Source organism: Elgaria multicarinata, chromosome 3 (assembly GCF_023053635.1).
Source record: "Elgaria multicarinata webbii isolate HBS135686 ecotype San Diego chromosome 3, rElgMul1.1.pri, whole genome shotgun sequence".
Taxonomy (NCBI): domain Eukaryota; kingdom Metazoa; phylum Chordata; class Lepidosauria; order Squamata; family Anguidae; genus Elgaria; species Elgaria multicarinata.
The window spans coordinates 175,569,760-175,999,534 of NC_086173.1; the positions used below are offsets into that span (position 1 = coordinate 175,569,760).

A 429,775-nucleotide genomic window follows, 5' to 3' on the forward strand; every position below is an offset into this window, starting at 1 on the left:
CCCTTAATCATTTTAGCTGCCCTTTTCTGCACTTTTTCCAGCTGTATAATAACCCTTTTTAGGGGTGGTGACCAGAATTGTACACAGTGTTCTAAGTGTGGTCACACCATAGATTGTGTAAAGGCAGTATGATGCTGACCGTTTTATACTCAATTCCGTTTCTTGTATAAAGGATCTTGACAGTTTTATTTTCAATTCCTTTTCAAATTAGGCCCAACAGGGAATTTGTGTTTTTAACAGCAGCCACACACGGGATCAACATTTTCATCAAGGTGTTCATACTGTATGTGATTGCTCATTTAAAGGTTCTGCATACCCCATTCCAGCACTGGACGGAACATTTGCACTGGTTTTGTTTTCAAATTGGCTATTGACCATTGAACAAGGATACTCCAACCCCCGGTCACATACACATATACACACACACTGCCCCAACTCACACAAACTATTAACTGGAATTGGCTGTTGTGCTTCTGGCCTGGGTCTGGGAACAATGTTAGCATGAGTACAGTCTAGAAATTGAATCCAGAGTTCTATAGTTCTTGAAAGAGTCAAAGAAGCAAGATCTGAATATGTCTCTTCCATTGTATATATTTTCAGGGAAGTAAAAAGATATCACTGGATGATCCTGTCCTTCCTGTTTGCCACCCAGGAGATCAACCAGAATCCCAGACTCTTACCCAACATCACTTTGGGCTACAGCATCCATGACATATATTTCAATGCAAGAATGACTTCCGATGCCTTGCTGGACCTGCTCTCTCCTGGGCAGGCCAATATTCCGAACTACAACTGTGGACGATGGAATCACCCATTGGTTGTTCTGGAAGGGTCTGACTCTGACATCTCCATCCAGATTTCAACTATGTTGGGCATCTACAAAATCCCTCAGGTGAGGATAGAGCAGGATGGGCAGTCTGTCTGTCTGTCTGTCTGTCTGTCTGTCTGTCTGTCTCTCTGTCTGTGTGTGTGTGTGTGTGTGTGTGTGTGTGTGTGTGTGCGCGTGTGTGTGCATGGAGGGATTGGGACATCCTTTTGGATAGGTGGTGAGGACACTGATATGTCCCACCCCCCTCCTACTGTTGCGGTGTTGTCTGTAGGGGTCTTAGCTGATTCCCCCCCCTCCTGCGGGAAAGAACAGCAACCATACGCGTATACTTGGGGTGTTCTGTTGTAATTAAGCCTCAACATTTTATTCGACATAAAATTAAGACAATCGTGAAATACGGTACAGGGGGAATCTACCTGTTAAGAGATATAATTTCACTCGTTTTCAGAAATATCCAAAGAAGAATGGCTGAGTTATAGGAGCTTGCCTTGACATCCATCAACAGGGTTCTTACAAGTGGAACTACAATAGTATTCAGAGGAGGGCAACCAGGATGATCAGGGGTCTGGAATCAAAGCCCTATGAAGAGAGACTGAAAGAACTGGGCATGTTTAGCCTGGAGAAGAGAAGATTGAGGGGAGACATGATGGCACTCTTCAAATACTTGAAAGGTTGTCACACAGAGGAGGGCCAGGATCTCTTCTCGATCATTCCAGACTGCAGGACACGGACTAATGGGCTCAAGTGACAGGAAGCCAGATTCCGGCTGGACGTCAAGAAAAACTTCTTGACTGTTAGAGCAGTACGATGTACATTGATGGTGCTATATAAATAAATAAATAAATAAATAAATAAATAATAATAATAATAATAATAATAATAATACGACAATAGAACCAGCGACCGAGGGAGGTTGTGGCTTCTCCCAACCTAGAGGCCTTCAAGAGGCAGCTGGACAACCATCTGTCAGGGATGCTTTAGGGTGGATTCCTGCACTGAGCAGGGGGTTGGACTCGATGGCCTTATGGGCCCCTTCCAACTCTACTATTCTATGATTCTATAATTCTATGATTCTATGATTCTAGTGTGTAAACAGAGCGAGTGGGAAAACTTTGTTTGTAGGAAAGTGTCCTCTTGCAATAGACAGGACCCTTCCCTCCATCACAATGACCAAGGTATCTCCAGTCATTATTAATAATTTTGGGCTGACCAATATTTGAGCTTTGATCTGAAACAAAATACAACAGTAATCTCTTCCTTTCTTTGCCAGGTGAGTTTTGCTCTTTTCCCTCCTGTTCGGAATGATAAAACTCTGTCCCCTTTTTTCTATCCAATGGTCCCCAAAGACAAAAAGCTGTACCCAAGGATTGTCCGACTGCTCCTGCATTTCAGATGGACCTTGGTTGGTCTCGTTGCTCCAGACACTGACAACGGAGAGAAGTTCCTGAGGACCTTGACACCTGAGCTCACCAGGAACGGTGTTTGTGTGGTTTTCACACAAAGCCTGTCAAGAATGTTTTCGGATCAAGTACAGATCCAGCAGCCTCTGTTACGCAGATCAGGACATGTGAATGCTTTTGTTTATGGAGCAGAGAATAGTGCCTTCATAAATGGAATATACCTCATACAAGGATATATTGATGGCTTTATGAAACACGATGCAGGAAAGGTCTGGATCACAACAGCTGTGTGGGACTTCACTTTTCAACTGAGGACTCATAGACCTTCTCAGAACATCCATGGTCTGTTTTCCTTCCTTATCCAGCCCCACAAAAAGTTAAAATATAATGTTTTTTGGTACTTTTCCTTTTTTCTCAAGCAGTTTGTGATGAAAGCTTTCAGTTGCTCCTATTCAACTCACACCTTGTCTGTGAAAGGGTGGACAAGATGCAGAGAGAATGAGAACGTGGCTGCATTGTCCCCAAAGGACACTGAAGAAATCCTGTCTCTAGACAGCTACGTCATTTACAACACCATCCAGGCTGTGGCCCGGGCTTTGGATGCTGCTTATGCCTCCAGATCCAAGAAGAGGGCGGTGGAGCATGGAGACAGGATGGACCTTCAAAGGCTGCAGCCATGGCAGGTATTTCTGTTTCCATCCCAGATATTCTGGATGAACATAAGGGCATAAGAAGGGCCCTGAGGCTGGATGAGACCACGGGTCCATCTCGTCCAGCACTCTGTTCACACAGGGGCCAACCAGCCGTCGGCCAGGGACCCACAAGCAGGACATGGTGCAACAGCACCCTCCCACCCATGTTCCCCAGCAACTGGTGCACACAGGCTTACTGTCTCGAATACTGGAGATCACACACAACCATCAGGGCTAGTAGCCATGGATAGCCTTTGCCTCCAGGAATCCAAATTGGTGGCCATCACTACATCTTGTGGTAGAGAGTTCCATAATTTAACTATGTGCTGTGTGAAGAAGTACTTAGAATCATAGAATCATAGAATAGCAGAGTTGGAAGGGGTCTACAAGGCCATATTATTATTATTATTATTATTATTATTATTATTATTATTATTATTATCATTATCATTATTATTATTATTATTTATTTATTTATATAGCACCATCAATGTACATGGTGCTGTACAGAGTAAAACAGTAAATAGCAAGACCCTGCCGCATGGGCTTACATTCTAATAAAATCATAATAAAACAATAAGGAGGGGAAGAGAATGCAAACAGGCACAGGGTAGGGTAAACAGGCACTGGGTAGGGTAAAACTAACAGTATAAAAGTCAGAACAAAATCAAGTTTTAAAAGCTTTAGGAAAAAGAAAAGTTTTTAGCTGAGCTTTAAAAGCTGTGGTTGAACTTGTAGTTCTCAAATGTTCTGGAAGAGCGGAAGAAAATGGACGAAGCCGAGCAAGGGAAGTAGAGACCCTTGGGCAGGTGAGAAACATGGCATCAGAGGAGCGAAGAGCACGAGTGGGGCGATAGTGTGAGATGAGAGAGGAGAGATAGGAAGGAGCTAGACAGTGAAAAGCTTTGTAGGTCAACAGGAGAAGTTTATATTGGATTGAGTCCAACCCCCTGCTCAATGCAGGAATCCACCCTAAAGCATAAACTGGTGCTCACAGGCTTCTGCCTCTGATAGTGGAGGTTGCATTATTATTATTATTATTATTATTATTATTATTATTATTATTATTATTATTATTATTATTATTTCTTACCTGCCTCTCCATTTTGATCGAGGCGGGGAATAACAGTAAATATAAAATACATAAAACTGAATTAAAACATAATATATCCATCAAGACTAAGACTTCTCCTCCAGGAATTTATCCACCCCCACTTTTAAAGCCATCCAAATTGGTTGCCATCACAACATCTTGTGGTAGTGAATTCCATAATTTAGCTCTGCGCTGTGTGAAGAAGTCCTTAGAATCATAGAATAGCAGAGTGGAAGGGGTCCTCTAAGGCCATCTAGTCCAACCCCCTGATCAATGCAGGAATCCACCCTAAAGCATCCCTGACAGATGGTTGTCCAGCTGCCTCTTGAAGGCCTTCCTTTTATTTGTCCTGAATCCCCCACCAATCAACTTAATGGGTTGACCCCAGGGTGCTCATTTTATGGGAGGGAGAAAAATGCCTCCCTGTCCACCTTCTCCACACCATGCATCATTTTGTCCACCTCTATCATGTCACCCCTTAGCCTCCTTTTTCCCAAGCTAAACAAGCCCAGTTGTTGTAACCTTCCCTCATAGGAGACTCATGAGAAATGGGCAAAACTTCAATATCAAACATGGTCTCTTGTTTCCTCAGTGGTGATGTTTCCTCTGCCATTCTAGCTTCACCCTTTCCTGAGAAAACCCCAGTTTTACAATGGTTCCATCCTGGACGGAGCTTATTTGGATGAGAGCGGAGACCTAGCGGCTGACTTTGACCTGATGAATTGGGTGGTGTTTCCAAATAGGTCCATCATTAGAGAGAAATTTGGGAGTATAGAAAGATGGGGACCCACCGACCAAACGTTCACCATTGACCAGAGCGCCATTGTCTGGACCGAACGGATCAACAAGGTGGGAAACTCATTTCTTTCATCTCCTTGTTCTGAGGATATGCTAAGCTCTGTCAGCTGCTAAGCCGCTGCATAGGGGGGAAAATATATGCCCATTTAATAAATTATTGTGCATAATGCAGCCCCTATTCAAGGGTGCTTTAAGTTAGGGTTAGGGTGACCATTCCTTCCTATCTCTCCTCTCTCATCTCACACTATTGCCCCGCTCATGCTCTTCGCTCCTCTGATGCCATGTTTCTCGCCTGCCCAAGGGCCTCTACTTCCCTTGCTCGGCTCCGTCCATTTTCTTCTGCTGCCCCTTACGCCTGGAACGCTCTTCCAGAACATTTGAGAACTACAAGTTCAATCGCAGCTTTTAAAGCTCAACTAAAAACTTTTCTTTTTCCTATAGCTTTTAAAACTTGATGTTGTTTGGACTCTATACTGTTAGTTTTACCCTACCCTGTGCCTGTTTACCCTACCCTGTGCCTGTTTGCATTCTCTTCCCCTCCTTATTGCTTTACTATGATTTTATTAGAATGTAAGCCTATGCGGCAGGGTCTTGCTATGTACTGTTTTACTCTGTACAGCACCATGTACATTGATGGTGCTATATAAATAAATAAATAAATAAATAAATAATAATAATAATAATAATAATAATAATAATAATAATAATATGAAAAAGAGGACAGGGCTCCTGTATCTTTAACATTTGAATAGAAAAGGGAATTTCAGCAGGTGAAATTCATGCATGCAGCACCTGGTGAAATTTCCACTTCATCACCACAGTTAAAGCTGCAGGAGCCCATCCCTCTGAACCAGATACAAAAGAGGGCAGGGCTCTTGCAGCTTTAACTGTTGTGATAAAGAGGGAATTCCACCAGGTGCTGCATGCATACAAATGACATGTGCTGAAATTCCCTTTTCTATACAAATGTTAAAGGTACAGGAGCCCTGTCCTCCTTTCCATAGGGTCACCCTATTTAAGTGCTTTCTAGATAAGAGCATTTTAAGTAGAACTTTATAAGAACATGGAAACATAAGACTTCCTTTAAAAAACAAAAGCAAAATGAAATCTGGGAATCTGGAGGCTATTGTTCAATGGGGGTGTGAGGGGAATGCACAACTTTCCCCTTCGATACCCCCCAATGCTGTCACCTCCCAGTAGCAGCCCAGTAGCATGCTGAGATCTTTTCCCAGCTATGCATCAAAATATTTGCCTTCAAGTACATGCTAGGTTGTTTTGTTGTTTATTCGTTCAGTCGTTTCCGCCTCTTCGTGACTTCATGGACCAGCCCACGCCAGAGCTTTCTGTCGGCCGTTGCCACCCCTAGCTCCCCCAAGGTCAAGTCTGTCACCTCCAGAATATCATCCATCCATCTTGCCCTTGGTCGGCCCCTCTTCCTTTTGCCTTCCACTTTCCCTGGCATCAGCCTCTTCTCCAGGGGATCCTGTCTTCTCATTATGTGGCCAAAGTACTTCAGTTTTGCCTTTAATACCATTCCCTCAAGTGAGCAGTCTGGCTTTTTTTCCTGGAGTCTGGACTGGTTTGATCTTCTTGCAGTCCAAGGCACTCTCAGAATTTTCCTCCAACACCACAGTTCAAAAGCATCTCTCTTCCTTCGCTCAGCCTTCCTTATGGTCCAGCTCTCGCAGCCATAGGTTACTACAGGGAATACCATTGCTTTAACTATGCAGACCTTTGTTGTCAGTGTGGTGTCTCTGCTCTTAACTATTTCATCAAGATTTGTCATTGCTCTCCTCCCAAGAAGTCAACGTCTTCTGATTTCCTGGCTGCAGTCAGCGTCTGCAGTAATCTTTGTGCCCAGAAATACAAAGTCTGTCACTGCCTCCACGTTTTCTCCCTCTATTTGCCAATTATCCATCAAGCTGGTTGCCATAATCTTGGTTTTTTGGAGGTTTAACTGCAACCCGGCTTTTGCACTTTCTTCTTTCACCTTGGTCATAAGGCTCCTCAGCTCCTCCTCGCTTTCAGCCATCAAAGTGGTGTCATCTGCATATCTGAGATTGTTGATGTTTCTTCCTGCGACAGGGAAATCTGAAAATTCCACATTAAAACCCCTTGTCTGATGTGGAAAGGTGCCCCGTGCACCCAGAAATACTCTGATCCCTCCCCCTCCCTCCTCCTTGCTTTTGAATTTGGAGGCACAGAAAGTGTCTTGGCCGGCTACTCAAGGTTGTCCTGATGTCTTGACTCCTTATCTGCCATGGTCACACGTCTGCTTTGTGTTTAGGAACCAGGCAGTGTAACACAGACATGAGGGCGCATAGCGTCATTGTTTATCACCTAAGTCCCCTGACTGGGCATTCTGGAAGGGTTAGGGTATACTCGGGACTTTCCGAAAGGTCCTTGGGAGGGGACTTGTCAAAGAACAGAATGCAACATTTTGTACCGGTCATAAGCTGCCAAAATTTGGCATTGTTTATGTAAGCATGGGTTTTCTGTTTATGGAACATGTATGGGACTTGTGATCAGTCACGGGAGGGGGGAGGGGAAAGTACGGAGGAAACCAGAGAGGAAGTGGATTCCCCCAGGGGTAAACAAGGGCTAATAGGCTGCTCTTCCAGTTGCAAGTGCTTAGGTGTGGTTGTAGGCCTCGAGTGAAACCTGGGAGGAGAGGTCTTCTGGGGCCCTTTCCAGTTCTGGGACTCCGTAGACAAGTTCCCTCTGATTGCATTTGTCTTTCTTTCGGCTTAGCCCCTGCCTCACTCCCGGTGTGTGGACAGCTGCCTCCCGGGGTTCAGGAAGGCAGTTCAGGAAGGGAAGCCAATTTGCTGCTACGACTGTCTTCCCTGCACGGAAGGGACCATCTCCACCCAGGAAGGTGGGCGAGTCTGGAGGAAATTGCGGCCCGGGGGGGAGGAGGCTAAAATCAACCCAGACATTTTTGTGAAGGTTTTCTGAAAAGCATTTTAAAACTTGGATCCTTCCTTGCAAGGTTCATAATTTATTCCACCAAGTGAGTTGCAAGAAATAACCTTGGAGGATGGACCGTGGTGGGAGTAGACAGTGGTTGTTTCACCGTGGTTAGTTGTATTTATTTATTTATTTATTTATTACATTTTTATATCGCCCAATAGCCAAAGCTCTCTGGGCGGTACACAAAAATTAAAACCACAATAAAACAACCAACAGGTTAAAAGTTGTAGCCTTTTGGCAGCAAGAAACCATGCTGCCTCCTTCACCCTTGTCACTTCTGCTTTCTGAAACAAGGCAGGAGCATGCCATCCTGGTGTCTGAACCTGGATTGTTAAGGGGTTAAGCAATGTAGAGTTAACCCAACAATCACCCATGGTTTGTTGTTGATGGGAATGATTTGGTATTGCAGCTTCCTGTTAAAAAGGCAGATTAGCAGAGAAAAACAAAAGGCAGAATGAGCGTTTACAATCCCTACATGCAAACACGGCTAGGGTGTCCATGTGAAAAGGAGGACAGGGCTCCTGTACCTTTAACAGTTGTATTGAAAAGGGAATTCCACCAGGTGTCCTTTGCATGCATGCAGCACCTGGTGAAATCCCCTCTTCATCACAACAGTTAAAGCTGCAGGAGCAATACTAGAGTGACCAGATGCAAAAGAGGGGCAGGGCTCCTGCAGCTTTAACTGTTGTGATGAAGAGGGAACTGCTGGAATTCTCCTTTTCAGATGGTCACGCTAAACAACAGACCACACCCGTCTTTAGTGAAGAAAAGTAAAATGATTTACTCAACATTCTTGCACATAGTATGCAGGAACAGTATATAGTTCAGGGTGACCATATGAAAAGGAGGACAGGGCTCCTGTATCTTTAAAGTTGCATAGAAAAGGGAATTTCAGCAAGTGTCATTTGAATGCATGTACCACCTGGTGAAATTTTGTCTTCATCATAACAATTAAAGCTGCAGAAGTCCTGCCCTCTTGACCAGATACAAAAGAGAGGAGGGCACCTGCAGCTTTAACTATTGTGATGAAGAGGGAATTTCACCAGATGCTGTATGCATACAAATGACACCTACTGAAAATCCCTTTTCTCAACAACTGTTAAAGATACAGGAGCCCTGTCCTCCTTTTCATATGGTCACCCTAATATAGTTTTAAACAGAGTTTGTTTAGTCCATTTCTTTGCATTCTCTAATACCAGCAAGAGAGAGTAAAGACATGTGCTCCCAACAATGGAGGAAGGAGGGCAGGAAAGGGGGGACCCAGTCACAGGAAATCACTCTATAGGCTACAGAGATCCTATGGCTACACCTGGATTCCCATGAATTAACTGCAACACTGACCACTTACTGTAACTTGCAGACACCTTTGGATTGTTTAACCCCTAAAGAACCGAGAGTTCCTGGATTCAGATGTCATGGCAACAACCCAGGAACAGACCCAGCTACCTCTGGAGGCCAAGGCCTTATAAGGGAGCCCTAGATATACTACCACAGTGTTCTTAGGTTCAATTCTCCTACAGCCCCACTGCCATTGCTGCAAATGATTGCAGCAATGGCAGTGGGCTGGACATCAGGAAAAACTTCCTGACTGTTAGAGCAGTATGACAATGGAACCAGTGACCTAGGGAGGTTGTGGGCTCTCCCACACTAGAGGCATTCAAGAGGCAGCTGGATAGGTATGTTCTAAGGTTGATTCCTGCATTGAGCAGGGGGTTGGACTCGATGGCCTTATAGGCCCCTTCCAACTCTGCTATTCTATGATTCACATCCTTGGTCCATTTAGCCCAGTAATGACAACAGTCCCTGGCAGCAGTTCCTCCACGTCTCAGGCAACTGGCCATCCCATGCTTGTTGCCATGGATGTTGCCTAGGCATGAACCTAGGATTTCTGCAAGCCAAACATCACTTCTACTAATACTAATTAATATCTACCTGATAAATGCCCTACTTCCAATTGTCAGTTCCTGACCTCTCCCCTTACCCCCATCAATGGCCTTCTACCAATTGTCAATTCCTGACCTCTCCCCCTACCCCCATCAATGGCCTTCTACCAATTGTCAGTTCCTGACCTCTCCCGCACCCCCATCAATGGCCTTCTACCAATTGTCAGTTCCTGACCTCTTTCCCACCCCCATCAATGGCCTTCTACCAATTGTCAGTTCCGGACCTCTCCCCCTACCCCCATCAATGGCCTTCTACCAATTGTCAGTTCCTGACCTCTCTCCCACCCCCATCAATGGCCTTCTACCAATTGTCAGTTCCTGATCTCTCCCCCTACCCCCATCAATGGCCTTCTACCAATTGTCAATTCCTGACCTCTCCCCCTACCCCCATCAATGGCCTTCTACCAATTGTCAGTTCCTGACCTCTCCCGCACCCCCATCAATGGCCTTCTACCAATTGTCAGTTCCTGACCTCTTTCCCACCCCCATCAATGGCCTTCTACCAATTGTCAGTTCCGGACCTCTCCCCCTACCCCCATCAATGGCCTTCTACCAATTGTCAGTTCCTGACCTCTCTCCCACCCCCATCAATGGCCTTCTACCAATTGTCAGTTCCTGATCTCTCCCCCTACCCCCATCAATGGCCTTTTACCAATTGTCAGTTCCTGACCTCTCCCCCTACCCCCATCAATGGCCTTCTGCCAATTGTCAGTACCTGACCTCTCCCCCTACCCCCATAAATGGCCTTCTACCAATTGTTAGTTCCTGACCTCTCCCCCTACCCACATCAATGGCCTTCTACCAATTGTCAGTTCCTGACCTCTCCCGCACCCCCATCAATGGCTTTATACCAATTGTCAGTTCCTGACCTCTCTCCCACCCCCATCAATGGCCTTCTACCAATTGTCAGTTCCTGACCTCTCCCCCTACCCCCATCAATGGCCTTCTACCAATTGTCAGTTCCTGACCTCTCCCCCTACCCCCATCAATGGCCTTCTACCAATGGTCAGTTCCTGACCTCTCCCGCACCCCCATCAATGGCCTTCTACCAATTGTCAGTTCCTGACCTCTCCCCCTACCCCCATCAATGGGCTTCCACCAATTGTCAGTTCCTGACCTCTCCCCCTACCCCCATCAATGGCCTTCTACTAATTGTCAGTTCCTGACCTCTCCCCCTACCCCCATCAATGGCCTTCTACCAATTGTCAGTTCCTGACCTCTCCCGCACCCCCATCAATGGCCTTCTACCAATTGTCAGTTCCTGACCTCTCCCCTACCCCCATCAATGGGCTTCCACCAGTTGTCAGTTCCTGACCTCTCTCCCACCCCCATCAATGGCCTTCTACCAATTGTCAGTTCCTGACCTCTCCCCCTACCCCCATCAATGGCCTTTTACCAATTGTCAGTTCCTGACCTCTCCCCCTACCCCCATCAATGGCCTTCTGCCAATTGTCAGTTCCTGACCTCTCCCCCTACCCCCATCAATGGCCTTCTACCAATTGTTAGTTCCTGACCTCTCCCGCACCCCCATCAATGGCCTTATACCAATTGTCAGTTCCTGACCTCTCTCCCACCCCCATCAATGGCCTTCTACCAATTGTCAGTTCCTGACCTCTCCCCCTACCCCCATCAATGGCCTTCTACCAATTGTCAGTTCCTGACCTCTCCCCCTACCCCCATCAATGGCCTTCTACCAATTGTCAGTTCCTGACCTCTCCCCCTACCCCCATCAATGGCCTTCTACCAATTGTCAGTTCCTGACCTCTCCCGCACCCCCATCAATGGCCTTCTACCAATTGTTACTTCCGGACCTCTCCCCCTACCCCCATCAATGGCCTTCTACCAATTGTCAGTTCCTGACCTCTCTCCCACCCCCATCAATGGCCTTCTACCAATTGTCAGTTCCTGACCTCTCCCCCTACCCCCATCAATGGCCTTCTACCAATTGTCAGTTCCTGACCTCTCCCCCTACCCCCATCAATGGCCTTCTACCAATTGTCAGTTCCTGACCTCTCCCGCACCCCCATCAATGGCCTTCTACCAATTGTCAGTTCCTGACCTCTCCCCCTACCCCCATCAATGGGCTTCCACCAATTGTCAGTTCCTGATCTCTCCCGCTACTCCCATCAATGGCCTTCTACCAATTGTCAGTTCCTGACCTCTCCCCCTACCCCCATCAATGGCCTTCTACCAATTGTCAGTTCCTGACCTCTCCCGCACCCCCATCAATGGCCTTCTACCAATTGTCAGTTCCTGACCTCTCCCCCTACCCCCATCAATGGGCTTCCACCAATTGTCAGTTCCTGACCTCTCTCCCACCCCCATCAATGGCCTTCTACCAATTGTCAGTTCCTGACCTCTCCCCCTACCCCCATCAATGGCCTTTTACCAATTGTCAGTTCCTGACTTCTCCCGCACCCCCATCAATGGCCTTCTACGAATTGTCAGTTCCTGACCTCTTTCCCACCCCCATCAATGGCCTTCTACCAATTGTCAGTTCCTGACCTCTCCCCCTACCCCCATCAATGGCCTTATTCCAATTGTCAGTTCCTGACCTCTCTCCCACCCCCATCAATGGCCTTCTACCAATTGTCAGTTCCTGACCTCTCCCCCTACCCCCATCAATGGCCTTCTACCAATTGTCAGTTCCTGACCTCTCCCCCTACCCCCATCAATGGCCTTCTACCAATTGTCAGTTCCTGACCTCTCCCGCACCCCCATCAATGGCCTTCTACCAATTGTCAGTTCCTGACCTCTCCCCCTACCCCCATCAATGGGCTTCCACCAATTGTCAGTTCCTGACCTCTCCCGCTACCCCAATCAATGGCCTTCTACCAATTGTCAGTTCCTGACCTCTCCCCCTACCCCCATCAATGGCCTTCTACCAATTGTCAGTTCCTGACCTCTCCCGCACCCCCATCAATGGCCTTCTACCAATTGTCAGTTCCTGACCTCTCCCCCTACCCCCATCAATGGGCTTCCGCCAATTGTCAGTTCCTGACCTCTCTCCCACCCCCATCAATGGCCTTTTACCAATTGTCAGTTCCTGACTTCTCCCGCACCCCCATCAATGGCCTTCTACGAATTGTCACTTCCTGACCTCTTTCCCACCCCCATCAATGGCCTTCTACCAATTGTCAGTTCCTGACCTCTCCCCCTACCCCCATCAATGGCCTTATTCCAATTGTCAGTTCCTGACCTCTCCCGCACCCCCATCAATGGCCTTCTACCAATTGTCAGTTCCTGACCTCTCCCGCACCCCCATCAATGGCCTTCTACCAATTGTCAGTTCATGACCTCTCCCGCACCCCCATCAATGGCCTTCTACCAATTGTCAGTTCCTGACCATTCCCCCTACCCCCATCAATGGGCTTCCACCAATTGTCAGTTCCTGACCTCTCCCGCACCCCCATCAATGGCCTTCTACCAATTGTCAGTTCCTGACCTCTCCCCCTACCCCCATCAATGGCCTTTTACCAATTGTCAGTTCCTGACTTCTCCTGCACCCCCATCAATGGCCTTCTACGAATTGTCAGTTCCTGACCTCTTTCCCACCCCCATCAATGGCCTTCTACCAATTGTCAGTTCCTGACCTCTCCCCCTACCCCCATCAATGGGCTTCCACCAATTGTCAGTTCCTGATCTCTCCCGCTACCCCCATCAATGGCCTTCTACCAATTGTCAGTTCCTGACCTCTCCCCCTACCCCCATCAATGGCCTTCTACCAATTGTCAGTTCCTGACCTCTCTCCCACCCCCATCAATGGCCTTCTACCAATTGTCAGTTCCTGATCTCTCCCCCTACCCCCATCAATGGCCTTTTACCAATTGTCAGTTCCTGACCTCTCCCCCTACCCCCATCAATGGCCTTCTGCCAATTGTCAGTACCTGACCTCTCCCCCTACCCCCATAAATGGCCTTCTACCAATTGTCAGTTCCTGACCTCTCCCCCTACCCCCATCAATGGCCTTCTACGAATTGTCAGTTCCTGACCTCTTTCCCACCCCCATCAATGGCCTTCTACCAATTGTCAGTTCCTGACCTCTCCCCCTACCCCCATCAATGGCCTTATTCCAATTGTCAGTTCCTGACCTCTCTCCCACCCCCATCAATGGCCTTCTACCAATTGTCAGTTCCTGACCTCTCCCCCTACCCCCATCAATGGCCTTCTACCAATTGTCAGTTCCTGACCTCTCCCCCTACCCCCATCAATGGCCTTCTACCAATTGTCAGTTCCTGACCTCTCCCGCACCCCCATCAATGGCCTTCTACCAATTGTCAGTTCCTGACCTCTCCCCCTACCCCCATCAATGGGCTTCCACCAATTGTCAGTTCCTGACCTCTCCCGCTACCCCCATCAATGGCCTTCTACCAATTGTCAGTTCCTGACCACTCCCCCTACCCCCATCAATGGCCTTCTACCAATTGTCAGTTCCTGACCTCTCCCGCACCCCCATCAATGGCCTTCTACCAATTGTCAGTTCCTGACCTCTCCCCCTACCCCCATCAATGGGCTTCCGCCAATTGTCAGTTCCTGACCTCTCTCCCACCCCCATCAATGGCCTTTTACCAATTGTCAGTTCCTGACTTCTCCCGCACCCCCATCAATGGCCTTCTACGAATTGTCACTTCCTGACCTCTTTCCCACCCCCATCAATGGCCTTCTACCAATTGTCAGTTCCTGACCTCTCCCCCTACCCCCATCAATGGCCTTATTCCAATTGTCAGTTCCTGACCTCTCCCGCACCCCCATCAATGGCCTTCTACCAATTGTCAGTTCCTGACCTCTCCCGCACCCCCATCAATGGCCTTCTACCAATTGTCAGTTCATGACCTCTCCCGCACCCCCATCAATGGCCTTCTACCAATTGTCAGTTCCTGACCATTCCCCCTACCCCCATCAATGGGCTTCCACCAATTGTCAGTTCCTGACCTCTCCCGCACCCCCATCAATGGCCTTCTACCAATTGTCAGTTCCTGACCTCTCCCCCTACCCCCATCAATGGCCTTCTACCAATTGTCAGTTCCTGACTTCTCCCGCACCCCCATCAATGGCCTTCTACGAATTGTCAGTTCCTGACCTCTTTCCCACCCCCATCAATGGCCTTCTACCAATTGTCAGTTCCTGACCTCTCCCCCTACCCCCATCAATGGGCTTCCACCAATTGTCAGTTCCTGATCTCTCCCGCTACCCCCATCAATGGCCTTCTACCAATTGTCAGTTCCTGACCTCTCCCCCTACCCCCATCAATGGCCTTCTACCAATTGTCAGTTCCTGACCTCTCCCGCACCCCCATCAATGGCCTTCTACCAATTGTCAGTTCCTGACCTCTCCCCCTACCCCCATCAATGGGCTTCCACCAATTGTCAGTTCCTGACCTCTCTCCCACCCCCATCAATGGCCTTCTACCAATTGTCAGTTCCTGACCTCTCCCCCTACCCCCATCAATGGCCTTTTACCAATTGTCAGTTCCTGACTTCTCCCGCACCCCCATCAATGGCCTTCTACGAATTGTCAGTTCCTGACCTCTTTCCCACCCCCATCAATGGCCTTCTACCAATTGTCAGTTCCTGACCTCTCCCCCTACCCCCATCAATGGCCTTATTCCAATTGTCAGTTCCTGACCTCTCTCCCACCCCCATCAATGGCCTTCTACCAATTGTCAGTTCCAGACCTCTCCCCCTACCCCCATCAATGGCCTTCTACCAATTGTCAGTTCCTGACCTCTCCCCCTACCCCCATCAATGGCCTTCTACCAATTGTCAGTTCCTGACCTCTCCCGCACCCCCATCAATGGCCTTCTACCAATTGTCAGTTCCTGACCTCTCCCGCACCCCCATCAATGGCCTTCTACCAATTGTCAGTTCCTGACCTCTCCCCCTACCCCCATCAATGGGCTTCCACCAATTGTCAGTTCCTGACCTCTCTCCCACCCCCATCAATGGCCTTTTACCAATTGTCAGTTCCTGACTTCTCCCGCACCCCCATCAATGGCCTTCTACGAATTGTCAGTTCCTGACCTCTTTCCCACCCCCATCAATGGCCTTCTACCAATTGTCAGTTCCTGACCTCTCCCCCTACCCCCATCAATGGCCTTATTCCAATTGTCAGTTCCTGACCTCTCTCCCACCCCCATCAATGGCCTTCTACCAATTGTCAGTTCCTGACCTCTCCCCCTACCCCCATCAATGGCCTTCTACCAATTGTCAGTTCCTGACCTCTCCCCCTACCCCCATCAATGGCCTTCTACCAATTGTCAGTTCCTGACCTCTCCCGCACCCCCATCAATGGCCTTCTACCAATTGTCAGTTCCTGACCTCTCCCCCTACCCCCATCAATGGCCTTCTACCAATTGTCAGTTCCTGACCTCTCCCGCACCCCCATCAATGGCCTTCTACCAATTGTCAGTTCCTGACCTCTCCCCCTACCCCCATCAATGGCCTTCTACCAATTGTCAGTTCCTGACCTCTCCCGCACCCCCATCAATGGCCTTCTACCAATTGTCAGTTCCTGACCTCTCCCCCTACCCCCATCAATGGCCTTTTACCAATTGTCAGTTCCTGACTTCTCCCGCACCCCCATCAATGGCCTTCTACGAATTGTCAGTTCCTGACCTCTTTCCCACCCCCATCAATGGCCTTCTACCAATTGTCAGTTCCTGACCTCTCCCCCTACCCCCATCAATGGCCTTATTCCAATTGTCAGTTCCTGACCTCTCTCCCACCCCCATCAATGGCCTTCTACCAATTGTCAGTTCCTGACCTCTCCCCCTACCCCCATCAATGGCCTTCTACCAATTGTCAGTTCCTGACCTCTCCCCCTACCCCCATCAATGGCCTTCTACCAATTGTCAGTTCCTGACCTCTCCCGCACCCCCATCAATGGCCTTCTACCAATTGTCAGTTCCTGACCTCTCCCCCTACCCCCATCAATGGGCTTCCACCAATTGTCAGTTCCTGACCTCTCCCGCTACCCCCATCAATGGCCTTCTACCAATTGTCAGTTCCTGACCTCTCCCCCTACCCCCATCAATGGCCTTCTACCAATTGTCAGTTCCTGACCTCTCCCGCACCCCCATCAATGGCCTTCTACCAATTGTCAGTTCCTGACCTCTCCCCCTACCCCTATCAATGGGCTTCCACCAATTGTCAGTTCCTGACCTCTCTCCCACCCCCATCAATGGCCTTCTACCAATTGTCAGTTCCTGACCTCTCCCCCTACCCCCATCAATGGCCTTTTACCAATTGTCAGTTCCTGACTTCTCCCGCACCCCCATCAATGGCCTTCTACGAATTGTCAGTTCCTGACCTCTTTCCCACCCCCATCAATGGCCTTCTACCAATTGTCAGTTCCTGACCTCTCCCCCTACCCCCATCAATGGCCTTATTCCAATTGTCAGTTCCTGACCTCTCTCCCACCCCCATCAATGGCCTTCTACCAATTGTCAGTTCCTGACCTCTCCCCCTACCCCCATCAATGGCCTTCTACCAATTGTCAGTTCCTGACCTCTCCCGCACCCCCATCAATGGCCTTCTACCAATTGTCAGTTCCTGACCTCTCCACTTACCCCCATCAATGGGCTTACACCAATTGTCAGTTCCTGACCTCTCCCGCTACCCCCATCAATGGCCTTCTACCAATTGTCAGTTCCTGACCTCTCCCCCTACCCCCATCAATGGCCTTCTACCAATTGTCAGTTCCTGACCTCTCCCGCACCCCCATCAATGGCCTTCTACCAATTGTCAGTTCCTGACCTCTCCCCCTACCCCCATCAATGGGCTTCCACCAATTGTCAGTTCCTGACCTCTCTCCCACCCCCATCAATGGCCTTCTACCAATTGTCAGTTCCTGACCTCTCCCCCTACCCCCATCAATGGCCTTTTACCAATTGTCAGTTCCTGACTTCTCCCGCACCCCCATCAATGGCCTTCTACGAATTGTCAGTTCCTGACCTCTTTCCCACCCCCATCAATGGCCTTCTACCAATTGTCAGTTCCTGACCTCTCCCCCTACCCCCATCAATGGCCTTATTCCAATTGTCAGTTCCTGACCTCTCTCCCACCCCCATCAATGGCCTTCTACCAATTGTCAGTTCCTGACCTCTCCCCCTACCCCCATCAATGGCCTTCTACCAATTGTCAGTTCCTGACCTCTCCCCCTACCCCCATCAATGGCCTTCTACCAATTGTCAGTTCCTGACCTCTCCCGCACCCCCATCAATGGCCTTCTACCAATTGTCAGTTCCTGACCTCTCCCCCTACCCCCATCAATGGGCTTCCACCAATTGTCAGTTCCTGACCTCTCCCGCTACCCCCATCAATGGCCTTCTACCAATTGTCAGTTCCTGACCTCTCCCCCTACCCCCATCAATGGCCTTCTACCAATTGTCAGTTCCTGACCTCTCCCGCACCCCCATCAATGGCCTTCTACCAATTGTCAGTTCCTGACCTCTCCCCCTACCCCCATCAATGGGCTTCCACCAATTGTCAGTTCCTGACCTCTCTCCCACCCCCATCAATGGCCTTCTACCAATTGTCAGTTCCTGACCTCTCCCCCTACCCCCATCAATGGCCTTTTACGAATTGTCAGTTCCTGACTTCTCCCGCACCCCCATCAATGGCCTTCTACGAATTGTCAGTTCCTGACCTCTTTCCCACCCCCATCAATGGCCTTCTACCAATTGTCAGTTCCTGACCTCTCCCCCTACCCCCATCAATGGCCTTATTCCAATTGTCAGTTCCTGACCTCTCTCCCACCCCCATCAATGGCCTTCTACCAACTGTCAGTTCCTGACATCTCCGCCTTCGCCCACCCCCAGCTGTTCTGGCTCTTGGATACCAGCTGTATAAGATGTTCCTCTTGTTCTTTCCAGATGCAGACCATTGCAACAAGTGTCCGGATGACCAGCACCCAAACAAGGACCGAGATGGATGTATCCCCAAAGTTATAACCTTCTTGTCCTATGAGGGGCATCTGGGGATCATCCTGGCTTCCTTTGCCCTATTCCTGTCCTTAATCACGGGCTTTGTTTTAAGAATCTTCATTCAGTTCTTAGAAACCCCAATCGTCAAAGCCAACAACCAGGACCTCTCCTACGTTCTCCTCGTCTCCCTCCTGCTTTCCTTCTTGTCCTCCTTCCTCTTCATCGGCCGGCCAAGGAAAGCCACCTGCCTCCTCCGACAAACAGCCTTCAGCATCATCTTCTCAGTTGCCGTCTCTTCTCTGTTGGCCAAAACTATCACTGTGGTGCTGGCCTTCCTGGCCACAAAGCCAGGGAACAAGGTGAGGAGGTGGCTAAGGAAGAGGTTGGCCAACTCTGTGGTCACTTCCTGTTCCAGTGTCCAAGTAGTCATCTCCATCATCTGGCTGAGCATCACTCCCCCATTCCCAGACTCTGACATGCACTCCCAGCCTGGAGAGATCATCCTGCAATGCAACGAAGGGTCTGTCGCCATGTTCTATGCTGCCCTTGGCTACATGGGCTTCTTGGCTGCCATCTGCTTCATGGTGGCTTTCCTAGCCAGGAAGCTGCCTGGGGCCTTCAATGAAGCCAAGCTGATCACCTTCAGCATGCTGGTCTTCTGCAGCGTCTGGGTCTCCTTTGTGCCCACCTACCTGAGCACCAAGGGGAAATACATGGTGGCCGTGCAGGTCTTCTCCATCTTGGCCTCCAGTGCTGGGCTCCTGGGCTGCATCTTTCTTCCCAAGTGCTACATTATTATACTTAGACCGGATCTCAATGCAAAGGAGCATCTCATGAAGAAAACAAAGACGGCCTCTGAGTCTTTGGGAACTATATTTCAGAGGCAACATTTATCAAGCACCTGATTTCCACCTTCCTAATGGGCGTTTCAGAAAATGCCTGAATATTCATCACTGGATACTTTGCTGGTTTTTGGCACTGAGTGATTGTAACAAATACATACATAACAAATACACAATTTTATCTCATCTTTTCTTCCTTTTCCTCTTCTCCATTTTATCCTTGCAACAACCCTGTGAGGAAAGTTAGGCTGAGAGCCAGTGACTGGCCCAAAGTCACCCAGAGGACTTCATGGCTGTGTGGGAATAGAAGAACCCAGGTCTCCACAAACCTAGCTCAACACTCTGATGGCTACCCCACTCTTGCTCTGCACTTCTGATCTAAAACAAGCCCAAAGACATATATTTTTATAAGAACATAAGAGGCGCCCTGGTGCTGGATCAGACCAAGGGCCCATCCAGTCCAGCACTCTGTTCACACAGGGGCCAGCCAGCTCTCGACCAGGAACCCACAAGCAGGACACAGGTGCAACAGCACCCTCCCACCCATGTTCCCCAGCAACTGGGGCACACAGGCTTACTGCCTCTGATACTGGAAGTAGCACACAACCGTCAGGGCTAGGAGCCATGGACGGCCTTCTCCTCTTCCAGGAATTTATCCAAACCCCGTTTAAAGCCATCCAAATGGGTGGCCATCACTACATCTTGTGGTAATGAGTTCCATAGTTTAACTCTGCGCTGTGTGAAGAAGTCTTTCCTTTTATTTGTCCTGGATCTCCCACCCATCAGCTTCATGGGATATAACCCCTTTGGGTTCTAGAGTTTTGAGAGAGGGAGAAAAATATCCCCCTATCCACATTCTCCACACCAGGCATCATTTTGTCCACTTCTATCATGTCTCCCCTGAGCCTCCTTTTTTCCAAGCTAAACAATCCCAGCTGTTGTCACCGTCCCTCATAGGGCAACTAATAATTTTAGTTGCCCTTTTCTGCACTTTTTCCATCTCTACAATATCTCTTCTTCTTTTTTAGGTGTGGTGACCAGAACTGCACACAGTATTCTAAGTGTGGTCGCACCATAGATTTGTATAAGGGCAGTGTGATACTGGCAGGTTTATCCTCAATTCCCTTGACACAAACTGGGCAATAAACCTTAAAGTGTTGTAGCACAGATAAAATAATTGAGTGATTTATAAAGGACCAATCAGTATTCCAAGTGTGGTTGCACCATATTGCCTGATTCAATCTAGTGTAGCTTCCTCTGTTGATATCTGCAATGTTTAATCTTTTCAGCAATCTGTGGCAGATTGCATGTAAAAGGTCCAGGACCCAGGTTCAGTCTGTGGCATCTCCTGTTGAAAAGGTTATGGGTTCACAGGCCCCGGAAAGACCGATCTCTGCCCTAGGCTTTGGAGAACAGTTGCAAGAGAGAGTAAATCATAGAATAGTAGAGTCGGAAGGGGCCTTTAAGGCCACCCTAAAGCATCCCTGACAGAGGGTTCTCCAGCTGCCTCTTGAAGGCCTCAAGTGTGGGAGAGCCCACCACCTCCCTACGTAACTGGTTCCATTGTTGTACTGCTCTAACAGTCAGCAAGTCCTGCAAGTCCTGTTCATTCTAGCCTTGAGGTCATTTTATCTAGATGTCCCTTAAAGATCACAGTCACAGAATGCAGGACAGACGACAGCAGAGGCCATTTTTCAATGCAACAGGAAGCTGCACACAGAATCACTTTCCTCAAAAAAGACCCCAACCCTAAACTCATGTTCAGATTGTTTCGCTGCTCAGCGTCCAGCCTGAAAATCCACTCGGCTCCTTTCCTTAAAGAGAAGGCTGTCAGAAATGCAGCCCTTGTATTTCTGAGCAGACACTTCACTCGAAACCTGAAGACATGGTCATGCTGGGAGCATTCAATAAAATGCTGGGCGCATGAACCTTTGTCTATTATCTTCGGCTATTGGGCGGTATAGAAATGTAATAAATAAATAAATAAAATAAAATAAATATCTTTGCAAAATCATGGAAGACGGGTGAGGTGCCGGACGACTGGAGGAGGACTAACGTTGTCCCTATCTTCAAAAAGGACAAAAAGGAGGAACCTGGGAACTACAGACCAGTCAGTCTGACATCCATCCCTGGGAAAATTATGGAGCAGATTATAAAGAAATCAATCTGTAAACACCTTGAAATCAATGCAGTGATCACTAGAAGCCAACATGGATTTGTCAGGAACAAATCCTGTCAGACTAATTTGATCTCATTTTTTGATAAGGTAACCTCCCTTGTGGACTGTGGGAATGCTGTGGATGTCATATATCTTGACTTCAGCAAAGCTTTTGACAAAGTGCCCCATGACATTCTGCTTAACAAACTAGCTAAAAGTTGGCTAGATGGAACAACTATTAGGTGGATTCACAGTTGGCTATAGAATCGGACTCAAAGAGTACTTATCAATGGAACCTTCTCAAACTGGGGAGAGGCAACGAGTGGGGTGCCGCAGGGCTCAGTCCTGGGCCCAGTGCTCTTCAACATTTTTATTAATGATTTGGACGAGGAGGTGCAGGGAACGCTGATCAAATTTGCAGATGACACAAAATTGGGTGGGATAGCTAATACCCTGGAAGACAGAAACAAACTTCAAAGGGATCTTGATAGGCTGGAGTGCTGGGTTGAAAACAACAGAATGAAATTGAATAGGGATAAATGCCAAGTTCTACATTTAGGAAAAAGAAACCAACTGCACAGTTACAAGATGGGGGATACTTGGCTCAGCAATACTACAAACGAGAAGGATCTTAGAATTGTTGTAGATCACAAGCTGAATAGGAGCCAACAGTGCAATATGGCTGCAAGAAAGGCAAATGCTATTTTGGGATGCATTAATAGAAATATAGCTTCCAAATCACGGGAGGTACTGGTTCCTCTCTATTCGGCCCTGATTAGGCCTCATCTAGAGTATTGCGTCCAGTTCTGGGCTCCACAATTCAAGAAGGACGCAGACAAGCTGGAGCGTGTTCAGAGGAGGGCAACCAGGATGATCAGGGGTCTGGAAACAAAGCCCTATGAAGAGAGACTGAAAGAACTGGGCATGTTTAGCCTGGAGAAGAGAAGATGGAGGGGAGACATGATAGCACTCTTCAAATACTTAAAAGGTTGTCACACAGAGGAGGGCCAGGATCTCTTCTCGATCCTCCCAGAGTGCAGGACACGGAATAACGGGCTCAAGTTAAAGGAAGCCAGATTCCAGCTGGACATCAGGAAAAACTTCCTGACTGTTAGAGCAGTACGACAATGGAATCAGTTGCCTGGTGAGGTTGTGGGCTCTCCCACACTAGAGGCCTTCAAGAGGCAGCTGGACAACCATCTGTCAGGGATGCTTTAGGGTATTCCTACATTGAGCAGGGGGTTGGACTCGATGGCCTTGTAGACCCCTTCCAACTCTGCTATTCTATGATTCTATGATGCATCCAGAACCTGAAGTCTTATTATTATTATTATTATTATTTATTTATTTATATAGCACCATCAATGTACATGGTGCTGTACAGAGTAAAACAGTAAATAGCAAGACCCTGCCGCATAGGCTTACAATCTAATAAAATCATAGTAAAACAATAAGGAGGGGAAGAGAATGCAAACAGGTACAGGGTCTTTTCACGGTCTAGCTCCTTCCTATCTCTCCTCTCTCATCTCACACTATTGCCCCGCTCGTGCTCTTCGCTCCTCTGATGCCACGTTTCTCGCCTGCCCAAGGGTCTCTACTTCCCTTGCTCGGCTTCGTCCATTCTCTTCTGCTGCCCCTTACGCCTGGAACGCTCTTCCAGAACATTTGAGAACTACAAGTTCAACCGCAGCTTTTAAAGCTCAACTAAAAACTTTTCTTTTTCCTAAAGCTTTTAAAACTTGATGTTGTGCAGACTTCTACTGTTACTTTCTACTGTTAGTTTTACCCTACCCTGTGCCTGCTTACCCTACCCTGTACCTGTTTGCATTCTCTTCCCCTCCTTATTGTTTTACTATGATTTTATTAGATTGTAAGCCTATGCGGCAGGGTCTTGCTATTTACTGTTTTACTCTGTACAGCACCATGTACACTGATGGTGCTATATAAATAAATAAATAATAATAATAAAATAATAAGGGTAGGGTAAGCAGGCACAGGGTAGGGAAAAACTAACAGTAGAAAGTAACAGTAGAAGTCTGCACAACATAAAGTTTTAAAAGCTTTAGGAAAAAGAAAAGTTTTTAGTTGAGCTTTAAAAGCTGTGGTTGAACTTGTAGTTCTCAAATGTTCTGGAAGAGCGTTCCAGGCGTAAGGGGCGTGTTCTAGTGGATATGTGACATTTTTGCCTACATGCAAATAGTCTGCATGGGCAGAACATAATGCAGATGACCTGTTCTGTAGCACAGTTAGAAAAACTTTGAAACCCGAAACGACGCTGGTCAGATGGATGCTCAAATGTGCCGGTGTGCGTAGACAAGGCGCCCGCAGTACAGCCGCTGCACTCAAAATGGCCACACGCCCTGCAGTCCGTAGAGATGGGCGGATCAATGTCACAATGAACCAAGTAGACTCTGAGGTTTTTAGTGCACCTAAGTCTAATTTGGGGAGTGTTGCTGCAGCCAGGTAAAGGACACACCCTATGCCAAGGTTTGCATATAATTTTCATGACAGGATAGGATAAACTGGAATACTTGAAAGAATGTCTGATCCAGGGGAAGGTGCCTGGAAGCATCACCCAGGAAGGCGCTGCCTGTCCAGCTGCACCAGTGGACTCTGTGCCTGAGCCTGGACTGTTTCTGTTCCTGCCCACCAGCAACAGGAACAAATGGCTCAAAATAAATTGGTCTTTTTTTTAGAGGAATTGTGCCATATTCGAGAAGAGGTCTGCTCTGATTGTTTAATCTCCTATAAGAGACGTTGTTCATAAACCTGAAAATAATGATGGGATGAAAGTGGGAGGCACAAATTTGGAACGGGGCAAAAAATATATTTATTTATTACATATATAAATATACCGCCCCATAGTCGAAGCTCTCTGGGTGGTTTACAAAAGTTAAAAACAGTGAACATTAAAAACAAATATACAAAAATTTTAAACCATCAAAAGCATAAAAACAATTCAAGAGTCCCCTGCTCCCCACCAAAAACACTCCCTTAATTTTCATTGCCAAAAGGAAAGCGTTACATCCCGAGCTAGGAACAAAACATAAGAGCAAATTCAAGACCCTTCTTTCCTCCAAGCCAGCGCTCGAGAGAACAAACTAATCACTTCATCTTCTTGCGTCCTTCCCATTGGGGAAAGGGACAAATCACTCTCGAAGGGCGTCCGCAATCGCTTGCCTCTATAGGATTCTGCATCGCCCGATGCAGCCACGGTTGCACAGTTACAAGATGGGGGATACTTGGCTCAGCAATACTACAAACGAGAGAGATCTTGGAATTGTTGTAGATCACAAGCTGAATAGGAGCCAACAGTGTGATATGGCTGCAAGAAAGGCAAATGCTATTTTGGGCTGCATTAATAGAAATATAGCTTCCAAATCACGTGAGGTACTGGTTCCTCTCTATTCGGCCCTGGTTAGGCCTCATCTAGAGTATTGCGTCCAGTTCTGGGCTCCACAATTCAAGAAGGACACAGACAAGCTGGAGCGTGTTCAGAGGAGGGCAACCAGGATGATCAGGGGTCTGGAAACAAAGCCCTATGAAGGGAGACTGAAAGAACTGGGCCTGTTTAGCCTGGAGAAGAGAAGATTGAGGGGAGACATGATAGCACTCTTCAAATACTTGAAAGGTTGTCACACAGAGGAGGGCCAGGATCTCTTCTCGATCCTCCCAGAGTGCAGGACACGGAATAACGGGCTCAAGTGAAAGGAAGCCAGATTCCAGCTGGACATCAGGAAAAACGTCCTGACTGTTAGAGCAGTACGACAATGGAACCAGTGACCTAGGGAGGTTGTGGGCTCTCCCACACTAGAGGCCTTCAAGAGGCAGCTGGACAAGCATCTGTCAGGGATGCTTTAGGGTGGATTCCTGCATTGAGCAGGGGGTTGGACTCGATGGCCTTTCCAAATCTGCTATTCTATGATTCTATGAATCACCTCCTGCCTCGCCAATATCTGAATCCATGAAGACATTACGTGGCTCCTGTGGCCACAAGACTTCTTTTCTATTCTTATGAAAACGCTCCCTGGAGACCCAATCATAAAGCCTGGATCTGCACAGTCCCTTTCATCCCTTGAGAATTCCTTAATTTTTGAAGACCTAATTCCAGTCTGAAAGGAAGTAAGTTCTTTTGCTATTGCCTGATGTTTGTCAGCAAGGTCTTCCTCTTGAGAATGATTCATGTTGAGTTTCCAAGGTGCCTCTATGTTGTGCTCACGCTGGCTGACCCCTTTGGTGCTGCTCAAAGGGTAATGTCAAGTATGCTTTTTAGCATTTTTTTGGGGGGGGGTATTCAATGGGTGCCCTATTTTGGTTTTTCGTTCTTCTAACCTGCTAAAAAGCCATCGAGGTAGTATACAACAATTTCAATCACTAACCCCTTGCAATAATAAAAACAAGGATATGGAGGATTTTATTTTTAAAATGGTAAACCTTGGGGCAATACGGACTGGGGGCCGCGTGGACAGGTGGGAGCCTCATGTGGGTGGCGCAGCGGGTGTTCTGTGCCCACACCTGGCTGTGTCGAGGGACGGCCCTGCCACGTTTAGAGCAGTGACACACGTGGTCCTTTGTGTGAATTCTCTTATTAAGATTTGATGGGTCCAGTGAACTCTTAATTATTTACATGATATCTCCTGGGACTGAACCTTTTAAAATAAAGAGCTGTGCTCCAATAGAGAATTTTCCAGAAACTTCAAGGATTTACAACATTCATCTTCCTCTGTGTCTGTGTGATTCCAGTTTTGAAGCTCTTTCCACGAGGAGCAGTTTTAGTTCTTCTGCCCTGTGTGAAGTCTTTGGTGTCTTTTACGGTGGGCGCTTTGACTGAAGCTCTTTCTGCACACTGAGCATTTATAGGGCTTCTCCCCTGTGTGAATTCTTTGATGATTTTAAGGGTTTGGCCATGACTGAAGCTCTTTCTGCACTCTGAGCAATTGAAGGGCCTCTCCCCGGTGTGATTTTTTATGTAGTTTAAGGTGGGTACCCCGCCTGAAGCTTTTCCCACACTCTGAACATTTAAAGGGCCTCTCCCCTGAGTGAGTTCTTTGATGTCGTTTAAGGTGGGTACCCCGCCTGAAGCTTTTTCCACATTCTGAACATTTAAAGGGCCTTTCTTCCGTGTGGATTATTTGGTGTCTTTCAAGGGTGCTGCTTCGATTGAAACACTTCCCGCACTTTGAGCATTTAAAGGGCTTCTCCCCTGAATGAATTCTTTGATGTAGTTTAACGTGGGTACCCCGCCTGAAGCTTTTTCCACACTCTGAGCATTTAAAGGGCCTCTCCCCTGTGTGACTCATTTGATGAGCCTTCAGATGGGAGCTCCAAACGAAACTCTTTCCACACTCTGAGCATTTAAAGGGCCTTTCCCCTGAGTGAATTCTTTCATGTTGTCTAAGGGTGCTGTTTAGATTGAAACACTTTCCGCACTCTGAGCATTTGAAGGGCTTCTCTCCTGCGTTAGTACTTTGATGCAAGTTAAGGCCTGAGCTGAAACTTAATTGGGTTTCACACTCAAAGCATTTATATGTTTTCAGCCCTGCGTGAATTCTGTGGTGTTCAGTAAGATATATCTGCTGAGTCAAGCGCTTTCCGCACTCGGAACATTTCCGCACTTCCTCTGCATTCTGAATCAGTCTTTGGTTCCCTTCAAAACGTTCTCCTTGAATGGGAATTCCCTGGCTGTCCGGCTCATCCAAGGAAGTGGATTTGTTCTGCAACTTCCATTCGTCTTCACTCCACCTTTCCTGCTGTTTCCCATTTTCATTGCTCTCCTCCCCATCAGCTGAAAGAAGGAAAATATCATTTCTCATAAAAACAAGGAACAAACCGAATGTTTGGCCACTCTGATCAACAGAGGGGGAAAAATACTTAGCGGACTGGCAGATTCTTCCAAATCTATTAAACATCCGGTGACGATTCCTAGACTTAACAATCAGAGTGGTGCATAGAGCTTTCCTCTGATAGCAATATTTTGTAATATATCAGTATTTAGGGACTGCCTGTTGGGATACGTTCTGTACAGGATGCCTCCCAGCAGAAGGTGTAAGAAAGGCAATGAAACCAGAATTGATGGTAAGAGAACAGGCAGTGGAGCGAAGACCCATTTCAAAACCTCAGCCAGTGACCAGCCCAGGATGCCATCATGGCCGGCTCTTCCATTGCATGGTCTCGTGCAGCTGCAGGGAGCAGCAGGGCAGAAAGAGCCATGAAAGCCCCCCCCCCTCGGTCCCCCACCAGGAAGGCCGGCCTCCTCCTCCTCTTCCTCCTCCTCCTCCCACAGCGGGGGCTCCTGAGAGCCCCGTCAGCCGCTCCCACCGCGGCCAGCACGGCTCTCTGGAGAAGCCACCTGCGTGCCAGAAGTGTCACGAGGCCCAGCCAAAGTCCCGCGAGGGTTTGGTTTCAGCCAGGCCTCACCCACTGAGAGATCTCTCCAGACCTAGCCAGAAGGAACGTCTCCCAGGAGAACACATATGGCCACGGGAGCCTTTGGGCCACAGGATCCAGCCAGAGTCCAGCACCCACCTGCGGATCTGTCCCCTCCGTCGGAGCCCCGGACAAACGGATCACCCGCTTCTTCCTGCCAGGAGATGAGATCCCATCTGGGAACCGGAAGGCCTTTGGCAGAGGAGAGAAAGGGAGGAATTACTCCTGGCCCGCCTGACCATCACCTTGGTCTGGGGATTCCCAGCCCCCAGTCTGAAGGGCCCCCCCACCTCCCCCCACCTCCCCCCAGCCCCGTCCAGGTCAAAGGGAGGATGGTCGGATCCTGCAACGCCTCCACACCGGAAGGCAAGAGCGGAGGGCAGCCTTGGCTTCGGGCTCAGCCCAAGAAGCCCCAGGCCGCCCAGAGGAGGCATTTGCTGGTTCCGAACTTCCCTTTGCAACTGTAGCGACGGAGAAGATGCCAGAGGTGCGTTTCTCGGCTACGTCGGAGGGAAGGGCATCGCCCACCTGCAGCCCAGCACCCTCTTCGGACACCCTCCGCTCTCCAAAGGTGAGCCCCGAGTTTGGCAGTGGCCACAAGAAGGCCGCCAAGGAAGGACTTAAGGGGCTCCTCCAGGCATGAAGGCAACGCTGAGCCACCGGTGTGTTGAGTGAGAGAGGTTGCGGGGGGGATCCAGGGAAATGGAAGACTCCCCTGGGGGGTCGGGAGCAACGGGAAAGGAGCAAGGCCTTCCAAGGGCCTGCAGGGGAGGGGGGCAGGTGTGGTTGGAGGCCAGAGCCAGGAGGCCCCAGTGAAGCGTCAACAGGAGAGGGGGGCTTCCTGGAAGCTGAGATAATTATCCAGCCCAACAGTGACTGGCTATGGAAGCTCACCTCACACATCGCAAGGGCCTGGGGGGGGGATAAAGCTAGGGGGTCTACTGTAACCACTGAGTCGCCACTGGGGTCTTCATCCCTTCAATCCGGTCCAGGTTTTGATCTTCAGTCTTTGTTTTTGAGCTGCCTTTTGGGCCTAGGAATTTGGGGTTCCTGTCCTATAAGAGGACGCTTACTTCGATACACTGTAGGATAGGATAGGTAGTCCTGTTCACCTAGGGGTTCATCTAGATGGCCTCCAAGCTCCCTTCCAATTCTAGGATCCCAGGATGTGTCAGCCAAGGGACTGGGGGAGCCTTACCCAGAGAGGCCAGAGTCCCATAATTCTCCTCCATGACGTCCGTGTGCAGAGCCCTCTGGCCTGGATCCAGCAGAGCCTCCTCCTCCTCCGTGAAACGCACGGCCACCTCCTCAAAGGTCACTGGAGCCTGGAAGAGGAAGAGGCTCTCTGAGCAGAGGATGCAAAGGAGAGAGCGAAGGGATTGGAGGTCCCTCCTTCAGCACCCAAGGCTCCCTGAGGGACCACCGAAGCCTCCTTGGCAGCCAGCTGTGCTGTGCGGTTCTCTCAGGCCCAGGGGGACGTGCAGGGGACCGAGGCACCCAGGCCCTCCCTTACCTGTTCCGGCTGCCCAGAAACTCTGTCCAGTCCCCAACAAAGAGAAGACCAAGAAGGAGCCGCCCGTGTCTTTCCGCTAACGCTGAATGTCATCCCATTCCCTAAGAGGAAGACAACGAAAGACGGTGGGAAGTTACTTCCTAGTTCATACACATGTTGGACTTTAGTTCCTGGGGTGAAATCAGTCTTTCTCCACATGGATTTTGTTCACTATTCAAGATATACAAAGATGTCATCTATTGAAACAAAAGTTATTATTATTATTATTATTATTATTATTATTATTTATATAGCACCATCAATGTACATGGTGCTGTACAGAGTAGAACAATAAAATAGCAAAGCCCTTTTTTTCACACTTTACAGACATGGGCCTTGTTCTGCACAGGCTCAAGGGGAACTTAAAAGCTGCCCACAGACATCAGCCATAGGTAAAAGAGGCTGAAACGTGCCCCACGGATCCTCACCCAGAGCGGAGACACCTCCGTCCCCCTCCTGCAGGATCCCCTCGAACAGCGTCCTCTGTCTGGTGCCCGATGGAGCCTTCGCTGTGGTGCCTGATGGAGCCTTTGCTTGTCCGGCAACGTCTGTGGCCCCTTGGGCTGACATCTCCTGAGCCTGGAGAAGGAGGAGGAAGAACCCTTGTTAGGTCTTTGAGCCAGGAAGGAGGCAGGCGAAGGCCAAGGGCGGCGTTTCCCAGGCTCTGTGCGTTCGCGTCTCCTTCGACACCTCTTCTGCCTCCCAAAGCCTGGGTCTTTGGCAGACGGGTGCACAAGGATCCCAGGATTGGGTCCAGGAAATCCACCCTGGCATTAGAAGAGGGCGGGAACAGGGAACCTCAGACCCCCTGTTGAAGCCCAGAGGCAGGAGAGGGGGCAGCTGCCAGACCTTCCCTGGAGCTGGGGAAATTCCAATCTCAGAACAGCCATTTCGGTGCCTCTTTCCCTGGAACCTCCGAAACCCCCTTGAACTGTCTAGTGATTCTCTCCCCTAGGAAGAGGCAGATCCACATGTTCAGAACCACTACCCGCTGGGTCATTCAGTGATGGAGGGCAGGGAATGAGACATCCCTTCCTTGGGTGGCGGACCTTTAAGGTCTCTGCCCCGCGGAGCTCCCAGAGGGAATCTCTCTCTTCCCCCACCTGCCGCCGCTCCTCCGCCTGGCTCAGGAGGAAGCCTTCCGCCAGGGCCACGGCCTGGGCGCTGCTCTCCGGCCCGCACTCCCGCACCCAGCTCTCCATCTCCGGGGGCAGGACGGCCAGGAACTGCTCCAGCACCACCAGGTCCAAGACCTGCTTCTTGGGCCGCCATTCCGGCTCCAGCCACTGGCGGCAAAGGCGGTGGAGGCGGCTGCAAGCCTGGCGGGGGCCCTCGGCCTCCTGGTAGCCAAAGGCCCGGAAACGCCGCCGGCGCTGCTCCTCCTCCTCCCACTGGGCGCTGCTGCCCTTGGGGCTCTCTGGACCGGTCCTTCCATGGAGCTCCCCGTCCTGGGCGTTGCAGGGGGCTTTCGAGGCTGAGTCCGGCTCTTCCGTCTTCACTCTGGGCTCCATCTCAGGGGGTCCCAGCTCCGTCCTTGAGACAGGGAGGGGGTCGCATCCTGCAAAGGTCACAAGCCCTGGCTGACGAAATGGGGGTGGGGGGAGACCCAGACTCAGGGGCTGATCTGGGGAGCTGGGAGGGGGGGCTCAGGACCAAAGGGGATCAGGATCAGACCTTCCTCGAGGTCCCTGGACGGAGCCCCCCCCCCAACGCTGCTCCCGCCCCCTTTGCGCCCCCCTGCCCAGAACAGCTCCCCTCCCCCTCCCCCAGACCCCTTTCCCAGCCCTGCACTCATCCTGCCCCCCCCCGGCTGAGCCCCACAGAGCATATGGGGTGGGGGCGTCACAGGCTCTCCCGCTCCCCTACGGGATCCCCCCTTCCCTTGGTACTCACCGGCCCCCCTCTTTTTCCGGGGGGTTGGGGGGAGGGCGGGAACGAGGGGCCGGAAATGGGGAGGGGGCAGCCCCTCCGTACCCCCCCACCCGGGGGGCCTCTCTAGGAAACGGAGCTCTCTGTGGCTTTAAACCTCCCCACCACTGCCCTGGTGCCCCACGTGCTTCTGGCAGGATCGGGGCCCGGAGACGAAGCCCCACCTCGCCCCCCTCCTCCTGCTGCTGACTGGCAGGGGGGAACGAAGCCCCTCTTTCACGCCCTGGGAGACCTGGGAGGGGTCTGGGGGCTGCAAGGGGAGACGCGGGGCTGCGGGGTTTCTGCCCTAGAGCAACCCCCCCCCTTTCCCGTGGGGCGCAGAGCGGTGTTTGTCTGGCCTTCCCTGGGCTCCCCGGACCGCCTACTCGCGTGCAAAGAAACGCAGCCAGGCGGCTCTACGCGCTCCTTGCTGCGAGGGGACCGATCCGGGTCGGTGCTGGGGGGTGGGTGGGGGGAGTCCGGGGCCGGGTGAGGTGTGCGACCGACAGCCCTGCAGGCGCCTTGTACTACTACAACTTCCATGAAGCTCAGCCAGCCTGGCCAATCATTGCAGGACCTGTAGTCCAAAAGGGCCGGAGCTGCCCTCCCCTGCTCAAGCGGGAATGGGAAATGCATTCTGGTCACTACACCTAAAAAAGGATATTATAGAGCTGGGGAAAGTCCAACTAAAACGATTTAGGGGCTGGAACATCTCCCCTACGAGGGAAGGTTACATCCATTCACTTCAAAAAGGATGCAGAAGAGCTGGAGCGTGTTCAGAGGAGGGCAACCAGGATGATCAGGGGTCTGGAAACAAAGCCCTATGAAGAGAGACTGAAAGAAGTGGGCATGTTTAGCCTGGAGAAGAGAAGATTGAGGGGAGACATGAGAGCACTCTTCAAATACTTAGAAGGTTGTCACACAGAGGAGGGCTGGGATCTCTTCTCGATCCTCCCAGAGTGCTGGACACGGAATAACGGGCTCAAGTTAAAGGAAGCCAGATTCCAGCTGGACATCAGGAAAAACTTCCTGACTGTTAGAGCAGTGCGACAGTGGAATCAGCTACCTAGGGAGGTTGTGGGCTCTCCCACACTAGAGGCATTCAAGAGGAAGCTGGACAACCATCTGTCAGGGATGCTTTAGGGTGGATTCCTGCATTGAGCAGGGGGTTGGACTCGATGGCCTTAGAGGCCCCTTCCAACTCTGCTATTCTATGATTCTCCCCCCACACCTGAGCGCCACTGAAAAGGGTTAAGATGAGAGAGCCGGCATTCCTTGAGAAGCAGGGAGGGGGAAGGGGAGGCAGTGGTGAATGCCACTTCCTGCCCCCCTCCCACGTTTCTCTCCGGAAGCGGAAGCGCCCCTGTTGTGCCTCCAAGCCAGCCAGCCTGTTTTGCTGCTGCTGCTGCTGCTGCTGCATCCCAGGCTTGGAGGAGGCAGGTGAGCTCCAGGTGGGCTTGGGCAGGGGAGGGGGATGCAATGCAAAACCCCTCCAGGCAGGCAGGAAAGGGAGGGCAGAGAGCAGGAGACCCTCAGAGGAGCCCTGAAACTGGATCAGGCCCAAGTGGGTCCCTCCAGTCCAGCACGCTGCTCACCCAGGGGCCCATCAGCTGTAGGACATGATGCAACAGCACCCTCCCACCCATGTTCCCCAGCAACTGGGGCACACAGGCTGACTGCCTCTGATGCTGGAGGGAGCACGTAGCCGTCAGGGCTAGTAGCCCCTGCTAGCCCTCTACTCCAGGGATTTATATTGGTGACCGTCACTAATTTGGATGGCTTTAAAGAGAGTTGGATAAACCAGATGAGATCAGATCTGGGAACCGGAAGACTTTTTGCAGAGGACAGAAAGAGAGAAATGACTTCTGGAACTTCCGACATTGGGGATGCGAAACCACCCAGTCTGAAACCACCCCACACACCTCACCCGTCCCATCAACATCAAAGGGAGGATTTGGGTGTGTGGAGTCTTGTCAACCACCTGTCAGGGATGCTTTAGGGTGGATTCCTGCATTGAGCAGGGGGTTGGACTGGATGGCCTTAGAGGCCCCTTCCGACTCTGCTATTCTAGGATTCAATCTGGCAGGCTTACTGCCTCAGATATTGGAAATAGCACATAGCCATCAGGGTTATCAGCCATTGATCGAACATAAGAAGAGCCCTGATGCTGGATCAGAATCCTAGAATAGCAGAGTTGGAAGGGGCCTACAAGGCCATCGAGTCCAACCCCCTGCTCAATGCAGGAATCCACCCTAAAGCATCCCTGACAGATGCTTGTCCAGCTGCCTCTTGAAGGCCATTAGTGTGGGAGAGCCCACAACCTCCCTAGGTAACTGATTCCACTGTCGCACTGCTCTAACAGTCAGGAAGTTTTTCCTGATGTCCAGTCGGAATCTGGCTTCCTTTAACTTTAGCCCGTTATTCCGTGTCCTGCACTCTGGGAGGATCGAAAAGAGATCCTGGCCCTCCTCTGTGTGACAACCTTTCAAGTATTTGAAGAGTGCTATCATGTCTCCCAAGGGTCCATCCAGTCCAGCAGTCTGTTCATGACGCTGCTTGCAGGAACCCAGGAGCAGGACCACCCTCCTGCCCATGCTCCCCAGCAACTGGTGCACATAGGCATTGCAATCTTCATTTCTGGAGTTGCCTTTCCATTAAACATTGCAATTTTGGCAGCCGATGAAAACTTCTTCTTTTTAACTCCACCCAGGCTTTTTCAGCTGAACTGTTTTAATTGTCTTATTTTTCCATTGCACTTTTGATGTCTTTCGTTAAATTGTGACTTTACCTTTATGCAAAACCATGCTGGTATTACGGTTGAAGGATGGTATGAAAACCCCTTAAAACAGCGGTTCTCAACCTGTGGGTCGGGACCCCTTTGGGGGTCGAATGACCCTTTCACAGGGGTCGGATAAGACCATCGGAAAACACATATTTCCGATGGTCTTAGGAAACTGTATTGACTGAACTATGTCATGTATCATCTTTTGTATTATTAAAGCTATTGTGATGTATTATTTTCATTAGCAAACCATCCCATGACAATGGATCGTGTAGAGAAGAATGAAAATAATTTTATGGTTGGGGGTCACCACGACATGAGGAACTGTATTAAAGGGTCGCGGCATTAGGAAGGTTGAGAACCGCTGCCTTAAAAGGAGAAGCATGGCCTCCCTTTCTCTTGAGTTTTGGGAGCATGGGGCCTCCACGTATAAGGGTGGGTCCCTATATGGACCCAGCGATACCAGTGTTACAGGTGAGGGGTGGGGTGAGGAATTTAACTACAGATTTGAAATTTTATTATTATTATTATTATTATTTATTTATATAGCACCATCAATGTACATGGTGCTGTACAGAGTAAAACAGTAAATAGCAAGACCCTGCCACATAGGCTTACAATCTAATAAAATCATAGTAAAACAATAAGGAGGGGAAGAGAATGCAAACAGGTACAGGGTAGGGTAAGCAGGCACAGGGTAGGGAAAAACTAACAGTAGAAAGTAACAGTAGAAGTCTGCACAACATCAAGTTTTAAAAGCTTTAGGAAAAAGAAAAGTTTTTAGTTGAGCTTTAAAAGCTGCGGTTGAACTTGTAGTTTTCCAGAAATTTTCCAGAAATTTTCAAGCCGGGTTGACTGGTGTCTTTTCGGCATCTGGCAAAGGCCTTTGCTTTCTCCCAGGCATTTTGAAGACCCACTTCTAGGTTATTAGGGCTGTTTCATCAATACCGGTGCTGTTCATTGCCTTTGCATTACATTGCATTTTATTCCATTAAATATGTGTATTCCATTTTATGTATTTTTAACAAAGAAATAATTTAGGGGGAAATTTTAAAATAAGCTGTTTATAGATCTAAAATCTTTTTGTTGCATTTGTTGCTTTCCCCAACCTGGTGCCCAAATGATATTTTGGACTTCAGCTCCCAGGCGGCAAGGTCAGGAATGTTGGGCACTGTAGTCCTAAAAGATCCAGAGGGCACCAGGTTGGGGCAGGCTTCTTTAAGAACATAAAGCAGCCTTTATATACCTGAAGTTATGTTATGTATAACTTGGTTTGCTCGTAAAATGATAATTATATTTTTTTTTAAAAAAAAACCTTTTACAAGTACATTTATAATTACTGTATGAATAATCTTTACTATACCTTTCTCTCTCTCTCTGTCTCCCAGAAAGCAGGAGGACGCCAAGGACACATTCTCGATCCTCCCTTCTGTGTGCGGCCAAGTGCAAGGATGGAGCCAGCTGAGGTAAGGGAGAGGTTGCCAAGGAGACCCCAAATGGGCAGCAAGAATCATGGAATAGCAGAGTTGGAAGGGGCCTACAAGGCCATCCAGTCCAACCCCCTGCTCAATGCAGGAATCCACCCTAAAGCATCCCTGACAGAGGGTTGTCCAGCTGCCTCTTGAAGGCCTCTCGTGTGGGAGAACCCACAACCTCCCTAGGTAACTGATTCCATTGTCATACTGCTCTAACAGTCAGGACGTTTTTCCTGATGTCCAGCTGGAATCTGGCTTCCTGTAACTTGAGGCCCTTATTCCGTGTCCTGCGCTCTGGGAGGATCGAGAAGAGATCCTGGCCCTCCTCTGTGTGACAACCTTTTAGGTATTTGAAGAGTGCTATCATGTCTCCCCTCCATCTTCTCTTCTCCAGGCTAAACATGCCCAGTTCTTTCAGTCTCTCTTCATAGGGCTTTGTTTCCAGACCCCTGATCATCCTGGTTGCCCTCCTCTGAACACGCTCGAGAAGAGATCCTGGCTCTCTTCTGAATGCTTCCTTTTCTGTTATGAGGCTCAAAGGAAACCCACCCACCCTCTCTCTCTCTCTCTCTCTCTCTCACACACACACTTTTCTTCTTGCAGGCAAATGAGAGACTAGCTTCAGCCTTATGCAGGAGATCTGAGCCCTTTTAGGGCAGAACAAGAGCATCATCTTGTTGCTCTTTGCCTGCTCCTCTTTGAAAGCAGAAAAATGCAAAATTCTCCAAGTCTGTTTCAGATAGTAACTAAAATTCATGGGATGCTTTGAGATAGAGGGCAGAAGTCAAGATATTTCTCCGTTATCCTCATGAAGGTTGCGTTCGGCCATTCTTGTCCGGATTTCTCTCATGCTTACCTGTATTTTTTTTTTTGCGCTGAGAAATGCTTTCTTTTTCTTCCAGGTTCCAGTCTCCTTTGAGGAGGTGGCCGTACATTTTGCCAAGCAGGAGTGGGCTCTGCTGGATCCGGGCCAGAGAGTGCTGTACCGGGAGGTGATGATGGACAATTATGGGATGGTGGCCTCTCTGGGTAAGGATCCTGCTGCCCTTGATTGAGGGAGAATTCCTGTGTCCCTTCCTGGTGTGGAGATACAGCCATGAGAAGGAAACAGCGGTGGCTTCTCCTAGGTGGTGCCATTTCCTGCCTGGTCTTTCCGTCCTAGCTGGGCAAGAAGGGGACACCAGGTGGAGGATCCCAGGTCCTCCATTTTCTCCCTTTACCTACTACTTGCTGGTTTTAAAATATCTTGCTTCTTCTGTCTCTGGCTTAGAGGGCGGGGAACAAAGGCACTCCTGGCAGCTAGAAGAAGTAACTGTTATCTATCTTTTGCGATTTCTCTTGAAGAAGGGCCTCCAATTTCTCAGCCTCGCCTCATCTCCTGGTTGGAAGAGGAACCATTTCTCCTGGAGTACTTGGCAGGTGGGTGCTTTGATATGTGGTGGACTATATCATGCCAGGCTCTCTGATTGGTTGAGTCCGTTTCCTCTGACCTGTTTCATCTAACTCAGAAGAGAGTGAGATTTGATATGTGGTGGACTGTATCATGCCAGGCTCCCTGATTGGTTGATTCCATTTCCTTTGCCCTGTTTCATCTAACTCAGAAGAGAGTGAGATTTGATATGTGGTGGACTGTATCATGCCAGGCTCCCCGATTGGTTGATTCCATTTCCTTTGCCCTGTTTCATCTAACTCAGAAGAGTGTGAGATTTGATATGTGGTGGACTGTATCATGCCAGGCTCCCCGATTGGTTGAGTCCATTTCCTCTGCCCTGTTTCATCTAACTCAGAAGAGTGTGAGATTTGATATGTGGTGGACTGTATCATGCCAGGCTCCCCGATTGGTTGAGTCCATTTCCTCTGCCCTGTTTCATCTAACTCAGAAGAGTGTGAGATTTGATATGTGGTGGACTGTATCATGCCAGGCTCCCCGATTGGTTGAGTCCATTTCCTCTGCCCTGTTTCATCTAACTCAGAAGAGTGTGAGATTTGATATGTGGTGGACTGTATCATGCCAGGCTCCCTGATTGGTTGAGTCCATTTCCTCTACCCTGTTTCATCTAACTCAGAAGAGAGTGAGATTTGATATGTGGTGGACTGTATCGTGCCAGGGTCCCCGATTGGTTGAGTCCATTTCCTCTGCCCTGTTTCATCTAACTCAGAAGAGAGTGAGATTTTATGCCTTGAGGTCTCTTGCAAACATCTCTAGTGGTTTCGCCCACTTTTTTCCTCATAGTCTCTCTCTGCAGAGAGTTCATAAGAGCATCTCTTTCCAGCGTGGGCCCCCCTGTGGCCTCACCTGGCCCTGCTTTGCGAGTCTTGGCTTTTGGATGCTGGCTACTGTTAACCGTAGTTCTAGGCTTAAAGTGGCAGAGCAGGCGGAGTGAGAGAGGAAAATGGGGGGAAGGGGTGACTGCCCCCCTCTCCCATACGAACAATAATTTCTGGAAGCCAAAGCAGGAGTTTCCAAAGTTGCTGCTGCATCATTGGCTCAGAGTAATCTGGTGAGATCATAGTGAGTTTGGGTGGAAAATGGGGAGACATAGACGGCCGTGCAAAACTCCAGGCAGTCAGAAAGAAGAGAGAGGAAATGCAGGCAGTTCTTGGGGGTAGCAAGAGAGAGCAAGGAGGCCTACAGACATCACACACACACCACCTTTCCGTGCAGTGGTTCTATGTGGGCTTCCACAGCAGAGGGATCTCCAGGAAGACAGGCTGAGGGATTTGTGGGGAGGGATCTCCCTCACCAAAGAATGGAAAATGTTGGTAAGGAGAGAAATGTGGGTCCAGCCCCCTTCAGCGTTCCTAGATCCAATCCAGCATCTTGAATTGTGCTGCAGGCCAAATAAGATGTCGTGGTTTTCATACAAAGAACTGCCATAGAAAAGATACGTCCTGATTTCTCTCCCCACCCCCACCCCACGCCCTCATCTCACAGGCACTGGGAGAATATCCAGGGTGTGTTCCAGATCCACTCCTCTTTGTGGTGAAACAGAAGGAGCTGTTCGGCCCTCTGCTCAGGTAAGGGAAGTGCTGTGATTCAAAGCACCCACGCCGAGATGTGAGACAATAAAGGCACGTGCTCTGCAATCCACAAATCTTTTATTCAGTAAAATACACCTCCACTCACTTCATAGAATCCTAGAATCATAGAGTTGGAAGGGGCCTCTAAGGCCATTGAGTCCAACCCCCTGCTCAGTGCAGGAATCCACCCTAAAGCATCCCTGACAGATGCTTGTCCAGCTGCCTCTTGAAGGCCTCTCGTGTGGGAGAACCCACAACCTCCCTAGGTCACTGGTTCCATTGTCGTACTGCTCTAACAGTCAGGGAGTTTTTCCTGATGTCCAGCTGTTAGCAGAACCAAATGTGGTTCTGCTAACATTTCCCCCTTTAAAGCAATTTCAACTTCTCATCTTCTATTCACATACTTTACTCTTCTTCAAATCAACTTCACTTCAAATCAACATCTTTTCAAAACAACCAAACAACCTTTTTAAAAAGTCTTTCAAGCTATCTCTTTTGCACAGCCTTCTCTCTCTCTCTCTTTCTCTCTCTCTTTTTCCAGACATTTCTCTTATCCACTTTTAACAACATACTTTTTCTTTCTCTCATCTTGGCAAAACGGTTGGCAAAACTATTTGTACAAGGACTTGAGCTTTTCAACTCAGGCAGTGAATCTTCAAAGCTATGGAAGACATTTCTTCTATGAAAATGGGGTTCTACATTTTCTAATTATCTGAGGCTTGTGAAAGACAAAATACAGAAAGTCTTCAAAATCTTTGGACTACTTTCACTGAAAATAAAACTGCTTATCTCTAGCTGCTAAGCATAGGAGGGATGTAACACCAATCTAGCCACAGAAGGAAAACAAAAACTTAACTTTCATTCACTTGGGCCGGGTGGAAAACACAAACTGACAATTTTTTCTTTCACTTTAACACAACACCAACTTTTCTGTAATTCACATTCCAACACTAAAGGGCGATCCTTTGAGAGGTACATTTACTCAATTACATTTCTATGTTTGCAAATTGATTCCAATGACACAGCTGAAATTAACTTTGGATCAAGTTCAAAAAATCCACAAGGGGCAATCTAACATAAAAAAGACATCCATTCACAGTCACAAACATTTTTAACTCATTGTTACATTGTTACAGTTTCAAAATCCCTTTTTCAATTTCAATGAAAGCTTTCCCAAAGACAACAACTTTAACCAATGGGCTCGGGGACTCTTTTCCAATACGGACTATAAGCTTCCCATTTCTGAGGTCAATTGTGAACACCCACTCCCTCCATTTCCTGTCAGGATCCATGGGATTAAAGGTTTCACTCACCAAATAGCCGTCTCCCGTCTTCGCCCTTTCTAATCACGTCTGATTGCAAATTGTTGTTGCCTGTTCCCTTCCATCTGTCGGGTGGAGTCGATTTTGTAACCTTGGCTCGAATGGTCCCGTCAATTCGGTCTCCATGTCTGCACAGTGCATGTCAACCTACTAGAGGCAAGAGAAATCTCTCTTGGCGATCGCTCCTCAATCTAGGCTCCACTGGCAGGCATGAATCCGTCTTGGGGTAGATCCGAGTCAGGCGCCATTTGTTAGATCAATGTTCTTTTCACCCAAGGACGAGATCCAAACAGCCCTTAAGCACGACTCCACCATTCCAGCGACAGAGGGTTCAAAAGCGCTTTATTGATTAGTAATCAAGGCCTGGTCTCTTCAAAGGGAGCAATCAGACAAAAGACATAGGGAATATGGTACAGTATTAAAGCTTTCAAGGGGCAGGGCCCAGTAGCAGCATTAACCAATCAGAACATAACACTGGGGCATAGCTAATTATGCTAAACAGTCCTGTAAACAATACCTTTGGCCTGACAGTAAGTTACAGAGAGTTAACTTCGACACAGACAGCTGGAGCCAGGACTCTTGTTTATATTAGTAATCAAGGATGCAAGGACGCACACAAGGAGACATTCTCATACAGGGCATTATGACATTTTGCTTGGTGTGCAATGGAGATTTTACAGTTTCCTGTTAAAAATGGAGGTGGTTCTGCTAACACAGCTGGAATCTGGCTTCCTTTAACTTGAGCCCGTTATTCCGTGTCCTGCACTCTGGGAGGATCGAGAAGAGATCCTGGCCCTCCTCTGTGTGACAACCTTTGAAGTATTTGAAGAGTGCTCTCATGTCTCCCTTCAGCATTCTCTTCTCCAGGCTAAACCTGCCCAGTTCTTTCAGTCTCTCTTCATAGGGCTTTGTTTCCAAACCCCTCATCATCCTGGTTGCCCTCTCTGGATGTTTCTATCCCTTTCCCCATTTCACTTCGTTCGACCTCTCCTGGATGCCCCACTGCAGGAGTTCTTGGAGAAGTGCTAACGGTCGAAGGAGAGAAGACAATGCTGGATAGACAGACATATTAACCTTTTTAAAGACTCTCTATGTTGTGACTTTTGGCATGTCCTCTAAAAATATTTTTCTACTGTTGCTGCTTGGATTTTTATTTCATTTTCTGTGTCGCCAGGGCAGCAACAGAAGTTCCCCTAGCTTTGCTCAGGAGAGAATGCTCCCTTCTTCTTTTTCCAGGCGTTGGTGTCCTTTGAGGAGGTGAGCGTGTCCTTCACCAAGGAGGAGTGGGCTCTGCTGGATCCAGGCCAAAGGGCGCTGTACAGGGCAGTCATCCTGGAGAATTTCGGGATGGTGGCCGCTCTGGGTAAGCAGCCCTTTCTGGACAACGGGCCAAGCGGTGCCTCTTGGCTCTCCTGTGGAGGTGGAGGGACGGGCCAAGCCAGAGAATCCTAGAATAGTAGAGCTGGAAGGGGCCTCTAAGGCCATCGAGTCCAACTCCCTGCTCAATGCAGGAATCCACCTAAAAGCATCCCTGACAGATGGGTTGTCCAGCTGCCTCTTGAAGGCCTCTAGTGTGGGAGAGCCCACAACATCCCTATGTCACTGGTTCCATTGTCGTCCTGCTCTAACAGTCAGGAAGTTTTTCCTGATGTCGAGCCAGAATCTGACTTCCTGTAACTTGAACCCATTAGTCTGTATCATAGAATAGCAGAGTTGGAAGGGGCCTACAAGGCCATCGAGTCCAACCCCCTGCTCAATGCAGGAATCCACCCTAAAGCATCCCTGACAGAGGGTTGTCCAGCTGCCTCTTGAAGGCCTCTAGTGTGGGAGAGCCCACAACATCCCTAGGTCACTGGTTCCATTGTCGCACTGCTCTAACAGTCAGGAGGTTTTTCCTGATGTCCAGCCAGAATCTGGCTTCCTGTCACTTGAGGCCATGATTCTGTGTCCTGCACTCTGGGCTGGTCCTCCCCTCCCCTCTTCTGTGCTGAGAGAAGAAGGCATTTGACTTCCACGGCCCCGTTGGCCACCTGGTCTTTCAGCCCTAGCCGGGCAAGCAACGGACCCTGGGTGGAGGATTCCAGGCTCACTGCCTGCTTCTGCCCTGTGTTGAACTGTCTTGCCTTGGTTCCATTGGTCGTTTGGGTGGGATTTGCGTTGGGGAACAGCGGTGACTTTTTAAAACTCACAAGTAACACCTTGTTCTTTTGGTTGTATAAAGTGTTGGTTATCACCTTTAAAGCCCTACCTGGTTTGGATCCAGGCTACCTGTGGGATTGCCTTCTCCCGTACAATCCGCCCCGCACACTCAGGTCCTTTGGGAAGAACTTCCTTCAGCCACCCAAAATTAGGCTGACAACCATAACCCAGAGGACCTTCTCTTCTGCCACTCCCAGACTGTGGAATGGCCTGCTGGAGGAGACTCGTCAACTTAACAGTCTACTAGCATTTAAGAAAGCTATAAAGACTGATCTCTTCCGGCAGGCCTATCCAGTGGAGTTTTAAGATATTTTTAAAATGTTTTTAGGATGTTTTTTAGGATGTTTTTAACAATGTATATTACGTTTTAATTGAGTATTATGTATTTTAATATTGTTGTTCCCCGCCTCGGTCAAAATGGAGAGGCGGGTAAGAAATAAAATTATTATTATTATTATTATTATTATTATTATTATTATTATTATTATTATTCTCCCCTGAAGAAGGGCCTCTGATGCCCAAGCCGGACCTCGTCTTCTGGCTTGAAGAAACGGAAGAGCTGCTTGTCAAACAGGGAATGACCGGTAGGTCCTCCTTGGGTATATGGTGTGACGGTGCATTCCCCCCTCTCCCGCCTCCAGTCACAGGGCTCCGTCCGATGGCGGGTGGACTTTCATGGTCCTGTTTTCCCTTAATGCACTGGCCTTTTCAGGCTTCCTGTTCTCCTTCTAATCCCTCTCGTATTCGAGAGCTGTGATTATCCGGAGTGTTCCCCACAGAACCTCCCTCCACAGAGCTCATGGCCACCACCACTCATGCTCTGGTAACTGTGAGGTTGGACTACTGCAACATACTTTGGGTGGGGCTGCCCTTGAAGAGCATTTGGACACTGCAGCACGTGCAGAACGTTCCTGCCAAATCGCTGTTGGGAACCCACTCTTTGGAGCATATGAATGACTGACTCCCAGGTTGTGACCCGAGCCGTTTCTAGAATCATAGAATCATAGAATAGTAGAGTTGGAAGGGCCTACAAGGCCATCGAGTCCAACCCCCTGCTCAGCGCAGGAATCCACCCTAAAGCATCCCTGACAGAGGGTTGTCCAGCTGCCTCTTGAAGGCCTCTAGTGTGGGAGAAGGTCACTTCTCTCCTTATAAAGCCCTCATCAGTTTGGGTCCATGTGATCAAAAGGGCTGAGCCTGCTCATATGATGCTGGAGGGATTCTCACTCCACCGCCATATATTGGGTTAGGCTGGTGGGACAGGAACTTCTCTGCTGTGGCCCCGTGGAACTCCCTTGCCCAGCAGGCCTGCTTGGCCCCTTCCCTGTCTGGTCCAAGATTAATAACAAAGATCACTATTCATATCTACTACTTCGCTCCCCTGCCTGGATTTGGTTTTGCCAGAGAGTAGCACCAGGGGGCCTTTAGGAAAGCCTTAACGATCCACTCCGTTTTGGTGACGTTCTCCTGAGAGATGTTTTCCTGGACTATGTCATGGGATAGATTTGCATTCTTGGGGGCCACGTTCTCATAGAATCATAGAATAGCAGAGTTGGAAGGGGCCTACAAGGCCATCGAGTCCAACCCCCTGCTCATTTGCAGGAATCCACCTCAAAGCACACCTGACAGACGGCTGTCCAGATCTCTGTTTTTATTGTTCTCACTGGTTATTAATTTTTGAAACTTTGGCCACAGCTAGACCTAAGGTTTATCCTGGGATCCTCCAGGGTTCGCCCCTGCCTGAGCACTGGATCCCCTGTGTGTCACCAAGATGGACAGGTTTGAGCCCTGGACCATCCAGGGATAAACCTTAGGTCTAGCTATGGCCTTTGTGTTATTGTTATTTCAGTTTTATCTACGAAGCGTCCTTCTGAGACATTTTACACTTAAATAAATGATTGCTGCTTGTTTTTTCAATTTCTTTTTGCTGCTCCTTCTGCTTTGCTTTTTTATTTTTAACTGCACCTTTTCTGTGTTTTGTGATTGCAAATCTGTTGCGGCCTTCTTTAACCAAAATCAGTGGTTAAATAAATAGGTAAAATAAATGGGGGGGGGGGATTTTTCGCTCGTGCGCTATGGAGTCTCCATTGGCATCTAACTGGTAGCTTGCCTGTTGAGTTACTTGGTGTCTCTTCCTGCCTCTGTTTCCACTTCAGCCAAACTAAAAATCATAGAACCATAGAATAGCAGAGTTGGAAGGGGCCTACAAGGCCATCGAGTCCAACCCCCTGCTCAAGGCAGGAATCCACCCTAAAGCATGCTGCTGAGAATCACATCATCGTCTGCCTGTCTATCCAGCATTGTCTTCTCTCCTTCGACCGTTAGCGCTTCTCCAGGAACTCCTGCAGTGGGGTCTCCAGGAGAGGTCGAATGCAGTGAAATGGGAAAAGGGATGGAAGCATTCAGAAAGGAAGCGTGGGTGGAATGACCCTGGCTGAGCAACTGCACTGCCTTTGCAGTAATTCCACACCACACTCATCCCACCACCACCAAACGTGGGAGGAAGGAAGAGACAGAACTGCCAATCCGCTAAGCTGTGGGACGGATCAGGGCCAGTGGAGAGACTTGCTCGCCTATCTCTACAGAGTGTGGCAGCTCTTCTGGATTCCAGTCCTAGTTAGATTCTAGTGGGCTCTCCACACTGGAGGCATCCAAGAGGCAGCTGGACAACCATCTGCCAGGGATGCTTTAAGGTGGATTCCTGCACTGAGCGGGGGGGGGTTGGACTCGATGGCCTTAGAGGCCCCTTCCAATTCTAGGATTCTAGACACACATCCTAATGTCTGTCCTGGCTAAAGGGCATTGTCTCCCATCAGTGCTGTCTTCAATGTTCTGACATTCTTCAGCGCTATTGATTGGGGTTTCCCCCCCTGATTTGAAAGTCCATTTCTCCTTTGTACTCATGCTCAGTTTATCTCTCATTTTCAGCAGGAGAGGTGCGGGAGGCGGGAAACGAGAGAGGAGCGCAGGACGTGTTGGAGGAAACCGAAAAGTATCCAGAGGATGTGTGGAATCCAGATGGAAGGCAGAAACAGGAGAGAAACCAAAGAAATATGGAGAAAGACAAGCCTGTTCCTTATCTAGATGCTGACTTCCAAGAACTTCTTTTCTATCAAACACAAGGGAGGAAGAACGAGTGTCCTGCTTGCGGGAAGAGATTGTCATCTAAGGCAGTCCTTGTTAAACACTGGAAAATCCACACAGGGGAGAAACCCTTTAAATGCCTGGAGTGTGGAAAGAACTTCAGTCAGAGTGGAGACCTTACTAAACATCAAAGAGTCCACACAGGGGAGAAACCATTTACATGCCCAGAGTGTGGGAAGAGCTTCAGTCAAAAGACACACCTTGATAAACATCACAGAATCCATACAGGAGTGAAACCATTTAAATGCCATGAGTGTGGAAAGGGCTTCATTCAGAAGGCACACCTTGCTAAACATCGAAGAATTCACACAGGGGAGAAATGCCTTGAGAGTGGAAGAATTAGTTCATATCATAGAATTCGTGCTGAGGGAAAACCCTTTAAATGCCTGGAGTGTGGAAAGAGCTTCATTCAGAGGACAGACCTTGCTAGACATCAAAGAATTCACACAAGGGATAAACCATTTCAGTGCCTGGAGTGTGGAAGCAGCTTCAGTCGGAGGGATGCCCTAACTGCACATGAGAAAACCCACACAGGGCTGAAACCATTTAAATGCTTTGAGTGTGGAAAGAACTTCGGTCAGAAGACACACCTTGTTAAACATCAAAGAATCCACACAGGGGAGAAACCATATAAATGCCTTGAGTGTGGAAAGGGGTTCAGTCAGAAGACACACCTTGTTAAACATCAGAGAGTCTACACAGGGGAGAAACCGTTTAAATGCCATGAGTGTGGAAAGGCCTTCAGGCAGAGCGGAGACCTTAATTCCCATCTCAGAATTCACACTGGGGAGAAACCATTTCAGTGCTCAGAGTGTGGAAAAACCTTCAGTCAGAAGACAGACCTTGCTAAACATCAAAGAATCCACACGGGGGAGAAACCCTTTCAATGCTTGGAGTGTAGTAAGACTTTCAGTCAGAGGACACACCTTTCTACACATCAGAGAATCCACACTGGGGAGAAACCATTCATATGCCTGGAATGTGGAAAGACCTTCAATCAGAGTGGGCACCTTACCTCTCATCAAAGAATCCACACAGGGGAGAAACCATCCAGATGCCTCGAGTGTGGAACAAACTCCAGCCAGAGCGAACACCTCACCTCCTGCGATTGCATCACTGCTGTCTTGCAGATTGGGCAAGGTGCATCAGCCAACACTGCGGGCATCCCTTTTCTTGTCTCCTAACCCTGGGAAAAGCAGGCTCCAAGGTGATGAGCCTCTTCTTCTTAGATCTGAGTACTCTGGTAGTGTTGCTAAATGGTTAGGCCACGTAAGTAAAGGGGGGAAAAACATTACATGATTTTGGCTAACCTACATTGAACTCTTGGAAGTGAGTTACTCCCACATCGCACCCTTGGTTGGAAGACGTGTCGCCGACGTTTTTCCTTTTTTAAATTTTTTAAATTTGCAATGACAAATTTAAATCCAATGGTTGACAGGGTTTCCCCCACTTTATATACAAAAAATATAGGTGGGAATAGAATCCATTGGCTGCTTGGATATTTTCGTGATGATTCTTCATAATAAAAAATTATATTTAGTGTCTCTTCCATAATCTGAGGAAAGTCTTTGACAAATATTGCTGCATAAGTCCCTGATGTATATGCATATTATACGACAAGTAAAACCATGCCGTATGTGATATAATAAATCAGATATTTGGGGATGCTTTGCTTTTTCTGCCCTGGCTGCGTCCCTCAGCTCCACGTGCCAGGACTTCAGCGTCAGAAGTTCTGCAGTTTTCCAGCTTTCAGCTGTTGCTCTGCAAAATGCCCTTGGCATGAACATGATGGATTCCTTAGGCGTCATTGTTGCCTTTTGCTTTTCCCATGTGTTCAATAAAGCCAAATCTAGATATATAAATGGATGTGTAAAATTGGACTCGATGGCCTTATAGGCCCTTTCCAACTCTACTATTCTATGATTCACCATTTCTGAGAATATCACATTCCAAGACTGTAACGTGGCAGGATAGGACCACGACCTGTGTGGAATTCGGGCGGACAGCCTGGCCCAGGTGGCAACGACCTCCATGACCAAGAAGCAAAGAGCCCCGGGTCCATTTTCTTAGTGTTCGCTGGAGGGGGAAGGAGGCTAAGAACATCAGAAGAGCCCTGATGCTGGATCAGACCGAGGGTCCATCTAGTCCAGCACTCTGTTCACACGGGCCAGGCAGCCGTCAGCCAGGGACCAACAAGGCAGGACAGGGTGCAACAGCACCCTCCCACCCATGTTCCCCAGCAACCAGTGCACACAGGCTTACTGCCTTGAATTCTGGAGATAGCACACAACTATCAAGGCTAGTTGCCATTAATAGCCTTCTCCAGGAATTTATGCAGCCGCCTTTTAAAGCCATCCAAATGGGTGGCCATCATGACATCTTGTGGTAGTGAGTTCCATAATTTAACTCTGCGCTGTGTGAAGAAGTCCTCCCTTTTATTTGTCCTGCATCTCCCACCCATCAGCTTCATGGGATGACCTTATTGGGTTCTAGTATTTTGAGAGAGGGAGAAAAATGTCTCCCTGTCCACATTCTCCCGACATGAATATACCTGGTCACTACGTTCAACATCTAAGGTCCTCCTCCAGGTGCCTACTCCGAGAGAGGCTCGGTGTGTGCCAACGAGGGACAGGGCCTTTTCGGTGGTGGCCCCCAGACTATAGAATGATGATCTCCCTGATGAGGCTCGCCTGGCGCCAACGCTGCTATCTTTCCGGCGCCAGGTTAAGACTTTCCTCTTTGCCCAGGCATATGGCGGCACATCTTAATCACCCACATGTTTAGTTTTTTTAACAGTTTTTAATGCTTTATGTGTGTATGTTCTATGTTTTAGAATTTTAAATTTTGTATACTTGTTTTTATCTCAATTTTAGAATTTCTGTAAACCGCCTAGAGAGCCCTGGCTATGGGAGCAGTATATAAGTGCAATAAATAAATAAATACTCCACACCATGCATAATTTTGTCCCATCTTGGCTCACCCATCAGGCACATGGGACGTGGGCAGGAAAATGCTTGTTCTCACCTTCTGGACTGGGAGATGAAGCTGGGAAGGCGTGAGTTTGAAGAGGGCTGCTCTGCCCGCCTCTGGCAGGCAGGCTGGTCATCTCAAAAGTCTTCCTGTTTGTGGATTTGGAGGCCTGGGAAAATCATGCTTTCCTCCCTATTAATTGTGGCAGCTGGCAGCCTGCTCAAAGCTGTGCAGTGCCTGGGGGGATCCTTGTCCTACTGCCAAAACAGACGTGTCTTTACATGTGTGTCTAATTTATTATTATACCGCCCCATAGCCGAAGCTCTCTGGGCAGTTTACAAAGATTAAAACATTGAACATTAAAAACCAATATACAAAGTTTAAAACGATAAAAAGCATTTAAAACAACTATTCTGGGTCAGTTAAAAAAATAAAACTCAACATATGCTGTTCAACGCCTGGGAGAAGAGAAAGTCTTGACCTGGTGCCAGAAAGATAACAGTGTTGGTGCAGGCAAGCCTTGTTGGGGGAGATTGTGCCATAATTGGGGGGCGACCACAGAGAAGGCCCTCTCCCTGGTTGCTATCCTCCAAGCTTCCCTCGGAGGAGGCACCCGGAGGAGGACCTTCGATGTTGAGCGCAGTGTGCGGGTAGGTCCATGTCGGGAGAGGCGTTCCGTCAGGTATTGCGGTCCCAAGCCATGTAAGTCTTCATAGGTTAAAACCAGCACCTTGAATTGGGCTCTGAAACACATAGCCAGTCAAGGCAAGTGGGGCAGTGTGTTCAGAGGAGGGCAACCAGAAACAAAGCTCTATGAAGACAGACTGAAAGAACTGGGCATGTTTAGCCTGGAGAAGAGAAGATTGAGGGGAGACATGAGAGCACTCTTCAAATACTTAAGGGGTTGTCACACAGAGGAGGGCCAGGATCTCTTCTCGATCCTCCCAGAGTGCAGGACAGGGAATAATGGGCTCAAGTTAAAGGAAGCCAGGTTCTGGCTGGACATCAGGAAAAACTTCCTGACTGTTAGAGCTGTGTGAACAGGCTAGATGGACCCTGGGTCTGATCCAGCACCTGGGCTCCTCTGATTAGGGTGACCCTATGAAAAGGAGGACAGGGCTCCTGACTGTTAGAGCAGTACGACAATGGAATCAGTGACCTAGGGAGGTTGTGGGCTCTCCCACACTAGAGGCCTTCAAGAGGCAGCTGGACAAGCATCTGTCAGGGATGCTTTAGGGTGGATTCCTGCATTGAGCAGGGGGTTGGACTCGATGGCCTTGTAGGCCCCTTCCAACTCTGCTATTCTATGATTCTATGTATCTTTAACAGTTGCATTGTTGTTTATTCATTCAGTCGCTTCCGACTCTTCATGACTTCATGGACCAGCCCACGCCAGAGCTTCCTGTCGGCTGCCGTCGCCACCCCTAGCTCCCCCAAGTTCAAGTCCGTCACCTCCAGAATATCATCCATCCATTTTGCCCTTGTTCGGCCCCTCTTCCTTTTGCCTCCCACTTTCCCTAGCATCAGGAATTTCAGCAGGTGTCATTTGTATGCATGCAGCACCTGGTGGAATTCCCTCTCCATCACCACAGTTAAAGTTGCAGGAGCTATACTAGAGTGACCAGATTTAAAAAAGGCTCCTGCAGCTTTAACTGTTGTGATGAAGAGGGTATTTCTCCTGGTTATCCATATATACAAATGTGGCACCTGCTGAAATTCCCTTTTCGATACAACTGTTAAAGACACAGGAGCCCTGTCCTCCTTTCCATAGGGTCACCCTACCTCTGATGTTCTTACGTCCTCAGAGTCTCCCTCCCTCCCCCCCCTCCCTGCCCTGGAGGACTCGGGTGGACTTGTGCTAGGGTGACCATATGAAAAAGAGGACAGGGCTCCTGTATCTTTAACAGTTGCACAGAAAAGGGAGTCATTTGTATGCATGTCGCACCCGGTGAAATTTCCTCTTCATCACAACAGTTAAAGCTGCAGGAGCTATACTGCAGCTATACTGTGACCAGATTTAAAAGAGGGCAGGGCACCTGCAGCTTTAATTGTTGTGATGAAGAGGAAATTTCACCAGATTCTCCAGATATACAAACGACACCTGTTGAAATTCCCTTTTCAATACAACTGTTAAAGATACAGGAGCCCTGTCCTCCTTTTCATAGGGTCACCCTAACTTGTGCCAACCTACCTGCAGTCTGAAGAATCCCTCCCTCGTCCTCCGAGGGTTAACACTAGAGAAAGCCGCTTCCTAGAGAGGCCCTAGAGAGGCAGGCCTGGCGGACCGGCTCACTTCCTGCCTCGCGCTCCACTTCCTGCCCTTCCTCCCCCCCCCCCTCTTAAAAGGGTCCTGGCATTCATTTATTGTCTTTCTTTTCTGCAAGGGGGCAAAGCGGGGGGTGGGGGGAGAAGAGACCAGGGAGGAGAGAGACTGAGATCGCCCCCCGCCCCATATCCCCCCTCCCCAAAGCTGGGCGGTGGGCTGTGCCAGAGGCCCCCCTCCCCACTGATCTGGGACTCAGCCAGGTCTCTCTGCTGTGGGGCAGGATGAGTGCTGGGCTGGCGGGGGAGGGGCTCTTGGTGGAGGGAGGGCCAAGAGGGTGGGGCAGGGGCAATGTGGGGCCAGGGGGGTCCCAAGGGGAGGGGGCGTTGGGAGGGCAGAGGCCTGATTGAGACCCAGGGGGAGGGGTTAGGTTTTTGGTCCTGGGGCAGACTGGGGGGGGGGGGGCAAATCCTGACCTTCCGCTATCTCTGTCTCCCCCTCTGCCCTTCTCCTCTCTCTGCCCTTCTGGGCAGGGGGGTGCAAAGCGGGTAGGAGCAGCGCTGGTGAGTCCCCCCTCACAGCCCCCCACATCAGCCCCTGAGTCTGGGTCTCCCCCCTCCTTCCTTAGCTGGAGTTCCAACTGAAGGGCTTGTGACCTTCGCAGGATGCGACCCCCTCCTTGTCTCAAGGACGGAACCGGGACCCTCTGCATCCCTCCGGAGGCTGAGATGGAGCCCAGAGTGAAGACGGAAGAGCCGGACTCTGACATGGGAGAAGGCACCGCCCAGGACAGGGAGCTCCATGGAAGGACCGGTCCAGAGAGCCCCAAGGGCAGCAGCGCCCAGTGGGAGGAGGAGGAGCAGCGCCGGAGGCGTTTCCGGGCCTTTGGCTACCAGGAGGCCGAGGGCCCCCGCCAGGCTTGCAGCCGCCTCCACCGCCTTTGCCGCCAGTGGCTGGAGCCGGAATGGCGGCCCAAGAAGCAGGTCTTGGACCTGGTGGTGCTGGAGCAGTTCCTGGCCGTCCTGCCCCCGGAGATGGAGAGCTGGGTGCGGGAGTGCGGGCCGGAGAGCAGCGCCCAGGCCGTGGCCCTGGCGGAAGGCTTCCTCCTGAGCCAGGCGGAGGAGCGGCAGCAGGTGAGGGAGAGATGCCCTCTGGGAGCTCCGCGGGGCAGAGACCTTAAAGGTCCCCCTCCCACCCAAGGAAGGGATGTCCCATTCCCTGCCCTCCATCACTGAACAACCCAGCAGATAGTGGTTCTGAATGGGTGGATCTGCCTCTTCCTGGAGTTGTCAATTCAAGGGGGTGTTCAGAGGTTCCAGGGAAAGAAGCACCAAAACAGCTCTTCTGAGACTGGAAACTCCGAAGCTCCAAGGAAGTTCTGGCAGCTGCTCCCAGCTGGCTTTAGACGGGGCTCTGTTCCCGTCCTCTTCTAATGCCTGGGTGGACTTACTTGCCCCAATCCAGAGATCCTGGTGTGCTCACCTCTCAAAGCCCCAGCTGTGAGGGAGTTTCAGGGCTTGAGAGGTGGAAGAAGTGTAGAAAGAGACACAACTTCCGGCTGGACATCAGGAAAAACTGTTAGAGCAGTATGACAATGGAACCAGTGAGCTAGGGAGGTTGTGGGCTCTCCCACACTCGAGGCCTTCAAGAGGCAGCTGGACAACCCTCTGTCAGGGATGCTTTAGGGTGGATTCCTGCCTTGAGCGGGGGTTGGACTTGATGGCCTTCAAGGCCCCGTCCAACTCTGCTATTCTATGATTCTATGAATGCAAAGAGACTGAGAAATTTACACAATAACGTAATGACAGTTCCTTCGCTGGCCTCTTCCCTTCTTTTCCAGGCGCATGGGACGTTAGCCAAAGGGACCACGAATTTCTCTGCGGTTCCATTGAGCCCAGAAGAGGGGCCGACATTCGGGGAGATGCTGCAGGAGGGGGACGGAGCTGCCGCCTCTCTGGGTGAGGATCTATGGGGCTCATTTCAGCCTGGTCTCCCTCTGTCACCTGCGCCTGACGCCCATTGGGCTGCATTTAAGTTTGCTTCGAAGCTGTGTGTGGGAGGAAGAAACCTATTTCTAACATGTGAAAATATATAAATATTTTCTATAATATATAAATCCAGTGATGGCCAAAAACAAAATGGAGAGAGATTTATTTCAAACTAGGAGCTAAAATGCGTCTGATGTATGAAGCCTTTTCCCACTGTCTTTTTTGGTTCTTCCTCTTAGGAAATGAGACGTTGATCAGAGATGGTGGGAGGACACGGGAGGCAGCTTTTCTGCCGCCGCCTCTTTTTGTTGAAGTGGAAAGAGCGTCTGGGCAGCCGGAACAGGTACGGGAGGGCCTGGGTGCCTCGGTCCCCTGCACGTCCCCCTGGGCCTGGGCGAACCACCCCTCACAGCTGGCTGCCAAGGAGGCTTCGGACGTCCCTCAGGGAGCCCTGGGTGCTGAAGGAGGGACCTCCAACCCCTTCGCTCTCTCTTTTGCATCCTCCGCTCAGAGAACCTCTCCCTCTTCCAGGCTCCGGTGACCTTTGAGGAGGTGGCCGTGTGTTTCACGGAGGCGGAGGGGGCTCTGCTAGATCCAGGCCAGAGGGCTCTGCACAGGGCCGTCATGGAGGAGAATTACGGGACTCTGGTCTCCCTGGGTAAGGCTCCCTCAGTCCCTCGGCTGACACATCCTGGAAGGAGGCATTGCAGCTGCCTCTTTCAGTCTCAGTGCATTTGTGGGGACGCCGTGGAGCAGGACCTGCCTCTCCAGTGTCCCTGGGGTTCTGGATTGATTCTTTTTGGTCAAAACAGCCTAAAATCATAGAATAGCAGAGTTGGAAGGTACCTACAAGGCCATCAAGTCCAACCCCCTGCTCAATGCAGGAATCCACCCTAAAGCATCCCTGACAGACAGTTGTCCAGCTGCCTCTTGAAGGCCTCTAGTGTGGGAGAGCCCACAACCTCCCTTGGTAACTGATTCCATTGTCATACTGCTCTAACAGTCAGGAAGTTTTTCCTGATGTCCAGCCGGAATCTGGCTTCCTTTAACTTGATCCCGTTATTCCGTGTCCTGCACTCTGGGAGGATCGAGAAGAGATCCTGGCCCTCCTCTGTGTGACAACCTTTTAAACTCTGGGCTGTTTACAAAGGTTAAAAACAGTAAACATTGACAAGAAATATATGAAGTTTAAAAACATTAAAAAGCATAAAAACAACAGAATAGTTATAAAAACCACTATTCTGGAGTCTGCTAAAAAACAAACAAACTCAGCTAATGTTTTAAATGCTGTTAAATGCCTGAGAAAAGAGAAAAGTCTTGACCTGGCGCCGAAAAGATAACAATGTTGGCATCAGGTGAGCCTCGTCGGGGAGATCATTCAATAATCGAGGGGCCACCACCAAAAAGGCCCTCTCCCTTGTTGCCACCCTCTGAGCTTCCCTCGGAGTAGGCGCCTGGAGGAGGACCGTAGGTAGGTTCATATCGGGAGAGGTGTTCCATCAGGTATTATGGTCCCAAGCCATGTAAGGTTTTATAGGTGAAAACCAGCATCTTTGACCTTCATGGAGCTGGTGAGAACGCCAGGCAGGTGGGGGAGGCTTCCGACCAAGGGGAAGGGGTGGAGGTTTTAAAATCCCTAAATAATGGTTATCGACAGAAGTCCAAGAAGAAATTTCTCTCCTCTGCAAAAGGGCTTCCGGTTCCCAGATTAGATCTCATTTCCTGGGAGGAAGAAGCAGATGACCCGTCTGTCCAGGGCTCTGAAGAAGGGGAGAGCGCAGCAGGTGGGTGCGTAACTCTGATCGGACCCTTGGTCCAGAGGCCTCTCTGGCTGTGGGTTCTAGCAAGCGTTCCTTCGGGATAAATGTCACTCTCATGAGAGCGCAGCTGAGGAACAGCTGAAGGAACTCATTCAACGGGCCACAGGGCAGTTTGTGTCTAAAGTGTGGGGGGAACATCTCCTGAATACCAGTCCTATAAGACCATTGCATCCTATCGCCCAGTATTATCTGCCCTGACTCCCAGCTCAGCGCCTTCAGTTGAGAGCCTTCCGCGTGGTGGCCCCCCTCCTATGGAACTCCCTGCCTCTGGAGGTCAGCCAGGCGCCAACTTTTTATTCCTGTCGGCACCTCCTGAAAACGTCATTGTTCCAGGAAGCCTTTCCTTAGGCCTTAGCTAGACTTAAAGTTTATCCCAGGATTGTCCCGGGGTCATCCCTGTCCAAGTAAATGACACACAGGATATCCCGGGAGCAGGCAGGGACGACCCCGGGATAAACCTCAGGTCTAGCTAAGGCCTTAATGACCAGCCATGGTTCACTTTTTATTTTGCTGCTTTTAAAATCTTACTTTAAAGTGTTTTATTTTTATTTTATCCTGTACACCGCTCCGAAGTTTTGAAGGAGGAGCGGTATATCAATATTGAAAATAAATAAATTTGGTGATGCTGGCGATGGGGCCTGTGACGTTATGTGTACAGGTATTCCATCTCCTTGATAAGGGATTGTGGTCTGCAGTCTGTCCAGACACGCCTGTTCCTGGTGTTGGGAACTCGTAAACAGGCCTGGGTGTTCTGTGGATGCTCTGTCCGGCCCTCTGCCCATCGATCTGCCTGCCCAAGCCTTCATTGGTAGTTAGACTTTGGAGGGGGATTCATGCTTCCTTGACAGAGGGCCCCGGTGTCCACTCTTCTGACGGAGTGAATGGCTTTTGCTAAAGCAATCAAGGCAAGCCTATGATTTCTGCAAGGCTGTGGAGTCGGCACATAAAACCTCCGACCCCGACTCCTTTAATTATATATTGATATAGGAAATAAATTTCCTATATATTTCCTACATCGACTGCAAGCACGCAACTTTTTAGAACCCTAACCTGTAAAAGCCCAGGTCTAAAGGCTACAGCTAAGACATTCTGGTTTTTTTTATTTTATTTATTAAAGAAGCCCAAAAATGAAAACAATGAGGTTATATTTTTATTTATTTATTTAATTGCATTTATATCGCCCCATAGCCGAAGTTCTCTGGGCGGAGTATAAAGTAATAGGATATGAAACTATAAAAGAAAACCAGGAACGACTTTCTCAAAACAACTTAACGAATGACCATTTTAAAAGTAATGAACTCAGTTAGGTACGTAAGTAACATAAACCTTTTTCGAGATTAAAGCATCATTTGAATATAAAATTCAAGTGAATATACATATCGCAACTCTATATACAATTTAAATTTATTAGGAGTCGGAGTCGGTACATTTTTAATGACTCCACGACTCCGACTCTACAGCCCTGGATCTCTGATGATTTCTACCAAGTTGTAAGCTGCCTTTCTGGGGTTCACGGCAGGGGATAAGGAGAGTCTTGGAGGCTACTTACTAATTCGGTCCTGAATTCTGACCTTCTTTTGATCGCAGCTAGTTTGATGTCACGGACCATGCTACCATTCCTTTATTTATTTATTTATTTATATATATTTATTACATTTTTATACCGCCCAATAGCCGAAGCTCTCTGGGTGGTTCACAAAAATTAAAACCATAATAAAACATTATTATTATTACATATTTCGGTTTTAAGGCAGTTTATAAGAACTTAAGAAGTGTCATGCTGGATCAGACCTTCCTTTTATTTGTCCTGAATTTCCCACCCATCAGCTTCATGGGATATGACCCCGGGTTCTTGTATTTTGAGAGAGGGAGAAAAATGTCTCTCTGTCTACATTCTCCATTCCATGCATCATTTTGTACACCTCTATCAGGTCTCCCCTTTGCCTCCTCTTTTCCAAGCTAAACAATCCCAGTTGATGTAACCTTCCCTCGTAGGGGAGATTCTCGGGCTCCTTAATCATTTGAGTTGCCCTTTTCTGCACTTTTTTCCAGCTCTATAATATCCTTTTTTAGGATGTTTTATGTTTTTACCAATTGCTGTAAGTCATCTGGCGTGGATTAATTTACATAATCCATAAACATTGGTATGAATAAGATAAAAGTTCAGGTCTATTCATCATTGGAGACTATTGTTCCTGAACTGAGGAAAAATTCTGTTTTCATTCTTTCAGCTAATGGGAAGGAGAGCAATAAAAATGGCCAACAGCAGAAGTTGCAGATCAAATCCACTTTCTTTGAAGGGTCAGACTTCCATGAATTTCCAATACTAGAAGAATGTTTTGAAGGAAACAATATATATTTTCAGAATGAGGAGAGACCATGGAAACGCTCTGAGTGTGGAAAAACCTTCAGTCAGCAGATAAACCTCAGCGAACATCAAAGAATTCACACAGAAAAGCAAACTTATAAATACTTGGAGTGTGAAAAGCCATTCAGTTGCAGCTCAGACCTGAACTTACATGAGAGAATTCACACAGAAGAGAGTCCCTTTAAATGGTCAGAATGTGGAGGCTGTTTCAAACTAAACATGGCCCTTAAAATACACCAGAGAATACACAGAGGGGAGAAGCCCTTTAAATGTTCACAGTGTGGAAAAAGCTTCAGTCGGAGTGCCAACCTTAACTCACATCAAGTAGTTCACACAGGGGAGAAGCCCTATCAATGCTCAGAGTGCGGAAAGAGCTTCAATTACAGCTCTGGGCTTAAACGGCATCAAAGATTGCACTCAGGAGAGAAGCCCCATAAATGCTCACAGTGTGGACGGAGCTTCAGTCAGAGTTCCCACCTTAACTCACACCAACGAATTCACACAGGAGAGAAGCCCTATAAGTGCTTAGAGTGCGGAAAGAGTTTCACTACTAGAAGAAGCCTTAAACAACATCAACTTATTCACACAGGAGAAAAGCCTTATAACTGCTCAGAGTGCGGAAAGAGCTTCAGTCGGAGTTCCCACCTTAACTCACATCAAATAATTCACACAGGAGAGAAGCCCTATAAATGCTCAGAGTGCGGAAAGGGCATTAGCCGGAGGTCTGACCTTAAAAGCCATCAAAGGATTCACACAGGAGAGAGGCGGTTTAAATGCTCAAAATGTGGAATGAGTTTCATTCATGGGAATAGCCTTAAACAGCATCAAAGGAGTCACACGGGAGCAGCCATATAAATGCCCAAGTGCAAAAAGAGCTTTAGTCAGAGCTCCCAACTGAACTCATATTGGCTATGGGGTGGTATAGAAATGTACTAAATAATAATACTGTGCAATGATAATAGGATTCCTTCAGGGTGTCAATAAACATATAGAGAGGAGTGATCCAGGGGTATTTTTTACCTCGACTTCCAAAATGCTTTTGACAAAGTCCCTCACCAAAGGCAGCATGCCTGGAATAAGAGGAGAGGGTCCTCTTATGGATCAGTAACTGGTTAGTGAGCAGAGAGGAGGAATCATAGAATAGCAGAGTTGGAAGGGACCTACAAAGGCCATCGAGTCTAATCCCCTGCTCAATGCAGGAATCCACCCTAAAGCATCCCTGACAGATAGTTGTCCAGCTGCCTCTTGAAGGCCTCTAGTGTGGGAGAGCCCACAACCTCCCTAGTTAACTGATTCCATTGTCGTACTTGTCTAACAGTCAGGAAGTTTTTCCTGATGTCCAGGTAGAATCTGGCTTCCTTTAACTTGAGCCCGTTATTCCGTGTCCTGCACTCTGGGAGGATCGAGAAGAGATCCTGGCCCTCCTCTGTGTGACAACCTTTTAAGTATTTGAAGAGCGCTAACATGTCTCTCTTCAATTCTCCTGATGGAGGGGAGTAAATAGTGGGGCCCCACAGGGATCAGTATTGGGACCAATCCTTTTCAACTTATTCATAAATGAGCTGTGAAGTGGCCAAGTTTGCCAATGACACCAAATTATTTAAGGTGGTTAAAACACAAAGGGATCGTGAAGAGCTCCACAGGGATCTCTCCAAGCTGGGAGAGTGGGCGTCCAAATGGCAGATGCGGTTCAAGGTAAGCAAGTGTAAGGTGATGCAAGTTGGGGCAAAAAAACCCAACTTCAGGTATAACCTGATGGGTTCTGACCTGGCGGCAACCGAACAAGAAAGAAATCTTGGGATTGTGGTGGAAAAGCTCGATGAAAACGTCCCCCCAGTGTGCAGCCGCTGTAAAGAAGGCAAACTCCATGTTAGGCATGATAAGAAAAGGAATTGAGAATAAAACGGCCAGTATCGTACTGCCCTTATACAAATCTATGGTGCGACCACACTTGGAATACTGTGCCCAGTTCTGGTCAGCTCCTTAGATATGATAGTGCACACCCAAGGGATATTAAAGAAAATATTCCATATGGTCAATTTGTCAGAATTAAGAGAAATGATACAAAAGAGTAAGATTTCAAATTGGAATCTGCTATCCTGCATCACGATTTCCTACAGAGGGTCTATTCTGACAAAGTAATACCAAAGGCCAGAAGAAGGGTGGATAATATTGACAGGAAGTCTCTCCTAGTACCAAAACAAAGGAAGCCTAAGATTAGACGGGTCTGCCGTTTACCTTTTAATAACAAGTACTGCTTTAAGGCATTCTATAAACGAACATCGGTATGTAGTGGGATGCAAAGAAAAAACATTTAGATTATAAAACAACCAGAAATATAAGTGATTGGGGTAGTCCGGTAGGGTGACCCTATGGAAAGGAGGACAGGGCTCCTGTATCTTTGACAGTTGTGTAAAAAATGGAATTTCAGTAGGTGTCCTTTGTATGCATGCAGCAACTGGTGAAATACCCTCATCAGCACAACAGTTAAAGCTACAGGAGCCCTGCCCTCTTGACAAGATACAAAAGAGGACAGGGCTCCTGTATCTTTGACAGTTGCGTAAAAAATGGAATTTCAGTAGGTGTCCTTTGTATGCATGCAGCAACTGGTGAAATACCCTCATCAGCACAACAGTTAAAGCTACAGGAGCCCTGCCCTCTTGACAAGATACAAAAGAGGACAGGGCTCCTGTATCTCTAATAGTTGCATAGAAAAGAGAATTTCAGCAGGTGTCATTTGTATGTATGGGGAACCTGGTGAAATCCCCTCTTCATCACGCAATAGTTAAAGGTGCAGGAGCTATACTAGAGTGACCAGATTTAAAAGAGGGCAGGGCTCCTGCAGCTTTAACTGTTGTGATGAAAAGGGGATTTCACCAGCTTCCCCATATATACAAATGACACCTGCTGAAATTCCCTTTTCTATGCAACTGTTAGAGATACAGGAGCCCTGTCCTCCTTTTCATAGCGTCACCCTAATATATATCAACGTAGATTTCACTTCTGTTGTTTTGCTTCTTGCACCGGCCCGCGTCCATCAGCCTTCGTGCCTGCAGCCCTGCTTGGCTGCCTGCACACGAGGAGGCCCCCTCGGAGCGCCCCTTCAGACGTCTGCTTGTCATGGAGCCCAGCACGGGATCTGCGCCTCCCCCCACCCCACCGGGATCGGAGCTGCCAGCCTCCCCTGACCGGGCGGGAAGTAGGCAGCGGATCGGGGCAGTGCAGCCCCCCCCCCCCTTTCCCAGGTCCTTGCCCGCCTCAGTTCATAAGATCCGAAAGGGACACGCGTCTACTTGCGTGCAAGACTTTCTACCCCACCCCACCGCCCCTAGACCTTTCGCAGCCTCCCCGGGAATGCAAGTGAGGGTGGGGGGTGGCGAAGTCTTGGCAGGCGGCTGCTTGAGCCCTTGAGCAGCGGAGGGCAGCTCCGGCCCTTTTGGACTACAGGTCCCGCAATCCTTGGCCAGGCTGGCTGGGGTTCGTGGGAGTTGTAGTAGTACAAGGCGCCTGCAGGGCTGTCGGTCGCCCACCTCACCCGGCCCCGGACTCCCCCACCCCCCACCCCCGCTCTGGATCGGTCCCCTCGCAGCTCCCGATCCTGCAAGGTCAGGAGCGCGTGGAGCCTCCTGGCTGCGTTCCCTTGCACGCGAGTAGGCGGTCCGGGGAGCCCAGGGAAGGCCAGACACACACCCCTCTGCGCCCCACGGGAAAGGGGGGGTTGCTCTAGGGCAGGGGGGGAACCCCTGCCCCACCCCAGCCCGGCGTCCCCCCTTGCAGCCCCCAGACCCCTCCCAGGTCTCCCAAGGCGTGAAAGAGGGGCTGGGTTCCCCCCTGGAGAGTCAGGCAGGGGGGGCAACCCTGCAGCAGGAGGAGGGGGCGAGCGGGGGCTTCGGGCTCGATCCTGCAAGAAGCACGTGGGGCACCGGGACCGTGGTGGAAAGGGTTAAAGCCACAGAGAGCTCCGTTTCCTAGAGAGGCCCCCTGGGTGGGGGGGTACGGAGGGGCTGCCCCCTCCCTATTTCCGGCACCTCCTTCCCTCCCTCCCCCCAACCCCCCTGGAAAAGACGGGGGCCGGTGAGTACCAAGGAAAGGGGGGATCCCGTAGGAGAAGGGGAGAGCCTGTGACGCCCCCACCCCATATGCTCTGTGGGGCTCAGCCGAGGGGGGGCAGGATGAGTGCAGGGCTGGGAAAGGGGTCTGGGGGAGGGGGAGGGGGAGGGGAGCTGTTCTGGGCAGGGGGGCGCAAAGGGGGCGGGAGCAGCGCTGGGGGGGGGCTCCGTCCAGGGACCTCGAGGAAGATCTGATCCTGATCCCCTTTGGTCCTGAGCCCCCCCCCTCCCAGCTCCCCAGATCAGCCCCTGAGTCTGGGTCTCCCCCCACCCCCATTTCGTCAGCCAGGGCTTGTGACCTTTGCAGGATGCGACCCCCTCCCTGTCTGAAGGACGGAGCTGGGACCCCCTGAGATGGAGCCCAGAGTGAAGACGGAAGAGCCGGACTCAGCCTCGAAAGCCCCCTGCAACGCCCAGGACGGGGAGCTCCGGGGAAGGACCATGCTGGAGAGCTCCAGGGGCAGCAGCGCCCAGTGGGAGGAGGAGGAGCAGCGCCGGCGGCGTTTCCGGGCCTTTGGCTACCAGGAGGCCGAGGGCCCCCGCCAGGCTTGCAGCCACCTCCACCGCCTTTGCCGCCAGTGGCTGGAGCCGGAATGGCGGCCCAAGAAGCAGGTCTTGGACCTGGTGGTGCTGGAGCAGTTCCTGGCCGTCCTGCCCCCGGAGATGGAGAGCTGGGTGCGGGAGTGCGGGCCGGAGAGCAGCGCCCAGGCCGTGGCCCTGGCGGAAGGCTTCCTCCTGAGCCAGGCGGAGGAGCGGCAGCAGGTGAGGGAGAGATGCCCTCTGGGAGCTCCGCGGGGCAGAGACCTTAAAGATCCCCCTCCCACCCAAGGAAGGGATGTCCCATTCCCTGCCCTCCATCACTGAATGACCCAGCGGGTAGTGGTTCTGAACATGTGGGTCTGCCTCTACCTGGGGGAGAGGATCACTAGACAGTTCAAGGGGGTTTCGGAGGTTCCAGGGAAAGAGGCACCGAAATGGCTGTTCTGAGATTGGAATCTCCCCAGCTCCAGGGAAGGTCTGGCAGCTGCCCCCTCTCCTGCCTCTGGGCTTCAACAGGGGGTCTGAGGTTCCCTGTTCCCGCCCTCTTCTAATGCCAGGGTGGATTTCCTGGACCCAATCCTGGGATCCTTGTGCGCCCGTCTGCCAAAGACCCAGGCTTTGGGAGGCAGAAGAGGTGTCGAAGGAGACGTGAACGCACAGAGCCTGGGAAACGCCGCCCTTGGGCTTCGCCTGCCTCCTTCCTGGCTCAAAGACCTAACAAGGGTTCTTCCTCCTCCTTCTCCAGGCTCAGGAGATGTCAGCCCAAGGGGCCATGGACGTTGCCGGACCAGCGAAGGCTCCATCGGGCACCAGACAGAGGACGCTGTTCGAGGGGATCCTGCAGGAGGGGGACGGAGGTGTCTCCTCTCTGGGTGAGGATCCGTGGGGCACATTTCAGCCTCTTTTACCTATGGCTGATGTCTGTGGGCAGCTTTTAAGTTCCCCTTGAGCCTGTGCAGAACAAGGCCCATGTCTAACGTGTGAAAAAAAGGACTTTGCTATTTTATTGTTCTACTCTGTACAGCACCATGTACATTGATGGTGCTATATAAATAATAATAATAATAATAATAATAATAATAATAATAACTTTTGTTTCAATAGATGACATCTTTGTATATCTTGAATCGTGAACAAAATCCATGTGGAGAAAGACTGATTTCACCCCAGGAACTAAAGTCCAACATGTGTATGAACTAGGAAGTAACTTCCCACCGTCTTTCTTTGTCTTCCTCTTAGGGAATGGGATGACATTCAGCGTTAGCGGAAAGACACGGGCAGCTCCTTCTTGGTCTTCTCTTTGTTGGGGACTGGACAGAGTTTCTGGGCAGCTGGAACAGGTAAGGGAGGGCCTGGGTGCCTCGGTCCCCTGCACGTCCCCCTGGGAGAACCACCCCTCACAGCTGGCTGCCAAGGAGGCTTCGGACGTCCCTCAGGGAGCCCTGGGTGCTGAAGGAGGGACCTCCAACCCCTTTGCTCTCTCTTTTGCATCCTCTGCTCAGAGAGCCTCTTCCTCTTCCAGGCTCCGGTGATCTTTGAAGAGGTGGCCGTGCGTTTCACGGAGGCAGAGGAGGCTCTGCTGGATCCAGGCCAGAGGGCTCTGCACACGGACGTCATGGAGGAGAATTATGGGACTCTGGCCTCTCTGGGTAAGGCTCCCCCAGTCCCTTGGCTGACACATCCTGGGATCCTAGAATTGGAAGGGAGCTTGGAGGCCATCTAGATGAACCCCTAGGTGAACAGGACTACCTATCCTATCCTACAGTGTATCGAAGTAAGGGTCCTCCTATAGGACAGGAACCCCAAATTCCTAGGCCCAAAAGGCAGCTCGAAAACAAAGACTGAAGATCAAAACCTGGACCGGATTGTAGGGATGAAGACCCCAGTGGTGACCCAGTGGTTACTAGGGTGACCATATGAAAAGGAGGACAGGGCTCCTGTATCTTTAACAGTAATGTAGGAAAGAGAATTTCAGCAGGTGTCAATTGAAGTGAGTGAAATTCCCTCTTCATCACAGCAGTTAAAGCTACACTAGCTATAGTAGAGTGGCCAGATACAAAAGAGGGCAGGGCTTCTGCAGCTTTAACTGTTGTGATGAAGAGGGAATTTCACCCTCTTCCATTGACACCTGCTGAAATTCCCTTTTCTACATTACTGTTAAAGATACAGGAGCCCTGTCCTCCTTTTCATATGGTCACCCTAGTGGTTACAGTAGACCCCCTAGCTTTATCACCCCCTCCCCATGCCCTTGCGATGTGTAAGGTCCAGTCACTGTTGGGCTGGATAATTATCTCAGCTTCCAGGAAGCCCCCCTCTCCTGTTGACGCTTCACTGGGGCCTCCTGGCTCTGGCCTCCAACCACACCTGCCCCCCCCTCCCCTGCAGGCCCTTGGAAGGCCTTGCTCCTTTCCCGTTGCTCCCGACCCCCCAGGGGAGTCTTCCATTTCCCTGGATCTCCCCCGCAACCTCTCCCACTCAACACTCCGGTGGCTCAGCGTTGCCTTCATGCCTGGAGGAGCCCCTTAAGTCCTTCCCTGGTGGCCTTCTTGTGGCCACTGCCAAACTCGGGGCTCACCTTTGGAGAGCGGAGGGTGTCCGAAGAGGGCGCTGGGCTGCAGGTGGGCGATGCCCTTCCCTCCGACGTAGCCGAGATACAGTTGCAAAGGGAAGTTCGGAACCAGCAAATGCCTCCTCTGGGCGGCCTGGGGCTTCTTGGGCTGAGCCCGAAGCCAAGGCTGCCCTCCGCTCTTGCCTTCCGGTGTGGAGGCGTTGCAGGATCCGACCATCCTCCCTTTGACCTGGACGGGGCTTGGGGGAGGTGGGGGGAGGTGGGGGGGCCCCTTCAGACTGGGGGCTGGGAAATCCCCAAACCAAGGTGATGGTCAGGCGGGCCAGGAGTAATTCCTCCCTTTCTCTCCTCTGCCAAAGGCCTTCCGGTTCCCAGATGGGATCTCATCTCCTGGCAGGAAGAAGCGGGTGATCCGTTTGTCCGGGGATCCGACGGAGGGGACAGATCCGCAGGTGGGTGCTGGACTCTGGCTGGATCCTGTGGCCCAAAGGCTCCCGTGGCCATATGTGTTCTCCTGGGAGACGTTCCTTCTGGCTAGCTCTGGAGAGATCTCTCAGTGGGTGAGGCCTGGCTGAAACCAAACCCTCACGGGACTTTGGCTGGGCCTCGTGACACTTCTGGCACGCAGGTGGCTTCTCCAGAGAGCCGTGCTGGCCGCGGTGGGAGCAGCTGACGGGGCTCTCAGGAGCCCCCGCTGTGGGAGGAGGAGGAGGAAGAGGAGGAGGAGGCCGGCCTTCCTGGTGGGGGACCGAGGGGGGGGGCTTTCGTGGCTCTTTCTGCCCTGCTGCTCCCTGCAGCTGCACGAGACCATGCAATGGAAGAGCCGGCCATGATGGCATCCTGGGCTGGTCACTGGCTGAGGTTTTGAAATGGGTCTTCGCTCCACTGCTTGTTCTCTTACCATCAATTCTGGTTTCATTGCCTTTCTTACACCTTCTGCTGGGAGGCATCCTGTACAGAACGTATCCCAACAGGCAGTCCCTAAATACTGATATATTACAATATATTGCTATCAGAGGAAAGCTCTATGCACCACTCTGACTGTTAAGTCTAGGAATCGTCACCGGATGTTTAATGGATTTGGAAGAATCTGCCAGTCCGCTAAGTATTTTTCCCCCTCTGTTGATCAGAGTGGCCAAACATTCGGTTTGTTCCTTGTTTTTATGAGAAATGATATTTTCCTTCTTTCAGCTGATGGGGAGGAGAGCAATGAAAATGGGAAACAGCAGGAAAGGTGGAGTGAAGACGAATGGAAGTTGCAGAACAAATCCACTTCCTTGGATGAGCCGGACGACCAGGGAATTCCCATTCAAGGAGAACGTTTTGAAGGGAACCAAAGACTGATTCAGAATGCAGAGGAAGTGCGGAAATGTTCCGAGTGCGGAAAGCGCTTGACTCAGCAGATATATCTTACTGAACACCACAGAATTCACGCAGGGCTGAAAACATATAAATGCTTTGAGTGTGAAACCCAATTAAGTTTCAGCTCAGGCCTTAACTTGCATCAAAGTACTAACGCAGGAGAGAAGCCCTTCAAATGCTCAGAATGTGGAAAGAGCTTCAAACAGAACTCCCACCTCAAACTACATCAACGCATTCACTCTGACAAGGAGCCCTATAAATGCTCAGAGTGCGGAAAGTGTTTCAATCTAAACAGCACCCTTAGACAACATGAAAGAATTCACTCAGGGGAAAGGCCCTTTAAATGCTCAGAGTGTGGAAAAAGCTTCAGGCGGGGCTCCCACCTTAAACAACATCAAAGAATTCACACAGGGGAGATGCCCTTTAAATGCTCAGAGTGCAGAAAGAGCTTCAGTCATGGCCAAACCCTTAAAAATCATCAAAGAATTCACACAGGGGAGAAGCCCTATAAATGCTCAGTGTGCAGAAGGAGCTTCAGTCAAAGCGCCCACCTAAAAAGACACCAAAGACTTCACACAAGGCAGAAGACCTAGAACTGCAGCACGTGGAAAGAGCTTTCTTCAAAATCGTGGAATCACACAGACACAGAGGAGGATGAATGTTGTAAATCCTTGCAGTTCCTGGAAAATTCTATGATCGAGCACAGCTCTTTATTTTGAAATGTTCAGTCCCAGGAGATGCCATGTGAATAATTAAGAATTCACTGGACCCATCAAAACTTAATAGAATTCCCACAAAGAACCACGTGTATCACTGCTCTAAATGGGGCAGGGCCGTCCCTCGACATGACCAGGGGTGGGCACAGAACGCCTGCTGGCGCCACCCCCTCCTCAATTTTCTGTTAGCAAAATTATCTAACCCTTTCAGTGCCAGATGGAATGGGTTCACAAGACTTCCCCCATCCTCCCTTTGATGTTGAAGGGACTGGTGAGGTGTGTGCGATGGTTTCGGACGGGGTGGTTTCACATCCCCAGACAAATGTTATCGTCGGAAATTTCAGAAGTTATTTCTCTTTTCCTGTCCTCTGCAAAAGGGCTTCAGGTTGCCAAATCTGATCTCATCTGGTTTATCCAACTCCCTTTAAAGCCATTCAAATGAGTGATGGCCACCAATAGAAATTCCTGGAGTAGAGGGCTAGCAGTGGCTACTAGGCATGATAGCACACTTCAGATACTTGAAATGTTGTCACCCAGAGTACGGCCAGGATCTGTTTTCGATCCTTCCAGAGTGCAGGACCCGGAATAACAGGCTCAAGTGACAGGAAGTCAGATTCCAGCTGGACATCAGGAAAAACTTCCTGATTGTTAGAGCAGTATGACAGTGGAACCATTTACCTAGGGAGGTTGTGGGCTCTCCCACGCTAGAGGCCTTCAAGAGGCAGCTGGACAGCCATCTGTCTGGTATGCTTCAGGGTGGATTCCAGCACTGAGCGGGGGGTTGGACTCGATGGCCTTGTAGGCCCCTTCCAACTCTTCTGTTCTATGATTCTATATACCAGCTGCTGGGGAACATGGGTGGGAGCGTGCTAGTGCACCCGTGTCCTGCTTTGTTGGTCCCTGGTGAACAGCTGAGTCCATCCTCTGTGTGAGCTGGACTGGATGGACCCACTTTGGTCTTATCCAGCCTCAGGGCTCTTCTTCTGTTCTCCAATTGCTCCATGTTTGGTGGGTTCCCAGCGTTTGCACAGCCCCGACCTAAGGCTCAGGTCCTGCCAGGAAGAGACACGCTAGGCTGGTGGTTTTGGCTACGTCCACCCCTCGAACGTGGCCCCCTGAGATTTCATCTGAAATGGAACTTGGTCTTCGGCCTGTAAGAGGTTCTGCCCCACTGCTGCAGGGGAATCGTGGACTCCTTCCCCCACACCACCCCAAGGCAAGAGGGAGGCCTCAGCAGGGGCCACGGAGCCCCAAGGGTCGCAGAAGCCCCAAAATAATAACAATAACGTCAATAGTCCTTCTCAGCTCTCATGGACTTTCCCATGGACTTTCTGGTAGCTGCCGTGGTCTCTTGGATATTCTGGATTTTCTCTGTAGTAGCTCTTCTGCCCTTCCGGTAATGCAGGCAGCCCCCTTCAGCTGGTGGTCTGTCCTGCCTGGGACCCCTTTGTTGTGGGGTGGGGGGAGTCAGAGGTCTGGGCTCAGGCACTGAAAGATGGCTTTTAATGGAGGTGGATTAACAGGTGCCAGTTTAATGCCAAGAGGACAATTTATTATTTATTTATTTATAAATAAATAAACTGTTTCTAGCGAACATTACCAGAAGGCAACGCATTTTTGTTTTAGATATATAGAGAATTGACCCCCGTAAAGCACGTTATGTGGGGTAAAACTATTATTTGTAATTGTATACCAATGTCGGCATTTTCCCTGGCCCAGTAGGCCTTGTAGCCTTTGAAACAAAGTCTGCTTTGGATTTAGTAAGCCCGATATAAAATCCGGAATAACTGTGAGAAGTTAATGGAAAGGAGACCCCGTTTCATGCCCACCTTCTCAGCTTATGGCAGGCAAAAGGGAGCAATGAGCGGCCGCTGTAAAGAAGGCAAACTCCATGTTAGGTATTATAAGAAAAGGAATTGAGAATAAAATGGCCAGTATCAGAACTGCCTTTATACAAGTCTATGGTGCCACAAGACTGTGTACAGTTCTGGTCACCACACCTAAAAAAGGATATTATGGAGCTGGAAAAAGTGCAGAAAAATGATGAAGGGGCTGGAGCATCTCACCTATGAGAGAAGGTTACATCAGCTGGCATTGTTTAGCTTGGAGAAGAGGAGGCTGAGGGGAGCCATGATAGAGGTGTACAAAATGATGCATGGCATGGAGAATGTGGATAGGGAGGCATTTTTCTCCCTCTCAAAAAATACTAGAACCCAAAGGGGTCATCCCATGAAGCTGATTGGTGGGAAATTCAGGACAAATAAAAGGAAGGACTTCTTCACACAGCGCAGAGTTAAATTATGGCACTCACTACCACAGGATGTAGTGACGGCCACCAATCTGGATGGCTTTAAAAGGGGTTGAATAAATTCCTGGAGGCGAAGGCTATCCATGGCTACTAGCCCTGATGGTGTGTGCTATCTCCAGTATGAGAGGCAGTAAGCCTGTGTGCCCCAGTTGCTGGGGAACATGGGTGGGAGGGTTCTTTTGCACCATGTCCTGGTTGTTCATCCCTGGCCGACGGCTGGTTGGTCACTGCGTGAACAGAGTGCTGGACTAGATGGACCCTTGGTCTGATCCAGCATCAGGACTCTTCTGATGTTCTTATGAGAGGCGCAACAAGGCCTTGCCAGGCGCACCTGCAAGAGACGGCCTTGAGCTGGTTTCTGATGGGCTGCCAGAAACACCCTGGCTTCACACAGCGCATGGCTAAACTATGGACCAAGGCATCATGATGGCTTTGAAAAGGGACTGGACATATTCCTGGACGAGGAGCAGGTGACCCATGGCTCCTAGTCTGGGGGCCTCCCTTCTACACTCCAATAATCAGAGGTGGGGATCATGGGTGGGGGGCTGCTGTTGCACTCGTGTCCTGCTGGTGGGCTAGAGAGACCCGTGGTCTGATCCAGCCTCAGGGCTCGTCTGATGTTCTTCTGTATGATCCCCCGCTGCACTCTCCTCGCATGCAGACCTCAGCCCCTTGGCTGGCATTTGTGAGATCTGGAGACAGAAGAGGTCAGAGGTGTGGGTTGAAAACGGCCCTCCTTATGTGTAGCGCAAGGAACGGATGGATCCCATTTTTTAATTCAACGCCTGAGAGGCCGGATCGTGGTGCTGCTGGTGTGGGGCTCCTTCTCCTTCAGACTCTCCCAGGAGCAAGATCATAGAATCATAGAATAGCAGAGTTGGAAGGGGCCTCTAAGGCCATCGAGACCAACCCCCTGCTCAAGGCAGGAATCCACCCTACAGCATCCCTGACAGATGGTTGTCCAGCTGCCTCTTGAAGGCCTCTAGTGTGGGAGAGCCCACAACCTGCCTAGATGTGTGGGGGTGGGGTTTTTTGTGGCCGTGAGGCTCAACCTCTGAATCAAGAGTGAGAAGGGCCACCGGATGAGGTGGAAGAACTCCACAAAAATGTCTGGCTTCATCAACGTGTTCATCTTTCAGGTGCCACAGGGCTCTTTATCAATCAGGCACAGATGGCTGGTTGCAGCTCTGGAGATAGGAGATGCTGCAGACTCAACCTGGGACCTCTCTCCGGAGAGGGGAACTCCCCACCCCACACCCCACCCTGCTCCCACAGCCCACTCAGGGCCGGTGCCACCATAGAGGCCACTCAGGCGGCCGCCTAGAGCACCAAGCTAAGAGGGGCGCCGGGCACAGCACAGCACTCACACGCGTTGACTGTGAGCTGGCCCGGCCCGAGGTTTCAGCTGGGCCTGGGTGGGTGAGATGGCGTCCCGTGCCCACCCAGCCGAAGCGAAGCCAGGGACGCTGGTGTGGTGCGGCTCCACGTTTGGACTTCCGGAACGCGCCCGAAAGAGAGAGAGAGAGAGAATGTATGGGTGAATGGGGTGCATGGGGTCATTGAGTGAATGCATGTGTTCATGCGTGTGTTTGGAGTGAGTGATGCTGAGTGTGTGTGTGCACGCGCATGTGAGTTGTGGGGGGATGATTTTAAGGTCATAGAATCATAGAATAGCAGAGTTGGAAGGGGCCTACAAGGTCATCTAGTCCAACCCCCTGCTCAATGCAGGAATCCACCCTAAAGCATCCCGGACAGGTGGTTGTCCAGCTGCCTCTTGAAGGCCTCTAGTGTGGGAGAGCCCACCACCTCCCTAGGTAACTGATCCCACTGTCGCACTGCTCTAACAGTCAGGAAGTTTTTCCTGATGTCCAGCCGGAATCCAGTTCTGGGCTCCACAATTCAAGAAGGATGCAGACAAGCTGGAGCGTGTTCAGAAGAGGGCAACCAGGATGATCAGAGGTCTAGAAACAAAGCCCTATGAAGAGAGACTGAAAGAACTGGGCATGTTTAGCCTGGAGAAGAGAAGATTGAGGGGAGACATGATAGCACAGAGGAGGGCCAGGATCTCTTCTCGATCCTCCCAGAGTGCAGGACACGGAATAACGGGCTCAAGTTAAAGGAAGCCAGATTCCGGCTGGACATCAGGAAAAACTTCCTGACTGTTAGAGCAGTGCGACGGTGGAATCAGTTACCTAGGGAGGTTGTGGGCTCTCCCACACTAGAGGCCTTCAAGAGGCAGCTGGACAATCATCTGTCAGGGATGCTTTAGGGTGGATTCCTGAATTGAGCAGGGGGTTGGACTCGATTGCTTTGTAGGCCCCTTCCAACTCTGCTATTCTATGATTCTATGATTCTATGGCTTCCTTTAACTTGAGCCCGTTATTCCTTGTCCTGCACTCTGGGAGGATCGAGAAGAGATCCTAGCCCTCCTGTGCGTGACAACCTTTTAAGTATTTGAAGAGTGCTATCTTGTCTCCCCTCCATCTTCTCTTCTCCAGGCTAAACATGCCCAGTTCTTTCAGTCTCTCTTCATAGGGCTTTGTTTCTAGACCTCTGATCATCCTGGTTGTTATTATTATTATTATTATTATTATTATTATTATTATTATTTATTTATATAGCACCATCAATGTACATGGTGCTGTACAGAGTAAAACAGTAAATAGCAAGACTCTGCCGCATAGGCTTACAATCTAATAAAATCATAGTAAAACAATAAGGAGGGGAAGAGAATGCCAACAGGTACAGGGAAGGGTAAGCAGGCACAGGGTAGGGAAAAACTAACAGTAGAAAGTAACAGTAGAAGTCTGCACAACATCAAGTTTTAAAAGCTTTAGGAAAAAGAAAAGTTTTTAGTTGAGCTTTAAAAGCTGTGGTTGAACTTGTAGTTCTCAAATGTTCTGGAAGAGCGTTCCAGGCGTAAGGGGCAGCAGACGAAAATGGACGAAGCCGAGCAAGGGAAGTAGAGGCCCTTGGGCAGGCGAGAAACATGGCATCAGAGGAGCGAAGAGCACGAGCGGGGCAATAGTGTGAGATGAGAGAGGAGAGATAGGAAGGAGCTAGACCGTGAAAAGCTTTGAAGGTTAACAGGAGAAGTTTATATTGGATTCTGAAGTGAATTGGAAGCCAATGAAGAGATTTCAGAAGCGGAGTAACATGGTCGGAGCGGCGTGCTAAGAAGATGATCTTTGCGGCAGAGTGGTGAACAGAAACCAACGGGCTGATGTGAGAAGAAGGAAGGCCAGAGAGAAGAAGGTTGCAGTAGTCCAACCGTGAAATAACCAGTGCATGAACAAGCGTCTTGGCAGAAGAGACAGACAAAAATGATCGAATCCTGGCAATATTATACAGGAAAAATCGACAAGATTTAGCTACTGCCTCAATATGAGGAATAAAGGAGAGCGAGGAGTCGAAGATAAAGCCAAGGCTACGAGCTTCCTTGACCGGAGTAAGCGTAACATCATTGACAGTAAGAGAGAATGAGAAATGAGGAGAAGGTTTAGGAGGAAAAACAAGCAATTCAGTCTTTGCCATGTTAAGCTTCAAGCGACGATGAAGCAGCCAAGCTGAGATATCTGAAAGACATGCCGAGATACGATCGTGAACATCAGGAGAAAGTTCCGGAGATGACAGATATAGTTGTGTATCATCGGCGTACAGATGATATTGGAGACCATGAGATTGAATAAGCTTGCCCAAGGGCAACATGTATAAGGAAAACAACAACGGGCCAAGCACCGAGCCTTGCGGAACCCCTACTGAAAGGGGAAAGGAGGAAGACGAGCTGCCATTAGTCAACACGCTGAAAGAGCGACCCGCTAGATAGGAGGCAAACCAGTTATAGACAGAGCCACAAAATCCAAGGTCATGAAGGGAATCTAAGAGAAGATCATGATCAACCGTGTCAAAGGCTGCAGTTAGATCAAGGAGAATAAGAACGGAATAATGGCCTTTAGACTTGGCAGTAAGGAGATCATTGGTGATCTTAGTAAGGGCTGTTTCGGTGGAATGCAGAGGACGGAATCCAGATTGAAATGGATCCAAAGCAGAGTTACTAGAAAGAAAGTCAAGACAGCGAGAGTAGACCGCACGCTCCAGGATCTTTGAAACAAACGGCAACAAAGAGACAGGTCGGTAGTTAGACAGAGATAGCCTATCAAGAGTAGGTTGCCCTCTTCTGAACACGCTCCAGCTTGTCTGCGTCCTTCTTGAATCGTGGAGCCCAGAACTGGACACAATACTCTAGATGAAGCCTAACCAGGGCCGAATAGAGAGGAACCAGAACCTCACGTGATTTGGAAGCTATACTGCTATTAACGCAGCCCAAAATAGCATTTGCCTTTCTTGCAGCCATATCGCACTGTTGGCTCATATTCAGCTTGCGATCTACACCAATTCCAAGATCTTTCTCGTTTGTAGTATTGCTGAGCCAAGTATCCCCCAACTTGTAACTGTGCATTTGGTTTCTTTTTCCAAAGTGTAGAACTTGGCATTTATCCCTATTCAATTTCATTCTGTTGTTTTCAGCCCAGCACTCCAGCCTATCAAGATCCCTTTGAAGTTTGTTTCTGTCTTCCAGGGTATTAGCTATCCCACCCAATTTTGTGTCATCTGCAAATTTGATCAGCGTTCCCTGCACCTCCTCGTCCAAATCATTAATACAAATGCTGAAGAGCACTGGGCCCAGGACTGAGCCCTGCGGCACCCCACTCGTTGCCTCTCCCCAGTTTGAGAAGGTTCCATTGATAAGTACTCTTTGAGTCCGATTCTGTAGCCAACTGTGAATCCACCTAATAGTTGTTCCATCTAGCCCACTTTTAGCTAGTTTGTTAATCAGAATATTATGGGGCACTTTGTCAAAAGCTTTGCTGAAGTCAAGATATATGACATCCACAGCATTCCCACAGTCCACAAGGGAGGTTATCCTATCAAAAAATGAGATCAAATTAGTCTGACAGGATTTGTTCCTGACAAATCCATGTTGGCTTCTAGTAATCACTGCATTGATTTCAAGGTGTTTACAGATTGACTTCTTTATAATCTGCTCCAGAATTTTCCCAGGGATGGATGTCAGACTGACTGGTCTGTAGTTCCCAGGTTCCTCCTTTTTGCCCTTTTTGAAGATAGGGACAACGTTAGCCCTCCTCCAGTCGTCCGGCACCTCACCCGTCTTCCATGATTTTGCAAAGATAATAGACAGAGGTTCTGAGAGTTCTTCTGCTAGCTCCTTCATTACTCTAGGATGCAGTTCATCGGGCCCTGGAGATTTAAACTCATTCAAGGAAATTAGGTGTTCTTTGACCTTTTCCTATTAAATAATGTATTTTAGATCCATAGACGTTCCTTTCCAATTTGTTTGCTATAATTGGCATGATGTATTTCTTGCACTTTAAAATAAATTTAGCAGTTTCAAGTTTTATGCTTCTTATTTTTTCCAGGAAACATATGTTCTTAAAAATCAGAGTTGGCGTTTTGGGTGTGTGTGTGTGAAAGTAGCTCACCTTGCCTAGGGCGCAAAATAGTCTGGCATGACGCCCACCTCTTTCCCAGTTGCCTGGTGGAAGCTGGTTCTTGGTATTTTATGGGGCGACGTTCAAAGAATGAGCATTTCTAGCAACTGTGATTTGTTGAGTTTTTTTGCAACCTTCCTGTGCATCAGCTGTATTCCGCAGTGCAGAGACGTCGCGTGCCCCACAGGTCTCCTCCGCCCCAGCTTTCCCAAAAGGATGTAAGGGGGGGGGAGGGAACATGGGCTTCTCTCCCCCCCTCTGGAAAGGAAGCAGGTGACGCCTTCAAGCCTTAAGCAAGAGGAAGCCGATTGGGGGGGGGGGGGGAACGCCAGATTGCTTGGACTACAGTTCCACAACCCCTGCTATGCTGGCTCGGGCTTATGGGAGTTGTAGTCCAAAAGGGCTGCAGGGCACCCGGCTGCCCCTCTCAGCGGGGAACATGGGAGACCGGGCACAGACACAGATACCCCGGGTGGATCCCCGTTTTTGCAAGAAGCACGCGGGGGACCCGGGCAGGACGGGACTGGACGGGGGTGGGGGTCCCCAGAGAAACCGAGCCGCTTCCTGGAGAGGGAGGACGGGCAGACCCCTCCCACTTCCTCTCCCCTCCCCTCCGCCGTGGAAAGAGCCCGGGGTTTTCTCACGCCCGGTGAGTTCAAGGGGGTGGGAGCAGGGGCTGAGATGCCCCCCCGCTCCGAAATCCCCCCACCCCAAAAGGGAGGAGGACCCCAGCGCCAGGTTCCTGGGGGGCAGGATGAGTGCAGGACTGGAAAGGGGGGGGAGGGAGGGAGAGGGTGAAGCTGTCTTGGGCGGGGGGGGGGTCAAGGGGGGGCAGTGGCAGCAGGGAGATGCTCCAGAGGGGTTTTTGGTCCTCATCCTCTTTGGTGCTGGAACTGACTCAGGGGGAGCACCTAGCCTGCCCCCCCACACACACACATGAGCCCCTGAGTCCGGGTCTCCCTCTCCCCCCTCCCTCCCCTTCCTCAGCCAGAGCAGCAACTGAAGGGCTCCTGACCTACGCAGGATGCGACCCCCCTCCCTGGTCTCAAGGGCGACACCGGGACCCTCCGCGTCCTCCTGAGATGGAGGCGAGAGTGAAGAGGGAAGAGCCCGACTCTCACACTGGAACAGGACCCCACACCGCCCAGGATGGGGAGCTCCGGGGAAGGACCGGTCCAGAGAGCCCGAGGGGCAGCAGCCCCCAATGGGAGGAGCAGGTGAGAGGGAATTTCCCTCTGGAAGCTCCACGGGGCAGAGACCTTAGAAATCCTTCCCCACCCCCCAGGATCTCCAAGGAAGGGATGTCCCATTCCTCGCTCCACATTACTGAATGACCCAACGGATCGTGGTCCTGAATGGGTGGATCTGCCACTTCCCGGGGGTAGGGGTGGGAGAGAGGGTCACTAGACAGTTCAAGGGGGGTTCGGAGGTTCCAGGGAAAGAGGCGCCGAAATGGCTGTTCTGAGATTGGAAACTCCCCACCTCCTAGAATCATAGAATAGTAGAGTCGGAAGGGTCCTAAAAGGCCATCGAGTCCAACCCCCTGCTCAATGCAGGAAGGTCTGTCAGCTGCTCCCTCTCCTGCCACTGGGCTTTAATATGGGATGCCCTGTTCCCGTCCTCTTCTAATGCCAGGGTGGATTTACTGGCCCCAATCCAAGGATCCTTTTGCCTCAATCTGCCAAAGACCCAGCTGTAAGGGAGTTTTGGGGCTCAGTGTAGAAGGAGACGTGAATGCACAGAGACGGGAAACGCCGCCCTTGGCCTCCGCCTGCCTCTTTCCTTGCACAAAGACATAACAAGGGTTCCTCCTCCTCCTCCTCCTCCTCCTCCTCCTCCTCCTCCTCCTCCTCCTCCAGGCTCAGGAGATGTCAGCCTGAGGGGCCGTGGATGTCGCTGGACCAGCAAAGGCTCCATCGGGCACCAGACAGAGGACGCTGTTCAGGGGGACCCTGCAGGAGGAGGACGGAGCTGCCGCCTCTCTGGGTGAGGATCAATGGGTCCATATGTCAACACGGACTCCCTCTGTTACCTAACGCCTATCATGGATCCCCTGGAACCTGTGTTTCATGTGGAGAAAGACTGATTTGACCCTAGGAACTGAAATCCAAAATGTGTATGAACTAGGAAGTATCTTCCCATTGTCTTTCTTTGTCTTCTTCTTAGGGAATGGGATGACACTCCGAAATGGCAAGAGGACATGGGGGGCTCATCCTCATCCTCCTCTTTGTGGTGGTCTGGACAGAGCATCTGGGCAGATGGAACAGGTATGGGTGGGGCTGGGGTTCTGGGTCCCCTGCACGTCTCCCTGGGCCTGAGAGAACCGCCCATCACACTTCCGCATCCTCCGCTCAGGGAACCTCTTCCTCTTCCAGGCTCCAGTGACCTTTGAGGAGGTGGCCGTGCGTTTCACGGAGGTGGAGGGGGCTCTGCTGGATCCAGGCCAGAGGGCTCTGCACAGGGACGTCATGGAGGAGAATTACGGGACTCTGGCTTCCCTAGGTAAGGCTCCCTCTTTCCTTCAGAATAGAGCTGGGAGGGGTCTGAGAGGCCATCTAGATGAACCCCTTCTCAATGCAGCCTCTGCTCTGCAGGGCTCAGCTCTTTGAGCATGGATCAGAGGGTTGGAATATAAATCTGCGGTCTTCTTAAATATGTGTCCAGGGTCTTTTAGAGGGTGGCTGTTGTTGTTTTTGGAGGTCTCCCCAAAGCCCTCGGTCAAGATGATCCAACTATTCCAGATCAGATTAGCCATCTACACTTTGAAGCAGCCTCTTCAGTCTTTCCTTACCAACGTTATTTGCCCAATCAACCTTCCCTTGCTTGATATTCTGATTACCCAGTACTACTATTGACTAGAACAAGAAAGAAAAGCTATTCTACACTATTTTTATTACTGCTAATAGTTCTGTAATTATGTCAGAGCCCGAATTGCTACAGGAATTCTGGTAAAAAAAAAAATCAGTTCCTTTGGGACGGTGCAAAAGTTGATTCCGCTTTCTGGCAACGCAGCACCAGAGACTAATGGCGAGACGTATAACCCGGATTTATAAGAGAGGCAAAATTACAAATGGATGGAGGATCAGCCGAAAGACAGCTGCTGCTCGAGGTGAGTAAGGGCCACAATCCGAACGTTTGTGCCTTCGATGATCAGAAGCCCTCGACCTCGGAGGCGTCCGATCACCCAGTGCCGGGCATGAGGAGCGGCAGAGGGGATCCCGTCCTCCTGCCTGGCATTTTTTGCTAGATGGGCATTTAGCCCATCTAAGGGCAGCACTTTGGAGGTGGGAAGTGACTGAGGAGAATGGGTCTTGTGACCTCCCTGGTCTCCTTCCCTCCCTGTCCACCAAAATGCCCCCTTCCCCCTGCTCTTCCAACCTTGAGCACAGCCGGTGCCGTTCTTTCCGTTCCGGCTGCATGAGGTGGGGGTGGGCGATGTCAGATCTCCAACTTCCCCTTCGGAGAGCAAAGCGTTGTCTCTGACCTCGGATGGAGGGATCCCCTGGATCCTCAGGCAGTGTCTTTGGGCCGCAGCGTTGCGCCTTTGCTCAAAAAATAACCTACGAATGACAAATTGTCAAAGATTGTCCCTGTTTGCTTAAAGTTTGCAACCGTTATGCTGAATTTTGATTTGTCTTGATTAAAGTCTGGCTTTCAGGTCTTGTATTAGTGAGCTTTTTTTTATTTCTACTTTTTATTTAACTTTTTCTAGTTCAAACTAATGCTTCAATTCAGGGTTGGCAATTCTTTACAGTATATTATCTGGTGGGTTTAATTGTTCTTGGGTTGTGCCTCAACAAGGACTTGCAATTTCTTTCAATAAGGCAGTAATTTCAATCATTCTAGTCAAATGAATTAACCTTATATAGCTTTATAACCCCAACCCTTATGCTTGTTGTCATAAGTCTCCTCAAGAAGTAAAATATTTCATAAAAGACAGCAGCTTGTCCTGCTTTTTGGATTGTGTGTAATTGTATCATAGCATACATCAAATCTATTCCTGTTTTGTTCTATAATCCCTGAACCGGTGATGGTGATAATTTCCATGGATGCCACTGGGCCCAAACTGCTTTTTCCATTTTATTCTGCAGTATTCTAACGTTTTCTGTTAACGGGGCCTGATATTTCCCAGTTATCTCTCTCAATTCTGAAAGTTTCTTAGCTGTGACTTCAATATTATAGGAATTTAAGATGCTTGTCCCAATTCACATGCTTCCTGAAATGTTGCCTGACAAGTCCCACTTCCTTCTATGGTGGATCTGCTACAGGTGGAACATGTTTAAATATTGGGAGCCTTAAAAATATAATATCCCCAAGTATATATTGTACGCAAACTGGAAGGTTCTTTCAGGTCATGTTATTGCTTTCGAATTTTAACTGAGTGATATTTCTCATGTGTAACTATTTTCTATTTCATCATCATCATTATTATTATTATTATTATTATTATTATTATTATCTGGTCAGAGTCCAGATTTGGGCATGTTGGCAGAAACCCCAAAGGGACAAACACAACGGAAGCAGACCAGGCGCCATGGATGGGAGAGGATGCATTTGGAGTCTTAGGCCTTAGCTAGACCTAAGGTTTATCCCGGGATTGTCCCAGGGTCGTCCCTGCCTGCTCCCGGGATATCCTGTGTGTTACTTTCATAGAATCATAGAATAGCAGAGTTGGAAAGGGCCTACAAGGCCATCGAGTCCAACCCCCTGCTCAATGCAGGAATCCACCCTAAAGCATCCCTGACAGATGGTTGAACAGGGATGACCCTGGGACGATCCCGGGATAAACCTTAGGTCTAGCTAAGGCCTTAGATCACCTCCTTTTGCACTGGTGACTGTGTGCATTAGGACTAGCCTGATCAACCCCCTCTTAGCAGACACCCCCCCCCCATTTTTCTCCTTCTCCAAGCTCTCTCATGCTCACCCCATGTGTTCCCTTCCTTTCCCAAGAGTATGAAGGTGTTCTTCCTCGCCTCTTGGCCTCACACACGCTCCAGTGAAGCCTCAGCCAGCCAGAGAACAAGGTGGGCGTTTCCATCCCACGGATCTCTCTGCCGGCACTGAGGGTTGGGGTTCCCCTGTACCCTTGTGTTGGAATCACAATTGCTCGAACAAGATACTTTCCCCAGATAAAGTAACTTGCTTTAAATTCTTGCTTGTATTTAATAAATTCCTCATCGTTTGAAGAGGTGTGTGTGTGTGTGTGTGCAGGGTGTGTGTGGATTACTGGGTTATGTTTTGCCAAATACGCAATCCCTGCCCCTTGGCCATGATGGCTGGGGCTTATGGGAGTTGTAGTCCAAAACATCTGCAGGGCAGCTGGTGGCCCATCTTGTCAGGGAACTTCTGAGAGCAAAAGGCTCTGCTCTGGACTCCCTACCCAGCACCATCCTGGAGGACTCTGGATCAGTCTGTTCCCTGGTTCCCACGGCTGCAAGAACCTGTGGAGGCGCCAGTTTCAGTGAGTCTGTGAATCCATTCTGGGTTTTTGTCAGAAGCAGCCGAAACTCTCAAGGAGCTATCCAAGGTGCTGATCCCATTAGGGTTCACCAATATTAATTAATTAATTGATTACATTTATATGCTGCCCCATAGCCGGTACACATCTCCCACCATTTTTTCTCCAAGGAACCCAAGGTGGCGTACATAATCCTCCTCCTCTCCTAGAATTGCGGAGCTCGAAGGGACCACAGGGGACATCTAGTCAATCCCTCTGCAATGTGCAGGAAAACCAATTAAACCATCCAGGAGAGGCGGCTGTCCAGCCTCTTCTTAAAAACCCACAGCCTCTTCCACAGTTGTTCACATCTTGCCATCAGGAAGGGTTTTCCCCCCTCTTATTTATTCGGAATCTAGGGAACAGTTATACCCATTATTTCAGTTCCTGCTTTCTGTGGCCATGGAAAATACTCCTTGACCGTCTTCCCTGCAGCATCCTTGTATGTACGTCAACACTGCTGTCATGTCTCCCCCTGGTCTCCTTTTCTCCAGACTGAACGTCCCAAGTGCCTTCAGACTGAGTGGTGGGGGGCACACGGGGTCATGTCCGGGGGTCCCTGGGTCCTCTTAGGGCCCCCTATGAACCCGCTCCTCTAAGCTCTCGATGTGCTTCCGCAGATGGGGTACCCAGAAGCCTACACGATGCTCCAGGTGTGGCCTCGCCAGTGCTTTTTATACTGTATTTGTTTTAACCTGTTGGTTGTTTTATTATGGTTTTAATTTCTGTGAACCGCCCAGAGAGCTTCGGCTATCGGGCGGTATAAAAGTGTAATAAATAAATAAATATAAATAAATAGGTGTTTGATCCATCACAACACCCACCCTGTGAGGTAGGCAGGGCTGAGAGTGAGCGGCTGGCCCAAGGTCACCCAGGGCGCTCCTTCCATGGCCAAGAACCCTCTGATCTCCCGGACGATGCTCTCACCACTACACCACACTGCTCCTTTGGAGCCCCGGCTGAAACCTGGCAGGGGTCACAGCCCACTAAAACCAGTCCCCACTGGCAAGAGGAGGAGGAGGGTCCCAGGGAGGGAGGGCAGGTCAAGGGGGCGGCAACGCCGGAGCCCCCTCCCCGGCGCTCCCACCCCCCCGGGCACGAATTGCAGCCAGGAGGCGCCCTGAGAAACGGGCCCAGGATCGGTTTCCCCCGCCGGACAGGGGAGAGTTAAAGCCATAGAGAGAGAGAGAGGGGGGAGAGGGCGCGCCGCTTCCTAGAGATGCCCCAGGAGGAGCCTAGCTGGAGGACCGACCCCCTTTCCACTTCCGGGATCCCTTCCAAGGAGCCGCCTCCTCTGCTGGTGGGTGCGGAGGAAGGGGGATTCCGCAGCCCATGTTCCCCAACTTCCCTCCGAAGGGGAGGGGGCTGTGCGGGGGGGGCTCTGGGGCTCAGCCCCCCGCCGGAGGGGGCTGCTGCTTGGGGGTGGGGGGTCCAGAGGGTGGGCGAGGGGGACCCCGGGCCTGATCCGGGCTCTGCAGGGATCCTTCCTCTTCCTCCTCCTCCTCCTCCTCTCTGCAGGGCCGGGCAGGAGGAGGCCTCAGCGCCAGGGACCCCTGGGCAGCAGGATGGGTGCAGGCAGGGCTGCCAGGGGAGGAGCCATGGGGGAGGGAGGGAGGGGGGCTGTTCTGGGGAGGGGGAGGGGGCAGCTCCCCCCTCCCTGCCTGCCCCCCACCTCCCACCCCTACCTGAGTCTCCCCTCCCCTCCTCAGCCAGGTGACAAATCAAGGGCTTGTGACCTTTGCAGGATGCGACCCCCTCCCTGTCTGAAGGACGGAGCTGGGACCCCCTGAGATGGAGCCCAGAGTGAAGACGGAAGAGCCGGACTCAGCCTCGAAAGCCCCCTGCAACGCCCAGGATGGGGAGCTCCGAGGAAGGACCATGCTGGAGAGCCCCAAGGACAGCAGCGCCCAGTGGGAGGAGGAGGAGCAGCGCCGGCGGCGTTTCCGGGCCTTTGGCTACCAGGAGGCCGAGGGCCCCCGCCAGGCTTGCAGCCGCCTCCACCGCCTTTGCCGCCAGTGGCTGGAGCCGGAATGGCGGCCCAAGAAGCAGGTCTTGGACCTGGTGGTGCTGGAGCAGTTCCTGGCCGTCCTGCCCCCGGAGATGGAGAGCTGGGTGCGGGAGTGCGGGTCGGAGAGCAGCGCCCAGGCCGTGGCCCTGGCGGAAGGCTTCCTCCTGAGCCAGGCGGAGGAGCGGCGGCAGGTGAGGGAGAGATTCCCTCTGGGAGCTCCACGGGGCAGAGACCTTAAAGATCCCACCTCTCGTATCTCTAGAAATGAGTGTCCCATCCTCTGTCCTTCAACCCCCATAGGATAGTGGTTCTCAATGTGTGGATCTGGCCCCTCTTGGAGGCATCACAAGACAGGTAAAGCGGGGCTGGGAGGTTCCATTGAAGGAGGGGGTCTTTCTCCCACCAGCTGCACAGTCCTCCAGTTAGGAAGAGAACATCAGGCAGCTGCTTCCTCTCCTGCCACTGGGCTTTAAGAGGGGGGTCTGAGGTTCCCTGTTCCCGTCCTCTTCTCATGCCAGGGTGGATTTACTGGCCCCAATCCTGGGATCCTTCTGAGCCCTTCTGCCAAAGACCTGGCTGTGAGGGAGTTTCAGGGTTTGGGAGGCAGAAGAGGTGTAGAAGGAGACGTGAATGCACAGAGGCTGAGAAATTAACAGTAATGCAACAATATTCCTTCCTTCCCTGGGCTCCTCCTTCCTCTTCCAGGCACAGGGGATGTCAGCCCAAGGGGCTGCGGAGGTTGTTGACCCCGTGAAGGCTCCATCGGGCACCAGACAGAGGCTGCTGTTCAGGGGGACCCTGCAGAAGGGGGACGGAGCTGTCTCCTCTCTGGGTAAGGATCCGTGGGGCGTATTTCGGCCTGGCCTGTTACCTATCCCTGACCTCCATGGGCTGCTTTTAAGCTCCCCTTCGGTGTGCCTGGGGGTGAGAAAGATCAAGTGTCTCTATAAACTGAATTATGACCAAAAGCCATGTGGAGACAGACTGATTCCACAGTAGAAACTGAAATGCAAAATGGCTATGAATTATAAAGTATCTTCTCACTGTCTTTCCTTGTCTTCCTCTTAGGGAATGGGATGACACTCAGCATTAGCAAGATAACACAGGTGGCTCCTTCTCCTCCTCTTTGTGGTGGTCTGGACAGAGCATCTGGGCAGACGGAACAGGTACAGGAGGGCCTGGGGGCCTGGGTCCCCTGCACGTCTCCCTGGGCCTGAGGGAACCGCCCAGCACAGCTGGCTGCCAAGAAGGCTTTGGATGTCCCTCAGGGAGCCCTGGGTGTTGCAGAGGAACCTCCAACCACCTCCCCTTGGCTCTCTTCCAGGCCCCGGTGACCTTTGAGGAGGTGGCTGTGCATTTCACGGAGGCGGAGGGGGCACTGCTGGATCCAGGCCAGAAGGCTCTGCACACAGACATCATGGAGGAGAATTATGGGACCCTGGTCTCCCTGGGTAAGGCTACCCCAGTCCCGCGGCTGACACATCCTGGGATCCAAGAGTTGGGAGGGAGCTTGGAGGCCATCTAGCTGAACCTCCCACTCAGTTCAGCCTCTGGTCTGTAGGGTGCTGTTCCTTGCACAGCCGCCCAGGTTGCCTGAAATGTCCCCCGTTTCTCCTTCTGGGATTAGTTTTTCATAGATTCATAGAATAGTAGAGTTGGAAGGAGCCTATAAGGCCATCAAGTCCAACCCCACCCCCCGCTCAGTGCAGGAAGCCACCCTAAAGCATCCCTGAAAAGATGCTTGTCCAGCTGCCTCTTGAAGGCCTCTAGTGTGGGAGAGCCCACAACCTCCCTAGGTCACTGGTTCCATTGTCGCACTGCTCTAACAGTCAGGAAGTTTTTCCTGATGTCCAGTTGGAATCTGGCTTCCTTTAACTTGAGCCCGTTATTCCATGTCCTGCACTCTGGGAGGATCGAGAAGAGATCCTGGCCCTCCTCTGTTTAACAACCTTTTAAGCATTTGAAGAGTGCTCTCATGTCTCCCCTCAGCCTTCTCTTCTCCAGGCTAAACATGCCCAGTTCTTTCAGTCTCTCTTCATAGGGCTTTGTTTCCAGACCCCTGATCATCCTGGTTGCCCTTCTCTGAACCCGCTCCAGCTTGTCTGCGTCCTTCTTGAATTGTGCAGCCCAGAACTGGACGCAATACTCTAGATGAGGCCTAACCAGGGCCGAATAGAGAAGAACCAGTACCTCACGTGATTTGGAAGCTATACTTCTATTAAGGCAGCCCAAAATAGCATTTGCCTTTCTTGCAGCCATATTGCACTGTTGACTCTCCCCACTCGTTGCCTCTCCCCAGTTTGAGAAGGTTCCATTGATAAGTACTCTTTGAGTCCAGTTGGCTACAGAATCGGACTCAAAGAGTACTTATCAATGGAACCTTCTCAAACTGGGGAGAGGCAACGAGTGGGGTGCCGCAGGGCTCGGTCCTGGGCCCAGTGCTCTTCAACATTTTTATTAATTATTTGGACGAGGAGGTGCAGGGAACGCTGATCAAATTTGCAGATGACACCAAATTGGGTGGGATAGCTAATACCCCGGAAGACAGAAACAAACTTCAAAGGGATCTTGATAGGCTGGAGTGCTGGGCTGAAAACAGAATGAAATTTAGTAGGGATAAATGCCAAGTTCTACATTTAGGAAATAGAAACCAAATGCACAGTTACAAGATGGGGGACACTTGGCTCAGCAATACTACAAACGAGAAAGATCTTGGAATTGTTGTAGATCACAAGCTGAATATGAGCCAACAGTGCGATACGGCTGCAAGAAAGGCCAATGCTATTTTGGGCTGCATTAATAGAAGTATAGCTTCCAAATCTCGTGAGGTCCTGGTTCCTCTCTATTCGGCCCTGGTTAGGCCTCATCTAGAGAATTGCGTCCAGTTCTGGGCTCCACAATTCAAGAAGGACGCAGACAAGCTGGAGCGTGTTCAGAGGAGGGCAACCAGGATGATCAGAGGTCTAGAAACAAAGCCCTATGAGAGAGACTGAAAGAACTGGGCATGTTTAGCCTGGAGAAGAGAAGATTGAGGGGAGACATGATAGCACTCTTCAAATACTTAAAAGGTTGTCACACAGAGGAGGGCCAGGATCTCTTCTCGATTCTCCCAGAGTGCAGGACACGGAATAACGGGCTCAAGTTAAAGGAAGCCAGATTCCAGCTGGACATCAGGAAAAACTTCCTGACTGTTAGAGCAGTGCGACAATGGAATCAGTTACCTAGGGAGGTTGTGGGCTCTCCCATACTTGAGGCCTTCAAGAGGCAGCTGGACAACCCTCTGTCAGGGATGCTTTAGGGTGGATTCCTGCATTGAGCAGGGGGTTGGACTCGATGGCCTTGTAGGTCCCTTCCAACTCTGATATTCTATGATTCTATGATTCTATGACTCATATTCAGCTTGCAATCTACAACAATTCCCAGATCCTTCTCGTTTGTAGTATTGCTGAGAAGGATCTTGGAATTGTTGTAGATTGCAAGCTGAATATGAGCCAGCAGTGTGATATGCTGCTTAGACCATGATGCTTCATGGTCCAAGCAGCATCCTGGGACTTTGATTCCTGCATTGAGCAGGGGGTTGGACTGGATGGCCTTAGGGGGTCCCTTCCGACTCTTCTATTCTAGGATCCTCTGACTGCCTTCCCTTTTACCTTCCTGTGCAGAGGGGATCCTCTCTTTGACCAGGCTGGGGGTGGTGAGAACGCCAGGGAGGCAGGGGAGGCTTCAGGCTGGGGGCTTTGAGATCCCTGTAAAAACGTTATATTCAGAAGTATCAGAAGCATTTCCTCTCTTTCTCTCCTCTGCAAAAGGGCTTCCGGTTCCCAGATGGGATCTCATCTCCTGGCGGGAAGAAGAGGATGATCCCTTTGTCCGGGGCCCTGAGGAAGGGGAGAGACCAGCAGGTGGGTGCTCAGCGCTGCTTGGGCCCTTGGTCCGGAGGCCTCCCACAGCATGGGCTCCCAGGGAAGAGTTGGAGGGACGTGGTCCACCGGGAAAGGGGGTCGTTTCGGTCTAAAGCGAGGGGGGAAATGTCCCTTGACTACAAGCCTTCAAAGACCGCACTCTCCATTTTATTTTATTTATTTATTATTACCTTATATCCTGACTGGGAATGGGGCTCCAAGGCGGAGGCCTCCCGGGCTTGGCTACATGAGCGCCTCCACCTGGAGGAGCCAGGGATGGGACCTGTAGTCCTGCCCGTGCCAGATATCCAGGCTCCTTGGTCAGGGACCCTCTTTCTCAGTCCCAAGGGGCTGTTGCTGGTGTTGGGGCATCGTCAGCAGGCCGGGGGTGCTGTGGGGGGTCCCATCCACACCAAAAGCCCTGCAGGCTCCCTGCCCAAGCTGGCAACGGCGGTTGTGGCGCTGGGGTCCCACGTCTGGTGGTCTTGGGGGGAGTCCATATCCATGCAGGGACCCCCTTCTTCTTCGGAGCAGCTCAGGATTTCTTCTCCTAAGCTGCATCCACCCCAAAGCACGGGGCAGGAGGGCCCCCTCTTCCGGCATTCCCTTCAGGAATGTCCTTGAAGGCAATCCATAAATATTGGTATACATCAGATAAATTCTCAGGACGCCACTCTGGTTATCAGTCCCATTCGGCCTCAGAGGCTACTTAAGATATTTGGGAGAATCTGCCAGTGCAACCTAAGTATTTTCCTGCAGTGATCAAAATTGCAAACAGCTGCATTTGTTCCCTGAACAAATTTGTTCCTCTTTTCATTCTTTCAGTTGATGGCAAGGAGAGCAATAAAAATGGCAAACAACAGAGAAGCAAAACTGAAGGTGAACACAAGGGGCAGAATGAATCCAGTCCTTTGGACGAGGCTGGATTCTGTGAAATGCCGATACAAGAATGTTTTGAAGGAATTGAAATAATTCTTCAGAATGGAGCGAAAGCGTGGAAATGCTCTGAGTGTGGAAAGAACTTCAGTCGGAACTCCATCCTTAAGCAACATGAAAAAATTCATACAGGAGAGAAGCCCTATAAATGCTCAGAGTGTGGAAAAAGCTTCATTCAGAGCTCCCACCTTAGAAAACATGAAAGTATTCACACAGGGGAGAAACCCTCTCAATGCTTAGAGCGTGGAAAGAGCTTCAGTCAGAGTTGTGATGTTAATACACATCAAAGAATTCACACAGGGGCGAAACTCCATAAATGCTCACTGTGTGGAAAGGGTTTCAATCACAGCACCCAGCTTAAACAACATCAAAGAATTCACACAGGGGAGAAGCCCTATAAATGCTCAGAGTGCGGGAAGAGCTTCATTGGAAACGCTGACCTTAAAAAACATCAAAGAGTTCATACAGGAGAGAAGCCCTTTCAGTGCTCCGTGTGTGGAAAGAGCTTTAGGTGGAGTTCAGGTTTTAGAGAACATCAAACAATGCACACAGGAGAGAAGCCATATAAATGCTTAGAGTGTGGGAAGCGCTTCAGTCGGCACACCCAGCATAAAGAACATCAAAGAATTCACAGAGGGGAGAAACTCCATAAATGCTCAGTGTGTGGGAAGAGTTTCCGTCGGAGCACCCACCTAAAACAACATCAAGTAACTCACACAGGGGAGAAGCCCTATCAATGCTCAGTCTGCGGAGAGAGCTTCAGTTGGAGCACCAGCCTTAAACAACATCAAAACATTCACACAAGAGAGAAGATCTATAAATGCTCTCAATGTGGAAAGAGCTTCAGTCAGAGCTCTGGACTTTACTCACATCAAAAAATTCACCTTGCCCCTAACCCTAAATCCTAAGCCCTAACCCTCTTCAGATAAACGACTGGGGGGGGGGGGGGGGAATTGAAGATTATCTACAAAAATTGATTAGTGTAGAGTTTAAGAATGGACACAAAAATATTTTAAACAGACCTATTGAAAGTAAAGAAATAGAAGACAGGATAAAGAAATTTAAAAATGGTAAATCTCCTGGTATAGATGGCTATGGACCAGAATTTTATAAAGAAATTAAAGATTATTACCACATATGACAAAACTTCCTGACTGTTAGAGCAGTATGACTATGGAATCAGTTGCCTAGGGAGGTTGTGGGCTCTCCCACCCTAGAGGCCTTCAAGAGGCAGCCGGACAAGCATCTGTCAGGGATGCTTTAGGGTGGATTCCTGCATTGAGCAGGGGGTTGGACTTGATGGCCTTGTAGGCCCCTTCCAACTCTGCTATTCTATGAATTGCCTGAAAGTACACCCAGAAGGGGGAATCTGCTGGAATGTGGTAAGCTCTTCAAATGGAGCACAGCCCTTCAGTTCAAATCCCAGGAGATACCATGTAGCGCTCAATTGGCCAATCAAATCTTAATAATCAACAGAAAATACACACCAAGGGCCAAGTGGATCCATGCTCAAAATCTGGCAGGGGCACCCATCATCCTGGCCAAGGGTGCAGAGGTGGGGATACTTGGCTCAGCAATACCACTAAGGTATGGGGCAGGAACATGCTGGACTTGTGATTGAAACCCAAGGAATGGTATGGCTTTCTAATACCTCTGACCGAGAGCTGTGCTCTGCGAAATCCATCTCAAGGTCACAGGCAGCAAGCTCTGGATACAAAACAGAGAAGAGGAGCGTTCATGCATGCGAAAAGGACACCAGTTAGGAGGAGAAGCCGTTGCTGACTAGTTCCTATCGTAGACCTGCAATGCTAAAGGGTTCTAGGAATGTCCTGGCTCAATGCCTGCCCATTTGGCCGCCCATCCCAGTCGCACAGGCAAGAGACAGAAAGTCACATGGAAGATCACCCTAAGTTCCATGAAGAGGTTACTGGGGAAGAACACATCCGTGCAGATGAGGTGCCCAAATGGTAGACCTTCAGAGAGCTTTAAACAAGTCTTCTTGGAACATGAGGGCATAAAAGGTGAGATCAACTTGTTTCTGCACCTTCTGGATGATTGGAAGATGGTTGTCTCTGTACCCATGGAGACCAGGTAAAGACGGGTCCTCTTCTCTTGGCTCTGCTTCCTTAGAACCCTAGAACAGTAGAGTTGGGACGGGCCTCTGAGGCCATCAATGAGGCTCACTGCTCCTGCCCATCTTCCATCTGTCCTCCACCTGGGTGGCCTTGGATCTTTTGGACTCTTGGGCTTTATATTTTTATACTTGGACTTGGAAAAACTTTTAATCTCTTGCTTTTTGAAGTTTGAACTTGGATTATTTTCTGCACTTTTGACTTTGTCTGATTTCTGCCTTTAGACTTGGGTTCATTTCTAAGCTTGGAGCCTTTAAATCCTAAATTTGTTTATCCCATTAACCCTTTAGATCCTAGAAACTTTTTTATTCAGATCATTTAATTTCCAATTTTAGACTTTGTTTCTTTTTGCTTTAACTTCTACATTTTGCTACATAGATGCCAAGTTTGCAGCACAAGCGGACCGTAGGTGGGTGCGAAGGAGGAAGCATATTAATTGGACAATCGGTGTGAGGAAATCAACTTGTAGTCTTTCTTGCCGAATTTGTCAACTGCAGCCCTTTTAGTTAATCCTCAGTTTATGTTATGTTCTTGCTGCTAAAATGTAAAAGCAGTTTTCAAAACATGCTCACAGAACCACTACACTCATTTTCTGGATTTTTTGGGTAATTTTTATAAATAAGGCATTTGATGTATGTACTTTTCAGTCTGTCGTGATGTTTACCTTGGTTACTCACTGGGGAGCCTCTTTTAGCACCCTGCAACCTGCAACTGTGAGATCCTCAGGGAAGAACTTCGAAAATGGCTGCGGCCTTCCTTGCAAGAGTGTTCTGGAAGAACAGTGTGTTCAGGGACAGACGCCACATGGGTTGTTATGGGCTGCCCTTCAGAGTTGCTGGGCCCTCAAGGCCACAGCAAATGGGAAGTTAGAATCAGAATAGTACACTTGGAAGGGGTCTGTAAGGCCATCGAGTCCAACCCCATGTTCAATGCAGGAATCCACCTTATCCAACCCTGACAGATGGTTGTCCAGCTGTCTCTTGAAGGCCTCTAGTGTGGGAGAGCCCACAACCTCCCTAGGTAAATGGTTCCATTGTCATACTGCTCTAACAGTCAGGAGGTTTTTCCTGATGTCCAGCCGGACTTTGGCTTCCTGTCGCTTGAGCCCCATACTCTGTGTCCTGCACTCTGGGAGGATCGAGAAGAGTTCCCGGCCCTCCGCTGAGTGAAAATCTTTCAAGTATTTGAGGAGTGCTATCATGTCATAGGACAGGCTTCTGGTGACAGCACTTTTCCCGGGATACTTGGGGCTTTCTTTCCCCTCCCTGCAGCCAGGAGTTTTGCTCTTTACCTGTCCTGGAAAACAAAATCTGAAAGAGACACACGGCACTTCCCTGGGGTGGAGGAGGTCCCACACAGTGACCCTGAGGAGTCCGGCAACTCCTCAGTTCGGTCCCCAGGCTATGGCCAGGCTGATGCTGCTACCAAGCCCCCTAGATTGATTGGGTCGACCAAGAGGCCCCCCGAGAAACGGACGAGTGATCAATAAGACTGAGTGCTGCTGTGGGATTTATCCTAGACAGTGTCCTGTTCCTTGTTAGAAGGATTTGTGCAGCTTTTGAGCCTTCGTTAATTTCTACTAAGCAAATCCCCAAGTAGGAAAAAGAAACCAAATGCAGTTACAAGATGGGAGTTCAACAATACTTACAAGTGAGAAGGATCTTGGAATTGTTGTAGATCACAAGCTGAATAGGAGCCAACAGTGTGATGTGGCTGCGAAAAAAGCAAATGCTATTTTGGGCTGCATTAATAGAAGTATAGCTTCCAAATCACGTGAGGTCCTGGTTCCTCTCTTTTCGGCCCTGGTTAGGCCTCATCTAGAGTATTGCGTCCAGTTCTGGGCTCCACAATTCAAGAAGGATGCAGACAAGCTGGAGCGTGTTCAGAGGAGGGCAACTAGGATGATCAGGAGTCTGGAAACAAAGCCCTATGAAGAGAGACTGAAAGAACTGGGCATGTTTAGCCTGGAGAAGAGAAGATGGAGGGGAGACAGAATAACACTCTTCAAATACTTAAAAGGTTGTCACACAGAGGAGGGCCAGGATCTCTTCTCGATCCTCCCAGAGTGCAGGACACCGAATAATGGGCTCAAGTTAAAGAAAGCCAGATTGCAGCTGGACATCAGGAAAAACGTCCTGACTGTTAGAGCAGTACAACAATGGAACCAGCGACCTAGGGAGGTGGTGGGCTCTCCCACACTACAGGCCTTCAAGAGGCAGCTGGACAACCATCTGTCAGGGATGCTTTAGGGTGGATTCCTGCACTGAGCGGGGGGTGGGGTTGGACTCGATGGCCTCAAAGACCCTTCCAACTCTGCTATTCTATAATCCCGCATCAGAGGCAGTGTCTCCATGTAAGCCAGTTGCCGGGGAATATTAATTGGAGAAGGTGTGTGCGTGGTGAGGGGAGGGAGACTCCGTTCTCAAGGAAGGATCCCAATCCATCCGCCCAATAAATGGGGCCGCGGTGGGGTGGGGAGGGAGAGAATGGCTTTCTTTCCCCCCCCCCGCCCTCTCTGGCAAGGCAGGCGAGGGGTAGAGCCGCAGAGCGCCGTTTCTTGAGAGTAGGGCGGAAGGATCCGCCTCCTTCCCTGCCCCCTCCCCCCTCCCTGGGAAAAGAGCCCGGGATGTTCCCACGCCGCCCCCTCCCCTCCCGCTCACCGTTCCCGAATGAGCCGGCGAGGGCGGGGAGGGGGAGAGCCTGAGGAACCCCACCCCCATATATCCCCTTGAAGGGAGGGGGCGGGCAGGCGACCCCTCTGGGGCTCTGCTCCGTCTCCCCGTAGGGCCGGGCAGGAGGAGGACCCAGCGCCAGGTTCCTGGGGGCAGGAGGAGGGCAGGGCTGGAAATGGGGAGGCTATGGGGGGGAGGGGCTGGGGTTGGGTCAAGAAGGTGAAGCAGGCGCAGAGGCAGTTCTGGGCAAGAGGGTCGGGAGGGGGATGCTCCGTCCAGAGATCCGCCCGTGACCCAGAGGGAGGATTGGGCCTCATCCTCTTTGGTGCTGGGACTGACTCAGGGGGAGCACCTAGCCTGCCCCCCCCTCACATCAGCCCTTGAGTCTCCCCCTCCCCTCCCTCAGGCAGAGCAGCAACGGAAGGGCTCGTGCCCGCTGCAGGATGCGGCCCCCTCCCTGGTCTCCAGGACGGGACCGGGACCCTCCGCGTCCTCCTGGGATGGAGCCCGGAGGGAAGACGGAAGGGCCCGACTCCGGCGCGGGAACCGGACCCCGCACCGCCCAGGATGGGAGCAACGTGGCGCCGGTGAGCCCGAGCGGCAGCAGCGCCCAATGGGAGGAGCAGCAGCAGCGCCCGCGGCGTCTCCGGGCCGACCAGAAGGCCGAGGGGCCCCGCCAGGCTCGGGGCCGGGAGTTCGGGCCGGAGAGCAGCGCCCAGGCGGTGGCCCTGGCGGAAGGCTTCCTCCTGAGCCAGGCGGAGGAGCAGCGGCAGGTGAGGGAGAGATTCCCTTTGGGAGCTCCGCGGGGCAGAGACCTTCGAGATTCCCCGCTCCTCCTAGTATCTCCAAGGAAGGGAGGACCCCCCCCCCCCCACTCCCTGACTATGCCAGCGGATCCTGCTTCTGAACACGTGGATCGGGCTCTTCCTTTGCAGGGATCACTAGATATCTCAAGGGGGGGGGGGGTTGGACTGTTCCAGGCAAGGGGAGGGGACCCTTCTCCCGCCAGTGGTACAGTCCCCCCAACAGAGCAGGATTAGCCCTTCCGGCTGTGCTGAGACTGGAGACTCCGCCGCTCCAGGGAACACCTGGGATCTCCTCCCGGTTGGCCTTACGAGGGGGACTGAGGCGCCCTGTTCCCGGCCTCTTTTCATGCCAGGGTGGCTTTCCTGGCCCCAATCCAGGGATCCTTCTGAGCCCTTCTCACGAGAGAGAGTTTCGGCTTTGGGAGGGAGATGAAGCGTAGAAGGAGACGAGAATGCAGAGAGGCTGAGAAATTCACACTAATGCAATAACACTCATTCCTCCCCTGGGCTCCTCCTTCCTCTTCCAGGCACAGGGGATGTCAGCCCAAGGGGCCGCGGATGTTGCTGGACCAGCGAAGGCTCCAGCGGGAGCAAAATATCTGCCTCTGTTCAGGGGGATCCTGCAGGAAGGGGACGGAGCTCCCTCCTCTCTGGGTAAGGATCAGTGGGGCGTATTTCAGCCTGGTCTCCCTCTGTCCCCTTATTCCGGATCGCCATGGGTTCTCGCCTGGGGTGAGACAAATCAAGTGTTTATAAATTGAATTATGACTAAAAGCCATGTGGAGGTAGACTGATTCCACTGGAAAGCAACATGTGTATGAACTCGGAAGTATCTTCTCTGTGTCTTTTTTTGTTCTTCCTCGTAGGAGATTGGACAACACTGAGAGATGGCGGCAGGACACGGGGGGCTCCTTCTCCTCCTCTTTGCGGGGGTCTGGACAGAGCGTCTGGGCAGCCAGAACAGGTACGGGAGGGCCTAGGTGCCTCGGTCCCCGGCACATCCCCCTGGGCCTGAGAGAACCACCCCTCACAGCTGGCTGCCAAGGAGGCTTCGGACGTCCCTCAGTGAGCCCTGGGTGCGGAAGGAGGGACCTCCAGCCACTTCCCCAGGACTCTGGAGCGTGTTTAGAGGCGGGCAACCAGGATGATCAGGGGTCTGGAAACAAAGCGCTATGAAGAGAGACTGAAAGAACTGGGCATGTTTAGCCTGGAGAAGAGAAGATTGAGGGGAGACCTGAGAGCACTCTTCAAATACTTAAAAGGTTGTCACACAGAGGAGGGCCAGGATCTCTTCTTGATCCTCCCAGAGTGCAGGACACGGAATAACGGGATCAAGTTAAAGGAAGCCAGATTCCAGCTAGACATCAGGAAAAACTTCCTGACTGTTAGAGCAGTACGACAATGGAATCAGTGACCTAGGGAGGTTGTGGGCTCTCCCACACTAGAGGCCTTCAAGAGGCAGCTGGACAACGATCTGTCAGGGATGCTTTAGGGTGGATTCCTGCATTGAGCAGGAGGTTGGACTCGATGGCCTCAAAGACCCCTTCCAACTCTGCTGTTCTATGATTCTATGATTCTCTTCCAGGCTCCGGTGACCTTTGAGGAGGTGGCCGTGTGCTTCACGGAGGCAGAGGGGGCTCTGCTGGATCCAGGCCAGAGGGCTCTGCACACGGATGTCATGGAGGAGAATTACGGGACTCTGGTCTCCCTGGGTAAGGCTTCCCTCAGTCCCTTGGCTGACACATTCTGGGATCCCAGAGCTGGGAGGGAGCTTGGAGGCCATCTAGATGAACCTCCCACTCATTTCAGCCTCTGGTCTGTAGGCTGCCGTTCCTTGTGCACCACCCAGGTTTCCTGAAATGTCCCCCCGTTTCTCTGTCTGGTGGGATTAGTTTGTGATTGTGCACTTCAGTCTTCAAGATCTCCCTTCCCTCCTGTTCGTGTTTCTCCCCCAGGATTTCTAGCCATGGGATCCCACCCAAGCTCTCTCTGAGCTTCCCTGAAGTCCAACTATGTTCAGAGTTCGTAGCCTTCTCTGCAATATAAAAACACATCCCAACACTTCCATGTCCATCAAAGGAGGAGTAAAAGGTGGGAGGGCGTCCTTCATTCCCTCCAAGCCCAGGGAGAGCCTGGGTGAACGTGGTGTGTGTCTTCAGAAGGCGTTTAAAAGGTGCCACGTTTTCTGCCTCCCACACTCCACCAGGATTAGGGTTTTCCAAATTGTCAGCAAGAGAAGACAAAACCCTCTTGGACCTTCCATTCTTTGCTGAGTTAGTCTTCCAGGAGGGATCCGAGTATTGAAATCCCCCAGGACGGCTATTGCTGCTTCCATTAAAGTTTTGTCCTCTGTTCCAGGGAAGCACCCTCTGTTTTGCTGGGTGGTCTGCTGGAAGTTGACCCCCCCCATCCTCCTCTTGTTCCCCCCACACACACACCTATCTTCATGCAAAGGCCTCCATTCACAGGATCCTGAGTTTTTACACCAGTCACCATTTTTGAGACTTTGAGGTGGAATCCTGTATTGAACAGGGGGTTGGACTGGATGGCCTTAGGGCAGCCTTGCTCAACCTGGGGCGCTCCAGATGTGTTGGACTACAACTCCCAGAATGCCCCAGCCAGCTCTGGCTGGGGCATTCTGGGAGGTGCAGTCCAACACATCTGGAGCGCTCCAGGTTGAGCAAGGCTGCCTTAGGGGGCCCCTTCTGACTCTACTATTCTAGGATCCTCTGACTGCCCGACCCTTCTACTTTCCTGTGCGGCGGGGTTGCAAAATCTGTCCATCCTCCCTTTGGATGGGGCTGGTGAGAACGCCAGGGAGGCGGGGAAGGCTTCAGACTGGGGGCTTTGAGATCCCTATAAAAACGTTATATTCAGAAGTATCAGAAGTATTTCCTCTCTTTCCTCTGCAAAAGGGCTTCCGGTTCCCAGATGGGATCTCATCTCCTGGCAGGAAGAAGAGGATGATCCCTTTGTCCGGGGCCCTGAGGAAGGGGAGAGACCAGCAGGTGGGTGCTCAGCGCTGCTTGGGCCCTTGGTCCGGAGGCCTCCCACAGCATGGGCTCCCAGGGAAGAGTGGGAGGGACGTGGTCCACCGGGAAAGGGGGTCGTTTCGGTCTAAAGGGAGGGGCGGTGGAAATGTCCCTTGACTACAAGCCTTCAAAGTCCGCACTCTCCGTTTATATTTATTATTACCCTACACGGTTGTCCTCCTCCTCTCTGCTTTATACACACAACAACCCTGTGAGGTGGGTCAGGATGAGAGTCAGTGACGGGCCCAATCCACCCTGGGAGCTTCATGGCCAAACCTGAATCTCCCGGATCCTGGCTGAACACCCTCAGCCCAGCTCCTCTCTGGCCCTCCTATTGAGCCGTACGGTCTGCCCTGACTGAGCGCCTCCACCTGGAGGAGCCAGGGATGGGACCTGTAGTCCTGCCCGTGCCAGATATCCAGGCTCCTTGGTCAGGGACCCTCTTCCTCAGTCCCAAGGGGCTGTTGCTGGTGTTTGGGCATCAGCAGCAGGCCGGGGGTGCTGTGGGGGTCCCATCCATGCCAGGCTCAGCAGGCTCCCTGCCCAAGCTCAGGATTCCCTCTCTTAGGCTGCATCCACCCCAACGCATGGGGCAGGAGGGGCCCCTCTTCAGGGATTCCCTTCAGGAAGAGCCGGTGGGACACCACGGGGCCCGGAAGAGGCTTTTGCAGGACTTCTGGCGAAGGGGGGAGGGAACGATGGGAGATAGAGGGTCACATTGTGTTGAAGGTCCGCCTTGGCCTGGAAGTGCAGCTGACATCCCCACGTCTGGCCCACCCAGTGCTACGAGCATCCTGCTCCTGAGTGCTCCTGAGGCTTCGTGAGCGCTTGGGTCTGGGTCTGCCCTCTGTCCCTTTTCCTCCGCTGCTTTCATGGCAGGCACCCTTGAGGCGATGGGGGAAATTGTGCCATTTCCACCAGGCTGGGGAAAAGTGGTGGGAGAGAAAAACGCCGTTGCCCCAGCCTTGGGGAAATGGCGTGTTTCTCTCTCCCCACACGCATCCCACCCCACGCAGATGGGGGCCCTAAAGGTCCTCCTAATGCAAGTTCCAGAGGGCCTTGAAGGCCCGGATTAGCCCTGTGGGAGGGGAGGCAAAGCAGGGCTGTCCGGGGAAATTGCGCCCTTCCCAGAAGCCCCGTAAAGAGCGCCTTTTCAAAGGCCTTGGGAGTCTCGCGCAGCAGCAAAGGAGGTGAGAAAGGCTGGCGGTCCTCTCAGGAGCACCCTCTGGAGCCCACGGCAGGTGGTCCTGGGTGGCGGCAAGGGGCACAAAACACTCATGATGCCCATGTAATGGCTGGGCCGGCCCTGGTGGTGTCCTTCACAGGATTGGGCTGTTAGTTTTTGTAAGTGGCCCATGTATGAAAATACATTTTGTTCCACAGCTTGGTCTTTATTATGCATTTTGTTACCTATTTCCCTGAGCCGTTTTATATGGACAATGTCCTTGTAGGCAACCCATAAATATTGGTATACATCAGATAAATTCCCCAGACGCCACTCTGGTTCTCAGTCCCATTCGTCCTCAGAGGCTACTTAAGATATTTGTAGAATCTGCCAATGCAACTAAGTGTTTGTCTGCGGTGATCAAAATTGCAAACTGCTGCATTTGTTCCCTGAATTGAGGAAACTTTCTCTTTTCATTCTTTCAGTTGATGGCAGGGAGAGCAATAAAAATGGCAAACAACAGAGAAGCAAAACTGAAGGTGAACACAAGGGGCAGAATGAATCCAGTCCTTTGGATGAGGCTGGATTCTATGAAATGCCGATACAACAAGAATGTTTTGAAGAAATTGAAATAATTCTTCAGGATGAAGCGAAAGCGTGGAAATGCTCTGAGTGTGGAAAGAGCTTCAGTCATAGGTATATCCTTAAACTCCATCAAAGAATTCACACGGGGGAGAAGCCCTATAAATGCTCAGTGTGTGGAAAGAGCTTCAGTGGAAGCTCCGACCTTAAAAAACATGAAAGAATTCATACAGGAGAGAAGCCCTTTAAATGCTCAGAGTGTGGAAAGAGCTTCAATGGAAGCTCTGACCTTAAAAATCATCAAACAATTCACACAGGGGAGAAGCCCTATCAATGCTCAATGTGTGGAAAGAGCTTCAGTCGAAGCTCCATCCTTAAACAACATGAAAAAATTCATACAGGAGAGAAGCCCTATAAATGCACAGAGTGTGGAAAGAACTTCAGTCATAGGTATATCTTTAGACGCCATGAAAGAATTCACACAGGGGAGAAGCCCTATAAATGCTCAGTGTGTGGAAAGAGTTTCACTGGAAGCTCCAACCTTAAGCAACATGAAAGAATTCATACAGGAGAGAAGCCTTATAAATGCTCAGAGTGTGGAAAGAGCTTCAGTCATAGGTATTTCCTTAAACTCCATCAAAGAATTCACACAGGGGAGAAGCCCTATAAATGCTCAGTGTGTGGAAAGAGCTTCAGTGGAAGCTCCGACCTTAAAAGACATGTAAGAATTCATACAGGAGAGAAGCCCTATAAATGCTCAGTGTGTGGAAAGAGCTTCAGTGGGAGCTCCGAACTTAAAATTCATCAAACAATTCACACAGGGGAGAAGCCCTATCAATGCTCAGTGTGTGGAAAGAGCTTCAGACAGCAGTCCCAGCTTAAATCACATCAAAGAATTCACACAGGAGAGAAGCCCTATAAATGCTCAGTGTGTGGAAAGAGCTTCAGTGGAAGCTCCGACCTTAAAAGACATGAAAGAATTCATACAGGAGAGAAGCCCTATAAATGCTCAGAGTGTGGAAAGGGCTTCAATGGAAGAACCGAGCTTAAAAATCATCAAACAATTCACACAGGGGAGAGGCCCTATCAATGCTCAGTGTGTGGAAAGAGCTTCAGACGGCAGTCCCAGCTTAAATCACATCAAAGAATTCACACAGGAGAGAAGCCCTATAAATGCTCAGTGTGTGGAAAGAGCTTCAGTCGGAGCACCCACCTTAAACAACATCAAATAATTCACACAAGAGAGAAGCCCTATAAATGCTCTAAATGTGAAAATAAAGTCACAGAGCAATGAACTTTACTCACATCAAAGAATTCACACAGGGGAGAAGCCCTATCAATGCTCAAGAGTGCGGAAAATGCTTCAATGGAAGCTCCACCTTAAAAAAAACTTCAAAGAATTCATACAGGAGAGAAGTCCTATAAATGCCCAGAATGTGGAAAGAATTTCAGTCAGAGGTTTGTCCTTAAAAAAGTCAAATAATTCACACAGGGGAGAAGCCCTATAAATGTTTAGAATGTGTGAAGTGTTTCAGTATAAGCTTGGACCTTTAAAAAACACAAAGAAATTCACATGAGGAAGAAGACCTAGAAATGCTCAGTATGGAAAAAGCCTTCTTCAATGCAAACAAGTGGAATTGCATGAAGGAACACCCAGAAGGGGGAATCTTGTAAACGCCTGCAACTTCTGGAATGTGGGAAGCTCTTCAAATGGAGCACAGCCCTTCAGTTCAAAAGATTCCATCCCAGGAGATACCATGTAGCGTTCAATTGACCAATCAAATCTTAATAATCAACAGAGAATACACAGAAAGGGCCAAGTGAATCCATGCTCAAAACGTGGCAGGGCCATCCATCGTTTGGGCCAAGGGTGCAGAGGTGGGGATACTTGGCTCAGCGATACCACTAAGGCATGAACAAGGACATGCAGGAGTTGTGATCAAAACCTAAGTAATGTTATGGTATGAAGAGCTGTCAAGGCGCTGTCAGACGGAAAATCGCATAGAAGATCACCCAAAGTTCAAGGAAGAGAAACAGGAGGGCATAAAAAGTGAGATCAACTTGTTTCTGCACCTTCTGGATGATTGGAAGATGGTTGTCTCTGTACCCATGGAGACCAGGTAAAGATGGGTCCTCTTCTCTTGGCTCTGCTTCCTTAGAACCCTAGAACAGAAGAGTTGGAAGGGGCCTCTGAGGCCATAAAGTCCAGCCCCCCACTCATTGCTCCTGCTGGTCTTCCATCTGTCCTCCACCTGGGTGGCCTTGGATCTTTTGGACTCTTGGGCTTTATATTTTTATACTTGGACTTGGAAAAACTTTTAATCTCTTGCTTTTTGAAGTTTGAACTTGGATTATTTTCTGCACTTTTGACTTTGTCTGATTTCTGCCTTCGGACTTTTGTTCATTTCTAAGCTTGGAGCCTTTAAATCCCAAATTTGTTTATCCCATTAACCCTTTAGATCTTAGAAACTTTTTTATTCAGATCATTTAATTTCCAATTTTAGACTTTGTTTCTTTTTTGCTTTAACTTCTACATTTTGCTACATAGATGCCAAGTTTGCAGCACAAGTGAAGTGTCGGTGGGTGCAAACAATCAGTGTGAGGAAATCAACTTGTAGTCTTTCTTGCCGAATTTGTCAACTGCAGCCCTCTTAGTTAATCCTCAGTTTATGCTATGTTCTTGCTGCTGAAATGTAAAAGAAGTTTTCAAAACATGCTCACAGAACCACTACACTCATTTACTTGATTTTTTTGGTAATTTTTTATAAATAAAGCATTTGATGTATGTACTTTTCAGTCTGTTGTGATGTTTATCTTGGTAACTCACTGGGGAGCCCACCGGGGAGCCCCCTTTTAGCCACCCTGGAATCTGCAACTGTGAAACCCTCTGGGAAGAACTTCAAAAATGGCTGCGCCCTCCCTTGCAAGAGTGTTCTGGAAGAACAGTGTGTTCAGGGACAGACGCCACATGGGTTGTTATGGGCTGCCCTTAGAGTTGCTGGGCCGTTCTTCACCTGGCGCTTCCAATTCCCACAGTAGCACCTGGGGGTTATCAGAGTTGCTCAGAAGTTAACTCACTTCAGCTGTGGGAAAGAATGTTGAGAAGAAATGGGTCTCACTCCTGCTGGGAGGGGGTCCCCAGAAGCCCAGGAAGGGCACCGGTTGGTCGACGAGGGTCATGGGGCTGGGTGGCTGAAAAAGGGATAAAAAGTCCAGGGTCCAGGGATGTCCATCGTTGCCTGGTGGACCACACGCGTGTCAAGGGGGAAGATCAGGTCTGAGCAGCAAGGGGCGCTGTGCAGAGTTAGATAGCTTTCATGTTTTAATGCAGTGGTTCTCAACCTTCCTAATGCTGCGACCCTTTAATACAGTTCCTCATGTTGTGGTGACCCCCAACCATAAAATTATTTTCGTTGCTACTTCGTAACTGTAATTTTGCTACTGTTATGAATCGGAATGTAAATATCTGATATGCAGGATGTATTTTCATTGTTACAAATTGAACATAATTAAAGCATCTGTTGGGGATGCTTTAGGGTGTATTCCTGCATTGAGCAGGGGGTTGGACTCGATGGCCTTGTAGGCCCCTTCCAACTCTGCTATTCTATGATTCTATGAAAGCATAGTGATTAATCACAAAAACAATATGTAATTATATATTGTGAAATATTTATTTCTAATTACAAATAAATGACCATCGGAAATATGTGTTTTCCGATGGTCTTAGGTGACCCCTGTGAAAGGGTCGTTTGACCCCCAAAGGGGTTGCGACCCACAGGTTGAGAACCGCTGTTTTAATGTGTTTGGGTGCTTTGGAGAACGCCGCCAGGCACAGCCTCAGCTGGGTGGTAGAATGACTGATGGCTGTATGGGCTAATTGCTAGCTGCTAAACTTCTCCTTCACTCTCTCCTCCCTCGCCCCCTATCCTTAACTCCCTTCCCTCTGTTCCCTCTTCCCTTTAGCTTTTACTGCCAGGCCAAAGCCTTACATGTTAGTTCTTAGTGGTGTTAATAAACCTGCTTTGGTCCCTAAAGTGTGTTTGTGCTTTATTCTCTGAACATCTGGCTCGTCCTAGTTGAGGACGGGGCTATTTATTTATTTATTACGTTTCTATACCGCCCAATAACTGGAGCTCTCTGGGCGGTTCACAAAAATTAAAAACATTCAAAGTATAAAATAACAGTATAAAACCATAATAGAAAATACAATATAAACGCTCAACCAAGTTAAAATTTCTAGACTGTTAAGATGCTGGGAGAATAGCATGGTCTTCACCTGGCGTCTAAAAGCATATAATGTAGGTGCCAAGCGAACCTCCTTAGGGAGCTCATTCCACAGCCGGGGTGCCACAGCGGAGAAGGCCCTGCTCCTGGTAGCCACCTGCCTCACTTTCTTTGGCTAGGGAGGGGACTGCCTGGGAATTAAGGATGTTTGGTCCAGGAGCCTACCGTGCAGGGATGATGGGTGGACCCCAACTCCCATTACAGTACTGCTCTAACAGTTAGGTGACCATATGAAAAGGAGGACAGGGCTCCTGTATCTTTAACAGTTGTATTGAAAAGGGAATTTCAGCAGATGTCATTTGTATATATGGGGAACCTGGTGAAATACCTTCTTCATCACAGTTAAAGCTGCAGGTGCCCTGCCCTCTTTTAAATCTGGTCACAGTATAGCTGCAGTATAGCTCCTGCAGCTTTAACTGTTGTGATGAAGACGGAATTTCACCATGTTCTCCATAAATACAAATGGCCCTGTCCTCCTTTTCATATGGTCACCCTATCTAACAGTCAGGAAGTTTGTCCTGGTTTCCAGCTGGAATCTGGCTTCCTGTAACTTGTGCCCATTATTCAGTGTCCTGCACTCTGGGGGGATTGAGAAGAGATCCCGGCCCTCCTCTGTGTGACAACCTTTCAAGTCCTTGAAGAGTGCTATCATGTCTCCGCTAAGTCTTCTCTTCTCCAGGCTAAACATGCCCCATTGTTTCAGTCTCTCTTCATAGGGCTTTGTTTCCAAACCTCTGATCATCCTGGTTGCCCTCCTCTGAACACGCTCCAGCTTGTCTGCGTCCTTCTTGAATGGTGGAGCCCAGAACTGGACGCAAGACTCTAGATGAGGCCTAACCAGGGCCAAATAGAGAGGAACCAGGACCTCACGTGATTTGGAAGCTATACTGCTATTAACACAGCCCCAAATAGCATTTGCTTCTTTTGCAGCCACATCACACTGTTGGCTCTTTGCTAAGTGGGTGGGAACCAGGCTCCTTTCCCTGGGATTCAACTGGATTGGTTGAAAACCAGTCGCCCCTCCTGCAGGAGCAGTGGGGATAAAATGAGTCAGCATTTTGGGGTTCTTTTGTCTCCTGAGTGGTATGCGGTGCCATTTTGGCACGTTGTCCTCGGCCAGGAAGAGACCACTGTGCATTAGGGTGAGGCGCAGGTAAATCAGGTGATCTTCATGCCACCCACTTTGATCAAGGCGAGGAACAATAATAAATGATAAAATACATAATACTCACTTAAAACATAATATACATTGTTAAAAACATCCTAAAAACATTTTTAAATATCTTAAAATTTCCCCTGGATAGGCCTGCCAGAAGAGATGAGTCTTTATAGCTTTCTTGAATGCTAGTAGACTGTTAAGTTGCCGAGTCTCCTCCAGCAGGCCATTCCACAGTCTGGGAGCAGCAGGTCCTCTGGGTAACAGATGTCTGCCTTTATCTGCCACATAACTACCCATAAGTGATCAATACACCTCACACACCTGTTCCTGGTGTTGTGAACTCACAGGCAGGGCAGGGACTCTGTGGGTGTCCCATCCACCCCAGGCCCAGCAGCCACCCTGCCCAAGCTGACGAAAGTGGTCCTTGGTGGGGCGTTGGGATTCCCACAGGTGATGACTTAATGTTAGGAAGGCAGCCACAAGCGGTATCTGCTTTTAAGTGTTTTATTAGGCAATTCCCATTACCCGGCTAATAAATCTCTTAGCCAGTACAACAATGAGATTAGCGAGTAGCAGGGTCAGGTTTCAGAGCTTCGGTGTGTGAGAGCTCAGGTCAGCAGCATCTGGAACAGGAGCTTAGTAAGGGTTGTCAAGTCCGAGTCCAAGATAACCAATTGGATCAGAAGCCAGGAATCGTGGTCAGCCGGTCCGGGGTCACAGGGAGGCAGGAGCAGGATGGAGAAGCGATGTCAATCAGGCCAAAGTCGAGAGCTGGATCCACACGGAGGAAGCAAGGTCTGGTGACGCAGAGTCAGAGCATGGAACTGGCTGGCTGCTAGGAATTATCCCAGGTGTCTGCCAGGAAGCGCAAGGCATCCCGCTTCCTCCTTTTCTAATCCAGGCAGATGACCTCCGCCCACTCCCCCAGCTGTGCCTCATCACATCAGCCTGCTATTTAAGCATCGCATTCCTCTCCTGCCGATTGTGCACGCGCACACTCCTTCTGACTGACTGCAACTGTGCCACTCGCTTGTGCCGTCGGTGTTCCCGAGGACTGGGCGGCTCTACCTCCACCTCCCTAGGAACTCCAGGTAAGGCCAGGTCCTGGTCAACCTGTGCCTCTGGCACCTCCTCTGTTCTGGGATTTTCCTCCCTCTGTGAGCCCATCTCTGGCTCGACTGTGGGAGCAGACACTCCCTCTCCTGCAGGAGTGCTTTCCTCCTCCTCCTCCTCCTCCTCATCCAAGGAGGCCTCCCAGAATACATTCCTAACACTTAAAGAACATCAGAAGAGCCCTGATCAGACCCAGGGTTCAGCTAGTCCAGCACTCTGTTCACACAGTGGCCAACCAGCTGTTGACCAGAAATCCACAAGCAGCGCACAGGTGTAACAGCACCCTCCCACCCATGTTCCCCACCAACGGGTGGACATAGGCATACTATCTCTAATACTGGAGGTAGCACATAGTCGTCAGGCCTTCTCCTCTTCCAGGATTTTATCCAACCCCCTTTTAAGAGGGGGTTGCCAGCATCCATGCAGATGCCACCTTGTCTGCAGCAGCTCGGGATTTCATGGTTTTGGTGGCTCCCAGGTCATTGACAAGTCATTACCTGATCAATTTCGACATTCAGGATACCTCTGCAAAGGCGGAGGACCGAATTTGCCCCTAGAAGCTGATGAATTCACAGGGTTTCCCTAAGGAGTTCTCTGCAGTTGTATCCGGTGTTCCTTCTTAGGCCTTGGCCTCTGTCTGGAATAGAGAGGTGACCAGGACTATTGACAGGGTTGCTCCAGATCCTATTGCTGTGAGCTGTCTGTGTCGTAATATTCAGCCCATATATACCAGTATGATAAAAATGTATGTTGGTATCAGATAAAAGCTCTGTACACCATCTGATAGTCAGGTCTTCTCATCGCCATGGGCTATTTAATATATTTTGAGGGGTTGCCTCTATACTAAGTAATTTTTCCCCTTGGTTAATCAGAACAGCAAACCTCCGGGTTTGTTTCCTGAATTGAGGAAAATTTCTCTTTTCATTCTTTCAGCTGATGGGAGGAAGAGCAATAAAAAAGGCATAGCGAAGAAAAGGAAAACAGAAGATAAACAGAAGTGGCAGAATAAATCCATTTCTTTAGAACAGGCCGACTTCCATGAATTTCCAGTACTAAAAGAATATTTTGAAGGAAGCAAAAGAATTAGTCAGAATACAGAGAAAGCGTGGACATGCTTCAGTTGCAGCTCCAACTTTAAACGACATCAAAGATCGCACACAGGAGAAAAGCCGTATAAATGCTCAGAGTGCGAAAAGACCTTCAGTCATTGCCAAAGCCTTAAACTTCATCAAAGAATTCACACAGGAGAGAAGCCCTTTAATGCTCAGAGTGTGGAAAGAGCTTCAGTCAAAACAAGAACCTTAAATTACATCAGAGAATTCACACAGGGGAGAAGCCCTACAAATGCTTAAAATGTGGAAAGTGTTTCACTGATGGTAGAAGCCTTAAGCTGCACCAAACAAATGGCACAGGGGAGAAGCCTTTTAAATGCTCAGAGTGTGGAAAGAATTTCAATGATGGCAGACACCTTAAAGTGCATCTAAGAATTCACACAGGTGAGAAGCCCTTTAAATGCTCAGAATGTGGGAAGAGCTTCAATCAGAGCATCCACCTAAAACAACATCAAAGAATCCACACAGGAGAGAAGCCCTATAAATGCTCAGAGTATGGAAAGAGCTTCAGTTGCAGCTCCATCTTTAAACGACATCAAATAGTTCATTCAGGGGAAAAGCCCTATAAATGCCCAGCATGCAGAAAGAGTATTGGTCAAAGCAAGAACCTTAAGTCACATCAAACAATTCACACAGGCGAAAAGCCATATAAATGCTCAGAAGTTATTTATTTATTTATTAAAGTTATTTATTTATTTATTACATTTCTATACCGCCCAATAACTGGAGCTCCCTGGGCGGTTCACAAAAATTAAAAACATTCAAAGTATAAAACAACAGTATAAAACCATAATATAAAATACAATATAAAAGCTCAACCAGATAAAAACAGCAGCAATGCAAAATTACAAATTTAAAACACCAAGTTTAAAAAAAAATATAGACTGTTAAAATGCTGGGAGAATAAAAAGGTCTTCACCTGGTGTCTAAAAGCATATAATGTAGGTGCCAAGTGAACCTCCTTAGGGAGCTCATTCCACAGCCGAGGTGCCACAGCAGAGAAGGCCCTCCTCCTGGTAGCCACCTGCCTCACTTCCTTTAGCCTCACTTCCTTCAAAGTGCGACGCTAAGTGCTGTTTTTATCTGGTTGAGCGTCTATATTGTATTTTATATTATGGTTTTATACTGTTGTTTTATACTTTGAATGGTTTTAATTTTTGTGAACCGCCCAGAGAGCTCCGGCTATTGGGCGGTATAGAAATGTAATAAATAAATAAATAAATACCAGGGGCTCGCAGAGAAGGACCCCTGAAGATGACTTTAGGGTCCGGGTGGAATGTGGAAGAAGCTTCATTTGGAGTTACCAACTTAAGTTGCATGAAACAATTCACACAGGGGAGAAGGCCTTTAAATGCTTAGAATGTGGAAAGAGCTTCAGTTGGAGTATCCAGTTTAACTTGCATCAAAGAATTCACACAGGAGAGAAGCCTTATGAATGCACAGTCTGTGGAAAGAGTTTCACTGCTGGCGGAAGCCTTAAAAACATCAAATAATTCACACAGGAGAGGTGTAAGAAATGAAGGGGTTAATTGAACTCTAAGCTGCCCTTTGTGCTTTCTGTAGACCCTGCGAGAGGAAGTAGCTGACTCACACATTCCAGAGAGATGTGGAATGGCAGGGAAGGGGGATGGGACTAGGTAAAGGTATCCTGTTTAGAAATGTATCCCACTCCTCTCACACAGGTTGTGTAAATGTATCCCACTCCTCTCACACAGGTTGTGTAAATGTATTCCACTCCCCTTTTTCTTTGTGTATCCCACCCCCTTCATCCCACCCCCTTCATTCCACTCCCCTTTTTTCATTGTCAGCTGACCCTATGTGAATAAAAGTGGTGTGCAAGCTCCGATCAGGGTCCGACCCTGTTCGAGTCGCACCTCAGTATACTGATACGTGGTGTCCTCTGCAGTGTTTTTCTACGCTCGTCTTTCGTACCTAAGGTCAGGGACAAGAACCTGCCATATTTCTAACAAGAGGAACCCTATAAATGCCAATACAGCCAATACAGCAAGAATGTTTTGAAGGAAATGAAATAATTCTTCAGAATGGAGTGAAAGAGTGGAAAAGCTCTGCTTGAGGAACGAGCTTCAGTCAGAGCTCCATCCTTAAACGACATCTAAGAATTCACACAGGAGAAGAACCCTATAAATGCTTGGAGTGTGGGAAAAGATTCACTTTAAACACACAACTTAGAAACCATTAGAGAATTCACACCATGGAGAAGCCCTTTAAGTGCTCAGAGTGTGGAAGAAGCTTTAGTTGGAGCTCCAGCCTTTACTCTCATCGAAGAATTCACACAGGGAAGAAGCCCTACAAATGCTCAGAGTGTGGAAAGAGCTTCAGTCAGACCTCACACCTTAACTCACATGAAAGGGTTCATAGAGCAGAGAAGCCCTATAAATGCTTAGAGAGTGAAAAGAGTTTCACTGATGGCAGAAGCCTTAAACAACATGAATTAATTCACACAGGGGAGAAGCCCTATAAATGCGCAGAGTGCAGAAAGAGCTTCAGTCGACGCTCCTACCTTGACTCACATCAAAGAACTCACAAAGGGGAGAAGCCTTTAAATGCTCAGAGTGCAGAAAGAGTGATCTGTGATCTGGTGGCATTTCCGGAGGCATCCCCATAAAAACCCAGGGGAATCATAATTATGCATGCCTCAGACCCATAATGTCATCCTATACTCCCTGGCCTCTAAAAGACATGAATCAATTGGAGCAAAGGTGTTCCCACAGAATGACCAACAACAACAGGTACATGCGGAATGGATCCTCATAGAATCCTAGAATAGTAGAGTTGGAAGGGGCCTACAAGGCCATTGAGTCCAACCCCCTGCTCAATGCAGGAATATACCGTAAAGCATCCCTGACAGATGGTTGTCCAGCTGCCTCTTGAAGGCCTCTAGTGTGGGAGAGCCCACAACCTCCCTAGGTCACTGATTCCATTGCCGTACTGCTCTAACAGTCAGGAAGTTTTTTCTGATGTCCAGCTGGAATCTGGCTTCCAATATAATTGTAATAATTTGCTCTCTGGGCATGGATGTGACCTGCGATGTAATGGTGCATTTGTGGGGACATTATATTAAAATCCAGTGGACCCACATGGAACTGCATCTTGAACACTTGCCTCCCCCTTCCAGATATAATTTTGCCCTTTCCTGAGATATGCACTCAAAAGGTGCATTCCAAATAATATGCATATAGTAATGAAAATCTTTTATTTATTTTTCTATATTAGTACATAAACATTTATTTGGATTGTTTTTATACTAGAGTTTTTACAAATTTCATAGCAATAGAAAACGTTGATAGATTTTAATTTAAAACTTGAATAAAATTAGTTTTTTTTTTTTTTAATATTCAGACATAATTTACAGGACATCATACTTTGCTGAATAGTGGTCCCAATTCCCCCCGCCCCCCTGGAACCCTAAAATTCCCCCTGGGGGAGAATTCCCCCCTTGTTGAGAACCCATGAACTAGAGTGCCCATTTCCCGTGACATGCAGAAACATGTCCAGACATGCATTCGTACACGCAAGCACACATGCACACGCAAGCACATGCACCCCCTTTGGACACCCCACCAGAAGCCCCCCCCCAGGACACCTGGAAAAGGCAAATGGGCTCAACAAGGCAGGGAAAGGGAGTAGCCAGACGCCCCTCAGTGAAAACTCCATTTACCCCCGTGTAAGCGGCACGTAGGTGACTTCCAAACCTCTTTCTTGCCAGACGAAGTTAATCCTGTTGAATCCACATTGCTGGTTAACTGCCAGGACAACACCAGAGGTCAGTTTGAAACTGACCAATCAATCCCCGGCTAGCTGTCCAAACACTCCCATATAAGGGAAGGGTTACACTCAGGTGGGCCAGTTCCTTCCTGTGGCCGCAGCTCAAGAGCAACTGGACATGCCCAAGTGATGTAACAGGTGAGGTTTGGGAACCCAACGCCTTGACGGAGATCCCTCGCAAGTGTCTCATTGTTGGACTTTGGTGCATCCGAATCAGGCACGTTTTGTGCAACCGCTGGGCAAAGGTGAGTTCTGCGCAGGGAACCCAATGCAAAAAATTCCCATGATCCACACTGAATTGTGCCCCATAGTCATGTTTTTGTACTACGACGGTGCCATGAAACTCCAAATCTATGGTTTTATTTTGTAGTTCATTCCTTGGGCACGGGGGTGTTTGGTGATGGTGTTTGGGGGGGGGGGGGCTTCCCTGGCGTTAGGGAAATTCCCCATACCTGGTAGGGAAGAGGGACGACTCCGCAACCACTCCAGAAACAGAGAGTCATGGGGCTCATCTACACCAAGCAGGATATTCCACTATGAAAGCGACATATAAAAGGCAGGAGCCACACCAAGCAGCATGTAGCAGTATGAAAGTGGTATATAGTATGTCTCAATGGGCCCCAATTGAGGGGAACTGGGGAAGCTTGTCTAAAAAGACACGTGTTCAGGAGGTGCTTGAAGGATGTCGCATTTTCTGCCTCCTGAACCGCACCAGAGAGGCTTTTTCCAAATTATATGAAGTCAAGAGGATTCGCCTGCCTGAGACCCACATTCCTGTGCCGCGTCTGCGGCCACACGCGGCGGACCCGTGGCGGCAGATGGGCTCGGTGACTGGGCGGTGGTTTTGTGGGTGTCTTCTTTGAAAGTCATGTGAGATCCGGAGGGCCTCTTCTGGGTCCCGGGGAAGGAGGTTTTGCCTTCTTCCAGGAAGGGGCCGCAGCAGCCCCTCCTCCCCCTCTTTCTGGCGGGGCGGGCAAGCCCCTCCCTCCTCCCGGCCCGCCTCCCCCCCCCTCCCCAGAGCCCTCTTTTCCCAGCCTGTCCCGCTACGAGAGGAGCGCGAGGCCGGCGGAGCAAGAGCTGGACTTTCCCGTCTCGGACGGGCGGAGCCGGGGGCGCGCGGGCGGTGGGAGGAAGCCACGCGGCCAGGTACGGCCAGACCCCGGAGGGGAGGCTGGGGGGGGGCGCTTCACTCGGGACGCCCCCCCCAACCCCGGCCAGGATTGACAAGCGCGGCTCCCCTCCCGGTTCCTCCGAAAAAGGGCGCCTCGAGCAGGTGCCGCGTGGGGTCCCGGAGCCCGGGCGCCTGCCCCTTGCCACTTAATGGGGAGGGGGGGTCTCACTCGGGCCCCGCGGCGCGCCCTTCCTGGCGCCTCTGGAGGTGGGGGCGGACCAGGCGGCGGCGGCTGGGCCGGCCGGCGCGAAGCCCCGCGCACGTGGCCGGGAGGCAGGCAGGAAAGCCTCCGAGGATGGAGGCGGCCCTCCTGGGCAGGACCAAGGCTGGGAGGCGGGGAGCGAAAGGAAGGAGGGGAGCCCCCCGCCCCGTGGCATGTGGGGCCAAGGGGGGGGGGCGGACGAGGGCGCCGCGTTTGCCCCGCGGGAGGAGCCCCGGAGATCTGCCAGGGATGCTTTGAGGTGCATTCCTGCACTGAGCAGGGGGTTGGACTTGATGACCTTAGGGGCCCCTTCCAACTCTGCTATGATTCTATGCCCAAGAGTAAATGTGTGAATTTACACCTTCCCAAAAGTAAAAATAAAAACCACCCAGTTCATAAGTGTGCAGAGTCTGTGCAACCCGGAGAAGGTGAAGCCCATTGCAGAATCCACCGGTCAGATTCTATGAAATCCAAAACTGTTGTGGATTTCTCTGGCTTCCCCAGTTATAAGTGCTTAATTTACGCATTATCCCTCTTGCTTGATTCATCCCGCAGTATATATATGCTAATATTGGCAATGCCACGCATGAACTGATTTGTTCCACAGAAGGAAATCGGCTGGCTCTGGCCATGGTAGAAAAAGATGAAGAAGCCGCCGGGATCCCAGGAACCTCTCTTTGGACGCCACTGAGCGCAGCAGGGTAAGGTCTGCTCGAAGGTTTGTGGAGTATTTATGTCTTCTAGGAAAGACAACTCTCAAGGAAGGCCTTTTCCTCACCGTCCTTTCATATCCCCCGTTCTCAAATGACTCCCCCATTCTTGGCTTTTATTTTCCCTTCACCAAAATAATGTCATTTAATTTCAATACCTGCACCGTTACAGTCAGCTACTTGCGTAACCTCTGTTAACCATAAGGAGGGATGTTCAAAGGCCGGAGGGAGTGGGAATGCAATCAAGAGCTTCTGCCATTGCCTTTCCTTCAGCCCCTTGACGAGTGGTCGTCGCACAAATCCAGGCCATGAAGGGAATCTCGGTGGCTCGATGCCGACTGTGACACCATGGAGCTGGCGTCAAAGCGTCACTCAAGAGGAGCGCAGTGCCATGGCGCACAACTTGTAAGTCACAGTCCTGGGTGGGCCCAGCTTATGATGGGATTGGGCCTTGAAATGCAGAGCTGTTCCTCGTATTGTGGGTCTTCGTGGGAGGCGGAAGGAAGAATTGGGGTCGTCTTCACTGGGTGAGAAGATACCTCATGAAGAAAACAATCTCATATTCTCTCAAATTTCGCATTTTTTATTCCTCTCTCCCCCCTCCCCCACCTTTTCGTGGTCTTTCAAATATGTGGCTCTCTTTGGGTTTCTTAAGGGCTGGAGTTGGTAGATATGGAGATAACATCTAGATGTTCTAGAAGTATTTCTATTCTTTTTGTAGTGTGAGCGCCATCTGGCTACTTGCTACTGGAGAACCAGGGAAACACCACATATACCAGAAACTAGCGGCTCACGCTAGGAAACTAGAAGAAAATTTGTACAGATCTGCTTACAGCCGGGTATGTTCTGTCCCGAAAACACTTGATCTTATGAACTACTGTGTAACGCAACATTTCCGCCAACGTCTCTGCTTTAGGTGCGCTCCAGTGCTTACAGTCCACATTGCTTTGCTTCCTAGCAAAACGTCATGGTCCAGGACCAAGGACCCCTCAGCCTCAGGGGGCAAGCCTCCTGAGTTAATGGTTCAGTGAGAGAGAGAGAGAGAGAAAGTGGAGGAAGGAACTACAGGATCGGCAATCCTTGACTTGATATTGACCAACAGGGATGACTTAGTGAATAAAGTGGCAGTTACGGGAACTCTGGGGGAAAGTGACCATGTCATACTTGAATTCTTGATTATGAAGGAGACAAAAGTTGAGTGTAGCCATACACGTACTCTGGATTTTAGGAAGTGAGCCTAATGAGAAAAGGAGTGCAGGATGGGTGGGAGTATTTAAAAAAGGAAATTTTAAAGGCACAGTTACAAACAATTCCAACAAGGAGAAAAGATAGAAGACAACAGAGGAAACCAATGTGGCTCCACAAAAAGCTTAGAGATCACCTGAAAACAAAAAAGGATGCATATAGGAAGTGGAAGGAAGGCCAGGCTACAAAAGAAGAGTACAGACAGGTGGCACAGAAGTGCCGAAATGGCGTCAGGAAGGCTAAAGCTGTGAATGCGCTGAGATTAGCGAGGGATGCTAAAAGCAATAAAAAGGCTTTCTTCAGATACGTGAGTAGTAAAAGACAGAGGAAAGAAATGGTGGTTCAACTGCTTAATGAGGATGGCAAATTGATAACAGACGACAAAGAAAAGGCTGAAGTGCTCAATTCCTACTTTGCTTCAGTCTTCTCCCAAAAGCGGGTCTTTGATCCCCCTGGAGAAAGTGAAGCAGAAGTTGAGGGGGCAGGATTACAGTTTGAGATTGATAAACAAATGGTCAAAGAACACCTAATTTCCTTGAATGAGTTCAAATCTCCAGGGCCTGATGAACTGCATTCTAGAGTAATGAAGGAGCTAGCGGAAGAACTCTCAGAACCTTTGTCTATTATCTTTGCAAAATCATGGAAGACGGGTGAGGTGCCGCTAGACTGGAGGAGGGCTAACGTTGTCCCTATCTTCAAAAAGGGGGGAAAGGAGGAACCTGGGAACTACAGACCAGTCAGTCTGACATCCATCCCTGGGAAAATTCTGGAGCAGATTATAAAGAAGTCAATCTGTAAACACCTTGAAATCAATGCAGTGATTACTAGAAGCCAGCATGGATTTGTCAGGAATAAGTCCTGCCAGACTAATCTGATCTCATTGTTTGATTGGGTAACCTCCCTTGTGGACTGTGGGAATGCTGTGGATGAAATATACCTTGACTTCAGCAAAGCTTTTGACAAAGTGCCCAATGATATTCTGATTAAGAAACTAGCTAAAAGTGGGCTAGATGGAACAACTATTAAGTGGATTCACAGTTCGCTACAGAATTGGACTCAAAAAGTACTTATCAATGGAACCTTCTCGAACTAATACCCTGGAAGACAGAAACAAACTTCAAAGGGATCTTGATAGGCTGGAGTGCTGGGCTGAAAACAACAGGATGAAATTTAATAGGGATAAATGCCAAGTTCTACATTTAGGAAATAGAAACCAAAGGCACAGTTACAAGATGGGGGATACTTGGCTCAGCAATACTACAAATGAGAAGGATCTTGGAATTGTTGTAGATCGCAAGCTGAATATGAGCCAACAGTGCGATAGGGCTGCAAGAAAGGCCAAAGCTATTTTGGGCTGCATTAATAGAAGTATAGCTTCCAAATCACGTGAGGTCCTGGTTCCTCTCTATTCGGCCCTGGTTAAGCCTCATCTAGAGTATTGCGTCCAGTTCTGGGCTCCACAATTCAAGAAGGATGCAGACAAGCTGGAGCGTGTTCAGAGGAGGGCTACCAGGATGATCAGGGGTCTGGGAACAAAGCCCTATGAAGAGAGACTGAAAGAACTGGGCATCTTTAGCCTAGAGAAGAGAAGATTGAGGGGAGACATGATAGCACTCTTCAAATACTTAAAAGGTTGTCACACAGAGGAGGGCCAGGATCTCTTCTCGATCCTCCCAGAGTGCAGGACATGGAATAATGGGCTCAAGTTAAAGGAAGCCAGGTTCCAGATTCCAGCTGGACATCAGGAAAAACTTCCTGACTGTTAGAGCAGTGCGACGGTGGAATCAGCTACCTAGGGAGGTTGTGGGCTCTCCCACACTAGAGGCCTTCAAAGAGGCAGCTAGACAACCATCTGTCAGGAATGCTTTAGGGTGGATTCCTGCATTGAGCAGGGGGTTGGACTCGATGGCCTTGTAGGCCCCTTCCAACTCTGCGATTCTGTGATTCTATGATTCTAAGTAGTCTTTCCTAGATTCCAGCCCCAGCATCGCTTGGAGCTCTCAATGGTGCTGTACAATTTCCTGTCTTTCTGGGAAACCAGACTCCTGCTTGGTCCAAATCTGTTGGATCTCGCTTGCCCCAAGTCCTCAGTATGAACTGGACCTTAGAGGGTTCAACAAGGCCAGGTTCTCACTGTGACAACTGGGCTCGCTGGCTGAAATAAAACACAAACCGGTCTAGTATTTATTTATTTATTACATTTCTATACCGCAGAGCTCTCTGTGCGGTTCACAGAAATTAAAAACATTCAAAGTATAAAACAACAGTATAAAACCATACTATAAAATACAATATAAAGCTCAACCAGATAAAAACAGCAGCAATGCAAAATTACAAATTTAAAACACCAAGTTAAAATTTATTTATAGACTGTTAAAATGCTGGGAGAATAAAAAGGTCTTCACCTGGCATCTGAAAGCATACAATGTAGGTGCCAAGCGAATCTCCTTAGGGAGCTCATTCCACAGCCGGGGTGATCGACAGGAATGAATACTTAGTTCCTGCAACCTTGAGTGTTTTGCCCTTTTTTATTCAACAAGTCAGTGACTTCTTAGAAGGCTTCTTGCCCGCAGGAACAAGAAACATAGAATCATAGAATAGTAGAGTTGGAAGGGCATTGAGTCCAACCCCTGCTCATTTGCAGGAATCCACCTCAAAGCACACCTAACAGAGGGCTGTCCAGCTGCCTCTTGAAGGCCTCCAGTGGGAGAGAGCCCACAACCTCCCTAGGACACTGGTTCCATTGTCGTACTGCTCTAACAGTCAGGAAGTTTTTCCTGATGTCCAGCCGGAATCTGGCTTCCTGTCTCTTGAGCCCGTTATTCCGTGTCCTGCACTCTGGGATTATCAAGAAGCCACCCGCAGGAGCTCCTGCATAAAGTAATGAAAGCGGACATCTCCGCTTTTGCCTCTTCTGCTTTGTCATTGTAGAAATGCGTTAAACACCACACTTCGTTGCGTTTTCTGTGCCTGGGTGGGAAAGTGGGATCGGCTCCTGCTTTTACCGCCGTGACACTCTGTCTGTGTCACCCCTCGCTGGCTGCTTTGCTCCTTTGGCCTGGGTCCTGCGTCCCGGCCTGGTTTCAGGAAACGTCACAGTTGTCGCCGCAACACAGGTGCTCTGGTTTCCAGGCCTCCACTGATGAGGTGACTGGTTCAAACTCTCATCTCACACTATTGCCCTGCTCGTGCTCTTCGCTCCTCTAATGCCATGTTTCTCACCTGCCCAAGGGTCTCTCCTTCCCTTGCTCGGCTCCGTCCATTTTCTTCTGCTGCCCCTTACGCCTGGAACGCCCTTCCAGAACATTTGAGAACTACAAGTTCAAGCGCAGCTTTTAAAGCTCAGCTAAAAACTTTTTTTTTCTAAAGCTTTTAAAACTTGATTTTGTCCTGCCTTTTATACTGTTAGTTTTACTCATAGAATCATAGAATCATAGAATAGCAGAGTTGGAAGGGGCCTACAAGGCCATCGAGTCCAACCCCCTGCTCGATGCAGGAATCCACCCTAAAGCATCCCTGACAGATGGTTGTCCAGCTGCCTCTTGAATGCCTCTAGTGTGGGAGAGCCCACAACCTCCCTAGGTAGCTGATTCCACTGTCGCACTGCTCTAACAGTCAGGAAGTTTTTCCTGATGTCCAGCCGGAATCTGGCTTCCTTTAACTTGAGCCCGTTATTCCGTGTCCTGCACTCTGGGAGAATCGAGAAGAGATCCTGGCCCTCCTCTGTGTGACAATCTTTTAAGTATTTGAAGAGTGCTATCATGTCTCCCCTCAATCTTCTCTTCTCCAGGCTAAAGATGCCCAGTTGTTTCAGTCTCTCTGCGTAGGGCTTTGTTTCCAGACCTCCTGATCATCATGGTTGTCCTCCTCTGAACACGCTCCAGCTTGTCTGCGTCCTTCTTGAATTGTGGAGCCCAGAAATGGACGCAATACTCTAGATGAGGCCTAACCAGGGCCGAATAGAGAGGAACCAGTACCTCACGTGATTTGGAAGCTATACTTCTATTAATGCAGCCCAAAATAGCATAAATAGCACTCTACCCTGTGCCTGTTTGGTGCCTTCTCTTCCTCTTCTTATTGTCTTATTATGATTCTATTAGAATGTAAGCCTATGCGGCAGGGTTTTGCTATTTTATTGTTTTACTCTGTACAGCACCATGTACATTGATGGTGCTATATAAATAAATAATAATAGTAATAATAATCCCAGTCATCTTTGCTACTTTATTTTTGATGCATTCTGCAACGTAATCTCAATATTTTTTTCTTTCTAGAGAGGATATTACCAATTGATGGCAGAGGAAATCCGTATCGCAAAAGAGGAGATTATGGCGAGGTATAGGAGGCGTTTACAGAGTCCAGGGTTCTTGGGTCACAAAGCGCCATCCTCAGGGGCCGCTGGGACTCCGCCTCCAGGCATCGCACGGGTGACAGCCCCCACGGGATAACCACAGCCAGGGAGGGGCCCCCAGTAAGTGATCTTACAGGTGTTAATATTGGAACATATTTAAAACATTTTTAAACTTTTGTATATTTCTATTCAGAGCTTTGGGCAAAAGGCGGGATAGAAATCAATATAATAATAAATAATTAGTAATCAGAACTTAACGAAGGGAGTTGACAAGTGGAGCGAGGAGGTGGTCTTTAGTATCCGTTTCCCGGCCTTCAGCCTTTCACAAGGCAGATTGCAGTAAAAGGAAAAATATGAAACGACCGAACTAAATAAAGCAACAGGAAACTCACCCTCGGTTTAAAAAATAAATAAATAAAAAATCCCTATAACCACCTTTAAGTAGTAGCAGCATGCTGGAACCCACCTGCAGCCCCAAAGGTGCTCTGGAGGCAAAAATATCCTGTGACGGCCTTCTAAAAGTCTGGAAGAGACAAGGCCCACGGAGCCTCACTTGGAAGGAAGGCTGCTGGAACGGGCTTCCCCCTGGAGCTCTGATTCTGGGGAGCTTCGTACAGGTGATGAGGCTCCTTGAGAGATCCTGAGGTCAGGCTAGAATCGTAGAACCATAGCAGAGTTGGAAGGGACACACAAGCACCCATCGAGTCCAACCCCTGCTCAATGCAGGAATCCACCCTAAAGCATCCCTGACAGTACGCTTTTATACTGCAATAGTTACTATATATATATATATATATATATATATATATATATATATATATGTGTGTGTTTTTCTTAATTGTTTTAGTCGTGCCTGTCACCCGCCCGGAGGGCCATTTTCTGGTAGGAAGGCAGGGTCCAAACCCAATAAATAAATGCAATTTGTGTTTGCGTGGAACAGCTTTCAGGTCGTCGGAAGCTTGCCTTTGATGTTCTTTGATGGCTGATGTTGTTCATCTGCTCCCCAAACAGGCCCTGCCGTGACCCCTTCCAGCTGCTCAGAGGAAGCGCCCTTGGAAGGCTGAGCCAGAGAGGAATTGGAGCGTGCCCCCCACCCACCCCCAGGCATCACAGTGGCGCCGGCAGACGCGATAAATGCAAGAAGGGGCCATGGAGAAACTGAAGGGCAACAACGCACAGCAGGCCGAAGAGATGACGACCGGAATTACTGTGGGCGGGGGAAATTACAAAAGTGCCCACCTAATGATTTCCTTGCTGTAGAGAAAGGGGGTGTTGGTGGGGGTGGGGGTGTCATCAGCTGAAACGCCCTGGGCTTAAATGGAGCGTCACCATCACCGTCTTCCAGGTGGCTGTGCTTTATTCTGGGCGTTGAGAGTGTCTGTCACACGGAGAGCTTTGGCCACAGGGCAACTCACAAACTGTATAAATGAAGAATAAAAACTTAAGAATGCTAACAGTGCAATCCTGGGCGTTTCTACTTATTATTATTATTATTATTACTATTATTATTATTATTATTATTATTATTATTATTATTATTATTATTTATTTATATAGCACCATCAATGTACATGGTGCTGTACAGCGTAAAACAGTAAATAGCAAGACCCTGCCGCATAGGCTTACATTCTATTAAAATCATAGTAGAGCGATAAGGAGGGGAAGAGAATGCAAACACGCACTGGGTAGGGTAAACAGGCGCATGGTAGGGTAAAACTAACAGTATAACAGTATAAAGTCCAAACAGCATCAAGTTGTAAAAGGTCCCTCTGAGTTCAATGGAACTTACTCCCAGGTAAGTGTGTGTAAGATTGCAGCTAAAACGTGTGAAATCCAGGCAAAAAGGAAGAACATCTGGGTTCACCTTAAATGTTGTAAACCGCCCAGAGATCTTCGGCTGTGGGGCGGTATATAAATGTAATTAAATAAATAAATAAATAAATTCTTAATCTGCCCTTTCCGTGCTTCTGTTTCCATGTCCTGCTACTTTTAAGGGCCCCGCTGGCCCCATTGCGCTCCTCAGGCAGAAAGGCAGGAGATAAACTGTCACACAGAGGAGGGCCAGGATCTCTTCTCGATCCTCCCAGAGTGCAGGACACGGAATAACGGGCTCAAGTGACAGGAAGCCAGATTCCGGCTGGACAGCAGGAAAAATGTCCTGACTGTTAGAGCAGTGCGACGGTGGAACCAGTTACCTAGGGAGGTTGTGGGCTCTCCCACACTAGAGGCCTTCAAGAGGCAGCTGAACAACGTCTGTCAGGGATGCTTCAGGGCGGATTCCTGCATTGAGCAGGAGGTTGGACTGGATGGCCTTTTAGGCCCCTTCCAACTCTGCTATTCTATGATTCTATGATCAAGATAGGACTTAGGCAAGAGTGGCATCCCAGCTCCCTCACAGCTGGGTCTTTCACAGATGGGCACACAAGTACTTCTGGATTGGGGCCCGTAAACGAGCTAAAAGAGGAGCAGAACAGGGGCATCTCACGCTCCAAGAAGCAGCCGGAAGGACAGGGAGAAACTCCCAGAGTCTGTGGGACGCAGACGTTTCCAGTGTCAGCACACCAGTGTTAGTGCTCCAAATCATAATCCTTTCCTGCTGCTAGGACTGTACCACTGCTCGGAGGAGGAGACTGTGGCGTTACACCCCATAAGTCAATTCCAAATGTGTGTCTGCAGTGTGTAAGTCTGGTTTGTAGAATGTTGGCCTGAGTGGGCGGAGTTAGAATGTCTTGGGAGGGGGAAGAGTGATATATAAGGGAAGGACGGAGGGGATGGAGAGTTCTTGTTCTTGTTCTTTTCAGGGAAAACCTTTCCAGGGAGACTGGTTAGGGACTCTTAGAGTCTGTAGAGCTCTCTGTGTTTATGGTACTTAAGTTCTGGGAAATTTGAGGGTCAGTGTAGTGAGTGGTGTCTTTAGGGTGTGGTGTGCACGTAGTGGAAGTATATTAATCAACTAGTTGTACCCTGCCACACGTTGCTGTGGCTCAGTCTGGTTAAATTGAAAAGAAAGAAAAGACAAAGCGGATGTTTCTAATACGTTTAATTTCACAATGCTTGTGGATATACAATATTTTTAGTTGTTCCATTGTCTGTGTAGATATAGAGATTGTCTGGTTTGCCGACTCTAGAACACGCAACATATAATTGTCCATGTGAGAACCAATCTGTGTCTAGATCTAAACCGCACAATTCTAAAGATTGGCCCTGAGCTTTGTTGATGGTGATTCCAAACGCCAATCGAATGGGGAATTGCAATCTCTTAAATTGAAATGGCATATCTGTTGGAATCATAGGAATGCGAGGAATGAGGACATCTTCACCTTTGAAAGGTCCTGTCAAGATTGATCTCCGACTATAACAATTGCCACTTCGTCTATAGTTGGAGCATTGAGTCTTCGCACATGTTCTCCAGCAGGCGTTTTGTCAGCATGAATAACAATCTTGTGTGTATCAGATGGCATCATGTCAATTGCTGTTTTGAACAAATGTACTAAATTGTTTTTTTCGTGAAGTAGCTGTTGCAGTTTTGAAACAATGGACCTTTTTATGCCGGTATAAATTCCGCAGCGAGCATTCAATTCATCATTGCCATCACCAATGAAATACATTTGTAGGAATTTATGTTGACTATCTTGAAACGGAAGGAAGGAGCCGGCTTTATGATAAATTTGTCCTTTGACTTTGAAAGTTGGCATAAATGGAGCTGTGATGATTTCTGCGCCGAACGACGTCATTTGGAAGCATGAGTTGTATTTCCTGATGTTAGATAGGAAATGCTTTGATTCTGCGGTATATCCGGCAAGCAAAGTTTGTAATGGCTCTGGTGGTTCTCCAAGTTGAGGCAGTTTAATTTTTCCAGCAGCGCAACACATTCCTTTTGTTTCTCCATTAAATTTAAGAGCCTTGCAATAAGGACACACTTCAGTCACAGTGCCGATGAGAACATGCCACCTCAAACTATAATCATCAGCTGGGTTGTACCGGAATGCAAAGCGATTGTAATCGTGTGATTGTTTACCACGGAGTCGTGTTTGACGCTGATGTGCTGTTTCTCGTTGACGTCTTTCAGCCCCTCTCAGCCTTTCGCGTTCATTATGTTGAGAACAAAGCAGATCTGAAGCTGTAGAACGCGATTGCCGTGCTCGCAACCGTGCATCCTCAAGTCTGGCTGAACGTTGCTTGGTTGATTCCTTGGCACGTATTTGAGCCATTTTTTTTTCTTTTTTTCTCATTTGCTGAAGCCCGTTCTTCCTGAGTCTGATTTGCAATTTCTCGTCGCAGTGCTTCCGCTCCACGAGTACGACGACCTAAGTGTGATCTTCTGCGAGGCATTATTTGGATGAAGTAAAGCAATTTGTTTGGTTTTTAAAAAAGGGGGGGTTTTACATTGGGGAGGTTAGTGGAAACTCCTGGCAGTTACCTTTCTTCTGAACGTGTAACTGTCACAGGTGTGACATCTATATTCACTCAGCCAATTGCGAGAGTACATGCAAATAGGAGAGGAGGCAGAGGCAGCGGATTGGCCTACTGGTTGGTGATGTCACAATGATCAGCAGGACTGGTTTTGAGGAGGCCTATTTCTTCGATTTTAAGACAAACCTTTGACCCCATATAGAACATAGTTACATAACAACGCTCGTGTATTCGAACGCAACGCTGTGTCAAAATTTCAAAGCAATCGGTGAAGAACTTTCGGAGATATAACGACAGTAACGAACGGTCTTTTTCATTTTTATTTATATAGATACTGATAATAAAGTTCAAGAGTGATTGTGTGAGAAATTTATTTATTTATTTATTTATTTATTACATTTTTATACCGCCCAATAGCAGAAGCTCTCTGGGCGGTTCACAAAAATTAAAACCACAAAAAACATCCAACAGGTTAAAACACAATTACGAAATACAGTATAAAAAGCACAACCAGGATAAAACCACACAGCAAAGTTGATATAAGATTAAAATACAGAGTTAAAACAGTAAAATTTAAATTTAAGTTAAAATTAAGTGTTAAAATACTGAGTGAATAAAAAGGTCTTCAGCTGGCGACGAAAGGAGTACAGTGTAGGCGCCAGGCGGACCTCTCTGGGGAGCTCATTCCACAACCGGGGTGCCACAGCGGAGAAAGCCCTCCTCCTAGTAGCCACCTGCCTCACTTCCCTTGGCAGGGGCTCACGGAGAAGGGCCCATGTAGATGATCTTAAGGTCCAGGCAGGTACATATGGGAGGAGGCGTTCCTTCAGATAACATGGCCCCAAACCGTTTAGGGCTTTAAATGTCAATATCAGCACTTTGAATCGGGCCCGGACCTGGAGTGGCAGCCAATGAAGCTGGAAAAGGACTGGCGTAATGTGATCTCGCCAGCCAGTCCCCGTTAGTAACCGTGCTGCCCTGTTTTGTACCAGCTGAAGCTTCCGGACCGTTTTCAAAGGCAGCCCCACGTATAACGCATTGCAGTAATCCAAACGAGAGGTTATCAGAGCATGGATAACTGTAGCTAGGCTATCTCTGTCCAGATAAGGGCGTAGTTGGTATATCAACCTAAGCTGATAAAAGGTGCTCTTTGCCACTGAGTGCACCTGTGCCTCAAGTGACAGTTCTGGATCCAAGAGCACCCCCAAACTACGGACCCGATCCTTTAGGGAGAGTGCAACCCCGTCCAGGACAGGGCAAACATCACCTCGCCGGACAGATGAACCACCCGCTAACAGTACCTCCGTCTTGTCTGGATTGAGTCTCAATTTGTTAGCCCTCATCCAGTCCATTACCGTGCCCAGGCACTGGTTCAGAACAGTCACTGCCTCACCTGGGTTTGATGAAAAGGAAAGGTAGAGCTGGGTATCATCCGCATATTGATGACACCTCAGCCCACATCTCCGGAGAACCTCCCCCAGCGGCTTCATGTAAATGTTAAACAGCATAGGGGATAGGATAGAGCCCTGTGGAACCCCGTGGCTTAGGAGCCACGGCACAGAGCAATAATCCCCCAGCACCACCTTCTGGAATCGGCCATCCAAGTAGGAGCGGAACCACTGCAACGCAGTGCCTCCAACTCCCAGCTCAGACAACCTATCCAGAAGGATACCATGGTCGATGGTATCGAAGGCCGCTGAGAGATCCAGGAGAACCAACGGGGTCGCACTCCCCCTGTCTCTCTCCCGACAGAGGTCATCCCACAGGGCGACCAAGGCAGTTTCCGTTCCAAAACCAGGCCTGAAACCCGATTAAAATGGATCTAGATAATCGTTTGGATTACTGCAATGCGTTATACGTGAGGCTGCCTTTGAAAACGGTCCGGAAGCTTCAGCTGGTACAAAACAGGGCAGCCCGTTTACTAACAGAGACTGGCTGGTGAGATCACATTACGCCAGGTCCGGGCCCGATTCAAAGTGCTGGTATTGACATTTAAAGCCCTAAACAGTTTGGGGCCAGGTTATCTGAAGGAACGCCTCCTCCCATATGTACCTGCCCGGACCTTAAGATTATCTACAGGGGCCCTTCTCCGTGAGCCCCTGCCAAAGGAAGTGAGGCAGGAGGCTACTAGGAGGAGGGCTTTCTCCGCTGTGGCACCCCGGTTGTGGAATGAGCTCCCCAGAGAGGTCCGCCTGGCGCCTACACTGTACTCCTTTCGTCCAGCTGAAGACCTTTTTATTCACTCAGTATTTTAACAATTAATTTTCACTTAAATTTAAATTTTACTGTTTTAACTCTGTATTTTAATCTTATAATCAACTTTGCTGTGTGGTTTTATCCTGGTTGCGCTTTTTATACTGTATTTCCTAATTGTGTTTTTAACCTGTTGGATGTTTTTTGTGGTTTTAATTTTTGTGAACCGCCCAGAGAGCTTCGGCTATTGGGCGGTATAAAAATGTAATAAATAAATAAAATAAATAAATAAATAAGATTTTCAGGGAGTGTTGGACCATTGTACCATTTTATGTGGTTTGTTGTTGTTTATTCATTCAGTCGCTTCCGACTCTTCGTGACTTCATGGACCAGCCCACGCCAGAGCTTTCTGTCAGCTGTCGCCACCCCTAGCTCCCCCAAGGTCAAGTCTGTCACCTCCAGAATATATCCATCCATCTTGCCCTTGGTCGGCCCCTCTTCCTTTTGCCTTCCACTTTCCCTAGCATCAGCCTCTTCTCCAGGGTATCCTGTCTTCTCATTATGTGGCCAAAGTACTTCAGTTTTGCCTTTAATACCATTCCCTCAAGTGAGCAGTCTGGCTTTATTTCCTGGAGTATGGACTGGTTTGATCTTCTTGCAGCCCAAGGCACTCTCAGAATTTTCCTCCAACACCACAGTTCAAAAGCGTCTATCTTCCTTCGCTCAGCTTTCCTTATGGTCCAGCTCTCGCAGCCATAGGTTCCTACGGGGAATACCATTGCTTTAACTATGCGGACCTTTGTTGTCAGTGTGGTGTCTCTGCTCTTAACTATTTCATCAAGATTTGTCATTTTCCAAGTGCCAGTCATGTTTAGCAGGATCAAGGACGTTGTCAGGTTTTCTACAATCTGTTTATTTCCACAGCCATGAAACTGAATTGCTTCTTTTAATCTTTTGGATCAAAGCAGGGTTAGATGGAGGCAGCATTGTTGGGTCCATCCCTTTAACTTTGGAGAATGCCTTAGACTGGATCTTAGGTGTTGTTTTCTTCATAAATAGTCGGTGTCTTGCTTCACTCACAGAGGAGTATCTAGGGTGGCCGTAGATGGCACAGACAAATTCCTTCAACCCAGCTGTCTTTTCTTTGGTTAAAGTTAATGACTCTCCTAGCTGGCTGAGAATTTCTTGGAATTCATGATTCTTTTTCATGATTTCAAAGGGTTTAACTTTTCCCTGTCTTGCAAATGCAGCTGTGAAATCAGACCCTGTAAAAGCGGGGTAGCCAGACAAGGCCTCCACCAGATCATGTCCAAGCTCCTCTGTGATACAAGTTACATTCATCGTCTTTCTGCTGCAGTTGGAAGACACGCCACAATCAAACCAAACCTGAGAGTTTAGGAAGTGCTTTTGATGGTAAATCAACAAAACCAACACACCAGTGTCATTTGCTCTAACCAGGGTATTCTTTGCCTCATTACTACCAGGTGATGTATGTTGGATGTGCCAAATAATCCTTGTGTCTGCCTCTTGATGATGGCAAGCAAGATCAGGCACCTCTGTTGCCTCAACACTGACATCCTTGCTGGTGTATTTGTAACACATAGTCTCTGCTCTGACAAAGAGATTTTTGCCTGCCAGAAGTGAAGCATATTTCTGATTTTTCCACTCATTGTATAGGAAAGATGTAAGGGGTGTTTTAAACTGTTCGTTCCAAAGTGCATCAACTGCCTTTTTGGGGGTCTTCTGATCTGCGCCTGTTACTTTGATGTCAGTAGTTGGTACAGTTGTTCGCCGTTCATGTTCACAATTTTTTATACTTTGATAGCCATAAGTGTCAAACACCAGGTGCACTTCCTTAGCTGGTGTACTACTAGTAATGTGCTCCAGTAATTTACGTGCAAGAGCTCTAAGTTTCCAGGAACTTCAAAGTGTGCAACACGAACATTGCATCATATACAGCCACATCTATGTGAGGTTGACCTGTAGTTATAGCATGCTCCTCGTTTAAATTCTGGTACTTTTCTAGCCTGTGCATCAACTTACTTTTGTCTGTTTTATTTATTAATCCACCAATCTGAGCAAGAGAGAATGGCACAGTAGTTCGAGGATACTCAATGACTTTTTTCACATCACTTTTTTGAACAGTTGCCATATGAATTACTTTACCAAAAGCGTCTAAAGTGCATTTGGCAACCTCTAGTTTCTTTCGTTCGGTTTTCAGGTTACTTGAAGCAACAGAATATGCAGTTTGGGGCATGGGCTTTTCAACATTCTTTGGATCTTGCACATACATTTTTTTGAACTTTTCAGCAGTTTCTTGCCCTTTAGGATAAAATGAAAGAAGATCCAGTGTGACTTTTTCATTGGTCTGTCCAGTTGAAATGTCCCTTAGAGGCGTCTGAGGATCCAAGTCTTGAAATGGGTTTAAAAAACTATTCAGGTTTGAAATTATTTTTTCAATATCTCTGTGATCATTTTCAATGCGTCCTTGTTGCAAATCATGTTTCGAATCTGGAGCTTTTGTATTCCACTGCTTTCAGGTAAGCTGCTCACTACCTCGCTTTTCAATGACCTTTTGATCATCCATCAGGCTCTAGCACAGCGATTCTCAACCTGTGGGTCGGGACCCCTTTGGGGGTCGAATGACCCTTTCACAGGGGTCGCCTAAGACCATTGGAAAACACATATTTCCGATGGTCTTAGGAAACTGTATTGACTGAACTATGTCATGTATCATCTTTTGTATTATTAAAGCTATTGTGATGTATTAGTTTCATTAGCAAACCATCCCATGACAATGGATCGTGTAGAGAAGAATGAAAATAATTTTATGGTTGGGGGTCACCACAACATGAGGAACTGTATTAAAGGGTCACGGCATTAGGAAGGTTGAGAACCACTGCTCTAGCAGATTCTGAGTTTGCAAATGCCGTGATGCCTGTGAACCTTGAAGCAGCATCAGCATTTACAATCTGCTGTAGTGCCATGTCAACGGGTACCCTAGAGAATGAGTTACTAGAGCGCTTTATGCCTAGACCTCCTTGAAGTGCATATATGACTTCAGTGGATTCGGTTACTAGGTTGAGAAGTTTCGGGAGGTACACTGTCATCCATCGAGTATAGTTCAGCCTCTTTCCTGGGAAAAAAGCTGGAATCATTTTCTCCATGGCATCCATATACATTTCAAGGTTACTTGTCCTATAGGCTCTGCTGAAGAATGTGTAGTTGTTAATTAGATCAATGTAATGTTGATAGAACTGAGCTGTTTTTCTGTGAGATCCTGATCTTGTTTTCGCTTTGAATTCATTGAACTCATCATACACTTGCTTTATATTTGAGCTTTCAATAAACATAAATAAATCAATAAAGTGGGCTCAGTTGGATTTTCTCCCATAGAAGGTTGCAGCCTTAGAGTCAAAGAGGACGGAGCTCACCTTGTTACTGTGGCTTCAGGAACTGGAGAAGATATATATATACACCCTGCAATAGCATAAATGCATTGTTGTTGTTGCTGCTGTTTTCGTGAGTGCTGCTCTTTCCATGAGTTATTCAGAAGCTCCTCCAGGCCAACTCCAGCCAGGACAGAGCAAGCAAGCAAGGCCTTGCAGCTGCATAACTCCAGAAATCGAAGAATTAGTGATTATTTGCACACACACAAAAGCAATGACGAAGCCATGGACGCCGCACCCCCTGTGCCCACCTCCTCCCAAATACTGAATCGCTTTGAAGTACAGAAGGTAAAGGGGGGGCGGGCGTGGGGACGGGACATGACCGTGTCCCTGACCAGGAAGAATCTCGGCAACAGATCCGTCTGCATCTGGGTTTTCCCGCCGTTCCGCGGTTGTGTTGTGGAAGGGAGTGAGGGAAAGGCCTGCCAAAGGGTCCCTTGGGGAGGGAAGCAGGCGGAAGGGGTTCCCGGCAGGGTTCCACGGCTGCACCTGCCAGTGTGGCAAAGAATTAAGTTTATGACGGTATAACAACCGGCACTCCAATCAAACACCACACAATTTAACACATTACATTACAGATGTAAAAGCGTGCCTATGTTATGAACGTCTGCAGCACAAAACCCGGCCACTTTCACAGGAACTTGGGCATTCATGCCTGACAAAAGGTAATCTAAACAAAACTTGTCCGTTCTGCCCGGGAATTTTTTTATGCGTGGTGTTATTAAGGAAACTCTGAGGTCTTTATACAGGCGGCAGTAAAGTGAAACATGGACTACTGTCTCAACATCCCCCGACCCACATGGACATTGCCGTTCGCTGTAAGGGATTTTTTAAAATCTGCTCTCCAGCAATGATGAAGGTAGAACATTAAACCTGGCTAACACGTAAAAGCTCTTCTGAGCCTCGGAACGGTCGAGTTTATTAAGTACGTGGCAAGTGCTGGAGGACCACTATTTCCCCTGAACCCCGGGTTTAGGCTAGCTTGACTCAGGTAACTGATTCCATTGTCGTACTGCTCTAACAGTCAGGGAGTTTTTCCTGATGTCCAGCTGGAATCTGGCTTCCTTTAACTTGAGCCCGTTATTCCGTGTCCTGCACTCTGGGAGGATCGAGAAGAGATCCTGGCCCTCCTCTGTGTGACAACCTTTTAAGAATTTGAAGAGTGCTCTCATGTCTCCCCTCCATCTTCTCTTCTCCAGGCTAAACATGCCCAGTTCTTTCAGTCTCTCTTCATAGGGCTTTGTTTCCGGCCATGTATCAGCCATGCTTTTAAGCACATTGACATGCACCCATTCACCCATCACAGAAATACTCACACACTGCCAACACGCACTCTCTTGCAGGCTCACCCACCCCTAAACACACGCACTAGGACTGGTCCCTTGCACAAATTAAGCCTTCTCTGGCATATACAGTACATGTAGTGTAGCAGCATTTATAACGTCCTGCAAGTCAGCACTGCTGGCATTAAATGCATGTTCATGATAAGGTGCAACAGCAGAAGGACAGCACTAAAAGAGAGAATACCGCAAGCTATAAATACAGCCCATGCAATCATGAATATTGTTTTTCTGAGTGGGCGGTTATACCAAACATGCTAATATGCAGTGAGGCACTCCAGAGAATGACCGGTCCTGAGAGCCCGAGGGGCAACAGCGCCCAGTGGGAGGAGCAGCAGCGCCAGCATTTCCGGGCCTTTGGCTACCAGGAGGCCGAGGGGCCCGCCAGGCTTCCAGCTGCCTTTGCCGGAATGGCGGTCCAACTAAAAACTTTTCTTTTTCCTAAAGCTTTTAAAACTTGATGTTGTGCGGACTTTATACTGATGTAGTTTTACCCTACCCAGTGCCTGTTTACCCTACCCTGTGCCTGTTTGCTTTCTCTTCCCCTCCTTATTGCTTTACTACGATTTAATAGAATGTAAGCCTATGCAGCAGGGTCTTGCTATTTACTGTTTTACTCTGTACAGCACCATGTACATTGATCGTGCTATATAAATAAATAAATAAATAAATAAATAATGAGGTCTTGGACCTGGTGGTTCTGGCCGTCCTCCCCCCGGAGATGGAGAGCTGGGTCTGGGAATGGCAGTGGCCCTGGCGGAAGGCTTCCTCCTGAGGCAGGCGGAGGAGCGGCGGCAGGTGAGGGAGAGTTTCCCTCTGGGAGCTCCATGGGGCAGAGACCTTAGAAATCCCACCCACCGCCAGTATCTCCAAGGAAGGAGTACTCCGTCCTCTAATCCCACACAGGTCAGTGTTTCTGAATATGTGGATCTGGCCCCTCTTGGGGCTTAAGTTGAAAGGGGGGGGGCTCCTCCTCCAAGCAGTGGTACAGTCCTAGCAGCAGGAAAGGATTAGCATTTGGAGCACTAACACTGGTGTGCTGACACTGGAAACGCCTGCGTCCCACAGAATATCTGGGAGTTTCTCCCTGTCCTTCCGGCTGCTTCTTGGAGCGTGAGATGCCCCTGTTCTGCTCCTCCTTTAGCTCATTTACGGGCCCCAATCCAGAAGTACTTGTGTGCCCATCTGTGAAAGACCCAGCTGTGAGGGAGCTGGGATGCCACGCTTGCCTAAGTCCTATCTTGATGCCAGTTTATCTCCTGCCTTTCTGCCTGAGGAGCGCAATGGGGCCAGCAGGACCGTTAAAATAGCAGGACATGGAAACAGAAGCACGGAAAGGGCAGATTAAGAAAAGGTGAACCCAGATGTTCTTCCTTTTTGCCTGGATTTCACACGTTTTAGCTGCAATCTTACACACACTTACCTGGGAGTAAGCTCCATTGAACTCAGAGGGACCTTTGTGCAAGTAGAAACGCCCAGGATTGCACTGTTAGCATTCTTAAGTTTTTATTCTCCATTTATACAGTTTGTGAGTTGCCCTGTGGCCAAAGCTCTCCGTGTGACAGACACTCTCAACGCCCAGAATAAAGCACAGCCACCTGGAAGATGGTGATGGTGACGCTCCATTTAAGCCCAGGGCGTTTCAGCTGATGACACCCCCACCCCCACCAACACCCCCTTTCTCTACAGCAAGGAAATCATTAGGTGGGCACTTTTGTAATTTCCCCCTGCCCACAGTAATTCCGGTCGTCATCTCTTCGGCCTGCTGTGCGTTGTTGCCCTTCAGTTTCTCCATGGCCCCTTCTTGCATTTTTCGCGTCTTCCGGCGCCACTGTGATGCCTGGGGGTGTGGTGGGGGCACGCTCCAATTCCTTTCTGGCTCAGCCTTCCAAGGGCGCTTCCTCTGAGCAGCTGGAAGGGGTCACGGCACGGCCTGTTTGGGGAGCAGACGAAGAACATCAGCCATCAGAACATCAAAGGCAAGCTTCCAATGACCTGAAAGCTGTTCCACGCAAACACAAATTGCATTTATTTATTGGGTTTGGACCCTGCCTTCCTACCAGAAAATGGCCCTCCGGGCGGGTGACAGGCACGATTAAAACTGATTATTAAAACAATTAAGAAAAACATACACACATATATATATATATATATATATATATATATATATATATATTAAAAAAGTAACTATTACAGTATAAAAGGGATACTGTCAAGGATGCTTTAGGGTGGATTCCTGCATTGAGCAGGGGGTTGGACGTGATGGCCTTGTAGGCCCCTTCCAACTCTACTACGATTCTTGCCTGACCTCAGGATCTCTCAAGGAGCCTCATCACCTGTACGAAGCTCCCCAGAATCAGCGCTCTTGTGGGGGAAGCCCGTTCCAGGTACCCTTTGACAGAGGAATTGGACAGCCATCTGCAAGGCGCAGGGGCTGCCTCACGGCCATCAGCCTTCCTTCCAAGTGAGGCTCCGTGGGCCTTGTCTCTTCCAGACTTTTAGAAGGCCGTCACAGGATATTTTTGCCTCCAGAGCACCTTTGGGGCTGCAGGTGGGTTCCAGCATGCTGCTACTACTTAAAGGTGGTTTTAGGGATTTTTTATTTATTTATTTTTTAAACCGAGGGTGAGTTTCCTGTTGCTTTATTTAGTTCGGTCGTTTCATATTTTTCCTTTTACTGCAATCTGCCTTGTGAAAGGCTGAAGGCCGGGAAACAGATACCAAAGACCACAAAGACCACCTCCTCGCTCCACTTGTCAACTCCCTTCGTTAAGTTCTGATTACTAATTATTTATTATTATATTGATTTCTATCCCGCCTTTTGCCCAAAGCTCTGAATAGAAATATACAAAAGTTTAAAAATGTTTTAAATATGTTCCAATATTAACACCTGTAAGATCACTTACTGGGGGCCCCTCCCTGGCTGTGGTTATACCGTAGCTTCCTCGCCATAATCTCCTCTTTGGAGATACGGATTTTCTCTGCCATCAATTGGTAATATTCTTTCTGGAAAGGAAAAAATATTGAGATTACCTTGCAGAATGCATCAAAAATAAAGTAGCAAAGATGACTGGGTTTAATGCTGGCTTCACTTCACGTGAACACTTGCAGTTTGAACCAGTCACCTCATCAGTGGAGGCCTGGAAACCAGAGCACCTGTGTTGCGGTGACGACTGTGACGTTTCCTGAAAGCAGGCCGGGACGCAGGACCCAGGCCAAAGGAGCAAAGCAGCCAGCGAGGGGTGACACAGACAGAGTGTCACGGCGGTAAAAGCAGGAGCCGATCCCACTTTCCCACCCAGGCACAGAAAACGCAATGAAGTGTGGTGTTTAACGCATTTCTACAATGACAAAGCAGAAGAGGCAAAAGCGGAGATGTCCGCTTTCATTACTTTATGCAGGAGCTCCTGCGGGTGGCTTCTTGATAATCCCAGAGTGCAGGACACGGAGTAACGGGCTCAAGGGACAGGAAGCCAGATTCCGGCTGGACATCAGGAGAAACTTCCTGACTGTTAGAGCAATGAGACAATGGAACCAGCTACCTAGGGAGGTTCTGGGCTCTCCCACACTAGAGGCCTTCAAGAGGCAGCTGGACAGCCCTCTGTTAGGTGTGCTTTGAGGTGGATTCCTGCAAATGAGCAGGGGTTGGACTCAATGCCCTTCCAACAATACTATTCTATGATTCTATGTTTCTTGTTCCTGTGGGCAAGAAGCCTTCTAAGAAGTCACTGACTTGTTGAATAAAAAAGGGCAGAACACTCAAGGTTGCAGGAACTAAGTATTCATTCCTGTCGATCACCCCGGCTGTGGAATGAGCTCCCTAAGGAGATTCGCTTGGCACCTACATTGTATGCTTCCAGATGCCAGGTGAAGACCTTTTTATTCTCCCAGCATTTTAACAGTCTATAAATAAATTTTAACTTGGTGTTTTAAATTTGTAATTTTGCATTGCTGCTGTTTTTATCTGGTTGAGCTTTTATATTGTATTTTATAGTATGGTTTTATACTGTTGTTTTATACTTTGAATGTTTTTAATTTTTGTGAACCGCCCAGAGAGCTCTGGCTAACATCCGAAGGCTACGTTGTTACGTTTCAGAAGGATAAGTGCCATGTGGTCAAGGATGGAGAAAAGGTGGCACTGGGACATAGAATCATAGAATCATAGAATAGCAGAGTTGGAAGGGGCCTACAAGGCCATCGAGTCCAACCCCCTGCTCAATGCAGGAATCCACCCTAAAGCATCCCTGACAGATGGTTGTCCAGCTGCCTCTTGAAGGCCTCTAGTGTGGGAGAGCCCACAACCTCCCTGCGTAACTGATTCCATTGTCGCACTGCTCTAACAGTCAGGAAGTTTTTCCTGATGTCCAGCCAGAATCTGGCTTCCTTTCACTTGAGCCCGTTATTCCGTGTCCTGCACTCTGGGAGGATCGAGAAGAGATCCTGGCCCTCCTCTGTGTGAGAACCTCTGAAGTATTTGAAGAGTGCTCTCATGTCTCCCCTCCATCTTCTCTTCTCCAGGCTAAACATGCCCAGTTCTTTCAGTCTCTCTTCATAGGGCTTTGTTTCCAGAACCCTGATCATCCCAGTTGCCCTCCTCTGAATACGCTCCAGCTTGTCTGCGTCCTTCTTGAATTGTGGAGCCCAGAACTGAACGCAGTCGAAGAGCACTGGGCCCAGAACTGAGCCCTGCGGCACCCCACTTGTTGCCTCTCCCCAGTTTGAGAAGGTTCCATTGATAAGCACTCTTTGAGTCCGATTCTCTAGCCAACTGTGAATCCACCTAATAGTTGTTCCATCTAGCCCACTTTAAGCTAGTTTGTTAATCAGAATATCATGGGGCACTTGGTCAAAAGCTTTGCTGAAGTCAAGATATATGACATTCACAGCATTGAGCAGGGGGTTGGACTCGATGGCCTTGCTATTCTATGATTCCCACAGTCCACAAGGGAGGTTACCCGATCAAAAAATGAGATCAAATTAGTCTGACAGGACTTGTTCCTGACAAATCCATGTTGGCTTCTAGTAATCACCGCATTGATTTCAAGGTGTTTACAGATTGACTTCTTTATAATCTGCTCCAGAATTTTCCCAGGGATGGATGTCAGACTGACTGGTCTGTAGTTCCCAGGTTCCTCCTTTTTGCCCTTTTTGAAGATAGGGACAACGTTAGCCCTCCTCCAGTCATCCGGCACCTCACCCGTCTTCCATGATTTTGCAAAGATAATAGACAAAGGTTCTGAGAGTTCTTCCGCTAGCTCCTTCATTACTCTCGGATGCAGTTCATCGGGCCCTGGAGATTTGAACTCATCCAAGGAAATTAGGTGTTCTTTGACCATTTGTTTATCAATCTCAAACTGCAATCCTGCCCCCTCAGCTTCTGCTTCACTTTCTCCAGGGGGGTCATAGACCCGCTTTTGGGAGAAGACCGAGGCAAAGTAGGAATTGAGCACTTCAGCCTTTTCTTTGTCATCTGTTATCAATTTGCCATCCTCATTAAGCAGTTGAACCACCATTTCTTTCCTCTGTCTTTTACTACTCACGTATCTGAAGAAAGCCTTTTTATTGCTTTTAGCATCCCTCGCTAATCTCAGCTCATTCACAGCTTTAGCCTTCCTGACGCCATTTCGGCACTTCTGCGCCACTTGTCTGTACTCTTCTTTTGAAGCCTGGCCTTCCTTCCACTTCCTATATGTATCCCTTTTTGTTTTCAGGTCATCTCTAAGCTTTTTGTGGAGCCACATTGGTTTCCTCTGTTGTCTTCTATCTTTTCTCCTTGTTGGAATTGTTTGTAACTGTGCCTTTAAAATTTCTTTTTTTAAATACTCCCACCCATCCTGCAGTCCCAGGCTCCCTTGCCACGGGACCTTACTTATCATAGTTCTGAGTTTATTAAAATCAGCTTTCCTAAAATCCAGAGTACGTGTATGGCTACACTCAACTTTTGCCTCCTTCATAATCAAGAATTCAAGTATGACGTGGTCACTTTCCCCCAGAGTTCCCGTAACTGCCACTTTATCAACTAAGTCATCCCTGTTGGTCAATATCAAGTCAAGGATTGCTGATCCTCTAGTTCCTTCCTCCACTTTCTCTCTCTCTCTCTCTCTCTCTGAACCATTAACTCAGGAGGCTTGCCCCCTGAGGCTGAGGGGTCCTGGACCATGACGTTTTGCTAGGAAGCAAAGCAACGTGGACTGTAAGCACTGGAGCGCACCTAAAGCAGAGACGTTGGCAGAAATGTTGCGTTACACAGTAGTTCATTAAATCAAGCATTTTCGGGACAGAACATACCCGGCTGTTAGCAGATCTGTACAAATTGTCTTCTAGTTTCCTAGCGTAAGCCTCTAGATTCCGGTATATCTGGTGTTTCGTTGGTGCTGGAGTAGCAAGTAGCCAGATGGAGCTCACACTACAAAAAGAATAGAAATACTTCTAGAACATCTAGATGTTATCTCCATATCTACCAACTCCAGCCCTTAAGAAACCCAAAGAGAGCCACATATTTGAAAGACCACGAAAAGGTGGGGGAGGGGGGGAGAGGAATAAAAAATGCGAAATTTGAGAGAATATGAGATTATTTTCTTCATGAGGTATCTTCTCACCCAGTGAAGACGACCCCAATTCTTCCTTCCGCCTCCCACAAAGACCCACAATACGAGGAACAGCTCTGCATTTCAAGGCCTAATCCCATCATAAGCTGGGCCCACCCAGGACTGTGACTTACAAGTTGTGCGCCATGGCACTGCGCTCCTCTTGAGTGACGCTTTGACGCCAGCTCCACGGTGTCACAGTTGGCATCGAGCCACCGAGATTTCCAGCATAGTCAGGATTTGTGGGACGACCACTCGTCAAGGAGCTGAAGGAAAGGCAATGGCAGAAGCTCTTGATGGCATTCCCGCTCCCTCCGGCCTTTGAACATCCCTCCTTATGGTTAACAGAGGTTACGCAAGTAGCTGACTGTAACGGTGCAGGTATTGAAATTAAATGACATTATTTTGGTGAAGGGAAAATAAAAGCCAAGAATGGGGGAGTCATTTGAGAATGGGGGATATGAAAGGACGGTGAGGAAAAGGCCTTCCTTGAGAGTTGTCTTTCCTAGAAGACATAAATACTCCGCAAACCTTCGAGCAGACCTTACCCTGCTGCGCTCAGTGGCGTCCAAAGAGAGGTTCCTGGGATCCCGGCGGCTTCTTCATTTCTTTCTGCCATGGCCAGAGCCAGCCGATTTCCTTCTGTGGAACAAATCAGTTCATGCGTGGCATTGCCAATATTAGCATATATATACTGTGGGATGAATCAAGCAAGAGGGATAATGCGTAAATTAAGCACTTATAACTGGGGAAGCCAGAGAAATCCACAACAGTTTTGGATTTCATAGAATCTGACCGGTGGATTCTGCAACGGGCTTCACCTTCTCCGGGTTGCACAGACTCTGCACACTTATGAACTGGGTGGTTTTTATTTTTACTTTTGGGAAGGTGTAAATTCACACATTTACTCTTGGGCATAGAATCATAGCAGAGTTGGAAGGGGCCCCTAAGGCCATCAAGTCCAACCCCCTGCTCAGTGCAGGAATGCACCTCAAAGCATCCCTGGCAGATGGTTGAACCTCCCTCGGTAACTGATTCCATTGTCGTACTGCTCTAACAGTCAGGAAGTTTGAATCTGGGTTCTTGTAACTTAAGCCCATTTTTAGTAGGGATGTGCACGGACCCCCGATCCTTTTCGCTCCCAATCCGCAAATTGCGGATTCGACCCGCTCTGCTGCGGAGCTCCGGCTCCGAATCGGAGCTCCGCAGCGGTGGGGAGTGGCGCCAGGTAAACCCCTCCTTCCTCCTCCCCCTTACCTGCGTCTGTCCGCGGACCCGAGGCTGCTTCAACTGAGCCCGCGGACTCAAACAGGAAGACCAGGCCGCAGCCTAGTCTTCCTGTTTTGATTCCTCGGGCTCAGTTGAAGCAGCCGTGGGACCATGGACGGATGCAGGTAAGACCCCCCTCCCCCTTACCTGGCTCTGCCGCCGTCGCCGCATGGACGGCAGCGACAGGGCCAAGTAACCCCCCCTTACCTTTTTTGCGGAGCTCCGGATCGAGGGGAAGGATCCGCCTTCACCTCGATCCGCTCCGCTGCTCCCCCGATCCTCTTTGCCTCCGCCTTAAGGGGAGGCGAAGCCCCCTGATCCGCTTCTGCTTTTCCGGTCCGAGGAGAAGCGGAGCACATCCCTAATTATTAGCGCAAATGGAATGAACTTCTCATGGATCTGTCAGAATAATCCCAACCTGTTCTACATAAGTGACAATGTTGTCTTCAACAATGCTTCCCACCACCTTGACGCAGAAGAGATGCGGAGCATCGTGGTGGCCATTGTCCAGTTCTGGGGGGGGGGGGGGGGCGCCAGACACACTGGATGCCAGTCCCCAAATCAGGGAAAGTTGCAGCTCCCACTGATCCAACAGTTCCGGAGGCACACTGAAGCAGGCAATTGCAGGCAGGAAAGCTTTGCCTGCTGCCAGCTCCGGCCAGAGGTCTCCTGCCAAATCCAGGGGGCATCCCTCTAGGCCCGCCCCCTCCTCATGCCAGGGCTCCAGGGTCCCATGCAAGGGAGGTGGTGGGCTCTCCCACACTAGAGGCCTTCAAGAGGCAGCTGGACAACCACCTGTCAGGGATGCCTTAGGTTGGATTCCTGCATTGAGCAGGGGGTTGGGCTAGATGGCCTTGTAGGCCCCTTCCAACTCTGCTATTCTATGATTCTATGAAATCTCCGCTTTGGCGGGAAGGGATCCTGGCGGCCTCCCAGCTCCTCCCTTCCAGGCAGGGGCGCAGAGGGCGGGCGGGGCAGCCCCTCTTCCCCGCGTGGGCGAGTCCCGCGGCGGGGCGCCCTCCGGAAGAGGCGGCTGCAGCAGCCATTCTGTCTTGGGGCGCGCCGCGGGGCAGCGGGCATCTCCCGCCCGGGGCTCCTCCCGCGGGGCAAACGCGGCGCCCTCGGCCGCCCCCCCGCTCCTTGGCCCCACGTGCCACGGGGCGGGGGGCTCCGCTCCTTCCTTTCGCTCCCCGCCTCCCCGCCTTGCTCCTGCCCAGGAAGGCCACTTCCATCCTCGGAGGCTTTCCTGCCTGCCTCCCGGCCACGTGCGCGGGGCTTCGCGCCAGCCCGCCCAGCCGCCCCCGCCTGGTCCGCCGCCCACCTCCAGAGGCGCCAGGAAGGGCGCGCCGCGGGGCCCGAGTGAGACCCCCCCTCCCCATTAAGTGGCAAGGGGCAGGCGCCCGGGCTCAGGACCCCACGCGGCACCTGCTCGAGGCGCCCTTTTTCGGAGGAACCGGGAGGGGAGCCGCGCTTGTCAATCCTGGCCGGGGTTGGGGGGGGGCGTCCCGAGTGAAGCGGCCCCCCCCACAGCCTCCCCTCCGGGGTCTGGCCGTACCTGGCCGCGTGGCTTCCTCCCACCGCCCGCGCGCCCCCGGCTCCGCCCGTCCGAGACGGGAAAGTCCAGCTCTTGCTCCGCCGGCCTCGCGCTCCTCTCGTAGCGGGACAGGGTGGGAAAAGAGGGCTCAGAGGAGGGGGGGGGGGAGGCGGGCCGGGAGGAGGGAGGGGCTTGCCCGCCCCGCCAGAAAGAGGGGGAGGAGGGGCTGCTGCGGCCCCTTCCTGGAAGAAGGCAAAACCTCCTTCCCCGGGACCCAGAAGAGGCCCTCCGGATCTCGCATGACTTTCAAAGAGTCTTCAAGCCCCTCACTTGAATGTGAAGAAATGGCTCAAACGCACTCCTGACTCCTGACCCCTTCCCTCTCGCCCCCACCAACATCAGGATCCAGGGATCTCCAAGGCTGTCCTGATTTCCTGAGACACAGGCGTCGCTTCATCGATTGACCACTGAGAGCTCTCCGACCAGGGATTTCTGGGGGTTAAGAATCCCTCTCTCTCCTTGGGGTGCTTACCAAGGAACAGAATGCAACGTTTGGTACCCCTCACGGGCTGCCAAAATAGGGCATTGTTATAGAACATGTAGGGAACTTGCGCTCAGTCTAAGGGAGGGAGGCGGGGAAAGAATGACTTCATTAGAGCCACTTGGTTGAAGTCTAAACGGATGCGGTTTGCATAAGGGAAATAAAGCTCATCTACACCAAGCAGGATATAGCGGTATATAAAAGGCAGGAGCCACACGGCTGCTTTATAGTGGTATTGGAGTGCACTGACAACTGTTGGGGCCCATTGAGACATACTATATACCACTTTCATACTGCTACATGCTGCTTGGTGTGGCTCCTGCCTTTTATATGTCGCTTTCATAGTGGAATATCCTGCTTGGTGTAGATGAGCCCCGTGACTCTCTGTTTCTGGAGTGGTTGCGGAGTCGTCCCTCTTCCCTACCAGGTATGGGGAATTTCCCTAACGCCAGGGAAGCCCCCCCCCCCCAACACCATCACCAAACACCCCCGTGCCCAAGGAATGAACTACAAAATAAAACCATAGATTTGGAGCTTCATGGCACCGTCGTAGTACAAAACATGACTATGGGGCACAATTCAGTGTGGATCATGGGAATTTTTTGCATTGGGTTCCCTGCGCAGAACTCACCTTTGCCCAGCGGTTGCACAAAACGTGCCTGATTCGAGTCCAACAATGAGACACTTGCGAAGGATCTCCGTCAAGGCGCTGGCTTCCAAAACCTCACCTGTTACATCACTTGGGCATGTCCAGTTGCTCTTGAGCTGCGGCCACAGGAAGGAACTGGCCCATAACCCTTCCCTTATATGGGAGTGTTTGGACAGCTAGCCGGGGATTGATTGGTCAGTTTCAAACTGACCTCTGGTGTTGTCCTGGCAGTTAACCAGCAATGTGGATTCAACAGGATTAACTTCGTCTGGCGAGAAAGAGGCTTGGAAGTCACCTACGTGCCGCTTACAAGAGGGTAAATGGAGTTTTCACTGAGGGGCGTCTGGCTACTCCCTTTCCCTGCCTTGCTGAGCCCATTTGCCTTTTCCAGGTGTCCTGGGGGGGGCGCTTCTGGTGGGGTGTCCAAAGGGGGTGCATGTGCTTGCGTGTGCGTGTGTGCTTAAGTGTACGAATGCATGTCTGGACATGTTTCTGCATGTCAGGGGAAATGGGCACTCTAGTTCATGGGTTCTCAGCAAGGGGGGAATTCTCCCCCAGGTGGAATTTTAGGGTTCCAGGGGGATGGAGGGGAATTGGGACCACTATTCAGCAAAGTATGATGTCCTGTAAATTATGTCTGAATAAATAAAAAAACTAATTTTATTCAAGTTTTAAATTAAAATCTATCAACATTTACTATTGCTATGAAATTTGTAAAACTCTACTATAAAAACAATCCAAATAAATGTATATGTACTAATATAGAAAAATAAATTAAAGATTTTCATTACTATATGCATATTATTTGGAATGCACCTTTTGAGTTAGACTATCTCGGGAAGGGGGGAAATTATATTCTGAACAATGGTGAAAGGGGGGAATGGAGCAAAAAAGGTTGAGAACCACTGCTCTAGGTTATACATCACAACCATGCAGACTAAGAACCCCATACCTCCTTCTTCACCTCAAATAGTGTGGTCCATTTATGCAAGGCACAGATGCTGGTGGGTCCACTGGATTTTAATATAATGTCCCCACAAATGCACCATTACATCGCAGGTCACATCCATGCCCAGAGAGAAAATTATTACAATTATATTGGAAGCCAGATTCCAGCTGGACATCAGGAAAAACTTCCTGACTGTTAGAGCAGTACAACAATGGAATCAGTGACCTAGGGAGGTTGTGGGCTCTCCCACACTAGAGGCCTTCAAGAGGCAGCTGGACAACCATCTGTCAGGGATGCTTTAGGGTGGATTCCTGCATTGAGCAGGGGGTTGGACTCAATGGCCTTGTAGGCCCATTCCAACTCTGCCGTACTATGATTGTATGAGGATCCATTCCTCATGTACCTGTTGTTGTTGGTCATTCCGTGGGAACACCTTTGCTCCAATTGATTCATGTCTTTTAGAGGCCAGGGAGTATAGGATGACATTATGGGTCTGAGGCATGCATAATTATGATTCCCCTGGGTTTTTATGGGGATGCCTCTGGAAATGTCACCAGATCACAGATCACTCTTTCCGCACTCTGAGCATTTAAAGGGCTTCTCCCCTTTGTGAGTTCTTTGATGTGAGTCAAGGTAGGAGCTTCGACTGAAGCTCTTTCTGCACTCTGCGCATTTATAGGGCTTCTCCCCTGTGTGAATTAATTCATGTGGTTTAAGGCTTCTGCCATCAGTGAAACTCTTTTCACACTCTAAGCATTTATAGGGCTTCTCCACCCTATGAACTCTTTCATGAGAGTTAAGGTGTGAGGTCTGACTGAAGCTCTTTCCACACTCTGAGCATTTGTAGGGCTTCTTCCCTGTGTGAATTCTTTGATGAGAGTAAAGTCTGGAGCTCCAACTAAAGCTCCTTCCACACTGTGACCACTTAAAGGGCTTCTCCATGGTGTGAATTCTCTGATGGTTTCTAAGTTGTGTGTTTAAAGTGAATCTTTTCCCACACTCCAAGCATTTATAGGGTTCTTCTCCTGTGTGAATTCTTAGATGTCGTTTAAGGATGGAGCTCTGACTGAAGCTCTTTCCACAAGCAGGGCATTTCCACTCTTTCACTCCATTCTAAAGAATTATTTCATTTCCTTCAAAACATTCTTGCTGTATTGGCTGTATTGGCATTTATAGGGTTCCTCTCCTGTGTCAATTATTTGATGTTTTTTAAGGCTTCCGCCAGCAGTGAAACTCTTTCCACAGACTGTGCATTCATAAGGCTTCTCTCCTGTGTGAATTCTTTGATGCAAATTAAACTGGATACTCCGACTGAAGCTCTTTCCACATTCTAAGCATTTAAAGGCCTTCTCCCCTGTGTGAATTGTTTCATGCAACTTAAGTTGGTAACTCCAAATGAAGCTTCTTCCACATTCTGCCCGGACCCTAAAGTCATCTTCAGGGGTCCTTCTCCGTGAGCCCCTGCCAAAGGAAGTGAGGCAGGTGGCTACCAGGAGGAGGGCCTTCTCTGCTGTGGCACCCCGGCTGTAGAATGAGCTCCCTAAGGAGGTTCACTTGGCACCTACATTTTGTCGGGGTATTGATTGATTTTCCAGAGTGCGTGCTGACTGCAAAGTACTGGCAGCACACTGGCTGCTAGCTTTTAAGTCTTACTTGAGGAATAAATCAAGTATTCACGTCTGCTTTATCAGTAAGAAACTTTTACTGACAATAGATAAATCCTTTACAAAATGGTCATAGAGTATTTACAGCTTCTTCACCAAACAAAATAATAACGGTAACAACCTGACAGCAACCTAACAAAAACCTGACAAGATGTCTTTAAACATGGACATCTTAAATACATTTTCCCCTTGGCTCAATTAACCAATTGTCTCTTTTACAAGTCTTGCACGTAGACCAGAAAACTGCCATGCTCCGGTCTGGACTGCTGGCCGAGACAATTTTGCCAAGCACACATTTAACTCTTTAAAGTCCTTTTCTTTCTTCTGTGGATAAAAATATCCCCAACACCCTTTCATTTTTTAACTACAGAAATAAAAATTTACGTTTCATTACATTTCACCTCTAACAATGCATTTTACATGTTTACGATAATCCCAACATTGTAATCATTTCTCTGTGTTTTAAATTTCCCAAAGACTTTGTTTATATGTTAGCTTTATTCTTTTCTTCAACCAAGCACTGTTGAAAACTTGGTGCCTTGGGGCTTTGAACTCCTTTGCAACTCCTTTGCATTCTGGCAACTTGCAATTTTCCAGCAAATTTAAAACTTTCTGTTTCTGGCTTATTAGGCAGTTTCCCTTGGAAACTTTTTCTACCTCTACACCAAGGCGACACCTAACTTTCCCCAGAGACTGCAGTTTAAACTTTTCCTGTAGCTTTGGGCTGAGTTTTCTTGAATGTGATCTTGGGAACTCCCTGCCACCAGTAGATGAACCACAAGCACCAGGACAAGCAGGTAATCCTTTCCTTGCCCCTTTGCATGCAGACACGTGTGTTTGAAAACACCCCCTTTCAGTTTTCCTTGCCTGAAACCACTTTTCTTTGTCTTGCTCAGACAATTTCAAAACATCCTCATAAACACTCAGCCTCAGACTTAACGTCTGAATACCTTAAAGGCGGAATTCCTTTGTTTTCATTTTCTCCCTTTCATTTCCCTCCTCCCCTCTGCTGCTGGGAGATGAAACACTTTTCTCAGAGGTATCCGGTTTCGGAGAAGTTAAACTTAACCCCTGAGTTGCTCCTTCTGCCTGGCTGCTCACTGCTTCTGGTGAGATGCCCAACAAAATATGAGAATTATTATGAATTCTGTCCCAATTTCCTTCTTGAAAAGAAGCAGACCTGGAAATAACCACTTTACCATGGCTTAGGTAAAAACGCCAAGATTTGGACTGCATGCCTGTGTACCCCACAAAGCGCAATCTCTCAGATTTGGATTCACTTTTGCGTCTCTTTGACTTTGGAATATGAACATACGCCCATGATCCCCATGTCCTCAAATGAGACAAATCAGGTTTCTTCCCAAATAAAAGACAATAAGGTGAATTGTCTATTACCCGGCTCCAGGTTCTGTTACACAGATAATTGGCAGTTAAGAATGCTTTACCCCACAGATCCTGCTCAGCCTGTGCATCAGCCATGAGAGAGTCTTGGAGAACCCCTATCCTTCTCTCAATGCATTTTGCCAAGGATCAATTAACCTGTGCGTGATTCCTGTTTTCTTGAACCACTTACAGAACTCTTTTGATACAAACTCACCCCCCTGATCCGATTGCACAGAAACAATGGGCTTGTTAAAGAACCTTTCTGCCCAGGAACACCAATCTCTAAAAGATTCAAAAGCTTCTGCTTTTCGTTTCAGTAAATAGCACCAACTGAAACGCGTGTAATCGTCCAGAATTACAAGCACGTAACTGGCTCCACCTTGCGTAGGCGTGAATGGCCCTACCAAGTCGATAAACAATAATTCAAAAGGCTTTTGTGACACCCTGTCACTTTTCCTGCAGATGTTCTGCACCCGGGATTTTGTTTGCTTACAGATTAAACAATCAACAAACTTCTTGCAGTTTTGCAAGTTTTACCCTGTACACATTTGAGGCATATGACTTAAGACTTTAAAACTTGCATGACCTAAACGCCTGTGTAATTCATGTACACAGCCTTTCTGGTCTGGCACATTACCTGTCTGTGCCACCCTTTCTTTACCTGCACCCATGTAGAACAATCCATCTCTAACATAAGGTCCCGTGGCAAGGGAGCCTGATGAGAAAAGGAGTGCAGGATGGGTGGGAGTATTTAAAAAATGAAATTTTAAAGGCACAGTTACAAACAATTCCAACAAGGAGAAAAGATAGAAGACAACAGAGGAAACCAATGTGGCTCCACAAAAAGCTTAGAGATGACCTGAAAACAAAAAGGGATACATATAGGATGTGGAAGGAAGGCCAGGCTACAAAAGAAGAGTACAGACAAGTGGCGCAGAAGTGCCGAAATGGCGTCAGGAAGGCTAAAGCTGTGAAAGAGCTGAGATTAGCGAGGGATGCTAAAAGCAATAAAAAGGCTTTCTTCAGATACGTGAGTAGTAAAAGACAGAGGAAAGAAATGGTGGTTCAACTGCTTAATGAGGATGGCAAATTGATAACGGACGACAAAGAAAAGGCTGAAATGCTCAATTCCTACTTTGCCTCGGTCTTCTCCCAAAAGCGGGTCTATGACCCCCCTGGAAAAAGTGAAGCAGAAGTTGAGGGGGCAGGATTGTAGTTTGAGATTGATAAACAAATGGTCAAAGAACACCTAATTTCCTTGAATGAGTTTAAATCTCCAGGGCCCGATGAACTGCATCCAAGAGTAATGAAGGAGCTAGCGGAAGAACTCTCAGAACCTTTGTCTATTATCTTTGCAAAATCATGGAAGACGGGTGAGGTGCCGGACGACTGGAGGAGGGCTAACGTTGTCCCTATCTTCAAAAAGGGCAAAAAGGAGGAACCTGGGAACTACAGACCAGTCAGTCTGACATCCATCCCTGTGAAAATTCTGGAGCAGATTATAAAGAAGTTAATCTGTAAACACCTTGAAATCAATGCGGTGATTACTAGAAGCCAACATGGATTTGTCAGGAATAAGTCCTGCCAGACTAATTTGATCTCATTTTTTGATCGGGTAACCTCCCTTGTGGACTGTGGGAATGCTGTGGATGTCATATATCTTGACTTCAGCAAAGCTTTTGACAAAGTACCACATGACATTCTGATTAACAAACTAGCTAAAAGTGGGCTAGATGGAACAACTATTAGGTGGATCCACAGTTGGCTACAGAATCGGACTCAAAAAGTACTTATCAATGGAACCTTCTCAAACTGGGGAGAGGCAACGAGTGGGGTGCCGCAGGGCTCAGTCCTGGGCCCAGTGCTCTTCAACATTTTTATTAATGATTTGGAAGAGGAGGAGCAGGGAACGCTTATCAAATTTGCAGATGACACCAAATTGGGTGGGATAGCTAATACCCTGGAAGACAGAAACAAACTTCAAAGTGATCTTGATAGGCTGGAGTGCTGGGCTGAAAACAACAGAATGAAATTTAATAGGGATAAATGCCAAGTTCTACATTTAGGGAATAGAAACCAAACGCACAGTTACAAGATGGGGGACACTTGGCTCAGCAATGCTACAAACGAGAAAGATCTTGGAATTGGTGTAGATCGCAAGCTGAATAGGAGCCAACAGTGCGATATGGCTGCAAGAAAGGCAAATGCTATTAATAGAAGTATAGCTTCCAAATATCATGAGGTACTGGTTCCTCTCTATTCGGCCCTGGTTAGGCCTCATCTAGAGTATTGTGTCCAGTTCTGGGCTCCACAATTCAAGAAGGATGCAGACAAGCTGGAGCGTGTTCAGAGGAGGGCAACCAGGATGATCAGAGGTCTAGAAACAAAGCCCTATGAAGAGAGACTGAAAGAACTGGGCATGTTTAGCCTGGAGAAGAGAAGATGGAGGGGAGACATGAGAGCACTCTTCAAATACTTCAAAGGTTGTCACACAGAGGAGGGCCAGGATCTCTTCTCGATCCTCCCAGAGTGCAGGACACGGAATAACGGGCTCAAGTGAAAGGAAGCCAGATTCTGGCTGGACATCAGGAAAAACTTCCTGACTGTTAGAGCAGTGCGACAATGGAATCAGTTACGCAGGGAGGTTGTGGGCTCTCCCACACTAGAGGCCTTCAAGAGGCAGCTGGACAACCATCTGTCAGGGATGCTTTAGGGTGGATTCCTGCATTGAGCAGGGGGTTGGACTCGATGGCCTTGTAGGCCCCTTCCAACTCTGCTATTCTATGATTCTATGTCCCAGTGCCACCTTTTCTCCATCCTTGACCACATGGCACTTATCCTTCTGAAACGTAACAACGTAGCCTTCGGATGTTAAAGCACTAACAGAAAGGAGACAAAAATCTAGCTTTGGGACGTATAGAACTTCTTCACATTCCCTCTCCAGACATGGAACGTAACAGCATCCAATTCCTTCTACAGTCGACGTCCGTCCATCAGCAACTCTCAGAACCTTTGTCTATTATCTTTGCAAAATCATGGAAGACGGGTGAGGTGCTGGATGACTGGAGGAGGGCTAACGTTCAAAAAGGGCAAAAAGGAGGAACCTGGGAACTACAGACCAGTCAGTCTGACATCCATCCCTGGGAAAATTCTGGAGCAGATTCTAAAGAAGTCAATCTGTAAACACCTTGAAATCAATGCAGTGATTACTAGAAGCCAACATGGATTTGTCAGGAATAAGTCCTGCCAGACTAATCTGATCTCATTGTTTGATAAGGTAACCTCCCTTGTGGACCATGGGAATGCTGTGGACGTCATATATCTTGACTTCAGCAAAGCTTTTGACAAAGTGCCCCATGATATTCTGATTAAGAAACTAGCTAAAAGTGGGCTAGATGGAACAACTATTAAGTGGATTCACAGTTGGCTACAGAATTGGACTCAAAGAGTACTTATCAATGGAACCTTCTCGAACTGGGGAGAGGCAACAAGTGGGGTGCCGCAGGGCTCAGTCCTGGGCCCAGTGCTCTTCAACATTTTTATTAATGATTTGGACGAGGAGGTGCAGGGAACGCTGATCAAATTTGCAGATGACACAAAATTGGGTGGGATAGCTAATACCCTGGAAGACAGAAACAAACTTCAAAGTGATCTTGATAGGCTGGAGTGCTGGGCTGAAAACAACAGAATGAAATTTAATAGGGATAAATGCCAAGTTCTACATTTAGGGAATAGAAACCAAATGCACAGTTACAAGATGGGGGACACTTGGCTCAGCAATACTACAAACGAGAAGGATCTTGGAATTGTTGTAGATCGCAAGCTGAATATGAGCCAACAGTGCGATATGGCTGCAAGAAAGGCAAATGCTAATTTGGGCTGCATTTATAGAAGTATAGCTTCCAAATCACGTGAGGTACTGGTTCCTCTCTATTCGGCCCTGGTTAGGCCTCATCTAGAGTATTGCGTCCAGTTCTGGGCTCCACAATTCAAGAAGGACGCAGACAAGCTGGAGCGTGTTCAGAGGAGGGCAATGAGGATGATCAGAGGTCTACAAACAAAGCCCTATGAAGAAAGACTGAAAGAACTGGGCATGTTTAGCCTGGAGAAGAGAAGATTGAGGGGAGACATGAGAGCACTCTTCAAATACTTAAAAGGTTGTCACACAGAGGAGGGCCAGGATCTCTTCTCGATCCTCCCAGAGTGCAGGACACGGAATAACGGGCTCAAGTTAAAGGAAGCCAGATTCCAGCTGGACATCAGGAAAAACTTCCTGACTGTTAGAGCAGTATGACAATGGAACCAGTTACCTAGGGAGGTGGTGGGCTCTCCCACCCTAGAGGCCTTCAAGAGGCAGCTGGACAACCATCTGTCAGGGATGCTTTAGGGTGGATTCCTGCATTGAGCAGGGAGTTGGAATCGATGGCCTTGTAGGCCCCTTCCAACTCTGCTATTCTATGATTCTATGATATGCTTTTAGACACCAGGTGAAGACCTTTTTATTCTCCCAGCATTTTAACAGTCTATAATTTTTTTTAACTTGGTGTTTTAAATTTGTAATTTTGCATTGCTGCTGTTTTTATCTGGTTGAGCTTTTATATTGTATTTTATATTATGGTTTTATACTGTTGTTTTATACTTTGAATGTTTTTAATTTTTGTGAACCGCCCAGAGAGCTCCAGTTATTGGGTGGTGTAGAAATGTAATAAATAAATAAATAAATAATTCTGAGCATTTATATGGCTTTTCGCCTGTGTGAATTGTTTGATGTTGTTTAAGGTGGGCGCTCTGATTGAAGCTCTTCCCAAAGGGCTTCTCCATGGTGTGAATTTTCTGATGGTTTCTAAGTTGTGTGTTTAAAGTGAATCTTTTCCCACACTCCAAGCATTTATAGGGTTCTTCTCCTGTGTGAATTCTTAGATGTCATTTAAGGATGGAGCTCTGACTGAAGCTCTTTCCACAAGCAGGGCATTTCCACTCTTTCACTCCATTCTGAAGAATTATTTCATTTCCTTCAAAACATTCTTGCTGTATTGGCTGTATTGGCATTTATAGGGTTCCTCTCCTGTGTGAATTATTTGATGTTTTTTAAGGCTTCCACCAGCAGTGAAACTCTTTCCACAGACTGTGCATTCATAAGGCTTCTCTCCTGTGTGAATTCTTTGATGCAAGTTAACTGGATATTTGAAGGGTGCTATCATGTCTCCCCTCAATCTTCTCTTCTCCAAGCTAAACATTCCGAGTTGTTTCCGTCTCTTCATAGGGCTTTGTTTCCAGACCCCTGATCATCCTGGTAGCCCTCCTCTGAACACGCTCCAGCTTGTCTGTGTCCTTCTTGAATTGTGGAGCCCAGAACTGGACATGTATTTCACAGCGTCATTGTGAGGATATAATAATAATAATAATAATAATAATAATAATAATAATAATAATAATAATAATAATAATAATAATATGATTTATTTTATTTATTCATTTATTACATTTTTATACCGCCCAATAGCCGAAGCTCTCTGGGCGGTTCACAAAAATTAAAACCATAATAAAACAACCAACAGGTTAAAAGCACAAATACAAAATACAGTATAAAAAGCACAAGCAGGATAAAACCACGCAGCAAAATTGATATAGGATTAAAATACAGAGTTAAAACAGTAAAATTTAAATTTAAGTTAAAATTAAGTGTTAAAATACTGAGTGAATAAAAAGGTCTTCAGCTGGCGACGAAAGCAGTGCAGTGTAGGCGCCAGGCGGACCTCTCTGGGGAGCTCATTCCACAACCGGGGTGCCACAGCGGAGAAAGCCCTCCTCCTAGTAGCCACCTGCCTCATTTCCTTTGGCAGGGGCTCACGAAGAAGGGCCCCTGTAGATGATCTTAAGGTCCGGGTAGGTACATATGGGAGGAGGCGTTCCTTCAAATAACCTGGCCCCAAACCGTTTAGGGCTTTAAATGTCAATACCAGCACTTTGAATCGGGCCCAGACCTGGACTGGCAGCCAATGAAGTTGTAAAAGGACTGGCGTAATGTGATCTCGCCAGCCAGTCCCCGTTAGTAAACGGGCTGCCCTGTTTTGCACCAGCTGAAGCTTCCGGACTGTTTTCAAAGGCAGCCCCACGTATAACGCGTTGCAGTAATCCAAACGAGAGGTTATCAGAGCATGGATAACTGTAGCTAGGCTATCTCTGTTCAGATAAGGGCGTAGTTGGTATATCAACCTAAGCTGATAAAAGGTGCTCTTTGCCACTGAGTTCACCTGTGCCTCAAGTGACAGTTCTGGATCCAAGAGCACCCCCAAACTATGGACCCGATCCTTTAGGGAGAGTGCAACCCCGTTCAGGACAGGGCAAACATCACCTCGCCGGACAGAAGAACCACCCGCTAACAGTACCTCCGTCTTGTCTGGATTGAGTCTCAGTTTGTTAGCCCTCATCCAGTCCATTACCGTGCCCAGGCACTGGTTCAGAACAGTCACTGCCTCACCTGGGTTTGATGAAAAGGAAAGGTAGAGCTGGGTATCATCCGCATATTGATGACACCTCAGTCCACATCTCCGGATAACCTCCCCCAGTGGCTTCATGTATATGTTAAACAGCATAGGGGATAAGATGGAGCCCTGCGGAACCCCATGGCTTAGGAGCCACGGCACAGAGCAATAATCCCCCAGCACCACCTTCTGGAATCGGCCATCCAAGTAGGAGCGGAACCACTGCAACGCAGTACCTCCAACTCCCAGCTCAGACAACCTATCCAGAAGGATACCATGGTCGATGGTATCGAAGGCCGCTGAGAGGTCCAGGAGAACCAACAGGGTCGCACAACAACAACAACCTATAATACTTATTTTCTTCCTCTGGAGCCGACGAGGACCTTGTAAGCTGCCTTGGGATACAAGTGTAATAACAAAACGCAACATCACAGGTGCCTTACTTAGGGACACCTCTAGGCTGTGCGCCATTCTCAGAACAAGGCTCCATAAGGGAGCACAGGGAGATAATATGTCCCCTTTCGTAGACCCTCAAAATATGGATGCTCCAACCTGTCTAAGCACCTTGTCAACGTCCTCGAGCTGCAACAACTGAAATGCATCCGACAGCATTGGACAAGGCTTGCCTCCGGATGTCTCTCCTGCTTCACCTGCTGGAACAGTGGAGTCGAAACGCAGGTGGAGGCAAGAGATCTTATCTTGGAAGTGGCTTGCAAAGGTATCACAGCGTGACTTTGAGGAATCCATGGTGTGCTTAGGGCCAGCATGAACGAAAAGCCCGGACACAAGAGGACTATGGGCTGAACTTAGGGACATGTTGCATAGTTCGGTTAGAAAATCAGCAATTTCATACTTCATTTGTTTAAGAAATCTATGATGAATACCGTCTGTGCCCAGGGATTTATTTACTGCCAACTGAGCAATAAGACTGAGAACTGCATCTTTTGTCACTGCCATTTCCCCCCACTTCTAATTAGGCTAATCATAAGGAGGGATGTGCAGACTTGGCCAGGCCTGCCACGTTTTGAGCATGGATCCACTTGGCCCTTTCTGTGTATTATCTATTTGTTATTAAGATTTCATTGGACAATTGAACGCTACATGGTATCTCCTGGGATGGAAACTTTTGAACTGAAGAGCTGTGCTCCATTTGAAGAGCTTCCCACATTCCAAAAGTTGCAGGCGTTTACAAGATTCCTCCTTCTGGGTGTTCTTTCACGCAATTCCACGTGTTTGTACTGAAGAAGGCCTTTTCCACACTGAGCGTTTCTAGGGCTTCTTCCTCATGTGAATTTCTTTGTGTTTTTTAAGGGTCGAGCTTACACTGAAACACTTTCCGCATTCTAAACATTTATAGGGCTTCTCCCCCGTATGAATTCTTTGATGTTTTTTAAGGTTGGACCTCTCACTGAAGGCCTTCCCACATTCTAAGCATTTATGGGGCTTCTCCCCTGAGTGAATTCTTTGATGTTGATTAAGGACAAACTTCTGACTGAAGTTCTTTCCACACTCTGAACATTGATAGGGCTTCTCCCTTGTGTGAATTCTTTGATGTTGTTTAAGGTAGGTCGTCCGACAGAAACGTTTACCACATTCTGAGCATTGATAGGGTTTCTCACCTGAGTGAATTCTTTGATGTTGTTTAAGGACAAACCTATGACTGAAGTTCTTTCCACACTCCGAGCATTGATAGGGCTTCTTCCCTGTGTGAATCCTTTGATGACATTTAAGTTTTTGGCGATGACTGAAGCTCTTTCCACAGTCTGAGCATTTATAGGGCTTTTCTCCTGTGTGAATTCTTAGATGTGAATTAAGATCACATCTCTGACTGAAACTCTTTCCACACTCTGAACATTCATAGGGTTTCTCCCCTGTATGAATTCTTTGATGGCGTTGAAGGTTGGCGCTCCGACTGAAGCTCTTTCCACACTCTGAGCATTTATAAGGCTTTTCCCCCGTGTGAATTCCTTGATGTTGTTTAAGGTGGGAGCACCGAAGGAAGCTCTTTCCACACTCAGAGCACTTAAAGGCCTTCTCCCCTTTGTGAATTCCTTGATGTTGTTTAAGTACAAACCTCTGACTGAAGTTCTTTCCACACTCTGAACATTTATAGGGTTTCTCTCCAGTGTGACTTCTTTGATGTTTTTTAAGGCTGGCACTCCAACTGAAGCTCTTTCCACACTCTGGGCATTTATAGGGCTCCTCTCCTGTGTGAATCCTTTGATGTTGTTTAAGGAGGAAGGTTCGACTAAAGCTCTTTCCACACTCTGAGCATATAAAGGCCTTCTCCCCTGTGTGAATTCTTTGATGTTGTTTAAGGATGGAGGTCCGACTGAAGCTCTTTCCACACTCAGAGCATTTCCACGCTTTCGCTTCATTCTGAAGAATTATTTCAATTTCTCCAAGACATCCTTGTTGTATTGGTATTTCATAGAATCCAGCCTCATCCAAAGGACTGGATTCATTCTGCCCCTTGTGTTCACTTTCAGTTTTGTTTCTCTGTTGTTTGCCATTTTTATTGCTCTCCCTGCCGTCAACTGAAAGAATGAAAAGAGAAAGTTTCCTCAATTCAGGGAACAAATGCAGCAGTTTGCAATTTGGATCACCTCAGGAATATACTTAGTTGCAGTAGCAGATTCTTCCAAATATATTAAGTAGCCTCTGAGGACGAATGGGACTGAGAACCAGAGTAGGGTCCAGAGAATTTATCTGATGTGTACCAATATTTATGGATTGCCTCCGAGGACATTGTCCATATAAAACGGCTCAGAGAAATAGGTAACAAAATGCATAATAAAGACCAAGCGGTGGAACGAAATGTATTTTCATATCAGGCCACTTACAAAAACTAACAGCCCAATTGTGTGAAGGACACCACCAGGGCCGGCCCAGCCATTACATGGGCATCGTGAGGCCACATCCCTACCTCACAGCAAAGGGGAGTGTCTTGTGCCCCTTGCCCACCCAGGACCGCCTGCCGTGGGCTCCAGAGGGTGCTCCTGAGAGGCCCGCCAGCCTCTCTCACCTCCTTTGCGGCTGCGCGAGACTCCCGAGGCCCTTCAGAAGGCGCTCTTTCCGGGGCCTCTGGGAAGGGCACAATTTCCCCGGACAGCCCTGCTTTGCCTCCCCTCCCACAGGGCTAATCAGGGCCTTCAAGGGTCTCTGAAACTTGCATTAGGAGGACCTTTAGGGCCCCCATCTGCGTGGGGTGGGATGCGTATAGGGAGAGAGAAACATGCCATTTCCCCAAGGCTGGGGCAACGGCATCTTTTCCTCCCTCCACTCCCAATAGCATCATAGCAGAGGGAGAAAATACACCATTTCCCCAGCCCAGTGGAAATGGCACAATTTCCCCCACCGCGTTAAGGGTGGCTGCCATGAAAGCAGCAGAGGAAAAGGGACAGAGGGCAGACCCAGACCCAAGCGCTCTCGAAGCCTCAGAAGCACTCGGGCACAGGCCCCTCCTAGTGCTGGGTGGGCCAGACGTGGGGACGTTGGCTGCACTCGCGGGCCCAAGCAGAGCTTCGATACAATGCAAGCCCCAGCTCCCATCGTGCCCCCCACATTCTCCAGAAGTCCTGCGAAAGCCTCTTCCAGGCCCCCACCTGCTCTTCCTGAAGGGCATACCGGAAGAGGGGCCTCTCCTGCCCTGTGCGTTGGGGTGGATGCAGCCTAGGAGAGGGAATCCTGAGCTTGGGCAGAGAGCCTGCTGGGCCTGGGGTGGATGGGACACCCACAGCCCCCCCCCCCCCCACCTGCTTACGATGCCCAAACACCAGCAACAGCCCCTTGGGACTGAGGAAGAGGGTCCCTGACCAAGGAGCCTGGATATCTGGCATGGGCAGGACTACAGGTCCCCTCCCTGGCTCCTCCAGGTGGAGGTGCTCATGTAGCCAAGCCGGGGAGGCCTCCGCCTTGGAGCCGCACTCCCAGTCAGGGCAGACCGTACGCCTCAACAGGAGGGCCAAGCGGAGCTGGGCTGAGGGCCTTGAGCCAGGACCCGGGAGATTCAGATTTGGCCATGAAGCTCACAGGGTGGCTGACTCTCATCCTGACCCACCTCACAGGGTTGTTGTGTGGATAAAGCAGAGAGGAGGAGGACAACAACTGTGTAGGGTAATAATAAATAAAAACTGAGAGTGCGGACTTTGAAGGCTTGTAGTCAAGAGACATTTCCCCCGCCCCTCGCTTTAGACCGAAACGACCCCCTTTCTCAGAGGACCACGTCCCTCCCACTGTTCCCTGGGAGCCCATGCTGTGGGAGGCCTCCGGACCAAGGGCCCAAGCAGCGCTGAGCACCCACCTGCTGGTCTCTCCCCTTCCTCAGGGCCCCGGACAAAGGGATCATCCTCTTCTTCCTGCCAGGAGATGAGATCCCATCTGGGAACTGGAAGCCCTTTTGCAGAGGAGAGAAAGAGAGGAAATGCTTCTGACACTTCTGAATATAACGTTTTTACAGGGATCTCAAAGCCCCCGGTGGGAAGCCTCCCCCGCCTCCCTGGCGTTCTCACCAGCCCCATCCGGGTCAAAGGGAGGATGGACAGAACCTGCCACCCCTCTGCACAGGAAGGTAAAAGGGATGGGCAGTCAGAGGATCCTAGAATCGGAAGGCACCCCTAAGGCCATCTAGTCCAACCCCCTGCTCAATGCAGGAATCAAAGTCCTAGGATGCTGCTTAGACCATGAAGCATCAGTCTGCCAACTGAACGCATTGGCTGATCATAAACTTGGCCCTGCAATCGCAGTAAACAGGCCGCTGTGGAGAAGGTGCCAGTGGCGCGTCTTGACTACAGAAGAGGAAGAGGGCAGCCCTGCCTTCGGACATCCTGCTCTTTCCAGAGGTGGACCCCTGCGAATGGATTAGCAATACTTTCAAGGCCTCACGTACGGCGCCTCGTGGCCTCCAGCTGGAACGCAGGAACCCTGAACAGCCACCGTGGCCTCCTCAGAAGTGCAGGGACACAAACTCCTTCCACAGAGCCCAGGATGCCCAGAGTGGACGTGCTCCGTGGCCAAGCTCTCCGTCCCCTGGGACTGAGCCCACGTGCGTCATGCTGGGGGGGCGGCTGGGTGGGAAGGTGGCAGGCAGGGGAGTCCACGGACACGGAAGCGTCACCTGGGATGCCGAGGTATCCGTGTAAGGAAGAGGAAGGAAGAAGAGGGCGGAAGGAAGGAAGGAAGGAAGGAAGGAAGGAAGGGGGAAGGAAGGACCAGGGGAATTAGGAAACGCCCTGCCCTATTGCAACCTCTCGCCGGGTGCCACATTCACCCCAAGGAGGAGGACGCACCCCAGAGGGAGCAGAAGGAGGCCTTCGGGCCCATGTGGAGGGGCGGGGGTTATCACCCACAAGAGGGGGAGTAGATGTGTGACGGTGGTAGGAGACTCCCTTCTGAGAGGGATGGAGGAAGTCACAACAGAGTTTCCCACGGAAAGTGACCCCACCACCTGAAGATGGGACACCCCCACCAGTAAGGGAGGGGGAGCACGGTGAGACGTTAGGAAGGAGTATGCTGGTGTGAAAACACAGGCTCCTGCCTATGGAAGCCTTTTCATGAAGTTGGGTGAGGAGGCAGAACAAGAGGAGGGGGGGTGGGGGGGTCAGCTTCTGGCAGACCACCCAGCCAGGCAGATGACGGAGATTGTGCTTCCCTGGAACAGAGGACAAAACTTTCTCGGAAACAGCAATAGATATCCTGGTGGATTTCAAGTGCCCTCATCCCTCCCGGAAGACTAACTCGGCAAAGAACGGAAGGTCTAATAGGTTTTTGTCTTGTCGTGCTGACAGTTTGGAAAACCCTAACCCTGGTGGAGTGTGGGAGGCAGAAAACGTGGCACCTTTTAAATGCCTTCTGAAGACACACACCACGTTCACCCAGGCTCTCCCTGGGCCGGAAGGAAACAAAAGACGCCCCTCCCTTTCACTGCTCCTCTGCTATTATTATTATTATTATTATTATTATTATTATTATTATTTATATAGCACCATCAATGTACATGGTGCTGTACAGAGTAAAACAGTAAATAGCAAGACTCTGCCGCATAGGCTTACAATCTAATAAAATCATAGTAAAACAATAAGGAGGGGAAGAGAATGCAAACAGGCACAGGGTAGGGTAAACAGGCACAGGGTAGGGTAAAACTAACAGTATAGAGTCCAAACAACATCAGGTTTTAAAAGCTTTAGGAAAAAGAAAAGTTTTTAGCTGAGCTTTAAAAGCTGCGATTGAACTTGTGGATCTCAGATGTTCTGGAAGAGCGTTCCAGGCGTAAGGGGCAGCAGAAGAAAATGGACGAAGCCGAGCAAGCGAAGTAGAGACCCTTGGGCAGGTGAGAAACATGGCATCAGAGGAACGAAGAGCACGAGCGGGGAATAGTGTGAGATGAGAGAGGAGAGATAGGAAGGAGCTAGACCGTGAAAAGCTTTGAAGATTAACAGGAGAAGTTTATATTGGATTCTGAAGTGAATTGGAAGCCAATGAAGAGATTTCAGAAGTGGAGTGACATGGTCAGAGCGGCGAGCCAAGAAGATGATCTTTGCGGCAGAGTGGTGGACAGAAACCAACGGACTGATGTGAGAAGAAGGAAGGCCAGAGAGAAGAAGGTTGCAGTAGTCCAACTGAGAAATAACCAGTGCATGAACAAGCGTCTTGGCAGAAGAGACAGACAGAAATGATCGAATCCTGGCAATATTATACAGGAAAAAACAGGATTTAGCTACTGCCTCAATATGAGGAATAAAGGAGAGCGAGGAGTCAAATATAAAGCCAAGACTACGAGCTTCCTTGACCGGAGTAAGCGTAACATCATTGACAGTAAGAGAGAATGAGAGATGAGGAGAAGGTTTAGGAGGAAAAACAAGCAATTCAGTCTTTGCCATATTGAGTTTCAAGCGACGATGAAGCAGCCAAGCTGAGATATCTGAAAGACATGCTGAGATACGATCGTGAACATCAGGAGAAAGTTCCGGAGATGACAGATATAGTTGTGTATCATCGGCATACAGATGATATTGGAGGCCATGAGATTGAATAAGATTACCCAAGGGCAACATGTATAAGGAAAACAACAGCGGACCAAGCACCGAGCCTTGCGGAACCCCTACTGAAAGGGGAAAGGAGGAAGACGAGCCGCCATTAGTCAACACGCTGAAAGAGCGACCCGCTAGATAGGAGGCGAACCAGTTATAGACAGAGCCACAAAGTCCAAGGTCATGAAGGGAATCTAAGAGAAGATCATGATCAACCGTGTCAAAGGCTGCAGTTAGATCAAGGAGAATAAGAACGGAATAAAGGCCTTTAGACTTGGCAGTAAGGAGATCATTGGTGATCTTAGTAAGGGCTGTTTCGGTGGAATGCAGAGGACGGAATCCAGATTGAAGTGGATCCAAAGCAGAGTTACTAGAAAGAAAGTCAAGACAGCGAGAGTAGACCACCCGCTCCAGGATCTTTGAAACTAACGGCAACAAAGAGACAGGTTGGTAGTTAGACAGAGATAGCCTATCAAGAGTAGGTTTCTTGAGAATGGGAGAGACTGTAGCATGTTTAAAAGCAGAAGGAAATGAACCAGAGGACAGAGAAAGATTAATAGTATGAAGCAAGGAAGGGAGGATAGCGGGAATAAGATTAATAAAGACGCGAGAAGGAATCGGATCACGAGAACAAGTGGAAGGCTTCGAAGAGCGCAGTATTGTAGACAGTTCATCCGCAGAGACCGAAGGAAACGCAGAGAAATTTGCAGGAGGAGCTGACAGATGAGGAACAGGAACTGGAAGAGGAGCAGAGCTGGCCAGATCAGAGCGGATAGTTTGGATTTTAGCATTGAAAAAAGAGGCAAAGTTATTAGCAGACAGAGAGGCGGGGAGAGATGGTGGATTAGGCTTCAGAAGAGAACTGAAGGACGCAAAGAGCCGCTGAGGATGCCTAGCATTTGACTGGATCAGCGTTGAGTAGTACTGCTGTTTGGCCAGTGAGATGGCAGAAGAGTCGTGATGTGTTTTAATATTGCGTTTTTAGTATTGTTTTTTAATACTGTGAACCGCTGAGAGATTCTGTTATATTCAGCAGTGTATCAATGTTACACATACAATAAATAATAAAATAAATGTATTTACTCAGATAGTGGGAAAATGGACAAGGGGGATCTTCTGCCCTGGACTTTGGAAGACAGGGGAGATGGACGTAGCCGGAGCCTCAGGGGAAGGGGGACCCGTGTCGTCTTGGAATTCGAGGGACAGAGAAGGCTACAAACTCTGAACATAGTTGGACTTCAGGGAAGCTCAGAGAAAGCTTGGGTGGGATCCCGTGGCTAGAAATCCTGGGGGAGAAAAGCGCTCAAGAGGGAAGGGAGACCTTGAAGACTGAAGTGCTGAAGGCACAATCAAAACAACGTCAAAAGGTTGTCACACAGAGGAGAGCCAGGATCTTTTCTTGATCCTCCCAGAGTGCAGGACACGGAATAACGGGCTGAAGTTACAGGAAGCCAGATTCCAGCTGGACATCAGGAAAAACTTCCTGTCAGAGCAGTACAACAATGGAACCAATGACCTAGGGAGGTTGTGGGCTCTCCCACACTAGAGGCCTTTGAGAGGAAGCTGGACAGCCATCTGTCAGGGATGCTTTAGGGTGGATTCCTGCATTGAGCAGGGGGTTGGACTCAATAGCCTTATAGGCCCCTTCCAACTCTACTATTCTATGAATCTATGAAAAACTAATCCCAGAAGGAGAAACGGGGGAAATTTCAGGCAACCTGGGCAGCTGTGCAAGGAACAGCACCCTACAGACCAGAGGCTGAAATGAGTGGGAGGTTCAGCTAGATGGCCTCCAAGCTCAGTCCCAACTCTAGGATCCCAGGATATGTCAGCCGAGGGACTGGGGGAGCCTTACCCAGGGAGACCAGAGTCCCATAATTCTCCTCCATGACGTCCCTGTGCAGAGCCTTCTGGCCCGGATCCAGCAGAGCCCCCTCCGCCTCCGTGAAACGTACAGCCACCTCCTCAATGGTCACCGGAGCCTGGAAGAGGAAGAGGCTCTCTGAGCAGAGGATGCAAAGGAGAGAGCGAAGGGATTGGAGGTCCCTCCTTCAGCACCCAGGGCTCCCTGAGGGACATCCAAAGCTTTCTTGGCAGCCAGCTGTGCTGTGCGGTTCTCTCAGGCCCAGGGAGACGTGCAGGAGACCAAGGCACCCAGGCCCTCCCGTACCTGTTCCGTCTGCCCAGATGCTCTGTCCAGACCACCACAAAGAGGAGGAGAAGGAGCCACCTGTGTCCTCTTGCTAATGCTGAGTGTCATCCCATTCCCTAAGAGGAAGTCAAGGAAAGATAGTGAGAAGGTACTTTATAATTCATAGCCATTTTGCATTTCAGTTTCTACTGTGCAATCAGTCTGTCTCCACATGGCTTTTGGTCATAATTCAGTTTATAGAGACACTTGATCTTTCTCACCCCCAGGCACACCGAAGGGGAGCTTAAAAGCAGCCCATGGAGGTCAGGGATAGGTAACAGGCCAGGCCGAAATACGCCCCACTGATCCTTACCCAGAGAGGAGACAGCTCCGTCCCCCTCCTGCAGGGTCCCCCTGAACAGCAGCCTCTGTCTGGTGCCCGGTGGAGCCTTCACGGGGTCAACAACCTCCGCGGCCCCTTGGGCTGACATCCCCTGTGCCTGGAAGAGGAAGGAGGAGCCCAGGGAAGGAAGGAATATTGTTGCATTACTGTTAATTTCTCAGCCTCTGTGCATTCACGTCTCCTTCTACACCTCTTCTGCCTCCCAAACCCTGAAACTCCCTCACAGCCGGGTCTTTGACAGAAGGGCTCAGAAGGATCCCAGGATTGGGGCCAGTAAATCCACCCTGGCATGAGAAGAGGACAGGAACAGGGAACCTCAGACCCCCCTCTTAAAGCCCAGTGGCAAGATCCCCTCCTTTCATGGAACCTCCCAGCCCCACCTTCAAGTGTCTTGTGACGCCTCCAAGAGGGGCCAGATCCACACATTCAGAACCACTATCCGCTGGGTCGTTCAGTGATGGGGGACAGGGAATGGGACACCCCTTCCTTGGAGATACTGTGTGTATGAGGGGGGGATCTTTAAGGTCTCTGCCCCGCGGAGCTCCCAGAGGGAATCTCTCCCTCACCTGCCGCCGCTCCTCCGCCTGGCTCAGGAGGAAGCCTTCCGCCAGGGCCACGGCCTGGGCGCTGCTCTCCGGCCCGCACTCCCGCACCCAGCTCTCCATCTCCGGGGGCAGGACGGCCAGGAACTGCTCCAGCACCACCAGGTCCAAGACCTGCTTCTTGGGCCGCCATTCCGGCTCCAGCCACTGGCGGCAAAGGCGGTGGAGGCGGCTGCAAGCCTGGCGGGGGCCCTCGGCCTCCTGGTAGCCAAAGGCCCGGAAACGCCGCCGGCGCTGCTCCTCCTCCTCCCACTGGGCGCTGCTGCCCCTGGAGCTCTCCAGCATGGTCCTTCCCCGGAGCTCCTGGTCCTGGGTGTTGCAGGGGGCTTTCGAGGCTGAGTCCGGCTCTTCCGTCTTCACTCTGGGCTCCATCTCAGGGGGTCCCAGCTCCGTCCTTGAGACAGGGAGGGGGTCGCATCCTGCAAAGGTCACAAGCCCTTGATTTGTCACCTGGCTGAGGAGGGGAGGGGAGACTCAGGTAGGGGGTGGGAGGTGGGGGGAGGCAGGGAGGGGGAGCTGCCCCCTCCCCCTTCCCCCCCATGGCTCCTCCCCTGGCAGCCCTGCCTGCACCCATCCTGCTGCCCAGGGGTCCCTGGCGCTGAGGCCTCCTCCTGCCCGGCCCTGCAGAGAGGAGGAGGAGGAAGGAGCCTCGGAGGAAGGATCCCTGCAGAGCCCGGATCAGGCCCGGGGTCCCCCTCGCCCACCCTCTGGACCCCCCACCCCCACCCCCAAGCAGCAGCCCCCTCCGGCGGGGGGCTGAGCCCCAGAGCCCCCCCCCGCACAGCCCCCCCCCCGCACAGCCCCCTCCCCTTCGGAGGGAAGTTGGGGAACATGGGCTGCGGAATCCCCCTTCCTCCGCACCCACCAGCAGAGGAGGCGGCTCCTTGGAAGAGACGCGGGGGAGAAGGGATCCCGGAAGTGGAAAGGGGGTCGGTCCTCCAGCTAGGCTCCTCCTGGGGCCTCTCTAGGAAGCGGCGCTCCCTCCCTCCCTCTCTGTGGCTTTAACCCTCCCCTGTCCGGCGGGGGAACCGATCCTGGGCCCGTTTCTCAGGGCGCCTCCTGGCTGCGTTTCGTGCCCGGGGGGGGGGGAGAGGGGGGCGAGGCCGGTAGGGGAGGGGGCTCCGGCGTTGCCGCCCCCTTGACCTGCCCTCCCTCCCCGGGACCCTCCTCCTCCTCTTGCCAGTGGGGACTGGTTTTGGTGGGCTGTGACCCCTGCCAGGTTTCAGCCGGGGCTCCAAAGGAGCAGTGTGGTGTAGTGGTGAGAGCATCGGTCCGGGAGATCAGAGGGTTCTTGGCCATGGAAGGAGCGCCCTGGGTGACCTTGGGCCAGCCGCTCACTCTCAGCCCTGCCTACCTCACAGGGTGGGTGTTGTGATGGATCAAACACCTATTTATTTATATTTATTTATTTATTACATTTTTATACTGCCCAATAGCCGAAGCTCCCTGGGCGGTTCACAGAAATTAAAACCATAATAAAACAACCAACCGGTTAAAACAAATACAGTATAAAAAGCACTGGTGGGGCCACACCTGGAGCATCGTGTAGGCTTCTGGGTACCCCATCTGCAGAAGCACATCGAGAGCTTAGAGGAGCAGGTTCAGAGGGGGGGCCCTAAGAGGACCCAGGGACCCCCGGACATGACCCTGTGTGCCCCCCACCACCGCCCACCGCTCAGTCTGAAGGCACTTGGGACGTTCAGTCTGGAGAAAAGGAGGCCAAGGGGAGACATGACAGCAGTGATGCCACAGGGAAGATGGCCGAGGACTGTTTTCCATGGCTACAGGAAGCAGGAACTGAAATAATGGGTATAACTGTTCCCTAGATTCCGAATAAATAAGAAAAAAAAACACCTTCCTGATGGTAAGATGTGAACAACTGTGGAAGAGTCTCCGTACGGAGGCTGTGGGTTTTTAAGAAGAGGCTGGACAGCCGCCTCTCCTGGATGGTTTAATTGGTTTTCCTGCACATTGCAGAGGGCTGGACTACATGATCCCTGTGGTCCCTTCGAGCTCCGCAATTCTAGGAGAGGAGGAGGATTATGTACGCCACCTTGGGTTCCTTGGAGAAAAAATGGTGGGAGATGTGTACCGGCTATGGGGCAGCATATAAATGTAATCAATTAATTAATTAATATTGGTGAACCCTAATGGGATCAGCCTCCAGCAAAGGAGATTGTTACCTTGTCGTGGTGCTGGAGCTTGAGCACCTCAAGGATGCCATGAGCTAAACCGTGAAGGGACACCCAAGACGGGAAGGTCATGGTAGAGAGGTCAGACTAAAAACAATCCCTGGGGAAGGTCATGGCAACCCACCCCAGTACTCTTGCCATGAAAACTAAATGGATCAGTACAACCAGAGATATGTCGATATAGACCCCCAGGTCGGAAGATGGTCAAAATGCTACTGGGGAGGAACAGAGGATAAGTTCAACTAGCCCCAGACGTGATGACGCAGCTAGCTCAAAGCCGAAAGGACGGCTAGCGGCCGACGGTGCTGGTGGTGAACGACGAATCCGATGTTCTAAAGGTCAACACACCATAGGAACCTGGAATGTAAGATCTATGAGCCAGGGCAAATTGGACGTGGTTATTGGCGAGATGTCAAGATTAAATATAGATATATTGGATGTCATTGAACTGAAATGGACCGGAATGGGCCACTTCACATCAGATCAGCACCAGATCTACTACTGTGGACAAGAGGATCACAGAAGAAATGGAGTAGCCTTCATAATTAATAATAAAGTGGCTAAAGCAGTGCTTGGATACAATCCAAAAAACGATAGAATGATCTCAATTCGAATTCAGGGTAAGCCATTTAACATCACAGTGATCCAAATATATGCCCCAACCACAGATGCTGAAGAAGCAGAAGTAGATCAGTTCTATGAGGTTCTGCAGCACCTACTGGATAATACACCAAAAAGAGATGTTATTTTCGTTACAGGAGACTGGAACGCTAAGGTGGGCAGTCAAATGACATCTGGAATTACAGGTAAGCATGGACTAGGAGAACAAAATGAAGCGGGACATAGGCTGATAGAATTCTGCCAGGACAACTCACTGTGCATAACAAACACTCTCTTCCAACAACCAAAAAGACGGCTTTATACATGGACTTCACCAGATGGCCGACACCGAAATCAGATTGACTACATCCTTTGCAGCCAAAGGTGGCGGACATCTATACAGACAGTAAAAACAAGACCTGGAGCTGACTGTAGTTCAGATCACGAACTTCTTATTGCACAATTTAGAATCAAACTAAAGAGAATAGGGAAGACCCACAGATCAGTTAGATATGAGCTCACTAATATTCCTAATGAATATGCAGTGGAAGTGAAGAATAGATTTAAGGGACTAGATTTAGTAGATAGGGTCCCGGAAGAACTATGGACAGAAGTTCACAACATTGTCCAAGAGGTGGCAACAAAAAACATCCCAAAGAAAAAGAAAACCACGAAGGCAAAATGGCTGTCTGCTGAGACACTGGAAGTAGCCCAAGAAAGAAGGAAAGCAAAAGGCAACAGTGATAGGGGGAGATATGCCCAATTAAATGCAAAATTCCAGAGGTTAGCCAGAAGAGATAAGGAATTATTTTTAAACAAGCAATGTGCGGAAGTGGAAGAAAACAATAGAATAGGAAGGACGTCTTCCAGAAAATTAGAAACATCGGTGGTAAATTCCAGGCAAAAATGGGTATGATCAAAAACAAAGATGGCAAGGACCTAACAGAAACAGAAGAGATCAAGAAAAGGTGGCAAGAATATACGGAAGATCTGTATAGGAAGGATAATAATATCGGGGATAGCTCAGATGGTGTGGTCAGTGAGTTAGAGCCAGACATCCTGAAGAGGGAGGTTGAATGGGCCTTAAGAAGCATTGCTAATAACAAGGCAGCAGGAGACGACGGTATCCCAGCTGAACTGTTTAAAATCTTGCAAGATGATGCTGTCAAGGTGATGCATGCCATATGCCAGCAAATTTGGAAAACACAAGAATGGCCATCAGACTGGAAAAAATCAACTTATATCCCCATACCAAAAAAGGGAAACACTAAAGAATGTTCCAACTATCGGACAGTGGCACTTATTTCACATGCCAGCAAGGTAATGCTCAAGATCCTGCAAGGTAGACTCCAGCAATTCATGGAGCGAGAATTGCCAGATGTACAAGCTGGGTTTAGAAAAGGCAGAGGAACTAGAGACCAAATTGCCAATATCCGCTGGATAATGGAGAAAGCCAGGGAGTTCCAGAAAAACATCTATTTCTGTTTTATTGACTACTCTAAAGCCTTTGACTGTGTGGATCATAACAAACTGTGGCAAGTTCTTGGTGGTATGGGGATACCAAGTCATCTGGTCTGCCTCCTGAGGAATCTGTATAACAAACAAGTAGCAACGGTAAGAACAGACCACGGAACAACGGACTGGTTTAAGATTGGGAAAGGAGTACGGCAGGGTTGTATACTCTCACCTTATCTATTTAACTTGTATGCAGAACACATCATGCGACGTGCTGGGCTTGACGAATCCAAGGCTGGAGTTAAAATTGCAGGAAGAAACATTAACAATCTCTGATATGCAGATGACACCACTTTGATGGCTGAAAGCGAGGAGGAGCTGAGGAGCCTTATGACAAAGGTGAAAGAAGAAAGTGCAAAAGCCGGGTTGCAGTTAAACCTCAAAAAAAACCAAGATTATGGCAACCAGCTTGATAGATAACTGGCAAATAGAGGGAGAAAACGTGGAGGCAGTGACAGACTTTGTATTTCTGGGCACAAAGATGACTGCAGACGCTGACTGCAGCCAGGAAATCAGAAGACGTTTACTTCTTGGGAGGAGAGCAATGACAAATCTTGATAAAATAGTTAAGAGCAGAGACACCACACTGACAACAAAGGTCCGCAGAGTTAAAGCAATGGTATTCCCCGTAGTAACCTATGGCTGCGAGAGCCGGACCATAAGGAAGGCTGAGCGAAGGAAGATAGATGCTTTTGAACTGTGGTGTTGGAGGAAAATTCTGAGAGTGCCTTGGACTGCAAGAAGATCAAACCAGTCCAGACTCCAGGAAATAAAGCCAGACTGCTCACTTGAGGGAATGGTATTAAAGGCAAAACTGAAGTACTTCGGCCACATAATGAGAAGACAGGATACCCTGGAGAAGAGGCTGATGCTAGGGAAAGTGGAAGGCAAAAGGAAGAGGGGCCGACCAAGGGCAAGATGGATGGATGATATTCTGGAGGTGACAGACTTGACCTTGGGGGAGCTAGGGGTGGCAACAGCCGACAGAAAGCTCTGGCGTGGGCTGGTCCATGAAGTCACGAAGAGTCGGAAGCGACTGAACGAATAAACAACAACAAAAATGGGATCAGCACCTTGGATAGTTCCTTGAGAGTTTCGGCTGCTTCTGACAAAAACCCAGAATGGATTCACAGACCCACTGAAACTGGAGCCTCCACTGGTTCTTGCAGCAGTGGGAACCAGGGAACGGACTGATCCAGAGTCCTCCAGGATGGTGCTGGGTAGGGAGTCCAGAGCAGAGCCTTTTGCTCTCAGAAGTTCCCTGACAAGATGGGCCACCAGCTGTCCTGCAGATGTTTTGAACTACAACTCCCATAAGCCCCAGCCATCATGGTCAAGGGGCAGGGATTGCGTATTTGGCAAAACATAGAATCATAGAATAGCAGAGTTGGAAGGGGCCTACAAGGCCATCGAGTCCAACCCCCTGCTCAATGCAGGAATCCACCCTAAAGCATCCCTGACAGATGGTTGTCCAGCTGCCTCTTGAAGGCCTCTCGTGTGGGAGAGCCCACAACCTCCCTAGGTAACTGATTCCACCGTCGCACTGCTCTAACAGTTAGGACATTTTTCCTGATGTCCAGCCGGAATCTGGCTTCCTTTAACTTGAGCCCGTTATTCCCTGTCCTGCACTCTGGGAGGATCGAGAAGAGATCCTGGCCCTCCTCTGTGTGATACCTTTTAAGTATTTGAAGAGTGCTCTCATGTCTCCCCTCAATCTTCTCTTCTCCAGGCTAAACATGCCCAGTTCTTTCAGTCTCTCTTCATAGGGCTTTGTTTCTAGACCTCTAATCATCCTGGTTGCCCTCTTCTGAACACATAACCCAGTAATCCACACACACACACCCTGCATACACACAAACGCACACGCCTCTTCAAACGATGAGGAATTTATTAAATACATGCAAGAATTTAAAGCAAGTTACTTTATCTGGGGAAAGTATCTTGTTCGAGCAATTGTGATTCCAACACAAGGGTACAGGGGAACCCCAACCCTCAGTCCCGGCGGAGAGATCCGTGGGATGGAAACGCCCACCTTGTTCTCTGGCTGGCTGAGGCTTCACTGGAGCATGTGTGAGGCCAAGAGGCGAGGAGGAACACCTTCATACTCTTGGGAAAGGAAGGGAACACATGGGGTGAGCCTGAGAGAGCTTGGAGAAGGAGAAGGACTTGGGGGGGTCTGTTCTAAGAGGGGGGTGATCAGGCTAGTCCTTATGCACACAGTCACAAAAGGAGGTGCTCTAAGGCATCCTCTTCCATCCATGGCGCCGGGTCTGCTTCTGTCCTGTTTGTTCCTTTGGGGTTTCTGCCAACGTGCCCAAATCTGGACTCTTTGACCGGCCCAGGCTAACTGGGGAGCACACAGAACAAAGACCCTGGTCACAGCCCTTGATGCTTGAGCCCCCTGGCAGGTGGCCCCAAGAGGCCGGGGCCTTGGCCAAACCCAGTTCCAAAACGAGACCACACCTGAGCTTGCACATGTTAAGTATATGAAAAGAAATACTTGCTTAGTCATTAAAATTGTGTGTGTATGGCTATCTCAGGGTTAAACAGAGAAAGTATCTGTGGGCAATTACCTTGAGATAGAGGCTGTTCTGGGAACCTTGCCAAGATTCTAAGTTAGCCTCATCACAGCTGTATGTAATGTAGATAAGAATTGTGTAGATCTGTATATAGTTTCTCACTTGTGTAAAATGGAACTGATCACTGCTTACTGATCACTGCTTACTGATCACTGCTCTCTGTGTATGCCTCAGTGTGCTGATCTGAACTGATCTGAATTGAACTGCACAGAAGCCTGAAGGAAATAAACCAGCTCTGCTGTGTAAGACCTGCGTGATGTGTGTTTGTTTCTGAGCACAAACAGAGTTCCAGAGAGAGAAAAGTTCTGGCACAATAACCCAACAAAGGTTATGGGCCCAGTCCAGTCCAGGAAGCCTACGCCAGCCTAACCCAGGCAGAAGAACCAGAACTTGGTGGGAACGGTGCAGTATCAGAATCAGAACCAGGAGTCTGCTAAAACAGAAAACTGTTGATGAAGGAAGACATCAAGCTAAAGCCAGTGCTGCAAAGTGAGGAAAAATCTCAGTCGGCTGACTCTGAGGAGGACTCTGAGCAGGAAGACGGTGAGATACAAATTCCTAAAGCAGAGGGAATGGCAGGAGCTAATATGTCTGGTTTGCATCAATTGTTGGAAAAGCTGAATGACTCTAACTATGCATTATGGTCTTACAAAATGCAAATGTATCTGATTCAGGCTGAACTGTGGTATGTAGTCACAGAGGATCCACCAGATAGAGCAGATCCACAGAATGCTAAATGGTTTAAGGACGATGCAAAAGCAATGGCAGTTATTGCATTAGCTGTGGAAGACTCTCAAATTTCCTTCATTCAGTTTTTGAATACATCAAAAGAGTGCTGGAATGCGCTACAAGCTGTATATCAAAGAGAAACAGCGGGCAGTAAAATAATTCTAACCCGGAAGCTGTATGGAATGAAGCTGAAACCAGGGGAGTCTATGTCAAACCATTTGAAAAGCATGAGAGAAATCTTCAATCAACTCAGGGCACGAGGGATGGAGTTTACAACTATACACCAAGTCTATGTGATTTTGTCAAGTCTTGATTCATCGTACGACGCGGTTGTCACCATGATGGAAAGTCAAGAGGAGAAAAATTTAACCCTCGAGTATGTAGCTGGAAAACTACTGGAAACCTATGAAAGAAGACAAGCTTCAAAACAACAGAACTTTAAACATCCTGTGGCTGAATTTCAACAAAGCCATAAATCTTCTGACGTGGTGGCTGCATTAAAGGCAAGGAAATGCTTTAATTGTGGTTCCACAGAACACTTAAGGCGGGATTGCAACAAGAAGAAGAAAAAGCTGTTGACAGCAAAGTGGAGAGAAGAAAACAACATGAATGAAGCTGAATCAACAAAGAAGTGTCTTCTAGCAAGAGTCAAAGAGACAATGAATCCTTGGTTTTTGGACTCTGGGGCTTCAATAAGTATGGCAAAAGACAAACTTTCATTTGTAACCTTGGAAACTTCTACTTCAGAGCAAAAGTGTGTTACCCTTGCAAATGGAACAAAAATCCAGATTTGTGGTGTGGGTAATGTATATTTTGATTGTCTGGGAGTTGAACTACAAAGTGTTTTATATGTACCAGAATTAGAAACAAACCTTCTAAGTGTGTTTCAGTTAACAGAAATGGGGTATGAGGTTTGTTTTACTGAAGAAAATTGTACTATAAAACAGGGAAACAAGGTGTGTGTGCAGGGAATAATGAAAGAATCTTTGTATGTGATTAATACTTGTACAGAAAATGAAGTTGTAGCCAGCAAAGTCACAACAAAAACAATAGCCAATTGCAAACCACACCAAGAGTGCATCCATTTAACTCATAAAAGGTTTGGTCACGCTAACTATAAAACAATTTCTAAGATTCCAGAATTGTGTGAAGGGGTGAAAATCAAACCATGTTCTAACTATGTAGAATGTAATGTATGCAGTGAAACCAAGTGTCATAAGTCAAACATTCCAAAACATAGTGAGAGAACAACAAAAAGAATTTTTGAATTAATTCATGCAGATCTTGCAGGTCCTTTTGAGACAAGTCAAGGAGGAAACAGATTTTTCTTGTCTATTGTTGATGATTACAGTAGATTTGGATTTGTGTATGTGTTAAAACAGAAGAGTGAAACTTTTGGAAAGTTTAAAGCCTTTGTTAAGTGGAGTAAAAATAGATTTAAAGAACCTATAGCTAATCTAAGAACGGACCGGGGAGGTGAATTTCTTAGCAACCAATTAAAAAAATTCCTCAGTGATGAGGGTATACAACATGACCTTACTGCTCCATATTCACCATTTCAAAATGGAGTTGCAGAAAGGAAAAACAGAACCTTGCAGAACATGTTAAGAGCTCTATTGAGAGAGTCAGGATTGTCTAATCTGTTCTGGGCAGAAGCTTTGTCCACCTCAAATTATTTGTTAAACAGGCTTTACCACTCTGTACATGAAAAAACTCCATATGAAATGTTTTACAAAAGAAAACCTAGAGTGTCACATATAAGGGTTTTTGGAAGTAAATGTTTTGCTCATGTTCAGAAAGAAAACAGACCAGGAAAGCTAGCTCAAAGAGGTTTGGAATGTAAACTGTTGGGATATGATACACAAACAAAAGGCTACCGTTTGTGGTCTCCATATCACAAAAGTGTAATTGTAAGCAGAGATGTAGTTTTTCATGAACAAATGCAGGAAACAAAACAGTATGTAAGTTTGCCTGTAGAACAGAAAGCTGTAGAAACAGAAGAAATTCCTGAACAATCTCAGCAAGAGAGGGAGGGGGAAGAAACTGTAGAGGAGGAAACTGTGCCTGTAACTATGCCAAAGCGACCAGAAAGGGAACGCAAAGCTCCAATTCGTTACTCAGATGAATACCAAAGCAAACAGGTTTCTCATAGAGCTTTACTAATAGCCTATGAACCTACTTCATTTGAGGAAATTCAGGAAATGGAACCTACAGAAGCTCAGGGCTGGCATGAAGCAATGTCAGAGGAAATCAGAGCAATGGAAAAAAATGAAACGTGGGAGCTAGTACCTTTACCTGAAGGTCGTAAAGCCATTACCTGTAAATGGGTATTCAAAGTAAAACAAAATGAGAAAGGACAGGTGGAACGTTACAGAGCAAGATTGGTAGCAAGAGGATTTGCTCAAAAATATCTAATAGATTTTGAAGAAGTTTATGCACCTACAACAAAATACTCAAGTGTAAAACTTTTGTTAAAAATTGCAGCAGAAAAACAATTGAATGTATTTCATTTTGACATCAAAACAGCTTTCTTATATGGAGATTTAACTGAGGAAATTTACATGACTCAACCAAAAGGTTTTGTTAAAAATCCAGGGTTAGTTTGTAAATTGAAAAAATCCATATATGGTTTGAGGCAAGCAGCAAGGTGTTGGAATAAGAAACTGGACAATGTATTGATCAAAATGGGTTTTAAACAAAGCAAAGCTGATCATTGTTTGTACACAAAACAGGATGGTTCAAATGTAGTGTATTTGCTGATTTATGTAGATGATTTGTTACTGGTTTTTAATGAAGAAGAACAGAAAAACACATTTGTAAACCAGCTGCAAAGACATTTTGAGTTAAAAGACCTTGGTTCAGTGAAAAGTTATTTGGGAATGCAAATTTCAAAAGATTCTAACACAGGGTCATTTCTGATTGAACAAAGTGGCAAAATTAAAAAATTGCTGGAAGAACACAGCATGGAGAATTGTAAAATTGTTGCCACTCCTATGGTCACTGATTTTCAAAATCAGACAGACAGTACTGAAATGGAAGACATACAGAAATATCAGAGTGTGATTGGAAGTTTACTTTATCTAGCAAACCTAAGTAGACCAGATATTACATTTGCTGTAAATCTTTTAAGCAGAAAAATGACAAAACCTTCTGTAACTGATTGGACAGCTGTAAAACGTGTATTGAGATATCTAAAAGGTACAATCAATCACAAATTGGAAATATCTACACACAAAGATGGAAATTTCTGTGTTTATGCAGATGCTGACTGGGCTAACGCAATTGATAGAAAGTCTACCAGTGGAGCAGCATTCTTTTACAATCAATCTTTGATTGATTGGTATACAAGAAAACAAAATTGTGTAGCAACCTCTAGTGCAGAAGCAGAATATATCAGTTTATCTCTGGCTTGTAATGAGATTGAGTGGTATAAACAATTATTTGCTGATCTAAGGTTGGAAATTGAGACACCAGTAACCATATTTGAGGATAATCAGGCATGTATTAGTATGGCTACATCTGAAAAGTGTAAACCAAGAACTAAACATGTGGATGTTCGTTATTCTCATGTGAAAGATATAATTCAGAAGGGCTGGATTAAGCTTGAATATTGTCCATCTGAAATGATGTTGGCTGATTTATTCACAAAACCAGTATCAATGGTAAAACACAAAGAGATGCTTTTAAAGCTGGGTCTCAGATTGTAACACAATTTAAACAACATGCGCAAGAGGAGGACTGTTAAGTATATGAAAAGAAATACTTGCTTAGTCATTAAAATTGTGTGTGTATGGCTATCTCAGGGTTAAACAGAGAAAGTATCTGTGGGCAATTACCTTGAGATAGAGGCTGTTCTGGGAACCTTGCCAAGATTCTAAGTTAGCCTCATCACAGCTGTATGTAATGTAGATAAGAATTGTGTAGATCTGTATATAGTTTCTCACTTGTGTAAAATGGAACTGATCACTGCTTACTGATCACTGCTTACTGATCACTGCTCTCTGTGTATGCCTCAGTGTGCTGATCTGAACTGATCTGAATTGAACTGCACAGAAGCCTGAAGGAAATAAACCAGCTCTGCTGTGTAAGACCTGCGTGATGTGTGTTTGTTTCTGAGCACAAACAGAGTTCCAGAGAGAGAAAAGTTCTGGCACAATAACCCAACAGCACACCCCATAGAAGAGGGGTAGTGGGGTAGGGGCTAAACATCGTGGAAAGGCCTCCCATAGGAGACGAAGGGTTCAAAGAGAGAGACGTCCCCCTCTGGGCCAGTGTCAAAAGGGGTCTTCTGCAGGAAGTACATTAAAAAGCAGAGGAGTGAGAAAAGCACAGAGTTCAGCACCACTCTGGGCAATTCGCTTGAATTGGGACTTTTCTTTCTTGGAGAGACGCCAGAACCAGCGAGACTGAAATGGTCTCTTTCTCCAAGCACAGACCACCACACTGGAAAATATATATCGCACAATAACAACAACAACAACAATAATAGATTAATAATACAGATCCGATTTATTCTATTGTTTTCATCACAAGATGTTCTTTTGTATTCAGATCAGGTCTCAGAATAATGATGTAGCACTTGGGAAGAAAGATGCAGCCCAGGAGCCCAGCACTGGAGGCCAAGATGGAGAAGACCTGCACGGCCACCATGTATTTCCCCTTGGTGCTCAGGTAGGTGGGCACAAAGGACACCCAGACGCTGCAGAAGACCAGCATGCTGAAGGTGATCAGCTTGGCTTCGTTGAAGGACCCAGGCAGCTTCCTGGCTAGGAAGGCCACCGTGAAGCAGATGGCAGCCAGGAAGCCCATGTAGCCAAGGGCAGCATAGAACATGGCGACAGACCCTTCATTACATTGCAGGATGATCTGTCCAGGCTGGGAGTGCATGTCAGAGTCAGGGAATGGGGGAGAGATGCCCAGCCAGATGGTGCAGATGACAACCTGGACACTGGAACAGGAAAGGACAATGGAGTTGGCCAAACTCTTCCCCAGCCACCTCCTCACCCTGTTCCCTGGCTTTGTAGCCAAGAAGGCCAACACCACAGTGATCGTCTTGGCCAAGAGAGAAGAGACGGCAACCGAGAAGATGATGCTGAAGGCTGTCTGTCGGAAGAGGCAGGTGGCTTTCCTTGGCCGGCCGATGAAGAGGAAGGAGGACAAGGAGGAAAGCAGGAGGGAGATGAGGAGGATGAAGGAGAGGTCCCGGTTGTTGGCTTTGACTATGGGGGTTTCATGGAATTGAATGAAGATTCCTAACACAAAGCCTGTGATTAAGGACAGGAACAGGGCAAAGGAAGCCAGGATGATCCCAAAATGTTCCCCATAGGAGAGGAAGCTCATATCCTTGGGGATACATAGATCTCGGTCTTTGTTTGGGTGCTGATTGTCCGGACACTTGCTGCACTGCTCTGCATCTGCAAAGAACCAGAGCAATATCTCCCTTACATCTTTCACGATCTCTGTTCTTTTGCACCCCATGGAACATATTTTTCTGTTGTGCTTCACGGCACACATGAACTTCATGCAGGACAGAGGCAGGCCTGCAGGGCCTCCTCACTGCCCCATATGAAGAAGCAATGTTTGGTGCTTCCTGTGTTTAAACACGGCTCTACCCAGGGGTGCGGGAGCTCTGGCCTTTGAGCCAAATTCGGCCAGCAGGAGGTTCCCCATCGGGCCCTTTCATGAATTCCTGCATGGTGCTGGGCTTGGCCTCCAGTCTCCTGTCTGCTGGAGGAATCCCTGCCGTTATCTCTGAACTGCGATTGGAGATAACAGTGGGGAAGGTGGGTGGTGAGGGTCCTGGCCAGAAAATCCTCCCAGCTCTGCCTGCGCGTGGTTTGCTCCCTGTGCGTCACCTGCTCCAGTTTCTGACTCAGCCGGGGAAGGTCTCCCCCCATGGGGGAAGTGCCAGGAGAAAAGAAGCCAGGATCATCCATACATCACAACAGTCGGGAAGCCAAAGGTGTCAGGGTGCGTGGGCACACCAAGGACATCCCTCAGCCTGCAGAGAGCCCAGCCCCCACCCGAATTTCGTCCCCTGCCCCAATCATAGTGTTCTAAGATTAGGGGCTGGGCAGGTGAGTGGATCCAGGAGGATTCGTGGCGACCACCTTCTGGGTCCTCAGTAAAGCACAGGGCAGCGACCCATAATGATGGGGATTTTGGAGATTCTTCCAGAAGGTGAGAGACATTTGGGGAGAGGGCGTGCCAGTCTCCTCCCCCACCTCAGATTGTGGCAATGGAATTGAGATGTCTTTGAGGGAGACAGTCTGAGCGAGTCAGAGGAAGAGATGCCCGGAGCAGAGTTTGGCTCTCCAGTCAACTCAGGGCATGGTACTCGCTCTCGCTCTCGCTCTCTGCCCAACCTGGCACCATCCAGATGTCTTGGACTACAACTCCCATCATGCACTTGGTTTAAGATGTGTCTCCACCAATACTCAACCAGAGTCATCCCATGAAGCTGAATGCTGGGAGATTCAGGATGGAGAAAAGGAATTCTTTGGAAGCTTTGGTGCTCGCTTCCACAAGGTACATTGAAGGCCGGCAACTTGGGCAGCTTTAGCTATTGAGGCTCTCTGAGTTTAGAAACACCTTTAACAAAACCTTCCAGGGACATAGAATCATAGAATAGTAGAGCTGGATGGGGCCTATAAGGCCATCAAGTCCAACCCCCTGCTCAATGCTGGGGGCATCCATCTGGAGGCATCTTCCCCCTCCTCCCAAGGGGCGCCATTTTCCTCCTTGGAAGGCAAAAGGAAGAGGGGCCGACCAAGGGCAAGATGGAGGGATGAGATTCTGGAGGTGACAGACTTGACCTTGGGGGAGCTAGGGGTGGTGACAGCCGGCAGAAAGCTCTGGCGTGGGCTGGTCCATGAAGTCACGAAGAGTCGGAAGCGACTGAACGAATAAACCACAACAACAACACCCACCTTCCTGGGTGGAGATGGTCCCTTCCGCACAGGGAGCGCAGGTGTAGCAGCACACTGGCTTCCCTTCCTGAACCACCTTGACGAATCCTGGACGGCAGCTCTCCACACACCTGGAACGGGGCAGGGTCTAAGCGCAAAGACAAGGGCTCTCAAAGGGACAGAATTCCCATAATACTGGAACCAAAAGGGGTCATATCCCATGAAGCCGATGGGTGGGAGATTCAGGACAGATCAAAGGAAGGACTTCTTTGCATACATAAAGTGACAGCCACCAATTTGCATGGCTTTAAATGGAGATCAGACACATTTCTGCTGGATAAAGCTATCGATGGCTATGAGTTTTGATAGCTCTATGCTACGTCCAGTATCAGAGGCAGTGTGATTATATCCTCCCAGAGTGCAGGACACGGAATAGCTTGCCCAAGTGACAGGAAGCCAGATTCCGGATGGACATCAGGAAAAACTTCCTGACTGTTAGAGCAGTACGACAATGGAACCAGTGACCTAGGGAGGTTGTGGGCTCTCCCACACTACAGGCCTTCAAGAGGCAGTTGGACAAGCATCTGTCAGGGATGCTTTAGGCTGGATTCCTGCATCGAGCAGGGGGTTGGACTCGATGGCCTTGTAGGCCCCTTCCAACTCTATTATGATTCTATGTACACTAGTTGCTGTGGAACATGGGTGGGAAGGTGTTGTTGCACTCATGTCCTGCTTGTGGTTTTTCCATGGGCAGCTGGTTGGCCACTGTGCGAACAGATCTTGGTCTGATCTAGCACAATTCTTATGTATTCAATGTCGTTCCCTGCCTCCATCCGTAGGGAGAGGTAGGTAAAAAATAAGATGATGATGATGATGATGATGATGATGATGATAATGATGATGATGATGATGATGATGTTAGTGTATTTCACAGCTAATTTGTCTACAGAAATAAGACACAGAGTTGAAAAAGGACCCAAGTGGATGTGAAGGGTTTATGTTGCAATTTATGACTAAGCCCATGCGTGAGCAACTAAAACAACTGCATGCTCTCTCTGTGTGTGTGCGTGTGCGTGTTTAACATCTTTGTCTTCCCTTTTGTCTGTTGTTTCCCTTGTTTTGAATTTTAGATTGGAAGCACTCTGGGGCAGAGGCCTGTCCTCTTCTAGTCTGTAGTCATATAGTCTGGTGGAGCTCTATTAATGGACCAATAGCTAGTAACCTGCGATGTTTAAGGGCAATGTTTCCGGTGCACAGCTGGGTAGCAGAGATGGGGAACAACTCCTCTCTCTCTCTCCCTCTCTCTCTCTGAGATTTCAAAGAACTGATGCTTGATGGAATTGACGGAGCGTCAAAGGCAGCCCCACCTGGAGCAGGCTTTCAAAGCCTGGTGGCCTCCAGTTGTGTCTGATTGCAATTCCCATCATTCCCAATGGCCATGTTGGCCCAGAATGATGGGAGTTCAAGTCCAGCACATCTCAAGGACATCGGTTTGAGGAAGGCTGGCCCAGGGCCTCTTAAGACATGATCAATAAATGCAAAGCCATTCAAGGAATGCTTTCCCCCACCTGGTTGAGCCATTTGGGCCACACCACGGCCTCCTGGTTGATGGTGAACGTGAGGCCGGGGGACCCCCGTCGTTCCAGGCTCCCAAATTTCACCCTTACGACAGACCAATTGGGAAACACCACCCAGTTCACGATGTCAAAGTCAGCCGCCAGGTCTCCGTCCTCGTCCAAATACACTTGGTCCATAGAATTATTGTAGAACTGGGAGCTTCTCAAGAAAGTGTGAAACTGGAATGGCAGAGAAAACAGCAACATTGTGAGAACAAGAAGCCAACCCTCGATCTGCCCAATTGGTGCTCATACTCAAACAGCTGGCTGGGACTCTTCACAATCTCAAGGGACTTGGCTCCATTCACCAAGGACCTGTGTCCTCCCTAAGAAGGTGAAGCCTTTAGACCTGTACGGCCGGTTCACATGCAAAGAAATTTCCCGGCAAAATCACATTATAAGGGGCCCATCAGCTGTGCGTGTTGGGGAATCTCTTGCTGCAGGCATCGTGGAATTACAATGAGGATGATCAGGGGTCTGGAAACAAAGCCCTATGAAGAGAGACTGAAAGAACTGGGCATGTTTAGCCCGGAGAAGAGAAGATTGAGGGGAGACATGATAGCACTCTTCAAGGGGGTTGGACTCGATGGCCTTGTAGGCCTCTTCCAACTCTGCTATTCTATGATTCTATGATTCTAAGGACTCGAAAGGTTGTCACACAGAGGAGGGCCAGGATCTCTTCTCGATCATCCCAGAGTGCAGGACACAGAATTGTGGGCTCAAGTGACAGGAAGCCAGATTCCGGCTGGACATCAGGAAAAACTTCCTATTAGAGCAGTACGACAATGGAACCAGTGATCTAGGGAGGTTGTGGGCTCTCCCACATTAGAGGCCTTCAAGAGGCAGCTGGACAACCATCTGTCAGGGATGCTTTAGGGGGGATTCCTGTATTGAGCAGGGGGTTGGACTCAATGGCCTTTTAGGCCCCTTCCAACTCTACTATTCTATGATTCTGTGATCTCACCCCGTTTCCTCAGATCAGAAATTCAAGGCCATCATTCTGGAATTCCACAATGGATCACTATGTTCAGCAGGGATATTTGGGATGGAAAAGGAAGTACCTGCCATGGGTGCAGCCTCTGAACATCCAGCCTGGCTCCACGCTCCACCGCCCGCCTCGTGCAAGCAGCGCCTAAGGCGCGGGCCACAGCGTGGACGGTGTTGTAAATGACGTAGGTGTCCAGAGACAGAATCCTCTCCACGTCCTCTTGGGGCAGGGCCTCCGGTTTCTCATTCTCCCTGCATCTGGTCCAGCCTTTCACAGACAAGGCGTGCCTGGAATAGGAACAGCTAAAGGCTTTCTCCACAAACTGCTTGATAGCAAAGTAAAAGTGTGAAATATCAACGTATTTTTTCCTTTTATTTGTCTGGATGGAGAAGGAAAAAAGTCCACGGATGTTTTGAAAAGACACTTGATGCATCAACTCCAAGGTGAGGTCCCACAAAGCCGTTGTGATCCAGACTTCCCCTACAACAGGTTTCATTAACATTTTAATTACCTTTTGCATAATGTGTATGCCATTTAAGAAGGAGCCAGTCTCTGCACAGTAGACCAAGGCATTCACTTGTCTCCACTTCTCGAATGAGGGATAACGGATCACCACTTTGTTCCTGTTCATTCCTGGGATGCTTTGTACGAAAGCAACGCAAACGCCGTTCCTGGTGAGCTCCGGTGCCAATGTCCTCCTGCAACTCTCTCCGTTGTCCGTGTCTGGAGCGACAAGACCGACCAAGGTCCACCTGAAATGCAGGAGCAGTCGGACAATCCCCGGGTACTGGCTTCCTTCTTTGGGGATGGTTGGGTAGAAAAAAGGGAACTGAGTTCTATCGCTCAGAACATGAGAAACAAAAGCATAATTCACCTGTCAAAGAAAGGAAGAGGTTTGGCTGTGCTCCGAACCAAATTTCAACTCTTCATCATATATTTCTGAAACCTGGCCAAATTACACCTATGAACTGGAAATTAACATATGGTCTTACTTTAAGGGTGAATAAACTATTCAGGCTTCATAACACTGGAAAATGAAGATGCCCTAAACTATGGAGCATCTCCTGCGTCTCTATAACTGAAGCAAGTTCCTAACGGTTTGTCCCTCTTTCTCAGCCGTGTTTAACATGGGCAAGAAACGGAACACAGGATAATTAATCCTGGCCCTCCTCTGTGTGACAACCTTTGAAGAGTGCTATCATGTCTCCCCTCAATCTTCTCTTCTCCAGGTTAAACATGCCCAGTTCTTTCAGTCTCTCTTCATGGGGCTTTGTTTCCAGACCCCTGATCCTCCTGGTTGCCCGTCTGGAAACAAAGCCCTATGAAGAGAGACTGAAAGAACTGGGCACGTTTAGCCTGGAGAAGAGATGGCGGGGAGACATGATAGTACTCTTCAAATTCTTGAAAGGTTGTCACACAGAGGAGGGCCAGGATCTCTTCTCGATCCTCCCAGAGTGCAGGACACAGAGTAACGGGCTCAAGTTAAAGGAAGCCAGATTCCAGCTGGACACCAGGAAAAACTTCCTGACTGTTAGAGCAGTACGACAAGGGAACCAGTGACCTAGGGAGGTTGTGGGCTCTCCCACACTAGAGGCCTTCAAGAGGCAGCTGGACAACCATCTGTCAGGGATGCTTTAGGGTGGGTTCCTGCATTGAGCAAGGGGTTGGACTTGATGGCCTTATAGGCCCCTTCCAACTCTGCTATTCTATGATTCTATGATTCTATAATCACATAATTTACCCTCATAGTCAGTGTGGCCCCACCCTCGATGTGGACTAGGCCCCTGGTGTGGGAGTGTGGGGCTTTAACCCTTTGCACCCCATCGTGGATCCAGATAATTCCCCATGACGTGGGGAGAGGAAGCTCCCATTTTAGTTCTCTGGAGAATGTACTGATTTCTCTGGAGGGAACCCAATCGTAGAGTTAGATTCAGCCTGTAGCACACACCCCTTCACCTGTGGGATTTTGTAGGTGCTCGACATGGTTGCAATCTGGATGGAGATGTCAGAGTCAGCCCCTTCCAGGATGGCCAATGGGTGATTTTTCCTTCCACATTTATAGTTGGGCGTATTGCCCTGCCCAGGAGACAGCAGGTCTAGCAAGGTGTCTGAAGTCATTTTTGCATCAAAGTAGTTGTCTTGGATGTTGTAGCCCAGGGTGAGGTTGGGTAAGATCCTGGGCTCCTGGTTGATCTCCTGAATGGCAAATAAGAAGGACAGGATCTTCCAGTATTCTGTGCTTGCTCTGGGGGGGTGGGGCGAAAGAGTCACATAATGGAGCAAACATCTTCAATTCTTGCTTCTTTGATTCCACCAGCCTTTCAAGGCCATCTAGATATTTGCATTACGTTTCTGTTACTTTCCTGCTGCTAACGCTGATCCCAAGGCAAATGCAGAAGCACAACAGCCAATCCCCATTTCATGGCTCGTGTGTCCCTAGTGACGACAGAAGGTGGCTTTGCTCCAGGGCCAAAAGCCACGATCCGTTTTGGAACGGAACCCGTGCAGACCTGTGCCCCGGGGCTGGGAGTAAACACGTGCAACCCTTCGCTTGGAGAGAGGGAGCGCTTTTCCTCCTTCTCCCATAATACTAGAGTGCAACAGGGGTTCTCCCATGAAACTGACGGGTGGGAGATTCAGGACAGATCAAAGAAAGGACTTCTGCACACAGCGCAGAGTTAAATTATGGAACTCACTGCCACAATTATTATTATTATTATTATTATTATTATTATTATTATTATTATTATTATTTATTATTATTATTTATTTATATAGCACCATCAATGTACATGGTGCTGTACAGATAACACAGTAAATAGCAAGACCCTGCCGCATGGGCTTACAGTCTAATAAGTTGTGGTAAACAATAAAGAGGGAAGGAGAATGCAAACAGGCACAGGGAAGTGTAAACAGGCACCGGGTAGGGAGAAGCTAACGGTATAGAGTCAGAACAAACTCAATATTTGAAGGCTATAGGGAAAAGAAAAGTTTTCAGCTGAGTTTTAAAAGCAGGGATTGAGTTTGTAGTTCTCAAGTGTTCTGGAAGAGCGTTCCAGGCGTAAGGGGTAAGGGGCAGCAGAAGAAAAAGGACGAAGCCGAGTAAGGGAAGTGGAGGTCCTAGGGCAGGCGAGAAGCATAGCATCAGAGGGATGTAGGGATGGCCACCAATCTGGATGGCTTTAAAAGGGGGTTGGATAAATTCTTGCGGGAGAAGCCTGTCAATAGCTACTAGTCCTAATCAAGTATCAGAGGCAGTAAGCCTGTGTACACCAGATGCTGGGGAACATGGGTGGGAGGGTGCTGTTGCAATCATGATGGTTAGTCACCATGGAAACAGAATAGTCAGGCCAGAGGGCTGATGGGTTGGTATCTGTTTGGAATATCAGGCCTGGGTTTTAAGACCGCGGCCTTCTCGTACCCGTTTTCCAAGCGGGAATGAAGCCTTCCTTTCCATGTCAAAAACAGCAGAATATTGGGCCGTGCTTTTAACTTGTTCATTAATGATCCAGAATTAGGAGTGAGCAGTGAACTGGGGGAAGGGAATTCAGAATTACAAAGGCAATTCCATGAGGTGAGAATTCAGCAACATGCATTGGGGCAAAGCCCCCTAACCTCCTACTGGGGGGATCTGAGTTTGGGTGACCAACCAAGGAAGAGAATGTGGGGATGTGTTGGGGTAGCTCAAGGAAAAGGTCAGTCGATCACGCTGATGCTGTGAAAAACGCCAAATTCCATGCTGAGCATCATTAGGAGATCAATAAGAGGAGTTTAGATTCTGAGCTCTTCTCGTTCAACCCTATAACACCCCATAGCCGAAGCTCCATGTGGAGGGTCACCAAAATTAAAAGCCAGTGAAATACATTATATAAAATATTTCATTTCCAAACTAGACTTTGCAAACTTAATAGGCTGTTCTGAAGTGTGGGCGACGGAAAGTTGTGGGGCAGTGCTCTGCTCCCTGAGTCACAGCCTGTCACCGCTCACATGGTTTAAAAGAGAGGTATTATTATTTGTCCCATAATAAGTTGCCACCTGTTACATTTCAAAGGGAGCCTGGCCGGCTGCAGGTTCAGCTTCCGGGAAGGCACTGCTCTGCATTGCTTTAATGGCCCTCGATCAAAATGCCCTATGTTACTACACTTCTAAAAGTGAACCAGCAGGTTGAGCAGTGAATGGTACCTCGGTGACGAAGCACCTCCAAAGGCAAACAGCACAGCAATTGGGAAGGTACAAGGTAACACAGGCAGCCCTTCATAAATAGGGATGACTTACGAGAGACCTCTGAGAGAAGGAGTCCTGTTGAAACCATTGGGTAGAAAGAAAGCACTTGTTGCAGAGACAATCCCACTGATGAGGACCTCTCCTGGCCTGTAGTGGTTCAATGGGTCTATTCCATCCCCTTCCAAAGTCAAGGGGCGTTGGGCCTGGAGCATTCCACAGCTTGCCTGGGAGGGTGGCAGTAGCAGCAGCAGCAGCAGCAAGAGCAGAAACATTCTGGGTACACCTGGCATGACCTCCACCGCACTCCTCTCAACAAATTGGAAGAATAAGATGGAGCCCAGGCAGAAACAGCTGCACACCTGAAGGGGATGAGAGGGCTCTGGCCTCCCACCTCACCTGCCCTGAGCCTCCTCCCAAGCTCTCCGTGACCCAGGAGGCCTTGAAGCACCTCTCCTCCGGCACTTGCTCTTGAACTGGATGGATTTGTGAGCAGACTCAAAAGTCCTTGGAGCTCTGGCACAAAGGAGGAGAAGGAGAAATCACTATGATTTGGGTAATTACAAGGCAAGAAGTGTCATCACTTTGCAACGTCCAGAACTCTCTGTTTGGTTCCATGCGCAGGTGCACGGCTGGGGAAAAACATGTTTGCGAGAACTGACGGATGTGGGAGCCAATTGTGGAGGCAGAGAGGGGGAGGTGAGCTTGGCCTAACCTTCCCTAGAATCATAGAATAGTAAAGTTGGAAGGGGCCTCGAAAGCCATTGAGTCCAACCCCCTGCCCATTGCAGGAAGCTACCTTAAAGCACACCTGACAGATGGTTGTCCAGATGCCTCTTGAATGCCTCTAGTGTGGGAGAGCCCACAACCTCCCTAGGTAACTGGTTCCATTGTCGTACTGCTCTAACAGCAGGTTTTTCCTGATGGCCAGCCGGAATCTGGCTTCCTCCAACATGACCCCATGATTCTGTGTCCTGCACTCTGGGAGGATCGAGAAGAGATCCTGGCCCTCCTCTGTGTGACAACCTTTCAAGTATTTGAAGAGTGCTATCATGTCTCCCCTCAGCCTTCTCTTCTCCAGGCTGAACATGCCCAGTTCTTTCAGTCTCTCTTCATAGAGCTTTGTTTCCAGACCCCTGATCATCCTGGTTGCCCTCCTCTGAACACGCTCCAGCTTGACTGCGTCCTTCTTGAAGTGTGGTGCCCAGAACTGCACACAAACTTTTACCAATGAACCCCCTTCATAAGGGCAAGGATCAAGAGTGTCTTTCAGGATATGTTAATTCTGGGTAATTCTTGATGGCTATCAAGTCTAACCCTAACCCCACACTAGAGTCATTCAAGAGGCAGCTGGACAACCATCTGTCAGGGATGCTTTAGGGTGGATTCCTGCATTGAGCAGGGGGTTGGACTCGATGGCCTTAGAGGCCCCTTCCAACTCTGCTATTCTATGATTCTATGAATGCAGCCTGGTATGGCCTCCTTGACAAGCCGGGGCTCCTCTCTGGGATGTTTTTTCCCCACTATCTGAGCAAATACATTTATTTTATTATTTATTTTACTTGTTCCTGCATTGAGCAGGGGTTTGGACTCAATGTCCTTGTACTATGTCTGTATGCCTACTTGTCCCCTTAATATTAAAACATTACCCTATCACCTGTACATCTATTCAAACCCATTCTATGCCACCCCAAACTTCTTTCTCTATGCTATGCTATGCCAACGAAATTTTATAACCCCAATTTTACACATAATTAGTAAAATTTCAGATTAAGAAATAATCTTATGCTATCAATGCTCAGAATGTGGGAAGGCCTTCACTGAGAGCTCCAACCTTAAAAAACAACAAAGAATTCATACAGGGGAGAAGCCCTACAAATGTTTAGAATGTGGAAAGGGTTTCAGTGTAAGCTCAGACCTTAAAAAACACAAAGAAATTCACATGAGGAAGAAGACCTAGAAATGCTCAGTGTGGAAAAGGCCTTCTTCAATGCAGACACGTGGAATTACATGAAAGAACACCCAGAAGGGGGAATCTTGTAAACGCCTACATCTTCTGAAATGTGGGAAGCTCTTCAAATGGAGCTCAGCCCTTCAGTTCAAAAGACTCAAACCCAGGAGATACCACGATTCCCTGCCCTCGCTCTTCTCCCCGGCAAGGGCCTTTCTGGTGGTGCAAGGGGGTGCCCCATGGGTGGAGGGCTGGGGGCACCCTCCCTTGACTGGTGGCTGGGAAAGACAGGCCACGATCTGCTCCACACACTGGCCCTCTTGCCTGGACATGCAGCTCGGCTGAGCCAAGGCCCAATGTGGAAGGCTTTAGACATGATGTATAGAGGTTGGACTTCTCCATGGCCATTCTCCATTTCTGGCCACTTCAACTGCTCTAGGACTTGCAGAACTGAGTGGTTCTTGGGCCCGGTAGGGCCAGACTCACAGCTGGGGCCACCTCTGCAGGAGTATGTGGGGCAATTCCCACACAGGGCCACACAGAGGAGGACCGGGTGTTTATTTTCTGGATTTGATTTGTGCCCTGGCTTTCTACCAAGAAAAATGGCACTCAGCATCGTCTTCTGGCCTTGATTAAATTAGAGTGACCATATGAAAAGGCATTCAAGAGGCAGCTGGAGGCATTCAGAGGCCTTCAAGAGGCAGCTGGACAACCATCTGTCAGGGATGCTTTAGGGTGAATTCCTGCATTGAGCAGGGGGTTGGACTCGATGGCCTTGTAGGCCCCTTCCAACTCTACTCTTCTATGATTCTATGAAAAGGAGGACAGGGCTCCTGTATCTTAATTTATTTATTTATATTTATTTATTTAAGGATTTTTATGCCGCCATTCAGCCAAAAAAGGCTCTCACGGCAGCTTACAAAAGTATTTCTTGACAGTCCCTGCCCACAGGCTTACAATCTAAAAGACATGACACAAAAGGAAAGGGGATTGGGAGGGAGGAGGAGGAGGTATCTTTAACAGTTGCATAGAAAAGGGAATTTCAGCAGGTGTCATTTGTATATATGGAGAACGTAATGAAATTCTCTCTTCATCGCAACAGTTAAAGCTGCAGGAGCTATATTAGAGTGACCAGATTTAAAAGAGGGCAGGGCTCCTGCAGCTTTAACTGTGGTGTTGAAAAGGAAATTTCACCAGGTTATTATTATTATTATTATTTATTTATATAGCACCATCAATGTACATGGTGCTGTACAGAGTAAAACAGTAAATAGCAAGACCCTGCCGCATAGGCTTACAATCTAATAAAATCATAGTAAAACAATAAGGAGGGGAAGAGAATGCAAACAGGTACAGGGTAGGGTAAGCAGGCACAGGGTAGGGAAAAACTAACAGTAGAAAGTAACAGTAGAAGTCTGCACAACATCAAGTTTTAAAAGCTTTAGGAAAAAGAAAAGTTTTTAGTTGAGCTTTAAAAGCTGTGGTTGAACTTGTAGTTCTCAAATGTTCTGGAAGAGCGTTCCAGGCGTAAGGGGCAGCAGACGAAAATGGACGAAGCCGAGCAAGGGAAGTAGAGGCCCTTGGGCAGGCGAGAAACATGGCATCAGAGGAGCGAAGAGCACGAGCGGGGCAATAGTGTGAGATGAGAGAGGAGAGATAGGAAGGAGCTAGACCGTGAAAAGCTTTGAAGGTTAACAGGAGAAGTTTATATTGGATTCTGAAGTGAATTGGAAGCCAATGAAGAGATTTCAGAAGCGGAGTAACATGGTCGGAGCGGCGAGCCAAGAAGATGATCTTTGCGGCAGAGTGGTGAACAGAAACCAACGGACTGATGTGAGAAGAAGGAAGGCTCCTCATATATACAAATGACACTTGCTGAAATTTCCTCTTCAATACAACTGTTAAAGATATAGGAGCCCTGTCCTCCTTTTCATAGGGTCACCCTACTTAAATAAGTGTTTATGTACAAGCTGGGTTTAGAAAAGGCAGAGGAACTAGAGACCAAATTGCCAATATCCGCTGGATAATGGAGAAAGCCAGGGAGTTCCAGAAAAACATATATTTCTGTTTTATTGACTACTCTAAAGCCTTTGACTGTGTGGATCATAACAAACTGTGGCAAGTTCTTGGTGGTATGGGGATACCAAGTCATCTGGTCTGCCTCCTGAGGAATCTGTATAACGAACAAGTAGCAACGGTAAGAACAGACCACGGAACAACGGACTGGTTTAAGATTGGGAAAGGAGTTCGCCAGGGTTGTATACTCTCACCTTATCTATTCAACTTGTATGCAGAACACATCATGCGACGTGCTGGGCTTGACGAATCCAAGGCTGGAGTTAAAATTGCAGGAAGAAACATTAACAATCTCAGATATGCAGATGACACCACTTTGATGGCTGAAAGCGAGGAGGAGCTGAGGAGCCTTATGACGAAGGTGAAAGAAGAAAGTGCAAAAGCCGGGTTGCAGTTAAACCTCCAAAAAACCAAGATTATGGCAACCAGCTTGATGGATAACTGGCAAATAGAGGGAGAAAACGTGGAGGCAGTGACAGACTTTGTATTTCTGGGCGCCAAGATTACTGCAGACGCTGACTGCAGCCAGGAAATCAGAAGACGTTTACTTCTTGGGAGGAGAGCAATGACAAATCTTGATAAAATAGTTCAGAGCAGAGACACCACGCTGACAACAAAGGTCCGCATAGTTAAAGCAATGGTATTCCCCGTAGTAACCTATGGCTGCGAGAGCTGGACCATAAGGAAAGCTGAGCGAAGGAAGATTGACGCTTTCGAACTGTGGTGTTGGAGGAAAATTCTGAGAGCGCCTTGGACTGCAAGAAGATCAAACCAGTCCATACTCCAGGAAATAAAGGTTTTGATCACAAGTCCTGCATGTCCTTGCCCATGTCTTAGTGGTATCGTTGAGCCAAGTATCCCCACCTCTGCACCCTTGGCCAGGACGATGGATGGCCCTGCCATGTTTTGAGCATGGATCCACTTGGCCCTTTCTGCGTATTCCCTGTTGGTTATTAAGATTTGATTGGTCAATTGAACGCTACATGGTATCTCCTGGGATGGAATCTTTTGAACTGAAGGGCTGTGCTCCATTTGAAGAGCTTCCCACATTCCAGAAGTTGCAGGCGTTTACAAGATTCCCCCTTCTGGGTGTTCTTTCATGCAATTCCACGTGTTTGCATTGAAGAAGGCCTTTTCCATACTGAGCGTTTCTAGGTCTTCTTCCTCATGTGAATTTCTTTGTGTTTTTTAACGTCCGAGCTTACACTGAAACACTTTACACATTCTAAACATTTATAGGGCTTCTCCCCTGTATGAATCCTTTGATGTTGTTTAAGACAGGAGAGCTCACTGAACATCTTTCCATGTTCTAAGCATTTATGGAGCTTCTCCCCCAGTGAGTTCTTTGACAATGTTTAAGAACAAACCTCTGCCTGAAATTCTTTCCGCACTCTGAAAACTGATAGGGCTACTCCCTTCTTTGAATTCTTTGATGTTGTTTAAGGTAGGATCTCCAACTGAAGTTCATTCCACACTGTAAGCATTTGTAGGGTTTCTCTCCTGTATGCATTGTTTGATGTTGTTTAAGGCTAGAACTCTAACTGAAGCTCTTTCCACACACTGAGCATTTTTAGGGCTTCTCTCCTGTATGAATTCTTTCATGTTGTTTAAGGTGGGCGCTCTGAATGAAGCTCTTTCCACACTCTGACCACTGATAGGGCTTCTCCCCTGTGTGAATTCTTTGATGTGAGTAAAGTTCAGAGCTCTGTGAATTTCTTTTCACATTTAGAGCATTTACAGGGCTTCTCTCGTGTGAATTATTTGATGTTGTTTAAGATGGGTGCTCCGACTGAAGCTCTTTCCACACACTGAGCATTGATAGGGCTTCTCCCCTGTGTGAATTTGTTGATGTTGTTTAAGGTGGGCACTCTGAATGAAGCTCTTTCCGCACACTGAGCATTGATAGGGCTTCTCCCCTGTGTGAATTCTTTCATGTTGTTTAAAGACATACTTATGACTGAAGCTCTTTCCACACTCTGAGCATTGATAGGGCTTCTCTCCTGTATGAATTCTTTCATGTTTTTTAAGGTCGGAGCTTCCACTGAAGCTCTTTCCACACTCTGAGCATTTATTGGGCTTCTCTCCTGTGTGAATTTTTTGATGTTGTTTAAGGCTGGCACTCTGAATGAAGCTCTTTCCACACACTGAGCATTGATAGGGCTTCTCCCCTGTGTGAATTCTTTGATGCAGTTTAAGGATATACCTATGAATGAAGTTCTTTCCACAATCTGAGCATTTATAGGGCTTCTCTCCTGTATGAATTCTTTCATGTTTTTTAAGGTCGGAGCTTCCACTGAAGCTCTTTCTACACATTGAGCATTTATAAGGCTTCTCCCCTGTGTGAATTCTTTGATGGAGTTTACGGTTGCAGCTCTGACTGAAGCTCTTTCCACACTCTGAACATTTATAGGGTTTTTCCCCTGTGTGAATTCTTAGATGTTTTTTAATGGTGGAAATCCGACTGAAGCTCTTTCCACATGCAGAGCATTTCCACTCTTTCACTCCATTCTGAAGAATTATTTCATTTCCTTCAAAACATTCTTGCTGTATTGGCATTTCATAGAATCCAGCCTCGTTCTGCCACTTGTGTTCACCTTCAGTTTTGCTTCTCTGTTGTTTGCCATTTTTATTGCTCTCCCTGCCGTCAACTGAAAGAATGAAAAGAGAAAGTTTCCTCAGTTCAGGGAACAAATGCAGCAGTTTGTGATTTTCATCACTGTGAAGGACATGGGGTTTGTCAAGTCACTGTTGGGTTTTAATTGTGTTCATTTTCCTGTTAGTAGTTGAGTTATGGTTGGGACTGAAGGATAAGTATCTGTTTGATATGTGTTTATGGCTTGGCTGGTGCCAAGACCTGGCTTTGGTATGCGGGTTGAAGGTGGGAGTTAGGACTCCGGATGCCAGAACTTCCAGAGGCCCCAAGGTCAGCTGGAGGCCTCACACCTGCATGTTATCTCCTCGTCAGGCTAATTGGGCCTGGTGTGAGAAAAGTGTCAAGCTTCTTCCAGAAGGGAGGGGCATTAACAGCCGAGTGGAAAAGGGGATAAAAAGAGTAACTTGACAAGGAAACGGGGTCTTCTGTTCGGGGGTGATGGAAGAACACCAGAAGCGACCCAGTTGGGGTGCTTGAGGAAAGATAGAGTGTCTGTTATGTTTTAGAGGTCTGGCTTTCTGAGACAAAGCTAGCCGCTTTATGGCTGGGGGGAATAGTGGTGTAGCTGCAGGCTTTTAAATGGAAGTTTGGCTGTTAGTGCCTCCTCCATTTGTACCTCATCCACTGACCTTTTCCCCTTCCCCTTCCCCTCCCTTCCCCTGTTACCCTTTTAGCTGCTACTACCGACCAAGGCCTTACCTGTTAGTGCTAGCTCCTATGTATTAAATTTGCTTTGGTCCCTACAGTGTGTCTGTGTGTTTTATTCCAGAAACCTCCGGTCCTCCCTCAGTGAGAGGGGCTAGGGAGTGGGGTATTGGGAATCATTGGAGCGTGTTGCTCCCGAGCCTACCTGGCAGGGAGGTGTGACTAACTCGGACCTTCGTTACAATCACCACAGAAAAATACTCAATTGCACTGGCAGATTATTCCAAAGATCTTAAGTAGCCTCTGAGGATGAATGGAACTGAGAACCAGAGTGGCGTATGGAGAATTTATCTAATGTATACTAATATTTATGGATTCCCTACAAGGACAGAAAGTGGTGGAAGGAACTAGAGGATCGGCAAATCCTTGACTTGATATTGACCAATCAGGATGACTTAGTGGATAAAGTGGCAGTTACAGGAACTCTGGGGTAAAGGGACCATGTCATACTTGAATTCTTGATTATGAAGGAGACAAAAGCGGAGTGTAGCCATACACGTACTCTGGATTTTAGGAAAGCTGATTTTAATAAACTCAGAACTATGATAAGTAAGGTCCCATGGCAAGGGAGCCTAATGAGAAAAGGAGTGCAGGATGGGTGGGAGTATTTAAAAAACGAAAATCTAAAGGCACAATTGCAAACAATTCCAACAAGGAGAAAAGATAGAAGACAACAGAGGAAACCAATGTGGCTCCACAAAAAGCTTAGAGATGACCTGAAAACAAAAAGGGATACATATAGGAAGTGGAAGGAAGGCCAGGCTACAAAAGAAGAGTACAGACAAGTGGCGCAGAAGTGCCGAAATGGCATCAGGAAGGCTAAAGCTGAGAATGAACTGAGATTAGGGAGGGATGCTAAAAGCAATAAAAAGGCTTTCTTCAGATAACGTAAGTAGTAAAAGACAGAGGAAAGAAATGGTGGTTCAACTCCTTAATGAGGATGGCAAATTGATAACAGACGACAAAGAAAAGGCTGAAGTGTTCAATTCCTACTTTGCCTCAGTCTTCTCCCAAAAGCGGGTCTATGACCCCCCTGGAGAAAGTGAAGCAGAAGTTGAGGGGGCAGGATTGCAGTTTGAGATTGATCAACAAGTGGTCAAAGAACACCTAATTTCCTTGAATGAGTTCAAATCTCCAGGGCCCGATGAACTGCATCCAAGAGTAATGATGGAGCTAGCGGAAGAACTCTCAGAACCTTTGTCTATTATCTTTGCAAAATCATGGAAGACGGGTGAGGTGCCGGACGACTGGAGGAGGGCTAACGTTGTCCCTATCTTCAAAAAAGGCAAAAAGGAGGCACCTGGGAACTACAGACCAGTCAGTCTGACATCCATCCCTGGGAAAATTCTGGAGCAGATTATAAAGAAGTAAATCTGTAAACATCTTGAAATCAATGCAGTAATTACTAGAAGCCAACATGGATTGGTCAGGAACAAATCCTGCCAGACTAATTTGATCTCATTTTTTGATAGGATAACCTCCCTTGTGGACTGTGGGAATGCTGTGGATGTCATATATCTTGACTTCAGCAAAGCTTTTGACAAAGTACCACATGACATCCTGATTAACAAACTAGCTAAAAGTGGGCTAGATGGAACAACTATTGGGTGGATTCACAGTTGGTTACAGAATCGGACCAAAGGGTCCGAGCAGATCCAAGCACCCACCTGCTGGTCTCTCCCCTTCCTCAGGGCCCCGGACAAAGGGATCATCCGCTTCTTCCCGCCAGGAGATGAGATCCCATCTGGGAACTGGAAGCCCTTTTGCAGAGAAGAGAAAGAGAGGAAATACTTCTGATACTTCTGAATATAACATTTTTATAGGGATCTCAAAGCCCCCAGTCTGAAGCCTCCCCCAGCCTGGTCAAAGAGAGGATCCCCTCTGCACAGGAAGGTAAAAGGGATGGGCAGTCAGAGGATCCCAGAGTAGTAGTCAGAAGGGGTCCCTAAGGCCATCCAGTCCAACCCCCTGCTGAATGCAGGAATCAAAGTTCCAGGATGCTGCTTGGACCAGGAAGTGTCACTCTGCCGACCGAAAGCGTGGGCTGATTGCAGTCGTACTCAGCAGGACGTTGTGGAGAAGGTGCCAGTGGCACGTCTTGACTACAGAAGAGGAAGAGGGCAGCCATGCCTTCGGACATCCAGCTCTTTTCAGAGATGGGCCCCTGTGAATGGATTAGCAATACTTTCAAAGGGGCTCTAGCTGCAACCCTAAACAGCCACGGGAGTGCACCGTGGTCTCCCGAGAAGTGCAGGGACACAAAACTCCTTCCACAGAGCCCAGGATCCCCAGAGTGGAGGTGCTCCGTGGCCAAGCTCTCCGTCCCCTGGGACTGAGCCCACGTGAGTCATGTCAGGGAGCTTGGCTGGGAGAGGTGGCAGGCAGGGGAGTCCACGGACATGGAAGCATCACCTGGGATGCCGAGGGATCCGTGCAAGGAAGGGGAAGGAAGCAGAGGGCAGAAGGAAGGAAGGAAGGAAGGAAGAGGAGAAGAAGGACCAGGAGAGACACTGGACCAGGAGAAATGGGAGAAGCCCTGCGCTATTGCAATCTCACACCAGGGGCCACCTTCACCCCAAGGAGGAGGACGCACCCCAGAGGGAGCAGAGGGAGGCCCTCAGGCCCACGTAGAGGGGAGGGGATTTACCACTCACATGAGGAGGAGGAGCTGTCTGATGATGGTTGGGGACTGTCTTCTGAGATGGATGGAGGAAGTCAATACAGAACTTCCCATGGAAAGTGACCCCACCACCACCACCTGAAGATGGGACACCCCCACCTCCTGCCCTCCAGGCAACACTGAGAAAGGTATTCAAGTATGGTGAGGAGGCCTTTAAATGAACTCTGGGGTGGGGGGTGGCAAAAGCCCAGGGCTCCCCACTGAGCCAAGGAGTCCGGAGAAGAACCCAAAGGACCCAGGAGGAGACAAAGGCAGCGGAAGCGGATCCCGGCAATGCCTCCGTACTAAAGCCTGGAGGATGGGAAGCAGGACGGGAAGCGTGATCTGAGAGGCATTACTGAGTCCTGGGGAGATGAGGCTTAGGGTTGGAACGCAGCAGCCATTGAAGGGGAGACCTTGTTGCAAGGGGAAAGACCCACCAGGAAGGAAGCAGCGGAGCGCCATGAGACATTGGTAAGGGGGAGACTGACAAAACTTTCACGGAAGCAGCAATAGCCGTCCTGCGGGATTTCAAGTACCCTGATCCCTCCCAGAAGACTAGCTCGGCGAAGAACGGAAGGTCTAAGAGGGTTTTGTCAACTATTAGGTGGATTCGCAGTTGGCTACAGAATCGGACTCAAAGAGTGCTTATCAATGGAGCCTTCTCAAACTGGGGAGAGGCAACGAGTGGGGTGCTGCAGGGCTCAGTCCTGGGCCCAGAGCTCTTCAACATTTTTATTAATGATTTGGACGAGGAGGTGCACGGAACGCTTATCAAATTTACAGATGACACAAAATTGGGTGGGATAGCTAATACCCTGGAAGACAGAAACAAACTTCAAAGTGATCTTGGAATTGTTGTAGATCACAAGCTGAATAGGAGCCAACAGTGCGATATGGCTGCAAGAAAGGCAAATGCTATTTGGGGCTGCATTAATAGACATAGAGCTTCCAAATCACATGAGGTCCTGGTTCCTCTCTATTCAGCCCTGGTTAGGCCTCATCTAGAGTATTGCGTCCAGTTCTGGGCTCCACAATACAAGAAGGATGCAGACAAGCTGGAGCGTGTTCAGAGGAGGGCAACCAGGATGATCAGGGGTCTGGAAACAAAGCCTTATGAAGAGAGACTGAAAGAACTGGGCATGTTTAGCCTGGGGAAGAGAAGATGGAGGGAGACATGAGAGCACTCTTCAAATACTTAAAAGGCTGTCACGCAGAGGAGGGCCAGGATCTCTTCTCGATCCTCCCAGAGTGCAGGACACGGAATAACGGGCTCAAGTGAAAGGAAGCCAGATTCCAGCTGGACATCAGGAAAAACTTCCTGACTGTTAGAGCAGTACGACAATGGAATCAGTTACCTAGGGAGGTTGTGGGCTCTCCCAAACTAGAGGCCTTCAAGAGGCAGCTGGATAAACATCTGTCAGGGATCCTTTAGGATGGATTTCTGCATTGAGCAGGGGGTTGGACTCGATGGCCTTATAGGTCCCTTCCAACTCTACTATTCTATGATAAGACAGGGGAGATAGACGTAGCTGGAGCCTCAGGGGAAGGGGGTCCCGTGTTGTGGGACAGAGAAGGCTACGAAATCAGATCACAGTTAGACTTCAGGGAAGCTCGGAGAAAGCTCGGGTGGGATACCATGGCTAGAAATCCTGGGGGAGAAAAGCGCTCAAGAGGGAAGGGAGATCTTGAAGACTGAAGACATACTCATATAGTTGTATACCTTCAGAAAGGACAGGACAAAGCACAGACAATTCCACTATAATCAGAAAGGAAAAACAAAACAGAAATAGACAATATTACAGAAAGGAGTCCCTAGCAGTGGTGACCTGCAAAGGATGTGCAATGTTATTATTATTATTATTATTTATTTATATAGCACCATCAATGTACATGGTGTTCCTGCCTGAGATTGACATGGCGTGCACCTGCAACAGGTGCAAGCTGGTGGCACTTTGGGAAGAAAAAGTGAGAGGACTTGAGCGGTGAGTGTCCACCCTCCAAGGAATAAGAGAAGTCGAGGAGTTCTTAGACCGAACGGTGGAACTGCAACAGCAACAAGAAGCACATGAGATTGAAGAGCAACAGCCAGCTGAAGCAGAAGTGGAGTATGCTGAGCGGAGGAAAGCCAATGAAGAGGAAACTCTCTAGAAAAGCGTGACAGTTAGGAGAGGAGGAACTAGAAGGCATTCTGCACCGGTGGAACGATTAGCGTTAAGCAACCACTTTCAGGTACTGGAGGAGGAGACTGGAGTAGTTTGCAGTGGAAGAATTACAGGAGACACCATGCAACATGGAACGAGGCAGAAGGTCAGTTGAACAACAAGAAGAGAAGAGTAGTCGTTGTGGGAGACTCCCTGCTGCGTGGGATTGAAACCCAAGTATGTCGTGAAGACCCATGGACTCGCCAGGTGTGCTGTCTCCCTGGAGCACAGATTAGAGATGTGACTGAAGGGTTACCAAAGCTCATAAAGCCCATGGACACATACACTTTTCTTCTCATCCATGTGGGAACAAATGATGTCACGAAGTAGAGCTACAAAGAAATCATTTCAGACTTTGAAACTCTGGGAAGGAAACTGAAGAACTTTGGGGCCCAGGTAGTTTTCTCATCCATCCTCCCGGTTCTTGGAAGAGGATTAGAGAGGGAAAGAAAAATACTCCGGATGAACGACTGGCTACGAAGGTGGTGCTGTCGTGAGAGTTTTGGATTCTGGGACCACGGGCTACGCTACTTGGAACATGGACTGCTGGCAAGGGATGGGTTGCACCTCACAAGGGCTGGAAAGAATGAGTTCGGCCACAGCATGAAGAACTTCATCAGGAGGGCTTTAAACTGAATCTTGCGGGGGTGGGAGACGTAAATTTTGAGGCAACAATGGATGAAGGCCAATGCACCACAGTACAGAGAACAGCTCCAACAGAATCCCAAAATAGTGTCTGCAACAAGGTAGGAACAAAGCCAGACTATAAAACACATGGTCTTCGATGTCTATATACTAATGCCCAGAGCATGGGAAACAAACAGAACGAACTTGAACTCTTATTACACGAAGGCAAATACGACTTGATAGGTATAACTGAAACTTGGTGGGATGACTCCCATGACTGGAATATAGCAATTGAAGGATATAACTTGTTCAAAAAGAACAGAAGAAATAGAAAGGGAGGCGGAGTTGCACTATATGTTAAAAATACCTATCCCTGCACAGAAATACAGGCGGATGAGACTGGGAGCCCCATCGAGAGCATCTGGATTAAAATAAATGGGGCTAGGAATAAAAAGAATATGATGATCGGAGTCTACTACCGACCACCCAATCAAGGAGAAGACGAGGACGAAACTTTTGAGAAACAAATTGCCAGTGTTTCAAGGAAGTGTGATGTAGTAGTGATGGGGGACTTCAATTACCCTGATATCTGTTGGGAGACCATTACTGCCAAAAGCGGCCCTTCCAAGAAATTCCTGACATGTGTGGGTGATAACTTTCTCCTACAGAAAGTGGTGGATGGAACTAGAGGGTCAGCAATCCTTGACTTGATATTGACCAATAGGGATGACTTAGTGGATAAAGTGGCAGTTACGGGAACTCTGGGGGAAAGTGACCACGTCATACTTGAATTCTTGAATATGAAGGAGACAAAAGTCGAGCGTAGCCATACACATACTCTGGATTTTAGGAAAGCTGATTTTAATAAACTCAGAACTATAATAAGTAAGGTCCCGTGGCAAGGGAGCCTAAAGAGAAAAGGAGTGCAGGATGGGTGGGAGTATTTAAAAAATTAAATTTTAAAGGCACAGTTACAAACAATTCCAACAAGGAGAAAAGATAGAAGACAACAGAGGAAACCAATGTGGCTCCACAAAAAGCTTAGAGATGACCTGAAAACAAAAAGGGATACATATAGGAAGTGGAAGGAAGGCCAGGCTACAAAAGAAGAGTACAGACAAGTGGCGCAGAAGTGCCGAAACAGATGAACAGGATGATCAGGGGTCTGGAAACAAAGCCCTATGAAGAGAGACTGAAAGAACTGGGCATGTTTAGCCTGGAGAAGAGAAGATGGAGGGGAGACATGAGAGCACTCTTCAAATACTTCAAAGGTTGTCACACAGAGGAGGGCCAGGATCTCATCTCGATCCTCCCAGAGCGCGGGACACGGAATAACAGGCTCAAGTTACAGGAAGCCAGATTCTGGATGGACATCAGGAAAAACTTCCTGACTGTTAGAGCAGTGCGACGGTGGAATCAGTTACCTAGGGAGGTTGTGGGCTCTCCCACACTACAGGCCTTCAAGAGGAAACTGGACAACCATCTGTCAGGGATTCTGTAGGGTGGATTCCTGCATTGAGCAGGGGGTTGGACTTGATGGCCTTAGAGGCCCCTTCCAACTCTGCTTTTCTATGATTCTATGAAGTGCTGAAGGCACAATCACAAACTAATCCCACAAGCAGGAGAAACGGGGAGACATTTCAGGAGACCTGAATGGTTGCACAAGGAACAGCACCCTACAGACCAGAGGCTGAATTGAGCAGGGGTTCATCTAGATGGCCTCCAAGCTCCCTCCCAACTCTGGAATCCCAGGATGTGTCAGTCGAGGGATTCAGGGAAGCCTTACCCAGGGAGACCAGAGTCCCGTAATTCTCCTCCATGACGTCCCTGTGCAGAGCCCTCTGGCCTGGATCCAGCAAAGCCTCCTCCGCCTCCGTGAAACACACGGCCACCTCCTCAAAGGTCACCGGAGCCTGGAAGAGAAAGAGGTCCTCTGAGCGGAGGATGCAAAGGAGAGAGCGAAGGGGTTGGAGGTCCCTCCTTCAGCACCCAGGGCTCCCTGACGGCCGGCCGAAGGCTCCTTGGCAGCCAGCTGTGAGGGGGGGGTTCTCTCAGGCCCAGGGAGACGGGCATGGGGCAGAGACACCCAGGCCGTTCTGTACCTGTTCCAGCTGCCCAGACACTCTGTCTAGTCCACCAGGAGGAGGAGCAGGAGGTGGAGGAGCGCCCCGTGTCCTCCTGCCATTTTGGAGTGTCACCCCATTCCCTAAGAGGAAGAACAAAAAAAGACACAGCGAAGATACTTCAGAGTTCATGTTGCATTTCAGTTTCTACTGTGGAATCAGCCTGTCTCCACATGGCTTTTAGTCATAATTCAATTTATAGACACTTGATTTTTCTCATCCCAGGCGAGAACCCACGGCTATCCGGCATAGGGGACAGATCGGGTGACACTATGAAAAGGAGGACAGGGCTCCTGTATCTTTAATAGTTGCATAGAAAAGGGAATTTCAGCAGGTGTCATTTGTATATATGGGGAACCTGGTGAAATCCCCTCTTCATCACACAACAGTTAAAGCTGCAGGAGCTATACTAGAGTGACCAGATTTAAAAGAGGGCAGGGCTCCTGCAGCTTTAACTGTTGTGATGAAGAGGGAATTTCACCAGGTTCTCCATATATACAAATGACACCTGCAGAAATTCCCTTTTCAATACAACTGTTAAAGATACAGGAGCCCCGTCCTCCTTTTCATAGGGTCAGCCTAGGAGACCAGGCTGAAATACGCCCCACTGATCCTTACCCAGAGAGGAGGGAGCTCCGTCCCCTTCCTGCAGGATCCCCCGGAACAGAGGCAGATATTTTGCTCCCGCTGGAGCCTTCGCTGGTCCAGCAACATCCGCGGCCCCTTGGGCTGACATCCCCTGTGCCTGGAAGAGGAAGGAGGAGCCCAGGGGAGGAATGAGTGTTATTGCATTAGTGTGAATTTCTCAGCCTCTCTGCATTCTCGTCTCCATCTACGCTTCATCTCCCTCCCAAAGCCGAAACTCTCTCTCGGGAGAAGGGCTCAGAAGGATCCCTGGATTGGGGCCAGGAAAGCCACCCTGGCATGAAAAGAGGCCGGGAACAGGGCGCCTCAGTCCCCCTCGTAAAGCCAACCGGGAGGAGATCCCAGGTGTTCCCTGGAGCGGCGGAGTCTCCAGTCTCAGCACAGCCGGAAGGGCTAATCCTGCTCTGTTGGGGGGACTGTACCACTGGCGGGAGAAGGGTCCCCTCCCCTTGCCTGGAACAGTCCAACCCCCCCCCCTTGAGATATCTAGTGATCCCTGCAAAGGAAGAGCCCGATCCACGTGTTCAGAAGCAGGATCCGCTGGCATAGTCAGGGAGTGGGGGGGACCTCCCTTCCTTGGAGATACTAGGAGGAGCGGGGAATCACTAAGGTCTCTGCCCCGCGGAGCTCCCAAAGGGAATCTCTCCCTCACCTGCCGCCGCTCCTCCGCCTGGCTCAGGAGGAAGCCTTCCGCCAGGGCCACCGCCTGGGCGCTGCTCTCCGGCCCCAACTCCCGGCCCGGAGCCTGGCGGGGCCCCTCGGCCTCCTGGTCGGCCCGGAGACGCCGCGGGCGCTGCTGCTGCTGCTGCTCCTCCCATTGGGCGCTGCTGCCGCTCGGGCTCGCCGGCGCCACGTTGCTCCCATCCGGGGCGGTGCGGGGTCCGGTTCCCGCGCCGGAGTCGGGCCCTTCCGTCTTCCCTCCGGGCTCCATCCCAGGAGGACGCGGAGGGTCCCGGTCCCGTCCTGGAGACCAGGGAGGGGGCCGCATCCTGCAGCGGTCACGAGCCCCTTCCGTTGCTGCTCTGCCTGAGGGAGGGGAGGGGGAGACTCAAGGGCTGATGTGAGGGGGGGGGCAGGCTAGGTGCTCCCCCTGAGTCAGTCCCAGCACCAAAGAGGATGAGGCCCAATCCCCCCACCCCGGAGCATCCCCTGCTGCTCTTACCCCCCCCCCCACACCTCCCCTGCCCAGAACTGCTTCTCGCCTGCTTCACCCCCTTGACCCCCCCAGGCCCCTCCCCTGATGGCTTCGCCCTTTCCAGCCCTGACCTCCTCCTGCGCCCAGGATCCTGACGTCCGGCCCGGCCCTGCAGAGGGATGGAGCCAAGCCCCAGCGGGGGCACCTGCCCGCCCGATCCCTTTAGGGGAATATATGGGGGGGCTACCTCGGGCTCTCCCCCTCCCCGCCGGCTCCTTCGTGGACGGTGAGCAGGGAGAGGAGGCGGCGGCGGCGGCGTGGGAACATCCCGGGCTCTTTTCCCAGGGAGGAGGCAGGGAGGGAAAGCGGTGGGGGGGGCAGGAAACGAGGAGGATCCTCCCGCCCTACTCCCAGGAAACGGCGCTCTGCGGCTCTACCCATCGCCTGCCTTGCCAGAGAGGGCCGGGGGGGGGGGGAAGGAAAGCCATTATCTCCCTCCCCACCCCACTCCAGACCCCACTTAATTGGGCGGATGGATTGGGATCCTTCCTTGACCACGGAGTCTCTCTCTCTCCCCCCACCACCCCGAACACACACACATCTTCTCCAATTAATATTACCTGGCAACTGGTTTACAGGGAAACACTCACTGCCTCTGATGCGGGATTATAGAACAGAAGAGTTGTAAGGGGCCTTTGAGGCCATAGAGTCCAACCCCACTGTTGTCCCCGCTCAGTGCAGGAATCCACCCTAAAGCATCCCCGACAGATGCTTGTCCAGCTGCCTCTTGAAGGCCTCTAGTGTGGGAGAGCCCACCACCTCACTAGGTAACTGGTTCCATTGTCGTACTGCTCTAACAGTCAGGAAGTTTTTCCTGATGTTCAGCCGGAATCTGGCTTCCTTTAACTTGAGCCCGTTATTCCGTGTCCTGCACTCTGGGAGGATCGAGAAGAGATCCTGGCCCTCCTCTGTGTGACAACCTTTTAATTATTTGAAGAGTGCTATCATGTCTCCCCTCAATCTTCTCTTCTCCAGGCTAAACATGCCCAGTTCTTTCAACCTCTCTTCATAGGGCTTTGTTTCCAGACCCCTGATCATCCTGGTTGCCCTCCTCTGAACACACTCCAGCTTGTCTGCATCCTTCTTGAATTGTGGAGCCCAGAACTGGACGCAATACTCTAGATGAGGCCTAACCAGGGCTAAATAGAGAGGAACCAGGACCTCACGTGATTTGGAAGCTGTATTTCTATTAATGCAGCCCAAAATAGCATTGGCCTTTCTTGCAGCCATATCGCACTGTTGGCTCATATTCAGCTTGTGATCTACAACAATTCCAAGATCCTTCTCACGTGTTGTTGTTGTTTGCCAAAAAAGGAAGTTTTTTTTTATTTAAAATAAAGGTCTATGATTTTTTAAAAACTTTTTATTGATTTATTCTATAATGCAACAAACCACAGCCATACTTATTCTATAACTCGCAAGGTTCTGCTTGCAGGCAAGGATGAACAACTTTGTCCCTCCACTCCAATTTTAAGCAGGACAGGAGGCATTTTAATCACCCCTCCACCCCCATTTTTTGGGGTGGGTGGGTGGAACCTTCTACAACCCCTGGGGCTCCGTGGTGCCTGCTGAGGCCTCCCTCTTGCGCAGGGCTGCTGTCGTTTTAGCCACGCAAAAAGTGCAGGTTGGGAAAGGAGTCCTGGATTCCCGGGGGGGGGGGGGGACCACTCACAGGCAGAGGGCCAATTCCATTTTGGATGAGCTCTGGTGTTCCTGTCAGGGCTCTGTTGTGAACACAACGCAGTGGGTGGGCAGCCCCCCCCCCCCCACGGCAACCTCCCCCCCCCAGCACCCTCCCCCTCCTTTCTCTTCTGAGCTCAGACCTCACAAGATGGAGCCTCTGTGTAGCTTTCTCCAGCAGCTGGCAGGGGTGGAAGAGAATTCCTGCCCATATGTCCCCCTTCGAGGTTGTAGCTCTGACCCACATCCTCAGGGAGCTCCGATTCCATAGACTCATAGAATAGCAGACTTGGAAGGGGCCTAAAAGGCCATCGAGTCCAACCCCCTGCTCAATGCAGGAATCCACCCTAAAGCATCTCTGACAGATGGTTCTGCCACTTGAAGGCCTCTAGTGTGGGAGAGCCCACAACCTCCCTAGGGAACTGATTCCATTGTCGTACTGCTCTAACAGGAAGTTTTTCCTGATGTCCAGTTTTGCTTAGATACGGCCTAAGGGGCACCAGATTGGGCTCTTATGTAAAGAAAAAAAGGTGCTACTTTTGAGCAAACGAACCGGATGGCAAGTTGCCAGAGGGGCTAACACAAAGTTTCCAGGCCCCATTCTGAGGTATGCTAAATCACTCACACACACCTGCTTATTCTCCTGACAGTCCCTCAGGGTGCAGCCTGGTCCCTCTTGCTTATAACAGGATCAAGAAGGAATGCCGAGGCCAAGTGGCGGATGGGAAAAGGGGGTCTGGAAACAGGGGAGGGGCGCTCCCCACCTGACTCTCAGCAGCCTCTTCCTGCTTCTTCTTTTTTCTGGGAGGCCAGAGCCAAAGACAGCACGGAAGGTAAATGAGCAAATAACTGGGTATCGCGTCATTTTTGTGAACCGCCCTGAGAGCTCCGGCTATTGGGCGGTAAAGAAATGTAATTAATAAATAAATAATAAAATTTAATGAAAACATTTTAGCACATAATCCAAAGAATGGGGAGAAGAAACAACAAATATTCCAGTGCAGGTTTTAAGAAGCAAACCAAGCAACTCTATACCACCTCTGGTATGGGAAGTAGAAGTAAATACATGGCATCTCCTGGGATTGAATCTTTTCAAATGAAGGGCTGTGCTTGATTTGAGGAACTTCCTCCATTCCAGAACTTGCAAGGATTTACAAAATTATTCCTTTGGGGTGTTCTTTCACGCAGCACTATACTGGTGCTTTGGAGAAAGGTCTTTCCACACTCAGCAGTTCTAGGTCTTCACCTCTGTGTGAATTCTTTGATGAACTTTAAGGCTGGAGCTATCACTGAAGCTCTTTCCACACTCTGAGCATTTAAAGGGCTTCTCCCCTGTGTGAATTCTTTGGTGTATTTTAAGTGTCATGCTTTGACTGAAGCACTTTCCACACTCTGAGCATTCATAAGGCTTCTCCCCTGAGTGAATTCTTTGATGTTGTTTCAGATGGGAACTTTGACTGAAGCTCTTTCCACACTCAGAGCATGTATATGGCTTCTCCCCTGTGTGAATTCTTTTATGTTGTTTAAGGCTACGGCCATGACTGAAACTCTTTCCACATTCCGTGCAGTTATAGGGCTTCTCTCCTGTGTGAATTCTTTGGTGTATTTTAAGACCAGAGCTCCTGCTAAAGCTCTTTCCACATTCTAGGCATTTGAAGGGCTTCTCCCCTGTGTGAATTCTTTGATGTGAGTTAAGGTCGAAGCGCCGACTGAAGCTCTTTCCACACTCTGAGCATTTAAAGGGCTTTTCCCCTGTGTGAATACTTTCATGACGTTTAAGGCTCTGGCCTTGACTGAAACTGTTTCCACACTCTAAGCATTTATAAGGCTTCTCCCCTGTATGAATTCTTTTATGTAAGTTAAGGTCGCAGTTCCATCTGAAGCCCTTTCCACATTCTGAGCATGTATAAGCCTTCTCCGCTGTGTGAATTCTTTGGTGTGTTTTCACGGTCATGCTTAGATGGAAACACTTTCCATGTTCTGAACATTCACAGGGCTTCTCCCCTGTGTGAGTACTTGGATGCAAGTTAAAGCCTGAGCTGCAACTGAATTGCTTTTCACACTCCAAGGTTTCCTTTTCTGTGTGCATTATCTGATGTTCAGTAAGGTTTCCACACTCAGAGTGCTTCCATGATTTCTCTTCATTCTGTATTGGAAATTCGTGGAAGTCAGACCCTCCAAATGAAATAGATTTGTTCTGCCACTTCTGTTCACTTTCGGTTTTCCTCCTCTGCCGTTTGCTGTTTTTATGTCTGTCCCTGCCATCAGCTGAAAGAACGAAAACATAGTTTTTCCACAATTCGGGGAACAAAACTAGAGGTTTGCTGTTTTGAATAACAGAGGGGCCGAGGGGTCAATGGAGCAGCAGGAGGTGACTTCCCAACACAAGGAACAGGTGCTCAGAACTGAGGGGCTCTGGCGCAGGGCACTGACCAAGCCGACGCAGCATCTGGCCTGGGCCAGGTCACAGGTGCGCCCTGGGCATCTCCAGAGGAAGGAGCTGGAAGAGCCGAGCTGGGAGGAAGTTAAAGCCTGAGCTGCAACTGAATTGCTTTTCACACTCCAAGGTTTCCTTTTCAGTGTGCATTATCTGATGTTCAGTAAGGTTTCCACACTCCCAGTCAGGGCAGATCATACGGGGCAACATCAGTGCCGGTGAGGTAAAGGGATTAGGCTCTTGGACCGGGACTTGGGAGATCCAGGCTCTAGTCCCCACTCGGCCATTCAGCTCCCTGGGTGACTTTGGGCCAGCCACTGACTGTCAGCCTGACCTACCTCACAGGGTTATTGTGAGCATAAATTGGAGAGGAGCACGACCATGTAAGGAAGAGGAAAAAAGGTGGGACATAACGTAATAATATATGAAATAAAATAAGGCCATGGTCTTTAAAGGCTGGTATTCAACAGAGGTGTCCCCCCACCACCACCTTTTACACACAGACAACCCTTCTCACAGTTCACGGAGACCCTCCAGCTCCTCCCTGGCTGTTTCTCCAACAGATCTCTCAAGAGGAGGAGGTTTCTCCAGAATAAACGTCCCCGTGGGAGAACACACAGCCGGAGAGGCCTCCGGAAGAAGGCTCCAATGCGAGCTAACCGCCCACCTGAGGACCTCTCCCGCTCCTCAGAGCCCTGGACAAACAGATCATCCGCTTCTTCCTGCCAGGAGATGAGATCCCTTCTGGGAACTGGAAGCCCTTTGCAGAGGAGAGAAAGAGAGGAATTACTCCCGGCACTTCTGACTATTTTAAACCACTGATCCGGGGATGAAGGAGCAGGCCCCCTGCCCAGAATCGCTGCCTCCGTGGATCACAAGCAGAGTCTAGGTAGCCCCTGACTTGTTTCCGCTGGCAGCATTGCTTCAAAGGGTTTCTCTGTTGCTTATTGGGCTTCCTCCGATGGTTTCGCGCTTCTTGATCTCCTTCGGTTATTAGAACGCCTTTTTTTTTACTCTTCCCCCCTTCCTTATGCTAGTAAGTTTCACGTCTGTTTCTAAAGCTTGTGTGTGCTTTAATCGGTTGTAGCCTCGGGACTAAACTCAGAGCCTCTTCCGCTTTGCCCTTGCTACTGTTTAGAATCCTGGCCTTAGGGTGCGAAATAAGGGGGTGTCAGCTTGAACCCTTATTTCTGTGCCCCGGAAGTGTGTCCTGGAAGTAGCCCCTGGCTCAGGCTGGCTTGGGATGTTAAGAGGGTGCATGTGGGGGGGGGGGGGGGCGTCTACCAGATCCTTTGTTTGCCCGCTGTCCACAGAGCAGTTGCGCCTTTTGAGGAGACCCCTCTTTCCCCGTCTACATTCCCCCTTTATTCGTCACACAAGGGACCTCTTGTCTTGGGAGGGGTCTTGCTTTCCTGGCACATGGATTGGAAACAGGGAGGGGAATCCAATTTCAGAAAGCTCAGAAAACTATTGGATGGGATCTAGTGGCTAGAAAGGAGGTCGGAGGGAGAGGAAGATATTATTATTATTATTATTATTATTATTATTATTATTATTATTTATATAGCACCATCAATGTACATGGTGCTGTACAGAGTAAAACAGTAAATAGCAAGGCCCTGCCGCATAGGCTTACAATCTAATAAAATCATAGTAAAACCATCTTGAGAGCTGAAATACAGAAATCAAAATCACAAACCATCTCCAGTATTGGAGGCAGTAAGCCTGTGTGCACCATTTGCTGGGGAACATGGGTGGGAGGGTGCTGTTGCACCATGTCCTGCCTTGTTCATCCCTGGCCGATGGCTGGTTGGCCGCTGTGTGAACTGAGTGCTGGGCTAGATGCACCCTCAGTCTCATCCAGCATCAGGGCTCTGCTTATGTTCTTACTCCCATGAGAAGAAAAAATGGTTTTAAAAAAAATAATCCTGGATGACTGCACAAGGACCTGCCCCCTGCATTGAGAAGGGGGTTCATCTAGATGACCTCCAAGCCCCCTTCCAACTCTGGGATCCCAGGATGTCCCAGCTGAGGGACTGGGGAAGCCTTACCCAGGGAGACCAGAGTCCCGTAATTCTCCTCCATGACGGCCCTGTGCAGAGCCCTCTGGCCTGGATCTAGCAGAGCCCCCTCCGCCTCCGTGAAACGCACAGCCACCTCCTCAAAGGTCACCGGAGCCTGGAAGAGGAAGAGGTCCTCTGAGCGGAGGATGTAAAACAGAGAGTTGGAGTGAAGGGGTTGGAGGTCCCTCCTTCAGCACCCAAGGCTCCCTGAAGGACGTCCGAAACCTCCCTGGCAGCCAGCTGTGAGGGGCGGTTCTCTCAGGCCCAGGGAGATGGGCAGGGGACCGAGGCCCCCCATACCTGTTCCGGCTGCCCAGACGCTCTGTCCAGACCACCACAAAGAGGAGGAGGAGCCCCCCGTGTCTTTCCGCCATCTCTGATCATTATCGTCCCATTTCCTAAGAGGATCAACAATAAAAAGACGGTGAGATAATGCTTTATACTTCAGAAGTACTTTGCATTTCAGCTTCTAGTGTGAAATAATTTTTCTCTATTTCATTTTTTGGCCACCACTGACATTATATCAATTCTTAGTCTATAGAAACAAGTCTCCTTTTTTCAGCTGTTAGAGGGAGGTTTATTCTCCCCACACAAAAGTGGCCCACGGACGTCAGGCCTAGGTGAAAGAGGGAGACAAGGCTGAAACGTGCCACAAGGATCCTCACCCAGAGAGGCGGCAGCTCCGTCCCCCTCCTGCAGGGCCCCCCTAAGCAGCCGCCTCTGTCCAGTCCCCGATGGAGCCTTCGCTGGTCCAGCAACATCCATGGCTTCTTGGGCTGACATCTCCTGAGCCTGGAGGAGGAGGAGGAGGAAGAGGAACCCTTGTTACGTCTTTGTGCAAGGAAGGAGGCAGGCGGAGGCCAAGGGTGGCGTTTCCCCGTCTCTCTGCGTTCGCGTCTCCTTCGACACCTCTTCTGCCTCCCAAACCCTGAAACTCCCTCACAGCCAGGTCTTTGGCAGATGGAAACACAAGGATCCCTGGATTGGAACCAGGAAATCCACCCTGGCATTAGAAGAGGATGGGAACAGGGAACCTCAGACCCCCCTCTTAAAGCCCAGTGGCAGGAGAGGGAGCAGCTGCCTGATGTTCCCCTCCTACCTGGAGGACTGTGCAGCTGGCGGGAGAAAGAAACACACACACACACCTGTCCTTTCCTGGAACCTCCCAGCCCCCCCTTCAAGTGTCTTGTGATGCCTCCAAGAGGGACCAGATCCACACACTGGGTCATTCAGTACTGGGGGGCAGGAAATGGAGATACTGTGTGTATGAGGGGAGGATCTTTAAGGTCTCTGCCCCGCGGAGCTCCCAGAGGGAATCTCTCCCTCACCTGCCGCCGCTCCTCCGCCTGGCTCAGGAGGAAGCCTTCGGCCAGGGCCACCGCCTGGGCGCTGCTCTCCGGCCTGCACTCCCGCACCCAGCTCTCCATCTCCGGGGGCAGGACGGCCAGGAACTGCTCCAGCACCACCAGGTCCAAGACCTGCTTCTTGGGCCGCCATTCCGGCTCCAGCCACTGGCGGCAAAGGCGGTGGAGGCGGCTGCAAGCCTGGCGGGGGCCCTCGGCCTCCTGGTAGCCAAAGGCCCGGAAACGCCGCCGGCGCTGCTCCTCCTCCTCCCATTGGGCGCTGCTGCCCTTGGGGCTCTCTGGACCGGTCCTTCCATAGAGCTCCCCGTCCTGGGCGGTGCCTTCTCCCATGTCAGAGTCCAGCTCTTCCGTCTTCACTCTGGGCTCCATCTCAGGGGGTCCCAGCTCCATCCTTCAGACAGGGAGGGGGTCGCATCCTGCAAAGGTCACAAGCCCTTGATTTGTCACCTGGCTTGAGGATGGGAGGGGAGACTCAGGTAGGGGGTGGGAGGTGGGGGGGCAGGCAAGGAGGGGGGAGCTGCCCCCCTCCTCAGAACAGCCTCCCCCCCCATGGCTGCTCCCTTGGCAGCCCTGCCTGCACCCATCCTGCTGCCCAGGGGTCCGTGGCGCTGAGGCCTCCTCCTGCCCGGCCCTGCAGAGAGGTGGAAGAGGGGGAAGGAACCTCGGAAGAGCCCTGCAGAGGCTGGATCAGGCCCGGGGGGCCCCTCGCCCACCGTCTGGACCCCCCCAGCAACTCCCTCCAGTGGGGGGCTAAGCCCCAGAGGGGTCTCCCGCACAGTTGGGGAACATGGGCTGCGGAATCCCCCTTCCTCCTCCTCCTCCCCCTCCCTGCACCCACCAGCAGGAGAAGTGGCTCCTTGGAAGAGGAGGGGGGGCGAAGGGGTCCTTAAAGTGAAACGGGGGTCGGTCCACCAGCCCCTCCGTCCCTCCCCCCCCCCCGGGGCCTCTCTAGGAAGCGGCCCTTTCGCTCTCTGTGGCTTTAACCGTCCCCACCACGTGCCCCACGTGCTTCTGGCAGGATCGGGCACGGAGACGGGACCCCACCTCGCCCCCAAATGCTGCAGGGTTGCCCCCCCCCTCCGCCTGCCTCCCCAGGGGGGGAAACCAAACTTCCCTCCCCCCAGCCCCGCGTCCCCCCTTGCAGCCCCCAGACCCCTCCCAGGTCTCCCAAGGTTGGGGGGGGAGGGCTCTTTCTGCCCTAGAGCAAACCCCTTTTCCCGTGGGGCGCAGAGGGGTGTGTGTCTGGCGTTCCCTGGGCTCCCCGGACCGCCTACTCGCGTGCAAGGGAACGCAGCCAGGAGGCTCCACGCGCTCCTGACCTTGCAGGATCGGGAGCTGCGAGGGGACCGATCCTGGGGGGTGGGTGGGGGGAGTCCGGGGCCGGGTGAGGTGGGCGACCGACAGCCCTGCAGGCGCCTTGTACTACTACAACTCCCATGAACCCCAGCCAGCCTGGCCAAGGATTGCGGGACCTGTAGTCCAAAAGGGCCGGAGCTGCCCTCCCCTGCTCAAGGGCTCAAGCGGCCGCCTGCCAAGCCTTCGCGCGCCCACCCCCACCTGCATCCCCGGGGAAGCTGCGAAGGGTCTGTGGCAGGGTGGGTGGGTTAGAAAATCTTGCACGCAAGTAGACGCGTGTCCCTCGGATCTTCTGAACTGACGCAGGGCACGGCCCCGATCCTCCGCCCACTTCCCGCCATGCCTGGGGAGGCTGGCAGGTCCGATCCCAGAGGCGGGAGGCGGGACGCAGATCCCGTGCTGGGCTCGAGGGCCAAGCAGCAGCCGCACGTCTGAAAGGGCGCCTGAATTGGGCCTCCACGAGCGCATCGGCCAGGTCCAGGAGATTGAGTAGCCTCCGCGCTGCCCAGGGCCTCCCGCAGCTGCTCCACGCGCGCCCGCAGCGGCTGCCCCCGCTGCCCGACTTCACCTTCGACTGCCCCCGCGATGCCCGCAGCGCCTCGATCTGCTCCTGCTCCTGCACCCGCACCAGGGCCAGCGGTGGACACCCGAGCCGCCGCCATCTCGCCCGGCCCCCGGCCCCGCCTCCTCCTCCGGCCCCGAGCCCGTGGCGGAGCCGCCTGCCTGCCTGCCTTCCCTCCCTCCCTTTCAGACTCCTCTGACACCGGGCCCAGGGCAGGGGCTGCCTGACGGTCCGTTGCCCGCAGCTGGACGGACGAGGGCAATGGCGACTCAGAGCGCGTGCAGAGGGCTGCACAAGCAGCCCCGAGGGCGGGAGTCCTCCAAGAAACAGCGGCCTTCCCATGTCTGAATTATGATGATGATGATTTTATTACATTTATATACCGCCCCAAAGCTCTGGACGGTTTACAAAGATTAAAACACACAACATAGAAAAGTCTGCAGGCGTGTGTTCTGCTGCTCCCCGGGGGGAGCAGATGGGGTGGACAGGGCAGGGAAATGGCAGAGTGCGGCTAAACACTGGGGGAAACGCCGTGAGAGCGCGTAGTTAAACTATGGAACTCACTACCACAAGATGTGGAGGTGGCCACCGATTTGGATGGCTTTAAAAGGGGGTTGGATAAATTCCTGGAGAAGAAGGCCATGGCTACTAGCCCTGATGGTTGTGTGCTATCTCCAGTATTTTGAGGCAGTAAGCCTGTGTGCCCCAGTTGCTGGGGAACATGGGTGGGAGGGTGCTGTTGCACCATGTCCTGCTCTGTTGGTCCCTGGCTGATGGCTGGTTGGCCCCTGTGTGAACAGAGTACTGAACTAGATGGACCCTTGGTCTGATCCAGCATCAGGGCCCTTCTTATGTTCTTAACCTAATAACCTAGAAGTAGACCTACACCACTCCCAGCTGTTGCACCGTGTCCTGCTTTGTTGGTCCCTGGCCAACGGCCAGTGGCAGCACCGGGGTGAGTGTGGGGGGACAGGGCTCCTGCATCTTTAACAGCTGTTTAGAAAAGGGAATTCCACCAGGTGTCATTTCCATGCATGCAGCACCTGGTGAAATTCCCTCTTCATCACAGCAGTTAAAGCCGCAGGAGCTATGCTAGAGTGACCAGATTCAAAAGAAGGCAAGGCTCCTGCAGCTTTAACTGTCGCGATGAAGACAGAATTTCACCAGGTGCTGCGTGTGTAAAAATGATACCTGCTGGAATTCCCTTTTCTGTGCAACTGTTAAAGGTACAGGAGCCCAGTCCTCCTTTTCATAGGGTCACCCTACGTGTAGCTGCACCCTGCAGGGCAGAGCCTGCCTTGAGCAGGGGGTGGATTGGATGGCCTCTGAGGACCCATCCAAGCCCATGATCATAGAATCATAGAATAGCAGAGTTGGAAGGGGCCTACAAGGCCATCGAGTCCAACCCCCTGCTCAATGCAGGAATCCACCCTAAAGCATCCCTGACAGATGCTTGTCCAGCTGCCTCTTGAAGGCCTCTAGTGTAGGAGAGCCCACAACCTCCCTAGGTCACCGATTCCATTGTCGTACTGCTCTAACAGTCAGGAAGTTTTTTCTGATGTCCAGCCAGAATCTGGCTTCCTTTAACTTGAGCCCGTTATTCCGTGTTCTGCAGTCTGGGAGGATCGAGAAGAGATCCTGGCCCTCCTCTGTGTGACAACCTTTTAAGTTTTGAAGAGTGCTATCATGTCTCCCCTCAATCTTCTCTTCTCTAGGCTAAAGATGCCCAGTTCTTTCAGTCTCTCTTCATAGGGCTTTGTTTCTAGACCCCTGATCATCCTGGTAGCCCTCCTCTGAACACGCTCCAGCTTGTCTGCATCCTTCTTGAATTGTGGAGCCCAGAACTGTACGCAATACTCTAGATGAGGCTTAACCAGGGCCGAATAGAGAGGAACCAGGACCTCACGTGATTTGGAAGCTATACTTCTATTAATGCAGCCCAAAATAGCATTTGCCTTTCTTGCAGCCATATCGCACTGTTGGCTCCTATTCAGCTTGTGATCTACAACAATTCCAAGATCCTTCTCGTTTGTAGTATTGCTGAGCCAAGTATCCCCCATCTTGTAACTGTGCCTTTGGTTTCTATTTCCTAAATGTAGAACTTGGCATTTATCCCTATTAAATTTCATCCTGTTGTTTTCAGCCCAGCACTCCAACCTATAAAGATCCCTTTGAAGTTTGTTTCTGTCTTCCAGGGTATTAGCTATCCCACCCAATTTTGTGTCATCTGCAAATTTGATCAGCGTTCCCTGCACCTCCTCGTCCAAATCATTAATAAAAATGTTGAAGAGCACTGGGCCCAGGACCGAGCCCTGCAGCACCCCACTCGTTGCCTCTCCCCAGTTTGAGAAGGTTCCATTGATAAGTACTCTTTGAGTCCAATTCTGTAGCCAACTGTGAATCCACCTAATAGTTGTTCCATCTAGACCACTTTTAGCTAGTTTGTTAATCAGAATGTCATGTGGTACTTTGTCAAAAGCTTTGCTGAAGTCAAGATATATGACGTCCACAGCGTTCCCACAGTCCACAAGGTTGGTTATCCTATCAAAAAATGAGATCAAATTAGTCTGTCAGGATTTGTTCCTGACAAATCCATGTTGGCTTCTAGTAATCACTGCATTGATTTCAAGGTGTTTACAAATTGACTTCTATATAATCTGCTCCAGAATTTTCCCACGGATGGATGTCAGACTGACTGGTCTGTAGTTCCCAGGTTCCTCCTTTTTGCCCTTTTTGAAGATAGGGACAACATTAGCCCTCCTCCAGTCGTCCGGCACCTCACCCGTCTTCCATGATTTTGCAAAGATAATAGACAGAGGTTCTGAGAGTTCTTCTGCTAGCTCCTTCATTACTCTTGGATGCAGTTCATCGGGCCCTGGAGATTTAAACTCATTCAAGGAAATTAGGTGTTCTTTGACCATTTGTTTATCAATCTCAAACTGCAATCCTGCCCCCTCAACTTCTGCTTCACTTGTTCTAGGGGCCTCATAGACCCGCTTTTGGGAGAAGACTGAGGCGAAGTAGGAATTGAGAACTTCAGCCTTTTCTTTGTCGTCTGTTATCAATTTGCCATCCTCATTAAGCAGTTGAACCACCATTTCTTTCATCTGTCTTTTACTACTCACGTATCTGAAGAAAGCCTTTTTATTGCTTTTAGCATCCCTCGCTAATCTCAGCTCATTCACAGCTTTAGCCTTCCTGACGCCATTTCGGCACTTCTGCGCCACTTGCCTGTACTCTTCTTTTGTAGCCTGGCCTTCCTTCCACTTCCTATATGTATCCTTTTTTTGTTTTCAGGTCATCTCTAAGCTTTTTGTGGAGCCACATTGGTTTCCTCTGTTGTCTTCTATCTTTTCTCCTTGTTGGAATTGTTTGTAACTGTGCCTTTAAAATTTCATTTTTTAAATACTCCCACCCATCCTGCACTCCTTTTCTCTTTAGGCTCCCTTGCCACGGGACCTTACTTATCATAGTTCTGAGTTTATTAAAATCAGCTTTCCTAAAATCCATTCTCCCACAACGACTACTCTTCTCTTCTTCTTGGTTGACCTACCTTCTGCCTCTTGGTCACTGTAGCATGGTGTCTCCTGTACTTCTTCCTCTGCAAATTGTCCTTCAGTCTCATCCTCCAGTAGCTGAAAGCAGTTGCTTAACTCCAATGGCTCCACCGGTGCAGAATGCCTTCTAGTTCTTCTGCTCCTAACTGTCACTCTTTTCCAGAGAGTTTCCTCTTCACTGGCTTTCCTCCCCTCAGCATACTCCACTTCTGCTTCAGCTGGCTGTTGTTCTTCAATCTCATGTGCTTCTTGTTGCTGTTGCAGTTCCACCGTTCGGTCTAAGAACTCCTCGACTTCTCTTATTCCTTGGAGGGTGGACACTCGCTGCTCAAGTCCTCTCACTTTTTCTTCCAAAAGTGCCACCAGCTTGCACTTGTTGCAGGTATTCGCCATGTTGAGCTCAGGCAGAAACTCGAACATTGCACACCCTTTGCAGGTCACCACCTCTAGGGACTCCTTTCCATCCATATTGTCGATTTCTGCTTTGTTTTTTTCCCTTTTTGATTATAGTGGAATTGCCTTTGCTTTGTTGTGATCTTAAAGCCTCTCCTGTGGATGTCACGGAAGAGGCAGGTTCATCGGGAAGGCCTTAGGGGGAATCATAGAATTGTGGTGCTGGAAGGGTCCACGAGGATCATCTAGTCCAGCCCTGTGCAGGGACATAAGAACATGAGAAGTGCCCTGATGCTGGATCAGACCCAGGGTCCATCTTGTCCATCACTCTGTTCACACAGTGGCCAGCCAGCCATCGGCCAGGGACCAACAAGCAAGACATGGTGTAACAGCACCCTCCCACCCATGTTCCCCAGCAACTGGTGCAATTCAACTCCCCATGAGAGGTGGCTGCCCAGCCTCTTCTTACAAACCTCCAGAGCGGGAGAACCCACAACCTCCGTAGGCGTAAAGAACCAGAGCGACTCCGGTTTCCTGGGTTCTAGCTTTCGTTTTCTCTAGTTGCGGTTCAGGATCGGTTCGCTCTGCGTCAGGGCTGGGGGAGCCTGGTTCATCTTGAAGTAAAATGCCTCCTGCTTCCAGGCCCCAAAGTGCTTGGCTCTGTGGGGAAGAAGTGGGGCTCTTGCACCTGGGCCTCTGGTGCGAAAAGCGACGCCCTGGGACCTCTCATTCCATCAGGGAGCACCAGAGACCGGCATAGCTAAAGTATTGCAGTGGGTGGGTGCTCCGCCTAGGTCCTTTTCTCATTCAAGTTTGGTGCAGCTTCTGAAAAGGCCCTTCCGCAAGAAAGCCACAGAGGTCAGCTTAGGTTGTTTTAATGTTCTATTCTACATTGGGGTCCTTTCCCCAACTGTTGGATGTATCCTTGCAAGCTCTTTGTGACTTATTTGGTATTGTAACTTCCTAATTCCCCTTTGCTACACTTGTAAATATACTGTCGGCCTCTTACGCTGCGTCTTCCTTTCCAGTTGGGTCAGTGCGAAGTCCAGTGCGTTTCTGCGGCTGATGCTACTAACTTTGCATTTGTCGTGGACTTTGGTGAGGTTGAATTTGATGGCCAGTTGTTGGCAAATTATTTTTGCAGTTGCATTATCTAGCTTGCTCAAAGTTCTCTCCATGGTTTACAGGAGATTAAAACCTTAAAAATACAGTATGAAATACAAAAGAAAAACTATTTACATAAAAACCGTTAAAGACAATCATTATGTTGATTATATGCTGTCAAATATCTGAGAAGCTTGATTAGTTTGGGGAAAGAAGGATGACAATGTAGGCGCCAGGCAGGCCTCACTGGCGGGGGGGGGGGGAGTTCAACGGTTGAGGGGCCACCACTGAGGAGGCTAGCACAAACAGCGGTGAAGGCTACCAATTTGTATGGTTTGTAATGGGGGTTAGACAAATCCATGGAGGAGGAGGCTATCCGTGGCTACTAGTCCTGATGGCTAATTGCTACCTCCAGTATCGCTCAAAGCTCCGTAAATTCAAATGTAGCCTGCAAAGAGGAAAAACTTGCTGTATCCAGAGAGGCTAATAGCAAAGCTGACCCAGCTCTGAATCCAGAACAACTTAAGAAACTGCAGGACAAAGTGGATAAAAGTAAACAGGATGTTCTTAAGACAAAGGATAAGTATGAAAAATCTCTTAAAGACCTGGATGGTACTACACCTCAATATATGGAAAATATGGAGCAAGTTTTCGAACAGTGTCAGCAGTTTGAGGAAAAACGTCTCCGTTTCTTCCGAGAAGTATTGTTGGAAGTTCAGAAACATCTTGACTTGTCTACTGTTACAAGGTAAATATGCAAGATGGAAGGTCTTGCATACTGAAGTTGTCTTTGTGTGAAAGAGTCTAATAAGAATAAATAGTGCTGTACAGTTCAGTACTTAATAAACGATAGAGGGACTGGGGGGGTGACAGATGTCTGTTCTAACATCCTTCTTTGAATTCGCCGACTTCTAAAATATTTGTAAGTACCCTTATTAAAATTAATTTGTTAGAGTTGCCCAGTAATTGGAACAATTTTATTGTCTATCAAAAGATTTTGATAAATTGGTTAGTCGATTAACCATTGCAGCCTCTACTGTAAAAATTAACATAAGTGAATTTTTGATAATGTAAATATGAAGGTAGGGTTCCTGTCTGTTGAAGGCCACATTCCCTCAAGTATAATCTGTTGGGGGCTTCCCTTTCCTCACTTTCTGCCACGCCGTTTCCCCCTTTTCTAGTGGGCTGCTAGAGAAGGAACAGATTACTCTTGCCAGAGTTATAGTGATTGCTTTTAGAGGTTTTTGAAATTAGGCCAATTGTAAAAGGTGTTCTTCTCCATATGCAACAATAATACGCTGCTGGGGTTGCACTGCGGAATCCCATGGGATACGTTCCAGGACAGGGAAAAGTGCCTGTCCTTCACCTGCCCTGCCTGGTTCTTGCTGGCAGGGCTATAGGTAGACAGGACTCTGAAATTAGATTTGCGCTCTTAAGCAATGTAATGGCTGGCAATTAGTATTAGTTGTTAAATGCTGGATTGAAGCTTCCCCTTTATTTTTTGGAATTCTTTTCTCTTAAAAGTCCAGGTCAATAGTAAGAATACAGCGATTTCAGATGGATTAATCCGAAGAGGTATATAACCTTTTCCTCTTCGCCAATAACTAACTATCCGACAAAGCAAATTGCAAAACCAAAGGTAGAGAAATACGAGAAAATAGCAAAGAAGCTGAAAAAAACTGAAACTAAAATCCTAATCTAACAAACAGTTTCTAGACTCTAATCTCACTAATAGAAGGAGGAGAGCTTACCTACAGCGTGTTTTCAGTTCTGTAACCGAGAGCTTCAGCTATTGGGCGGTATAGAAATGAAATGAAATGAAATCAATCAATCAATCCACCCTCTGGAAGGAAGACGCCCCCACCACGCCCCACCCCCCCCGACCGGGCAGTTTGGGAGGCAGAACAAGCGGAGGAGGAGGAGGAGGATGGTGCGGCTCGCGCTGCCCGCGGGGCGCCTCCTGCTCCTGGCTGCAGCCGCCGCCGCCTTCCTGCCCCTGCTGGGGGGCTGCGCTGGTAAGTCCCTGCGGGCGGAGTGGGACGGTTGGTTGCAGAGACGCGGGCAGCAGCAGCAGCAGCAGCATTCGCACCCAGGCCCCTTTGCGCCGCGGAGTCCTGTCCTTTGCGCCCTGTTCCCGCACCATCAGCCACAGGCTCACGCGGAGACCTGGGTTAGGCCTGCCTTCCCCCCACCTACTGTTCCCCGGACTTCAACCCCAGGCAACATAGAGCCCACGGCCAACGCTTGATTTATTTTGTGCCAGAATAAACGTGTGAGTCTTTAAAGTGCCGCAAGACTCGGATCGAAGCTTATGGGCCCTGGGGAGCCCTTCGCCTTTGCCTCCAGCACGGTGTGCGTTTTGTAAGCTCTCTGGGGCAGAGCCTGCTTCAGTTCTCTATCTCAGGCAGCGCCTGGACGTGCCGGGCTGGTTCAAAGACATTTCGCCTCAGCGGAGGGAATAGCAAAATATGCCTAAAATCGCCACGCCCTTGTTGGGGGAGGGGAGTCACTGATCCTCTCCCAGCATCAAGGGAGGATATGGACTCCCAATTTCCATCAGCCCCAGCCAGAATGGCTAGTGGTGATGGGAGTTCTAGTCCAAAAGCATCGCCACTCCCGCTTTCAAAGGTTTTAAAAATGACAATCTTCAGGCACCTGGGTGAATTTCTACGGAGCCAAAATGTTTATTATTTATTTATTTCATTATATTTATACACTGCCCCATAGCCAAAGCTTTTTGGGAGGTTTACAAAAGTTAAACACAACGAACATTAAAAACAGATATACAAACATTTTAAACCATCAAAAGCATAAAAACAATACTGATTTAAAACAACCATTCTGGGGTCAATTAAAAATTCAGCATATGTTATTAACTGCCTGAGAGAAGAGAAAAGTCTTAACCTGGCACCGAAAAGATAACAATGTTTCCTTCTCTTTACCAGCCCCCAGGTAGCAAACTCTTGGTTGGGGAGGAGTCCTATTGGACTCAATGCGTCTTACTCCTCTGTAGACATAGAATCATAGAATAGTAGAGTTGGAAGGGGCCTCTAAGGCCATCGAGTCCAACCCCCTGCTCAATGCAGGAATCCACCCTAAAGCATCCCTAACAGATGGTTGCCCAGCTGCCTCTTGAAGGCCTCTAGTGTGGGAGAGCCCACAACCTCCCTAGGTAGCTGATTCCATTGTCGTACTGCTCTAACAGTCAGGAAGTTTTTCCTGATGTCCAGCCGGAATCTGGTTTCCTGTCACTTGAGTTCGTTATTCCATGTCCTGCACTCTGGGAGGATCGAGAAGAGATCCTGGCCCTCCTCTGTGTGACAACCTTTTAAGTATTTTAAGAGTGCTCTCATGTCTCCCCTCAATCTTTTCTTCTCCAGGCTAAACATTCCCAGTTCTTTCAGTCTCTCTTCATAGGGCTTTGTTTCCAGACCCCTGATCATCCTGGTTGCCCTCCTCTGAACACGCTCCAGCTTGTCTGCGTCCTTCTTGAATTGTGGAGCCCAGAACTGGACACAATACTCTAGATGAGGCCTAACCAGGGCTGAATAGACAGGAACCAGTACCTCACGTGATTTGGAAGCTATACTTCTATTAATGCAGCCCAACATAGCATTTGCCTTTCTTGCAGCCATATCGCACTGCTGGCTCCTATTCAGCTTGTGATCTACAACAATTCCAAGTCCCTTCTCATTTTTAGTATTGCTGAGCCAAGTATCCCCCATCTTGTTACTGTGCATTTGGTCTCTCATGTCATGACCCTGTGGCCCTCAGTCAGAGCCAAGTTGGAATGGGACGTAGTGACTCTCCCTCCCACAGTTGTACTGGCCAGTCTGCTCTCTGCAAATATGTGAAAAGGAATCAGTTACCTGGGGAGGTTGTGGGCTCTCCCACACTAGAGGCCATCAAGAGGCAGCTGGACAACCAACTGTCAGGGATGCTTTAGGGTGGATTCCTGCACTGAGCAGGGGGTTGGACTCGATGGCCTTAGAGGCCCCTTCCAACTTTACTATTCTATGATTCTAAGGGGTGGCACGTATTCCAAATTAATAAATGGAAAACAAGAAACGAAAACAAATCAGGAGGAACCGTCACTTGCCTTCTCCCTGTCAGTTTAAACTTATGCTGTCTCCATCAGCTGTTAATTACAGATTAGAATTCTATTCCATATACTCTCGGACATAAGAGTCCAAACAGTCTACCACGGGGATTAGAACTTGCAGCCATTACACCAAGCCTATATGTTTATGATATGGTGAACTCCTAACTTTTGTAAATTGAAAATGTTCATTACTGTATACAGTCCAGAATCATCATTTAATACAATATTTATACATTTTCTTTTGTTTATAATCTCTCAAGTTCATGACATGTTCTTGTACTTGTTTAATCACCAGTAATTCTCTAAACTCTTATTCATGCATGTATGTTATGGTTGCCAGTGATGTGGCGATGTGCACTTCTCTGCCTTAGAGATTGGAGGATCATGATCAAGTGATCTTGATAGGCTGGAGTGCTGGGCTGAAAACAACAGAATGAAATTGAATAGGGATAAATGCAAGGTTCTACATTTAGGGAATAGAAACCAAAGGCACAGTTACAGGATGGAGTATACTTGGCTCAGCAATACTACAAACGAGAAGGATCTTGGAATTCTTGTAGATCACAAGCTGAATAGGAGCCAACAGTGCGATATGGCTGCAAGAAAGGCAAATGCTCTTTTGGGCTGCATTAAGAGAAGTATAGCTTCCAAATCACGTGAGGTCCTGGTTCCTCTCTATTCGGCCCTGGTTAGGCCTCATCTAGAGTATTGCATCCAGTTCTGGGCTCCACAATTCAAGAAGGACGCAGACAAGCTGGAGCGTGTTCAGAGGAGGGCAACCAGGGTGATCAGGGGTCTGGAAACAAAGCCCTATGAGGAGAGACTGAAAGAACTGGGCCTGTTTAGCCTGGAGAAGATAAGATTGAGGGGAGACATGAGAGCACTCTTCAAATACTTAAAAGGTTGTCACACAGAGGAGGGCCAGGATCTCTTCTCGATCCTCCCAGAGTGCAGGACACGGAATAACAGGCTCAAGTGACAGGAAGCCAGATTCCAGCTGGACATCAGGAAAAACTTCCTGACTGTTAAAGCAGTACGACAATGGAACCAGTTACCTAGGGAGGTTGTGGGCTCTCCCACACTAGAGGCCTTCAAGAGGCAGCTGGACAACCCTCTGTCAGGGATGCTTTAGGGTGGATTCCTGCATTGAGCAGGGGGTTGGACTCGATGGCCTCAAGAGGACCCTTCCAACTCTGCTATTCTATGATTCTATGATTTTATGGTCCCATAGCTGTGAGATATTTGTTATCTAAGCACACATGTGTAACCTTGTCATTCATGCGCATTCTTCATTAAATGTTTTTTAAATGGTTATTAAATGTTTGCCAAACATTCATTAAACGTTTATTATATGATTGTTAACTTTTGTAGTTTAGATAAATTATATTGAAGCTTTTGGTATTTATGCAACACACTGGGCTTCCTCGTCACAGTGCACCTAACTTTAGGAGTATTGGTGGATCCTTTCCCTTTCTTTTCAAATCTATTAATGGGTCACGAGTCCTGGTTTGTGTTCAAGGGAATTTCCCACTTTGCTGCACAGGAAATGAATTCAGCAAAGTCATTAAAAACACCCACCCACAACCCAACCAGATCAGGGAAGAACGCAAAGCAGGACTTGGGTTTTTAAGGTCATTTCTTTTTTGTTTTTAATCCTACTAGAATTAAATTGTTGGGGATCACTAATATTCTCTCTCTCTCTTGAACCTCTAGAGACGACAAGAGGGGGTAGAGATTTTCACCCAGTGCCCGCTTCCAGTTTACTCCAGCACAAACTAAGTCAGGGCCTAGCAGGGGTTGGCCCCAGAAGCCCGTGCCAGCTCCAAATAGGGGCCCTCAGGGGGACGTCCTCCTTGCCCCCTAGGTCTCCAGCTGCCCTTTGTCGCCTTACTCAGGATTCCTCCCCACTTGCTTGGCAGCCAGAGAGCCAGGAGGCCGTGAGGCGCCGGCTCCTCCTCCTCCTCCTCTTCCTTGCAACCACCTTTGTCTGGGCCAAGTGAGTGTCAACCGGCGGGAGGGGGGGAGCAGCAGCAAGGCCAGGAGGCTCTGGGAAGAGGGCCTTTTTTAACTTTGTGATTTATGACTTGGTTTTTAATTTTATGACTTGGTTTTTAACGTTTTGGTGCAGCACCCTGGTTGCGTTAGCTTGTAATATTGCATTTCTATTTGGCCTTTTTCCGCCCCTTGCAAGGAGCCCAAGGTGCCTCTCGTGACCCCCTCCTCCCAATGGGCCTGTTCAGATGACACGCTAAGCCATGGTTAGGCAATTAATGCAGCAAACAGTTAGTGACCGTGTTTAAACCATAGTTATGTAGCCACCATGGTTAAGAACGGTTAACGCGGGATTTGTATTAGGGAAACGTGTAATCTAAGGAGGCAACAGCTTGCAGCGCAGGAAAAGTTGGAGGTAGAGATTAGGAAGTTGGAGAAAGATTATTGGCAGTGTAAAAATAAACATAAATTAATAGAAATACAAGCAAAGAAAAAAGAATTAGAGAATATAAATATTGAGCAAGTTCAGAAAAATATAATTTATATGAAAAGGGAGTATTTTGAAAACAGCAATAGAAATTCTAGATTGCTTGCCAGGCTCACACAAAAGGAAAAAGCGAGGAATGGGATAGGAATATTGAAGGATAAACAAGGGGATTATTGTCACATAATGAAGGGTAAAATAAAAATCTTTCAAGAATTTTATCAAGAATTGTATAAAGGAAAAGATATCCAAAAAAAGAAGTTGGAAGATTACATAGAAAAGTATATAAAGAAGGGAATTAAAACAGAACATAAAGAGTTAATGGAGAAGGTAATAACTCAAAGAGAAGTTGAAGAGGTAATTGATAATTTGAAAGTGGCAAAATCACCTGGGGTAGATTTATTTTATTTATTTTATTTATTTAAGGATTTTTATGCCGCCATTCAGCCAAAAAAGGCTCTCACAGCGGCTTACAAAAGTATTTCTTGACAGTCCCTGCCCACAGGCTTACAATCTAAAAGACATGACACAAAAGGAAAGGGGATTGGGAGGGAGGAGGAGGGGGGAAAGGAAAGCAAACTCAGGCACTACAATCTTAGTTGGAAAGTTCAGCAGTTACAGGTGACAGCAGGAGGGAGGGGGCTCTCAGCTGGAGCTGGACCCAGGCACGGTGGAGAGGTGCCTGGGTGCTGCTTCCTCCCTCACTGGTGGCCTCTAGATGGTTTAGGATCGGAATATTATAAAGTTTTTAGAACGCTTTTAGTACCGAAATTATTGAAGCTGTACAACGCTATATTGGAAGGAGAGAAGACACCAGAATCATGGGAACATTCATTGATAATTTTAATTCCAAAACCAGATAAAGACTTGACTGTCCCTGATTCATATAGACCTATTTCATTAATAAATCAAGATGTTAAAAATTTTTCAACTATCTTAGCAAAACGGTTAAATAAATTTATAGCTGAATACATAGGGGAAGATCAATGCGGATTTGTAGCGGGCAGACAGATGCACAATTTAGTGGGAAGAGTTTTAAATGCAATACAGGTGATAAAAAAAATCTAAGATTAAGGCAGGAATTTTGGCACTGGATATTTTTAAGGCTTTCGATTGTGTGAGCTGGCAAGCTTTAAAGATGGTTCTAAATAAAATGGGATTTGGAAATAAATTTAAAGCTATAATAGAACAGTTGTACTCTCAAAATACAGCCGTAGTGGTAGTGAATGATGGAGTTACGGATAAGATACGACTAGCCAGAGGGACAAGACAAGGATGTCCACTCTCGCCGGTCCTGTTTGTAATGGTTATGGAATTATTGGCGAATGCAATAAGAGATGATGGGGAGATAGAAGGAATAGGTGGTATTAAAAGAATAAAACTGAATATGTTTGCAGATGATACCTTGCTAACTATTAAAAATCCAATAGGAAAGATGGGAAGAATTAAACAACAATTGAGAGAATTTGAGGAAATTACCGGGTTAAGAATATACTGGTCCAAATCAGAGACGATGTTATTTAATTATACTAAAAAGGAAGAGAAGGATTGGGAAGAAAAGGGAAGAGAAATGAGAGTTAAGGAACAGATTAGATATTTGGGAATTAAAATTACACAAAATTTAGAGAGTTTAGAGAAAGAGAATCTAAATAGTTAAAAAAAGAGGTTTTAGTAAAATTGGAAAAATATAAAAGATTAAATTTATCCTGGTTTGGAAGAAGAGCACTAATAAAAATGAAGATATTAGCAAAGATTAATTTTGTGTTTAGGATGTTACCAATAAAAATTTCAGAATCAGAAATTAAAAGTTGGCAAAATATCATAAATAATTACTGTAATGGAGGTAAGAAAGTGAGGGTAAATAAGAATAAATGGTATTTATGTCAAAAAAAGGGAGGATTGGGTCTCCCAAATATTAAACTATATTATGTAGCTAATAGGTTAAGACATATTGTGGAGGTAATTATAGGAATAGGAGAATTAGACTGGATGGATGATAAAACTACAAGTAATATAGAGATTAATTTGGAAAATGTATTTTTTAGGGAAGGGAAAAAAAATGGGTTGAAAGTATAGGTAATCCGCTCTTGTGGTTTCACTGGGAAATTTGGAGTAAATACAAAGGGGAGTTGCTCCCGAGCAACTCACCCTTATCACCGGTAATAATGCTAAAGAATTTCCCAGAGGAATTAAAGAGTAGATTAAGTAAAGTTTTAATGGAAAAAATAAAATGAAATTAAGGGAATGGTTAAGAGAAATGAATACAAGAGAGGATTTGGAAGAGGTTTTAAAAGATATAAAATTAACTTGGTTAAATTATAGGCAATTAGAACAGTGGACTAAAAAGTGGGTAAGAGAAAATGGAGATTGTAGGGAATTGACGAAGTTTGAGGAATTAATAGTTAAGAAAGAAAATGATAAGGGAAAAAGAACAGTGTCAAAAGGATTAATGAGTGAAATATATAGAATACTGTTGGAGAAAGGGTCGATGGATAGTTCAGGTAAAATGGTTTGGGAGACAGACTTGAATGTACAAATAGGACAACAGAGCTGGGAGGGACTATGGAAACAAAGAGTGTTGAGAAACATGTCAGTAAGAATAAAAGAGAATTACTTTAAAATTATATGGAGGTGGTACCTAACCCCGGTTAGATTAAATAAGATAAATAATCAACATTCAGCAAATTGTTGGAGAGGATGTGGGGGAAAAGGAACGTATTTACATATGTGGTGGGAATGCAAATATGTACAAAAATTGTGGAAGATGGTGTTTTTGGAGATTGAAGAAATTGTGGAATGAAGATAGAGCGAACACCTAAAGTAGCATTACTGTCACTATTTGAAGACTTAAAATGTAAAAAAGAAACTAAGGAATTGATAACGAATTTGCTGACTGCAGCAAGATTGATAGTAGCTAGGAACTGGAAGATTCAAGGGGATTATTGTATTGAAGTATGGGATATAGCTATTAATGATAAATTCACTTGTAATATTAAATGGAGAAGAGGTATAGCTAAATCAAATGATTTTGAAGGAATTTGGAAACAGTTCCTAATATTTGTGTTTTCTAAGGGAAGTGGGGAACCACCAGCAGAAGAAAGTATGAGATTTTGGAATCAGGAATGAGATCCTGAGGTGGGGGGTGCACTTATATGTTAAGTTTGATTATGTTACTTAGATATGATATTGATGTTATTCAACATTTATATAGTATGTTGTTTTGTTTTAATTGTAATGGTGTATGTTTAAGTATTGTAGAAAATAAAAAATAATAATAATAATAATAAAAAAAGAATGGTTAACGCGACGCAATAAACCACAACGTTTGGATCGAGATGCTGAACCACCGTGGCTTAGCGTGTTGTCTGAACAGGGTCAATATTACCCTCGTTATAACCTTGTGAGGTAGGTTAGGCTTAGATCCAGTGACTAGCCCCAGATCACGCAGAGACCCTGCAGGAGGAGGAGGCAGGATTTGCCCAGAGCTCGTTGGGCTTCCAGATCCTGGATCAGCAAGCTCTTGGGCGGTTCCCTCTGAGAACAGCCGAAGCCGGCAGAGACCCCCCTGCCCAGCGGAACCACGAAACACAACTGAAGAGGTTTGGGAACTGTGCAAACAGGGCTGCCCAGAAGAGGGAACTGAGATAGGTGAAGCCCCTCCAGGGAGGGCTAGAAAAGTCCTGCCTGCAGAGTCATGGCTGTTGCCAGTCAGTGTCAGCCATGCTGAGCGAGATGGACCAGGGCGGAGGGGGTTTCTGACTCCATAGAAGCCGGCTTCATAGAACCTCCCAGAGAGCTTCGGCTATTGGGCGGTATAGAAATGTAATAAATAAATAAATAAATAAATAGAGTTCAAGGGGGCCTCTAAGGCCATCAAGTCCAACCCCCTGCTCGACGCAGGAATCCACCCAAAAGCATCCCTGAGAGATGGTTGTCCAGCTGCCTCTTGAAGGCCTCTAGGGTGGGAGAGCCCACCGCCTCCCTAGGTCATGGGTTCCATCGTCATACTGCTTCCTGTATTCCTACGCCCTGCCAGCCTTCCCTGGCTGCCTTCTTCCTCCAGGCAGCAAGCACCTTCTTTGTCTTTGCCGTGGAAGAGAGCCAAGCCGCGGGTGATCCTTGGAGAAGCGGCCCGGCTGGTTTTCTCCTGGCCGAGTTAGTGCTGTGGCCAAATGTTTCTTCCTCCACCCTCACATACATATTTGCTCTAGGATTCCTTTCTTCTGATCCTGGGTGCTTTCTTTTTTTAAAAATTGAACATTTATTTATTTATTTATTTATTTATTACATTTCTATACCGCCCAATAGCCGAAGCTCTCTGGGCGGTTCACATCTTATTTCACTGTACAGGCTGGATTTAGCAGGGTGCCTGTTTCATTTCTTCTCCCCACACTGGCTCTGCTGCAGAAAGGGCATCTTCATCATCATATTTTATATACAATATATATATATATATATATATATATATATATATATATATATATCCCCTAAAGTTCCCTCTGTTGCAAGCTGGCCAGGAAGCCAACACAGGACCAAGGAGGTCACTGCTTCAAGGAGCAGCTTCAAAGCGCAGCACTCGTCCGTGCCCTGAAAGCCACGTGTGCGGAACGGGGTGTGTGCGGAGCATCAGATGTTCTGCTTCTCGGAGCAGTCCTGTGAGGTGAGCCAGCAGCAGAGGCAGTGCGACTGGTGGATTGGGTCCCAGGTCTCCGTGGCTCCTGGCAGCCCCTTGCCCTAACCCAGGAATGAGAACGGAAGTTGGCACTCCCAGCAAAGGGCGGCCCTGCCCAGAAGCACAATAGATGCAGGGCAAACTCCAGCTCAAATGGTTTCATTTCATACGTTTTTCTGCCCAAGCTGCTGGTCTTTTCCTCCTCCCTCCCACTTCCTTCCCTTACATCTCCTGTCTTGCTAGACTGTGGCCCTGAGGCCGGGACTGTCCGATGGTGGGTTCTTGTGGGCTCCCCAGGAGTCTTTTTCATGGAAATGCTTTGAATAACTAAATAAGGAAATCAAATGGATGCACCGCAGGGCCCCAGACCACCTCGCCCTTCTCCTTCTCCTTGCCCAAGGGTGAGGATCTCACAACATTATGGAGCCAGTCCCAGGAAGGAGAGCAGCAGGTGCTTCAAGGGCTGTGGCCAAGATGGCCACGGCATCCCTGCTTTGACGTGTGGGTAGAAAGCGTCCGTGTGGCCTGTTCCCTCCTGAAGAACCAGAAGCAGGTCTCCAAGGGGAGAAACAGTGGCCTCGTCTTGACAAGTCTGTCTAGTCCAAGACTTGATTCTTGCTCCCACCCCCACCCGGTCCTCTTTGCTTTCTTGGGCATCTCTTTCTTTCGCAGTCGGACACACACAAACTCCATCGCTGGCTTCCTCGTGGGCAAGTGTCTGTCGAGCCTACAGACAAGCTCTTTTGATGGAGCACAATGGGGGTCCTGTTATGGGGGGGCAAAGGGCCGCCCTTTCTGTCTTGGTAGAGGGGGCAGGGGATTCATAGGTCCATGTGGGCTCTCCCACACTAGAGGCATTCAAAAGGCACCCTCCCACCCATCTGTCAGGGATGCTTTAGGGTGGCTTCCTGCATCGAGCAGGGGGTTGGACTCGATGGCCTTGTGGGCCCCTTCCAACTCTTATTATTCTATGATTTTATGGAGGTACCTGCAACTCCCTAATTTTCCCCTCTGTTTGGCTTTTCCAGGCCCTTCCTCCTCCTCCTCCTCACATTCCCTCCGCTTCTTCTACACGTTGATGTCTGATCCTGGCCAGGGTCAACCCGAGTTCATCGGGGAAGGCTACTTGGATGACCAGCTCTTTGCTCGCTACGACAGCGTCACGAAGAGGGCGCTTCCTCGGGTGCCGTGGATCGAAGCCATTGAGAGGGAGCACACCCACTTCTGGGAGCAGAACACGCGCAGGGCCCTCAACTCTGAGCTGAGGTTCAGGGGGGACCTGGTGACCCTGCAGAACCACCACAACCAGAGCGGGGGTGAGTGGTGGAGGCTGGGCAGGGCAGAGACCGGCTTTGACGTGGTTGCCCCCCCCCCAGTTCTGAAAGGCTGGAATGCCTCTCCAAAGCTCAGTGGCTGGACACCACAGCTTTGGGGGATTGGGGCCGCAATCCTTTTTGCTGGAATTCGGTCCCTGAGAACGTCTCTGAAAAGAGGGGTTTGGGGATTGCGCAGCCCTGCTGTAGACCCAACTTTGGAGGTAGGGAGGAGGAGGCAGAGATTCCCCCCACCCCCACTGCATTTCTCAGTCGCAGGCCAGCCGCTGCGGGGATGCTTCCAGGGGTGCTTGGAAGTGCAGGGAGCTTGCGGGAATAATTCCCACCCAGCAACCTGCATTAAAGCATCCTTGGGATGGTGGACAAGAGCAGGTCCTCCTCCCAAACATGTGTTTTGCAGGTCTGGAGGGCAGCAACGGAGGAGGGAAGGAACAGGGGCCCGCCTGACCTGGCCCCAATCCACACAGCCCTTGTGCTCCGGCCAGCTGTGCGTGTGTGCGCGTGTGTCTCTTTTAGGCTCCCATACTTGGCAGCGCATGTACGGCTGTGAGCTGAGAGCGGACGGGCGCCGAGGCGGCTACATGCAGTATGGCTACGACGGGGCAGACTACATCAGCCTGGACAAGGAGACCCTCACCTGGACGGCCGCCAGCGCCATGGCCCAGGTCTTTAAGAGGAAGCGCGAGGCCAACCTGGCCTACTCCCAGCACCTGAAGGCCTACCTGGAGGAGGAGTGCGTGGAGTGGCTGCAGACCTTCTTGGCCTACGGGAAGGAGGCTCTCAGGAGGAGAGGTGAGGGGGGCAGCCGAGGCGGGCGGATCGGGGAGCATGTCAGGCTGTAGCCCTTCTGTCAGGTGGCGTGATTGTCTCTATGGAGGTTCTCTGTACTCAAAAAACAAACAACCTCCCTGCAAGAAGAACTCTAGCTCCGCAGGGCGATGGCTGGACCCTCATTTGCTGGTTTTCTAAATGAAGGGAAATCATTTTAACTATGGCTTGTCCTTCTGTGCAAACCCAGAACCATGTGTTATTTCATAGAATCACAGAATAGTATTTATTTTTATTTATTTATTTATTAAATTTATATACCGCCCCATAACCGAAGCTCTCAGGGCGGTTTACAAAAGTTAAAAACGGTAAATATTAAAAAGTATACAAAATTTTAAAACCATCAGAGTTGGAAGGGTCCTAAAAGGCCATCTAGTCCAACCCCCTGCTCAATGCAGGAATCGCCAGCTTCCTTGTGGGGAAGTATCTGCCGTGCCTACAGAACGGCCCCCTCTGCAAGCTCTTTTGATGGAGCACAATGGGGGTCCTGTGGTCCTGTTATGGGGGGGGAGGGCCCCCCTTTCTGCCTTGGTGGAGGGGGCGAGCGATTCAGCAAGCTACAACCTAGAACCATGGCTTGTTCCTTGGCTACATCATCGATTGCCCACTCACAAGAGCGCCCTGGAACTGCTCCTCCTCTTCACCGTTGCAACCTGCTTGTTCACCTGCCTCCTGTTTGGCCAAGACAGCGGAGGAGGAGGAGGACGAGATCCCATGGCCAGCTTCCTCCCTGGCTTCCTGCCTGCCAAGCCAGCGAGTGGCAGCCATGAGGAGGTCGAGGATGAGGAGCCAGGGCAGCTGGGGACCATGGTGGTGCGAAGGAAGACGCCCCGAGGGAGGGGTCCCGGGCAGAGCGTCTTCTCCAGGGACCCTCGAGCCGGCACCGGCTAGCGCCATTGACCACACCATTGCCATTTCCCCAGAACCCCCGGCAGTGACCGTGGGCCGCACAGAGCGCTACGACAGCCGGGAGACCCTCGTGTGCCGGGCCCACGGCTTCTACCCCAAGGAGATCAGCGTCGCCTGGAAGAAAGACGGGGACGCCTGGGTGCAGGAGACCCTCCGCGGGGGTGTCGTCCCCAACTCAGACAGGACCTACCACACCTGGGCGAGCACCCAGATTGACCCCAAGGACAGAAGCCGCTACCGGTGCCACGTGGACCACGCCGGCCTGCCGAAGCCCCTCGTCTTGGCCTGGGAGGAGCCTGGTGAGAGGTGGCAGACGAGAGAGGGTGCAGGGGGAGATCCAGGGCAGGGACTGGCAGGCGGATTTCCACCTGGAGAGAGGAGTCGAGCACCCTAGTGGGACCCTTGGCTCTCTGGAGGGTGCAAAGTGGGTGTCCCCTTGCACTGACGTTGACGTCAGGAGGAAGCGTAACCACTCCCAGGGGGTGGGCAAAGTTACTCTGGGTACGGGGCGGGGGCAGCAACTCCCCTTGGGCCAGCAGGAAACGCCCTCTGCTTCTTTTTCTTTCTTTAGGCTGGGAATCCAGATGAAAATTACGAGCACGAACAAGAAAAGGCAGCACAGTATAAACCTGTAATGGTCAATGCACAGCCACAAGCCCTCTCTCTGAACATGCCATAAAGTAGCGGTTCAGGTCACTGGGTATGTTTTTAAAGGGAGAGGCCCTGCCAGCTTCTGGGAAGGGCTTGTTCTGTTGGCTTTGAGTAGACCTCCTGGATGAGGGAAACCTGTCATATCAGGGGGCCGCGCCAAAGAAGGCCCTGCTTTGCATAACCAACATTTTAATATCTGGATCAACCCTTTGTGTGGCCATTCCCTGGGGGAAACACACACACACACACACACACACACACACACACACACTTTTGTGGTTCCTTTTGTTCGACTTAGCTTTCATGAGCACCCACCCCTGGACTCTTCGGACATGCAGGATTGCTGAATAACAGGGGCAGATTTTGCCCTGTTCTTTCCATCATTTTGATCTTTTGTCTCATTTCAGCCTCATCCCGTTGGGGTCTCATTGCTGGAGTTGTCTTGGTGGCCTTGGCTGCTGTTGCCCTGGTGGTGACCGGGGCCATCTTATGTACCCGTAAGCAACCTGTGGGTGTCTTTTCAGAGAGTGGGTGGAGGGAAGATATTGATCTAGGACTGTTCCTGGACAGGGATAAGGTGGCTGCCAACGAGCTACGAGGCCCCGTTCAAGGTGCTAGCATGAGTGTACGAAGCCCTAAACAGCTCAGGACCCAGGACCATGAAAGACCATCTTCCCCAATGCTGAACAGCCCAGGATTTAAGAATAGCTGGGGAGGGGTTGAAATGTGGCTTGTGGGGCTAGCACATGAGGCAGGGCCTTTTCAGTGGCTGCACCCCAGCTGTGGAACTCAGTTCAAGAAGTGATTTGTGGGGGGGAGAGCAGGAAAGGAAATTATCTGTTGTAAAAGTCGATTGAGGATGTGCTGAAGGCTTCCTGGCAGCATTAGCTGGTGGCCTTTGAGGGCCATGGGTTGGCCACATCAGGTTGAAAAGGGACTGGGGACGGGGAAGCACTCTGAGCAGAGATCTTCCTGATGAAGGCCTGTCTTAATTATCAGGCAGGTTCTTCGTGGTCCACGCTTGTAGCTCTGACTCTTGGGTTTCTCTGACATCAGGTCAGCAAAGGCTGTTTCCGCACGGCCAGGGCCCAGACGCAGGGCGAGGCCAGGAAGTGCCGGAGAACCTGGTGGGCCTGCACAACTGGAGGATCTCCTCGTACCTGAGAGGGCCCCTGCCTGAACCCGGAGAGGGAGGCCTCCCCATGCCAATGAAGCCAGAGGCCTATACTGAGGGCCCTGCAGAGCCCCTCGCCAGGTAGCCCAGTGACCTCTTCACCCCTTTCAAGCCCCCGCGCCCATTTGCAAGTATCAAAGAAATGGCTGGAGCTGAGAGACTGGCCGACGAGGCATCCGAGGGAGAAGTCCCTTGATCCTAAGGAGCTCGCGACTGAGGTCTGCCCTTATTTTTAGCGCTGCCAAATTAAACCAGCAAAACACATCCACTGAGAAAGTCCAAAATGAGCAGATGCCAGAAGGTGGCTACCAGGAGCAGGGCCTTCTCTGCTGTGGCACCCCGGCTGTGGAACAAGCTCCCCAGAGAGGTTTGCCTGGCATCTACACTGTACTCTTTCCATCGCCAGCTGAAGACCTTTTTAACACCTAATTTAACTGAAATTTAAACTTTCCTGTTTTAATTCTGTATTTTAACCTATATCAATTTTTGCTGTGTGGTTTTATCCTGGTTGTGCTTTTTATATTGTATTTTGAATCTGTGTTTTTAGAGAGTTGACTGTTTTTTATGCTCTTCATGGTTTTAATTTTTGTGGACCGCCCATAGAGCTTTGGCTATTGGCCGGTATAAAAATTAAATAAATAAATAAATAAAAGACAGTGAAGCAAGAAAGCCCGTCACCACCTCCAAAGTACCTGAGTGGCCGGAAAAGTACAAGGCCGTGGGCAAAGACTCGAAAAGTGCAGCCTTCAGCCACAGGACGGCCCTGTCTGCTTTCTTGGTAAATTGTCTGCTTCCTTGTGGGCTGCATCTTTCTTCCCAAGTGCTAAATCATTGTACTGAGGCCTGATATGCATATAAAAGGGCATCTCTGCACCTGCCCAAGCCGGGGAAGGCCACGCCTTGCCCCACGTGGGCTCGTGGGCTCTTGGCTTCCCCTCGGCTACTGCTGGCTAGGATGCCAACCAGGTCACAGTGTGTGCATGAATGACAGGCAGACAATTTAGAAGTCTCTGGGTCAGAGGTCGGACCATTATTCTGGATGGGACAGAAAATTCAACTATCTGTTTCATGCAAAATTGAGCAAAAAGTAAAATAAATTAAAATTATTTCATTAATCACATAATGAAAACATTGTATTTGAAATCTACATCTGAGGGGATCGTGACCATACCAACATCAGGATCACCCGGCAGGCAAATCTTTAAAACGCCTTCATACAGTTTGTATTATTTCATAGAATCATAGAATAGTAGAGTTGGAAGGGGCCTACAAGGCCATCGAGTCCAACCCCCTACTCAATGCAGGAATCCACCCTAAAGCATCCCTGACAGACGGCTGTCCAGCTGCCTCTTGAAGGCCTCTAGGGTGGGAGAGCCCACCACCTCCCTAGGTAACTGATTCCATTGTCCTACTGCTCTAACAGTCAGGAAGTTTTTCCTGATGTCCATCCAAAATTTGGCTTCCTTTAACTTGAGACCATTATTCCGTGTCCTGCACTCTGGGAGGATTGAGAAGAGATCCTGGCCCTCCTCTGTGTGACAACCTTTCAAGTACTTGAAGAGTGCTCTCATGTCTCCCCACAATCTTCTCTTCTCCAGGCTAACAAGCAAGCCAGTATGTGAGACGTTTTAGCATAATATCTAAACTATTCCTATGAGAAAGCATAGCCATTGCTGTCTTGTGCGCCCCGACCCGACCCGATCATCCAACATACAAACTTTTGATTCCTTCTGTTTAAGACGGACCTCCACTGAATCGACGGCTTCCCACTGACATGACCTCTTTTTCAGCAGGGCCAAAGCATCCTTCCCCTTCAGGATGAACTCCAAAAACGTTAGCCAGTGAAGCCTGCGGGGAGAGTCGGGGAACTCCCCAGTCTTTCCTTGTTTTCGGTGTAGCCATGATCAAACTACCCCCCTCCCACACCCCAAATAACACAGCAAGCAGAGTTATACATGGAAACAGAACTAGAGCAAGGCTAATGCAAGGCACCAGGATCACAGGAGAGTTTCAGGAAGTGAGCAGGAGTCTATCGGGAGAAGGTCATGTCGCCCTCTTCACCGGAACAAGCAGCCATGGCTGAACTCAGGAGGATTTGTGTAGGGAAGCAGGACGGCCCCAGATGTTGCAGAAGACAATGCAGGACCAGGACAGCCCGGGGCCCTCCTTGCTGGTCCCCATGGGAGTTGGGCCTGACAGGCCAAGGGAAAACGTGGGTCCACAGAGGAAAAAAGGTGAGCAAAGCACAACCCGTGACAATGCACAACCTCCGCACGGACCACAGGGCATCTTGGTGAACGCCGGCGCCTTCGATTCCAATCCCCTGGCTGTGTGGCGCTTCAGCCAACCCGCGACAGCTTTAACTATGGTCTTACACAGGCCGGGTTTTTGATCACTGAATATATATGGCCTTGTAGGCCCCTTCCAACTCTGCTATTCTATGATTCTATCAGGTGAAGCTACGCCAATGGGAAGCTAAGGGGGAGGGCTTAACAGGCCTGTCCAATGACAGGTGACGACATTGAGCATAGAATCATAGAACAGCAGAGTTGGGAGGGGCCTACAAGGCCATCTAGTCCAACCCCCTGCTCAATGCAGGAATCCACCCTAAAGCATCCCTGACAGAGGGTTGTCCAGCTGCCTCTTGAAAGCCTCTAGTGTGGGAAAGCCCACAACCTCCCTAGGTAGCTGATTCCATTGTCGTACAGCTCTAACAGTTCAGGAAGTTTTTCCTGATGTCCAGCTGGAATCTGGCTTCCTTTAACTTGAGCCCGTTATTCTGCGTCCTGCACTCTGGGAGGATCGAGAAGAGATCCTGGCCCTCCTCTGTGTGACAACCTTTTAAGTATTTGAAGAGTGCTCTCATGTCTCCCCTCAAAGCAATGACACAAATTGTGCTTGCTCACACTTTCGCCGCCCCACCCCTCCAAATGCACCCACAACTTTCCTAATTCTTTCAGGCCCAAGTCCAGATGGAGAGGGCTGAGGGCCTGGAAGCAGGAAAGATCCCCCCACGTTGCCTGGTCCTGCATAGGGTGACCATATGAAAAAGTGGGCCAGGCTCCTGTATCTAACAGTTGCATAGAAAAGGGAATTTCAGCAAGTGTCATTTGTATATAGGGAGAACCTGGTGAAATTCCGTCTTCATTACAACAGTTAAAAGTGCAGGAACTATACTAGAGTGACCGGATTTAAAAGAGGGCAGGGCTCCTGCAGTTTTAAGAGTTGTGATGAAGAGGGAATTTCACCAGGTTCTCTCTATATACAAATGACACCTGCTGAACTTCCCTTTTCAGTACAACTGTTAAAGATACAGGAGCCCTGTCCTCCTTTTCATAGGGTCACCCTAGTCCTGCATTGCCTTACGCACCCTTGGAGCCTGACCGTTTTGCTCAAGGAATCCTTGGGTCCGCTGAACCAGGCCAATGTGTGGTGTACAGCAGCGGCTGTCATGCAGTAACGTGGGAGTGCAAGAAGCGACATTTCATCACTAAACTTATCGGCGCTGCACACAGAATCCACTAGATTTCCGCTGCTACATAAAGCCCGTCCAAAAGTGGCACCATCCTAGCTTTACAATGACACGGAGCGTGCTCTGCAAAACCTGACAGCTGGCGCTGCCACGATGGCACAGCAAAACCTTAATAACTTTAAAAAGCATCAGTTTTCACCAAAATTGGATAAAAATGAGCTCCCTTTTCAAATATTGGGAGTTTTACAATTTCTCCCGTGTGATATTTTTTATGAGAAGTTTCTTCTGACTGAAACTTTTATATGGTTTCTTTCATGTGAGTTCTTTGCTGTCAAGTGAGAAATATCTTCTGACTGAAGCTCTTTTCACACTCCGAGTATTTCTGTGGTTTCTCCTTTGTGAGTTCTTTGATGTCGTGTGAGAGTCACCTTACGAGTGAAGCTCTTTTTACACTCCAGACAATAATAAGGCTTCTCCCCTGTATGATGTATTTGATGGTGAGTGAGAGATATCTTCCGAATGAAACTCTTGTCACAGTCCAAGCATTTATAGGGTTTCTCCCCTGTGTGAGTTCTTTGATGATCAGTGAGAGAGTACTTCTGACTGAAGCTCTTTCCACACTGCAAGCAATGATATGGTTTCTCCCCTGTGTGAGTTCTTTCATGAGAAGTAAGACGTTCTCTCTTACTGAAGCTCTTTCCACACTCCAAACAATGATATGGCTTCACTCCTGTGTGAGTTCTTTGATGACAAGTGAGAGTTTTCTTCTGACTGAAACTCTTTCCACATTCCAAACAATGGTATGGTTTCTCCCCTGTGTGAGTTCTTTGATGACAAGTAAGAGTTCCTTTCTCACTGAAGCTTTGTCCACATTCCAAACAATGGTATGGTTTTTCCCCTGTGTGAGTTCTTTGATGAGATGTGAGAATTTTCTTCTGACTGAAGCTCTTTCCACACTCCAAGCATTTATATAGTTTCTCCCCTGTGTGGATTCTTTGATGACAAGTAAGATTTCCCTTCTGACTGAAGCTTTTTCCACACTCCAAGCAATGGAATGGTTTCTCCCCTGTGTGCGTTCTTTGATGACGAGTGAGAGTTATCTTATGACTGAAGCTCTCTGCACACGCCAAGCATGTATATGGTTTCTCTGCTGTGTGGGTTCTTTGATGACAAGTGAGATTTCCCTTCTCACTGAAACCCTTTCCACACTCCAAACAATGGTATGGTTTCACCCCTGTGTGAGTTCTTTGATGAGAAGTAAGAGTTTTCCTCTGACTGAAGCTCTTTCCACATGCCAAACAATGGTACGGTTTCTTCCTTGTGTGGGTTCTTTGATTATGAGCGAGCTGTAACTTCTGACTGAAGTTCTTTCCACATTCCAGGTGTTTATATGGTCTCTCCAATGTGTGAGTTCTGTGATGACAAGTGAGATACATCCTCTGACGGAACCTCTTTCCACATTTCAGGCATTTATATGCTTTTTTCAATGAGTGAAACTTGGAATGAGCGTTACTATTTGATTCAAAACTTAATGTTTTTCCATGCACGTGGCATGTATTATTTTCCTGTCTTTTACGTATCTTTTCTTGGGTTGTGATAGCATGGTAGCCACTTCCCCCTCTCTCTTTGCTATTTTTATATCTGTCTCTTTTCAGTGATATCCCAGGCAATTCTCTTTCATTCTGCATTTGCCACATGTCACCTTCTGGAACGAAGACAAGAAACGGCAGAAGCCCGAGTTAGCAACGGAAGGAATAACGGAGCGCCCTGAATGAAGCCGCAATCCTCGTGCAGGTTTAGACAGAGAAACGCTCTGCCCTGCGCCCTGCCCTGCCCAGCCAGCCAAAGCTAATGCCTTTGATCAAGGGCAGAACGGCAGAAAGCTAGCTGGGACGCCGTCCTTCCCATGGGCTTCACTGCCTCTCTTGACAGCCATTATTAGACTGCTATCACGCATTTGATTGGGGCAACGCAGACTTGGGTTCAGCTGTCAGCTGACCAATGAAATTGGCTGTGTGTTTCCAGCCCGGATCTTCCCTCACAGCCTAGCCGACATCACAGATGCCGCGTCGGGCTGCGCATCAGTAGGGCAGGTACCACAGACTCCCATGAAATCTGGCAACCACGGACATGGTTGCTTTAACAGAACCGTGGCTGCGTCGAGGTGGGAAAAGCAATGGCGAAGTCGTCTTCGCCAGTAGCCCTACGGGCCACTTACACAACGTCAGACCTGGCGTGAGGGACGCGGGAAGCTGCCTCGGACTGAGCCAGAGCCTTGCTCCGTCCAGCTCAGTGTTGTCAGCACAGACTGGCAGCAGGCGGCCTTCTTTCTTCGCCCTGCCAAGCTCATCAAAAGGCACAAATCCAGGAAGCCTTGGGTCAGGCAAAGGCCACTCTGACCACGCAAGTACGTGCCGGCCCTGACGTGACCTCCCTCACAAAACCAGTGCATTCCCGTCTCAAGTGCCAGGAATTTCCTCACCTTTCAGGGAAGATGCAGTCCTGGATTACTGCAGGCTCAACACCTCCGCCGCCGCCGCTGAGCACCCATCCCAAATGGCCCATTTTTACATCTGAGATGACTCTGGCAAGGATGTGGCCAGATCTCATTTTTTATTTATTTGGTTACTTATTTATTCTATTTATGCCCCACTTTTTTTCCTCCAAGGAACCCCAGGCAGCGTACATAATCCTCCTCTCCATTTTATCGTCACAACAACCCTATGAGGGAGGCTGGGCTGAGAGTCTGTGACTGTCCCAAAGTCACCAAGATGACAGAAGCCAGCGCAGACCATATCCCCCCAAGTGAAACCCTAACCCTCCGACTGGCCTGGCCTCTCCTCTTCGTTACTGAAGTCACACACCTGTCCTGGGCTGCCCTTCCCAGAGCAGGGTTCAGCAGGTTTTGAGACGCTGTGTGATCTAAGATGCTGTGTGATAATAATCAAAATTAATGTGTCTTATTTCCTTTTCAAAGCTGCCTTCTCAGGGCTGTGCCTTAAAAAGGCAGCCTCCGAAGGCTAAATCAAGGAAGAACACAGGAGACGCGCCCCAAATGGACGACATGATCCTTCCTCATCCTTATCCGGCATTCAGCACCCGGCGTTACAATGAAGCAGGGAAACAAGGAGGCTCACCGAGAGAGGCCACGATCCCCCGGTTCTCCTCCATGATTTGCCTGTGCAGGGCCCTCTGGTCAGGATCCAGCAGCGCCCACTCCTCCTCCGTGAAGCGCACGGCCACCTCCTCAAAGGTCACCGGAGCCTGGATGGAAAAGGGAAACGTGGCCTTCTGTAAGATAATGTAAAGGGAGCCAGTGGGGCGTTACACCCTGGGATTTCATCAGGCTTGCTGCGAAAGCCAATTGCTGCAGTGGAGGGAGGGAGGGAGGGAGAGAGGGGGGAAACGCCTCTCCCATCCTTGTTCTTCTTGGGGTCTTCCCAGGAGGCCACTGTGAGAACCAGGATGCTGGACCAGATGGGCCTTTGGGCCGACCTAGCTTCAGGGCTCTCCATCTGATGGAAGGAAACAGAGAGGGGGGGCTTCCCCTGGCCCTTGCAGGGGACGGAGACCCCCAGGGCTGCTCCCTGCCTATCTGCAGGGATCCTTCCCCTTACCTGATCCAGCTCCACTCCATCACGGAGAAAAGGGGATGGCCAGGAATCCCCTGCTGGGGTCACTCCAGCCCCTGCAGGAGACAAAGGCGATGGTCAGCCAGGAGCTCCTGCATGTCTCAGAGACTGAGGTGACAGCCCTAAACTCCTGGGAAGGAAGGAAGGAAGGAAGGAAGGAAGGAAGGAAGGAAGGAAGGAAGGAAGGAAGGAAGGAAGGCAGGCAGGCAGGGGGACCCATGGGACATAGAATCATAGTAGAGTTGGACGGGGCCTATAAGGCCATCGAGTCCAAACCTCCCCCCACCCCGCTCATGCAGGAATCCACCCTAAAACCACCCTTTTAACTGTTTTAACTGCATCTATTGCTTTTAAATTATATATTGTTTTAACTTGGATTATGGTTTAATTTGTTTTTAACTGTGTATATTTATTGTTTTATACTGTATGTTTTTATCTGTACACCGCCCTGTGATCTTAGTGATATAGGGTGGGATATAAATATTTTAAATAAATAAATAAAGCATCCCTGACAGAGGGTTGTCCAGCTGCCTCTTGAAGGCCTCTAGTGTGGGAGAGCCCACAACCTCCCTAGGTCACTGATTCCATTGTTGTACTGCTCTAACACAGTCAGGAAGTTTGCAGCCGGAATCTGGCTTCCTATTATTTGAGGCCGTTATTCTGTGTCCTGCACTCTGGGTGGATCGAGAAGAGATCCTGGCTCTCCCCTGTGTGACAACATTTTAAGTATTTGAAGAGTGCTCTCATGTCTCCCAGAATCCAAAACTCTCACATCGGCACCACCTTCGTAGCTAGTCGAAGGTGGTGCCGACGTGAGAGTTTTGGATTCTGGGACCACAGGCATCACTACTTGGAAGATGGACTGCTGGCAAGGGATGGGTTGCACCTCACAAGGACTGGAAAGAATGTGTTCGGCCACAGCATGAAGAACTTGATCAGGAGGGCTTTAAACTGAATCTTACGGGGGCGGGAGACGTAAACCTCGAGGCAACAATGGATGAAGGCCCATGCACCACAGTACAGAGAACAGCTCCAACAGTGTCCCAAAATAGTGTCCGCAACAAGGTAGGAACAAAGCCAGACTATAAAACACATGGTCTTCGATGTCTATATACTAATGCCCAGAGCATGGGAAACAAACAGAACGAACTTGAACTCTTATTTCATGAAGCCACTAGAGGAACTGTCCCCCCTGAAATGCACACCTGGGCATTTCAAGAGGTCTTACCTTTAAATCTCATTTTGATCATTCAGCTGGGGGACAAAACCCTGTTTCACCATTTGGGCTCTCAGCCACAAATCAAGCTGTTGGTTTCTATGCATAAAGTCCCCAAGTGTTGAAAATTAGACATAGTTTTGAATTGTGGGAAAGTTTGGAGGCAAACATCTTTCCCCTTAAAATACTCAGGTGGGGTGGGGAATAAAAGCAGCCCAAGTACCTCTTGGAGAGAGAGAGAGAGAGAGAGCAGGTTCAAATAACCCCACCTCCACCCCCAAATTTATCCTCACCTTGCATGGCGGCACGTCTGTCCCCCTCCTGCCTCTTCCCCCTTCGTGGAGGGGGGCTCTGTCTGGGGCCAGGTGGACCCTTCTCGGCTGCAGAGAAATCAGCTCCCCTTTCGGCAAAGAGACACTTTCCCTGGAACAGCAATTGGGATGCAAGATGTGAGAAGCATTAGAGGAGGAAGGAGAGAAGCAGAGATGGCACACAGCAGAAGATCCCCAAAACACAATCCGTACAGTACAGAAGATAAAGAAAGGAACCACGTGGTTATGATTTAGGTATAATTGTAATCGAACAATAGAAACATAGTGAATTTGTTATAAAAGAACAATTAACACTGTTGTAACCAGTGGAACTGACTTAACCATATGTATGATAATATTTATACACTTCAAGCTGATCAATTTGTTAAGAATTGATATAATAGTTTTCTATTAGAGGTGATTTCAGAGTCCAGATCCAGGGCAGAGAGAGGTAACCCATGTTCAATGTTTACATCACAACCCACCAGAAGTTTTGCACTTTGAATTTTACAAATTTTGCTTATAACATCAAATGCATAATTTTATTTTTATTTATTTTATTTATTACATTTCGATACCGCCCAATAGCCGGAGCTCTCTGGGCGGTTCACAAAAATTAAAAACATTCAAAGTATAAAACAACAGTATAAAACCATACTATAAAATACAATATTAAAGCTCTACCAGATAAAAACAGCAGCGATGCAAAATTACAAATTTAAAACACCAAGTTAAAATTTATTTATAGACTGTTAAAATGCTGGGAGAATAAAAAGGTCTTCTTCACCTGGTGTCTAAAAGCATATAATGTAGGTGCCAAGCGAACCTCCTTAGGGAGCTCATTCCACAGCCGGGGTGCCACAGCAGAGAAGGCCCTGCTCCTCCTGGTAGCCCCCTGCCTCACTTCCTTTGGCAGGGGCTCGCGGAGAAGGACCCCTTAATAGCTAAGCAATGGCTGCACTTAGTACAGGATGTATGAGGTTGCCAAGTTGTTTCACAGGACTTTAAATTTAGTTGATAGGTTAGGCCACGATGTGTTCGAAAACCGGTAGCAGGGAGTTTGTGGGCCATTGCAGATGGGGTCCCGGCTGCCAACTGGAGATCCAGTCATTCCGCAAGGCGCTCGATAATTATAAGAACTCTCGGTGGAGATCTTCCACCCACTGTACTTCAACCCGTCTAGTGTATATTATAATTTGCCCATGTCCAAAGATATACGTTGGACAGACAACTAGAACATTCAGACGAAGGATTATTGAACACAAAAGCAAAACCCAAAGAAGGAGTTTAGATACTCCATTAACCAGGCGCTTCTGGGGTTTCCATCATGCACTTTCTGGCTTTAATTTTTTTTGCAATGGCACAGGAGAATTATTTATTTATTTATTTATTTGTTGCATTTTTATACCGCCCAATAGCCGAAGCTCCCTGGGTGTTCAGCAGAAGGATATCTCACGTTTACTAACAGGGACTGGCCAACGAGACCACATCATGCCAGTTCTCTTCCAGCTTCACTGGCTGCCAGTCCAGGTCCGGGCCCGATTCAAAGTGCTGGTATTGACATTTAAAGCCCTAAATGGTTTGGGGCCAGGCTATCTGAAGGAACACCTCCTCCCCTATGTACCTGCCCGGACCCTAAGATCATCCTCAGGTCCTTCTCCGTGAGCCCCTGCCAAAGGAAGTGAGGCAGGTGGCTACCAGGAGCAGGGCCTTCTCTGCTGTGGCACCCCGGCTGTGGAATGAGCTCCCTAAGGAGGTTCTCCTGGCACTTTGCCATGAAATTTCTCTTCCCTCCCCCCTCCACCACCCTGCAGTGTAAAGCAGGAAAAGGCCCCCATCCTAAACTCACATGCAGGGAGCTGGTCTGCTGCGGTGGCCCCTGTGTGCCTTTCCGGCCCAGGAATTGTGTGAAGGGGGCCTCGCTGGCTCTGGCTAGTTTGGAGGACTCCCAAGAACACGTTTGGCATCAGGAGTTTTAGGGTGATGCAGTAATCGGAGCCTCTTCCCACAACCCCCAGCTAGGAATATGTAAATCAGTTTTATGGGGTTTTTAAAGCAAGAGGTTCAAATGGATAGGGCCATATTCTTCCAAGAGGCGCACAAGGCTCAGGCCATCCAGAGCTCCGCACCCTTTTCTTCCTAAAAGTTATATCTCAAGAAGGGGATCTTTTCAACAATAATCAACCATTAAGTTTCCAAGAGCGGCGGGCCTTGGTAAGCAGGCCTGCCCGGTCGGACGAGGACGCTGCTGTGTGTTCGAGACGTGCGCCGCCTGCCCGTTCGCTCGCCCGCCGCTGGGGCTTCCGCAGCCTTTCTCTTCGGATCGGACGCGGCGCACCGAACGGAGAGGGAAGGGGGGGGGGCTCCTCGTTTGGGGCTGGGCCCGGGGCAAGGAGGGGAGGGGTTTCGGACGTGCCCTGCGCCTCGGGACCCCCGCCCCGGGAGCCGCGCTCAGCGTTGCCCCAGGCGGGGCACATGAATGGGGAGGTGGGCGGAGGGATGGGGGGAGAGCAGGTCCCGATCCCTGCCTCCCTCCGGGTCCAGGCTCCGGTGGGCGCGAGGGTCGGGCGTGGGCTGCCCCCCCCCACTCCTGCGCTCCGCAGCAGCCGCGGTCTGCCCCCACTCCCAGCAGCCTTCCTGCCCCCGATTGCACGAGGCGAGGGGGTCTCACCTGCTCTCGCGGCGGGGGCGCCGGCGCAGCACCTGGAGCAAACCGAGCCCCCCTTCTCCAGGCAGGGAGAAGGCGAGGCGTGAAGGGCCGTGGCGGGGAGGGCAGCTCCTGCGCAGCCAGCCAGACACACACACCCCAATTTCCCCGCCCGCCCCCACATCCGGAGGAAAGGAGAAGCCGGATCCATGACCTCGAAAGCGGATCCGCCTGACGGGACGTGATGTGTGAAGAAGGGGGCGCCCCAAAGCCCCCACCCCCACCCCGGGCTGGATGGGTGCGCGGAGGGGAGCCGAAAGAGGGGACTGTGGGGCAGCCAGAAAGGGTGGATTGGGGGGGGGGGGCTTCCTTCTTTCCTTTAAAACCCGGGCGTGTGTTAGAGGCGCGTGAGAGCCACATCCTAGGATTGCGTAGGGCCCCTTGCCATGTCCTGCTGCTCTGAGCAGCCCCACAACGCCCCCAACCCACCCGGAGCAGGACAGGATGTGGCCCCAGAAGGGCCACGGCCACGCCGATATCACCAGTCGCCCAGGAGGACTGGATGAGGTCGATGTAATCAGCTACAAAACCTCCACCGAAACCACATCTCAATAGCCGCCCCCGGCCAGAGTCCATCTTCTGAAAAGAACGGCCACTTCCAAGCGAGACAGAATCGGACTCAAAGAGTGCTTATCAACAAAGCGGGGAGAGGCAACGAGCAGGGAACCGCAGGGCTCAGTCCTGGGCCCAGGGCTCTTCAACGCTTTTGATTTGGACGAGGAGGAGCAGGGAACGCTTATCGAATTTGCAGATGGCACAAAATTGGGTGGGATAGCTAATACCCTGGAAGACAGAAACAAATTTCAAAGTGATCTTGATAGGCTGGAGTGCTGGGCTGAAAACAACAGAATGAAATTTAATAGGGATAAATGCCAAGTTCTACATCTGGAAAATAGAAACAAAATGCAGAGTTACAAGATGGGGGATACTTGGCTCAGCAATACTACAAACGAGAAGGATCTTGGAATTGTTGTAGATCGCAAGCTGAATAGGAGCCAACAGTGTGATATGGCTCCAAGTAAGGCAAATGCTATTTTGGGCTGCGTTAATAGAAATATAGCTTCCAAATCACGTGAGGTACTGGTTCCTCTCTATTCGGCCCTGGTTAGGCCTCATCTAGAGTATTGCGTCCAGTTTTGGGCTCCACAATTCAAGAAGGACGCAGACAAGCTGGAGCGTGTTCAGAGGAGGGCAACCAGGATGATCAGGGGTCTGGAAACAAAGCCCTATGAAGAGAGACTGAAAGAACTGGGCATGTTTAGACTGGAGAAGAGAAGGCTGAGGGGGAGACATGAGAGCACTCTTCAAATACTTGAAAGGTTGTCACACAGAGGAGGGCCAGGATCTCTTCTCGATCCTCCCAGAGTGCAGGACACGGAATAACGGGCTCAAGTTAAAGGAAGCCGGATTCCAGCTGGACATCAGGAAAAACTTCCTGTTAGAGCAGTATGACAATGGAACCAGTTACCTAGGGAGGTTGTGGGCTCTCCCACACTAGAGGCCTTCAAGAGGCAGCTGGACAGCCCTCTGTCAAGTATGCTTTAGGGTGGATTCCTGCATTTATTTATTTATTTATATGACGCCATTAAGCCAAAAAAGGCTCTCACGGCGGCTTACAAAAGTATTTCTTGACAGTCCCTGCCCACAGGCTTACAATCTAAAAGACATGACACAAAAGGAAAGGGGATTGGGAGGGAGGAGGAGGGGGGAAAAGGAAAGCAAATTCAGGCACTACAATCTTAGTTGCAAAGTTCAGCAGTTACTGTTGACAGCAGGAGGGAGGGGGCTCTCAGCTGGAGCTGGACCCAGGCATGGTGGAGAGGTGCCTGGCTGCTGCTTCCTCCCTCACTGGTGGCCTCTGCAGAGACAGTTGACAGCAGGAGGGAGGGGGCTCTCAGCTGGAGCTGGACCCAGGCACAGTGGAGAGGTGCCTGGCTGCTGCTTCCTCCCTCACTGCTCACTGCATTGAGCAGGGGGTTGGACTCGATGGCCTTAGAGGCCCCTTCCAACTCTACTATTCTATGATTCTATAAGTCATGGGTGAGATCTCTAGACAGGAGGAAGACGCGGCTGCAAACAGGCCTGGGCCAAGTTGCAGGCAGAGGGTTCCCCTCACAACGCAGCCGCGTTCAAGTGCTTCTAAACCCAACACCGTCCCAGGTGGGCCGCCTTTGCCCATCTCAGGCACTCTGCCCTCCCCACCGGGATTTGGGCCCAAGAAAGACAAAGGACACATGTGGGTGGTCCACGCAGGGCAAGTGGTAAAGAAGCTCCATTCGTGGCACCACTGACCACGCCACTGAAGGCGTCAGCCGGGGCTTCCACTTCCCACGCTTTGTGGATCTGGAGCCAACATGAGGTAGCCGTAACGCTGGTCTTAGAACGACCACAGTTTTCTATATCATTGACCAGTTTGTCGAACCAGATCATTCCTTGTCCTGAGAAGTTGGCAACTGTAGAATGCAGAGCGCGGGCTGCCTTTGTGTAGAGGATCTAACCCTACCACACCACCACTACGTTTACGGGTGTAATGGCGGGAGGTGATTCTTCCACCAATGTCGTGCGTTTGATGCCTGTGCAGCCCGTTTTACCTTTGTCAATGTTCTCCCCACTGCAAACGGGACGGTCAGGTGGAGGAGGACACGCAAAGGAATTGCCACATGTCTATCTGGGTGGCACGAGGGAAGAAGTGGCCAGTAGATCACCCATGCCCTGCGCACAGGAGGAGGGATTGGGATCCCTGTCTCCAAATGCCCTCCTCTCCAAAGGAAAAAAAACCCTTTCCTGTTGACTATCATATTGTCTGAACCCGGTCACACTGACGTGCGTAGGGGAGCAAATAACGTAAGGCTATAACTGTAGGCAGCCCAATATTAGATGCTCAGGCACACCCACTAAAATAACCTTGTTTTTAACCTACGTTTTATAGGTGCAGGTGCGCTTGAGCATTCAAGACAGAATGTTTGCCTTCACCCAGATTACACTTAGAACTTAAAACATCTATTCAAACTTGTATTTTATTAAAGAAAACACAACGTTTAGCACAATCACCAACCTTTCAACCAAGAAAAGCAAAATGACATATGCATAAGCAGATTGGGTACCAGTGGCACGCAGGGCAATTGTTAGAACAACCTATGAATTATTCACTGTCACCGGGTGTTTGGGGATTAAAAAACAAAACTAGAATAGGTTTGCTGTATGCTATGATACAATTATATACAATCCCAAAAGCAGAACAAGATGTACATTTTTTTAAAAAAAGATTTACTTCTTGAGATTTAGGACAATACACAATTGAGTATAAGGGTTAGGGTTATAAAGCTATATAAGGTTAATTCATTTCGGTAGCATTATTGAAATTACTGGCTAATTGAAAGAAATTGTAAATGGAAATCCGTGTTGAGGCACACCCCAAGAACATAGAATAGTAGAGTTGGGCCTATAAAGCCATCGAGTCCAACCCCCTGCTCAATGCAGGAATCCACCCTAAAGCATCCCTGACAGATGCTTGTCCAGCTGCCTCTTGAATGCCTCCACTGTGGGAGAGCCCACAACCTCCCTAGGTCACTGGTTCCATTGTCATACTGCTCTAACAGTCAGGAAGTTTTTCCAGATGTCCAGCCGGAATCCAGCTTCCTGTAACTTGAGCCCATTATTCCGTGTCCTGCACTCTGGGAGGATCGAGATCCTGGCCCTCCTCTGTGTGACAACCTTTTAAGTATTTGAAGAATTAAAAAACACCAGATAATATCATGTACAGAATTTCCAACCCTGAATTGAAGTATTAGTTTGAACTAGAAAAACTCAAAGAATTTAGTTGAAATCAAAGAAATGGTCAGTAATACAAGACTTGAAATACAGACCTCAGAATAAAAAATTCAGCATAACAGGGGCTTGGAAACAAAGCCCTATGAAGAGAGACTGAAAGAACTGGGCATGTTTAGCCTGGAGAAAAGACGACCGAGGGGAGACACGATAGCACTCTTCAAATACTTAAAGGGTTGTCACGCAGAGGAGGGTCAGGATCTCTTCTCGACCCTCCGAGAGTGCAGGACACGGAATAACGGGCTCAAGTTAAAGGAAGCCAGGTTCTGGCTGGAAACTTCCTGTGTTAGAGCAGTACGACAATGGAACCAGTGACCTAGGGAGGTTGTGGGCAATCCCACACTAGAGGCCTTCAAGAGGCAGCTGGACAACCATCTGCCAGGTATGCTTTAAAGTGGATTCCTGCACTGAGCAGGGGGTTGGACTTGATGGCCTTATAGGTCCCTTCCAACTCTACTATTCTATGATTCTATGACAGCTGCAAGCTTTAAGCAAACAGGGACAGTCTTTGACAATTTGTCATTAGGATATTTTTTGTGGCCCAAAGACACTGCCTGAGAAGCCAGGGGATCTGGGGGATCCCTCCATCCGAGGTCAGAGACAACACTTTGATCTCAGAAGGGGAAGTTGGAGATCCCCCGCCCCCGCAGCTGAAATGGAAAGAATGGCAGTAGCTGCCCCGACCCTACAGAGGGGGGAAAGGGGGCAAGGAGAGCAGAGAGGCCACGGTGCCCATTATCCTGAGCCTCTTCCGGCCCCCTTCCCTCCCCCTCCAAAGTGTTGGCTCTAGATGGGCTAAATGCCCATCTAGCAAAATGTGCCAGGACAGGGTGGACGGGGATCCCCTCTGCCGCTCCTCACGCTCGGCACTGGGTGATCGGACACCTCCAAGGTTGAGGGCTTCTGATCATCAAAGGCACAAACGTTCGGATTGTGGCCCTTACTCACCTCAAGCAGCAGCTCTCTTTCGGCTGATCCTCCATCCATTTGTAATTATGGCTCCCTTACAAATCCGGTCTATACGTATCGCCATTAGTCTCTGTTGCTGCGTTGCAAGAAGGCGGAATCAACTTTTGCACTGTGCCAAAATGTTTACCAGAATTTCTGTAGCAATTCAGACTCTGACAGAATTACAGGACTATTAGCAGTTATAAAGATAGGAGTAGAATAGCTTTTCTTTCTTGTTCTAGTCAATAGTACATAGGGCTACCTTTGTGCCTAGACCGGAAATTTCAACTAGTTCAAAACATGGCAGCCAGGCTGGTCCTCGCTACACCTAGGGGGGACCACATTACACCAACATTAAAATCACTTCACTGGCTGCCAATTAGTTTCCTGCCCACTGGCCCCACCCTTTCCGTTCTCTTCTTGATGAAGCTCAGACCATGGAAATGGGAGGCAATGGGGCAGCTGTCCAGAGAGCAGGCATGGGGGCAGCTGGGAAACCCCTTCTCAGATTTCCCCCTCCAAGGGGGTGGCTCTGAACACATCCTCGGAGGGCTCGGATTTCCCACTCCCTGTCAGCAACTGATGGCCCCTCGGATACTGTCAGGGGTCCACTGGATTACACACTTAGACTCTTACAAATAGAGTTCCAGCTTTGAAGAAAAGAACAAGATGTAGAATCATCTAGAGTATTGCGTCCAGTTCTAGGCTCCACAATTCAAGAAGGACGCAGACAAGCTGGAGCGTGTTCAGAGGAGGGCAACCAGGATGATCAGGGGTCTGGAAACAAAGCCCTATGAAGGCAGACTGAAAGAACTGGGCATGTTTAGCTTGGAGAAGAGAAGATTGAGGGGAGACATGATAGCACTCTTCAAAAACTTGAAAGGTTGTCACACTGAGGAGGGCCAGGATCTCTTCTCGATCCTCCCAGAGTGCAGGACACGGAATAACGGGCTCAAGTTAAAGGAAGCCAGATTCCAGCTGGACATCAGGAAAAACTTCCTGACTGTTAGAGCAGTACGACAATAGAACCAGTGACCTAGGGAGGTTGCGGGCTCTCCCACACTAGAGGCCTTCAAGAGGCAGCTGGACAACCATCTGTCAGGGATGCCTTAGGGTGGATTCCTGCACTGAGCAGGGGGTTGGACTCAATGGCCTTGTAGGCCCCTTCCAACTCTGCTATTCTATGATTCTAAAGAGCACCCTGGTCCACACCTGCCGATGCCCATCACATTCAGTCAAGGTACCCACAGATCCCTCTTGCTCAGAGCAGGGTCAAGGGGCGAAACCAAAGACAGGCAGCCCAGTGCACTGAGCAGGAACCAGCACAGGGCAAGCAAAAGCACAAGCAGGTGAGAAGGGGGAACGAGCCGTCAGCAGGACCTGCCCACCAGCATCCCAGAAGCCTCTTCTTCCTTCTTTCTCTTTAGGCAAATGAGAGGCTGGAGCCTGTCTGGAGCTCCGGCTTATTCATACAACCCTGTACTCCAAGACCAGGCAAGAATACGGGGTGACCTCGCATCTAAGTGTTGGAAGGGCTTCTCCCTTTGTGAATTCTTTGATGAAAGTTCAGTTCAAAGCTCCGACAGAAGCTCTTTCCGCATTCTGAGCACTTATAGGTCTTTTCCTCTCCTGAGTGAATTCTTTGATGTTTTTTAAGGTTGGCACTCCAACTGAAGCTCTTGCCACACTCTAAGCATTGATAGGGCTTCTCCCCTGTGTGAGTTCTTCGATGGCCGTAAAGACCGTTACGGTGCCTGAAGCTCTTCCCACAGTCTGAGCATTTATAGGGCTTCTCCCCTGTGTGGATTCTTTGATGTGAGTTAAGGTGAGATCTGTGACTGAAGCACTTTCCACACTCTGAGCAGACATAGGGCTTCTCTCCTGTATGAATTATTTGATGATGTTTAAGGTTGGTCCTCTTACAGAAACTCTTTCCACACTCTGAACATTCATAGAGCTTCTCACCTGTGTGAATACTCTGATGAGCCTTAAGGAGGAAACTCTGAGAGAAGCTCTTTCTACAGTCTGAGCATTGATAGGGCTTCTCCCCTGTGTGAGTTCTTCGATGGCCGTAAAGACCGGTACGGTGCCTGAAGTTCTTCCCACAGTCTAAGCATTTATAGGGCTTCTCCCCTGTGTGAATTCTTTTATGTGAGTTAAGGTAAGATCTCTCCCTGAAGCTCTTCCCACAGTCTGAGCACTGATAGGGCTTCTGTCCTGTGTGAGTTCTTTGATGGACATAAAGATCTATACTGTACCTGAAGCTCTTCCCACACTCTGAGCATATATAGGGCTTCTCCCCTGTGTGAGTTCTTTGATGGATGTAAAGACTGTTACGCTGGCTGAAGCTCTTCCCACATTCTGAGCATTTGTAGGGCTTCTCCCCAGTATGAGTTCTTTGATGGACATAAAGACCGGTACTGTACCTGAAGCTCTTCCCACATTCTGAGCATTTATAGGGCTTCTCCCCTGTGTGAGTTCTTTGATGGACGTACAGACTGATACGCTGCCTGAAGGTCTTCCCACAGTTTGAGCATTTATAGGGCTTCTCCCCTGTGTGAGTTCTTTGATGGACGTAAAGACCGGTACTGTACCTGAAGCACTTCCCACATTCTGAACATTTATAGAGCTTTTCCACTGTGTGAGTTCGTTGATGTCCATAAAGACTGATACGCTGCCTGAAGCTCTTCCCACAGTCTGAGCATTTATAGGGCTTCTCTCCTGTGTGAATTCTTTGATGTGAGTTAAGCTGGGAGCACTCTCTGAAGCTCTTCCCACATTCTGAGCATTTATAGGGTTTCTCCCTTGAGTGAATTCTTTGATGTGAGTTAAGGTAAGATTTCTCCCTGAAGCTCTTCCCACATTCTGAGCATTTATAGGGCTTCTCCCCTGTGTGGATTCTCTGATGTCTCCTACAGCTGGAACTGTCACTGAAGCTCTTTCCACATTCTGAGCATTCATAGGGCTTCTCCCCTGTGTGAATTCTTTGATGTGAATTGAGGTGGTAACTCTGACTGAAGCTCTTTCCACATTCTGAGCATGTATAGGGTTTCTCCCCCATGTGAATTTTTTTATGTTTATTAAGCTTGGAGCTCAAACTGAAGCTCTCTCCACAATCTGGGCATTGAAAGAGTCTCTCTCTTGTATGAGGTGAATTAAGCTTGGAGGTCTGACTAAAGCTCTTCCCAGAATCTGCACATGTATAAGTCTTCTCACCTGAGTGGATTCTTCGATGTTGTTTAAGGTGGGAGCTGTGGTTGAAGTTCTTGCCACACTCTGAGCATGCATAGGGCTCCTCTCCTGTGGCAGCACTTTGATGCCCGTTAAGGCCTGAACTGCAGCTGAATTGGTTTTTGCACTCCAAACATTTACTTTTTTCCTCTTTTGTGTGAATAATGTGTTGTTCAGCAAGGTTTATCCGCTGACTGAAGTGCTTTCCGCACTGAGAGCATTTCGACGCTTTCTCTCCATTCTCAATGATTCTTTTGTTTCCTTCAAAACAGTCTTTGAGTATGCCCAGTTCATGGAAGTCAGAAAGAGGCGTTTTCGGCCAGTGCTGTTGTTGGCCATTTTCATTGCTGTCCCTCCTGTCAGCTGAAAGAATGGAAAGAGAAATGTCCTCAATTCAAGGAACAAACTCAGTGGTTTCCTTTTTTGACTGAATGGAGTGGCAGATTCTTCCAAATAGATTAAATAACCTCTAATGAGGAATAGAACTGATAACCAGCGTGGCATATGGAGATTTTAACTGGTTTATATCAACATTTATGGATTGCCTATTAGGATATGATCCATACAAGATATCTCAGAGTAATAAAAACATAAAATTACAATTTAAAATATCATAATAAAAACCAGGCAGCAGAACAAACTTTTTTTTTTTTTTTTTTTTAAAAGGCCAGTTACAAATATCAATAGCCCAACCCAGGAGAGGGTCCCGTCAGGGCTGGCTGGCCCGTTACCTGGAGTCGTCCGGTCAGATCTGGCAGCTGAGTGGGAGGAGGAGCAACCTGTTTCATTTCCCCCTGCGCCCATGAAGAGGACATGCAGTCTCCTTCAGTGGGTGCTCTGGGGAGTCCCACTGCCTGCTCTCATGCTGTGGCATTTGCCATACCGAGAGAGCGGCCACCGGGGTGCTCTGGAGCCGCCCACCCTTCTTCCCTCCCTCTCACACAAAATCTCACAAGGCCAGACTGAAGTCTCATGAGACTTTGGTTTCATCTGGGTCTCAAGAGACTTCGGGCGAGCTCCCCGCAGCCAGGAAGGAAGACATCCAGGGGCAGGCAGCATCGGCGGCTTTTTACCTCAGGAGGCAATTGTGAGGATAAACTGGAGATATGGGGAAACATGTAAGCTGTCTTGGCTTCCTTGCCAGAGGAAAAATCTCAAGGCGGAAGGCATTAAGAAATTGGGGGTTGTTTTAGATCCATCATGGTCACTTGAGGCTCAGGTGACCTCGGTGGCACGGAGTGCCTTTTACAAACTCCCGTTGGTGGCCCAGCTACGCCCCTATCTAGACAGGGATAACCTGGCTTCAGTTGTCCATGCTCTGGTAACCTCCAAGTTAGATTACTGCAATGCACTCTATGTAGGGCTGCCTTTGAAGACGGTTCGGAAGCTGCAGCTCATGCAAAATGCAGCGGCCAGATTGATTTCGGGAACCAGAAGGGTCGACCATATAACACCTGCTCTGGTCCGCTTGCACTGGCTGCCTGTATGTTTCCGAACCCAATTCAAGGTGCTGGTTTTGACCTATAAAGCCCTACATGGCTTGGGACCACAATACCTGATGGAACGCCTCTCCCGACGTGAATATACCCGGTCACTACGTTCAGCATCTAAGGTCCTCCTCCGGGTGCCTACTTCAAGAGAGGCTCGGAGTGTGGCAACAAGGGACAGGGCCTTTTCAGTGGTGGCCCCCAGACTCTGGAACGATCTCCCTGACGAGGCTCCCCTGGCACCAACGCTGCTATCTTTCCGGCGCCAGGTTAAGACTTTCCTCTTTGCCCAGGCATATGGCGGCACATCTTAATCACCCACATGTTTAGTTTTTTTAACGGTTTTTAATGCTTTGCGTGTGTATGTTCTGCGTTTTAGATTTTTAAATTTTGTATACTTGTTTTTATCTCAATTTTAGAATTTCTGTAAACCGCCCAGAGAGCTCTGGCTATGGGGGCGGGATACAAGTGTAACAAATAAATAAATAAATAAATAAATAAATAAGACTGGTATTCAGTCAATGTTTCCCCCACATTCTAGGCACAAACTACCCTTGTCCCAGTTGTCTTGAGTCTATGATGGACCTTTCAAGAAGGAGAAGAAACATCTTTTCCAGAAGAAACATCTGCCAGGAGAACCTGGAACCAGGGGGTCTGATCAGAGCCAAGCACCCACCTGCTGGTCTCTCCCCTTCCTCAGGGCCCCGGACAAACGGATCATCCTCTTCTTCCTGCCAGGAGATGAGATCCCACCTGGGAACCGGAAGCCCTTTGCAGACGAGAGAAAAGGAGGAATTACTTCTGGTCCTTCTGAATATAAAATTTTTACAGGGATCTCAAAGCCCCCAGTCTGAAGCCTCCCCTGCCTCCCGGTTCTCACCAGCCCCATCCAGGTCAAAGGGAGGATGGGCAGATCTTGCAACCCCTCCAAATAGGAAGGTAGAAGGAATGGGCAGTCATAGAATCCTAGAGTTGGAAGGGGCCTTTAAGGCCATCCAGTCCAACCTCCTGCTCAATGCAGGAATCCACGTTAAAGTCATAGCACAGGTGTAGTTTCAGGTGAGAGCCAGGAGGCCCCAGTGAAACGTCCACAGAGGAGGGAGGGTTCCCAGGGAGAGGGCGGAAGCAAAGGGCAAGAGGAAGGGGAGTGGAAGACGGTGACCCGCAGGACCAGGAGGCCCTCTGTGGCACTGTCGCTGCAGGACGGATGCTAGGGTCTTCCCCATGGAGGACGAACCCAGGCGGCCTGAGGATGGGACGCCAGAGGACACTCAGGAAGGCACTCGGCCCCACGTGGATGGGAGGATTCGTATCACTGACATGAGGAGGAACAGAGGATGGTGGTCTGAGACCCCGTTCTGAGCAGGATGGAGGAAGGGGTGAGCAGAGCGGACCTCTCCTCTCAGCACGTGGCTTTGCGTTCTTGGAGCAGGGATCTCAGAGGTGACGAAGTGGCTACTGAGACTCCTCAAGCCTGCAGACCTCAGGATCCCCTCCTGCTGATCTACGTGGGAACAAATGTGGACTGGATCCCCAAAGACTACGAGGCTCTGGGTAGGACAGTGCAGGATCTGGGGGGGCAGAAAGAGTTTCCATCACTCCTTTCTGACCAAGGTCAGGGCAACGGGACGGGAAGAAGGACACTGAAAGAGAACCGCTGGCAACACAGGTGGCGTCCTCGGGAAAGGTTTGCTTTCCTGGCCGTGGCCTCCGATGCCACGGGTGATGGGGTGGGCCTCGCAGAGACTGGGAAGAACATTTTAGGCAGGAGCCTCGGGGGCAGGGCTAGCAAAAGCCCAGAGCTAATTTCTAAGCCAAGTATTATTATTTATTTATTTACAGAGGAGGAGAGAAGGAGGAAGAGGAAGAGGAAGAAGGGACTCAGGAAGAGACAAGGCAATGGAGGTGGATCCCACCAATCCTGAAGGAAAAAAAGGGCTCAAGAGGGAAGGGAGATCCTGAGAACTAAAATACTGAAGGAAGAATGAGAAGGGGAAAAGGGGGGCAGTCAAGGAACCGGGGTGGATGCTCAGTGAGCTGAGCCCTGCAGAGCAGAGGTTGCATTGAGAAGGGGGTTCATCTAGATGGCCTCTCAGACCCCTCCCAGCTCTAGAAGTCTGAAGGAAAGAGGGAGCCCTACCCAGGGAGGCCAGAATCCCGTAATTCTCCTCCATAACGGCCCTGTGCAGAGCCCTCCGGCCTGGATCCAGCAAAGCCCCCTCCGCCTCCGTGAAACGCACGGCCACCTCCTCAAAGGTCACTGGAGCCTGGAAGAGAGTCAAGGGGAGGCAGCTGGAGGTCCCTCCTTCAGCACCCAGGGCTCCCTGAGGGACGTCCAAAGCCACCTTGGAAGCCAGCTGTGATGGGCGGTTCTCTCAGGCCCAGGGGGACGTGCAGGGGACCGAGGCACCCAGGCCCTCCCGTACCTGTTCCGGCTGCCCAGACGCTCCATCCAGACCACCACAAAGAGAAGGAGGAGGAGAAGGAGCCCCCCGTGTCCTCCTGCTAACACGGAGTGTCACCCCATTACCTAAGAGGAAGACAAAGAAAGACGGTGGGAAGATACTTTCTAGTTCATACACATTTTGGATTTTAGTTCCTAGGGTGAAATCAGACTTTCTCTGCATGGAACACAGGCGCAAGGGGATGTACGTCAGGCGCAAGTGACAGAGGGAGACCATGTTGACATGTGACCCATTGATCCTCACCCAGAGAGGCGGCAGCTCCGTCCTCGTCCTGCAGGGTCCCCCTGAACAGCGTCCTCTGTCCGGTCCCCGATGGAGCCTTCGCTGGTCCAAAGACGTCCACAGCCCCTTGGGCTGACATCTCCTGAGCCTGGAGGAGGAGGAGGAGGAGGAGGAGGAGGAGGAGGAGGAGGAGGAAGGAACATTATCTCACTGTGTCAGGAAGGAGGCAGGCAGGGCAAAAGGACGGCGTTTCCCAGGTCTCTTTCCATTCACGTCTCCTTCTACACTGAGCCCCAAAACTCCCTCACAGCTGGGTTTTTGGCAGACGGATGCAAAAGGATCCCTGGATTGGGGCCAGTAAATCCACCCTGGCATTAGAGGAGGACGGGAACAGGGCGCCTCAGGCCCCCTCTTAAAGCCCAGTGGCAGGAGAGGGAGCAGCTGCCAGATGTTCCCTTCCTACCTGCAGGACTGTGCAGCTGGCGGGAGAAAGACCCCCTCTTTGATGGAACCTCCCAGCCCTGCTTTACCTGTCTTGTGATGCCTCCAAGAGGGGCCAGATCCACACAATGAGAACCACTATCCTATGGGGGTTGAAGGACAGAGGATGGGACACTCATTTCTTAGAGATACGAGAGGTGGGACCTTTAAGGTCTCTGCCCCGCGGAGCTCCCAGAGGGAATCTCTCCCTCACCTGCCGCCGCTCCTCCGCCTGGCTCAGGAGGAAGCCTTCCGCCAGGGCCACGGCCTGGGCGCTGCTCTCCGGCCCGCACTCCCGCACCCAGCTCTCCATCTCCGGGGGCAGGACGGCCAGGAACTGCTCCAGCACCACCAGGTCCAAGACCTGCTTCTTGGGCCGCCATTCCGGCTCCAGCCACTGGCGGCAAAGGCGGTGGAGGCGGCTGCAAGCCTGGCGGGGGCCCTCGGCCTCCTGGTAGCCAAAGGCCCGGAAACGCCGCCGGCGCTGCTCCTCCTCCTCCCACTGGGCGCTGCTGCCCTTGGGGCTCTCTGGACCGGTCCTTCCATGGAGCTCCCTGTCCTGGGCGGTGCCTTCTCCCATGTCAGAGTCCAGCTCTTCCGTCTTCACGCTGGGCTCCATCTCAGCCTCCGGAGGGATGCAGAGAGTCCTGGTTCCGTCCTTGAGACAGGGAGGGGGTCGCATCCTGCAAAGGTCACAAGCCCTTCAGTTGGAACTCCGGCTAAGGAAGGAGGCGGAGACCCAGACTCAGCAGGAGATAAGGGCGCAGGGGGAGGTGGGGATTTGCTCCCCCCGAATCTGCCCCAGACCACCCCTCCCTCTGGGTCACAGGCGGATCCCTGGATGGAGCCTCTCCAGCGCTGCCCCCCTCGCCAGAGCAGCTTCTCTCCCCACCCCCACCCCCACCCCACGGCTGCTCCCTTTGCAGCCCTGCCTGCACTCATCCTGCCCCCCAGGGCCCTGGTGACGCTGGACCTCCTGCCCGGCCCAGAGGGGTCGCCTGCACCGCCCACCGACTCCTTTTCGGGGTGGGGAGGAAATATGGGGCAGGGGCAACGCCAGGCTCGCCCCATATTCCCCCCGGGACCCCCCCCCCCCGCCCGAACCTTTCCTTTGCACTCACCGGCCCTTTTGCAGGGGAGGAGAGGGGCGGCTGCGTGGGGGGGGGAGGGGGAATCTCTTCCGTGGGGTGGGGGTGGGGGTGGGCAAAGGGGGCTGGAAGTGAGGGGGGTCCGCCAGGGGCCTCTCTAGGAGGCGGCTCTCTCGCTCGCTCTCTGGCTTTAACCCTCCCCGGGATTGCCCAGGATCCCCACGTGCTCCTTGCAGACACGGGGAGCGGCGAGTGGCTCGATCCGGGGCTGGGGCTGGGCGTCCGGGGCGGAGCCTCCTCCTCGCCTTATTGTCTTTCTGCTGAGGTGGGCGACCAGGTGTCCTACAGACATGTGTGGACTACAACTCCCAGAAGCCCCAGCCAACTCCCAGGAGCTCCACCCGCCCGCCTGTTTCTCATTGCTTACGACGAAAGAAAGGGCTTTGCAAACTTCAAGCACCCTCAGATATATAGATATATACAGAGAAAATATGCAACGAATCTCATTTGCAAATGTATAACGCTAAAACTATAAAACACGGGAAGCGAATAAAAACCAGAGTCAAAGCAAAGAAAGTTTCAAAGAAAACAGTCACATAAGTAATGATTTAAGGCGACCCTATGGAAAGGAGGACAGGGCTCGTGTATCTTTAACAGCTGCATAGAAAAGGGAATTTCCACAGGTGCCATTTATATATAGGGAGAACCTGGTGAAATTCCCTCTTCATCACCACAGTTAAAGCTGCAGGAGCTATACTAGCCTGACCAGATACAAAAGAGGGCAGGGCTCCTGCAGCTTTAACAGTTGTGATCCAGAGGGAATTTCACCAGGTGCTGGATGCATACAAATGACACCTGCTAAAATTCCCTTTCCTATGCAACTAATTAAAGATACAGGAGCCCTGTCCTCCTTTTCATAGGGTCATCCTAAGTAATTTATTTTATTTATTTATTTCGTTTATATACCGCCCCATAACCGAAGCTCTCTGGGCAGTTTATTACAATTCTAGGCACATTTGAATTTCTCTAAAAGTTTCATCCCCTCCCTAAAACATTCGGTTTAGCATTTATTTATTAGAAGTCCCCGTTTTCTGAACACTAACATTTGGTGTGGTCTGAGGGGGACGTGGCTGCCTGGACACTGAGCTGTGCGGATTTCCACACATGCAGACAACAGTTTTTAAAACAAAATATGCTTTTATCTTCAAGAAGGACGCAGACAAGCTGGAGCGTGTTCAGAGGAGGGCAACCAGGATGATCAGGGGTCTGGAAACAAAGCCCTATGAAGAGAGACTGAAAGAACTGGGCATGTTTAGCCTGGAGAAGAGAAGATTGAAGGGAGACATGATAGCACTCTTCAAATACTTAAAAGGTTGTCACACAGAGGAGGGCCAGGATCTCTTCTCGATCCTCCCAGAGTGCAGGACACGGAATAACGGGCTCAAGTTAAAGGAAGCCAGATTCCAGCTGGACATCAGGAAAAACGTCCTGACTGTTAGAGCAGTACGACAATGGAATCAGTTACCTAGGGAGGTTGTGGGCTCTCCCACACTAGAGGCCTTCAAGAGGCAGCTGGACAACCCTCTGTCAGGGATGCTTTAGGGTGGATTCCTGCATTGAGCAGGGGGTTGGACTTGATGGCCTTGTAGGCCCCTTCCAACTCTGCTATTCTATGATTCTATGATCTAGGGGTGGGGGAATGCTGTCTACGCCGTGCTTTAGTTTGGTGTGAGAAGCTGCTGTTCTGGACCACCTTGGGCAATGCAGACTAATATGTCTCGGAACGGGTATCGGAACGTAGTTTTCTGAGGACGTTTTGTGGCTTATTGCATCCCTGCCATGGCCTAGTTCGGACGACCCGGTGTGTGTGTGTGTTAATAGGAACAGAATATGGGAAACAACTGTTGTTTAGCAGGTCGTCCGAACTCAGCCACACTGTTGCAGGGGTTTTCTTCCTAAAATATTGTTCTCAGGCGTTTCCATTTTTGGCACGTTTTTTAAATTTTGTTTTAATACAAAGGGGTCGTTCCAGTCTGCTCCGGCTTTTAAACCATCCCAAAGTTTTATGGACTGGTAGAGTTAAAAAAGAAAGGAAACTCTCCCCCTTTCCGCCTCAAATCTCCTCTCCCCCCACTTTTTTTTTTTTTTTTTTTTTTTGCATCCCCCACCTGGGTGGCCCTATGAAAAGGAGGGCAGGGCTCCTGCAGCGTTAACTGTTGCGATGAAGAGGGGATTTCTCCAGGCGCTGCAAGCAGAACAATGGAAGTTCTCCTCTGGAGGAGGAGGCGGAGGATGCAGCTCGGCGCCCCCTCCCCGTGTTTTGGACTACAGCTCCCACAATCCTTGCGTACTGGCCATGCTGGCTGGGGCTTATGGGGGTTGCAGTCCACAACGCCTGCAGGGAAAACATAGTCCGCTCCGGACTCCCCACCCAGCACCAACCCGGGAGACCCGGGATTGATCCACCCGCCGGTCCCCGTTTCAGCAACAAACACGTGGAGAACCTGAGCAGGGCGGGTTAAAGCCTCGCTTCCTAGAGCGGCCCAGGGAAGGGGAGGGCTGGCTGGCCCCTCCCCGCTTCCGGCCCCTCCCCCACCCCCCTGGGAAAAGAGCACGAGATTTTCCCACGCCCCCCCCGCCTCCCTCCGCAGCCGCCCCTGTTCCCGGCGCCCCTTTCCCGAAGGACCCGGTGAGGGCAAAGGGCGGGGGGGGGGGGAGCAGGGCGACTGGGACCCCCTGCCCCAAATGAGGGGGGCTGCGCAGGAGCCCCCGCCGGGGCTCAGCCAGGTCTCCCTGGGCTCCAGGCCCCTCTGCCGGAGCAGAATCAGAAGGCAGAAGGAATCAGGGGAGGGGGGAGCAGCTTTGGGCAGGGGGGTGTCAAGGGGAGGGGGAGATGGGAGGCTCCGTCCAGGGATCCGCCTGTGACCCAGGGGGAGGAGAGGTCCTGGGGCAGATTCGGGGGGAGCAAATCCCCACCTCCCCCTGCCCCCTTATCTCCCGCTGAGTCTGGGTCTCCCCCTCCTTCCTTAGCCGGAGTTCCAACTGAAGGGCTTGTGACCTTTGCAGGATGCGACCCCCTCCCTGTCTCAAGGACGGAACCGGGACTCTCTGCATCCCTCCGGAGGCTGAGATGGAGCCCAGCGTGAAGACGGAAGAGCCGGACTCTGACATGGGAGAAGGCACCGCCCAGGACGGGGAGCGCTATGGAAGGACCGGTCCAGAGAGCCCCAAGGGCAGCAGCGCCCAGTGGGAGGAGGAGGAGCAGCGCCGGCGGCGTTTCCGGGCCTTTGGCTACCAGGAGGCCGAGGGCCCCCGCCAGGCTTGCAGCCGCCTCCACCGCCTTTGCCGCCAGTGGCTGGAGCCGGAATGGCGGCCCAAGAAGCAGGTCTTGGACCTGGTGGTGCTGGAGCAGTTCCTGGCCGTCCTGCCCCCGGAGATGGAGAGCTGGGTGCGGGAGTGCGGGCCGGAGAGCAGCGCCCAGGCCGTGGCCCTGGCGGAAGGCTTCCTCCTGAGCCAGGCGGAGGAGTGGCGGCAGGTGAGGGAGAGATTCCCTCTGGGAGCTCCGCGGGGCAGAGACCTTAAAGATCCCCCCCACCCAAGGAAGGGGTGTCCCATTCCCTGCCCCCCATCACTGAACAACCCAATGGGTAGTGGTTCTGAATGTAGTGGATCTGGCCCTTCTTTTAGGCATCACAACTGAGTTGAAGTGGGGGCTGGGAGGTTCCACCGAAGAAGAGGGTCTTTCTCCCCCCAGCTACACAGTCCTCCAGTTAGGAAGGGAACATCAGGCAGCTGCTCCCTCTCCTGCCACTGGGCTTTAAGAGGGGGGGTCTGAGGTTCCCTGTTCCCATCCTCTTCTAATGCCAGGGTGGATTTCCTGGGTGAGGATTCCTGGTCCCAATCCAGGGATCCTTGTGTTTCCGTCTGCCAAAGACCCGGCTGTGAGGGAGTTTCAGGGTTTGGGAGGCAGAAGAGGTGTAGAAGGAGACGCGAACGCAGAGAGCCGGGGAAACGCCACCCTTGGCCTCCGCCTGCCTCCTTCCTTGCACAAAGACGTAACAAGGGTTCCTCCTCCTCCTCCTCCTCCTCCTCCTCCTCCAGGCTCAGGAGATGTCAGCCCAAGAAGCCATGGATGTTGCTGGACCAGCGAAGGCTCCATCGGGGACCGGACAGAGGACGCTGTTCAGGGGGACCCTGCAGGAGGAGGACGGAGCTACCGCCTCTCTGGGTGAGGATCTGTGGGGCACATCTCAACATGGTCTCCCTCTGTCACCTGCTCCTGACATCCATGGGCTGCTTTTAAGTTCACTTCAAAGCTGTGTGTGGGAGGAAGAAACCTATTTCTAACATGTGAAAAAAGGGGGTTTGTTTCAATAGACAATGTCTTTGTATACAGAGGAGGGCCAGGATCTCTTCTCAATCCTCCCAGAGTGCAGGACATGGAATAACAGGCTCAAGTTAAAGGAAGCCAGATTCCAGCTGGACATCAGGAAAAACTTCCTGACTGTTAGAGCAGTACAACAATGGAATCAGCTACCTAGGGAGGTTGTGGGCTCTCCCACACTAGAGGCCTTCAAGAGGCAGCTGGACAACCATCTGTCAGGGATGCTTTAGGGTGGATTCCTGCATTGAACAGGGGGTTGGACTCGATGGCCTTGTAGGCCTCTTCCAACTCTGCTATTCTGTGATAAATCCAGTGATGGCCAAAAACAAAATGGAGAGAGATTTATTTCAAACTAGGAGCTAAAATGCGTCTGATGTATGAAGCCTTTTCCCACTGTCTTTTTTGGTTCTTCCTCTTAGGAAATGAGACGTTGATCAGAGATGGTGGGAGGACACGGGAGGCAGCTTTTCTGCCGCCGCCTCTTTTTGTTGAAGTGGAAAGAGCATCTGGGCAGCCGGAACAGGTACAGGAGGGCCTGGGTGCCTCGGTCCCCTGCACGTCCCCCTGGGAGAACCACCCCTCACAGCTGGCTGCCAAGGAGGCTTCGGACGTCCCTCAGGGAGCCCTGGGTGCTGAAGGAGGGACCTCCAACCCCTTCGCTCTCTCTTGTGCATCCCCCGCTCAGAGGATCTCTTCCTCTTCCAGGCTCCGGTGACCTTTGAGGAGGTGGCTGTGCGTTTCACGGAGGCAGAGGGGGCTTTGCTGGATCCAGGCCAGAGGGCTCTGCACAGGGCCGTCATGGAGGAGAATTACGGGACTCTGGCCTCCCTGGGTAAGGCTCCCTCAGTCCCTCGGCTGACACATCCTGGAAGGAGGCATTGCAGCTGCCTCTTTCAGTCTCACTGCATTTGTGGGGACGCCGTGGAGCAGGACTTGCCTCTTCAGTGCTTCTGGCGTTCTGGATTGATGCAGCAACCTATGTCTCCTCTCCCATCCTGCCTTGCAGGATTCTCCTGTCTTGCCTTTGGCCTGGACAGGGCTGGGGAGAACAGAAGGGGGGAGGGGGAGGCTTCAAATCGGGTGCTATGGAATCCCTAAACAAAGGTTATTGTCAGAAACAACATTCGTCATTCCTCCCTTTCTCTCCTCCGCAAAGGGCTTTTGGTTCCCACATCTGATCTCATCTCCTGGAGGGAAAAAGCGGATGATCCGTTTATCTGGAGCTCCAGGGAACGGGAGAGACCGGCAGGTGGGTGCTCAGCTCCACTTGGACCCCTTCGTCCAGAGGTCTCTTTGGCCGTGTGTTCTCCTGGGAGACGTCTCTCTCCTGGCTGCGTGAGAGATCTGATACAATAAGAGTGATTACACTCAACCATAAAGATACTAAGAAATTTTTGTAGACGAATGGTTCAAAAGATATCACAAATGTACAAAAGACAGGCATATAGATAACATTTACAAGTTGTTCATCAAACATTCATAATGAAGCCTACAATAAGTTGGCATCCATTAAACATTCATGACAAGAATCAATAATCTCATAATATATGCATCTAATAAATAATTTCATAAAGCGTCTAATAATAATAAACAGTAGTCCGGTACAAGTCCTGTTTCGAGAATTCTTCGTCAGTAGGACGCTGTAAAATGATACAAAAACACCTTACTCAGCATTTGTAACCAATCACATACGTTGTCATGTACTACATTCGATGCAAGAAATCAGAGTATATTGGCCTCACCAACTGGTTCACAAAAGGAGCCACGGCTATACATTAGGGTTCCACTCTAAATGTATCTTTATGGTTAGTATCTTTATGTATCTTTATGGTTGAGTATTATCACTGTTATTGTATCGTTGTTATTTTCAACCACAGCCTTCTATTTTATTTTATTTTGCGTGAGAGATCTGCCAGGGAAACAGCTGGGGAATTGCAGGAGGGACTCGGTCAACTGGGAAACAGCTAGTTAAAGTGTTGGGGAAACGTCTCTTGAATGCCCGCCCTGAACGTCCAAACCCTCGCTTCGTTTTAGTTCATTTATTTTTACATCGCATCCCGCCTTTTCCCCTCCGACAAAGAACCCGAGGGGGCTCCCACGGTCTTCTCCTCCTCTGCATGTTATCCTCACAACAACCCTGTGGGGAACGTCAGGCTGGGAGTCTGTGATTGGCCCAGCTCACCCTGTGAGCGAGCCCAGCCCAGCCCAGCCCTCTAACCACTACACCACACTGGCTCTCAGGCTTCAGCTTGAGCTATCAGAGGATACCAAAGAAGCAGTTCTGACAGGGGAGACCCCTCCCCTGTTCTCTGGATCCGTGCCCTTTGTGTGTTATGAAGCTTGGGGGTTTGGATTTTAGGGGTGGCAAACGCCCCCACTCTCCGGAAAGAAGCAGACGTGCAGCCGGTGTGAAAGAATCCAGGCCTGCGTCCTGTGGTTTCTGATATATACCACCGGATTTATAAATGGTTTTTGAAGAGGGAAAGGCTCAACTCTCCGTGGTCTTGAAGGATATTGACTATTTGGGTCCCACGTTTTCCTGCTGGTGCATGGCTGACATGTAGGTTCCTTGGGCAAAGTCTGAGGCTTTCAGTACCATTGACCGTTGTATCCAAGTTTGACCCAATTATCTCCCCCCACCAGCGAAGCAAGGAGCTGCCCCCCTCCCCACCTGCCACGGCCATCTTTCCCAGCTGTGAGAACCTCATTCCAAGGGTTTCAGGGGAATTTGAGAACCTAACGGGCCATGCTCTGTCGCTGCTGCAGATGCCATAGTAGGCGAGCAAGCAGCTGATGGGGGTCTTGAGGAGAAGGTGGGGGCTGGGGGGGGCAGTCTAAATGAAGGCGGGGTAACGTCATTTCCACCAAACCACGTGTGTTGCCACCTCCACCCCCCCCCCCTTGGCTGCACTCCTGGGGCCTCCCAGGTGACGCCCCCCCCCTCTGCTTTTTCACATCCAACGGCACAATTCACTGCTCCTCCTGCTCCGCTCATGGATGTGGCCCCATGAGGCCATGTTAGGGGATGCCCAGCCCAGAGGGCCGCTTTTGGTGGGCTGGGCTACTGCTTTTTGTAAGTGGCCTGTGTTTTCCAATATGTTTTGTACCACTGCCTGGTGTAATCATAAAATGAAATAACTGGAGTTTATGTTTTCAGCTATTACTCTGAGCCATCTAGTGTGGATTATGTTCCCTCGTAGGCAGTCCATAAATATTAGTATAAATGAGACAATAATAATAATAATATATTTATTACCCGCTTCTCCATCTGGATCGAGGCAGTTTCTGCCCCAAGAATCTATCACCCCACTAAGTCTTTTTCCTCTCTTAAACAAAACAGTAAACCACTGACTTTATTATCTGAATTGAGGGGGGGAAATCTCTTTTCTTTGTTTTCAGCTGAATGTGGAAAGAGCTTCAGCCACAGCTCCCACCTTACAGAAAACCGAAGAACTCACACAGGGGAGAAGCCAAATAAATGCTCACTGTGTGGAAAGAGCTTCAGTCAGAGCTCCGATCTTAAACGACATCAAAGAATGCACACTGGGGAGAAGCCCTTTAAATGCTCGGAGTGTGGGAAGTGTTTCAGTCAGAGCTCCCACCTTAAACAACATCACAGACTGCACTCAGGGGAGAAACCATATAAATGCTTGGTGTGTGGAAAGAGCTTTAGTTGGAGCTCTGACCTTAAACGACATCAAAGAATGCACACTGGGGAGAAGCCCTTTAAATGCTCGGAGTGTGGGAAGTGTTTCAGTCAGAGCTCCCAGCTTAAACTGCATCAAAGAACTCATACAGGGGAGAAGCCCTATCAATGCTCAGAGTGTGGAAAGTGTTTCATTCTAAGCACGACACTCAAAAAGCACAAAATCCTTCACACAGGGGAGAAGCAATATAAATATTCAGAGTGCAGAAAGGGGGACAGTCAGAGCTCCCAGATAAACGTGTACCTGAGAATTCACACAAGGGAGAACACTTAGAAATGCTCACTGTGGAAAAAGCTTCCCTCAACGCAAACACATGGAATTGCATGAAAGGACACCCAGAAGGTGGGAAATCTTGCAAATCCTGCAACTTCTGGAACGTGGAAGATCCTCAAATGGAGGGCAGCCCTTCAGTTCTGAAGAATCAACTCCAGGAGATACCATGTAAATAATCCGAAGGCACGTGACCAGTCAAATCTTAATAACCAACAGAGGAGTCGCACAAAGGGCCAAGTGTATCAATGCTATTGGTGTGGCCAGGTGTGCACAGCCCTCCTGAGTAGTCTTATGATGAAGCTCCCACCTGCTCGCCCGTCAGCACTGCCTCCCAGTGACTGTGTGACTCCATGGATAGATCCATGGGTAAACGGCTTGATCAAGCCGATGGGACTTCCTCCATATTGAGGCCTATTATTAATGTTATTAATGTTTTTACTGCTCTTGTTCTTATTATTGCAAGGTTTTATTGTTTTACTCTGTAGTCCACCATCTAATGACTTTTTAGCAGATAAGATGGTATACAGACCGTTCATAATCACTAAAATAGTTGGTGTATTCAGTTCCTGAAATCTGCCTTTAGCCGCGGTGTGTGTGTTTCTTAGTTTTGTGCTTAGCATGTTTTCATTAAATGATGTGATGTTTGTTATTTGTTTCCTTGTCTCCTCTTTGAGTAGAATGTTTCTTAGGGCCGGGGGTCACCCCACATAGAATCATAGAATAGCAGAGTTGGAAGGGTCCTCTTAAGGCCATCGAGTCCAACCCCCTCCTCAAGGCAGGAATCCACCCTAAAGCATCCTTGACAGATGCTTGTCCAGCTGCCTCTTGAAGGCCTCTAGTGTGGGAGAGCCCACAACCTCCCTAGGTAACTGATTCCATTGTCATACTGCTCTAACAGTTAGGAAGTTTTTCCTGATATCCAGCCAGAATCTGGCTTCCTTTAACTTGAGCCCGTTATTCCGTGTCCTGCACTCTGGGAGGATCGAGAAGAGATCCTGGCCCTCCTCTGTGTGACAACCTTTTAAGTATTTGAAGAGTGCTATCATGTCTCCCCTCAATCTTCTCTTCTCCAGGCTAAACATGCCCAGTTCTTTCAGTCTCTCTTCATAGGGCTTTGTTTTCAGACCCCTGGTCATCCTGGTTGCCCTCCTCTGAACACGCTCCAGCTTGACTGCGTCCTTCTTGAATTGTGGAGCCCAGAACTGGACGCATCCTTGGATGGCAGTGTTATCTGAATTCTCTGGAGCTCCAGGCAGGCTTTGCTGTTTGGCTCCAGCCTTTCATCAGCCTTGAGGGAGGGAGGGAGGGGCCCTTGAGCGCCTGCTCTGACTTACGGATCAGAATAGATAAAATGGGGCTTGAAACTTTTAGTCTGGCTCTGGCAATTTTACATCTTGATCTTTTCTTCCAACGCACGGCTCTTTGTCTTTATTTATAGGAGTCTAAGGGTGCAATCCTGTGTACCCCTGACAGTATCCGAGGGGCCATCGGTTGTTGCCGAGGGGTGGGGGGTGGGGGAGGGATCTGAGCCCTCCGAGGATGTGTTCAGAGCCACCACCTTGGAGGGGGAAACCTGAGAAGGGATTTCCCAGGATGGGGAGGGCAGAGGAGAGGGTGTGGACCTCATTATTTATTTATTTAAAACATTTATATCCCGCCCTATATCATTAAGATCTCTGCGGCATACAGATAAAGACATACAGAATAAAACAATAAATATTAGGCATGTGCTCCGCTCCGATTAGGAGCGTAGAAGCAGTAGCGGATTGGCCTGCTCCGCCTTACCCAGAGGCGGAGTAGGAGCGGACCGCGGACCCCTAGAAGCAAGGCGAAGAGAAGCGACCATTTTTTGGAGCTCCTAGTTCAGGCGGAGCGCTCCGATCGCCATCTTGAAAACATTTCGCCATAGGATTGCATTGCGGCAAATAATCGCGGATAACTACGTTCTTTTTGAAGCTATCGTTCTGGAAATTCTTGTGCACAGAGAGTCGTGGATGGGGGTCATTTTGAGACCACTCTCACCTCTCTGCGTCGTGCGGGTGGCGTGCTATATTTTTTTGAAAATCGGGTCAACCGCGCAGCTCAAACGGCGTTTTTCGGCTTTTCGCCCATAGGATTGCATTGCGGGAAAGACTCGGGCATAACTGGGTTGGTTTTTAAGCTATCGTTCTGAAAATTCTTGTGCTCAGAGAGTCGTGGATGGGGGTCATTTTGAGACTACTCTCAACTTTCTGCGTCCTGTGGCTCACGTGCAATATTTTTTAAAAAATCGGGGTTTGGGGTTTTTTTTATTTTTTTGGAAGCGATGACAGGCACATTCAACTCCCAATCCTGATGAGAATTGATCACCTCATAAAGCATCATCCTCCAATCCCAGCGTTGGAGGGGGGACTAAGGCAGACCCACCCTGAGAGCTTTCTGCTTTGTGTCTCTTTGTGGGTTGGCGTTCGTGGAGGGAAGACTTAGTTAGTTAGTGCTCCTGCTTTGGACTTTGGAGATAGATTAGGATAGATTTAGTTTGGCGCGTGTGTGTGTGTGTTTGTTTGCTTCTTTCTGACTTATAGCTTAGTTTGCCCTGTGTTTTTCCCTTACTTTGATTTAATATAAACTTTATTTTTAAATTTTGGAGTGTGTGTTTGGTTGGTTGGTTGGTTGTCCCTCCCCCTTAAAGCCTGACTGTGTTTTATCTTCCTTCTTCCTTCTATATACAAAAAAATACCAAAAAAAAAAATTCTCTTTTTCTTCTCTGTGTAACTTGGACTGTGAGTGTGCTGCTTTTGTGAAGTGCAACAGGCAGCCACAGATTGAGCATTTTGTGGAAAGCATACACACACTTCTTGTCCCATTTCCCTACATTTAAACATATTATATTCTTCTTATACATATTCTTAGTAGTACCTTATACATATTATTAGTAGTATTAATATTTTATTAGTCATCATGAGAAGAGGGAGCAGGCGTGCTGAAAGCAGCAAGGCTCAGGCTGGCACCAGTAAGCAGGCAGGTGGCAAGAGGCAGGTGGCAGCAAGAGGCAGGTTGCAAGAGGCAGGTGGCAGCAGTGCCATTAGAGGAGGAGGAGGAGTATCTCCTTCATTATCCTTTGAGCCCATGAGCCCGCTGATGGACCTAGACGAGGTCCTCAGCACAGTGGAGGGGGAGGAGGAGGAGGCGGTGGTCCTCCAGGATGTGGGGGCTGAGGAGGAGGAGCAGCAGCAGGCCGAGGCTCTCTCCCCAGTCTCATCCCACCCCTCTTCCGCTGCCACCCCTGTTTCTGTGGCAACACCAGAGAGCTCAGGCGGGCAATTGGTGATGTCACCACGGAAGCGAAAGACAAGCATAGTGTGGGACCACTTTGAGTTGGGAGCGGATCCCCGCTTTGCTGTCTGTCGCCACTGCAAACTCAGCCTAAGCAGGGGTTCATCTACAGGGCATTATGGAACCAGCAGCATGAAGATGCATCTTCAGAGGAAGCACCAGTCGGTCTTGCTGGGGAAAGAGGCGGGCAAGGCGACTGGTTCCAGGGGAAAGCCGAAGGCTGCTGCTGGCACTGCCACTCTAAGCTCTCCATCTCCCATCCCCACAAGGGTTAGGCAGGCAACCCTGCAGGACATGGGGTGGGGGAAGTATGGACCCACAAGATGGCGTTTTCCAATGCCCACCCAGGGTGCTACTGTGGTGGGGCATCTGCCGGGACTGACTCCTCCCCAATACTAGATCTATGACATGTCACTCTGCCTGCCCCTCTGCTAGCCTGTCCTCCTCGGTGACCGACTCGCTGGGATGGTTTGCGTTTGCAATGCATGACTAACTGCAGTGCTGGCTTAGAAACCAGCCATCCTGACCTCACTTCCTTGTGCCCCAAGAAATGCCCGCAGCCTGCCTGCCTGCCTGCCTGCCTGTCTGCCCGCCTCCCCCGGGGTGCTGCTGTGGTGGGGCATCTGCCAGGACTGACTCCTCGCCTGCTCTGCCTGCCTCTCTGCCCGCCTGGTGCCTGGGAGATGGGCTTTGCGGTTCGTGCCCAGCACCCTCCGGCACGCTTGCTCCCAGTCGTCCTCCTCTGTGCCCCTCAATGCGTAACTGCTGGCTTAGAAAGAAACAACCAGCCATCTTTGCCTCACTTGCTCCTTGCGCCCGCTTACGGGTTGGTTTGCTATGCGTTAGTGCTCAAGCCATCCTTGCGGCACTACAATGCATGCTGCCTGCCTGCCTGCCTGCCTGCCTTCCCTCCCTTCTCCCCTTCCCGCCTTGCAGGGATGGTGTATGTGTCTTGCTTTGACTCAGGGGAGAAGTCCTTCCTGCGCTCACTTAGACTTTATCAAGTTCAAAAATCCATTTTTCAAGTGTGGAAGAAGATTTAGGGTTATCTCATGGCATGTTGGGATTTCCTTTGAACTGGCCCCATTGAGCTGTCTGCATTGCCTGACATACTGGAGTGCCCGATTTTCAAAACTTCCCCTAACATCAGGGGATGATGGGATTGCCTTGAGTCTGGGCGTCCATGTGGACACATGGGTAAGCTGTCCTGGTGCCGAGTTTGAGGTTTCTAACGTGCAAATTGACGTAGTTGTAGAATGGGACTTGATTTGGGGTGCCAAAAATCAGGGGATGATGGGATTGCCTTGAGTCTGGGCATCCATGTGGACACATAGATAAGCTGTCCTGGTGCTGAGTTTGAGGTTTCTAACATGCAAATTGACGGAGCTATCCCAAGGGGTGTGAATGGGGTACCCGATTTTCAAAAATTCACCAAAAATCAGGGGATGATGGGATTTGCTTGAAACTTGGCGTCCATGTGGACACGTGGATAAGCTATCATGGTGCTGAGTTTGAGGTTTCTAACGTGCAAATTGACGGAGTTATCGAAAGGGGTGTGAATTAGGGTTATGGGTGGTGCATTAGAGGTTAGAGCAGCGCCAAAAATCAGGGGATGATGGGACTGCCTTGAGTCTGGGCGTCCATGTGGACACATGGATAAGCTTTCATGGTGCCGAGTTTGAGGTTTCTAACGTGCAAATTGACAGAGCTATCGAAAGGGGTGTGATGGGTGGTGCGTTAGAGGTTAGAGCCGCGCCAAAAATCAGGGGATGATGGGATTTGCTTGAAACTTGGCGTCCATGTGGACACATGGATAAGCTATCATGGTGCCGAGTTTGAGTTTTCTAACGTGCAAATTGACAGAGCCATCGAAAGGGGTGTGATGGGTGGTGCGTTAGAGGTTAGAGCCACGCCAAAAATCAGGGGATGATGGGATTGCCTTGAGTCTGGGCGTCCATGTGGACACATGGATAAGCTTTCATGGTGCCGAGTTTGAGGTTTCTAACATGCAAATTGACAGAGCTATCCCAAGGGGTGTGAATGGGGTGCCCAATTTTCAAAAATTCCCCAAAAATCAGGGGATGATGGGATTTGCTTGAAACTTGGCGTGCGTGTGTATACGTCCATGAGGTGTCATGGTGCCAAACATGAGGTTTCTAACTTGAACAGAAAAAAAGTTGTATACTTTTTTAGCTTTCAATGCAACCCTATGGGGGGGAAAACGGAGCTCCGGATCCGGATCCGGAGCTCCGAGCGGAGCGGAGCGGAATTGGGCGGAGCGGGGGCGGGGCGAAGCGGGCCGCTCCGAAAATGGCAGATCTCTAAGTGAAGCGGAGCAGGGGGTCCGTGCACACCCCTAATAAATATGGACAGTTAAAAACAACCCTTCCTCGTTTGGAGGCCTCCCTGGTTTCCTTTTCCATCTCAAGATCACTCTGAGCATTTTGGTCTGAGGGACTATAGCTCATTCCTAGCACCAAATTAGTTCTGGGGCCCTGCATTGTCACCCACAGCGCTTCTGTGGAGGAGTGTTCCCCATTTAGGTGCTCTAGTCTACTAGACACAATGGCCTCTTTGACGTAGAGAACAACAGCAGCCCCCAGGACACCCTGTCCTGTCCTTCCTGTAGAGTTTGTATCCAGGGATGACTGTTTGTATCCAGGGATAACTGTTAGAGCAGTATGACAATGGAACCAGCTACCTAGGGAGGTTGTGGGCTCTCCCACATTAGAGGCCTTCAAGAGGCAGCTGGACAAGCATCTGTCGGGGATGCTGTAGGGTGGATTCCTGCACTGAGCAGGGGGTTGGACTCGATGGCCTTGTAGGCCCCTTCCAACTCTACTATTCTATGATTCTATGAGGAGGTTGTGGGCTCTGCCACACTAGAGGCCTTCAAGAGGCAGCTGGACAACCATCTGTCAGGGATGCTTTCAGGTGGATTCCTGCATTGAGCAGGGGGTTGGACTCGATGGCCTTGTAGGCCCCTTCCAACTCAGATCCGATTGGGTAAGTGTCAAGCACTTTGTAGGGGATCCGCGGGACAGTGGTTGAGTGCTGTGGATGTGTGAGATGCTATTTTATAGCGAAGTGAGTGGGAGTCCCAATTTGCATTTCTAGTGTCTCCGCGAGGAGCCTAGTCAGGGACGGATGAAGCGAAGTGAACTGTTGAGAGACACCACTGCTGTCATGGGTGGGTCCCAATCCCAAGAAGAAGGATCTAAGACTCCCTTAGGATGTGTGTTGCGCAACTTTGGGAAATACAAAAGGGATTATGGAACTAAAATGACAAAAGATAGATTAATAATATTGTGTCAAAAGGAGTGGCCAGTTCTCTGCCCCAAATGGCCAAAGGAGGGTTCCTTTGATCCAGGAGTGGTTTCAGAGGTCCATGTAATTGTGGTACAGAATAAGAGATGGGATGAATTTCCCTATATTGATGCCTGGGGAGCTGCCGTCCCTCTTGTTGGAAAACCTGCCAAATGGGTAGTGAAGTGTATGGATTTAGGTTGTTACCTTACTCGCCAGGGAACGGCCCCGCCTTTATCTAAACCGTCCAAAGACGTTTTATTGCGCCCCCTTATGGTACAGCAGTTCAGCGAGCCCCGGCACCCCCTGTGCCACCAGAGCTACAGCCCACTGTTAGGGAGCAAGCAGCTGCACCTATGCTACCGCCTCTTAATCCACCCCAGCAACGGCAACAGCCTGCTGTTGTGCAACGGGCAGCAGCGCCTACCCCACCTCCCAAAGAAAGTGAGGAGGACGAGGAAGTTAGAAGAGGCCGAGAGGCAAGGCATAGTCCAGCCCGGACTAGAAGCAAGCAGAGAGAACGTGAACCCTCTCGAGCAGAAGAGCGTCATATGCTCCCCATTAGAGAGGTCCCAAACCCTACGGGCGGGAGTGTTTGTATATGCCCCCTTCTCCATGTCTGACTTGTATAATTGGAAGCAGCAGCATCCTCCCTTTGAAAAAGACCCTGAGCCCCTCATAGGACTCATGGAAACAATTCAGGTGACGCACCGCCCTACATGGGACGGCGTGCAAATGATTCTAAATGTGTGCTTCTTGCCCCATAAGAGCACCATTTTGGGCGCAACCCGCCGCTGCTTTCTTGAAGAAAACCCAGATGCAAATGAAGATGCTGTGCAAAACGCTGTCCCCTCAGCCCGACCTGATTGGCCAGTTGACGGGGCTGCAGGGAGAGAGAGGCACAATGATTATTTCACATGTATAATAAGAGGTTTAAAGAAGTCAGCCCAGAAGGCCCCCAACTTTCAGAAAGTCCTGGCTATTAAACAGGACAAAGATGAAACACCAGCCGCCTTTGTGCAAAAGCTAAGAGAAGGCTTCCGGAGATACACCAATATCAATTTAGATGACCCTGCAAATCAAATTCTTCTCACAACACATTTTGTCGGCAACTCGGCCCCAGATATTAGACGGAAGCTACAGAAAACTGAAGGGGGGGGGTGCAGAGGAGGATTGAAGAATTAGTGGAGATGATCTGACTGCAGCCTTTGACACAGTTGATCACGATCTTCTTTTGGATTCCCTTCATGACCTCGGATTTTGTGGCTCCGTCTATAACTGGTTTGCCTCCGATCTAGCGGGTCGCTCTTTCAGCGTGTCGGCTAACGGCAGCTCGTCCTCCTCTTTTCCCCTTTCAGTAGGGGTTCCGCAAGGCTCGGTGCTTGGCCTGTTGTTGTTTTCTTTATACATGCTGCCCTTGGGTAAGCTTATTCAATCTCATGGCCTCCAATATCACCTGTATGCCGATGATACACAATTATATCTCTCATCTCCGGAACTTTCTCCTGATGTTCACGATCGTATCTCAGCATGTCTTTCAGATATCTCAGCTTGGCTGCTTCATCGTCGTTTGAAACTTAATATGGCAAAGACTGAATTGCTTGTTTTTCCTCCTAAACCTTCTCCTCATCTCTCATTCTCTCTTACTGTCAATGATGTTACACTTACTCCAGTCAAGGAAGCTCGTAGTCTTGGCTTTATCTTCGACTCCTCGCTCTCCTTTATTCCTCATATTGAGGCAGTAGCTAAATCCTGTCGTTTTTTCCTGTATATACTGTATATACTTTTTATACTGTATTTCGTAATTGTGTTTTAAACTGTTGGGTGTTTTACTGTGGTTTTAATTTTTGTGAACCGCCAAGAGAGCTTCGGCTATTGGGCGGTATAAAAATGTAATAAATAAATAAATAAATATAATATTGCCAGGATTCGATCATTTTTGTCTGTCTCTTCTGCCAAGACTCTTGTTCATGCACTGGTTATTTCTCGGTTGGACTACTGCAACCTTCTTCTCACTGGCCTTCCTTCTTCTCACATCAGTCCGTTGGTTTCTGTTCACCACTCTGCTGCTAAGATCATCTTCTTGGCTCGCCGCTCTGACCATGTTACTCCACTTCTGAAATCTCTTCATTGGCTTCCAATTCACTCCAGAATCCAATATAAACTTCTCCTGTTGACCTACAAAGCTTTTCACGGTCTAGCTCCTTCCTATCTCTCCTCTCTCATCTCACACTATTGCCCCGCTCGTGCTCTTCGCTCCTCTGATGCCATGTTTCTCGCCTGCCCAAGGGCCTCTACTTCCCTTGCTCGGCTCCGTCCATTTTCTTCTGCTGCCCCTTACGCCTGGAACGCTCTTCCAGAACACTTGAGAACTACAAGTTCAATCGCAGCTTTTAAAGCTCAGCTAAAAACTTTTCTTTTTCCTAAAGCTTTTAAAACTTGATTTTGTTCTGACTTTATACTGTTAGTTTTACCCTACCCTGTGCCTGTTTACCCTACCCTGTGCCTGTTTGCTTTCTCTTCCCCTCCTTATTGTTTTATTATGATTTTATTAGAATGTAAGCCTATGCGGCAGGGTCTTGCTATTTTATTGTTTTACTCTGTTCAGCACCATGGACATTGATGGTGCTATATAAATAAATAAATAAATAAATAATAATAATAATAATAGATAGCACAGTGGGTATATCAGAGACGGGACGTAGAGGAGGAGAAGGCTGCCACCAAGCGGCAGGCGCGCTTCATTGCAGCAGTAGTTGAAGAGAAGGAGAAGAAGAGGAAAGGGGGGTCGCAGAGGAGAAAAGGAGGGCCCCTTGGGAAGAATCAGTGTGCTTTCTGTCGGAAAGAAGGCCACTGGAAGACGGCTGGCCCTATTCTTAAAAGAAAGGAAGAGGAGCCAAGACAGGAAAGTGAAGAGGGGGAAAAGTATGTGTACCATGTGAAAGAAGACTAGGACAGACCAGGGTCCGGCCTCCTCCTGGCAGCAATGCCAGCAGTGAAGGGTCCTATGGTCAGAATCCAGGTGGGAGGCCGACCCTATGAGGCTCTGATAGATACCGGAGCCTCTCTTTCTGTCCTACCCCAAGAATGTAAGATGTCAGAACAGAGGACCTCGGCCCCCATCATGGGAGTCGAAGGCAAAAGACAAAAGGTCCCTCTAAGTTACCCCTTGCTTACTAAAGTTGGAGATCAACATATAGAACATTCGTTTATATGCACCCCCTCTTGCCCGGTTGCCCTGCTGGGCAGAGACATACTGACTAAACTACAGGCAGAGATCTCCTTCACCCCAGATGGGAGAGTGGAAGTGAGAATTCCGAAACAGCAGAGCAGTAATTATCAAATGGCAGTGCTGTTGAAAACGGAGAAACCAACGTCACCTCAGAATGAAGTCATAGAACTGGCAGTTAACCCGCTAGTATGGGCAGGAGTGGGCGGCCCCGCCTGAGCTAAAACAGCTGAGCCCTTCAAGATCCCTCTTAAGAAGGATGCTAACCAGTGCATGTAAAACAATACCCATTATCCACAGCAGGCAGGAGGCCTGAAAGAAGTGATTAGGAAATTAATAGAAGAAAAACGCTTAAAAGAAACAGCATCTCCATACAACACCCCTATCCTGGTGGTAGCTAAACCCCAGGGGCTAGCTCAACCTCAGGGTTTTCGTTTAGTTCAGGACTTAAGACTCGTGAACCAGCAAATTGAAGCACCCCACCCGGTGGCCCCCAACCCACACACGCTATTGACGCGGGTGCCACCACAGCACTCTTGGTTTTCTGTGCTAGATCTAAAGGATGCCTTCTTTAGTATTCCTCTTCATGAGGAATCTCAGAAGCTCTTTGCCTTGAATGGGAAGACCATGATACAGGAATGAAATCCCAGCTGACGTGGTGGGTAGTTCCACAGGGCCTAAATTTGGCCCCTGGACTGTTTGGAGGGCAGCTTCAAAAGGACTTGGCCCCTTGGAGAGCCCAAAACCCTAGCGTGGGGCTGCAACAATATTGCGATGGTCTATTGATTTCAACTACAACCAAGGAAGAGTGCCAACAGGGAACCATAAGTTTAGTAAATCACCTTGCTGAGAGGGGATATAAGGTTTCAAAACCAAAAGCTCAGATGGTTCAACGCAAAGTGACCTTCCTTGGGTATCAGATTGAGCAAGGGAAAAGGCAGCTGAGCTCAGAAAGGCGGGAAGTTTTACAGCAGCATCCAGTGCCAACTAATCCTAGAAGTTTGCGGGCATATTTGGGGTTGATTATGGATACCTCAGTATGGAGAAATTGCCAAACCCCTTTAGGAAAGCCTCCAGAAGGAGAGAATAAAGGAATGGAATTGGACAAAAGAGATGAATAAAGCTTTTCTGATTCTTAAAGCTGCTCTTGTAAGTCCACCTGCTTTGGCTTTACCAGATCCTCGTAAGCCCTTCCGGCTCTATGTCCATGAGCAGAAAAGAGTGGCATCAGGAGTGTTGTGCCAGAAATGTGGCCCCTCCTGGAGACCAATTGGATATTATTCTAAAGTTTTGGATCCAGTAGCCAAAGGGTGGCCTGCCTGCTTGCAGGAAGTGGCAGCCACAGCCCTCTTAGAAGAAGAGGCTGAGAAAATGACTTTAGGAGCACCCACATAAATATGGGTCCCTCATAGAATCATAGAATCATAGAATCATAGAATAGCAGAGTTGGAAGGGGCCTACAAGGCCATCGAGTCCAACCCCCTGCTCAATGCAGGAATCCACCCTAAAGCATCCCTGACAGATGGTTGTCCAGCTGCCTCTTGAAGGCCTCTAGTGTGGGAGAGCCCACAACCTCCCTAGGTAGCTGATTCCATTGTCGTACTGCTCTAACAGTCAGGAAGTTTTTCCTGATGTCCAGCCGGAATCTGGCTTCCTTTAACTTGAGCCCGTTATTCCGTGTCCTGCACTCTGGGAGGATCAAGAAGAGATCCTGGCCCTCCTCTGTGTGACAACCTTTTAAGTATTTGAAGAGTGCTATCCTGTCTCCCCTCCATCTTCTCTTCTCCAGGCTAAACATGCCCAGTTCTTTCAGTCTCTCTTCATAGGGCTTTGTTTCTAGACCTCTGATCATCCTGGTTGCCCTCTTCTGAACACGCTCCAGCTTGTCTGCATCCTTCTTGAATTGTGGAGCCCAGAACTGGACGCAATACTCTAGATGAGGCCTAACCAGGGCCGAATAGAGAGGAACCAGTACCTCACGTGATTTGGAAGCTATACTTCTATTAATGCAGCCCAAAATAGCATTTGCCTTTCTTGCAGCCATATCGCACTGTTGGCTCATATTCAGCTTGTGATCTACAACAATTCCAAGATCTTTCTTGTTTGTAGTATTGCTGAGCCAAGTGTCCCCCATCTTGTAACTGTGCAATTGGTTTCTATTCCCTAAATGTAGAACTTGGCATTTATCCCTATTAAATTTCATTCTGTTGTTTTCATGGAGTCCCCCAGATCCTGGGACCTGGAGGAGGTACGAAATTCATGAATCCGGCTCGACATTCTAGATATGAGATTGCTCTTCTTCTGAATGAGAACCTGACTTTTAGGCCATGTCCCTCATTCAATTTGGCGGCCTTCCTGCCTGTTGATGAACAAGCCAAAGAGAAAATTGAGCATGTTTGCCTAGAAGTACTTAATCTGGACACTAAATCTAGGCAAGATCTTGAAGATGAGCCCTTGAGTGATGCAGAAGATGTGTATGTAGATGGCTCCAGCTATATAGAAGAAGGAAAGAGATACACAGGAGCAGCAGTAATGACCCTTGAGAAAATAGTGCATCAAGAACAACTGTCCCCCGAGTTCTCAGCTCAAGCAGCTGAATTAATAGCCTTGACAAGGGCATTAGAATATGGCAAAGGGAAAAGAATAAATGTGCATACGGATAGCAGATATGGGTTCTCTATATTACATGCGCATGGACAACTTTGGAAAGAGCGGGGGTTCATCACAGCTAATGGTCAACCAGTGGCCCATGGAGAACTGATAAGTAAACTATTGCAAGCGTTAACATTGCCCGAGGCTGTGGCTGTAATACATGTGAGGGCGCATGGAAAAGCAGCAGATCCAGAAATGAGAAAAGGCAACCACCTAGCAGACATAGGAGCCAAAGATGCAGCAAAGGATGAGCAGAAGACCATGTATTTAGTACTTCCTGATGTAGCAAAAAGCCCCCAATACACGGAACGTGAGTTAGAAATAGGGGAAGAGAACCCTGCCCAGAGGAATCTGGAGGGATGGTTGAGAACCCCACGAGGTCTGATCATTCTGCCCCGAGCCTTGTATAGGCCTGTCTTGCAGGCTTTACATACAGAAGGGCACCCTGGGGCTTCAGGTATGATAGACTACTGTCAAAGGCTGTTTGTGTGTCCAGGAGTTCCAGTGGAAGCCCAGCGAATTGTGGCATCTTGTGAGACATGTCAAAAGGTAAATGCTCCCCGTAGACCCCCCGCACCAATGGGAGGGAGACCATGGGCTTATTTCCCCTTCCAGCGGGTGCAAATCGACTTTGCAGACATGCCACCTTGCAAAGGGTATAAATACCTTCTCTTTTTTGTATGTCAAGCTACTGGGTGGGTAGAAGCATTTCCGTGTCGAACATGTCAAGCTAAAGTTGTGGTGTGTAAAATAATGCAAGAGACAGTCCCAAGATAGTCTATGCCAGAGGTCATCGAATCGGATATGGGGCCACATTTTGTTGCTAGTGTGACCCAAAATCTCTGTAAAATATTAGGCATCACTTGGCAGTTGCAGGCCCCCTGGCGCCCACAGGCCTCTGGGCAAGTTGAGCGAATGAATCGGACTTTGAAGGAAACAATGACAAAAATCAGTATAGAAACTAGTCTAAAACGGGTAGATGCTTTGCCTATAGCACTATCCAAAGTTAGACGGATGCCTCGGAAAAATTTGAAAGTGTCTCCCTTTGAATTGATGTTTGGGTTTCCCCCAAGGGTCATATACCCCAGAAGGGAGGAAGTAAAATGGGAATTGGGAGATCAAATGTTGAGGGAGCAATTAACTGCCCTTCAGTCTACTCTTTTACAGCTCCGTGCATATACTGTGCCTCAGCAGCGAGTTCCATGGGACGCGCCCATCCATCCCTTCCAGCCTGGAGACGAGGTGTTCCTGAGAAAGTGGAATAAAGAGACATTAAAGGCTAGTTGGGAGGGAGCATATATTGTGGGTGTGGTGAGCCGTTCTTGTGTGAAATTGGTGGGTTCATCCAAATGGACACATTGCAGTAGACTTAAAAGGTACAGAGGACCTCTGCCTCCTCCTGTAACCCAGGCACAGGGGGACACAGGTTCGAAGACACCCTTGCTCTTTGGCGCACCGGAAGCCGCCTTGGACACGGGGGAAGAATCCAGCAAGGAGCCACAATCGCCTGTATGTTATAAATCACAACACTTAGGCAAGGCCCGAATAAAAATAGCTAGATACACATAGCTAACTTCTGAACAGGGCCAGCAAGAAGTGGCAGCTGTTCTGTTGTTAATTGGAATTGGGGTAGCAGCATTTATATTGTGGTGGTATCAACTACTTGAGTGAAAGATGAAATATCTGTGGGTATTTAGAATGTTAACAATAGGGTGGGCCATATTCATTTTGGGCCCATCCGGGGGAAAAACAAAGAACCAGTGGGCAGAGTTGGCTGAAGATGTAGCTAAAGCTTGGAATAAAACCAAGTGCTCCGTGTGTACATTGCCTCCCTTTGATGCCACTGGAGGAATGCCATTTTTGCCAATACCCCTGAATGCTACCGGGGCTTGGACTGACGTAGGCCTTATCAAGGCTGAATGAACAGCCTGCCCCCCCCCCCAACCCCTGTGTAAGGATGGGGTTAATTCATACCAAGAATGGCTTTTTAGAATGTTAAAATGTACTTTTATTGTTATGGTTTTAGGAGCAGAACAGATAAGCGCCCAGCTGCATGGGGGCGTTCTGGCACATCCTGGAACCGCTTGGGACCAGGCCAATCGGCCTTGAGCGAAAAATTAACATCTCAGGGAAGGTGTGAACGATCCTCGCAAGGGTGGGGGGAAGGAGCAGGGGAAACTATCTATAAAGAGTACGTTTTGCAAGGGGCTTTTGCTCTGAGCTGGATGACCACATGGCTGGGTGAAGTATAGTTTGCAACTTAGTTATTTTAGTTTGCTTGGTCTGGGTGCCTACTCTGTATCTGCATGTATTATCCGTTGAATGCTAATCTTGTATTTCCTACTCTTATCCCCAATAAATTTGGGCCTAACCCTCCAGTTTTGGAGCCGTGTGCGTGTGTTCTTTGGATCTGTGCAAAATCCAGTGGAAAAGCCAGCTTCGCTGGGGCGTGCTTCCTTTGATGTGTGTAAAAGGGAATTTCATTCTGTGAGATTAGTCTATGCTCCAGGTGAAAGGTTAAGAACTGCCCCCAGCATTCCTTCATGGTGGATTCTAGGTGCATCTTAGACAAAGGAAAAACTTTCAGCCAATCAGTGTCGAATGTAAGCTGTGATGTATGAATTGTATGCACCTTACCTTGTATTGGCAATGTAACCTAGTTTGTTAACAGAGCACGGACCAGTAAAGTCCATTAAAGATAAGAGCACTGACCAATTATGTTACTAACAAGTGATGTAACCAGAGCCTATATATTCCAGAGGATCCCTTTGTTCGGGGAGCTCTTAATTTGCATTTCCCGCTGGAGCTCCAATGTTGCAACATTTACTAATAAACTTTAACTTGCATTCTCCAACCCGGTGTGTTTATTGGCAAAGTATACACTGAGGGAGCGGCCTGTCCAGCCCTCAGGTTTGAGGGCTAACAAATTGGCGAGCCAGCCAGGAGAAGCTGCTCAGAAGGCCTAACCTTGGTTTTCCTCCCAACGGCTCCTGTTGTCTTGGAGATGAGGAAAAATGACGAGCGCGCACCAGAACACTTTTCTGGGGTCACATTCCTCCTGTCCAGCGTTCTGGGAGCTGGGGGGAGGAGTTCAAAGGTGTATGCTTGGAGAAGCAAGCTAAAATCTGATGGGAGAGAGACAGACAGAGAGAGAGAGATCTTCTGAAACGGGTAAGTTCCTTTTATTTCTGGATTAAAAAGGGCCCAAGGGAAAAGTGAAGGGGCAGTGGTAAACAGATCTCACTGTAGAACATACGCTTAGGTAGAACGGAAAAGTAGAGGAAAGGCCTCCCTGTTCTCCTTTTGTTGATTAAGGAAGAATCAAAGCGTTTAAACAGGAGATAGCGTAGACGCTAAGGTAGAGTACCTGAATTCAGAGAAGGAAATCTGAAAGCTGAGCAACACTGCCCTCCTGTCGGAAAAAATAATAGGAACTGCCCAATCGAAGGTCCCTCTGTCCACTCTGTTAAAATTGTATTTGAAGAAAAATTGGAATGAAATGGTGTATGTAAGTGTTTTCATGTCTTTGTTTCGTGATGGATCAGCTCAAATGCCTTGTGGCTTGTGTGGGGGAGGGAAAGTGATAGTTTTGCATAGCGTGTGTGATAGTATTTTGGTGACGAGGTTTGCCTCAGCTTAGGAGGGGGGAAATGTGGTATTCTCGGTGCCCCCTTTGGCTCCTGTGATGCAGACACACACACACACACACACACACCCCTCAGTGTGCAGCTCAGGCGCTTGATGTGAACCATGCAGCACCACAGAGGCAGGGAGAAGAGGGGGTCAAATCACTTACTGGATTCCTCTTCAGGTGCCTCTAACCAAGAGGATGGGTTAGAAGAGCAATTAGACAATAGGCAATGAATCACCGAAAGCAGAGGAAAAGTTACACCCCCCCAGCGCCCAGAGTGCGAAGTGAAGACAAAAGGCACGCAAGTGATGAACGTTAGCCAGTCAATTGAAGTTGCATACAAAGTGTTTTCAAATCGTGAGTAAGCAAAAGAGAGAAAAGAAGATAAACGTGTGCAGAGACAGGAGTCATTGCCAGCAGCAGCAACTGTAGAAAGAGAAAGAGGATGTGAGAATGGCAGAACGTGTAGAAGAAAGGAAGGGGGAGAAGACATCCCCCCACCCTGTGAGAAGAGAAGTTAGAGAAAGCCCACCCTGTGGCCAGAGAGAAGAAGAAAAGACAAAGAAAAAGATGCTGTGCTAAGCACTTGAAGCAAGCCTTAACTATGAGCCCCAGGCAAGATGTTCAAGCCTTGCTGAGCGCTTTGGTAGAAGATGAGAGAGTGAAGAAGTAGCCAAGTAGCAGAAAGAGAGAAGAATAGAGTGAATGTAAGAAAAAAAAAAAACCCAGAGAGAAAGAAGAGAACGAGAGTGCGCCATCTGCAGGCAGAAAAAGCCATTATGTTGATGCTAAGAAAAAGTTTCAGCAAAAGAAGTTTGGAAAGCCCAGATGCATTTACAGTTAAAGCCAGCAGAAGAGCTGTGCCAAATCACCAGCTTAGAAGAAGCCTTTGAAGAGTCCCAGCAGGAACTCAAAGAGAAGCTGCAAGACAGCGAGTGAGAACACAACAAAGCCCCTGGCCCTTCTAAAACCCAACTGGCTGGGACAAAGACCTACATCGAGAGATTGCTGGGCTACCCCAGTCAAAGTAGAACTGAAAGCTATTGTAAAGCAGTTTCTGTTGTATAGACTGCTTCATGAATGCCAGTCTCCACTTAACACCCTGAATCCAGCTACTCGTGGAGCAAGAAGAAAGATTGCAACATGATTGCATCCAGATCATTAAAAGTGTTTATGCCAGCAGGCCTGATCTCAAAGATGCCCCGCTGCCCAATGCAGATGTAGAACTGATGGGAGCAGCTTCATGGAAAATGGAATCCAGAAATCGGGATATGCAGTGGTCACTTTGTGGGACACAATAGAAGCAAAATCTCTGCCTCCCAACACCTCTACACATAAAGCAGAACCTATAGCTCTTACCAGAGCTCTTCAGTTAGCAGATGCCAGCAAAAGCCCTGTGAAGCATGGGACAGAAATCTTGAACTTGCTTGAAGCTGTCACCAAACCAACTCAAGTAGCAGTGGTGCATTGTAAAGCCCACCAGAAGGATGACAGTGAGGTCACCAAAGGGAACCGGAGAGCTGACGCAGCGGCAAGAAAGCAGCCCAAAGAAGAACCAAAGAAGTCCCAGTGTTGGCCCTTGTGCCCCAAGTGAAGTTACCAGAAGAACCACCAGAGTATACAACCAAAGAAAATCAGCTTGCAGAGAAGCTGAGAGCCGTGGAAAAGAAAGATAGATAGTAGATCTAACCAAGAAGAACATCTGTTGGTGCCAAAGCTAATTCTCAGACCTGTGAATCCAAGAATACCATCAGAGCACCCACCTGAGAGCAGATGCCATGGCCCAAGGTCTCCTGAGAGTCATAGTGAGACCCAAGATGCAGAAGATTGCCAATCAGATAGTACAGAAGATGGCCTGTCTGTTGTACTAACAATCCCAAAGTTTCTCCAAAGCCCCCTCCCAGGGCAGGGAGACCTAGACTCTTAGCTGGTGAAATCGTGGCAAGTGGACTTTCTCCGGAGTCCCCAAGAAAAGACACTTGAAATACCTGTTGGTATTTGTAGATACTTTAACCAGATGGACAGAAGCCTTGAAAAGACAGTTAGCAAAAAATCTGTCAAGAGACTTACTTAAAATAGCCAGAAGCTTTACCCCTTGCTTTATTTAGAGTTCACATTGCCCCTAGAGCCAAATTGGGAGTTAGCCCATTTGAATTAAATGTATAGAAAACCCTATCCTCAGAGTCCAGTAGTGGTGCATGGGAGTCAAATGAATGTAAAGAGGGTAGTGTGGGTCAAAAGTTATTTGCACTCTCTCTCGGCTGTGTTGTTTTCTCTCCACAGATATCTCCACGAGTGACTTCCCTTGCTGTTGGACACTCCAGTCCATAAGTTCCAGATTAGAGATGAGGTCCTGATCCAAACATGGAGAGACGAGCATCTACAGCCTAAGTAGAGAGGGCCTTACTTAGTGATCCTCACCACACATGCAGCAAAAAGGTCCAGGGAATAAAAGCATAGATTTATTATACTAGAATAAAAGCAGTTCCAGACACTCAGCCCAGAGGAAAAGAGGGTAAGAGTGCCACTCCGGAAGCTGGCACAAAAACAGGACAACATTGGACAGTTGAACCAATAGAGGGACTAAAGTTCTTGTTCAAAAAGCAATAATGATGTAGAAAGTAACTGTTCTCCTCTGCCTAATGGGAGCGGGAGAATAGTTGTCAAAGTGGTCTGTAACTGGACAAAGTGGACTGATGAAGAAATTTGAATCACACCAAAATGTGTGGGTACACATTGCTCAGCAGATAGTGAATACATCTCACTTCTGTTTGAAAGGGGGGACCTTGCACAATAGGCAGACTCACTATATGGCTACCAAACAAGCCTCAGCTTCGCCCCCAACCAACCACACCATTCCATCGCCAAAAGCGGGGTGTGGTTTTAGATGAGTCATGTGACAGCAACATAGATTTACTGAGTAAAGCAGAAACAGTATCTCTGGCCGTGTCACTGGTGGGCGTCCCAGGCTTGGCTGTAGCCGACAGCATGCAGTTAAACAAAGTAGCCTATGCCCTGGCAAAAAGTCTGAACTACACATCACAAGCCATTGCAGCTCTAAGTGCAGACATACAAAGGATAAGAGCTGCAACCCTGCAAAATCGAGCAGCCATCGATTATTTGTTGCTAAGACACAACCATGGGTGTGAAGAATTCGAAGGGATGTGTTGTTTTAATTTGTCTGACAATTCACAGTTGATAGAGTCAAAGGTGCGGAAATTACACGATATTGTGTCACACATTACACAAGATCAAGGACTTGATTTCTCATGGCTCACCTCTTGGCTTCCTAATTTCTCATGGTTAAAGCAACTTTTTGTCTTCCTTATAGCTTTTATATGTATCTTTCTTATGATCTGTTGTGGAGTACAATGTGTGCCTATCTGTTGTAGTGTCTTTAAAAATATGATGCCAGCCTCATCTAACCGTGTATTGCTTGCAATACCAGCTACCCAGGACCCAATTCAGAAGAACAAAGAAGACGCGAAGAAATTCCTAGAGATGCAAAATATGGTCAAGGGATATAAGTCTGTTTTGTAAAAAAAACATATATACCTTGAAGGGGGGATTTGATGTGTGTAAAAGGGAATTTCATTCTGTGAGATTAGTCTATGCTCCAGGTGAAAGGTTAAGAACTGCCCCCAGCATTCCTTCATGGTGGATTCTAGGTGCATCTTAGACAAAGGAAAAACTTTCAGCCAATCAGTGTCGAATGTAAGCTGTGATGTATGAATTGTATGCACCTTACCTTGTATTGGCAATGTAACCTAGTTTGTTAACAGAGCACGGACCAGTAAAGTCCATTAAAGATAAGAGCACTGACCAATTATGTTACTAACAAGTGATGTAACCAGAGCCTATATATTCCAGAGGATCCCTTTGTTCGGGGAGCTCTTAATTTGCATTTCCCGCTGGAGCTCCAATGTTGCAACATTTACTAATAAACTTTAACTTGCATTCTCCAACCCGGTGTGTTTATTGGCAAAGTATACACTGAGGGAGCGGCCTGTCCAGCCCTCAGGTTTGAGGGCTAACACCTTTACACCCCGTATCATGGATCTCAAGGTATCTGGGTGGTGCCTACTCAAGGGCATCTATGTACAAAACAAACCCTATCAACAGGGACCGGTTACAATATGGGAAAATCAACGTGTGAAGAAACATGGGAGGGATGGGACACAGGTTGGTTAACATCTTGGCTGCCAAATGATGGTTAAGCGGAATTGTTATGGTAATCGCTGTAATGCTAACAGCTTGTTTAGTAATACCATGTTGTTTACCTTGTTTAATGACGCTTATAAAACATATGCAAGAAAGCTTTACATATAGACAAATGCCTGCCCTATATATGGAATTGCAACAGCAAGAAACAGGGTTACATGCACAGCTTTGAAGAAGTAAGAAAAGCTAAGGAGGGAATTGTAAGAGCCAGAGTAACGCCATTAGCTCTAAGTGAGAAAGGCACGTAGCAAAGCCAGAGACACATGCATAGAATAGAGCTATTGTTCGCCAGAGGAAGTTAGCAGCATAGACTAGAAGAAAGGAATGTAGAAAATTGAAACATGTTGAGCTAGATAGCACAGGGACATGCGTAGTATAGACAAATGCTGACCACCAGAGTGTAGTTTACTTCGAGGTATAAAAAGTGACCGCACCCTCCACCTTTTGTCCGGTCTGCTATATGCTTCCGCACCCTGACTTGCAAGCAGTAAATCAATAAATCGATTTGTTTTGGCTTCCACTTTTGCATGCTGGCTGATTTCTTGGGGCTTCCATTGGTTTCGCCCACAGGAGAAAGAACATGTCTTCTAACACCCACACCCCACAACCGCTCACACACACCCCACAGTCAAAGCTGTAATTTGCGCAGCTTGAAAAAAACCAGGTGCCTCTGCTTGATTTTCTAATCTGAGCAAACAAGTGCGTGAATGCAAAATGTGAGCACTATAAAAACACTATAGTGACGCTTCAAGAAACGCTGTGATGGAGAAATCGGTTCTGTTTCCACAGACACTGACAAGCAGACCCCCCCCCCCCAACCTCCCGGCAGAGTCTCTTCATAGAATCATAGAATGGTAGAGTAGCTGCATTAATAGAAGTAGAGCTTCCAAATCGCGTGAGGTCCTGGTTCCTCTCTATTCAGCCCTGGTTAGGCCTCATCGAGAGTATTGCGTCCAGTTCTGGGCTCCACCATTCAAGAAGGACGCAGACAAGCTGGAGCGTGTTCAGAGGAGGGCAACCGGGATGATCAGGTGTAGGGATCTCCTGTTGGATCCTGGAATGGATCCTGGTTATGTTTCCAGGGATTTACTAATTGCTGAGGAGCTGGAGGAATCAGAAGACTCAGCAGAAAACTTAAAGGTCAACGTTGCACCTGGACATTGATGTCATGATTGAATAATTGGTGTCTTGATTGTTTCAATTAAGGGATTGCAAGCAGTTGCGTAATTGTACAGTTAGCCTATAAAAGGATTGTATTCCCATGTACATGTATCAGAGATCATTGTATCACTGTATCACTCCATGTATCAGAGCTGTTTTGACTGACCATATGTAAGTATTTGTATTTGTGATTGCCATAACTAAATTATATTTTATATGCCAGTAAAGGTTTCTTTAAACCTACTGAAAGTCTCTGTCTTAATCTGTATCTGTGCTGACTGTGCTGGAAACCGCTGCAAAAACTCTGTTATAAGATTATTGGCCAGAAGCCCAGTCTGGCAATAACTAAAATAAGGTTGTGAATATTAGAGCAACATATCCCAATATCTCCCACACCGAAGTAAGAGGCCGAAGTGATGATTGGTAAAATCTTACTTTATTGAGAATACATCCAGAGTTTATATACCCATTTTCGTGCTCGCTCATTTCCTCCCCCCTCCCTAAGTGAGTCAACGTCCATTGTCAGGTTTGAGGAGATTAACTTTTCTCATTACCAGAGTTTGCTAACTAGCTCCCTTAACCTGTTTATTATTATTATTATTATTATTATTTATTTATATAGCACCATCAATGTACATGGTGCTGTACAGAGTAAAACAGTAAATAGCAAGACCCTGCCGCATAGGCTTACATTCTAATAAAATCATAATAAAACAATAAGGAAGGGAATGCAAACAGGCACAGGGTAGGGTAAGCAGGCACAGGGTAGGGTAAAACTAACAGTATAAAGTCAGAACAAAATCAGGTTTTAAAAGCTTTTGTTCCGCGGATTAAGCTGGAAGTCAAAACATGACTCACTGCTCCCAGACAATTCAACAATAGGGAGATAAGGAGTTTGTCACCTCTGCCTTTTATCTCCCGACAGTTTGCTGGCTGCAAAGACTCAGGCGTTGTGACATCCCCACAATCAGGGGTCTGGAAACAAAGCCCTATGAAGAGAGACTGAAAGTACTGGGCATGTTTAGGCTGGAGAAGAGAAGATTGAGGGGAGACATGATAGCACTCTTCAAATACTTGAAAGGTTGTCACACAGAGGAGGGCCAGGATCTCTTCTCGATCCTCCCAGAGTGCAGGACACGGAATAAGGGGCTCAAGTTAAAGGAAGCCAGATTCCGGCTGGACAACAGGAAAAACTTCCTGACTGTTAGAGCAGCACGACAATGGAACCAGTGACCTAGGGAGATGGTGGACAACTGTCATAGAATAGTAGAGTTGGAAGGAGCCTACAAGGCCATCCAGTCCAACCCCCTGCTCAATGGAGGAATCCACCCTACAGCATCCCTGACAGATGGCTGTCCAGCTGCCTCTTGAAGGCCTCTAGTGTGGGAGAACCCAGAACCTCCCTAAGTCACTGGTTCCATTGTCGTACTGCTTTAACAGTCAGGAATCCACCTTAAAGCATACCTGTCAGGTATGCTTTAGGGTGGATTCCTGCAATGAGCAGGTGGATGGACTTGATTTTTCTTCTGCTGCCCCTTACGCCTGGAACGCTCTTCCAGAACACTTGAGAACTACAAACTCAATCACTGCTTTTAAAACTCAGCTAAAAACTTTTCTTTTCCCTATAGCCTTCAAATATTGAGTTTGTTCTGACTCTATACTGTTTAGCTTCACCCTACCCGGTGCCTGTTTACACTTCCCTGTGCCTGTTTGCATTCTCCTTCCCTCTTTATTGTTTACTACAACTTATTAGATTGTAAGCCTATGCGGCAGGGTCTTGCTATTTACTGTGTTATCTGTACAGCACCATGTACATTGATGGTGCTATATAAATAATAATAATAATAATAATAATAATAATAATAATAATACTATTCTATGATTGTATGGGAACCTGAAATGATACAAGCTCTGTAAAAAACTGTTCTTCTTTAAAATTGCAGATGGGGAAATATACAATGGAATGTTAAATTCAAAATATGCTTTATTTTTGGTATAACTGATATTTCTGCGGTATTGTTTTTTGAGGGAGGGCTTTTTATTTCTTGTAGGGGAAAACCTTTGCAAAGATATATGTATGTGTGTGTGTGTGTGTGTCCCAATTATTTGAGGCAAAATTCAGCCCAACATAAAACACTGTTAAGTATCCGAGTTTGCCATGGAGGTGGTTGGCAATGCCAAGGCAACTATGCCGACCTACTCAGACATCAGTCCCTTGTGTTGGGTGAGATATATAAACCCAAATAACAGCCTCCATCCGATCTGTGCTTCCTCAGAAGTAAGACCCGTTGCAATCAAGGGAGGCTCTTTCCCAGGGCAAAAGAACTGCAGCAGACTTGAGTTTGTCTTAGTTCTTCTCATTTATGTATGTATGTATGTATGCATTTATGTATTTATGTATTTATGTATTTATGTATTTATTGCATTTCTATACCGCCCAATAGCAGACAGGGTCAGACAGGGATGCGTACTAGCTCCCACTCTTTTTAATTTATATTTAGCCGATCTTCCATCTGTTCTTGTACCAATACAATCTCATCCACCAAAGATAGGCTTAACAAAGGTTTCAATTCTACTTTACGCAGATGATGCGGTACTTATATCGCAAACCCACCTGGGTCTAAAGCATCCAATGAACAGCTTTGCGGCCTTTTGCCAAAACAACAGCCTTTCAATTAATTATCAGAAGTCGAATGTTCTGGTTTTTTCTAGGAGGAGGGTTACCTTTCCCTGGTCAATGGAGGGTGTGTGTGTGTAAAAATCAACCAGGCCAACTCGTACAAATATCTAGGCCTATGGTTTTATGAAACACTAAAATGGAACACTCATAATAAATATGCTAAAGCTAGGGCAGAGAATTTAATCGGGGCACTTTCTCGTTTTTTTCCCTCCAGGGGTGGGCAATACATTCCAGCTGCCACTCAGGTCTATAAAGCAAAGGTGGTGTCCCAATTTCTATTTGGTGCCCCGATAAGGCTTCCTCTTTATAAGAACTCACTGGAAGGTGTCCAATCTTCCTTTCTAAGGCTAATATTTGGAGTCCCAAGATGTGTTGCTAGTGCAGTCTTAAATCTGGAAGTTGGGTTGAGTACCCTAAAATGTATAGGGTGGATACATACACTCTATTTCTGGCTGCGTTGCAATTTAAGTCTTGTCCCTAATTCGTTCACCTCAATGGTCTGGACGGGCTCTTATAAACCTCCATGGGTGAAAGCAGTTCAGCTAAAACTTACCACCATAGGGCTCTCCCAAGACCACCTGTTATCCCTGGACCTGGGTAGCGCCAAAAGGATCATTAAGCAGAGACTCCTGGACATTGATACTCAGGAACTACAGCTAGCTTCACGGGGCCCATGTTCCCCGTATGCCTTGGGGCTATGGGATCACGACCAAAATAGTGTACCTCTGTATTTAAGCTGGTTATCTATACCCAAATATAGGCGGGCATTTTCCCTAGAAAGGCTCAATGCTATGCCTTCTAGGGTAATGGAGGGCAGATTTGGGAAAGTCCCACTATTAGTTAGATGCTGCCCCTGTAACAACGAGGAGGTGGAATCTATCTCCTACGTATTATTCAACTGCAGCTTCTATCAGGAGGCAAGAACAGCCCTTATCCATCCTTTCACGCAACGATTACCTGGACGATCGTCCGTGACCCTTACGTCGGTCCTTTTACAGGGTCAAGATAAGCATGCCACTGAACAAGTTGCTAAACTTCTTAATCCCGCAATCCTTGCCAGATCAGTTATGGTGGCAGGATTTTCCTTTGCTTTTAGCACAGAACTTTAAGGAGGCTCATGTAATCATACTCTGTTTTAATTTCATGTATTTTAAATATTTATCATGTGTTTTTATATGTTTTATTGGTCTGTTGACTGTAATAAAAGGAATTGAATACTAACCATGAGGACTAGGAACTTGGAAAACAGTGATCATTCCTATTTGCTCCGTTTTGTTGTGTTTCCAGCGCCCCTGGGGTGGCGCCGTGGGCCCCAATCCCAATGCTCTCCGCCAGCCACGTCTCGCTCCGCCTTCCAGGCGCGGGGGCGGGGAGCCTCAGGCCGCGGGAGGGAAGGTCGGCCCGGGCCAATGGCCACTCGCCGGTCCTGGCACTCCCAGGCCCGGCCCGACGGGGCAAATTCCATCGCTCGGCGGCTGAGCGCAGCCGCCCTGCCTGCCTGCCTGCCTCCCGCCCGGGCTTCCCGGAGGCGACCGAGGAGAGAAGGGGGAGGAGCGCTTCGCAGGCCCCTTCGTGCCCCCTGCCCAGAACGTGGGTGTGTGTGTGTGGGGGGGGGGATCCTTCCTGCAGCATCTCCTTCCACCCGGGCCCCTGGACGACTCGGCGTCAGAGAGTTGTAGCTTCTAGAAGCCGGCAGCTTCTCTTCCCGTCCTGCAAGGAGACCTGCTTTTTTCCTCGGAGCGCGCGGCCGGGGGTGCCAGTGAAGCAGGTAAGCCCCCCCCTCCCCCGCGCCCCTCCAACCTGGGCTGCGTGTGTCTCCCCCCCCCCCCCCCCCGCGCACCCGCGCAACGCCTCCCGGGCACACACCGTCACCCGCCACTCAGAGGTCAGGTCCCGATCCCAGCTTCGCCCTGAAGTTCTCCTGGGATCCCCTCGGCCCAAGCACAAGCTCTCAGCCTTGACCTACCTCGCAGGATTGTTGTGGCGGTAGAAAATGGGACGGGATCTTGCATTTGTCACTTGGGTGGGATATAAATCCAAGTATTTCATTATATACCTGTGTGGAGGAACCCGAAAGGGCAAGTTCCCGAGGTTCGCTAGTTCCCTAGGTCAAAGACTCTCAAGACACCATTTCTCTCATCTTGGAAAAGTTTTATTACCAGCAGCCTGCAGTGCTGCAAACCCTGGAGGATCTGAAGGACGGCCCACTAGTTGCCAGCAATGCTAAGATACTTATAGGGTCACATCCTCAGAAGCAACAACAGAACTTCCTCATATAATAAACCAATCATAATACAGTTTTGCCATACAGTAATCAATGATAGACAAGGCATTTATGCATGTGCAGAGTGCAGATAATTCTAAGACTAGAAAAACAATACGTAGATGGGTATTGCAACCCTGGAACATCTGTTCCTTTGTGGTTGCTACTCTTCCTGTCCTCACCAGAAGGCTCACACTTTGACTAATGTGTCAACATTATGGATGGAAAGGAGTCCCTAGAGGTGGTGACCTGCAAAGGGTGTGCAATGTTCGTGTTTCTGCCTGAGCTCAACATGGCGTATACCTGCAACAAGTGCAAGCTGGTGGCACTTTTGGAAGAAAAAGTGAGAGGACTTGAGCAGCGAGTGTCCACCCTCCAAGGAATAAGAGAAGTCGAGGAGTTCTTAGACCGAACGGTGGAACTGCAACAGCAACAAGAAGCACATGAGATTGAAGAGCAACAGCCAGCTGAAGCAGAAGTGGAGTATGCTGAGGGGAGGAAAGCCAATGAAGAGGAAACTCCCTGGAAAAGAGTGACAGTTAGGAGGGGAGGAATTAGAGGGCGTTCTGCACCGGTGGAGCCATTGGAGTTAAGCAACCGCTTTCAGCTTCTGGAGAATGAGACTGAAGGACAGTTTGCAGAGGAAGAAGTACAGGAGGCACCATGCAACAGTGACCAAGAGACAGAAGGTAGGTCAACCAAGAAGAAGAGAAGAGTAGTCGTTGTGGGAGACTCCCTGCTGCGTGGGATTGAAACCCAAGTATGTCGTGAAGACCCATGGACTCGCCAGGTGTGCTGTCTCCCTGGAGCACAGATTAGAGATGTGACTGAAGGGTTACCAAAGCTCATAAAGCCCACGGACACATACCCCTTTCTTCTCATCCATGTGGGAACAAATGATGTCGCCAAGCAGAGCTACGAAGAAATCATTTCAGACTTTGAAGCTCTGGGAAGGAAACTGAAGAACTTTGGGGCCCAGGTAGTTTTCTCATCCATCCTCCTGGTTCTTGGAAGAGGATTAGAAAGGGAAAGAAAAATACTCCGGATGAACGACTGGCTACAAAGGTGGTGCCGTCGTGAGAGTTTTGGATTCTGGGACCACGGGCTACGCTATTTGGAACATGGACTGCTGGCAAGGGATGGGTTGCACCTCACAAGGGCTGGAAAGAATGAGTTCGGCCACAGCATGAAGAACTTCACCAGGAGGGCTTTAAACTGAATCTTAAGGGGGTGGGAGACGTAAATTTTGAGGCAACAATGGATGAAGGCCCATGCACCACAGTACAGAGAACAGCTCCAACAGAGTCCCAAAATAGTGTCCGCAACAAGGTAGGAACAAAGCCAGACTATAAAACACATGGTCTTCGATGTCTATATACTAATGCCCAGAGCATGGGAAACAAACAGAATGAACTTGAACTCTTATTACATGAAGGCAAATACGACTTGATAGGTATAACTGAAACTTGGTGGGATGACTCCCATGACTGGAATATAGCAATTGAAGGATATAACTTGTTCAAAAAGAACAGAAGAAATAGAAAGGGAGGCGGAGTTGCACTATATGTTTAAAATACCTATCCCTGCACAGAAATACAGGCGGATGAGACTGGGAGCCCCGTCGAGAGCGTCTGGATTAAAATAAATGGGGCAAGGAATAAAAAGAACATGATAATCGGAGTCTACTACCGACCACCCAATCAAGGAGAAGACGAGGACGAAACTTTTGAGAAACAAATTGCCAGTGTTTCAAGGAAGTGTGATGTAGTAGTGATGGGGGACTTCAATTACCCTGATATCTCTTGGGAGACCATTACTGCCAAAAGCGGCCCTTCCAAGAAATTCCTGACATGTGTGGGTGATCACTTTTGTAAAGGAAACCACACTCAGCCAAACCGGCTGCCCACTGGATTTTGCACAGATCTTGGAATAAAGCACACAGCTCTCAATTTGAAAGGGTTAAGCCCAATCCTTTATTGAAATAGGAAGGGTAAGAGGCAAGCATTTACATCAGATTAGCTACTAAAATGGATACATAAACCCCGAACCCTCACCAGCAAACTAAAACATTTGTTACAGAATATACTTCCCCGCAGCCAGGTGTCCTTCAGCTCAGGCACCGGCCTCACATTTGGTAGACTTTTTAAGGCCCCTCGTTATTCTACTCCTCCCCCTCCCTCCGGAAGGGCCAATTTCTCTTTCACAGTTGCAAATTGCCCCAAGGTCACTTCTCTTGGTCTGGAAACAAAGCCCTATGAAGAGAGACTGAAAGAACTGGGCATGTTTAGCCTGGAGAAGAGAAGATTGAAGGGAGACATGATAGCACTCTTCAAATACTTAAAAGGTTGTCACACAGAGGAGGGCCAGGATCTCTTCTCGATTCTCCCAGAGTGCAGGACACGGAATAACGGGCTCAAGTTAACGGAAGCCAGATTCCAGCTGGACATCAGGAAAAACTTCCTGACTGTTAGAGCAGTGCGACGGTGGAATCAGTTACCCAGGGAGGTTGTGGGCTCTTCTCCCACACTAGAGGCCTTCAAGAGGCAGCTGGACAACCCTCTGTCAGGGATGCTTTAGGGTGGATTCCTGCATTGAGCAGGGGGTTGGACTCGATGGCCTTGTAGGCCCCTTCCAACTCTGCTATTCTATGATTCTATGATTCTATGATTCCATAGTTTAACTATGTGCTGTGTGAAGAAGTATTTCCTTTTATTTGTCCAGGATCTCCCACCAATCAGTTTCATGGGACGATCCCATCAGGTTCTAGAGAAATGTCTCCCTATCCACATTCTCCATACCATGCATAATTTTGTACACCTCTATCACCTCTAGCTTCCTTTTCCCCCCAGCTAAACAATCCCAGTTGATGTCACCTTCCCTCGTAGGGGAGATGCTCCAGCCCCTTCATCATTTTAGTTGCAATTTTTCCAGCTCCTCAATATCCATTTTTAGGTGTGGTGACCAGAACTGTACACAGTATTCTAAGTGTGGTCGCACCATAGATGTGTATAAGGGCAGTATGAGAGTGGCAGGTTTATTATTTAATCATTCAGTCGCTGAACCTCATCTGCCCCCATCTTCCTCAGGACCGTCAAGGTGTGAAAGAACCTTTGCCATGAAATTTCTCTTTCCCCCCTTCTGCAGTGTAATGCAGGAAAAGGCCCCCATCCTAAACTCACATGCGGAGGGAGCTGGTCTGCCACCGTGGCCCGTGTGCCTTTCCTGCCCGGGAATGGTGTGAAGGGGGCCTCGCTGGCTCTGGCTAGTTTGGAGGACTCCCAAGAACACGTTTTGGCATCAGGAGTTTTAGGGTGATGCAGTAATCGGACCCCCACAACCCCCCCACCTCAGTTAAGAGTATGTAAATCAGCTTTATGAGGTTGTGGTTGTTGCTGTTGTTAAATAACAGGTTCAACACACTGAGGGCCTATTTCCAAGAAGAGACCCAAGGGGGTCTGGCCATTCACAGCTCCACATCCTGACTGCCTAAAGGCACATTACGTCTGGAAGAGGTGATGAAAAAGGAGTACGTTGCTGATGGTGATGCTTTACGTAACCAAAAATCAAGTTCCAAACAGCGGTGTCCCTTTTTAAACCTGCAGGGAGATTGGTTTGCTAGGACATGGGTGTGTGTGTGTGTTTTTAATCTTTTGGGCACCCTGTTCCCGTTTCCCCAGGGAATGGATGAAGTGACGCTGGTGGCAGGCAGGGCTGAGATCAACAGTGTAGCAGGAACAGGGCGAGTGGCAGCAGGTTTTTGCTCACCTGCTCTGAGAAGGGACAGCCCCAGCTGAAGGCCCTGGGATGTGTTTCTCTTGTGTGTCTTGGCTGCCCTGGAGATCCCCAACCATCCGGTCCGGGTAGGTGAGCTGAGCCTGCCGCTCGGCCCAGGCAACTTCTCGGGACGGGCGTGCTTTGGTGAGCGGCGAGGGGGGGCTTTTTGCAGACTGAGACACACACACGGCAGGCGTACCTGTGGCTGGGCCCTGGGAGGGGGGGTGCTGGCAGCTGGGGCGTGAGTGGCGTGGCGGTGGGCGCAGCGGCTGCAGCAGGCAGAGTGAGGGACACACCACCCTGGGCCGTCTGCTGCCTCATGCGGCTGCCACGCTTTGCCTCACGGAAGGGCCGGCTCTGGCCTTCCAGCCCCATGGGGAGGGTTTTTGCTCAGCTTAATAATGTGGGAGGGAGGGAGGGAGGGAGGGAGGGAGGTTGAACACACCCACCCCTTGACCACTGCCCTCTCAAGGTCAATTAAGAACTGCCCTGGGTACCAGTGGGCACTGAGGGCTCTGGGGATTTGGGGCTGGGGAGACAGATCGGGCCTTCCTCCTACGCGGAAGGGCAGCCATGGTGATGTTTGCATTTTATATGTCTATTAGCATCCCCCCCGCCCCGCCCAGCTTCGAAAGAGGGCTGTGCTGCTTCTCCCCAATTGCGGCCCGGGGGCTGCCTTGCCCCATGGGAGCCCCCCCTACCCCAGGGCCAGCCTTGCCCTGAAGTGCCTCAGGGTCTGCGCTCAAGCACAGCCGCCTCCTTCCCTCCCCCTCCCCCCCCCACAGCTCATGTTTCCTCCTGCAGTTCCCTTCCCTTCCCTTCCTGCTTGTCCCTTCTGGCATTCAAGAGGCAGCTGGACGACCACCTGTCAGGTGTGCTTTATTGTGGATTCCTGCCTTGAGCAGGGGGTTGGACTCGATGGCCTTGTAGGTCCCTTCCAACTCTGCTATTCTAGGATTCTAGGATTCTTTTTAGGCTCCGAAGGCCATTTTTGCAGATAACTTGGGTGGTCCCACATTTGTGGGTCAGGTTTGCTCCTCGAAGATGCTCATTTCCCCCCTCGGGTTTTCAACCACGCTCCCAAACGGGGCCTGAGGCAGCTTTAAGGATGCCCCCTGGCACCGTGCGTGGTGGGAAAGCGAAGCCCCGGCCGCTCTCAGGGGTTGCGGCTTAAAGTGTAAAGCGGTGTTTGGGAAAAGGAACGAGGGTCGTGGGGAGCCACCCACCTCTTTCTGGCCGGCGTTCTTCGTGCCTAAGGGGTCTTGAGGGGAGAGCAAGTCGCCGCGCTCCCGTGAGAGTTTGCACGAAGCCGTCTCTGCCCAACGGGGCCCCGGCCGAAGCACTCCGACAGCGACCGGAGGCGTGCCTCCCTGCCACAGGGCCGTCCGTCGTTCCAGCCAAAGCCCCACAAACGCACGCAGGAGCCTCCGGCAAACGGGAGGAAAGGCATTATTTGCAGGGTAAATATTTTGACCACGTCACGCCCTTCTGCTCCCCAGCCCTACGGCCAGCGCGTTCACTGCCACAGCGCGTTCACTGCCACCGCCTCACTCGGCCAGGTGTCCTCTCCGAAGGCCGGCTTGCCCCTCCCCCACGGCCCCAGGCACCCTTTCCTGGGAGTCGACTCTGAGAAACCCGAAACCTTCCTGAGGACGCTGGGCGGGCGCTGTTCACTGGAGGTGGACGTGGCTGTGACCACACGGGGCTCAACAGGGTCCTTTGAGTGGCCCCCGCAGCTGTTTGGGGTTTCCGGCTCCTCTCCTTGTGTATCTGCCTAGTTGCTGGGGAACATGGGTGGGAGGGTGCTGTTGCACCTGTGTCCTGTTTGTGGGTCCCTGGTCAACAGCTGGTCGGCCGCTGTGCAAACACAGTGCTGGACTAGATGGCCCCTGGGTCTGATCCGGCGTCAGGGCACTCCTGAGGTTCTTACGTGTTTTGCATACAAAAATACGAAAGCCCTAAATTACATCAGCAACAGAACGTTTCAAGTATTATTTATTATTATTATTTATTTATTTATATAGCCTGTAACCACAAAGGAACAAAGCAACTGCAGTCCGATCAGAGCGGGGTTTGTGTGTGTGTTTGCTTTCTGGAGGAGAGGCCCTGCACTGCCCGTAAAACCTTCAGGCGGGACGAGGAAAGAATCCCCGCCTGAAGCCCTGGAGAAACGTTGCTGCCAGTCAGAGTCGACAGTACTGGGCCAGTTGGACCCAGGCTCTGACTCCTTCTGAGATTCCTAAACAAATAGGAAGAAACAATTAGGGCCTCAGAAGAGCCCTGATGCTGGATCAGACTGAGGGTCCATCTAGTCCAGCACTCTGTTCGCACAGGGGCCAGGCAGCTGTCGGCCAGGGACTCACAAAGCAGGACACTTTTCCCAGCTCTGTGATATCCTTTTTTTAGGTGTGATGACCAGAACTGTCCACAGTATTCCAAGTGTGTTTTGTATAGATTTGTATAAGGGCAGTACGATACTGGCCGTTTTATCCTCAATTCCTTTTTCTTATCATGCCTAACCTGGAGTTTGCCTTCTTGACAGCGTCCGCGCACTGGGTGAGCATTTTCAGTGAGCTGTCCAATAACCCAGAGCATTGCTATAACTAGTCACAAGCCAGGCAAAGCTTATGCAAAGAAATGTATTTCCAAAAGGGTTTGAGATTTGTTTGTGATGGGCGGGTAACAGCATGATGAATTGCCTGCCTGAGGCAAGGGTTGCGGCTGTCACACACACCAGCTAGGTAGCATAGCAGAAAGTGCTGGGGTGGAGTCCGTAGTCATGTTCCATGTTGGTACCAACAATGTGGGGGAAATGTAGTCGTGAGGTTCAGGAAGCCAAACAGGTTGCGAAGTGGGAGGTTGAAATCCAAGGTGGCTTTCTCTGAAATGCTACCAGTTCCACGCGCAGGGCCAGCTAGGCAGGTGAAGCTGAGGAGTCTCAATGGGTGGATGAAACAGTGATGGAGAGAGGAGGGGTTCAGATTTGCTAGGTCCTGGGGGACATTTTGGGACAAGCTGGACCTGTGCAAGAGGGATGGGCTCCAAAAGGCCACTTGGAGACCACTCTCCCCAGGCGTCTTCCAGGGACCGCCACTGATTGCTTCTTTGGGTCAGGTATTTAGATAAACTTGCTTTTGGGGACTGATTCAGGGCAGTTTATTCTGGCCCAATGAAAGCTAAAAAAAAAACCAAAACAAAATGCTATTAAATGTGAAGCATACTAAAAACAAAGGAATAATAGAAAAGCAAATTATTATTATTTTTTATAAAAAGCAATAAGTTGCTGGAAGACATGCAAATAAAACAGCTGATCAAAAAAAGAAACGAAAGGGCTCTCTATGTATAGATTTGCTTTGCACCTCCCTTTTCTATCAAAGAAAAAGGCATTCAAGGCGGCATCATAACCTCCCCCAACCTCTGACGGAGGTCCCGGCGGGGCCTTGTGCAGCTCGTGTAGGTGGGGGGGTCATAGCCCTCTTAGGGCCGCCTCCTCCCCCAACCGGGGCCCCCCCAGATGCGTTGGACTACAACTCCCAGCACATTACATTTCTGGAATGCCCTCAGGTTGGGAGGGGCTGCGGGGGGGGGGCTTTCCAGGCTGGGGAGGAGGAGCACCAGCCAGGGGAGGGGGAGGCGCCGGCCAAGGGTCCCTCCGCCCCTCCCTCCTCCTCCGCCATGTCGCTGGCCCGGAAGGGGCAAAGAGGAGAGTGGGGTGTGGAGAAGCGAGCCCCCCCCCTCCCGAGAGCAGGCGTACTTGGGGTGCGCCCGTGGGTTTTGGGGTGGGGGCTCCCCCTCTTCGGAGTGCAGGAAGAGGAGCGAGATGGCCCCCGAGGCAGCGGGCCAAGCCTGTAGCCGCGGCGGAGGGGTTGCCCCTCCCCAAATTTTCTCGCCCCCTTGCATTGTTTTACAAAAAAATAATGAAAGAAACAGTTTACGATCTTGCTTTTAAGAGGCCTGCAAGGCAGAGGCACTGTCCACCCCCCACCCCCCGCCGCTGCCCGAACGTGAAGGCCGGCTGGCCCCGGGCCTCTCCGGGCGGCGTCTGCGGAGGCGGCGGAGCGGATGCTTGGAGACTGGAGACTGGGCTACGCAGCGCCGGAGGGGAGGGGGGAGGGGTGGCGGTCCCTGGAGGCACGCGGGGGGGAGGGGGAGGGAGCCAGATGCTTCTCGCGCGGGTGGTGGCGCCGGGCGAGGCGGAGGGGCGGAAGAGACGAGGCTGCGCGGGGCTTTGGCCGCCTCCCTCCCGGCTACGGAGGCTGCAGCGCGAAGGGGAGGTGAGCCCAGCGACCCCACCCCTTCAAGGAGCGCGCCCCTCCCCATCTTCTGTCCCCCACCCCACCCCCACCCCCGCTCTTGGGCAGAGGCTCTTCGCTGTAATTGGGGAGGGGGCGCACGCTCGTGGGCAGGCGGGGGAGAGGGGGGCTGGCTGGGTAAGGACCCCCCCCCATCCCAAGGGCGGGGGGGGGGAGAAGCGGCTCTCTCACCTTCCTCCTCGATGAAAATGCGCACCCAGCGCGCGGCCACAGTCAAGAAGGCGAACTCCATATTGGGCATGCTAAGAAAAGGAATGGAGAACGAAACGGCCAGTATCGCACTGCCCTGCTCCAACTCTGTGGTGCGGCCAGGCTTGGAATACTGTGCGCCGTTCTGGAGCTGGGAAAAGGGCAGAAAAGGGCACCGCACGTGATTGCGGGGCTGCAGCATCTCCCCTGTGAGCGAAGCTAATGACAGCTGGGATTGTTTAGCTTGGAAAAAAGGAGGCTAAAGGGAGACATGACAGAGGTGGACAAAATGATGCCTGGTGTGGAGAAGGTGGAGAGGGGGACATTCTTCTCCCTCTCTCAGAGCACTAGAACCCAGTGGGGTCATATCCCCTGAAGCTGATGGGTGGGAGATCCAGGACAAATAAAAGGAAGGACTTGTTCACACAGCGCAGAGTTAACTTTTAGAACTCACTGCCCCAAGATGTGGTGATGGCCACCAAGTTGGATGGCTTTAAAAGGGGGTTGGATACAATCCTGGAAGAGGAGAAGGCCATCCATGGCTACCAGCCCTGATGGTTGTGTGCTACCCCCAGTATACGAGGCAGTAACCCTGTGTGCCCCAGTTGCTGGGGAACATGGGTGGGAGGGTGCTGTTGCAACGGTGTCCTGGTAGTGAGTCCTTGGTCAACTGACAGCTGACTGCTCCCTCCAGTGTCAGAGAGCCAGTGTGGTGTAACGGCTAGAGTGTTTGCCTGGGAGTCGGGAGATCCGGGTTCTAGTTCCCACTCAGCCATGGAAGCCCACTGGGTGACTTTGGGGGCGTCACAGACTTTCAGCCCTACCAACCCCATAGTGTTGTTGTGAGGATAAAATGTATGCCACTTTGAATCATAGAATAGCAGAGTTGGAAAGGGCCTAAAAGGCCATCAAGTCCAACCCTTTGGGTTCCTTGGAGGGGAAAAAAAGTGGGGATATAAATGCAATAAATAAATCAATAAATGTGCCAGTTGCTGAGGAATGCGGGTGGGAGGGTGCTGTTGTACCATGTCCTACTTTGTTTGTCCTTGGTCAACGGCTGGTTGGGCCCTGTGTGAATAGTGATGGACAAGATGGACCCTGGGACTGATCCAGCCTGAGGGCTCCGCGTGTGTTCTTTTGGGTAAGTCATGCCAGTGGGCCAAAGCCAGTGTTGTTCTTGCCCTGGTGTCAATCTGGCTGCTGCATTTTGCCCAAGGTGCAGCTTCTGAACCATCTTCAAGGGCAGCCCCACGTAGAACGCATTGTAGTAATCTGCCTTAGAGGTCACCAAGGCACCAACGACTGGAGCCACATAGTTACCGTCCACGCAGGGTCCCAGCTGGTCACGAACCAAAGTTGTAGAACCTGAGGCCCCACGTGGCCAAGACGGCTCCAGGAGAACCCCCGAGCCACGACACCCACTCCTACAGGTTGCCCCTGTGTCCACATGACAATAAGGACCCGAGAAAGAGCCTTGAGCACCCAAGCCACAGGGGGGATGGCCTTTTTGTGGTGGCCCCGGCCAGCAACATTCCCTCCCCAGACGCTCTCCAGCCCCAGAGAGAAAGAGAGAGACTCACTAACCACTTATGATGAGTTCTTTGGGTTTGTCAAGAAACATGTGGGCGGGCCTGATCCAGGAGACTTCCAAGCGGCCTCAGACAAAGTCCCTCATCAAAGACACCTGAGCAAACCTTTGAGGGCGCCTTTTGGATCAGAAACTGGTTAAAGAACTGAAAGCAGAGAGTAGGAATTGTTGGGATATGATGGTCTAATATTTACAACCTTATTTTAGTTATTGCCAGACTGGGCTTCTGGCCAATAACCTTATAACAGAGTTTTGCAGCGGTTTCCAGCAAAGTCAGCACAGACACAGATTAAGACTGAGACTTTCAGTAGGTTTAAACAAACCTTTACTGGCATATAAAAATATAATTTAGTTATGGCAATCACAAATACAAATACTTACATACGGTCAGTCAATACAGCTCTGATACATAGATGGAGTGAGTGAGTTACATGTACATGGGAATACAATCCTTTTTATAGGCTAACTGTACAGTGATGCAACTGCTTGCAATCCCTTAATTGAAACAATCAAGTCACCAATTATTCAATCATGACATCAATGTCCAGGTGCAACGTTGACCTTTAAGTTTTCTGCTGAGTCTTCTGATTCCTCCAGCTCCTCAGCAATTAGTAAATCCCTGGAAACATAACCAGGATCCATTCCAGGATCCAACACCCCTTCTTATGTTTACACTGGATTTAACAACACATTGTACAGTTATTTACATTTGTCCTCCCTGAAACCTAAAGTTTCACAAACTTCCCTGTGTTTGGTGGGACCTAGTGGTTTTGTGAACATGTCAGCAAGGTTTTCTTTAGACTCACAATAAACTAACTTTAAACTTCCACTTGCTATATGTTCCTTCACGTTTTGATACTTTATAGCTATGTGTTTGGATTTGGATTTGAACATTTCTGTGTTGGCCAAGTCTATGCATGCTTGTGAATCACAGTAAACAGTTATTGGCTTCTCCACCGGGGCCTTAAAGTCCTTTATTAACTGAATTAGCCAAGTAACTTCTCCACACAGTTCAGATAGAGCACCATACTCCGCCTCGCAATACGATATAGAAACAAACGCTTGCTTCCTGGACTTCCAGCATATCGGTGCCTTTCCAAATGTCAAAACGTATCCAGACGTGGATTTGCGGTCCTCGACACAGCCACCCCAGTCTGAATCCACATAGCATAACAACTTTTTATCTGCCTCGGCAGATAACTTCAAGCTATGATTTAAGGTCTCTTTCAAATACCTCAAAATCCTTTTCACTGCTTGCCAAGCAGGCACAGTTGGTTTAGCAACAAACCTGCTTAAAATGTTGACAGAAGCAGACAAATCTGGCCTTGACCAATTCACTAAGTACATCAACATTCCCACCACTGAATGATACAAGCCTGGATCACTAAAGTCCTCTCCTTGTAGATTCTTTAGGGCTTCCAGTTCCATAGGGCTTTTTGCTGGTTTGCATTCAGACATTCCACACCGTTCCAGCAAACTCAGAATTTTTTGCTTTTGACTTAGCAAAAAACTTCCATCTTCTGCCCTGTTGATTTCAACTCCTAGATAATTTTTTACAACACCTAGGGATTTTAAATTGTACCTGCTACTCAGCTGCTCAGCTACTTTGTTGATTTCAGCGTCACTAGAACAAGATATTATCAAGTCATCCACATAAATCAAAATAGCCTTGTAGGCTTTACCTTTTCCCTTTGTATAAAGACAAGGGTCAGCTAGGCTTCTTACAAATCCCATTTCACTCACCAGAGTATTGTTTAGTAAAGAATTCCAGCACCTAGCACTCTGCCTAAGCCCATAAATCGCCTTCTTTAGAAACCACACGGTGTTGTCATCTGTTTCTAAACCTTCAGGCTTCCTTAAATAAATTTTCTCAACGATTGGTGCATTGAGATAGGCAGTTTGGCTGCAATAGTCAAAAACAAACGCAAAGTCTCTGATTTGGCTGTTGGGGCGAAAGTTTGGTCATAGTCGACCTCCTTAACCTGGTTGAACCCACGGGCGACCAGCCTAGCCTTGAACCTCTGCTCCCCTGTTTCTAGCTGCTTGAGTTTAAATACCCATCTGCAAGTTTTTTGCCCTACTGGCAAACTCGTCTCTTCAAACACTCCGTTTTCTCTGAGACTGTCTAACTCTCTCTGCATGGCACTTTCCCACTGCTGCCTCTCTAAAGAATTCAACTTCTTTACTTCAGAGTACGTTCTAGGCTCATAATTCACACAGCAAGCTTCAAAGCTGTACCGTTTTGGTGGTACGCCTTTATTAATTCTTTGACTGCGTCTTGGAGCTTCTTCCTGCTGCTCTTCCTGCCTTAACTCTTGAGTCTCAGTACTCTGACGGTTAACCAACAATTCAGGCTCCTGCCTGCTTTCTAGTTCTACCAGCACTTCTGGGTTGTCGTGCACCTTTTTCCAATTCGCTTCACTAAAGTTAGCTGATCTAGAGACCACTATCCTTCCCCCTTCGCACAAGAACCTCCAGTTGTTGTGATCATAACCTACGAATCTCAATTTAATTCCCTTCGGAGAAAAAGTACGTCTCTGTGAAATTGGAACATTTACAACAGCAAAACTCCCCCAAGTTCTCAAGTGCTTTAGATTTGGTTTCCTGTTGTAAAGCAAAAAGAAAGGAATGTTATTTATGGTTTTAGTCCAAGTCCTGTTACAAAGGTAATTGGCTGCCACAAACGCTTCTCCCCACAATTGTGGCTCTGCTTCGGCGTCCTTTAATAAACTTTGCATTTTTTCTTTAAGCACGCCGATGCGCCTCTCAACATTGCCGTTCTGATGCGGTGTCCTCGGGCTGCATAATTTATGACTTATGCCAGTCTTTTTACAAAACTGCTTAAAGCCGTTCGATTGGAACTCGCCTCCACGATCCGTCAAAATCTCACGTATTTGCTTCTGGAGTTTTCTCTCTATGAATTTAACCCATTTCTGCACCGTGCCTAAACATTCAGATTTGTGCTTTAACAAATATACCCACGAAAAACGGGTTTTATCATCCAGAATGACTAAAGCATATCTGGCTCCTCCATAGCTCTCTGGAAACGGGCCGGTCAGATCCATGTGCACCAGTCCCAATACGTGTTGACTCCGCCAGTCTCTGACACGTGGAATATTCCTCTCCTTAGACTTGGCAACTTTACAAATCAAACAATCCAGAAAATTGTTGCACTTCTGAACCTTTAAACCTTCTGAAAAATTCAGAGTTTTGTTCAGAACTTTAAAATTTGAATGTCCAAGTCTCCTATGTAAAACATGGATGCAATTGTCATGGTTAGGAACATTTTCAAAAGTTTCCATACAACCTGCTTGCACCTCTGGAGTTTCTTCCTCATTTGGATTGTCCTGTATAAAATACAATCCATTCTGCAGCTTTGCAGTTCCTCTTAGGAGTCCATGCTTCCGAATAAAGCATTTGTCTTTTTCAAAAGACACACAGAAACCTTTTTCTGTTAAACTTGACACTCCTAGAAGAGAATAACTTAAACTGGGAACAAACAATGCATTATCAAAGCATTCTTTCAAAAAAGGTAGTCTGCACGAGCCTTCGCCAGACACTTGAACTTTTTTGCCATCAGCCAGCGTGATAGATTTTTCAGAAGAGTCCCTGAAGTCCTGGAAGAAGTCAGGTCTATTTGAAATCACTGTAGAAGATCCAGAGTCTATGAGCCACTGGAAGCTCTTTCCTCCTGCTTGCTTGCAGAGCTGACTCCTTTCTTCCGCCATCACTAGCTGCACTGACTTATTCTTCCCTCTGTCTTCTTTGTTGGGCTCTGATTGTAATTTAACTCTACAATCCTTTTGCAAATGTCCCAACTTCTGGCACCTGAAGCACCGTAGAGGTTTCTTAGGTTTGGGCTTTCTCGAAGTTGAAAACGCTGACTCATTTTCCTCCTCCTTCACCAAAGCCTTAACCTCTTCATACCCAGACCATTTTGCAAACGCGTCTGGTTTATCGCCTGAACTGCTTTGGGCTGACTTTCTCAAAGTCCTCTTTTGACATTCTTCTATCAATCTGCCCGATATCAAATTTAAAGTCACGTCTTAGATCCGCATTGCTTCTAAAGTTGTCACCAGCACGTCCCAGGACGGTGGTAAGCTCGACAAAACCACATACGTTTCATTTCGTCACTCAGAGGTAAGCCTGCTGCATTTAGACTTTCAAAACAGTCTCTTAATTTCTGCAAATGGGCTTTTACATCTTCTCCCTCTTTCATCAGTGTGCGGTAGAGCTTTCTGGTTAAACTTATTCTAGCTCCTGCGGTATCCCTAACATAAACAGCTCTCAGTTTAGTCCAGATAACATCAACTGTGTCTTCTCTGTTTATATACGACAGTTGGTCATTTCTCATGGACAAAACAATGTGGGCTTTCGCCCGGTCAGCGCGACGTCTCCACTCCTGTAAATCTGCTGCATTCAAATCTTCTGCTGGGGCATCTGTTACAACCTCCCTCCCACAAATCAAGATTTCTTAGGCTCATTTCTAATTTGAATGACCATGACATGCAATTTTCGTCTGTAAGTAATTCCATAGGGACAGTGTTCCCAACGTTTAATGCCATACTTTCAATTTAACAGGTTGTTTCTGATATACAACCCCTTCAGTGGTTTAATTTCTTTTAGGGCCTGACCAGCTATACAGTTTCAGCTTCCTCAGTGCCCCCTTAAATTCAAAACCACTCTTGCCAGTTCTCTCCGTGTGATTTTTCAGACACCAGCTATACGAAATAGCTTTCCGGCTGCCTGTTCCTACGACTTTCAACAAAGACGCTCAGGAATTTAATCAACCACGGCTTAATCCTTCAGTCCTACTGTTCTTGCTGTAACCACTCTGCTTGCTGGTTGTTTTGGGACCTGGGCCCATAACCTGTTGGGATATGATGGTCTAATATTTACAACCTTATTTTAGTTATTGCCAGACTGGGCTTCTGGCCAATAACCTTATAACAGAGTTTTGCAGCGGTTTCCAGCAAAGTCAGCACAGACACAGATTAAGACTGAGACTTTCAGTAGGTTTAAACAAACCTTTACTGGCATATAAAAATATAATTTAGTTATGGCAATCACAAATACAAATACTTACATACGGTCAGTCAATACAGCTCTGATACATAGATGGAGTGAGTGAGTTACATGTACATGGGAATACAATCCTTTTTATAGGCTAACTGTACAGTGATGCAACTGCTTGCAATCCCTTAATTGAAACAATCAAGTCACCAATTATTCAATCATGACATCAATGTCCAGGTGCAACGTTGACCTTTAAGTTTTCTGCTGAGTCTTCTGTTTCCTCCAGCTCCTCAGCAATTAGTAAATCCCTGGAAACATAACCAGGATCCATTCCAGGATCCAACAGGAATAAGGGTCCATTCTCCCGAGGGAGGGAAGTAAACAGTGGGGTCCCACAGGGATCTGCATCGGGGCCAATTCTTTCCCACTTGTTCATAAATGATCTGGCATTAGGAGTGAGCCGAGAAGTGGCCCCAGGGAGTTCCCGACCACCAGATAGAGTGAAGACCACCCATTTGGATGGCTTTAAATGGGGAATTGAGACACATTCTGTGGAGGAGCAGGCTATCCAGAATTCCTCTGTACACCAGTTGCTGGGGAACACAGAATCATAAAACGGCAGAGTTGGAAGGGGCCTACGAGGCCATCGAGTCCAACCCCCTGCTCAAGGCAGGAGTCCACCATAATGCAACGTGGATGGGAGGGTCCCCTTGCGGCTGGTGGGCTACTGGGTGAACAGACTGCTGGACTACGCAGGCCCTGGGTCAGATCCAGCACCAGGGATCGGACCTATGATCTCCTTCTATTCCTCTTGCAGGGCTTCACCTCTGGCGGCTTCCTGACTCCAGCTACCACATGGCACTGCACTCCTGCCCCAAACGCCCCCGGCTGATGTGGGGGGTCTTGGCCACCCTGGCGACTGTCTCCGTGGTGAGCTTCTTTGGCAGCGGCAGCCACGAAGAATTTCTCTCGCACTCGCTGCCTTACCTCCTGGCTGGCGGGAGGCGCCCCATCAGCGCCCCACTCCTGCCCTCCTCCGACGCCTTCTTCCTGCTGCCGCCCCTGGACGCCTGCAGCCCGAGGGCCCCAGCCCTGCTGGTGCTGGTACCCAGCGCCCCTGGCCACGCTCTCCAGCGGCAGGCGGTGCGGGACACCTGGGGAGGGGTGCGGTGGGCCGGCAAGTACACCGTCCGGACGTTCTTCGCCCTGGGGCTGCCTCCGGAGCCCTCCCAGCAGGCCGCCCTAGAGCGAGAAGCGGCCGCTCACAGAGACCTCATACAGGGGCGCTTCATGGACACCTACGCCAACCTGACCCTCAAGACGCTGGCCCTCTTGGGCTGGGCGGCCACCCGCTGTGATGGGGCCCTCTTCGTGTTGAAGGCCGACGATGACATGTTCGTGAACCTGCCCGCCCTGGCGCAACACCTGCAGGGGCTCGCCAGACCCCTGCCCGTCTACCTGGGGCGGATCCATTGGCGGGTGCACCCCATCCGCGACCCCCGCAGCCGCCACTACGTGCCCACCTCGCTCTACCTGGACGCCACCTTCCCGCCCTACTGCAGTGGCACAGCCTACGTCCTCTCGGGGGACGCGGTGGCCCCCATCCTTGGAGCAGCCCGCCTGGTGCCCCCGGTGCCCCTGGAGGATGTCTTCGTGGGCCTCTGCGCCCACCGGGCCGGCATCGCACCGCAACACCTGGGCCGCATGTCGGGCAGCTCCAGCTTCCCCCCGGACCCCTGCTGCTACCGGGAGGTGCTGTTCAGCGTCCACGGCGTGACACCCTCCGACATGGTGGACATGTGGGACCGGGCGGCGCCCCATGAGAAGATGTGTGGCCACCTGCAGCGGGCCCTGGGGCTGCTCCGGTGCAAGGCGCTGGCTAGGCTGGCGGGGTTGTGAGGGGGAGCCCCCTCCTGGCCATCCGGGGACGGAGAACCCTAGAGTTGGAAGGGGCCTCGAAGGCCATCAAGTCCAACCCTCTGCTGCTCCAGGCAGGAAATCGGCCTGCCTCGGGCGGCAGCTGCAGAGAACAACCGGCTCAGCTGACAGAAGGAACGCGCCCGATACTGGGGTGGGCCCCCTTTGGCTTCTCCGCCCCCCACAGCACCTCTGCCGCCCGTCCCCAGCCTGGGTGCCAACGGGCGCCCTGACATGGAGCCCCTGGACTATGCTTGGACGCCGTTTTTGCTCTGACTCCAGCGTTGCCCTGTTTGGGAGAGCGGCTCGGCTCGGCTCACAGGCGGTGCCTCCAAGACCCTGCCCTTCGAGGCCGGGCGCTCGCCTCCTCCTCTGACGACGGAGGCTGCGCAGGCCCTCGGCCACCTGTCTGCCCAGGCCGTGCCGACGCAGAGCCTCAGGCAGGGCTGTGCGGGGAGACCTCTTGGGTGCGAAGCTCAAAGGGGGGTGAGAACCCTTGGACGGGGGTGGGGGACCTCCGGCCTACCTGGTGGGAGAGAAAATGGGGTTCTCCAGATGGCCACAGCCTCTTCCTCCTGGCCACTCATGGCTTGGTGATTTCCTGGATGTGGTGCGGTGTCCCTTCCTGGCCAAGGGCGGAACTGCCGCCCTGTCTTATTGGGCAGAGGAGCTTTGGCCCGCATTTGGGGGACGTGGTGGGGGCCGCCAGGTGCTTCTCCGAACCAGACAGGGCTCTTGGCTGAAAGGGGCCGTGCCCCCGGTCTTAGGGGGTGGGGGAGAGGCCGAGGAAGACCCCGGGCTTCCTGGAGAAGGCCCCCGAGCCGGCCTTGGGCCAAGGACTGGCATGGCACCCCCCCTTGACAGGATGCTGAAAGCGAGGGGCCCTGGGCCTGATCCAGCGCCAGGCTCTTCTGAACAGCAGCGAAAGGCCTTCGCCCCCCCCCCCTCCAGCTCTCTTCTACCAGGGCTCGGGGGGGGGCTCCCTCCCTCCCTCCCAAGGCCCAGAAAGCCCCACAAAAGAGCGTTCCCAGTTCCCTGCTTGAAGGTGATCCCCAGGCCCACCCCCACCCCATTGAGGAATGGTCTCATAGAATCATAGAATAGCAGAGTTGGAAGGGTCCTACAAGGCCATCGAGTCCAACCCCCTGCTCCATGCAGGAATCCACCCTAAAGCATCCCTGACAGATGGTTGTCCAGCTGCCTCTTGAAGGCCTCTAGTGTGGGAGAGCCCACAACCTCCCTAGGTAACTGATTCCACCGTCGCACTGCTCTAACAGTCAGGAAGTTTTTCCTGATGTCCAGCCGGAATCTGGCTTCCTTTAACTTGAGCCCGTTATTCCGTGTCCTGCACTCTGGGAGGATCGAGAAGAGATCCTGGCCCTCCTCTGTGTGACAACCTTTTAAGTATTTGAAGAGTGCTCTCATGTCTCCCCTCAATCTTCTCTTCTCCAGGCTAAACATGCCCAGTTCTTTCAGTCTCTCTTCATAGGGCTTTGTTTCTAGACCTCTGATCATCCTGGTTGCCCTATTCTGAACACGCTCCAGCTTGTCTGCGTCCTTCTTGAATTGTGGAACCCAGAACTGGACGCAATACTCTAGATGAGGCCTAACCAGGGCCGAATAGAGAGGAACCAGTACCTCACGTGATTTGGAAGCTATACTTCTATTAATGCAGCCCAAATGGTGCTATATAAATAAATAATAATAATAATAATTGCAGCCATATCGCACTATTGGCTCCTATTCAGCTTGCGATCTACAACAATTCCAAGATCTTTCTCGTTTGTAGTATTGCTGAGCCAAGTGTCCCCCATCTTGTAACTCTGCATTTGGTTTCTATTCCCTAAATGTAGAACTTGGCATTTATCCCTATTAAATTTCATTCTGTTGTTTTCAGCCCAGCACTCCAGCCTATCAAGATCACTTTGAAGGTTGTTTCTGTCTTCCAGGGTATTAGCTATCCCACCCAATTTTGTGTCATCTGCAAATCTGATAAGCGTTCCCTGCACCTTCTTGTCCAAATCATTAATAAAAATAATTTTTATCTGGTTGAGCTTTTATATTGCATTTTATATTATGGTTTTATACTGTTGTTTTATACTTTGAATGATTTTAATTTTTGTGAACCGCCCAGAGAGCTCCGGCTATTGGGCGGTATAGAAATGTAATAAATAAATAAATGAAAATGTTGAAGAGCACTGGGCCCAGGACTGAGCCCTGCGGCACCCCACTCGTTGCCTCTCCCCAGTTTGAGAAGGTTCCATTGAGAAGTCCTCTTTGAGTCCGATTCTGTAGCCCACTGTGGATCCACCTAATAGTTGTTCCATCTAGCCCACTTTTAGCTAGTTTGTTAATCAGAATGTCATGGGGTACTTTGTCAAAAGCTTTGCTGAAGTCAAGATATATGACGTCCACAGCGTTCCCACAGTCCACAAGGGAGGTTACCCGATCAAAAAATGAGATCAAATTAGTCTCGTCCAAACCCAGGCAAGCCAGGGGGGAAAGAACAGACCTTTAATAGAGGGATTCAACACAGGGGACGGGGGGGACGGGGGGGGAGGACGAGGGAAGGGCTTCCGTCTGGCTCTGAGCTCCTGGCCGCCCCCACCGAGGGGGGGGGGGCAGTCTTGCCTCCTCTGCGCCGCCTACTTCTGGAAGCGGTCCAGCGCAGAGCGGGGGCCGGCAGGGGCAGCCGCCCAGGACGCCTTCTGCTGCTGCTGCTTCCGTTCCTGGGCCTCCATCTTCTCAGCCACACTCTTCCGGATGGTGGCCTGAGGAGAGGGGAGGGAGGCCGTTAGCAAGATCGGACCCCTGGCCCTAGGGGGGGGGGACAGCCAGACTGGAAGGGCTTCCGTGGAGGAGCAGCCTGGGGAGACGGGGTGGGGGGGTCAGGGCGGGGCTCCGGCAGAAAGGGGCAAGCAGCAAGCCATGGATGGGGCCTGCCCCCAATTGCTGAGAGGTGGGTCGCCAGGGGACCGAGGAGGCCGCTCCACCCGCCTCTGCCCCCCCCCAGTGACTCATTTATGCCCACACGCAGAGCCCCCTTCCCAAGTTGGGGGCGGAGTTGGAGAGAACGCGCACAGGGCCTGCAAGGAGCGGAGGCCGGCCAGCCGGTCGGGACGTCCCGCCCTCCGCTTCGCCTGTTTCCAAAGTCTGGCAAAGAATCCTCCCAACGCGCTGCGTCTGCCTGAAAACGCTCCGACCCTTTTGCCACCAGAGAGGAGGAGGAGGAGGAGGAGGAGGATGGGGAGGCCTTTCTGAAACCCCCGGGGGCCCAACAGGCCCCTGAGACGAGGTTCTCTTCTGCCTGGGGGACACACAAGGGCCGCCCCCTCTTGTTCTTTTTTCAGAGGCAGCCTGGGAGACCCAGGTTCAAATCCCTCCTCCGCCCCGGGGAGGACAAAACCGGGGGATGCCACTGATTCACTCAGGGAGCAAAGGGCGGCGAGAACTCCCATGAGCCTCTGCTCCCCCCTCCACCCACGCGGTGGGCCGAGGAGAGGACGGGGAAACACCCAGCCGCCCGCAAGCCGCCGAGGGGGGGAGACTCACCCGCTGCTCCTCCGCTGCCACCTTCTTCTTCCTCTTCAGCCGGCTGCCGGCAGAGTCACGCCCCTTCAGCCGCCGCCGGGGGGAGAATGGGCCTTTGGCCTGGGGGTCGTAGCCCTGCAAGGAGTGGGGCACACAGACCGCAGCTTGAGGCCTCTGCCACGCCCCTTTGCCCAGCCCCCCCTCGGCTGCCCCTCCCCCTCCAAAGACCCCCCGCTCCCCCCAGTGCTCCTCACCAGCCTCTCCACGCGCTCCTTGTGCCGCTGCTCCAGGGAGACCTTGTCGACCGCACCCAGCTGGCCGGGGTCCAGCGAGATCAGTTCCGACGGGATCTGTGGGGGGAGGAAGGAGGAGGGTGCGGTGGGCGGCAGAGCCGGAAGGCGGCAGGCCCTCCCCCGCAGCAGCAGCGGCGGACCCCAGCTTAGATGGGGGATCGGGCCCTCGATGGCTACTAGTCCTGAGCACTACGTGCCCCAGTGGGGGAAGAGTGGCCTTTGGGGGCTGATCCAGCAGGACGGTGCCGTGGGGGTGATGGTCCCACCCTGCGACCTTCATACTCAATAAAAAATGATACTTTTTTTTAAAAAAATGTCCAGCAGACTGATCAATAGACCGCAATGGAAATTAATCCATAAGGGAGCAATTGGCTTAAGGGGGCCCAAAGCTCCCTGGTCTTCAGCACACAATCGATGCGCTGCCCGAAGACCGTGAAGAGGAAAAGGCGCAGGGGGCAAGCGAACGCAGCCCTTCCGGCTGCTCTCATTTAGGGACGGCCCTTTATCGGGGGCCGTTCAGGGCAAAGGCACCTTCAGATCGGCGCATGGGGGCAGGTGCCAGCCGGGAAAAGCACCTTCGCTCCGCGTCCCCCCCACGTCCAGAGCGGCGCTCACCCGGGGCTGCACTCGTGGTCTCAGAGGGACGTCCGGAAGGCTTGTCTTAGAAACACTCTACCGTGTTTCCCGATCGTTCCCCTGCCTTCGGGGATTCTTGCAAACGGCCTTAACCGGTTACGGAAAGGCAGGATAGAAATGCACTCAATCAAACGCAATAAACAAAAATGAACGTTAATTGGATTTCAGCGCAGTGTGGCTGGGTTTCCTCGTACACTTGGCGGCCCTTTCGGGGATCCCGTGGTGTGTTGGGGCTCCCCTTCAAGACCGCCCGCGGGACCCGATTCTCTCCAGCTCGGGATCTCTGGAGCGTTACCTTCTCCAGCAAGGCCTTGACTTCCCACTCCTGACGCTGCTTCCGGCTCCGGAATGGGTTGCTCTCCAGGGCGTCGAAGTTGGGCTCCCCGGCTCCTGCAACGCGAGGCAGGCGGGGGTGAGATGGGCCCCCAGCGCCCTCCCCAAAGATGGGCCCCCCAGCCCCTGCCTCCCCCGGTCCCCCTTACCCGGCACAAGCAGGCTGGCGAATCCCTCCTCGTGACCCACGCCCAGCACGTCCTCAAAGGGGCAGAAGCGCAGGCCGTGGGAGGGGCGGGGCAGGCCGTGGCACAGGTACGGCTTGGAGGGCGGGCGGACCAAGATGTCCTTGTACACCTGGTGGGGGGGGTGGAGGAAGGGAGAGACGTCACGGGCAGGCCGGGCTCCGCAGGGCCTCTAGACGCCTGGATCCGGGGAAGGACGTTGAGGCCACCGCTTCTTCCTGCCAGGAGCCCTGGGGTGGGGTGGGGGCTCTCTGGAACAGGAGTGGGAAGAAGGGGGCTTCCAGGGAGGGCACTGCGTCTCCCCACCCCAACCCCCTGGCAGCAAAACCTGACCTTCTCGCAAGGCCTCTGCGGCTCCGTTCGTATTCATGACCCAGGGTGACAGAAGGCAGCCTGGTGCCCTACGGACAGGTTGCATCTACAGCTCCCAGCATTCCAAGGATGCTGGGAACTGCAGTCCAACATATATGGTTGGCACCAGGCTAGGGAGGGCTGCCGTTGCCGTTCAATGGGTCCTGAGTGAGGCACAACTGCCGCATCCATTTAAAGAGCTTTGCGTGTCCTCCCAGAGTGCAGGACACAGAGGACACATAGAGCGACAAAGGCTCAAGTGACAGGAAGTGCGAAAAGAAGGAAAACCCCGTAGGGGAGTAAAAAATGAGCCAAGGGCAAGGACGGAACCAAGGAATCTTCTGCAATAATACTGTTTGTAAAAAGTTAATCAAAGGGCCAGGTGCCTGGCAGTTAAATCAACTTTTTACTAATAATATTATTGTAGAAGATTCCTTGGTTCCGTCCTTGCCCTTGGCTCATTTTTTTACTCAAGTGACAGGAAGCCAGATTCTGGCTGGACATCAGGAAAAACTTCCTGACTGTTAGAGCAGTATGACAGTGAAACCAGTGACCTGGGGAGGTGGTGGGCTCTCCCACACTAGAGGCCTTCAAGAGGCAGCTGGACAACCATCTGTCAGGGATGCTTTAGGGTGGATTCCTGCATTGAGCAGGGGGTTGGACTCGATGGCCTTGTAGGCCCCTCCCAACTCTGCTATTCTACGATTCTATGTGTGGCCACGAGGAGCCTGGTGAATTAAAACAGGCTGTGTCAGGACTTGAACTCGCACCCCACCTCCCGCTCCGGGATGATCCGGCCGTGTTGTCTGAAGCCATTTGCCTTGGTTTAATTTAAGTCAATGGCCCTTAATGGAAGGGAAGGACTTAGGGGAGGAGAGGAGAGCATCTAAACATTTTTGGGCCCGTGGGCTCAGCTGGAAATCTGAGGAAGTGTCACAGGCGGCGGCACCACCCAGCGGCTGCCGTGGAAGGACCAACTTGCCCCCAAATGGCCTGGTCACAAAGGCCAAGGAAAGAACCCAGGAAACAGGGTGCAGGGCGCAGGCCGGGCTGGGGGCCCAGAGACCAGGGCGCATCGGGGCCACCATAAGGCACGGCCACCATTTCAGGCGGTGATGCTCTGAGAAATACACACACACACCCCACGTAAAACCACAGGCAGGCAACCAACCAACCACGTTGCTCCCTGCTGGCTGCTCACGCTGAGGCGGCTGCCCGTGGCAGATGGGCGTTTCCCATTTCCCCTTGGAAGACTGTTCCAGTGGCCGGCAGGGCTGCTGGGCGCAGGACACCGGCCTCATCCTGCTCCCCCCCCCCGCCCACCCCCTGCACTACTTTTCCCAATAATGGCTCCGGCCCCAGCGGGGGACAGGAGCAGAGTGCCGTGGGGGCAGCTGGAGCAGCCCTGGCTCCGGCCCTAGGCTTCGCTCCACCTTCGGGGTGGAACCTTTTCATTCATTAAACAAAAAAAAGAATTGGGAATATATAAAACGGTGGCGCAGCAGCCGGCTTTTTAAGAGGTCAAAATCCAAGGGAGGGAAAGGGGGGCGGCTGGGCGGAGCATCTGGGGGCCCCCCGGGGAGAGAGGGGGGGACAAAGGCCACCAGGGAAACGGACAGGCCTGGAGCAACCCCAGCGGCACCTGTTGCACCTCCACCCACCTGCCCCCCCTCCCCTCCGCAGTTACCTGGACCACCTCTTGACAGGCGGCCCCCAGCAGCCCCCGCTGGCTGAAGTCCAGCTGCCCAGCCCCCGTGGGCAGCAGCAGGGAGTGGAGGCGCCGATACGCCCGAAGGTCATAGAGGTGGAGCTTCCTGTCCAAGCCGGAGGTCGCCATGTAGCTGCGCGAAGAGAGGGGAGACACACACGCCCCTCCGGGCTCAGCCGCTGCTCCCACCTTTTCCCGGTGCCCCCCCTCCCCTCGCCCACAGGCCATTCCACTCACGTGCCAGAGCCATCGACCGCCACGGCCCGGACCGCCCCACGGTGGCACAACATCCGGACCAGCGGCTCCTTGACGTTGGGGCTCCACAGCGTCACTGTGCCTAGCGTAGGGGAGGGGAGAGATCAGACAGGGGAGGGGGCAGGGCTCACGGGTCCTGGGGGGTGAAGGACGCAGGGAGCACGGGGAAGCCACGAGCCCCCAAGGCGGGGCTGCGGCAGCCGGACTCACCGTTGCTGTGTCCCAGGTGGACGATGGCGTTGCAAGGGTTCTGGGCCATCACGGCCAGCCGCCCCCCCTTGGTGCAGATGGTGGCCACCTCCTTGCCCACGGAGATGTCCAGGTACTGCAGGAAGCCCGTCTCGCTCTGAGGGGGTCACGGGGGGGGGGGGGGGAAGAGCCGTGCCGGGGTGTTACCGGCGGGACAGAAGGCCCCAGGAACAGGGCGGGGGCTGCTCACAGCGGCCAACCAGGCCTGCGCCCACCCCGGGAAAACGCACACACGCAAGAGGCCCAGGCAGAGGTCCCAGTTCAAGTCCATCACACTCCGAGGGGCTCAAATTCCAAGAAAAAGGGTGTTTTGACTCGGGAGGAGGCGGGATCCCTCCCGTCAAGAGGGCTCTCAATTTCCTGCATCATCCTCAGTGACAGCACTCTTCAAATACTTAAAAGGTTGTCACACAGAGGAGGGCCAGGATCTCTTCTCGATCCTCCCAGAGTGCAGGACACGGAATAAGGGGCTCACGTTAAAGGAAGCCAGATTCCGGCTGGACGTCAGGAAAAACTTCCTGACTGTTAGAGCAGTACGACAAGGTTGTGGGCTCTCCCACACTAGAGGCCTTCAAGAGGCAGCTGGACAACCACCTGTCAGGGATGCTTTAGGGTGGATTCCTGCCATGGGCAGGGGGTTGGACTCGATGGCCTTGTAGGCCCCTCCCAACTCTGCTACGCTATGGTTCTATGAGACCCATGAAATGTCCCCTTGCAGCCCTTTACGTGGCCCCACTTCCTAGGAGGGGAATCTGGCTGGCGGCAAGGGGAAGGCTGACCAGGGTGGGGTAGGGGCCCCCCAGGGGGTCCTCACCGCGGTGGCCAGCAGGAAGTGGTAGGGCAGGAACTCCATGCGCTGGACGCCGTTGAAGCGCTTGAGGCAGTTCAGCTCCACCCCTTGGTTGTCGTAGACGTAGAGCCACTTGCGCTGAGACACCGCGAACATCGTCTCCGTGTGCAGCCACCTGCCGGGAGAGAGGAGCGTGAGGAGGAGGAGGGAGGAGGAGAGACCAGCCGCAGAGGAGCAAGGAGGCCGGAAGTTTTTCTTGGCCTTGGACAGTGCAGACGCTTTACTTATGTAATAATGATTCCCTAATACAGCCTCCCCTACTACAACTCCCATAATCCCCGAACCTGAGCTGGCTGGGGATTATGGGAGTTGTAGTCTGACACATATAGAGGAGGCCTGGGATGGGGTGATGGCTGTTCTAACATAAAAATCACATTTCATCTCAGGCACAGAGGAGACGTTGCACTTGAAGAGAAGGGTTTAAGCCCCACTGGGAGTTTGGGAGGAGGAATCACCACCACGGAACGGATCCAAGTCTAGTCGAGCTCAGAGTAGACCCACTGAAATCAATGGGAGTCGAAGTTGGACCTGGCTAACTTCAGTCTTGTTGATTTCAGTGTGTCTCCTCCGCTTCCGCCTGGGTCCAACCCAAGCCTAAAAGACAGGGCTACCTTACAGGGTCGTTGGGAGGATTCTCTCCCCCCCCCCCCCCCCGCTTGCAAACTGCTCTGAAAGCAGCCCTTAAGAGTGCACGGAAACCCCCCTTTTCCCTCAGTGGCTTTGGAAAGGCAAAGGAGGAGATTTGGGGAGGGGCACGAAGGGGGGAAGAAACGAGTCCTCCCAGCCACCATCTCAGTACGAAGAAGACCCAAAGTATGAAATTTACAGGTGGTTTTTCAAAAAGTTAACCCTTTTTCTTCTTTTTGTTTTGTTATCTTTAATTATCATAGAATAGCAGAGTTGGAAGGGTCCTCTTGAGGCCATGGAGTCCAACCCCCTGCTCAATGCAGGAATCCACCCTAAAGCATCCCTGACAGACGGTTGTCCAGCTGCCCCTTGAAGGCCTCTAGTGTGGGAGAGCCCACAACCTCACCAGGCAACTGATTCCATTGCCGTACTGCTCTAACAATCAGGAAGTTTTTCCTGATGTCCAGCCGGAATCTGGCTTCCTTTAACTTGAGCCCGTTATTCCGTGTCCTGCACTCTGGGAGGATCCAGAAGAGATCCTGGCCCTCCTCTGTGTGACAACCTTTTAAGTATTTGAAGAGTGCTCTCATGTCTCCCTTCAATTATGCTTTAACGAAGCAAGTCGGGCGGTGAAAACGGACCCAACGCAGCTCACAGGGGGTGACCACCACCGCTGCAGCCCTGAAAAATCCCGGGTTTCCCCCAGTCCTCCCCGGATCAGGTGTCCTCAGACCGGGCGGCTGCTCCCCTCGTCTGCCGCGGATTTCCTTTTGTGCTGCTGCTCGCTGGGCTTCTGAGGGTTCGCTGCTGCTTTTACGACCGTATCAAGTGTTTATTGCACGTCTTATCGGGATGGCGACTGGCCAAGGAATGTTTGACATGACTACGTAACCAACACTTCAACGTGGAGAGTGTTAGAAGCGGCCCTTGACAGGGGCTCAGAGCACCAACGCGGGTGTCTTTACCACCTGCTCCCACCCAATCCTTTTTAGCCGGCGATGCTGCGGGGATTCGAACCCGGCGCCGTCTGACTCTGAAGCAGAGACTCCGCCGCTGCGCTATGGCCCTTTTCTGTTGCAGAAAGCACCCTCCCTCCCCACTACGCCCAACACGGGGACAGCGGGCGGGGGCAAACTCACGCCAGGTCGGTGATGGACTCCATGACGTTGATCTCGCACATCAAGGCCTTCGAGTGCCAGTCGAGAGCTGCCACGTGGCCACGGCGCCCGCCCAGGAGAAGGTGCCTGCAGAGGAGCAGAAGGCGCAATGGCGGCGTCCGGGCAGAAGAGGGGCAGTGTCTCTCCTCCCCCCCGCAGCCGGGGGGTGGGGAAAGGCCAGGCAGAGCTCGCTCTGGTGCCCCAGGTGACACCCGCAAAGGGCCAGCCGGCACTCACCTGCCGTTGCGCGTGTAGCTGACCCGGTAGGGGCCAAACTGGTTCAGTCTCAATTCAAAGTGCTGCCGGGAGGGAGACAAGACAAGGTCAGGTGTGGAGGGGGCCAGCCCACCCCTCTAAGAAGAAGCCCCCAGCCCCAAATCCCAGCCCACCTTGGCGCTGGCAGCCAGGTCCACGGCCTCAGCAATGTCCGCCTGGGCAATGGTGCAGGTGTCTTCCCCTTCGTCCCCTTCCAGGAACCTGGGAAGGCAGGGGAAAAGGGGGGGGAGAAGCAGATGAGCAGGACTGCACCCCAAGGCGAGGGGCCAGGGCCAAATGACGGAGGCCACGGCCACGCTCACAGGGTGGCGGATCTCCGTGCCCTTTAGGGCATTTATATCCCAGCATACTTAAAAAAGCCAACCACACAACTTACCAGGAGGAGCAGGGCCTTCTCTGCTGTGGCACCACGGCTGTGGAATGAGCTCCCTAGAGAGGTTCGCCTGGAACCTGCATGACACTCTTTTCCACGCCAGGCGAAGACCTCCTTATTCTCCCAGTATTTCAACCGGTTATCATCGTTTTTAAACATTGTTTTAAATCTGCATTTTAAATCTGTATTACTCTCTGCATTGCAGCTCGGTTTTATCCTGGTTGCGCTTTTATATTGTACTTTATATTGCTTTTACGGTTTTAAGTTTTGTGAACCGCCCAGAGAGCTTCGGCTGTTGGGCGGTATAGAAATGCAATAAATCAATTTGTATAGGCTTGTTTTTGAAACCCAGAAAATGTTCACAAAACTGTTCTAATTGATATTTAAAAGCATTGTTTGGTTTTTAGTTTACGGTTCCAGGATTCCATTACCGACCTTTACTCTTCTTGGTTCGTTTTAAATTACGCCGCGAAACTTCCTGGGGTAAACAGTGGCCTATAAAGGCCTTAAATAAATAAATATCTGAAAACAGAAAGTAATAAACTACAAACAAACATTGCGATAGTCTAAAGCAATCACAGCAGGCGCAAAGGGCCATCCTCTCCAAGCGCCCGTCCCCCGGCAGCAGTGAAGGTGATTCCTGGAAAGAGTGACAAGGCTGTGCTCCCCGGACCCTTGCAAGGGCAGGCCCAGGGCTGAGGGTGGGTGGGGGGTCAGGACACGCCAGAATGAGGCCCCCTGCGCTTACACGAGGCGCAGAAGATGGGTCGCGCCAGAAAAAGAGAGAGCCAGCAGAGCCATGACCGAGGTGGGCAGGATCATGCACAGTGTGGAGGAAGTGGAGCGGGAGGCCCGTTTCTCCCTCTCCCATCATGCAAGAACCCGAAGAGAGTCATGATCCCCTGAAGCAGATGGGTGGGAGACCCGGGACAGGGAAACGGAAGGAGCTCTGCATAGAGCGCAGAGAATTCTATGATTATTTATGGAACCAGTGACCGAGGGAGGTTGTGGGGCGCTCTCCCACACTGGAGGCCTTCAAGAGGCAGTTGGACAGCCATCTGTCAAGGATAGAATAGCAGAGTTGGAAGGGTCCTACAAGGCCATCGAGTCCAACCCCCTGCTCAATGCAGGAATCCACCCTAAAGCATCCCTGACAGATGGTGGTCCAGCTGCCTCTTGAAGGCCTCTAGTGTGGGAGAGCCCACAACCTCCCTAGGTAGCTGATTCCATTGTCGCACTGCTCTAACAGTCAGGAAGTTTTTCCTGATGTCCAGCTGGAATCTGGCTTCCTTGAGCCCGTTCTTCCGTGTCCTGCACTCTGGGAGGATCGAGAAGAGATCCTGGCCCTCCTCTGTGTGACAACCTTTTAAGTATTTGAAGAGTGCTCTCATGTCTCCCCTCCATCTTCTCTTCTCCAGGCTAAACAGGCCCAGTTCTTTCAGTCTCTCTTCATAGGGCTTTGCTTCCAGACCCCTGATGATCCTGGCTGCCCTCCCCTGAACACGCTTTAGGGTGGATTCCTGCACTGAGCAGGGGGGATGGCCACCCGTTTGGGCAGCCTTAAAAGGGGGTTGGGATGAATTCCTGGAGGGGGAAGAGGCCTCCTACAGTACCCAGACTCCCTCTAGTATCAGAGGCAGTCCGCCTAGGTACACCGGTGGCTGGGGAACATGGGCGGGAGGGTGATGCAGCACTGGCATCCTGCTTGTGGGCTTCCCTTTGGAGCAGCTGGGTGGCCACTCTGTGGCGAGAAGGCAGGACAAGGTGGGCTCACGCAGGTCTGTGCCACCAACTCCCTATACGCAGTGAGGAAGGAAATGCAGAAACGGATGCTTTCCTGCCCCTGCCCCCCCGCCCCAGAGGCCTCAGGGAATGAGTAGGTGCCCCCCCACCCCCCTGGCTACCGTGTGGGCTCCCCCCCATGGCCTTGAGTCGTGCCTCTGCAGGGGCCAGGGCAAGACCATCTGCGCACGACCCTTGGCCATCTCACTACAGGGTTTTGAACCAACAGAAATCCCCATGCAGCCTTCAAGCGCAGCTCCACGCAGACAATGCACTGCAGTAGCCAAAGCTACCATGTTACCAGAATGCGGATAATTATGGCCGGGAGACTTCCGTTGAGGAGGGACGGCCTTTGGTGCACAGCACCCTAAGCTGCGTGTCACAGATGCTGCTGCTGTATGTAGTATTCAAGCCAAATCGAACAGCACCCGCTACCTGCGTACCTGATCCGTAACTGAGAACAGGTTGGACACCCACTCACCCAGCACGGACCAGACAGGCCATTTGTGAGCTCAGGAAGGGATATCCTCCCTTGTGTCAATTTCAGCAACTCATTTCACTTTAAAAAAAAAAAAATTAAAGGACAAGATCCTAGCCCCTATGACTGAGAGACCAGAGCAGCAGCAGAGTTAAGGGATCTACTGCAATAAAAACTGCGCACGCATGAGATGACCGACCGCAATGTCAGCGCTGGCCTGTCTCAAAGGGTGCTTTTTGTGATTTCGCAGCTGAAAAAAAACCCAACAACGGAAAGACTGAAGACAAAATCTCCCGAGGCCGAGCAGGGCCCGAAACAGCCCTCCCGAGGAGGAGGAGGTCATGTTGGCTGCCGGCTCCTCCGATGCCCAGGCCCGATATCCCTACGGCGGACAAGGCAGCATTGTTTGAGGCGTCTGCCACTCCGCCCTAGAAAAAGTTGCTGGATAAGTAGGGCTGGATGGTTGCCGAGACGCCCTTGTTCCATCAGGCTGGAGGAAGGAGGGGCCGCTCAGGGCCAGACGACGACAGGGGGTCTCTCTGCCGCGGACGGATGGTTTGCCCGCTTGGTGGCTGGTATTTTCCAGGGGTGTAGGGAAAAGAGGCGACTAGCTACGAATTCTCAAAAAAGTTTCTTTATTTTTCTCATACGAAATATAAAAAATGTTCTAAAATCTGTAAACCAATCAAGTGTAGTTATTTATGTTAACTTGTTGTAATGATAAAAAATACAAACTCAGTAAGCTATGAGTGTTTCTTCTAATACAAATGGTTGAGCTGATTATATCATGAGAAGTTTAATCCAGTAAAAACTTAGTGTGAAGGTCCATATATTGTATTAGTTTCCTTTTATTTAATGTTAAGGTGGATGAACTTGTTTATGATGTAATATGACTTTATATATTCTTCTTGAATACCTTATAGCTCCTGATGAAGGATCCACAAGATCCGAAACGTTGAGCGTTGTACAAGTTTGGTTTAAAGTTTTTAGAACTTTTTTTATATTTCGAATCAGAAAAATAAAGAAACCTTTTTGAGAATTCATAGCACCAGAGCTGGTCGCCTCTTTTTCCTATAGCCTTTTCGTGGTGCTTTTTCCCTTTTTCCACAACAATTTTCCAGGGGTGGCAGGGGGCTGCTGTGGTCCACGGAGCTTCACCCCAGACCAGGAATTACAAAAACAGAGGGAGCTGGGCTTGCAAGTGCACACGCACACACGCACAACATGCCCCTTTGTTGGCCTCCTTCAAGGGCTTCGCAGCCGCTAAAGTGAAGCCGCAAGGGGCTTCGGACCCGTCTCCCCGAAGGAGCACCTGGCATTCTGCCCTGACTCCTCTTTGGGGGCTCTGCTCCGGGTGCCACTGCCCAGAACGGTTTGACAGGCGGCAGCCAGCGAAAGAGCCTTCTCTGTGTTAGCCCCGCAATGGGGGAGTCCCTTCCTCAAAGAGACCCAACCTGGAATCTTCCCGGCATGCATTTAGGTGCCAGGTCAGGCTCATCCCTTGTCTCGATGGCTAACGTCACTGCTCTTCTACACGAGCGTAAAGCCTGTGTCCCCCCACCCACGCTAGTGGTCTGAGAAAAAGTGGATGAAAATACGTCGGGCCGTTTCCCTTGTAAGTGGAACAACACTAGAGGCCTTCAAGAAGCAGCTGGACAACCATCTGCCAGGGATGCTTTAAGGTGGATTCCTGCATTGAGCGGGGGTTGGACTGGATGGCCTTGTAGGCCCCTTCTGACTCTACTTGTCTATGATCTTATGAACTTTACACGGGATCGACTGATGGCATTTTTTAAAGTGAAGTGACCTATTAAACTTGAACTAAATACTTTAAGAGCAGATCAACAATGGAACCCGTGGCCTAGGGAGGTTGTGGGCTCTCCCACACTTGAGGCCTTCAGGAGGCAGCTGGACAGCCATCACTCAGGGATGCTTTAGGGTGGATTCCTGCATTGAGCAGGGGGTTGGACTCGATGGCCCTGTAGGCCCCTTCTAACTCTGCTATTCTAAGATTCTATGATAAAAAATAAATCTACTGTACTACTAAACAGACGTGTTTGTTTGCATGTCCTCACTGGATTTGAAAACGGTACGTCCGACTGTTATGACATTTTCAGGATTTGTGGTTTGGGACGGTTTCAGGCATACTGATCGTTTTACCTGCCTTCTTGAAAGAAAATGGCGGCCAATAAAAACATGTAAACGTTTCCTGCTTCCGCTAACGGTTTGGCCATAGGTCCTCCCACACCTGGACGCCCCACGCACCTGAAGCTCCCAGGCCCTCAGCTGCCCTTCCCAGGGGGGCTGGGGGTTACTGTTCACCGGGGGGGGGGGGCTACTCGGCCTTCCTGCTGGTGGCTGCTCAGTGACATGGAAACATCTTCCTAAGAACGGTGGACTCATGCAGAATACAAGGAATGCCGTGAGGGTCCGTGGCCCAGGGCTGGCTGGCTGTGCAAAGGGGCGAAATGGAGCCAGGGCCCTATTCTGGGCAAGCGGGGGGGGGGGGGGAGGGGGCCGTTACCCAGGTTCCTCCAGGAGCAGCAGCTCCGTCCGGGCCGCCTGCTTGGCCGCCGTCTCCTCCTGCTCCTCCTGCAGCGCCAGCTGGTGCTTGAGGCGCTTGCTTGACGCCGAGCCCTGAGGGACAGAAGACGGGGTGGGTGGGGAGGAGATGCATGAGGATGGCGGGCAGTGGAGGCGGCCCAGGGCGAGGGGCAAAGGCACTCACCAGCTGACCCGTGGCTCCTCGCTGGAACTTCGCCAGCCGCTGACGGAGGACGGGGGCCGCCCCGGGAAACGGGTCCATTCTCTGTGAGAAGAAGAGGGAAGAGTAGTGGGTGGGTGTGGGACACCTCAGACCCCTCCTCTGCCTTCCCACGGCAGGGCCTCGTTCTGCCCCTCCCCAACCTCGCTGCTCTACTTACCCCGGAGATGCAACTTCTGCCGCCTGGCCTTGGCTTCCTCTTCCTGGGACCCCCATCCTTCCGGGGCTCCTGGATCCCTGAAGGGCCAGACTGCTGGGGGGCCTCTTTGCTCAACTCCCCCTCCCAGTATCGCTGGGGCATCTTCTTCTGGGGGGGGCAAAGGAGTGGTGGTTAAGAGCGGAACTTTGCCCAACCCGGCACCCTGAAGATGTCCAGAACTACAACTCCCAGCATCCACCAGGAAGCCATGCTGGGAGTTTGAGTCCAACTCCCATGGTGCAGAGAACGTGGATAGGGAGACACCTTTCTCCCATAATACTAGAACCCAATGGGGTCATTATCCCTTGAAGCTGATGGGTGGGAGATTCAGGGCAGATAAAAGGAAGGACTTCTTCACACAGCACATAGTCGAACTCTGGAACTCACCGCCACAAGATGTGGTGGCGGCCACCAACGGGAGAATTCTCGGAAGAGGAGAAGGCTATCCATGGCTACTAGCCCTGATGGCTGTGTGCTGCCTCCAGCGTCCGAGGCAGGAAGCCTGTATACCCTTCTCCCTCCCTCCCTCCCTCCACACCCCCAATGATTGGTAGTATCCAATGCTTTTCTAACTTCCATCCATTCATTTCAACAGGTCTACTCCAAGCACAACTTACACTGGTGCAACCCCTGGATTCCCCACAAGCAGAGGGGTCAGCCTGGGGTTCGGGGGGGCGAGGATGGCCTCGCCTGACGGGCAGGTCGGCCCAGAGGAACGGGGGGCGGGGCAAGGGGATTGTGTGCGGGGGCAACTGGGCTTTTGGGGACGCCTCGCATTCAATTTCAAAAGCAACTGACCTCGCAGGCAATCTCAGGGTCTCGGGCGGGGGGGGGGGGGCGAGGGGAGGTGGTCACGTCTCCTACTGGGCTGAGGATGCTGGGAGCTGTAGTCCAGGGGCGACTGAACGGAAGTCTGCACACGCTCAGAGGCTGCAGTGATCCAGGCTTTCCTCTCCCTGGCGCCCTGTGTGTCGGACTACAAGTCCCAGCAGCTGGTGGGGGCTGCAGGCCAACCCTTCCGGAGGGCGCCCGGCAAGAGGAAGGGTTGCACTGACCCCATTGTTTTCCCTCCCCCCACCCCTCACACAAGGGGGGCTGGAAGACACCTCCCCCCCCCGAGCGCTCTTTTCTCACCTTTTTCGCCTTTGCTGCTGCTGGTGCTGGTGCCGCCGCCTCGTCCTGCCCCCGGGTCCCCTCCATGGCTTTGGGTTTCCTTCTTCCCACTCCCTACTCGCTCTCTCGCTCTCGCTCTCTCTCCCCCTTCTTCCTACCCACGTGGAGCCCCACTCAAACACACACACTTCCGGGTCTCTCTCGCTCTTCCCCCGTGCCCAATCAGAGCGCAGGGCACCCGCCCCTCTCCGCCAATCGGCGCTCGTTTGAGGCCAGCCGGAAGTGAAGCCGCCAGGGAGGCCCCGGCGCGAGGGGCGGAGCCCGGATGACGGGAGAGGCGGGGGCGGCCATGTTGGTCAAGGGCAGCCGCCATTTCCTCCCCCATTTTTGAAGCGGGAGGAAGGAGGCGTCGGGCATTTTGAGTGATGGCAACGTTGAACGCGGGAGGTGGGAAAAAGAGGAGCAATTCGTGGTTTGGTCCTTTGCACATTTAAAATGGCTCCTTGCAGAGGAGTTTGTGACTAAAGCGTCGCTCCTTTCTGTTAAAAGCTCCCCGGGTGACCACGATTGGCCTACTTCACAGGGTTGTTGTGAGCTCCTTGGAAGGAAGGTGGAATCACGAGGAAAATGGCAATAAATAAATAAAATAAAATAAATGAACCACAACAGCCACCCCAGTTCTGCAGCCTCCAGACGTGCTGGACTCCAGCTTCCATCATTCCCAGGCAGCCATGTTAATGGGCCTTGCAATCCAGCCCATCAGGAGATCTCCAATGTGGGAGAGGCTGTTCCAGGAAGAGGCGCCTCCGCCCTTTTCCCACTGCTGCCCTCACTTAATATGGCGGCCACCAGCTTCACCCCCCCCCGTGATATAGACCCTTCTCGCCCTGGCTTCTCAGCTGCCCTTACTCAACCTGCCCCCCCCCCCCGGCTTCAGGACCTCACATGCAGGGGGCGGAGCTTCTCTCAACAAGTACTCCTATTGGCGTCTCTCTAAAGATGGATGACCAATGAAAGGGTTCTTTTTCCTATCAGTTCCAGCAGATACCTTTTCTCCCCGCCCCTAACATCCCCTGAAGAGGAGTTCTGTTAAACTCCAAAGCTGGCACACTACTGTTGCTGGTGGCCTTTTCTTTCAGGTGGACCTCCGTGGCTACCTGCCATGTTTGCCCACCCCATGAGCCCCATTACCGATCAGTGCCATTGACTTGGAACTAAAGCCCAGCGATGCTCCATGGGGCACCACGACATATTTGGCCCCCACATTGATTGGAAAGGTGCCATGTCAGGTGGCAACCGTTCCACTTATTATATTTCAAGTATGCTTAGCCCGTTCCACAGCCAAAAAGGCTCCTGGCTTCCACACCATCAGTCAGTCACAGACGATGGCCCTTGCCCCCAGACCTAGCATCTAAGGAAAAAGAAGCCAGGAGGGAAGAGGAAAATGCTTTTTTAAAAGGATGCCCGTTCACAGAAGAAAACCCTAGTTTTCAGCACAGGATGGCACTGCAGTCTTTCAACAGGGCTGGTCAAGCGGCTCCGCTCCCTCCGGCGATGACCTTTGAGGCCAGAGGTGCCTTGGCAAGGGTGGGCCTCACGCCTGGCCCGGCTTCAGGGTGGCAGAAGCTCCTTCTCCACCCACTGGGCTCTGTGGCAGAGCCCATGGATTACTCCGGCTGAGTATCCGCCCGCCATGCCAACGTTTCTGGCACAGGAGCCTTCCGAGGTATCCCCTGCACTGGGCGCAAGAGAGGGGTGGGGCAGCGGGAATGCGTTCCTAGGCCCTCCCTAGTCAGGAGCCAGACCCCTACCCACACCCTGAATACCGCCTCAGGCAAGCGTGCCGAAGGTCGCAGCCCCCTAAGACGGCCTTTGCTGCCTGTGGGTTTCTTTGTCAGCAAAGGATGGCTTTGAATCAGTCCCAAAGATACCGAATAGTACAATTAATCGACTAAATGCTGCAGCCCTCAGATGGGCAATAAGGGGGTTATCCGAAAGGGAGCATGGAGTGAGACGTCCTCCAGGCCCCCTCCCACATCCTTCAGGAGGCCTCGGGCTGCCAACTTTTCTTAAGGACCCCTGCTCCTGTGCTTTTAAACCGGTGGGTTCACATCTGCAAACGTAAGATGGTGCCGTCCGCATTTGTCTCCAGCCTGTGAAAATCTACAGTCAGCCTGTACGGCCAAGCTCCCTGTTAATGGCACACGAGCTGCTGATCAGTTGGCAACTCTCGGTTGAACGGAGCCCACATATGACAGGGTGGGGGAGGACTAAGTACCCCCCCCCACTGAGGAAACTACCTGATTCTGGGTTCAATACGTTCACAAAGGCAACCTCCCTCACGCCACTCCTAATTCATTGAATCAATGCCTGTTTGTGTTCAGAATGTATTTATTGCAGAAGGTCGTGTGGCAAAGGCGCCCACATGGCCGGGTAGCGACCGGGTTGGCTCTGCCCGCATGGGGCTTACAATCTACATCAGCCAGGCTAGACGAGGGTGGGGGCATGGGCAGAGGGGCCACCATGGGTCAGGGCAGGAGGGGCAGGGAGGGGGGCAGGCATGGTTTCAAACGGTGCTGCAGGACGTGGGGTACCACCCCGTCCCCAAAACCACCCTGTGGGCCACGATGCGCAGTGGCGTTGCAGAGAAAGCCCTGCCAGCCGAAGATGCTCAAGAGCCTGGATCTCACGAGGGCATCCGCCTGGGTCTGGCCTGTGCCACTCGGGGCGGCCACGCGGACTTCGCCCTTACAGTAGACTTCCGGGGAGCAGCTGAGGTCTCAAGGCCCTGACCTCGGAGATCCCCGTTTTCCAAGCAGGGGGGGCGTTTGCATCTGTGTCCCAAAGCTCCCCCCCTTTGCAGGCGCATGTGGGGCAGCCCAAGGTGAATTTGATGTGCCGCTTTAAGTCGCCCCTGCCCCCCCATGGCACCTGCCATTTTTTGTAAGGCAGCAGGTGGGGGGGGGATTTTATTGAAGCTGCAACAGCAACAGGAGGGGGAGGGAGGGGAGCAGGACAGGCTTAACCCTTTCCCCGCTGCTGGTGGCTTTCTAGATCAAAAGCTCCCCCCTGCCCCCCCCTCCACCTATAGGGAGGGGAGGTAGAGGCCGAGGCCACGAACCCGCCACATTTCCGAGATGTGTCCTTCGCTTGGATTTTGGCTTCTAGGGACCTTGGTTCGGAGTCCTGTTTGCTACATACAACTGGGGTGAGTGGATGGGGGGGAACCCTTTCGGGAAAGCTTTGAATGCCATCCCTAAAATGCCTCCTGACCCCCTTGGTGCCCCGGGGGCAAAGGACAGAGCAGGGCAGCCGCGTGGGGGGACCTGCCAAGCACTCCCCCACCCCGTGACGGAGCCCCGGCCACCTTGGAGCCCTTTCCTCTTCCGTGGCCTTCGCTGTCCAGGGGCTTATGCAAAACGGGGGCTTTCTGCCCCCACCCAGCCACAACAGAGTCCTCCAATGGGATAGGGGATCAAAACCAGGTCGTGACAAGGCGCTCCGCCCCACGGCCGGCCAGTAGCACCATGTGCCAACGCCGGGCGGCTTCTCAAAGCAGTCGCAGGGCCACAGAAGTGGGAGCAGAAGTGGGAACAGGGGCGGGGGTGTGGGGGGGACACAGCAAGTCCTTTCAGAAGGGAGGGGGGTCCTATGTACAGCTCTGCTCCGCCCCCTCCACTAAAATTAAAGCAATGCAATCACACACAACACAAAATCGAAAAGGCCGGAGGCCTTGGCCACCAAAAAGTACCGAAAGCATAGCGGGGCGGGGGGTGGGGACAGAGATCGGACCCAGGAGTTCTGTGTCCCGCGATCGGTTGTCAGCTTTCTACCTTCATCCGGAGGATCGAAACCCAGAACCCCAAATACAAATACCAGCTTCAGCTGCCCAACTCACTCCAGCTTCTGTGGGGAGAAAAGAAAAATGTGAGAGCGCTACCCAACCTGGGGAGACCCCAATGATGTGCGTGTGTGTGCGTGTGGGGCCAGGAAGGAATGGCGGCCACCTGGCAGGTCAAAGCCTCAATCCCAACGGCCTGCTTTGCGTGTACTGAAGACCCAGAGTATAGGTGGAGTTTGGCTTCTTGTTACGTGTGAAGCCTACGCCATGTTTGAACTATCGGTTGCTAACCACGAATAAAGTGAAGAGAAGCCATGGTTTGTTGTCGGGCTGGGCACTCTGGGTTGTTCGTGGTCAACGGACCCTCCCCAAGGGCTGTGGGTGGGGGGTGCGTCACTTCGGGGGCACAAACTGGGACTCGTGTTCCAGCCCGCTGGGGACGTCCATTCCAGGGAGCAGGAGCGGAGGGAGGGAGGGAGGGGGTGCCCCACTTCTGAACCACCCACCCTGGGGCTCCGCACGCCGCTCGGAGCGTGGCCAGGCCTTCCGTTCTCAGCTCAGCCTGGAAGGCCCAGAAGATCGACTTCCGAGAAGGACTGCCCCCACCCCGGCACCCGCCCACCCGTTCTGGGCTTTCTCTTGAGTTGCCACCTTGCAATTTGATCGGCTTGTCTGTATTGCTCCTTGGCCCTTCACCCCCCCCACCCCCAAAGCCAACGGACAAAGCCGGCTTTAAGAGCTCTGGAGACCCCCCCCCCCCCCTTGGGAGGCCTACCTCAGTTTTGGTTGTCTCTCCAAAGACTGCAAACAAAAAGGAAAAAAGGGGGAAAGGTGAGCGGCGAAAGGGGAGCAGGGTGGGGGAGCATGTGCAAATGGAGGAACGGGGGGGGGGGGAGCGTGACTCACCCCGCCTGAAAATCGCCTGCAGGAACCCAAAGAGCGCGAAGGCGATCAGGAAGAGGCCGACTGCGTCCTCCAGGGAGGGGCCGGAGGAGCCTGAGGGAAGGAGGAGAGGTCATGGGGGGGGCAGCAGAAGAAGAACGGAGCCACCCCCACCCCAAAGTCCGTCCTGGTTCATTCCACCCTCACGGCGGTGCGGGGGACTGCACAACTTCACGAAGCCCCCTTGGCAAGAGCTCGGCTCCCCTGCAATCCGGTCAGCAGCGGCCCCCCACAGCCCCCACTCAAGGGTTGTCCCACCGGAGCAGGCTGCGAGTCATCAGTCTGGCTTCGTTTAAAAACTTTTATCAAAGTGGACAAAACTGCCGGGAAAGGAGGCGGGGCGGGGGGAGCAGGGGCAGATGGGCCTCCAGAGCCAGTCACCTGCACACACCCCACGCACACTGCTCCCACGTGGGAAGCAGGCAGCCACTTCCGGGCTGAGAACCCAGAGCTTTGCAAACCTTGGGAGGGCCAGGCCGCACCAAGGCACGAGGGCGCCGTGTCCCGTAGCCACACTGCAGGGCCTACCTGCCACGTGGAGCTTCACGGCCCTCCTCAGCCCGGCGTCTCCCAGCCCGGCATGGGCCACGTGGCAGCCGTAGGAGGCGCCGTGGTCTTCAGGCCGGACGGCTGCCAGGCGGGTGAAGCTGGTGAAGCTGAAGGTGCCGTCGGGTGACTGCCGGTGCCCTGACTCCCAGGTGTCGGCGAGGACGTCCACGGGGGCGCCGAGGCTGCGCCGCTTCCAGGTGACCGACACGCTCTGGGGGTAGAAGCCGGCCACCTCGCAGGCCAGCTCAGCGTGGGCGCTGGGGGCCACCGAGAGCGGGCTCGGGCGCAGGGTGACTGTGGGCGGCTCTGCGGGGTGGGGGGAGAGAGAGGGGGGTCAGCCGAGCCTCGGCAGAGGGAGTCCACGGGGAAGGCTGGGCCCCAAGACTCAGCGCCTGCCCCCTGAATTCTGCTCCCCCCACCCCACGGCAATTCATTGGGGCAGCTAAGAAACCAGGAGCAGCTGCTGGGAGGGCTTTTTTAATAGGACACAGAAGCCAGGTGGGGTTGGCAGGAAAAGGGCCCCCAGAAATGTCCGAGCGCTCCTGCACCACTCCGAGGAGAGCCAAAAAACTCCAAGAGAGCAAGAGAGAGAATACAAGTATTCTATGTTGTTCCCTGCCTCAATCCAGAGGGAGAGGCAGGTAAGAACAGAGGCGGGTAAGAATGCCCACACTGGAGGCCTTCAAGAGGCAGCTGGACAGCTGTCTGTCAGGGATGCTTTATTATTATTATTATTACTATTTATCTATATAGCACCATCAATGTACATGGTGCTTTAAGGTAGATTCCTGCACTGAGCAGGGGGTTGGACTGGATGGCCTTAGAGGCCCCTTCCAACTCTACCATGATTCTATGATTCTATTGTTATTATTATTACGAACAAGCACAAGGAAGGGAGGGTGGGAAAAGGAGGGCTCCCTGACTCTGTCTCTCCACAGGACGGCTTCCTTCCACTGGGAGGAGAGGCAGGGGCCTCCGTGGCCTTCAGTGGATTCTTCAGGAAAACCTGGGTTGCCCCACGGATTGGATCAAAGGTCTTGCCAGCAGACGGCTTGAGGCTTAGGGGCGCTGCAGCCGCCGTCCCCTGGCTCTGGCGCGATACCAGTACAGCGTTTGCAGCCAAAACGGAGAAATCCGTGGCGCCAGCAGGTGGTACCTGCCGTGGCGCTTGCACAAGCGCAATGCCATGTTCGCCAGCAGTAGTGCTGCACTGGACGCTGCTCCAGACCCACTTTGGACCGCTTCTTGCAGCTCTGGGAAATGGGTCAAAGGCAGCAGGATCATAGAAGCACAGAACAGCAGAGTTGGAAGGGGCCCACGAGGCCATCGAGTCCTGCCCATCGGGGGTGGGTAGGCTTTTCAGTTCAAACCAGCTGGGGACGGGGGAAGGCGCCCCCCCCCCCCCGGGCACTCACCCACAACCCTGAGCTCCATGGCCTGCTGGGCGTGCAAGTGCGGCATGTAGACGGTGCAGATGTAGGTGCCCTCGTGGCCCACGCGGACGTTCTGCAGGTGCAGGGAGACGTTGCTGCTCCCTGGGTCTAGGAACAGCCGGGCGCCCTCCTCCGCCACCGAGACGCGCCGGGCGGCTCCGTCGTAGGCCAGCACCACCCGCCCTGCCCCGCTGTGCTGGTGGCGCCACTCCACCGAGAAGGCCGCGGCCGGGCCCGAGAAGCCGCAGTCAATGAGCACGTCCCGGCCCAGGCGGGACTGCAGGTGTGGCGTCCGGGTGAACACCGAGAGGACCGCTGGCGGAGGGAGGGAGGGAGGCAGGCAGGCAGGCATCAGTGCGGCTGGAGCACCAGATCCACACCCCCGTCTGGCCCGCCCAGACTGGCCTCCACCCCCATCACTGTTGCCCCCCGGCACCCCAAGCCTGAGCGCCACGTTGCCTGAAGAAACGGCATGGAGGCACAGCTGCCTGCAGATCACCTGCGGAGCCGCCTCAGGGAATGCGGCCCCTGCAGCCACCTGCCCTGACCAAAGCCTCCTGCTTCTCAGCTTCATCAAGACGGGTTCAAGCGCCGGATCAAGGCTGATCAGCCAGGCTATGGCGGCTGCTACTGAACGGAGCACAGCCCCGACTTCAGGAAAAGAGCCTTTTGCACCAAATCCTCCTTCCTCCCACCACTCAACTTTACTAATAAAAAACCCACCCCAGAAGGGGGAGTGACAGATGCGCCCGCCTGCCCCGGGTACCTGTTGTGGTGGTGACGCGTTGCGTCGCCGCCTCCTGTTTCCAAGGCAACGGGCCCTCCCCACTCAGGATGCTGGTGACTCCGTATCCGGCCTCCGGGTTCTGGACGGTGGCGATGAACCACTTCCCGGGCTCCAGGGCGCGGGGGCAGCCCTTCTCGCTCACCAGCCCGGCGGCCCAGGGCACGTGGGCCTCCTGCGGGAGGTAGGCGTTGATCTCGCAGGAGACGTTGTCTTCCGTGTCAGCGGAGCCTTCCCCCAGCCAGAGGGGGCTGGCGCCGGGCTCCCTGTCACCCCACAGTGTCCCCGAGGGGTCTGCGGGGAAAGGAAGAGGGGGGCGGCTGAGGGGGGCATTCCGATCTGCCCAACACACGCCTGAAGCTGCAGCCCGGCCCGTTTACCAGGAACTGTCTGGACAGTTCAATTTCCAAGGCCAAAACAAACTGGGAACAGACAGATGCTCTTTGGCAGATCGTAGAATCCTAGAATAGTAGAGCTGGAAGATGCCTCTAAGGCCATCGAGTCCAACCCCCTGCTCAATGCAGGAATCCACCTTAAAGCATCCCTGGCAGATGGCTTTCCAGCTGCCTCCTGAAGGCCTCTAGGGTGGATTCAGACAACTAACACGTTTACGTGTGCAAGGTTACTGCTAACGTGCCTAAATGTGGGAGGATGGCTTTAGCAGCGCCATTCTGCACACACTTACCTGGGAGTAAATCCCACCGACCTCAATGGGGCTGATGCACATAGGGATTGCGCTGTTATTGTGTGTTAAAAATTATATTCAAATAAACTGAAGGCCTCAGTTGGAAACTGCTTGTATCGCAAGACACGACAACTCAAGGCATGGCAACTCAATCACACACACACACACACACACACACACACACACACACTTCCCTTTCCTTATTTGGAGTTGAAAATAGTAATTTCCACGTGCCCAAAGAGCTACACCTTCATACTGAATTATACAGGACTTCCTAGGGGCAAAAAAGCATTTAATTACAGCTATTAATGGCCCAATTTGATTAGTATCGTGTCTGTTCATTAGGCTACTAACGGAAAACAATTTGCTGGTCCCTGTGACCCTCTCACTTGCCCCCTGCAGCCCAGCCCAGCCCCCCCCCCCCCTTATCCTGCAAACTCATTTCAGCCTTTTGCCACGTTCCCATGTTTCTGGCGCTGCCCTTCCACGGCTTGGAAGCAACAGGCCCCCTCTGGCTCTCAGAGGCATGAAACACATGGCAGGAATATAAGAACATAGAAAGAGCCCTGATGTTGGATCGGACCAAGGGTTCATTTAGTCCAACACTCTGTTCGCACAGCGGCCCACCAGCCATCGGCCAGGAACCAACAAGGCAGGACAGGGTGCAACAGCACCCTCCCACCTATCTGTCAGGGATGCTTTAGGGTGGATTCCTGCATTGAGCAGGGGGTTGGACTCGATGGTCTTATAGGGCCCCTTCCAACTCTACTATTCTATGATTCTATGTTCCCCAGCAACTGGGGCACACAGGCTTTACTGCCTCTGATACTGGAGGCGGCACTTAGCCATCAGGGCTAGTAGCCATTGACAGCCTCCTCCTCTTCCAGGAATTTATCCAACCCCCTTTTAAAGGCATCCAAATATAATTTCTGGAAGCTGGGAAACCCAGACCAGGAAGATCCGGGACACCCGGCTTTCTGGGACGCTGCCTCTTATTTCTTGCCACATGGAAGGGAAGCAAAACAGTGATTAAAACAATTCAGGGATTAATTCATAGAATCATAGAATAGCAGAGTTGGAAGGGGCCTACAAGGCCATCTAGTCCAACCCCCTGTTCAGTGCAGGAATCCACCCTAAAGCATCCCTGACAGATGGTTGTCCAGCTGCCTCTTGAAGGCCTCTAGCGTGGGAGAGCCCACAACCTCCCTAGGTCACTGGTTCCATTGCCGTGCTGCTCTAACAGTCAGGAAATTTTTCCTGATGTCCAGCCGGAATCTGGCTTCCTTTAACTTGAGCCCGTTATTCTGTGTCCTGCACTCCGGGAGGATCAAGAAGAGATCCTGGCCCTCCTCTGTGTGACAACCTTTGAAGTATTTGAAGAGTGCTCTCATGTCTCCCCTCAATCTTCTCTTCTCCAGGCTAAACATGCCCAGTTCTTTCAGTCTCTCTTCATAGGGCTTTGTTTCCAGACCCCTGATCATCCTGGTTGCCCTCCTCTGAACACGCTCCAGCTTGTCTGCGTCCTTTTTGAATTGTGGAGCCCAGAACTGGACGCAATACTCTAGATGAGGCCTAACCAGGGCCAAATAGAGAGTAACCAGTACCTCACATGATTTGGAAGCTATACTTCTATTAATGCAGCCCAAAATAGCATTTGCCTTTCTTGCAGCCATATCGCACTGTTGGCTCATATTCAGCTTGTGATCTACAACAATTCCAAGATCCTTCTCATTTCTAGTATTGCTGATCCAAGTATCCCCCATCTTGTAACTGTGCCTTTGGTTTCTATTTCCTAAATGTAGAACTTGGCATCATCCCACAAAGGCGGGGGGTGGGGGAAGGATGGATGGGGGCAAGGCGTCCTCCTCCTCCTCAGTTTCCTCAGCTGTAAAATGGGAAGGGAAGCGAGGCTGGGATCCCCACCAGAGGGTGTGCCGGTGGCGGGGGGTTGGGTTCCTGCGGCCCCATTGGAGCGGGGGTCTGCCTCCTACCCAGGATTTGGAAGGCCAGGCCGTGCTCCACCTCCGGGGGCAGCTGGGGCTCAACGGCCTCTTCTTGCAGGCGCGTCCCCGGCCGGGGCAGCAGCAGGAAGGCGCGGCGCTGGCTCAGGGCGCTGGGCATCACCGAGCCGCCTCCCCCGGCCTCCTCCACGAACCAGCAGCCCAGCTTGGCCACGGCGGGCCCCGGTGCCGAAGGGGGAGTGCTCAGCGCCATGCTCACCAGACCTGCGGAGGAGGAGGAGGAGGGGGCGGAAAGTGAGACGCGCCCTGGCCCCCCCCCCCCACCCAGCTCCTGCCCGGTGGCCCTCCGCCCCGGGCTACACCCTCAGCACCCTCGCAGCATTAGGGCCCAGCCGGGGCGTGGGGCAGGCGGCGGCCAAAGTGAGCGGGCAGGAAAGCAAAAGTGAAACCGGAGGGGGGATTCCCCAGGCAAAAGTCCCTCGGCAGGTGCACCCCTCCCCCCACGCCACCCCTCCCGCCGGATCATGCCCTCCAGCTTTCTCTATTGAGGCCCCCATGTAATCAATGGGATGGGCAACCCCCCCCCCCCGCAAATTCTTCCATCTTCCTGCAGGGCAGGCCGCCAACGCTGCTGCACCGGTGGCATTGCTGTCTGACCCGAAAGGCGCGTGCGCTCTGCCAGAGCAACCAAAAACACAAAGGGAGGGACCCCCCCCTCCACGCCCCCACCAGACATTCTGGCCTCCGCCCTCGCAAAGAGGGAACTCAAGCGTCCAAGCTCCTGAGTGAAGAGCCCCGCCCCCTCGCCCTCTCGGGGACCCAGGCGTCCGGCTCCCACTCACCGAGGAAGGGGAAGAGGAGGAGCGGTCGGGGGCCCTTCTTGCCCCGGAGGGGGGCAAACGCGGAGGCAGCCATGCCGGGAAGAAGAGCGGAGCTACGGAGAGGCCTCGTCGCGCGCGCTCAGGCACTCCGTCGCTTCTACTTTCGCTTTCGGCGCTGGCGCAGGCAGGCAGGAAGGAGGGAAGGGGAGCCGGGGCGGGACGCCGGAGCCGCTTCCAGGGCCGAGGCAGGCGTCTCTGGGCACGTGCAGAGCGCCCGGCCCGCAGAAACGCTCGCTCGCTCTCCACGTGCCGCGCGAGGGCGCAGCAATCCCCGCGGGACACCGGCACGCGCCGTGCGCCCGGCGGACTAGCGCCTTGAGGGCTTGATCCGTTCTGGCTTCGTTTTGTCAGCGTTGGTGCCGCCTTCGTGGCTAAAGAGACAGCGATCACGTCGTGGTTTTCGGCTCCTTGTCCGGTGCTTGGTGGCCTCTCCGTGGCTGTAGACGTTAAAGGGTTTTATCTGGCTCTTGTGCGCTTTCTTCTGCCGCGGAGCGCCCGGAGAGCGCATCCGAGACGGCCGCGGGGATTGAGGCCACAGCAGCGCCAGCCCTGCCACGTCTACTCAGAGCAGGAAGAAACACCAGCCCGTGCAAGTCGGCCCGGGGTGGCGCCGCCGCCGCCGTGAAAACCCCCTCAAGACCCCCAGGCTTTAGGGATGCGGGTTCAAATCCTACCGGGCTCAGAAGCTGGCTGGGGCCGCCTATGCACGGCAGCTGGCTTTTTCCTGGGAGTGGGGGGAGCAAAAGGGCTCAACACCCCCAATTACAATCCCCAGGACTATTGGGGCGGGGGAGCTGCCCACCTCTGAACTGGGGCAAAAAGTGATAGGATTCTGTTGGGCTTCCCTAGCCTGGAAGGGGCGGCCCGGGTCTCTCTGCCTGGCCCACCTTAAAGGGCTGTTGTAAGGCTGAAAGGTTCTTCTGGGTTAAAGAAGGATCCATGAAATCAAAAAGGGACCCTCATGATCCCCCACAAAACCACCCTCCAGTCACAGAACACATCCGCCTCTGTGGACTGAACCACAAAAATCATGGATCCAGCACTCGTGGGTGTGGCCACGGCACAAAAACATCATAGAATCATAGAATAGCAGAGTTGGAAGGGGCCTACAAGGCCATCGAGTCCAACCCCCTGCTCAATGCAGGAATCCACCCTAAAGCATCCCTGACAGATGCTTGTCCAGCTGCCTCTTGAAGGCCTCCAGGGTGGGAGAGCCCACAACCTCCCTAGGTAACTGATTCCATGGAATTAGTGAGTAGGATTTGAACCCGCATCCCTAAAGCCTGGGGGTCTTGAGGGGGTTTCCACGGCGGCGGCACCACCCCGGGCCGACTTGCACGGGCTGGTGTTTCTTCCTGCTCTGGGTAGACCTGGCAGGTCTGGCGCTGCTGTGGCCTCAATCCCTGCGGCTGTCTCGGATGCGCTCTCCGGATCCTCAGGGATCCCCGTGATTTCGTATGATATTTACAGAGCAACACCCTCAAACCACAATTCAATCACAGAGCCCATCTGCCTCTACAGACTGAACCACAAAAACCAGGGTTCCCCACTCAGGGGCGCAACCACAGCACTAAAACATGGACCTGAGGCAAGGATTCTTGGGGATCACCATGACTTTTTACATGGAAAATACCCTCAGACCACAATCCAATCCCAGAGAGGCAGAATGAACCGCCAAAACCAGGGATCCACCGCTTGTGGGTGTGGCCACGGAGCTGCGATGCCGCAAAACGCAACAGGAGCGAGGCTGGCGAGGTCCGCGGGGCTGCGGCTGAGAAGCGTCCCTTGAGGCTGGCTTCCCAAAGCCGAGCGTGGAGCAGAAAACGTTCTCAAAGTCCAGGTGCAACCCTTGGAGTGCTGCCATTTTTGGAAGAGCTGTGGAGGCGGGGAGACGGCGACTCTGAATTCGGTGGGGCTGTGAATCCATTCTGGGGTTCAGCCGGAACCTTAAAGGAGCTCCCCAAGGCATTAAAACCCAGAACGGGTTCACAGCCCCACTGATATCGGAGCCACCGGCCTCCACACTTTGCACACGGGGAGAAATTGCAGTTTGGCTTCTCAGGGGGCTTCAGTCTGTCTCAGCTGAAGCCCACCAGGAAGAAGACAAAGCTGTGGGTCTGGGTCATGGCAGAGGCTGGCGTGGGCTCAAGCTGTATGGCCTGGAAGCTGCCTGCAAAGGCTTCTGGGTGAACGGCTGCTTCTGCTTCTAAGCTAGCAAACCGTTATTGCCTTCTGTACCAGTCAGCAGCATTCTTTTGTGTTAAGGGAAAGATGGGTCAAAAGCACAATTACAGTGATCTCATGAGAACCTCAGGTGTCTTATCTATGTAGCCTGCTACTGTATCTGGAGGCTCTAACGAGCTGACATTCCAGCCTCTTCTTATGTGTGCCAAAGAAGTGCCAAGTAATGCCTTGTTTATCAGCAACGATGTAGACTTATGCTATAGATTCTTATGATGAGAAGAGCTGCTTTGTTATTAACAACATGCAATTACACACTGAAGCTTAACTTGGCAGCAATGCCAAATTCAGTTATGCTATCATTGTTCTTGTGCCCAGGGATCGGGGGTCCAGATTTTGACGAAGGGTCTTTTGTGCAGGAAGCTTTCGCAGTCTGGGCCACTTTTATTGGGATATGCCTGAATGTGCTGAAAATTATGCCGATAAATTTAGTCTTCTTGTAAGCAAACCTGTGAGTCTGGCTACTTCTGTCTCCCTGGTAACCCTGAAAACAACCTGAAGCTCACGGCCGGAGCAAGAAGGATTGGAACACAAGCCCACCATGGGAGCTTTGTCGCCAGTGAGCTGAGGCCATGCCTCCACCCTGGGCTGAAGCCCCCAAATGCTTCACACACACCCCTTCAGCTGCCCCCGAAGGCCTCAGCTTTGCCAGATCCCACTCCAATGAACAGGCGTTAAAGACGCTTTATGAAGGCGTTCCTTTATTTAGCACCAAGGACCTTCCAGAGCCTCTGCCCCCAAGGAGCTTACACTCTAGAACAGATTGTGGGTGGCGGGGGGGGGGAGAGATGAGGAGGTATGAATGGGAGGGGGGCAAAGGCCAATACACATCCTCAGAATGCAGTGATGGCTTCTCCCACCTTTTTTTTTTTTTTTTTACTTGTAGCAATGCAATGCCTTTGAGGGGTTACACAGCAGGCAGAAATTCAGCTGGTGAAGCACCTCCTCCCCAATCACTGGAGAGCCCGCCTTGCAAACCGGGAAAGGCCCAGAGTCTCTCTCCATGAGTCGGGGGCGGGGGGGACGGACACAGCCAGCTGGCAAGAGAGCGATGGATGGATTTCGCCCTGCAGCAGGGTGGGGTTGGGGGTGCCCCAAAGCACAGCAGTGGGCAGCAGCTAGGGCGCGGTGGTGGATCTTCACCCGCAGGAAATACTCCGGGAATTCACTCCGGGGAGGTTGGACTGCAGCCCAGGTCTCCATCCGCCAAACGCCAGACTTCATTGCGCCTCTTGAATAACTCCATGGGGCTGTGGGGGGGGGGAAGAAGTTGGGGGGTGGGCATTAGCCCGAGTTGCAGGGAAAGGGGGTTCCAAATGCCAGGCCACTGCGAGAGCTTCTCCCCCCGCCCCCACTTTGCGCACAACGATGCTGCAGGCACTGGACAGAATGCCACACAAATTTCTGCTGCCCCCCCCCCCCAATATAATGTAAAGGGGATTCCGGCCCCTCCCCAGCAGAGCCAAGACATGCCCACCTGTTGTAGCCGGCCGTGAAATGCTGCCCAGCTTGTGTGGCCCGGCCGTCGTGACTCAGTTTCCCGTCCAAATAGTGCAGCTGGGTCTTGCGGTTCTCATCCGTCAGCCACCCGCCGAAATAGCGGGCGTAGATGCGCAGCTCCGGGAAGCGCTCCAAGAACACCTGATGGGGAGGGCAGGCGAACGGGGCGGAGTCGGTGGTGGGCTCCAAGGGCAGGCCCAGGCTGAGTAGCGGTCCAGCCTAGTCCGGAACGGGGGTGGCTGAATTCCCGAAGGGCGGCTGGCGGCCCTACGGTGGGGAGGGGGAGGTGCTTCGCCCCATGCCCAGGGCCCCACCTCCTCCTTGCTGTCCCGAGGCCCTGAGTGCAAGGTTCCAAGGAGCGGAGGGGCCACTCGATGGGGTTGACGGCCCCTGGCCATGGAGGGCACATGGGGTGTGGGTGAGTGCCAGCAGCAGCAGCAGCCCTGAAGTCCAGTGTTTGGGGCCGTGAGGGGAGAGATTCTCTAGGCAGGAGGAGGGGAGCTATTTTGGCAAAATCCACCCTCAAGCAGGTTAGGGGGTGGCTCCATGCTACGGTGTCATGGGGGGGCCCTCTCACTCACCGTGTCTTCTGTGGGGGTGGGGGGAAGCTCCTGAAAGGCCCTCGGCACCATGAAGTATACCTCGAACTCCTGGCTCCCTGGCTCATCCTTGACCCGGGTCAGCACTGGGCTGGTCATGGGAATGTGGACCTCTTTGGGATGCAAGAGCAGAGGGAGGGGGGAGTCACAGGGGCCGGACGAGGGGGGACACCGCAGCAATGCCAAGACACACACCCCTACCCCCTGCGAGGGGGTGCTGTGTTAACGCTTCATGCTTTTTAATTATTTTGCAGTAGGCTGCTTTGGGGGCTTAGGGCCTCGGAGCTCGGGGGCTCCTTAGAGGTCATCCAGTCCAGGGCAGATGTGCAGCCTCAGCATCCCCGAGCTCTGGCCCGGATCTGGCTCTGTTGGACTACAATGCCCATAACCCTCCCCGTGCTGGCTAGGGATTATGGGCATTGTAGTTCAACACAGCTGGCGGGGCCCAGTCTGGGGGAGGGAGTGTTCTAATATCTGCCGGCTGATCTCCTTTGCGGCATTTTTGCTTCCTGAAGGCTTTGAAATCTTTCCAAATTAAACTCCAAATTTGTCCCGCCCTGATTGACCATTCCTTTGCTGCGACTAATGGATCTATGAGGTCAGCAGCCTGTGTGTGTGTATGGGGTTGTCAAACGGGTACTGGGCAATAATTCTGGGGTGGGGTGGGGGAAAAACGCCCTCCCCGCTGGATACGCCGTAGGAGAGACTCCGACACCCATGCGCGTGGGCATGGAAAGAAAGGGGGCCACGAAAAGACGTGCATCGAAATGAAACCTGCGAGTTCGTTGGCAGAATCTATCTGGCTGCCCACGGTTGGAAGCAGGGTGCTGGGCTAGAGGAACGAACACCCGCCCCCTCGGCCTGATCCATCAGCCAGCTTTCTGTTAAGAGAGCGGTGGCTGTCCGGAGGCAGGCCCGGGCACTCTGCACATGCCACAGGCGCTCTTGCCCCTCCCCGCCTCCACCCACTCCCGGTTCCCGTTCTTACTCAGCTGGTTTCGGCCTTGGATGTAGTGGAAGAGCCGCCAGAAGCTCTTGACGACGGACGGGAGGTAGGCGGAGCCGTTCACACGTGTCCCAACCCAGGTCGAGGCGGGGTAGAGCCGGGCCTGCGGAAGGAGAGGAGGAGGGAAGCGGCGGCGCCGGGGCTCCGCCTAGCTAGGACGGGGCTCTTCTCCCCCCACCCCCGGCTCTAGGCTCACCTCGTAGCCGGATTCGGCGCAGACGAGCGTGTAGTCGAAGCACTCCCGACCCTCCTTGCACGGGGGAGGCTCATTCCTGAAAGGGCGCGGGGGGGGGCACGACAGAAGGGGGCTCCAATTAGAGAGCGCAGCCCCCCTCCCTTGGCTTACGGCCCCGAACTTTGTGCTGGCGGTGGGGAACGCGCTTCAGCGGAGACCGCCTTCCCAGACGGGGGTGGGGGGCACCTGTGGGTTTCATGAACCCCCCCCCCGAGGACTGGCACGGGGCTGACTCCATGGGGCGCGGAGTTTTATGCCACACCCCACACCCCCACGCGCTAACCCGTGGCTGGGTGTCTGAAGGCTCTGCTTCCCAGGCCCGTCCAGCGGCCGCAGACACGTGTCGGGGGACGGAGCGGGCGCGCACCGAGTGGGGCCCCGGGCGATGCGGGGCTCTTCCCGATGGCCTGCCCGGACCGTCCGTCCAAGCGTGGCCGCCTGGACACGCAGCAACAGCCAAACCCTCGTGCGCGTTACAGAGGCGTGCAGCGAGCGCCCCCTCCCCACCACCAGACCCACCTCGCGGGGCTGTTGTTTCAGGGGCAGGGGCGAGGTCTCGCCCAGAATTGGCACACGCGAACTGGGCCATGGGACGAGGGTTAGGGGAGCTCGCTGCCCCACCCGAGGGGGCACCAAAGAGCCGGCAGCCTGGATTTACCTGGACAGGGGGGAGGGTTCTGCCCGCGTCCCCACATGAAGTAGTGGGGCAGCCCCAAACCCGGAACACCCCCCCCCCGAAATTGCCTCTGTGGCCACCCGGGCTGGGGAACCTCCCACCAGATGTCCACCCCACAGGCCCCCGTGTGCGAGTGTGGGTCCCAAGACCTCCTGTGGAGCGAAGAAGGGGGCAGTGAGGGCAGGGCCTTTCCGGGGGCGGGGCTGCAGATGTCTACCCATCTTATTGAGGGGGGGGGATTGCGGAGCTTGATTTGAACTAAACCAGCTGCAGCTCTCAAAGGAGTTTTAAAAGGCCGCGCTCAGTCTCTCCCTCTCCAGGCCTTTGTTCGTGGGGGGGGGGGGAAGAAGAGTTTGCCCCCTCCCAGCTCCCCCTTTTCTCCTGGCTTACCTCTCCGCTCCGGCCCCCGGCCACACCAGGAGCAGCACCAGAGCAGCCGCAGCTTCCGGGCGTAGCATTTTGGGGGTGCTGTAGGCGGGAGAGGGGTCTCGGGTTAAGGTAGCCCCCCCACAGAGCTCCCATCTCCCCCAAGCCACTAAGGCCCCGCGCCCCTCCCTCCCTCCCTCTCTCCCACACACTTGCCCTAGATGCAGGGCTCAATGGATCAGGCTCTTATCCTCCCGGGGACGCCGCTTCTCGGTCTGCCTCCCCGTCCCGCAGCTCCCAATTTAAAGGCATGTTCCCTCCCCCCTCCCTCCCCACGGGGAACTGGTTATGAAACCCCCTACCCCACCCCGGGCGCAGGGCCAGGAATGCCGCATTGTGTAAGGGGGTTTTGTAACCTGGAAAAAAACAAAACTCTGACGCAGCTGCCCCCCCCCCAACCCCTCCAAGGGGTTATTTGGGGACGGGGGGGGGGAGCGAGCGACATGGACAAAGATAGAAACAGGGAGGGGCTCAAACGGATCAATAAATATTTATAGAGAATATTTGTTTTTTAAAAGGCCCAAACCAAATAGTTACAAAAATCCCAAAATAAACTTGAGCCCGACAGAATGGGATGCACAGATGGGGGGGGGGGGGGAGACACACAGCGAGAAGGGGGTCAGCTAGGTGGAGGGGGGGACGACTGATAAACTAACAGGGGCTGCTGAGACACAGCCCCCCCCCCCCGCGGGTCCCGGATCACAGCCTCCGCCTATGGGAGCCAGCAGAGGGGGTGTCGGGCCGGATTCCGGGCGCACACAAGGCCTCCTATTCTATCTCACAGTGGCCCATTACGCTACCAGCTGCGCATGCCATTGCACAACAGGTTGCGCAAGAGTGCCGTGCAACCTGCGCCAGCACAATGGGTTTTGGGTGGGATCCGTCCTTTTGCCAATTTCCGCCAGCACAAAAAAGGGCGTTCTGGTGCACTGAGAGACAATTTTATAAGGGCTTATTTAAATTTCTCATCAACACCACCTCCAGGGAATGTGCCCCCAGATCACCTCAAATCCCCCCCACCCACACTATGCGTGTTCTCATACTGTGGGGGGGGGGGAATGGGAGGGGTTTGCACCATGTAGGGAGGGGAGAGTTAACTCTTTCCTTCCCACCCTTCAAAATGTGTCCCCCCCCCAGGGGGGGCCTGGCGATTAAACTGCGAAAGATAAACCTTCCACTGGCACCAATGGAGACTCCGGGCCTCTGGGAAGAGATATGGGGTGGGGTGGGGGGCACTTGGTCCAGGCCTAGCAACACTCCCGGGAGCCACTAAAAGGGCGGGTGGGGAGTGGGAGACCCTTCCACACCCCTCGTAAGACTGGCAGGTGTAAAGAGCACCTTTTCAGAAGTTAAGAAAGGGATTCCACAAGGGGATTCCACACCTGCCTCCCCCCCCCCATCTCTACAGGCACAATCTCCACACCACAGACGCGCTCGCGGGAACACCGCCCCCACCCAGGCCCTCCGCCCGCCTTGCTCCGTGACGTCCACACTGGCTCCCCGCCCCCCAATGAGGGTCTCTTGCCAGGATTGAACCCGGCCCCTTCAGCACGCAAAGCACAGGCTCCTTGGCCACTGAGCTACTGGGGGGGGGGGGGGACGACACACACAACCTCCCTCGACACTCCCACAGGACTGACTGACAGCAGGGACCCCCTGTGACACCCCTAACTAAACAGCACACAGAGGGAGAGGGGGTATTTAGTGTTCAGGACCCTCAGAAGTGAGACAGTTCTCTCTCTCTGCCCCCACCCCCAGCCCCCAAACATACACAGACATCAACTCAGAACAGAGAAATTTCAGGTGAGGGTGGGCAGGGGTCTTGCCAGTGTCCAGAGCCCCTTAGGGTGCAAAACCCTAAAACCGGGGGGGGGAGGGGAAGCCAGGGCCCTCCCGTCCCACAAGTCTCCTGTGTTCGGGCCAGTGCATGATGGGAGAGGGGCACCATGCCAAGTGGTCCACCAGGCCCCCGGGGGGGGGAGGGAGAAGGAAGGAGGAGGAGCCGCCTCCCCTCAAGGCCTGTCCAGGGGCAGGCGAGGTCCCCGGGGCTGTCAGGCCAGAGGTGGGCCGTGGTGGACGGTGCCCCGGGGGGCCCAGTGCGCTTTGGAGAGGTCCCGGCCTGGGGGCGCGGCGCTCTTGGCCCCTTGCGGCTCCCCGCCCAGCCCCCCGCCCCACTCGGCGTCCCCGCTGATCCGGGAGGGCGACGCCTCCTTCTTGACGCCCCCCGAGAGGCCGCCCGCCGCGCCCCCCTCCCCGCCCAGGCGGTGGCGCCGCTCGCAGTGGCCCTTGTGGCGCATGAAGCTGTCCCGCCACATGAACTTCTTGGCGCAGACGTCGCACTCGTAGGGCTTGAGGCCCGTGTGGGTCTTCATGTGCTCCGTCAGGTGGTGCTTCATCTTGAACTTCTTGTTGCAGACGGGGCAGTCGAAGGGGCGCAGGTTCAGGTGCATGTTCACGTGCCGGTCGCGCATGCTCTTGTGGGAGAAGGCCTTGCCGCAGTGGCACATGAAGATCTTGTTGCCGTCGCCCGCGCCGCCCGCCAGCTGCACCGCCCCGTGCTCCACGGGCGCCTGCGGGGGGAAGACCACGATCTGGTTGCCCTGCATGTCCATGGGCATCAGTGCGCGCTGGCCGAAGGGGCCGGGCAGCGCCGCCGGCGCCTCCTCCAGGCCCTCGTAGGGCGAGCAGGAGGAGAAGCCCTCCGAGGACTCGCAGAAGTTGACCTGCTCCTCCAGCCGGGGGCTGCCGCCGCCCCCAGGCCCCCCGCTCAAGGTGCGCACGTCGATGATGCTGAGGGGAGCGGCCTCGGTGGGCGCCCCGCCGGCCCCCGCCGCCCCCTCCACAGGGTCCTCGTCCTCCTCGCAGGTCAGCACCAGGTCCTCCTGGGCGCCCCCTCCCCGCTCCTTCTTGACGAAGACCCACTGCTTCTGGGGCATGATGCTGGGCCGCGCGTAGGCTGGCCGGCGCCCCTCGCTGCTGGCCGGCTCCCCGCAGTCACTGGCCTCGTCGTCCGTCTCCAGGATGAACTTGCTGCCCCCGGCGAAGGGGTCGGGGCCGCGGGGGCCCCCCTTCTCGGCTTGGAAGACCACCCCCTCCTCCTCGCGCTCCTCCGAGCCCTCGGCTGCCAGGGCCCCCCGGGGGGTGTACTTGCCCGGCTCGGGCGCCCCCTCGCCCGAGTCCCGGGGGCTGAAGTAGTTGCTGCTGCTGGGCGACTGGTTGTCGCTGGTGCGGCTGGAGTGGACCCGAGAGGAGGAGGAGGAGGAGGGGGCGGCCGCCAGGCCCAGCAGGGCCCCCCGGCGCTCCTTGAGCAGCTCCGTGCAGCGGTCCACGATGTGCCACATCTGCAGGACGCTGCCCACCGTCAGGTAGTTGACGATCTCGTCGGCCGCCATGCTCAGCTTGCCCGTGTAGGCCGAGCCCAGCACCGTCTCGAAGGCCACGGGGTCCATGACGCTGGGCAGCACGATGGAGGTCATGTTCTTGAGCAGCACCTGGTCGTGGAAGTAAGGCGAGGAGGCCGCCAGCACTGCCCGGTGGGCCCGGAAGACCCGGCCCTGGACGTGGATGGCGATGTCGCACAGCTTGCCCTCCACCCGCTGCTGGTTCAGGTTCTCCAGCAGGGCGCTGGTCACTTCAGGGAAGTCCACGTGGACGATGGCCAGGCCGGAGGAAGAGGAGGGGTCCATGGCGCTCAGGGGGCCGGGCGGTCCTACGAGACAGGAAGGCGTTAAGGAGCACAGCCAGGGCCACACATCCGTCTGCTGGCGCTCCGTGGACTCTGAGCCCACGGAAGCGTCTACCGGGGGTGGGCAGAGGCCCAATCCAGCCTTCCAAGGTTTCCCCAAATCCCCCCAACCCTTTCCACGGTCCGTGGCCCGTTTCCCTCCCCGTTCTCTGAGGCTGAAATGCCTCTCTTCCTCCTCCTCCTTCTCCTCCTCCTCCTCCTCCTCCTCCTCAGGCCATGTGGCTGGCTGTGTGAAGAGCTCTCAGCTAGTGTTTTACTCCCGCCCCGCCTCCCAGCATGTAGAGGATGCTGGGCACTGTAGTCCGACTCATGCAGAAGGCCCCAGGGGCGGTTGGGCAAGTCTGCTTCAAGAGGTGTTGCAAGACATGAGCGCCTGTTCAGGGCTGAGGTTCTTTTTTACTTATTGCACTTCTATTCTACTGGAGAGCTGAAGCGCCGGGGACGCTGGGCGCTGTCATCCAAGGCAGCCACAAGGCGCCACATTGCTCAGGGCTGCTTCAAGGGGTGTTGCAAGACTCCGGATGGGAGGCACGTGGCTCCCCCTCCCCTTAGGGAAGAGGAACATCCAAACCTAGGGGTCGGGGGCAGCAGCGGGGCCTGGGGAGCAGCGAGGGGCGGCCAGGGCCCCACAGTCCTCCCGCTGCCTGGGCCCAGGGGGAGGGCGAGCCGGGGCCCCTCCTGCCCCACCGCACAGGGCAGGGCAGGGCAGGGGCAGGGAGGGGCGGAGTCGGCCACCTGCACCTCGCGCGTGTGGATCTGGACCAGCCTGGCCAAGCGGCTCCCCGCCCCTCCCCTCCCCTCCCCTCCCCTCCCCCGCCCCCGATAGACCACCAGGACGGAGGCGGCCTGGACCCGAGTCCTTCCACGGGAGCCCCGCGAAGCTCCGCCCGGCCCAGCACCCTGCCTCCGACAGAGGACAGGTCGGAGCCCGAAGGGGCGGGGCGGGGCGGGGCGGGGCTCCCTTGCCCCCTTCCCAGGCTTCTCCCCACCGCCCCCTCCGACACACAATCCCCCCCGTCCCAATGTGGGGGCAGACAGCCTCCCCCCCCCCCAGACGCTGTCGGGACTTCGGGTGGGCTGGGGCGGATGGGAGCCGCGGTCCCCCTGCCTGGGAGGGGGTCAGGGGGCGGCCCTCTGCGTATGCTCGGGGGCGCCCTGGCCCCTCAGGCAGGCGAAGGAATAGTGAGCCCCGCCCCCTGTGGGGTGGGGGGGTGGCGCTTTGCACGCGCTCAGAGGCCCCCCTCCCCTCCCCTCCCCGCGATGCTTTGCGGGAGCAGGCCTGGGCCCAGCCCTGGCCTCGCTTACCCAGGGGCGGCTCTGGGTCCGGCCTCCGCGCGCTCTCGGCTGCGGCCTCCGGCTGCGCTGCTGACCCCGCGCTGGGCTGGGCCGCTACTGCCGCCGCCGCCGCCGCCTCTTCGGCCGGGAGTTAAAGGCGCAGGCGCGGCCTCCCTTCGCTCCGCCCGCCGACCCTGCAGGCGCTAGGCCGCCTCGCCTTTAAGGAGCGGTTTTCCGCCCTCCGACAGACTGCCGCCTGCGCGTCCGTCACCCCCGCGGCCGAAAGAGGCGAGTGGGCTTCGCTCCTCGCGGCGCATGCGCGCCCCTTAAAGGCGCCGGAGCCATTTCCGTCGGAGGCGTTTAAAGGCATCATACGTTAAAGGGTACAGGGTTGCGCTTTTGGCCTCTCGTTTCTCCGCCAGCTGCGCTCCTGCTCCGCTAGACTATAACTCCCATGCTCTCCGGCTGACTGGGAATGATGGGAGTTGCACTCCAGCCCATCTAGAGGGGAGCAAAGGGACCGAGAGCACCTGCTCTGGCCCTCCGCCCACCCCGGAAAAGTGCCTCTGAACATGTGCGAAGTGCTCCCCTCCCCCGCTGCGGGAGGGGGTGGGGGGCGCAAATCCCTCCAGGGCAAGGGGGGCAGCCAGGCGCAGGGCAGGGCAGGGCAAGCCAGCCCCTGCCCCACACAGAAGGAAGCAGCCTCCCCCGCCCACCCTCCAGATGCGTTGAGACTACAGTACCCATAATCCCCTCACCCTAGCTGGCTCTTTAGTTAGGGACCAGGACTGCTGCAGGGCCAGGACTGAAAACAGCAGCCGGCCCCAGCTTCAAAGGCAGCCTCTCCCCCCCCCCCCAACAACTGGGGCCAGCCAGGCCCCCCACCCCACCCCACCCCACCCGGGGGTTTCCTTTCAAGGTGCAGAGCGGGGCATCCAGGGACGCTCCTGAGGACATGCCCCACTTTTGTGTGCGTGCAGGTGGGTGGGGGTGGGGTAGCCCCTCAACAGAACACAGGGGGGGGGCAGGTGTGGAGACCCCACCCACTTCCAGGCTCCCGTTTCACCAGCGGCCGTGCCCAGTCTCACCCCACCCCCACCCCACTTGGCACAACTCACACTCAAGCTAGTCAATACAGAAAAATACTTATTCTTTTATTCACCCCCTTTTTTGTAAAACCAATTCCCAAAAGTTTGGAGCATAAAAACACAGGCCGCCCTAGCGCCCCCCGCCCCACAATTGCCCACAAAAAACACTGTCCTGCCCCTCCTCCCCCCCAGCCCCTCCCGCTCCCCACTCCCAGAGGCCTGCTGCCTCTGCGTGGCTGGACCCCCCACCCCCCCACCCCCCGCTCGGTCCATGTCCTCTCAGCGGGGGCTGTGGCACACGCAGGCGGACGGCTGGGGTGTGTGTGGCTAATCCGAGTCGGAGAGGACGATGATCTCCTCTGGGTCACACTGGGTCGCCACGCTGGTCTGGGGAGGTGAAGGAGGGATGTCAAAACACACGTGAAGATCCGTGCGCCTACCGCCTGCCTGCCTGCCTGCTCTCCCTCGCCTGGCCTGGCCTTCTCCAGGCATGGAACAGGGGGGCTGACGCAAGGCGCCCCACGGATCCTCCCCTTGCCTCCCCCCCTCTGGCCCGGGAGGGAGGGCCACGTGCTTTGCAGACCTTGGTCAGGAGGTGCAGCTGGTGCGGAGGGCTGCCCTGGGAACTCGTGACCAAGCCCAGGCCGGGGGAGTCAGCGCAGGTGGAATCGGCCAGGGAGCGGAGCAGCCCCTCCTCCTCCTCCTCCTCGTCTTCCTCGCTTGCGCTGAGCACCTCGATGCAGCTGCTGGGGAAGGAAGACCGGTCAGCTGGGGCCGGCTTGGCTCGCTCGCTCGCGATCTCTGCTCTTAAGGAAGGGGATGGGACTCTGGGTTGAGCAGCAGGGCTGGGAAGCCTGCGCTCCCCACCCACCCCCTTCCTGGGGGGCAGTGGGAGGAGAAGGGGTGCCCCCCGCCTTCCCACCCCCCTTCCCTGGCACACAGCAACAAGGCTCTCTGTCCCTCCCCGTGAGAGTGCGGGAGAGAAGCCCCCTCACCTGTTGGACACCCGATGCTCCGGCCTGCTCCTCTTGCTGGGGGGCGGCTGCCCGTTGACGTCCGTTCGGGGGGAGCCCCCTCGCTCTGCCTCCAGGGACCAGCTGCGCTTGAGGGGCGCCCGGGACTTCTGCTTGGGCTGAGGGGCAGGGAGGGCGGCCCCCAGCTCAGTCTGCCGTGGCGGGGAGGGGGGCGGCGGCGGGGAGGGTGGGGGGGTCTCGCCCGCCTCTAGGGGAAGCGCCTCCTCGATCTGCAAGAAGAATTGCTGGGAGGGGGAGCTGCTGAGAGCGGGCGAGTCCCTGGGGGGCCGAGGCGCCGGGGCTGCCGGAGGCTTCTGCGGGCCGCCTTCCGCTTCTTCCTCCTCCTCCTCGTCCTCCTCCTCGTCCAGGTCTTCTGCGGAGGAGTAGCGGACCGGCTCCATGGCCGCTAGCTCCATGCGTTGGTCTGCCTCCGGGGAAGGGGGATCCTCATCTGTGAGGGGGAGAGAAGCGGGTCAGGCCTGGCATCCAGCCCCCTCCCCACGAGAAGGTGGGGGTGGGGGGCCCTCTTTCCGTCAGCCACCCTGAAAACCTGGATCTAGGGACAAAGCAGAGCTGGAGAGGGATCCATTCCTCAAGAGCCCCGGCGCCTCGCCGTGTCGGACCCGAGGCCAAGGCCGGCCCTCCTCTTTGCAGGCGGCCCTGGGCTGGGATCCACCAGGTCACGGTGGCTGCTCGAGGCAAGAGAGGGCGCGCCAGCCTGGCAGGGGCCCGAGGGCTCAGGGTCCCGCGTTCAACGCGCCGCGGCGTCTTCCCAGAGCCTCTGGCAGCCAGTGAGCCGGGCGGACCGAGGCTCCGCCTCCTCAGCCAAACCGGGGGGGGGGGGGCCTCCCACCTTCGAGAGGCTCTCGGGGGCCACGTTCCTTCCCACCTGCAACGGATCCTTCTTCGCGGCAGTTCAGAGTTTTAGAAGTGGGGTGGGGTGGGGGGGAACTCCGCCAAGGCCAGGAGGCCGACACACCACCTGAGGAACCCAGGTGCGCCCCCCCCCCCACATCCCGGCCTGAGCTTCCACTGCCAAAGCGCAAGCTTGCGGTCAGCCGCTGCAGGACTGAGGGGCCCGATCCAGCAGGCCTTTCCAAAGTGGCTGCAGCCTACCTGGTGCAGGGCCTTCTTCCTCCTCCTCCTCCTCCTCCTCCTCTCCGGCCTCTAGGGACTCCTCCAGTTCTGCCTCCATGTCCGACTCAGAGGACTCCTCCTCCTCCTCCTCCTCCTCTTCATCGTCCTCCTCTTCCTCGCCTGCCCGAGCGGCCCCCTGTGGACCTGAGCTGCCCTAGTGAACGAGACAGAGAAGGGAGTCTCCAGCGTGCCCCCTCCCCTGGGAACCCCCCCCCAAGGCCCATCCCTGCCCTGTCCCTGGGGCTAGGAGGAGGCCGCCCCCCACGGCCTCGGGCCCTGCTGGCTGAGGGAGACCCACTGTGGGGTGGATCCCTCTCCTGCGGCCCCCAGAACAGACAGCCAGCAAAGGCCACACCTGGGGCTGGGATGGGCCGGGGGGGGGGGGAGGAGCAGGGGCGGCACACGGCTCCCCCCCCCCGGGCCCCTGTGCTCACAGCCAGGCCAACAGAAGGACTGAGGGCTGCCTGAGCACAAGGCCGCCCCCTGCCGCAAACACAAACCTCCTCCAGTGGGGCACATCTGAGGGGGGGCACCCCAAAGAGCCAGGGCTCAGCACCCTCAGCAGCGGCCCCAACAGTGACCGGCCGCCGCGCGAACCCCATACCTGGTTGGTCTCTCCGGCCGCCGCCGCCTCGTCCTGGGGCGGGGTCCCCTGCCGCCGCCGCCTAGTGGCACGGCCCCCCTGCCTGCACCGCCGCCGCCAGTCGTCCTCCTCGCTCTGGTCCTGCAGCTGCGCAAACTGCAGCGTCACCTCCTCCAGGCGCTGCACCGACAGCTGCCGGTTGTGCCGCAGACGCCGCGCCAGTTCGCTGTCGGCCAGCGCCGGATCCGTATCTGCCGAGGCAACAGAGCAGGGCTGCCGGGATCAGCGCGGAGCGGCCGAGGACTCGGCCCGTGAGCCAGGGAGGGGCTCTTTGCTTCTGGGCCCTGCCCCCCCCCCCAGCATGCCCACGCAGTGGACGGGTGGTGGTCCGGACCCCCTTCCTCCTCCCCCTCCCCTCCAAGCCAGGCTGGACCTACCACGTTCTCAGCAGGAAACACTTGGAGGACGGGCAGTGGGGCGCAGTGGTCAGGGCGTCAGATTGGGACCAGGGCCTTCGTCTGACGTGTGGAGAGTGAGGGGGACTTTGGGGTCTATGTTCAGCCCTTATGGGCTGGTCGGGGGGGGGGCAGGCAGAGGGTGGGAAACAGTGAGGTCAGGAGGACATTCAAGGCAGAGAACACTTCAGGGAGGACGCTGACCTGCTTCCCGTCCAACAGCTGCTGCGTTTCACCCCAACTGCCCAACCCACCGGCGGACTGGAGAGCAGCCCCGGCAGTGCGGATGCCGGCTCCTCTCCATGGACTACTCCGCAGGGCTGGCGTAATCCAAAGACAGCCACGGTGCTCCCCGCCCCCCCGGTGCAACAAGAGGATAACCAGTGTGGAGCGAGAGCGCTGGGCTGGGCCTCGGGAGATCCGGGTTCCAGTCCCCGCTCAGCCCCGAAGCTCATGGGGCAGCTGAGGCCAGTCACAGACTCGCAGCCTGACCTGCTTCCCAGGGTTGCTGTGAGGATAAACTGCAGAGGGGGACAACCACCCAGTAAGCTGCCCTGAGCCCCTTGCCAGAGGGGGGAAGGCGGGCCCCAAACGCCCCTCCACAGCCTCAATCCCAGGGAAGTGCTTGACAAAGTACCCCGTCACAATTTGTTCAGCAGAGGTCAGAGATGGGAACGTCACCATGTAGATTCTCAGCCGGTGGGAAAACCGTCCCTCCCCCCCCCCCCCCGGAAGGCTATCATGAAGCAGGAGCCGGGTGCTGGGCCTGGTCAAGAGGAAGCGCGGGGAGGGGATCTCGATCTAAGTCCTAGGGGGCACCACGCGGGGAGGGGGTCGCCGACCCCTCAGAAGACAGGAAGAGGACAAAAACGCAGCCCCTGAAGGAATGGAAAACGAAGAGACTGAAAGAACTGGGTATGTTTCGCCTGGAGAAGAGAAGATTGAGGAGAGACATGATGGCACTCTTCAAATACTTATAATACTCAGTTACCGAGGGAGGTTGTGGGCTCTCCCACACTAGAGGCATTCAAGAGGCAGCTGGACAACCCTTGTATGCCCCTTCCAACTCTGCTATTCTATGAAAAGGTTGTCACACAGAGGAGGGCCAGGATCGCTGCTTGATCCTCCCAGAGTGCAGGACTCAGAATAAGGGGCTCAAGTTAAAGGAAGCCAGATTCCAGCTGGACATCAGGAAAAACCTCCTGACTGTTAGAGCAGTATGACAATGGAACCAGTAACCTGGGGAGTTTGTGGGCTCCCCCACACTAGAGGCCTCAAGAGGCAGCTGGACAACCGTCTGTCAGGGATGCTTTAGGGTGGACTCGTGCATTGAGCAGGGGGTTGGACTCGATGGCCTTATAGACCCATTCCAACTCTACGATTCTATGATTCTATGAAAAGGGAACTCAACAGGGACACGTTCAGGGCTCTGCCGTTGGGCTTTATTCCATCCCTTCGTCGCCCTCCGCTTCAAAGAGCCCAGGAAAACCCAAACCAAAGACCAGAGGGGGGGTATTTGGGGGAAGCGTCCAGCTGTGTCATTCCGGAAGCTACGATGGAAGGAACTAAAGGTTCCGAACAGGGCGCAGGAGAAGGATCCAACTAAAGCTACGCTTGCAGGAGTGCCGTTGCGGATTATGCTTGTGCAACTTGTTGCACATAAGTCTGGTGCAACCGGCGCACGCTCCTTGCACAACCTGTTGCGCAGGAGAAGGGTTCGTCGGAGCTCTGCTAGTGCTTATGTGGGTTTGCCGAATAACACCGTTGGCTCCTGGCTCCTGGCTGGGGAGTCCTGCCTGTGAAAAGGGTCTTGGGACTGCAGCCAACGAGATGCTGAACATGGGTCAGCCGTGTGACGCAGCGGCAAAAAGGGCTAATGTGATTTGAGATGTGCATTCTAGGTTCCAGGACGTAACGGCTCTATCTCTGTCCACATCAGTGAGGCCTCCTGCGTGGTGCAGGGGGGGCGGGGCGAGGGGCAAGGGGACACGGCAGCCCTCCCGAAACCGCTGCAGGGCTGCCCCACCGAAGAGGGGAGAGACGCCTTATTTATTATTGCATTTATATCCTGCTTTTTTTCCTCCAAGGAACCCAAAGTGGGATACATAATCCTCCCCCTCTCCACTTTATCCTCACAACAACAACCCTGTGAGGTGAGTTGGGCTGAGAGTCTGTGACTGGCCCAAAGTCTCCCAGTGGGTTTCCATGGCCGAGTGGGGACTGGAACCCGGATCTCCCGACTCCCAGTCCGACACTCTATCCACTACACCACACTCCCCTGCTGCTGAGGAACAGGGGCAGGGCGAAATCTCAAAGGCAATTCCACTATAATCAGAAAGGGAAAAACAAAGCAGAAATCGACAATATGGATGGAAAGGAGTCCCTAGAGGTGGTGACCTGCAAAGGGTGTGCAATGTTCGTGTTTCTGCCTGAGCTCAACATGGCGTATAGCTGCAACAAGTGCAAGCTGGTGGCACTTTTGGAAGAAAAAGTGAGGGGACTTGAGCAGCGAGTGTCCACCCTCCAAGGAATAAGAGAAGTCGAGGAGTTCTTAGACCGAACGGTGGAACTGCAACAGCGACAAGAAGCACACGAGATTGAAGAGCAACAGCCAGCTGAAGCAGAAGTGGAGTATGCTGAGGGGAGGAAAGCCAATGAAGAGGAAACTCCCTGGAAAAGAGTGACAGTTAGGAGGGGAGGAATTAGAGGGTGTTCTGCACCAGTGGAGCCATTGGAGTTAAGCAACTGCTTTCAGCTTCTGGAGAATGAGACTGAAGGACAGTTTGCAGAGGAAGAAGTACAGGAGACACCATGCAACAGTGACCAAGAGGCAGAAGGTAGGTCAACCAAGAAGAAGCGAAGAGTAGTCGTTGTGGGAGAATGGATTTTAGGAAAGCTGATTTTAATAAACTCAGAACTATGATAAGTAAGGTCCCGTGGAAAGGGAGCCTAAAAAGAAAAGGAGTGCAGGATGGGTGGGAGTACCTAAAAAATGAAATTTAAAGGCACAATTACAAACAATTCCAACAAGGAGAAAAGAGCACATTATAAAGAAGTCAATCTGTAAACACCTTGAAATCAATGCGGTGATCACTACAAGCCAACATGGATTTGTCAGGAACAAATCCTGCCAGACTAATTTGATCTCATTTTTGGATAGGATAACCTCCCTTGTGGACTGTGGGAATGCTGTGGACGTCATATATCTTGACTTCAGCAAAGCTTTTGACAAAGTACCACATGACATTCTGATTAACAAACTAGCTAAAAGTGGGCTAGATGGAACAACTATTAGGTGGATTCACAGTTGGCTACAGAATCGGACTCAAAGAGTACTTATCAATGGAACCTTCTCAAACTGGGGAGAGGCAACGAGTGGGGTGCCGCAGGGCTCAGTCCTGGGCCCAGTGCTCTTCAACATTTTTATTAATGATTTGGATGAGGAGGTGCAGGGAACGCTGATAAAATTTGCAGATGACACCAAATTGGGTGGGATAGCGAATACCCTGGAAGACAGAAGCAAACTTCAAAATGATCTTGATAGGCTGGAGTGCTGGGCTGAAAACAACAGAATGAAATTTAACAGGGATAAATGCCAAGTTCTACATTTAGGGAATAGAAACCAAATGCACAGTTACAAGATGGGGGACACTTGGCTCAGCAATACTACAAACAAGAAAGATCTTGGAATTGTTGTAGATCACAAGCTGAATATGAGCCAACAGTGCGATATGGCTCCAAGTAAGGCAAATGCTATTTTGGGCTGCGTTAATAGAAATATAGCTTCCAAATCACGTGAGGTACTGGTTCCTCTCTATTCGGCCCTGGTTAGGCCTCATCTAGAGTATTGCGTCCAGTTCTGGGCTCCACAATTCAAGAAGGACGCAGACAAGCTGGAGCATGTTCAGAAGAGGGCAACGAGGATGATCAGGGGTCTGGAAACAAAGCCCTATGAAGAGAGACTGAAAGAACTGGGCATGTTTAGCCTGGAGAAGAGAAGATTGAGGGGAGACATGAAAGCACTCTTCAAATACTTAAAAGGTTGTCACACAGAGGAGGGCCAGGATCTCTTCTCGATCCTCCCAGAGCGCAGGACACAGAATAAGGGCCTCAAGTTACAGGAAGCCAGATTCCAGCTGGACATCAGGAAAAACTTCCTGACTGTTAGAGCAGTATGACAATGGAATCAGTTACCTAGGGAGGTTGTGGGCTCTCCCACACTAGAGGCCTTCAAGAGGCAGCTGGACAACCATCTGTCAAGTGTTATGTAGGCAGGACAGGGTGCAACAGCACCCTCCCACTCATCTGTCAGGGATGCTTTAGGGTGGATTCCTGCATTGAGCAGGGGGTTGGACTCAATGGCCTTTTAGGCCCCTTCCAACTCTACTATTCTATGATCCTATGATGAGTGTGTGTGTGCATGTGCGCGTGCATTGGTTTAATAAATAGTTCCGCTGTGCACCTCCCTGACATCTGATATAGAATCCTATGGTGGGGGCCATGGAGGCCATCTAGTCTTGCCCTGTGCTTGATGTGGGGAATCCAGAGCCTGAGCGGCTTCCCAGGCCCTGCTTGAAGACCACCCCCCAGCCAGGGAGAGCCGCGGACCACTCTCCTGGGTCCTCGGCTCTGTTCTCAAACTGCTCTTACCACCAGGAAACTGAGCCGGAATCTCCCCTCCCCTGGTGACTTCAGCCGTTGAATCATAGAATCATATCATAGAATCATAGAATAGCAGAGTTGGAAGGGGCCTACAAGGCCATTGAGTCCAACCCCCTGCTCAATGCAGGAATCCACCCTAAACCATCCCTGACAGATGCTTGTCCAGCTGCCTCTTGAAGGCCTCTAGTGTGGGAGAGCCCACAACCTCCCTAGGTAACTGGTTCCATTGTCGTACTGCTCTAACAGTCAGGAAGTTTTTCCTGAGGTCCAGCCGGAATCTGGCTTCCTTTAACTTGAGCCCGTTATTCTGTGTCCTGCACTCTGGGAGGATTGAGAAGAGATCCTCGCCCTCCTCTGGCTCTCCAGGCCCTGATCTTACTTATCCGAGAGCGCAGAGTGGCCTTGCCTGCCCATTCCACGCGCGTGTCGACACCGAACGAGGCTGGCGAAGGAAAGGAGGAGGGCAGCACTGAGCTCCAGGGCTGAATTGGGACCAGGCAGAGCGGGACGACGCCTGCAGGCCCTGTCCAGGGTGCGCGCAGGGGTCCCAGGCCAATGGTCCTGAGGCGGGCGAGGCAGAGAAGGATAGTCCAACCGCAACTGGACGGCCAGAGGGTCCCCACCGCCCAGTCTGAGTGGTGTTCAGGTCACAACCAGCCTTTGGAAACGCTCCGGAAGCAGCTCCTGGAGGGCTGGGCGCCGGGGGGCGGAGGGAGGCTGCCGGTGGCAGTGGCTCCTCAGGATGAGCCATTTAGCTCCGGGGTCTGAGCAGGCTGCAAGGGCTGCCCGCAGTCTCCCAGGGCAGCCCCATGGAGAATGCAACCGGGGCATGGCGAGCCAGCCGGTCCCTCTGGCAAGGTCATACCGTGCTGCGGAAGGGAGGCCACGGCTGGGGCCAGGTTGGCACGCGGCGCTTTGAGCTGCAGAGGGCCCCCTGGCACCCAAAGGTCAGGCCAGGGCGAAAGGGATCCTTTCCGGGGTGGGTGGGTGGGAGGGCAACCCATCCAGCGCAGGTGGAGGACGGCAGTTGCACTTGCCAGGCTTCTAGCCCACCGTTTTCCTTGCAAGGAAGAGCCACGGTGGCTGCTGCGGCCCCGATCCTCCTCCTCTCCATGTCACCCTCGCAGCGGGTGGGTCAGGGCGAGAGTCGGCGACCAGCCCAAAGTCACCCAGTGCGCTCCCTGGCCAAGCGGGGGCCCGAACCGGCCCTCAGGGGGCAGCAGCTTCTCACAGTGACGGCGCTCCTGACCCTCTGCACCGTGGCCCCGGCTGAGGCGCTCCGGCGTTGTGCCCTTCCCCCTCCCCTATCCACGCGGCCAGCAGTTGGCCCCGAGCGCAGCCCCCATTAGAGGGAGGCGGTGTGTGTGTGTCACCCCCCCCTGCCCCACTCACTGGGCCGGTAGGCGTCGGTGAGGTGGCTGCCGAAGTTGTAGACGAGGTCGAGGTGCCGCCGCTCCTGCAGGCGGTTGCCGACGTCGCGGAAGGCGTCAGCGGCCATGCCCTCCATCTGGCGCTTGGGCAGGCCCAGGCTGTGGCGCGTGCTGGCCTTCTGCACCACCTTCAGGATGTCGGCGTAGTCCGGGAAGGCCTCGGGGCGGTTGATGAGGCGCTCGATGCGGCGGTTGACCTCCGGGTAGCGGGTGCCGCGGTAGGGGATGCGCTGCTCGATCACCCGCCCCGTCAGGCTGTTGCAGCCCTTGAGCTCGCAGAGCCGCTGGAAGACGCGCATCATGCGCCGCTTGAGGCGGCTCTCCAGCAGGTAGGCCGAGTCCGCCCGGCCCAGCTCCTCCAGGTCCAGCTCCCGCTCCTGCAGCCGCCGGATCTCCTTGGCGTAAACCCGTAGCAGGTTCTCCAGGTCCTGGATGCGCCGCTTGGAGGCCCCGCGGGGCTTGGGCGCCTCGGGGGCGGCAGGGGGCGGCGTCTCGGGGGGGGCCTGGGTGGCGGGGGCCGGCATCTCGGGGGCGGCCCGGGCGGCGGGGCCTAGGGTCAGCTTTTTCTTCTGGGAGTGGGCCCGGAAGACGGTGCAGAGCTCATTGATGTAGACGTAGACCTTGCTCCGCCGGGCCTGCACCCGCGTCAGGCAGCGGGCCAGCACGTTGCAGAACTCCACCGAGGCCAGGAAGTCCGGGTTGGTCTTCTGGTGCCGGCCGGCCAGGTAGGACATCACCTCCGGGTGGTCCAGCGTGTGCTCAGAGCAGAACGCCATGAACTGCCGGGGGGGGGGGGGGAGAGGGATGAAGGCAGGTCAGACGGAACAAGCGAGAAAAGACCCCAGTGTGCGCGCGCGCGCACACACACACACACATCCGCCCAAAAGAGAGTTTTCCCACAAGGGAAAACCTGGAGAGGCTGCTTTGGAAGAAACACACTCACAAGCCAGCTGGCACAAGAGGTTAGATTTATACCCACCTACCGCACAGCCTGGCTCGCACGTAACGGAAACCCCTCGGTCGGAAGACGGATGGGTTGTGGTGCAGGTGCGGGAGGGGGTGGGGGTGGGGGGCTTCCCGCTCTCCTGCTTTGACTCAGCAACCCACAATCAGGTCCTGCCGAGCGAAATGTGCAAACACAACGTGTTTACGGGCTAAATAACCCAGCAATTAACCCAGGGTTTGTTTGGGCCTTAACCTCTAAATTGCCTAGCCCCTAAAAAACCCAGCAGCCCAGTTTGCACATCAACGCAGGGCCGGCCTACGAAGGAGCTGATCACGGCTAGTGGGGTGAAAGTGGAAGAGGTGAGGCGTGCTGCAGGCAGGGCGCCCCCCGCGCAGGGCAAACCATCCATTCGTAAACCGACGGGGGGTCGTCGTCGTTCTGCGCGGGCTACTTCGGAGGCTGTGGCGTGTTTGGGAAAGCCACACGGCCCAATCCAAGCCTTTGCCCTCCCCATGCGAGGCTTTTAACGTCCATTTCCAAGCTCTGCTAACGAGGGTGGAAGGCCAGAGGGGAGGGGGCCGCGAGGAGAACCCGGAGGTTCAACTCCCGCCCCGAGCCCCTCGCCCGCACAGCATCACCCAGCCAGCCCATGGAAAGCCCCCCTCTCTGCACACGCAGCTCCCCCACCTCCCTGCACTACAGAAGCAGGGCGTTGGACTCGATGGCCTTGAAGGCCCCTTCCAACTCTGCTACGCTATGATTCTCTGATGAGGACTCCTAGGTGAGATTCAGGGGAAGCAACGCTGTGAGACGCAAGCATGAGGCTCCCAGGAGGAGGCTCCAATCCCCACGGGTGCCCACCAGCGGTGGGGAAAGAGCGCACCACAGGCCAATGCCCGGGCGTGCGCAAGGAAGAGGGAGAGAACGGGGAGCCACCACGCCCAGGCAGGGCAGCTCTTCCAACCGCTGCGCCAGGAGCATGGCCACTGGGACAGAGGGCACCTGCGTGCGTCTGCACAGCCTTTACAACAGCCTTGAGAGGCTGACCGGAAGAGGCTCGCCCAGAGGGCCCCGGCAGGAGCTGGCGACGCGTTCCCAGTGGCCAACCCCAGGCCCCCTCGTGGGTGCTGGGAGACCCCGCGTCCTCCGGGCCTCTTGGGAAGGGGCTGAGCTCCTTTCTGCAGCATGTACAGCACCAAGCGCACGGCCAACATTCAAAGCACACACGCCCCAAAGGAACGCAGACGGCCAGGTGGGTCTGCTGGAAAACATGGTCCTGGGAACAGCCAATGCGCATAGGGCAGCTTTCATCAGCCCCTTTTCTGATTCTCATGAGAAGGGGCGGCCAATTCAGCATGTTTATTTACTTATTTTAAACATTTATATCCTGCCGTTTGTCACAAAGTACCCCCCCCAGACACACACAATTATTATTTTTGTGCCAATACTCCCCAAATATTTGACCACGGCAGGAAATAAAGCACCCTGAACATGATCTAACTGTCATTTTATGCGCAGTGTTCTATTGGAATACTTGCAAAAACTCAAAACCAATGGGCGCGTCCTTCTCTGGCGCTTGTCTAATTCTACAGTCATGGGGAGAGAAGCAAAGGTACTGAGAACCGTTGACACACGAGTGAACTCCTGGCCACCCAAAGCGCTGTGCTTGTTACGCGGACAAGCGCTCAGCTGGTTCCAGGCAGCTCAACTGTCTCCCCTGGAGACCTTCCGTTTCACCGCCGTTGCTGCTTTTGAGTTCCGATTCACACTGACACGTGGGCGCATTCCAACGATGCATTTGCTACAGACGCACCTGCTGGCCGGGCAATGGTGAAACTGCCCAACTCGCCTGATATTGTATTTGCAATTGACTTCCAGTCATCGTTACTAACCAACTTAGGAAACAGAAACTTTCCTGCAGAAAACGAAGCTGTGACAAGAGGGGTCTTTCTTCCTCGGGGTGGGGGTGGCTGACGGGCCAAAGTACCCATCCTTATTTGGGAAGCAGAGATGCAAAGGTCCGGAGGAAGAAGTGGGAATGTTTCTTCCCTGGGTTTTTTTCTGAGAAATGTCTCCCCTTTAATGTACTAAAGGCTTTTTAAGACAGGGTTTTACCTGCGTAGGGTGAAGAATTTTATATGACGTCCTTGGAAGCCTTGGCAAACAGCCGGGTCTAATAACGCCTGATAAATGACCCAATGGCTACTAGTCCTAATGGCTACGGGGTACCTCCAATGTCACAGGCAGTAAACTGATCTAAACCAGTGGCTGGGGAACATGGGCAGGAGGGTGCAGGTGCACCTGGTGTCCTGCTTTGTAGGTCAGCAGCTCGTTGGCCACCGGGTAAACAGAGTGCTGGACGAGATGGACCCTGGGTCCGATCCAGCCTCTCAGGGCTCTTCATTACTTATTCCGCTTCTATGCCACCCAATAGTCGAAGCTCTCTGGGCGGTTCACGAAAGCTAAAACCATACATACAGCATTAAATATAACATGAACGCTTAAAGCCACAATAGGTTTATTTTAAGAGATCACGGCAACACATTGGCTGAGTCCGGCCGACACGCTAAGCCACCAGGGGCAACAGGAACAGAACAGGAAGCAACCGCCGATTAGCGGGTCGTCCGGACTCAGCCACGGAAGCTCCGCGCTGACAAGAAACATTTCGGTTCTTCCCAAAATGTCTGTTTTGCCCTCCCAGGGGGGGAAAACGCCACCCCTGCTCACCTCCGCAAAGAGCCGCTCATTCTCGGCCTTGAGGCTGGCGGGGTCCTTGCCAAGTGGGGGCTTCCTCTGGCCTGGGCGGCCGTTGGCCTGAGGCGGGGGCCTGGCGGCAGCGGCGACACTGCAGGAGGAAGGCAGGGCTGGCGGCAGGGCTGGCGGCAGGGCAGGCACAGCGCTGCTGCCCGGGCAGCCGGGGGGGCTCTCCTGTGGCACGGGGCGGGCTGGCGTGGGGGAAGGGGGCCCACCGCTGTCCTCGTCCGAGATGACGATGCTGGGGCCGTGGGAGGCCATGGCGGGCAGGGCTCAGCGGCAGGGCAGGTGCTCCGGCCCCCTCAGCACCGCCACGCACGGCCCAAGCAGGGCGGCATCTGTGGAGGAGAGAGAAGAGGAAACGTTATCCTGAGGGCAGAGGAAAGAGAGGCGCTCTCCCACCCCAGACAGACACACACAATTGCCCCAGTGGCAAGGGGGTGGGGTGGGGTGGGGGCTCGTGTGCCTGGGGGGGGAGGGAGGGAGGGAGGGAGGGAGGGTGTTTCACGGCTGTGGGGAGGGGGCTGCAGCTCTCCTCTTCCTCCCCCCCACCCCCCACCCCCACGAGCCAGGCCATCCGCCCCCCTCCCACACACACCCTGCTCAGTCTCCCCAGCACGGCCCCCGCCTCCATCCGGGACCCCAGACGGCGCCCCCTCCCCAAAATGGGGCCCTGGAGGCGCCCCCTCCCCACCCCCAAACCGCCTTCCTTAAACGGCCTTTCCTTCTGTCTTTCCATCACGATCGCTGCTTCGGTCTCCCTCGCGGCGCACCGCGCAAGACCGGAAGTCCCCGCCTCGCCCGCCCCACGGGCGCCGCCATCTTGCTGTACGTAGAGAGGTGGCGGGCGACGAAGCGGCGGCGTGGCCGATGTCCAACCTCCCCCGTCTCTTCCGTGTCCAGGGATCCCAGGCGCCCCCCACCCCCACATGGCCCCCTTCTGACGAACTCTGCCCCCGATCCCGGCGCGTGCTGGGCGCCGCCATTTTGCCGTACGGAACAAACGGCCGAGCCCCTTTTCTCCCACGTGACTTGGCTTGAGGTTACTCTTAGCCGCGCCCCTTTGGACTGTTCCATTACGAGCGAAGACAAAGGGGGGGAGGAAAGAAATGAGCTCCCTCAGACATTCCCAAGTGCGAATGTAGAAAACGACTTCTAGCCTTTTATATCCCGCAGTCTCGAGGCAATCATTGGCGGGAACCGGAAAGAAAGGAATTATCCGCCCCCTCTCCCACGTAATCCCTCACTTGGTTGCGAGCGAGACTACACACCTGCGCATGCGTCCTTCTTCTCTCTCTGGAATTTTCCATTGAGTTCCAGAGGGGGACTCTGCACACACAGACAAACCCCTCTCCAGGAAATAAACCGCCCGTTCCTTCTGCGCATGTCTGTTTCTGCGGCCTCATTCAACTCTCCCCCCCCCCGCGTTCGTTCCGTACAACATGATGGCGGCCTCCGCAGGAGTGGGAAAACAGAGATAAGAAAATGGAAGAGGCCCAAATACGTTGACTGGACCGGGAACTTCTGGGTTTCCAGCCGTGACAGCTGCCTAGAGCCATCCCTCCTGCAGGGATGCAGAATCGCAGGCTGACTGTGTCCTCCCTGCAAGGAGCAACTGCAGGGTGCCGCCTCTTCCTTCCCCATTCAGATTTATTCATAGAATAGCAGGGTTGGGAGGGGCCTCTTAAGGCCATCCAGCCCAACCCCCTGCTCAAGGCAGGAATCCACCCTAAGGCATCCCCGACAGAGGGTTGTCCAGCTGCCTCTTGAAGGCCTCTAGTGTGGGAGAGCCCACAACATCCCTAGGTCGCTGATTCCATTGTCGTACTGCTCTAACAGTCAGGAGCAGTACGGACTTTATGTGCGGACTTTATACTGCTAGTCTTACCCTACCCTGTGCCTGTTGGCATTCTCTTCCCCTCCTTATTGTTTTACTATGATTTTATTAGATTGTAAGCCTATGCGGCAGGGCCTTGCTATTTACTGTTTTACTCTGTACAGCACCATGTACAGAGGTTACTGGTTAGGCCTCATCTAGAGTATTGCGTCCAGTTCTGGGCTCCACAATTCAAGAAGGACGCAGACAAGCTGGAGCGTGTTCAGAAGAGGGCAACCAGGATGATCAGAGGTCTAGAAACAAAGCCCTATGAAGAGAGACTGAAAGAACTGGGCCTGTTTAGCCTGGAGAAGAGGAGATGGAGGGGAGACATGATAGCACTCTTCAAATACTTAAAAGGTTGTCACACAGAGGAGGGCCAGGATCTCTTCTCGATCCTCCCAGAGTGCAGGACACGGAATAACGGGCTCAAGTTAAAGGAAGCCAGATTCCGGCTGGACGTCAGGAAAAACTTCCTGACTGTTAGAGCAGTACGACTGTGGAATCAGTTACCTAGGGAGGTTGTGGGCTCTCCCACACTAGAGGCATTCAAGAGGCAGCTGGACAGCCATCTGTCAGGTATGCTATAAGGTGGATTCCTGCATTGAGCAGGGGGTTGGGCTGGATGGCCTTGTAGGCCCCTTCCAACTCTGCTATTCTATGATTCTATGTACATTGATGGTGCTATATAAATAAAATAATAATAATAATAATAATAATAATAATAATAATAATAATAATAGGAAGTTTTTCCTGATGTCCAGCTGGAATCCGGCTTCCTGTAACTTGAGCCCGTTATTCCGTGTCCTGCACTCTGGGAGAATCGAGAAGAGATCCTGGCCTTCCTCTGTGTGACAACCTTTTAAGTATTTGAAGAGTGCTATCATATCTCCCCTCAATCTTCTCTTCTCCAGGCTAAAGAGACGATTGAGGGGAGACATGATAACACTCTATTCCAAGTGAACGTTTTTATTCCCCCCCCCCAAAAAAAACCCAAATATATATACATTAAATAAATTAGCCTGGCCCATAGAAATTCCATTGCTACATGCAGTTCATTTCCCCCCTATTGGATGGCAGAATGGCCTCCTTGACAGCCCTGCAGTGTAGCCGATTCTGGATATTGTAGGTTGGGCTTTGGCCAAGCGACCCTGCAGAGGCGGGCCCGGTGCCCTCACCCCACACGTCGCAGGTTGGCGTGAGAGGCCAGGGCACAGCGAGGGGCCTGTGGAGATCCCCAGGCAGCTGCAGGCCCAGTGTGGATTGGGAGGGGCCGTAGTGGCCCAGGAGTGTGGCTTCCCACAGCCTCGGGGAGGGCTGAAGCTGGGGAGGGTGCCGCTCCCCAAGATGAAACCCCCTTCTCCATCCAGATCCCCCCATGGGCTGTAAAGTGCCTTTGAACGGCACCAAACCCGTACCAAAATCTTCACTGTCTTCCAGGGGCGGCTCTCACTTCTGCTCAGAGGAAGAAAAAGAAGAGACAATTGGGACCAGAAATTCAAGGCAGCCGTGCCTATCCCCTTTTTCTTACCTCTGACTGGTCAGCCTGCCCCTGGGGAGCTCTCTGTGCATGCTCTGGTCCCTTTTAACATCTACTATTTTTAAATGTTGTAAACCGCCCAGAGAGCTTCGGCTGGGGGGCGGTATATAAATGTAATAAAATAAATAAATAAATATTCCGTCCCCTGCAGGAGACGGAGGGGGGTGCAAGCCAGCCGCCCACAAAACATCCACCCACCCCGCAAACACACACAGACAAGCCCCACCCACCCACCCCGTCCAGGAGCGCAGCTGGGTGGGCCGTGGGAGCCTCCCCTCTCTGCAGGGCAGAGGCCCAGAGCCCATCATCACGGGGTGCCGGATCTGCCAGGGAGCCAGAAGAGGCCCTTCTGTCTGGTTGCAAATCAGAACTTTATTATGCAATGATTAAAAAACGTATAAGAAGTAATAAAAGTAACAAGAATAATAACAGTAACAAGAGAGTTCAAGAAATGACAGACAGGCCGTCTCTCTTCCACAAGCAGCCAGCAAGTGCCCGGGTCCTGCTCACTTCCGGTGGGTGGACGCAGTGCCAATGACACATTCGTTCACCTGCAAGGCAAGACAGGTGGGCTGGGGGGTGTGAGGGGGTGCGCAGCACCCCAAAGAGGCAGGGAGGAGCAGCCAGAGCCACGCCAGAGGGCCCCTCCCCTCCCTCCCTTCCAGAGACACTTACTTTCCGAGCAAAGCGGAGGGAGTTGAGGGATTCTCCGAAGTTCTCCTCCAAGGGAGAGATGTTCACAAACATGAGCCTGGAAGACAAGGGGGGGGGCACGTAATGCTGGTTGGGGGGTGGGGGAGACCCTGCCTTCCAGGGTTGCAGCTGGAGCAGGTGGGGGGAGAAGGAGACCCCACCCCACCGGCCAACTCTCCCACATTAGAGGCCTTCAAGAGGCAGCTGGACAACCATCTGTCAGGGATGCTTTAAGGTGGATTCCTGCCTTGAGCAGGGAGTTGGACTCAATGGCCTTGTAGGCCCCTTCCAACTCTGCTATTCTATGATTCTATGAACTCACATCTTGGAGCTGCCGCCCAGGGAGTTCTGGAGCAGGTAGGTCAGCTTGCTGTTGCGGTAGGGGATGTGGGCCTCCTGCAAGGAAAAGGGCACAGGAGACAGCGCTCAGCCCCAGGGACACCCGACCCAGTCGGGCGGGACCGTGGCCCAAGAACAGCGGAAGGGACCGAGAAAGGACGGGGCCCGCCCTCGGAAGACTCCCCTCCGCGAACATGCCGTGCGAATCGGTTGCGGTGTTCTCACGCGCGGGGAAAGGAGAACAGGCAGAGCCCTCTGCCCGCGCGGCATGTGCCAGGGAGGGCTCAGAAGAGGGCCGCACGCGCACTCCTGCTGCTGCCATCTCCACAACCAGCCTGTGAGGGAGGGGGAGCCGCTCGCCAAAGGCCGGCCAGCGAGGAGGGCAGGGCGATCCGACGTCCGACTCTCCCGCAGCTGCTGCGCCCAACCTGACCGGGGGAGGGGGGAAGAGACCCATTGGGTTCAGTTGCTGGGGAACATGGGCAGGAGGGTGCTGTTGCACCCTGTCCCACCTTGTTGGTTCCTGGCCGATGGCTGGTTGGCCCCTGTGCGAACAGAGTGCTGGACTGGATGGACCCAGTCCACCTTGAAATCAATGCAGTGATTACTAGAAGCCAACATGGATTTGTCAGGAACAAATCCTTTCAGACTAATTTGATCTCATTTTTTGATAGGATAACGTATCAAAAGGGGAGACATGATAGCACTCTTCAAAGACTTCAAAGGTTGTCACACAGAGGAGGGCCAGGATCTCTTCTCGATCCTCCCAGAGTGCAGGACACGGAATAACGGGCTCAAGTTACAGGAAGCCAGATTCCGGCTGGACATCAGGAAAAACTTCCTGACTGTTACAGCACTGCGACGGTGGAATCAGCTACCTAGGGAGGTTGTGGGCTCTCCCACACTAGAGGCCTTCAAGAGGCAGCTGGACAACCACCTGTAAGGGATGCTTTAGGGTGGATTCCTGCATTGAGCAGGGGGTTGGACTCGATGGCCTTGTAGGCCCCTTCCAACTCTGCTATTCTATGATTCTATGACCCTTGGTCTGATCCAGCCTCAGGGCTCTTCTGATGTTCTTATGACTCCCCCCAGCCCCAGAGGGTGACCCCTCCCTGGGGGGAGAGCATGCCCCCTCAGCCCCACCCCACCCCCGGCTCCCGCGTACCTTGTTGCTGAGGGCCATGATGACCAGGCCCAGGTTGGAGAGGCTGCTGTTGATGGCCTGGGTCTCCCGGAGGCGATCCCCCTTCGACAGGGACTTGTCCAGGCGCTCGCTGCCTGCCAGGTCCACCAAGCTCAGCACGGCTGCAGGTGGGGGGGGGGGAGAGGGAGGATGAGAACAAGGCAGGAACCCCCCTCCTTCAGGCTGCTGGGCTTCCCCAGGCAGGATCCGCCTGGAGGAAATGTGTGCTCCAGGGAGGGGGGGAGGGAGAGATGGAGCAGGGTTGGTCTCCCGGGGGCCCCTCCGCCCCCACTCACAGGAGGTGCGCAGCTCCCTGCGCCCGTTCCGGCCCTCGATGCGCAGTTGGAAGAGGCTGTGGCTGCGGGAGGAGCGCTCGTTCAGGCTGGTCCTGGCCACCGAGCGGTGGGCTCTGGCTGTCTGCAGCAGCTTCAGCACCTGGGCGGGGGAAGGAGGGGGGGTCAGCACAAGGCACACGCTGAGCACGGCCCGGTGGACCGACGGGGGCGGCCCGGAGCCACAGAGCCCGAGGGGAGTTCTGAGGCCACCTGCCTGGGGCAGACTCCAAATGAAGCCCTCCCTCCCCCCCTTCAGTGACCCCCCCCACTGCTAGATGCTGAGCCGGGGGCAGCAGGGGGGTGGGGGCAGATAGAGAGGGAGGCCAGGCGCCACCTCTGCCTGCAGGGAACCACCCCAAACTGCCGGGGGGCGTGGCTTGAACCTCCGGAGGCCCAGCCTGCCAGAGGGCCCCGTGACCAGCTCCCTCCCCAGCACGTCCGAGCCCATCAGGGGCCAACAGAGCAGGGCAAGGAGCAGCAGCACCCTCCCACCCATGTTCCCCAGCAACTGGGGCGCACAGAGGCTTACTGCTTCGAATACTGGGGGCAGCACACACCCATCAGGGCTCGTAGCTATGGATGGCCTTCGCCTCCAGGAATTGATCCAACCCCCCCTTTTTAAAGCCATCCAAATGGGTGGCCATCACTGCATCTTGCGGTAATGAGTTCCACAGTGTAACTCTGCGCCGTCTGAAGAAGTCCGTCCTTTTGCCTTCTTTACAGCGGCCGCACGCTGGGTGGCCGTTTCCATCCACCTCTCCCAGCAGCAGCACCCCGAGATCTCATTCTTGTTCGGTCACTGCCGGCCCAGGCTCCACGCCACAGGTATCACAAGCCCCCATCAGGCTGCAGGACCCAGGAGGAGCCCCCAGCGTCTGTCTTCCTGAGGGGCCGGCAGCAGACACCCCCCCTTCCGCCGGATCTCGCTGGGGGCAGACCGGAGCCTCGTCCCCCAGCCCAGCCCACGTGCGCAGAGCGCCTCACCTCCTGCTCCGAGGCAACGGAGACGTAGCACAGGTTGGGCACGTGGAGCTCCTCCGTGTGCTGGCTCACCCTCCGGATCTCCAGCTCGGAGTTCTGCTCGGGCCGCAACACCAGCAGGTCCCGCAGCGACTCGTTGTAGATCTCCAGGAAGTTGGCAGTGAACTGATACTGAGGGTGGCGGTGGGGGGGGGGGGGAGGAGATGGTGAAAGGAGAGGCAGGTTGCAGCGGGCGGGGGACAAGGGGGGGGCACCCGTCTGGCGGGGGGGCCCAGGCGAAGGAGGCCCTGCCGTCTTCCGCCCGCAGCACCAGCTATCTGCTCCTCCCAAGGGGGACTCTCCACCCCCCCGGCCTGCCAAGGAGAGCCACAGACACTCCACACACACCACTGCCCCCGGAGAAGGGGTGACTGGCTCAAACTGGCCCACGCAGGCCCTTCTGCCGGCAGGCACCGTCCCCCAGCTGGAGCGCTTCGGAGGAACACATAGGGCTAGGGCTGAGGGCTGAGGGCTGGGTCCCGCCCCCCCTACCCCCCCCCCCCGTGAAGCCCGCTCACCTGCCAGCCCTTGTCTTCCATCCTGCGGGAGGCCTGGAAGACCTGCTGCACGGCCCGGGGGATCATGCCGGCTGTGTCGGGGCTCAGGGGGTCGGGGCCCTCCATGGTGTACGTCTTGCCGCTGCCCGTCTGCCCGTAGGCAAAGATGCAGACGTGGTAGCCGTCCAAGGCAGACTGGGGTGAAGGGAGAGGAGGCCGTTGAGCAAACGCCCCACCGAGGTGCCCCCCCATGACCGCCCCCAGCAGCCCCCCCCCCAGCCCCCTACCTGGATGAGCAGAGAGATCTCCTCAAAGACGTCTCCCTGGGAGCTGGAGGGTGGGAAGACCCGGTCGAAGTGGAACTCGTAGCTGACGTCGTCCTTACGCTCGCGGCCCACGTGGGACTGTGGGGAGGAGCAAGGGGGCGCCGTCATCCTCAAGGCGGGACTCCAGCCCTCGGGGGCTCCACGCCCCCCCCCCCAGTTCCCGATTCAGGAGAGGGGTGGCTGCGACCGCGGCAGCTTTCCAGAGGAGTGGGCGGCAAGACCTCTCAAGCCCACCCCCTCGGCAGGAGCCCAGCCAGACACCCAACGAGCCCGCGGCAGCCAAAGGCCGGGGCCCCAGCCTGTCGCTCGCTCGTGTCCGCGACACTCGTTTCAGCCCACAAGGCAAAGCATGCTGGGAAACACCCCCACCCACCCCCACCCCCGCCCCCGCACCCAGGGCCGGCTGCCTTACGTCTTCCGCTCTGGAGAGCACGAGGCTCTTGTTGTCTTCGTCCGGGAAGCTCAGGTGGCCTGTGCCCTTCTGGGCCTCTCGCTCGGTGGTCAGCAGGGGCCGGACGCGGCAGAAGACGCGGATGTTGCCCTGGAAGAGCGGAGAGGGACCCACACCCCCCGTCAGCCGGAGCCCCTCAGGGGCAGGCGCCCCCCACCGGCCCTCCCCGGCGGCCCCACCCCCGGCGCACCTTCAGCTCCTGGACGGTGTTGTGCAGCTGCCGGCGTTCCATCTCGGACTCGTGCAGCTTCTGCTCCAGCTCGGCCAGCCGGGCCTGCAGCGCCTCCTTCTCCCGGCTCTGCTCGGCCAGGCTCTCCTCCACCTGGCGCAGCACAGCCTGCAACGGAGCGGGCGTGCAGAGCTGGTCAGGGCCCGGAGAGACGCAGGCGACGGCACAGGGGGCCGCCCAAAGCGCCCCACTCCCAGCAGAAGCCCCGCCGGCTTGGGCACTCCAGAAGCGGCCACCGCGCTGGCAGGAGGGCTCCGCTCCACAACAGCCCCCCCCCCGCCTCGTGCAAAGGGGCCACAGGGCAGCCTGACCATGTGAAGAGCTGCCTGGGAAGGCTCAGGAGGAGGGCTGGATCCCCCCAGTTCTGCGCAGGGCGCCATCACATGCCCACCATCAGTGGCAACTGCGAAGCGCCCCCGGGACACTCAGGCACCACCTATGGTCCGGCTGGAGTCACCCAGGAGAAGAGACTACCCTGCGGTGGCCCCCGATCTGAGGGACTCCCTGCCCCTGGAGATCAGGCGCTGCGTCATTTCAGCCTTCCTTGATTGACCAGCGATGGTTTTATTGGCATTGCATATACAAAAAAGCCCTCTTAATGTTCTTTTTTATTTTTCATTGTTTACCGTTTTGGAATCTGTTCAGCATGATATAAATCTGGCTTTCAGGAATTGAAATGCAGCCTTTAACTATACCTGGCCGCAGAAATAAACCTTTGGGTTGTCTTTATTGCTGTATTATAGAACCATGGAATAGCAGAGTTGGGAGGGGCCTACAAGGCCATCGAGTCCAGCCCCCTGCTCAATGCAGGAATCCACCCTAAAGCATATCGCTATTCATGGAACTTTTTTTAAAAAAACCCGCAATTGCTTTCTAAGGTTCTCAGGGAAACGGGCAGAAGAGCCACTGCTCCAAAACACAGCCTTCCTGGACGGGCGACGCCAAGCCTGCTTCTTTTGGGAGAGGCGGGGCAGCAATAGCAGCAGAGCGCCCGCCCCGACTCCGCAGGGCCTGGAAGCAGAGCGCCCTCCCGGCTCCTGCCTCCCCCAGAGCTCAGAGGGGGCCGGCCTCAACCCATTCCAGGGCAGCGTTTCCTCCCCCCCCACCCCCACCCCCCCGTGGCCGTTGAGCCGGAGTGCGGAATTGCCCCCTCCGGGCACTTCCCTGGGCGGCCCCCGGCCCCATCTCCTGCTCACCTCTTGAGCCTCCAGCCGGGCGGCCAGGCCCCGGTTGCCCTCCTCCAGCTCCCGGTTGACCCCCTGCAGCTCCCTGACGGTGTGACTCCGGCTCTGGAGGTCCTCCTCCAGCTGCCGCTCTTTGGCCTGGAGCAACGACACTCGCTGGAGGCTGTCTCTGGCCTGGCCTTGGCACAGCTGCAGCTCCGAAGCCAGCACCCTGAGGAGAGTGGGCCAGGGTCAGATCCGGCCGCCCCGGAGCGCCTGCTGCCTGCCCCCCCGCCCCCCAGCTCCACTACTCGCCTGGCCCGGCCGCTCAGCTCCCGGTTCTGGGCCGTGGCCTGCCCCAGCTCCACTTGCAGGCCGCCCAGCTGCTGCTTCAGGGCCTCGTTCTCCCCGGCCAGGCCCTGGGCCTTCTCCTTGTAGGCGCTCACTCGGGCCCGGAGGTCACTGTTCTGCCCCTTCAGGTCCCAGGGGGCTCGCTTGCTCTCCGCTCTGCCCCCGGCAGCAGGAGCAGAGGCTGTGGGCAGAGGAAGGAAGGAGGCCGTGAGCAGGAGGGAGCCCCGGGAAGGCCTGCGGGGAGCCCGCCCTCCTCGGGGCCTTACCGGGCTTGGAGGGTGCTGCGGGCACCGGCCGACGGATCACCGCTGAGGAAGGAGGAGCAAAGCAAAAGAAGACGTGAGATCCCAGCAGACCGGCCTCCCCCACCTTCACTCCCCCACCCCTCCTGGCTCAGCCCATCGAGTCGCTACCTGTAGTAGAAGCCGTCGCTGCTGCCCGGGAGGAGGACCGGCGCCGGCCTGTGGAGAAAGCGGTCTCAGCCGAGGCGGAAGGCGGCCCACCCAGTCCCCCAGCCCTCACGGCTCCTACTTACCTGACGACCGGTGGCCTCGGTGTGCAGCAGAGACCACGGGAGGGGCTCTGGGGTGGGACGTGGCCACCGTCATGGCGCCCCTCTTGGTGGGGGGAGGGCCCCCCCGGGCACGTTTCTGGGGAGAAAGAAGGGGGAGTGAGCAGCCACCTGCGATTACAGTCATTTGGGGGGGGGGGGGGTGAGCCAGAGGAGCTCCTTGCCTGGCCTTCATGGCTCTGAGGGGGGGGGGCGAGGGCTGTAGGCACCACTCCTGCTTGTTTTAGGCTTGGTTAAGGCTTGGTTTTGCTTAGGACTTGTTTCAGGGTTGTCAGAACCCGGCCTTCAAATATTTTGTAAGCCGCCCAGAGAGCTTTGGCTACGAGGCGGCATATAAACGCAATAAATAAACAAATGCTCCCTGCTGCCTGGGCTGGCACAACGTAAAGCGCCCAGGGCAAGCCAGCCCCCGTGGAAAGACGGCGCCTGCGGACACCCGGCGCAACGTGCCAGTAAGTTAAGCCACAGTGGGCCGCCCTGACACGCAATCCAGGCCCCGTGTCCAGCGCACCTGCCCCTTGGGGTGCCCAAATAAGCAAAACCCCACAGGGGAATAAACCATGGCCAAAGGCAAGGGCGGAACCGAGTAATCTTCTACAATAATATTATTAGCAAAAAGTTTATTAAAGTGCCAAGTGCCTACGCGTTTCGAATGCAGTGCGTTCTTCCTCAGCCTAGCAGTTTCTGCAGATAACTACACTAACGTTATAAAGCCCTGAGGAAGAACGCAACTGCGTTCGAAACGCGTAGGCACCTGGCACTTTAATAAACTTTTTACTAATAATATTATTGTAGAAGATTCCTTGGTTCTGCCCTTGCCTTTGGCTATTTTTTACTCCCCTTGGTGTGCCCAGCGCGCCTGAGACGGGTACCGAACCGCGAAGGAGGGGCACCCCGCGGAGGAAGCCCCGGATCAGGTCCTACCTGCTCCTTTGGGGGTGCGTTCTCGTCGGTGGCTGGCCGCTTGAGCCGCAGGCTGGGCACAGGGAGCCGGGAAGCCGCTTTCAGCAGGGACGGCCCTTCCCGGTCCGTGTTCATCTTCTGCTCTGCCAGGGGCAGCTGGAGGTGGAAACAGGTGTGATATGTCTGCGTGTGGGGTGTTTGTGTGTGTGCATGCGTGAAGAGGGGTTTTTCTGGGCTCATGCAGCAGACACACGCACACCCCGGTGCCACCTGGCTCCCCTGGCCTTGGAGCATTAGTCAGAGGCGGATGCCAACCCCTCCCCCACCATCGCAGCCTTCTGCACAGCCTACTCACTGGGAGCGGGCAGGCCATCGTCCGCGGACGGAGCCTTGGCAGGGGCCCCAGCAGCACTTCCGCAACCTGGCCAGGAGAGAAAGGAGAGACGTGTGAAGGGAGGCCTGTCCCGGTGGGGGGATCGGGGCAAGCCCAAGTCTGGGGCAGGGAGATGCCTTCTGGCGAACCAGACCACTGCCTGTGGAGCCCCACGGACGGACGGAGCCGGCTCTGACTGCGGGGCAGGTTGAGGGGGGGGGGCGAAGCCTGGGTCACGCTCCCTTCTGCCTCGCAGGACAGCCACCCCTCTCAGGGTGTTGGGGAGGGGAGCCCCTCTCCCTGCCAATTTTGCTTTCCAGGTGACAGGGACCAGCACCCGCCTGACCTCTGGCCCCTGGAAGCCGCACGGTGGCCCAGCCGCCCTGATTCTGGGAGGGCCAGGATGTCTTGGCACGATGGACTTCTCTAATTGGGCACCATCAAGAAGGTCAGTGTGTCCCCCTCCCCCCCACTTGGCGACCCCCCCACCCCACCCCACCAGCTGGGAGGCCCTGGGCCGGCTGCAAGACGCTCCTCTTCCCCCCCCTGGATCTGGCCTGCCTCGCAGGGAGGGTTTGTGCACACGAGACGGGCGGGGGGAGACGAGGAGGGGGGAGGGGATCCCCATACCTCCCCCTCTTTCTCTCTCTCTGGAGGGCGCTGCGTGTGTGGGGTGCGTGCCTCTCCCCCCCCCCCGCGGTCGTGTTGGGACTGCAGCTCCCATCATCCCCCGACCACGTGGGAGTTGTGCTCCGACCCACCTGGGGGTACCAGGATTAGGGGGGGGAGATGAGGACGTCACGAGGAGACCCCTGAGGCTGGATCAGGGCCACCAGCGCCCACCTCGTCACACGTGGGGAGGGGGGGCAGCAGCACCCCCTCGCCCATGTTCCCCAGCCACTGCCTCGGATCCTAGAGGTGGCACATGGGCCATGGGAGAAGCCTTCTCCCTCCCCCCCTCCGCCATCCCAAGAGGCTCCTGACCGTCAGTCGAGTGGGGCGACGGAAAGAACTCTGCCCATGCCCAGAGGACGCAACCTCCCCTTGTGCCGATCTCTCTCTCTCTCTCTCTCTCTGGGTGCGCGCGCGCCCTCCGGCAACGTCCTCGCGATTCAAACGGGCCTCCCGTCGGCCCCCGCGAAGAACAGCCGCAGCGGCCCCCACGAAGGCGAGCCTCGGCCAATGGGCAGCGGTCTCCGCCCCCACGGAGGAAGCCGGCCAATCCGCTCTCTGCCTGGCGCGCCGCCGCTCCGCCCCTTCGCTCTTCCGCCCATCGCACGAAGGCGGCCTGGCGCGGCCGCGCGTGCTCCGCAGGGAGGGGCGTGGTCGGGCGAGCGTGCGCGCGCACCTTGAGGGCAGCCCCGCCCACAGCCTGGCAACGGCCGCAGCGCCGCGCGAAGGCAGGCTGGGAGGGGCGGGGCCTGTCGGAGGGGCGGGGCGAAACACGTCACGCCCCCCTCCGCCCCCCCCAGGCAGCTATTCCACAGGTCGGGCCCCAGGTAGGCATTCCACAGGTGCAGCCTCCTTTCCACCGCCTTCGGGCTTCACCTGTTGAACGCTCACCCTAACCCATCCTGCAACCTGGGTGGGCCTTTGGGGTTGGGCGGGGGGGGGGGCAGGGGGCTGCTGCCGCCGCCGCCCCTGCTGTGGCCTTTGGGGTCAGGAGGAAATGGGAGGGGGTCGAGTCTGGACTGAGGAGGGGGCGGCCGATGCAGGCAGGGATTGGTGGCCCCCACCCCCACTCCCACCCCACTTCCTGGCCTTTGGATGGGGGGTTGGGGGCGGCGGGGGGGAGTCCTCCACCTAGGAAGGGGGCAGGCAGGGGGCAGAGCCTGGATAGGGGTGGGGGACGGGGTGGGGTAGGGTGGGGGGCTCCCTTCCTTCCTTCCTTCTTTCCTTCCTTCCATCCATCCATCCCTGGAGGGGGGTTTGCATCAGTGCCGATGAAGGTCGCTTAAGGGCGCTGCGGGCGGGGGGGGGGGGAGCCGTGGGTCGCGGGGTGGGGTGGGGTGGGAGTGGGGGGTGTCAGCGCAGCCCAGCAGATCCCAGCAGGTGGGTGAAGGGGGGAGGGGCCCAGAGCCACCACAGGTGCTGCCGCGGCCCCCCCCCGCCCCAAGCCTCTCCGTGCAGGGCTTTTGGGGAGGGGGAGGACGCGGCCCCCTCCCCTCCTGCCCCCGGGGCTCTGCCGGTCTCCCCCAGCGGGGGCAGGCGGGGTGGGGGGGCGCCAGGGGGGCGCCCGTGGCCGGCGTCCCTCCGCATCCCCCCTCGCAGCCCCCCACTCCGGCTGCTGCGTCACTTGGGCTCCGCTTGCGATGGAGCCGCAGAGGGTCCCGCTCTCTCGCCTCTGAGGACCCCCCCCGTCCCCCTCCCCTCCCCCCGCCGGGGAGACCCCCCCTCCCGCAGCCAGCCAGCGCCAGGAGCGGGTAAGGGAGGGGGCGGAGGGGAGGGGGGCCCAGACCCCGTCCTTCCCCTGCAGTCAAGGGGGCGCCTCCCCCCCCCCGCATAGTCCCCCCCACCTCCATCACAACATGCTCGAGCAGGATCCGTCCTCTGCCGGGGCTGGGCAGGCAGGGAGGGAAGGAGGGGGCTGGATGCCCGGCAGGGGTCGGGGCTGCTCTGCCACAGGTGAGGCGCAGGACTCCTGGGTCCTCTGGCAAGGGAGGGAGGGAGGCCCGGAGAGGGGCGCCGGAGCTTATGGGGGGCCTGGGGCGGCTGGGGGCAGCCTCCTCCCTCTGCTGGGGATGACGCCCAGTGCTTCTCTCCCCACATGCCAGGAGGGCGCGATGTGATGGCGAGTGAGCCCCCCGCCCACCCCTCTGCCGCTGCCGCTGCCGCCCGGGTGACACGGACCAGCGCCCGCCTGACCTCCGGCCCCTGGAAGCGCCCGGCCGGGGCCTCCTCCTCTTCCTCCTCCTCCACCGCCGCCTCCTTGGGGGCCCCTGCCGGCTCCAGCAGCGGCAGCACCGCAGCCCCTGCCCCCGGCTGGCCCCGATTCTGGGAGGGCCAGGATGTCTTGGCGCGCTGGACCGACGGACTTCTCTACTTGGGCACCATCAAGAAGGTCGGTGTCCCCCTCTTCCTCCTCCCCCCCACCCCACCCCACCCCACCCCGGCCGCTCCGCTCCCTGCAGGCTCGTCCTCTCACCCCCCCTCCGCTTGTGCAGGTGGACCCCCTCCGGCAGGTCTGCCTGGTGCAGTTTGAGGACGACTCTCAGTTCCTGGTGCTCTGGAAGGACATCAACCCAGGTGAGCGGCCAGGACCCCCAAGCGCCCACCCCAGTGCCCCTCTGCTGAACAGCCTGGACGCTAGGCCCCACGGAGCTCCCCTCCCTCTTAATCTGGGCAAATGACCCCCTTTGAACTGGGCCCCCTGGTGTTAAGGGGGGGCAATGGGGGCAGAGTGCCTCCCCCCTTGCCCCCCTTGCCAGCTCCTTCCGCCTGAGCCAGGCCCCGTGCAAGAGGACGTGGCGGCGGTGGCTGTGCTGCCCAAGTAATGACTGGGCTACTCCGGTGTCAGGGGGGAGGGACACGTGGGGGGCACTGAGGGGGCAGCTCCGGCCCATTTCCCTGCCTCCGCAGCGGCTGTGCCTGGAGAGGAGCGTTCCTGCTGCGTGTGCCACTCGGAGGCCGTGAGCCCGGACAACCGGCTGGTGAGGTGTGAGAAATGCAGCCATGGTGAGTGGGGAGGGGAGAGGAGGGGGGAGACACCCCCACCCCCACCCTCCCACCCCACTGACTCTCCTGCCGCCTCGTCCTCCCTGCAGCCTACCACCAGGAATGCCACCTTCCCAGAGTGCTCGGCGACAGCGCCTGGATGTGCCGGCAGTGTGTCTTCGCGGTGGCCACCAAGGTGAGGGGCCCCTAGGTCGCACCCCCTCCCCTCCCCAGGAACTCCCAGGGCCCTTTGACCCTTGCCGGCTGCTCCTGGCCCATGGTGCTTGGGCCTCCCTGCCCCATTGCAGAGGGGCTCAGGGGGTCTCGCCCTTGAGGGAAAGCCCCTCCTCCGGTCCTCTCCCCCACATGAGGCTTGCCCTCCCTCTCTGCCCCGCCCCCCAGGATCAGCCTGGTGAGAGCCTGCCTGGGCTTTCAGCATGCCACTGCATGGATCAGGTGTGGGTGGACCCCCCCCCCCCCGCCTGCCTCCCTGCCTGCCCCTGGGCCTGACGCCTGCCTCCTCCTCTCCCTCTCTGCGCAGCGGGGGGGTGCCCTCAAGAAGGGCCCCTACGCCAAAGCCATGCTGGGCATGAAGCTGGTGCTGCCGTACCAGCTGAAGGCGCTGGACTGGGACGCTGAGCACCTCACCAACCGGCAGCAATGCTACTGCTACTGCGGAGGCCCCGGCGAGTGAGTGTGCGCCTCCGGGCGGGGTGGGGCGGGGGGTGGGGCGGGCCGCGCCCTGCAGGCAGCCCTGGATCGTGGGGGGCAGGCAGGTCCCAGGGCGCTCCGGTCCTGCTGCTGGGCTTCCCGTCGGGGCAGCTGGTGGGCCACCGTGTGAGCAGAGCGCTGGAGGATCAGGCCCACTTTGGCCGGATTCAGCACCAGAATTCCTCCGGCCCGGACTCCCCTTTTCCCTCCCTGCACAGTCAAACTCTGGAACTCACTGCCACAAGATGTGGGGATGGCCACCAATTTGGATGGATCTGAAAGGGAGCTGGATAAATTCCTGGAGGAGGAGGTGATCCATGGCTACTAGCCCTGATGGCTAAGTGCCGCCTCCAGGATCCGAGGCAGTAAGCCTGTGTGCACCGGTGGCTGGGGAACATGGGCAGTGGGAGGGGGCTGTTCCACTTGCATCCTGCTCTGGGCGTCCCTGGCTGACGGCTGGTTGGCCCCTGTGGGAGCGGAGTGCTGGGCGAGGTGGACTCTCTGGCCTGATCCAGCCCCAGGGCTCTGCTGACGTCCCCCTGCCTTCCTCCGGCCCCAGGTGGAACCTGAAGATGCTGCAGTGCCGCCGCTGTGCCCAGTGGTTCCATGAGGCTTGCACCCAGTGCCTGAGCAAGCCCCTACTCTATGGGGACAGGTGAGGCCCCTTGGCTGGAAGGGCGCCAGGGTGGGTGGGCGGGCGGGCGGGCGGGCAGGGAGCCCTGCTGCACCACTGACCCACCGCGTGGTTCCCCTGCGGCAGGTTCTACGTGTTCGAATGCTGCGTGTGCACAGGAGGCCCCGAGAGCGTCCGGCGTCTCCCCCTGAGATGGTGAGTATGGCGGGCCCCATGCCCACACGCACGCCGGAGCGAGGCCCTCGGCTCTCGGCAGCAGCCGCACCGGCTGCCGGTCTGTTTCCGGGGTGAATTCAAGGTAGAATCATAGAACAGCAGAGTTGGAAGGGCCTCTTGAGGCCATCGAGTCCAACCCCCTGCTCAATGCAGGAATCCACCCTAAAGCATCCCTGACAGATGCTTGTCCAGCTGCCTCTTGAAGGCCTCTGGTGTGGGAGAGCCCACAACCTCCCTAGGTCACTGGTTCCATTGTCGTACTGCTCTAACAGTCAGGAAGGTGCTGGCCTCGGCCTTGAGGGCCACAAATGGCTGGAGTCTGAGCCAGCTCGAGCTCAGGGCTTAAGTGTCGGAGGGGGCCCCCACCCCACCCTCTGGGCTACCCGCAAGAGCCACGAGGGACCAGCCTTTCTCAGGGGTGGCCCCACACCTCTGGATCTCCCTCCCCAAGGCGAGACGGATGGCTTTGGACTGGTCTGCCGTCCTGGAGGGGAGGGGAGGGGAGCCCCCTCCCCCCCCCCCCCGGCTTCCATCCTTGGTAACAAACCCACTCCCGGGTTGCCGTGCTGGGTGAGGGCCTGTGCCCGAGGGTGGCTAGCAGAGCACGGAAGCGGTAGCCCTCCCCTGGCATCCTTCACTCCGAAGGACATGGAAAGGCCTAGCTGGTGGCCCCCAGAGTCCTAATCGCCACGACTTCTTCCAGGTGGCCATTGCTATGGTTTGTGGTGGGGAGTTCCACAGGCTGCAGGAGCAAAGACTTCCCGCCTCCCTTTGGCCCATTGAAATCAGGGAGCAACGTTTAAAATTCCTCCTCCTCCTCCTTCCTCCTCCTCCTCCTCCAAGTGCATAGCGGCCCTGATTCCCAGAGGGGTGACAGCCGCCGCGTCAGCCTGTTGCAGCAAACGCCGCCAAGGGTCTCTGGCAGCCCCTTGAGGGCTGGCGCACTTATTCCGGCAGCAGCTTTCGTGGGCAGCGTCACACGCGTGGCGGGTTGGCCTCCAGCAGGCAGTTCCACAGACCCACGGGAGGGAGAACATTTAGCAAGAGCGTTTCCACTCCTGCAGCGCCGGGTTCTTCCGGGCCGGCCTTGCCCAACCTCCAGGTGTGCTGGGCGGCTGCGTGTGCCCAGCCGGAACGCTGCCCCACACGCCCGGAGGGCCCCTTTGCGAGCCGGCATGAAGTGGCACAGAAGGGGACTCTGAGCTCGCCGGTGGCCACTGCTGCTGCTGCTGCTTCCGGTGGCTCAACTAGAAGCTCGGTGGCAGAAGAGGGCAGCCGTCCACGAGAGGGAGACCGGCCTTCGCAAGGGCTGCCCAGAGGGAGGGGGGCTTCCTTCCAGCCCGCGTTTGGCCCCGTGGGGCTGGAAGGACTCCAGCCACGGAAGCTGCTCACACGTGGGGCCCCCTTCTCTTTGCAGGGTGGACGTGGCCCACCTCATCCTCTACCACCTCAGCATCTGCTGCAAGAAGAAGTATTTCGACTTTGAGAGGGAGATCCTGCCCTTCGCCAGCGAGAACTGGGACAGCCTCCTCCCGGGGGAGGTGAGGGCGCAGCGGTGGCGGGGGGGGGGTGAGGGGTGGTGGTCCAGGGTGTGTGGGGGGGCATCTCTGCTTGCTCTTTCCTCCCTATCCTGGGGTCTGTGTGCTCCCTTCTGGCAGGCAGAATCCCCCCTGGTGCCCACAGGGAACCCGGGGGTGTTGGTGGTGGAGGAACCAGGCCGGGGTGGGGTGGGGTGGGGTGGGCGTGAAGGGGTCAGAGAAAAGTTGGGCGGGGGGGGGCGTTCCCCTTGCTGACTCTTCCCCTCTCTTCTCATTGGCCCCTGCAGCTCTCGGACACGCCCAAAGGGGAGCGGTACAGTCAGCTCTTGAGTGCCCTGACCGGCCACAAGGACAGGTAGGCCTGGCTCCCTCCCACTCCCAGCTTGCTGCTCCTTCCTTCCCAAACGGGGTTTTGCCCGGAGGGCTGGAGAACAGTCCAGGTGGGCTGCGCTCGACCCAGCCTCCCCTCCAGGGCCCCCACCGGAGCCCACCAATGCCTCGGGTTCCCCAGCCCCTGGCGGAGAGAAGCCCCCGGCCTCTGAGTCTCCGGGGAGTAGCCGGAGCCCTCGGGCCGCCGAGCCACGGGTTATGGCCTTCCTTCTTTTGAAGTGTTTTCATGAAGCCCAGAGTGGCTCACAGATCATCAGTCAAACGCAGGCCCTGCCCACAGACTGAGCACCTGAAAAGACACGACATGCAAGGAAAGAGGGATGAGGAGGGGAGAGGGGCGGAAGTCCTCCTTCCAGCGGGGCTGGTGGGAGGCCTTGCTCTCCCGCCCACCCGCCTCCCTCCGCCTCCTCTTCCATGAAAATGTGTGAAGCGTGCGAAGGACGTCCCCGGTGGGCCGCCCTTCCTTTGGGGTGACGCTCCTCCCTCTGTCCCTGCAGATTCATCTCCGGCAAGGAGATCAAGAAGCGGAAAGGCCTCTTTGGGCTGCACCTGCGCGTCCCGCCACCAGCGCCCCAGATCGCGGGCGGCTCCGGGGACGGCAAGCCCCCCCTCATCTTGGAAAGCAGGTGAGGCGCGTCTCCCTTTCCCTCCCTAGGTCTCCCGGGGAGGAGGGGGGAGCGGGGCCGGCCTGACTGGAGGCTGCAGAGCACGCACAGACCCCCCCGCCCCCGGCTCTGGCGCAGCTGCACTGCCCCGCTCCGCCTCGTCAGCACCCCCTCCGTGCTGTGCAGATAAGGAGGGTCTCTTACAGCTTCCTTTCAGGGCAGGGCAGGCGTGGGAAGGGGCCGGAGCGCAGGGGGGCCAAGCGGCGCCCGGGCGGGGCGGAAGCGGCCGCCCGGACTGCGGAGCAGCGCAGCGCCCAGGCGAGGGAGCGGCTGGAGAGAGCCCTCACTCAGGTAACGGGCGGGCGGGCGGACGCTGGGCCGGGGGGGGCATGGGGGGGCACCGCACCCCCCCCCCGCTGAGATGGCAGTCCCTTGAGCAGGCGGCTCTGGGCCCCAAGGCTCGTGGGGCAGGGGGACGCCGCCCCTGAAGCTGCCTCTGTCCCCTGCCAGGAGGTGGTGCGGATCCCAGTCAGCGCTAACCAGAGCTACGGCGGCTACGGCGGCTCCTCCAGCAACTACAACTTCCGCCGCACCGACGCCCGCTGCCAGGACAGGTGAGGGCGCCCCCAGGGCCCCTCTGGGCAGGGGGCGGAGGCGGGGGGCGGCCCAGCCACGCTCCCCGCTGACCGCCTGCCTCTCTCCCCGCAGCGCCCCCATCCGGATGTTCGCCTCCTTCCATCCCTCGGCCAACACCGCAGGGACCTTGAGGTGAGCGGGAGGGGAGGGGTCCCGGACCTCTGCAGGGGGGCCTCTGTTCCAGAGAGGAGCGTGGGAGCCTGGGAGGATTGGGGGAGAGCAGGGGGAGGCTCTCCGGGCACCCAGGCTTAGGAGAGGTCTGGGCTCTGTGGCCCAGAGGGGGTCCTGTTGGGCTGGGAAGGGCCCTTCCCCAAACTGGCGGGCGGGCGGGGGGACGGGGGTGTGCAGTCCTCCCAGCGCCCACCTGGCCTGTCTCCTCTGAGCGGTGCTCTGGGGGTTGTGCTGCCAGCTGACCTCCCTCTCCTTTGCAGCACAAGCAGCGGCCCCTCCCTCGATGCTTACGACACAGCTGCCGCCACCTCCACGGAGTGCGAGAGCCCCGAGCGCCCAGCCCCCTTCCTGCCCCGCCCGGCCCCCGCCGCCAAGCGCCCGGCCCAGCCTGCGGCCCCCGCCCCCTCGACCCTCTGCGCACCCCCCAGTGCCCCCGGCAGCAGCAGCAGCAGCAGCAGCTACTTCGGGGCCATGGGGCGGCTGGCGCGGGGCGAGGCGGTGCGCATCCTGGCCCGGCGCGCCACCACCGACGGCACCGTCCAGTACCTGGTGGAGTGGGACGGGGGAGGCATGTTCTAGCCCCCTCCTCGGTGCTCCCGGAATCCCCTGGGGACAAGATGGACTCCCAGCCCAGCTCTGGCCCGGCAGCGGAGAGGAAGAAGAGGCCGGCCTCTGCCTGGCGAAGGAGAGAGACGCGCCGTGGGGCGGAGGGCCTTCCCTGCAGCGGCCCCAGCGGCCCCCTGGAGGAGGAGGAGGAGGAGGAGGACTGTGCCGTTCCTTTCCGGGACAGGAAGGGGAGCCTGAGGGGAGGGGGCGGCAGGACCCCACGTCTTCCCTCCTGCCGCCACCGCCGCTTCCTCCTCGCATCACGAGAGTTTTATTTCTGCTTATTTTTTTACTGTTGTTAGTAAAGGTTTTATTTAAGGAGGCCTGCTGAGAGTGGAAGAGGGCACTGCTTCCCTTTAGGGCAGGGGGGCTGCCCCCCAATTCCCAGCCGCCCCCCCCACGCCTGCATCGCCGCTTCCGCGTGTCGTGGGCCGCCGCTGCTGCCGCTGCTAAACTGACTCTGTACAAAGCGCCTAAATAAAGAGCTTCTGGTCTACACCGAGTCGCCTGCAGATGCTTCCTGGGGCGGCAGGGTTCCGCCCCCCCGGCCCCCCCTTCCCCTACAACCTGGGTGGGGCCCTGTCTTGCGTGGCCCCCCAGATGTGAGCTCCGGACAGTCAGGGCCCAACGGATCTGGTTTCCAGTGATCCACCGCGTGTGCCTCTCACTTAGGAACCGGAGTGCATTGCGAGAAAAGACGGGGCACTCCCTGGAAGGGGTGCCTGGGGGTCCAGCCCCCCACCCCACAGGCTGGGTCTGCCCCGCACCCCCCCCCCCTCTCAGCACAGGAAGAAAAGCCAGGCCAAAGTCTATTGCCTTGATCTCCCCCTTGTGCCCAGGGGGACTTTATTGCTGCTACAACATGGCGGACCCCCTACCTCCCCCCCACCCGCCCACCCATTCTTCTTGGCTCCTACTCGGGGGGCACGTTCTCTGCGACCCACTTCAGGTACGGGGGGTTCCCCTCCTGGATCGGGACGGCGATCACCTCGGCCACTTCGTAGGGGTGCACGGACCTGCAAGCCAAAGGGAGGGGGGAACAGAAGGCTCGGCTCTGGCAGAAGGGACACCCCCGCTCTCCCTCCCCACAAGGTGCCCCCGCTCCCCTCAGCCCCATCCTGCCAGGACTCACCGGACAAAGTCGGCCAGCGCGGAGACCCGGGAGCTGCGCGTTTTGATCATCTGCGGGAGGAAGAGCCCCGTTCACTTGTCACACGTTATTTTTATATCCCACCTCTGCAATTATGTCGTCTTGTCGTCCCCTGCAATGACCTCAGCCCTGTGTGTGTCCCCCCCCACCCCCCCCACAAGGGACTGCTTAGTTGGAGGCTACCCAAAGTGGGAGGGGGGAAGCCATGAGTGGCCTAAGGATAAGCCACGGAAGAGGAGCCAAACTACAGCTCCCAGCACGCCCCTGGGCCGGCCGGCCGGCCTCCTTCCCTTAAAAGGGTGGAGGATGAGGCTCACCTGCCTGCACAAGCCTGGGCTTCCCTCTGCCAGGCCTTCACCTGCCCCCTTCCTTCAGCCCCCTCCCCAAAAGCCAGGGCCTCCGTTTCCCCCATCTTGAGAAGGGGTGCAAAGGCCCCCCCCCAACACCCCCTTCACTACGGAAACTGGTTGTCTCTGCTGCCCGCTCCCCAGACGCAGGACCGGCAAGGCAGGCTTGCAAAGGGGTGGGGGTGGGTGGGGAGAGAGGAGGGGGCTCTCCAAGACCCTCCCCCACAGGCAGCCCAGGCTCACCAGCAGCACCTCGGAGTCTTCCTCCACCTTGCCTTTCCACTCGTAGCTGCAAGAGACGACACGGGAGGGAGGCTGTGGGGCAAAGGGCCCTCCAGCTGTCTTGGACTACAACCCCCAGCATGCTGGGCTGGCGTGCACCAGGCTGGGGCATCCTGCCATCAACAGCCTGGACCCAGGTTCAGATGGGATGTGTGTGCGTGCGCGTGGGCTCTGGCCCCAGCCAGGCCCAGCTGGAGGTGGGAGGTTTCCGGAAATTCTGAAGGGAAAATGTTCCCGTTCCTCATTCCCCAAAAATTTGGGAAGGGGGGAAAGGGAAAATGTGCAATCCACACACACACAGCCTTTAGAGAGGGTATTACGCACAGCTTGGTTCGGCCGTAAAATTACCGTTGAAATCAAAAACATGTAACAGCAAACTCAGTAAGTTTGTAGTTATTGTCTGAATAAACCACACCTTTAAATTTAAGACCCCCAACATGGTAATTTTATCCGCAAACACATTCTGGGAACTTCCTACAAGTAGTTCCAGAAACATCTGAATCCTAGGCCAGATCTACACCAAGCAAGAGGTGGGTGGGTGGGCTTTGGAAGCGGCCTCCAGCGGGTGTGTCCTGAGCCCCAACCGTGGTCACTAGCGGTTATAAACCGTTTTAAAGCCGGAGAGTAGGTCCTGCCCTGGAAAGCCAGAAGAGCTCGGGACGGAGGAGCAGGGCGAGGGGTGCACAGTGCCTGCTCCCCGGTCCTGAGGAACTGGTTGGGGTGGAGTGTGTGGGGAACATGGCCTGAGGGAAGAGCAACCAAGAATGTAAGACGTTGTACAGTTGAGGCAGCGTTCCCTAACGGTGAGGCCAAAGTGGGAATTTGATTGAAAACTAAAACAGCGAGTCCCACAGACACAGATCACGAAGTTAGTTTGTTTTTCATAAAAAGAAACGTAGGTGGGCTAACCCACGCCTTGTTCTGCCACATGACGGGCTCAAGTTAAAGGAAGCCAGATGCCAGCTGGACATCAGGAAAAACTTCCTGACTGTTAGAGCAGTACGACAATGGAATCAGTTACCTGGGGAGGTTGTGGGCTCTCCCACACTAGAGGCCTTCAAGAGGCAGCTGGACAACCATTTGTCAGGGATGCTTTAGGGTGGATTCCTGCCTTGAGCAAGGGGTTGGACTCCATGGCCTCATAGGCCCCTTCCAACTCGACTATTCTATGATTCTATGTGGTGTCAGCAGTGGGATAACCTGTGTTTGCTCCCACATGTGGGTTTCAGAACGATCCTTGTTGACTGCTGGCGCATCTCACCAGAGCAAAGCCCAGAAACACAGGGGACTCCCGAAAACAAAACTCAGGAACGGCCAATTTCTTCACATGTTATGACTCTAGTCCAACGCAGGCTTGGGCCCCTCAAGGTCTGCCAGTAGAAGACACTGAAGGGCTGCAAGCCGATGCCTGCGAGGAAGCAACAGTTAACTCCGTGGGAGTTACTTCTGAGTAGAGAGACGGATATTGGGCTGCACGGTAGAGCAATGAAGTTCATCAGGAATGAAATAACTGCTGCAAAACGTGCAGACAGGATTCGTTCTTTCTTTTTTAATCCCCATGTCTTCAGAGTTTACTGAATTTTTACATCTCTAGTCCTAAGTCTTCCCATGACTTCGTTTTTAGAAATAGTTTGGGGCTAGGGGTGTGTGTGTGTGTCAAAGGGAGCATAAAGGCCAGGTAGCAACGTATAACAGCTGTGCAGGATGGATTCCAAATCAAAGAAAATGTGGCTCAACATTCAAATAAAATATTTCATAATCCAAAATTGTTCAATGGGGGTAGGGGGGTGGGAAACTAACGCGGTTCTTGGGGAGGGGGGTTGTTCCCCAATCCCAGACGTTGACATCTCCAGACCAACCGCCCCAGAAGTTGACCCCAGGGCAGCAGCTTCTCTGGGACTTATCATAGAATCATAGAATAGTAGAGTTGGAAGGGGCCCACAAGGCCATCGAGTCCAACCCCCTGCTCAATGCAGGAATCCACCCTAAAGCATCCCTGACAGATGGTTGTCCAGCTGCCTCTTGAAGGCCTCTAGTGTGGGAGAGCCCACAACCTCCCCAGGTCACTGATTCCACCGTCGCACTGCTCTAACAGTCAGGAAGTTTTTCCTGATGTCCAGCCGGAATCTGGCTTCCTGTAACTTGAGCCCGTTATTCCGTGTCCTGCACTCTGGGAGGATCGAGATGAGATCCTGGCCCTCCTCTGTGTGACAACCTTTTAAGTATTTGAAGAGTGCTCTCATGTCTCCCCTCCATCTTCTCTTCTCCAAGCTAAACATGCCCAGTTCTGGCCGCCCCATACTGGGCATGGGGCGGCCCATGCCTGAGACGTCACCCTCCTGCCCGCCCACTGCCGGAGCTGAGGGACAGCACTCACATGGAGGTGATCTGGGGAACGATATTCACGCAGGCCGCCAGCCGCTTCTCCACCACCGCTCTGCAGGGCAGACAGGCAGAGACCCCTCAGCACCCTGCGAAGAGCCCCGGACCCCCTGCCCCCACTCCCTGCCCTTCCCTCCTTCCCTCTGCCCCACCTGGCAATCTCCCTGGCGACGGTCTGGTTGGGGCAAGTGACGAAGGCGGCCGAGAGGGTGCCGGCCACGTAGGGCCCTTCTGTGGCCGCCATGGAGGAGAAGCGCTGGGAGGCCGTCCGGAGCAGCGGCAGCATCAGCAGCGACAGCAGCAGGACCTGTGGGGGGGGGGAGTGGGGCAGCGCCAGGCCGTGGGTGGGGGGCAGCCGGTGCCAGCAGAGAACAGGGGAGGGGCATCATCCTGTTTGCAGCTTCATTATCCACACACACCCCAGCCTGGTTGAGCAAACAAGCCCCTGCTGACCCCAGGTGCCCCCCATAAAGGGGACGGGTGTGTGTGCAGGGGGAAGAGCCCCCCTATCGCAGCTACTTACACAGCAGGCGCCTTTGGCCATCTGCATGCGGCTGGGGGGGTCTCCCTCGCCCGCCATGGGGGGGGGGGGCGGGGTGCTGCGAAAGACGACAACAGTAGCAGAGCCTTCAGCTGACCGGGGGGGCCGGGGGGGGGGCAGACACGTGCGCGAGCGCGCACACCTGGCCAGGTAGGCTTTAGGGCTGCCTCCCTCCTTCTCCCAGGGAGAGGGGGTCCAAGCGCCCCCACACTCAGCCGCGGAAGCGGCAGTCCCTACGGAAACACGTGTTCGTGTGAATGCTCGCCACACGCACACCCTGGGCAAACGCGCCTCCCCCTGGGCAGCGGGCTCCCTGGCGCAGAGGCAGGAGTTCAGCCCCCCTTCGTCTCGCAGCCGAGGGGGGGTCCTAAGGGGCAAAGAGACCCCCTGCGGGTGTGGGGAGGGGCGCCTTGCAAAAGGGGGTGTTGGGGGGCGCCCCGACAGATTTGGGGCTCCCCCTCCTCTGGAGCCAGGCGCGGGGGGGGGGGCAAAAGGCCGCGGGGGGAGGGGCACAAGTTCTCTCTACCTGCTCCCTGTCGCGTCCGCACCCCGTGAACAGAGCGCCCTCCCCCTTGACGTCACTGGCCCCGCCCCTAGGCGGCTCCGGCCCGGGCCCCGCCCCCACCCGGCAGCTCTCGATGCGCAGCTGCGGCCAGGCCGAAGTGCGGCCGGTGGAGCCCTTGCAGCTCGCTGCCCTGCCCCGTTCCCGCGTGCAGCCCAGCAGCCGCGCGGGGCTCCGAGAACAGCCTTCTGCTTCTGCCCGCCCCGCTCTCTTGCTCATACACGCGTGCACACATTCACACGCGCGCGCGCGCATGCAGACTCCGGGTGGGATGCTGCCTTTTCACGTCGTTATCTGGCGTGGCTGCGGAGGGCACAGCCGGACGGCACACCGGCAGCCGGGGGCGCGTCCGTGCCGACCAACACGGCTTCCGCCTGATCAGAGGCAGCCGGGGCGGAGGCGGCACCTCCCCAGGCCGAGGCGGGCCCCCCGAAAGCCCTGCGGGGCCCATTGCAGGGCTGCCTCCTCTCCTCCACAGAAGTGAACGGGGCCATTAATCCCCCACCGCGAGCCATGACTTGCGGGAGGAAGCAGAGGGGCTGCCGCTCAGTAGGACACTTTGGGAGTGGAGGGGAAAGCACGTCCTCCCCCTCCCCCTGCAGCCCCCACCCCCAAAGAGCTCTCTCGGACCCGGCATGGCAGGATATCCCCCTGCGTGGGCAGACACCGCTTGCAGCACTGCTGGGTGACGTGGTCTGGCCGAAGGGAGGCCCATCCCACCCTGCATCTCCCCATCCACCTACCCCGCTCTCTGCCGCACGGATCGAGGCCCGGCCCAGGTCCCTGTTCCCTCCTAAAAGAGCACAAGCAGGTCTCGGGCTGGGCACTCCGGTTGCTGTCCTCTGCACCGCTTTCAAGGAGAGAGCGAGGCGCGCGCACCCCCACGGCTGGATCCAGCCACAACATGCCCCTCTAGCTCGGCCGCCCCTTCCTGTCAGCAGCCGGCTGGGGGCTTTGCAGGTAGGAGCCCCCCTAGGTCCGGCCTGGGCAGCCCCCACCACGTCTTGGGGGGGGGGTCCCAAAAGACCACTCAGAGATTGGTGGATGCAGAAGCAAAGGGCCGTTTTGTTCCTGCAGTCATGGCAGCGCTGTGATTAAAGCGAGTTTCGAACGCAAGACCGTAAATGCTCTCTCTGAAAGGAACGGGTCCCAGGCCTCGTTCAAGGCCTCCTTGCTGGCACCCAAAGCCCCCAAACACACAGGACTGGGACACCTCGCAAGCCACCTTGCCCTGCATCGAATCAGCCGCCGGGATCTTCCGAGGCAGGTGTGTCATCAGGTGGCTGCCTTCGTGGTAGTGGCCCCCCCTCTGGAAGGCTCTCCCACGAGGGGCCGAAAGCGTGGCCGCTGAAAGCGCCTCCTGAAGACGCCCGTCTTGACTCCGGCTTTCCCCCACACGCAGTGGCTCTCTGCTCTCTCCCCCCGTTTCCGTGATGGCTTTCAGACCACGGGCGGCCTTGTGGAAGCCCACCGGGCCCACTCTCAAGTCCCGTCGAAGGGAAGGCCGCTCTTCAGCCGGGCCAGCCCACCACGGAGCCAGCAGGCCCCACCGCACGCTGCCGCAGCAGCAGCTCTGGCGAATGCCCAGCTGCGATGCTCCCGGTTATCAGGGAAGACGGCGCTTGGTGACACTAATGACTTGGGAGTGAGAATGTAAATGGTTTTACGAAGTCCCAACTCCTGAAACGCTTTGGGCAGGCATTCAGTGGGCCAAGCGCTGCGCCTCCTTCGGAGAAGAGCCGGATGTTCGGAGTTCTTGTCCTCATGATCCAGTCGTTGCTTCCTAACCATGCCTCAGAAGCCCCAAGCAGGGCTTGTGCCAACGTGGGCCCTGTTCAGGGTTTCAGGCATAAGAACATAAGATTTGCCATGCTGGATCAGACCAAGGGCCAGGGATGAACAAGCAGGACATGGTGCAACAGCAACTGGTGCACACAAGCTTATTGCCTCGAATACTGGAGGTAGCACACAACCATCAGGGCTAGGAGCCATGGATAGCCTTCGCCTACAGGAATTTATCCAACCCCCTTTTCAAGCCATCCAAATGGTTGGACATCACTACATCTTGTAGCGAGGTCCAAAATTTAACTCTGTGCTGTGTGAAGAAGTCCTTCATAGAATCATAGAATAGCAGAGTTGGAAGGGGCCTACAAGGCCATCGAGTCCAACCCCCTGGTCAATGCAGGAATCCACCCTAAAGCATCCCTGACAGATGGTTGTCCAGCTGCCTCTTGAAGGCCTCTAGTGTGGGAGAGCCCACAACCTCCCTAGGTAGCTGATTCCACCGTCGCACTGCTCTAACAGTCAGGAAGTTTTTCCTGATGTCCAGCCGGAATCTGGCTTCCTTTAACTTGAGCCCGTTATTCCGTGTCCTGCACTCTGGGAGGATCGAGAAGAGATCCTGGCCCTCCTCTGTGTGACAACCTTTTAAGTATTTGAAGACTGCTATCCTGTCTCCCCTCAATCTTCTCTTCTCCAGGCTAAACATGCCCAGTTCTCTCAGTCTCTCTTCACAGGGCTTTGTTTCTAGACCTCTGATCATCCTGGTTTTAAAAGTCCTTCCTTTTATTTGTCCTGGATCTCCCACCCATCAGCTTCATGGGATGACCCCACAGGGTTCTAGTATTTTGAGAGAGGGAGAAAAATGTCTCCCTGTCCACATTCTCCATACCATGCATCATTTTGTCCACCTCTATCAGGTCTCCCCTTCGCCTCCTTTTTTCTAAGCTAAACAATCCCACCTGTTGTCACCTTCCCTCGTAGGGGAGATGCTCCAGACCCTTAATCATATGAGTTGCCCTTTCCTGTACTTTTTTCAGTTCTATAATATCCTTTTTTAGGTGTGGTGAGCAGAACTGTACACCGTATTCTACGTGTGGTCACACCATAGATTTGTATAAGGGCAGTAGGATACTGGCAGATTTATCCTCGATTCCTTATCTTATTATGCCTAACATGGGGTTTGCCTTCTTCACAGCGGCCGCACACTGGGTGGACATTTTCATCGAGCTTTTCCACCACAATCCCAAGATCTCTTTCTTGTTCATCACTGCCTGCTCAGATCCCATCAGGTTATACTTAAAGTTGGGTTTTTTTGCCCCAATGTGCATCACCTTACAGTTGCTTACATTGAAGCACCCAGAGAGCTTTTGTAAACCGCCCAGAGAACTTCGGCTATGGGGCGGTATATAAATGTAATAAATAAATAAACCGCTTCTGCCGTTTGGACGCCCACTCTCCCAGCTTGGAGAGATCCCTTTGGAGCTCTTCACAATCCCTTTGTGTTGATGTCTTCAGCCAACTTGGCCACTTCACTGCTCACTCCTAATTCCAGATGGTTTATGAACAAGTTGAAAAGAATTGGTCCCAATACCGATCCCTGTGGGACCCCACTATTTACTTCCCTCTGTCTGGAGAACTGACCATTTATTCCTACCCTGATCCATAAGAGGACCTCCCCTCTTATTCCATGTCTACTAAATTTATTCAGGAGTCTTTGGTGGGGGACTTTATCAAAAGCCATTTGGAAGTCCACTGGATCACCCCTGCCTACATGTTTGTTGACACTCTCAAAGAATTCTAGTAGATTAGTGAGACAGGACTTGCCTTTGTGGAAACCATGTTGATTCTTCTTCAGCAGGACCTGCCCTTCTACATGTTTACTAATTTTGTCTTTAACAATGCTTTCAACCAATTTGCCTGGAACAGATGTCAAGCTAACCAGCCTGTAATTTCCCGGAAACCCTCTGGATCCCTTTTTGAAAATTGGTGTTACATTGGCCACCCTCCAGTCCTCTGGTACAGAGGCTGAACTTAGGGACATGTTGCCTATTTTTGTGAGGTGGTAAGCAATTTCATATTTGAGTTCTTTGAGAAGTCTAGGATGGATGCCATCTGGGCCTGGTGATTAATTTGCTTTCAATGTGTCAATAAGGTTGAGAACTTCATCTTTTGTCACCACTATTTGCTTCAGTTCCTCAGACTCCCTTCCTGAAAACATCTGTTCAGGCACAGGCATCTGTCCTGTATCCTCTGCAGTGAACACCAATGCAAAGGATTCATTCCGCTTCTCTGCCATCTCCCCGTCCTCCTTTAGTCCTCCCTTAACTCCATTGTCAACCAACGGTCCAACTGCTTCCCTAGCTGGATTCCTGCTACTGATATATTTAAAGAATTCTTTATTGTTGGACTTGATATTGTTAGTGATGGGCTCTTCAAAATGCTTTTTTGCATCTCTTATTGTCTGCTTGCATTGTCTTTGTGCCCCCTTTTATTTTCCTAACTTGGGCAAGACTTTCAGTGTTTTGAAGGAAGCCCTCTTTTCTGCAATAGCCTCCTTGACACTGCTTGTTAACCATGCTGGTGACCTCTTGCACTTGGTGCTACCTTTCATAGAATCATAGAATAGCAGAGTTGGAAGGGGCCTACAAGGCCATCGAGTCCAACCCCCTGCTCAATGCAGGAATGGTCTGGAAACAAGGCCCTATGAAGAGAGATTGAAAGAACTGGGCATGTTTAGCCTGGAGAAGAGAAGATTGAGGGGAGACATGATAGCACTCTTCAAATACTTAAAAGGTTGTCACACAGAGGAGGGCCAGGATCTCTTCTCGATCCTCCCAGAGTGCAGGACACGGAATAACGGGCTCAAGTTAAAGGAAGCCAGATTCCGGCTGGACATCAGGAAAAACTTCCTAACTGTTAGAGCAGTGCAACGGTGGAATCAGTTACCTAGGGAGGTTGTGGGCTCTCCCACACTAGAGGCATTCAAGAGGCAGCTGGACAACCCTCTGTCAGGGATGTTTTAGGGTGGATTCCTGCATTGAGCAGGGGGTTGGACTCGATGGCCTTGTAGGCCCCTTCCAACTCTGCTATTCTATGATTCTATGAATCCACCCTACAGCATCCCTGACGGATGGTTGTCCAGCTGCCTCTTGAATGTTAGAGATTTTATACTATGCCTCTTCCTAAGCTCTGGAATACATTTTAGTTGAGCTTCTACTATTGTGCTTTTGAGTAAGCTCCATGCATTTTCCCGGGATTTAACCCTCTTGATTCCCCTTTCAACTTTCTTTTCACTAGTTCCCTCGTTTTAGAGAAGTTTCCTCTTTTGAAATCAAGTGTGAATGTGTTAGATTTCCTGGGCAATTTCCTGCTTAAGTATTGAATATGATAGCACTGTGGTCACTGTTGCCGATTCGTTCAACAATATTTACATCTCGTACTAGGTCCTGGGCAGCACCACTTAGTATTAAGTCCAGGGTTGCCTCCTCTCTGGTCGGTTCCATGACCAACTGTTCCAGGACACAATCATTTAGGACATCAAGAAATTTAACCTCTTTTTCATGACTGGAATATGCATTTGTCCAGTCAATGACCTCGTTCAGACAACATGCTAAACCATGTTGCTTAGCCACAAAATGGTTAAGGTTAAGCTACATGGTTTTAGCGTGTTGTCTGAACCAGGCCAATGTGAAGATAGTTGAAGTCACCTATATTGTATTTTATATTATGGTTTTATACTGTTGTTTTATACTTTGAATAATTTTAATTTTTGTGAACCACCCAGAGAGCTCCGGCTATTGGACGGTATAGAAATGTAATAAATAAATAAACAATTACAACAATTCCTCATTTGGAGGCCTCCCTGATTTCATTCTCCATCTCAAGATCACTCTGAGCATTTTGGTCTGAGGGACTATAGCTCATTCCTAGCACCAAATTAGTTCTGGGGCCCTGCATTGTCACCCACAGCGCTTCTGTGGAGGAGTGTTCCCCATTTAGGTGCTCTAGTCTACTAGACACAATGGGCTCTTTGACGTAGAGAACAACAGCAGCCCCCAGGACACCCTGTCCTGTCCTTCCTGTAGAGTTTGTATCCAGGGATGACCATGTCCCACTGGTTCTCTCCATTCCACCAGGTTTCCGTCATGCCTTCTCTGTCCAGGTTCTCCTTTGAAACCAAACACTCCAATTCTCCCTTTTTTGGCTTGGAGGCTTCTAGCATTTGCATAGAAACACCTAAACACGGTGTCCCTCCCCAGATGTCTCTGTCATAGAATCATAGAATCATAGAATAGCAGAGTTGGGAGGGGCCTACAAGGCCATCGAATCCAACCCCCTGCTCAATGCTGGAATCCACCCTAAAGCATCCCTGACAGATGGTTGTCCAGCTGCCTCTTGAAGGCCTCTAGGGTGGGAGAGCCCACCACCTCCCTAGGTAGCTGATTCCACTGTCGCACTGCTCTAACAGTCAGGAAGTTTTTCCTGATGTCCAGCTGGAATCTGGCTTCCTTTAACTTGAGCCTGTTATTGTGTCCTGCACTCTGGGAGGATCAAATTGGTTTCGTGTCCCTTTTTTCCTGATGCACTTTAGCCTCTTTGATTGGCTATCATGTCCTATCCTGAACTTATTGCCTATTTGCTCCCCTTCTACATTGGGACAATCAAAAACATGTTCAGATTAATCTCCTTCAGATGATTTAACCCGAACCAGATGCTTCCCAGCTCCTGTCAGCTTTCCCCCAGGATTTAGTTTAAAAGCTGCTCTGCCACCTTTTTTATGTTTAGTGCCAACAGTCTGGTTCCATTTTAGTTTAGGTGCAGGCCATCCCTCTTGTACAGGCCCGGCTTGTCCCAAAATGTTCCCCCATGTCTAACAAATCTGAACTCCTCCTCTCTGCACCATTGTCTCATTCACGCATTGAGACCTCTCAGCTGTGCCTGCCTAGCTGGCCCTGCATGTGGCACTGGTAGCATTTCAGAGAAAGCTACCTTGGTGGTCCTGGATTTCAACCTCCTGCCTAGCAAACTAAATTTGGCTTCCAGGACCTCACAGCTACATTTAATAGAATCATAGAATCATAGAATAGCAGAGTTGGAAGGGGCCTACAAGGCCATCGGGTCCAACCCCCTGCTCAATGCAGGAATCCACCCTAAAGCATCCCTGACAGATGGTTGTCCAGCTGCCTCTTGAAGGCCTCTAGTGTGGGAGAGCCCACAACCTCCCTAGGTCACTGGTTCCATTGTCACACTGCTCTAACAGTCAGGAAGTTTTTCCTGATGTCCAGCTGGAATCTGGCTTCCTTTAACTTGAGCCCGTTATTCCGTATCCTGCACTCTGGGAGGATCGAGAAGAGATCCTGGCCCTCCTCTGTGTGACAACCTTTTAAGTATTTGAAGAGTGCTCTCATGTCTCCCCTCAATCTTCTTTTCTCCAGGCTAAACATGCCCATTTCTTTCAGTCTCTCTTCATAGGGCTTTGTTTCCAGACCCCTGATCATCCTGGTTGCCCTCCTCTGAACATGCTCCAGCTTGTCTGCGTCCTTCTTGAATTGTGGAGCCCAGAACTGGACGCAATACTCTAGATGAGGCCTCACCAGGGCCGAATAGAGAGGAACCAGTACTTCACGTGATTTCGAAGCTATACTTCTATTAATGCAGCCCAAAATAGCATTGGCCTTTCTTGCAGCCATATCGCACTGTTGGCTCCTATTCAGCTTGTGATCTACAACAATTCCAAGATCTTTCTCGTTTGTAGTATTACTGAGCCAAGTATCCCCCATCTTGTAACTGTGCATTTGGTTTCTATTTCCCAGATGTAGAACTTGGCATTTATCCCTATTAAATTTCATTCTGTTGTTTTCAGCCCAGCACTCCAGCCTATCAAGATCACTTTGAAGTTTGTTTCTGTCTTCCAGGGTATTAGCTATCCCACCCAATTTGGTGTCATCTGCAAATCTGATCAGCGTTCCCTGCACCTCCTCGTCCAAATCATTAATAAAAATGTTGAAGAGCACTGGGCCCAGGACTGAGCCCTGCGGTACCCCACTCGTTGCCTCTCCCCAGTTTGAGAAGGTTCCATTGATAAGTAGTCTTTGAGTCTGATTCTGTAGCCAACTGTGGATCCTCCTAATAGTTGTTCCATCTAGCCCGCTTTTAGCTAGTTTGTTAATCAGAATATCATGGGGCACTTTGTCAAAAGCTTTGCTGAAGTCAAGATATATGACATCCACAGCATTCCCACAGTCCACAAGGGAGGTTACCCAATCAAAAAATGAGATCAAATTAGTCTGACAGGATATGTTCCTGACAAATCCATGTTGGCTTCTAGTAATCCAGGCAGCTGGACAACCATCTGTCAGGGATGCTTTAGGGTGGATTCCTGCATTGAGCAGGGGGTTGGACTCGATGGCCTTGTAGGCCCCTTCCAACTCTGCTATTCTATGATTCTATGATTCTATGAATCACTGCATTGATTTCAAGGTGTTTACAGATTGACTTCTTCATAATCTGCTCCAGATTTTTCCCAGGGATGGATGTCAGACTGACTGGTCTGTAATTCCCAGGTTCCTCCTTTTTGCCCTTTTTGAAGATAGGGACAACGTTAGCCCTCCTCCAGTCGTCCGGCACCTCACCTGTCTTCCATGATTTTGCAAAGATAATAGACAAAGGTTCTGAGAGTTCTTCCGCTAGCTCCTTCATTACTCTTGGATGCAGTTCATCGGGCCCTGGGGATTTGAACTCATTCAAGGAAATTAGGTGTTCTTTGACCATTTGTTTATCAATCTCAAACTGCAATCCTGCCCCCTCAACTTCTGCTTCACTTTTTCCAGGGGGGTCATAGACCCGCTTTTGGGAGAAGACCGAGGCAAAGTAGGAATTGAGCACTTTAGCCTTTTCTTTGTCATCTGTTATCAATTTGCCATCCTCATTAAGCAGTTGAACCACCATTTCTTTCCTCTGTCTTTGTTTCTGTTTGTTTCCCATGCTCTGGGCATTAGTATATAGACATCGAAGACCATGTGTTTTATAGTCTGGCTTTGTTCCTACATTGTTGCGGACACTATTTTGGGGCACTATTGGAGCTGTTCTCTGTACTGTGGTGCATGGGCCTTCATCCATTGTTCCCTCGAAGTTTACGTCTCCCACCCCTGTAAGATTCAGTTTAAAGCCCTCCTGATCAAGTTCTTCATGCTGTGGCCGAACACATTCTTTCCAGCCCTTGTGAGGTGCAACCCATCCCTTGCCAGCAGTCCATGTTCCAAGTAGCGGAGCCCGTGGTCTTAGAATCCAAAACTCACACGTCGGCACCACCTTTGTAGCCAGTCGTTCATCCGGAGTATTTTTCTTTCCCTTTCTAATCCTTTCCCAAGAACCGGGAGGATGGATGAGAAAACTACCTGGGCCCCAAAGTTCTTCAGTTTCCTTCCCAGAGCTTCAAAGTCTGAAATGATTTCTTCGTAGCTCTGCTTGGCGACATTGTTCCCACATGGATAAGAAGAAAGGGGTATGTGTCCGTGGGCTTTATGAGTTTCGGTAACCCTTCAGTCACATTTCCCCACATCGTTGGTACCGACATGGACCACGACAAGTTACTAACTCTGAGTAGAGAAGGGAGGAGTTTACCGCCCTGGCTTCCTTGCCCTGCTGAGCCTAAAATGAAGCTAGCAAAGAGTGGCTCTTATTTCTATATGAGTATGGGGTTTTCTTTAAACCAAAGATGAAAACAAAGGGATAAGTTGATTTCTTAAGCTTACTTTAACTTGCTATACGTAATGGGTTGCTCTCTAGGGTCTAAGGGTTTTTGTGAACCGCCCAGAGAGCTTCGGCTATTGGGCGGTATAAAAATGTAATAAATAAATAAATAAATAATAAATAAATAAATAAGACCTGAGCCTAAACTGAAACTAGCAAGGAGTGAGTCTTTTGGGCTGCATTAATAGACGTATAGCTTCCAAATCACATGAGGTACTGGTTCCTCTCTATTCAGCACTGGTGGTTAGGCCTCATCTTGAGTACTGGTCCAGTTCTGGGCACCACACCAAGAAGGATGCAGACAAGCTGGAGGAGGTTCAGAGGAGGGAAACGAGGACGATCAGGGGTCTGGAAACAAAGCCCTTATGAGGAGAGGCTGAAACAACTGGGCGTGTTTAGCTTGGAGAAGATAAGATTGAAGGGAGACATGTTAGACTCTTCAAATACTTAAAAGGTTGTCACACAGAGGAGGGCCAGGATCTCTTCTCGATCCTCCCAGAGTGCAGGACACAGAATAACGGGCTCAAGTGACAGGAAGCCAGATTCCGGCTGGACATCAGAAAAAGCTTCCTGACTGTTAGAGCTTGGACTTGATGGCCTTGTAGGCCCCCTCCACCTCTACTATTCTATGATTCCAACTGCCATTGACCTATGGGGGTACTGCAAGGTGCCACTCTGTCCCCTGTGTGTGTGTCCTTTTTAGCACCTACATAAAACTGCTGGGGGAAGTCATTAGGGGCTTTGAGCTGAAGCGTCACCAATACATGGGTGACACTCAGGTGTGATTCTGTTCCCAGGCTATGGAGCTCCTGAACCAGTATCTGGAGGCAGTCTTGGGGTGACTGAGGCCAAGCAGGCTGAGAGTTACTGTCGGAGGGACTGTTACGGGCAGAGGGACTGTGGCTACGGAGACCAGCCAAACCAGATAGAGGAATGCCTGTGGTCTTCGGTGGGGCCTCCCTCACCCTGCCTAGGAGCAAGAGTGTCCCAGGCTCAGCACTAACGGGGGAAGCTGAGGTGGCAAAAGTGGCCATGAGGAGCTTTTGCCACCTTGGACTTGGGTGCCAGTTGTGACCCTATCTGGGGAGGAGGCTCTTTCCTCAGTTATTCATGTTCTGGTGACGTCTGGGCTAGACTTCTACGATGCACTGTCTGTGGGGCTGCTTCTGGAGATGGTTCGGAAAATTCAGCTGGCGCAGAATGCAGCCACCAGGACCCCAGTGGGGCTGGATGGGGTCTGTTGTGAACTGCTGAGAGATTCTATGACATTCAGTGGTATATAAATGTTACAAATAAACAAACAAATGGTTTGCCTGCTGCAGTGGCTGCCCGTGTGTTTTCGAGCCCAATTTAAAGTGCTGTTTCTCACCTTTAACGTCTTACAGGGTTTTGGCTGGGCTGCCTTATTTATTTATTTATTTATTTATTTATTAATTATTTTATTTATTACATTTCTATACCGCCCAATTGCCGGAGCTCTCTGGGCGGTTCACAAAAATTAAAAACATTCAAAGTATAAAACAACAGTATAAAACCATACTATAAAATACAATATAAAAGCTCAACCGGATAAAAACAGCAGCAGTGCAAAATTACAAATTTAAAACACCATGTTAAAATGTATTTATAGATTGTTAAAATGTTGGGAGAATAAAAAGGTCTTCTTCACCTGGCGTCTAAGAGCACATATTGTCGGTGCCAAGCGAACCTTCTCCCTTACCAGGCTGCCCACCCTCTGAGGCCATTAACGAGAGCGCCTTCTCACGTGTCCATTGACAGGGCCTTCTCAGTGACGACCCTGCACCCGTGGAATGAGTTTCCGTCAGGAGGGGTGATCATCACACCCCTTCTTTGCAGGTCTTCAAGAATACTCTAAAGATGCACCTGTATTTGCTGGCCTCCTCATACTATGCAGGTGTGGTTGGTGTTACCTGTTGTTTTCATTGAACACGGATTGCTTTTCTGTTGTATTTGTTTTGCATAGTTTTGCACTGTTTTATCTTGTATGCTGCCTTGAGAGGGTCCTGCCTTAAGGGTGGCCTAAAGATTATTTTAATTTAAAAAGCAAAAAACGTAGCAGTGTTTTTGCGTGTTCGTGACTGCAGAAGTCCTGTGTGTGGGTTCAGTTCTGGGGCAGATTGGGCCACTACAGCCAGCGAGCCCAGGGACCCTCGTGGCCTCGGTCTGCCCCTGTCAGGGGCAGGGTTCCCTTCCGAGCCCCACCCGGCACAATGGCAAAACAGGGGCCCCTAACCCCACCCCACCCCGTCAGAAGGAGACCACCATGGGGTGGGAGAGGCGTTGGCAGCTGGACACGGCCAGGCTGGCGAGGAGGGGATCCCCGACAGCGCTCCTAGGGATGTGTTGGTGGGTCCCGGCTTCCTTCCTTCCCGCCCGCCCCCGCGCCCTGCCTACGCTTAAAGGGGAGGCGTCGGCGTGGGCTCTGCCCCATCCCAACCTTCGCCTTTTCCGCCCTCCGCACCGGCGCCCCCCCCCCCCCCACGACGTGCGCCCCCCGCCCCGACTGCAGCAGCTGCCGTCCTGCGAGCGGGCGCCTTTAAGAGTGGGCAGCACTCCGGCGGCGCGGCAGCGGCTTTGCGCGCCCGGCCGGGCTGTGATGCTGCCGCGGCTGCCGGAGGAGGAGGACGGCGAAGAAGGAGAAGAGGAGGAGGACGAGGAGAAGGAGGCGGAGAGCAGCGGCAGCGGCGGCGGCGGCAGCAGCAGCAGGAGGAGGAGCGGGCGCGGGCAGGCGGGTGGCGCGGGGAGGCGGAGCGGGCGCAGCAGCAGCAGCCGCCGCCGCCGCCGCCGCCGCCGCCTGAGCGCAGCATCAGCACCAGCGCGGCGGCGCCAGCAGCATCAGCAGCATCTTCCTCCTCCTCCTCCTGCTGCTGCTCCCGCTGCAGCATCCTCAGCCCGGGGGAGGCAGAGGCAGAGGCAGAGCCGGACGCGCGGGCAGCCGGGCGGGCGGAGGGACGGTGCGGGGGAGGCAGGCAGGCAGGCAGGCCCGGCAGCCCCCCTCCCCCGGCCGCCGCCGCCCCCTGTCCTGCCCTGCCCTGCCCTGCCCTGCCCAGCCTTGCCCTGCCCTGCCTGCTTGGCCGGGCCGGGCCGGCGCGGCGCCCCCTCCCCGCCTGGTCCATGAGCAGCGAGGAGCGAGCAGGCCGCGGCTGAAGCACCATGTCCTATGCCCCCTTCCGAGGTACCACCGGCCGAGCGACCGCGCGCGCGTGTGAGTGTGCGTCTTGGGGGGGGGGGGGTCCCCGGCCGCTCCCGGCCTCTCTGGGGCAGACGCTCCCGAGAATTCCGAGGGGAGGCGCCCCCCGCCCGTCCCCCACCCCCCGCACCGCCCGATCTCCGCTGCTGCTGCTGCTGCGGCGGCTAATGTGGAGCGCTGCGGGCGCGGGCCGAGGGCGGCTGTGCGGAGGAGGAGCGGGAGGGAGCGGGCGCCCGGAGGCCCCCCCAGGTGTGACGAGAGGGGTCGGGGAGATGTTCTGCTTTGGTGCGCGGAGGGGGGAGCGACAGATATTCTCCTCTGGGGCGTGCAGGCGCGCCTGGGGCCTGGTAAGGAGAGGCAGATGACGTCCCCCCCCCCCCCCGGCTCTGAGATGAAGGAGACATGGGGTGGGGGGGCAAGAGGGCTTCTGAGCGTGCTGTGATTGCGCCCCCTCTCCGGTTGGGCTGGGGGGCACGTGGTCTCATTGGGGGGAAAGGGGCTTTTCTGTTTGGGGGCTCCCAGTGGCTCCCCTCCTCCCACCTGGACGATTCAGGTGCCCCCCCTACAAGTGACCCACTGCCGGGCCTTCCCCCACCTCTCTCTCTCTCTCTCTCTCTCCCTCACACACACACACACACACACACACACACTTTCACCTGTGCAAGGCGCTTACAGAACCCAGGGCTCCCCCCCCCCCCCGCTCGCCAGGTGTGCCTGGGCCGGAGCACACTTCCTTGCGCGCTCACTTCCTGTGTGCCCGGGCTGGTGCGGCGCCCTCCTGCCCTCGCTCTCACGCTGCTCCAGCAACGGAGCTGGCCACGCGCGCGCGCGCGCGCACACACACACACACACACACACACACACACACACACGGCATGGTCGCACTCATTCGCCCAAGTGGGGAGGGTGGTTGGTTGGTTGCTTGGCTGTTTTTGCTCCAATGAGGGTTCCTGGGGGTGGGGGTGGGGGGCGTGCAGAGACCCACCTCTGCTTCCGGCTCTGCTAGAGACGGTAAGGAGGTCTGCCCACCCCCCCGCATGGCCAGAAGGTGCGGGAGGGAGAGAAGAGGGCCAGTGGAGGGCCAGCGGCCAGGAGGGGGAGGCGGGGGCCGTGCGATGGGGACAGTGCCTCCCCCCCCCATGTGCTTTCATGTCCGCCTTTATGCCGTTTTCTCTCTTGGTCCCAGTGCAGTGGTGGTGCGGGCAGGCGGGGGTGGCGGGGGTGGAGCAAAATCATCCCCGCTCAAAGCCCGTTCAGGCCCCGGACCCCATTCGCTTGCTCCCAGCCCCTGAAACTCCTCCTCTCCCCACTTGGAGGTGCCCCCTCCCCTCCTGGTGTCTGCAGCCCCCCCCCCGGAGCGAAGGGCCTTCCGAAGACGCCTCCGGGGGCTCTGGGCCCCCTTGCCTGCCAGCCGAGAGCCACCCGCTCGTGCTGTGCAGAGGGAGGGGGCGGCATGTTGCTAGGCAACCCTCTTGGAGGGATGCTGAACTGGGTGGGGGGGAGGGAGATCCAGCAGGAAGCACATTCCCGGAGGGTGGCGTGCTGCACTGCAGGGAGCCCCCCCTCAAGACATACCTTCCATGCCCGAGGCAGCCCCCCACCCCACCCACAGCAGCAGGGCCCTTATCCCCCCTGCCCCTGTCCCTATCTGGGAACTGGAGCAGGGGAGGAATGCGGCCCCTCCCCCGTGTCCCGGACTGGCCCGGCTGCATGGCTGTCACTTCCAGCGAGCGTCAGCCGTCAGGCACCGATCCAACAGGACAGCGCGGCCTGTGGGTGCCCAAGCGGTGGCAGGTGGGGCAGGCATCCCCCAGCGCCCCCTCCTGGGCCGAGGAAAGTGGGGTGGACGTGCCCCGTAGCCCCCTGGGGCAGGACCTGTGTTTCGGCCACAGCCGCTTGCGCCTGCTTCTCGGGCCCGGTGTGAGCGGGCGCAGTGTCCGTCCTGGCACCTTCCTTGCAGTTCCATGTTCATGAGCGGCATCCCCCCCCCCAACCATCACCCCTGCATTGGAGATCCTGTCTTTGCAGCTGCTGCCTGCTTCCACCTCATTTGCATGGGAACGGAGGAGACGCTTTGGGGGAGGGGGAGCGCCAGGCCAGGCCAGGATTTCGGGGCTCCCCTGCGGCTCCCGCCAGTGTCCCTATCTGCTGTCCGCTGGGCGGGTGCAGGATGAGCAGGCAGCAGCGGATCCGGTTGGCAACTGAGGGGCGCGGAGTTTGGCCTGCTCTTTTCGGGAGCGTTTCAGGTCCGCTTTCTTCATGGGTGAATCCTGTGCTGGAGGGCCGGGAGGCGCTTGCCTGGGCGATGCCCCCCCACCTTCCCCGGGACGAGGGCAAAGGGCCGCCCTTTGCCTTAAGGGGCGGACGGGTGTTTTTGGCAGTTTTTCCTTGCAGACGATTTAATGAGCTGGTGGGGAAGGGATCTGCCTGCCAGCCCCTCTCATTGGCAGCTCCAAGCTGTGAGCAGATTTGCATTTGCATGCAATTTACATACCAGCAGCTGATCCTCTTTACCAAGCGTGGTGTGTGGGTGCTGGTGGCATATGTGGGGAGGGGGGCTCCCTTCCGCCTGGGGGGAGGAGGAGGATATTTGGAGCGGCAGCTGGCCATGATTCTCCCTCCCTGAGCTGTGAGTGGCAGTGGCAGAAGCCCCCCCCACCCCAAGGGGTCAAAGGCCCTCCCTATCCCCTCCTGGGTGCCCCCACCTCACCCACCCACCCCAGCTGCCACGCTCTGGCCTGTCCGTCCGGCCTCTGAGCGCACACTCCACCCAGCCACTTTGGGATTGTGTGGGCCTGGGGGAGAGGCCAGCTCAGTCTTCTGGGGGCAGAGGGCCATCCCTAGGCATGGAGGCACTAAAATGCACCCTGGGGGGGGATGTGGGGGGGGGAGGGACAGCCAGTGGGCTTCTTGCTGTAGTCAAGCGAGGTCGGCATTGGACACTACCTTCCACACGCGGCGCCTTGCGTGTGCAGCCGCCTTGCTCCCTTGGGTGCCACCTCAGCTGGGCAAGTGGGTGGCATCTCAACAGACCAGAGGCAGGACCTTTGTCTGTGTGACCCCCCCCCCCCGGCCCACATGGTGGGCCAGCCATGGCTCCCACGTTCTGAGCTGCCTCCTTCTCCCACAGATAGTTTACAACACCTCCTTCTTCGTCGGCCCCCCAGCCCAGCTGGCCCCAGGAACCTGCGCAGCAACAGCACCTCGATCCTGGGTCCTGAGGAGCAGGGACGGGAGATGGGGTGGCACAGAGGCAAGTCGCACTCTGTTTGTGGACTGGGACGGTCGCAGTCCTGGTGCACCGCCTTGGGCATTGCTTTGTGCTTGCAAAAGCATTTGGGGCAAAGGCCACGTTTTGCCCCCGTTGGCCAGGGCATCTGACATTTGGCCACAAAAGTCCCTGCAGGAGAATCTGCCGGAGGGAAGGGGGTCCCCCCCCCTTTGCCACGGGTGGTCTTTGTCTGCCCTGGTTTGCAGCGCCCTGGAGAGTTTGCTGGGGTGAGAGCCATGTGGCTTGTGGGGGGGGGGGCAGGCCTGCGCTGCCTCTTACAGTGGAGTGGGGGAGAGGCTCTCTCTCACTACAGCCGTGGCCGGACAGTCAAGATGGACAGAGGGATGGCCTTGATTTCTGAATGGTGGGGAGAGAGAGGGGAGGGGAAGAGGGAGCAGGGGCTCTCTGGCTCTCTCCCGGCACAGAGACTCAGCCAGATGAAACTGGGGCTCAGTGATGCAAAGAGGAAGAAAAGGGGCCACTTCTTCAGGGCGTGCCTAAGGGGCTGGTGGGACTCCTTGCCACAAGACGTGGGGAGGGATGGCCTCTGGTGCAGGCGGCTTTCAAAAGGGCTGGAGAGATGACCAGCAAACGGGCTGTTGCAAGGAGGGAGAGCCATTTGTGGCACTTGCAACGGAGCCGGAAGGCCTCCTCGGGTGACATCTCTCCTGCCCTGAGCAGCCACTTCTGGGGGCTGTGTGGGAGGAGGAGGAGGAGGCCCTCTCGGCAGGTCCCAACCAAGCCCTCCTCAGCCTCTGTTTCTAGGGTCCCCGGTGGGGTGCCCACGGGTGCCTGTGGACTCCTCCCTATTGGGCCCTGCCAGGTTCCATTTTCCCCCTCCTGGTCCTAATTTTTACCTCTCCAGCGCCTCCCAGCATTCTTGCGTGTGCTCTGGACAAGTCCACAAAACCCTGGCAGTGATGTGGGCTGTGCAAAAAGTATCCACCCCCACGAGAGCTCTGCACCCCCACTCAACCCCCCCCCCCCCACAACACTTCCCAGAGTCCTCCGGGGAGCCATGACAGACTAGAAAGAGTCCTGTCCAGGGAGGCTTACGTTTGCTCCCTCTGTGATGTCCTTCTGCTGGCAAGCAAAGACCACTTCCTTTAAGAAGGCCTTTAACCTGTACGTGGGTCGGGGTGCTGCTTTTAATAATCTTTTTCTTCTGTGACTGTTATGGTTTTATTGCATTTACTGTATTGCTGTAATTGGTTTCAATTGGTTCCGTAAGCTGCATTGCCATCTCTTGGTAGAAAGGCGGGGTGGAAATAGAGTAAACATGTAAAGAAGAAGAGCTCCCAAAATGGATCAAACCCAAGTGGGCCGAAAGAAGAGCCTTGATGCTGGATCAGACCAAGGGTCCATCTCATGCAGCATTCTGTTTCCACCATGGCCCACCTTCTGCCCCAGGAGAACCCACCACCCCACCCTGAGCAAGACAACAGCAACACGATCCTCCCTCCCATGTTCCACAGCAACTGGCATTTGGAGAAAAGCTGCCTCTGATATAGATATAGACATCATATATACCCATCAGGACTAGTAGCCATGGACTGGTAGCCTTCTCCTCTGGGAATTTGTCTAACCCCCTTTGCACTATGTGAAGAAGGTCTTTCTTATCTGACTTGAATCTATGACCATTCAGGAGAAAAATGTCTCCTTGTCCATTTTCTACACCTGGTTTTCCAACCTAAACAACCCCAAACACTGTAACCTTCTCTCATAGGGGAGATGCTGCAGCCCCTTCATTGTTTGAGTTGCCCTTTTCTGGACTTTTTCCAGCTCTACAGTATCCTTTTTTAGGTGTGGTGACCAGAGCTGTATCCAGTATTCTAAGAGTGGTCACACCGTAGATTTGTATAAGGGCAGTATGATACTGGCAGGTTTATTCTCAATTCCTTGGTTGGTCACCGCCAGCTCAGATCGCATCAGGTTATACCTGAAGTTGGGATTTTTTGCCCCAACGTGCGTCACTTTACACCTGCTTACATTGAAATGCACCTGCCGTTTAGATGCCCAATCTCCCAGCTTGGAGAGATCCCTTTGGAGCTCCTCACAATCACCTTAAATAATTTGGTACCATTGGCAAACTTGGCTGCTCACCAAACTGGGCGAATGGGCATCCAAATGGCAAATGCAGTTCGATGTAAGCAATTCGGGCAAAAGATCCCAACTTCAAGAATAACCTGATGGGATCTGAGCTAGCAGGGACCAACCAAAAAGGGGGTCTTGGGGTTGTGGTGGATAGATCCATGAAAATGTCCACCCAGTGTGCAGCAGCTGTAAAGAAGGCAAATTCCATGTTAGGCATTATTAGAAAAGGAATTGAGAATAAAACGGCCAGTATCACCACACTTAGAATGGTATTGTAGTGCTGGGGAAAGCGCAGAAAAGGGCAACTCAGATGATTAAAGGGCTGGTTATATCAACTGGGATTGCTCAGCTTGGAAAAAAGGAGGCTGAGGGGAGACATGAGAGGTGTGTAGAAAACTATGCATGTTGTGGAGAATGTGGAGAGGGGGACATTTTTCTCCCTCTCTTAGTATGAGAACCTGGGGGCCACACCCCATGAAGCTGATTGGTGGGAGATTCAGGACGCACAAAAGGAAGGAGTTCCTCGCACTATGGAATTCACTACCACAAGGTGTGGTGATGGGGGTTGGATAAATTCCTGTAGGAGAAGCTCTCAATGGCTACTAACCCTGATGGCGATGTGCTCCCTCCAGTATCAGAGGCAGTGGCCTTTATACACCAGTTGCTGGGGAACATGGGTGGGAGGGTGCTGTTGCATCTGTGTCCTGCTTGTGGGTCCCTGGTTGACAGCTGCTTGGCCACTGTGGGAACAGAGTGGTGGACGAGATGGGCCCTCGCTGTGATCCATCATGGCTCTTCTTATGTTCTTTAACCCATTGCTGATCCATAAAAAGACCTCTCCTCTTATTCCATGGCCTTGTCTACACCAGCCGTTTATTCCAGAATAATATCAACGTTGTCCCTACCAGGTCACATGATCCACAGTTCCTCCCGCAGTGATCTCGGGTTAGCCCCTCAGTTTCCCCAGAATATCGCGGACTGCTTTTGTCACATTTTCCTCTGGCTATCTCGGTACAATTCCAAAGTCCGTGGCTGTTGTGTGAAGCTGTTACTGTTCGGCGCGGTTTCTGGCTCAGCAACCAGCCAACCCGCTGTCAGGGGCGTGTGCAGGCATTTCGGAGGTGTGTGGGAGTGGAGGCGGCCACCATTTTTGCCACATGTTTTGGATGTGTATTGACGTGTTGTGTGGAGTGTGTAATTTTTTTTTAACACGAACATCAGGAAAAACTTCCTGACTGTTAGAGCAGTACGACAATGGAACCAGTGACCTAGGGAGGTTGCGGGCTCTCCCACACTAGAAGCCTTCAAGAGGCAGCTGGACAACCATCTGTCAGGGATGCTTTAGTGTGGATTCCTGCATTGAGCAGGGGATTGGACTCCATGGCCTTGTAGGCCCCTTCCAACTCTGCTGTTCTATGATTCTATATCTCTGTGCTGCATCACCCATCCCATGTGTAGCTGTGCGTTTGCGTTTGTGCATCTCTGACGAGTCATTACCCCCCCATCCCCATAGCCACTTAATCTGCCTATCCCTGCTTCTCCTGATCTACATGCGGAAGCATCGTCACAGGGCCCACGTCCTCCCGCAACGTCACTCCTGAAAATGCGGAAAACTCCGCTCACCTGTGCCCCATGAATCTTAGGTGAGGGGCTTTGTTTAAGTGGACTTTCCCGAAGGCTTCTGACAATGTTTCTGGATTACCGTTGTCCTCGCGTTAATTGACGCTGTCAAAAAACTCTAAAAGGTTAGCGAAACATGACTTACCTTTTGCAGAAGCCATATTGATGTTTGCTGGGTTTGGCCTTCTATAATTTGAAAATTTTATCTAACCACCCTGCAATTTCCAGATTTCCCCTGGCTCCCTTGTTAAAAAAAAGGGGTGGACAGAGGCTGATCTTAGGGACAAGTGAGATATTTTTGATAGACGATCAACAATTTCACATGGGAGTTCTTTAAGAACTCCAAAATAGAGGCCACCTGGACTTGGGGCTTTCTCAGCTTTCCATTTTCCAATAAGATCATCTCTCGTCAGCACTATTTACCTCGATTCTTCAGACTCCCTTCCTGAAAATACCAGCTCAGGCATAAGTATCTCTCCTACATCTTATGTATGAGGACAGAGGCAAAGGATTCAATCCGCTTCTCTGCCATCTCCCCGTCCTCCTTTAGTCCTCCCTTAACTCCATTGTCATCCAATGGTCCAACTGCATCTCTAGCTGGTTTCCTGCTTCTGATATATTTAAAGAATTCTTTCTTTTGGGCCTTGATATTATTAGCGATGTGCTCTTCAAAATGCTTTTTTGGCATCTCTTATTGTCTGCTTGCATCGCCTTTGTGCGCCCTTTTATTTTCGCACTTGGGCAGGACTTCCATTTTCGGAAGGATGCCCTCTTTTCAACAATAGCTTCCTCGCCATTTCTCGTTAACCATGCCGGTGACCTCTTGCACTTAGTGCCACATTTCCTAACCTGTGGAATACATTTTAGCTGAGCTTCTCTTACTGTGATTTTGAGTAACTTCCAAACATTCTGGACAGATTTTACCTTCTTAGAATCATAGAATAGTAGAGCTGGAAGGGGCCTATAAGGCCATCGAGTCCAACCCCCCGCTCAATGCAGGGATCTTGACTCCCCCTTTCAGTTTTCTTTTTTTAAAAAAGAACATAAGACGTGCCTTGATACTGGATCAGACTGAGGGTCATAGAATCATAGAATCATAGAATAGCAGAGTTGGAAGGGGCCTACAAGGCCATCGAGTCCAACCCCCACTCAATGCAGGAATCCACCCTAAAGCATCCCTGACAGAGGGTTGTCCAGCTGCCTCTTGAATGCCTCTAGTGTGGGAGAGCCCACAACCTCCCTAGGTAGCTGATTCCACCGTCGCACTGCTCTAACAGTCAGGAAGTTTTTCCTGATGTCCAGCCGGGTCCATCTAGTTCAGCGCTCTTTTTACACAGTGGACAACCAGCTGTCGAACAGGGACCCACAAGAAGGACACAGGTGCAACAGCACCCTCCTGCCCATGTTCCCAAGCAACAGATGCACACAGCCTTACTGCTTTGGATACTGGAGGTAGCACATAGCCATCAGGGCTAGTAGCCATGGATAGCCTTTGCCTCCTCCAGGAATTTATCCAACTGCCTTTTAAAGCCATCCAAATTGGTGGCCATCATTACACCCTGTGGTAGTGAGTTCCATAATTTCATTATGTGCTGTGTGAAGAACTCCTTCCTTTTATTTGTCTTGGAAAAATCAGCTTCATGGGATGACCCCGGGTTCTAGTACTTTGAGAGAGGGAGAAAAATGCCTCCCTGTTCACATTCTCCACACCATGCAAGAGAAGATTGAGGGGAGACATGAGAGCACTCTTCAAATACTTAAAAGGTTGTCACACAGAGGAGGGCCAGGATCCCTTCTTGATCCTCCCAGAGTGCAGGACACGGAATAACGGGCTCAAGTTAAAGGAAGCCAGATTCCGGCTGGACATCAGGAAAAACTTCCTAACTGTTAGAGCAGTGCAATGGTGGAATCAGTTACCTAGGGAGGTTGTGGGCTCTCCCACACTAGAGGCATTCAAGAGGCAGCTGGACAACCCTCTGTCAGGGATGCTTTAGGGTGGATTCCTGCATTGAGCAGGGGGTTGGACTCGATGGCCTTCTAGACCCCTTCCAACTCTACTATGATTCTATGTACATCTCTACCATGTCTCCCCTTAGCCTCCTTTTTTCCAAGCTAAACAATACCAGCTGTTGTAACCTTCCCTCATAGGGGAGATCCTGCAGCCCCTTAATCATTTGAGTTGCCTTTTTCTGCACTTTTTCCAGTTCTAGGATATCCTTTTTTAGGTGGGGGTGACCAGAACTGTACACCATATTCTAAGTGTGGTCGCACCATAGATTTGTATAAAGGCAGTATGATACGGACAGGTTTATTCTCAATTCCTTTTCTTACAATGCCTAACATGGAGTTTGCCTTCTTTACAGCGGCCGCTCACTGGGTGGACGTTTTCATCGAGCTTTTCTACCACAATCCCAAAGATTTCTTTCTTGTTCGGTCACTGCCAGCTCAGATCCCATTAGGTTATACTTGAAGTTGGGGGGTTTTGCCCCAAAGTGCATCACCTTAGACTTGCTTACCTTGAACCGCATCTGCCATTTGGAGGCCCACCCTCCCAGCTTGGAGAGATCCCTTTGGAGCTCTTCACAATCCCTTTGTGTTTTAACCACCTTAAATAATTTGGTGTCATCAGCAAACTTGGCCACCTCACTGCTCATTCCTAATTCGACATCATTTATGAACAAGTTGAAAAGAATTGGTCCCAATACTGATCCCTGTGGGATCCCATTATTTACTTCCCTCCATTGGGAGAATTGACCGTTTATTCCTACTCTCCCTCTTTTTTCATCTGCTCCCTTGTTTCAGAGGAGTTCCTTCTTCTGAAGTCAAATGTGACTGTGTCAGGCTTCTTTGGCACCCTTCCACTTAAATAGAAATTATATGTGATAGTACTCTGGTCACTGTCTCCAATTAGTTCAACAACACTTAGGATTAAATCCAGGCTGCCTCCCTTTGGTCGGTTCCATGACCAACTGATCTAGGGCACAGCTGTCATGACTGGAATATACCTTTATCCAGTCAATGTGGGGGTAATTGAAGTCACCCATTATTACAACCCTTCCTCGTTTGGAGGCCTCCCTGATTTCATTCTCCATCTCAAGGTCACCCTGAGCATTTTGGTCTGGGGGACAATAGCAAGTTCCTAGCACTACATCAGTTATGGGGCCCGGCATTGTCGCCCACAGCGCTTCTGTGGGAGAGTCTTTTCCCCGTTTAGGTGCTCTAGTCTGCTTGACACAATGCCCTCTTTGACGTCGAGAGCAACACTGCCCCAGGACACCCTCCCTTGTCCTTCCTGTAGAGTTTGTATCCAGGGATGACCGTGTCCCACTGGTAAGCCTATGCGGCAGGGTCTTGCTATTTACTGTGTAATCTGTACAGCACCATGTACATTGATGGTGCTATATAAATAAATAATAATAATAATAATTCTCTCCATTCCACCAGGTTTCTGTCATGCCCACTATGTCCAGGTTCTCCTTTGAAACCAAACACTCCAATTCCCCCATTTTGGCCCAGAGCATTAGCATAGCAACACCTGTACACCTGTTTCCCACATGTCTCTGGCGTGTTCCGTGATTGCTGTAGCACTGAGGCCTCTTTGGCTGCCTGTCGTGTTCCACCATGTACTCCTGGTTGATTTGCTCCTTGTCTCCATTTGGGCAATAGGAAATATTTTTATCCGCAACCTCTAGGGATGGGTCAATGCAGACTGGGTGCTTCCCAGACTCCATGTGGTTTCATTCTGGTTCAAGTGGACGTTGTCTTTTTTGTACAGGCAGGACTTGTCTAAAGATGTACGATGTCTAATGTACGACAATGTCTAAAGTACGACAATGGAGCCAGTGACCTAGGGAGGCTGTGGGCTCTCCCACACTAGAGGCCTTCAAGAGACAGCTGGACAGCCGTCTGTCAGGGATGCTTTAGGGTGGATTCCTGCATTGAGCAGGGGGTTGGACTCGATGGCCTTGGAGGCCCCTTCCAGCTCTGCTATTCTGTGATTCTATGATGTTCCTCCAGATCCTAGGAAATCCAAACCCAGGTGGAGGGAGGGCAGGTGGGCTGCCATTTTGGGACTGGAGTCTGGAGGTGAAGTGAAAGACCTCCAGACACTTCCCCCACCACCCTGAAGGCCTTGGATCCTGCCTGCCTGCCTGCCCATGGTGGCCTGGGCGTCCACACTAAAGGTATCACAGCTGGACCCTGAAATGCCCATTGGCTTGAGTCCTGACACCCCCTCCCCATTCTTGAGAGGTGTGTGGTGGAGCCCCCCCCCCTTCAGTGCCTTTGGAGATTTCCCTTTAGAGCTCTTCACAATCCCTTTGTATTTCAAGCACCTTAAATAATTTCAGTGTCATCGGCAAACTTGGCCACTTCACCGCTCCTTCCTAATTCCAGAACATTTCTGAACAAGTTGAGAAGCGTTGGTCCCAATACCGATCCCTGGGGGACGCCACCATTTAGTTCCCTCCATGGGGAGAATTTGCTGTTTATTCCTCCTCTCTGCATTCTGTTCTTTAACGAGTCCCTGATCCGTAAGAGGGGCAAGGCCTGGCTCGAACTCCCCCCCCCTCGCCCCTCGTGGGCTGGAGTGGCTTTCGGACGCACCCCCCTCCCCTTTGGGATTCTGGCCACTCAGGTGGGTGGTTGCCGCTTCTTGAAGGTGGCCTTTTAGCCACATATTTTTGGTCTGTAAAAACATCGTGCGATTCCCAGAAGCCGCAGCACTGAGGCTCCAGCGGTGGGCGCAGGAGACGCCTTCCTTCGGGCTTCAGCCCTGCACAGGCTGCCCTTGCACCGGTGCTGGAGGACCCTCCGGTTCCCCTGCAGCTGAAGGGCCCCCCTCCTGCTGCCGCTGCCCGGCTCCCGACCTTTGGCGGCTGGTTCTCGCCACTGGAGGGCAGCACGGCCGTGCCAAGGCGGCCCCTTATGCAACGCCGCATCCTTCCCTCCACCTCCACGCTGCCGCTGAGGCTCCCCAGGAGGCTCCAAATGGAGGCTCAGAGGCAGGAGGAAAGAGGTGGCGATGGGGTGGGTGGGAAGGTGGCACCGCTTCTTCCTCTCTCTCCCCTCCCTGCAGCTCAGCTCTGCCAGGCCTTGGAGTTTGGGGTGGGGGAGTTTCCTTCCCAAAGCCTCCCCTTCCCTCGTTTGGGACATGTTCCTGGAGGGGGTGATTGGTAGGCCCCCTCCAGCCCCCCCTCCCTCTGCCCTGGGCATCGGGGACACCCGCACGCCAAGGCCAAGGCGACTGCCCACGGGCACCTCCGAGGCGAGGGGGGGCCGCCCTGCTGGGCGAGTGAGATGCCACGCTTGCTAGGCCGAAGTCTGGCTGCCAGGCGCCGCCCCACACGCACGCCGCCCACCCACACCTCTGCTGAGGGTGGGTTTGCCTGGAGCCAGCAACACGGCCTGAAGAGGAGGCGGCCTGGCTGGATCTAGGCCCCCACTTGGCGTCCTCCAGATCCATCAGACGAAAACTCCCATAATCCCAGACTAGGGGAGCTGTAGCCCAACGCATCATCGGTCAGGCACCAGGTTGGGCCCTCACCTGTGTGGCCCACTCGGACACATGCACACACATGCGCAAGCTAATGGGCAGCCCCCCCACCCCCCACCGTTCTTCCGCAAGGGGTTGTTGCAGACCTGACTCTGCTGGGCAGCGCACAGTGCGTTCCTCCGGGGATCATGTGGATAATTGTCTCGCGCAGGGTGGGTGGGTGGGTGTCGCACCGGATTGAGGGGCCTGCAGGGCTGTTTTTCTGGGCTGCCTGTATGTGTGCACATACGTACAGGGGGTGGGGACTGCTGTGGGGTTGTGTGTGCACAGGGGAGAGAGATGGGGCTGAGGGCGGGGAGGTGGAAGACGGCCTCTGTGTGTGTGTGTGTGGGGGGGGGTTCTGCCTGCCTGGGTGGGGGCCCTACTTGACTCTGCCCTTCCCTCCCGCAGATGTGCGAGGAGCCCCCCTGCACCGCGCCCAGTACATGCACTCCCCCTATGACCGACCCTGGAATCCCCGGTTCTGCATCATCTCTGGGAACCAGTTACTGATGCTGGATGAGGAAGAGGTGAGGAGCCAAAGGGGGGCGGGGGGGGGGTCCAGGGGGTGGGGAATGGGGGAACGGAGCTGTTCAGGGCAGGGCTCCCGGGCCGGCCGGAGTTGCTCTGTGGCCCAGAAACGCCATTGGAGTGGTGGGGGTGGGCCAGCCCCCCCCCCCCGGTGCAAGGCGATGGCCCAGGCGAGCGTCGCTGTCCCCGTTGGCTGCCCATGAGAACCTGCCCTCCCGTGGCTCCGAGGGGTGGGTCGCGCTTGGCCACTGCAGCCCGGCCTTGTCCCCACCATCAGTGAGCACAGCGGGGCCCAACCCAACCCCCTGCAAGGGGCTTCCAAGGACGACAGGAGGGCTGGGATTGGAGGCGGGGCTTCACCTCGTGACAGACCCTCCCCCTCCCCAAAACTAACTCGCTCCCCCCGAAACGAGGGATCAGCCACTGGCGGCCATGCCTGGGCTCCCAGGCCTTTCCTTTCAACACCCAGCATTGGCCCTGAGACCCACACCCCCTCCCCTCCCCACCCCGGCCAACCACACTCCCCTGGGGCTCAGCCCCTCCCTCGACTGGGAGCCTCCAGTAAAGTGCGCTGAGAGTGGGAGGCCCCCCATTCCTTTATTATGCCCCTCAGGCTCAAGGAAAGGGGCAGCGGAAGACCCCATGGGAAGTCACACAGTGGGGGGGGGGAAGGAGAGAGGGAGTTTTCGGCCTAACCTCTATCTCCCCCCCCCTGGTTCCCAATAAAAGTCACGGAACAGCCTGCGAAAGGTTGTAACCGGGACAGCCGGAGGGAGCCACTCTGAGCGCCAGGCCCCTTGCAGAGGGGAAGTTTTCCTGGGGTTCAGTGGGGCTTGGAGGTCGCGGTAGCTCAAGGGCGGTAGGGCAGTCCCAGGTTGCTGAAGGGTGACGTGAGGGGGTCTGTCCCCCTCCCTGGGCCCAATCCAAGGAGCCCCAGAGAGGTCTGTTGGCTTCCTGGCAGACCGAATCCTGCTCAGCATGGGTCCTGCATCCACCCCCACCTGCACGCGTGGGATCTCTGCCCTCCGGCCTGGGTCCTCCCCTGGGAGGCTGTTCACCAGCAGGGCAGCCTGGCCCCTCTTTTGAACTGCCCACCGCCTGCTCTTGTGGGATGGATGTCTCTCTGCTGGGGAGGGGTAGGGGAGCAGCACCTGGCTCCTAGTGGGGACCCATCTGCCAGGGGACCCCACAGGGCCTCCCAACAGAAGGCCAAGGTGTCCCTTGCAGACGTATCAGTGGCCGGCCTCGGGGATCAGGTTCAACTTCCAGGTGCCAAAGGAGTCTTCGTTGGCCTTTGCTGCCACAGAACGACATGGCTGAGACCCCTCTCAAAATCCCCACCCATCCTGAACCTGCCCATTTCAGAAGCCGGGGAGCGACCTCTGACCTCTAGCTAGGAAAGGGGTCTCCCTTTGCCTTCTACGTGCCCAAAGACGCTTTCTCTCAAGGAGGCCTCTTTGCCAGGCTTTGCAGTTGCACTAGGAAGCTAGCTCAGCCTTGCCTGTCCCGGGGCACTCCAGATGTATGGGACTGCAACCCCCATCATCCCCCTCTCTCACATGCACTCATGCTGGGGGTGGGGTGGCTCCGAAAGTGACCTGGATATGAGGGTGACGGGCATGGTGGAGGGGGGGCAGCTTGGGGCAGGCGCCTTTTCCTCCGTGCTAATGCCCCCCCCCCACTGTGCTTTGTCTCTACCACTGCCAAGATTCACCCCCTGCTACTCCGAGAGCGCCAGAGGGATCCCGGCCGAAACAAACTTCTTCGCCGAACGGTCAGCGTCCCCGTGGAGGGGCGCCCCCACCCTGAGCACGGTAGGGCCCACCAAAGCGTCTGCTGAGGGGCAGGGGCCAGGGTTGGGGGGCCAGGGGCCTGTCTTGAATCATGCGGGGGGAGGGGGGAGGCAGCTGGCGGTGGGCCATGAGGAGCCCTGGGCCTGGGGGCCAAACAGCCCCCACCCCCCCACCCCAGAGAGCAGCAGGGGACGAGGCGGAGGGAGCAAGTCCCACCTTCTCCGGAGCAGGGATTTGTGGGAGTCTGCAATGCGAAACACGCTCAAGAGTATTCTCTTTAAAAAAGAAGACCAGGCCTGGCAAAACCGTTTCGTAGCCGTTCTAACGACCCGGAAGCCGTTGCAAAGCCCTGGGATTTCGCCGGAGGGGAGGGAGAGGGATGCGACCGGTGGGCTTCACCACGGAAGTTCACACCTGGGGCCGCCGGCGGGGCCGAAACGTCCCTCGCTGCACCGTGGATGATGCCCGTGGATGATGCCCGCCTGCTGGGTAGAAACCTGAGCGGGTGCAGGGTGGCGATCTGGGCCCCCGTTGCGGCCGTCCTGCATGGGGGTTGCGTCCTGCTTGGCACGCCCGCATCCGCCAGCTCCATCTGCCTGGGCCACGAAGCCCGTGGCCCTTTTGCAGGCTTCCTTCTGCCCCTTGGAGCTGCCCGGAGGCGCCACCCCAGCCCCAGCCCCAGCCCCAGCCCCGTGGCGCCGATCATGAAGCAGCAGCGGCCCTCGCTAAGCGCCCCCCTCTGGCTCCTAAGGTGCTGCCCCCCTTCCTGGAAAAGACAAATGCCCGGGGCTGCTAGGACCCGTGAGCTCCGCATTGCCCTCGGCCAACCCCAGGACTTTCCTCACCCCCTTCCTGGGGATGCCGCCGGTGGGGGTTGAACTGGAGACCGTGGGGGCCGCAGCTCTTCTCCTCATGGAGCTGCCCTCAGGATCCCTGTACCCCAGGAATGCCTTTGGGGCATTGAAAACGGTGGTTGGGATCCCTGGAAAATACGCTCTGCTGCACAGGGGCGGGGGGGGGGGGAGAGACACATCCTCCATGGGGCCAGGGCAGCTCCATGCATGCACCGGGGTAAAGAGACACGCGTGTCAGGGCAGAAACATGCCCAACTTCACATACCCATGGATGGGCCTTGAAGTTGGGGGTGCCTGGCCCGGATCCCCCAGGGCTGCAGACGGTTTCTGGGCTGGTGTGGGATCTGCCCTGGGCGGCAGCATTTTCTGGAGCAGGGGGGCAGCGCGTCCTGACACCTTGACCACGTGGCCTTGCCCCTCCCCTCCCCCCACGAGCCCTGGGCATGTGGGTGGCTGGGTGACCAGCTCCGGGCCGTGGCGTTTGGGCCTGGCCCGTGGCCATGAGGACCAGCAGCTTGCGTCTTCCGTTTTGGGCTCGTGGGCGTCAAGCTGAAGGGTACTGGGCATTCTCAGCACAAGGGCACCCCCCTCCAGCCCCTCAGGCAGGAGACCCCTGCCCGCTTCCATGGGGGCTCCAGTGACGCTGGTGCAGCGCCTCTGCCATTCACAGGACAACCCCCCCCCCCACCATGTATCCCAGCCCTATCCCATAATACAAGCCAGTTCCATTGAAAGGTAAGGGCTCACGGGCGCTTGACAACTGTTGCTATAGGAACCTCTCTCTCTCTCTCTGGCAGCTCTCCCAGCCTGCACTACTCAGTTCTGGGCCTTCCGTGGGTGGTGTGTTGCGTGCGTGTGTGCGTGCGTGTTCCTTTGTGGGGGGGGGACCACCAGGACTCCTGGCTCCCCAACCCTCCCTGGAGAGGGGCTGCTGCTGCTGCCCTCCTGGAATGCTGCTGCTTGGGGGGGGATGTGTGTGTCAGCGCCCCCCTTCACAGCAGAGGGGGCCCCTTGGCTCTGACCCCAAGTCCCTTGCAGGGAACCCAGGACTCCTGGCCTTGTTCCGCTCTGCCTCTCTCTCTCTCTCTCTCTCTCTCTCTCTCTCTCTGTGGTGCCCGGGTGGGGGCTGCCCTGGGCCAGGGGAGCCCCCTTTGACGGAATGCCTGTGAGGGCCAGCTAGCCCCCCTGCCCTGCTCGCTCGCCCCTTCCCCCTCTTCCCTTTTTTTTTCTGCTTGGGGTTTAAAAAAAGATCTTTGTCTCCCTGAGAAGTTGGCTTAAAAGGTTTCCATGGAAACCCCAAGAAGAGATGAAGGCAGAGGCAAAGAGACGGGCGGAGGAATCCAGGGACTTTGAGCACCCCCACCCCTCCCTGGCCCCCTCCCCACTCCTCTGTCGTGGGCCTGTAGCGCCCCCTGCTGGGTTCCTAAGGAACTGGGCCCCCCACAGTCCTCCACCCTCCTGCTCCCCCTTCCTCAAGATGCCCTGGCTGAGGTGATCCTGCTTGGAGTGTGTGTGCGGTAGAGTAGGTTCCCCCCCCACACACACAATATCTTCCTGCCACTGGAAAGGCAATGAGTGCCTGGTGCTGCTGGGGATGGAGCCAGGCATGGGTGGGGGGCGAGGAATGGGTGTGGGGGGGTCCCAGGATTAGGGGGAATACTTCTCCCCATAGGTCAACATGCCTGTCTCCTGGCCCCCTCAGCCATGAAATTGGTGGGATGCAGTTGTTGCAGGGCCTCCTCCGTGGTGGCTCTGAGGCTGCGGAGGGGGGGGGGCTGCAGCGCGGATGGCAGGGGCATGCTGGGAGTTGTAGTCCTGGTCGACCGACGTGCGCTGCTCTTTATGGGTTCTCGCAAGAGGCTTCAGCCCTGTCGACCGTCTCGGTGGCGGCGAGAGAAACGGACGTGCCCCGGGGTGGTGGAGGAGTGGGCGCTGCCCAGGGGGCGGCCACGTCTGGGCCCCGCGTTTCAAGGAAGAGGCAGACGAGGCGGGCATGTAGGGTGTGGGCATGGCCGGTTTCTGGCCCTCCTGGTGGAAGAGAGCAGGCTGAATCTGCCCGACGGAGCTCCGGCTTTCCCGGGGGCCCTCCTCGGCCCCGCACGAGCGCTCTCCCCTTCCCCGGGCCGGGTTGCCCATGGACCGGGCTGCCCGCAGCGCACGTGGCTGGCCGCTCCACCTCTCCCCAGCCCCCCCCCCACCCCCGACGCGGGCGGCGCGCAGCCTGTTCAGAGGGGGCAGGGGGGCGCCGGATCGGGGCCAAGGCACGTGCCTGCCCGCGGGAGCGCGCGCGCGCGCGGGGCGCCGCCGGGGGGGGGGGGCGCTGGGCTCCGCCTGGCGTCCGCTGCCTGGCTCGCCCAGGCTCCTGCTCCTGCGGGCGGGCGGCTGATGACAGGCGAGCCCGTCTCCTAGCAACGGCTCGGCATGCTGCGGGGGGGGGCTGTGCGAGCGAGCGGGCGAGGCGGGCACCGGGCGAGGAGCGGGCGAGCGGCGGAGCCAGCAGCGCCGGGGACAGCTCCGGCGGCGGCGGCGGCGGCGGCGGCGGCGGGTTCGCTGCTGCTGCTGCTGCTGCCCGGGCAGGCGGAGGCCAGCGGGGGCCGCCGCCCGGCTGGCGGGCTGCATGGAGCCCTAGGATCGGGCCCGCGCCCCCGCCGGCCCCCCGCCATGGAGCCGTAGCCGCGGCCAGCGGGGGCAGCCTCCCCCCGCGCAGGTGAGGGGGCGCCGGGGGGGGTGCGGGGGCGGGCTGGGGCGCCGCGGGGCCGGCGGGGCCGGGGCATCCCGTGCCCTCCTCCTCCGTGTGCCTGTGCGCGCGCCCGTCGAGGGCATGTCAGGTTGCGGCCCCGGTTCGGTGCGCCTGGTTGGGGGGGGCACGCGGAGGCCGCTCTCCCCCCCCCCCCCGCCGTAAGGCCGCCCTCGCTCGCTCGCGCTCGCGCTGCCTGCCCGTCGTGCGTAAGAGCAGCTTGTGCGCCGCCGTGGCCGCGTGCCGCTCCTTGGCCGCGGAGGGAGGCTCGCACGGTGCGCGCCCGCGCGCATGCACAGTTTCCCATCCCGGGGAGGGTTCTGTCCGCGCATCCCGGGGGCGCGCGTCTTGGCGTGGCGGCGGCTTCTCAGTGTTGGGGGCAGCCAGGGTCAGGAGTCAGGAATGGGGGGGGGGGGGAGAAGAGAGACCCCCCACCTCCTTCACACGGGCCTCGCCCAGGAGGGGATGTCCCGGGAGGGAGGGGGGTCCTAGGCAGGCTGCAAGGGCCCCTTGCGCTGCTGCCCCCCTCGTGGCCGGGGGTCCCTGAGGCTGCGGAGGTGGAGCTGGCTTTTGCAGGCGTGGGGAGCCAGTGAGCCGAGCGGGCTTCCGCTGCCCAGGGGCGGGGGTGCAGAAGGAAGTGGCCGGGACAAGAGTGCCTCTGAGCAGGCGTGCCGCTGGACAGGGCCCTGCTGAGGCGCACCTGCAGAAGCCCCCCCAAACCTTTGCCTCATCGCCAGCCAGCGGGACCCCCCTCCCTCCCCCTCGCTTTTGGGAGGCTCCACTCCCTTTGGCAGCCCGGATGGTTACATGGGTGGATGGGGGGTGGGGTGGGGGTGCTGGGGCAGGCTGTGGAGCAGGGCTGGCTGCCCCCACCGGGAGCCTAGCTTGCCCCCCTTCCTGGTGGTTGAAACATCCTGATTGGTCCACAGTTCTGCGGTGTAGCCAGGGCAAGGCCTCTGCCCTGTGCCAGGCACGGCCCCAGTTCAGGGAGAGGCCAGGGAGGAGCAGGGCCCACCCCCACCCCAGGAGAGGTTCCCTGCAAGCTCAGGGAGCTGCTTCACACCTTGAGTCAGGCCCATCCTCGCCCCCCTCGCGCCCTCCCCCCCCCCCCCCCCCCCCCCCGGCGGTCCATCCAGCCCAACTCTCCTTTCAGGGTTTCGGGAAGGGCTTTTCCTCAGCCCTCCCTGGAGAGATGTTGCCAGGGGTCGAGGCGGGACCTCCTCCGTACAAAGGAGAGGTCCGTCACTGGGCAGCCCCCTCTCCCTCCCGCAGCCCTGCCCCAGCTAGAGAAGCTGAGCCAAGCTCCTCTACCCCACCCCCACCCCTGCTTCCCAGCTCTGAATGTTGCTGGGCCCCCTCCTTGCCTTCACCACGAGAGGGGAGGGGAGGTCGTCCCGGGGCCTGTGCTGCTGCCCCCCCCCCCCCCGGCCACTGCTTCTTCAGGGCCTCTGAAGTCTTCCTGCCTGGCAGTGGGCAACGGCGGCCTCTTCCCAAGGACCCAGGGCTCAGCCACGGATCCCGTCCTCATGGCCACCGCCCATGCTGGGAGCATTCTGCCCTCCCTCCTTTCTCAAGGCCCCATCCCCTGGTGAGGCCACGGGTGGAGGACTGATGCCGGGGCGCAGGGAGGGCCAGCGGGTGCTGCTCTGTGCCCCCTGGCGTGGAGGCGCGGGCTGCTGGCTGCTGTGGCAGAGCTGCGTGGCTGTGTTGCTGGGGGTGGCAAAGGAGACAGATGGTGGCACATCGGCATTGGGGGGGGGCTCAATCTTGGCTGTGCCTGAGTGCTGGGGAGGGGCGCCCCCTGGCAGAGCTTGCCAGCTGCATTCGGCTCAAGGTTCGGGGGGGGAGGGAGGGGAACGGGTGCTCTTGGCGCGTGCAGAAGGGCCCTTCTCCCTCTCCCAGGGACACGCGGGGGTCTTTCCTGCCAAGCTTCAGCGGGCCCAGAGGAACACGTGGCGCTCATGGGACTTCTGCTCCCTGGCACACACCTGTGCGCCCGGGCTGCCGGCTGCCTGCAGGGATCCTGGGGTTGTTTGGGGTGAGGGTGGGGAGCCCTTTGGCCCAGAGGGCCCGTGCAGAAGTAAGCCTGGGGGTGCGCTGCATGCGGGGGGGGGGGGCAGAAAGAGGTCTTCGCCCCTGCCCCTGGAGGCGTTTCTTTTCGGGGTCTCGGCTTGCTTCAGGGCTGCTGCCTGATCCACCCAAGTCTGGGCGTGCCGTTGTCTTGTGCCATGGAGCGGAGCCGTGCTCACCGGGGCAGTGGGGGAAGGCTGGTCCAGATGGCGAGGGGCTGGGAGGGAGGGAGGGAGGGAGGCTGCCAGGGGTGGGTCGGGTGGCATTTGTGGGTGGCCGTTGAAAGGACGGGAGAGCAGGAAAGAAGGAGAAGCCGTTGCCAGCGGCGGCCTCCTGCCTCTGTGGTGGCGCTTCTGAGTCCGGACCTGGATTTAAGGACGACAGGGGATCCCTGACCTGGCCCAGGCCCAGGGGGGCTCCCTAGTCTGGCGTTCTGCTCCCACGGAGGCCAGCCAGGTGCCCCAGTGGGAAGGCCACAGGCAGGACACGAGTGCAATGGGACCCTGAACATGCCCGGCCTCTGCTACTGGAGGTGGCACAGAGCCCTCAGGACCAGTAGCCCTGCATAGCCTTCTCCGCCAGGAGAGGACCCGGCCCCCCTTTAAAGGCCCAGTATCGGTCAAAAGGCAGGATATTATTATTATTGTTGTTATTAATTATTATTATTATTATTATTAATAATAATGCCATCCCAACAGGTGGCTGTAACTACGCCTTGCGGTAGCGAATGCCAGAGTTTATGCCCCGTGCCTGTGTGAAGACGCAGGTGGTCCATTTGGGATGCTGAGGAGGGGGAAGGTCTCCTGCCCCACTTCCTCCATGCTGGGCATCCTCACCCCCCCATGTCCCCCCCCCACTCACTAAGCTCTGCCTGAGGTCGCAACCTTCCCCCTTGGGGGGCTGCTCCAGCCCCTCAGTCATTATAAGGCATTACAGGCGTTGTAAGAAAAGGAACTGAGAATAAACCTGCCACTGTCAGAACTGCCCTTATACACATCCATGGTGTGACCACACTTAGAACACTGTGTACAGTTCTGCTCACCACACCTAAAAAAGGATATTATAGAGCGGGGAAAAGTGCAGAAAGGAGCAACTAAAACGATGAAGGGGCTGCAGCGTCTCCCCTATGAGGGACGGTGACAACAGCTGGGATTGTTTAGCTTGGAAAAAAGGAGGCTCAGGGGAGACATGACAGAGGTGGACAAAATGATGCCTGGTGTGGAGAATGTGGACAGGGGGACATTTTTCTCCCTCTCTCAAAATACTAGAACCCAACGGGGTCATATCCCATGAAGCTGATGGGTGGGAGATCCAGGACAAATAAAAGGAAGGACTTGTTCACACAGCGCATAGTTAAACTATGGAACTCATTACCACAAGATGTAGTGATGGCCACCCATTTGGATGGCTTTAAAAGGGGGGGGGTAGATAAATTCCTGGAGGCGAAAGCTATCCATGGCTCCTAGCCCTGGTGGTTGTGTGCTACCCCCAGTATTCGAGGCAGGAAGCCTGTGTGCACCCCAGTTGCTGGGGAACATGGGCAGGAGGCTGCTGTTGCACCATGTCCTGCCTTGTTGGTCTCTGACCGATGGCTGGTTGGCCCCTGTGGGAACAGAGTGCTGGACTAGATGGCCCCACTTTGGTCTGATCCAGCATCAGGGCTCCTCTTACGTTCTTATGTTCATGCTGGCTGCCTGTGCCTCCCATTCCCCGGCCCCACATCCAAGGGGCCCCTGCCCCACGTCCGCTGCGTTTTCGTATGTGGCAGCAGCTCCTCTTCTGGGGAGGGCTCTGCCTTGTCAAGGCGTGCTTCGTTGCTCTCTCTCTCTCTCTCTCTCTCTCTCTCTCTCTCTCTTAATTGGGCTTCTGCGGAGCCTCCCCCCTCCCGCCTTTCCGGGTCACGAACACCCTGAGCACCAGCCTGCCCATCAAATGCCCATCACCCTGTCAGCCTGGCTTCCCAGCAGATGTGGTGGGTGGGGGTGGAAGCCGTGAGGCAGCGCATGCTGAGCGGGGACCGCCTCCCCCCTCCCCCCCCAGAAATGCTCTTTCTCAGCAATGTGCAAAGCAGGGGGAGCGTTGCCCTCGGCCCTCCGGCTAGGCTGCTGCGTGTGTGTGTGTGGGGGGGGGATTCTGTGCCCTCCCATCAGCCTTTTGTGTTGACCTGCGACCGCCAGGTCCGCCAAAGGCCGCGGCGTGAGTGGCGGCTGGGCCCCAGAACTTCTTTGGGAGACCGGGGCTCAAGCGTGACAGGCGAGAAAGAAGAGCGAAAGGGCAAAGGTCTCCCTCCCCCACCCCACCCCAGGGTCTCCCCACACAAAGCTTCTTGAAAGGCTTGGGCTTGGGCCTGCTCTGAGCCCCCTGCTCTCGCGGCCCCCGATCCCTGCGCCAGCGCCATGGGTGGGAGGGTGGGATGGAGGAGCCCTGGCTGAGGGGGGACTCTGCCCCCAACTTTCTCTCCGGGGCTCTGAGTCTTCCACCCCCCACCCCCAGCTCTGCAAATGGAGTCAGGCTTTGGGGCTCTTCCCCTGCGACCTCCGATGGATTTCCCAGAGGTGTTTTTGAGGGGGGGGGGAATTGCCCTCTCATCTTACTGGATATTCAGGTGGGAGGAGGGGGGAGAGGTTGGCCTCCCTGCCCACCCCCCCAAGGCTGGCTTACAGGCAGGAGGAGCTATAAGGGAAATGAGGCCGGGCTCTCTGCCCCCTCTGCCCCCCCCCCAATGCTCAGCGGAGCCCCTGCTGAGGCATGAAGAGGCCTGGCTGGGGTTGGTCTGGTTAGCCACCGCTACTTCCCAGATTGTGAAGGCTTTGACTCCTGCGCAGCAGACAGACAGACATCCAATAGGTGCAGCGCTCTCCTGGCTTCTCTGCCAGAAAAATGGGCGCCTGGCCTGGGATGGAGGGCCAGAGGGAGGCAGCCTCTGCTCCCAGCACCTCCTCCTCCTCTGTGCGTGTGCATGTGTGTGTCTCGAGGGACCGGGCTCCCCAGGGCAGGCCGGGGCTCACAGCCTCTGGAGAGGGGGGGGGCGGGAGCCAGGCCGGCCTCCCCTGCTGCTATTTCCGTCTCTGACGCCAATGCATGGTGCTATTTGAGGCTTGCGCGCCCCTCCCTCCCCTGTCCCTTCCGAGGAGCCTGGGAGACACGCTCTCCCCCCCCCCCGCACTTTCTCATTCACAAGCCCAGCGCAGTGCCTCCGTGCTCAGCCTGTGAGCGTGCGCCTGGCGCTCCCTTCGATGCTCAGCCTGGAGGATGCTGCAGCTGCCGGGGTCTGTGTGTGTTTGTGTGTGTGTGTGTGGCTGGCCGGCTCCTGCTTGGGGGCTCTACCTTTTCATCCTGGGGGAGGGGGCCCAGTTGACCCCTCTGGCCAGGAGCAGAGCCTTTGGTGGGAGAGACTCCTGCCTCCCCGGAGGACCCCCCCTTGCCGTTCTCTGGCTTGCTGGAGCCTCCTCATTTCCCAGGGACTGGACTCCCCCCCCCCGCCTGTTTCTTCCCCACACCCTCTAGGCCGCATTCTGCCGCTGGGGCTGGAGGCACTGGGGCTCCCTCCCTCCTTCTATCCTTTTTGGCCATTTTCCTAGAGTTGGGGTTCGTAGCACTGCAAGGGTCAGGGGGCGCCCCCCCCTCGTGGGTCAGGGGGAGTGGGCAGCCCCAGCTCTCCAGCGTCCTCGGGGTGTGTGTGTATGTGTGTATCTCCCGGATGAAGGGGCGGGGGCTCCTCGGAGAGCCGCCCTGTCTTTTTCCCCCGTGGTGGGGAAATGTGGGGCAGCTGTGAACATTGCCTCGGCCCCCTTGAACGTCTCTAGCAGGGCCCCCACCCGGCCAGCCGTGGCCCTGGAAATCACAGTGGGTGGGTGTTTCCGAGCTGCCCCACAGCAGGCCCATCTTCCCCCTACTTCGTGGTCCCTTCCGCGTGGCCCGCTCCCTGTCCACCTGCCACGGCCCATGATCGACTGCGCGGCGGCCACAGCAGTGCCTAGCAGCACCCGGCCGACGCCCTGCCTGCCAGGTGGGCCCCCTGGCATCTGCTGCCTCTCCTTTTCTAGATCACCACGCCAGCCGCTCCCGGCGGAAGAGCGTTCCCGGAGGGAAACAGTACAGCATCAACATGGACGCCCCACCGGCCCCGCCCTTCCGGCCCTCGGTGAGCAAAAGCACGGCCCGCCTGCTCCTCTCCCCCCACAGACTCTTCCTCCCATGCAGGCACTCTTGTGGGGCTGGGAGGCACTGGGAGCCACATGCATCCGGGTTGCCCTCTGTGACACCCCCTCCTTCTGCCCGGAAGACGCCCTTTGAAGGGGGGGTGGCGTGGAATTTGGGGGTGGGGGTAGGAAAGGGAAGCAGGACGTCCTGCTGGGGTGGCGGGTGGAGAAGGCCCCTTCTCCCCCACCTCACCGCGTCCCTCTGGCGGATCCTGAGCGGCTGCCCCAGAAGGACACCGAAACTGAGCCGGCTGCGCCCCTAGTCCGCCCAATGGGTAGGACGGGGCGCCAAGCTCCGGAGGTCCAGGCCCATTTTTGGCCCCCAGACCCACTGGGGGGAAAAGAAGCCCAAGTTGCTGTTCGCCACCGTCACTGGGTGGCCCCGACTGCTTTGGGCGCGGCGCGGCGCTGCGATGGAGCCCCCAAAGGGGCGCTTTTAGTTTGCGAACAAGCTGCTCCGGCTGTTGCTGCCGCCTTGTCCGATCCTCCCCCTGAGACCAGCCATGGCTCCGTGTGCTTCGCGGCAGGGGCGGCCTCTGCGTCCGTCTTACGCCTGGGGTGGAGGGGAGGCAGGAGCAGAATCGTCCCCTGGGGAGAGGGCAGAAGTGCTCCAGGCAGCGGAAGCGCTCTGAAGGGGCAGTGCCCCACTGTTTTGGCCCCAAGGAGGTGGGGGGGGGCACGTGTCTGTGCATCCACGCTTTCTCTCTCTCTCTCTCTCTCACACACACACACACTCAAGCTGGCCCAGGTCACCTGAAGGGTAGGGCAAAAAATTAGATTTATCTCACCTAACTGGACAACTGGACACAAATGTGGAGTGGATCCCTGCCTTGAGCAGGGGGTTGGACTCGATGGCCTTGTGGGCCCCTTCCAACTCTGCTATTCTGTGATTCTATGGGACGGGGTAAATTGCAGAGTTCTCGGTGGCCCCTCCTGGGGAAGACGCGGGGGTCGCAGCACCTGGGCCCCTGGTGCGTTTTGCCTGCATCATCAGCAGCTGGCTTGCGGCTGCTGGCAGGAGCAGGGGCAGGGAGGGGGGAGCGGAGCACCGGATGCTCCCCCTGCAGCCCTGGGAATATCGGCCACCCCGGAGAAGGCGTGAGAAGAGGCTGCAGCGAGGGGTGGGAGCAGGCTGAGCGTTTCCCCGGGAGGGAGTTTGTCCTGCCCTCGGACTATGGGGCAGCTGCCAGTGGGGCTGAGTGAGTCTGGGGGAGGGGGCAAGGGCAGCTCTTGGGATCTGGCCCAAGGAGCCTTCCTCCTTCCTCCTCCTCCTCCTCCACCTCCCTTTCACCCCCTGCCTCCCTCCCTCTGCGCTCCCTCCTTCCCCCCAGCAACAGGGATTCCTCAGCCGCCGCTTGAAGAGCTCCATCAAGCGCACCAAGAGCCAGCCCAAGTTGGACCGCACCAGCAGCTTCCGTCAGATGCTGCCCCGGTTCCGGAGCGCCGACCACGACAGGTGAGAGATGCAGAGGGGGAGGGGGCTGCCTGCAGGGAGGGGCGGCTGGAGAAGGCAGGGGCTGCTGCGGGGCAGAGACGAGGGTGCCCCCCCTGCGCTGGCCTGGCCCTCCTCCTGCCCTACTGCCTGCTTGCCCCCAGCCGTGACCCAGGGCTCCCTGGGCCCCTCCCTCCCTCCCTCCCTCCCCTCTTTCCCCTCCGGAGTAAAGGTGCTGGGGCTTCCCCGGCCCCTTGCCCCACCTGCTTGCCGTTAGGCCGCCGGCCACTCCCGCTGCCCCCCCCTGTGCCTGGCTTCTTCCCCCCCCCGCCTCATCCCTGGGTACCCTGGGTATTTTTAGCCTCTGCCTCCCTCTTTCCTTCTCCCCCCACCCAGGCTGACGGCAGCCCCGACACGCACGGGCGCTCTCTCTTTCTCCTCCACTTACGCCGCTGGGCTAAAAATATCCTCCTGGGGGCGGCAGCGTTGAGCAGAAATGCCACCGGGGAGGGGAGGGGACTGGGGAGCAGCTTCCCGCTCTCGCCCCCCCCCCCCCGACCGACGTGGCGCGGTGGCAACCCCGGCCCGGCAGGGTCCTCCAGGGGACGCTGGGCAGCCGGAGGGGCGGGCCGGCCCTGGCGTCAGACGACGCAGCCCGGGGCCGGGGCAGGAGCGAACAGCTCCAGGCCTGCCGCCCGTGCCAGCGGAGGATGCTGCAGGATGCATCCCTTCCGCACCGCTCTCCGCTGCCCGGATGCTTGCGCGGAGGACAGGAGGAGCTCTGGACAGGGCCGGTGGCTGTCCCACCCACCTGTCCACCCACCCGCCCACCCACCGTGCCCCTCTGGCCGGGTTGGGCCGGTCTCAGACTGACGCTCTCTCCGTCTCTCTCTCTCTCTCTCTCTCCTCCGTCTCGATCCCCTTCTCCAGGCCGGGACCCCCCTGGCGGCCGCAAAAGAAATGCCCCTCTGGGGGGCAGACGCCAGGTACCCCCGCCTGCATTGTGGGCTTTGCCGAAGGCACCGGCACCCCCCCGCCGCCGCCGCCCCGCACAACCCGACCCCCGACCCCCTCCCCCCTCGCCCCTAGGAGCAGCCGCCTCCTGCCCGCCCCAGTTCTCTGGCACCCCCGCCCTGTCCCCCGCCTGCTCGCCCCCTTTGTGTCGTGACGTGGCTAGCACCAGACGTGCCCCCCTCCGCCCCACACACCCCCCCGCCCGGTCCGGCTCCCTGGCCCCCTTCCCCCGCCTCACCTCTCCCTTCTGCCCCCCGCAGGGCCCGGCTCATGCAGAGCTTCAAGGAGTCCCACTCACACGAGTCCCTGCTCAGCCCCAGCAGCGCCGCCGAGGCCCTGGAGCTCAACCTGGACGAGGACTCCCTCATCAAGCCGGTCCACAGCAGCATCTTGGGCCAGGAGTTCTGCTTCGAGGTGCGCGGGCTCCGGGGTGGGCGGGCGCAGGCGGGGGGGGGGGCAGGACCGGCCCTTCCGGGGGCGCAGCTGCGGAGTGCCGCTCACCCTCCTGCCGCCCGCAGGTCACCACGGCGTCCGGCACCAAGTGCTTCGCCTGCCGTTCAGCTGCCGAGAGGGACAAATGGATCGAGAACTTGCAACGAGCGGTCAAGCCCAACAAGGTAGGGCCCCCTCCCGCCTTCCCCCGCCTCCTCCCAGAGGGCTTCTGCCTGGGATCGCCACTAGCCCACCAGTCGCGAGCTGGAGCCCTCTGTCCACCCCACAGAACACGTCCGTCCCTGGTGGGTCTGGCGCAAGGGACGGGCCGCATCGGGGTGTGTGTGTGTGTGCTCTTTGCGTGTGGGGAAAGGGCCCAGGGTGCAGGGAGGCGCGTCCCGCATCCCCCCCCTCCGCCAGGAGGGGGACTGTGAGGGGTATCGTACGGGGACAACAGCCCTCCGCCCTTGCGCCTGGGCCTGATGCAGCAGCCCGGCATCTCCTCCTCCTCCACTGGCCACCCTGGACACGCCAGCCCCTGTTTTTAGCCAGTGTGGGCTACCGGGGCTGCTTCTGTTTCCCTACAGCTCCTCTGGGAAAGAAGCATCTAAGATTCTATGAAGGGGTCTTTGATGGGGGGTTGTAGGTTCCCCCCTTTCCCCGCCTCCAATCCCCACGGCCACTTCAGCTACACCAGAGCAGAAGCGCCAGCAGCTGCTGGGTCTCCTCCTCCAGAAGAGGTTTTGCAGCCGGCCACGGAGCCCCCCCACCCCCCGCCTTGCGGGCCGTTTCCTTGTCTCTCCGTCTCTCTCTCTCTCTCTCTCTTTCTCTCTGGCTTTCGCTCCTTACTCCCTTGCAACTGGGAACGGCTGGGGGGGCTTCCAAAAAGGGGGGTGTTGCAAGTCCTGTCCACCCCCCCAAGCCACACCCACCAGGCCTCCCCCTTTCACTCCCACCCAAAGCTCTCCCCATCTATAGCCACCCGAAATGTGGGGGGGGGAATCCCATGACCGGGGGTGGAACATATCGCCCCGCGCTCCAGGACGCTGCTTTCCCCGTGCCACCAGGAGGGAGCCAGGCCCCAAAACCAGTCCTAACAGACTCGAGGCCCAACAGATACCCTAACTTTTGTAAACCGCCCAGGGAGCTTCGGCTATGGGGTGGTGTATAAATGCAATAAATAAGTAAGCCCTTAAACATTTCCCCTTCTGCTGATTTCACCCCCGATCAACTTCTCTTCAGTTTGTTTGCATCCCAGTGGGCCTTCCGCCCCCCCTCCCACTCATGAAAACATGAAAAATTGGCCCTCCGCCTGCCTTGCCACGGGAATCCTCTTCCAAGCCCCTCCTCCGAGCCTCCCAGCCTCCGAATGCCCCTGCAGGGGCAGCCGAAGAGGGGGGCTCTCCGTGGTGCCCCCCAAATTGTGGGCCACTCCCCGCCCTGCCCCGCGGCCCTGCACACCTGGGTGCTTTGTTGTCATCATTTCGATGCCTGGGAAAGTCTGTCCTGCTGTCTTGAGGTTTTAACGGCACTTGACCTGCCTTTTTAGGATCTCTGCTCCACCTGTTTTTGTGACGTGTTTTTACCGGCTCCTGCTTTGTTTTATTTTAGCTCGTTTGTTTATTTATTTGTATGTATTTGTTTATTTTATTTTATTTTAAAAAAAGTTTAGCCTGCTGTTTTGACACAGGGTCCCCAAAGTGGCCGGCCGCCAGGTATTAAAAACATCGTATTAGAATAAGAATAAGCGTAAGAACATGAAGCAAAGGCCTAGAAGCAAACGTCTGCTTCAGCGTAACTCGCAGGAGCGGAGCAAAGGAGCTCGGTCAGCCTGAACAGTCACCAAGGATACTGGCCGGCAACTCCCATGGTCCCTCGCTATTGCCTGCTCTGGCCAGGGGTGATGGGAGTTGTAGGCCCCAAACATCTGGAAGGCCACGAATTGTCCAATCCTGCCTTCGCAGAACATTGAAAAGCCAGCGAGGTGCGGCTGTGATGAGGCTCCCTGGCTAAGGGGTCTTCTGCCTGGTTCCACGCCCCCAATCCCACCCCGTTTCGGCTGCTCGGCTGAGGTGTAACGGCCGGCCGGAGGCAAAACTCCTCTGATGGATGGAGGTGCCGCCGGCCAGCCTCCCCGCCGGCCTCTGCTGTTGGAGCACGACTGTGCAGGTGGCGGCGCCCACGTCCCGCTCCCACTGGTGGCACAAAAGTGGGGAACCCCTTTGGGGGCCCCAGCCCAGCCCACCACCATCTTGTGCTGCCCTAAGGGGCACCTGGAGCGCGTTCTCAGCGGAGGATGAGGCCCAAGTCCTCTCAAGAGATGAAGTGGGTCAGTTTTAAGGGCAGGGAAAGGGAGCCGTGTCCGTCTGAATGTTTTCCCCGGAGATGGCTGTCGGACGTGCTCTTTTCCTGGCGCCAGGTGTGGGGCAGAGTTCTTCCCCCTTTGTCAGGCTGGAGCGAGAGGGGGCTGTGGCTCAGGGGTGAAGAGCCCCCCGCCGTGCACGCAGAAGGGCCTGGGCCCAATCCGCAGCAACAGCTCCAGGGAGGCCGAGGCCCAGAGGAGTGGGGCAGGTGGAGCCAGGATCGCTCTCAGGCCGCTTCCGGGCAGGGCGGGGTGGGGGTAGGGGGCCGTCGAGCTCCTTTCAGCCCAACGGCCAGGTTCTGTTTCGGAGGAGCTCTCGGGACCAAAGGCAAAGTGTGTGTGTGGGGCTAAGTACCCCCCAATCCCAGCCCCCTGGTAGCTCAGAGCCTTCCCGGCCACCCCTCCCCCCGCCCACTGTAGGAGGGTCGGTTGCAGGTGAGGCACCAAGCGGCCCAAATGCCATTTTCGGAGGCAAAACGTCCTTCGTTTTGAGTTTTCTGAATTCGCTCCTTTTTGCCCCCCCCCCCGTATGCAAACGGTGTCGCCGCTGCCGCCGCGCCCCCTTCATGGCCACGTATTCACAACATGGGCGGCTGCCGGGGCCTGTGTTGCGCGCCCATCGGCCGGGCGCCGGCACGGGTCTTGCAGCACGAGTTGCCCCGCCCGGCCGCCAACAGGAGGATGGATCCCATCCTCACAGCCTTTATAGCCAGTTTCGAGGAAAAGGCTCAGTGGGTTGACGTGGTGCTTGGCCGTGGGGAAGGGGGGTTTCGGCGTGAAGGGGTGGGTCGTTGCCGATCCTGCTGCGGCGAAGGCGTCTTCGTTGGCGTTCGGAGACTGTCGCGGGCAGGGCCTGCAGAGCTTCTTAGCCCGCGTCTGTGACAGGCAGAAATTCAGTGGTGCAACCTTGCCTGTGGATCTTCTGCCTGCGCCTCAGCCTCAGGTCCCCTGGGAGGGTGCCGGCAGCAGCCCTGGCTCCGTGGAGGAGCTCCGCTGTTCTCTTGGACTGCATGGGATGGGGCCTCTTTGCTGGAGCTGTAGGGCTGCCTTCCACGACTCATGTGCTGGATGGCCGCTCCCATCACCTTCAGCCAAAGGCTGTTCCGGCTGGGGGTGATGGGAGCTGCAGTCCGACGCCTCCGCAGGAGGAGGCTGCCCTCGGCTGCCCCGCTTGAGTGGCGGAGGGCTGCGGGCCTCCCTGCGAGATGCGGTTCGCTGAAGTGCTGCCCGTTCTGGAGCTCCGCGTCTCCTGCTGGTGTTTTCTGTGCACGTGAAGAAATCAGTGGGGCTGCAGGAGAAGTGAGCAAAGCAGCAGCCAGCGCAGACCTTGGTTCCAGTAAGAATGGGAGGGCTCCATCCCCGCTGCTAAATTTACAGGCCCTGGAAGATACGTGAGTAAACAAAAGCTCTCCTTGATGTGCAAGTTTATAAGCCTCTCTGAGATTTATGCCGATGGGATTTTGCGATAAGAATTCTTTCAGGATTCCGGCCATTTTTAGAGTAGAGCTAAATTTCCTGACATACCAATCACCAGTTCGTATTAAAATACAGGCATCACAATATTTCTTTGTTGGAATAAATGTGTATACTTAAAATGTATGTTTTATGTGAAGTCTCCTCCTTCGAAATGGTGTGTGTGTGTGTGATTTCGTACTAATTATATTGCTTCCTTTCTTTTTCCAATTAATTCCTCGTTTTCAGCGATCAGAGAATTTTAGGCATAAGCCTTGTCAAAGCGTAACGAAATTCAGTAAACCAAAAACCTTTTGGGTTAACCTGTAGCGTTGAGGGTTTTCCGTGTTCGCTCGAGCTCCAGGTGGGCCTGTGTGGCTGCGCACCCACCGGGAAGCCACAGCCGTCCCCGTGGAATGAAGGAGCAGGACGGGACCCGTCCAGCCCCCTCCGAAGGCGTGCTTCTTCCCTTTGAACCCACGGAGCGAGAGAACGGGCCACATTTCACCTTCACACAGGCTTGGAGCAGCATTGGGGCCATCGTGTCCTATGCGGGCTGGTGTGCAAACCACGAACACAAATGACCTTTGAACCTGGGCAAAGTGGAAACGCCCCCCCCGGGCCAAACGTCGCAGGGGAGGTTTCCAGGCCGGAGCACCGCGTACTTGTCTGCTGGGCTTCGGAGGCCCAGGAGTGGCGTTTATCTCGAAGACGAGGCAGCGGCGGTGGAGGCCCGGCCCTCGGGAACAGGACACCCATCCCGGCGCCCTGCGGCTCCCTTCCGCACATGTTGTCCAGGGATTTATGGCTCTCCGAGCTCCTGTGGCCCCTCCCTCAAATTTAGTTTCCTCTCCTTCCCCCATGCCCCAAGAGTGATATTGCAAGGGAGGTTTCGGTGATAATTGAGGAAGAGGGATACTCACGTGTGTCGTACATTGCTGTACCTCACGACGCAAAAGGCTTCTGACTCAGTGGCCGATGGCATGAACTCAGCCAGCCACATCCAAGCATCACAGGGTCGTAGAGTTGGAAGGGGCCTCTAAGGCCATTGAGTCCAACCCCCCCTGCTTTATTTATTTATTTATTTATTAATTATTATTATTATTATTATTATTATTAATAATAATAATAATAATAATAATAATAATAATAATAATAATAAAAATCTGTTTATTACCCAGGGTACAACACAAATGCAAAACACCCTAAAATACATATAATTAATTAAAACGTATAAAACTAATACATTATTAAAAAGCAGCACATTATTAAAAGGCATCTTAAAATTCAACTGGGCAGACCTGCCGGA

General features: G+C 52.3%; 23 protein-coding genes across 34 annotated transcripts in view; 10 read left to right on the plus strand and 13 right to left on the minus strand.

The window, feature by feature from the left end:
- The first annotated feature begins 32,907 nt into the window (after positions 1 to 32,907).
- On the plus strand, positions 32,908 to 47,014 carry LOC134395830 (gastrula zinc finger protein XlCGF26.1-like). Its single transcript, XM_063121989.1, has 7 exons — positions 32,908 to 32,977; positions 35,708 to 35,785; positions 36,697 to 36,823; positions 37,139 to 37,213; positions 38,730 to 38,812; positions 41,374 to 41,500; positions 45,265 to 47,014. The coding sequence occupies exons 2-7, from the start codon at positions 35,771 to 35,773 to the stop codon at positions 46,662 to 46,664; spliced, it is 1,827 nt and encodes a 608-aa protein (XP_062978059.1). The 5' UTR covers positions 32,908 to 32,977; positions 35,708 to 35,770; the 3' UTR covers positions 46,665 to 47,014.
- A 4,337-nt stretch (positions 47,015 to 51,351) lies between these two features.
- On the plus strand, positions 51,352 to 51,948 carry LOC134395832 (zinc finger protein 213-like). Its single transcript, XM_063121990.1, has one exon. The coding sequence runs from the start codon at positions 51,379 to 51,381 to the stop codon at positions 51,946 to 51,948; it is 570 nt and encodes a 189-aa protein (XP_062978060.1). The 5' UTR covers positions 51,352 to 51,378.
- Positions 51,949 to 52,572: 624 nt separating this feature from the next.
- Positions 52,573 to 57,891, plus strand: LOC134396409 (zinc finger protein 664-like). Its single transcript, XM_063122900.1, has 5 exons — positions 52,573 to 52,671; positions 52,941 to 53,044; positions 53,233 to 53,359; positions 54,393 to 54,485; positions 56,753 to 57,891. Exons 1-5 carry the CDS (start codon positions 52,635 to 52,637, stop codon positions 57,742 to 57,744), a joined length of 1,353 nt encoding a protein of 450 aa, XP_062978970.1. The 5' UTR covers positions 52,573 to 52,634; the 3' UTR covers positions 57,745 to 57,891.
- Positions 57,892 to 61,352: 3,461 nt separating this feature from the next.
- On the plus strand, positions 61,353 to 66,706 carry LOC134395833 (zinc finger protein 213-like). Its single transcript, XM_063121991.1, has 7 exons — positions 61,353 to 61,610; positions 61,662 to 61,760; positions 62,284 to 62,410; positions 63,041 to 63,187; positions 63,924 to 64,356; positions 64,483 to 64,559; positions 65,299 to 66,706. Exons 1-7 carry the CDS (start codon positions 61,353 to 61,355, stop codon positions 66,060 to 66,062), a joined length of 1,905 nt encoding a protein of 634 aa, XP_062978061.1. The 3' UTR covers positions 66,063 to 66,706.
- Positions 62,855 to 98,059, plus strand: LOC134396360 (zinc finger protein OZF-like). 7 transcript variants are annotated; one of them, XM_063122834.1, is made up of 6 exons: positions 75,929 to 75,942; positions 92,570 to 92,610; positions 92,823 to 92,920; positions 93,542 to 93,668; positions 94,872 to 94,964; positions 96,639 to 98,059. In XM_063122834.1, exons 4-6 carry the CDS (start codon positions 93,635 to 93,637, stop codon positions 98,027 to 98,029), a joined length of 1,518 nt encoding a protein of 505 aa, XP_062978904.1. In that variant the 5' UTR covers positions 75,929 to 75,942; positions 92,570 to 92,610; positions 92,823 to 92,920; positions 93,542 to 93,634; the 3' UTR covers positions 98,030 to 98,059. The 7 variants fall into 7 exon arrangements, with proteins under 7 accessions (XP_062978903.1, XP_062978904.1, XP_062978905.1 ...); XM_063122832.1 differs by lacking the exons at positions 75,929 to 75,942; positions 92,570 to 92,610; positions 92,823 to 92,920; positions 93,542 to 93,668 and adding exons at positions 75,974 to 75,989; positions 76,170 to 76,270; positions 76,379 to 76,505; positions 85,318 to 85,410; XM_063122829.1 differs by lacking the exons at positions 75,929 to 75,942; positions 92,570 to 92,610; positions 92,823 to 92,920; positions 93,542 to 93,668 and adding exons at positions 81,443 to 81,699; positions 82,577 to 82,674; positions 82,833 to 82,959; positions 85,318 to 85,410.
- Positions 98,060 to 109,727: 11,668 nt separating this feature from the next.
- On the plus strand, positions 109,728 to 261,338 carry LOC134396428 (zinc finger protein 664-like). The gene is made up of 7 exons (XM_063122930.1): positions 109,728 to 109,737; positions 255,645 to 255,958; positions 256,525 to 256,651; positions 257,227 to 257,330; positions 257,513 to 257,639; positions 257,964 to 258,056; positions 260,207 to 261,338. The coding sequence occupies exons 2-7, from the start codon at positions 255,860 to 255,862 to the stop codon at positions 260,785 to 260,787; spliced, it is 1,131 nt and encodes a 376-aa protein (XP_062979000.1). The 5' UTR covers positions 109,728 to 109,737; positions 255,645 to 255,859; the 3' UTR covers positions 260,788 to 261,338.
- On the minus strand, positions 149,401 to 159,369 carry LOC134395834 (zinc finger protein 436-like). The gene is made up of 8 exons (XM_063121992.1): positions 159,354 to 159,369; positions 158,267 to 158,907; positions 158,111 to 158,170; positions 157,857 to 157,983; positions 157,523 to 157,620; positions 157,208 to 157,334; positions 152,628 to 152,720; positions 149,401 to 150,861 (listed from the first exon to the last, which is right to left on the minus strand). The coding sequence occupies exons 2-8, from the start codon at positions 158,858 to 158,860 to the stop codon at positions 149,594 to 149,596; spliced, it is 2,367 nt and encodes a 788-aa protein (XP_062978062.1). The 5' UTR covers positions 158,861 to 158,907; positions 159,354 to 159,369; the 3' UTR covers positions 149,401 to 149,593.
- Positions 170,613 to 171,581, minus strand: LOC134395835 (vomeronasal type-2 receptor 26-like). The gene has a single exon (XM_063121994.1). It carries the CDS (start codon positions 171,579 to 171,581, stop codon positions 170,613 to 170,615), a length of 969 nt encoding a protein of 322 aa, XP_062978064.1.
- Positions 174,559 to 200,308, minus strand: LOC134395836 (zinc finger protein 420-like). Its single transcript, XM_063121995.1, has 6 exons — positions 199,601 to 200,308; positions 185,602 to 186,371; positions 180,236 to 180,352; positions 177,572 to 177,860; positions 175,689 to 176,489; positions 174,559 to 174,807 (listed from the first exon to the last, which is right to left on the minus strand). The coding sequence occupies exons 1-6, from the start codon at positions 200,306 to 200,308 to the stop codon at positions 174,559 to 174,561; spliced, it is 2,934 nt and encodes a 977-aa protein (XP_062978065.1).
- On the plus strand, positions 213,118 to 227,421 carry LOC134395837 (major histocompatibility complex class I-related gene protein-like). The gene is made up of 8 exons (XM_063121996.1): positions 213,118 to 213,360; positions 221,832 to 221,923; positions 223,113 to 223,150; positions 223,469 to 223,756; positions 224,291 to 224,566; positions 225,526 to 225,810; positions 226,570 to 226,659; positions 227,219 to 227,421. Exons 1-8 carry the CDS (start codon positions 213,118 to 213,120, stop codon positions 227,419 to 227,421), a joined length of 1,515 nt encoding a protein of 504 aa, XP_062978066.1.
- LOC134395838 (zinc finger protein ZFP2-like) lies at positions 231,174 to 231,851 on the minus strand (the record flags this gene model as incomplete). The annotated part of the gene is made up of 1 exon (XM_063121997.1): positions 231,174 to 231,851. A coding segment is annotated over one exon (678 nt), but the record flags the coding sequence as incomplete, so codon positions are not given.
- LOC134395839 (zinc finger protein OZF-like) lies at positions 244,769 to 250,994 on the minus strand. Its single transcript, XM_063121998.1, has 6 exons — positions 250,877 to 250,994; positions 250,595 to 250,698; positions 250,309 to 250,435; positions 248,845 to 248,937; positions 246,667 to 247,044; positions 244,769 to 245,727 (listed from the first exon to the last, which is right to left on the minus strand). Exons 1-6 carry the CDS (start codon positions 250,992 to 250,994, stop codon positions 244,970 to 244,972), a joined length of 1,578 nt encoding a protein of 525 aa, XP_062978068.1. The 3' UTR covers positions 244,769 to 244,969.
- Positions 251,457 to 252,508, minus strand: LOC134396471 (zinc finger protein 24-like). Its single transcript, XM_063122995.1, has 2 exons — positions 252,457 to 252,508; positions 251,457 to 252,018 (listed from the first exon to the last, which is right to left on the minus strand). Exon 2 carries the CDS (start codon positions 252,015 to 252,017, stop codon positions 251,472 to 251,474), a length of 546 nt encoding a protein of 181 aa, XP_062979065.1. The 5' UTR covers position 252,018; positions 252,457 to 252,508; the 3' UTR covers positions 251,457 to 251,471.
- A 25,153-nt stretch (positions 261,339 to 286,491) lies between the features above and the next one.
- Positions 286,492 to 304,387, plus strand: B3GALT4 (beta-1,3-galactosyltransferase 4). 2 transcript variants are annotated; one of them, XM_063123555.1, is made up of 2 exons: positions 286,492 to 286,750; positions 302,943 to 304,387. In XM_063123555.1, exon 2 carries the CDS (start codon positions 302,981 to 302,983, stop codon positions 304,022 to 304,024), a length of 1,044 nt encoding a protein of 347 aa, XP_062979625.1. In that variant the 5' UTR covers positions 286,492 to 286,750; positions 302,943 to 302,980; the 3' UTR covers positions 304,025 to 304,387. The 2 variants fall into 2 exon arrangements, with proteins under 2 accessions (XP_062979625.1, XP_062979626.1); XM_063123556.1 differs by lacking the exon at positions 286,492 to 286,750 and adding an exon at positions 295,249 to 295,293.
- Positions 304,388 to 306,610: 2,223 nt separating this feature from the next.
- WDR46 (WD repeat domain 46) lies at positions 306,611 to 321,366 on the minus strand. Of its 2 annotated transcripts, none has more exons than XM_063122854.1 (16): positions 321,224 to 321,366; positions 320,051 to 320,194; positions 319,855 to 319,935; positions 319,651 to 319,763; positions 314,607 to 314,694; positions 314,455 to 314,516; positions 314,200 to 314,304; positions 312,398 to 312,548; positions 311,545 to 311,680; positions 311,317 to 311,416; positions 311,059 to 311,212; positions 308,985 to 309,132; positions 308,798 to 308,892; positions 307,828 to 307,923; positions 307,595 to 307,708; positions 306,611 to 306,813 (listed from the first exon to the last, which is right to left on the minus strand). In XM_063122854.1, the coding sequence occupies exons 1-16, from the start codon at positions 321,287 to 321,289 to the stop codon at positions 306,688 to 306,690; spliced, it is 1,779 nt and encodes a 592-aa protein (XP_062978924.1). In that variant the 5' UTR covers positions 321,290 to 321,366; the 3' UTR covers positions 306,611 to 306,687. The 2 variants fall into 2 exon arrangements, with proteins under 2 accessions (XP_062978924.1, XP_062978923.1); XM_063122853.1 differs by having other exon boundaries at positions 320,051 to 320,197.
- A 2,209-nt stretch (positions 321,367 to 323,575) lies between these two features.
- Positions 323,576 to 332,387, minus strand: TAPBP (TAP binding protein). The gene is made up of 8 exons (XM_063122480.1): positions 332,240 to 332,387; positions 331,428 to 331,661; positions 328,734 to 329,045; positions 327,950 to 328,282; positions 326,514 to 326,840; positions 325,950 to 326,039; positions 325,819 to 325,844; positions 323,576 to 325,108 (listed from the first exon to the last, which is right to left on the minus strand). Exons 1-8 carry the CDS (start codon positions 332,310 to 332,312, stop codon positions 325,097 to 325,099), a joined length of 1,407 nt encoding a protein of 468 aa, XP_062978550.1. The 5' UTR covers positions 332,313 to 332,387; the 3' UTR covers positions 323,576 to 325,096.
- A 2,811-nt stretch (positions 332,388 to 335,198) lies between these two features.
- Positions 335,199 to 339,193, minus strand: LOC134396119 (heme-binding protein 2-like). The gene is made up of 7 exons (XM_063122481.1): positions 339,114 to 339,193; positions 338,926 to 339,003; positions 337,821 to 337,896; positions 337,607 to 337,727; positions 336,601 to 336,731; positions 335,997 to 336,160; positions 335,199 to 335,769 (listed from the first exon to the last, which is right to left on the minus strand). Exons 2-7 carry the CDS (start codon positions 338,991 to 338,993, stop codon positions 335,685 to 335,687), a joined length of 645 nt encoding a protein of 214 aa, XP_062978551.1. The 5' UTR covers positions 338,994 to 339,003; positions 339,114 to 339,193; the 3' UTR covers positions 335,199 to 335,684.
- Positions 339,194 to 341,012: 1,819 nt separating this feature from the next.
- ZBTB22 (zinc finger and BTB domain containing 22) lies at positions 341,013 to 344,087 on the minus strand. Its single transcript, XM_063121999.1, has 2 exons — positions 344,012 to 344,087; positions 341,013 to 342,670 (listed from the first exon to the last, which is right to left on the minus strand). Exon 2 carries the CDS (start codon positions 342,645 to 342,647, stop codon positions 341,013 to 341,015), a length of 1,635 nt encoding a protein of 544 aa, XP_062978069.1. The 5' UTR covers positions 342,648 to 342,670; positions 344,012 to 344,087.
- Positions 344,088 to 345,337: 1,250 nt separating this feature from the next.
- DAXX (death domain associated protein) lies at positions 345,338 to 358,430 on the minus strand. The gene is made up of 7 exons (XM_063122803.1): positions 358,023 to 358,430; positions 354,312 to 355,128; positions 347,824 to 348,053; positions 347,199 to 347,373; positions 346,065 to 346,533; positions 345,653 to 345,815; positions 345,338 to 345,456 (listed from the first exon to the last, which is right to left on the minus strand). Exons 1-7 carry the CDS (start codon positions 358,308 to 358,310, stop codon positions 345,397 to 345,399), a joined length of 2,202 nt encoding a protein of 733 aa, XP_062978873.1. The 5' UTR covers positions 358,311 to 358,430; the 3' UTR covers positions 345,338 to 345,396.
- A 3,503-nt stretch (positions 358,431 to 361,933) lies between these two features.
- KIFC1 (kinesin family member C1) lies at positions 361,934 to 370,929 on the minus strand. The gene is made up of 18 exons (XM_063123559.1): positions 370,884 to 370,929; positions 369,882 to 369,947; positions 369,548 to 369,682; positions 368,588 to 368,702; positions 368,466 to 368,513; positions 368,319 to 368,360; positions 368,017 to 368,233; positions 367,735 to 367,933; positions 366,500 to 366,646; positions 366,271 to 366,399; positions 365,820 to 365,936; positions 365,554 to 365,727; positions 365,000 to 365,167; positions 363,977 to 364,115; positions 363,663 to 363,802; positions 362,481 to 362,554; positions 362,141 to 362,216; positions 361,934 to 362,016 (listed from the first exon to the last, which is right to left on the minus strand). The coding sequence occupies exons 2-18, from the start codon at positions 369,897 to 369,899 to the stop codon at positions 361,972 to 361,974; spliced, it is 1,983 nt and encodes a 660-aa protein (XP_062979629.1). The 5' UTR covers positions 369,900 to 369,947; positions 370,884 to 370,929; the 3' UTR covers positions 361,934 to 361,971.
- Positions 370,930 to 371,377: 448 nt separating this feature from the next.
- Positions 371,378 to 379,558, plus strand: PHF1 (PHD finger protein 1). Of its 3 annotated transcripts, none has more exons than XM_063123562.1 (15): positions 371,378 to 371,413; positions 372,674 to 372,960; positions 373,064 to 373,145; positions 373,479 to 373,574; positions 373,664 to 373,749; positions 374,095 to 374,243; positions 374,824 to 374,919; positions 375,025 to 375,093; positions 376,532 to 376,655; positions 376,940 to 377,007; positions 377,540 to 377,668; positions 377,854 to 377,998; positions 378,158 to 378,261; positions 378,356 to 378,415; positions 378,715 to 379,558. In XM_063123562.1, the coding sequence occupies exons 2-15, from the start codon at positions 372,688 to 372,690 to the stop codon at positions 379,031 to 379,033; spliced, it is 1,800 nt and encodes a 599-aa protein (XP_062979632.1). In that variant the 5' UTR covers positions 371,378 to 371,413; positions 372,674 to 372,687; the 3' UTR covers positions 379,034 to 379,558. The 3 variants fall into 3 exon arrangements, with proteins under 3 accessions (XP_062979632.1, XP_062979631.1, XP_062979630.1); XM_063123561.1 differs by lacking the exon at positions 371,378 to 371,413 and adding an exon at positions 372,294 to 372,322; XM_063123560.1 differs by lacking the exon at positions 371,378 to 371,413 and adding an exon at positions 372,478 to 372,524.
- A 378-nt stretch (positions 379,559 to 379,936) lies between these two features.
- Positions 379,937 to 384,322, minus strand: CUTA (cutA divalent cation tolerance homolog). 2 transcript variants are annotated; one of them, XM_063123564.1, is made up of 6 exons: positions 384,289 to 384,322; positions 383,374 to 383,528; positions 383,217 to 383,276; positions 380,801 to 380,846; positions 380,193 to 380,242; positions 379,937 to 380,076 (listed from the first exon to the last, which is right to left on the minus strand). In XM_063123564.1, the coding sequence occupies exons 2-6, from the start codon at positions 383,505 to 383,507 to the stop codon at positions 379,974 to 379,976; spliced, it is 393 nt and encodes a 130-aa protein (XP_062979634.1). In that variant the 5' UTR covers positions 383,508 to 383,528; positions 384,289 to 384,322; the 3' UTR covers positions 379,937 to 379,973. The 2 variants fall into 2 exon arrangements, with proteins under 2 accessions (XP_062979634.1, XP_062979633.1); XM_063123563.1 differs by lacking the exon at positions 384,289 to 384,322 and adding an exon at positions 383,745 to 383,846.
- Positions 384,323 to 410,003: 25,681 nt separating this feature from the next.
- SYNGAP1 (synaptic Ras GTPase activating protein 1) overlaps positions 410,004 to 429,775 on the plus strand; it is a 44,972-nt gene continuing 25,200 nt past the window's right edge. Inside the window, 6 exon segments of the mRNA XM_063122717.1 lie at positions 410,004 to 410,117; positions 411,827 to 411,932; positions 421,619 to 421,716; positions 423,106 to 423,230; positions 424,481 to 424,634; positions 424,739 to 424,837. Of these exon segments, the coding sequence (XP_062978787.1) occupies positions 410,034 to 410,117; positions 411,827 to 411,932; positions 421,619 to 421,716; positions 423,106 to 423,230; positions 424,481 to 424,634; positions 424,739 to 424,837 (666 nt within the window). The 5' untranslated portion in view covers positions 410,004 to 410,033.

Coding starts and splice junctions, on each gene's coding strand:
- LOC134395830 (XM_063121989.1), top strand. Junction 36,824..37,138: donor TGGGATGGTGGCCTCTCTGG/GTAAGGATCCTG, acceptor TTTCTCTTGAAG/AAGGGCCTCCAATTTCTCAG. Junction 41,501..45,264: donor CGGGATGGTGGCCGCTCTGG/GTAAGCAGCCCT, acceptor TCTCATTTTCAG/CAGGAGAGGTGCGGGAGGCG.
- LOC134395832 (XM_063121990.1), top strand. CDS start 51,379: ATGCGACCCCCTCCTTGTCTCAAGGACGGAACCGGGACCCTCTGCATC.
- LOC134396409 (XM_063122900.1), top strand. CDS start 52,635: ATGCTGCAGGAGGGGGACGGAGCTGCCGCCTCTCTGG. Junction 52,672..52,940: donor CGGAGCTGCCGCCTCTCTGG/GTGAGGATCTAT, acceptor TCTTCCTCTTAG/GAAATGAGACGTTGATCAGA. Junction 53,045..53,232: donor CGTCTGGGCAGCCGGAACAG/GTACGGGAGGGC, acceptor TCCCTCTTCCAG/GCTCCGGTGACCTTTGAGGA.
- LOC134395833 (XM_063121991.1), top strand. CDS start 61,353: ATGGAGCCCAGAGTGAAGACGGAAGAGCCGGACTCAGCCTCGAAAGCC. Junction 61,761..62,283: donor AGGCGGAGGAGCGGCAGCAG/GTGAGGGAGAGA, acceptor CTCCTTCTCCAG/GCTCAGGAGATGTCAGCCCA. Junction 64,560..65,298: donor CGGAGGGGACAGATCCGCAG/GTGGGTGCTGGA, acceptor TCCTTCTTTCAG/CTGATGGGGAGGAGAGCAAT.
- LOC134396360 (XM_063122829.1), top strand. CDS start 81,531: ATGGCGGCCCAAGAAGCAGGTCTTGGACCTGGTGGTGCTGGAGCAGTT. Junction 82,960..85,317: donor TGGGACCCTGGTCTCCCTGG/GTAAGGCTACCC, acceptor CCTCTGCAAAAG/GGCTTCCGGTTCCCAGATGG. Junction 85,411..94,871: donor GGAAGGGGAGAGACCAGCAG/GTGGGTGCTCAG, acceptor CCTCTGCAAAAG/GGCTTCCGGTTCCCAGATGG.
- LOC134395834 (XM_063121992.1), bottom strand. CDS start 158,860: ATGGAGCCCAGAGTGAAGACGGAAGAGCCGGACTCAGCCTCGAAAGCC. Junction 157,984..158,110: donor CTTCTGTCAAAGACCCGGCT/GTGAGGGAGTTT, acceptor TTCCTCTTCCAG/GCACAGGGGATGTCAGCCCA. Junction 157,335..157,522: donor CATCTGGGCAGACGGAACAG/GTACGGGAGGGC, acceptor TTCCTCTTCCAG/GCTCCGGTGACCATTGAGGA.
- LOC134395835 (XM_063121994.1), bottom strand. CDS start 171,581: ATGGGGTGCAAAAGAACAGAGATCGTGAAAGATGTAAGGGAGATATTG.
- LOC134395836 (XM_063121995.1), bottom strand. CDS start 200,308: ATGACCGTGAAAACACACCAAAGAATTCACACAGCGGAGAAGGCTTAT. Junction 176,490..177,571: donor GCACCTACAAAATCCCACAG/GTGAAGGGGTGT, acceptor TTTCTTTGACAG/GTGAATTATGCTTTTGTTTC. Junction 174,808..175,688: donor AGAGGCTGCACCCATGGCAG/GTACTTCCTTTT, acceptor CTGCCATTCCAG/TTTCACACTTTCTTGAGAAG.
- LOC134395837 (XM_063121996.1), top strand. CDS start 213,118: ATGGTGCGGCTCGCGCTGCCCGCGGGGCGCCTCCTGCTCCTGGCTGCA. Junction 213,361..221,831: donor AGGCTCACGCGGAGACCTGG/GTTAGGCCTGCC, acceptor TTCTTCCTCCAG/GCAGCAAGCACCTTCTTTGT. Junction 221,924..223,112: donor GCTGGTTTTCTCCTGGCCGA/GTTAGTGCTGTG, acceptor TTTCTTTCGCAG/TCGGACACACACAAACTCCA.
- LOC134395839 (XM_063121998.1), bottom strand. CDS start 250,994: ATGTCAGCCCAAGGGGCTGTGGACGTCTTTGGACCAGCGAAGGCTCCA. Junction 250,436..250,594: donor CGTCTGGGCAGCCGGAACAG/GTACGGGAGGGC, acceptor ACTCTCTTCCAG/GCTCCAGTGACCTTTGAGGA. Junction 247,045..248,844: donor GGAAGGGGAGAGACCAGCAG/GTGGGTGCTTGG, acceptor CCATTCTTTCAG/CTGACAGGAGGGACAGCAAT.
- LOC134396471 (XM_063122995.1), bottom strand. CDS start 252,017: ATGCGACCCCCTCCCTGTCTCAAGGACGGAACCAGGACTCTCTGCATC.
- LOC134396428 (XM_063122930.1), top strand. CDS start 255,860: ATGGAGAGCTGGGTGCGGGAGTGCGGGCCGGAGAGCAGCGCCCAGGCC. Junction 256,652..257,226: donor CGGAGCTACCGCCTCTCTGG/GTGAGGATCTGT, acceptor TCTTCCTCTTAG/GAAATGAGACGTTGATCAGA. Junction 257,331..257,512: donor CATCTGGGCAGCCGGAACAG/GTACAGGAGGGC, acceptor TTCCTCTTCCAG/GCTCCGGTGACCTTTGAGGA.
- B3GALT4 (XM_063123555.1), top strand. CDS start 302,981: ATGGCACTGCACTCCTGCCCCAAACGCCCCCGGCTGATGTGGGGGGTC.
- WDR46 (XM_063122853.1), bottom strand. CDS start 321,289: ATGGAGGGGACCCGGGGGCAGGACGAGGCGGCGGCACCAGCACCAGCA. Junction 314,695..319,650: donor CTGCTCCTGGAGGAACCTGG/GTAACGGCCCCC, acceptor CTGCCTTCCCAG/GTTCCTGGAAGGGGACGAAG. Junction 312,549..314,199: donor GAGTCCATCACCGACCTGGC/GTGAGTTTGCCC, acceptor CTCTCCCGGCAG/GTGGCTGCACACGGAGACGA.
- TAPBP (XM_063122480.1), bottom strand. CDS start 332,312: ATGGCTGCCTCCGCGTTTGCCCCCCTCCGGGGCAAGAAGGGCCCCCGA. Junction 331,662..332,239: donor CCTCCTCTTCCCCTTCCTCG/GTGAGTGGGAGC, acceptor CCTCCTCCGCAG/GTCTGGTGAGCATGGCGCTG. Junction 329,046..331,427: donor CCTGGCCTTCCAAATCCTGG/GTAGGAGGCAGA, acceptor CTTTCCCCGCAG/ACCCCTCGGGGACACTGTGG.
- LOC134396119 (XM_063122481.1), bottom strand. CDS start 338,993: ATGCTACGCCCGGAAGCTGCGGCTGCTCTGGTGCTGCTCCTGGTGTGG. Junction 336,732..337,606: donor CCAAGGCCGAAACCAGCTGA/GTAAGAACGGGA, acceptor TGCATCCCAAAG/AGGTCCACATTCCCATGACC. Junction 336,161..336,600: donor CCACCCCCACAGAAGACACG/GTGAGTGAGAGG, acceptor CCTCCCCATCAG/GTGTTCTTGGAGCGCTTCCC.
- ZBTB22 (XM_063121999.1), bottom strand. CDS start 342,647: ATGGACCCCTCCTCTTCCTCCGGCCTGGCCATCGTCCACGTGGACTTC.
- DAXX (XM_063122803.1), bottom strand. CDS start 358,310: ATGGCCTCCCACGGCCCCAGCATCGTCATCTCGGACGAGGACAGCGGT. Junction 355,129..358,022: donor ATGAGCGGCTCTTTGCGGAG/GTGAGCAGGGGT, acceptor CCCCCCCGGCAG/TTCATGGCGTTCTGCTCTGA. Junction 348,054..354,311: donor CACCGACGCCTACCGGCCCA/GTGAGTGGGGCA, acceptor TTGCCTCGGCAG/ATACGGATCCGGCGCTGGCC.
- KIFC1 (XM_063123559.1), bottom strand. Junction 363,803..363,976: donor CAGGGAGCTGCGCACCTCCT/GTGAGTGGGGGC, acceptor CCCCACCTGCAG/CCGTGCTGAGCTTGGTGGAC. Junction 362,555..363,662: donor TCATGGCCCTCAGCAACAAG/GTACGCGGGAGC, acceptor TTTTCCTTGCAG/GAGGCCCACATCCCCTACCG.
- PHF1 (XM_063123560.1), top strand. CDS start 372,491: ATGCCCGGCAGGGGTCGGGGCTGCTCTGCCACAG. Junction 372,961..373,063: donor ACTTGGGCACCATCAAGAAG/GTCGGTGTCCCC, acceptor CCGCTTGTGCAG/GTGGACCCCCTCCGGCAGGT. Junction 376,656..376,939: donor ACAGCCTCCTCCCGGGGGAG/GTGAGGGCGCAG, acceptor TGGCCCCTGCAG/CTCTCGGACACGCCCAAAGG.
- CUTA (XM_063123563.1), bottom strand. CDS start 383,801: ATGGCGGGCGAGGGAGACCCCCCCAGCCGCATGCAGATGGCCAAAGGC. Junction 383,277..383,373: donor GTCGCCAGGGAGATTGCCAG/GTGGGGCAGAGG, acceptor TCTGCCCTGCAG/AGCGGTGGTGGAGAAGCGGC. Junction 380,847..383,216: donor GTTCCCCAGATCACCTCCAT/GTGAGTGCTGTC, acceptor CGTCTCTTGCAG/CTACGAGTGGAAAGGCAAGG.